Source organism: Macaca nemestrina, chromosome 8 (genome assembly GCF_043159975.1).
Source record: "Macaca nemestrina isolate mMacNem1 chromosome 8, mMacNem.hap1, whole genome shotgun sequence".
Classification (NCBI taxonomy): Eukaryota; Metazoa; Chordata; class Mammalia; order Primates; family Cercopithecidae; genus Macaca; species Macaca nemestrina.
The window spans coordinates 16015304-16592019 of NC_092132.1; the positions used below are offsets into that span (position 1 = coordinate 16015304).

Genomic DNA, 576716 nt, shown 5'->3' on the forward strand with positions numbered 1-576716 from the left:
AACACCCTGGAATTGCTATAGGCAATTCATGGGGGTTTATCTGCCTTTGGATGAAACTGAACCCACAGCAAAGGTGAGAGTAGAGTAACAGACACACACACATGCACACATGCACATAAATGCATGTCCTTGGTGATATTGTTAAATCTCTCAGTCAAACCAACCCTGAATCAATTGCGAGTGTGGAGAAATGAGAACTGTAAATCAGTGAAGCCATTACAAAAAACAGTATAAAGATTCCTTTAAAAATTAAAAATAAAATTACCATACAATTGAACAATCCCACTTATAGGTTTATATCCAAAGGAAATGGAATCAGTAGGTCAAAGAGAGGTCTGCACCCCCATATATTTTGCAGCATTATTCACAACAGCCAAGATATAAAAATAGCCTAAGTATCCACTGATCATCTAAGAATGGATAAAGAAAATGTGGTGTATGTGTGTGTGTGTGTGTGTGTGTGTGTGTGTATGTGTACAATAAAATATTATTCAGTCATGAAAAGAAGGAAATCCTTTCATTTGTGACAACATGGATGGAACTGGAGGAAATTTTGCTAACTAAAATAAGATAGACCCAGAAAGATATACATTGTATGATCTCATTTACATATGTTGAGTCTAAAAAGGTGAAATTCACAGAAGCAGAGAGTAGAAGGGTGGTGACCAGGGGTGGAAATGGGGAAAAGGGGTGCTGTCCAAGGGTGCAAAGTTTCAGTTAAGTTCTGAGCATTTAATGTACATCATGGTGACTATAGTTAATAATACTGTGCTGTTTAGTTGAAATTTGATGAGAGGGTATTTTAAGTGTCCTCATCAGCACATATACAAAATGGTGACTATGAATGATGATAGACGTGTTGATTAATTGGATTGTCATTATCAGGACATGATGTACACATGTATCAATCATCACATTGTATACCTTGAATATATAAAATTTTCACTTGTCAATTAAATATTTAAAAATGAAAAAAGAATCCAAGTATTAAAAAATAGCCCTAAATCTTATTTCTGGACTTTTAATTAAGTGAAGCAAATAAAATTTCCTGTATGTTTTAAGTCAGTTTGAGGTTTTTTTTCTCTTTTCAAACAAAAAGAGTTATGACAAACATAACAGAAAAGTTAGAAGCCCAACACACAGGCCAACAAATGTCTCAATTCAGTGGTTTTATAAAATGAGCTACCCCTACAATACTGTTAATTTCATCATTTCCAGAATGCCACATTGAAATATTCTAAATTCATAAGCTGGATATTCATTAAGATGAAATAATAATCATGAGCCTGACACAAAGTCATCTCTTAATTGTTTTATTTTCTTTGCCTTCTCTATAATTTGAAATACTCGGCAAACAAGCCAAGTTGAAGAAAAACAGGAGAGGTAATAATTCTTAGGCACCTATGAGGGCATAAAAGTCACTTTAATCCCATCTCCTTTTATTGCCACAGCAATCCTCTATACTGGCAATTAAAACTTCTATTTTACAAATATGAAAACTGTGGCTCAAATAAATTATGTAATTTTTACAAAATTTAAGATTGGACTTGTGTTTCTCTTTGCACCATAACCAAAATCCCTCCTGGTATACCGCATTTGTTTTTGATTAAGAGAGGAAAATGTGAACTGTCAATAGTCTCCAAGAAAATAATTACAGGTATACCCAAACTACCGCAATAAAGTGAACATTGTAATAAAGTGAGTCACACAAATTTTTTGATTTTCCAGTGCATACAAAAGTTATGTTTACACTACACTGTAGTCTACTAAGTGTGCAATAACATTATGTCTAAAAATAATGGAGGTACCTTTATTTTAAAATATTTTGTTCCTAAAAATGCTAACAATCATCGGAGCCTTCAGCAAGTCATAATCTGTTTGCTGGTGGAGGGTCTTGCCTCACTGTTGATAGCTGATGACTGATCAGAATGGTGCTTGCTAAAGTTTGAAGTGGCTGTGGCAATTTCTTAAAATATCAAAACAATGATGTCTGCTGCATTAATTTATTCTTCTTTTCACAAAAGACTTATCTGAAGCATGTGATGCTTTTTGATAGCATTTTACCCATAGTAGAACTTCTCTCAAAACTGGTCAATCCTCTGAAACCCTGATGCTGCTTTATCAACTAAATTGAGGTAATATTCTAAACTCTGTTGACATTTTGACATGCTCATAGCATTTTCATCAAGAGTAGATTCCCTCTCAAAAAAATCACTTTCTTTGCTTATTCATAAGAAGTGACTTCTCATTCATTAAATTTTTATCATGAGGTTGCAGCAATTCAGTCACATCTTCAGACTCCAATTCTAATTCTAGTTCTCTTGCTATTTTCATCAAATCTGCAGTGACTTTCTCCACTGAAGTCTTGAACCCCTTAAATTCATCCATGAGGGTTGGAATCTACTTCTTCGAAACTCCTATTGATATTGATATTTTGACCTTTTCCCATGAATCACCAATGTACTTGATGACATATTGAATACTAAATCCTTTCCAGAAGATTTTCAATTTACTTTGCCCAGATCCACGAGAGGAATCACTATTTATGGCAGCTATAGCCTTTTGAAGTGAATTTCTTCAATAATAAGATTTGAAAGTCAAAATTATTCCTTGATCCATGGGCTGAAGAATGGACATTATGTTAGTAGGCATGAAAACAACATTAATCTCCTTGTACATCTCCATCAGTGTTCTTGGAGGATGAGATGCATTGTCATTACAAAGTAATATTTTGGGAGGAATCTTTTAAAATTAACGGTAGGTCTGAACAGTGGGCTTAAAATATCCAGTAAACCATGCTGAAACAGATGTGGAGTCATCCAGGCTTCATTGGTCCATCTATACAGTTAGGTGGAGCAAATTTAGCATAATTCTTAAGGGCTCTAGGATTTTCAGATTGGTGAATGAGCAGTGGCTTCAAGTCAAAGTCACCAGCTGCATTATTTGCTAATGAGAGAGTCAGCCCGTCCTTGGAAGTTTTGAAGCCAGGCACTATTTTTTCTCTACCTATGAACGTCCTAGATGGCATCTTCTTTTGATAGAAGGCTGTTATGTCTACATTGTAAATCTGTTAATGTAGCCACTTTTATCAATTAGCTCAGCTGGATCTTCTGGATCACTTGCTGCACCTTCTTCATCAGCCCTTGTGGCTTCAATTTGCATTTTTATGCTATGGAGACAGCGTCTTTCCTTAAACCTCATCAGCCAACCTCTGCTAGCTTCAAACTTTTCTCCTGCAGCTTTGTCACCTTTCTTATTCTTTGTAGAACTGAAGAGCATTTGGCCTTTGCTCTGGATAAGGCTTTGGCTTAAGGGTATGTTGTGGCTGGTTTGATCTTCCATCCAGACTACTAAAACTTTCTCCATATTAGCAATAAGGCTGTTTTGCTTTCTTGTGAATCATGTGATCACTGGAGCAGCACTTTTGATTTTCTTCAAAAACTTTTTCTATGCATTCACCATTTGGCTGTTTGACACAAAAGCCCTAGCTTTTGACTTATCTCAGCTTTCCTCACTAACCTTAATCATTTCTAGTTTTTTATTTACAGTGAGAGATGCATGACTCTTTCTTTTACCTGAACACTTAGAGTTCATTGTAGGGTTATTAATTGGTCTAATTTCAATATTGTTGTGTCTCAGGGAATAGGGAGGCCCAAGGAGAGGGAGAGAGATGGTGGAACAGTCAGAACACAAACAGTACTTATCAATAAGTTCACTCTCTTATATGGAAGTGATTTGTGGTGCTCCAAACAATTGTAAGAGTAATATCAAAGATAACTGATCATAGATCACCATATGATATGGTTTGGATCTGTGTCCCTCCTAAATCTCATGTCGAATTGTAATCCCCGGTGTTGGAGATGGGGCCTGGTGGGAAATGATCCAATTGTGGGGCAGTTTCTCATGGTTTAACACTATTCCCCTTGGTGTTGTCATGACAATAGTGAGTGAGGGAGTTATTGAGAGATCTGGTTGTTTAAAAGTGTTTGGCACCGCCCCCTTCCCCCTGCTCTGGCCATGTAAGACATACCTGCTTCCCCTTTGCCTTCTGCCATGATTGTAAGTTTCATGAGCTCTCCCCAGAAGCCCAGCAGACGCCAGCATCATGCTTTCTGTAAAGCCTGCAAAACTGTGAGCAAACTAAACCCCTTTTCTTTATAAATCACTCAGTCTCAGGTATTCCTTCATAGCAATGTGATAATAAACTAATACACCATAACAGATATAATAGTAATACAAGTTTGAAATATTGTGAGAACTACCACAATGTGACACAGAGACATAATGCAAACACGTGTTGTTGGAGAATGGTGCCCATAGACTCGCTTGGCACAGGGTTGCCACAATCTTTCAATTTGTAAAACATCTGATACCTGCAAAGCACAATAAAGCAAAGCACAATAAAACAAAGTATGCCCATATATTCTTTAAGTATTTTTATGTTATCCAAAAATTGCCTAGAAGAAAGGTACTGGGAATAGCTAGTAGATTTTCCCGCATAACTAGCCTAAAGTTATTTTTAATCATTATAACATTTGCTCCTGTTTAAAATGTTACTTTTAGTATAGTTAAAAGTAGTTTAGTCTTTTACATAGAATATAAATAGTTAAAATTAACTCACATATATTCATTCGTATATTATAATTCCAGCTCTGATACTTATTAGTTGGTTATTTGTTAGTTAAATGGTAAAAAGTAAAAATAATGACAATAACCTCATTCTGAGTTTTTTTTTTTTGGAAAAAAACATCATTTGAAAGTACCTAACACAGAGCTCAACATATGGAAAGCACTCAATGAATATTTAAAAGAACTATTAAAACAGTGGAGAATAAAAAATATAATGAGGTTTCATTGTGTGAAAAATTTTAAGCCTCAATTTCCTCATATGTATTAATCTTACTACCTTAGTTGGTCACAATCATTATTGCACGAGGTAATTTGAGATTCTGCAGGACACAAGTTTCCATGGAAACTTCCAATGTCCTAGTAACTTCTTAATGTTGCAACTCAAAATATGAAATCACTTGGAATGGATGGAAAGTTTCCCTGAAATTGCATATCTTTTTTTTTCATTTATGAATTTATTTACTTTAAACAAAGTACCAACTGTATATGCCTGGAATGCTATGTCTGCTACCCTTTATCTATTCAAAGCATGAGATTCTTTAGAAGTTTTCTGTGTTCCCTCAATTTATAATTTCTTTCTTTGATCTATTGCGTATTTTTTTTAAAATGCTTATTTCCTCATGCCTGCCATGGATGATTAGTTAACTCTTCATGCATTTATCCAATCACTTCTTTATTAAAAGATATGTATTGATTACTTAATTGTGCAGGGTTCTCTGCGTGGGGAAAAGCTGAACTATGAATGATATGCACTTGCTTGGATATTATTTTTGTCTACTCAGTTTGGGACATTTGTGGCTATTTTGTAACCACAAGAGATGTTAGCCTAAATAAGAAGCCAAAACAGAGAGGAAGGCCGAGCCAAGAGCACCACGGAGTAATGCAAGGAAGGCCATTGCATTCAGCCATCTCTGAAATGCGGCTTACTTCTCAATGTCTTCCCGGGAGCTTCACAAACCATTTCTGTATTATTTAAGCTAACTTCAGTTTGGTTATTTGGGCTATTTGTAGCCCAAGGTATTTTAATTGATATACCTATTCTTATCTTTCATGTGAGAGTCTAAGTCCCTGAAGAATAAGGAATAGTTCATGAGTTTACATTGGTATACAATGGTTTACATTGATTAGCACAGTTTTGAACTTACGGTAGATATCCAGAATTTGAACCCAGATATTTCTGATTTCATATTGCAGGAATTCCCTTTGCATTAAAAATTAATAATTCTTGGTGTTTTTAAGGTCATGCATCTTTCAACAACTGAATCTGAGAAAGGTATTGACTCTCTCTCTTTCTCTCTCTCTCTCTCTCTCTGTGTGTGTGTCTATATATATATACTTTTACATGCAACAAACCAAATATTTATGTGAAATTTCAGGATTTTGTAATTCTCTCTGAAGCTACTCATTCACTCAAAGCTCTCTGCTAAGAATTCCTTTCTAAGTGATGATTTCTGTCTAGAAATTTACATTGGCTCATTCTCCATGATCCTCTTTAAAGCCCAAATAATATGAAATATGACCTTCCAAACTTGTGCAAAAATGAGAATTGTTTTTTACTTACTGGTTGTCAACATTATTTACACCCATTGTCTGCTATTAATTTGAGAGACAGGTCACTACTTTAGTGCTTAATACTTAATAAAATGATTTCTTTAATAAAGGGGGGAATTCCTTAAAATTTAAAATGACCATAATTTAAAAAATATTTTCTTTTTCATAAATCTTGATATTAATAACAACAATAATAATAATGACAGCAATGAATATTTGCATAGTGGGTTTCAGTTTTCAGAGTTTTTGTCTAATTTATTCCATTCTCAACAGCCTTGTGAGGTAGAAAGAGTGGATATTTGTTAATTTATGGCTATCTAGCATCCATTAATTTGAGGGACCTAACTAGCCCCTGTTTTGTACATTCTCGGTGGGACTATAAATCAATGCCCACTGCCCTTCCGATAGAGAACTAGAGGTCCCTGAAGGCTAGTACACTCTCCTCCCTCCAGACTCTTTCTCTCACTGCTTCAAAGAAGTCCAGGGGTTTTTGATCTATGCTGAGTCAATTACACTCTTCTCCCAGAACTTTGCGTGTGGAATCAAGTGACTCACAACAGAGAAAAATGGAGTCCTTCATTTTAGGTATGGCACTCTAATGAGATGATAGACTGGCTCTTGTTGTGGGGATCCTATTTTGATTTTTGACTCTGATTTTTGCTTTGTTTCTAAGCTTGGATACTAGCCTATCAATTTATTTTGTGAGATCTTTGTCAGCACTCCAATACATTCCCTTTTTTTTTTTTTTTTCTTAAGTTAACTAGATTCAGACTGGGCTACTGCCAGGAAAGAGAGCTCATAATGGAGAAAACATAGATTTTTCATCACCATATTATGTCTGAGAATATGGAGTTGCAATTAAACAATAAAAAAGCCAGACATGCCCAGTGCCATGGCTCATGCCTGTAATCTCAGCACTTTGGGAGACCGAGGCGGATGGATCACTTTAAGTTAGAGTTTCGAGACTAGCTTGGCCAACATGCCAAAACCCCGTCTCTACTAAAAACACAAAACATTAGCCAGGCATGGTGGCACGCACCTGTGATCCTGGCTACTCAGGTGGCTGAGGCATGAGAATTGCTTGAACCTGGGAGGCGGAGGTTGCAGTGAACTGAGATTGCCACCAATGAACTGGGCGACAGTGAGACCAGTGAGACAAATGTAATCTTTTTAGCCAGATAAATATGCCCAGATAAGTGTATATATTTACAAATTTTCTCAAAGGAAGTCCATCTGTGTAAACAACACCCAGGTCATGAAACAGAACAGTATCAACACCAAAAATGAGAATTATTTTCATAAAGAAAAGAGAATAGATACTTGGCAGGAACCAGTAGCCTCTGCAATAAACCCCAAACCACACTGCCCCACTAATTTGCTTGATACTTAATTTAAGCAACTGCTTCTTCTTCTAACAGAAACATCATTCAATCAACATTTTCATCATTATAACTCCAATGACAAGTTCAGTGAGCAGCACAGAAAACATGCTTACTAAATATATTGAATAATTGATTGAAGAAATGAATCTCTCCAACTCTCCAAAAGCTGAAATATTAAATTAATCACTTAGTACCTGAATTTACAAAAAAAATTTTATAAAACAGTAGAAGTTGTACGAAAATAAAGGTTAAAAGTTATTTCAAATTTCAGTTCATATATTTTGTTATGGTTATTGCTGAGTAATTAGTTTCTAGGATTCAGGCACTGAGGAATTTATATACATTATGTCATTTAATTTGCAAAGCAAAGTGGGTAGTTTTATCCATATTGAAAACTGAGGCTTAGTGGGATTAAGTGGTTTATTAAAAGTTATCCAATTAGTAACATTTTCCTACAGTTTATGTTCCTATGTCACATCTCTGCATATAATTCTTGTCTCTTTTCTTTACCTTCTGCCTATAAGAACTCTTTCTCATGATGCTACTGAGTCCAGGCCCATTTTGTTTTTCTCTGAACCCCTGATACTTGTTATATTCTGGGTCTTTTCATACACACTTTGTTTCCCATCTTACATCTCCATGTATGCTAATTTCCATTTGCTAATTTCCATTTGGCCTTCAGGCCTCTGCTTAGATGTCAGTTTCTCTAGGAATCCTGGCCTTCCCTCTTGTGTCAATTCCTTCTCCTTTATAGTCCCACCTTGTGTCATGTCTCATCAAAGCACTTCTCAGCTGTATTATGATGCCAGCTTTCTTGTTCAATATACCCTGGGTGACAAGCTTGAGAGGAGGGTCCTAGCTCATCCACTGCTTGATCCTTAAGCACACAGTAGCCACTTGGAAATACATGTTGGATGATTGAATGAATGAATGAAGTATAGCGCTATGATTCAAAGCAACATCTGGGCAATTCCAAAGCTTGTTTGTCTGACCTACTGATACACAGTGTCACTTTAGAGCTCCTTGTCAGCGAGAGATAGACTTATCACAACACATAAATTCCAAGATGGGCTGTATCTTCTCCAGAAGAGCATTCACTCACCGGATTTTCCCACAGAATATGACTATCCCCTAAGCTATGAAATGGTTTCTTTCACTCTGTATCTCCCAGCTTGACACATATGACCACAAAAGGTTCCTTTTTGTAATGTTTATCATGATGCCTCTTTTTATTACCTTCTAATTGCAAGCAGTAGCTCCTTTTTGAGCCATGAGAATTCAAACAGGCATTGGTGAGGCCCATCATCCCTAAATGGTGTGTGTCACAGCAGAGTACTGATTGCTTCCTCGCTCAAATACTGGAGATCTGGACACTGACAAATATCCTGTGGGGAGAATGTTCAGTGCCAGCTTCTGGGAATAGATCACTTGTTCACCAAAGTGTTTTTCATCTTTAGTTCTTTGGATTCTGTGAACTGTGTAGCCTGGGCTTTGATTTGATGTTTAGGGTAGTGAACTCAATAAATAAAGACTATTTCCCACTCTTATTGTTTCATTTCCAGTGCAGCCCTGGCCAGACAGGGCAGAAGCCATTTATTGTGAATGCAAAGCTGTGACTATGGCTGCCTGAACAGTGTGATATACGTTCTCTATCTCTGCTTTTATAAGGCAGCTGTTTCTTGGAGGATCAAGCTCAGGTATCGGCAGTGTGAATTATGAGTCCTAATCAACTTGGTCATGCTTTGTGGCCTGGGAAAAGCCAGAATGTTTCCCTTTTATGATTTGAGAGTGCACTTTTTGCAGCCTGTGGAGCAATTAGTCAATCTTTGAAATGGATACGCTGTAAATGCAGCATATCCTTGGAGAGCCACTGGGATAGCTTACTATGGGAGGGGAGGCCATAAGGTGATCCCCACAACAAATGCCCTAGCTTTAGCTAAAAGATCCGCAAGACAATGGAAAACATGACTTTAAGAGAAAGAAAACGAAACTTCCAGACAGTCAGGAACATCGACATATTTATAGATGCCTTCCCCACATTAAATCACTAACTTGTCAAAGAGATTTTACAGCATGAAGATTAAAGGTTAAAAAGGAGCCTGCTATTTACTTTATAATTTAAAAGTTATTTACATAACTTTATACATAGTTCAAACTTTCAAATATTTCTCTAATTGTCACATCGATTTGTCAGGCTTAACATTATGTTTGTGTAAGGAAATGATGATCTCCTGAAAGGGTGGAGGAAGACCAGAAATCAAATATCCCTCAGGTTTAGATGAGAACTGTAGCCAAGGGAAGTGGGAGCTTTTGTCCTTGGCATGATTATTTCTACCCTGTGCATATTTTTAAAAAGGCATACTGAGGTGGCATTCACGTAACATAAAATTAACCATTATAAAGTGAACAATTCAATGACTTTTAGTACATTCATAACGTTGTACAAACACCATGTCTCTCTAGCTCGAAAATATTTTTGTTACTCCAAAAGAAAACTTCAAAACGGTTAAGCAGTTACTCCCTTTCCCCCTTTCCCATACCCTGTGACAATCACTAATCTGCTTTCTGTTTGTATGGATTTACCTATTTTAGATATTTCATATAAATGAAATGATATACTGTGTGACTGTGTCCAGCTTCTTTCCTGTATACAATAAAGAAACCAGAATTAGGTAACATAACATCAGGTGAAAAGATAACTTGGTTCCAGAACTGTTGTTCTAGGAACCCCAGATGGGCACTTATTTGAGATAGGTACTGAAAATATGGAAACAAACATTATAAATATACTACAAAGCTATAGTAATGAAAACAGCATGATACTGGCATTAAAAACAGACACATAGACCAATAGAAAGCCCAGAAGAAAATTCACATATTTATGATCACTTGATTGTTAACAAAGGCACCAAAAACACACAATGGGGAAAGAAAAGTGTCCTCGATAAATTGCTATGGGAAAATTGGATATCTGAAGAAGAAAGAGATTTTTATATTTATCTCAACACCATATACAGAAATCAACTCAAAATGAATTAAAGACTTAAATTTAAGACCTAAAATTGTAAAACTACTAGAAAGGGGGAAAAAAGGGGAAAATTTCTATGACATTGGTCTCGGCAATAATTTCTTAGGGCCCAAAAAGCACAGGCAGCCAAAGCTCTTCTACTTAATCCATTTTTTCACAGCACCTTGCATTACTCTGGGTTAAGTATGTATGTGTGGAAGGACTTGCCAATAGTCTTGCATATGTCAATTAACAGTTGTTTATTCAGTACTCATAGATTCTCCTGCATGTTTTTATCTTTGCTAAACAGCATAAGTGTACAATTTACAATTTTAGATCAAACTACACTCTCCTGAGCAGCCTCATATAAAACAAATCTAATTAGTAATAGAGAGAAAACCAGTATTTAATAAATCACTTTTGTAGAACAATCATTTAATTTATTTGCTAAATTACTCCAGTAACAATCTGCTTCTGGGTGGAAAAAAGCAAAAAAAATTTAAAAGTATTACTGCTCTCAGTAAATAGAACCATTATATATCCAATTTCTAAATCTAAACTTAAATATCCCTGAGCCTTCCCTTTCCTTCAGTTTCAACATCCAATCAACTGCCAATTCTCCTTTTCAAGTCCTTGAACATTCTTTATTACACTGATGTGTCTCTAATACACTGCCATTCAATGTTCCATCGTTTCCTTTCTGGGACACAAAACAGCCTCCTAGTTTGTCTACTAATTTTAATCTTGATCCCCACTAATCCACTTTTCCCCAGCCTTTGGAGTACTCTTTACACACACACAGACACACACACACACACACACACACACCCCCCACACACACACCACATTCATATACTACCCTATTAAAAACCTTCAAAATTTTGCTGCCTTTGAAATAAATCTGAACTTACAGAAACTGACTAGCATACAATTCTAGCAGTATCTCTCTCCACTCCCAATCGTTCATGTCTTCCCTGTTATGTTCCATCTATTCAGAACTTCCTTAGGGTCCTGACAGTACCCTGCCTTTTTCTCCTTCTTAGGCTTTAGTTTTTATTGCTTCCTTTGCCTGAAATGTGCCCTTCCCTAATCCTTTTTCACTTAGATTCTCCTTCGTGTATTTCAGGACTTAGCTTAGATGCTACTTTATCTAGGAAGTCTTCCTTCCACCTCTCAGCTCTCCAGGGCCTGCACTCTGAACCCTTCCTCAGTTCATGAAGCACCCTGGAATCAGACTTTTAATTGCCAGTTTAGGTACTTTTCTCTTCCGTAAAGTGTGCAATGCTGGAAGACAGGGATTATGGCTCATTTGTTATTGATTCCCCAGGCTTAATGTAAGTTAAGGCCGGGCAGTTTATTGATGGAGCATGGGATATTGGTAAGGTTTAACTGGTCTTAAGAGGCCAGAGACTAAAGGTTTACTACATAAGGCCACATCATTTTATACACTTCTTGATCAGTTAGATGAAATAATGCCGATCTAGGCTTAAAAGACTAAATGTCAGAACGCTTTTGCTCAGCTGTTCTGGAAGAAGCAGAGACTGAGTAGTAATAGTTTCGGTCATTGTCTCCATTGAGACTAGTAAGACTATCGCCTCCCTGAAATCTGGCCCTGCACACACATGCAATTATCTTTCCTTCTTGTGAAATTTTGTAAGACTTAAGAGTTACTCATATTCTGGACTGGTTTCCTGACCTCAGTTTATGAAATGAAAGCAGAGAACTGAATACAATAGCTCTACAAAGAAACTTTCCCAATGAAACAAATCTTGTGCCTTGATGGGGTGGTAGTTAAATAAGTCTGTGTGTCTATGTGGTCACTGAATCAACCACTGGTCATTGAGTTAGGGTTTGGATGACCATCTTATAGGACTAAGACTGAGTGGTCTTACTGGCAGTCCCAACAGCCTCAAACATTTGTTACATTTTTTTCACAACCTTTGTTTAATAACTTTTGTAGAATTGGTCACTCCTACATTTGCACTAACATAGCACTTTATGCAAACAATTACTATGGTGTTATCACCATGGTATGAAGTTATCTAGGAGTAGGTTTGTCTCTCTTTGAGCATAGAGATTGCTTCTCAAATTCCTCTTTATACCTCGTGTGTGTAGCACAGAACCCCATACCTGATAAGTAATTACAATGATTACTTTAATAGAATCAAATAGTTATCTTATGAGAGTGAAATTGTGTCTGATTTTTCTCCTCTCTCTAGTACTAGTGTAGTTTCATGAAAGGCTCTCAATTGTTGTTGATATTATTATAGAAAATGAAAAATTCCCTTGCTCCATAAACATAACACTGTTACTGATCACACACTATCCCCCAAGTTATAGGAGTGTAATAATGCTCCTTTATCAGAGATGATCCTGAGAATAGCCATGATTCTACTTGTTAATATTCTGTATGCTCAAAACACCATTAGGGAATACATATTATGAGTAACTCAATTAAAAACATAAAATTTACTGTGTAATTATATGTGTCTCATATATCAAATTATTGTTGAGACTGATAAACATGGTTTGAAATTAAATCAAGGACCATCTACCCTAGCAGATGCAATGACCAGAATTCAGTGTGCCTGGTCCACTTGACCGTAGCCAGGCTTGGAATCTGTGAGTGTTGGCTTCCTTTGCAGGGAACATTTCCTTGTCTCAATTGTGCCTCTTGGTAGAGGAAAGGTTATTTTTTTGGTCACGGTGATCCCATTTTTTCTTGGAAAAGATAAAGATGCCTGTCATCTCAGGGCTTCATACTTAGGGAACACAGAGTTCTGTTCTCCCCTTGGGAATCTAAAAATGTCAATCAGAGAATGTCACATCCAGTTGGTTCAGAGGAAGGAGAATATCTTCCCACATTCTTTACTCTGACTCTGTTTCCCAGAGGATGCATTCAGTTATTTTAGTGAGTCATAAAAAAATCCCTAGAGGTATCATACTTTTCTGAGTTTGTGCTTCCCTCTACCAGCACTTTTTTTTTTTTGGCTAAAGAAAATTAAGGGTGGTGGGTAGAGAAGTGGTAATGATGATTTAAAAAGAGGAGAGAGTTCAGGGACAAAAGTGTCAGTTTCAAAAGGCCATGTCATGTAATCACCACCATGCAAACATGTGGCCCTGGGCAAGTCATCTAACTACTAAGAGGGTTAGTATCTTCATGAAGAAATTCAGAAAAATAAGGCCTGTTATTTGCCAAAATGTGCATTTATTATTTTTATGTACGTTTATACTTATTTTAAATGATAAAGTCTTATAAGATAGCTCACAGAAACTAGTTCAATGATGCTGAGGTGTGCTGATCTTAATGGGACCATCGGATCCACCCAGATAGGGAGAACCTTCTAGGACTAGTTAGTTCAGCTGAGCTTCTTAATCCTGATTGCAATGGGTGGTTTTACCAAAAAGGTGCCCGAGGAAGAGTTAGTGTTGCTTTCCTTTACCACTTTTTTGACTCCAAATAGACAACTACAAAGTGTCCATGCCATTGTAATAGGTTTCATTGTGTTGCTTGTTGCCAATTTTATACAAGCAATGGTTTCACATTTACATTAGTGAGAGAATTCTAATCTTTGGCAGATAGGGGCTCCATTTATATATAGCTGTGTGTCTTAGATTCTTCACCTGTCAGATTGGGCCAATAATACATGTCCTCCTTAAAGTGGAGTTGTGAGGTCAAAAAGTAAAAACGTTTTGAAAAGTGGAAAGCAGTAATTCCATGGGAATTGTTTCTATTTTGCCTTGTCGTTTAGTTTAGTACAGTGCTAGGCAACTGTTAGCCATACAGTAAGTAATTGTTCAATGACTTCAATGATTCAAAGGTAACCTCTCAATTGGATCAGAACACTCATTGTTGAATCTCCACAGATGAACAAGGCTGGCTCATTTACTTCCAGGTTTAAAGAAAGAGAGCTGCATAATTGCAAACTTCTTCCCCATAAAGGAGATGTATCTCCTAATTAAACCAATTATAGTCTTTCTTCTGGACTATGCAGGCCATTAGATAACACTTTAGTCACAATGGATACATAGCAGGGTTTTTCAGCCTTGGCACTATTGACATTTTGGGCCCAATAAGTCCTTGCTGTAGGGACTATCCTGTGCTTTGTAGGGTGCTCAGCAGCATCGCTGATCTCTACCCACTAGATGCTTATGTAAACTCAGTACCCCCATCCACTCCCCCACAACTGTGGACACCAAAAATACCTAAATCTCTCCTGGGGGAAGGGGTAAACTTTTCCTTGGTTGAGTAGCACTGGTAATATAGGTTGAGATACTAGAATAGTATACAAATCAACCATTAAATATTTGTTGGTTGATTAAATCACTCCTGTAACAGCTCTTTATGGATCACCTACCAGGTACCTAGTTCACTTGGCCACAGCCACGCCATACCAAAGTCTGACATTTTTTTTTCCTAAAGACTCAGAATAAGAAGTGGAAATGCTATTTACTAAAATGTACATTATTTTACCAAGGTCTGTATTAGTCACAGTCCAGTGGATTTAAAAACATGAATAGCTATGTATAATATGAGGTAGTACAACACACACTACCGTGATCGAATTAAGAACATTGCTATGAGAATACAGATTAACTCTTGTCTTAAGGTGTGGGTGGTTTTGGAAGGATTCTCTGAGGAACATGAGTGGGATCTCATAAGTAATCATTTGTACAAATGTTCCCTGTACAATTAGATGTTTTGTTATGTTATATATTTTTAATAGCCAAGTGTTTATTAAGTTAGTTCTCCTTGAAGATGGGAATGAGTTTTGTATTTAAAAGGTAGCAGGCAGGCTGATGGACAGGTATTGTGTTGGTGCACCACATCCTATAGCTATGAATAAAACAGATACAAACACCGCCTCCAGATGCACAGACTGCCTCCAGAATCGCTAAAGCACAGTTCTAGTCTTTAGTCCTTCCCTTACTTCAGGTACCTCTTTAAGTATGTAATTCTCTCTCATAGCCTCCGTTTTCCCAGATATGAAAGTAGGAGGTAGGATGAGATGATCCCAAAGTGTCAGCATCTGACCTCTTATTAATTAAATATTTCTTTTATCTCCCACAGTCCTAAATCACTAAGTTCTCAAGAAAAGTCAATTGCTACTTGCTTTGTGGGAATAAAATAGATTAAAAACCTCATTCTGATGCAGGTTTGTTCCAGATTCCTGGAGAATGGCACCACTTTCTTGGGGAAGATATTCTTGCCTGATTGGATATATTAATTTGAAAGTAAGAGAACTTAGAAGAAATGAGACATAAAGAATGTCAGGTTCTAAAAATATTTATTATGTAAGTGCTGAGGCTCATATCTGGGAGAATTTATATCAGTCTTATGAGATTCTATTCCTGTATAGGTGGCATAACTAAAAGTTCTTATCCCACAGCTACGAACAAGGATATCACTCTCACAGGGGATTTCTACCTATTCTATTTTTCTATGCAGCACAAAACTTGATTATTTCTTTCTCTGGAGACAACTTAATGACTACTAATAGTAAGAAAAGTAATCCATAAAGGTGATTAAAGCATAGTTTTGTAACCTAAATACTGTATAAATTCTCAAACTATTGCACACATAGTATCTACTTGTTCCTCCCAAAAACAGTATGATGTAGGTTATGCAGAGGTTATTATTTTCATTTTGTAGAAAGGAAGCTGAGATTTAGAGAAGATAATGAACACATTTGAATTTCCCCAGTAAAGAAGTTGCAGAGGCATGATTTTACTGATGTTTTCACAACATCAGGATATTGCGAAATATTCAGTAATGAATAAAATGAGTCAAAACCAAAGGTAAGCCACAGGGTAAGGGTGGATAATTGCAAAACACATGCTAACAAAGGATTAATATTCAAAATATATAAAGAACTGCTACTAGTCAATAAGTACAAAACAGACAACTCAATAGCAAAACTTGGGCAAAAAGCCTGAATAGAAACTTCATAAGAGTATATTTAAATCACTGATAAACTTAAGAAAAGTTGTAGCAAGATGGCCGAATAGAAACAGCTCCAGCCTCCAGCTCTCAGCACAAGCGACACAGAAGATGGGTGATTTCTGCATTTTCAACCGAGGTACAACTTAAGTAAACAAAGCCTCCAGGAAGCTCGAACTGGGTGGAGCCCACAGCAGCTCAAGGAGGCCTACCTGTCTCTTTAGACTCCACCTCTGGGGACAGGGCAAAGCTAAACAAAAAGCAGCAGAAACCTCTGCAGCTGTAAAAGACACTGTCTGACAGCTTTGAAGACAGCAGTGGATCTCCCAACGTGGGGGTTGAGATCTGAAAACGGACAGACTGCCTGCTCAAGTGGGTCCCTGACCCCTGAGTAGCCTAACTGGGAGACATCCCCCACTAGGTGCAGACTGACATCCCCCACCTCACATGGCGGGGTACACCCCTGAGACAAAGCAAGAACCAGACAGGAACACTCACTGTTCAGCAATATTCAATCTTCTGCAGCCTCCGCAACTGATATCCAGGCAAACGGTCTGAGGTGGACCTCAAGCAATCTCCAACACACCTACAGCTGAGGGTCCTGACTGTTAGAAGGAAAACTAACAAACAGTAAGGACACCCACACCAAAACCCCATCAGTACGTCACCATCATCAAAGACCAAAGGCAGATAAAACCACAAAGATGGGGAAAAAGCAGCGCAGAAAAGCTGGAAATTCAAAAAATAAGAGCGCATCTCCTCCTCCAAAGGAATGCAGCTCATCAACAGCAACGGATCAAAGCTGGACAGAGAATGACTTTGACGAGTTGAGAGAAGAAGGCTTCAGTTCATCAAACTTCTCAGAGCTAAAGGAGGAACTACATACCTAGCGCAAAGAAACTAAAAATCTTGAAAAAAAAATGAAAGAATGGATAACTAGAATAATCAATGCAGAGAAGGCCATAAATGAACTGACAGAGATAAAAACCATGACACGAGAAATATGTGACAAATGTACAAGCTTCAGGAACCGACTCAATCAACTGGAAGAAAGAGTATCAGTAATTGAAGATCAAATGAATGAAATGAAGTGAGAAGAGAAGTCTAGAGAAAAAAGAGGAAAAAGAAATGAATAAAGCCTCCAAGAAGTATGGGATTATGTGAAAAGACCAAATCTATGTCTGATTGGGGTGCCTGAAAGTGAGGGGGAAAATGGAACCAAGTTGGAAAACACTCTTCAGGATATCATCCAGGAGAACTTCCCTAACCTAGTAAGGCAGGCCAACATTCAAATCCAGGAAATATGGAGAACGCCACAAAGATACTCCTCAAGAAGAGCAGCTCCAAGACACATAATTGTCAGATTCACCAAAGTCGAAATGATGGAAAAAATGTTAAGGGCAGCCAGAGAGAAAGGTCGGGTTACCCACAAAGGGAAGCCCATCAGACTAACAGCAGATCTCTCAGCAGAAACTCTACAAGCCAGAAGGGCCAATATTCAACATTCTTAAAGAAAAGAATTTTCAACCCAGAATTTCATATCCAGCCAAATTAAGTTTCATAAGTGATGGAGAAATAAAATTCTTTACAGACAAGCAAATGCTTAGAGATTTTGTCACCACCAGGCCTCCCCTACAAGAGACCCTGAAGGGAGCACTAAACATGGAAAGGAACAACCGGTACCAGCCATTGCAAAAACATGCCAAAATGTAAAGACCATCGAGGCTAGGAAGAAACTGCATCAACTAACGAGCAAAATAACAAACTAATATCACAATGACAGGATCAAGTTCACACATAACAATATTAACCTTAAATTTAAAGGACTAAATGCTCCAATTAAAAGACACAGACTGGCAAATTGGATAAAGCGTCAAGACCCATCATTTTGCTGTATTCAGGAGACCCATCTCACATGCAGAGACACACATAGGCTCAAAATAAAGAGATGGAGAAAGATCTACCAAGCAAATAGAGAACACAAAAAAAGCAGGGGTTGCAATGCTAGTCTCTGATAAAACAGACTTTAAACCATCAAAGATCAAAAGAGACAAAGAAGGCCATTACATAATGGTAAAGGGATCAATTAAACAGGAAGAGCTAACTATCCTAAATATATATGCACCCAATACAGGAGCACCCAGATTCATAAAGCAAGTCCTTAGAGACCTACAAAGAGACTTAGACTCCCACACAATAATAATGGGAGACTTCAACACCCCACTATCAACATTAGACAGATCAACGAGACAGAAAGTTAACAAGGATATCCAGGAATTGAACTCAACTCTGCACCAAGCGGACTTAATAGACATCTATAGAACTCTCCACCCCAAATCAACAGAATACACATTCTTCTCAGCACCACATCGCACTTATTCTAAAACTGACCACATAGTCGGAAGTAAAGCACTCCTCAGCAAATCTGAAAGAACAGAAATTATAACAAACTGTCTCTCAGACCACAGTGCAATCAAACTAGAACTCAGGACTAAGAAACTCAATCAAAACTGCTCAACTACATGGAAACTGAACAACCTGCTCCTGAATGACTACTGGGTACATAATGAAATGAAGGCAGAAATAAAGATGTTCTTTGAAACCAATGAGAATAAAGATACAACATACCGGAATCTCTGGGACACATTGAAAGCAGTGTGTAGAGGCAAATTTATAGCACTAAATGCCCACAAGAGAAAGCTGGAAAGATCCAAAATTGACATCCTAACATCACAATTAAAAGAACTAGAGAAGCAAGAGAAAAGTTGTTCAACTCCATTAGTTGTCAGGGAAGTGAAGTTAAAATCACAATACAATGTCACTATGCATTAATCAGAATGGTTCAAATGAAAAAGGCAAACATATCTAAAGTTAGTGACCATGTTGAGCAACAGAAACTCTTACACACTGCCTGCGGGAGCATATGTTGTTGCAAACACTTTGGGAAACTGTTTGGCAGTGTTGACTAAAGTTGGACATTTTCATATCCTATGACCCAGTTATTCAGTCCTAGGTACCTGAATGAAAACTTGTTGACATATATCAACAAAAGAAAATCATCTTTGAGAATATTTACAGCAACACTATAATGGTCTCAAAGTAGAATAATCTAAATATTTATCCACAGGAAGACAGATAAATTGTGATATGTTTATATAATAAAATATTATATAGCAATGAGAATGAAATGTGCAATTGTAGTCAGCAACAGTAATTTATCTTATAAACATTGAGTTAGTGAAAAAAGCCCTAAGCAAAAGAGTGCCTACAGTGTAATCCCGTTAATACAGAGTTTAGCAAGAATTAGAAGTTATCTTGTTGTTAGAAATTAGAATAAAAGTTACTTTTTGGGTGCTGAGACCAGATGAGGGTACAAAGGATTCTGGGAAGCCGATAATATTAAATTTCATGATATGGATGCTGGTTATACAGGTTTGTTCAAGTTTATGAAAATCCATAAAACTGCACATATGTGATTTATATACTTTTCTGTATGTATCTTATTCCTCAATACAATTTTACTAAGTTTAACAAATAAAGAACTGGAGTCATTAGGACACAACGAATATCTCTGTATGCCAAGAAGAGAGATGACTTCATGAGAAATTACCAACAAGTTTTGGGGTGACTTAAGAAAGTATAGCTAAGAAAATGAAGAAGAATGAAAAAGAGGTATATCAGTATGTGAATAGACCCCTGGGCACCTGCTCAGATGAAAAATAAAAAGGAACTGATGTGGGTTCAGTAAATTGCTGAAGGTCCAACAGTTTGCAAGTGGTTCAGCTGGAATTCCAATCAAAATCTTTTTATTCCCTAGCCCCTACTTCTTCAACTATATCATCCCAGTAGGCAATATTTTACTTCAACCCTGAAATAGTGAAGAATAGGAAAAGGAGAAGGAGGTAAAAGAGTAGATGTCATTGAAAAATGATTTTAAATATTGGGTTAAAGTTAGCCTTTCACCATAAGCTCTGTGAGGATGCAGTCTGTATTTATCTTGCTAGCTTCTCTTGACCCAAGGATAGTTCTTTAATGGAAAGAATGCATAAATGAGTTAATGAACGATTGAAAATACAGGAGAAAGAAAACAGACTTGGGAGGATTGCCACACTCCATCAAACTAACAAATTCTTTCGTTTTCTTTTTTTTCATATTCTAAGTTAATAAACAGAAAATTATATATATAATTATATATTTATATAATTATGTAATTATATATATATATATACACACACACACACACACACAATTTTATATACACAAGTATATACACCCTCCCTATACATACACACTTACTTGGCCTACAAGTTCAGGGATCTCAATATCCCTAATTACAGCTTACATTGCAGGCTACACAGAAGCACCGCTGATTTCAGCCCTGGCAGGACTCCTGTTTAAACATACTTCCCAGAAATCTTGGGCAGTTTGCCATGGTAAGGAAACAATTTACGTCAGATTTTGAGCCGGGGAATCCATCAGGGGTGGGGAGGAAGGCGGAGGTGGGTCGTTAAAGGTGGTAAGATTGAGGCTTTTCATAGACCCTACAGCTGATCATTATTTCCCTGATCCACTGGAAAGACAGAGTGATTATTATTCCTCTTTGGCTTACCCTTGCCTCAGCAGCTCTGCTCTGAAAGTCAATGGCTGCCTGAAGTTCCCTTTGGGGATACCAAATGAGTCTGGCTATGATGCTAAAGAATTTTTCTCTGTTTTTTCTGGCTGTCTTGATGGTTTGCCATAATTAAGATATTTATTTTTATTAATTATGGATGCCCTTTAATGTTTCCTTTAGTTCACGAATGAGGTTGAAATGACTTCAGAAATGATTTAGTCAAACTCGTTCCTGTTGGAGGAATTACTTGTATAACAACAACAAAAAATCATTCCCTATTCAATAAATAATCATTAAGTGGACAGATAATGTTAGTATTCTACCTAATGTTCAACTTCCTTTCCTTTTTTCAGGTTAGCAGCCCTATCATGTGATGTTTTTCATTTTGAGAGGAAGCATTATGTCCACATCCAAGCAATAAATTTTTATTGGTGTGAAGTTAATCTTGATAATCCTGTTCTCAGCATTCTTGAAAAAGCTAGTGTATCTTAGTTCTGCCCAAAGAGGCCTAAGTAAAGGAAGTTTTCCTGCAGAATTCTTAAAAAGGTTTTGATTTTCTGCAATGCCCTTTCTCATTCTTGACTGGAGTGTGATAGTTGCCAACTTGTGACCATGAGGATAACAGCAAGAAAGTTAAAGACACTATTGATGTCAACATAAGTAATCACTTTCTCCTTCTTGCCTGGAATGTGATAGTTGCCATTTTGCAACCATGAGGATAATGGCAAGAAAGTTGTAGACATTAATGATATATTGAACCAACACAAGTAACCACCTAACTTTAGATATCTTTTCATACTAAGAAAATAGAAGAAGTCACTGTGGTCATGTTTTTTTGTTTCTTAGAAAAGAAATATACATTCAAGATATACTATATTCCAGGCACTGTGTTAAAAGGACTGGTAGACAGAGAGATGCACTGTCCAGATTACCCTTCAAGAAGGACTTGCTACCAACTACAGGGGACAGGAATCAGCAGACATCCTCCAGCCATCAGCTTCTTTAGGATCTACCTCAGTATCGAGGAACCACCTGATCTGAGGTCTCATTCTTCCTTGAGCAGACTACATCTTATAACAAAGTGAGGTAAAGGCATAAAAACCAGTCAGGTGGGGTCACTGAGGGATACTCTGACAGGTAACTGTCAGAGTATACTCTAACTCCAGAACTCCCCAGCAAGCTGACTGAGGCTTGGTTGGGTGGGCATTGCATTAGTGATCTTGAAAGGCAATTAGGCTGGGTGCGGTGGCTCAAGCCTGTAATCCCAGCACTTTGGGAGGCCAAGATGGGCGGATCACGAGGTCAGGAGATCAAGACCATCCTGGCTAACACGATGAAACCCCATCTCTACTAAAAAAAAAATACAAAAAACTATCCGGGCGAGGTGGCGGGCAGCTGTAGTCCCAGCAACTTGGGAGGCTGAGGCAGGAAAATGGCGTAAACCTGGGAGGTGGAGCTTGCAGTGAGCTGAGATTCGGCCACTGCACTCTAGCCTGGGCGACAGAGCAAGACTCCGTCTCAAAAAAAAAAAAAAAAAAAAAAAAAAAAGGCAATAGCAAGGAAGAAAACTCCTGACCAGAGCTTTGAGCATTGCCCCTGGTTATCCATTTGGTGGGAAAAGATAATTAGCCAACGTTAGAATATATATGGACACACGGACAGGTGTAAATGGCCTGGCAGGCTGGTCAGTGATGTGGAAAGAAAGGTATTGGAAGACCAGAGGCAGGAGTTTGGGCTATAGGCATGTGAATGTGCATTTGGAAGTAGGCACAATGTACGATTGTACCACAGGTGAACAACCACCTGAGAGTACCTACTATCAGAAAGGCACTAAGCAGCCAAGGAGACAAAATGATTAGTTAGTTAATATCAACCAGCTTCTTTCATCACACCAACCCCAGCGTTGGTGTGATAGGCACATGAGTGATGTGGCCAAGGTGTCAAAGATGGAGATTACACACAAGTCCTACAGCATGGACTCCCACTGACCAAGGCTGACGAGCTGCTGAAATGGCATGGCAATGGATATTGGATGTTCCAGCAAAAGAAATAAAACAATGAATTCTTGACATAGCACCAATCCTTGAGAAAATGAGTTGGCCACATCAGGCCCATTCCATTCTAGATAAACCAGTGGTTCGTTCTCACAGGAACAGACATAATATTTTGGGTTAGTATTTGAGTTTATTACCTTTGGAATTTAGCAATCACCACTATTTGAGAGCTTACATCATGACTTACTAGTGTGGGATTCCTAACATTGTATCAACCCAGCAGACCCACTTTATAGCAAAGGAGGGCTGGAGGTGTTCTGGTTGTGTTGAGCAACAGTGCACTCTCCTGGGTGATACCTCTCAGTCCCATGGCACAATTTGTGGCACTATTTTACAACTGTTGGTTCATAAATACATACTAGGCATTCCTGATCCAGGGGTCTGGTTTTCCTAGCTCTCTAGAGCAAGTTTTTGGACAAGGAGATAGATAGTCACCCCTATTTTAATGCCCTGCTCTTACCAGAGGACAATTCTATACTATTTTGTGCAATAGTGCCTATCAAATTAGCATTAACAGCTTAGGAATGATTAGAAAAATAATAGTAATCATTAAAATTTAGGAAACATTTGGGGATTTGAAGTCAGGACTCAAAATTCATTAGATTTATTGACATAATTTATCAGTCATAAAACAAGATCTTACATGAGTTCTATGCACACTTGTTTTTCTGTAAATGTACTTGTGATAATGGACAATATTGAAAAAAATATGCCCCGGGATTTTGGAGACATGACTTAAAATGATATGCAATGACTTTGACTTTTCTTCATGCCTCATGTCTCATTTTAAAATTTTATGTAAATGGTGTCTTTTTATTTTATAATATATCCATTTATGTCTTGTTATAAAACAATCAATTTATCTCCAAACCTTAATAAAAATAAATGTTCAAAGAAGATGTGCCATATTCCCCCTTTGTCCTCATTTTTTTCTTTCATACCATCACATCTCCTTGGTGAATCCTTGGACTCCTAGAAACTACTCAGAAATGGAACAAAGATAAAAGTAGCAAGAATGCAGACGACTGATCACTGGAAAATACTTGTTCAAACAGAGGAAATAGAAAGAGAAGCCATAAAGAAGACTGAGAATGGATAGTTAGAAGGATAAGAAGAGATTACAGACAGAGAAACTGAGAAAGGACAGAGTTTAAATTACAGTGTCCAATAAAGCAGGAGTCAACGTGTGAACTTTGAAAGAAGCAGAAATAGAAGCCATAATAATGTGGTTTAAAGACTGAGTGGAAAGATATGTAAGGTTTACTAAAATTGAAAACTCTGCAGTGGCAAAAAGATAAGGGTCAACAACAGAGGAGGGACAACAGATAGATGAGAGTGAAAAAGGAGGAACTAAAAGAGCATGTTCCCCCTGAATCTAAAATAAAAACTGGAATTATTAAAAAAAGAAGTGAATACAGTCAATGAGTAAGCAATATCATCAGATATTGATTATTAAGCCAGGTTCCATTTTATAAATGAAAGAGAATATAAATATAATAGGAATGAAATTGTTCTTGTGTGTCATCACATTTTCCCCCCGTGTAGGAAATTTCCAAAGACAGTAAAATCCATATCGGTACCTTGCTTAACAAGCAAAGGGAGTAGACACAAAACCTCTTTTAAAGGCAATTTTGGGGAACTTGTCTAGGAAAGTTGAAAGAGTCCAGGGTTTGGGGATTAGAAAGATTAAGATTTGATTCTCGAACAGCAATAATGAGTAAATTATTCATTCTCTTTGGACCTTAGTGCTTCATTCCGTTACGAAGGGCTAATGATTCCTGCTTTAAGGGTTGTAATGGGGGATTGAATAGGATTTCCTGGCACTCTAAATGCTGAGTCCCCATCTTTAGTTCATCAAAAGCCTCAGATTGGCCAATGAGAGCTGCTGTTTCTTCCTGTGCTATATTAATGACCCTGACTCAATCCCTATTCCCATATATACCACAAGGATCTATTACTATATCATCCCTCAGACTGTCCAGTTTAAATTCAATAGATGAAACCATGACTGTTCTGTTACATTTTAGATGTGAGGATGTACACAGCTACTCTGATTGAGTTTGGATGATTACCAAGTTTCCTTAGGAAGACATTTACGTGTCATGATCTAGGAAGGACTACTTCTGTAAAGGTCTGTTTATTATTCATAGATTGATTTTAGTCTCTGCCAAGTGCCTTTCCTCACCTTGTTCCAAATTTTGAGGGACTCATAATTTATTCAACAAATTCTTATGGAACATCTATGATATGCCAAGCACTATGTGAGCTGTTGGGAATACACATGTTAATAAGATCTGGTTTCTGGAGATGAGGTGCCAGGCATACAGACATTTTGTACAAACAAAAGCATGGTCAGTGCTAAAACAGTATTATAAATAACATTTTTGTGTCATTTTCTGAATCACAGTATCTCCTTCAGATACTGTTAGGGGGAAACCCAATTTCCTTTTTTTAATCACATTGTATACATTTATGGGGTACAATGTGATGTTTTGATATATCTATATAATGTGGCATGATTAAATCGAGCTAACTAATATATCTATCACCTCGCTTGCCTATCATTTATTAGCATGAAACATTAGAAATATACTCTCATAGTTATTTTGAAATATGTAATAGGTTATTATTGACTGTTACCCTGGTGTGCCATATATCTCAAAACCTACTCCTTCTGTCTATCTGAAACTTCATATCCTTTGATCAACAACTCCCTTGCATACCCTCTGATAACAATCATTCTACTTCTATGAGTTCAACTGTACTAGAATTCACATGTTAAGTGAGTTCATGTGGTATTTGTCTTTCTTTCTGTGCTGGACTTACCTCACTCAGTATAATGAGATTTCTCAAAAGAAAACATAAAAATGGACAATAGGTACATGAAAAAATGCTTAGCATCACAAATCATGAGAAAAATGCAAATTAAAACCACAGTGAGATGTCACCTCCCACCTTTAGGAATGCCTTTTATCAAAAAGATAAAAGATAACAAGTGTTGGAGAGAATGTGGGGAAAACAAAACTCATAACTCATACATTGTTGGTGGAAATGTAAATTAGTATAACCATTATGGAAAGCAACATGGAGGTTCCTCAAGAAAGTGGAATGGAACTACCATAGGACCAGCAATCTCACTTCTGAGTATAGCCAAAAGAACTGAAATTAGTATGTTGAAGGGATATTTGTACCTCCATGTTCATTGCAGCGCTATTCCCAATAGCCAACTATGAAAACCACCTAGGTGTCCATCAACGATGAGTGGATACAAACAATGAAATACTCTTCAGCCTTTAAAATGAGAGGAATCCTGTCATTTATGATAACATGAATAAATCCGAAGGAAACCCAATTTCTAATTAACATGTTTCCAGGAGGAAACTTCCACTACCAGGAGAGAAATTAATTAGGACAGAAATGGTTCTGACTTTTTGTGCCACCCTCCTCACAAAAGAAGCACCTGATCTGAATGTGGAATTTGGAAAATCATATCTACAAGTACACAGCTTTGGTTTTCTTTTCTCTTCTTCCTCCTCATTGGCAGGTCTACAGTTGTCCAGCTACTTAATACAGGAAGATAAGTTTAATGTGATGGAGGTGGTGGTGGTAGAAGTAGTTGAAAGGCTTATTTTGACAAAGAGTAAAGCACTTTCTCTAATTCACCATCAACAGTAATAAAAGTATGTTTTCTATACATTCCTCAAATTCCCTTGTGAATTATTTTTTTTCTGCAGTTATTAGATTCATAGTTGTATTAGTCTGTTTTCATGCCTGAGACTGGGCAATTTACAAAAGAAAGAGGTTTATTAGACTTACAGTTCCACGTGGCTGGAGAGGCCTCACAATCATGGCAGAAGGTGAAAGGCAAGGAGGAGCAAGTCACATCTCACATGGATAGTGGCAATCAAAGAGAGAGAGCTTGTGCAGGGAAACTCCTGTTTTTAAAACCATCAAATCTCATGATATTTATTCACTATCATGAGAACAGCATGGGAAAGACCTGCCCCCATGATTCAAACATCTCCCACCAGGTCCCTCCCATAACATGTGGGAATTATGGGAGTTACAAGATGAGACTTAGATGGGGACACAGAGTCAAACCATATCAATAGTTCTCTGTGTGGAGTAATTCATGTTTATTATTCATACTATTTAAATATCCCAAATCCTTACTGAATTTGTATCTGCTTACTTTAATCGGAACTTGACAGACATTTGCATTAACTTCCGCCAAGTGACTGTGAATTTGTCTATTTCTTCTCTTAGTTCTGTTAGTACTTGCTTTATAAAGTATTTTGAAGCTATGTTATTAGGTGGATACAAATTTTTCACTGGTACATTTTCCTTAAAGGTTGATGATTTTATAATAAAAAACCGTATGTTTAATAATTAGTAAATTTTTTTGCTTTAAAAATTACCGTGGAACTTTGGTTTCTGGTTCTGCATGTAAGGAGCTTGAAAGTCACCATTCCATCCTAACAATAAGGGAAAAGCTGAGCAACTGAAAAATCAACATGGATCAATTCTTCTTGGATCTATAAGAGAAGTAGGTCACAGGGCAAACTACTGCCTCTAAATCTGGAGAGAAAGACAGATGAATACAGAGAATCACAACTTACTGGAGCAGAAACTCAGGAGCAGAAATCTCCATGGGAACCAGTGCTGGAGTTGGGAACCCAGAACCGTAACTGACAAATTGCTGGTGGTTCAAAGAAGACAAGTGTGAGACTTAAAACTTCCAGAGGGACCTAGTCACAGGGAGCCCCATACGTTTGTGAGTTTTATCTCCAGGAACTCAACCAGGCTCTCATAGCAAATATGAGAGAAAAGTCCCCTCTTATTCTGGCAGGGGGAGGGGAAAAGGAACTATTTTGAAATATATCAGTGCGCTCTGTTCTTAACAAAGTCTGTCCTAAGAGAAATTAGCTAACTAGAGCCTGCCAGAGTTTTATCTCAGCCACACTGACCAGCAGGAAGGGAAATACCCAACTTCAGCAAGCCCTAGCTTTCCACGTAGGAACGGAAACACCTGAAGTAAAAAAAAGAAAGAAAATAAAGAAAAAAAAAACCCTGAGAGGCATTTATGAAGTTCGTGGGCCAGAGGTGTGGGTTCACTAAAAGACTGAGACTTGGTTCTAAGACTATAAACACTGCCCATCCCCCTACATTTTACCACCACTAAAGGCCTTGTTATAACAATTCCTTTTACCAGTATCTCATGTCTGGTTATCAATAAAAAAATTACAAGACACACTAAAAAGCAAAAACACAATTTGAAAAGACAGAAGAAATATCAGAACCAGGCTTGATAGGGATGTTGGAATTATCAGACCAGGGATTTAAAACAACTATGCTTAATGTGCTAAGGGCTTTAATGGATAAAGTAGACAGCATTGCAAGAACAGATGGGCAATGTAAGCAGAGAGATAAAAATCCTAAGAAAGAACTAAGAAAGAAATGCTAGAGATAAAAAACAGTGTAACAAATAAAGAATGGCTTTGACGCCCTCACTAGTAGGCTAGACATGGCTAAAGAAATAATCACTGTGCTTGAGGATATATCAACAGAAACCTCCCAAACTGGAAAACAAAGAAACTAAACTATACTAAAAAAGGGAACAGAATATTCAAGAACTGTGGGATAACTTAAAAAAGTATAAATACATGAAATGGCAGTAACAGAAAGAGAACAAAGACAGAAAGGAAGATAATAAGTATTTGAAACAAAAATGACTGAGAATTTCTTAATTAATGTCAGACACCGGATGCTAAACATCTCAAAATGGAGTACTTATGACAAGTGATTCAGCTTATAGTGACATTGCTGAACCCTCAGAATGATGAATGTATGTATGGTGGATTGAGGTAATCAGATGTCACCTGCTGTGGCCAGACACCTTTGAGACCTGACAAGAAAGTGAAGCCAAAATACAGCTAAAGTAATGGCCATGGACACCCCTGTGGAGGGGCATAAAAACTGCAAAGAGACTGACCATGGCAAGATGCTTACAGAATCTCTGCCCATGGGAACACTGAGGCCTCCTTTCCTTCTGCTGTTGTTGCCAGAGCTCTCCTCTGAGAAAAGAGCAGCAACACCCCATGTCCGTGGATTGCTCCCAACCCCCAGTGTATTGGTGCTGTCCTGTCAGCATGTTGGTCTCCCTAGCTGAGCTACTCTTTGTGGTTCCTTCCCTAGTACCCTCCTCCCATTGTGTATATTGAATATATTTGCATAATTTGCATAATGTGTGAAAGGCTTGAAATAAACTGTGAATTCATAAGCATTTTACTGGCCACTGAGTCATGAGTTAGCACAACTAGGCTAATTAGAGCCTGGCACAAGAAACACCAAACCACAGATTCATGAATTTCAGGGAATACCAAGCAGGATAAATGCAGAAAACTATACCTAGCCATATCACACTCAAACTACAGAAAATTAAAGATAAAGAAAAAATTCTGAAGGAATCCAGTGGAGAAAGTACTTTACCTATAGAGGAACAAAGATAAGAATTATATTTGACTTGTCCTCAGAAATCCTGCAAGTAAGAAAAGAGTGAAAGAAAATATTTAAAGGGTTCAGAGAAAAAAACTCACCAACCTGGTATTTTGTAGCCTGTGAAATTATTTTTTAAAAATGAAAGAGAAACAAAGATTTTCTTATACAGACAAACACTGACAGAATTTGTTACCAATAGACCCTTGATGGACATTTAGGTTGATTCCATGACTTTGCTATTGTGAATAGTACTATAATAAATACACAAATGCAGGTGTCTTTTGCTAAAGTAATTTCTTTTCCTTTGGATATATAACCAGTAGTGGAATTCCTGGGTCAGGTGGTAGTTCTATTTTTAGTTCTTTGAAAAATTTTCATACTGTTTTACATAGAGGTTGTACTAATTTATATTCCCACCAACAGTATATAAGCATTTTCTTTTCATCCATGCTAACATCTGTTGTTGTTGTTGTTTTTGACTTTTTAATAATAGTCATTCTGCTCATTGCAAGTAATACCTCATTCTGGTTTTAATTTCATTTGACTAATAATTAGTGATGTTGATCATTTTTTCCTATGTTTGTTGGCTGCTTGTATATTTCTTTTGGAAATGTCTATTTATGTCCTTTGCCTACTTTTTAATGGGGTTGTTTCTTGCTTGTTGAGTTGTTGAGATTGAACCTCTGCCTCCCAGGTTCAATCTAATATTCTTGTCTCAATTTGAACTCAACTCAGAGGAAAAAGAGCTATGACTACTTATCACCCCTAAACAGCCAACACAAGATACATGAACCAGGAAAACCCTAAGGAACATACATAAAGATTGGCGTTGAATACCCACAAAGTTCGAAGAGTTCAGCGATCTTGGTATTTTATAGCAGGTGGTATTACAGCTGGTGTCTGCACCTAAGTGGATGATTTGATTTTAGGTGAAAGACTGTTTTAGAATTGTTGTTTCATAGGCTTTAGTAAATGAAAATTTCATGTTCTGAAATTGATTTAATCAGTTACAGTTCTAGTAGTACAGTTTGCCTCAAAGCAAGCATATAGAACTTTTTGGTATTGGTGGGTGTAAGACATATTCTCTTTACAAACAAGAATGCAAAGATAGCTGAGTTACACATGGATGGTAAGAATGTGATTCTATTCTTTAAATTTAAAATACTAAGCCTTAGTAAGTACTACTAGATTATCTGCTTCAAATTCTGACTCTTTTAACATTATATATGCAGTTACAGTCATTTTTTTCTGCATACATTTCTATAGCCAAGGAGATAGCTATAGCAGGGATAGATAGCTTTAAGTGCAATTTTCTTTTAATGTGGGCCAGAGACTCATGCAGAGTAAATATATATTATTAAGCGATCACACTAGATTTTTTTGCACAAGGGTAAATGAATTCTCTGTTTACATAATTGTCCTGTTGATTCTGCCTTCAAATATCTTGTGTCAGAAACTAGAAAAGCCATACAAAACAATATCAAGTCCTCTTCTTGTGTTCCACTCTGTGGCTGCTGATCACCTATTTATCATGCAAGGCCCATATCAAAAGCCACCTCCACTAAAAAGCTTTTTTTTTTTTAGTTTAAAAAAATTATCCCTAGGACATGAAACATTTTCATTCAATTTTAGCAACACTGAATCCTGGTTCTACCAGTTCTTGTTTTGATACAAATGAGGTGTTGGTATTTCTATATTATTAAAATCTTCTCTTGCCTTCGACAACTGTACTTACTCTCGTTGCCAGGTGTATATCATCTTCTCTGACAAAAGAATAAATCCATGTAGGATATTGATTTATTTGAACAGATGAATGGCTATGCCATTGTGTAAAATCATAGCTTGTGCTATACAACATCACCATCATTGTCACCTACTTTGTGCAAAGTTCCCTGTCACATGCTAAGAGGATATCAAAATGTCCAAGACATCATTCTTGCCCTTAAGATATTTACAATCGAATACAGAAGAAAAATGTGTTCACAAGTAACTACAGAGACTAGCTGGATGAAATATCTTCGCTGTGCTGATGTCTTAGAACTAGCATGACTCCTAACACTTACCCTCTTCTGTAATATTCCTGAACCTTTTTGTGAATGTCTTTTTGTCTCCAACAAGATTGTGAACTCATAGCATGTAGAGCCGATACCTTCTTCATCTTTACGCTTTCAGTTCCAATAATGGCTTATGATTGATAGAAATACAATAAGGATGTATTTATTAATTCGGTGATTATAATAAATGTCAATTTTTTTTGGAAGGAGTTAACTTACAGAAAGTGAAACTTTTTTTTTTTTTTTAGTGGTGTGGTATTAGTGTAAACAACATGAAATTTATTTCCAGTTAACTTGTTTTAACTCAGCTCCACTATTTATTGTCTTAAACATGTCTCTCAAGCTCTAGCTTCAGTATGAATTATGCCTTCCTTACTCATTAAGTGCCGATAAATTTCGAGTGAGAGAGATCTGTGAGTCTTTTGTAAGCTATCTACATGTTCTGCAATTATTATTATTTTGAACAATGAACATAAAAATGTTAGGAAGTCCTGACCTCAGAACTAAATTCTTTGCCACTTTTTAGCTGAGTGCCTTAGTAAGAGCCTCTCTAAAGTTCATTTGGCTCATCTAGAAAATGGGTACACAAAACATTACTTCCTTATTGTGAGCAAAGCACCTAGAACACAATAGAAATTCAATAAATGTTGTCTGTGAAAAACTTTGTTTGACTTATACCTCAAAGGTAGCTGTAAGGCTCATAGCATTGCAATGAATGCAAAAGTCAGTATGATGTTAGGAAAACAGTGACCTGTGAGTAAACTTATTTGAGGCACAATTGAAGCAAAATGACTGAGTTGCTTTTCTGGGAGATAATGAGCCCCTTTTCCTGGAAAGCTTCACATTCAGGATGATGACTGCTCATAGAGATGCAGAGTGCAAGTTGAACTAGATGGCTTTGGAGGTTTTTTCCATTTGAGATGTTTTGAGTTTGAAAATTCACAACTCATCATTTACTCATTCAGCAAGTAAAAAATTACTGTGATAGTTACTCTTTACATAAATACTTAACCTCATTGAAATTATTTATGTTGGAGATAATATATAATAAACACATAAATGAATCAATATTTAGTATGTCAGATGATGATATTTACTGTAACATTTTTTGTTGAAGCTTTGTTTTATACTTAATTTGGGATAGTAAACAATTTCAAACCTTAATGACAGGAAAATAAACAATTTCAAATTCTAGGGCCTCTGTATCCCAGAGGTTTACTTTTCTTATAGCATTTAATATCATCTGGTACAGATGGAGCCCTGGTTAGTGAGTGAACTAATTAATAGTTGATAAGTTTCAATGGAGATAAGATGATTTCTATCACTGGGGTTAAGTATCCTTCATCAAAGCATCCAGGTGATACTGTGAATTTTGTTCCTCAGGTTAGTCAGGAGGACTAAATCCAGGAGGAAGGTTAAATGAGGTCAGAGAGATGGAAAAATAGCCACAATTTGCATTCTAGAGCGCATGATCATATCTATCTATAGATACCTGCAGAAGCATAAGGGAAAATACAGTATGCACAGATAAGATTTTCAAAGCTCCTCAAATGCAAACTGAACCATGCAATACATTAAGAGAAGATTAGCAATAAGTATCTGGTACTAGATAATATCAGTTTCTTTATTTCTTTTTATCAGAAAGCCTAATTACAATTTGGAATAGCAATTCCAAATTGACAAAGGTTGACTTATTTTAAAGACTGGATTGGACTATGTTTAAACACAGATATAGAAGTATTTCTAGGTTTAACCTTTTACATAAATAATTTCTAAAGTGATTTTGCATCTATTATTTATCAGATTCATTTATGCACAAACCTAAGAGTTAAGCAAAATAGGTTTTAGGATTTCAGGTGGAGGTCAGAGAACCTAGGTTTGAATGTCACAGGTTTTCACATATGTTTAATGTCTCGATGTTGGGAATTCTCTTAAACTTTAATGGGCATATGAGAGAGAAGTGTAGGTTGCAGTGTGCCAATCATTTGCTCATTTCTTCAAACACAAATGTGTCAGTAACTGGCATGAGGTCTGAGGCTCACAGTCCCCGAGAGAGAGGAAGACAAGTTCAGCAATAGCTATAATAAAAGACAAAATGTAGAGAGCACCATTAGGAAGTTATGGTGTGTTTTGGGAGTTCATAGGAGGAATATAACACATTAATTTTCTTGTCAGAGTATCCCAGTGGGTTTTGTGGGCAGCTGTACTCAGCTCAGCTGGTGTGGGCAGGGAGTGGGGGTGGGGAGAACAGACTCACTGCTGTCTATTGTTCCAGACAATAAACCCAGAACTTCACAAAGATTGTCCTTGTCAGATGTTGAGGACAAATGTCTTTGCTTTTACAGATGTACCCATAGGGTCAAGCTCCAGCACAGAGACCCATCCTGGGATGCAGGACTTGATGCCAGGGAAGTCCCAGGCAAACCAAATGAGTTGGTCATCCTACCTGGGAAGTGTGTAACCTAACACAAGTTATTCTGTGCACCTGCTCAGATCTTGAAGAAGCTGACAGCTGGAAGCTGTCTTTTACCTGGGAATCAGGTCCCTCCCTAGAATGTGGTGCTGGGGCAGTGCATTTCCAGGACTACCACTTTTACCTTTGCCGTAGTTATTATACCCATTTCTAGAAAAAGAGATTAGTCTCAATAAATTTCAGTGCCTTGCATGAGGATTAGGGATCTCTAACATCATATTGAGCCTGTGTGTATTATCTACATAGGTAATTGTTGTTCACTCCTTTCAGTTTCTCTATTGTAATTGGCTCTGAAATTCTTAAAAGGGTCAGTGGGCCTGTCTTCAAAGATAGCATCAAGGAGAGATTGAGGGAGGAAGGAATATTCTACCTTGTCCAGTTTAAGGAAAAGGGATGCTGGAGGAGCAGATAGATGGCAACGTTTTAAATAGGAATGGTGAGCATCACAACTCATTGGGTCTATGGCAAGAAAGAAGGTGAATTCTGGACCTGGCTTGGGAGTACTGTTAACCCTGATAGCACCTTGGTTGCAAGGCTGTGTGTCTCCATGGGCGGCTTGCCTCCTTGCTTGTATTCTTGAAACCGCATTTTATAAGCTAGCAGTGAGCATATGCTGAACGCTGTGGAGTTGTTCACAAAAACCTTTTCCCCCTTTCCTAGAAAGTGAAAAGGTTGAAAGGGGGTCTGTTAATAGCAAGAAAAGGAAGTGGTTGAAGTGAATTCCATGATTCCTTGGTCTTTTAAGCCTGAAGAAGTTAAATAATTTGATGCACAGACCCTGACTACAATTCTAATGAGCAAGCTGGCAGAGAAAATTAATGATAATAAATTAATTCCAGAGAATTCCATTTTATGCGCTCAATTATTAATGGTGTTGCAGTGTTATTAATGGTGTCAATTATTAATGGCATGAATAAGAAAGCACATCCATGTTATGATGTACAAGGCTTCTAGGGTTGGGGAAATTGCTCAGAATAAATAAATAAACATGTCAGGGTTCAGACCTATAACATGTTTCAGGGCCCAGTCTCCAACATGTTTCCTGGAAAACATGGGTACATCTGTCATCAGAGGTCTCTGTTACAGGGACTCCTGCCCATGTCTTATATCACAATAGTAACAAGAAAGAGATTTGGTATGAAGGACCATATATTCCTTGGCATTCTGATCTTCCAGGATGTCTCAATTCATCTACTGGGTAGACACTGACTGAAATTGATGACCATAGGAAACTAGGTGTGAGATTAGGGAGGGCTGTGTACATTTAGCAAATCTAAGAGGGCTGACCAGGTAAGCTAAACATGAGTAGTTGGGACTGAGTTTAGTTTGCAAGACGGCAGCAACATTGAGCAGGTATTATGCCAGCCATTGCAACCAGATTTGAGGAATGGTAAGCAAAAACGTGGGAGGAAAGTATGGTTTCAAATTGGACAATTTATTGGTTATGTGAATGAGTATCCTGCAATATCTATCTGTGCCTCAGTTTTCTCATGTGAATAATGTTTATTCTGAAGGCTATTTGACAAAACGAGTGGATGGGGATGTAACAAGGTCTCAACAAATAACTCCTATATTATTACTGTTATTTTAGTTATTGTTATTGTAAAGATCTTCTAACCCAACTTGCCTACTTTATAGGTGAAGAAATTGAAGGCTGAAGAATACATGTGACTTGTCACTAAGTTTTTGTGTAGGATTTCTTCCCTTTCCCCTCCAGATTGCCTATTTGCTCCATTGGCCCTCTTTTCCAGGAGCCAACCTCTCTATGCATGCCATTGACAGGGCTCCAGTGCTTACCAGGTTTCACCAATAGGGTGACTCAGCAGAAGATAAGAAAGAAGGAAGAAGATAAGGTCAGGGTATTTATTTTCTTGTCTCCTTCCCTGAGGGTTCCTAACAGTTGGCTGTGTATCTCTGCAGAAGCCCACAGGTACCCTCAAACCAGCTGACAATACATTATTTTCTTTTTTAGGAATCCTGAATGATTCCTTTCAGTCTACAGATGGTAGCAAGTTCGCAGTTAACAGCTCTGAGCTACTGAACCATTCTTTTTTGAAAAGCATATATCAAATTATCCTACTTTGAGTATTTCTGATAGATCCAATAAGTGATAGACATGGCACTGGTGTCCAAGACTCTTTGTTCTTGGTGCACCATCTTTCCCTCATATCACTTTATTTTATTCATATGCTCATTATATTATTTATGAAGAATAAGGCCCTTTGCTGCGTGCAGGAGATATAAAAATCACCAAAACATGAGTGCCCACTCCTCTGAAACACCCTGTGATGGTACTTCAATGCAGGGGTTAGCATTGTTTTTTATAAAGAGCTAAATAGTAAATATTTTAGGCTTTGGGCCCTATGTCTTTGTTGCAACTACTCAACTCTGCCATTGTGCAAAAGTGACCTTAGGCAATACATTGACAAATGAGTGTGACTATGTACCAATGAAATTGTATTCATGTCCACTGAAATTTGAACTTTATGTAATTTTCACATAGTACAAAACATTCTTCCTCTTTTGATTTTTTTCTCCAAACATTAAAAAATGTGAAAGCAATGTTTAGTTTTTGGGCCATGCAAAACCAGACAGCAGGCTAGATTTGGCCCACAAGCTATAGTTTGCCAATCCCTGCACTAAAATATGAACTTAGCACTAAGAAAGCAGAGTTAAGGAGGCCAACAGTTGGGAGGAGGAAGCTGAGAGAAAAATCATAGAAGAGGTGACATTTGCATGGAGAATTGATGGACTATGGAGCTTGTTTGGTGGAGAAGAAGGGAAAGTGCCTTTAAGGCACAAGTGATGAACAAAGGCAAAGAATCATAGAAATACAAGATATTATCAGGGTTGGGGCCTGAACTGGTAAGGCCAGATAAAAAAGGCATGGGGGTGATGGGGAGAGGTCACCCAGGCAGGGGCTTCTGAGCTACGTTCTAGAGGACCAGAATCCCTGCTGAGAAATTGGGCTTTGGGGATAGAGAAGGTGGGAGGTGGGGTCTTGGGCTGAAGCATTAGGCAGACCTGAATGCAATCCCAGCTCTAGCATCTTTTCTCTCTTTTTTTGTTTTGTGATATTCAAATAGTTTACTTGCATAATTAATAATCACATTTCCAACAATGCATCAAGCATCTGAGAATAATGTCATTTTGAGTAAACCCAAAATCTCTTCTGAAGAGATCCCCTGCCCACAGGTCAAGCCACTCAAATGTGCACCATATTTAGCAGTACAGAGAGATGGAGCTCAGAGGCAAGCTCCTCTTCCATTGAATTCCAGGTCAGCCTTTAAAGGTGCTTCAGCCATTCAGACAGAGACACTCCTGGCACCTCAGCTGCATTGTTCCCCTGTGTTTTCATTCTGTGGACTGGTAGTTAGTTACCTACCACTTTCAAGCTGAGTGATTGTAGGCAAATTAACCTTTCCGAGCCTCAATTCTTACATGCAAAATGGTCATCACAACAGCTCTGGCTTCATTATAGTAGTGAGGATTAAATGGGGTAACACACACAGACTGCACTCAGCAGCACTGGCTCGTGATAAGTGCTCAATGAAGGTTTGCTATTATTAGCATTATCATGATCAGATTCATTGACTAGCCTGGCTCTCACTGTGTTTTCTCTGGTCCAAATTCAGAGCACTCCTTGCCATTGCTGATAGGATGGCAGCTGGAAAGTTGGCAGCCCTGAGTTGAACATAAGGTTTCCTTTCTAAAGCAGCAGTGATGGCATCAGCCCTAATGAGTTTGCATGGGAAGAAACCTATTTTTTTGGACTTGGACTTCACGGGCCTTGGGCTCACTGGATGTGGGAGCCAAGGCTGCTCTCCTCAGTTTAGACAACACCTTCACAGAGTGTGTGAGCACACAAGTGCCTATTGTTCCTTTGCAATGTGTTTTCTTTCCTGCTTAGGCTGCAAAGGGAAAGAACAGTGTTCAGGCAGTTCTGCTCTGCAAAAATTCCCATTTGGTTCACCTGGTTAGCAGTCTTTGGTGAATCTCCCACGGTACACTGTCTCACCTGGGGATAAGAAGAGAGGCAGAAACAAGTGGGCATTGTTTGGTAACATCACTTCAGATAGACACGTTCTACTTTTCCTTAGGATGCTCAAAGTGATACATTTGGTGATTCATTTAGTAGCTCTTTAAAATACTTCAGATCTGATTTGAATGTGATGTTATATAGAAGCCATAGCATTTCACTCCTGAGACACTGTCAAGAAAACTAAGAAATGATGGGGAAGACTGATCACTTATTTTTCTAAACAGCAACAACAAAAAGTTGAATTACAATTCAGGCATTTAGTTGAATCATGAAGCTGAATTTTAGGACACATTTGAAAATAATAATTTAAATCTATTTAAACAAGTAAAAAATATTTTATGAAAGTAACAAGTGCTCATTGTATAATATTTGGGGAAGAAAGAAAAAGCTATAGAAAATTAAGTAATAATGACTCACAACCCTAACCTCATAGGTTATTTTTAACACTAGCTATGTATTTTTTTCACAATGTTCTTCTTGGTATATCTGAATCCAGATAAATGCACAAAAAGACCAAAAAAGAGAGTAGAGGGAAGGCATCTTACTCGAGGATACAAAAGTATTGAGTTAAAGAAGGCAGAATGAGAGTTCAATTGCACAGAGTGGTAGGGGTGGTGTGCCATCACCCTTCATCCCCATGCTGGGATAGGGAGGCATGTGTTTGTCCTTCGTTCCAAGTTGCTTGAGGGAAGCTTCCAGAGAAGCATTAAGAATGCAGACACAGGGAACAGGGGTCTGATACATGCCCACCTGAGGACCCTAATGGGGCTGAAGCTTTCAGCATCTCAGAGGCAGAGAGTGGAGCTGTTCTTGGAGGTGCAGGGGAGTTCTGGGTATGAGGAGTAAGTCTGGCTGTTTTTAAAGTGTCTTCACCTGTGTTAGTCCACTTTGCATTGCCATAACGAAGTATGTGAGGCTGTGTAATTTATAAAGAAAAGAGGTTTATTTGGCTCATGTTTCCACAGGCTGCAAAAGAAGCATGGCATGAACATCGGCTTCTGGTCAGGACATCAGGAACCTTTTATTCATGGGGGAGGGGAGCAGGGGAGTCACATAGTGACAGAGTGAACAAGAGAGAGAAGGGAGGAGGTGCCAGGCTCTTTAAAAAACAAGCTATCGTGTGAACTAGTAGAGTGAGGAATCACTCATCATGAAGGAGATGGCGCCAAGCCTTTCAGGAGGGATCTGCTCCCCTGACCCAAACACCTCCCACCAGGCCCCACCTGTACTATTGGGGATCACATTTCAACATGAGATTTGGAGGGGACACTCATCCAAATTATATCAATCACCCATGAGGACTGCTTGAAGGAGCTAAGTGACTCAGTGGAGAGGTGGTCATTGGAAGCTCAGGGGCTGAGACTTGAAGGGGAAAGGTAGGGTGAGAGACAGGGCAGGGTAATTAGAGCTGTGGATGGAGGCTCATGTGAAACTTCTTGCGGACTCATAGGAAGCTCCTCAAGGAGAGATCATCCTTACTGGGAATCTGCTTCCCCAGAGGCCACAAAGACCAGATTATGTCTGAGCCTGCCAGCGTCCCTCTTACCTCTCTGCCTTCAGTTGCCTCAACTCTGGGGGAGCCCAAGGGCAGCTTCATGGAGAGAAAGAGTAGAATAGAAAGGCCAGGGGAGAGAGAAGCAGCTGACTATGTATCTCTCCCTCATTGCAGCTTCCTAAGTGTGATGGTTGATATTGAGTGTCAACTTATTTGGATTGAAGGATGCAAAGTATTGTTCCTGGGTGTGTCTGTGAGGGTGTTGCGAAAGGAGATTAACATTTGAGTCAGTGGACTGGGAAAGATTGATCCACCCTCATTCTGGGTGGGGACAATCTAATCAGCTGCCAGCTCAGCTGAATAAAAGCAGACAGAAGAACATGAAAACACTAGACTGGCTTAGCCTCCCAGCCTACATCTTTCTGCCATGCTGGATGCTTCCTGCCCTCAAACATCGAACTTCAAGTTCTTCAGCTTTGGGACTTGGACTGACCTCCTTGCTCCTCAGCTTGCAGACAGCCTATTGTGGACCCCCAAATTGTGATCCTCTGAGTCAATCTACTTAAAAAACTCTCCTTTATGTATTCATCTATCCTATTAGTTCTGTCCCTGTAGAAAACCCTGAATAATGCACTAAGCATGAAGCAGGACCCTGAGTTGGTACAGAAAGAAAATTTTAAATTGCATCAGTGGACGGTGTATATACTACTTTAATTATTTGTAAATCATTATCAAATTATTGAATGGTATATTTTAATTATTAAAATGAGGCTTTTTATGCCTGAAGATGACTAGAGATAATATAAAATACACTATATTGTGTGTATATGTATATAAGATACATATACATATATAAAATCTGAGACGACCTGGAAAAGTTAAAGGCCTGCCTCAAGAGTTCCATTGCACAGGTTTAAAGGAACAGCTGAAAAAAGAAAGTTCCTTCTGTTTATACACTCTGGAGTTCATTGTGACCAGTAAAACATGCTCACATAGAGTTGATATAATAGAGGTTATACAATTTTCGATTTTGCTTTATTATTTAAGATTATAACGTGAGTACTTCCTCATGTGCAAGAAGTTTCATAACTATTTCATGGCTGTATGATGATCCACTCAATGAATGTGCTTCTCCAGTGATTAGATATTTGGATTGTTTCAAATAATTTACATTTTATGCTCAGAATTATTGCGTATACAACCATATAAGCCACGTGGAACAAGTAATGTTGAACTCTAATTTGTTTTTCATAAAGCATTGGAGTGAATGAATGTTACCACTCACTGGGGGGAATCAACCTAAAACATTAGATTTTCAAGAAATGTGGGCTTCTTTAAAACAACAGGCTGTTTGTCCCACTTGACTAAACTTCAGAATGATTCTACACAGGAAGTGGGAGGAGTGGACTCTCAGCCCTCCACTGGGCAATCTGACAAGTTTCCACAGAGGGTATCAGAGATGGCACAGATTTAACAGTGAACCAATACCCTGAATGATTTTGATTTCAGGATAGATAATACACACAACTTAGGAAATTCCCTTTCCCAAAAGTTACTGAACCTATCCTTTCTAGTATTATTAATCCCCAGGACCCACAGTATTTCATCAGGGCTTTAAAATAAGCCTGACCAGTGAGTAGGAGAAATTCATTCTCCCCATTTAGCAGATAAGAAAACTGAGGCTCAGAGCTTTTCCAAATTCACTCTATTGGTGGGTAGCAGAGCCTGAGGACCAGAACCTTCTCTCTCCTAATTCATATGTATGTATGCATGCATCTATGTATGTATGTATATAATTGACACTACTTGCAATAATCTGGAATGCATGTATATAGATATAAAATTTTGACACTATTGGCAATAGTCTAGGACTAGAATGGTTTGCTTGGGTAATGGAGACCCGGGAATGTGACATGGTCTGATTTCACGGGTGCAGTGTGTGTTCAATTCTTCAAATTCTTGAATTTCAAGCCAGAGCTGTGCATTTAGCAATTAAGAGAACTCAGTGAGGTATGGTCTCGAAGAGAGAGAGAGCTCTATTCAAAGTGCTTTTTAAAATATACAGCATTTCCTTCCCTTGACGAGTACAGTGATCTAAGCTCTCCATTATTCAAACATGGGGTGAATAATAACAAGGCGCTGGCTGGGACTATTAAAGTGAAAAAAATACTTGGAGGGTTTTATAAGTCTTTACATTTAAATGCGTTCGACCTCTTCTTTTGGAGAAAACATTCCCAAGACTCCTTTGCTGCAGCTATTTTATTTTCTACTCAGGTCAGAGTTGCTAGGAAATCCTTGCTCTCTCCAATGTAAGAGGCAGTGGGTTATAGAATCATCAAAAGGAGACGCCGGGAATAACTGCAAGGCGATTGCCTTCGTCCTATGGGGACAAATGCTGGATTCCACCCTATAATGTGTTCCTCGTGTAGCTGAATCTGATTTCACTGTGGGTGTAACCAGAGACCTTTGCCCCCAAATTCATTGCAAGCGGCTGTGGACAACAAAGGCCCCTCGACGAGTGACGAGGAGTTCTTCTGGAATGAGCGTAATCCAAAACCCATCACCGAGTTTTATTAGAACCAGCAAAAGCGACAGAACTATTGGTCATGACTCCAAAGAAGTCAGAGAAAACCCACACACTTCAGGTACTGATGCAAAGCTATTTCTCTAGCCAGAGGCTTGCATCAGGGTTTTTTGTTTTTCTTTTTTAGTTGCTTTCTCTTTGACTGAAGGCGGAAGAAAGTACCAGTGTTGTCAAATTTGGGCCACTATTTTGGCTTTATTTTTTCAGCTTTTCTGGAAAATGTGATCACAAACTCTTTAAGCAGAGAACATCTTCTGTTAGTTTAAATTTGACACACATCATCTCAAACTCAAAGATGCTATGGGAACTAAGTAGAACTCAGCCTTAGCTTAACTTGTTTCCTTGGCAATATCCACTTATTTTTATTGTCTTTTTTAGGGGAGAAGACAATCCCTTAAGAATTAATGGAATACAATTCAGACTGAGTCATAAGCCTAGCTTTTATCAATTATTGGTATGCTACCCCAGGAAAAGTCCTCAACTTCCCAGTGGGTTTTGGGACAGCAATTATTGTCAAAAGCAATCTAATTGCTTAGGGCTCATCATTTTAATTTCACAGATGAGAAAATAAATGTTACTGAGAGAAATTTTACGCTTTGAACAAAGAGCAGAGTGAGCAGGTGTGGAGCTAGATGCTCACCGAGGCTCACTTACCATGTACTCGGTTCGCTCTGCAGTGTTTCCTTCCATAGAAAATACATTTGCTAGATTGCACTTTCCATAGAACATTCACCTGCTCTTCCTTCCCCAATCATGCACTTTGCCGAATTTTGGACCAACATATAAACACAAACCTTAGTTTAATTCTGAACTCCAATGTGCTTTTTTTTTTTTTTTTTTTTTTTTGATGGAGTCTCACTCTGTCGCCCCAGCTGGAGTGCAGTGGCATAATCTTGGTTCACTGCAAACTCCGCCTCCCGGGTTCACGCCATTCTCCTGCCTCAGCCTCTCAAGTAACTGGGACTACAGGCGTTCGCCATCACGCCCGGCTAATTTTTTTTTTTTTTTTTGTATTTTTAGTAGAGACCGGGTTTCACCATGTTAGCCAGGACGGTCTGGATCTCCTGACCTCGTGATCTGCCCACCTCAGCCTCCCAAAGTGCTGGGATTACAGGCCTGAGTCACTGTGCCTGGCCTCCAGTTTGCTTTTAATCACCTCTCCTGCATTTCTTGATCTAAACTGGCATCACAATATGCTATAAATTATGGAAAGGAGGGATTTTTGATGTTTAGGATATCAGAGCATTCATAATTCTGTTTCCAGAAACATACTACTTTCTGGACCACCCCAAATAGTGCATCAATAGAGGTTTTGAGATAATTCTATTATGACAGCATGGATGATGCTGTAAGAGAGTTTTTATTTTATATATCTATCAAATCAACTAGTTTTAAACTCAAATAGGGCAGGTACTGAGTTTCCTAAATTTGTAAGTGAATTTAATTAGGTACATGAATTGGCTATAGGACATTTTTCTAGACCCAACCAAATAAAAATTTACATGGGGTACAAACACACACAGTCATTTAACAGACTCATATTCACACTTTAAAAAAATTTACTGTATTTAATAAACTCCTCCTTCATATAAGCCAATACACCGTCAATATACCAGGCAGCAAGCCATACATATGAGGTCTCTGCCCTCGCAAAGCCTACTGGTTAGCTAGGAAGACACAATTATACAAATAATGGCAAGTGCAGAGTTTAATGAAGAAATAAGGTGGGTCCTATGTAGGCATATCTTCAAGAAGTGTGGACAGAGATTGCTAAGAGGGCTTTCCGGAGAGTATATAGCATTTAAGCAGAAGTGTAAAGGGTGGTCAGGAATTAATTAGGTAAACTGGGGTGGGGAGAAAGTTTATTCTAAGCAAAAGTAACCAACACATGTAAACATCAAAGATGGGACAGTCTGTGGCACTTTTATGACATCAACAAAAGTCCAGTGTGGCTGAACTGTAGAAATAAAGTCATGTGGTGGGTTTGAGGGTATGTTGAAGTAATGGGTCAGGAATGTGGTGGTACCAAAGAGCAATAGAAGGTGTTGATGCATTTAAAATTTTGAGCAGCCAGAACTGATTTGAATTTTAAAAAGAATGCTTATATTTCCATATAAAGTATGACATTGAAGGGTGCAAGGATGGATTTGAAAAGACTAGTAAGGATGCAAATACAATAAAGTTACATAGGCTGGTGGCTTTAACTAGGATGAAAACTGTAGAACAGAAGAGGAGAAAGTTAAGCAAATGAATTTGAAAAATACTGAGGGAGTGTAATCGATCAGTTATTGATTGATTTTATCCATGTGGGAGGATTAAAAATGTGATCCAAGATAAATTTGCAAAATTCTAATTTTAACAACTCTTGGATGGTGGTACCATTTATCAACATGAAAAACCCAGAGAAAGAACAAATTTAGAGTGGGATGATCATAATAACTGTATTACCTGACATTTACTGAGCATTTATTATGTGCCAGTAACTGTTTTATACATATATATGTGTATGCTCATTTCATCTTCTTGTGACTTTTAAGTAGATACAGTTATGAATAGTTTATTTAACCCCCACCCCTTCCACAGTCATATAGCTGTACCTGGAAGGACCGGGATTTCAACACAGTCTAATCTTAGAAGCCCTGAGTTTACTTATTACTTATTTACTTATTACTTATCTGAGGTTCATGTAGAAATGCTGATTAGCAAATGAAATATAAAGTTCTAGATTTCAGAAGCGAAGACTAAGCAAAAGGTATACATTAGGGTCTCATTGGATTAGTCATGATGGGCTATAAAATCTCAATGGTTTAACAAAAGAAATGTTTATTTCTTGCTCACCTGTCCCTCTCTGGTGGCTCTCCTTGGCAGCTCCTCTCCATATGTTGACGCATAGATCTAGACTTCTTCCAACCCATGGCTCAGTCACTCTTTGGAATTTCCTTGGAGTCCTGCACTGGTTTCTCTGCCTTCAGTTGAACTAGGAGAAAGGAGTGCAAGATTTCTCATGGTATTTTAGGGGGCCAGAACTAGAAGTGGCATGCACCATTTCTGCCCAAATTATAGTGGCCAGAACACTTCATGTAGCCATAACTGGTCACTTACATTTAGCTCTTGGCTCAGGAGGAAAATAGATTTTTCATAATCATATAGATGGTGATTGAAGCCATGGGAGTGAATAAGCTCACCTAGTGAATGAGTAAAGAATTAGAAAGATGGCCTAGGTCCGATATCTGACAAGATCTGTATAATAATGATGATGATTAATAATAGCTAAAACTTTTAGAGCACTTACCATGTTCCAGGCGCATTTACATATATTAATTCATGGGCTCCTTATAAAAGCCCTTTGATGTACTGCTATTATTATATCTTTTTATATAGATAAAGAAATAAAGTTACAGAGATAGTAAATAACTCTCTGGAGGTCACATATAAGTAAGTGGCAGAATAAGAATTTGAAAGCAAGTAGTTTGTTTCCTGAGTCTATGAGTTTAATCTATGTCACATGCTACATAATTACTAACCTCAAGTACCTGAAAAATGTCACATTAATATGTAAGTATCTTTGCTATGAGTTCCCAAGGGGCAGGACTAAAACTAATAAATGGAATTTAAATTATGGAAGTGTTCAGCCCTGGAAGAAGGCAGCTCTAACAGAGCTATCTAAAAGGAAGCAAACTGCATCCTGAGATAGTGAGATTCTCATCAGTCAAAGTACCCAAGCATAAGAAGAACAAATCCTTGGTAAGGATGTCATAGAGAGGATTCAAGCATCAAATGAGTGCTTGGGAGAGATAATATTTTTTATTATTAATTTTTATTTTTATTTTAAGTTCCAGGATACATAACATTTATGTTCTCCATATATTCACCAATTTCTTCCAGTGAATGTATAACACTTCTGCCAGCCTGATTTCTGAATTAGTTACTTAAAGTAAGTTCCAATTTCTGTATTTTCCATGTACTGGCCCTAAAAGTAAGAGGAGAAAGGAAAGAAAACATAAAAGAAGAATGTGCCTCTGTCATTAAAGATCTTAAAACTTACTTAAAGAGAGAAGACATACACGTGTGTATCATCCTTTGAAATGCCAGAGAGCCACCTATTTAGAATCTAATCTGGAAGAGATTGAGAAGTGATTTATAGATGGCAGAGGATCTCAAGGTTAGCTCAGATGTGTTAGCTCTCTGCAACAAAGTCCCTCCACTATCGAGGTGGTTCTCCAGCTTTAGCAAGCATTGAATCACTTGGAGGGTTTGTTAAATCAACCTCAACTTTCTTATTCAGTAGATTTGGGTTCAGGTCTGCAAATATGCATTTCTAACAAGTTCCCAGGTGATGCTGCTGCTGCTGGTCATGTGATCACACTTTGGGATTCCTGATCCAAGACTTATCACTCAATACCATAATCTCCTGTTTATGTGTCTAGCTTCTTCTTTTGAACTGGAACAGAAACGATCTTGTTTGTCTTTGAATATGCAGGGTCTACCCTATTGTTCCTCAGTAAATTTGTGTGATGTAAGTAATTTGAAAGAAATGTGTAGTTTTCTAGAAGCACAAAGAGGGAAAGAAACTATGGCAGTCAGCAGGGAAGAATCCTATGTTCTCTCCTCCCACATGTTTGGAAACATGATTCACGCAAGGAGGTGTCTTAGATTAAAAGCAACCTTATGCAAGTACAAATATGTATACAAATACCCCATTTTATAATTATGCACACAGGACTACAGTCCTCAAAGGGGCAGCAGAATATTTTCTTCTCACCTCTCTTTTTTGTCATTTTCCTTCGTCTTCAGACTGTCACAGCCATTTCATGAAGGAAAATATTCTTTCTTGTACATTGAATGTAATTTGCCCCTTCCTGGAGTCCATTCCCTTTGGGTTGGTGCTGGCTGAACTTTGCAGTCTTCACTGAAGGGGGAACCCTTTCTCACTGTTCTCTGGGAGAGCAGCCTCTTTGAAGTCACAGCTGGCTTGACTAAACTCATTTCCTCCATCCACAATGTGCCTCTGATGTAGTGTTGGCTGAGGCTCCCTCTTGCCGGCTCCCGCTCTTGAAACAGACCCAAGTGCAATGTTCAATGTGAGTGTTTGGCTTGGCTTAAATTTGGCCAAATCATCTGTACTTTGTTTCATTTGAAAGCCGTACTTTTTTTCTTGCTCTCTCTTTTTCTCTCTCAACTAGTTCATTCCAGATGTTTTTGATTTGTCTTTTTGTGGTCTACTCCACCCAGTTCCTAAATCAGTAAATCATTTTCATGCTTCTTCCAAAATCTAGGGAAAGAAAATGCTCAATTAGAGAGAAGCTGATTATAGGTCTCATAGAGCTTACACTTGGGGATGGCTGCTCTCCTCGGGAACTACCTTTGAAAAGTAGGAGAAAATGTCTTCCAATTGAGGATACTTAGATTTGGCTTCACCATCTTTTCAACTTTTTAGCATTTGGAATAGGAGAGTAGGCAAAATGTTGATATGCTAATATAATACACGTCCAAGCTCATCCTCTACTTTAAGGCTTGATATATAATTGCTATTCTTGCTTGAAGTCGTTCAATTACTGAAGTGCAAATAGAAGTTCCCATTCTATGAACTCTTATGTGGCAATGATAGAATGTACTTACATATAATATTAATGGTCTTTCTCTCTTTCCTGTCACCTTTTACCCTTCTCAGCATTTTGATTGTGATAATGTGGGTAAGGGCAGCATGTTTCCTTTATTGTCATTATGCAGAGTGAAGAACTTGTCCTTGGTGGAAATCACAGACCTGATAGGCTAGTGAAGGAATTTAGAGAGAAAAGTCAATAGACTCCCTGAGTTTGGGAAGAGAGTTTTGGATATATTGAGAGCAAAGTTGAGAGATTGAAGGTAGCTGATTGTCTAATAAGTTAGAAAAAAACTGGAGAAGAATATTTTAAGACATTTTGCCGTTACAAATGCAATTTCTTTCTGGTGCCTTTTCAGGTGATTTTAGTTAAGATGTACATATCTTTCCAAGAATTTTTTTTGGAGAGGACATGTTTTGTCTTTTGGATTTGATATTCCGATGAGACATACTGTTCAGGTTGCACCTATAAAATGTTGCAATACTTAATTTATTTCATTCTGCTGTATCATTATTTGACACCAGGACCCAGCAGAAGGCAAATGGCTTTTAGAGCTATACAGATGCTCTAATTTTTTTGTGAGAAGAAGAGTTCTAGTTACTCATGGAGTAGTGCATTTAATTAAATTAATTACTCAACTTCTCTGAATCATTTCTTAAAGGGGATTATATTAATATCCAACTTTCAGTACCATCTTAAACATTAAATGAGCTTATCTAAAGTACCTGTCACTGGTAAAATTTGTAACTGGTGTGTTGAACAACCATGAATAATAAAGTGGCATCAAAACACAGCTTCATTTTGATATTCAACTTTAACTTTGTTATTTAGTTACTCAGTTATCCAAGCCACTGGTTGAAAATGTTGGCAGATTTCGTCAATTTTTGGACATTCTTAGATAATAAATAATAGATGATAGAAAATTATCCAGTCACTCTGTATATCAAAATCAGATGAGTCAGAAATGTCCAGTGAATGTCAAATTCAACATGATAATCTAGAAATTAATATTTTAGTCTTCATTCAAAGATTAGACATCTTCCCCTAATCCATTTATTCAATTGGGCAACCTGAGTAGGTCAGTCTATGTTTGGGAGGAGGGGGTATGATTAGCCCCCTTTTTCCACTCACCTTCCTTCCCTTCTTTACTGCATGTTCACCTATTTTCTTAAGCTTGAATTGACAGCCTGTCCTGGGCTGAATGCGGGAAGAGAATTTGGATAGATGTGAGAATTCTGATTTGGCCAGTTGTGAAATGCTTCTTATTTGAGCCTGGCCAATGAGTTCAGCTAACTCTTTCTCTGATGAATATTTCTGTGGGATCTTTAGAGCCTCCCCAACTGAATTTCTTTTAGCAGGATGTCACGGGCATGGGAAGTGTCTTGATTTTTGGTCAGTGTAATCCTGATCCACAGTAAACTCATATTTCTGGCAGTCTACTCAATATATGCTCAACGGGTGTCTTTGCCCTATGGCAGAAGCCCCATTTGTCAGATCTGTATGTAAATGACTGATCTTTCCAATGAGATTCAATATGAGAAGACTGCAATGCACACTGAGGGAGGTGCAGTGATTTTCCAGACCCCTATTCCCACCCTGTGATGGCAGACCATTTCACCTTGTGCCATACGTGAATATTCTCCAGGTATATGTTACTCATCAGGCCACAGCATTTCCCCAAATTCTCTCCAGAATGCACAGAACGCTCTCTTCAGCCAGAGAAACTCTCTTTAAGCTTACAGTAAAATAAGGGGAGAGTAGTGGAGAGAGAAATGGCATCAGAGCACAGTTTTTTAAAAATAAATATTTTCCAGAAAAACATTCTTTCTAACATCCATTCTTTCATCACCCTTTTAACATCTTTGTGGGTTTTAGATTCATATGACTCTCATACTTACTTTGAAACTTCTGCAGGTGACATAGCACCCCACCTTAGAACTTTTTATCTATTTCATCTTGCTTCTTAATAAAACCTTACAAGTTTACATCCTGTTATACACTCAAATGTCACAATTTTTCCATTTTAATGTTACCAAATGAAACGTAAGTTTTTTTGAAAACTCTAGCAGTTGCAACGTCTTTGGCACACTCTATGATGTACCTAATATGGCAATACTCACAGAGATCTATAAGAAAATAGTTTTAATTAAGTTGAACTCCTCGGGTTTCTCCTAACACATTCATAGAACTGTGGTATAGTTGAGTGTTCTATAAATATATGCTGAATTAAAGAAAATGAGTTATCATGAACTCTGACTTTGCTATTTGACTTTGTAACATGAGGTGAAGCATTACTTCAAAAGATAGTTTCTTATTTATCAAATTGAAATTTTGTTGCTATGACCCATGAGCCCCTGTTATTAATAGCTGTAAAAGCCCCAGAAATTTGTAATTCTACACGTGGATTTTTCCCATTATCATAGTTTCACATGTGTGCCTCTTATGGTCAAGTAGACAGCAACGGGAACGTGGGTAGGGACTATGAATGACCTGTGTGTTTGTAGGTGTAGATGTAGTCAGTAAAGTTTTTCACCTCATCTTCTATAAAGAGCTCAAGTGTCCTAGATGAGAGAGGCTAACACAGATCAAAGGCAATGCCAAGGATGCTACTATTGGGTAACCTTTCTAATAGGTGGGTGATTAAGAACTGATTAAAGGACATAATGTCACTATAGTGTGGTCTTTTGGAGTCTTCTCTTTGTTTTCTCTTCTGAACATATGGCTCTGTGAAATTTGTACATAGATACATAGGCAAAGTAATTTCTGTAGGATTCAATAATTTACAAGTCCTAAGCAGAAGAGCCATCTGTGAAAGCTCACAGGAGGGAGTGGTCACTTTGCCTCTGTAGGGTTAAGAGGAGTTTTCACAGAAGAGAGGAGGTTGGATGAGTCTTAGAGGATGATTAAGCATTTATGAGACAGAAAAGGAAGAAAGAAAGCTATCTCTTCCTTTCTGTGGGATTGGCAACAACTGAGAAAACTATGAAGAAGTAGGGATCCAAATATCAGCTTCAGCAATATATACTAACAATAAAAATACTCTTACCTATGATACAGTATTTCTCTTCTGAGATACACACCTTAGAGAAGCTGTTATATATGTGGACATGGAAATACGTCACAAAATATTCATGGCAGTATTATCTGTAATGGTGAAAAATGAGAAACCATTTAAATATTTATCATCATATATATGCAGCATATTAGTCTGTGGGAGTACTACAGTAAGGTGAATGAACTAGCAATACATCTATCAATATGAATAAATCTTGACAACATAATATTGAGTACAATAAACTTTTTATAAGAATGTTAATATGATACTCTTCACATTTAAAGTTTATAAATATGAAAAACCTTGATATTGTTAAGGAACACTTTCATATTAATATGAAAACATTCAGTAAAATGATAAACACAAAGTTTAGTGGTGGTTCTCTCTGGGATAGGAAATGTGTGAGAGAAGTATGGGAACAAAAAAGTATATACAAAGAGTATCAATTGTATTGCTAGTGTTAGCTCTTAAGCCTAGTGGCAGGGGTATTTTTCTTTATGGTATTCTTTAGAATTATCTGAACGTGTTGGATGCCTGAAATATATGTGCCATATACATGTACACAAAAAGTATTTTTTAAAAAATAAGCCTTATTGCTGACAAACGTACATTGGGACATATGACTTAGGCTCAAGACCAAATGGGCTCTCAGTGCTTTCTTCTAAACAAACTTTGTCCCCCACCACAGGGCAGAAAATCTCTACACTGCTGACCTTGTCACAGTGCAGCAGGAACACAGAAAAAAGCATGATCCATGGTCCAGGTAATGAGTCACAGAGGTTGACTAACTTGTTCCTCTCATCCATTAATCAGACAAATCTTTCCTCAACAGAGGCATGAGTGAGAGGTTGTATTAGTCTGTTCTCATGCTGCTATGAATAAATACCCAAGGCTGAGTAATTTATAAAGGAAAGAAGTTTAATTGACTTGCAGATCTGCAGGGCTAGAAGCCTCAGGACACTTACAGTCATGGCAGAAAGGGAAACAAACATGCTCTTCTTCACATGGTGGCAGGAGAGAGAATGCCGAGCAAAGGGTGAAAGTCCCTTATAAAATCATCAGATCTCATGAGAACTCCCTCACTATTACAACAATGGCATGGAGGAAACCACGCCCATGATTCAATTACCTCCCACCAAGTCCCTCCTATGACAAGTGGGGATTATGGGAACTACAATTCAAGATGGTATTTGGGTGGGGACACAGCCAAACCATATCCGAGGAGGAGGAAAGGTCAAAGCTTGTCCTCATTATTTCTGAGAAAGCAGAAGTTCCTATTATGAGGCAAATCCCTTCCCTTTCCTCTTGAATAACCTGAGCCCTCAATTACTACTTACATTATTTATTAGAAAATAAGTTTTATTGATATAAAATTTGTCCAGGTTATCCATAGCTATTCTACTATATAAATTAGGGCTGTAGTTAATGTAATTAGATTTCTAAAGAGTTTCATGATTCTTCATTTGGAAAGATAAAGGAAACAAACACCTCTTGAGTGCCCATCATGGCTAGCCTTTTGTAACCTTGGGAAGTGTGATGCTCTGCACTGACTGGTTCCCTGAAGAAGCATCCCAAATTGCAAACAGCTTATGAAACAACAGAACCTGATTAGACAGCCTCAGGTATGTTAGGGTAACTAGTGTTCCACAAATTACTTGAGAAAGACTGATGGAGAACCAAGAAAAGCCTGGCAAGGTTGCCAATTTTTTAATTAATTCAGACATTGCTCTCATAGGCTTTCAATACAACATATTTTCCCCAAATTCTAATACCTGTAGATCACCTTGGGAGGCTCTGCATAAGAAAACATGGCCATGATGGCTGATGAGTGGAGTCATGGGAGGGAAAAGGGGTATTGGTGGCTGCAAACTGATTTCAAGAACCTAGTTCTACTAGGTTTCAAGGTCAGGCGAAAAGCCAGTGAAGAATTAGGAACAAGCTGTCTATTGAAATTAGAGTTGAACTACCATAGTAGTTACCACAGTGAACTGTGAATAGGTACCTAAGAGCAGTACATGGCATTGAAGTTGGGCATCATGCCCATTCTGTCATCACCAAAGTTCTCAAAAAGAGGAACAAATGGGTACTGTATGATAAATTACACAACAGTCATGTGAATTATATAAAGCATTAGTTAGTTCTATTTGATTTGTGACAGAGTAGATAATAAATTTTTCATCAAGAGAATAAAACAAGAAGATACCATGTCCTTTACAGAGGAAAACCTACCATGACTCATCTAAGCAATCTATAAACCCCTTCTCAAATATTTTAGTCTAGAAGCAACACTAAGAAAGCCAACAGTCGATTGGAAGTGCCGTATCACAGAAGCTAGGGGTTAGACAACGAGGGCTCCAATCAGGGTTCCCAATCAAACAGTTCTATAGTGTTGGGGGAGAACTTGCTTAAGGTCTCTAAGTAAAATTTTATAATGTTACTGATCTTAAAGGTGTTCAGTGAGATAATACATGTAAATAAGTAAGGATATAATGGGTCATTCCAAAGTGGGCTTCACTTTTTCCCTTAAAGGTCGCTCCTTGACTTCAAAGCTGAGGATTTGAAGTTGAATCAAATTTCCCATCACCTAGTACCGTCTGATAATTCTAGTCACATGTATTCAGAGAGACCTTTCCCATAGTGTTTCTGCAATTTTGTTGCCGGTCTTGACTAGGAGGCAGGGGGAAATCATTACAATATTTTGGAAATGCTTATTCAGTTTTACTTTTTGTCTAGTGGTGGGTGGATTTAAGTTATTTCCCTGAACACATCTGCCCTGAATTTGCATATGTAATGAAAATGATTCTTTATTAAAATGTTTTTGTGTGTGTGTGTTTAAATTTTTATTTTGAAATATTTTGTTGTGGCTGAAATACATGCTTTCCTAAGAGGAATTCCCTTATGAAAAAAAAAATGTGGATAACCCGTAGGGTATGGCTGCTCAGAGAAAGAGCACAAGACTAGAAATATTCATAATTCCAGCAATTCCCCACTTTGGGGAAGAAGGAGTCAATTATCATTTAAACAAAATGTTTATTGAGGTGTAGATACATACACAAGTCTTAAACATAAAAATTAATAGATTTTATGTATGGAATATTCTTTCTTTTTAAATTTTAGATTCAGGGGGTATATGTGTATGTTGTTACATGGGTATATTCCTTCATATTGAGGATTGGGCTTCCAGTTAACCTGTAAGCAAATACTAAACATAGTACCCAATACGTAGTTTTTCGACCCTCATCTCCTTCCCACTCTCTCCCCTTTTGGAGTCCTCAGGCTCTCTTATTTCCATTATTATGTCCATGTGTACTTACGTTTGGCTTCTACTTAGTAAGAACATGAGGTATTTGATTTTCTGTTTCTGAGTTGTTTCACTCAAATTAATGGCCTCCAGCTCCATCTGCATTGCTATGAAGGACATGATTTCACTCATTTTATGGCCGCATAGTATTCCTTGGTATATATATACCACAGTTTTTAAAATCCAGTCAACCATTGAGGGACATTTAGGTTGATTCCATAATTTTGCTATTGTGAATAGTGCTGCAATAAACTCACCATGAAGATATCTTTCTGATAAAATAATTTATTTTCTTTTGGGTATATACCCAGTACTGGGATTGCTGGGTCAAATTATTGTAGTTGTAGTTTTAGTTCTTTGAGAAATCTCCATACTGTTTTCTACATACATTCCCACAAAGAGTCTATAAGAATTCCATTTTCTCCATATCCTTGCCAACATCTGTTATTTTTTGACTTTTTAATAATAGCCATTCTGATGTGTGTGAGATGGTATCACATTGTGGTTTTAATTTGGATTTCTCTGATGATTGGTGATGTTGTACATTTTTTCATATTTGTTGTCACTTGAATGTTTTCTTTTTAGAAGTGTTTGTTCACATCCTTTGCTCACTTTTTAACGGGGTTATTTGATTTATTGCTTGTTGATTTATTTATTTCTAATAGATTCTGGATATTAGTCCTCTGTCAGATGCATAATTTGCAAGTATTTCCTCCCGTTCTGTAGGCTGTCTGTTTAACCTGTTGATTATTCCTTTTGTGGTGTGGAAGGTTTTTAGTTCAATTAAGTCCCATTTATCTATTTTTGTTTTTGTTGTGATTGCTTTTGACGACCTGGTCGTAAATTATTTGCCTAGGCCAATGTCCAGAAATGTTTTTCCTAGCTTTTCTTCTTGGAATTTTATAAGTTTACACCTTACATTTATGTCATTAATCAATCTTGAGGATTTTATTTAATAATGTGAGAGATAGGGGTCCAGTTTTATTCTTCTGCATATGGTTTGTTAGTTTTTTCCAGCACCATTATTGATTAAATTCTCTTTTTCTCTATTGTTTATTTTTGTTTACTTTGTTAAAGATCAAATAATTGCACATTTGTGGCTTTATTTCTGGTTTCTCTTTTCTGTACCTTTGATCTCTTTCTGTCTGTTTTTATACTAGTACCATGCTGTTTTGGTTACTATAACCTTGTAGCATGGTTTGAAGACAGGTAATGTGATGCCTCCAACTTCGTTCTTTATTCTCAGGACTGCTTTGGCTATTTAGGCTTTTTGTGGTTGAGTCCCATATAAATTTTAGTGTCTTTTTTTTCCTAATTCTGTGAAAAATGACATTGGTAATTTGATAGGAATTGTGTTGAATCTATTGATTAGTTTGGGAAGTAGAGTTATTTTAATGATATTTATTATTTCTATCCATGAGTATGGAATGTTTTTTACATTTGGTTCATCTATGATTTCTTTCATCAATGTTTTGTAATTCTCCTTGTAGAGATCTTTAACCTCCTTGATTAAATGTATTCCTAGGTATTTGATGGCTGTTTTTGTGGCTATTGTAAATGAGATTGAGTTCCTGATTTGGTTCTCAGCTTGAGCATTGTTGGTGTATAGAAGTGCTACTGATTTTTGTGCATTCACTTTGTATTCTGAAACTTCTGAAGTCATTTTTCAGGCCTAGGAATCCTTTGGAGGAATCTCTAGAGTTTTCTAGGTATATAATCATGTCATCAGTGAGTAAGACAATTTTACTTCTTTTCCAATTTGGACGACTTCTGTTTCCTTCTCTTGACTGATTGCTCTGGCTAGAACTTCTGGTACTATGTCAAATAGGAGTGGTGAGAGTGGGCATCCTTGCCTTGTTCCAGCTATTAGGGAGAATGTTGTCAACTTTTCCCCATTCAGTATGATGTTGGCTGTGGGTTTGTCATACATAGCTCTTATTAGTTTGAGGTATGTTGAATGAACTAGGCATCGAGGGTTTTTATCATAAAGGGATTTTGGAATATTTTCAATACCCAAGAGGGGTCCCTCATTTCACTTGCTAAGTCCATACCTGCTCCAACCTCCCTAAAATTAGGTAAGCAATATTCTGACTACTATCACCACAATTTAGTTCTTGACTTTTGTGTTATTGAATTATATAAAAATAGTGTGTCCTCTCTTGTAGGTATCTTCTTTCACTCATTCATTGCTTTGCCTGTGATACCCAATGGTAATATTTTTTGTCGTAAATGTTCTGTTTTATTGTTGCATGGTATTCCATTTTATGAATTTGCTGCAACTCATTTATCCATTCTACTGTAGATAGACATTTGGACTGTTCTAGTTTTTAGTTACTATAAGTCAAATGTTTTGAAATTCTTATACTTTGAGTGGGGTTCAACATGAAAGAAGGTTCTGCAACAGGTCCAGGCTGCTGTGCAAACTGCTCTGACACCTGGGCCATATGAGCTAGAAGATATTATGATTCTTAAAGTGTCAGTGCTATATAGGGATGCTGTTTGCAGTCTTTGACATACCGCTATAGTTACATTGCAGCACAACTCCTTGGGATTACAGAACAGCTCCCTGCCATTCTTCACAGATGATTACTGTCCTTTTGAGAAACATGTTTTTTGGCCTGCTGCCAAAAAACCTTGGTGGGGAACAAGGTAAGACTAGTGAATCCTATTAGCATGGTCCTATTGCCAAACATCTTTGCCCACGAAGTGCGTTCCTTGATCAGAAGTAATGCTGTGTGCAATAATGAAGGTGGGTAAGGCATTCCATGGATGGTAGTTTTGGCGGAAGCATTACGTGTAAGGAAAGCAAATCTCTATTCATAGTAAATGTCTATTCCAGTAAGAATAAAATATTGCCCCTTTTATGATGGAAGCACTCTGGTGAAATTAATCTACCACAAGGAAATGTGCCATGTTAGGGATGCTGTGTTGGTCTCTGTTGCTGGAAGATTGAGCACTCAGCAGTGGCCATAGCGAGATTGACCTTACTGAGTAGAAGTCCATGTTGCTGAGCCCATGCTTATCCTCCACTCCTGCCACCAAGGCCAGTTTGTCATGAGCTCATTAGGCAATGACAAGGTGGCTGGGGAAGGAAGCTTACTAGTATCCACAGAACAAGTCATCCTGTTCCTTTGATTATTAACATCTTTCTCTGCCTAGGTCACTATTTGGTGAGCATTCATATGGGATATAAATATCTTCATTTTCTTGCAATTCAGAGAGGTCCATCTCACACCTCTTCCCCTGACCTCCTTGTCACCATCATACTTCCAAGTCTGTGACTGCAACTGGAATTTACACCACTGGCTTTCCTGATTCTTAGGGCTTTGGACTTGGACTGAAGCTACAGCGTCTACTCTCCTGGGTCTCCAGCTTGCCAACTGCAGATTTTGTCACTTCTCAGCCTCCATACTGTGTGAGCCAATGCCTTATAGTAAATCATGTACATACATACATGCATATTACATACATATATACATACATTTATACACTTACAGATAAAATATTCTATTGGTTTGTTTCTCTAAAGAACTTAGAACATTACAAATGTTGGTAGGCAAATACACTCATTTACCTACACTGAGGAATGGAATTGCAGGGTCATAGCATAGAACATGTGTTTAGTTTTAGAAGTAGACACTTTCAAAAGGTTTTTCAAAGTGACAGCTTTCATTTAAGGAGAAAAAGTGATTTTGTTTTCTTTGGGGAGGGAGAAAAAGAGAGCAAGAGATGCAATTGGACCATATCTTTATAAGTTTCACATGAAACAATGCGATTATGTTTCTCAGATGTTTTCTGTGTCAGGTAGAAGAGGTTGAGAGAATTTTTGTTTTTAGGGAAAAGAACTCAAGGGAGGACACTGAGTCCCTATCTTCCTTTTGATTCTTCTCCTTGTTTGCTGCCTTTTGGTAAAGACACAGATCACAGCCTACAGATGGAAGAATAAAATAAGAGATGTCAAATGAAATCACAGAGCTAAACTGTAAATAACCCTGATGTTTTAATACTGAATCAAACTACAGAAAGATCTGGGGTTACCTTTTCTTAGATATACTGTGGGAAAAGAAGGAAAGGAACAAGATTAGTAACAGAGATTAGTGAATAAACTACATAATTATACCTGTGTCTCTTTCTTTAAAAGCTTGGAATGTACCATGTTAAATACAGTGTCTAGTAAAAATCAATGTTTACTTTGGAAGAAAAATTTTTTCTTGAGGATTCAGCTTCCAAAACTATGCCACAAAAGAGATAACAAACATTGGAATCTACTTTGTGGTTGCCTTGTAAAAGGAAAAGCAACTTCGGTTAACCTCTCTTTAGGAACCAGGTTATCTATTACCACGATACTACAAATCACTATCTTGTTAATTATTCACATATGTTCTTGTTCAGACCTTGATGAGTATGTGTTCGGAATATGTACAGGTGGCAATCCATCCCTCCCAGTCATTACAAATTTCTCTTAGGATCAGCAATATGAGTACATTGTCAGCTGCAGGCTTTAGAAGGCATCTAACTACTACATAGGGCTTTGAGGGTATTTTTAAATTATTTGGTTCTATGCCCAAGCTAAATGGGGATCTGGCAACTACCTGCCTTGTGATCAATGCAAACATATACAACAGATAATTCAGGTTCTCACAGGAAAAGCTACATAAACATTTTCTAATGTGAACTCAGGCATGTTACTCTCCCTCTTTGGCTCTCAGCCTTTTTATCTGGCAGAAATGGAGGTTGGAGGAGACAATCTCTAAAGGCATCTGCAATTCTAATGCTCAATGACTTTATAATTTTCATCTGGAAATATGGTTATTTTACCAGTAGATCTCAGAGACCTACCTGAATTGTCAATATTTATCAAAGAAAGCTAATCAGGTCAACTAGATAAATAGTGTATGACCGCTAATGGGCTGACACTGTGCAAAAAAAATCAAGAAAAAGTTGTGGAATAAATTGATGAATAAATAAATGCATGCATCAACACAGAAGGCACTACAAAACCAGAATGACAAATTTGACTGAAAAATAATTACTATACTTAGTTGAATGAAATACTAAAACTGAGTGCCAGTAGATGTCTGAGTAACTTTCCTGAAATCTCAGATGCCCTCTGATTACAATGCTCAGGGTGGTATAGAGGGAAAGAACATGGGGTCAGAAGATCTGATATCACTTCTTGACCTTGCCACCTATCAGCACTGTGACACTGGGAAAATCACATTACCTCTTTGAATCTGACTCATTAGCTATAAAAGACTTAGTTGAACTTGATAGTTTAGCTATCAAGGAGATAATTTCTTAGTGATCCAAGAATTGATGGTATTGTGAATATAAGGTTATTTTACAAACTGAAAATAACTATTCAAGTTTTTACTTCCTATTATTAATAAACAATGTGATTTGAAAACAGAAGGGAATTAGTGCAAGAATTAGGACCGGCAGATATCAAGGAGTCTTGACAAAAATGGCATTTGGCAGAATAACTATGTTTTTGGTCCTTTCCATTTTCTGGTATGAATCAGGCAGAAATTGAGGAATTCAACACAAATTGAGCATTAATTTTATGCTAGGGCCTTTCTACATTTTAAAGGCACAAATACTCATATGTGATTCTTTTAAAAATTATTTTCATTTTTAATGTTTGTGAGTACATGGTAGGTTTTATTTATGGGATACATGAGATATTTTGATACAGGCATGCAATATGAAATAAGCACATCATGGGCCGCGCGCAGTGGCTCACACCTGTAATCCCAGCACTTTGGGAGGCTGAGGCGGGTGCATCACGAGGTCAGGAGATCAAGACCATCCTGGCTAACACAGTGAAACCCCACCTCTACTAAAAATACAAAAAATTAGCCAGGCGTGGTGGCAGGTGCCTGTAGTCCCAGCTACTTGGGAGGTTGAGGCAGGAGAATGGCATGAACCCAGGAGGCAGAGCTTGCAGTGAGCTGAGATTGCACCACTGCACTCCAGTCTGGGCGGCAGAGCGAGACTCCATCTCAAAAAAACAAAAACAAACAAACAAACTAAAAAAATAAGCACATCATGGAGAATGGGGTGTCCATCCCCTCAAGCATTTATCCAATTGCACTATTTTAGTTATTTTAAAATATGCAATTAAGTTATTATTAACTTGTAGTTCTTGATCTTATAAAGATCACAATCTTGTGGGATTCCTACATATTTGCTGAAAACTCTGTTTCAGGCAACTGTTAGGTTCCAACAATATAGTGGGGAACATGGAAGCCACTGACCTTGTCTTGAAGAGCTTACAGTCAGGCATAAAAGATAGAACTTCAGACAATCAATTTCAAGACAATGCCATAACTGCTATGATAAAGGACTTATGAGTGTTAAGGGAACCCATCCGAGGGGTACTTAGACTAATGGGGAGAAAATGGGAGAGTGTTTAGAAGTGGTGTAAATCAGTGCTCCTCAAAGCTGAGATGCATAAGAATCACCTGCAGATCTTGCTACAATGCAAATTCTGAACCAATAGGACTGGGGTGGAGCCTGGGACTCTGCATTTCTAACAAGCTACCAGGAGGTGTGGATGCTTCTCACCAGTGACTTGGAGTAAGCCTTGTGGATATGGGAAACACAATAAGTTTAAAAATAAATCATTCATTTGACATCTCTGACATGATTTTGCCTGGTTGATCTTTCTTTCTAGAGAAAACAAACAAAATAAAAGACCAACTTTTAGCTTCCTTCCAATCATTCTCAAAGGTTCTAAAGAGGTATGCTCTTTAGGGAGGCATATCTAAACTATCAAAGATTTTTAAAAAAAACTAAGTCTACTCCAAGCCCTTGGTGCTCCCTTTTCCTGATAATCACCACTACAGTAAGTCCCTTTAAATAAGAGATTGTTGAAACTGTGTATTCTAAAGACATGTCGAGATTGAAAACCATTACTGCCATTTATAACCTGGCACAGATTTAGAGTTTGATAATCTCCATGAAATCTGTTGATAGTTTTTTTTCTTTAATTCTTCTCACTTTAAAATATCATTATGGAAATAATGTTAAAAGTCCCTCTTCTCAGGGTGTAGGAATGAGTGGGCAAGTTGACTGTCAGGTTGAAGGATACGCAGTGATGTGAATTACTTTGAACTCAGACAATTATCATAGGGTAGACAATGTACTGGGTATACGTGTAGACAGAGTCTGGGTGCCTAACTCTCTCTTTGTGTGGCTTTAAACAAATAAGCTAATTTTTCTGAGTCTTAATGCCTCACCTTAAAAAAAACGGTAAATAGCATATGGCTCAGAGAGTAGGCATTAGGATCCAGTGAGATGATGTGGGTAAAACAGTTGGCAGATAATAGGTTTTCCATCAATGTTAGTGTCCTTTGTCTTCCTCACTTTATTTGGAGTGAGAGAAGTTTGGATTTAGCATTCTGCTTCCACAATTTTTTAAGAAAGTCTTCATCTCTATCTAATAGAAGGTCTGGAAAACATCTGCTGCTTTTCCTTTCTCTTGACACCAAAAATGTGTATGTGAAAGTCAAGGCAATGAGAAAGGTCAGCTAAGTCTTCACAATTCAGTGCTTACAATTCAAATGGAAGGGTCTTTGTTTTTCTCTGTGAGTTAGGACTCATGATTGAGTTCTGTCCTTTATCTATAGAGATATCTATTCCTGAAGTTAGCTCACTGTGACTGAAGAATATGTCCAATGATTGGGAGATCCAAGAAGATCATTAGATATTTAATTAAACATTTTTCCCTATCACAGTTATGCTACAATAAAATGAGCTATCACAGGAGCTAGTGGATTTTCTAACACTGAACAGTAAACAGATGCTGAATATGGATTGTTTAATTAATTAATTCATGCATCAAAAACCTATTGGATACCACAGTCAGACCCTGTGCTCAGCATTAGGGAAAAGGGTTGGGATTACACACATGATGACTGATATGGCCAGATTTGAGAAGTTGAATTTCCTTCAAAAAATATTCTTTATTTTAAAAAATATTTATTTAGCAGGGTGGGTAGAAACTTTCTATAGATAAAACTTTTATGTGTAATATACAGGACTCATTACATGTTCTATAAAATATTTTACTTATTTGAAATTTTTTTAAAATTGTAATTTTCTGAATTAGCCTACCTTATTGTGGTCATATAGAAGAGTTTAAATGTTAGATATGCTAATAAAGACACACATTATAGTCAATAGAACTAAGTCATGCACTATTTGGTCTGGGGATGTAGTTGATTTTGCTGATGCCAAATAGCGCTCAGTTGGCTGGTCACCCCGTATTAACAGTGAGGCCAAGGCTGCATGCTATAATTTATACAGGCTTGCAGCAAAGAAGTCTAACAGAGAGTAAGGCTGGTGAGGAATGTTTTCACCTTTCACTCGGGTGTGCCATCTCCTTCCAAAGCAGCAGGGCCAGTTTCCATTTTCTAGCTGTGTAAGGTTAGTGTGAATAAATACAATCCAATGAGTGCCACATTTTCAGTTTGCTCCAGGTTTGTTTTACTATACCTTATAGATTACATTGTCCAAGAGGCTGCCTGACTAACCTCTTAATATTTCTTGTTCCCAGGTAGCCTAATGATTTATGAAAAGAGGCATGAAAACAACCACAAGCTATTGTGATAAATGTTGTGATTATTTCATTTGGCATCTAGTCAAGGAGAAACAAGGTGAGGCCACAAAGTGGTCAAATGGTCACCAGGACTCTGTGGGAGCTGAGCTAGGTTTGAAAGGACTTGGAACAATAAACAGCAGATATCTCAGGCATTTCATGTACAAGACAGGCTGTTGGTTTATGTTGTTGTTGCTTTCTTTTCAACAAGATCATTTTGGCTATGATTTTATAGACTGTCTGTATAGAGGGAAAGCTAGTGATGAAATTCTAAAAAGGAAGTCATTGACTGTTTTCTCCAGAGAATCTATTGATTTTTTTTAAAAAAGGGGAGCCATATTCTGCCATTTGAAATATAAGAGCTCTTTCCTCCAGAGTGTTGTTAAAGTTCAGAACAGGATTCACTTGGAATCTTTTTTCTAATAATATCTGTAATTAGATGATGTGGAAATGCTTCTCCTATTTTCACTTACCTAGTTCATTTGGCCTGTGATGAGTATACAGGACCCATTATACCCCAAATACCTAAAAGAAGGAGAATGAGGTTTTGGGAACGTAATATATTTGTGCTTACTCCCCAAGGATTTCTTTTTAAATCAGTAAAGAGAATATTTACTGAGTGTTTGTAGTGAGCCTTGAATTATGCCCAGTATTATAGGAGATCCTCTCTCGCCCCAACCTCATTCTACCTCATCCAGTCCTATCTCAATGAATGGTACCTGTTTCTACACAGCTGCCTAAGACAGAAATTCAGTACCTACACTGCACTGATCCCTCTTTCTTACCTACTGTGTTAAGTAAAGTAAGTACTGTTGATCGGACAGCTATGATACCTGTCCTTTACTGATAAATGCTGAATTACCCTCGTGTAGGTACCTTAATCACTTTGATTACTAAAATTACTTTTTTAATTATAAAAATTTCAAAAATACATAAAATTATAGTGTAACATAAAAACATCGCTATACTCCCTGCCCTATTATTAACAAAACTTATTATCTTTTATACATGTTTCAAACTTCGCTAAAAATAAAACGTTGGCTGGGTACGGCAGCTCACACCTGTAATCCCAGCACTTTGGGAGGCCGAGGCGGGTGGATCAGGAGGTCAGGAGATCGAGACCATTCTGGCTAACACGGTGAAACCCCATCTCTACTAAAAATACAAAAAATTAGCCGGGCATGGTGGCATGCACCTACTGTAGTCCCAGCTACTCAAGAGGCTGAGGCAGCAGAATGGCCTGAACTTGGGAGGCAGAGCTTGCAGTGAGCTGAGATGATGCCACCACACTCCAGCCTGGGCAGCAGAGTGAGACTCTATTTCAAAATAAATAAATAAATAAATAAAACAAAACATAAACATAGTTGAAATTTCAGTTAGTATTTATCTGTTTCCTTTACCCTCTTCCTTTCTTCATCAGAGACAGAGATTGCGCCACCACACTCCAGCCTGGGTGATAAAGCGAGACTCCGTCTCAAAGAAAAATGATTAAAATAAAATAAAATGTAAACAGTTGAAATTCCTTTTAGTATTTATCCGTTTCCTTTACCCTCTTCCTTCCTTCACCAGAGACAAGAAGCCATGCAGTTGTTGTACATTCTTCTATTTTATATTTTTAAAAACATTTATTGCACATGCATGTATTTATAAATAGCATTTGATATTCTGTGTATTAAAATATATCAATATGGTGTTAAACTGTATACATCATCTTATCAATACAGCTTCTTTTTTCTTTTATGTTTCAATCTTAATGAAATTCTTTATTTTTCATCATTGTGGCTCATTCTAGCCTCCTCCCCTTGCCTATATGTAAACTCCTGGTCCAACAGCAAGAAACCTGACTTACCCCTTGAGATCCATTTACTTAATTGTTCAATTTCAGTATACAGACAGTCCCTGACTTACCATGTTTCAACTTATGATTTTTCAACTTTATCATGGTGAAAAAGCAATATGAATTCAGTAGAAACTGTACTTTAAATTTTGAATTTTGATCTTCTCTTGGGCTAACAGTAGGTGTATTAAATGTATCTTCAACTTATGGTATTTTCAACTTACACTGGGGTTATCCAGGAGTAACTCCATTGTAAGTGTAGGAGCATCTGCACATGTTTCATAACAACAGAATTGTTAACCTGCATCCCTGTAGGAAACAACTTTATCAGCTAGAGCACAGTACTTAAGTACAATTTATTTTGCCTTTCTACAGCGTCTACTTATTTCTGAAGTTATTTGGGTCAGCATTTTCCTCCACCCAATACTTAAAACTGATTTGTTTCATACATTTGAAATGTATGAAAAGCCAGAAATCCAGGAACCACCCTGGCCTGCTCCCTTTTTCTTACCTACTATATGTTAAGGTAAGTACTGTTGATTGGCCAGCTATGATACCTGTCCACTTTTACTGATAAATGGTTACATTTGTAATGATTACATTTGTAATGTATGAAACAGAATCTTTTGTCACAGCTGTGTTCCACTGGAGTGTCTTGAACCTGTAAATAATTTTTAAAATTTGCATACATAAACATTTATTCTTTGTGCCATAAGGTTCTATGGATTTGCCAAATACATGGTGTCATATATCCACCACTACTGTGTCATAAAAAATAGTTTTACTACCCTACAAAATCCTCCATGCTTTACCTTTTCAGGCCTCCTCTGGCAACAACTGGCCTTTTTATTGTTTCTATAGTTTTACCTTTTCCAGAAATCCATACATTCAAACCATGCAGAGTATAGCCTTTTTAGATTGCCTTTTGTTTGTAACTTAGCAATTTGTATTTAAGATTTGTCCACATCTTTTTTTGTGGTTAAATAGCTTATTTACTTTTACCCCTGAATAATGTTTCATTATATAAATGTACCGCAGTTTGTTTAACCATTCATCTATTGAAAGACTTCTTTGCTGCTTTTAGTTCTTGGATATTATAAATAAGACTGTCATAACATTTACATGTATGTTTTTCTGTGGACATCAGTTTTTGAACCAGTTGGGTAAATACCTAGGAGTGTGATCGCTGGCTCATATGGTAAAGCTAACCTTTCACATTGCTGGTGACAGTATAAATTGCTACAAGCTTTCTATAAAGTACTTGCGCATTATTTCTCAAAAGCCTTTACATTCTAATACCATTTGACCCACTATTTCTATTTCTAGGAATGCATCCAAAGGAAATAATCACAAATGAGAATAAATATTTATGAACAAATATGTGCATTATTTATGAGAGCAGGAAACTGGAAACCACCTAAAAATCCAGTACTATGAAAATGAATGTGTAAATTATGATATATGCTCATGTGAAGACATAGAATGTAATTATTAACAATTATATTTGAAATGTTTATTAATGATAATAAAAATACTTATAACATTAAGTGAGGAAGGTAGGTTATAAAATTATATTATCTCAATTATGTAGAGAAAAATGCGTAACACAAGTCTGAAAGAAAACATGTCTAACATATGAATGACAGTTGCTTCTGAGTATAAAGAAGAGGTGATTTTCTTCCCTGTTTTGCTGAGGATGTCTGTAATTTCGATTCTTACTCTAAGTATTAAAGTATTTGATAAGCCAGAAGGGGTTTTAAAGTCATTTTAATAGGGTATTTTGGAAATAGAGACAATTTTACACCCAAATCCAAATACTACCTCCCCCAAAAAGTCTCCCAAATTCCTCTTAATTAAAAAGTAACTCCCTACTTGATTAATTTTCCTCATTTATTAATGTATCCATTTAGCAATCTGTATGTCATATGCTGTGCTTGTGATAGGCACATATTCTACGCCCTAAAGGAGTCCTGGATTTATAGGACAGGAAAGCACATAATTTTTTTTCATTACGAGATTTGTGCAGCTTTCTTAAGAATAGCCAAAAACTGGAAACAACCCAATTGTTTAGAAGTGGATAAATGGGTAACAAACTATAATACATTCATACAATGAAATATTACTCAAAAATAAAAAATACTGAACAACTAATATACACAAAAACGTGGATGAATCTCAAAAATGTTATGCTGAAACAATGAAAGTTACAGGATAATGAAAGAATTCTTCAAAGGAAAGCACATAATTAACAGAGTGATTTAAAAAAGATGCACCACATCTAATAAATGTATTTATACAGTGGCTTGGGACAACAGAGGAAGGAATGACAAGTTTGCTTTCCTGAGGAGTTAGAAATATTGAGTTGACTTATAAGAGCTTTCAATGGTAGTCACCTGTTAAAGAGTCAGACATGGGAAAGTAGGGATTTGTAATCACAGGTAACAGGGCGCAAAGTTCACAGTAGTTTCTGGGTGGATGGGAGATTAACTACAACTGAGGAGAAGTCAGTTTAATTAGATGAGAGTAGAAGATTTACGGACTTGCCTGCTGGGTCATGGTGGTTCGGTTTTATGGTTTTATATTGTGTTAGGGAGCCATTGAAGGTTTGATTTAGTAGGGAATTGATACGACCACTTTCTTATTATTTAAGGTCTGTTTTCCCTCAGCACAATCCAGTGTTTGGGATGCAATTTTTTTTTTTTTTTTTTTTTCGAGACAAAGTCTCACTCTGTCACCCAGGCTGGAGGGTAATGGTGTAATCTCGGCTCACTGCAACCTCCGTCTCCTGGGTTCAAGCGATTCTCCTGCCTCAGCCTCCCGAGTAGCTGGGATCACAGGTGTGTGCCACCACGCCAGGCTAATTTCTGCATTTTTAGCAGAGGCGGGGTTTCACCATGTTGGCCAGGCTGGTCTCGAACTCCTGACTTCAAATGATCCACCCACCTTGGCCTCCCAAAGTGCTGGGTTTATAGTTGTGAGCCACGGCACCTGGCCTTGGCATGCAATTTTAAACAGGCCTGGTGCTCAACAAACGGTGGTGGCAGAAGAGAATTCTGATTTTGGTCAAGTGCAAGTTTTGTCTGAGATGGGCAGAAAAGATCTCTTGCGGGTGTTTGAAAATTGAAAACCAAATCCCAGATATAATTTAGAGCAGGGGTTCTCAACAACTTTTCATGACTGATCCCATAAAGAGCTTTTTTAGACACTTTTTACCCCATAATCACTGCACCCCCGCAGTTTGAACACTGCAGATATGCTTTTTATTTATCTAACTTCATGTTTATCTGTGCTTCCTACAGAAGATACAATTTTTTTAAAATCTCTTTCCCTCAAGATCAGTTTTTGTCCACTTAGTGGTGATAGGATCCCCTCTAGAAATGCATGGGTTGAAACCTTTTTAAAAATTAATTACGGTAAGATACATATAAGGTAAAATTTACCAAGTTAACATTTTAAAGGTACATCTCAGTATTGTTAAGCATATTCACATTGTGGTACAGCCAATCTCCAAAAGTCTTTTCTTCTTGCAAACCGAAGCTCTATACCCATTCTACAACTCCCCCTTCCCTCCTGCCCCAGTGCCTGGCAACCACCTTTCTATTTTCTGTCTCTGTGAATGTACTCTTGGTACCTCAGATAAGTGAAATCATATTATATATATGTTTTGTGGCTAGATTTTATTACTTAGTATAATATTGTAACTTATGTCAGGATTTCCTTTCTTTTTTAAGGTTAAATAATCCATTATATGTATAAAGCCACATTTGTTTATTCATTAGTATGTTAATGAACACTTGATTTACTTCCTTTTCTGGATATTGTAAATAATGCCGTTGTGAACATAAGTGGGTAAATATTTCTTTAAGACCCTGCTTTCAATTATTTAGGGTTTATACCCAGAAGTGGAATTGCTGGACTATGTGGTAATTCTGTTTTCAACATTTAGAGGAACTTCCATGCTGTTCTCCATAGCGAAGTGATTGCACTATTTTATACGTCCACGAACAGTATGCAAGGGTTGCAATTTCTCTCCATCCTTGCTGACATTTGCTTTCTTCTTTCTTTCTTTCTCTCTCCCTCCTTCCCTTTCTTCTTCTCCTTCTTCCTCCTTTCTTTCTTACTTTCTCTTTCTTTTAATAGTGTTCATTCTAATGCATGTAAGGTGGTATCTTATTGTTGTTTTGATTTGCATTTCCCCAGTAATTAGTGATGTTGAACATCTTTTCATGTGCTTGTTGACTATTTATATATCTTATTTGGAGAAAGATTTATTTAAATCCTTTGCTCATTTTTAACTGGGTTTGTTTTTGTTGTTGTTTTTAGAAGGTCTTTATATATTCTGGACAGTAACTTCCTATCATATACAGAATTTGCAAATGTTTTTTCCTATTCTGTAGGTTGCCTTTTCACTCTGTTGTCTGAGTCTTCTTGAAATGGGAGAAGTTCCCTTATCCCCCTCGCAAGGCATGTGATGAGGGTGTGGCTCATACCCCTAAGTGAGCATGCAGACGGGCAGGTCGTTGCTCCAACACCACGCCAGTGTCTAGGGTTGAGTGTTTACAGCTCCCAAAGCCCCAGTGGGCATGTGTTAACAGTGTGCTCTTTCAGTTTAGCCATCCATAGGCAGCTTGTGTTAATCAGTTCAATTAGACGTTAATCAGCTCAAAGGACAGAGAGCTTTCTGTATCCCGGGGTTCTTGCCTTAGCGTACCAGAAAAATTGGATCACACGTGGGCTTGGAGAATGAGTGCAAGGTTTTACTGAATGGTGGAAGTAACCCTCAGCAGATGGATGGGGAGCCAAAAGGGGAATGGAGTGGAAAGATGGTCTTCCCCTTGAGTCGCACCACTCAGTGGCTGGGCTCTCCTCTGACCACCCTAGGCTGAATTTCCCTTGGTGTCCGCATCGTTTCAATGTCAATGGCCTGCCTGCTGGTGTGTTCCTTTCGATGTCCAGCTACTTTTGTGTCTGTGCCTGCTATGGTCTTGAGGTTTTTATAGTCACAGAATGGGGGTGTGTGGCAGGCCAGGGTGGTCTTGGAACATGCAACATTTGGGCATGAAAACAGGAGTGACTGTCTTTACCTAGGTCCATTGGCACAGGCCCGAGGATGGAGCCCTTGCTAGGGACACCACCTTTCTCTACTCAGCACTTCCCCCTCCCCGCCCCCACTGGCATGTCACGTCGATGGAATTAGAGCTTTTTAAAATTCACTGGATGTTTAGTTTTTCCATGGTCTCTGACATTCTTTCCCTATTTCTTCTTCACCTGGGAACTAGGAGGTTGAAACTTGAATGGTGGTATTATAGGCCTGGGCAGACATTGAGATCTAACCTGTACCTGAGATTTGGATTGTGGGATCTTAAGAATGTGCTTAATGAAGGATCTTATGGATTTCTGTATCATTCATGGAAAGATGGATAATGCAAGTCATTCAACCCAAGCACAGCATGGTAGGAAGGGTAAATGACACCACTAAACAGAGACAAGAAAGGAAAAGGGGAATGAGAAGATGAGACACGGAAGTACCTAGTCTGAAAGCAGACAGTCTCTTCTGAATATCCTTGTTTTCACTTCATTCTTAAGGCCCTTGGCTATTAACTGTTAGCATGAGGCTGTCTCCACCTTGTCTATATAACCAAGTTTTCAATCTATCTGTCTCCCTGGTGTTTTCTAGATGGACATCCAGACAATTTATCTGAGTTTTCTTTTTATCTAGCAATTTGGTGAGGCCCAGCACTTGGAGGTGTGGTCTTTAGCAGGTACAGCTCCAAAGTCCAGCCGGGAACTTAATACCTCTCAGAAAGTGAGTAGGTCTTGACTTCATTCTCAATTTATGTATCTACCCATCACCTGTGAGAAGATTAGATTTATTGCAATAGGAGAGAAAAAAATCTTCTCTGTTATTCCTATGGGAGAGAGGTAATCCATTTAAAAATCTTTCTGATGCCATGACCGTAAGATTAATGCTTATGTAATCCAGCTTGTTATCTGTCTGCTGTGTCTCCTTGTGTCTAGGATAAGTCAATTGAGCTTCACTTCTCTAATTGAAATCACTGTGCTGATGGAGTCTGTCTGTGGAAATGAAAGGTGGCTGCCATAATCTGTTGGGAGTTGAATTAATCCTCTGGGAGTGAGGCTGACCTAATTACTCAGAAATACTGGGCTTGCTTTCATTCTGTGGAATACAGCCATGGGAAACAGGCCAGCATGCCATTTTCCTAATCTTTTCTTGAATTGCCTAAAACCCACCTAACATGGAACTGAGAAGCCTTTTCATTTGAAAGTGATATTTCTTATGTTTTTTACCATTTTGCTTGAAAGTATTCTTAAACTAAAGCAAGGAGAAACAGAAAAGGTGAAGAAACCAAGAGGCTGGAGTTTCCTTTTGAATGGATATTCATCCATGAAGCTGTTGATTCTGTTTTTCTGTTCCTCCAGGGGTCTACACTTTTACCTCTGCTTGCCTGATACAACCACCACCAGACAGTCTCTTCTGAATATTCTTGTTTCCACTTCATTCATTAAGGCCATTGGCCGGATTACCTCACAGAATAACTCATCCCTTAAGAATCTGCTCAGGAATCAGCCTTCCCTGATCACAAACACTGAGTTTAGAAGTCCCTCCACAGTGTCCCCCGTGACCCTGTGCTACCTCACTGCCTCATGGTTTAGTGCCATTTGCGTACATGCCTGTCTTCATCCATGGACCCAGAACAACCTGGAGAAATGACTGTACTTATCACCTTCAGTGTTCAATGACTAAACTCTCTAATTTTAACATATCTGGTAGAATGAATCACTTGGGGATTGAATCACTTGGGGATTTCTGCCAACACTACCAATATATTACTCCTAACTTGTAATTATTACTTAGCATGGATTATAGTACCGACTGTTGGAGAGCCAATGTGGCAGACCCTAAGTGGAATAAAATATCAGTAGCAGTCTAGCAGCATATATTTATTGGAATAGATCATTTATTCATTTGTTCATTAGCTAATTTGTTCATTAAATAAACATTTATTAAGCACTCATGGTTTAGGCTCATTTCGTTCGTTTACTCATTCATTTGTTCATTTGACACATTATTTATTGAAGGACTACTAAGGGTTAACATTGTGTGTTTATTGGTGAATGTAACAGGCATGTTTCTCGTATGGGAATCTTTTAGGATAGTGGAGATAACAGACAATACAAATGTAAACATACAAATGTAAGATATGTAAAATGTAAAATTATGAATTGTGATAAGTGCTTTGGAGGAAACAAAAAATGTGTAATAATAAAGAATAAAAATGAAAAGATAGGGGGCAGGTGGGGTATCTTGGGACTTTCCTCTCAATTTTCTTGTGAACCTAAAACTGCTCAAAAAAATAAAGTCTAGGCCAGGCGTGGTGGCTCATGCCTGTAATCCCAGCACTTTGGGAGGCTGAGGCAGGTGGATCACGAGGTCAGGAGATCAAGACTATCCCGGCTAACACGGTGAAATCCCGTCTCTACTAAAAATACAAAAAGAAATTAGCTGGGTGTGGTGGTAGGCCCCTGTTGTCCCAGCTACTCAGGAGGCTTAGGCAGGAGAATAGCATGAACCCGGGAGGCAGAGGTTGCAGGGAGCTGATATCGTGTCACTGCATTCCAGCCTGGGTGACAGAGTGAGACTCCGTCTCAAAAAAAATAAAAAATAAAAATAAATAAATAAATAAAGTCTTAAAAAAAAAAAGAAAGAAAGGATGGTCAGAGAAGGCCTCTCAGAAGAAGAGACAATTAAGCAAGCATTCTTCCAGATGGTAATTTCCTGAAGAACCGAGAGACTGCTGGGGAAAGTGCATATAGGTGTACAGTGTGATGCCTCCTGTTAAGAACAGTTACAGAAAATGGAATGTGGGTCAAGAACAAAGAATAGATTACCAACTCTAATAAGACTCGCCAGGAAAGGTTTCCTAGAAGTGATATTTGAACTGAATCATGAAGAACGATAAGGCATTTCTGAAACCTTCCATGCAAGAAGATTAATATCCTGCTAAACTTCTCTTCCCATGACCTGTATTTCTACCCTCTAGTTCATGCTGCAAGAGGAATCTTTTTAAACCTCATATCTGAATATAAGAATGCTCTAATGAAAAGTTTCTCATATACTCTACAGGTAACACAGACCAAAAATTAGAGCATGGCATATTTTATAACATGGTCTCAATGTTAATAACAGTTCGCTTCCTGCCCTCAACCTCATTATTCTTTAGCAATGGATTCTCAGCTGGTCTCCTTCACACATTACTGGCTATCCCAAGGCATTCTTTCTGCTTGGGCAAGCTCCAACTTCTAAGATTCCACTCAAGGTCCAGGTCACCTGGGTTACACCTCCTCTCATCCCTCCTCTCATCCCTCCTCTCACCCCTACCCAAGACCTAGGGAGAGTTGGCCTCTCCTCTCTCTTGTCCTTCCACAGCATTTTGAATCTGCCTCTACTTTGGAAATGATTTCACTACTCCCTAATTATTTTGAGGTTGGCCTCTCTCTCATGAGACTATTTGCTTCACAATGGCAAGGATTATGTGTTAGTAATCTTTGTATTCCCAGGCTGAGAAAGTACTGTGATTATATTATAAGTGAACAATCAACGTTTTTTAATTGATTGAAAGAATGGAGGGAAAGAAAATGACTTACTGGGTGAATTCTCATGGTAACAGTTTAGTTTAAAGGATATAGACTGGCATGAGGAACAGAAGGAAACTAAGAAGATGACAGAGATAAAATTTAACTCTACAAGGAATAGAAAAGAAAGTAGGAAACACTAGCTCCATATTTCCAGTTTCCTGAATTCATAAAAGCCATTAAGGCAAAACAGAATTAAGTTATTAGCCACAGACATCCATGAATAAGTCTGGGGATTTCCTAGAGCAGCCCTACCCAATAGTTATATGAGAGCCATGTATATATATATATATGAATTTTCTACAAACCACATTTAAAAAGTAAAAACAGACAAAATGAATATATTTTACTTAATCCAATATATTCAAAAATCATTTTGACATGTAATCAATATAAAACTATTTTATGTTTTAATTTTAATTTAATTTAATTTTATTTTATTTTATTTTTGAGATGGAGTCTCTCTGCGTCACCCAGGCTGGAGTGTAGTGGCACGGTCTTGGCTCACTACAACCTCTGCCTCCCGGGTTCAAGCGATTCTCCTACCTCAGCCTCCCAAATAGCTGGGATTACAGGCTCGTACCACCATCCCCGGCTAATTTTTTCATTTTTATTTTTGTAGAGATGAGGTTTCACCATGTTAGCCAGGGTGGTCTCAGTCTCCTGACCTCATGATCCACTCGCCCCAGCCTCCCAAAGTGCTGGGATTACAGGCATGAGCCACCGCCCCCAGCCAATCAATATAAAAATATTAATGAAATATTTTAATTCTCATTTTTTGTAGTGAGTCTTCAAACTCTGGTATGTATTTTACTTAATTTTATAAAAATTTATTTTGAATTTTTGTGGGTACATAGTGGATGTACATATTTATGGGGTACCTGAGATGTTTTGTCACAGGCGTGCAATGTGAACTAAGTACATAATGAAGAACAGGGTATCTATCCCCTCCAGCATTTATTCTTTGAGCTACAAACAATCCAATTATACTCTTCAAGTTACTTTAAAATGTACAATGAAGTTATTATTGACTACATCACCCTGTTGTGCTATCAAATAGTAGGTCTCATTCATTCTTTCTGTTTTTTTAACCCATTAACCATCCTCATCTCGCTTCCAGGCCCCCACAACACTTCCTAGCCTCTGGTAAGCATCATTTTACTCTCTATGTCCATGAGTTCAATCATTTTAATTTTTAGATCTCATAAATAACTGAGAACACGCAATTGGTGTGTGTATTTTATACTTACAGCATATCTCAGTTTGTGAATGGCTAGTGGCTATTACATTGTACAGCTCAGAGTTAGAGCATGTGACTGTTCTTTCCCATTGCATAGTCAGGAAAAAAGAGAATGTTTACTTAATTGAAGTGTTTAATTATTATTTTACACAATTGCAGCAAGCTGGTTTGTACAGGCTATCCAATTGCTTTGGAACTTGTATTGCAGAAGTTGGGGTTAGGAAAAGATGGAAGGGAATGAAGAAAAATAATTAGAATTCCTATTCACAGAAAATTCTAAAAGGAGTATGAATTTGCAAGCTCTCCCTCAAAAGTTACCAGGATCCTTAAGAATGTTCATACCTACTGTTTGACACATGAATCTCACTTCCAGTAATCAATCTGAGGAGGCATTTAGAAATGCAGGCTGAAACATAGGCATCAATAGTTTCATTGTCATTTTATTACACAAATTAGTCATTAGAAAAAACTCAAAGTCCAACATAATTGAAGTTTTTAAATAAATTATGGTACATATTTGTAAGGCAGTATTGTGTTGCCACTCAAATTTATGCACAGGAAGATTTTTGATGATAAGGGGAATGGTCTATGACATAATGTTAAGTAAAAGGCACAGGAAACAATTGTGTATTCAGTATAAAATAAACCAGTAAAAAGTGCAATGAAAGGCTGCAATGAAATGTATTAAAGTGGTAACCATCTCAGAATAATGGAATTGTGAGTGACTCATTTTTTCTTTATATTTTCATGAATTTTATAATGTTTTTCACAAGAAGTCCATACCATATCCACATGCAAGCAAACACAATCAAGGAAAATACTACACTTTGTTGACTTTCCCATGACCATCATAGCTTTAGCGAGGAGCCCTTCCCCTCACCCCCTCTTCCCACCACACACATTCCAAAGCCATAGAAGCTTTGAGAAAGAATGGTCCGAGGGATGGTGTGAGAAACAAGCAAGTTCCCAAAGTACTGTGTTGACAGGACAGCTTGCTGGAGGAGAAGATGGGAGACCAGCCTTCTTGTCCTGGATTTCTAATGCTGGCTGGGAAAATCTCATCATCTCCTGGGTCTCGGTTTCTTATTTGCAAACATCAATGAAGATCATTGAAAGGCTTCCTCTTCACCTCTTCTAACTCTCTATCATGAGCCCACTGACAACAAAAACAAAACAAAACAAACACATCCTCACAACACATCCTTTCACCCCTGGCTTTCCTGATTCTGTGTGTTTATTTTACAAGTGGCATCCAATGGTATAATTGACCCCCAATATGTCTATAGCCTTCCTACTCCCAAATCCCCAGAGTGCCTCCAAATTCAAATCTTTAGTTCGGGAAAATGTTCTTGGTTGACATATTTTTGGAACACCATTCCTCTCCTGGGTCAGTAGCAGGAAAGAGAATCTTAGATCTATTTTAGAAATTGTGTCAAGTAACAACATCACTGCAAAAAACGAACAGTCCTGTTTTGGAGATGTTAAGTTAGAAACTAGAAAACCTTTTCTGGTCTCTCCTCTTGATCAGTTGCCTTTTGGTAGTCATGTGGAAGCTAAGGACATCGATGAACAGTGGCCTGCAGATGCCCTTGTGAACGTTAAAACATGGCCCTCTTCCCTCTCCAAAAGATTACATAAAAGGAATATATGCAAAAATAGCTCCAGAATGGAACTTTGTCTAATTCTGCATTATGCATCATTCTGTAATGCCTCTTTTGGGAACCAGGTTTTGCCCTTACTTTGTAAGCCTTATGCAAACTTTTCTCTTTTCAAATTACAACAAATGCTTTGAAAAACTAGACATTGAGATCCTCAAGGGCCTTATCATAGTCCTGTTTCCTATGTGGTATCTGGTAAATGGTAAGTCCTTTATATGTGCTTCTTGAACAGAACCGTTCTTAGATTAATAAATCTCAACAAATTGTTTAACTTCTGACCTCCCCTAAAAATTGTGTGTTGTGTGGTTGGCAAACCTCTACAACACCATAATATTATCGGCTTCCTGAGATGATGTGAAGTGCACTTTAACTTATTCCTTATTCATATTCATTATTTCATGAAATATTTTGGAGTTATTGTGCCAGTCATTGCCTTTCGACACCTGTCAGCCAGCAGCAGACTGCAGAGATGAGTATAAGCTTGAGATTTAAAACATTTATGATTCAAAGTCAAGTGCTAGCTCTTACCAGGTGCACAAACTTGGGCAGGTTAATCTCTTGCAGGCTCAATTCCATTTTCCGTAAAATGGGGATATCACACCTGTGTGTCACAGGGCTATTATGAGTATGCCATGAAATCACTTGTGTAAATCACTAACAGAGTTACTGAGATAAACTGGAAATTATTTTTTAAAGTAACTGTTTAAACAAGGTAGGCAGTGTAAAACAATTTTCACAAATGCTCCTTCTTGTAATCCTTTGTATCTCTGTATGAGAGGTTGGATTATGTTCAGGTTTTGCATGAATGGGAATCGCATGAATGATTTAGGGGGCAGAAATTTCGGGGCAGGGTGGCCAACAGAACATTGGTGTCATGGAATACAGTCCTGATGCAATGATAATGTTTATGGCTAGAAGTGAGGTGTGCATGGGGTAACAGGTACAGAGGTCGCTTGTAAAGTGAGATTTAGTAATGCTTTGAATATGGCCTGGCTAGGGAGAGAGTTAACATTTATTTATTTATTTTTTGGAGACAAGCTGTCACTCTGCCACCCAGGCTGGAGTGCAGTGGTGTGGTCACTACTCACTGCAGCCTCAACCCCCACACTCAAGCAATCCTCCCACCTCAGCCCAGCCCAGTTAACTGGGACTCAGTCCCAGTTAGATGGGACTCCAGACGTGTACCACCATATCCAGGTAATTTTTAGGATTTTTTTTTTGTTTATTTTTATTTTTATTTTTTAATAGAGACAGGGTCTCTCTATGTTGCCCAGGCTGGAGCTAACATTTAAATATTTACTTGTCATAACCTTCATTATTACCACCATCATCTTCAACCAATAGATGCATTCATAAGTAATACATATTTTCTTGTGTTGTAAATAATGAATAGATAATAGTATAGTCTCAGGTATAGATTTAAGAAACTAAGGTGAAAGATACTAAGGAACTTGTCTAACATCACATGACTATTAAATCCACATTCTGATTCTGGGATCCTTAACTTCACCCTAACAGAACTATATTTAGAAGTCAAGCTACAGATCAAGGTTAAGATTAATGACGTTTATGACCTATAAATGAATTCTAACATAAAGAGTTTATAACTTAAAATGTTTGCTATAGTATTTCATATTTAATCATAAATGAAAATAAAAATATTTACATTGTCAGGACTATAGGGGCAATTTAAAAACTGTGGAATTATGGCTTTGATTTTCATGCCTATGTTCTTAGGTTTATCTTCATCTAATTTTTATATTTTCTGAGGAAAAAATAGTCATAATTGCTGTCTGCCTGGTAAGGTCGACAATATCCATTTATCTCCATCTGAATATGGTCTTAGCAAGGTGTGAGCAATTTATCTTGTTGATATCTCTTTCTAATTTCACGTGTTCAGGTCACTATCTCACTTCTTAAAAATTCATCTTGCTTTACTCTTTTTTTAAAAAAAAATTTGTTTTGTTATACTTGGGGAAAAGCAGCTTTAGAGAGAAAGAAGACTCCTAGATTTGTGAATTTCTGAGTGGGCAAGTAAGCAAGCTTGCCAAGTTAGATGCCCCAGGTTGTGTACTGCAGTAACATTTGCATTTCATATGATGTGAGTTGTGCAATGAGTGTTCTTGTACTTGTATGAATATTGATGGGTGTGTTGTGGGTAGCATAAAAGTGTGTAAAATACGTGAAAAATGTGAATTCATGATTGTGCACATGCGAATTTCTTGGTATATGTATGGTTGTGTCTGAGTATAGGTTTTGATGGTGGAATGGGAGATATGGGGAAGGAGAGATTAAATATCTTAATTTCTATCAGGCACATGAGAGACCAGCAAGAGAAATCAGGTGTTCCTCTTATCAAATTAAAGAAGTAACATTAGGCATGATATTTGGTATGCTGCATTGACAAAGGGTCCAACAAATGTACTTAATGGTTGTCCAAATCTCCTCCAAATATATTCACTTTTAAGGAATGTACTTCTTTTCTGCCTGAATGACATGATTTAATTTACTTCTATATGACAGAACATGTAATGGGAGCTGCAGTTCTGAATTTTATGCTTAGCTTTGTAAATGTTTTTCTTAGACCTGTAAAAAGCATGTCTGTCTGTCTGTCTGTCTGTCTGTCTGTCTATCTATCTATCTATCTATCTATCTATCTATCTATCTATCTTGTCTCATACCTCAGGGAACTGCTCTAAAATCAGATCATAAAAGTTAATGAAAATGCATTATTAATTTATGATAAGTCATATGGATATTTAATACCAAAATTCTGCTTTTCTTATGTACTAATATATTTATGAATTAAGTACACTCATTCTTCAATAAACATTCAGTGAGCAAGTATATGCTTTCAGGCATTGTGTTAGATACTTGGGATGCCTGTACTATCTTCAAAGCGCTTATAGACTGTAGGAAGATGAGTGTCCACAAAAAGACGTTAAAATGAAACACATAGTTAAGAGAAATTCATGACTTTACTATACTCACATCCTAATTGAGGGAACGGGCTAATAAACCATAGAAATGCTGATGGATAACTACTGATTTTGACATGTTTGTGGGGAGCAACAGGGTTTGAGGGTCCAGATATCTTTGTGAAGAATATAACTTTTTATTTTAATTGTTTTATTGAGGTATAACTTATAACTGACAAAATGTACCCATTATGAGTGTCTAATTCAATGATATTTTATAAAATTATAGACTAATACAACCATGACCACATCAGGTTTTAGAATAGTTCCATTATCCAAAAAGTTCGCTGGTGCCCTTATAGGTAGGTAATCCCTAGTCAGACCCTAAACCACATACTTGTCCACATTCCATCTGTATGGATTTGTCTTTCATGGGCATTTCATATAAATGGAATCACACATGTATAGTTTTGTACATCTGGTTTCATTTACTTAGCATGGTGGTTTTTGAGGTGCATCCATGTTACATGAGTGGTTCCTTTTTATTGCTGAATAAGTATTAATTGTATGTTATGTTACATTTTGTTTATTCAGTCACCAGTTGATGGACATTTAGATTGTTTTTAGTTTGGATCTATTATGGATAATGCTGCTATAAATGTTTGTGTACAAATCTTTGAGAGGATATAGGCTTTTACTTCCATTGGGTGAATACCTATGAATAGAATTTCTGGGTTATCTGGTAATTTTTAAGTAGGATTATTGAGCTATGATTCATATAATATAAAGTCACTCTTTTAAAGTATACAATTAAATGCATTTTAAATTTTGCATTTTATATTTTGCATTTTTAAGAAACTGCTGAATTGTCATCTAAAGAGGCTGTACCATTTTGCATTCCCACCAATAATGTGTGAGGACTTCAATTTCTCCACTTTTTTGCCAGCATTTGATATTGTCAGCCTTTTGATTATAGCCACTCTAGAGGATATATAGGGTTATTTTACTGTGGTTTTAATTTTCATTTTTTATTGGCTAATGATCTTTAACATCTTTTCATGTGCTTATTGTCTATTTGTATATAATCTTTAGTGAAATGTCTATTTGCATATTTTACTCTTTTAAAATTGCATTATTTATTTTTGAGTTGTGAGAGTTTTCTATATATTATGGATATAAATACTTTATTAGATATATTATTTATAAGTATACATGTGTAACTTTGTGAGATTAAAAACAACCTATTTAACATTATTTGGTAAAGCTGAACCTATCTTATGATCTAGCCATTTTACCCCCTTGTTATATACCCAACAGAAATGTGTGCACATATGAAACGAAAGATAGAATTATGTTTATAGCTGAACTATTTGTATTAGATCAAAAATTGGAAAAATGCAAATTTCCATCATTAGTAGGATAGATGAATACAGATTGGTATATTCACAAAATTGAACTTCACAGTGACAGAATGTATGCGTTATTATAGCTAAAGCAACAACATGGATAAACTTAGAAGAGAACATGGAATATACAGGTCGATGAAGATACAAACTGCAAAATTCAATTTATATAAAGTTCATAGATAGTCAAAACTAACTATGGAGTTAGATGTAATATCATTGTTCTACTTGGAGGGGAGCAAGGAATAGCGTTTCAGAATGGGTGAGGAAGGGGCTTGAACTGCTGGCAGTATTCTGTTCCTTGACCCAATTGATGGTGGTTATATAAACATGTCATTCTGTGAAAAATTGTATTGTGTGTTCATACTTTGTGAGTTTTTTCTATACAGGTTATACTTCAATTAAAAAGTTTTTAGGAAAAAAAAAAATAATAAAACACGTGCTTTGGTGCTAAACCCTCTGGGTACAAATCCGGGCTTCTTACTCCCTAACTGTAGGACCTTGGCTAAGTTATGTAACAACTTTATGTTCTAACTCCCTCTTTTGGAAAAGGTTGATGACAATAGTACCTACCACTTGAGTTGTGAGAATTATGTTACTCATGTAATGCATTTTGAATAGTGCTTATACTTAGTGTGTGCTCAATACATATTGCCTGTTGTTATTATGCTCTAGATATTTCTTCCTTTTTTAAAAAAATATTGTCTCCAGATTCCACCCTTTGAACCCAGTTTTTCTGCAGGATTCCATCTCAATCCTCCACTCATCTCACTCTGTATCTCTCATGTATTCATATCATCCTCTCTCATGCTTCTCCATCACCATTTATGTTGGCTTCTCAATTCTTCTCAGACATTTCTGAATACCTGATGACACCTCCTCTGACAATCCCAAAATTAGTCAGCTGAACTCAGTGCTTTCCTTCCAAACCAGTTTTTTCTCTTCTGTTCTCAGTTATGCTCCTCATCCACAGCCAGTTTCCTGCACTTCAACCAAATGGATCTGGAGTCAAATCCTAATTTTTCTTAGGTCTTTCTTAGCTGTCTTGGGAAATAAAATTAACCCCTATACACTTTGCTCTTTTATTACATAATATAAACAAGATAATATAACCTACCTAGGTTTGGTTGAGAGCGTAAAATATTACCACACTAACAAAGTAATGAGTTATGATCTGGAACATGGTAGGCATACGATAAATGTCGGCTTTCGTTATTTTGTTATGTTATCAGTTTGTTCACCTTTACTCCTGTCAATTAAATTACGTGTGATTCTCTGAGTATGTCCCTGTTCTTTATTTCTACTACCACCAGCAGGCTGCAGTTTAGTTCTTATAATCTTTTGAGCTTCTACAAATGTCTCCTTACTTTTCCAAACTTGGACACTCAATTTCCTCATCTACATTATCTCACATTGATTTATCTAAAACAAAACTATGCCATCTACCGCTTAAGACCTCTTGATGTTTCCTTCTTGTCTCTTGGATTATGTCCAAATGTCTGAAAGTGAATTGAATTCCATAGCAAATGATGGAATCATCTTTTCTGAAAAGGATGTACCACGTTGCCTTGATGCAGGGGTTTGGACCATATGATTTCATTAGTTCTCTTTTACACTTGGGAGTCTTGGTATAGAGAAGCATTTTCTTCTTTTGCAAAAGAGGTCAGGGAAAGGGCAATACAGTGTTTTCCATTAATGAAATAACAGCGGGAGATCAAGTCCCTCAAGGAGTTTGATTCTTATTTTTAGCTCAGCTCAAAAGGCTGTAGCCCATTTTAGCCAGCCCTGGGACTTCCCACAGCAATCTGACAGATAGATGCGTTGGCTGCAAATATGCTCAGATTTTTCAAGTGAAAGAAAGCCATGAATTTTAGAGTAAAGAGGTAATACCCATCACCAGACCAAGGAAGGTATGTTTTGACTAAAAAGGATTCAACTTTTTATGGAACGCTGGCCACAAGAAGTTTTATATTAACATAAATAAAAGCTGATATTCATTAGGGAGGCCTGGGTTCCAATTCTGTCCCTATGAGTTGTTTGCTGTTTACTATTGAGAAAATAGTTAATTTCACTGAGCCTAAGTTTCTTCATCTGTGCAATAAGAATAACAATTCCTATCACAAAGTGTTACTGTGAAAATTAAAGATAAGACATGTATGATACCCGTCATGTAACAGGTGTTCAAAACATGTGAAGTACTTTCTTCTCCATGGTTGGTACATTCTGGAATGGCTACATGGATTTTCACTGGCTGCATTATGGTAAAATTACTATGGGCACAAGAAGGATTAGGAAATCAAAGCTGGTCCATTCTCTGGACAACAGATATTAAAATTGTCCTAGGTTGGCAGCTCAGGGCCATGAATCTATTCCTTGTGGCATATATTCCTGCTCCAATCAAGCTTTCACAATTTCTTCCAGTCATTGTAAAGGGTTCCTGCCTTTCCACATCTGAGTCCTGTTCATTTGAAAGGCTATGGATAGCATATTGGAAAGAGCAGAGTGTTAAATGGCCTCAGAGTCCTGTTCATTATTAAATCCAAACTTACAATTTGGGACGGATTCTCTGCTTCTGGACCTCATTTGGGTTGAATCTTGCATATTGACCCAAATTTGTTTATTTCTATTTCATTCAATAAATTCTTCTATCTTAAGCTACTCTACAGAAATCTGGGATAGTTGTTTAGGTATCACAATTTTCTAAAAACAAAATGAATAGAAAATTTAAAAAATAAAGTTAACTATGGATAGCTTTACATATCTAAAATTTTATTACTATTTGGTTAAAAAGAGAAAATAAAAGAATAAAACAATAAACTGGGAAAGCTATTTGCAACAAATTTGGCAGACCAGTAACTAATATCATAAATATATAATGATCTCTTACTAATTAACTAAGGGAAAATAATCAGCCAACAGTGTAACAGACATATTATAAAAGGCATGACCTAGTAGTTAGAAAAATAAAATAGAAAGAGCAAATGAACTTATAAAAATTGAGAAGACTTAATAATTGTCAAAGAAATTTAAAGTAATGCAAAAAATCAATTATTTTTATTCTGGGTGCCACATAGACATAGGCTTATGAGATGATGACTCAGTGGCCTCTGAGTGGGTAGAGTAGAAGCTGAGTGGGAAAGCATGGGCAGTTTGCCCACACGATCTCTCATATCACCTAAAATCCTTTTGTTGCTGTAATGTGCTATCTTGTGTTTGGTCACATATATATACATAGGAGCAGTTTCCTACTGGAAATACTTATAGGCCAGAAAAGATACGAAGAATTTAAATTGTGCCCTCTTTTCTACAATGTTATGTGGCACATGGAAGATATCTGAATACAAAGGCAATTGGTAAAATTGTCATGTAAATACCAGGTTAGTGAGGTGTTACTGACTCCTGTCATGAGATGGACTGGTATAAAATAGAATGGGCTCTATGCCAGAAAGAGAAAAGGTTGGATAAATAGAGAAACAGATAAACATTTATTGAGCATCTGCTTTATTACAGGCACTCTGTTCAGAGCCTTACACAAGAATCCTAAAAGGTAGGGAGAGTTATCCTTATTTAAAAATGGAGAAAGTGAGGCTCAGAGAGATTAAACCACTTGCTTTTGGTCTCAGTAAGGAAGAGAAGAGCTGGACTTTCTGATACCTGTATTTGTTAAGCCCATCAGAGAGATGAACAGAATAGAAGCCCAAGTTTTACATTTAGCCTTAGACTATTATTCAGTTTTCATGAAATAATCCTGATATTGTTTTAAGAAAAAATATTGTGTTTAAATATGTAGTTTTTGTGTATAGCTAATATTTTTTTTAAAAAACCTGGCAAAGAGTCTGTAGTTTTGAGCAGGAAAAACAATCATCTCCTGTTCTCAGCAGTATTTCTATAAACAGAGAATGTTTGCTGAACAATAAATGTTCTGATTTAAAGCTGTAATTTTCAGAGTTGTTTTTTCAGAGTGACAAAGATTCCATGTGATAAGTATGTGATAAGTAAATGTACACTTGAAAAAAAAAACACCTAAATTTTAAAACAGGAGAGCATTTTAAACTCCTTCATTTTGACATCTTGAAAAACATATTTCATAATTTTGAGAATATTCTCCATCTATACAGTGTACATTAGGTTATACCACCCACATTGAGCTGTAATCACATGGAGTTATGTTCTGACAGAGTATTTTATGCTGGAGAAGATATTTCATTACTATAATAAAAGCTATTTGCAGGAATCGGGTGAATAATATAGTAATTGGAAACTTAATGGCAAAGAGAAAGATGGCGTTGAGGAATGGCAAAGTTCTTAATGCAAGAGGATATCTTACATAGAATAGATTTTTCCAGGGGTTTCTGCACATCCAATAAGCTGGGCCCTTTTGTTTGGATAACTGCTATCTTTCTGGGATGCGGGCATTGGCCACCATAATTTTACTATGTGACCCTGTTCCCCCAATAATGCCTCCCATATGGCTTGTAGAAACAAGAGTGGATACATGACCCCCTAAAAGGGCCAACCTTATTCTTCCAATTCAGGATTTGAATTGGAATTCAAAGATGTTAGATTCTGCTGGTTACAAATGAGAGGCATGTGAATTTTGGAAGTATAGGATGGCCACTTTTTGTAGCAAGAGAAGGAGAGAAAACAAGTGTGTAGAAAGAAAAGAATAAAGGAGGCATTTAAACAAACTTTGGGGTGGAGCGTGATATCCTAGAAAGAGGGACTGAGAAAGGTTGGGGCTCAATTTTTTGTTTTCTTCTACCGGTTTCTGTTTCCAGCTTTTAACCTCCTCTGACTGTATTTCCTTTGGGTTCTAGGGAATATCTGTGTTTTCTTTGAATAAACTCCACCTTTCCAACTCTTCGTCCTTAAATTCGTGTGTGTAGTTATTTCTTTTTCTTCTACTTTCAACCAAAAGAGCTTTGATTAAAATCCCAGGTTGTCAGCCTCATGGATGCCAGCAGAGGCTATTGTCTCTGGAATGGCCATGAATTGCACAGTTCTAGAGAGTGAATCAGCCAGGAAGTGCAGTCTTCAGCTTCAAGGCAGCAACCTTGAATGCTGTGAGCCATGGGCATAGCTGAGGCTAAGATTCAGAGAGAGCAAACCAGGCTGGAGCCCAAGGGAAGAATGCCAGAGAATTTCTCGAGCTGCTTATTTCTCAGGGTTATTGTGAAGTCAGTGAGACAATACATATAAAATACCTTCTTCAATGTAAAGGATGAGATAGTTTAGTATTTCAGGGAACAAGCTCCCTAGGTTTAAATCTTGGCTCTGTACTTCATAGCTGGGTGACCTTGGGTGACTTAAACTCTCTTTGCCTCATCTCCTTTGATCTGTAAAATGAAAATGATATAGTTCCTACTTCACAGGGTTACTTTGTTCATGAAATGAGTTCATACGTGTGAAGCACTAAGAACACCTCCTGGGGCTTGGCAAGTCCTGTAGAGTTTATGTAAGTGTTTGTTTTTATTAGTGTTTATATAATTGTATTGTTGGCCTTCACTGTCACACAGACATTGCAAAAATTGCTATATAAATGATTATGATATTCTACACTATAATCTACAAAGCAAACCATATGTGGCATAAAGTAGCCTTGAGCTAAAGTTTTATGGTATTAAAAATAATAAAGTAAAACAAAAAACATGTATGAAGCGCCTCCCTTTTGCCACATACACCATTTAGTGGAGGAAGCCTATGGTACATTTGTTCTTATCACTCTTTTCCAGATGAGGGCACCAAGAGTGAGAAACGTTGAATAGCTTCGCTAACATCTCAGAGGTGAGACATGGCAGAGTCCGTTCAGGTCTAAACCCAAGATGAATTGACTTCATATTGGCAAGTCTCTGGCTTGAGTCTCAATGCACAGCCAAATATAAGGTCATGTAACAAACATTCATATGGGTCCTTTGCTTTTTCAGAGTAAAAGGCAAACTCCCCTGCAACATTCCTCCAAGTAAGCTACACTTTGCAGCTGGCTGTTCTTTCCTCTCCTTTATCTGGGGATGAGCCAAAAACTGCAACATGAGATGATTGTAAAGTTCTGGGGAAGTATGGCTGAGCACGAAAGGGGTTTATGGCAACACGAAAAGATCCAGGAGGTCTGGGCGTTGCTCAAGATATAAGGCAGATTTGGGAGCATAGAACAGTTTCCCAAACTGCTACAAGTGAACAGCTTTTTATAATTGCTAGAAAGGCTTACCTGATTAAGACAGGAATTGGGAGAGTTGGGAAGACATGCAACAACCATCCTCCAGATTCTCTAGAACTGAATGTTGTACAGGCCCACAATTCATAATGTAAAACATAACTCATTCATAAAGGAATAAAAATTTTGCTTGATATAGCAATATTTTCATAAGTTTACAGGCATGGATCAATTGATCCTGGAACATTTTTCTCTGTAATATCATACCCTGTGTCTTACAACTCGATCATACACAATTAAGATCTGAGGAACCTACCACAGGGCCTTGGCATCTCCTTCTGTGGGAAGAACAGTACTCAATTGCCAATTGAGTTCCTGTGGTTCAACTGGTCAACCAAGCGAAATAGTGAAACCAAGGAATGATTTGGGGAAATTTTTATGTTTGTCAATGCTTCTTTTCATGTCTTAGGCAGGAAAGCTACACTCAAACAGAAAACAGTATGTTTTCTACGACAATGCAGTTTCCAGTCAATGTTGCATTCAGTGATGCAAACTGGCTCTCAGAAAACAAAAACAAAAGCAACTCTGCTTTGTAGCATTTGCTGATCTTTTTTTCATGTAAATATTCTTATTATGGCTGATTTCAAGGATGACTATATTTAACTAATGGCCAGCAAAATTTGTAGTTGGAAAAATTTCAATATGAGCTGGCTCAAGCACCTCCCTGACCCTCCTAATAAAAATAGGAAGGTAAAAATACCTAAGTAGAAATTCTGGAGCTAATATTTTCAAAGTTTAATGTACAACATTCTTTCCTCTAAGATATTGATACCACCAAGGGATGCAGCCCCAGAATTAGCTTACCTCAGGCCAGCAAGATTTGCTTCTACTTCTTTTGGAACTTTCTCCAGAAGGGGAAAGAAAAATTAAAATTATGGAATAAACAAATTAGCCAGTTTGGGGCTTCCTTCCCTCACCTTTGTCCCTATCCTCAGGTTAAGTGAAGCAGAAGTACCTATAACATTTCGGGAGAAAAAGCTTTATGTTTGCATTCAGCAAATAATGATTGAGTTCTTACTACATGTCAGACCTGAGACTAGGCCCTAGATATGAAGTTGTGTGCAAGGAGATGGGGAAATGAATGCACTCAATATCTTCCTGAATCCTAGTCTCGTAGATCTAATGACTCCCACAGTGATGACCACCAGACCCTATCCTGGAACCCGTTTCCCTTGCTGATCTCTGGTTCCAACCTTGCTTCTTCCTTATTTTCCTCCTTCTTATTTTCCTCCAACATCTATTGCTTCTCATTTAACAAATATTTATTGAGCACCTACTATGGGTCAGGAACTCATTAAGGTGCTTGAAATGCACCACTGTGAAAAATAAAGATCCTATATATTCCACTAGTAATAGATTCTATCAGCTCATCAAGGCATTATTAAACACTTAGTTTCCTTAAAATGTCATGCACTTTCTAACTCCTTGACTTTCCTCTATAAATACTTTTGGTCCCTTGTCTATCTGATGAGTGCTTAATTCTTCAAGATTCATTTAGGTGTCTTTTCCTCTAAGAAGTCACCTGACTCCCTTTGTCCAAACAAAGCTAACGCCTCCTTCTTTCATATTGTTATAGTATAACCACATGTTTTCCCGTCTTTTATTTTCCACTTTAGGCTATGAGCTTCATGTGGAAAGAGATAGTAACTGTGTTGTTATTAAGTATATTGGGCTACTATATATACTTACTTAGGTTTAACTAACATAAGGAACAAAAAGAATGTCTAATATTCCAGGTTTCTGATGATGCCAATTTATAATGTAAAGGATTTAAATATATACTGCTTTAATACATTCTTGCTTATGTTAACTTCATTTTAGGAGAGCTTCAGAAGAATATTAATCACCCTTGGATGTAGGGAGTATCTGAGAAATGTGGGAATGCTGGCTAAATCCAACATCCTTCATTATAAGTCTATAAGAAACCCTGAGGGATTTGCATTGTTGAACTTGAAACAAAAGAATAAGCAGCCAAGGATATAGAAGTAGGTGGTAATCTTCAAATCTCCATGGAGTGCATTTTTTAGTAACCATTTGTCCTCATCCTTCCTGGACTAGATTGCACAGTGTCCTTTTCTTATTTGGAATGTTCAGGACAATGTGTTATTCATCTGTGCAGGCCCAGCACCTAGTGTGATACTGGCTGTCAATGGTTGTTTGATGAATAAATGGCACATTAGCTAAACAACAGGTTTAATAGGTATTTATTAAACTGATCAGCTATTTCAATAAGGCGACTGAATTACCACAATGTCTTATTATCTAGGCACTACCAAAGGCATCACAAAGTGCTGCTGCAGGCCAATTATTTAAGCAAATCTCAGATGTCAAAGAAAATGAGCAGCCATAGAGAAAATATGCTTACTACACAAAATATGAAATGAGAGGGTTTACTTTACACTGAAAAAGAAAATCTTGACAATAATGAGAAGACATAATTTTTGTTGGACTAGGTCTTTCAATATAAACACAAAACGTTTATTGTCCATTGGAATATTTTTAAAAAGAACTCAGTTTTGTATCAAATGGAAAAGCTACCACTGTAAAATACAGTCTCCACCAACAAATATTTATTGGGCATCCTTATGTCAGCTCATGTGGTACCAAAATTAATGAAACAGTCCTTTCCCTCCAAAGACAGTTTTAGAATAATGTAATTGCCACTGGGGTGAGGTATGGTTTAATTAAGAGACATCTGAAGGAGCAATTGATAGATGTAGTTTTTACTTTTTCAAGTATATTTAACCTTGGCCATGTCAGTTATGCTCTATATGTCCTGACTGCTTCTGTTGTGTCAGATGCTAGGCTAGGTTTTAACCTGGAAACCGATGCAATCCCTGGAACATAATAGATCCTCAATACATATTTGTTAAATGTGTGAATAAATAAATAAATGGATTAAGGCAGAATATCAAGAAGTTCTTTGCTCCTGCCTTGTCAGCAGTCAGTGGAAGAAGCATGATTAGGAAACAATGCGAGAACTATTCTGCTTGAATGGAAGGTCAAGGAAGAGTTAAAGAGTGTTTCTTTGAACTGTGTTTTAAAAATACTATGTTTTCCAGAAAGACTGGGCAGTTCAGGAAGAAAAATTAGACTAAAAGTGAGAAAGACCTTGGTGGACTCTGGGGTATGAAATTCCCTTGGTGTGGCTGGATAATAGGGTACAATAGGTGTGGAAGAGGGTGAAGTTAATTGAGAAAATTGTGTATCAACTTCATGTATGCATTCATGCAAAGATGAATGTCTGTGAATAGTACAGCGACTCAGGAAAACAGTTTGACAGTTTATTACAAAGTTAAACATGTACTACAGTATGACCTGCTCCTAAGTAATTACCTTAGAACCATGAAAACCTGTGTTCACACAAGACTCTATTCATGAATGCTTATTACATCTGTATTTATGATCAGCCAAAACTGTAAACAACCCAAATGCTCTTCAATAGATGAATAGATAAACCATGGCTATTGGAATACTACTCACCAATAACAAAGAATGCAGTATTGATAGATAAATACCCTGAATGAATCCCATGGGTGAGTCAAAGAGGCCATTTTTAGTTTCACAATGTATGAGATGATGTATAAGTTAGAGACCATGTCTCACAAAGACAAAAAAATATTCACAGAGAACACATCAGTTGGTTGCTAAAGGTTGGGGTGTGGGGCAAGGGGGTAGCTAAAAGGGATATCCTGAATGAGTTTCTGAGGTATATTACATGGTTCCATGTGTAAATTGAAGTGGTGATTAGCTGAATCTATACAATGTTTTAAACTGCATAAAACTGTATTTGCATAAAAGTTAATTTTACTTTATGATAATTTAAAAACTAAAAGATGCTGGAGAATGAGATGAAGCCTGTAAAAGAGCTCTTTTTAAAATTCTATATTCCATAGATATAATCATTTTCATTCCTTGAGCTCACTGCATCTTGAACATTAGTTTCACCAAGTACTAGGAACATTCGTGTTGCCAAATAATATATTCTGCTTCTGACACGATGTTTTATTTAGACTACTCACATGTTTTTTTCTCTGTAAAAATGATACAAATCACACTCTGTACTTTTAATTTATAAATTTGTGGGTTTTAAGCAGTTTCTTCTGAGAAGTTTCTGGAAGTACAAGTGTGTTCTATTTTGGTGGGAAAAGTTAGATACAGAATATGCAATATTATGTGCTTAAATTGGATGAGGATTCATAGGAAAAAAAAGCCTGGGAATGAGAGTGGAATTTCCCCTCAATGTTCCTTTGGCAGTGGACTGGAATATAAAGACCCCTGTGGATTCATTGACTCTATAGTCTCATGCTATGAGCCCTGAATCTCCAGTCCAGAGATGTTACTTGCTGCTGTGCTTTACCATAACTTTGTCTATTTTATGTATATGATTAATTTTAAAGTTGTGAAAAGGCAGAAAAACGAGACATCAGAGCTTATCTTTTTATAGATAGGGAAACCGAAGCCTCTAGGGTCCAAGTTTCTTGCCCAAGGTCACACTCAGACCAGGAATAAAACCCAGCTATGTAGATGCCTGATTCAGTACTCTCTGTTTTGTACTCTGCTGGGTGACACTTCAACTATTTGCTTGTAGTTTTTGAGAAACTATCCCAAAGTCTTCTATCATTTTGCCTTCATAACATAACTTTAAAAATTATAGGAAGTACACAATTCATTAACCCTGTGCTTCGTAGAAATAAATCAAAATAGCCGTCCATTCTCTTTGCGGGCACTTGCAGGCAAAAGTGGCTTAATTTGAAAGTTCATACATGAGGGAGAAAAGGATCCTTGAGAAGTAGCCTGACCTCAGTTTCTTTTTTTCTTATTGTACTTTAAGTTCTGGGGTACATGTGCGAACGTGCAGGTTTGTTATATATGTATACACGTGCCGTGGTTATATACCCAAAGGATTATAAATCATTCTACTATAAAGACACATGCACATGTATGTTTATTGTGGCACTGTTCACAAAAGCAAAGACTTGGAACCAACCCAAATGCCCATCAATGATAGACTGGATAAAGAAAATGAAGCACACACACACCATGGAATACTATGCAGTCATAAAAAAGGATGAGTTCATGTCCTTTGCAGGAACATGGATAAAGCTGGAAACCATCATTCTCAGCAAACTAACACAAGAACAGAAAACCAAACACCACATGTTCTCACTCAAAGTGGGAGTTGAACAATGAGATCACATGGACACGGGGAGAGGGGCATCACACACCGGGGCCTGTTGAGGAGTTGCACACAGGAAAAATACTGTTGTCCTTTTTATGGGGTGAGCCTAGGCTCTGACATGGTTTCAAAGAGTGGAGTGTGTGGGCATTGAGTCATCAACACTCTCTTGCCTGGTTGTATTTGTCACATTGTGAGAGAGTTTTCCAGGCGTCTTTCTCAAGTTATTATCAGTCGGATTGAACCCAGTTTCAACCTTTGAAGGAGCAAATGGCCCAAATGTCAATCTGATCTCTGACATAGGTTCGTTGAGCACACTGAAAATGCAGTAGCCCAGCTGTTCAGCAACTTGATGTGGATTGTGACTTTGCCAGTAGCTTACCGTAGGACCTACAGCAAATTATTCTCCCTTGTAAGGCCTCACATTTCTTATGTGAAAAGCAAGAGATTGGTGAGTACCTGGTATACAGGCTACTCTTTCCCAGTCTCAGGTCCATGAGAGCGTCACTAGATGACCACAGACTACATCTTCCTCTCTGAGTTCCAGAGCCCATGTCCATAGGTATAACATAGTACTATAAATGAGAATTGTAATTATTCTTATTGATATATCATCATTGACATATGCTTGACGTCAAAACATGTTTTGTTGAAGGAAAGATTAAACAAATACATTGATATTTATCCTGGAACTAAAATCACTTTTTGACATCTTGCCTGACTGCACTTGGAGCAGCTTAAACCCTCTTTCCTATACCCTCACTTGACACCACAGTACTCTCTTCCATGTCTGCTTCTCATGTGGCTTCTCTGAGAGTTGGACCTACCAGAACCAATTCAGTTTTTCATGCCTCTTTAGACAAAGTCCTTTAGGTACTGAGGTGAATAACGCAGACTATTATCAGCGTTAAATGACATTATACAAAGGATATGCCTGAAGCAGGAACTGGAACATGGTTAATAGCCTGTCCTCATCATTGTTACTATGATTGTTATAATTAATAATTTAGAAAAAGGACTTTTACTGATCTTTTAGGATCTGATGTTAAATATGTATTCTCTATCTTCTTGACAACAACAAAATCAACTCTAGCTTCCAGATCTGAATAGTTATTCTCTACTCTCTGAGGATGGCTGAGACAAACCCAGTTTTGGTAGGGCTATTATTTTATTATTTCTGGAATCTACTGATAGGGAATAGTATGTGAAACTTGTTGTCTAGGATTCCTTTCAAAGGAGTAGTTCTCCCTTTTAACTAAAAAGAAAGAAAGAGAGAAAAGAAGGAAAGAAGGTAGGTAGGAAGGAAGGTAGGGACGGATGGAGGAAGGAAGGGAGGAAGGGAGGAAGGGAGGAAGGGAGGAAGGGAGGAAGGGAGGAAGGGAGGGAGGGAGGGATCCATTTTGCCCTACTAGAAAGTCAGTTCTCTATTTCCAAGAAATGCAGTCATTCTCACAGGCTTTTCCTATGCCCACACCCCAATCTCAAATAGATTTACCTATTATTTTCCATAGCATCATATATATTTCTTCTGTGCATTTCTTTCACCACATGTATATAAATTTAATCTACATGAGAGGAGTGACTACTTCTATCTCATTATCTCATCTTCTTTGATTACTCTTACTTGAAACAGAGGAGTTTCTTAAATAGTTATTTAAATCAATGATTTATAAGATTAGGTGGGAGGATGAAAACAGTTTAAGAAGTCGATTTCTTTCTTTCCTTTTTCTTTTTCAGATGGAGTCTCACTCTGTCACCCAGGCTTGAATGCAGTGGTGCAATCTCAGTTCACTGCAACCTCCACCTCCCGGGTTCAAGAGATTCTCCTGCCTCAGCCTCCCAGGTAGCTGGAACTATAGGTGTGCACCACCATACCTGGCTAATTTTTGTATTTTTAGTAGAGATGGGGTTTTACCATGTTGGCCAGGCTGGTCTCACACTCCTGACCTCAAGAGATCTGCCTGTCTTGGCATCCCAAAGTGCTGGGATTACAGGTGTCAGCCACCGTGTCTGACCTAAGAAGTCAGTTTCATAGCTCCTGTGAGTCAGAAGAAATCGTTTTGACATCACCCCAAGAAGTAGAGTTACAGGTATGTACACAGCTCTTTACATTACTCAACACAAGTTCTCAACCTAAGCCTTTGGAGACCGACTTTTAAAAATTACTGTTATTCTGATGATTCTTTTTCTTTATAAATGTTATGTCCTCTTTTTTTTCCTACTCAAAATATAATTGGGCTTTTAGATAGACAGAAGTGCAAAGTGGCCTTTGTTGAAGGTAAATGATGCTTAACAAGGTAATCGTATCTCTGTCTCCCTATGAAACCATCAGCAGATTCCACATTTTCAATCATTGCCTTTGGAATCTATCCTTCCTTTTTCTCTCTCTCTTTCTCTCTCTTATTATTTTTAATGCAACAATGTGCTGGCGTTATTCTCAATGCAGAGAGCAGGGCTAGTCAGCAAAGTGTGGTCACTTCTGCCACACTCTACATTGCCATTTACATATATTACCTGAAGCCCTCATTTTAACTCTGCATGATAGATATTACCTCCATACTGTGCATAACCAAACTAAGAGTAAAAAGGACAAAGAATGTGTCCTAGGTTCTACGCTTAGTAAGTGGTTGTCCTGGGATTCCAGTCATATCCTGACTTTTATTAAACTCCACAGTCATCCCTTTAAGCTTTGTTGTCTCCTAAAGATTTGTGACATTATAGAAGCAAGAAAAGGAAATAGAGTTCTTATTTATTTCCTTTTTTTTTCCTTAAAGTAACTGCAAGACACTAGACATGAAATGTGAAAGGGCGTGGTGTGTTCAGGGAACCCGGAGTTGCAGAGATTACTCTGAGAAGTGTGTCAGGAAATGCAGTAGAGTGGTACAATGGGAATCCAAGCCCTAATTTGTAAGTCTGACCAATAAAATAATGACAGCTAACTGGTAGCTACAAATACCACCCTACTCTCTTTGGGAACAATGGGGTAAAATCTGCTCATTCCTAAGAAAATACAGCCTTTCCTTTCAACCTTCAGCTGTGTAATTGATGATAGAAATAATTATCAAAGGGTTTTGAACTGGCTAAGATTCATAGAAGTCTCTCTTAAAAAAAAAAAAAAAAAAGGAATTCCATGGTAATCCGTGTTATATCCAATCCCTGAGTGGATGAGATGCCAATTACTGCCACCTGCCCCATCTTGTCTCAGTTACAACACCCCAGGGAAAACCTAACTTAAGGCCCTGTCGAAAATGTCAGCTGTGCTTCTGGGGCCAGATGCAATAACTTCCCTTGAAGACTGCCGGGACTGGGTTCCATGTGAAAAGCAACATTAAATCTTCCCTTAGGCTAAACAGGGGCTGCCAAACTAGCGCTCCGTTTTCAGCATACACCGGAAGACCGAATATTTCCCTCCAAAAGGAATGTGCCAGATGCTGTACCAGATGCTCTTGATAGGTTGTTTCATTTAATCCCCAATACCTGAAACCTATTTATCATCATTCCCAATTTACACATGAGAATATTGAGGCTCCAAAGTCACTTGCTTTATCTGGGAAGACAGGGATTATTTTAGCAAATCATTCTTACCCCAACATCTATCCTCTACCTTTCCCATTATAAATGGTGAACATTTGCTTAGATTTGTTTTGTATTCTTTAATTGGAAGCCCTCGAGTAAATTTCTTCCTATGGCCTTGGAAATTTTTTGTATCCATCCCCAACTCCCACCAAAAATCGAATTTCAAGTATATGGAGCTGAAACATGCACCACCATCTTGTTTTTCTCACAATGATACCTATGGAAACAAGATTGATATTAAGGAATGTCTCTCTTGAGATGGCCCAACTGACAAATATAAAAACAAGGAAGTTATTGACCATATTTGCAAGTTTTAGTCAAAAAACTGTCAAAAAAAATGCAAGTGATTGTTACCAGCTTCTGAAAATGATGGTAGTATTCATGTCAATGAATCCATATACTAGATAGGCACTGTAAAATTTCAAGTTGCTTTGACAAGCAATGTGTCATTAGATGTTCACAAAAGACCCATTATACAAATAGATTGGGAAATATGGGTGTCCTTCTGTAAAATTCCTGGCTCAATAACTTAAAGCTATAGGTAGCAGACACAGAATTCATTTCTAAGTATTCTGACTACAACGATTGCTATTTTCATAGTGGCAGAGTTGCCCCCCAAAGCCTGTCTAATACTTAATTATTTAACATCTATTCACTTATTTATTCATCTACCTACTCTTTCAACAGTATTAATTTTTTTCCATTAGACATTATGCTGAGTGTGTCAGACCAAGAAAAGAAAAAAAAAAGACTGAGTCTCTGTTAGCAAATAGCTCATAATTTCAACCAGAAGACTGGCATGTAACTAAGAATCATAATTTAGGGAAATAAATAAAACAGTCAAAGACTGGGATCATCACAGGGAGCTCCAAGGGAAGCTGGAGTTTTGTTTAAAGACTTCACAGAAGCTGCTTGATGTGAATTTTGACGAATGATAAGATTTTGCCAGGTGGCCAAACATGTGATAAACTTGTCATGTTAATTTTTCTTGAACTGTCTATTATATTTAATTAAAAACAGCGCGGCTTCAAAAATACACAAATGATACCAATATCCTAACTGCAAACTTGATTTAACAAGTCGTATGTTTGCTTTTCTCCAGCTCAGGATAACATTTAATTATGTTGGGTTTGCCTTACATCTAGAAGCTCTTCCAGTTGCCTTGTTAATCAGTTAGTTAATGGTTGCTTTTCTGATTATTAACATTAGGAAACATGAGCATTCTTTGGACTTTGCAGGAGTATTTGAATTTCACCTCAGGGAACTAGATAGTTCATATACAATTGCTTGCATTAATCTCCTTGGTCGATACAGAAATCTTTTTGAAGGATATTGATTTATGTTTGAGAATAAAAGACAAAACAGAATCATGAGTAGAAACAAACATACATACTGGATGTTCAACACTTGGCTTCATGAAGTAGCCACAGTTCCATCATTAGCTTCATTTAAGTTATAATTTAGTATACGATCATTAAAAACTGTTGTAGAGTGTGTGATGATTAGGTATCCTTCTTCCCAATGCTTTTAACTAGTGTTCAAAAAACAAATCCCAGCTGAGGCCAGACAGATAACTTGAATGAAATAGGCCACACTCCTGGTGAAAGAACATGTCCCATCTAATTGTGTACCTTCTAGTTAGCTACAGTAAATACTTGCCATGCAGGAATGTGGACTATTGCTAGGTCTTCTAGCTTTTAACATGAATTTAAAAAAGATAAAATTGTACAGAAATCTCTGAATATATATTTTTCATTCATCATTCATTCAAAATATTGACAGCTAAGCAAAACACATTCTAGGGCTGGTTAGAGTCCACCAGCCATTGATTTAGGAATTCAGCTCTAAATGGGGATGCCAAATCACGCAGAGGTTAAATAACTGACCCCCACATGGGAGAGTCAGTGTTAGGCCATCCTCATAATCAGGAGTACCACAGACCATTCTGATTCTCTTTCTCATTGCTTACCCTCATAATACTTTTATCTAGGTGGGGTCAAACTGATTATGCTCCAGGCAAGGATTTACGTAGCAATGATCCGACAGACAGCCACTGCACTTAATTGAATTATGAGTGCTTTGGGGATGACTGTGGAGGAGGACACTGGGGAGTTGGATCTGTCTCGCTGATGCACCTGCTGGGCACCCTCTACTTCCCCAGCTCCATAATGAGGAGATGCCTTAAACAACCTCTGAGGTTTCATCTAGAAGATGCAATTTTAATTAAGTAATAATTATAATAATTACTAAAAGTGAAATAATTTTATTCTGCATCTTAGATAAGTGTGAATACACCAAAAATCCTGCTTACTCATTTTGGAGTAAGTAGAGTAGAAAAAGCAACCCAATCAACAGGATGATGTATCATTTAACTGACTATAAACTCACAGCCATTTTGACCAAAAAAAAAAAAAAAATTAAAGTGGTAATTTCTTTGTCTGAACCTCTGCATGGTGTTTACTCTAAAAACTAGAAAATTGAGCTGTTAATTGTTCTGTGATTATTTTCATGTTTCTGTATTCTCTACCAAGTTAATGTGGGTGCTCTAGGAGAATGACTGTCCATGTTAAGGTACTGTAGTCAAGAGTTGCAATTTCTCTTCCTAATTCCAGCAAACTGAAGGAAAGATGGGATTGAAGATTCAATAGCACAGGCTCTGGGGCCTGGATGCATAAGTTTGAATTACTATATCATAGTTTCACTGTTTGGTACCCAGGTGTTTTGGGCAATTCCTTTAACAGCTCTGGGCCTCTGTTTCCTCAGCTGCAAAGTAAGAAGGTGTTATGTAGATAGAATGAGTAGAAATGGTTGGAACAGTGTCTGGCACATAATAAGTGTTCAATACATGTCATCTATCATGATTAGGTTCCTTATAGCATAGATGCCTGGGGGATATCCAGCTGATGGATTTCCATCTGTCTGATCAATGGCTCCAAGCATGTGTTGATAAGAACAAAGGATAAAAGTGGACTGAATGTCTATAGTAAAGGGACAACTTTGAGGGGAAAGGGATATAAAACAGGGGCTTCCCTGACGATCACCCCAACACATACCAATCCCCCTATGGCTTCATGAGACCATCGTGTCCTTATACTCCACACCTTGTTCATCCACCTTTTCAAACTGATCAACTGCTACTCTAGCTCCAGAGATCAGCTCAACACCATTAACTTTGTGGAGAAGCCCAAATTTCCCATTTCCTCCTTGTGCTCTCACCACCCGATTTACTCTCCAGGAGAGCAGAGCACTCCGCCAGTTGAACGGTGTTATGCTCTTGTCTCCCCCTTTATTCTATGAGCGTCCCCCGGGACAGAGATCAAGTTTCTCTTTATATCCATTTGCAAAATGCCTGGCACATCATACAGACTCAGAAAATATTTGTTCAATGAAAGAATAAAAAATGTTTAGTGGCTTAAACACTGCTGGAATTGATAATGAATGAACAAATGAAAATAGGAATGAATTATACACATTTTTGGCACCTAGTTCAAATTTGACTCTCCTTTTAGTTTTTCCCTGGTTTAGAACAATGTTTGGACTAATCTAATCTTATCTTTTAAAACACAGTCAAATTTTGTTGCAAACTGATTACAACTGTAAAAAGAAACTAGATTAGTTGCTCACCACCTGGATTACACAACCTTGGTTAGCCTCATTTTCTACTCCTGTTCAACTCAACACCACAGCTCAATGTGGTCTCCGTGGGCTGCTCTGTCCTGCCACTGTCTGTGGGATTCTGTCTGACATTCCCTTTCTTCACTTCCCTTTGCCAGATTCTACTCATTCTTTGAAAAATTTCACTCTCCCCAAAAGTTGCTGTATTCATTTGACCTTTGTGAATATTTCACAATTACCATAATTATGAAAATACACTATTTTATAGTTTTATTATCTCCCTGAAGATTAGTAAATTCCCTGAGAAGATGTACATATCCCATTTCCTCTTCTACATATCCTATTCACGGTGACAACATATTTCAAAACCAGCACAAATTTTGGAGCACAGCTATCATATACCAAAATACATTCTAGGTATATCAAATGTTTAAGCAAAAAATAATGAAATGATAAAGGCATAAATAATATTAAAGGTAAACATACTTAAAATACTAAGTATTAAAGATGGCATTAATATGGAAATATTAAAAATGGCATTTTTGTTCATCAGACTACTTTGTGGCAAATGGTAAATAGCAGCAGATGGGTCAGAAAAATCATATCCTGCATATATGAAGTGTACTTACAAATCAGTAGAAAAACATATCCAAAGGAAGTGAAATAAATATATAAATAATAAAAAATAAACACAATAAGCAGATAAAGCATTCATACTGTCTAGTGATCAAAATGCAAATAAAGCGAAAACTGAGCTAAAAATCAACATTAGAGTTCATATTTCTATGATGTTTTCTGAAGGCGGTTTGGTGATAGGTATCAGAAAGGCTCAGAATGTCCGCATCCTCTCATCCAGAAATTCCACTTACAGAAACACCGATGAGTGAGATGGGAGGGAAAGATGCGATTGCCAATGCTGTTAGGATTGTTTCCTTTGCTCTTTTTTTATGGTCTTTTCTCTTCTCTAAAAATATATATATTTTCTATTCTTTGCATGAATAATGTATTATGTATTTGTATGAAAAAAATCTTAAAATAACTTAAAAATGCAAAAATTCTATCATCTATCATTCTATCTAAACATCTACCTATAGATCAATCGATCTATCTAAAAGACATACAGCTAATACCTTTGACTATATCCCCCTTTTATGGTGCAGGGTAAACATAGAAGCTTTTTTTTCAGTTTTTATTATGTAGAATTATGAATTGTGTTTTAATACATCATGAGAGAAAGAGTGAATTTTCTAAGAAAAAGCCAGGGATTTTACATGACACACTTCAGTTGAATTATGGCTTTACTTCTCAGCTGTCTAGCTTGGGGCAGTTTCCATAGTTTCTTGGAACCTTAATTGCTTCATTGGTAACATAGTTTTCTAATGCCACCCTTTCAGGTGTGGTTGTGATAGTTAAATTAAATAAGGTGTGTAGAGAATCCTGCAAAATTCCAGGTGCTCAATACATGGTTGCCATTTCATAGGGGGGAGCTCTTAGAAACAATAGCTAATTGGTTTTAAATTGAGGAACTGTTTGAAAGAGGAGGTCCTGTTCTGAAAATGTAAGTCTATGGACTTGCACGTGCTGGGTGATTGACGTTAACTTCTTTGGCTACAGAATGTGCGCCTATACTCTGAAAGGCTGGGCTGGCTCTCTGATCCTGCGAGCATCTTTGGCTAATACCCTGCTTGGTGTGTTTTCTTTACATACTGGGCTCTCTAACTCGGGTCTAGGCATTACATGGAGCAATCGCAGGGTTAATGTCAGGAAGCCGAGGGAAGAAAACAGATGTAGGAAAAAGAAGCATCAATGCCTGCTTGCCAAATCCTTCTTTATAAGTTTTCCCAATGAAGAAAACCCTCTCTAAAGCCATTCTTTAATGCTCTCTCTCTCCCCCCCGCCTCCCCCCGCCTCTCAAATTGTGTTTGATTATTTTTCTTTATCACATTACAGACTCTGAATTATCTTCAGGGTCTTACAGGCTCTCGTGGCTTTGTCATATCGCCATCATAGGTTCCCCAACCCCTCCTTTTCTGGCTAGGTTTTTCTTAGATGTTCATGATGGATAAGGAGAGATGTGCTAACAAATAGGGCAAGGGTCATTCTGGGCTCTATGAGGTCTCAGCATGCCAAACAAGGCAGTGAATCTAGGACTCCTTGCCTTGAAGACTGATGCATTGAGGGCCAAGAACAGGACAAATGAGGCCTGATCAATGAAGTATTTCCAGCATGTGGCGTAAAGAAGATGTTCAGGAAATGTTTGCCCATCTAACGGTAAGCCTTGCCTATGAAACCTGCCAGGCTGTGTGCTTATAGACATGATCTACTAAAGGGCTGTACCCTCAAAAACAGTTTGTAAATCTCATTCCTTCTTCCCAGCGAAGTAATATTTCTGCCAAGTCCCTACATCCTTCCTCAAATACTTTCTGGGCAGCTCCATGTTAATTAAAATTTATGTGAGGTGGAAAGAATTTGGACATCGTGTGGGGTTCAGGCTGTCTAGGTTAAATTAGTTTATTCATCTAAAACATCTGACATACAGGATGCCAAATGGGAATACTAATTCTCAGCAGTGGGAAGGGGGGTGTTCTAGCTGCTGTCAGGCACTGGGGGAAGGGGAATAGTAAATGAGCTAATTGATATGGAGCTTCTGAAAATGTTCTAAACTTCAGTAAGACTGATAGTTGCACAACTCTTTGGATACACTAAAAAGTACTGAGAGGATACTGCTGTCTCTTGAGAAATCACCCCAGATTTTCATGAGCAGCCATTTTTCCCATGTCTCAGATACAAGCTTCCCTTATATAGACATTTGTCTGTCTGTGATTTGCTCATTCTTAAGTGCTCAATGAATGAAAGTTTCACATTCATATTCTAAGAAATTATCTCAGAGACTAGAGACAGGAGGGGCACTACCCACTTCCCCTTCTCTCCAGCCCCTCAACCAGAGGGGAACCCCTTCATCGGAGGGGTGCTTTTGCAGCTCGGTAACCAGCTCCCACAGGGAGGGGGAGATGAGCAGCAAGGGTGACTGGTGGCTTAAGGGTCTAGGCACAAAGCACTGGTGGTGGGTGATGTGACCATTTCTGGGACACAGTTAGTACTCATTCATCTTTCCAGGATCTCAAGGATGATCCTCACACCGCTGCATTTCCCTTCTCATCCGGGGCTTCGTTCTTCCCAGAGTAGGACAGAACTGTTTCGACTGAATCATCATATGGTTTGAGGTAGGTCAGATATTTACCAGAAAGATATATCTTGACATATCCTGGAAGGTTGCATGGGAGACAAAGCAGATTCTTGCAATACTTATGATGAGACCCATCTTTGGGAACAGAGCAGAGACAGAGAGAGAGAGAGAGAGAGAACATGGGGGTGGAAATGAGACTTAGATGGTCTCATCCTTCCTTCTTTCTATGCAGGTTCATCCCCAAAGCAAAGTAATCCCTGGTGACTTGGGAGGAGAGCAGGAAGGGATGAGGAGCTAGTTCCAGAAACTGGAATTCAGAGAGAAAAGTAAGTAGCAGAGACCAGCAATCTGTCAAATGAAAACAGGAAGGGAGATAGGCCCTTGCCTCTGGTCACCCCTCCGTGATTCAGTTTAAGTCCAGAGGCTGTTGTGAAAGTAATAATGACCATGAAAACAATAACAGCTGCTAATGTAAACAGAAGAATGTGAGCATTGTTTCGTTTAATACACACATTTAATACCTGCATCTTCAGGTACCAGGTACATGCACACGCACACGTGCACACATACAAGGTAAGTGTGATCTTACTCTGTTTACTGATAAGGAACCTGGAATTTTACAAGGTTAAATAAATTGGCTGAGATTGTGTACTTAGGAAGTGGTGATATTATTATGTGAATCCAAGCTCTCTGGCTCCAAAGCTTCCCCTCCACCATTCCATTCTGTATTCTAGGCCTTTTGCCTCAGATTTTCTAAAAAACATTCACATCCCTACATGCACATTTAAAATATAAACCATTTTCATTACTGAACTCTCCAATTACATTTATCATTTAGCATGATGGCAGCAATGATAGAGACTGGGCTAATCTATGCACCCACCAACTATTTATTTTATAACAACATTTACTGAGATACGATTAATCTTCCATAAAATTTACCCTTTAAAATGTACCCTCTCAGTACTTTTTAGTGTATTCAAAGAGTTGTGCAGTTATCAGTCTTATTGAAGTTTAGAACATTTTCAGAAGCCCCATATCAATTAGCTCATTTACTATTCCCCTTCCCCCAGTGCCTGGCAACCACCAATCTACCTTCTGTCTCTATGGAGTTGCCTATTCTGGGTATGTCATATAAATGGAATCATATGATATATGGTCCTTTGTGACTAGCTTCCTTCACTTAACATAATGTTTTCAAAATTCATCAAAGTTGTAGCATGTGTCAGTTCTATTCTTTTCTGTGGCTGAATAATACTTCATTGTATGTGCATACTGTAATTTGTTCATCAGTTCATTTGTTGATGGACTTTTGGTTATCATGAATAATGATGCTATGAGAGTTTGTGTATAATTTTGGTGTGGGAATAAGTTTTCATTTTGGGGTACGTGGCTAGGAGTGGAGTCCCTGGGTCATAAGGTAATTCTATGTTTAACTTTGTGAGGACTCTCCAAACTCTTTTTCAAGGCAGTTACATCATTTTGCATTTCTGAAGCACTGTATGACAGGTCCAATTTCTCTATATCTTCACCAACACTTACTGTTTTTCTTTTTCTTTTCTTTTTTTTTGAGACGATGTCTCGCTCTGTCACCCAGGCTGGAGTGCAGTGGTGCGATCTCGGCTCACTTCAACCTCCACCTCCTGGGTTCAAGCAATTCTCCTGCCTCAGCTTCCTGTGGAGCTGGGATTACAGGCTCCTGCTACCACACCAGGCTAATTTCTGTATTTTTAGTAGAGACAGGGTTTTGCTATGTTGGCCAGGGTGGTCTCGAACTCCTGACCTCAGGCAATCTGCCTGCCTCAGCCTCGCAAAGTGCTGGGATTACAGGCTTTAGCCACCACGCCCAGCCCTGTTTTCCATTTTAAAAAAAATTATCATCATCTTACTGGGTGTGAGGAAGTATTCCATAGTAGTTTTGATTTGTATTTTCCTAATCGATAATATTATTAACTATCTTTTCATATATTACACTTACTGGTCATTTATATATCTTCTTTAGAGAAATGCTTATTTAAGTTATTTGCCCATTTTATTTATTCTATTTTTTTTGAGACAGGGTCTGGCTCTGTTACCCAGGCTGGAGTACAGTGCACAATTTTGGCTTGCTGCAACCTCTGCTTCTTGAGCTCAAGCCATCTTCCCACCTCAGCCTCCCAAGTAGCTAGAACTACAGGCACACGCCACCATGCCCTCTAATTTTTGTATTTTTTTTGTAGAGATGATGTTTTGTCATGTTGCCCAGGCTGGTCTCGAATTCCTGGGATCAAGCAATCCATCCACTTTGGCCTCCCAAAGTGCTGGGATTACATGTGTGAGCCACTGCCTGGCCTTTAAAAGTGGCTCTTAACCTGGGCACAGTGGCTCATGCCTGTAATCTCAGCACTTTGGGAAGCTGAGGCAGGTGGATCACTTGAGCTCAGGAGTTTGAGACCAGCCTGGATGACATAGTGAAATCTTGTCTCTACAAAAATTAGCTAAGCATGGTGGTCCATGACTGTAATCCTAGCTACTAGGGAGGCTGAGGCACAAGAATGGCTTGAACCCTGGAGGTGGATGTTACAGTAAGCCAAGATCGCACACTGTAAACTCTCAGAGAGGGAAAAAATACAAATTGAAGCAAGTAAAATATGACCTACATGTAATGGCTCTTTATGTATTCCGGATACAAGTCCATTATCAGGTACACATTTTTCAAGTATTTTCTCCCATTCTGTGGGTTGTCTTTTCATTTTCTTCATAGTCTACTTTGAGGTGCAGATGCTTTTACTTTGGAGGAAGCCTAATTAATCACTTTTTGCTTGTTTGTGCCTTTGATGTCATATATAAGAAACCATTTCTTAATCCAAAGTCCAAAAGATTTTCTTCTCTGTGTTCTTCCAAGAGTTTTATTGTTTCAGCTTTTAAAATTTAGGCATCTTATCATTTTGAGCTAATTTCTATATATGGTGTGAGGTAGAGGTCTGGCTTTACTCTTTTGAATATGGAAATCCAGTTGTCTCAGCATCATTTGTTGAAAATCTGCCAGTTATTTTTAAATCACAGTACCATGTTTATTATTTTATAAATAATATAATAATCCACCATGTGTGGATGTAGCAAGAAGTTACCATCCATGTAGCAGACACACCCGTCACAGGACACTGAATTTCCTGGTGCCTTGATCTTGGACTTTCCAGCCACCAGAACTGTGAGAAATAATTTTCTATTTTTTACAAATTACCCAGTCTATGATATTCTTGTTGTAGCAGCCTGAATGAACCAAGACACCACTGTATTCACAATAATGAGGACAGTGCTAGGTATATATTATATGCTGAATAAATATCTGTTTACTAACTAAACTCTTAAATTATATGATGGTATCAACATATGCATTTAAATTTCAAACAAATTAGAGCATCTACGGTAAGTCCCAGGTGCCAATTAGGTCTCTAGAATTATGACTCCTTATCACTGATGTCTCACAAGGCAGCTAGCAGAGGTTAGAAGACTCTGTATCTTCAGGTACCAGGATTTCCTCATATAGGACCACACACCCAATCCTTTGCTAGCTGTCACCATCTATTACTTCTCAAAAACAGCAACAAAGATATTTCCCAATATGTTTAGAAAGCAAAAAGGATGGGGGTAGGGATTCAAGGAGAGAGAGGGGATAGAAAAAATATATAGGTATGTGTGGTTTTGAGGTTCTCAACCAGGGGTAATAATTTTGTGATTATTCTAGTGGTACTATCCCTAAAACATTGTGGTAGTGAATCCCTTTCTCCCCTCTTGTTTAAGAAAAAGGCCCCAATGGCTTATCTTATCCCAGAAGGAAAAACTCTGTGTGCAATTCCCAGTCCAGGAAATTCCTAATACCTTGGAAGTCGCCAAAGCCGTGAGTCAGTGGGTCTCTTTTCTCTTTTTCCTTGGTTAAGTCTTGTCTTCAGCAAAGCCCCACTCCAGCTGTGAGGCTCCCCCTCCACCTACCCCACGCCTTGAGAAGCCTCATGGAGCCTGTGGGTGGCAGTTCTTCCTACACTGGTGGCATGCTGAGCTTCTGCCAAGGTTGAAGGAAGCCACTTCAAAAGACACCACTGCTGCCACTGATAAATGGAATCAGGACGGCCCTGCTTCAGCACAAACTGTTTCTAAGCACTTTTCACCAGGGCCCATTCTTGAGGGTACGGAGTGGATTTGGGTAATGACTGGGGGCCTCTCATCCAGGCAGTCAAGTACAAACTCATCCCTCAGTGTTAGAAATGTTGGGGACCTGAGGGGTTCTGTTTGAAAACAGGGAAAATAGGGTTTCTTCCATGGCCTGCCTAAGTGTTCCCTCTAATTCCTAGTTGCTAAGTAAGGTTGGAACACTTTTCAGTTTACTATTAGAAGATAATTTATAATTTCTGATGCATTAGGCATAGACTAACTGAAGTTAAATTTATACTTTTCTTCCATCATTTCCAAATGAATTCAATTGCTATGATTCCATTGTTTAGGAAAACAAATAAAAATAGATACTTGTAGCAAAGGACTGTTTCATTTTTATAAGGGCAGCATGATATGAGGAGGCACTGAAATGGGGCTCCCAAACCTGGATAATAGTATTGTTTGAACTTGCAAAAGCCGTTTTTCCTCTTTGGGCCTCAGTTTCAACATTTACAATGACAGCTGGGTGGACAAGAAGGGGATGATTCAAACAGTCACTGTGATCCAATATACAAAGAAGGATACTTCATAGCAGATGTGCTGAAAAGAAATTATGCTTCAGGAAGAAGCACATTGTGATCAGGGAGAGCTACAGCGATTGGTGATTTGCTTTTTAAACTTCCCAAGTTGAGTTATGGATGCAAAAGAGTTTGCATTTCATTTTTCTTAATGCCTTTTTGTGTTTTAGTGTTTTTGTAATAAAGATACAAAGATGGGCCAGGCACAGTGGCTCATGCCTGTAATCCCAGCACTTTGGGAGGCCGAGGCAGGTGGATCACCTGAGGTCAGGAGTTCATGACCAACCTGGCCAACATGGTGAAACCCCTTCTCTATTAAAAATGCAAAAAATTAGCCGGGCGTGGTGGCACCTGCCTGTAATCCCAGCTACTCAGGAGGCTGAGGCAGGAGAGTCGCTTGAACCCTGGAGGCGGAGGTTGCAGTGAGCTGAGATCAGGCCATTGCACTCCAGCCTGGGTAACAAGAGCAAAACTTCATCTCAAAAAAAAGAAAGAAAGAAAGAAAGAAAGAAAGAAAGAAAGAGAGAGAGAGAGAGAGAGAGAGAGAGAGAGAGAGAGAGAGAGAGAGAAAGAGAGAAAGAGAGAAAGAGAGAAAGAAAGAAAGAAAGGAAAGAAAGGAAAGAAAGAAAGGAAGAAAGAAAGAAAGAAAGAAAGAAAGAAAGAAAGAAAGAAAGAAAGAAAGAAAGAAAGAAAGAAAGAAAGAAAGAAGAAAGAAACAAGGACGTAAGACTGTTATTGTAGTATTGTAGCATAGTTTTGTTTTGATCTCATGTTACATACAGGTAGTATGTGGTAATGGAAAGAAACTGAGATTTCAGACCTAGGCTCCAATCCCAAAGTTGTTGAACCCCGCATTAAGTCCTGTCAACTATAAAAATAAAATAATAATATGTACTTCCTAAGATTTCTCTGATGATTAGAGATGAAGATATAAAAGTACTTTATGTAAAAGTATCTTGCACGTAGTAGGTATTCAAGAAATACAGACTCTCTTTATCTCTGTGTTCATGCTTGTTCACATTTGCCGAATGATACTCAACGATCCTGGGGCACCTGGAAGAAGGCGGCTTGGCCACATCGCGTCGATCTTGGCTAGCTGGTGTTTCTGCTGTTGATATTGATCTTTCTTCTGGACAACAGTTAACCTTAACTGTGCCTCTGAATGATAGGAGCATTGTGAAAACCAGTTCCTCAAGGTGGTCTGAGAAATGGTGGCAGCCACATCTAAATCATTGTAAAAGCCCAGTTTTTAAAATGCAAATAAATGTTCATGGGAAAAGTGGGAGAGGAAGCCATCAGCGGATGGAACTGAGTCAGCAGAGGGCGTCTAAGCCAACTTAGTGACAAGATTCCCTCCTGGTACTTGAACACAAAAAGGTAGCATAGAAGAGCGGGTCAGAGCATCAACTCTAAAGCCAGACTCTCCAGCCCAGTTTTGAACTTTGAATTTTCATTTGCTGACTCTGTGAGCTGGAGGAAGTTATTTAACCCGTCTTCACCTCAGTATCTTCACTTGAATAATGGTGTCAATAATCATGCCCAAACTTAAAGGGTTGTTATGCCAATTCCGTGTGTCAATATATGTGTTTTTTGAGGTCACCCAGGCTGGAGTGCAGTGGTGCAATCTCAGCTCACTGCAACCTCCGCCTCCCTGGTTCAAGCAATTATCTTGCCTCAGCCTGCTGAGTAGCTGGGATTACAGACATGCGTTACCATACCTGGCTAATTTTTGTATTTTTAGTAGAGATGGGGTTTTGCCCTGTTAGCCAGGCTGGCCTTAAACTCCTGGTCTCAAGTGATCCACAAGCCTCAGCCTCCCTAAGTGCTGAGATTACAGGTGTGAGCCTCTGTGCCTGGTCTCTATGTGTCAACATTTTTAAAATGCTTAGAGCAGTACTTGGGATGTGGTAAACAGTATGTACGTATTTGTTAATAAAACAGGTTGCCAGGTGATAAAATCTCTTTAAAAATTTACACACTGGCCGGGCGCGGTGGCTCAAGCCTGTAATCCCAGCACTTTGGGAGGCCGAGACGGGCGGATCATGAGGTCAGGAGATCGAGACCATCCTGGCTGACACGGTGAAACCCCGTCTCTACTAAAAAATACAAAAAACTAGCCGGGCGAGGTGGCGGGCGCCTGTAGTCCCAGATACTCGGGAGGCTGAGGCAGGAGAATGGCGTGAACCTGGGATGTGGAGCTTGCAGTGAGCCGAGATCTGGCCACTGCACTCCAGCCTGGGCGGCAGAGCGAGACTCCGTCTCAAAAAAAAAAAAAAAAAAAAATTTACACACTTCAGGAGAGACTTCAGATTAGTACTCACAGGCTTGGGTCAACTTTTCTCTTATTAATTATTAATAATGAACTCAGGTATCGCTTGGGGCCTCTCTTCACATAGGGATTTTGGTGACTTCGGCTTAATGCTCCAGAGTGCTAAAATTAGGGTAAGTGTAGAGCCTTCTCCATGACTTTTGAATATGTCTGTTATTGTAACAGGACTGGAAATTGAGCCTTAAGCTGCTCTTTCATGCAAAAAGAAGTGTGAAAGTAAATGTTTCAGTGTAGGTTGGTGGCTGTTCTGTAAACAAGAACCTGGCTATCATTCAAATCTACCTCATGGCTTCCATGCCCAAAGTCACTGCCTACTCCCAGATGGCTGCTGGACTTTCAGCCATCACATTGCAGTTATAGGCCAGAATAGAATAAAGATTTTTTAAATGGAAGGAAAAAAAAAAGCCCATATTGACTATTTTTTTTAAGGAGCCTTTGGCAGAAATTTAGAAATTTTAGAAAATAATTCTGCCTCTATCCCTTTGACCAGAATTTGATTACATGGCTTCACCTACCTACAAGAGAGAATTGTAAGTAGCCTTTTAGATGAACACACTTTCAAGAGATAGATACTGGGAGGTAACTAACATACTAGCCATATGGTTCATTCGTCATTGCTTGCAAGTAAGTTTAGACCCACATATAAACCTAGATGTACACCAAGTCTCTCACCAGCTTTCTGAAGAAATCCATCCCACAGTATTTGTATAGCCTTAGTGAATACTACCATGGGGTCAGAGGCATGAGAATCAGAAGTGAGTTATTTGGCTATTTGAGCTTATATCACTGTCCCCAACAATATGTATATTCTGTGAGCCTCCCCATCCTTCCAAAAACTAATTTTACAAACCTTCCTTATCCTTCAAGAAATTGACTTTATCAAGCCAGAGCTTCTAACCTATGACTTTTCTCCGCTGTACACAGATCTCTGGAAGATACTATCTAGCCCCTGCCATTTCCCCTGAGCCATTTGGGGGACTCAAGTGTAAATCGTGAGAAAGCTGGCTAATAACCAATGGATAGCAAGCATTCATAAAGTGCTCACTATGTGTCAGGCGCTTGTTACTTAACTTTAATCTTTATCAAGGAAGTTGCTGTCCCATTATTACCAATCAGAAAATTCAGGCTTAAGACACTATAGTAAACAGCACAATTTCATTTAAACAGTGCTTTACATTTTAGTGTGAGTCATTCATTCACAGGCTTGGGTCAACTTTTCCACTATTAATTATTAATAATGGGCATGCATTCATTCAGTTCTATGTTCTTTCATTAAATGTTTTGTTATATTTTTATAATAGCTCAATGAAAGCATAAATGACAAGTTGGGGTCTCAATTAGGGTCAAATAGTCAAATAAATTCTGTGCTTTATGTGATTTTCTATCTACAGTTCTTTTCTCCTCCAGAAGAGATAAGCTTACTTTCTTCAACTCTCTCACCAACTGCAATCATTTCCAGATTCCTTCTCCTCTAGGCACATTCTAATTTGGCAATGACATTCTTGAAATTCAGCATTCAGACTTGAATCTAATTCCTAGAAATGGTCAGTCTAACAAAAACAAAATGAAACACAAACCCTAATTGGTAAGACTCTTTAGCATAGGTAGTTAGATCAAAGAGAAAAACTACTCTAATTAAAACAATATATTTGTATTACTAGCACCAAGTGCTAAGTCTAGCATAAAATGAGTATTGAGTTTTTAAAAGAACTCAGGTTGCACACTTTAGAGATGATTATATTTGGTGGAATCACAGAGCCGTCTACAGACGTCTGAAGGGTTGCCATGTGGAACTGAAATTAGAATTACCTCTACTATTTGTACTAAACTTCTACCACTAATAATAGCTATTATTTATGGAAAACTTTCCAATTATCAGCTACTTTGCTAACTATATGACTCGGAATATCTGTTATTTATTCCATATAACAATTTGATTATTTAGAATTATTGTGCCTATAAAATACAAAAGCCAGCTGAGCTTTGAAGACATCAACAACCTACTTAGGAACTCTCAGAGAGTAAGTAGCAATAATGAGAATAAAATCCATGGCTCCTCTGACAAAATCCATAGCAGTGAAATTACTGAATTTTGGATCATTCTCAATTCTTCTCAGGGCCTCAGTTTCTCACTTGTAAAATAACAGGTTGAGTCTTAGGGTGTATATAAGCAGTAGCATGCTGGAGCTGGTTCTGAGAGCCAATGGTTATAATTTTGTGAGCTGGTTTTGAGCATAGCCATCACTGACAATGAAATTATTAAAATTTCAAATTAAACATATTACATTAAAATTCAAAGATAATAAATACTCAAAATCGTGATTTACTAATTATTTTACCTCATTTAATTATTATCTGTGCTTTTGAGACTATTTATATCTATTGTATCTGTGTGATATCAATGAAGAACGTGTTGCTGCACTTTTCTTCCCAGCTCTAATTCAATGAAGTCATGTTGGTAGCTTGAAATCTGCCAGGTAAGAGTATTTACATCATGGAAATCAGCAAATGCTACAAATCAGGTTTTGGGTTATTGTTTTGTTGATTGTATTGACTTATGACAGTGATGAAAAAATATTAATAATGCAAGTTAAAGTGTGTCATACTGACAGTCATTAAATATGAGTAGCACCCAAAAAATGAGAACATATTATTCTAGTGTTTAAAAACTACTACCTAATTAAGAGAATAAGACATTCAATGTCATTGTGAATGAGAGAAGTTCCAACATATGTCTTTGTTGTTTCACTTTTGTTGCACCCATTAACATAAATGAAAATGTCCAGTAACATTCATTTGTCAATTGAAGCTATAGGTTATCTATAATTAAAAGAGTTCAGTAAAAGTCATCAAAAAAATTTAGTGAGAGTCAATTGGCCTTATGAAATTTATAATAAAGAATATTGAAATTTATAATAAAGAATATTATCTCTTATTATTATTTGCTAATTTGTGCTGAACATCCTTTATAGTGATAAACATATATATTTAAATATAAATGTAAATATATATAACATGTATACACCCACACACACACACGCGTGCACACAGAGCACTGTTTTGAGAGTTGGTTGTTAAACGTTCACCAGCACACCACTGTCTGTACAATCTTTCTCATCTTCAATTGTTCAGTGGTCTAACTAGGGCCAGTAGGTGGAGACCACAGGAAAACAAACACTATGAAGAACTTGTCCCATCGTTGGAAATGTGTAGAGGTGGAATGGGCTGCTGAGGGAGATCTGCATCATTTTGCTGATGATAAAGTCACTTGATGGGGCGAGAAGGACGCAGATGATGTTGAGGATTCTTCCTTCCCAATCAGAAATTTTCAGAAGCCTCAGAGGCAGGCTATCAGTGTGAGAGGTGGGAAGAGTGCACCGACCAGGCAGTAGCCAGTGGTTTGTGAGACTTACAAGTTATGAACTTATTAAGAGTCTTTTGTACTTGTGGCTATCTTTTCATAAATTGAAACTTTCTCAGTGACCAGAGTCTGAATTTTATGCCTTGAGTCCATTTCCTCCACTTCTGTGATCACTTCCACAATTGCAGTGCATTTAGGTGTTTCTATATGAGCCTGTGATGTGAGAATCTTCTGGGGCTGAGGCGCGTGTCTAACCATAAATGAAAGAGTTGCTTGAGGAATTGCATTTTTCTGATTCTGATCTGAGTGTATTTTGAGGGAAATCAGTACAAATGTAATTCGTTCTCCATTTTCAGTTCCTCAAGCTCTAGAACTATGCTGAGATTGTAAGAAAACCTCTCAATACATTCTCTCACATCCACAGCCCCTCTTCACTGTCTCATTGATAAAAACAGGGTCGTTTTCCCTTCATCAATAGATAACATCCTGACGTGTTATCTGTGGATTACAGGGTTTAACTATAGTGGATTCCTCAGAAATTCAGGACTGAATTCTACCAGCAAGTCAAATCAACTGGTAAATCAACTGAAGTCAAAAGCAAATTAGTGACTCTGTCTTTTTATGAACCTGACATTGATACTGGTTAGCGTCAGTGAAAAGCCAAGTATGTAGAGTTTAGATGTAAGGATACTAATTTTGATTGAGAATCCACTTTGTTTAAGAATTCTACTAAACACATAACACACACCATCTGTTTTAATCTTCCCCATTCTGTAAGAAGCGAAACTGAGGCTAAGCGGTTAAGATAGATTGCCCAATGCTAAACACATTGTAAATGGCAGAACTATGATTTGAACCCCCAATTCCAAATACCACTGTTTTTCAAATGAATCCTGTGGCTTCTGTATAAAGCTTCAATTTAAAAAATGAACTAATGTGTCACAGTCACCTGTTGGAGTAGTTTATTATAATGACCAAAAAGGGGAAAAGGGCTATTTGAAAAATAACATGGAGATTGCTTTGGTTGTTCTTGACTGACTCAAAGACAAAAAAAAGGAACCAAAAATGGAAGAAAAAAAAAATACCCATCCTGGGCCTGAGCCCTTACACCCATATGACCCAGGTGCATACCATACATTCAACCGTCAGGAAACACTCCACTTCCCTGCTCACTGGCTTTCTCTATCGCAGCCCACGCTGTCTCCTTGGACATGATGACCGAGTTCAGCGTTCTTCTTTCAACATCCGTGTTCTCTAAGTAGAAAGCTTCCCCGTACTCTCTGGTTCTTCTCACTCTTGTCTCCAGAGAACCTTTTCTGTAAACTCTGGACCTTAAAAGCCTAATGCTGGCCCCGGTGGCTCCAGGGAGGGGCATTACGTCAGTAACTGCAATGTGATTTTCTTTATTTGTTTCAACCCATTGCCTCTAAAGTTTTGTCAATATCACTGAGGATGTGACATGGATGCTTTGCCAAGATTCACATTAATTACAACCTCATATTGGCTCTAGAAGAACCTGAGGAAGTATCAGGCTTAAAACCGTTCATCGGCATGTGGCAGCTCTCCATAGCCCTTATAACTCTCTTATTTATAGCTGCCTGCTGCATTTTCTCAAAGTAACATTAGCCTTTAACATGTTGCAAAGTGATATATGTGAACCAATTATTAACTGAAGTATCTGGAACAATAGAAACTAAAAAAAAAAAATGTGTTGTCTAAGGTTGAGAAATAAGATCTCATAACTGCTGAAATGACTTTATACACACACCCAAACACATACACACTCACACACATTTCATGGGAATTCAGTACAGTAATGGAATAAACATGTTTTGATCTAATTAATAGTCTCAGAAATAACTCTGTATACATTATTCTAGCATAAACTATAAACCATTCTAAATCTGCATTTTGGCAATACTCCATATGCATAACTCCTTCTGCTAGGTTTCAGATACTTTCTTATGAGAATTAAGAAACCGGTGAATATCTTTAAGAAGGAGAGTGACAGCATTTTGGTTTATTCTTTAAGTAGTTATAAATGATGGGGATAGCATAGTTGTGAGTAATACTCAGAAAGCACATACATACAGAGCTTCAAAAACTGATGACTGTTTGAAAGTCAAATGGTGAGTTTTACTAAAGACATTTTTAAAAAGTATTTTGGAGACAAGAAAGGAAGAAGGAAGGAAGGGAGAGAGAGAGTGACGGAGAAGGGAAGGAAAAAAGGAAAGGAGGGAGGGAGAGAGGAAGGGAGGGAGGGAGGGAAAAACTCTTAAAGCAGTCATACTTTGTTCTTTCTTTCCCTGTGGATTTTAAATAAAGGTACATTTTAGCATGTAAACCAAGACTCTGCACCAAGACCAACTCTCAGTTTATGTTCTTTTTTGAAACAATTTATATTTCTTCCTTTTAATTACTGCAGCAATGGCTTAGAATAATGTTTCTCTGAACTCACAGGCTGATCTTCATTTCCCACTGCATTGCTGGGCATTTTCTTATCAGCAATTGTTGTTCTACTATTCCTCTGGAGTCACTGACCCCATTCACCTCCAACCTTCCTGCACCCCTCCCTGCCTTCTTGCCACAGTGTGACCACCATCCACCCTTGTGAAAGGTAGAAACAGTGGCCTCTGTGGGCAAAAGCAGCACTGAGCCAGCAGATCCAGTCCTAACTCATCCCTTTTCCTGGAGCCCTTCTGCTGAAATCTACCAGCACACTCATGCATGGAGGCCCTGGCCACTGTCTCTGGGCTTGTAACCTTCTCATTTTCCAGTTCCGCCCCTGCCAGGTATGGAAATATTCTAATTTTTCTCTGTTCTCCAAATTCCAACCACAGGGTATGTAGACTAACATCCATACATCAATCTTCTATGGAATAGAAATGGAGACATGCTTGCTTCAGGTAATGCTGAAATTAAAGTGCCATTCTACATTTTGTAGGTAAAGTCAAAATGAGACAACATTCTTTCATTCATAAGTTCATTCAATGAGCTGAGCAGGCTAGATGTATTATATAAAATATAAGACAAACATTGTCTCTGGGGATACAAAGATAGGCAATGTTCCTGCTGCTCTGTTTTCTGGTGTTGGAATGGCAGACTGTAAAACGGGTAAACAAAATCATGCAATAATAATAGATGATAAAGGTTGGTAGGAGGGAGATATTCAGGATGCAGTGTTTGGAAATAAGGGAAAAGTATGGACTTGTTTTAAATAGGGTCATAAGAAATCTCTCTGAAGAAGTGATATTTAAGATCAAAGTGACAAGAAAGTAGCCACGGCATACAAAATTAGATGAGTAAAATGCTATATAAATGATAGATAAAACCTAAATTAATGAGGCAGGATATTTCCCTGACCCCTTCATGGATGGGAACAGAAATGCATGGATGCTGGAAATAGCTAGTTGCTTTGGTGCTGGCTGGGGCAGACTCCACTCGCTTAGTCCTACCATGTTCCACCCCTTGCGGGAGGGGGAGTATAGGTGAGTGGATTCAGGGTTCAGGGCAAGCAAAACTCCATGCAGGCCCTGCAGCAGCTCTGGGGGGATGCCCATGCCCCTTGAAGCCCCAGAAGGAGTGTTACAGTGCCCTTTTAGGTTTGCCGTTCGTGAACAGCTGAAGTGTTAACAGCTCAGTGGAAGGTCAGTGTGACAGCCTTTGCACCTGCACTCATGACATCTGAGCTCTTGTCTGGTGTCCATGAAGAATGAGGTCATGTGAATGAATTGAAGATGGTGAATGCAGGGGATTTTATTGCCAATGAAAGTGGTTTTCAGTGGAAAGGGGAGCTGGAAAGGGTCCAGAGCGGGAAGATAATCTGCCCCTGGAGTCTAGCCATCCCCGACTGGATGTCAAGCTGTCCCTCTGAAGTCAAGCCACTTCTCTCTGATGTCTAGCTGTTTCTCCTCTCTCTGCTGGATGAGCTCAGGGTTTTTATGGGCACGGTATGGGGGTGGGGAGGGCCACGGCTGGTTTTGGAAAAGGCAACACTTGAGTGGGGAAACAGGGATGTCATTTCTAACTTTGGGCAGCAGTATTAGACTTTTTGGCTTGAGGGTGGGGACCTTGCCAGGCACTTACCCTTTTCTGCCCAGAATTTCCCTGCCTCCTGCCCCTATCATTAATATTGGCCAAGAATAAAGGTAAAACTTTTAGCTGTTCTTTTAATATTTCTACAGGAAGCCAGTGAGGAGGTTACAAAATATTGGGGTTTTTACCTTGCCATGTGTGGGAAGGACCTTTCATTATTAAGAAACACAAGTTCTTTTTGTATATAAAGGCACAAATAGGCCTACCAGAGAGACACTGAACCTTCTGGTGGCAAACACTTTCTATAAAGGGTGAGACTGTAAATATTTTAGGCTTTGTGTGCCATATGATTTCTGTTGCAGCTACTCAATTCATAAAAGCAGCCACAGAAAATATATAAATATATAAAAATATATGTGTCTATTTCCCAATCCTATGTTATGTATGGATGTAAAATATAAATTTTCATGTGTCAGAATATTATTTTTTGATATTTTCACAGTCATTAGAAGACATAAACACTATTTTTAGCTTGAGGGCTTTGCAAAAACAGGTAGTGGATTATACTCAATCTGCAGGAAATAATTCAGAGACTTTTGCTCTATATCAAGTGGTTAAAAGTGTGAACACTTAAGCCAAGTTTCTGAGTTTGTTTCCAAATACTTCCATTTTCCAGTGGTCCACTTACATGTCCAGGTCAAAGAAAATTTGCTTTGATTCTACTTTGCTCTCTTTCTTATGTTTCTATTCTTCTTTTCTTAGCCAAACTTCTCAACAAATTGTCTATACCTCTATGACTTTAACAACATTTCCAGTTCTTGATGTTCTTCCAGAACCATGATCCCCACCATCCACATCAAGAAGTGGTATTGATGTTCCTTTTTCTTGAAACCCAGCAGGCCTTTGTGAATCCTTCAACTAATAGAGTGCCACAGAAGGGATGCTATGAGACTTCTATGCTAGATCATAAAGGCAATACAGTTTCTTCTTCCTTCTTTTAGGACACGTACCTGTGGACCCTGGAGCTGCCACGTTAGAAGTATATAATGCCTATATATATTTTAAGAGGCTTTCATTAGACTTCACCACAGTAGATCTGGCCATGGGCAATGGAGGAAAAGTGTCCACATGCATTGTGTGACTGGAGTGGGAGGTATTTGGGATGGAGAGTTGGGATCTTAGGCTGGAGATGTGTACAGAAGCCACTTCATGGAGGGCCTTGATCATAGGTTAAGGGTCTTAGACGGGATCTTAGAGCAAAGTGTGGCAATTGGAGAGTTTTATGCTTAGCAGTGAAATGGACAGATTTCTGTTTTATGGGGATCACTGTGGTTGCCAGATTAGAAGGAAATAATAATGGGTTTGAGAGACCGGGCTAAAAGTCCTCCATCTAGTCTCAATGATGGGGACCTAAGAGGCAGAGTGATACTGGGTATGGATCAGGGAATAGAATCCAGAGAGATCCCAGAAGCCTCCTGGGGAGGAGAGCACTGCCTGTCTAGCTAATAATATCAAACAGAAACAAAAAAGAGCTGATATTTTAGTAACTTCTACCACTGTCTTGTTAATAGAATAGATTCCTGTCTAACCCTGCTTTCTGTTTCATGATTTTTACATTTTTTTCCCTGTCGATATGCAGTACAGTTCCCATGTAGTTCATCAACTTTCTCTTAGGCAGACCCTGGGGAACCGTTCCTTGAAAGCGAGATGCCACAGATAAACGCACAGCTGGCCTGATACGGGTGAAAAGGGCTCCTCTGTGCTTGTGCTCCCCACTGGGAAACACCTGCCTCTGCAGGCCACAGACCCAGTCCCCAGAAAATACCATGGGAACCCCATCTCTGAGCATCCCCTGAGCTGTTATCTCAAAGTGATCAGTGTGTTCTGGGTTTTTAACCTGGGAGATTAAATCTTTACATGCTTGAGTGGAAAAAGCTCGTCCTTGTAATTTTTCACCTGTATAATTTCCCAGCTGCCTTAGTTTAACCTGTTGTATTTATGGCCCAACTGCAATTTAGGAGAATACTTAGAAAATGCCACTTTCAAAGGACAGCTCTGTTAAATTGCCACTAAGAACAGCTTTCTGAGTGAGTGTAGTGAACTGTGGTAAAACTGATCATCTCAGTCAATTAGATTTTTAGGCCAGGCACTTTTTACTGTTTTGAAAGAGAGAAAGAAAGAATTTCAAAGCTAAAATCAATCAATTAGAGTCTAAATGTAGATCAAGGAAGAAGAACACAAAAAGCGTATTTATACTTTCTTTCTGTAGAGATGAACCTGGTAGAGGTCATTTGAGTTCTATTTTGCATTAAATAGAAGTTACCATTTTGAAAACCAGACCTAAAAGGACCCTGGGGATAGAAGTTAGGGTCAAAGAATTAAAGGCTGAGATGGAAGAGTAGACATGCCTCAGCTAGGACAGAAAGGGGCTGTGAAGTGAGCACCTAAGCATGTCCAGCCAGGAAGGTTTTGTTCATAAAGACTTTACTGACCTTCGATTCAGAAAGTTCTATATAATTAAAATGCAGCAGGAGACCATGAGTTCAGAAAAAAAGATTTTGATTATTTTGTGATTTTCCATTTCGTGTGTCCAACCTAAGACAGGATTACAATATTCACAGATTCTGAACTGTCAAAGAAATTGTGTTCTCTTCCTAGACAACTGAAAAATCAAAACATGATTATAGTAAAGTAAGATTAAAGAACACCAACAGCATCTTAATATTCTCACAATATGTACTTTGCAATTTTCAAATTCAAAAACCTTTCAAAATAATTTCTCACATTAAATAAAAAGTTCCTAGAGAGAGTAAAAAGAGGATGTTGGCCAGAACTGAGTTGGGTCCATCCAAAGGTACTAACTATGATGGGATTTTTAACTACACAGGAGCATTCTGCCTCAGACCCCACCTGTGAGGTTTGAAAAAATTATTTAAATGGCACGTTTTTCAGGAAGCCATCTCAAAGTTATCTGTGACCAGTTCAGACAGTTACAATTACATACCCTTCTGGCCTTCTCTAGCAGTTGTCTGCACTGTTCACTTAATACTTTAAACACCAATTCTTCCTGCATGGTCTAGCAGAAGCAGCACCAGATTTCAACTAGTGGTTCCAAATCTGTTCCTCGTATTGCCACTTGTAGCCGAGCATACTTAGGTAAGCCTATCAACCAGAAGAACATCAGAAAAGCAGCCTACGGTGGGGAGACAGAGGTGATTTGATATAAAGGTATGGTGAGAATTGTTAAGCAAGCAGGAGATGGTGAGGCAACCAAAGAGCAGCAACAGGAGGAAGCCGCTCCCCAAAGAGGGATTGGAGGGATGCAGGGAGAAAGTGATGTACTGGAGCCCAGAAGCTGAAGCTCTCAGGCAGGAACTAAATGATGGTGGGGCTACCATATGGGAGCCTGAACCAAAGAGGGAGGAACTCTGTGGAAAGGATTTGAAACTACCTTCAGAGGAGATGGCAGCCACTGTCAGAGATCATGCCTGGAGCAGAGCAAGAGGGGAGAAATACTTGGCTTCTCCCCTCTTCCAGCTTTCCATTTTTTCACCAGTGCCACCCAATGGCCAAGCCTACCCAGAAGCCAACTGATTCGTCCCCAGTGCTACAGAGTAGCGGGTACAGAGGGTGGTGTTAGCAGCAATGTGCAAGTCACTGGCACAATGTCATTTCCTTTCTGAACAATTGTGCCTTCCTCTATCAGATTTTAAAGGAATGCTGTTATAACCCACTTCTTGTGAATATCATATGAGAGTATTTTAATTTGTGGATAGGAGTAAAAGCTGAAACTTTTTGAGGACACATTGGAAAAAAAAATGTTTTAAGGACTTAAAAATGTTAGATAATGGATATTCCACTTCTAGGAAAACAGAAAGTCATAAATATGCATACAGATTTAGGTACCAAAATGTGTATATCTTGGTGTTTATAATACTGAAAGTTGGAAACAGCCTAAAATAGATGTGATATATCTGGAGATTACTTTTTTAGAACAGATAATTTCTGCCTTCAAGGATATCGTGCTCATTCAAGGCAACACGCACTAAAGATCGTAAAAATAGGATGAAGTGCTATGGAGATGCAAGGGTGAGAGAGGACAGCGAGTATCTGCCATTTTTAGGCTTCAAGATGTGTGATATACAGTGTGTGCATTAGAAAGAATATAGAAATGCTTGGGGGAAATTTTGATATTTATATCCATATAAGAAAATTCTTCCAGATGAAAGAAGATGACAAATTAGTGTGTTTTCAAATGTTCCAAGTTCACTTAAAAGAGAAACCCTGGGATTGAGAGGTTAGGTGCCTAGGTAGATAAGCAAGAGGTAAGCGAGAGATAAGCAAGCACGAGCATAATTAGAATCCGAGTGACCTGTGAGTTCATTCCAGTTCTGGTTCTGATTCTGACAGTGACCTCATTCAGCCCTCTGCTCCAGTTTTCTCTTGTGAATAATGAAAAACAGAGACAGCCACATACCCCATTGCCAAGGGCTTTGCAAATGAATGAACAGCCTCTCCCAGGATCTGAGGCCTTATGGGTAACTCACTCCCTAGCCTGGCTGACCTGTGTTCTTTGTGTTCACCCTGCTAACAACCTACAGCATAGCAGGTCTCAGTCTCATTAGAATCACGCTTCAAACGTGCTCTAAAAATTAAAGTTAGATGCTTAAATTTACATTTAAGACCCTGCTTTGTCTACTCCAAAGTACCCTACAAGCTTTATCTTCCATAGTCCAACATGCATTGTCCTTGGAATGGGTCAGAACAAATTCTGAATTCCACCTTCACTGCTTTCTAGCTGTTTGAGCTTTTGCAAGTATCTTCATCTCCCTGATTAAGTAAAACAAATAACATAGGAGACGGGGGGCTTAGCACAGGTTTTAGGTCATTGTAGGTGTTTCACAAATGTTAGTGTTCTTTGCCTTGCTTATTTTTCAATATGCCTCAGCCAAAAGTACTGTTTACTTTCCCTACAAAGTATCTCATGTATTCAGTGCTTCATGCCTTTGTTCATGCTATTCTGTTCAATGGGTGTGTCCATTTCTGTCCTTCTTCATGTGCCATTCAGCTGTGGCTTTCTCCATGAAGACTTAGGTGGTTAATCAAAATAGAAGAGAGATTTAAAAATTCAATAGCACTTTTTTTTTAACCTGACAAAGGCACCAAATCCTTTCCACTTTGAGCTATATATTTTAAATTTTGTTTTTCTAGCCTCCATTCTCAATGTCCTAGCTATCTCTCTAACCCTAGATTCAAACCAAATGCTAAGAAAGAAAGAGAATAGATGTAGCAATTAAAAAGACATACCTGGGTTTGGATCCCAGCGCACAGTACATGTTTGAGACATTTTTGCTACATGCTATTGAAGAGAATGTTTCCTTTTCAGAAATTTCAAATTATTGCCTGGATTGAAAGAAATGCCCTAGGCAAAGAAAGAACTATCCCAATACCAGCCCCCAGCTGGAATGTTTTCTAGTCTATTCCCTTTTTCTTGCTTAGCAAGCACTGAGCTTCCTGCTTCTGGTTTGGACCTGAAGTGGAAGTTCGCAAATACCAACAGGAAGGTAATATTTGTGGTCTTCCTCCCTCACTGAAACCTGAAGCACTGGAATTTTATGTGGGTGTCATTTTCTCAAGAGATTTCCAGCTGCAATTCCCAGAGCAGAGGTAAGCCACTGGTTGCTATTGGATCCACAACCATTCTCCCTCTTTTTTATTTTTCTAAGATTCCAATATTATTTTGCCAAGTATGGGTTCAATAATGAAAAAGAAGTCCTATAGGGAGTACTGGGATTTTTAAACATAGGATACAATCTCATTGATTGGAGTTGCATTAGATTTGTACATACAGGCAAGAGAAGAAACAAGATTCATCCATATATCCATTTACTGATTTACAAATATTGAGTACTCACAATATGACTAGCACTGTTTTCAAAGCAAGGTCTCTTCTAAACAGAAACGCTGATTGAGTGCTAACCATACACTACTTGGTGCTTTTGCATATGTGATTTTCATCACTTTTCATAGCAATCTCAAGAGGGTAGGATTGCATTGTTATACAGATTATGAGACTTACAGTTAATAAAACAAGTTTTGAGTGATTTTGCAATTACATAAGAAACATGGTTAATATATATCAGAACAAAGATTCAACTCATAATTTGAATATTTTACTACTGATGGACATATGGATGGCTTACAATTTGTAGCGATTTTAAAAAGTGCTGTTGTGATAATTCTTGCTTTTGTCTTTTTTTTTTTTTTGTATAAAATCGACATTTCTATTTGCTACCTAGGAGTAGAATTGCTGGGTCATAGAATATGCACAAGTGAAGCTGTAGTACTAATAACCAGTTGATATAATTTTACCCTACATCTTTTTTTGTAACTTGAATTACTGTGGCAAGCTCTGTTTCCCAAAGATGACCATAACAATATCCCCAATATCTTTTTAACATATTGCAACCTTAACAGTTCCTCCAGCATGTATTGTAGTCTAGGTCCCTTGTCCTTGAACCTGAGTGGGCCTTCATGACTTCCTAGATGAGGGCTGCTCAACAGAACATTCTGATATGATAGAAATGTTCTGTCTGTATTGTCTAATACAGTAGCTACTAGCCCCATTGGGCATTGAAATGTGGCTAGGATGACTATATAACTGAACTTTAATTTTACTTAATTTCAATTAATTTAAATTTAAATAGCCATTTCATAGTGGCTATTGTATTGGATAATGCTAGCCCAGACTAATAGAATTAGTAGAATTGATGATATGTAATTTCAGAAACTAGATCATTAAAATGCCGTACACTCTGCCTTGTTCTTTTGGAACACAGCTACCATCTTGTAGCTGACTGACTCCAAGCAGACTGCAGAGTGTCTCACATAGAGAAGAACCTAGGATCATGGCTCATAGGCATAACTCATGGGCACATGCTGCTCCCAGGTGGCAACCACACTCAGCTCGCCAAGCCCTGTGAGGAAGCCATCTTGAAAGCAGAATCTGTAGCTACAGGTCAAGTGGCTCTAGCTGATGCTAAAGGAGTACAGCCCACCCCTCCTAAGCCTTGCCCAAATTGCAGATTCATAAACAAAAAGATGCTTTTGATTCTTTTACACCACAAACATATGATCTTAAGCTTTATATCTAGTTGAGTTGTGCCTTCCCAGAAGTACCTTTCCTATGCATCTCACTCAAAAAGGGTGCTATTTATGAATTACACATACACAAAACCAAAAAAGCAAAACCAAACCAAACCAAAACAAACAAACAAACAACCAACCAGATAGGCTTGGAAGAGCCCCAGAAGCTAGTAAATCCATCTTAAATCAGTGGTAGTGAGCATCATAGCATAATGCCTTGTTTTCCTGTTTGACCTATGGTACTGTGAGGTTTCCCAAACTTGAACCTTCCTGCACTACAGGATAATTGGCACACCAGAGGTCTGGCAGATGCAACATTTACATAATGTATCTTTTGCATATACCTCCTACTCCCCATACAATCCATTCTGTAAACTGCAGCAGCAGTAATTTTGGTAAAATATTGATCATATCATGTCACTCTAGTGAGTAAAATATTTCAATAGCTCCGCATCATTCTTGGAATACTATATAAACTTGTTGTCAAGACCTGCAAATCCTTGAATGATGTGCCACCATTCTCACTTCAGGCAGCTCTACTCCTTGGCTTTTCTATTACAACCAGAATAGTCTCCCATTGATTTGATGAAGAAAGAAATGCACTCCCCTAATCCTGCTTTTGTACGTGTCGTTCTCTCTGCTTGAAATGTTCTTCCTCTGATCACTGCACAGCTGGTTCTCTCTTATTCTTCAAGTCTGAGTCTGCTCTCATCTCCTTAGTGCAGCTAAAGTCCTGATACTCTCTTTAAATTAGGCTTTCCATCATCTATTTCATCACCTGCTTCCTTTCAAATTATTAGCACTTATCAGTCATTGCATTATGCATTCATTTACATTTTGTTTATTGTCATGTCTTCCGCCAAAGCGTAAGCACTGCAAAGACATGGAACTTATTCATAGTGTATCTGCAATAGGTGACACAGTGCATAGTATGCTAGGTATTCAGTAAATATCTATTAAATGAAGAAGGAATGAATTAAAGAATCATGTATGAATTTTATTTAATTCTTGGCTAAAGAAAATGTAATACTGGATACATAAAATGCAGAGGAGGTCAAATTGCCTAAAATTTCAGTCACAGGTAAAATAAAGTGCATACACTTATTGTAAAAATGAAGTGGAAAGTTCCATGTAAAGTGCCTAGTTTATAATAAGATCTTCATAAATGTCAGTTGCCATTTCCTTGTTGCTTTTGCTTTTGTTGTTCAAACATTCCAGTCTTACTGCCCTGTCAACTTAGCATCTATTATTTTTCCTTTAACTTTCTTTGTTATTTGATTCCTAGAAATCTCCTACTAGAAAAATTGCTGCTAAATGAGTCTCACAAGTATTAGGGAGAGCAAAAAGAGAAACTTGGCCAATTACACAGCCATTAATGAGATGATCCAACAAGCCAATTACTCAGGAAAAGTACCATTGTTTTTTGAACTGTGTATGCACTAGCATTTTTATGTGGTGATGGAATAGTTATTGTTCTTACTGTTTTCGTTTGGAAAACAGATAAGGAAAGTTTTAGTGTATTTTGGTTATTAAAGATGTCTGATTCACCTTCATCAGGTTTCCCAATGAACTGTGGAAATTTAAAAAATTATACAAGATTGTAGTAACTGTGAAAATACAGATGTTGACCAATGCTTTATTAATTTGGGAGAATATTACAAGCTTATGGAATGCTTTCTGTCTCCATCTGTGCGTGAGGTGGCTACATTGTTGGAAAGTGCTGTTTCAGCCTGATTATAATTTTTTTTTGTGAGAAAATTTAATCCAGATGTTTTTGGTGAAGTTTTGGTCTAATTTGTTAAAGTTGGCAAACAATTTACTTATCTAGCACAAAACAAGGAAAGCTGTGCCCTTTCAAAGCTGAGAAAATCAAAACAGAAAAGGACTCACTTCAGAAAACAGAAAATAAATATTTAATAAAATGAAAAGAGTCTTGACTCTGAAATAAAAGATGAAAAATGAGAAGGAAAGATACTAGTTAAAAACATTATTGGTTTAGTTTGTGTGGATTACTATCAGATTAATTGAAAATCTTTGGATAATTTGTCTTTTGCATCAGGTTGTTTTTAGAATATTTTCCCTGACTTTTCATAGCTTGAAGTTTCACTAGAATGGTTATGAGTATATATGAGTTTTCAATTCTGCTTGATATATTTTGTGCTTTCTGTCTATGTGTATTTAATCTTTATTCTGGAAAAATTTTTAGCCATCATCGCTTTAATATTTTCTCTCCTCCATTGTCTCAACGTTCTTTTTCTGTGATGCTGATTACAAGTATACTCTATCTTGCATCACATTGTTTATGTCTCTGACCCTTTAACTTTCTATTTTCTCTTTCTCTGTTTCTTTTAGTAATGTTCTGCATTCTGGAGTGCTGATATCAAAATTTCCCCCAAGGTAAACAAAATATTTCCTTAGAGTGCACAGCTCCTGCTGGTATTCCAACTTCCTTGCTCATTATGCTTACCTTCAGGAAGTTCAGCAATAAACTAGAAATTATGGGTTATCCAGATTCCACTGTTTAAAAGTGGGAGGGCGCTTTTAATCACCTAGTCTTTTATACTTTTACAGACAAAAATCAAAGAAAATTACTGTGAAAGTCATAAATACAATTTTCTGTACAAAAAAATCGAATATACATATTGAAAGGGTTCACCATAGTCTAGGTAAAAATTTTAAAAATCAAGACTATGGCAGGGACATATTTTGTAAAATTTTAGAATTTCAAAAAGTAATGAAAATAAAAATAACTCTAAATGCAAAATATGATACCTGGGGTAAGATGAAACAGATTATTTTCAGAGGAACAACTAAGACTGACCTGGGACTTTTCCAAAAGTTTATGGAATTATGAAAGATAAGCATTGCAATCCGAGAACTCTGTATCAAACCAATATGGTATTGTGTGTGAGTGTGTGTGTTTTATTAAAATAACAGAAAGAAATTCTCAGATATATAAAGCTTCAGAAAGTACATCTCTCAAAAAATATATCTCACAAATATATTTGAAGACACAGTCCTACGTGGGATTTATCTTGGTGCCCCAGAGAACCAGGTTTAAGTACTTGCTCTGCTACTGCCTAGTTTGGAGACTTTAAATCTCTCAATGTTCTCATCAATTCCCAGGTTGACACTACTCTTATGCTTTAATTACTCATGAGCATGTCCACTGGATTAAACTCTTTAAAAGGAAGCAAGTCGAATACCTCTTTGTTGTCTACATCACATAGTGTAATATTGAATACATCAAAAGTAGTCAATAAATGTAAGATGAATGAGAGACTGTAGGAATTATTGCCAACATGCCTACATACATGGAATATCTTTGTTACAACTAAAAACAAAATCAAACTAAGAAAAATGATCCAGTCTTGTTTCTTTAAAAGTTATATTGAAATAGATATAATACAATATAAGTCAAAGAAGACAGAAATAACTACATTAGAAACAACTATGTATAAGAATGAAATTAAAATATATACACAATTTTGCTTAACCTCATGCAAATAAATTGAAAAACCTGACTATAAAGCATAATATTCTAGAATATATAAGAAATGTAATAAAATATATTAATGTCAAATATTATCTCAAAAATCATTTAATTGGCAACATGTCTAACACTGAAACACAAAAGCTTCCCGTTAAATTAAGAAAAAAGATAAAGATGTTGACTATCATCCCTATTATCCAATATATTGTGTGAAATTCTTTCCAATAAATCGAGGCAAGATAAATAAATATGAGTTTTAAAAATTCTAAAATGCAAGAAAAATTGTGAATAATTTACAAATACCTAGAAAATTTTATAAGCCTGGAAAACTCAAAATTACCAACTGGGTAAATTCTTAAAAATAATGGAAGCATGTTAGGATAATTTAGAAATTAATTTCTAAAACCCTGGTGACTTTACTATTTTCACATAGGACATACTTAATGTTACTCAAAGAAATCTCCATTAAATAAAAGACACAAAGTAAGAAATAAATCCTTAGAAATACAGATAAGTAGAAATGTGCTAGGTTTGTATGAATAAACTTTCTAAATGCTCTCATAGGGCATAGAAAGGACTTTAAAAAACTTTTACTGTGAACCAAGAAACATAAAATGCTATTTGGATGAATAGGAATTCATGCCCGGTTCTTGTAAAATTAATGCAAGATTGTAAAGACGCTAATTTATCCTATGTTAATTCATAAATTGAATGTGATTCCAATAAACATACTAATAGAATTGTTTCTATTAAACTAGACATGCTGAACTTATAGTTCAAATAAAGATTAGCCAGGAAAAATTTGAAAAATAAAGGTAAGGGAACATTATTACATAGTATTATAAAGCTTCCGTAAGTAATGCAATGTGATACTAGTGAATGAATAGAAATTTCAAAGGAAAAGAGTGGAGTCTTGAGTGAGACTCAAATAATGTAAAAATTTAGATTATGATAATATCAGCACTCCACATCAGTTTGTTAAAGACTGCATAATCAATCAATAGTGGTGGGACAAGCTACTGAGAAAAGAATAAATTAAAGTGAGTTCTTAATTTATCACTTACACAAAAATTTGGATCTAGATGAATCAAAATTAAGATGAAAATGCATTTTTTCTTGTAATCTTGCAGTAGTAAGTTCTTTCTAAGCAAGATATATAATTCAGAATCTCTCAAAGACTAATAAATATAACATGCTAATATTTGTAAATATCTGCCTATCTAGAAATACCATAAACAGAATCAGTATATATAGACAACTTGGGAAATATTTGTAGCATATGTAATAGACAAAGAACTGAGGACCATAACAAATAAATTTTTTTTAAAGAATAAAAGACGTTGGCTCAATAGAAATATGAACAAATATGTTCTTTAGAAAAATAAATAAATGCAATTGGATTTTCAACATAAAGATGTTTAACTTCCCTTAAAATCACAGAAATATAATAAAATAAAAAGTATTTTTACCTTATACAGTCAAAATGATGAAACGTTGTTAGTGTTGGTGAGACTATAAAACAGTTCTCCATCCTACATCATTAGTGAGAGCATTGACTGGTATGTTATTAGAGGGCAATTAGGCAATATCTACCAGTACTCTAAATAGACAGTTTTTTGCAAAGTGCATAACCTAACTATCTCAATTTATCCTATAGGCAACCAGCCCAAGGACAAAAGAATTATGGTCATGAGTTTTATGTTCACCTTGGTTGTAAGAGCAAAAGATTAGAAAACACATGAATATGTACCCATAGGGAATGTTTATTTATATATTCCACATTATAGCACGTAATGTGGAAAACTTTGTAGATGAGCTTATTTGGAATAATCCCCACCACTGAAAAATAGCAAAATGTAGTGTAGTTTATTTCCATTGATACACTTAAAAATATGTGTATAAATATGTTACGATTGAACAGAATATGTTTTTCATGGACATGAGAAAACTGGCAACTATGATTGTTCTGGAAGGGAGCCCAGAGTAGTATGGAAAGTTTATCATCATTCTACAGCCATTTTTACTGCTTGAAATGTTTACCAAGTACATGCCTTATATTTTTTTTCTTAAAAACAAAAACTCATTAGTAAAGAAAAATTCCACCTCTTCAAACACATCTCCTTCCTTGGACTGGCACACTATCAGAAATTCTCTCCATGAATCAGCCTTTGGGATGATGCCTGTCTCTGCTTCAAAGGCAATGTCAGAAAAATCCACGAAACCCCGGGCTCAGCAGCCTCTTCTGTCCTTCACATACTAGCTACCTGTTTCTTCTTGCTTCGTGTCCAAAACCTACCAGGTCCTTTAAGGAACACCGCCCATCCAGAGCCTTCTCTGTTTCCTTTATGGGGCTTGTCCCTCCTGCTTGCCTTAAAGATGCTTTGACAGTCTCTGATCAGCTTCATTTTTGATTTTTCTCTCTGGCCCCCCACAAAATAGCTCCTAATCTTCTTTTACACTATCAACACTCAACAAATAAATATTTTTTTAAGAAAACCAATTTTTTAATGTGCAAAGATCTGAACAGACATCTACCAATGAGACATACAAATGGCAAATATGAATATGAAAAAATGCTCAGCATTATATACCATTAGGGATTTGCAAATCGAAACAATGGTGAGATACCTCTATATGCTTATTAGAATAGCTGAAAACCAAAATGCTAACAACACAAAATTCTGGTAAAAATGTAGAGCAACAATGAACTCTCATTCATTGGTAGCAATGCAAAAGATATGGTTACTTTGGAAGATAGATTAGTACTTTCTTTTTAAAAAAATTTTATTTTAAGTTCTGGGGTACATGTGCAGGATGTGCAGGTTTGTTACATAGGTAAACAATAAATATTTTGCAATTGAACAAATAAGTGAAAGTGTTTTTTAAAATAAAAATCAATGTAGGAAAGAAAAAGTATCTTTGTAGCACTTACAATGTGCCAATCTGTCTGTGTATGTGTATGTGTACGTGTGTGTGTGTGTCTGTGTGTGTGTGCATGTGTGTATTGCATCTTCACAATCTTCACAGCACCCCTATCAGGTGAGGGATCCTGCAGTTCATCTCAGATGAGGAAACAAAGGCTCAGAGAGGTCAAGTAACATGGCTAACCTTACCCAGCTAGTGTGAGTAGAGCTGAGATTCAAATTTCTGCAGCCTGGTTGCAGTGCATAAAAAAAAGTGAGTGTGCTTAATCAGGAGGTCCCCCTTTTCCACTGTCCATCACCCCTACTTCAAGTCCTCAATTCTTCCTTGATCCACTCAAATTCCATGACCTAGCATTATGTTCCCTTTCTCACAAAAAGCCTCATCTCTCTGACTCTATTACTTTTTTGGCTCTCTCAGGGCAAACCCCCAGCCTGATCAAATCCAACTTGCTGTCTCTCCCACACCTGCCCCTATGAGGTTGAAGGGACTGGATAAATGCACACAGCCCTGCTCATGAGTTGTATGTTCCATTTATGGCCCAAAACTCCAAGAAGACCTTCAGGCCCACCTTGCAATCCCGCTGTGCCCCTCCCTGCCACTCTCCCGCTGGTCTTCACTTTCCCACTCTCCTAAGTGACTCTTAAATACACCATTGCTCTCTTAAAACCACCAACCTCCAGCCTCCCACTTTGCTGATGAATTTGCCTCTAATTTTTCTAAGAAAATGTCCCCAGGGGCCAGGTAGCTCACATAAAACCCGGAACTGGGAAGACTGCATACTCAGGACTGGTGGGGACAAAGCTACTTGTCAAGTGAAATGTCAGCATAGGTAGTGTGACTGCTGCTCAGCTCCCATTTATAATGCTCATAAAGTGCACTGGAATGATGTGGCCAGAAAGTGTGATCTGTCTAAGAGATTTGAAAATTCAGATTTTGATGTAAATTTTCTGGGTTTTAAACACTTTATAAAAAAAATATGTGTGTGTGTATACATATATATATGTATTTATACATATTTCAGCCAGCTGGGACAATGTAGCTTGTGGGCACTCCAGTGTGTAACTCTGCAGAGAAATGTAAAATTATATTATCAAGGGGAATCATGTATTGTTTGAATGCAATTTCAAAGAAGGCAACCAGATTTTCAGTTAGTAGTAGTTTAATTAGAGCTACCATTTAATTGCAAGCAATTTCTCTTTAAATTGCTGAGATCAGTTCAGGGGCTCAGAAGAAAGTTTGAATTGTTTGAGATTTTAATAAAGAGACTATTTCTAATACCATGGGCAAGGTATAGGAAAAGATAGTATCCTGGAACTAAGAAGATAGTTGGCACATCTAGGACCAAAGTTACCAGAACCACTAATGGGGGAACTATCAAGTCCAGTGCATCATAGCGCATCAATAGATTTGTAATTCTGTGAGCTGACACCTTTCTTCTAGGAAAACTTTGAGACCTTATCCTTTGAGACCTAAGATTAAACTAAGGGAATAAATATTCTTACCTCATTCTTTCTTACAAAACACCAGGGATCCAGTGTAGGTTCTGCTGCTCGCCACACAGAAAGCCAATCATTGAGATGATGAGTATTGCCAGGAAAGAAGGCTTTCATCAGGTGTTGCAGCTGAGACAATGGGAGATCAGTCTGAAACCATCTCCCTGATTTACTAAAATTAGGGCTTTATATAGTAGGGAAAAAATGTAACTATGTGTGGGAAAATAGGAAACAGGGAGAGGTAAAGAAGAGAAGTCGGTCAACAGGAAACAGGTGAATGATTAGGAAATGGTGACTGATTAGGCATATGGCATCTCATTGTCCAAAAGCCATGATCTGCTAAGTTTCAGTTCCTTGATACAATCTGGGAGGCCTGATGGTTGGTTTCCTGAGAAAGGAACTCAGGTAAGACAACTGTAACTTTCTCAAGTTTTAAGACTGGGAGGATCAATTTCTATGTTTATTTAAAGAAACCGTGAACAATTGGGCTGGTTTCCTTTTCTCCCTCTCTCCGTTGGTAAAACCCAACTAGATCCAGAATACAAGACAGACGACTGGTGTGGTCCTTATGTGTGGACCTGTCGGGGTCCAGAACAGGATCTGAAAGATGGGGAGTGGACTTAGGGAGAAAAAATTAAAGACCAAACAGAAACCCCACCATGAATTTTGTGAAAAGAAACAATAAGTATTCCCTTTTTAGAGCTGATAAAACTGAGACAGATTAGGTAACTTACTTAACAAACAGCAACTGATGAGGCAGGGATTAAAAGCCTGGTCTTCTTAACTCCAAAGTTTAAAAAATACTTTCTTATACTGTTTCTTCACCTTTGCATTTTATAGTAAATGTAAAATGTATTTGAAAAAAAATCACTAGAATTCAATATTCTATCCATGTTAAGCTATTAACTTCATGTAGGGGAACTGAATTGCCTGAAAGCTACAGATTTATACATTCTACACATATTTACTGAGTGACTGCAGTGCTATGCATAGGACTAAGATAATGTCCCTGCTTTCACAGGGGAAGAGCTGATATGATTTGGCTCCAAGTTCCCACCTAAATCTCATGTTGAATTGTAATCCCCCACATTGGAGGTGAGACCTGGTGGGAGGTGATTGGATCATGGGAGTAGTTTCTAATGGTTTAGCGTCATCCCCCAGTGCTGTCTTGTGATAGAGTTCTCATGAGATCTGGTTGTTTAAAAGTATGTAGCACCTCTCCCTTCATGTTCTTCCTCCTGCCCCAGCCATGTAAGACATTTCTGCTTCCCCTTTGCCTTCCACCATGATTGTAAGTTTCCTAAGGCCTCCCAGAAGCAGAAGCCATGAGACAATTACACCTTTTTTCTTTATAAATTACCAAGTCTCAGGTATGTCTTTATAGCAGTGTGAGAACGGACTAATACAAGAGCTTAGATTTTAGCACATGACACTATAGAAGTAATATATATACGTAAATATATATTTTTTGGATACTAAGAAGTGACATTAAAAAAACCCCCACTAAAAGTAATGTGGAACTGAGGGTCTCAAATGACAGCTCACTGGTCAAATTCTGTCTACTGCCTGGTTGTGGTTGGTCTGTGAGTTAAGAATGGTTTTTTTTACATTTTTTAAGTGTTGGAAAAATATCAAAAGTAGGATAATATTTTGTGATGTGAAAATTATAGCAAATTTAAATTTCAGTGTCCATAGATAGAGCTGTAATGGATCACAATCATGCTCATTTGTTTACATATTGTCTATGGCTGCCTTTGTGCTACAATGGAAGATTTCAGTAGTTGCAACAGGAGGAGACCACATAACACACAAAGTCCAAAATGTTTACTGTCTGGCAGGATACAGAAAAGTGTGTTGACCTCTGTTAGAGAAAGTGACTTCCGGGGATGTCAACTACTTTAAATTGGGTGGTCAGGAAAAATGCTTTGAAATGAATATGTGTTATGACATGAAAACTAAAGAACAGGACTTTATTCCACATTAAATTGGGTTGTCCTACAAACTTTACTTTCAGAAGTAGTGTAACAACGATTCTGCTTTTTCTAGTCCTCCCCAAAAGGAAAATAAATGGCATACTTCAGCCATCATCCATCCATATGCCAAGTTTCCAAAATATAGAAATTTTGGCTTCAACAGGAATGTTTCCAAAAGGTTATATATGAAAACAAGGAGAGGAATTATTGTTATAACACCACGGGTGAGCTTTTTCAGCCAACGATTGCATATGTTATTTTGATTTTAGACCATCGGATAGATTAATCAGAACCCTCTATAAAAGTGTTTGTACCAAAGGAAACTAGCTCTTTCTGCCAAAAGTCCACTGAGTCATTAACAGAATATAATAAAGATTTGAGGCTTTAGTTTAGGAAAAGTTGTTATAAATTCTCCCAAAGAGGAACATTCTACACAATATATTTCTCCATCCAGGAACTTTTGCAAATTCCACCCATATTTTAGGTGGAGACTGGATACAGCAGCTGTTCACAAACTGTGAGTTGAGGAGACCTAAAGGAATCTTCTCTGTCATCTATCTCCCAACTAATGTGTAATTAAAGAATCATTCCTCAAGTTAAGGCAAAGAGAACAGAGAAAAGGGTGAATTACCTATTAGCTACTGCTGCTTTACATAAACGATTCATTTAGTTTTTGTATAAAGTGAGAACACATACAGTCTTTATAACATTTAATTTGTATGAGAATCATATAGATTAGAAAAATTAAGTAGTGAGACTTAAGTAATTATTATCATCCTCTTTTTACAGATGAAGAAAGTGAGGTTTATGAAGGTCTTTGCCCAAAGACTCATAGATGAAACAGCTAGAATATGAATCATGTTTGTGTAAACAATTCCACAATATCCAGTAAAGTGGAAGATGTGCATCTTGTGTACCTTAGGAATTTCTCTCCTATGTATATACTTGAAAGAAGCTCACTCAGGTTCACAAGGAAACATGCTCCAGAATGCATGTCATAGCAGTGTGTATAGTAAAACAAATTGAAAACACACTAAACAGCCTTATGTGAGACTAACAATACCATTATAAATTCTCATATTTTCACAGAATGGAATACAATGCAAAGGTTAGGTTAACCTGAATAAATAAGAACTACATGAATTTGCAGGCTAGAATTAAAAGCAATGTTCAGCTTAAGAAAAAGAAAAAATAAAGAATAATATATACCATATGATACAATGTAAATACAATTTAAGATATGCAAAATAATTTCATGTACATAAGATCAGCATTTAAAAAGTCCTAGGAATAAAAAACACAAAACTGTGGATACTGGTTAATTCTGACTCCGGAAGAAAAGCTGTGATAGAGGGAGTATTCCAGTGACCCAAGTACATTGGGCTGTGTTTCATGTCTTTAAAAATATCAAACACATATTGCAAAATATTAAAACAACATATTACAAGGGTAACAAACTATTTGTTATAAGGAACTCCTGTAACCAATATTGCTGGTCCAAAAGAATTCTGTTTCCAGATCAGGTGCAGTAGCTCACACCTGTCATCCTAGTGTTTTGGTAGGCCAACCTGATAGGATCACTTGAGGCCAGGAGTTTGAGACCAGCCTGGGTAACTCAGCGAGACTCCAGCCATCTGTGCCAACAAAAACAAAAACAAAATGTAGCCAGGTATGGTGGCGTGTACCTGTAGTGCCAGCTACTGGAGAGCCTGAGAGAGGAGGATTGCTTGAGCCCAGGAGTTTGAGGTTACAGTTACCCATGATGGTGCCACTGTGCTCCAGCCTGGACAACAGGGTGAAACCCTGTCTCTTAAAAAAAAAAAAATTGCTGTTGAATTCTCATTTTAGGAATTATTGTATTTAGAGTCACTCAAAGAAGAAGAGAGTGATCAATTGATTCATTTTTAATTTTTAGTTTGTTTTTCTTTTTAGCTATTTCCTATAGAAAGGAGGATAAGCATGGATTTAAAAAATTATATAGAAGGCTATTTTTCCAGCCATTTTTATAGCAGAATTTTTTCTTATTTTCAAATAAATTCTTACCCAAACTTCTCTATGGAAAGCATATGTCAGCAGATCTGCTCAACCCCTTGGCATCCCTTCCTGACTAAACGGAGCCAGGGCTTCTTGGAGAAATGGCCAATTCCAGTCTGAGGCAGGGACTACACTAGATGAGCCTGGCGCTTCTTATTTCAGAGGGTAAAGGGGCACTCGAAGACTAATGGAGTCACATCAAAAGGACACAAGAGACGGTTTGAAGGAGCTCTCACTGGCCTAAGATAGGACATTGTGGAATCAGAAAGAAGAATGACTTCAATGCATTGAAATACATCAAGTACATCACAATCTACAAGTCACAAATGATACTAAGAAGCAAAATAAACACAAAACAAAAGTTTTAAAAAATCCTTACTGGTGACCATAAGAAGTTGCTTGAGCACAAACTCTTTACTGTGAAAACTGACAAGCAATGGAACACATTCAAATAAACAAATAAACAGAAACAGGAGACCCAAATGCCTGGCTGCTTACGTGTTTTTCTTAACCTGCCAGGCTATGGTTTAAAAATCACTGATCTAAGCCATCCTTGTGTATGACACTTACATCTCCTATAAGAAAGTTTTGACAAATTTCACTAGTGCTGGGGGCTTCTATCCATGTCCTCTTGAGCCATCCATTGAATCTTTAAGTGTTGCCTTTAGGAATACTTTGGGTCAAATAAAATTAATTTGTGTTTCCATAGCTTTTATCCACTGAGTCTCTCCCAAGTCAGGCATTAAAAATAAAGACCCTAAACCCTCTTCTCTTCACTATTTTTCAGGTGTGTGCAGGCAGCTTTCAGGTATCTACCTGTCAGTTCCAGGATACTCACCTCCAGTTCCTTTAACTCTTGACCATGTGTCAACTTTTGTTTCCTTTTCATCTGGGTCCACTGGATGGACTATATTCCATATTATCTTTCCCTCTTCTCTATTATGCACTTAGAATTAAAGATTGCTTTCTCTCCATGTGGAATATGACCAGTATAGCATAGTGAGGAATTATTGTTAATACTTGTGAACATATCCCATATGAATAGTTGGCTATAGAATAAGTTCACAAAAAAGAAGCGTTGTGCATAACTTTTTAAGGTTGGAAGTCTAGTGCAATTCAGTAATCATGGTATAGTTTAAAAAGTTACCAGTGAGAAGGAAGAAGGATTTCACCCTCAGGAACTCCTTATGGGTACATTTTACACATATTGCAAGAGAATAGAAACCTGATGTTTGGAATAGGATTTTGTTTTCCTTCACACCATGCAATTTGTACCAGAGACTTAATGCTGTGTGAGAGATGCTAAGAATGCGGACATTTTCTCTAATTCCTGTAACTAATTTGGCAACTTCTTCCTGAAATAATTACCGTACTCTATTGCTTTCTTGAAAAATTAATTTGTTGTATTTTATCACTAGTTTTTACATGCATGAATATGAAATAAGAAAAGTATCTAATTGGGTTAATCGTAGGGTTGCTAAATATTCTCATATTGAAAATCTTTGAGCTTTAGGTCAGTTTTGGAAGATGGCTCATGCTCTACCAAAACTTCAAAACAACAGAAGGGATTAGGTTATCTGATTCCTCAATTTGTGCTATACCCAAGAAAGATGAGATCCTTTAGGTCTGGGAGGGAAGTGAGAGTTGAGAATAAATGCCTCCCATAAAGAACACATTTTAAACATAACTAGCTATTAAGTTTATTACTCTCATTATAGCTTAAATAAAGGCCATCAAGAAGGGAATTCTTAAGGTACATTCTGCATTGTAACAGATTGTGATCATACCATTTTTGACACAACAGTTTTGAAGCTTTTAAGTATGTAAAATTCGTATTTGATGCTGTTTAAGCATTAGGTGATTTTCTAAAATAACCACCCTGCCTCAAGCAGCCAGAAATGAGAAAGAAAGAACTTAGGGAATATATAGCAGTAGTAGATGAAGAAGGGAATGGAGTATTTTGAAGTTTCAAAGAATTAAAGGCTATGATATTATTGAGACAAGCATAAAAATGAGTGTTTCCTTCATTCATCAATTTTTAAAATTAAGTACATCCTATGAGCTAGGTACTTTGTAAGATATAGGATATTACAAGACAGACTTGGTTTGGGGTCTCATGTGGTTTACAGTCTAGTGGGAAAGACATATATTGAACCAATAAATTATATGCAGCATTAATTAATTGCTATCGTTATACCTGATATTAATGATCTTTAGATTTCCAATAAGACAGAAAAGTATGGCTTCAATCTAATCTGGGTGGAAGGGGCGGTCCATCTTCTCTTGGGCAATGAGAATTAGTTAAACAGACAGCAGGGGCTGGAAAGGGAAATGATAGAAATGTGGAAAGGGAGATTTCTTCAATCAGAAGGAAAAGCATATGTAAAAGCCCTGAGACCAGGTTGGCAGATTCAAGGAAGTAAAAGCAGCCTGTTCCCGGAGCAGAGTGAAAATCTGCAAGAGAGACCGAAAGTGAGGCTGGAGAGACAGGCAGGGCTGTCCAGGCCATGGTAGATTTCCCTTAAAAACATGTCAGTCAATGAAGATTTTTATGTGAGTAACATGGTTACATATTCAGATTTAAAGTATCATTTTGGTACTATAGATTGAAAGGAGAGGAGGTGTGTGTGTGTGTTTGTGTGTGGTTAATTCTGTCTGTGTTGAGTGACCTTGTGCAGGTATCTTCAAGTAGCTGAGCCTTGGCATATGCATTGGCAAAAATAAGGGATGAAACTAATAATTTCGAAGATGTTGCAGCTCTTTAAGTCTGTGCCCTGAATTGCCCTGACGTTCTTACTTTGTTCCTTTGCCTTGACAAATTTGATTTCCTTTAACTGACAGCAATAACTCCTACACCTGCTCTTAAGATAATTTGCTTTTTGAGAACCATGTCTTAAAAGTATGAATGTCAAATGCAGCTAGGAATTGGAAAGGGGGGAACAAAATTATCATTTATGCAGATGATGGGATTGTCTCTAGACATTCTAAGCATCGCTTAAAAATAAGAAATAAAAAGAGAGCTCAGGAAGAAGGCTAGGTACAAACAAATCTTCAAATCATTAAGAAGTTTTCTGCATCCCAGCAATGACTAAAAGGCAAACAGACCAAAGCAATTTATGAGATCAAAATGCCTCTGTAGTTGATTGAATGATGATTCCCAAAAGTTGTGTCCACCCAGAACCTGTGAATGTGGCCTTATTTAGAATAAAACGTGGCTTGGCAAATAGATCTTAAGATGAATTTACCCCAAAGTACTTGGATAGTCTCTAAATGCAATGACAAGTGTGCTTATAAAAGACTAAAGAAGGCTGGATGCAGTGGCTCATGCCTGTAATCCCAGCACTTTGGGAGGCCGAGGCAGGCAGATCATTTGAGGTCAGGAGTTTGAGAACAGCTTGGCCAACATGGAGAAACCCTATCTCTACTAAAAGTGCAAAAATAAAAAATCAGCCAGGGATGGTGGTGCATTCCTGTAATCCCAGCTACGTGGGAGGCTGAGACAGGAGAATCACTTGAACCCTAGAGGCGGAGGCTGCAGCAGTGAGCCAAGATTGTGCCACTACACTACATCCTGGGCAGCAGAAGGAGACTCCATCTCAAACAAAAACAAAAACAAAACAAAACAAAACAACACACAAAAAAACTAAAGACGAGAAGACACAAATAGAAAAGGGAAGTCAATAGGGATAGAGGACAGAGACAGAAACTGGAGTGATGCAGCCATAAGCCAGGGAACACCTGGAGCCACCAGAAGCTGGCAGAGGCTAAGAAGGAATGGTAAGAGAATAGAATGGTGAGAGAATAGATTTCTGTTGCATCAAGCCCCCAGGGTTTTGGAACTTTGTTACATCTGCCACAGGAAACAGAGACAGCGTCTCAGGCCCCTCATTGCTCTCCCACTGTGTCTTGGTGAAGAGGAAAATCATCCCTTTGAGCATGGCATTAGTCAGTTTCTACTTCCTTGCTTTGGAAACTGGATGAAACAACGTACAGTCAAAATTATTCTTTCCTCAAAATCTAATGCAAAGGGTTTTGCATTACGGGATAGTTAACAGTGACCTAAAATGAAGAAAATTGCTTTTCAAATATGAGACCACTCTTTAAGAGCCATTGTACAGCCCTTGAATTTGGAACTTCGAGCCTCTACTTGCTACAGTTCACACCATTTCTTTTGGATGAGGACTCGTGAGAGGGAAGAGGCTATATATGACCCTAACTAAACAGAATTTTTAAACATTTTCTTTGTGCATAACAGAACAACAAAGAATTTGGAATTAGGAGACTTGCTGTAAAGTCCTGTCTCTCCTATCTGTTTGCTTCATTCCTTGCAATGTTTATTGTGCTTTCTTCAGCTTCAAGTTGCTCATTTATGAGGTGGAGTTAATTAATATTCACTTCAATGTATCTTATAAAGTTATTTTTGAAGATCAAGGGAATTAGTGAAATTGAACATGCTTTAGTAAACTATGCAATGCTAATAAACCTTAGGGAATATTAGTCAGCATTTATTTCTAATATAACTTCAATTATTGTTGATCAAATAAATTGAACTAAAAAATAATGAAATCTGACTGTGGCTGTATTAGTCTGTTTTCATGCTGCTGAAAAGACATACCCAAGACTGGGTAATTTACAAAAGAAAAAGATTTACTGGACTTACAGTTCCACATGGCTGGGGAGGCCTCACAATCACGGAAGAAAGCAAGGAGGAGCAAGTCACGTCTTTTGTGGATGGCAGGAGGCAAAAAGAGAGCTTGAGCAGGAAGTTCACATTTTTAAAACCATCGGATTTCATGAGACCCATTCATTATGACAAGCACAGCGCAGGAAAGACCTGTCCCCATAATTCAATCTCCTCCCACTGGGTTCCTCTCATGACACATGGGAATTGTGGGAGTTACAATTCAAGATGAGATTTGGGTGGGGACACAGAGCCAAGCCATATCAGTGGCGTTGGGAGAAGAGTTTGAAATAGCTAGCCTCCGTGTCTCTATGTTGCTTGCTGTATGAGAGAGTTGTACTAGATCTGTGCTTCTCCAGCTGGCTGACCATTGAAATCATCCAGGGAGCCCTGAAAAACCAGCCCAGGAAAACCCAGTGATAACTCTTGGAACAAAGTCTACACATAGGTATTTTTAACAGCTCTCCAGGTGGTACTTGTGTGAGCAGGAAGCATTGAGAAGCATTATGCTACAATCATGAAGGCCTCTGCAACTCTAAACTTCAAGTTTGTCTTGACTTTTCACTACAAATATTATTCCTGTCCTTTCTCATTTGGCATTATGAAAATGGGATTGCCTTCGCTTAATTCCAAAATCACCTAAACAAAGAGTGGAAAGAAGCAGTTACTCTGAATGCTCTCTTTTATATGATTGTAAACATGCAGATATTCTCAAATATCTAGATGTTTGTCCTGTGGTTGACAAGACCTCTAATTATCTGCATGAATTTTTGCTCATTTTTTAAATCTGAAATAAGGAAAAGAATGGAACAGATGGCACCTCTTATGCTTCAGGGATTGTCCAAGATATTTTATGGGTGCTATGAGGCACATTCTCAGAACTATCCTATCGGCAGTATTAGACCCATTTTATAGAGAAAGAACTGAGGCTGAGGGAGCTTAAAAAATTTAGCCAGATAATTCAGTCAATAAATCATTAAATCAAGAGTCAAACTAGCACCGTCACCTCCAAATAATGTACGTAGTTCTTTTTTACCATACTGTTTTGGCAGTGGTACTGTAAGATCTTTTATCTATAAAGGCAGTCTGAGAATTCTGGGAAACAGATAAATTAACTGAATGAACAAGCCCCAGTTTACTTGGAGTATTTCAACAGACTTAGCATTCAGTTATCTATTTCTTTATAATGTATATTATGCTTACCTCCAAAAATGATTAGTAGCACGGTCTCCTTCTATATTTGCACTCCTGATGTTTTTGAAAAGAAATAAAATGATATGATTGTATTGGCATTGTGGACAATCACAGGCAGTATCTTTAAATTAACCACCTATGTAGATCAATGTTTAAATTAACCACATCTCCAAGATGGCTTCAAGTGGTCTCTGTCACCTGCCTATGCGTACATCTGTCCATCAAGAAATAAGGTTGACTTGAATAACCAACAGGATATGACAGAAAGGACGGGGCGAGACTTCCAGCCTAGGCCATAAAAGATATTGTGACTTTCTCCTTGTTCTCTTTTGTCTGATCATTTGCTTTGTGGAGAAGTCAACAGGTATATAATGAGGACTCTCAAGTGGCCCTGTTGAGAGGTCCTTACGATGAAGAACTGAAGTCTCCTGCTGGTAGCCGACACCTACTTGCTGGCCATTGTGAGTCAGGCATCCTGCAGATGGGTCTTCCTGCCACAGCCAAGCCTTCAAATGACTGCACCTCCACCTGCTATTTAGACTGCAAGACCTTGAGAAAGCCTGAGCCAGGACTACGACTCAGCTTCTGAATTGCTGACATGTAGATTGCGAGAAAATAAATGTTTATTACTTTAGACACTAAATTTTGGGGTAAGCTGTAATGCTTTAATAGATAAGTAACATTAACTTCTTTCCTTCTAGCCTCTCTTTCTGTATTAGTTTGTTTTCACACTGCTATAAAGAACTTCCCTGAGACTGAGTAATTTCTAAAGGAAAGGGGTTTAACTGACTCACAGTTCCACGTGGCTGGGGAGATCTCAGGAAACTTACACTCATGGCAGAAGGCAAAGGGGAAGCAAGCACATTCTTCACAAGGCAGCAGGAGAGAGAAGAGCAAGCAAAAGGGGAAGAACCCCTTATAAAACCATCAGATCTCGTGAGAACTCATTATTATGAGAACAGCATGGGGGAACCTGCCGCCATGATCCACTCACTTCCCTCCCTCTACATGTCGGGATTACGGGTCCCTCCCTCAACATGTGGGAATTACAAATTGAGATGAATTTTGAGTGAGGACACAGAGCCAAACCATATCACCTTCCCTCTGCTCCTTCCTTTCTATTTTGCTTCCTTTTTTTCTTTTGTCGTTTCTTTTTTCTTTTTTCTTCTCCTGACCTTCCCTCATTACCCCTCTTTTTGCCCTCCCAACCTTCCTCCCTCTCCTTGTCCCAATATCTCTTATTGCCTTCCACAAAGTTATAATGGGTGCTTACTTAATGCTTGGTGCCACAGAGCTAGAAAATTTAAAAATACTATCCTGCTGTCAAAGGACAATTTAGTTGTGATTGGGCTATGAGCCAAAAATAAACCCCATATGTTACAATGCTGTTTTGGAAATTATCTAATGAATTCAGGAAGTGAAGCATAGTGGAAAAGGGTCTAACCCTCTCTGGGGAAGTCAGGGAAGATTCAGCAGATGGATTAAAAGGGACAGTGGAGGAATCCAGGGAAGGCTTTTCCAACAAAGGTAAAAACATTTACAAAGATGACAAGGGCATGAGAGAAAAGGACCAATTCAAGCAACAGCTAGCAGTTCCAGTTTTGCCCAAGCATGAGCTATTAAGAATAGAGGTGAGAAACTGTCATTTAATCCAGGACTTAATAGTAAGGATGGTGATACCCTAAAGAGAAGTATAGATTTGGACTACTCACATCAAGCTCTCTGAGCCTTTGTTTATTTATGTATAAAACACAACACAGTACCTACCTAATAAAGTTGTGTAATGATTTAAGAAAACATCCTACAGGATGCCTTATGCATTGTAGGTGCTCAATCAGTGTGGCTCTTCCTCTAGGCCATGGTCATACCTTTAAAACTTTAGGTCTCAAATTGTCCTTTAACTTCTGTCTTCAACTAAAATATGTCAAAAGACCCACACTCTATGAGAGATAGGATAATTAAGTATCGAGAGTTATTTCACCCTCAGAATATATTAAAATACATATTATCTCCCTCTTAATGGTCACTACTTGGGTAATTAGGCAGAAGAACTCTTCGTATCATTTGACTTTGGGGAGAAAATGGCTAGAAAATGGGAGAGAAACAAATGATATTTCTGAGAAGTCTTGGAACCACAAGCCATGCTCTGAGGTCTTCCCTTTCTGAGAATAGTGATGCTGGATCTTACTGCATTTTAGTGCATCCAGAATGTTCATGCTGAAAGCATTTCCTCTGGATAGTAATGCCCTTGAGAGGAGCGAGTTCCGGGTCAGTACATCCTTATTTATTAGAATTTACTGAAGTTGCATTTGAAGTTCGTTGTGACAGTCTAGCCTTTTCAACTTCTCAGAAAAGGATGTGTTGAAAAAATACCAGCATTTTTAAAAGTTTTCTATATGAGATGTCTATCTGTGCAGAAGAGTTTATACGTGTGTCTCATCTTTTCCTCAGATGCTGTTCCCAATTCTTATTTTAAACATTTTTTTTTTACCCCAGAGTTTTCCAGATCTGTCTTCTCCATCTTATGTCTGCTTAACATTTTATTTTTCTGGCTGTTAGCCACTGAGTCTCATTTGAAAGGAATCTAAAAACTCTGTATGGTTCCCAATCAGGTGCAGAGTTAATGCACTGAAGTTTTCCTTAGATTGTGTTTGTTTTCCTCATATCCCTTATGGGTAAGGACATATGGAAAATCTTAGCTGAGGTTTACATATTGGTTTTGGGGAGACCCCAATGTGACATTTGTCACCTTCCTGGTTGCCAGGCTTGAATCAGCTGTTTGGGCTGGCTGGGGAGATGGGTAACAAGGATAAGAAGTGGGGTTGTATTCCTTCAGCATTGATGTACATAATTTGAACCAAGGGTTCATAGACTGTTGGAGGGAGAAGCAATGTGAAAGGTAAGTATGTCCAATTGTCTTATTGTAGACATAAGAAAATTGAGACCAAGGAAACTGGATGGTGTTATCCAAAGCTCTACCTAGAAAATAGCAGAGACGGAATACAAATTCTTGGTTACATCAATTCCTATTTTGGTTTGATAGAAAGAAAATAGATTTTGCAGTTAGACAGACATGGCTTCGAATCCCCCTGTGGAATTCAAAGTCATGTCTGTCTAACTGCGAAATCCACATTATTTCTGGTGATGTGACCTTATTATTTTTTATTTTATTTTATTTTATTTATTTATTTTTTGAGATGGAGTCTCGCTCTGTCGCCCAGACTGGAGTGCAGTGGCGTGATCTTGGCTCACTGCAAGCTCCGCCTCCCAGGTTCACGCCATTCTCCTGCCTCAGCCTCCTGAGTGGCTGGGACTACAGGCCCCCGCCACCATGCCCGGCAGATTTTTTGTATTTTTCTTTTCTTTTTTTTTTTTTTTAGTAGAGACAGGGTTTCACCGTGTTGGCCAGGATGGTCTTGATCTCCTGACCTTGTGATCCACCCGCCTCAGCCACCCAAAGTGCTGGGATTATAGGCATGAGCCACCGTGCCTGGCTAATTTTTTGTATTTTTAGTGGAGACGGGGTTTCACCATGTTAGCCAGGAGATGTGACCTTGTTAAATTGGCCTTGTTGACAGGGCTGTTGCATAGATTGTAGATAATTTAAAATTTATGTAAATCATCTCACACATTATAGGCCCTCAGTATAAGTTAGTTTGACCATTGACTGGAGAATGATGTCTGGAGAAGAATTCCACAAGCTGTACAATGCAAAACCAATATGAATGATGAATGACAATAATCCACTTTGTTAACTGATTAACAGAGTTATGTCTGGAAGTTTTATAAATGCTGGCCGGAAGACCCTCCGTGTGTTTTTCATTTTAATGTACAAAGGTGAAAGGAGTTTATTGCTTGCCTAGCCTGCATTTCCATTTAAAAGAAAAAAATCAGGTTGAACTATGTATGCTCTTTGCATTATTTTCAGAGAGAAAGATCCTGAAACCTTGAATAGAGCCAACAATGTTTTTTTTTGGATTGTTTTGTTTTGTTTTGTTTTCTCTTCAAAGAGCAAGTCTGGCTACAGCCAAAATTTTGGGGTTAAGAGTAACTTCTTGGGTTATTGAGACCTTGTAGTTCTCTCTGCAAACAACTTGCTATTGTATCACTTGCGAAAATGGGAGGAAGATAAATTCCTCTTTCTTCATCCTCCTCTACAAATCATAAGAATTAACCTTTGTATAACACCCTGCAGTTTATGAAGCACTTTAATGTTGGTAGGTTTGTTTTTGATTCTCAAAACAATCTTGTGAAGTAGACAGGAGAAAGATGATTATCTTCCCCATTTCAAAATAAGAAAATTCATCAGTAAACATCAGCATTCTTAGACGTTCCCTTCACCCTCAATGAATACTATTCAGTATTATTTGTTATAACATCATGAGTGCGAGCCCCAAATTCGATTACGTTTCCATGATCTAAATCTTATCTCCCTCTTTGCGCCATGTTCTGCATCTCTCCACCCTCATTTCACAAAGTAACATGATGCAGCTGGGCTGTTGTGTGGATTAAATGGATCTATATATGTTAAAATGCTAACGAGAATGGCTAGCATGCAGTTAGGTTTATGCGAAGTGTTACCTTTTATTACTTTGTTCACGTTCATGTAGATGTTTCCTCTATCTAGAAAGTAAGTCCTTTTCCTAACTCTTAGACATCCATTAAGACCTCTTCTGTGTCACTTCTTTTTGCAAAACATTTAGTTACGCTATACAAACCAGGTTGTCTGGCCTTGTCTTTTCTCATACCATTACTTCTTTATTGGAATCCAAGTACTTGTAACACTGCTTTGTCAATCTATGATTATCTCCACCTCCCTTTCTGGATTCTATAAAGACCTGTCTTTATCTGTGTCCAGTTGACGCTCATATACTTGTGTTTCATTCAAGTTTACACCCCTGTAACTAGCCCAGTGCCTCTTAAGAAATGCTGAACAGAAACTCTTTGGCTTTAATCAACTATCTTTTTTTTTTTTTTTTTTTTTTTTCCACCAAATGAATTGGCAAGTCAATGAGAAAGAAACCATGTTTTGTTCTCTTTAAACCCACCACAGCTCTTCTAGCACAGGGCCTCCTGGTGTTAGGCCTTCTATCATAGCAACCCTCAAGATTCACACAGCCCATGTTACACCCAGGCCTCTGTGCTCCTTTTCTCAGGGAAGTAGAGGTCATGAGCCACATATCTTGGTATCTTCTGGCGAAAGGAACTAAATGCCTCCACTTTCCTTCCCACTGAGAGGCAGAAAGTTCACAGGATCTATGTTCTCTCTTCATTGCTATCTTCATTGGGAGAAAGGGGTATGCCCAAGGCTCCTGCTGCCATAGCACCACTTCTCACTCTTGTCACTGTTTAAGTTACTTTACTGCCTCTGAAAAAGATTAATTAGCCATGAAGTCAGCCTCTACCTAGGCTCCCTGATTTGGGTTCAGTCATGGTATTTTGGGACTAGCTGGAGACAATGCAATTGATTTAGAACATATGTGGATTTCTGAGGAAATCCTCTGTAGAAGTCATCAATAATAGTAATTAAAAAACTCTCTGCTTGCATTTGACATAAATGTAATTGTGTGAGTGAGTTCAGCTTTAAACACAAATGTGCTTCCTGTTGGGGATCCCAAAACAATCTGTGAGCTATCCATCTAATTATTTATTGTAAAAGATGTCAAGACTTGACTTCAAGAAATATGAAGAGTAAATGCACGTTTATGTATTTTCTTTCCCCAAAAGCTATCAAAAGGAACCAAAAGTGAGAAAAAGATAAAAAAGAAAAAGAAAACATTAACTTTGAGCTTAAGAAACGGACACCTCCAGATGACTACCCCTGAAGAATACTTTCCAGATGTAGCATCATTTGAACCAAACAGAATAGGGATATCACCTACTAAAGTTAGCAAAAAAGCAAAGTTAACTACTAGTTCATTATTATGTAGCTTTGTTCCAAAGAGTCATAGTAAATGACACTTGTCAAGAAGAAGAAATAGTTTTAAAGATTTGAAAAAAAATGGAATTGTCATTATTTCTATGTGAAATGATGGTAGACTTAGAAAAAAATAGAAATCTCCATTTAAAAATAGAAACAGAGAATTTAGTAAAAGCGCTGATGTATTGAAAACAATTTACATGAACTTCTTCTTTAAACAGACTCAAATGATATAAAGCTTTCAGTTCTCTATTAATATACAAATATAATAATCATCTATAAGTTTCATGTGTGCCCAATAAAATATAAGTTGATTTTTTTTTTTTACTTAGAACTGGGTGGAAAAATGAGAATGGATAACAAAATGTAGCACAATGGGAAAAGAGAGAATCTAATCCTAACAAATATTTAGGTGAGTTATGATGTTGTAACAAATTTAAATGTTTTGTTCTGGTCCATGAATAGAATGACAGTTGTTAGTCACATGAAATAGGGAGTCTATAAATAGATTACTTTTGTTAACAAAAGTATGAAAGTCATGAGTCTTAAAAGATACTCAGCTTCACCTAATAACTGTTAGTTATCACTTTTTACAATCAGATTGGCAAGGATCAAATAATTTACCAGTGTACTACATTGGTTAGTAACGTGATTAGCCTCTGTCTCCACCCAAATCTCATCTTGAATTGTAACCCTCATAATGCCCAAATGTAACTAAATTACTTTTGATTTTACAGGTTTATAGGTGCAAGGAACCTGCCTTATTTCAAAAAAGACTTTGGACTGTGGACTTTTGGGTTAATGTAAGAATGAGTCAAGACTTTGGGGGATTGTTGGGAAGGCATGATTGTGTTTTGAAATGTGAGGGCATGAGATTTGGGAGGGGCCAGAGGAGGAATAATATGGTTTTGCTGTGTCCCCACCAAAATCTCATCTTGAATTGTAATCTCCATTATCCCCACATGTTGTGGGAGGGACCCAGTGGAAGGTTATTGAGTCATGGGGGCAGTTTCCCCATGCTGTTCTCGTGATAGTGAGTTCTCATGAGGTCTGATGCTTTTATAAGCATCTGGCATTTCGTCTGCTGGTACTCATTCTCTTTCCTGCTGCCCTGTGAAGAGGTGCCTTTCACCATTATTGTAAGTTGTTTGAGGCCTCCCCAGTGATGGGGAACTGTAAGTCAATTAAACCTCTTTTCTTTATAAATTACCCAGTCTCTGGTATTTCTTCATAGCAGTGTGAGAACAGGCTAATACAGTAAGAATTGTTAAATATTCTGTTCATAAAAGTGTAAATTGATTCAGCCTCTTAGGAAGGCAGATTTGTGTTACCTTAAAAACTAAATACAGTTTGATCAAGCAAGGTAACCTACAGGAATTGATTCTACAAGTTAAATGTATTTGAATTTAGTCATGTATAAAATAATGTACCTTTCATTCTGTTTGTATATTAGTTATGAGGATCCTGTCTTAATTAGATAAACTACTAAATCCACCCATAAATCACAATCAAAGTTATTACAAACTTATTAATCAAACTTATTACAATCAAAGTTCATTTCTCGCTCATGTCTAGATGTTTCTGACTTGTTGGGGACACCTTTCCAAACAATAATTTAAGGATGTGGCCTTATTCCACTGTGTACCAGCAGCCATTATTACTATTGGACTTCTAAGATTTCTAAACAAGGGAAAAAGAATGTAGTTTCACCTTAGTCACCAAGTGCAGGAAGAGACTCATGTAAATTTCGCCTACATTCCATTGGTCAGATATCAGTCACATGGGTGTACTTACAAGGAAACTGAGAAAACAGATTTGATAAAGGACTTTGCATTTTGCTCCATAGCTAATCATAGGAAATTAGTTAAATAGTTTATATCACACCTCTAAAATAAACGATGATATATCTATAAAAAAGAATGAGCTGGATTTGCAATGTCCCAATATAGAATAAGATATGTTTCAACAAAAATAAGGTAAAAGGAATATGAAAAATTTAAAAAGCGACTTCTTCAAAAATAATTACCAAAATAGATACATTGTTCTGTTTAACTTCTTAATCTGATAGATGACAAAGAGATAGATGAAAATTATGCAATATTAAGAATAACAGGATTAAAATTATTATAAAAGTATACTTCATGAGACTCCATAACACTTTTATAAACCTAGGGGAAATTATTATAAAAATTAAACAGACCCATGATCAAGAAAGCAAGATGATTAAAGGTATACAGAGGAAAAAAGATGTACCAGAGCAAGGCAGTTTCATAGTTGAGCTCTAACTAACCTTTAAAAAACAAGTACTGCTGAAGTTATTTAAACAAAAACAAAAAGCTCAGAACAGTGTTTGTAGTATAATTCCATTGGTCAAAACGTTTCTGAATTAATACACACATTTTTTTTTTAAAGAGGATGCTTATGAAGTCAGAGGTGATGAATCTGAATAGAAAAGAAAACAAATTATTTTCTTTGCATGCCACTTTAGACTCCCAGAATTCTTATCCTCATTTTTGAAACAATTTGCATGTGAAGTTTTTTAATGCAAAAGAAAAGGAAGAGGAGAATGTGAATAGGTGAACCCATTCTTCCTATTTTAAGCACAGGGTTATGTGCTGGAACAGCTGGGTAAGTCTGGAAGACCCGGATGTCCACATGTACGGAAGGCTCTATCAGCTACCTTCTGACAGCCATTCCACATTCTTCCTTAGTTATGTAAGCTTTACTTACAGCTGGTCATATTAACACCTAGCAAAAAAGACTACATTTTCCAGTCTCCTTTGAAGCAAATCATCTCTCCATTGAAATGCAAGTGAAATGTTTTATGCCACTTTGAGGGATTCTTCTAAAAAGGAGGAGTGAGTTCCTATTCCCCTTTCTCCATTTTGCTGCTCGCAAGGTGGACGTGATGGCGGAAGCTCAACAGCCATCTTGAATTATAAGATTGTAGCACATCCTAAGGATGAAAGATGGAAGAAGTCTAGACCCTGATATCATGGAGTTGAGAGATAAAACCTTCTAGAATGCTGACTGGACCTCTCTATGAAGGGAAAAATGCATTTGATTTAAGCCATTCTTGTTTTTTCTGTTTTTTGTAGCTGAACTTTATCCTTATTGACATGCCTTACAAAGCGTTCATTTTCTTCCTGCATCATCAATGCGTGGTCATGCTAAGCCAGAAATCATTTGGCCATACTATTTTTTTTTTTCTCCAACCCAGATTTCAAAACCAAAATCAAGGCATGGAAAGTGAGACTACATCAGGCTAGAACTGAAAAGCAGTGACTTAGGAGTCACTTTTGTAACTTCGATCTATTTTACGAAACAGTGAATGTGTGTTCTGTGAAAGCCTCTCACCAGGTAACTGGCTTACTAAGAAGTGAAGGATTCAGAAAACCTGAAAGAAGCTACCTTCTCCTCAAAATGTAGATGGTCCCATTGATTAAAAAAAAAAAAAAGATTTAAATATTCTTTTTTAAAAAGGAATGTGCGTCTTAGTTTTTTTCCACATTGGATATCTGACTGAAGCAGGTATGAAAATCATCAGTGGCCAGCCTTCTATCCTAAATTCTAAAGGAAATTTCAAGAAGAGATTAGGGAAAGAGGGTGTGTGCAATAAGTTGCTGAAATTAATTTAACAGTTGAGGCCATTGTCCCCAGCAAACTAACACAAGGAACAGAAAACCGAATACTGCATGTTCTCATTTGCAAGTGGGAGCTAAATGATGAGAACATACGGACACACAGAGAGGGGAAGAACACACACTGGGGCCTTTCAGAGGCTGGAGGGTGGGAAGAGGGAGAGGATCACGAGAAATAACTGATGGGTGTTAGGCTTAATAACTGGCGATGAAATAATCTGTACAACAAACCCCCATGACACAAGTTTATGTATGTAACAAACCTGTGCCTGTACCCCTGAACTTAAAATAAAAGTTCAAAAAATCAGTTTTCATTTCTTCCTCATACTGATAACATTACTATTCACAATAGTAGAATTTGAACTTTTATAAGTTCCAGAAAGTATACTGAATGCTTGAACTACCTTATTTAATCCACATAATTCTAAAAGTCTAAATATTATTATCTTTATTTAGATGCAAGATCCTGTGATACAGAGATGGGCTACAGACCTAGGCCAAAATCCTACAACAAATATGTAACAAGAACAGAATTTAAGATAAGCACAACCCCAGTTATTCACCTTTACACTGTATTGACACTCACAAAGTCTGCAAATAATCTGGAGAAGTTTAAGTAAAGGTACCAAAGTAGGCAAAGTTCATGGACATAGATCTATAATTCCCAAAGAAAATATTATCAAATTGAGCCTTTAATTAAAAGACTGATTACAATAATTCAAATTCAATGCAAGTTTAGGTTAACATTTCAGAATCAAAGTAATCTGTCATATTAATAGGATAAAGGAATAAAATCTACCCAACATCTTAAAAGACACAGAAAATGTAAATATAAAATTTATACCAATTTATAATTTTAAAATGAACAAGTACTCTGTAAACTGCTGTGTTAGCTTCGTACTGCTGTTGCAACAAATTACCGTAAACGTTATGGTTAAAATAATACAAATTTATTACCTTACATCTCTAGAGGTCAGAAGTTGAAAATGGGTCTCACCAAGATAAAATAAATGTGTCAGCAGGGCTGCTTTTCTTCAGGCAGCTCTACAGAAAAGTTAATTTCCTTGCCTTCTCTGGCTTCTAGATTCTGCCCACATTCCTTGACTTGTGGCTCCCTTCCGTCTTCAAAGCTAGGAATAATCTGGTCTTTCTCATATTGCATTTGCTCTGACCCTGCTACTTCCTTCTTTCACTTATAAGGACCCCTGTGATTATACTGGGAACACCAAGATAATCCAGGATAATCTCACATCTCAAAGTCAGATGATTGGCAACCAGAATTCCATCTGTAACTGCAATCCCCAACTCCCATCGCCTGCCACATAACATCACATACTCACAGATTCCTGGAATTAAGAGATGGATATCTTTTTTTTTTTTTTAATTTATTTATTATTATTATACTTTAAGTTTTAGGGTACATGTGCATAACGTGCAGGTTTGTTACATATGTATACTTGTGCCATGTTGGTGTGCTGCACCCATCAACTCGTCATTTACATCAGGTATAACTCCCAATGCAATCCCTCCCCCCTCCCCCCTCCCCATGATAGGCCCCGGTGTGTGATGTTCTCCTTCCTGAATCCAAGTGTTCTCATTGTTCCGTTCCCACCTATGAGTGAGAACATGCGGTGTTTGGTTTTCTGTTCTTGTGATAGTTTGCTAAGAATGATGGTTTCCAGCTGCATCCATGTCCCTACAAAGGACACAAACTCATCCTTTTTTATGGCTGCATAGTATTCCATGGTGTATATGTGCCACATTTTCTTAATCCAATCTGTCACTGATGGACATTTGGGTTGATTCCAAGTCTTTGCTATTGTGAATAGTGCTGCAATAAACATACATGTGCATGTGTCTTTATAGCAGCATAATTTATAATCCTTTGGGTATATACCCAGTAATGGGATGGCTGGGTCATATGGTACATCTAGTTCTAGATCCTTGAGGAATCGCCATACTGTTTTCCATAATGGTTGAACTAGTTTACAATCCCACCAACAGTGTAAAAGTGTTCCTATTTCTCCACATCCTCTCCAGCACCTGTTGTTTCCTGACTTTTGAATGATTGCCATTCTAACTGGTGTGAGATGGTATCTCATTGTGGTTTTGATTTGCATTTCTCTGATGGCCAGTGATGATGAGCATTTTTTCATGTGTCTGTTGGCTGTATGAATGTTTTCTTTTGAGAAATGTCTGTTCATATCCTTTGCCCACTTTTTGATGGGGTTGTTTGCTTTTTTCTTGTAAATTTGTTTGAGTTCTTTGTAGGTTCTGGATATTAGCCCTTTGTCAGACGAGTAGATTGCAAAAATTTTCTCCCATTCTGTAGGTTGCCTGTTCACTCTGATGGTAGTTTCTTTTGCTGTGCAGAAGCTCTTTAGTTTAATGAGATCCCATTTGTCAATTTTGGCTTTTGCTGCCGTTGCTTTTGGTGTTTTAGACATGAAGTCTTTGCCCATGCCTATGTCCTGAATGGTACTACCTAGGTTTTCCTCTAGGATTTTTATGGTATTAGGTCTAACATTTAAGTCTCTAATCCATCTTGAATTAATTTTCGTATAAGGAGTAAGGAAAGGATCCAGTTTCAGCTTTCTACTTATGGCTAGCCAATTTTCCCAGCACCATTTATTAAATAGGGAATCCTTTCCCCATTTCTTGTTTCTCTCAGGTTTGTCAAAGATCAGATGGCTGTAGATGTGTGGTATTATTTCTGAGGACTCTGTTCTGTTCCATTGGTCTATATCTCTGTTTTGGTACCAGTACCATGCTGTTTTGGTTACTGTAGCCTTGTAGTATAGTTTGAAGTCAGGTAGCGTGATGCCTCCAGCTTTGTTCTTTTGACTTAGGATTGTCTTGGAGATGCGGGCTCTTTTTTGGTTCCATATGAACTTTAAAGCAGTTTTTTCCAATTCTGTGAAGAAAGTCATTGGTAGCTTGATGGGGATGGCATTGAATCTATAAATTACCTTGGGCACTATGGCCATTTTCACGATATTGATTCTTCCTATCCATGAGCATGGTATGTTCTTCCATTTGTTTGTGTCCTCTTTTATTTCACTGAGCAGTGGTTTGTAGTTCTCCTTGAAGAGGTCCTTTACATCCCTTGTAAGTTGGATTCCTAGGTATTTTATTCTCTTTGAAGCAATTGTGAATGGAAGTTCATTCCTGATTTGGCTCTCTGTTTGTCTGTTACTGGTGTATAAGAATGCTTGTGATTTTTGCACATTAATTTTGTATCCTGAGACTTTGCTGAAGTTGCTTATCAGCTTAAGGAGATTTTGGGCTGAGACAATGGGGTTTTCTAAATATACAATCATGTCATCTGCAAACAGGGACAGTTTGACTTCTTCTTTTCCTAACTGAATACCCTTGATTTCTTTCTCTTGCCTAATTGCCCTAGCCAGAATTTCCAACACTATGTTGAATAGGAGTGGTGAGAGAGGGCATCCCTGTCTTGTGCCAGTTTTCAAAGGGAATTTTTCCAGTTTTTGCCCATTCAGTATGATATTGGCTGTGGGTTTGTCATAAATAGCTCTTATTATTTTGAGGTACATTCCATCAATACTGAATTTATTGAGCGTTTTTAGCATGAAGGGCTGTTGAATTTTGTCAAAAGCCTTTTCTGCATCAATTGAGATAATCATGTGGTTCTTGTCTTTGGTTCTGTTTATATGCTGGATTATGTTTATTGATTTGCGAATGTTGAACCAGCCTTGCATCCCAGGGATGAAGCCCACTTGATCATGGTGGATAAGCTTTTTGATGTGTTGCTGAATCTGGTTTGCCAGTATTTTATTGAGGATTTTTGCATCGATGTTCATCAGGGATATTGATCTAAAATTCTCTTTTTTTGTTGTGTCTCTGCCAGGCTTTGATATCAGGATGATGTTGGCCTCATAAAATGAGTTAGGGAGGATTCCCTCTTTTTCTATTGATTGGAATAGTTTCAGAAGGAATGGTACCAACTCCTCCTTGTATCTCTGGTAGAATTCAGCTGTGAATCCATCTGGTCCTGGACTTTTTTTGGTTGGTAGGCTATTAATTATTGCCTCAATTTCAGAGCCTGCTATTGGTCTATTCAGGGATTCAACTTCTTCCTGGTTTAGTCTTGGAAGAGTGTAAGTGTCCAGGAAATTACCCATTTCTTCTAGATTTTCCAGTTTATTTGCGTAGAGGTGTTTATAGTATTCTCTGATGGTAGTTTGTATTTCTGTGGGGTCGGTGGTGATATCCCCTTTATCATTTTTAATTGCGTCGATTTGATTCTTCTCTCTTTTCTTCTTTATTAGTCTTGCTAGTGGTCTGTCAATTTTGTTGATCTTTTCAAAAAACCAACTCCTGGATTCATTGATTTTTTGGAGAGTTTTTTGTGTCTCTATCTCCTTCAGTTCTGCTCTGATCTTAGTTATTTCTAGCCTTCTGCTAGCTTTTGAATGTGTTTGCTTTTGCTTCTCTAGTTCTTTTAATTGCGATGTTAGAGTGTCAATTTTAGATCTTTCCTGCTTTCTCTTGTGGGCATTTAGTGCTATAAATTTCCCTCTACACACTGCTTTAAATGTGTCCCAGAGATTCTGGTATGTTGTATCTTTGTTCTCATTGGTTTCAAAGAACATCTTTATTTCTGCCTTCATTTCGTTATGTACCCAGTAGTCATTCAGGAGCAGGTTGTTCAGTTTCCATGTAGTTGAGCGGTTTTGATTGAGTTTCTTCATCCTGAGTTCTAGTTTGATTGCACTGTGGTCTGAGAGACAGTTTGTTATAATTTCTGTTCTTGTACATTTGCTGAGGAGTGCTTTACTTCCAATTACGTGGTCGATTTTGGAGTAAGTACGATGTGGTGCTGAGAAGAATGTATATTCTGTTGATTTGGGGTGGAGAGTTCTATAGATGTCTATTAGGTCTGCTTGCTGCAGAGATGAGTTCAATTCCTGGATATCCTTGTTAACTTTCTGTCTCGTTGATCTGTCTAATGTTGACAGTGGAGTGTTGAAGTCTCCCATTATTATTGTATGGGAGTCTAAGTCTCTTTGTAAGTCTCTAAGGACTTGCTTGATGAATCTGGGTGCTCCTGTATTGGGTGCATATATATTTAGGATAGTTAGCTCTTCCTGTTGAATTGATCCCTTTACCATTATGTAATGGCCTTCTTTGTCTCTTTTGATCTTTGATGGTTTAAAGTCTGTTTTTTCAGAGACTAGTATTGCAACCCCCGCTTTTTTTTGTTCTCCATTTGCTTGGTAAATCTTCCTCCATCCCTTTATTTTGAGCCTATGTATGTCTCTGCGTGTGAGATGGGTCTCCTGAATACAGCAGACTGATGGGTCTTGACTCTTTATCCAGTTTGCCAGTCTGTGTCTTTTAATTGGAGCATTTAGTCCATTCACATTTAAGGTTAAGATTGTTATGTGTGAACTTGATCCTGCCATTATGATATTAACTGGTTATTTTGCTCGTTAGTTGATGCAGTTTCTTCCTAGCCTCGATGGTCTTTACATTTTGGCATGTTTTTGCAATGGCTGGTACCGGTTGTTCCTTTCCATGTTTAGTGCTTCCTTCAGGGTCTCTTGTAAGGCAGGTCTAGTGGTGACAAAATCTCTAAGCATTTGCTTATCTGTAAAGGATTTTATTTCTCCTTCACTTATGAAACTTAGTTTGGCTGGATATGAAATTCTGGTTTGAAAATTCTTTTCTTTAAGAATGTTGAATATTGGCCCCCACTCTCTTCTGGCTTGGAGAGTTTCTGCCAAGAGATCTGCTGTTAGTCTGATGGGCTTCCCTTTGTGGGTAACCCGACCTTTCTCTCTGGCTGCCCTTAAGATTTTTTCCTTCATTTCAACTTTGGTGAATCTGGCAATTATGTGTCTTGGAGTTGCTCTTCTCGAGGAGTATCTTTGTGGCATTCTCTGTATTTCCTGGATTTGAATGTTGGCCTGCCCTACTAGGTTGGGGAAGTTCTCCTGGATGATATCCTGAAGAGTGTTTTCCAACTTGGTTCCATTTTCCCCCTCACTTTCAGGCACCCCAATCAGATGTAGATTTGGTCTTTTTACATAATCCCATACTTCTTGCAGGCTTTGTTCATTTCTTTTTCTTCTTTTTTCTTTTGGTTTCTCTTCTCGCTTCATTTCATTCATTTGATCCTCAATCGCAGATACTCTTTCTTCCAGTTGATTGAGTCGGTTACTGAAGCTTGTGCATTTGTCACGTATTTCTCGTGTCATGGTTTTCATCTCTTTCATTTCATTTATGACCTTCTCTGCATTAATTACTCTAGCCATCAATTCTTCCACTTTTTTTTCAAGATTTTTAGTTTCTTTGCGCTGGGTACGTAATTCCTCCTTTAGCTCTGAGAAATTTGATGGACTGAAGCCTTCTTCTCTCATTTCGTCAAAGTCATTCTCCGTCCAGCTTTGATCCGTTGCTGGCGATGAGCTGCGCTCCTTTGCCGTGGGAGATGCGCTTTTATTTTTTGAATTTCCAGCTTTTCTGCCCTGCTTTTTCCCCATCTTTGTGGTTTTATCTGCCTCTGGTCTTTGATGATGGTGATGTACTGATGGGGTTTTGGTGTAGGTGTCCTTCCTGTTTGATAGTTTTCCTTCTAACAGTCAGGACCCTCAGCTGTAGGTCTGTTGGAGATTGCTTGAGGTCCACTCCAGATCCTGTTTGCCTGGGTATCAGCAGCAGAGGCTCAGTTGAAAATGCAGAAATCACTGGTCTTCTGTGTCGCTCGCGCTGGGAGTTGGAGACTGGAGCTGTTCCTATTCGGCCATCTTGCTCCGCCCCCCAAGAGATGGATATCTTTGTAGAGCCCATTATTCTGCCTGCCGTAGCGAGGAAATAAAAACTATTTTAATGTATTGTATATTTCTTAGCATTGGTGTTAACTCCAGCCTATGAAACACTGTGATATTCTTCTGTCAATCAAAAGTTTAAAAATTCTTTAATCCAAAATAGTTATTTAATAATTAGCCTTGCTAGCAAAGAAAAATATAAGGAATTATTCCCTTTTTACCCTGGCTGGCGTAACAACTTTGTGACAGATTAGTGTTAGGGGAAATAGAAAAAATGTACACCGAGAGATTACAGTGTGGATAAAAAAGTGTTCATTCTAAAATGCTTTAAGTGTTCAATGGCAGAGGCATGGATCTTTCCCTAGCCAAGTCTATAGTCCAAGCAATGTAAAAACACATTATATGCAGTCTCAAGCTTAGGCCCAGCAAAGCCAGAACAATCAAAAGTCATTCCAGAACCTGAACTGTGGAAAGTACTTCATAAATATTTGTTGAATAAATGAGTGAATAAATGAATGAATGAATGAATGAATAAAGGTGACAGTAGATGGAACTCTATGATTGAACCAATGAATTTTCCTTGTTTTCTACATGTATGAATATTATAAGCAATAACGAGGCCTCTTAGGAATTAGCTGCCCATGAACCAATATTGTGTACACCAACCACTTGTTCCTGCCTTGTAAGGCCGAAAGGCAGTTACTGGAAGATGGCTGATATTTTTGTGGCCCCAGGATTTATTGTGGCTGGAAACATTTGTCATAGGTAGACACTGCTTCATAGAAATTTTCCTGAAATATTGGCGAAACTCCTCTAACTCTGAAGATACATTCCAGAAAAGTTGGTCTCCTGTCAAATTAAATCATATGTTAAATCCTGAACCAAACATAGACACATATGTACACAAACACACATGTAATTTTGTAGGCAAAGTACAGTGGCTTCTGCAATGATATAAGAATAATACAGTGTGAAAGGAATTACCATATTCTCTAAAATGAAAAAGGCAGAGTAGAAAACAATCATTTGTATGTGAGAGGTATTTAAATATGTATAAAATGTTTATAGTTTTTAGTATGATTTGGGTAGATTTTATCTTCTTTTTGTTGTTTCTTTATTTTTATTTATTTATTTATTTATTTATTTATTTATTTATTTTTGAGACAGAGTCTTGCTCTGTCACCCAGGCTGGAGTGCAGGTGTGGATCTCAACTCACTGCAAGCTCCGCCTCCCGGGTTCACGTCATTCTCCTGCCTCAGCCTCCCAAGTAGCTGGGACTACAGGCGTGTGCCACCACGCCTGGCTATTTTTTTGTATTTTTAGTAGAGACGGGGTTTCACCATGTTAGCCAGGATGGTCTTGATCTCCTGACCTCATGAACCACGTGCCCAGCCTTTTTGTTTACTTTTACTTCATAATTTAAAAAATTTAACATGTTTGATGTAAGAAAAATTGTATTACATTAAAAGAAAATAATTACCTTTTTCTAAGGATCACTTTCTATTCAGAAGTTTTCATCCAAAAAGCTTAGGGAATCACTAAATCTGTTTACAGAATAGTTTCTATAGAGTCATGTGCCTTCTATGCTTTCTTTGGGCGCTACGTTCTTTTCCATTATTCCAAAGGTCATCACATACTTCTCCCCAATGAGCTTCTCATATTGAAATGAAATGTTCATACAATTAGTAGATGAGGTCTTTAACAGCAGGATTTTACTAATTTTTCTCTGCTTAGCACTTAAAGCCACACCTTCATCATAGTAGGAATTAATACTTGCCTGCTTAAAGTAGGGAAAAAAACTGCTTCATCTTGCCCGTAGGTAACAGGTGAACACCTGCCTGATGGTTGATTTCACCTCCTAAGAAGTAGCATAGCTTCGAGGGTCAAACTTTGAGCTGTATAATCCTGCTCTACTAACAGAATCACTTGGAAGACCGACCCTATCTATAGGGGTCTTAGCATGAGGCCTCTTGATTCCACTATGCCTTGTTGGATTTCTAATTTAGAGCTAAGGTGGATCTTAGAGATTATATATATATATAAAATATATATATATATATATATTTTTTGTCATGGAGTTTCACTCTGTTGCTCAGGCTGTAGTGTAGTGGCATGATCTCGGCTCACTGCAACCTCTGCCTCCCAGGTTCAAGCGATTATCTTCCCTCAGCCTCCTGAGTGCTGAGATTACAGGCGTGTACCACCATGACCGGCTAATTTTTGTATTTTTAGTAGAGATGGAGTTTCTCCATTTTGGTCAGGCTGGTCTCGAACTTAGGCTGGTCTCGAACTCCTGACCTCAGGTGATCTGCCCGTCTGGGCCTCCCAAAGTGGTGGGATTACAGGCATGAGCCACTGTGCCCAGCCAAGATAATATTTTAATAATTATTGCACTGTGTATGTTTTCTCTGGTATTGAGCTAAATTGTGTACATGCTTTTTTTCTCAATATTATGTCAGAAATAACCAGGGTACATGACTTGTAAAATGTTCTGAAGTTAGTTTGTAGCAGAACCAGTGCTCTAGTCCACATTTTCTAATGCCGAGCTAAGGATCTTTCTAATTTTGCCCATATTATATAATAGGTTCCCCATTACTCTTAGAGACATGGCAGATTTCAGGTTCCACAAGCCCCTATTTGGTTTATTTCCTCTGCCACACAGTGAAATCAGGGCTATATATATTCGCAAAACTTCTTATGTTTAAGTAGAAATTTATTCATTTCAAAATATTGAGTGTCCCAGAACAGGGTCACACATACATGGTCGAATTAGGTTTTTACAAAGGTGTGAAGGCAATTGAATAGAAAAAGAAAAGTCTTTTTAACTGAAACATTTGTATATCCATGCTCAAAAACACAACTTGCATCCTATACAAAAATTAATTTAAAGTAAGTCATACCTCTAAGTGTAAAACCATAAAATATCTAGGAGAAAACTTATAAGAAAATTATTGTGAGCTAAGATTAGGCAAATATTTCTTTAATAGGACTCAAAGAGTCACAATCCATAAAACACACACACAAAAATAAATTTGACTTGATCAAAATTAAGAACTTTTGCTTTTCTAAAGATACTGTAAGAGAATGGAAAGGAAAGCCTCTGAGTAGGAGAAAATGTTTGCCAATTCCATATCTGATAAAGGACTCGAACATATAATGAACTCTCAAACCCCAATAAGAAGATAACAAACCGATAAAAGATAGACAGAAGATTTGAATGGACATAAATACATAAAAGTGTCTTATCTCATTAGTTATTAGAGAAATGTGCATTAGAGCCACAATGAGATACTATTACATACATATTAAAATGGCATGACAAACAAGGAAAAGAAACACAACTCGACAATACCAAGGATACAAGGATGCAGAGCCACAGAAACTCTCGTACATTGCTGATATGAATGCAACAGAGTACATCCACTTTGAAAAACACTTCAGCAGTTTTCTGTAAAGTTAAACACATACTACACAACATACAGCAATCCCACTGCCAGGTAAATATTCAAGCGAAATGGAAACTATGTTCACACAAAACCCTGTAAGTGGGTGCTTGTAACAGTTCTAGTCTTCCTGATTATCAGAAGCTGGAAAAAACCCAAATAGCTACCAGCTAGTGAATGAATGAAAAAACTGTGGTATATCTATATATTGGAACACTACTTATCAGTAAAAAATAAGTAACTACTGATACACATAATACCATAGATGAATCTCAGAATGCAGTATACCAAGTGAAAGAAGCCATATTTAAAAATCATCATACTGTATTCCATTTACATGTCATTCTTGCAAAGGCAAAACTATAGGGATAGAAAACACATGGGTGGTTGCCAGGGACTGGGGACTGATGGCAAGTACTCATGGGGAAATGTTTTTGGATATTGGAACTGTTCTATATCTTGATGGTAGTGGTGTTCACATGACAGCAGGCGTTTTTTAGATTTGCATTACTGGCTGGGTGCAGTGGCTCATGCCTGTAATCCCAGCATTTTGGGGAGGCCAAGGCAAGCAGATGACTTGAGGTCAGGAGTTAAAAACCAGCCTGGACAACATGGTGAAACCCCGTCTCTACTGAAAATACAAAAATTGGCCGGGCATGGTGGTGTGTGCCTGTAATCCCAGCTACTCGGGAAGCTGAGGCAGGAGAATTGCTTGAACCTGGAAGACGGAGGTTGCAGTCTGGAGTGCCACTGCACGCCAGCCTGGGTGACAGAGTGAGAATCTGTCTCAAAAAAAAAAAAAAAAAAAAAATTGTATGATTGTAAAATAAATGATGAGTTTCTCTGCATGTACATTAGAGCTTGATTTTTAAAACATAAAATATATTATTGGGTGCTGTACATACCAAATCAAAACCTTTAATAAAAAACACAACAAAAAGAGAAGTGAAAGAAAAAGGAATATAGTAAGAGTTGAGCACAAAGGCCCATGAAAGATTCCTATGCAGATTCTCCGTAAGAAATTCCCTGCCTACCCTTGTACCCCAGCTTTGAGGCAGCCTTATGAGACAGTCTAGATTTGAAATCTGTGATGATTAGAACTTGGGTATCCCACTGAGTTCCTTCAGGGGGTATTTCCAGGAGTGGGTGGGGCGAGGGCGGTGCTGATCCTCTAGGTCCCTCTACTCATTGTAAATATCCTTCCTCCTGGGCTACACTTATGTATTGAGTTTCAAGGGAAAGTTTTCTTAACAGAAAGCCATCCATGACTCAAAAATAGTTTGAAAACCACTGACTTCATCAAATTATTTTCTATTTTTAGAAACAGTTAGAAATTTGCCTATATTTCTTTGCTAGTTAATAGCAGAGCTAGCTCAGGAACTGAGATGCCAAACTGGACTATCAACAGGACAAGATAACCTCTAAGAGGAAGGTAGGCAGGGAGAACATTGTGGCAAACAGAGTGTCCCTTCTCCAGGGCCCTGACCACCGCCATGCAACTTTGTATGTCCAGAGATACCAAATCTTTCCTTTTTCTCTTTCAAAAGAAGCTTGGATCTGGATTGCCATATAAAATCTCTTGATTTTTTTTTATGTTATTATTATTATTTTTCTTGAGACAGAGTCTTGCACTGTCACCCCAGGCTGGAGTGCAACGGGGCGATCTCGGCTCGCTGCAACTTCTGCCTCCCAGGTTCAAGCAATTCTCGTGCCTCAGCCTCCCGACTAGCTGGGACTATAGGTGCCCATCACCATGCCCAGCTAATTTTTTGTATTTTTAGTAGAGACAGGGTTTCACTATGTTGGCCAGGCTGGTCTCTAACTCCTGACCTCGTGATCCGCCCACCTCTGCCTCCCAAAGTGCTGTGCTTACAGGGGTGAGCCACTGTGCCCGGCTAAAATCTCCTGATTTTTAAAAGCTTTAAATCATTTCCTTTTTTGTTCACATGCTGTCCTGATAGAATAAAAGCCATCTGTCTGTGGGCTGGAACTGGCCACAGGCCACTGGTTTGTGACCCCTGGCCTGAGCGGGACTATCAAGCACATGCTTTGTTCTTTACATGGTCATCTGCCTCACTCGAGCTGTGAGCTCAGAAACCACAGGAGTAAGACGTAGAGGAGCTGTCTTGCATCCTCAGAACTATCTGGGCAAATGGCAGAGCTTCTCGACACAAGAAATCCCTTCTTGCATATCCTTTACCCAGACATGCTTAAATAGTGTGTTTCTTCCACCCACCCTCAGACAAATCCTCCACGCTTCACCAGGCAGCCTGCTCTGGGTTGAAATGGCAGCATTCTTGCATACAGAGACTGTAAACTATGTTTTAATGGCAGTGCAGAATAGTGTAAAAGACACATGCTTGAGAATGAGACAACCACACATTACCTACATAACCTTGGGCAAAGTACTTACAAATCTCAAGGCCCCATTTTCAACTATAAAATGAGAATGGCAGTACCTAAAGGATAGAATTGTTATAAAAATTAAATGATATAATCTGTTAAGCAAAGTTGCCACTTAGATATTTTTCTTTTCATATCTATCATTGTTATTATTACTATAAATATTATTAATACTTAGGACAGAATTAGAGTTCTGTAACTAGCTAGCCCAGCAACTGTGGGCAAGTCAGAATCTCTCTGAGTTTGTTCCCTTTTCCAAAAAAAAAAAAAAAAAAAGAAAGAAAATACCTAGATCACAAAGCTCTTGTTCATTCTTGTCAGTAATGACATATTAAGGGGGACTAGCAAAGTTTGCGGCCTACTGTAGCTCTCAATAAATAATTTTTATGAACAGATCATTGCTATAGATATGTCTTTATCAGTACCACTCAACAGTGTCAGCGATGTGCTCATGGTTACTTTTCTGCAAGGTATCAAGCTGTGCAAGCTTTTCTGGGGAAGTTAGGATGATGTCCAAGTACTCATTTTCCAAATAAGAGATGTGCTGGCACCGTGCCTGGACATCCAACCTGCAGTGGATGTCAGTAGACGATCACTTTGGAGCACCTGTCTCTTTAATTTTGAAATGGAGCCAGTGTGTTTTTCTCCACCAAGATTCTGGGACTAGTAGGGAGGCCCTTAGGGAGGCCCTTAGAGACTCCTTAATCTCTTAAAGATACTAAACTGAATCCTTGCATAGATATTCAACTGAAATCTGAGGTTGGGATAAAGTCCATTTAAACTTTTAAAGTTCTCTCTGTGGAACTGGACAAAGCTCTTAAACATTTTATGGATCCCTAGGCAGCTACTTAAAGCAACCATGGCTCCTTGAGAGCCAGGCACAGCAGTGAGTTGTGAAAACACAGCTTGATAGATTTCATCCATTCACTTATCATTTAATCTGCCACAGGCTCATGTCATCTCCTGTATTGTTTCTTTACATGTCTATTTGACTTTTCGTGAGACTACATCTGGCCTCCCCAGTCAAAGTGAGGGGCCCCAGAGGTAAGACCATGGCTTCAGTGGCACAACAATCATTGACTCATATGAGAAGGTAGAATTTTTCAAATAAATGCGCTATCCATCTTCCACCTTGATTTTTGCTACCATTCATTAATTGAATACATTTATTATTATTGTTGTTGTTGTTGTTTTGTCTTCCACTTATAGATGAGGAAACTCAAGCTCAGCAAAATTAAATGACTTTCCAGAAAACACTATTTGAGAAAGTGGCAGGGCTAAGTTTTGACACAAACCAGTCTATATCAAAGCCAGTGCTTAAGCTATTGGGTAAGACAACACCACTAACACCACTTAAGATGTGTCTTGGCCAATTTGGTATTGCTATAAATGAATACCACATACTGGGAAACTTACAATGAACAGAAATTTGTTTGGCTTACAGTTCTGGAGTTAGGAAGTTCAAGAGTATGGTGCCAACATCTTGCAAGGGCCTTCATGCTGTATCATCCCATGGCAGAAGGTGGAAGGGCAAGTGAGTGCACAAGACAGAGAGAGGATGGGGGCTGAACTTGTCCTTTTGTCAGGTGCCTACTCCTGTGATAACTAACCCACTCCCGTAATATTGGCATTAATCTCTTCATAAAGGCTGAGCCCTCATGACCTAACCATCTTTTAAATGTCCCATCTCTCCACACTGTTGCATTGGGCATTAAGTTTCCATCACATGCACTTTGAGGGACATATTTAAATCATAACAATGTTTCAGGAAGATTTTTTGTGTAATATTGAGGTAGCTTGGATGTAGTTTGTTATAGCTATCTGACAACTGGGATGGAGCCTTTTTTGGGACTCAAATCTGCATCATCATGCGTTAAAGTGGTTTCATCTCTAGTACTAGCCTAAGGGGAACTGGTCCTGTGCCTTTCGTAGCCTCTCCTTTGCTAGATTTCTTTTTATAATTACAAAAATCACTAACATTTTTATATTCACAGACTCATCTACAGAGGATATGAGTCTCAGGTAAATGCAACTGTAGATCTGTCTCCAATCTTATATTCTTATATAAAATTACAGAAAATAATAATTAATAAGGATAGATGATTATAAAGGTAGAAAAAAGCCCTATATGTGTTTAAAAGGAAATGGATGGTACAGGCAGAGGCTAGCTTTCTTTTGTTGATGGAGTCACTCAGCTGAGAGTTATATCAGCTACTAATGTGTGTGTGTGTGTGTGTGTGTGTGTGTGTTTTGCCACAGTTGAAGAAATTTCTTCCATCTGACCCTTATTGCCTCTCTCTCATGATCCCTCAGCAGCCTTAGTTGTAACAGATTAGGAGGCCTCAGATTTATCCATTAAATCATCAATTCTGTGAATACCTACTGTGGGTAAGGCATTTGCCAGAAGCTAGCAATCTAGGTACATAAAGATAAATTAGTTAAATGAGTTGGGAAGTCTCTGTCCACACAAAGTTTCAGACTTTTTAAAGTCATAATCAGCTTAATTATAGTAATCATCTTACAATGTATATGTATATCAAATCATGTTGTATACCTTAAATAAATATTTCCTTTGTCAATTACACTTCAATACAGCTGGAGAAAAGTTTCTGGTCAATTAGAATTGTTATCAGTTTGTACAGTATTGACCAATTACAAGCAGGGTAATAAAATATTACAGATGGGGAGACTGAAGCACAGAAAAGAAGAGCTATCCCATGGTCACACAGTTAACAAATCTGGACCCTGAATGTGAACTCAAGTCACCCCTGGGACATCCAGTGGCATTTCCATCACACCATGCTGTCTCTTAGCTATTCAATAAAGATTTTTTGGAAGAATGCATGGGCTTAGCAGCTGAGAAGTGTGGAGGCAGTGGCAAGAGAAGACATGAGGGAAGTGAAGTCATCTAAGCTTTAGAAGCTGAGCTTTGCTGGCACTGAAACTACAGGAAGCTACAGGACATATGTAAAGACAGAGGGTGGAGCCCCTCTTCTGCACACAACTGTACCTTTGAACAGTATATTTTCCATATATTTCCCCAATTAACTTTTCAGAAGTGAGAATGTGCATTAATGAAACTGCAAGTTTATACTTCCCACTAGTAAAAGGAGATTTGAAGAACTGGATAATAAACCCTTTGAGAGCTATTAAAATGCAAACAAGAAGAGAATGGGAGAGATTGATGGAGGTTAGAAGAGATAATCTTTCTAATTTCCTCTGTACTGGGCACTCAAACATTTCCTGAATGAATCATTTGGCTCTTCAAAAAAAGAGATTTGGAAGGATGTCTACATCCCAGAGCTGTGCCAGTTCCATGACCACCTCTTTTCATCTTGCAAGGAAAAAATGCCGTAGCACCTCATTGAGGGTGCGATGTTGCTATTAAAGGAGGAACTGACAAGCCATTGAGTGAGGAACACTGAAGAGTTGGCTCAGCTCCCACAGAGTTCAAGCAAGCATTCAAAAGGAGGTGGCTGAATAGATTACTCAGCATCTATATCCTTAGACTAGAAGCAGCCCAGTGATTGTGGGGGATAATGTTGTACCACTGTGTTTTATTCTTGAATTAATTAATGTCTTAATCTTTCCCTGACACTAGACAATAGCATCCAGAACTCTAAGGGACCTTACAGATCAACTGTTAATGTCCTTTTTTTTTACATGGAAAAACAGAGGCAGTATGTAGCAAAGGCACTATCTTACCTTTGGATATTCACCAAGTTCTTGGCAGAGTTAGAACTGGAATAAAGGTTTCTTCACTGGTGTCGCAGTAAACTGTATTTTTACTCCAAATGCAAATATTAAAATTTTCAATATTCTTTTATATTTTCTCTGCTTTCCATAGGACTTACCACAGTGTACAATACATAGCAAACGCTACCAAATAGCTCAAATGATGGGAACACCAATGCTCAAATGTTTTTTGTTTGAAAGAAAATTACAGAGATCATCTAGGACAACTACCTTCATTTTCACATGATTGTCTAAAGGTCTGGAAAGTAGAAATAGCTTAAACCCCATCTCTACCAAAAAATACAAAAAACTAGCCGGGCGAGGTGGCGGGCACCTGTAGTCCCAGCTACTTGGGAGGCTGAGCCAGGAGAATGGCGTAAACCCGGGAGACGGAGCTTGCAGTGAGCTGAGATCCGGCCACTGCACTCCAGCCTGGGTGACAGAGCGAGACTCCGTCTCAAAACAAACAAACAAACAAACAAACAAACAACAACAAAAAAAGAAATGACGTGTAGAGAGCCACACAGTCAATTAATAGAGAGCTCTGTCTTATAGCTAGAATGTAGTATCCTGATCTTAAAGCAAGTGTTAGCTGATGGATAATGTTTTCCTTCATCACAACACAAATGCTCTCATATGATGTGTTTATTTTACCATAGTTGTTTAACAGAGAAAATGAGACATTTCAAATCAAAAGACTTTCATTTGCCTCTTCAATGATAATATCTTTTCATAAAAGTCTCTGAATATGTCAGACAAAAGTTGCTGCTAGTAAATCAGGTTCTTCATGCAGAATCTAGAGGCATACTGAAGTCAGTCACATAGTATAGTAGAAATATTATAGAAGAAGAAATAAAGTAATGAGGTGACAGTGTATTAAATATTGAATGCCCAGTTTGGGGATATACAAATAGAGATACACAGAAAGAAAAAAACTGTGGGCTGCGAAACATAGTCTGCAGTAATCAACATATAAACAATATTAAGAATCTTCATCTTAGAATATAAAGAATGAGATGAATCAGATAACTTGAACCAAATTCTAGTCTTAAAGAAGAAAGCAAAAATCTTTTACTGAAAAAAAAAAAAGAGAGAGATTGTAATAGTGGTCATGCAAAGGGTGGAGAAAATTTGAGAAAATTGGTTGGGGGAAAATGGGAGGAGAAGCTGAACAGAAATCCACAAAAGAATCCCCATAACAAAATGCTTAGTCGATTTCAGTAGAGACTCTAAGATTGTGATAGTGCTGATCCTCATGGCTGGGGCACCTTCTGCAGCCTGCATGGTACCTGGGTGGGCAAGTGGAAATGTAGCCTAAGGACATTAAAGATTCTCTGGAGATGTGGCAAGGAACCTAGGTTTCGTATGGGTTCATAGGAAATAAAGAGAGAGATTAGAGTTTTTCTTGAGAAAAGGGAAAGTTTCAGAAACTCAAAATGCAAAGTAGGTTTGGTGGAAACACTGAAGAGAGAAATATTCAAGTAGAGGGAGTTATAGTCCGAGACTGAAAGGCTGACATTTCCTGTCTTAGAAATGGGAAAATGTATTTCAGAAGAGGAGTGGTTTCAGCTGTCTCTGATAGAAAATGTTCCTGAAATGGAGTGGATGTGATGCCTGCTGGAATCAGGAAGGTGAAGGAAAGTTAAAATAAGACAGTGTGATGAATTACCAACATGGATGCCGAAGTTGCTAATGACAACATTAGACCTGTGATGTGATGCCTGGCAAAAGTCCTGCTGAATTATAGACATTGTCAGAAAGTAGTTAATGCCGGCAAGGAAGAAGGTAGCAGAGTGACCGACAAGAATGGAAGAAAGCTGGTACAAATTCCTGCTCTATTACCCCTTGATGGAAGGGAGACCTGGCTGGAGACATCGCAAGTCAATATAAATCAGCCCTCATTAGGGCTCTTATAGTTCAGAAGGAGGCCTGGGGCATAATTACACTGAATGGCAATACGAATCTACTCCCATGGGAAACCTTATTATTATTATTTTACAGAAGTTACCAGCTCCTCAATACTCTTTTAAAAAGATGATCTATGTTGATAAGTAGGATAAATGATTGTAGTACACTAGGGCAGAGGGTGAAACTTGTGAATTCAAGAGTTTTTGCCTATTGTTTTAGTCAAGGTCCTCCAGAGAAACAGAACCAATACGATTTGTAGAATGAGGAACTGGCTCATAGGATTATGGAGGCTCAGAAGCCCAGCCATCTTCCATTTAGAGACCCAGGAAAGCGAGTATTATAGTTCAGCCCAAGTCTGAAGGCCAGGGAACAGGAGAATTTGATGATGCAAATCCAAATCTGAGATATAAAAACCTGAAAATTCCAGCTCATGCAGTAGGGTAGGAAAAAATAGGGATGAATTCCTCTTTCCCCAACCTTTTGTTCCATTTAGGCCCTCCATAGATTGGATGATGCCCGACCATATTGAGGAAGGCAATCTGCTTTATTGTGTCCACTGATTCAAATGCTAATCTCATCCACAGACATCCTCACAGACATATCAGAAACAATGTTTAATCTGGGCACCCCATGGCCCACTCAAATTGACATGTAAAATTAACCATCGCACCTACATGTCCACTACTGCTCACTTTCAACTAGTTTAGGCCTTTTCCAAATACAAAGATGATCCCCACCACACCACCAAACACACAAACACGAAAACCTTTTGCAGACACATTATTTAGACTATAGCAACAGCTTTCGATTGTTTTTGAAATCCTATGTCTTATCCTTAGACATAGATTTAGTCTAAGGACCAAATCCATGTGGGGCAAATGAAAATTCTTCACTATTTGATAATGGATTGAGCAAATTTCAAAGAAAAGGAAGTGCTATATGAAAATAGACAGTGATTTGAGATTGTCCACGAAGAAACATAGAACTTCTATCTGCCCAGTGTTCAATGAACTAAGAATGGGGGATGGGGTGATGGAGGTATGGAAGGAGAATGAGTGCTCTTCCAGAGACCCATGGAGGAGCAAATCTTTTGGCAGATTTCTTTTGGGGACAGGAGGTGGGGAATTTATTTGTTTAGACTCAGTGTTTTTTCACACTAAAGAATTTGAGAGAATGTCTAGAGAGGAAAGGCTTTAAGCAGGGAGAAAATGAGAGGGGCTTACCTGTGAGGGAAGATCTTTGAACATCAGGACCAAGAGCTATGAAGAACTGGCTCTCCTGAACTTTCTAAGTAAATGAAGCCTGGGTGGACTAGTGGCCAGTTGTCTTCCATCTTTGTTCAGAGTTCCAAATGAAATGTTTGCTGAGGAGTTACATGATTCTGCAGAAAGTGTAGCCTGAGAGCCCACTGGAAGTGACCAGAAAAGACAATGAACCCGGCAGGAGAGTTAAGAGAGGACTCAGTGGCTGTTGATGTGGTTCCCTTCCATGGTGTTTGTTTTTGTTTTTGTTTTTTTGAGATGGAGACCCAGGCTGGAGTGCAGTGGCATGATTTTGGCTCACCGCAACCTCCACCTCCTGGGCTCAAGCAATTCTCCTGCCTCAGCCTCCCGAGTAGCTGGGATTACAGGCATGTGCCACCATGCCCAGCTAATTTTTTTTGTATTTTTAGTAGAGATAGGGTTTCATCATGTTCGCCAGGTAGTCTTGAACCCCTGACCTCAAGTGATCCACCCGCTTGGACTCCCAAAGTGCGGGGATTACAGGTGTGAGCCACCGTGTCCGGCCCTTTCCATGTTTTTTCCAGGGGCCTTGTAGTGGCCTGGAGACCCAAGTGCTCATCTGGTGGGACTACACATCTTCTGGATTATATTGATTAGAGAGAATGATAATGTTTAGTGTTGGTCTTTCCCCTAAATTCTAAGCTTCATGTGAACAGAGGCAGCTCCTTTCTTATTCCTTGTGTTTTAAATATAGTAGATGCTCAAAAAATTGCCTGTAGTTAGTTGAATAAATAAGAATACAAACAAGTACAATAATAAATTATCTTTATTGAACTTTTTCTATGCATCCGGAAGTCTTCTAAGTATTTACACTCATTAACACAATTAATATTCACTATGATCCTGAATGAATACATGTTAATTGTAAGCATAATATGAGTTTACTTTATTAGAGGAAATTTTGCTTTGAAATAAAGATGCCAGTTTGTTGTGAGAAAAGCTTTACACACACACTTGTGTGTGATACACATATGTGTTCATTACCATGTTTTGGCTTTTTTATATATTGATAAGTCTAGAAAGAGAGAAATATACTTACTAAATATATGAGAGGTAGTTGATAGAGTTTTCTATTTTTCTCTAAATATTAGAATTTGAACTTGATTTGTTTTTACAATGTGGAAAATCATTTGTGTAATACATTGTGAGTCTTGTGCCTGTAACCCTGTTTTATTCTTCATAGTAAATAGGTATGCCAAAGGAACCTTGAGGAGTTTTGAGGAGTCTTTCCTGCCGGGATGACACTAGTACTGGGTGGAAGAGCCAAGATCCATGGCTAGGCTGAGGGAGCAGCTGTTCTTTGTCATGTATACACAAGGGCACAGCTTGGCCGTTACCAGTGCACAACTTCTGTGTGAGAGCACAGATATCCTTGATTTATTTTGAATATATTTTTGCCCTATTTGATGAAACAATTGACTTATTAACCCTCACCTCTCTGTACCAACCACAAATGGGATACTATAAAAACAAACATGCAAAACCCTATATTTTATTAATTAAAAACTGTTTGTTGTTCAACTCTGCTATCTAGGTACTGACTTAGGGATGTTAGACTGGGGCAGAATGTTATAAAGGAGGCACATGAATGTGATTTTAAGGTGCATTTGTTATCTGGAGTTTTGGTCTTTCCTTTTTTGCAAATGTGTTTCCCCTCTAAACGTCTCCATCCTTGAGACGTGCTTGAAATGAAAGCCAGTTCTTGCTAGATTTGCAAAACTGCAGCACAGGCGGGCAAAGCCCCTGGGAGAGGCCATCTCATCCATCAGGCCCACTGGCTTTTGAAAGGAGAAGCCTGTGAGTAGTCAGGATGATGAATCCCAATGGCTGGCAGCAGCCAGATTATGTACACTGGAGGATGCCAATACATACTGTGGTAATGCTTGGCATACACAGCGGTGCCAGGATCCTTTGAGAGATCAGCTCTGCCTGATATTGAAGTAATGCACACACAGATAGTGTACGGACTGTGCTGTGCCTCCCTAGGCAGATCACAACACCCAAATGCAGCGGAACAAAAGTGGGGAAGACATGTGAGAGGCCAGGTATTTTAATCAGCAAATTGGTGAGTTTCTCTGCTATTGACTTGTTGCTATAGCAAAGAAACTCAGCATTAGAAAGGTCTTTGTGCTAACCTCTTGCATCCCCTCTGCTTGTGATCCAAGTCAACCCACTGATTCAATTGGACAAATTTATGGAACACCTGGTATGTGGCAGGCACTGGGCTTACTGCTGGGGCTAACCTATGAGACAAACAAACACGGTCTCTCTTATCGGGCTTGAAATATACAAAGAAAAATTTGCAGTGCAGTGTAATGATTATTATGAAATTCCTGAACTGGACAGCCAAAGAAACATAGCTGAGTAAACGTAACCTGCCTGCTTCTGGCTGCATAGTTGTGTGGTCACTAAATTTCACTCCTGGCTGGTATTCTGTTCCTAGAGCTGTCATAATAACGACCCTAAACTGGATGACTAAACACAACAAAAATATTCTCTCACATTTTTGGAGTCCAAAGGTCTGAAATCAAGATGTTGGCAGGGCTACGTTTTCTCTGAAGGTTTTAAGGAAAACCTTTCTCTGCCTATTCCAGCTTCTGGTGGCTCCGGGCATTCACTGGCTTGTGGCAGCATAACTCTAATTCCTGCCAGCATCATCACATGGCCTTCCTCTCTGTTTAATTCTCTGTGTGTACTGTCTCCTTTTCTGATAAGGACAACAGTCTTTGGATTTAGGGCCCACCCTAATCCAGTATGACCTCATCTTAACTTAATTACATCTACAAAGAACCTATTTCCAAATACGGTCCCATTTTGAGGTTCCAAGGATTTAAATTTGAACATTTCTTTTTAGGGGACAGAATTCAACCCATCACACAGCCTAAGATTTTTGACATTTTACCATTGTCTTTCTCCAGCCCTGGCTATCTTTTTGGGCAATTGACCTGCTTGATGCTCAACCCTTTTGCAATGTTTGGAACTTGGCTTTTACTTACCTGTGTCTCTTGGTGCTTTGAGTTGCTCTCTGTGAAAGACTTTTTCCTTCTCAAAGGTGATTAGTGCCTCATCTGATGCGAATATGGGAGGCAGGTCCACCTCAGACCCTGGGGGGAGACCAGACCGTAGCAGAGGATTGTTGAAGGAAGCGCATAAGGAAAATTGACAGGTTCATGTGGCCTTAACAAGCAACATGTAGTGAGAAGCTGTCCTCTGAGGAGGAGGGGCCTTTTGGAAGTACTCTATCTCTACCCCTTTGAGGGTACCCCCATTTTGCCTAAAAACCCATAATACACAACACGTTATTAACTCCTGATTATTTCAAAACTTCCAAAATTTTTTAGGAGTTGACTCTTTCCATTTGGTGGAGATGGCAAGCAGCTAACTATAGCAACAAAATCTCCAAATGTTACTATAGTAATGCAAGGAAGAAAACAACATATTTGCCTGATAAACCAGGCTGAAGCCAGTCAGAATGTTGTTTTTTTAGGATTCGTTTCCACAAACCCTCAAATTTGCAAAGCTTAGGGATGTCTAAAATCTTCTCCAAGATTGTAGCAAATGCCCAAGAACTAATAATCATATTTTCATATCCTACCTCTGAACTAGTCCTATGTAAACCTAAAATCAGAACTAAGCGTCTGTACCACTTTCTAAAAGAAACCTAGCATCAGATTACAATTCATTGTAAGGGGTTATGGCACTGAGCACATAGAATTTCTCTTCCTTTCTCTCTGTCTTCCCCTCACTCTTTTTCTCTCTCCTTCTCACCCTCGGTCTCTTTGCTCTTGAGCTCCTTGCCTCCTATAAAGCAGATGGCTTCTCTGTCTCTGAAGCCACAGCATGAATCCTTTTTACATGCCTTAGGAATCACCTACTCCAGGGGACATTTTTCTATATGTTTTCACGATACCAACTTGTCTTTCCCTAACAGGAGCATCCTACCAGATACTAAAAGAATAAACGTTTTCTCCATCTCATTATCCTAAGATAAGAAGACAGTACAATTTTAAGGGCTTAATGTGTAGGCTCTGATAATGATATTTTACCACCTATTACTATCTTTCCTCTAACAAGTTGTTGCTCCCTTTTTACAAGGAGTAGGAGTTTTAAAGACCTCCTTGGCATTTACTCGTATTTTGGCAATTTGGGAGTTAAATACTTAGAAAACATGATTTTATCAGTCCCCCTTTAAACTTTAAACTGTCTGAAATATGAATACAAAGCAAAGATGCATTAGACTTCAGTTATTTATTATTTATTTATTTGTTTGTTTGTTTATTTATTTATTTATTGGCTTGGAAAACTGGCATCTCTCAGAGTTACATTAACAGCAATTCATAGTCCTCATGGTATCTGTTGCCTCCTGAGCTTTATTTCAACACCAGAACATATGTCAGTAACCTCCATTGAGGAATGCCAAGTCCCTTATAATAAGGGGGTTCTGTTACCAGAAAAAGGGTTAATATATTTGCCCACAATGAGGCAGGACAGTGCAGAGCACTCGTTCTTAATTCTGACTGCACATTCAACTCATTTGAGGGCAAGGGAGCTTTTAAGACACATTGATCTCCTTGGCCCACTCACAGAGATTCTAACTTAATTGTTCCGGGGTGGGGCTCAGAATTTGGGTTTATTTTAAACCTCTCCAAGAGATTCTCATGTGCAGTGGAAAAAACGCTGGTATGGCACAGTGCATCTCAAACTTGATGCTGTGCATGATTCTGACTTGGAAGGTAGGCCTAGGGACAACCCCGACATTCTGTGTTCCTATTCAGCTCCTACATCGTGTTCATGTTTGGGGTTTTCAGGACCACACTCGGAGTAACAAGAGCAGACTAAAATTGGCTTTATCTTGAATATTGCACAAACCTAAGTCTGAGAATTGATTTGTCATTTGGTTTTGTTCATATTTTACTATAAAGCACTGAACTTTAATCCTGTCTTCTGTAAAGCAGAAATAAAACGTGTTACATTTAAGGGTCAATGTATAGAAGCAAAAGTATTCTAAAAGGCAACTGGCAAAGGGCCTGGCACTCAGTGGCTACAGAAGAACTACTTCCATTTCACTTTGTTCCTCTCCACCTTCCCAAACACCTCCAACCTTCACAAAGGCAAAGTTGTTCCCTAAAAAGCAGTTGCAGTTGTTATGGGAATGCTGTCCTTTGGAGAAAAGGCATGGAGGGTATCAGTAACCAACATAGCTTCATGTGGACTGGTGTGTTGGCTCATGCCTGTAATCTCAGTACTTTGGGAGACTGAGACAGGAGGTTTTCTTGAACCCAGGAATTCAAGACCAGCCTGGACAACACGGCAAGACTGCATCTCTACTTAAAAAAGTAAATAAATAAAAAATAAAAAGGTAGCTTAGTGACTACTAACCCAGGAGTCTGGGAAACAAAACCAAACTTGAGGTTACAGTTGTAAGTGGAAATCTTTACATTTTTGAAATATAACGTCTACTCAAAGCCAAGCTCCTTGCCTTTGATTATATTGGTCCTCTCATCTAGAATGCTCTCTTTCCTCTCCATTACAAATTAGAGCCCCTAAATCCCTAGTTCCAAATTAAAATCATCATTTAAAGGTAGGGAGAGTCTACTAGGCAGGTATTTTAAGGGGATAGAGTATATGGATTATAACAGTGGATCCAGCTACTGGAACATGCCACATCAATCTGGAAAAGATGTTTGAGGCCAGAGTTTTAACACCAGATGGAGTTGGAACCATAGGCTGTAGGCAATGGGAAGGCCTGAAGGGTTTGGTAACACAGAATAAGTGTAGCGTTTTTGAAATGTTAATATGCTTGAGTTGGGGGTGGATCAGAAGAATGAAAATGGGAGAGTAGCAGAGAAGTAAATGTCACTCCTTTGTTCACATTTACTGATACTAATTGTGTGGGGGGCGCCATGCTTGTTGGAGGAAATGTATGGTCAGTAGACAAGTATTTTTCTTGCTCTAGTGACATTTTCATCTACTATGAACTTCTATCCTATGACTGAGACAGAGTAACCAATGATTAACTATAATTAGGACAAGTGTCTAAAGGAAAAACATAAAGTGCAATGAGAATAAAATAACAAGGAAATCTGACCTCTTGAGGTCAGGGAAGTCTACCCTTGAAAATGACTATCAAATGCTCTCAAGCTGAGCCCTTACCTATTACAAGTGCTCTCTACAGGTGGGGTGGAGGTGCGGGGTGAAGTATGAGATGTATTATCTACATCCTGACTGCCACTTACTAAGTGAGAGACTGGACAAGTTATGTTTCCTCTCTTATAAAATATATATATATAGTTACAATTTCAAGGATTGCTGTGATGCTAAATGAGGCAATCCTTTGTTAACAGTACAGTGCTTGGTACATGATGAAACTTAAAAGTGGTAGATACCAGGCCTTGTTTTTCAGTCCCACTTACTGAGCGCCTATGTCTCTGTTGCAGAAACAGTAACTGCAGATTGATTATTCATCTGGTGCCCCACCTTCCAGTCCCTTTTGGAGGAGCATGTGGTTGGTTCTGGTTGTGAGATGACTGACATGTGTCATTTCTGGATGGATTCGCCCCTCTTTTTCCCCTCTGTGTTGACTACGTGGCCAGGTGTTGAGATATTAGGGAATTCAGTTGGGTCCCTGTATTTACTATGTGGGGCACAGTTTCAACCCCCTCCATAAACCTCATTCAACATGTAGCTTGAACAGGAGTAAATCTTGTTTAAACAAGTCATTTTAAAGGGATAGATTTTTTTTTTTAATTATACTTTAAGTTCTAGGGTACATGTGCACAACGTGCAGGTTTGTTACATATATATATGTGTGCCATATTGGTGTGCTGCACCCATTAACTCATCATTTACATTAGGTATATCTCCTAATGCTATCCCTCCCCCCAACCCCCTCCCCACAATAGGACCCGGTGTGTGATGCTCCCCTTCCTGTGTCCAAGTGATCTCATTGTTCAATTCCCACCTATGAGTGAGAACATGCAGTATTTGGTTTTCTGTTCTTGCGACAGTTTGCTGAGAATGATGGTTTCCAGCTGCATCCATGTCCCTACAAAGGACACGAACTCATCCTTTTTTTTTTTTTTTTTTTTTTTTTTTTTTGAGACGGAGTCTCACTCAGGCTGGAGTGCAGTGGCCGGATCTCAGCTCACTGCAAGCTCTGCCTCCCGGGTTCACGCCATTCTCCTGCCTCAGCCTCCAGAGTAGCTGGGACTACAGGCGCCCGCCGCCTCGCCTGGCTAGTTTTTTGTGTTTTTTAGTAGAGACGGGGTTTCACTGTGTTAGCCAGGATGGTCTCGATCTCCTGACCTCGTGATCCGCCTGTCTCGGCCTCCCAAAGTGCTGGGATTACAGGCTTGAGCCACCGCGCCCGGCATGAACTCATCCTTTTTTATGGCTGCATAGTATTCCATGGTGTATATGTGCCACATTTTCTTAATCCAGTCTGTCACTGATGGACATTTGGGTTGATTCCAAGTCTTTGTTATTGTGAACAGTGCTGCAATAAACATACGAAGTTAGCTGTCTCGAGCATCTATGTGAAGAGACCACCAAACAGGCTTTGTGTGAGCAACAAGGCTGTTTATTTCACCTGGATGCACGCGGGCTGAGTCTGAAAAAGGAGTCAGCAAAGGTGATGGGATTATCATGAGGTGGTGGAGTTAAGAGCAATGTTTTGGGGACAGGGGGTGGATCTCACAAAGTACATTCTCAAGGGTAGGGAGAATTACAAAGAAACTTAAGGATGGGGGAGATTACAAAGTACATCAATCAGTTAGGGTGGGGCAGAAACAAATCACAATGGTGGAATGTCATCAGTTAAGCTATTTTTACTTCTGTGGATCTTCAGTTGCTTCAGGCCAACTGGATGTATTGTGCAGGTCACTGGGGATATGATGGCTTAGCTTGGGTTCAGAGGCCTGCCTATCTTTGCTAAATGAGTGCCCAACACCAAGAACTTTTCATATGTTTTTACATCATAAATATTACAAAGTAAAAATTATAGAATATACTTTAATATATTAAAGTAGTATAAGTTCAGAATCTATTGCATTTATACAAAGTAAGATAAATGACTGAAGGAAACGAAATTTTAAGCCCGTGTTAAAGGAGGTAACAGTAAGCCTTGAGAAAACAACCCTTTACTTATTGTTGCTGTTTGTGCAATAACTTTACACCAAACACAGGAAACATTGGAAGAAAGGGAGACAACATTTTGTGCTTTTAGAAGAAATAGCTTTGCATCTCATGATGCTTTTGGTCTTTGCTAAGTGTCTGGACTTTAATGTAATTTGTAGCTTCACTCGACAGCTTCCCAACCCCTCCCCGCTGACATGTAATCACAGACTCAGGTTTGCTCAATTTCTCCTTTAGAAGTGGATCTACTGCTCTTCTGACTACTGAGTTACCTCTTGAAGTGCTCTTGCCCTTGTCTTCAGCCATATCTCTAGGTAATGCTTTCTGCTGCTCTTCTCTTTGGCTTCTTGATTTGCCATGGATACAGCTCAGGATTGCAGGGGTGGTACAGGCTGCAGGTTTTTTGCCATGGTGCTCAACAGGTGAAAGACAGAGCGACTGCTTCTTTGGGAAACATCACGATCTTTTCCCCTCTCCCTCCTTCCACCCCTCCCATTGGTTGCTTGTGGTGGATACGGACATCTTGTCAGGTATGAGAATTCTTCTTTCTTTACTTGATGCAAAAATCTTCAAACTGGATTTCTGTCCAGCTCCTCCATTCCACATCTCCTGAGCATTATGAAACCAGCTTCAACATCAACTTGTGCTCAGATGATAGTGTTTTGATAAGCTTCTGATAGTGTGTTATTCATATATTTCCCTTCCTATGTAAATACTAAGCATTTTCTAAGTATCTTCTTCAGTGAAAAGATCTTCTCCAGCATAAAAAAGAAAAAAGAAAGAAACAAAAAAAAAAGGAAAAAGAAAAAAGTATTCACTACCTCTTAACTTGAATATAAGTAACTTAAGGTTTGATATGTGGACACTGGGGTTTTTTTCTTTGCAATTATCTTTTATGGCTAGGTTGCAAAAGAAAAGGAGCTGAGTGATAGAGGACTGGCTGGATGCTAATTTTGGCTTGGCCACCAAGTAAGATAGAATCATCTGTTTGTTTAATCATTCTTTTATCCTGAACACCGATGATGTCTCAGAGACAGATCTAAGTATCAGGGATACTGCAGCAAACAAAACACGTACCTGCTTCAGGAATCTTTCATTCCCTGGTGGGGACAAACTGTAAAGACTGTAAACGGTCTCTCAACTTCAGTAAGAATCCAGATCACCTGCAGGTGACTATTAAGACACCTGGGGTGTCTTACTAGCTCTGGGGTGGGGTCCAAGAATTTTCATTCAAAAAGGTTTTCAGGTGATGGCCATGGCCCAGAAAACACCCTCTGAGAACAACTGATATAAACAAATAAATGGGAAAATACATAAAATAATGCCAGTTAGTGATGAATGTTATTGTTCGGTTCAGGGTCAGGTTCTAGCCCATGCTGTGGATGAACAGCAGATAGCTGAAAGAACACTCAGAGGGCTGTAGGTAGGTGAAATATGGCTTTATTCAGCAGCTCTCTCATCAGCAGCTCTCTTACACTGTCTGCTCTGTCTCAGATGCTTGCCCCGGCCGCTCCCACACATAGCTGCATGGCTGGCTCTCCCGACAGGGTCAGCAGCTTAACTCTTTCTCTCTCTGGGCACAAGTGCACCTGTACAGTGGTCAGCAGGGCAATTACACCTTTTGTTTGTTTGTTTGTTTGTTTAGATGGAGTCTCACTCTGTCACCAGGCTGAAGTGCAGTGGCGTGATCTCAGCTTACTGCAACCTCCACCTCCTGGGTTCAAGCAATTCTCCTGCCTCGGCCTCCCGAGTAGCTGGGACTAAAGGCATGCGCCACCATGCCCAGCTAATTTTTGTATTTTTAGTAGAGACGGGGTTTCACCGTGTTAGCCAGGATGGTCTTGATCTCTTGACCTCGTGATCTGCCTGTCTTGGCCTCCCAAAGTGCTGGGATTACAGGGGTGAGCCACCATGCCTCGCCGGCAATTGTACCTTTTACAGAAAATAGTGGCTTATGGCCAAAGGATGGCCTTCCCATGTTATGGCTACATGGGTGTGATAACAGGTAGAGTTATATGCCTGCACTCTAAACTGGCTGAGTCATGTAGGATGCTTACCTCAGCCTATGCTCTCTTGGCCACAGCACAACTGTGTTCCTTACACTCCACCCCCTAGGCCGAGGGAGACATAGGTGTTGGATACGCAGGTTATACCCATAAGCTTTGGGTGCATAAGCTTGATAGACACACACAGGCTCTATACACAAGTGTTGGGCACATAGGTTTGATATACAGTCTTGGCACACAGGCCTTACAGTTATGAAGCCAAATCGCTCAGGGAAAGAGAACCAAGAACGATGCAGTGCAGCGTGTGCTGCGATTTTAGGTTGAAGCTTCAGAAAAGGCCTATCTCCTGACTGAAGTGAGGGAACAGGGTTTTTGGGTATCTGAGAAGACATTTTCAAGAAGAGCAGAAGCACATGAGGAAGCCTGGGCTTGGAGCTGCTGGGTCTGGCTGCTGTCATCCTAGTGGCTCTGTGCCCTGAGGATGCCACATGTGTGTACCACTGCATTTAACCTGATGTATGGTTGGATTTGTTTTGTGTTTTAGTGCTCTGTAGCAGGGATAGTGCCATTTTCATACTTGAATGCCCAAAACCTTAGTACCAAGAAGTAGCTCATTAAGTGAGCCAGGCACTATTTAAATCACTTCAAACCAAATAAACCCATTTAATCCTCACAAAAGCCACAAAACGAACGTCCTGCTGTCATCCCCATTTTACAGACCAGGGAACTGAGGCAAAAGAGTTTAAGTCATTTGGTTAGGATCATAGAGATAGGAAGTGGCAGAACCAGGATTGGAACGCACCTTTCCTAAAGATTGGGTGGATGAATAGATAGATGGATGAGTGAAAAGTTGAAATTGAGCCAAGAAGTGTCATCGACTGGTTTCTATGTTTTAAGAGAGGATTTGTAACACAATTGGAACAATTGGAACCAAGAGGTGGATGTTTGTCCTGCAGAGGAAGAAAAATGCCCTGGGTGGTGGTGTCCAGGTGAGAGGATGCATGTGGGGGCAGGTCTAGAAGGAATGAGACCAGGTGTGTGGCAAAGTTGCTTGCCTAGGCAGGTAACAAGCTCCCACTGCATGAAAGCAGGACATGCCTTTGGAAGCTGGAGGGCAAGATAAAACGAATTCAGCAAACCCCTTCCTCTTGAAGGACCCTGACAAGTTGTGTTTTAATCTAATTAATACATTCAGGAAGCTGGACCAAGAGGAATGTGATTATTTAATTGTTTTGTTCAAAGGGTACAAAGCAAGCTATTAGTCTGGGGTCAGGACTCCAAGGTTCATATCAGGTTATTACCAAGGAGGGTTTTGGAACAAGAGTGGCTGATTGATTCTTTCCCGCTGTTACCCTCATTAATTTACAAAGATTCATTGTGTCAGTGCTAATTTGCAGAGTCTGGAACAAAATGTAAAACAGACTCAGACTGATAAGAATTGTTTTGTATCTGCAATTCCATCTTGTTCCTTCCCCTACGTTTTCCCTTCTAAAGATTTTCAGGTACATGAATTTCCAGTCTGATTATAATGAACTCTTTTTCCACATGACAAAAGTTGTCTCTACTGATTAAGCAACAAGCAGGAAGTCTATACTTGGCATTTTATTTCCAGCCCAGCAAAAATGTGGCTCTTCTATTACTCTCCCTATGACCCAGTAAAAGTCATTTAACTTTTATTGCTCAGATTCCCCTTCTGGAAAATCAGGAAAATAAAATGCAAATCTGAACACCTTATACCGACCTCCCCATTACCATTTTTAAATCACTCCCGTGGTCTGCAAGAGAAGTTTCAGACTTGATGTTTCCAAACCCTTGATGATTGGCCTCAAACTTCTAGTCTCAAATTCTGCCACCGTTCAACAAGTATGTTCTGTTCTATTGTATCAAACAATGGCTGGTATTTATTCTTTCTCTGGAAAGCCTTCCCTCACCTCTGGATATTTGCCAAATTTCTTTTCTACCTTTAACTTCATCACTTTCATGAACCTTTTCCAGCCCCGGGAGGCAAATTATTCAATATTCAATGACTTATATATCCTTTCTTGGTTCCTCCATTAAAGCTCGCCACATTTTATCATAATTATTTGTCTGAATGAATATTTTATTGTAGTTGTGTGTGTGTGTGTGTGTGTGTGTGTGTGTATCCCTCACTTGACTCTGAGCTTCTGAGGGCAGGGAAATAGATTACATCTTAATCAGGTCTGTATGCCAAATTGCTAGCAACCTGACTGGCAACAACAGGAACTTCCGTATTGATTGAATGAATAAAGGAAAGAATGTCTGGCTTGCCTGACACCTAAGATTATAATGAGCAAATCGTATGTTAAATGCTAAAGCTCTTTGTAAACCAAAACAACACAATGGTGTGCTGATGTTAGGAAACACTTCTTTATTGAAGCGCTCTAAAAACATTTTCCAACTCCATCTTGATCATGAAGCTTTAATATTTTCTTTCTCTTTATAAAATGCAGTCATTCATTCATTCTTTCTTGATCACAGAGTATTAAATATTTTCTGTTTTTTTTTTTTTTTTTGTCAGAAGCAGTAGAGGCAGTGATTTATTCATTCAGCCATTTTTCATGTAATCAACAAATATGCCTGCCAAGCAATGTGCGAGGCACTGAAGACAGAATGAAAAGTTGCAGAAAAGTGGCCACAGGCCTCATGGATCTCACAGAGGCACCCTAGATGAGGCATGAGTAATTCCTTCAGGGTTTGGGCTGGTCAAACTCTTCCCAGTTTGGGCTGCCACCTCACTTAAGTGCCTGTCCTGTGCACTGACCGCAGGTGGTATCCTATCACCTGGGCCCTTTATTCATCATAATGCTTTGATCCTTGGTTGGTCTAACCTTACATCTGAACATGTTCCTGTTTGGCTCAGCAGGGCTGGATCCAGGTTATTGGAGATGCCCCAGGGCACTCAGCAGTCAGTTTTCTGGGCTGGTCCACCAGATTCTGGCTGCCATGAGCTGCAAGGAAAAATGCAAATGAATCAGTTCTTGGGAGGTTTTGGCCTCAGGCCTAGACTTCAGTGTCTAGGACCATGGGTAGTCTTTCAGCCTTTTTTAACCTTTCAGTCCCCAAACAGCATCAAAATAGAATCAAAGTATTGACATACAATATCTGAACTTCCTTTGATAAATAGGCACAGTGAGAAAAGCAGCCTGAACCTAATTTTTCTTCCCAGTCTGTTGTTTCTTATCAGAAACAAAGACTTTGCTTCTGTAATCATTAGTAACAGCTATGAGTTTCTTCACTCGAAATTGTCCAATTCAGCTCCTCACTAGATTTAACTATTCTTGGCGGCCTCTGACTGAGACCAACTGGTTTCTAATGATCATTTTCTTGAAAAGTGACCTGTCTTTCCTTGCCTGAGCCTGTCTCCCTGGCTCTCCCATGGCCTCCATCAGGTTAGCTAAGAAGGTGGTAGGGAGGGACAAGGGGTCAAATCTGTTACTTTTTATAAAGGCAGAGTGAAATTAATTTCCTGTGAAAGCTGAGGACATTCCTCCGTTAGTTTGGCTTCCTGCTTTGTGTCTTAAATGCTGGGTAATTTTTTTTTTCTTTTGGAACTTCTATGGGCCAACTTCCCATGCCTGAGGCTGCTGAAAGAGAGATTTACAGACTCAGCTTACTACACAGCAATGAGCCAAGGATAGTGATGAATGAACAGAAGAGAGATGCCTAAGCCATTCCAGAATGTTCTGAACATGAGTTCAAAGAAGCCTCCAAGAGGTGTCCTGGAAAGCAGTCACCCATAGAATTTTAGAGTTAAGAAAGACCCAGTGGGGGAAATATATTCCACCTCCCTATCCCTTGGATCTCAATGATAATTCTCTCCAAATTTATCTTTCAAACTTTAATCAGTATATACTTGCTGAGAACCAACTGTGTGTTGCCCATTGCTCTAAAGGCTGGATGAATCACACAATGGCCAAAAATACAACTCAAAGAGGCTGAAGCAGAAATGTATTATGGTTCAATCAATCAATCAAGTTAGACTATTACTATTACTTTCAAAAGCATGACATAACTTATCCATCCAATATACAGGAGTGATTCACTTTGATATCACAGGTTGGCCTGATTTTGTGGCACCTTATCAAGACCTCAGAGAAGATACCAGTATGAGGTCGAAACGGTATGGAGGTGATAAAGTGATGAGAATAAAAGATGCCAGATGCCATTACACATATCCATATTCGTGCTTACTCTGCATCCTTAAACTATTCTAAGTGAAGAAATCACCTATAGCCTTTCTTAACCTTCTGACATAAAATTATAAATTTTGTAAAATATAGTACCCTGAATAATTTTATTGGATGTAAAGTATTGCTTTGGACACTATACTTGTTTATCTTTTTAGTGACGAAAGAGAAAGATCAATTCATATTTTCATCTGTACCATGTCGTAATCTCCTCCAACAGAGAAACATCATCAGTGGTGTAGAAGAGCTCAGGGAAGTAAGGAGGGCTGCTGTGAATGACCCCATGAATTTCTGAATGTGATGTCCCTTCAATTCATGAGGTCAGTTCTTTCTACTTAATATACTTCTGGAAGTATCAAACTAGGTAAAAAAAATAATAATAATTAAAAAAAAATCCCATTTTTCCTGTCACAAATATTTGGCCAGAAAAAAAAAAAAAAGATTTAATCACAGACCAGCCAAAGTCAAATTCATAAATAATGTTATTTAAAAGGTGAGCTACCCCTATTCCACTCAAATGGCAAATCTTTGCATTATTCCTATTTGACTTGATTTTGTCTGAATTTTTAATTTTCCTCTGTGTAGGAGAGAAAATATTTTATTAAAAACCTGTCTTGCTTAAAAGGCAACATTCTGATTCCTTTGAGAATCCATACGGTGTGGTATTATGTTTTGAAAGACAGACTCAAATAATATGTCAACTGACTTTCCTTACTTATCCTGCTAATGGTTATTAGGCATGCTGTGTAAATAAATTTGTAGTTCTCATGTGAAAATACTAGAAGAAGAAGATAGGGAATTCAGGTTTCTACTTCAAGATGGTAATTCTAGGGAAAAAAAAAAAAATTGAAAATTCTTCAACTCCAAAGCTATAATTACTAGCCTAAATTCTACTTTTAAATTCATAAACTCAGCAGCTTTTATTGATTTTGGAGGGGGAGGGAGCAGAAATGTTGAAACTACAAAAAACAACTTACATTCTCTTCATTCCAGGCTACCTCATGTTAGTGAGAAAGATAGAGCAAGGAAACCAAAAATGTGTGGAAACCTGGGGAAAGGCAGGGAGGTGGGAGACTATTGAGAAGAATGGACTGCTTAGTGATGGTCAGAGTTACATAAAGAATAGCTGAGAATCTGAAACCTGGTGTTTTGGAGGAAAGAGTCTGCAACTAAGTGACAAAAGAGGGGAATTTCTAGCTCAATTTTAGTATTCATCAGCTCTGTGATATAGACTTCAGTTTCTGTACATATTTAACACACATGCATAAAGGGAAGACCTTCCATATCTGCTATGCCCACTTCTCCAAATGAGTGACAAATAAAATCCCGAATGTGTCTTGTAAACTCTAACTTGTGGGATGGCATTAATTTTGAGCATTTAAAAACAGTCCTGGCAGGTACAATGCCTCAGGCAAAATGACCTGCATAAGGCTTGGGAATAGTGAAAAGGAGATAGAAAGGAGGGGCTTTGGAAGATAACAGAGCAAAGATAGAAAACTCTAAATCCTACAAATTAAAGTCAGCATTGTGAAGCAATGGAGACTGCACATCACCTTCTTAAAGGAGGAAACCACTCCTTAGTCCCAGGCTATCACTACCATTTAAGAATCTTAGTCAGAATTTCCAGCTTTTTCAATTACCATGAGCATCTCCAAATACAGACACTCAGGTGATATAAACGAATTTTAAAATTTAACATTCAATAGAGATGGGAATAGGAAATTACTAGAGGATAAAAAAGATAGAGAGAATGGGCATAAATTACCTGTTCTATAAAAAGGGGAAGACTGATCCTTGAGGGAAAAACGAGATATTCAGCTTAAACGTATTGTACTTGCATCTATTTACCCAGCAAGTATTATCAAGTACTTGTGCATCCCATATATAGTATCAAAAAATCAATAATAATAACAAAATACACAATCTTGAATTCCTTTGAAGTTCTATTCCATACATGACTCCTACTCAATACACATCCTCCTCTTGTCCATGCTTCCTGTGTTTCTGCCATGTTAAACTTCTAAATAGTCCTTGGACATAACAGACTTTTTATAGTTTCTTACTTTCTCAACTTCTGTTTCTTCTGAATAAAGTTCTTTTCTGAATATTTCATAACAGAGCTAAGAATTCTTATCTAAAATCCAACTCAAATGTCTGTATCATCCATTTCATGCCTTCTGTATGCAGTTGTTCACTGTGTTCCATATTTCCATAGCTGTTTGCTCCATATTTCCTTAAAGCATTTACCAAGTTGAATTAAAATATGAAATATGTTTGTCCTCCAAATCTATGAGCTTCTTGAAGTGAGAACCTGGATTTTTAAACTTGTTACACTAGTACATAGAGTGGTTATTGAAACAACATGTGTTCTCCAGAAATATTTATTAAAAGCATAAATGAGAGAGTTTACATTTTCACCTAAAATATGAAAACTGGGAAGAGTATTGTTCAGCCTACTTTAATAAAAATGAATCCATCTTTTTCTCTGTTCTCTCAGTACTAAATTCTTGTGTTAACCTTATTATCACACAAGGTTTTCCTACTCAGTCACAAGATGGTCACAGACAACTTCAGGCTTACATATACTTTGTACAGGACAAAGTACAAAATAATAATTTTCCCCCAAATCAGTAAAACATAAAGCTAGAGATCATCCACATAGATTAAAATACAAGGAAAGACAATTTTTTCTACTGACAGGTGAGACACAAACACTTATTCATTAGTGGCAAAGTATGAGATAAAAGGCTTGTAGTATGATACAAGTGGCTTACGTAGAATTCAGCTAAAATTTTTAAACAAATAAAAGTCAAAGTGTGGTTAGTCCAAGTATATAAACCCCCCCCCCCAGAAACCAAAAGTCAAGAGAATGCTATTTACTTATGTTTACAGTGTTCTAAACACAAAGTATATTTACTCAAAACTTGAAAGGTATATAATAAAGCCAAAAAAATAAAATATCAAGAGACAAAACAATTAATAGAATCAGATTCAGTGATCCAGATGTTGAACTCTTCCAACTATTTATTTAAAATAATAGTGATTAAAATGTCAAAATTTCTGGAGGAAAAGATAAACAGCATGCATAAACAGATTGGAAATTTCAAGAGTCATGGAAACTATAATCCTTTGGCTAATGAAAATCCTAAGAAACACACAAACAAATAAACAAAGCACCAGAGATGAAAACAAAAACATCTGATGGGCTCATCTGTAGATTCAGTATGGCCAGGGGAGAAAAAAATCAGTGAACCCAAAGATAAATCAATAGAAATAACCCACGCTGAAGCACAAAGAAAAGAGAGAGAGAGGGAAAAACAAAAAAGAACAGAACATACAAGACCCATGGGAAAATTTCAAAAGGTCTAAGATGTAAGTTGGAATTCCAGAAGGAGAAGTAAGAGAAAATGAGGGTGATATACATTTTCTAAAACTAACAAAATACATCAAATCACAGATCTAAGAGAGTAGGATTATATCAAGCAAAATAATACCAAAAAATAAAAAAGAACACTTATAGATACCATATTAAAACTTTTGGAAATGTAAGACAAAGGCAAAAATTTGATGGAAGCTAGTGAGAAAAAACAAAAGACACGATGAATACAAAGAAGCAAATAGATGAATTACAGGAGACTTGTAATTAAAGCTATGAAAGCCAGAAGACAATGGAGTGGCAACTTAAAAGTACTTCAGGGAAGAAAAAAGATACATAATATGCCTATGTCATGTCTATATTATATACATAATTTAATATGTATTATTTTATACACATTTATATGAATTTTTCTATAAATATGCTTTAAAAGTCTTCACATAAAATAAAGAATTTTAAAACACTAAAGCTAAGAGAAATCATTACAAGTAACTTCCACTGAAAGAGATATTTCTAAAAATTTCTTTAGGCAAATGACATATGATCCCAGACAAAAAGTTAAATGTACATAAAGTTGTAAATATTTTAAGAAATTTTAAAGTGATGATAAGTATGAAAGACATTTTATCTAATTTTTAATTACTTCAAAATAAAATTAATTAACTAAAGTTTAAATAGCAATCCATTGTGTGTAGCGATCCCTGCCCCTCTTCATCGCTGGTAAGAGAGGAGCTCCATCCTTCAAAATCTACATGGAGGCAGCCACAGCCCTGTGACTTGTGCAGCAGCAGAAATGGTGCCATATGAATACAGTCAAATGCCTCTGTCTTCTTAAGGGGCAACCACTGTGGCCCACATGGTACCTGAGCCTGCCAAAGCCACAGCTTGCGGGGATGAGGAGCATGGAACCAGAATGCAAAGAGCAGAGCCTGTGATGTGAGGTACTCATGCATGGTGGCTCCTCTGATAATCTCTCAATTGCCTTGGGACAGGGGTGAGGGGGAAAGGTTTCTTCCATTGTCTTAGACAAAAGCTCCTAGCTTCCATTTAGATGATTAAACAATCTCATTTGATAGTCCTTTGGCCATACCCTTTGTGTTTTCTCCTGAACAGGCTTTCTTTTTCCTTTCAATATTGGCAGGCCAAGGATTTCCCAAATATTAAAGTTTTACTTCTCTTTTGATGAATAATTGCATACGTAAGTTCCTTCTGTTTTCTCACACTTCACTGTAAACAGTCCAGAGAAACCAGGTCACTCTATCAGCATTTTGTATAAGTATTTTCTTAGGCAAATATTCAATTTTATAACTAGCAGGTTCTGCCTTACATAAAACACCATGGCACCAGGATAATTCAGCATACTTATTTGCCACTTTATAAGAAAGATGATCTCTCCTTTGTTGTCCAATAACATGCTTCTAACTTCTATCTGAGATCTATCAGAGTGGTCTTTACTATCCATATTTCCACCAAAAGCTCTACTCAGGATTACTTCGAATTTTTTTTTTTTTTTACACAGGGTCTCACTATGTCATCCAGGCTGGAGTACAAAGGTATGATCTCAGCTTACCGCATCCTCCACCTCCCAGGTTCAAGCAATTCTCCTGCCTCAGCCTCCCTAGTAGCTGGGACTCCAGGCACGTGCCAACATGCATAGCAAATTTTTGTGATTTTTTTTTTTGGTAGAGATGAGGTTTTACCATGTTGGCCAGGCTGTTCTTGAACTCCTGACCTCAAGTAATCCCCCCTCCTCATTTTCCCAAAGTGCTGGGATTACAGGTGTGAGCCACCGCATCTGGCCTACTTACATATTCTAAAGGAAGATGGAGATTTTCTCTGCAGCTCTACTATTTTTTTTTTTTCTGAAGGCTCACCGAGATTGCCTTTAAAGTCCCTTTGTGCTGATGTAAGCTTTTTCTAGCATGCACCTCAAACCTCTTCTAGTCTACTCATCACCCTGTTCCCAAACCACTTCCACATTTTTAGATATTTGTTGCAGCATCACACCACTTCCTGTACCAATTTTCTGTCTTATATTGTTCAGGTTGCTGTAATAGAATATCATAGACTAAGTGGTTTATAAACAACAGAAATATTATTTCTTATAGTTCTGGAGGATGGGAAGTCCAAAATCTGGGTGTGAGCAAATTTGAGATCTGATAAGGGCCCAATTTGTCATAGATGCTGTCTGGTCACTGTAACTTCATCTGTTGGAAGGGATGAGGAGTCTCTCTGAGATCTCTTTTACAAGAGTACTAATTCTATTCATGAAGGTCATCCTCCTGACCTTATCACCTCTCAAAGCCCTTCTAATACCATCACTCAGGATTTGGTTTCAACCTATGAATTTGAAGGAGACATAAAAAGGTAATTCAGACTCAGCTTGGATTGAAAAATTATTGTATAGAATACTGTGCCTGGCTAGTCCTGACACACATGTCAACTCCTCAACTGAAGAGAGTAACTGCCTTATTGTAAGTATATGACACTGGGAAACAGAGTTTACTGCTATTCACAGAAAGACAGACAGAAAGAATTAAGGATGGTAGGAAGGAGAGAGTGAGAGTGAGAGCGAGAGTGATAGTGACAGTGAGAGCGAGAGAGAGAGAGAGAGAGAGAGAAAGGAAAGAAGGAAGAAAGAAAGAAAAAAGAAATAAAAAGAAAAAGAAAGGAAAAAAGAAAAAAGAGAAGGGTAGATATGTACTAAGGTAGGGGTGCTTATATTGAACTTCAGTAAGGTTTTTCTATAGCCCTATAACTGTAATGAATTTACATATTCTTAATGTTTTGCACATTTTCTTCTTTTTCTTTTACACCTTGTTTTTTGTTTTTTCTTGTTTTGTGCCTTTGCATCATTTGCTTGCTCTGAAATTTCCTTGTATATCTTTTAATATTATTGACTTGTGCTTGTCCTTTTAGGGCTAAGATAAGGATTCTCCTCCTCCCAGAAACCTTATTTAGTCCTTCCAGGCTGGATTGAGTGCTCCCTCTCTTTGTTCCCTTAATACCTTGGGTACATCTTTATCAGAGTATTTATCACAGTGCTTAATAGTTGTCTATTTACTCATCTGTCACACAACTAGGCTGTAAGGTCTTTGAGACATGATAGATATCATTTGCTATGTATTGCCGTTTGCCTTCTTTACCCCGCTTTTTTCCCTCATTATTATGTGTCTGTTTTCAGACTGCTGTAAAGATATCACCAAAGACTGGGTAATCTAGAAATAAAAGAGGTTTAATTGGTTCATAGTTCCAAATGGCTGAAGAGGCCTCAGGAAACTTACAATCATGGTGGAAGGAGAAAGGGAAGCAAGGCACATCTTACATGGCAACAGGAGAGAGAGAGAGCAAAGGGGGAACTGCCAAACACTTTTAAAATCATCAGCTCCTGTGATAACTCCCTCACTATCCTGAGAACAGCATGGGGAAACTGTCCCCATGATCCAGTCACCTCCCACCAGATCTCTCCCCTGACATGTGGGGATTACAATTCAAGATTAGATTTGGGTGGGGACACAGAAACAAATCATATCATTACGTATCATCCTCTATATGCTTATGTATGTCTCCTTCTCTACCCATTACAGTTCTCTGAGTTCAGAGGCTGATCTTTTTTTTTTTTTTTTTTTTTTTTTTTTTCCATTGGTATAATCATGAGAGCTTAAAACGGTGCTTGGCACAAAACTCAATGTTTTTGGGTGTTGGACAAGTTGAATAAATATACTGGACTAAATTGGTCAGAGTACAAGTTATATCTTAGAGCAGAAACCATATATGGAGAACTAGACAAGTTTACTTGGTAAATATCATCAGTGCAAGGTCAAGCAAATTCAGCAGATAAATTTAACATTAACTCTGCAGAATAGCACAAGGAGAAGAAAGAGGAGAGAGAGAATAAAGCAGAGGAGAAGAAGGAAAAAGACAAGAAAGAGAAAGAGGAGGAGAAGAAGAAAGAGAAAGTAGAGTAGGAGAGGGAGGAGGAGAGGGAGAAGGAAGAGGAGAAAGCTGAGAAAGTAGAACAATGACAAATGATAATTAAAGTAGATGCTCACACTTATTAAGCATTATGTATCTGTTATTTATTTTAGCCTCACACCTAAATACAAAGGGAGGTATTATTATGTCTGTTTTACTGTGAAGAAACTGAAACTTAGAGAGCTATACTGCTAATTAGTAATGATAACCTCATTCTAATCTAATATGTAATATTGTTCACCAGTAGGAAGAAAAAAGAGAGACAAGTATACAAGTTAGGAGATAGGTACCAGAAAATCTAAATTTCCAAAGGCCATTATCTGTGTTCATTGCTCCAAAGCAAGTGAAGGTCTAGATAATACCTTAAGGGGTATGCATGTAAGAAAATCACAAGGAAGAGATAACTAAAACAATGTTTTAAAGAAAAATGAAAAGGGATATGTATATCTTTATTCATTTTAAAGGAATGATATCCTATTCTTGCTCCTGAGAGTGGCTTCTTTTTTTTGTTTTTGTTTTTTTAGCTTGTGACTATTATAATGAGAATCATTTCAAAGAGATACAGGGTGTTTTAGACTGTTTGGGCTGCTGTAATAAATGACCATAACTGGGTGGCTCACAGATAAAATAAGTTTTCTTCCCACAGATCTGGAGGCTGGAAAGTCCAAAATCAAGGCATCAGAATATGTGATGTCTCATGAGGACCCACTTCCTGATTCGGAGATTACACCTTCCGTGTATCCTCATGTGGTGGAAGAGAAAATTCACTCACTGAGGCCTCTATTTGAAGGACATGAAACCCAGTCATGAGGGCTTCACCCTAATGACCTAATTACCTCCCAAAGACCCCACCTCCAAATACCATCATCTTGGGGATTAGGATTTCAACATATGAATTTTGGTGAAATACAAATATTCAGACAGTATCAGAGAGTAAGAAAGAGCTAAAGGAATGGCAGTGAGATTAAATGCCCCTATTTTCAAAGGGAGAATGTGTAGGAGAAAGCAGCTTCCAAAGAAAGAAGCATCAAAGGTTAAGAAAAAGAAATGATATGAGATTAAAGAAATATTCAATTTAGCCCTCAGTATAATAGTGGGATTTATGCAGTGGGAGTTCATGTGCTTTCTGTGACACACAGACAACAGAAAGAAACAAACGGATTGGTAGGGGAAGAGAAAGATGTAGCAACTAAGACCCTAGAACTGAGTCTAACCTGGTCATCTGTAGCCAAAAAAGGTTTAATGCCAGAAGAGGACATGAAGGACAAAGCTAAATTCACATTCTCATAGCATCTTTAAAGGGAGTGTATGGGGTATAATTGGAACATTTGTAATAAACATCAAGAACAGTGTGTCTGGAACATAGATAGTAGGTCCTTAGTTGATGACAAAGGTTTTGATCTTAAAATTGAATTTGAGGAAATTAGAGGGAATGCACCTAAGATATCACCTGAACTAAGGGAGTGTGCCTGCACACACAGGCACGTGCACTCATAGACATGACTGATACTCATTAAGGGCACACGATACAGCTGTACCACATATTTACACATTGCAGTCATTCCAGTTGTCAGGAATCCATTCTGTTTGGTTATACCTCTGACATTCTGTTTGATAAATATTTTGAATGACAATCATTGTGCACATGTATGCACTCACACTCTTACCTGCCTGTACGAATGGGTTCTGTTTTCCCAGAGAGAAAGAATAGAATGAGGTACATTCATAGGCTTTGTAGTCAGGTAAACTGACTCTAGGATCTGACATTTACTAATCATATGACCTTGGTGAAGCTTCTGAGAACACTCTTTATTCTCATACATAAAATGAGGATAACAATTTCACAAACTGCCTTATATTTTATTGAAGCCAAAATTATCATTTACGCCAGAATAGAATAAAAAGCAGTGCCCTGTTTTTTCAAGGAGACAGTTCAAAGAAAGTTTTGGGGCAATCAAATACATGAATTTTAGTGATATATTTTTAAAATCTAATGTCTATTTAGAAAATTTAATAATTTATTACACATAAATACTAATGACATATTATATAAAATAAAATACTAATTTGGAATTTTATTTACTCTTTTGTTCATTAAAAAATTTACACAAACTGTTTACAAGAGACTTTGACATCAGTACCTTCACAGTACTTAGACACATTAAAGTCATTTAATACTATCTCCTCCAAGTTGTTTGAGATATAGCATAATGTTTTTGAATCTGCAAAGCATGCTTTTATTGTGTATTTTATACCATGTTGAAGATAATGTAGTCATACAAAATTGAGAGGATTTTTCATTTATATTGTTGATACATATTTAAAATCTTTAAAAAGTAGCTTTTTTGTATTTCTTTGTGAGTAATCTTCAAAAGGCTTATTTATGATATTATTCAAAACTTACTGTTGCAAAATGGAATACTACCTTCTCTTTTTACTGATTTTGTTAGGTGGATTCTGCATAATAATCTTTCCTAATTGGTAGTATTGACTGCAACATAAAGTCATTGAGAGAGAATCATATAATATGAGTTGACTTCTATCTTTACTAGGGATATAGACATGTACTTGGGAGGGGGTGTTTCTCCTTACATTAAGACATATATACCTACGTTTTAAGAGACTGACACACAGTAAAATGTTTTTACTGTCTTCTTGTCTGTTTTTGTTAACTATGTAGTAAACATTTTTAAAGTCTTTCCATAAACGGAATCATTCAGTTTTTCTCAACCAGTCCCTTTAGTTGAGTTTAAAATATACTACGTCATTGGGGGGTGTAGAAGGGGTTGATATATTCCAAGTATTGTTAAGTAGAAGAGTCTTGCTTTGGAAGATCAATTTGCCTTGAAATTTCTGATACTGTTAATGTGAAGATTGGGGAGTTTCAGTGTGCAGGGTCTGCATTAAGCTTTTTTCCTACCTTGTGTATCACACATTAATAGAGGAAAAGTGAGCAATACCTAGATCTAGTGATTAGAGTGAAATCATATGCATATGCCTAGTAAGCAGATATGTATAGTACATGACTGGAGTGAAGTCAATTTGGTCAAGGAGAGTGAATTTCTATTATTTTCATTGATCTTTTCAACATAGTAGGTTGGCAATGCACACCCAAAACTTTCTCCCTCTAAACGTCTTTCCAAATATATTTGTCTTTCCTCTCCTGCACACACCTTTTACTCTAACTTAACTGAGTTTCTAACTATTTTCCATAAAGCTTTATTCTTGTCTACCTTCAGGTTTTTCTTAATGCAATTCCTTCACTTGTAATAAAAACACATATATCCTTGGAATGACTCTCCCTACAACACTGATTAGTTAAAAGCTATTTGTTTCTGCAATATTTTTGTTTATACATAGTATCTCAACATGCTACAGTATGCTTTAATATTTATTTTATTTACTTGTGCTTTCAGCCAGTTAGTTGGGGCGATGGGTTTTGGCGAGCCACGTTATAAATAGCCTCAGGCAGTGATGTTCTACCATGTTAATGTGAATTGAGGATGTTCTGCAATGTGCAACACATCTTATTCACTTTACTATGAGCTTTGCTTTCTCCACTCATACTCTGGATATTCTTTAAGTTACGAGGCTGACAAAAGATGTGCAAGAGATAATGTGGATGTGTTACAGAGTAGCTAGAGGGGTATCAGTTTGCATGTTAACTTATTTTTCAAGTATATGGTTGAGGAAATAGATGGTAAAGATCAGAGGGCAATTAGAAATTGGTACAAGTCCTTTGACCATGTGAAGTGTTAGAGTAGGTGGGTAGGTAGACATAAGCAGGGCAGGATAGGAACTTCCACCACCCCTGGGAATGTCAGGTAATCATCAGGTGATGGTCAGGTGGTTGTTGAACCGTCTCTCTAAAATAATTGGATGCAGCTGGCACCAGGGAACAGGCAGTCTCCCAGTGGATAGAAAACACCTGAAGGTTGTGATCAGCAGCTTCCCAATAAGGTCTTAGGAGTTGGGCGAGTGGACTCAAGCATGCACACTAAAAGGCAAAAATGGTAGATTTTAACTGGTATGTGACCTTCTTCTAGGAACACTTGACTGGTAAGGAAAGAATGCCTCAAGTGAGCATCCGTACAATGTCAGTAAACACACTGTGCACACGGCCCCTCACAAATGCTGGAGGTCACCACGCATGCAGATAGGAAGAATCAGGGAGGAGAGACACGATCCCCGGAAGTATGCCAACATATAAGACCCCAAGTCAAAAATCAAACCATGCACTTGAGCTCAGGTTGCCCACTTGGCCCTCTTCCAAGTAGACTTACTTCTTTTTGTTCCTGCTCTAAAACCTTTTAGTAAACATTCACTTCTGCTCTAAAACTTGCCTTGGACTCTCCCTTTGCCTTATGCCCCTCAGTTGAATTCTTTCTTTTGAGGAGGCAAGAATTGAGGTTTCTGTAGACTCATATGGATTCAACACTGCTAACAGAAAGACATCATGACATCACTACAGTGTGGAAGATTGCACAATTGTTTGAACAGTAGTTGACAGAAACATTGGCTAGAGATATGCTTCAGGGGACTTCAGAAAACTGAAGAGAATGATTTCTAATATACTGGTACCAGAACCATGAGCTCTCCCATTCTCTGGAATGTATCCCATCTCTCCTACATTCTTCAAATTGGCTGTGAGCTTATTCACTGAATGAATACCCTAATAATAAGTTAATGACTGGATTATGAATGAGTGAAAAATTATTGAAAATAGTAAGTGGCCATTAAAGACTAAGATTACGTATTTAGTCTTTGTAGCTTGTTATTTGTGTGGCATGACTTTTATGTCCTGGTGTGAGGCCGTATGTTTAACAGAATAGAGCAACATTAGATTCTGCCTCATTAACCAGTCAGTTATTCATGATGAGTTCAATTCTGGTTTTCTGGCTTCTTTACTCAGTTGCTTTTAAGGCCACACCTGCAGGAATTTATGTTCACATATTACCTGAACCTCTGATTCCCAAATAATGGTTTCCCAAAATGATGATTCCTCAACTTTTGCCACTCATCATATACTGGGAAAGAGTCTTCTAATTGAACGTGTAGAAACAACATACAAATCAACAGGAGAGGAAGAGAGAGAGGGAGAGAGAGAGAGGAAGGAGAGAAGAAGGGGAAGAGAGAGAGAGAGTTATGTGATTCTCTACTGTAACTGCTGGAGAAGTTTTGAGGACAGAATATCATAAATTTCATAGAACCTTCCCATTCCTGATTTACCAGCCTCATTATCAGACAGACTCTCCCCATTTGTTGTGAGAATGTTATGGTACATTATCCAAAATGAAAAGGATCATCTCATAACCAGCATACATTATAATATACATGCTATATATTATAATAATGTTATATTATCTTAGGGGTGATTCTGATTGGTTCATTTTGTCACCTGCCCTTCCCCAGAATAATTAGTGATGCCAGTTAGATGTCATGCCCTGATTGGTCAATATTGGATCTTGTGCCCATTCCTGTAGAATGTGAATAGGACACTTGGTTGAGAGCTCCTCATGGACTTCTTTAAGGTGAAAGGAAAGATAATTGGCCAAAGAAGAATAACAGAACCAGAACCAGTGTTCAGAACATCTCTCTAATTGTCTCCTAGAGCCCTAGAAATAACTTGAGTGATATTAAAAGTGCATTTTTCTCATGCTGTTTGCTTCCATTTGACTCCTTTCTACCCAAAATTAACTTTTAAAAAAACCCTCTTGATTCCATACCAATCCATTTTAAATCTCCATGAGACTCCCAGAATGCAATGAACCACTCCTTCCTGTGAAATACTTTAGCACTTTTTATCTAAATCACATTTTTATTTCAAAGCAATTCACCAAATATTTCTTGTACTTGCACTATAATGTAAGATAATCTGCTAAGGTTGTACAGAAATGAAATGGTCCCCATTGTTAGGGTATTTAAATAACATGAGTTAGATTGTCGTGCACATGATCAACTAAAGATGAGGCTGTTTTTGCAAATACGCTTTCAAAGACATGAACCTTCCTATCTTTGTCAGTGCTATTTCTTCTATTTGCAACGCCCAATCACCAATTTTTCTTTCATATATAAGCCAAATATAATTTCCTCAGCCAATTCAAGAACAAAATACCCCTCACATTGATGTGTTTTTCCTATAAGCACTAGATTTATAATAGTTATTTTGTGTGTGTGTGTGTGTGTGTGTGTGTGTGTGTGTTTTCTTACCCCACTGCAAGGGTCTGAAAAGTAAGGGGTGCACTTATTTAATTTTTGTTTCCCTACACCTAGCATATTACTTATAGAATAAGCCCTCATTAAATAGGGAATAAACATATTTTTTGCTTCTTGTGAATTTTAGGTCACTTAGGAGCCATAAGCATAGAAGGTAGTGTACTATGGGAGAAATCATGAACGCTTCATAAATCTCAGAGGTCTTTGTGCTCTTAACAATTACCTTATATGGTACTGTTAGTATTCCCATTTTACAGATGCAAAAACTGAGGCACAAAAGTGAAATACTTTGGCCAAAGTCCTGGGAATTGTTAGTGGCAGGGATATGACTTGAACTGGACAGTGCAGTTTCAGGGGTAGGGTTCTTCACCATTTTAAACTGCCTTTCAAAGATAATATTATGTATTTTTAAGTGCATACTAGATTCCTGAGGTTTGGCAACTATTTTTCCATTTCCTGTCCCTTTTTCAATACTGACTTTACTCCCTGCTTTAACTGGAAAGAGAATAAGAACGCAGTGCTCATGGAAGTGCAGATTTTTGCTAAGATAATACTCTTCCAAAGTAAATAAATAAATAAAGTGTTCATTGTTGAGAAGCTTGCCTACATCTCTCTAAAAAAATGCTAAACTCTAATTCTGTTGATCTACTTTACAGCATTCTGGAGATAGCGTTTTCACTTAACCACATGTGAATTTCATTGAAATATCAAACATCCAAATGAAAGTGTAGCTCAGAGACATTCACTTATACAGAAAGTAGAAAGAAACCAGCAAATGCCAAATGACATAGTCAGAGGTCTCTGGCCCAGACCCCCATGGAGCTTTCATCTGCTGGAAGCATGTCACTCATCATGGCATTTTGCGGAGAGCCACAACTAAAGGGCCAAGGCACATTCCCATAAAATGGTTATCAGGTGCAAGTCTGCAGTTTCTCAAAGAGCACCCTGTGGTTTCAACTTAGCAGTTCACCGCAGAGCTAAAGACAATTCCAGCAGCCTCCTTCCCCAGTTCTCTCCAGAAAAAGGAAATTAGTCAAACATAACAGTGGAGATAAGTAGTTCATTCCCTGTGATCATCAGCTACATAGATTTACTAGAAGTATTGGGTTGGAAATAAAGATAACAGAACCTCATACATGAGTGAACTAGACAGTTACAGGACAGCCTTTAGCTCCCAGTGACATTTGAGATCTAAACACAAAATTCACGGAGAACTGGAAGAGACTAAAGAGACAAACAGCTATGCCTTGTCTTCACCTACAAATAAGAAAATGTAGGCACAGCAAGGTGACTTGCTTTGCTAAGATCACATGGGACTTATAAATAAGCATATCACAAACATGGTGCTCCAACTCGAAACCCAGTGTTTCTTCTACAACAAATCAAAGTTTGATATACTTATCATCATCTTTGATGCTAAGCGTATCATCTGTGACAATAATGGGAGGGTCCTTTAACTTCTTAGAGCTTTATCTTTGTCATCTGCAATGAAGGAAATTGTTTTTAAGGCTGTTTTATGCTTTACAGATAATGCATGTGCAAGAACAAAATTGTCAATGGTAATCGTTTTTATTTTACCTCCATATACTCTTTGGGAAACTGAACACAAAATAAAATCAAGTATGTTCATCAAGTTATGTTCACTCTGCCTTATGTTAAACAGTAACCAAAATCTAACAAATTTTTCTGCACATATCTAGCTGCTGTATTCTTTTGTTTCTTGGTTGGTTGGCTGGTTTTATCTTGTTTTCTCTACCAAGCCACTAAAGAGAACTATAAAAGTTAGAGATGACACAAGAAAAGAACTACTGGAAGTCATGGCTATGATTGGCCTAGCCATATGAGTCATGCCATAATCTGTATTGACAGGAGATAGCTGTTTTGCCCAGGTTCTCAATGTATTAGTTCTTTGCTTTTCTGTTCTTCTGACATAGCCAGTATTTTAGTGCATTAATATGAAAAGAATGTAAAGCAATAGAATTCTTGTAAATTAGAAAAGGGTAATGTTTCCAGTGAGAATGACAACACCATTAGTGGTGAATAACTTGGCCCTAATCATTAAGCATTTGCATAGTGGAAAGAGAACAAGATTTGAAGGTATGTGATACCTGGATCCATCACACAGTGTATGACGTTGGTTATTGGTCTCTCTGTGGTTTCATGGCCTCAAGTGTAAAATAGAGATAATAATTGTATCCAACTCATAGAGTAGTTGTGAGGTTGAATCACAAATGCAATGACCTTGAGGGTAACAATAACAACCATCATTTGTGTGTCATGGACCAATAAGACCTGTACTTATTGCTTTTGATGTTTCATGTTGTTTTCATGATGTCCCTCTAAGAAAGATATTACCGTTTGTTCTGGAAAGCTAGAGGAAAGGTAAGCCCTGGAAGTTGAAGTGATTTGCTCATGGCCACATAGTAAATGGTAAAGCTGGCTTCTGTACCTGGGTACTTTGATTCCAAGACCATACTTTGTGTCACTGTTCTATTTTGCCTCCTTTCTGGTATGTGACAAATGCTCAATAAGCCTTTGTTTCCACCTTTCTTTTTCTTCTGTTGGTCCTCCATTTCTTTCATTTGCTTTTTACCAATTTAACAGACTTGGCAAAACTGTGAGAATCAAATGATTATGTATGAACTCCTTAAGAACCACAAGCAGAATTTCTTCCAACCCAGTTGTTTGAGGGAGATAATAGGAATACAGCGCCTAACAGAATGAATGAGGCTCACAAAAGCTCTTCATGAATATTTGTTGAATAAATATTAACTTAGAGGCAATGCCTGTGACATTTTGTAAGCTGTGACGTTTAGTGATTGTTGCACTCATTGTTCATTTCATAACTCCCTTCCAAGTCTCTCAATAGGAAAAGAAGGTGGCCGGGCGCGGTGGCTCAACACCTGTCATCCCAGCACTTTGGGAGACTGAGGCAGGTGGATCACCTGAGGTCAGGAGTTCCTGGTCAACATGGCAAAACCCCGTCTCTACTAAAAATACAAAAATTAGCCAGGCATAGTTGTGGGCGCTTGTAATGTCAGCTACTCAGGAGGCTGAGGCAGGAGAATCGCTCGAACCCAGGAGGCGGAAGTTGCAGTGAGCCTAGACTGCGCCACTGCACTCTAGCCTGGGCAACAAGAGTGAAACTCCCGTCTCAAAAAAAAACTAAATAAATAAATATGAAAAGAAGGTACAGAAGATACAATTTCCTGAGCTCACGCACAGTCACCTAGTATCAGTACAGATGCTCAAGTTGCAAACAAGAACTTGGAGGAGTTCATAAATGAGATGATGTCATAATGGGCACATTCTCCATGTGCTGGAAAGGAAGTGCGAGGAATTGCTGTTGGCCTGTGACAGAACTAGGCATTTTTCCACTTAGGGAATTAAGTTCATCCTAGATCTCTTGGATTAATGTTAGTGCATTCTCCTAACCAAAGGAATTTGCATTAGAGTAGGCAGCTGCTTTCACCTCTCCAGCTGCACCTCCTCAGCAAACTCCATTGATATTTATGTAAAACATAAGCTCCGATTTGGGGTAATTGCTAGATTAGCTAATAACAGAGGCCTCTCCTTCCTGCCTCTATTACCCCTTGAATAGCTATTCTGATTGTTAAATCCATTTTTTATTACAAACAGAGAACAAATTTCAGCAATTAGTGAACATTTTGTAGTTCTTGACCTGTTTGTAAGAGCATGTTTCTGTTGTACACATTATATGAAAGTCAATAAGTAAGGCATGCTTCATTAATTGCAGCTGCTTTTATGTGTGCCAATTTTTTTTTTCCACATGCACTAACTTAAAATGCAGTAGCTCAAAGGACAAAATTTAAAAATATGTTTATTATTTACAACCAAAGCTGAATAACCAAAGAAAATTATTCTAAAATTCCATGTGATATTTTTGAAGAAAAAAAATAATTAACCTCAGAAATTGCTTAAGGAAAGATGGTAGTCAGCTAGAGCCTTCCTAGCATTTCCAAATTGTATCAAGTCAATCATTGAACAGTGCCTTTGAATATGTTTCATTGTTGTAAGCATATCCTAGTTCATTCACTCCATTAGTTACACATTTTAATACCTGTATTGAGATATAATTTACATGCCACAAAATTTGATTATTGTAAGTGAACAGTTCAGTACATTTTAGTAAATTGATTCAGTTGTACAATCATCATCCAAGTCCAGTTTTAGAACATTTCCACTAATGTAGTTTCCTTGTGCCTATTTGCAGTAAATCCCTGTTGCCTCCCCTAGGCAACTATTGATAGACTTTGTGTCTCTCTAGATTTGTCTTTTCTAGAAATTTCATACAAACGGAATCACACATCTGTAGTCCTCTGTATCTGGCTTTTTTCATTAGCATAATGTTTTTGAAGTTCATGTTGTAGGGTGTATCAGTGCTTTGTTTCTATTGCCAAAGAGTATTCTATGGTACGAGTATACATTTTTAAAATTCATTCTAATGGGATTGTTTCCACATTTTGGCTGCTATGAATAATGCTGTGATGAACAGTGTGACTCACTTTTGTGAGATGTATTTCTTTATAAACTTTGATGAGCAGAAAGTACTCCCTTCGTTTTGACTTTGAACTCATTCATGTGACATACCTTGGTCAAAGGGATAGTAGCAGATGAGATGAAAATATAGATGTAGTTGCTGGGTTGGGGTTAGGGTTAGGTCTCTCTCGTACCTCTGTTATCACCATAAGAAGAGTTTTCCAGGTAGCTATTGCCCTTTCAGACCAGCCCTAAGCATGAAAACATGTAGACAAGACCTGAGTCCAGACCACAGTGAGGAGCCAAGCCCAGACTCACTCCCATTCTGAAACAAAGCTGTGTAACTGAGCTTAGTTTAGGTAGTTAATCACAAACTTGATGGCAGAAGTATGACGGGTAATAGTTGCAGCAAGCCAATGTACTTTAGGGTGGTTTATTATAGCAGATGAACAAAGAAGACATGAGTAATCTGGCTACTTTTGCCTCACCAAACCTATTTCATACTATTTTCACTCTTCTAGTTCTAGCCACTTTGACATTCTTCTAGACATTCAAACTTAGCATCTGCATGCCTTCCTCAGGTTCTTCTTTATGCCTGCTAGTCCCTCTATTTGGAATATTGATCCTCTTCCCCCTTGTGTAATTCATCTCCACTGAAACTTCATACCTTGATTTAAATATCTTTACCTTAGGAAAGCCATATTTGCATTTTCTGAGGAACAAAATGCTGTAAAGCCCAGTAGTTTATAACACCAACTTATTCTCATGAAACTGTAGGTCAACAACATGGACTGAGCAGTTATGTTGCTTGGCCCCTTGGATCACTGATGCAGTTTCAGTCACATAGAAGATTAACTAGGAATAGACAGTTTATGTTTTACTTCTATGGCATGTGCTGGCTTTTAGCTGGGTCATGTGTTTCCAGCAGGCTAGTCTATGATTCTTCACAAGGGTGCAGAGTCCCCAGCAGCAAAACAAAGCAAATCCCAATGCACAATCACTTTTCAAGTGACTGCTTGCATCACATCTCCTAAAGTTTCATTGGTGAAAATAAGTCACATGGCCAAGCCCAGAGCCACTATGGGAGGAGACTACCCAAGGGATGCATACAGGGAGGCAAGATGCATAAGAGGCCTACAGTCTTCTCTTTGACTCCAGTGGTTCATTTTCCTCTAGCATGCCAAATAAATTAACTTCCTATGGAGAGCCCTAAAATGTCATTCAATTGTGATATCAGACCCAAAGCTGTGAATCTCATAATCCACATTAGGTCTAGATACAGATGAAGCTTCTTGAGTGTAGCTCTTAGGCTATGGTTCCCATTGATTCAGACATGACAAATTAAAAGATAAGTTATCTGTCCTCATATACATAATATACAATGATGAAACAGGAACAAAAAATTCATAGTAGATACTTTTTCATTCAAAAGAGGAAGGAATGGGAAACAAATCATAAAATAAAACATAAAATAAAGACAAGTACACGTTGTCAGGCCCCCTACTGTGGTTTTGCTCAAGGGATTGGATCTATAAACTACTATTTGCCTATGCTCTTTTTAAAAATTATTATTTCAATTTATTATTTTAAGTTTCGGGGCACATGTGCAGGATGTGCAGGTTTGTTACGTAGATAAACATGTGCCATGGTGGTTTTCTGCATCTATCAACCCATCACCTAGGTATTAAGCCCAGCAGGCATTAGCTATTTATTCTGATGCTCTTGCCGCCCCACTGCCCTCTCCAGACAGGTCCCAGTGTGTTTTGTTCCCCTCCCTGTGTCCATGTGTTCTCATTGTTCAGCTCCCACTTATCAGTGAGAACATGCAGTGTTTGGTTTTCTGTTCCTGCATTAGTTTGCACCTCATGCTATAACAATTTTGTAAAGTAGTGATTTTTTTTTCAGGCTGCCTCTTATCAAAAAAAAAAAGAAAAAAAGAAAAATTGTGGTAGCGGGAAGGGTCCAGAGGGCAGTCTCAATTTCCTTTAATCTCCGATTGCATAACTTCCTTAAAACCTTTTTGGGTTTGCTATGTATCACCTTACATCCCTTTGTCTAGTACTCAAAATCGACAGTCAAAATTCTTTTTTGAGAAGGCCTTCTCCCACTACATTTTAGGACTGTTTTGAGATTAAGATTCTATAGGAATATGCAATTAATATTTTTAAAAGCAATTTTGTTTAGCTGAGAGATTCTACTAAGTGCAAGTTTAAATCTTTTAGGGATCTTAACAAGGAGTTATATCAAGTCACACTCTTGATTTGATCTTTAATCTGAGGCCATTTCTTACATAAGAAATCTTATTGCTATCTGGAGAGACTAAAGCTATGAGACAGTTTTATTTATCAATGTAGAAAATTCTGATTACATTACAATTCCTTTGAATATTGCTTACAATGTCAAGAGTTCTCGCTTCAGCTCATCTCACCCTTCCCCAACCCTTTCAGATGCAGCTAATAAAAGCCAATTGTCACTTTCAAAGGTCTTCCTGGTAATATCCTTAGCCAGATCTGCAAATTCATTACGAATATTTTCTTTCAGCTAACTCAGATGACAATTTGATACTGCAGCATAACACAAATCACCTGTTTTCCAATTTCCAAAGGCAGTTTCCTTAGCACTTCTCAAGACCCTAAAAAAATTGTGTTCACTATTTTACAAGATGTAAATAACAGCTTTCTCACAACTTTTTCTTTCTCCACCTACTGTCCATTCCCAAAGCTCATCACTCCTGTTTTAGATTTTATGACAGCAGCACACATCTAGGTATTTTTTTCTATGTCAATTAGCCTTTGCTGCATAGCAAACCATCCCAAAGCTTACTAACTTAAATGGACGACCATTCTATTTGTTCATGACACTTCTGGTCATAATTTGGGCTGAGATTAGCTGGATAGGTCTTCTGGTCTTACCTGGGATCATTTATGTAGCTGTAGTCATTGTTATCTCAGCTTCGACCGAATGATTTGATACTATGAAGCCATGAAAAATCAATGAAATCACACCCTTTGTGTTGCTATAACAAAATACAACAGATTGAGTGATTTATAAAGAATAGTAATGTATTTCTCACAGTTCTGGAGGTTGGGAAGTTCAAGATCAAGTTGCTGGCAACTTCATTGTCTGGTGAGGATTCTGTCTCTGCTTTTGAAATAATGCCTTGAATGCTGCTGCCATTGGCATTAGGACATAAAGGGATGAACTCCCTCTGGCAAGTCTTTTTACAAGGGCACCCACTCCCATTCATGAGGGTAGAGCCCTTATGACCTAATAGCCTTCCAGAGGGCCCACCTTTTAATACCACCACTTTGGTGATTAGGTTTCAACATTCATTTTGGAGGAGATATCACATTCAAACCATGGCAGATGTTTCACTCATACACCTGGCCATGGGTGCTAGCTGCTGGTTGGGCAACATATATCCTGCAGGTCATCCTGAGTTTCTGCATGTGGTAGCAGAAGAGTTCCCAGCAGCAAGAGAAGGCAAACTCCAGTGCACAGTGCTTTTCGCACCTCTGTGTACTTCAGGCTAGCTTCTATCTCATTGACCAAAGAAAACCACATGGCCGACCCCATAGTCATTGCAGAAGGGGACCTCACGAGGGTATAGACAGAATAAATATAATTCATTGATGGCCATTGCTCTCACAGTCTACCAAGAAGCATTTTGTGACAGCCTTGGACTACAGTCTGATGCCTTGTTTTATACTCACAGTACCTTGTATTTCTCCTTTAAATAATCAATATTATTTTAATATTTAACTTTTGACCCTCAGCTAAATGTATGCTCTTGAGGACAATAATTATATCTTGTTCCCTGTTGTATTTTTTTTATTTTAATGCAGCCGTGCTTGGATCACTGTTGTATCTATAACATAAAAAATTATGTGCATGATAAGCACTGATGAATAAATAACAGGATAAACAAATGAATAAAAACAGTCCTAAGGGAAACTTTACATCTATTCACATTTTCTTTTCTTTAGCATCTAACATATCTGAAATAAGTTGCACATTTATTTGTTTGTTACCTGTATCCTCTTCTAGAATGTAAGTTCTGTAATATCAGGAACCTTGCCCTTAATGTTTACTTTAAAAATGCCTGAACAAAAACCAACAGATGTTGGCAAGGTTGAGGAGAGAAAGGAATGCTTATTCACTGCTGGTAGGATTGTAAATTAGTTCAGCCATGGTGGAAAGCAGTTTGGAGGTTTCTCAAAAAACTTAGAACTACCGTTCAAACTAGCAATCCCATTATTCGGTATATATCCAACAAAAAATAAATCGTTCTACCAAAAAGACACATGCACTCATATATGCCCATCGCAGCACTATTTACAATAGCAAAAATACGGAATCAACTTAGGTGCTCAGCAATGGTGAGTTGGATAAAGAAAATGTGGTACATGTATACCACAGAATACTATGCAGCCATTACAAAGAATAAAATAAAGTCCTTTGCAGCAACATATATTCAGTTGGAGGTCAGTATCCTAAGTGAATTAACGTAGGAATAAAAAATTAAAAATTCCAAGTTCTCACTTATAATTGGGAGCTAAACAATTGGTACTGATGGACATAAAGATGGCAGCAATAGACACTGGAGACTACTAGGGAGGAGGAATAGAAGGAAGGAAAGGGTTGAAAAACTAACTGTTCGGTTCTTTATTCGGTACCTGGGTGTTGGGATTCATCAGGCCCCAAACCTCAGCATCATGCAATATACCCAAGTAACAAACCTGCACATGTATCTCTGAATCAAAAATAAAAGTTGAAATTATTAAAAAAAAAAAAAAAAAAGTAGAAAAAAAGTGATATTCTAGATCTTCACAGTCACTCACCACTCACTCACTGACTCACCCATAACTACTTTATGGTAGGTGCCCTTGTACGGGTGTATCAATTTTATCTTTTATATTGTATTTTTACTGAACATTTTCTATGTTCAGATATTTTTAGATGCAAAAATACTTACTATTGTGTTACAATTGACTACAGTATTCAATACACTAGCATGCTTACTATTGTGTTACAATTGACTGTAGTATTCAGTACACTACAATATTCATTACACTAACAGTACTCAGTACATTAACATGCTTTACAGGTTTGTAGTCCAGGAGCAATAAGCTACACCATATAGCCTAAGTGTACAATAGGCTAGAACATCTAACACTTTATGATGTTTGCACAATGATGATCTTGTCTAACGTCACATTTCTCAGGACAATCCCTGTAGTTAAGAGATGAATGTACTAGAGGTGCCTAAACCGTGTTGATGAATTAGTACAACAATCTCCATTGTGGTAATCGAAACAAAATGTATCTTCCTTGTTAGACTAGGAACAGAGAAGTGCTTCCCCGTCTATCTCTACTGCTGCATTGACAATTTCCTGATCATGTCTAGAGGAGATGAAATAGCACTGGAGTCATGGGCAGCCTCTGCCCAGCTTGATAAAGCTAGCCAGCCTTTATAACAGTCATGCTGGAAGGCCAGTGACTTGGTGCATCAAAAACTCTCAATGGAGGATGTTTATTTATACCGACTGCACACTTGCAAACCTGAGTAACTGACGATTTTCAAATAGTCTGGTTTCTATACATTTGCCAATTTCCAAAGCCTTTTTTAACAAAATTATGGGAGCCCATTGTTTTGGACTGAGTTCCTACACTAGGCCCCAACAGACCAGACCAAACCAAAATGGAGTCACTCATGCTAGATACCACGTAATCAAACTGAAACTGTAAGGAAACAGATAAATCCTGAAATAGACAGGTCTTTTTCTCAGAAAACCAGAAGTTCCAGTCTACCTGAATCAGAGTAATAAGGAATCCATCTCGGCTTTAAAGCCTACAAAAATGTAAACTGAAGTAATCTGATGTTAAATAATGTGTGTGTGTATGTGTGTGTTTGTATCGTTCTGTTTCCTTGTTCCCATCTTACAAATCCCATGTTCTGCTATTGCCCAATGGGAACTCTCATTCTATTTTGCAGAATGAAGGCCACCCTGATTGATGAATTATAAATAAATGTCAATTAAATTTGTCGTAATTTTGTCTTTTGACATTTTTTAATGTTAAAATTTAGTGGTCCAGTCTCTGTGCTAGGTACATACACTACCTGCTTATTCACCTTTACACAGCTCTGGTGGCAAGCATTGTTAACCCCTAAGGCAGATAAAGAAATTGAAGCCAGATGGGGTTAAAAAAAATCTGCATGGTAGAAAGAAAGATAGAACCTTTTCATTCACTTCACATTATCTGAATATCTATTATACTCCGGGCCTAAGTTGGGCCTGTGCTTGAAGACAATTACTTTGCTTCCTGAATCTGAGCTCTTTCTGCCAGGTCAGTCTGGCTTCCAGAAAGGGGGCTGGGGAGAGAGATAGGAGGGAAAGCAGGGCTGGAGAGTGTGAAAGACAAACACTCCAGATTTGCCTGTGAACAGCACCATCCCATCTCCTTTTATTCTTGCACCCTACCCCCCTCTTCCCACCCTCCCCTACTCCCTCCACCATGCCCAAATCCTCACCTCCATGACCCAGGCAGAAGTTCTTTCTCGAACATCTCCCTTGAAAGGATAACAAAGTGTTTTCACTGGCGCTGTTGTCATGTGATCAAAGCATAGCTCAGGAAATGGGGTCCCTCAAAAGCTGTTTATCTAAAATCTCTGATTTCACCAGTTGGAGCATTTTAAGAGAACATTCTGCGCTTTCTCTCCCAAGGGCAAATATTTCAGTTACCTGTGTATGAGGAGCCAGGCTGAGGCCACACATACTTTTCGCAGTAAGAGAAAACACAGCTCCCCTGTGAGAGCATTCCTTTTGTGCTCATGTACAGCCCTGGCCCCCAGCCCCACTTGGAGGCCATGAGGAAATCCTGATATGTCTCTCACAGGAAGTCTGAGTGATTCTAGGCAGGCAAGATTGAAAGACAAAAAGCTCTAAATCCCACTTTAGGTGGGAATGTTTTTTATTACTGATAAAAAACAGAGTCCCTTTTCTGGGTTATTCAGATGAGCCCAGAGTAAATATTTATGCTTTCAACTGATGGGTCTGTTTTGAGGAGTTCTGGGACTCCCAGACAACCAAGCTAATGGATCCGTTTTTGCTTCCCCTGTGTGAGAGGAGGACTGGGCAAAATTACTTGGCAAGGGGAGCCCTTTTCCTGTGGCCTGCTGGTTGGTATGTGTGAGACATAACACCCCTCTTTGTGCCAGAATAGGGTAGTTGTGGGGGAGGGCCTGGCCAGGACCTCCCAGCTCCACCACTTGAAATGATTTACTAGCTACATCGTCAGTGTTCCCAGAGTACACAGCCACCCGCCTCTGGGAGAAGGAGAAAGATGGATACCTGGGGCTGCAGCCACACCTCCCCTCACGTTTCAATGTAGTACTTCATTCTTTGGCACTTTCAGAGAATCAGAATTCACACCACCGGCACCCCCAACACATACGTGTCCACACTCGGGAAAATTTACATACGTGAATCAGTGTGAAGGATACATATGGACACTGTGCTGTGCTGAGAGATGTTTGAAGGTGGAGATTACTCCTCTTTTGGATTTGTATTCTCACATTGCCTAGCAATGCCTGGCGCAGAGCAGATGATTAATACATTCTTTTTGAATGAATACATGAATAATTATAATTATAACCATTTAGTTAACACTTAATAGGTGCCAGGTATTGAAGGAAACGCTTCATAAACATTCTCTTGTTTAACCCTCAAAACAGACCATTAAATTAGGTGCTATTTCTCTCCCCATTCTACTGATATGAAGAGTGAGGGTTAGGCAAGGACACCCCCAGCCAGAGGTAGCAAAAGACATCTCACTCCAGAGTTGACACTCTTAACACTTTTCTCTACAAACTCATCTTCTCAAAGTGTAAGGTAAAAATATTTCTACCTATGTGATGTACAAATAGCAGCAGTGTTATTGCCCAGGTACAAACCCCCAGCCGCAGGCCCCAATTATACAATGTCTCAGACATTTCTTTCTTTACCTTTCTCCCCATCCCCAGTTGTTAGAAACTCAATGGAGGCATCAGCTTCAGAGTAAAGATTGCATGTTTCCAAGTGATAGGAAAAGCACCCTGGGTTTAGCTCCCTTCAGTGAGTACAGATATTTTCCTGAAGGGTGAACGGGCAGGTTCCTGGCTGTATTAGTTTGCCGTGACTGCCAGAATAAATGATCACTACTTTCCCCAAGTGTTTTTATGTGTCCCTTGGAACTGGGTAAAGCCCAGTCCAAGGGCTTTACCATGTCCATCATATATATCCTACCTATTTCTGGCAGAGTTTATTATAGGCATTTTATCTTCTTAACTTTTAAGTTCAGGGGTACATGTGTAAGTTTGTTATGCAGGTAAACCCACGTCATGGGAGTTTGTTGTACAGATTATTTCATCATCCAGGTATTAAGCCTAGTATCCATTAGTTATTGTTTCTGATTCTCCCTCCTCCCACCCTCCACCCTCCAGCAGGCCCCCGTGTGTGTTGTTTCCTCTATTTGTCTATGTGTTCTCCAACTTCCATAGTTCGCCTTGATAATTTTTCAACTTTACAATGGTGCAGAAGTGATACACATTCAGTAGAAACCAAGCTACCCATACGACTGTCCTGACTTTCACTTTCAGTACAGTATTCAATAAATTACATGGGATATTTAAAAAATGATCATCGACTTAGCATTTTAAAGTAACACTCATTTATTATCTCACGGGTTGGCAGGCCAAAAGTTTCAGGCAGGCTTAGCTGGGAGTACTCATAGTTTCACAAGGCTGAAATCAAAGTGTGGACCAGCTGGACTCTTGTTCAGAGGCCTCAGGAAAGAATCTGTTCTCAAGCTCATTTGGGTGGTTGGAAGAATTTAGCTCTTTGCAGTTGCAGGATGGAGGGCCCTGTTTCCTTACTGGCTGCTATTGTTTGAATGTTTGTGTCCTCTCCAAAATTCATGTTGAAACTTCATCATTAATGCAACAGTATTAAGAGGTGTGGCCTTTGGGGAGTAATTAGGTTATGAGCACGTTGCCCTTATAAATGCATGAATGCTCTTGCAAAAGGGATGGAGGGAACTAGTAAGGACCATTTTGTTTTCTCGTTCCTCCCACCAGGTGAGGACACAGTGCTTGTCCCCTCTGGAGAAGGACATAGTATAAGGCACCATCTTAGAAGTAGACACTGGGCCCTCACCAGACAGCAAACCTGCCAGTGCCCTGATCTTGAACTTCCCAGTCTCCAGAACCATGAGACATAAATGTATGTTGTTTATAAATTACCCAGTGTCAGGCATTTTGTTATGGCAGTACAAACAGACTGAGACACTGGCTGTCAGCCAGAGACATTTTTTCCTCTTAGAAGCTGCCCACATTCCTTCCCCTGTGGTCCCTTATATCTTCAAACAGGAAAAGCACACCAATCCTTCTCATGCTCTGAATCCTTCTGTCTTCATCTCTGTAAACACCTGGAGAAATTATCTTCTTTTAAAGACTCCTGTAATCATATTAGAGCCATTCAGATACTTTCATCTTAAGGTCAACAGTGCCGTATAGCATAACACAACTACAGGAGTAATTCAAAAGTTCCAAAGATTAGGGCATGGGATCTTGGGCTATTCCTGGAAATTCTCCCTGTTACACTTCCCTTGATTATAATTGAAGGCAAGAAAAGGAGAAAGCTTTATAGGAAGAAAAAGGGGATCAACGCAGGCACACCTTGGTAGTGACCCACCATGTTAAAAAATCTGCCAAAGTGGAATGGAAGAATTGCATTAATTACTTCAAAAATAAGCAAAGTACATCAGGAGAGAGCAATAGCCTACCTATTTTTCAAGGTGAACTTGCAATGTTATATAGAAGAAAGAAAAGAAGAGGGAAACCTCATTACACAGTCCTTGGTTCCATAGGAGTAGTTTGCCTGTATTGACTCCTTATTGTATACCAGGCACAGTTCTAAGTGCTTTACATGTATTAAATCATTTGCTATTCAGATAAAGGTATTATATTCATATATTATCACTTTCATTTTACGTAAGAGGATTGAGGAACTTGCCAAACATTGCACAGCTAGTGAGTGTTATAGACAGGTTTTGAAAGCAGATAGTCTGGTACCTGAGACTGTGCACTTACACTAGATACATTTGGAATCTTAGCCTTTTGGGGATCCAGTCATGAAAGAACTAGGTCAAAAATTGGGATATAAAATAGGGACCTGTGACTCCGTGACACTGACTAGGGCCAGTGGGGGTCAGTGTGGTCTGGTGGAGAGATTCTGAGGTTTAGAGGTAAGAAAGTCTGGTGTCCAGATGCAACAATTAAAGTTAAGAAGGTTGTGACCTTGGGCAATTCATTGCAGTCCTCTGAGCCTCATATTCTCATTTATAAGATGTGGATAATAACACCTAGCTCTGTCTTTAAGGGACTGTCATGTGATTCAGTGATGTGCAAGTATTTTAAAGGATTATATAAACCTAAGATTTTGTTGCCATCTAATATTCATGTTTTGTTTCTTCTCGATCTCAGTGGTCATGTGATTCCAAGAAGGGTAGCTTTGTTAGTTAAGAGTGATTTTTGTAATCTTAGGCCAAGATTCTTGCTACCTGCAAGTTTTGTGTTAATACATAAAGTACTACCATTCATTCTTTCCTTTTCATAGTCTGTCTTTGTTTTCCTTCATGTAAAGCCAGTAAGTGTTAATATCTTTGAGGAATTCTATCAGAGATTATCAGAGGGTATTATCCTATAGAGTGAGTGGAAGATGAGAAATTGAAAGTAGGAGATGGGAGAGAGTTGGGACAAGGACTAAAGGGGACAGGAGGAGAAAAAAGGCTGAGTGACCTCTTAGACTTTTACTTTTCTCTGTAGATGGTTAGAAGGGCAAGTGAACTGGAGAACTGGAGAAGTCAAGGGAAAAGGTGATGTTAGAAGTAGCTTCTTTGTATAAATGAAAGGGAATTGGGTAGACACATGTTAAAGGATTGTCAAGAAACAGTTAGAGTCTGGCTGAGATGGGAAATCATAAATTTGTTATGAAGTCAATTAGCATGATTATGCAATTTTCATCCAGTAAGTCACAACTGGAGAACAGAAGAAAAAATTCTGTGTCTGCATAAAACTCAGAGAGAAACTATATACTTATTATGCATCAACAATTCATCCACTCATTAATTTTAAAAATTTTATTATCTGCTATGTTCCAGACATTGTTCTAGGCACTGACAATAGAACAATAACAAGCCAGGTCAATTTTCTGTCCTTGTGGAACTTGCAATTTTATGGCAAGAAATAGAATGTTAAATAGGCAAATAAGTACATCATTTGTGTAAATGCAGAATGTGATTTATCTGTTATCAACTGTATAGGTAGATATTGATATATATATATATATGTATATGTATAAATATCTATATACATGCATAAGCCTATATATCTATATTGATATGTATGTATATGTATATCTGTATCTATAATCTAACTATCCATATGAAATCACATAGGCTTATAACTCTAGCTGGTGAAACACTGTCTCTGAAATTGTTAAGGTATTAAGTATGCGTTCCTGTATTAGTCCATTCTCACACTGCTATGAAGAAATATCAGAGACTGGGTAATTTATCAAGAAAAAGGCTTTAATTGACTTACAGTTCCCTATGGCTGGGGAGGCCTCAGGAAACTTAGTCATGGCAAAAGGCACCGCTACACAGGATGGCAGGAGAGAGAACAGTGTCAGCAGGGGAAATGCAGATGCTTATAAAACCACCAGATCTTGTGAGAACTTGCTGACTCTCATGAGAACAGCATGGGGGAACCACCCTCATGATTCAATTATCTCCCACCAGATCCCTCCCATGACACATAGGGATTGTGGGGATTACAATTCAAGATGAGATTTGAATGGGGACACAGAGCCAAACTGTAACATTCTGGTCCTAGCTCCTCCCAATTCTCATGTCCTCACATTTCAAAACACAATCATGCCTTCCCAATAGTCCCCCAAAGTCTTAACTGCTTTCAACATTGACCCAAAAGTCCAAGTCCGAAGTCTCATCTGAAACAAGACAAGTCCCTTCAGTCTATGAGCCTGTAAAATCAAAAGCAAATGAGTTCCTTCCTAGATGCAATGGGGGTACAGGTATTCGGTAAATACACCCATTTCAAATGGGAAAAGTTAGCCTAAACAAAGGGGCTACAGGCCCCATGTAAGTCGGAAATCCAGTAGGTTAGTCATTAAACTTTAAAGTTACAAAATGATCACCTTTGACTCCATGTCTCACATCCAGGTCATGCTGATGCAAGAGATGGGTTCCCATGGCCTTGGCAGCTCTGTCCCTGTGGCTTTGCAGGGTACAGCCCTCTCCTGGCTGCTTTCATAGCTTGGTGTTGAGTGCCTGCAGCTTTTCCAAGTGCATTGATCAAGTGATCGGTGCATCTACCATTGTGGGGTATGGATGATGGTGGCTCTCTTCTCACAGGTCCACTAGGCAGTGACCCTGTGTGGGGACTCTGTGGGGTCTCTGACTCCACATTTCCCTTCAGCACTGCCCTAGCAGAGGTTCTTCATGAGGGCTCTGCCCTTGCAGCAAACTTCTCCCTGGACATGCAGACATTTCCATACATCCTCTGAAATCTAAGCGGAGGTTCCCAAATCTCAATTCTTGACTTCTGTGTACCCACAGGCTCAACCCCAGGTGAAAGCCTTCACATCTTGCACCCTCTGAAGCAATGGCCTGAGCTGTACATTTGCCTCTTTTAGCCAAGAGTGGAGCTGAAGCAGCTGAGATGCAGGGGGCCATGCCCTGAGGCTGCACAGAGCTAGACTCTACCTCATGAGCCCTGGGCCAAGCCCAAGAAACCATTTTTTTCCTCCTAGACTTCTGGGTTTGTGATGGGAGGGGCTGCTGTGAAGGTCTCTGGCACACCCTGGGGACATTTTCCCCATTGTCTTGATGATTAACATTTGGCTGCTCAATTACTTATGCAAATTTCTGCAGCCAGCTTGAATTTTTCCTCAGAAAATAAATTTTTCTTTTTTTTCGCATGGAGGCTGCAAACTTTCCAAAACATTACATTCTGCTTTGTCTTGAATGCTTTGCTGCTTAGAAATTTCTTCCACCAGCTACCCTAAATCATCTCTCTCAAGTTCAAAGTTTCACAAATTTCTAGGGCCAGGGCAAAATGCCACCAGTCTCTTTGCTAAAGCATAGCCAAGAGTCACCTTTGCTCCAGTTCCAAAAGAGTTCCTCATCTCCATCTGAGATCACCTCACCCTGGACTTTATTGTCCGTATCACTATCAGCATATTGGTCAAAACCATTCAACAAGTCTCTAGGAATTTCCAAACTTTCCCACATCTTCCCATTTTCTTCTAAGCCCTCCAAACTGTTCCAACCTCTGCTCGTTACCCAGTTCCAAAGTCACATCCACATTTTCAGGTATCTTTATAGTAGCATCCCACTACCTGGTACCAATTTACTGTATTAGTTTGTTCTCACACAGCTAGAAAAATACCAGAGACTGGGTAATTTATGAAGAAAAGAGATTTAATTGACTCACAGTTGCTCATGGTTGGGGAGGCCTCAGGAAACTCAGAATCATGGTGAAAGGCACCTCTTCACAGGGCAGCAGGAGAGAGAATGAATGCCAGCAGGGGAAATACCAGATGCCTATAAAACCATCAGATCTTCTGAGAACTCATTCACTATCATGAGAACAGCATGAGGGAAACCGCCCCCATGATTCAATTACCTCCCACTGGGTCTCACCCATGGAATGTGGGGATTATGGGAATGCAATTCAAGATGAGATTTGAGTGGGGACATGGAGCCAAACCCTATCAATTACCTAGGCTGTTTTCCTCCTTTATTTTTCACAGTAGGTTGTTATTGAGACTCATACATTCTCAGTTCCTCCATGCACTAGTCTAGTCTGTTATGGGTAGGCCAGTCATTCCACAGAGGAATTGTATTGAAAATCTTGATTCTGGCAATAGCTCAAGCTGTAGTCTCCTGTCAAGCTTTATTGAGAGTAAACAGGTAAATTTGATTATCATCTATCTGACTCTTGATACATCTCTCAAGATAAAATCAATTTGCATTATCACATTAGCCTGGGAAACACTGTTCCCTTCCATTTTATAGAAGAGATGTTAAATATCTTTTTCAAGGTCTTATGGATATAAAGTTCAGAACCAAGATTTGAACCCAGATGCTATGCCCAAGGCCAGTGCTCATTCTACTGTTTCACCAAGTTGTACTACGGAATTCCTTGGAGGAGTGGGGAGTAGGAGGTACAAGGGAAAGGGATCAGTTGGTATTGATAAGAGTGACTCCAGGGCCGGGCGCGGTGGCTCAAGCCTGTAATCCCAGCACTTTGGGAGGCCGAGATGTGCAGATCACGAGGTCAGGAGATCGAGACCATCCTGGCTAACATGGTGAAACCCCGTCTCTACTAAAAATACAAAAAAAAACTAGCCGGGCGAGGTGGCGGGCGCCTGTAGTCCCAGCTACTCAGGAGGCTGAGGCAGGAGAATGCCGTAAACCTGGGAGGCGGAGCTTGCAGTGAGCTGAGATCTGGCCACTGCACTCCAGCCTGGGCGGCAGAGCAAGACTCCGTCTCAAAAAAAAAAAAAAAAAAAAAAAAAAGAGTGACTCCAAAAGAACTAGCTAAAAGGAGCAAAAAACAAAAAAAAGTGAAGCCAGAAAGGAGAGGTGGGCTCTACCTTAGAAAATAGAGGTCAACGGTTTGAACGTTTTCCTGAAGATTTCTAGGATATTAAGAGAGGGAGGGTGATGTAGATGGAGAGAACAATCTGGTAAGGCTCTGAACTGGATTCTACTGGGAAAGCATGGTTTAGCATTTCATTGTGAGCTTCTACTTTAAGATGGTGTTGGTCTTTCCTTGATGACAGGTATTCTTTTATTCCTGGTTAAGTTTCTGGATCCCATCACAGTGGGGCACATATAGTAAGTCCTCTGTAGTTTTTAATTTAATTCATTAATTCAGATGTGTGAAGTACATTTGTCACATGGTAAGTGCTCCAGCAAATGGCAAGAGCTCCCCAAATATTGTTTGCTATTACTATTGTTGTTGCTTAATTTCTCCAAGTACGCTTAAGACTGAACAAATAAAAAAGTCCTACTGTTGCAGAAAGGGAGGAGATTATTTACCTTTAAAACAAACAATTCGCTAGACTCTAAGGTATATGCAATTGAGAAAAGAGAATCCTTTTGTTGATAATAAAACTCTTGACAAGGCATTTGATGAATACACTGAGGATCATTTAATGAGCTGAAACTACAGCCTCCTCAAGTTTACTTCCTCTGATTTAAGGGAAGAGCAGTGTTGTTTTTTTTTCCCCTCAAAGACCTTCATGTTAACATTCCAACTTACTCAGCATCAACTGAGTCAGCATTTCATTGTGAGTGACAGTCTAGTTCAGTGAAGAGGCAAAATGGTTTATTTATAAGTCTCTTTCTCAACTGAGATCCTGGGAAAACTACTGTTCTCAAAAGTAAATAAAGGTCAAGATGGCTTAATGCATACTTAATGGTAAATCTAGTGATGTTTCTTTCATGATGGGCAGGTCTGCAAACTCTGAACTATTCCTGGATCTATCGGCATAAAATTCTAGGGGCAAATGTGCCATATTGGACCCTGCTTCTCAGCACTTTTATCCACTGCCTGCACAGTCATGATACTCATTAGGAGGACTGTGATGATAGCTTCTCAGCTAGTCTCTCTGCCTTCCAGCTTTCTGCCTGTCCCTACTCCATCCTATTCCCTCAGGACAGATCTACGATTCTTAATCACAATTCTGAAAACCTCAGCCTCTCTCTCATAAGGCTTAATGCATCAAGCTAAGAGCTATCATTTATTGATTGGTGACCATGTACCAGACAATTTTTACCATGATTTTTGTCTGTTTTGTGTAAACACATACCTCAGTGCCTAGAATTTTAAGAATTCTATATGTCTGCCTCAAGGATATTGGTTAGATGAAGATATGATATCATTTTATCTTTAATATTGCCTCATGTCATATTATTTACCTGTTTTGGTAACCTGAGGTTGATGATAGTTAATTAAATTATCCAAAAATGTAGGAGAGAACCCAGGTTTAAATTTCAGGCCTGTGTGATTTCAGAGCTCATTCGTTAAACTAATATTCTATTCTGGCTCAAAATGGCATTTAAGCAACTGACCTAAAGACCCTGAAATGGTAAGTCCAGCCCCTACTCTCCTCAAGTCCTCCAGTAGGACCCACGACCTGCTATTTTCAACACGTCTCACATCATGGTCTCCACTTAGTTCAAATGCTGGCTGGGCGCAGTGGGGCACGCCTGTAATTCCAGCAATTTGGGAGGCCAAGGTGGGAGGATCACCTGAGGTCAGGAGTTCGAGATTGCCTGGACAACATGGTGAAAACCCATCTCTGCTAAAAATAGAAAAATTAGCCGGGTGCAGTGGTGTGTGCCTGTAGTCCCAGCTACTTAGGAGACTGAGGCAGGAGAATCGTTTGAACTCTGGAAGCTGAGATCGCACCACTGCACTCCAGTCTGCGTGACAGAGAGGAAACTCTGTCTCAAAAAAAGAAAAAAAAAAAGAAAAAGATAATGTCCTTTAAGTCCCATCACACTCACCATCTCCAAAAAGCCAGTCCAGATGGTCTCTACCATAGATTCTCCTTTGAATTCCTGCCACAAACTCACTCACACTCATACTTTGATGCAAACAATTTGCATGTTAAATTGTTTGTAAAGGAGTAAGAGTCTTGCTGAATTTTTATGTTCCCCACAGGATTTGAAAAAGCACCGGACACCAGGAAGGGTGTTAGTAAATGCTTTTTTAAACTAAATCATGTTAAATTTGAAATTAACCCCTGTCGACTTCCAGTTTCTCCTGTCAGCGGTAGAGAAGGGGATATTTACTAGAAAATAAGTTCCCCCAGTTTGAGAAAATGTTGCAAGCCAGAAAAGAGTTTGGACCAATCCCCAAAAGCAAATTTTCTCATCGCCTGGATAGGGACTGAGAAAAAGAGTCACTTCTTTTTTTTTTTCTTGTGCTCTGGGCATCACTCCCAGCCTCCCCTAATTTTTGAAATCAAGCTTCTGGGAACACTGAGTACACATGTGCCTCTCCAGTCCCTGACACACAGAGGCATACACCCGTTCCATAGAACTTTATCACATCCAGACTTACAAGCAAATATCCGAAAGTGGGAGGCAATGGGGAGAAACAAAAAGTAGAACTACCTCATAGTAGTAGAGGTTTTGCACTGCTGAAAAACAAGGCAAGAGAGTCATCCTTACAGAGAGTTGTTGGGGATATTTCTGGTGCATTGCTTTGGAAATCATCAAATAGAATCCTAAATGCCAAGGCCTGAAAACCTATCTCCACTGTTCTTTTCTTTCTTTCTAAAGCTGGCAGAACTGCAAGCTGAGATAACGGCAAGGTATTTTTAGCTGTGTATATTGATTTTTTTGTCCTTGGAAGCTACTATATTCTATTATAACCCAAAAACAACACGTGAAAAAAGCCAGCTGCGGCAAAAATCTCATTTAAAGCAGCAGCATAATAATAATGATATTAAAATAATATGTTTGGAAGTATCTAAAGTTACAAATAATGCCTTTTGACTGACTGTTCTGCAGCAAAACCATTAGGTGAATAAAAATTTTAAGATGCGGTACGCTTGCTGGCAAACATTAAACAATACAAGACAGGGATAGTCAATATCAATAACTGTCCCTGAAAAAAACAAGCAATCAGAAAAAGCTGGACGTGGGTATCTTCATTAAAAAATTTCTCACTATCCAGACTTTCTATCTCTCTCCATAACATCATTATCCAAAATCGAAGTGATTTTTCTTAAATCTTTGCTGCTCTCTGCCTGCGCAATACCAGGGACTAGATGGATTTTATGACGTTACTTGTTCTACTGAAGGTATTACCTGTAAAAAATCTTCCTCTTCTTCCTGTACATTACAACCACCAGCTAAGCTCCTTTTGTGTCCCTCTTGGAATACCATTACATCCTATACCTGGCTTTCCTTTTATTGCCGTTTTGTGTGAGAGGAAATATTTTCTTCTCCTTCTTGAGTTTCTGTCTGGGGCCTCTAGAAAATAGATTCTTTGATTTGTTTTTTTTGGAAGTGGCCCTTCTCTCCACTCCTGCTTTCATTTCTTCCCATAGGAGGAGTAACTATTTAGAGCATTCCTGAAATTGGTAAGGTATTAAGTCTGCAATACCTAGGCTTCTTTCCTCCTTTATTTTTCAGAGTAGGTTGTTATTGAGACTCATACATTCTCAGTTCCTCCATGCACTAGTCTAGCCTGTTACGGGGAGGCCAGTCATTCCACAGAGGAATTGTATTGAAAATCTTGATTCTGGCAATAGCTCAAGCTAAGTCTCCTACCCAGCTTCATTGATAGTAAACAGGTAAATTTGATCCCCATCTATCTGACTCTTGGATAAATCTCTTAAGATAAAATCACTTTGCATTATCACATTAGCCTGGGAAACACTGCTCCCTTTCATTTTATAGATGAGGCTTAGAGATGTTTAAGATCTTTCTCAAGGTCTTATGGATATAAAGTTTAGAACCAAGATTTGAACCCAGAAGCTATGCCCAAGGCCAGTGCTCATTCTGCTGTTTCACCAAGTTGTACTACTGAGCTCCCTGGAAGAGTGGGGAAGAAAGAGGTACAAGGGAAAGGAATCAGTTGATATTGATGAGATGATTCCAAAAAGACTAGCTAAAAGGAACAACCACCAAAAAAATAAAGTCGGAAAGGAAAGGGAGGTTCTGCCTTGGAAAATAGAGAAAGGGGTGAAGGGTTTGAACGTTTTCCTGAAGATTTCTAGGATATTAAGAGAGGGAGGGTGATGTAGATTGAGAGTACACTCTGGTAAGTCTCTGAACTGGATTCTACTGGGAAAGCATGGTTTAGCATTTCATTGTGAGCTTCTACTTTAAAATGGTATTGGTCTTTCCTTGATGACAGGTATTCTTTTATTCCTGGTTAAGTTTCTGGATCCCATCACAGTGGGCCACATATAATAAGTTCTCCATACTTTGTTATTTGAATTCATTAATTCAGATTTGTAATGTGCACCCGATAAGTGCTCCAGCAAATGGTAAGAGCTCTCTAAACATTGTTTGCTGTTGCTATTATTTAAAACCTGGTAGATACAGCCAGAATGCTAATCCCAAAACCTTCATTTTCATGGTTTAATTTTGATCAGAAAACCTGCATCCATCTGCCAATTACACTGGATACTAGAATTTTATGTTTGGATGCAAAGTTGAGAGTTATATTGGACACTAACTAATCTAATAAAATAGTCTAAAATCAATGAAGATAATAATGTAATTCCCAAGTCAGTACATCCAATGATTAGGATGTCATAGTTTTTGTTTTTTAAATATTTTGACACAAATTGTACATAGTTATGATGTACAACATGCAGTTTTGAGATATGTATATATTGTGGAATGGCTAAATCAAGCTAATTAATATATGTATTACCCCACATACTTATTATTTTTTGGTGTGTGCTGAGAACAGTTATACTCTCTTAAAAATTTTCAATTATGCAATGCATTATTAGCTATAATCATCTTATCGGACAACAGAGCTCTTGAACTTATTTCTGCTATCTAATTGAAATTTTGTGTCCTTTAATCAACATCTCCCCAATCTTCCTACCACAACCCCCAACACCTGGTAACACCATTCTACTCTCTATTCCTTTAAATTCAACTGTTTTAGATTCTACAGATAAGTGAGATTATGTGGTATTTATCTTTCTGTACCTGTTTGATTTTGTTCAACAAAATTTCCTCTAGGTTTATTCATGTTGTTGCAAATAAGAGGATTTTCTTCTCTGTTAAGGCTAAATAGTATTCATTGTGTATGTGTGTGTATATATATAGAGAGAATATATACACATATATTTGTATATGGTATATATATGTGTGTGTGTATATTCTTTGTTCATTCATTCATTGATGAAAGTAACCCCTTATCTCACACCATATACAAAAATAAACTCAAAATGAATTTAAGACTTAAAAGTGCAACCTGAAACTATAAATCTACAAAAAGAAAATGTAGGTCGGGTGCAGTGGCTCACGCCTGTAATCCCAGCACTTTGGGAGGCCAAGGTGGGCGGATCATGAGATCAGGAGATCGATCATCCTGGCTAACACTGTGAAACCCTGTCTCTACTAAAAATACAAAAAATTAGCCAGGGATGGTGGTGGGTGCCTGTAGTCCAAGCTACGCCGGAGGCTGAGGCAGGAGAATGGCGTGAACCCGGGAGGTGGAGCTTGCAATGAGCCGAGATCACACCACTGCACTCCAGCCTGGGCGACAGAGCTAGACTCTGTCTCAAAAAAAAAAAAAAAGAAAACCGAAGAAAATGTAGGGGAAATCTCCATGAGCTCCATGATATTGGTCTGGGAAATGGGTTTTTACATATGACCCCCAAAGCCCAGGCAACAAAAACAAAAATAGATAAATGGGATTACATTAAACTAAAAAGCTTCTGCAATGGAAAAGAAACAACAGAGTGAAGAGACATCTGATAAGGGGTTAATATCCAAAATATATCAGAAACTGAATAGCAAGAAAACATACAGCCTGATTTAAAAATGGGCAAAAGGCCTAAGTAGGTATTTATGGCATACAAATGGCTAACAAGTTTATGAAAACATGCTCAATGCCACTAATTATTAGGGAAATGCAAATTAAAACTACAAATAGATGTCCCCTGTCACTTGTTAGAATGACTATAATAAAAAATACAAGAAACTAAGAAATGTTACTGAGGATTTGGAGAAAAAACAACCCTTGTACATTGTTGGTGGGAATGCGAATAAATAAGACCATTATGGAAAACACTATGGAAGTTCCTCAAGAAATTAAAAAAGGAACTACCATATAATCTAGCAATACCACTACTGGCATATATTCAAAGTAAATGAAATCAGTATGTCAGAGATGTCTGCACTCCCGTATTCCTTGCAGCACAATTCACAATAGTCAAAATATTGTTAGAGAAGGTTTCTCCATGCTGAATTGAAACCTATCTCTGCATATCAATTTTTGGTATTGATTAAGGTATTTGGTGAAACACATGTGAGGCTCTTGCTTCCAAAGTTAAGTAAAATGGGTGAGTTTATATGGTTGGTAGTTGGTGTGAGGCTTCAATCCATTTCTGGCTGGCTGCAATGTTTATATTCATAACCCTTGTGTTGCCTTAATCTTTGTTTTGCCTTAATCCCTGAGCATGAGTTTTACTATATAGAAACTTCATGAAGGAAGGAATCACTTACTAATGAGCTTTGTCTCCCCATGGTATCTAGTAAAAAACCAACACATATAATTTAGAAAATATTGGTTAAGTGAAAGGGGTTAACTCTGTTCCCTTTTTCACAAAGGGTTGAACCAACCACATTCCAAACCTGTCCACATATGTTTGAGTATTGATTCTGTCATTTGCCCTTTTTTCCAGTATTATCTGGGGTTAAAATCCAAAACATATATGAAACTGAATAGTAAGAAATCATATAACCTGATTTTAAAATGCGGAAAAGACCTAAATAGAAATTTCTTTAAAAAAAAAAAAAAAAAAAGACATACAAATGGGCAACAAGTTCCATGTTTATCTGGAAGAAAGGGCAAATCTGAAAATTGGATCAAGAGCTGTTTACATCTTGTAAAGTGAATAAGCACTATCACATAGTGGCTTGGTGCGTGGATCCTGAAGTCTGATTACCTGGGTTTAAAATCTGGCTCCTCCAATTCTTGCTGTGTTAGCTTGGGCAGTAACTAAATTTATCTGTTAATAGGAAGAAAATAGGACTTTCACAGGGTTAGTGTAACAGCTACGACCTGCTTTCTACATACACTTTCTAACAGGTTCATAAGGCTGTAGAAGGAGAGACTTTGTCACATATATTGATAATATCAAGGCAATATGAGTTACACCCTTATTCTGTTTAAATATTTTAATGTATTTATCAATCTGGGAAATAAAGGCTGAGGTTTTATGCAGTTAACTTATGCAGAATTTTGGGGAGCCCCTTCTTGTTCAGTGTATTCTGTGCCAGAATCCTTCCTGAGTTTGATAAAAGATCTCTTACGTTGTTTGGTTCCATAATCTAGTTTCTTTTCCTTATTAGAAATTGGAGTAACACTTCTCCACTTTCACTTTCCTAATACCCTTCATTCTACATGATTTTACAAGATGATTTGCAGTTCCTCTGTACTTATATCAGCAAGATCTTCTGGTACATTTAGAAGTCATTTGTCTGCACCTGGAAGCTTGAACGAACATAAAGAAGATAAGGCTTACTCTGTATCACCTCACATTGTAGCCTTCAATTCCCCATTAATTGCATCTGTTTCATGGCTTTCAGTTTGCAAATCATTCACTTTGATTTAAACAACAGGTGCATAAAAAAAAAGCAGCCATGGTTTTCTCTGCCATCTGTTAACACACCACCATCTGCAAGCATTGGTCTACTCTTCCTTCCTTTTGTGCATTCTTCCCTGTTACTTCAAACTACTGATCAGGAAGTTACCTTAAGGACTCGCCTATTCCACTTGTCTCTTATTCCATTCCTACGTATCCCTGTACCATTCTAAGAAAGCAATGTTTTAATGATATTAATGATATACAGGTTAATTCCTTTTCTGAAGATCTCTGGAGAAGAAGCTGTCCCATACTTGCTGCTAATACATTTCAAAGTTTAGCAGTTCAAATTCTTAGGAAATAATTATTTTTTATTTTTATAGATTTACGGGTGTGCAAGTGCGGTTTTGTTACATGGGTATACTGCATAGTGGCTAGTGTAACCATCACCCAAAAGGGTACACTGTTAGAGAAGGTTTCTCCATTCTGAACTGAAAACTACCTCTATATATCACTCTTTGGTATTGGTTAAGGCATCTGGTGAAACACAGATGATGCTCCTGCTTCCAAAGTTAAGTAAAGTGGATGAGATTTAGGGAGTGCAAGCTAAGGAATTTGGAAATGACTAATGGGAGATTGATTTCTGATCTATGAGGATCATCTGATCCACGTGCCTGTCCCATGGAACATGGGTCATACTGGGAATTGAGGCCCTTTGTTTAGGTTCAATCAAGGTTTTCAGATGGAGGATGTTAGAGGGGGTGTGCTAAGTGAAAATGCTATATAAGCTGCATGCTTTTGATAAGCGGTTGTGGTTCTCCTCTCCACCCTGCCTGCACTGGACCATCCCTGTATGTAAGTCCTCAATAAACCCTATGTCTCCTTTGCTGGCTTCAGGACTCTTCTCCAGCCTCTTGAACCTGGTACCATTCCTGCTGCAGTCAATATGAGTCCAGCACAACAACCAAAGACAACCAATTAAGATCAGTAACTTAGAATCATAAATGACTGATTCATAGATCTGGAACATCATTAATCCTTTATTCAGATGTTATTGACTGCCTTTTGTGTGCCAAGCTCTCCTCTAGGTGCTAAGATCACAGAAACTCCATCCTCGAAAAAACTTATTGTCCTTTAGAGGACATTGAATATGCTCTTTGTCTTCAAGTGATGAGACCTGATGGAGGATTATAGCTCTGAGCCTGAACTTGGTTTCCCTAATTACCAGGCTCTGCTCTCATAGATGCGTCTACCAAGGTACGTCCTGATTGCACAAAAAAATGATGCAAGAGGCTGAGCACAGTGGCTCACACCTGTAATCTCAGCACTTTGGGAGGTCGAGGCCGGTAGACCACTTGAGGTCAGGAGTTCAAGACCAGCCTGGCCAACATAGTGAAACCCCGACTCTACTAAAAATACAAAAAGTAGCTGGGTGTGGTGGCGTGTGCCTATAGTCCCAGCTACTCTTGGGAGGCTGAGGCAGGGAATCACTTGAACCCGAGTGCATCACTGCACTCCAGCCTGGGTGATGGAGCAAGACTACAACTCAAAAAAAAAAAAAAAAAAAAAAAAAAAAGATGCAAGAAATGCCTCTGCCAGTCTTATTTTCTCTGCAATAGGATACTTTTTTCCCTTCAGTATGTTGAGTCTGGTGATTAACACAATACAGTATATTGCATGTATGTGTTTAAGGGGTTTCTGGGAATCAGTTATAATTTTGTCTCCCATTCCCAGATTAGAATGTAATCCTGTCTGCATTAGAGTCAAGCAGACCTGAGTTTAAAGGCTACCTCTGCTACATATCAACTTGGTGGTCTTCAACAATGAGTGCATCTCTCTAATCTTCAGCTTGTTCATCTGCAAAATGGGGATAATAACCACTCCCTCAAAATATTACCATGAAGATAGAGCTCATGTGCCTACCCTCAAAATCTTATTGTGTCAGAAAATAGCCATTATTGTTATTGTTAGAGCTTTCCTGGTTATTTTTTCTATTCTTGCCACCCTGACGTAGATCTTCAGAACTCAAATCTACAGACTCTAAGATTTTCAGAAGCCATACAATTCAACCTTCTTTCTTTATAGATGAGGAAATTGAGGAGTAGATAGGTTAGGCCCCTTGTTCTAAGTCATAGAGCTAGTTCAATTACTGAGCTGGAGTTAGAAAACAGGTGTCCTGACTCTTAATCTGGTGATCATTTCCACCTCACAAAAGCTCCTAAAGGGAGGTTTTATTGCCTAAAATTTTAAGCCCCATGTGAAGCAGTGTCTCATCGACCAACATTGAACAAGGACTACAGTGACTTTCATTAGTTCAATGGCCATTACCAACTAAATACCTTGAATACCTAGTTTCATTAATCCAGACAGAACCATGTCGAATACTAAAATACCAGGCGTAAAACATCTTTCACCTACTTCTCATAACCATCCATGAGTAAAAGTAAGAATGCACATATTCCCACAGCAGAGACAGGAAATTACACTCCACTGTGGTTATGAGATTACATCTTTTGTATTAATAAAATTGCTCATGACACTGTGATTCCCTGCTACAGTCTTACCGACTTCTGCTTCCACTCTTTCCTCTACCTGCCACACTCTAGAGAATGCATGCAATAAAAACTCTTAATTATTTTCCATATATTTTTATCCTTTTAGCAACTCCTATAATAAAAAGATAGTGCTGTGGGGAAGTAGTTGCCATGGAAACTGACCAATGATAAACAGTCTCTTACTGTTGCATGATGTGAAGCAGGAAGACAGGAGCAGTCCACAGCTCTCAGGAATGTGAAGGTAGTTGTGGATCACGTTGCTCTCCCAGCCCTATCTGCCTGGATGTTTGGACCTTACAGGAGCATTGTATATTTGTCCATTTTAAGTGACCCTAGAGGTATGACGGGAGAGTGTCATGACATATCTTCAGGTGCATCTGACACAAAGGAAAGCAGCCTACTGGACCCACAGACCCTAGAGAGTTACAAAGAAATACATTTTTTCAATGACCTTACAAAGGTTTGCCCTGGGCTGGAAGCAAAGCAACCTGGGTTGTTAGCTCAAGCGTACTGCTGTTTGCCTGGCAGAGCACATTCAAGTTGGCAGATTAAATTCACAAGCTCTGTTTCTTGATGATTCTTAAATAGATATGCTTTGGGTCAGCCTTTCTTAGTTCAAATCCTAGTTCTTGCCTCCCACTTGATATATAATCTTAGGCAGGTTATTTAACATCTCTAATCTTCAGTTTTCTCATCTACAAAATGCAAAATGATGATGATGATAATCCTCTCTCTTTTTTTATACTTAAAAGATATGTACCATTCAGTACAGTTTGTGGCACATTTGTGCCACATGCACTGGTAAAATGTTAGTCACTATTATTGCTTATAGATGGAGTGATTTTGACAAGTGATATGGAATATTCTTTTGTGTCCTGTAAAAACTATTATATTTAGATAAGTCTTACTTTGTAGTAGCATAACTTTTATGTATGCTTAAAATTCCCAGCCACCCTGTGAGATAGGTATCAATACCATGTATGTGTGTGTGTGTGTGTGTGTGTATAAATATATGGTGTTGTGTCAGATACCTTATATACATATATATGTAAACCAAATCTCAGAAGAATTATAAATGTGCCTTCAAATAAGCTTGTTCTGTAAAGTGCATAGTAAAATTGTAATGTGTTTCATCATTATTATTTGCTTATGAATATCCACTGTCCAGGTGCTCAGGAACTAAGCAAAAAAAGAAGTATCTAGTCAACTTGCAAAAAGTCTAACAGGGTACATGCCATCCTATGTGTGTTCTGTGTTACAATGTAGAAAACAATGTAGAAGACAGTTTGTTTCATTTTCCAAGAAATTCCCTCTCTGCTTCAAATTTCCTCCATCAGCATTAAATAGAGAAATGGCCAGGTATGTGTCTCTTGGCACAGGTCTATGGTACCCAATGCCCTTTCTAAATGACCCCCTTACCTTTTTCATCTTTTTTTTTTTTTTTTACCTTTTTTTACCTTTATGCTTTTTTCATCTACTTTCCAATACATATTTATGCTCTAATATTTTTTCATCTCCTGTCAAATATGCTTCCATCCTCACATAATTGCCATGGCATATCTTATGGTATAAACTGTTCTTTCTTCCTGCCATTCCTATTCCCATTACCTTGTTGGATAAACGTTCATAATTCTTTACACCTCAATATAAACATTCCCCCTATATGTGATCTCCTTATAATAGATTATAATCTACTCATGATAGATTAAAGATCTTTCTTTAGCAGTGTATTACACACACACACAGACACAGACACACATACATAATATCATCTTTGGATACCATGTTTTTTAAATAAAATCTGTGTGGGTTTACATGACCTTCAACACTACTAGCTCCCCAGAGGGCTGGAGCAATATCTGTATGAGTGTATTCCTAGAGTGAAGCATGGGGTTTGGAACAAGTTTGTCTGTTGAATTGAGTAGATTCCAGCCAGAAGAAGATTCTTTTAGGGGCTAAACTTTCCTACAAAAATTCCCTAAACCTTGAGAAAAGTTATATGTCAGAATTCAGGCTCCACTCTAAGGAGCTGAGAACCAAATGATCTCAGTTTGTTTTGGCCTCTTCACTTACTAACTCTGTGATTTTGAGCCAATTACTTTGCAACTCAAGCATTGATTAACTCTTTTCTAGCTCTTTCCTTCCTTCCTTCATTCTTTTTCCTCAAGAACATCTTATGTGTGAGGCTTTATACTAGGTGGCTGGGATGCACAAATAAATAGACGTGATTCCCACTCTTAAGGTTTAGATGGACTTAGGATTGGAGTAGTGCAGGGTTAATAGGGGCAACAGGGAAGAAGAAACCAGTTTTATCCAGAATGAGCATGGTGAAGCGAGCTAACTCTTACAGAAAACGTTAACAGTGATGGTCTCTGTAAGAGCCATGTGGATTCAATTCCCAGTACTGTTAAATACTTTTAATGCTGCTGTTGGAGGAGGGTACAGTGCGTTTGTGTGAGTAAGGGAGAACTCTGGTGGATAAATCGCTAATTCTAGGTACAATAAAATAGATTGGCCAGGCGTAGTGGCTCATGCCTGTAATCCCAGTATTTTGGGAGTCTGAGACGGGTAGATCACGAGGTCAGGAGTTTGAGACCAGCCTGGCCAATATGGTGAAACCTCGTCTCTACTAAAAATACAAAAATTAACCGGGTGCGGTGGTGGGTGCCTGTAATCCCAGCTACTTGGGAGGCTGAGGCAGGAGAATCCCTTGAACCTGGACGGTGGAGGTTGCAGTGAGCCGAGACCTCGCCACTGCACTCTAGTCTGGGTGACAGAGCAAGACTCCATCTCGAAAAATAAATAAATAAATAAATAATTTTAAAAAGGTTATAATTTATTACAACTACGAGAATTCCTTTAGCAATCATTAATTTGCCAATCTGTTTTAAAAGTTTTCTTTTTTAAATTAATATGAATTTAAATATCCACATTTGGCTTTTGACTACTACAGTTTGAGTCCAAAATTACTTACACGAGTAAATGATTGCTTAAGCAAAGCCTGAAGCACAAGTGAAAGGTAACCAAGTGAGAAGGTAGTAAGAAAAAAGACTCCAGCATTAGTAACAGAACTTGGTCTATTAAGAAATCCCATTATCTTAGTGAAAGCAATCAGCGTCATTTTTGGCTGAGTCAGAACTCAGAATATGAAATTTTTTACCCAGCTCTGAGGGCCAGGCCATACTCATACTCTTAGTAGTGTCTCTGGATAACCAGTAGCTTCTACGGAGAGGTTAGCGTAAGAACTAGGATGGGGCTTTGGGTATGAGAATAGCTGAAGGCAGCAGAGGTAAGGGAGTAGAAGCAGCCTAGGGGGTGTTGAGTCCCTGGAGTTGGGAGAGGAAAGGCAGGTTCACCATTCAAAGACATGCCAGTCTTCACTTCTGTCTCTCTTAGTCAGGATTCCACTGCATAGCAATACTTCAGGAGGAAGGTCTTATGTTTTAACTACACGGACATTTCCATCCTTCTAGGTTACAACGTATACTTGAAACAGAAAGTATTCACACTTGCACATCCATCTGACAAGTCAGTCCATGCTGAGTCCAGCTGCTAGCATTGGAAGTACCAGGGTCCAGTCTTAGGCTGGTCTTGTGTCAATTGGCCATAATTAGGAAGTTTGGGTTTGCATGGGACTCTTGGATGGTGGAAGTCAACCAGCATTTGAAGATGGTATAATAGAAAGCAACATAAATTTTAACACTTATTAGCCATGTTGCCTCCAGAAGTTGCTCCCATTATCTGGGTCTTATTTTTCTTATCTCCTAAAATGATTGTGAGGATGAAGTGATGTAAAACATGTAAATACTGAAGACCCTGCAAGAATGTACAGAGGCAAGATAAGTTACAGAGTTGAGATGTGAACGAGCCAGACGTGAAAGCTCCAACCCATTTCTAGAACAATGGATCCCAATCAGGACCCGGTCAGGGATAAGTTTGGACACATTTACCCAACCAGTAGAATTTTCTGACTCCATTACTATGAAGCCATCTAGACTGGGAGATGCTCAATAAGATCGCAAAATAAACTCTTTAACACATTACAGTATTCTTAGGGAGAAAAATAATAAAATGAGATATTCTAGGTCAAACGTGTTCCTATTATCAAAATACTAGCTCCATGAACTTGGAGATTCGTTCTGTCCACTGTTATATCTCCAGTGATGGAAACAATGCCTGGCACACAGGAGACACTAAAAAAATTTTAAATGAATGAATGAATTAAAGAACAAATTAATTGACTATAGAGTTGATGTTGAAGACATTGCTCAGTAAACTATGTAGCATCTTCTCTCTGGGATTTTAAGAAGGAAATTTCCCCTAGGGCTAAGGACCAGGAATGACTTTGCTTTTCCAGAGCAGCAACTATTTTTCTTTATCTTACTGATAAAGAGAATCACACTCTTGTTTGCACTGGCTACATGACTCAGAATAAAACTTTTAGCCCTTCTCTAACAAAATATCATTTTACTTTAGTTTGACTGTTTTTTTTTAATTTCCCTTTGAACCTTATTATTTTTTAACTATAAAGTTAATTCTTTAGGGTAGCAGTCCCCAACCTTTTGGGCACCAGGAACGAGCTTTGTAGAAGGCAATTTTTGTATGGACCTGGTGTGGGTATGGTTTCAGGATGATTCAAGCATATTACACTTATTGTCCACTTTATTTCTATTATTATTACATTTTAATATATAACAAAATAATTATACAACTCATCATAATGTAGAATCAGTGCAAGCCCTGAGCTCGTTTTCCTGCAACCAGATGGTCCTATCTGGGGGTGATGGGAGACAGTGACAGATCATCAGACACTAGATTCTCAAAGGAGCACACAACCTAGATCCCTCACATGCACAGTTCACAATAGGGTTCATGATCCTATGAGGATCTAATGCTGTTGCTGATCTGCCAGGGGACAGAGCTCAGGTGATAATGTGAGCAATGGGGAGCAGCTGTAAATAAAGATGAAGCTTCTCTTGTTTACCTGCTGCTTACCTCCTGCTGTGCGGCTTGGTTCCTAACAGGCCACCCACAGTACTGGTCTATGGCCTGGGAATTGGGGACTCGCCGGCCTTAGTGTCTTCATATTGTTTCCTCCAGAACTAGAATTCTCAAAGCTAAGTTCTTGAATTAAGACACCCATTGATGTACACATTTTATTCCTAGGCATGCACTCAAGATCTACACAGAACAAGTCAATTATATGTTCAAGCTAGAGGGTCCTGTTGATTAAAATTGCTAGATAAAACAAAGAACACAGTTACATTTGAATTGCAGATAAACAAAAAATAACTTCTTTAGTATAAGTATATTCCCAAATATACTAAGTGCCTCATACTTTCATCTGATAAATCTGGAAACTGTACTCTTGATAGGTACCCAAACCTAGCTCAGGGAAGAAGTTTGAGACTAAGAGCCCCAATTAACAGGTAGCTAAGGACTTTGGAAGTGCCTGAGACTGATAATTCCACGAGATAGAATGTTTCCCTAGGCACTGTATAGAACTGTCAACCCCTAAAGAAAACAAAAGTGTGGGTCCTGGTCCTTGAAGACCAGCAGTGTGTTATTTCAGAAGCATAAATCTATTGCCTTGAGTTAAGGGGACTCATTTTCCTCGGTTTGGTTTGAAGCAAATATTTTCTGAGAATTATTTGAGATGCTTTCCTCAAAATGCAATCAATGTTCACTACAATATAAAAGGCCTCCTCTTCGTGTCCAATTCCACTTCTGACGGATCTTCCACCTCGTTCACATCTCTGTTAGACTTGACTGTATCTCAGGTCTGTCCCAGTTACTAAGAACTGGCATGAGTTCATGCATCAATAATGCAATTTATGCAGGATGTTTTGCTAGGTTCTTTGCAGATAAAAGAAGGTACAAATCATGGATTCCACCCTCTAGGGGTAGTAAGTCCATATGAGTTATATAGAGCATCATAAAAAATAGCACAAAATGTTAAATATGGTACATAAGTAAAGAATCCATTGAACTGTGTTGTAGATCTAGTGTGTGCTATGCAGATTTCTATGGATATATTGATGAATTATATTATTCAGAAACTGAATCCATCCACAAATTGACTGTTACAATAGGATCCGAAAGAGCCACAGTGTAATTTCATAAAGATATTTGTTGAAGACCTACTGAAATCTAGGCACTGCGTTAAATGCTGGGGACACTGTTTTTTAAAAATATTATTTTAAATGGTTTCTACCATCTTGGAGCTATCAGGCTAGTTAACAAGACTCATATTCAATAAATAAAGATACAAACACATACAAATGCTCCTCCAGTTATGATAAGTTTATATCTTTATAAACCCATTATACATTGAAAATATTGTAAGTTGAAAATGCATGTAAAACACTTAACATACTGAACATTACAGTTTAGCCTAGCCTACCCTAAATGTACTCAGAATACTTACGTTAGCCTACAATTGGGCAAAATCATCGAATACAAAGTCTATTTTATAATAAAGTGTCGAATATCTCATGTCATTTATCGACTATTGTGCTAAAAGTGAAAAACAGATCAGTTCTGTGGGTATCATTGTAAAGCCGATAAATGGTAAGTTGAACCACTGTAAGTGGGGGACCATCTACAATTGCAAATTATGCTAAATCCTATAGAGGAAAGAGATTGAGATGTATGAAAAAGAGTAGCAGAGAAGCCCTGCTTCACAATGAATAGTTAGGAAAAAGTTCTGCAAGAAAGTGACACTTCAGCTCTTTCTGTTAGGAATACTTTCCCTTCTTTTTTGTCTCACTAATTCTTGAAAGGCCCAAGGTAAAAGTAACCTTTCCTTAAAACTTTTCATATCTGATGGCCTAAAGCATCATTTACTGGTTTCCCTTTATAGCCTATTTTTTTCACACCCTGACTATATTTAGCAAGAATTTCTATTATATAGTATTGAACATATTGTACTTAATTTATTGAAAAAAGTCAATTGTCCTCCAAACTTCCAAGTACTAAGATTGAAACAGTCTTTCCAGTTGCATCTAAAAACACCAGCCATCACATCCCCAACTCCCAGGATAGCATGCTGCTACTTGAACTTCAGGCTTGATGCCTTTGTCTTGTCTTCTAATTGATAAATTATCTCCTGTTTTCTAAAAGCCAACATTCTTCAAATTAATTTATGTTCCAAAAGGAGTGAGAAATCAACCAGAGAGCAGAATTGATGAGATAATAAAATACTTTCCTTTTCTCTCTTCTTTGTTCCCTCATGAAGTGATCTTCTGGATGACAAGACTTAATTGGAAGATATAATTTAGGATCTAGGAACTTCCTGTTTATAAGGAACTCTAGCAGTGAAGTGTTGATCAGATTCAGATTGGAGCCCCAAGGGCAAAAGGAAGAAAACTGAGAGGGAAATAAATGACCATTGTGTTTTTAATATGGACAGGCAGGGTGACTAGGGGAGAAAGGTAGGCAAATATATGGACAGAACCCGATGAAGTATGGCTCAAATTGGCTGTGTACACCCCGTCTTATTTCTCAGGAACCTAAGAAAATAAGACACACCTGAAAGTGGTGCAGAACCAGTGGAAGACAGGGAATCTTTCAAAAGTCTCATAATATGTTCTAGGGAGTTGTAGGATGCAAATTGTTGTAGTCAGAAAAACGCAGCTTGTAGAGAACAGTAGAAAAATCAAATGAGTGAAGTGATCCAGGTAGGACTGAAGTGACTGGGATCAGGCACGACTCGTCTCATGGAGGCAGCTGCAGTTCAGATCCAGATGTGGCCAAATAGGACCTCTGGCCCACTCTTTCCAGACCATTTATTTGTTTGATATTGTTTTTTCACTATTATTTCTTTTATTCTATCTGGAACACTTTTATTTTGTTTCAATATGAATTACTTTTCATTTAATTAATATCAGTTAACTCAAATTATTAAAAATTGTGTTAATTTTTAATTCTTGAGAGAAACTCTTTGGCAGTATCTACTAAAGATAAACATACCCACCCCTCCAAATCAGAATTTTCAATATTTCCAATGTGCTCACAAAAAATTTGCACAAGTATTCAGCAAAATATGCACACCAAAATATTAACAAAAGCAATCTTTGTATTACTCAGAAATTGTAAGCATTGCAGTTTAAGTATCCCTAAACAGTATAATAAATAAATACGTTTTTGAATAAATAGATAAATAAGTTATAAAATAGATACATTTAATCCTTGAACAACACAGGGCTTAGGAACGCCAACCTTCCATGCATTTGAAAATCCACACGTAACTTTTGACTCCCTCAAAACTTAACTACTAATAGCCTATGTTGACCAGAAGCCTTACCAATAACATAAACAGTTGATTAACACAGATTTTGTATGTTGTATGTATTATATACTGTATTTTTATAATAAGCTAGAGAAACAAAAATGTCATTAAGAAAGTCATAAGGAACAGAAAATATAATTATTATTCACGAAGTGAGAGTGGATCTTTATAAAGGTCTTCATCCTTGTCATCTTCATGTTGAGCAAGCTGACAAGGAGGAGAAGAAGGAGGGGTCGTTCTTGCTGTCTCAGGAGTGGCAGAGGATGAAGAGATTGAGAAGATGCAAAGACAGGCCAGAGAGGCAGGCACACTTGGTGTAACTTTATGAAAATATATTGTACTTTTTGTCTGAATTTTTGGTACCAATCCTTTTTCTATTATTTGCTTTTGTTTCAATGCCTGTATCATAGAAGGATCTGTGTCATGAAAGGAGTCAAAAGCAGTCTTGAATCATCAGAACCCTTCCGCCCCATTGTCTAACGTCCATTTGTTTTCTGGAGCTGCTTCTTCTATGTCTTCTTCCTCACTATCTAGCACTAGTTCAGAAGCGCTTATCTCCGTTAAGTCATTTTCTGTTAATTCCCCTTGTGTGATGTCTATAATTGAATCTCTCCAAGATTTATATCTTTAAACCCTTTACCACCTATCTTTTTTGTCATATTCACAACCTCTTTGATAATTGTCTTATTTGGCTTTGTTATGAATCCTGTGACATCATGCACATCTGGACACAGTTTTTCTCCAACAGGAATTTATTGTTTCTGGCTTGACAGCTTTTTCTATAACAATAATGGTATCTTCAGTGGTGCAGTCCTTCCAGATTTTTGTGATGTCTTCCTCTGTCAGAGTTCTCCTCCGTAGTGTTGACAATCCTTTCCATAGAGTACCATGTTTAATGAGCTTTAAATGTCCTTATGACCTCCTGATCTAGAGACTAAATGAGAGATATTATGTTTTTGGTCAAGTAGGCCACTTTAACACCTTCAGTGTTGAACTCATGGGGTTTTTGGTGGCCAGGGGCATTCTCCAGTATCAACAGTACTTTAAAATGCATTCCCTTACTGGCAAGATACTTCCTGACTTTAGGAACAAACATAGATGGAACCAATTCAGAAGTGGATTTTTATGGTACAGGCCTTCTTGTACAATGAAAATACTGGCAGCTGGTGTTTATCTTCTCCCTTCAAGGCTTAGGGATTAGCAACTTTATAGGTAAGAGCAATCCTGATGGTTAACCTGAATGTGTTTTCATAAAACATTAAAGTTAACCTGTCTTTTTCTGCCTTAAGTTCTGGCACTCATTTTTCTTCCCTACTAATAAATGTTCTTTGTGGCTTTTTTGTTTTCTTCCAGAATAGGGAACTTTCATCTGTGTTAAAAACCTGTTCAGGCGAATATCCTTTAACCTTAATGATTTTCTTAATGGCATCTGAAAGCTCATCTGATGCCTCCTGATGGGCAGAAACAGCTTCCTCTATTATTTTGACTTTTTAAAGTCAAATCTCTTTCTAAAAGTATCAAACCATCCTTTGCTGGCATTAAATTCTTCAGCTTTAGCTCCTCACCTTCCTTTTGCTTTAAATTGCCATATAATGATGTCACTTTTCCCGCATTCATATTAGAGTCTATAAGTATGCCTTTCTTATAGCAATCCTGCACCCACATAAAAGCAGCATTTTCAACACAAGATAAAAAAGTGTTTCACCAAAAAGTGCAAGTTTTTTATGCTTGCTGGTGTGGTTGCAGCAATGGCTTCATTAATTTATTTTTACTTTTTTTTTTTTTTTTTTAACAGTGGCTCTTATGCTGAATTCATTTATCTTCAAATGGTGAGTAGCCACAGCTGCAGACCTTAATCTACAGTACATATTAAGCAATGCAACTTTTTCTTGCAATATCAGAACTTTTCTTTGCTTCTTGGAAGTAAAACTAGTAGCACTTTATATGTGTTCCATAGTGTTATTCAAGATTTATAGTATTGCATTAAACATAGTGAACAATACAGAAGAACTTTGAGAGATCACATTTTACTGTGATACACAATTTATTTGAGAGATTAACTGCTCATTCAGAGATGACAAGTGTCACAAAGCATTTATACTTGGAACCCTTGAACTCACAACTATAGCAAGAGAAGGTGGCTACAAAATTATTACAGAAGTACAGTACCTACTACAATAAATTTTATGCAGTTATGATTTAATACTGCACACTTAAACTTATTTACATTTCTCTCTATTGCAAATGGTACCATGTATGGTCTGTAAGTGTTTGTGTAAGCTTTGATAAATTTTAACTTTTATAATAGATTCATGTATATTTTATGGTAGCAAAAATGATAAGATAGATCTGTATTGCATGGGCCAGGTGCAGTGGCTCATGCGTGTAATTCCAGAACTCTGGGAGGGCAAGGCGGGAGGATCACTTGAGGCCAGGAGTTCAAGATCAGTCTGGTCAACATGGTGAAAACCCGTCTCTACTAAAAATATGAAAAAACCAATTAGCTGGGTGTGGTGGCATGCACCTGTAATCCCAGGTACTTGGGAGGCTGAGATGCACCTGTAATCCCAGGTACTTGGGAGGCTGAGACAGGAGAATCACTTGAACCAAGGAGTGGAGGTTGCAGTGAGCTGAGATCATGCCATTGCACTCCAGCCTAGGCAACAGAGTAAGACTGTCAAGATAAATAAATAAATAAATAAATAAATAAATAAATAAATAAATAAAATCATTTCTGTTTTCATAGCATTACTTTAATTTTTTTTTAAATATTTCTAGGCTATGCGGTTTGTCTGAAAATTTCTTAAAATTCTTGCAAATCCCCCAATTTTTTCCAATGTGTTTATTGAAAGAATCTGTGAATAAGTGACCCACATGCTTCAAATTGATGTTGTTTAAGGGCCAACTGTACATAAGCAGTGAAGTAAATAAATTACAGAATGAAATATTTTACAATATACAACTTACTGCTATGTGCAACAAAATGAATGAATTTTATTATATTTGATTAAACATCAAAAGGCATAAAATGTGCATACGAAAATGATTTAATTCAGAGGAAAAACTTACAATATAAAAACAGTCAAAACTAACGAAGACATAAAGATAGTGAGAAGATGATAATGATAGGTCAGTACATAAATGGGCATTTTTGGGTACTGGTAAAAATTTTAGTAATATACAGATGTCTTCATTTTGTAAGTATTTGTTGAGCTGTACACTTACAACATAGAGTTTTTGTGTGTGTGGATATTACACTTCAAACAAAAATTATTTAAAAAATAGACATGTAGAAGGACATGAAGTGCTTTTGATCCTGTGATATACATGAAGAAATGGATACAATAAAAATAATACCTTTTGACTAATCTGTCAAATAGTGCTAGATGAGATCAGGAGATCTATTGTACAAATGGCGATTGTAGTTAATAACAATATATTATATATTTAAAAACTGCCAAGTAGATATTAAGTGTTCTTGCCACAAAAAATATAAGTATGTGAAGTAATAGATATGCTGATTAACTTGATTAAGCCATTTTGCAAGGTACACATACATCAAAACATCTTGTTGTACCCCATAAATATATGCATTTTAATTTGTAAATTTAAATCCTTTTAAGTGCTAGATTTAAAGAAGCTTTGTTGAATTGAAGACATAAATTATAAGACAGAAGTAGAAAACTGTCTTTTTTTTGCGTACATCATGATTATGTACATTAAAAGTCATTACAGTGTATTAAAAATAAATAAATAAGCATGAGAGCAGTGACTTCAACAATGCTTCAAGACAAAAGGTCAATATATAAAAATCACCTGTATTTCTATACTCTAGCAATTAACAATTGAAAATTAAACATTTTAAAATTAATATTTACTTTAGCATCAAAAGCATAAAATCCTTTTGAAAACTTTTAACACAAGTTGTACAAGACTGCAACACTAAAATTTTAAAATCATTGTTGAGACAAGTTAAAGTAGTAAATAAAATGAAAGTTATACCAGTTTCATGAGATGGAAGGTCAATATTATTAAGATGTTAATGCTTCTCAAATAGATTTACATATTCAGCCATCCCAATTAAATATTCAGCAGGACATTGTGGTAAAAACTGATAAGCATTTTATTACATTGATATGGATATTCAAAGGCCCTGGAATAGCTAAAACAATCTTGAAAAGAAAAAAAAATTGGCAGATTTGTATTATTTAATTTAAAGACATTTTAAAGCTACAGTAGTAAAGACTATAGTTAAGATTAAGACAGTGTGATCCTGGTGTCAGGCTAAACAAATAGATCAATGGAAAATAACAGAAAGTCATAAAGTAGACAGACATTGATGCAATTAATTAATTTATGGCAAAACTGTAAGTACAATTTAATGGGAAAATGAATGTCCTCTTAAAATAGTGGTCTAGAATAATTCTATTCACGACCCAAAATAATTATTTCAAGACTGATTATTTTCCTAAGAGGAAAGCCAAAACAATATTTTATTTATTTCATGTAATTTTTCTTGCTCTGTCACCCAGGCTGGAGAGCAGTGGCATGATCATGGCTCACTACAGCCTTGACATTTGGCACTCAAGTGATCTTCCTGTCTCAGCTTCCCAAGTAGCTGGGACTAAAAGCATGCAACACCATGCCCTGGTAACTTTTAATTATTTATTTATTTATTTATTTATTTTTTGAGATGGAGTCTTGCTCATTGCCCAGGCTGGAGTGCAGTGGCTCGATGTCAGCTCACTGCAAGCTCCGCCTCCTGGGTTCACGCCATTCTCCTGTCTCAGCCTCCCGAGTAGCTGGGACTACAGGCGCCCGCCACCACACCTGGCTCATTTTTTTTTTTGTATTTTTAGCAGAGACGGGGTTTCACTGTGTTAGCCAGGATGGTCTCGATCTCCTGACCTCGTGATCCGCCCACCTCAGCCTCCCAAAGTGCTGGGATTACAGGCGTGAGCCACCGTGCCTGGCCAACTTTTAATTTTTTAAAAAAATTTACCCAACATAGGTTTCTCCGTATGTTTCCCAGGCTGGTCTCGAACCCCCAGGCTCAAGCAATTCTCCCACTTCAGCCTCCCAAAATGCTGAGATTATATACATGAGCCACCATACCCAGCCTACAGTCTTTATTTTGTATACATAATGCTGCAAAGAAACAGAATGTCATAGCAAACTTGGCATAGGCAATGATCCCTGAGACAAACACAAAATGAACTAACCATAAATGTGGAAAAAATGGATTTCATCAAAATTAAAGACTTCTGTTGATCTAAGGACTCCTTTAAGAGAAGTGGCAAGTTACAGAATTGGAGGAAATATGCATAGTACATATTTATCACAAAGAACTTATATCCAAAATATTTAAAGAACTCCTTTACATCAAGAATAAAAATACAAATAATCCAAGAAAAAAATGGGCAAAATACTTGAAGAGGCACTTCACAGAAGAAGATATGCAAGAAACCAAGAGCCACAAGAGAAGGTGCTCAACATCATTAGTCTCTAGGAAATGGAAATTAAGACCACATTGAGATACCACTTCACACCTGCTAAAATGACTAAAATTAAAAATTTTGGCAAGTTTGTGGAGCAAATAAAATTCTTACATTGCTGATGGAAATGTAAAGTGATTTTTAAAAAATGCTTCAGAAACTTGCTTCTTATAAAATTAAACATATTCCTGCCACCTGACTAATAAATTCCACTTCTAGATATGTTTCCAGAAAAATATGAAATTATATGTCTAAACAATTCTTACAAGAATATGCATAGCAGATTTACTTTTCAGCCACAAATTTCTAGCAATAGGAGAATGTATAAACATATTGTAGTATATTCATACAATGGCATAGTAATCATCTTTCACAGACATGATGTTAAACACATTTTGTTAAATAGACATAAGAGTATATTTATTATATAATAACATTTATATAAAATTCTAGAACAGGCACAATTCTGCTGAAATCTATCATGTTAGTAGTTTTGTTAGGCTAAGATTGGGGACTGACTGCAAATGGGAATGAGGAAACTTTCTGGGATAACAGAAGTGCTCTATATCTTCACTGGTAGGGTATTACATGGATGTATACATTTCTGAATAAGTTATCTAACTATACACTTAAGTTTTGTGTGTTCTTTTTTTTTTTTTTTTTTTCTGAGATGGAGTCTTGCTCCGTTGCCCAGGCTGACGTGCAGTGGCACGATTTTGGCTCACTGCAACCTCCACCTCCTAGGTTCAAGAGATTCTCCTGCCTCAGCCTCCTGAGTAGCTGGGATTATAGATGCATGCCACCACACCTGTCTAATTTTTGTATTTTTAGTAGAGACAGGGTTTCACCATGTTGGCCAGGCTGGTCTTGAACTCCTGACTTCGTGATCCACCTACCTCGGCCTCCCAAATTGCTGAGATTACAGGCATGAGCCTCCGTGTCTGGCCTGTATTTTCTTAAAGTTAATGATACCACATATATGTATATCAACAAAAAAGTCCTTAAATTTGGCAGACTGCTGGATTTAAGTTCTGACACTAAAAACTATGTGTCTTTTGACAAGTGACTTCACTTCTCTAAGCCTCAGTTTTTCTACCTACATAAAAGAATATTTATGCTATCAAACAAAAATCTTCCTTTGAGAAATACACTAATCTATATCATCTAACATTATTCTGGGCACATAATAGTCACTCCATAAATATTAACCATTATTATTAGGGATTGATCACTAATTTTTTTCTCATCTTTGGACTTCGGGAAAATTCACTCTAAACTTAGGAAAGGAGAGTCAAACGAGGTGCAACATGACATGTAGAAAAAGCCCTTGTCTGGGAATCATGAAACTCACGTCCTAGCCTAGTGTAGCAATAACCATAGTGTTGTTTAGCAGGAGAAAACATGACCAATTAGAAAAAGAAGTACTTTGGAGGCACAGAGATTTGGGGTTGAATCCTGCCTGCATAGTTTATAAGCAAATTACTCACAACAGCTTATAAACTCTACTATGTGACCTTGAGTAAGTGAATTTAACATCTTGAAACCTTAATTTCAACTCATCTCTAAAATACCAATAAATATGGCTATCTCCAGTTGTCTGGATTAAAAGTGATAGTGCATATAAAGGGCCTGGCACATAGCAAGTCCTCAATAACTACTACAGCAAGCCATCCTTTTCCATAGATTCCACATCTACAGATTCAACCAATAGTGGACCAAAAATAGCAATAAACATAATACAAAGAAAGATAATACAGCATAGCAAACATTTAAATAGCACTTACAATATATTAGGCATTATCAGTAATCTAGCAATTATTTGAAGTATAAAGAAGGATGTGCGTAGTTTATTTGCAAATACTATGCCATTTCATATCAGGGACTTGAACATCCTTGGATTTTGGTATCCATGAGGGTCCTGGAGCCAACTCCTCACACATACTAGGATATGACTGTGCTTTACTTTCCATTCTTTTCCATTGGTGTACTCATTTGGATATTGTGGACTTCAATTACTTTAGTAAATTAGGCAAATTGATCTCTGAGGCAACTTTAAAATTTTAAATTCTTCTGATTTAAAATGTTTAAACTTGTCAGTACAATCTGTAGGTCTATCAATCTATATTTTTTTAATCTAAGATGAACCAAAAGCTCCTACAGAAATTAATCATACTCTTAAATCTCATAGAAAAAAATATTTCATGGTGGATAACAGGGGCTAGGGAGGTGTGGGACAATGGTTGTTATTGATGAGATGTTGGACAAAGGATTGCACAACTTGAGTGACTATAGTTAAAAAAATTAAAGCACATCAAAAAAGCAAAAGTATAGATTCACTCAGATTAAGAAGATCTCTGGCCTAAGCTCATCACTGCCTGGGTCACTGTATTTCCTGTTACTAAGGCTACAAGAATGTGTTTATACAGGGAGCACATCTTTAACTATCTAAAAAAATAAGATGTAGGGACAGACTGTACACTACTAAGAAAAAATATAAAACCACAAATTCATCTGGGGAGGCTGGATATGACATAACCTTTAATTTGAAGAGTAACATAGTCAAGGAACTCATGTAGAGATGACTTAATTTTCTATTTGGTTGAAAATGAAAATCTCCCCTTTCCTTCATCTGTGTTCCTTAGCACAATGCAGCAATGTGGATTTGTTAGAGATGTCAGCAAAATACATGCAGTGATTTTCCACTATGAATTCCTTTGTAGATTTAAAGAGTCCTAGAAATATATAGAGAAAAGAGTGCTTACTAGTTATCTATTAGAAGTTCCCAGATTTACATGTAGAAACTGGCAGCCAAAAGGGGGAGGATGGCTTGCTCATTTTAATGGATATCAGATCTGGAATAGAATCTAAGGTCTAAGCCTTCTTCGATGATACTCCTCTTTTATGTGTTTCATATTAAGGGTAACTTCGCTTAGAAAAGACAAACCACAAACACATTGGTAATCACAGTTCTTACCATGTGTTTTGCCCAGTAGATTGGGAGGTAGATGTTCCCAATGCAGTCAGTTGAGCTAGATCACTGTGAACGCCAGCTTCATAGATGTACCCTAGTAGCTTACATCTGGTTTTAGTTTATGATTTAAATCAGCTTTGTTGTTGTTTTTGGTTTTTTAAATTTTTTTTAAGTCAAAATGTTGAAAACCACATATAAAGAGAAAATCTTACAAACAGCCAGAGAAAAACAAAACATTTTATTTTTAATACAGAGGTCTCATCAGAAACCATAAACACTAAGAGATAGCAGAATAAAGGTATTTTCAGATAAAGGAAAATAAAAGGAGTTTGTAAGCAGCAAAGATGCACTACCAAGAACACAAAAGGAAGCTTTTTAGGCTGAAAAGAAATAATATGACATAAAAACTTAGTTGTTCAAAAATGAATGAAGGGCATTGGAAGCAGTAAATATCTGCGTTAAAATTAAAGATGATTTCATTTTCCCATTAAATGATTTAATTTACTTATGACTATGTAAAGCAAACTTATAACATTTTGTTGTTGGTATTATAATATATGTATATATGTTAATGACAACTATAGCACATAGAACAAAAAGGAAGTTGCAGGATTTCTACATTTTATATCAAGTAGAACTATACTAACATTAGGTAGAATGTGAAATGTTAAGAATACACATGCTAATCTTTAGAGCAATCACTAAAAGTTATGTAACAAGGTAAAGTTAAAAATCCAATAAATACATTACAATTAAATCCTAAAAAAGTATTCAAGGCTGGGTGTGGTGGCTCACGCCTGTAATCCCAGCACTTTGGGAGGCCAAGGTGGGCAGATCACCAGGTCAGGAGGTCGAGATGGCTGCATTATTGACCAACAGCTTTGTTGCAACCTCATGAGAGATCCTGAAGCAGAATCACTCAACTAATCTGCTTCCTGCTCCCTGACCCACAGAACTGCAAGATGATAAATGTTGCTTTAAGTCACTAAATCTTAGAGTAATTTGATTCAGGACAATTTATAATTATTACAAAGTAAGCATGAGGAGGCTGGGGTAACTATATTAACAATACATAAACTAGGAAAAGAGTTATAATGTAGGAATTATAACAGAGATAAAGAAAATCATTTCAAAATGACAAAAGGGGCAACCTATGAGTCATCATAATCACAACTATACCCGAAATAACAGTCTCAAAATACCTGAAGCAAATATTGATAGAATTCCTGGGATAAATAAACAATTCCATAAACAAAAAAGAAAATGTTAATACTTTACTCTCAGCAATGGATAACACAACTAGAAAAGAAAAATTAGTAAATGCATAAATGATCTGAATAGCACTATCAAGTACAACCTAATTAGGACCTGTAGAACACAACGCCTCACCTAGATGCACAATGTGTGTTCATCAAGAAAGAACACATACTTGATCACAAGTCTCAGTAAATGTAAAAAAAATGCAGTCATATTATTTGAGTACAATGTAATGCAATTTGAAGTCACTAACAATAAGATACTTAGGATACCCCAAATATCTGAAAATTAAACAAAACAATTCCAAATAATCTACCAAAGAAAAAAGCACAATGAAAATAATACAAATTATAAAGAAAATATACTAAAGTATGAAGGATGACAATAAAGAATAGTAAGAAGTTGACAAATATAAGTCCATATATTAGAAGGGTAAAGTCTAAAATATAGATGCTAAGTGTGGTGACTCACACCTTAACCCCAGCACTTTGGGAGACCTAGATGGTAGGATTGCTTGAGCCCAGGAGTTTAAGACAAGCCTGTGCAACTTAGTGAGGCCCCATCTGTAAAAATAAAAAACGAACTAAAATTTAAAAATAAAACAATGAGCAAAGGTCCCACCCTTAGAAATTAAGGGAAAATAGGCCAGGCGCGGTGGCTCACGCCTGTAATTCCAGGACTTTGGGATGCCGAGGTGGGCGGATCATGGGGTCAGGAAATCGAGACCATCCTGGCTAACATGGTGAAACTCCTTCTCTACTAAAAATACAAAAAATTAGCCGGGCGTGGTGGCGGGCGCCTGTAGTCCCAGCTACTGGAGAGGCTGAGGCAGGAGAATGGCGTGAACCTGGGTGGTGGAGCTTGTAGGGGAAAATAAAAGCAAAATAAACTCTAAGTAAGTAAAAATAAATAAGTAAATATGAGCATAAATCAAATAAAAAACAAAATAATAGAGGAAAAAGTAAGATTTGAATCTTTAAAGAAATCACTAAAAATGATAAAAAGTTAGCTAACTGATAAAGATAAAAAATATTGGAATGAAAGAGGGGCTATAACTATAGATCCTCTAGATATTAACAGAATAAGATTATTATTTAATAACTGTAGCAACAAATTTGACAATTAAGAGGAAATGGACTAATACCTTGGCAAATACAACTAATCAAAACTGACAAATAATGAAACAGAAAACCTGAGTAACCTTACGTCCGTAAAAGAATTACACACACATAGAGACGTACACACTCACACACACAACTGTGGACCCAGATGGTTTTAATGGTCAATTATACATTAAATATAATACATTAGAAAAAGCAGTATGAATCTTACACAAATTCTTTCAGAAAATAGAAAACAGGTAGGAATACTTTCTCATTTGTTTTCTGCATAAACTTATTACTAAAACCAATGAAAGCATTATTTTAAAGATATACATAATGTTCCTCATGCTCTTGAATGTAAAACTACTTAACAAATATTAACATTAAGGCTTAGGTGAATGATTAGCAAATCATGATATTATATTGCTTTACTTATGTAAGCAAAATATTAAGAATGGATGAGCATGAGTAAGTCAGGCTGCAATGGAAAAATCACATTCCTTTCCTGTTTTCTTTTTCAGAATGTTATGCACTCGGAATCACATAGTATGTAGGTTTTCCAGACTAACTTCTTTGATTTGACAATATGTATAAGAGTTACTTCATTCCTTTTAAATCACTGAATAATATTCCATTGTATGGATGTACCACAGTTTGTTTACCTGCTCACCTTTTGAAGGACATTTTAGTTGCTTTCAATTTTTGATAACTATTAATAAAGCTGCTATAAGCATTCATGTACAGGTTTTTGTGTGCACTAGGTTTTTAAGTCATTTAGGTAAATATCTAGGAAAGCAATGACAGCATATGATAAGCTTATGTTTAGCTTTGTAAGAAACAGCTAATCTGTTTCCCAAAATTTGTTTCCCCACCAGCAATGAATGAGAGTTCCTGTTGCTCCATATTCTCACAGGTATTTGGTATTGTCAATATCTTTGATTTTAGCTGTTCTGATAGTGATACAATGGCATCTCACTGCTGTTTTAATTTGCAATTCTCTAATTACATGTTATATTGAAGATCTTTACATATGCTTACTCACCTTCTGTATATCTTTGGTGTGGTATCTCTTGAAGTCTATTGTCAAATTTTTAATTGGGTTGTTTGTTTCACTATTGTTGAATTTTAGGAGTTCTTTGTATATTTCTGATACAATTCCTTTATTAGATATGTGATTTGCAAATATTTCATCTCAGTCTGTGGCTTTTTGTTCTCTTAAAAGTGTATGTCACAGAGAAGACACTTTTAATTTTAATGAAGTCCAACTTAATAATTTTTTTTCATTCATGGGTCATGATTTTGGGTGTTGTATCTAAACAGTCATCACCAAACCCAAGATTGTCTTAAATTCCTTTCTATATTATCTTCTAGAAATTTTATAATTTATATTTTACATTTAGAAAGATCTATGATCCACTTGAATTAATTTTTATGAAATATAAAATGTCTGCATCTAAATTTATTTTTTTGGCATATGGATGCCCAGTTGTTTTAGTACCATCTGTTGAAAAGGATATTCTTTCTCCATTGAACTGCCTTTCCTCTTTTGTCAAAGATCAGTTGACTGTACCCATGTGGGTCTATTTCAGGGTTTCCATTCTGTTCCATAGATCAATTTGTCTTTTATTTTACCAATATCACAGTGGCTTAATCACTGTATTTTTATGGGAAATCTTGAAGTTAGGTCGTGTCAGTCCTCTGGCTTTGTTCTTCTTCACGATTGTGTGGGCTTCTGGATCATTTACCTCACCATATAAACTCTGCAATCAGTTTACCGATCTCCACAAAATAACCTGCTGGGATTTTGCTTGGGATTGCATTGAATCTACACATCAATTTGGGAAAAACTGACATCTTAACAACATTGAATCTTTCCACAAACATAAATTTTTGTTTAGTTAGTTCTTTGTTATCTTTCGTCAGAATTTTGTAGTTTCCCTCATATATATCTTGTACATATTTTGTTAAATTTATACCTAAGTATTTCATTTTATTGGGTGCTAATGTAAATGGTAATGTATTTTTTTATTTCAAATTCCTTTTTTTCTTAGTTGGTTTATAGGAAAGCAACTGACTTTTGTATATTAACCCTGTATCCTATAATCTTGCTATAATAGCTTACTAGTTTCTAGAATTTCTTTTTTGTGTTGTTATAGTTGATTCTTTGGGATTTTTCTACATAAACAATTATGTCATCTGCAAATAAAGATAGTTTTATTTCTTTCTCAGTCAGTTATTTTTGTTATTTTAATGTTATTATTATTACATTGTTATTGCTATATTGTATGTATTGTTGTTTTATTGTTTATTTGTTTATTTTCTTCTTATTGCATTAGCTGGGACTTGCAGTACAGTATTGAATGGGAGTGCTAAGAGGGGACATCCTAGTCTTGTTCTTGATTTTAAGGGAATGTTTCTAGTTTATCACCATTAAATATGATATTAGCTGTAGGTTTTTTTGTAGATGTTCTTTGTCAAGTTGAAGTCCTCCTTTATTTCTAGTTTTCTGAGCATTTTTATCCTAAGTGGCTGTTTGAATGTCACTGAATAAATTTTTTTCTCCATCTATTATGATGACATAATTTTTCGCAGCCTCTTGATGCCATTATTTTCACTATTTTATTTTCAAATGTTGAACTAACTTGCATAGTTGGAATAGATCCTATTTGGTCATACTGGGTAATTTTTAATCCATTGTTAGATTCCATTTACTAATATTTTGTCAATGAGTTTTTGCGTCTATATTCATGTTTTCATATACTTTTTACAAATATTTTCTAATGAGATTTTGTAATCTGAATTTCCATAAGAAGCTATGAAGTAGCTAAGACATATAATGGAATACTTATTGGAGGTCAGATGCTCAGAGCAGATAAGGGGCTTTGCCCCAAGTCAAATAGCTAGCTACTTAGTGGCAGAGGTCAGAAGAAAAGTGCCCCCCCCGACTGCAAGTCCGTATAATAATATGCCTGTGACATGGCCCTGCACATTCTCTGTTTGCCTTACAATAAAAGCGATGGTACAGAAAATGGGGCAGCAAGGAGTTTTTCATCCGTTAGTCCTCCTATTTCTCCCCAGCCAATATATGCCATGTAAATGGTGAAGACTGTGAATTCCCTGGGTCTCAATTTCTGTATCTGTGTGATAAGAGGGATTACATTCTCCTTCTAAGCCACCTTCCATACCTAAAAGCCTATAATCCTCATTCACTTCACTTGATGAGAACCTCATATATTCTAGACACTGGCAAAAGCTGGTGGTACAAAAATAAATGGTATTTGCATTAAACTGTGTGATCAATTTGCAATTTTTCAAAATAAAAAGTTGGAAAAAATAAGTGGGACGAAATGTTGGCCCTCATGAAATTATAATCTGATAGGTAAGGCACACATCTAAACAGATAATTCCGATATTAAATGATATGTAATCACAGAGGAAGCAGTGAGTGCCCGTGAGCACAGAGTAGCACCACCTAGCACAATCTTCAGGTTCAGGGACTCTGGAGTGATGAGTAGTACTAGTCAGACTTAAAGATACGCAGGGTTTTCCAGGAGGAGACAACATGAGAAAAGGCAGATAAATGAAAAAAAAAGAAGGTGGGAGGGTGAGAAAGAAAGCTGATTTGGGTAACAAGATGTATAATTTGTGAATCTAAAAGAGATTGTTTTCTTCCAGGGCTGAGAAAATTTGGAGTTATCAGGGGTAGCAGAGTCACAGCCTTCCTCTCTCAGGCTGCCCTGTCCTCCAATATTTCTGACACTGAGTACCACCAGGAGGGTTGCTGAGAAAGAACCTAGTAGAAGTCTCACCTTTGTTGGTAGTCCCCACCCCTGCTGCCTCGCCCCACCCTGGGGCACTAGGTGGAGCTCTATGGAAGCAGTTCTGGGGTGTGGCAAGTACCGGAAAAGAAGAGCTAATGAGTTTGCAGAATTGGAATTTCTCAACTGGAACTGAGCATTGCTCACTGAGACACAGCCTTACAGATGGCACCAGCTGATAGATGGCCTATTTCTAGAGCATTGACGCCTGCAGTTTATACATAGAAGGACCTAGAGAGCCAGAACCGTAAGAGTCATCCTAGGGCATCATATGCCAGAGGGAGCAAAGGCTCTGAAGTTCACACAAGAGACCTGGGGTGAAATTTCAATTCTGCTGTATATAGCTGGTTAAATTTGGGCAGGATCTTTCACCTCTCTGACACAGGGTCATTATCTCTTAAGTGGTGAAGACAATGCCTCCTTTACTGGATTGCTGTAAATACTAAATAAGGTAGCTAATACAAATAAAAATACTTGGCATAGAGGAAATTATCAATATACATATTGGGTTCTGTGCAAGTATGTGTTGGGGTGAAGGAAGTGAATGTCCATGGCGATTAGCAATGTTGGAAAATGCCAATGCATTCATCTGACTCCTCCTTTGTTTTTTAAATCCAGCAGTAAAGTGTGAGCCATGAATAAAGGATAGAGTGAGGAGAAGAAAAAAGAATGGGATCATATCAACTAAAGTTTAAAATCCTCTATCCTCCTTTTTTTCATAAAATATGTTCTCTTTGTCTTACAACAATTCTGGAAAATGTTAATAACACTAATATTACATCTGACACATAGTATTGCATGGCAAGCAATTTTGTACATATGTTTGCATGCACAAATGCATTTAAGCTTCCCAATAACCCCACAAGATTGGCTCTATTATTATTCTTATTTTATGTAGAAGGTTAAAAAGTCATGCAGATGATAAGTAATTACTAATTTCATACAAATATGAATTGGTATAACAGTTCGGAAGACAGTCTGCAGTGCAAGCTCTTGTTCTTAGTTTTCTCTCAATGGCCTGAATTTACCAAATACCTGATGAACAATTGAAGGTTGTCCATAAACTCTCTTAGCATCTTAGTTCCTCCTTTAATTCTCAGAATTACTCTTTCTGTAATAATTTATCCTTCTCAGTCTCTGATTTCCCTGGTCCTCCTTCTTCTTTGGCATTTCCTCAGAAAGTACATGAAATGTACATGAATAATTCCTACCTCACGCTCAAAGTCTGAAGCAGTTTTACTTTCAATTTGTGCGGATGATTATGAGATACCTCTTTGGTGCCGTGGCTCTTTGTCGTGACAAGGCAGTGAGTGGGCTAAGAATATTGCTTAAATTCTATTTGGAGATAAAAAAGGGCTCAAAATTCTACTTTGCCCCTTGAGGTGTTTCTCAGGAAGGTGTTTTACACAAAAATACATAATTTGTTAATAGATGATCAAACACTCACAGGAAGGTTGCAGCAGTGAATCAATGAGTAGAATGGAGAAATTTGGAAGTATTAGTTATAAAAGGAAAGTACTTTAAATCCTTTAGTGGGGGAAATAAAAGTGGGAGGGTATGTGTCTCAAGTAATAAGGCAACCCCTTTGACCTGATCTGCAGGGTCACCTTAACCGTTGTCCTCTACTGCCCTGCAGTCATGGGAAGCATTGGAAAACTGAGCTACTCTTTACAAGCAGAGGAAAATATGATGCTAGATATGAAAAAATTAAATGGGAAGAATCTGTCAATTTCCATACCTTGGTATTTTTGTCAGGGGCCTCTTTCTAACTTATTTTATACCTACCCTGAATAAACCCTCAATAGTGCCTTTGCAACTGGTCTCCTGATTTCTCTCCGTCCCTGCCACTAAAAGGCTTATATACCTTTCACGGGGTCTTTGGCCAATGTTTTTCAGAGGGATAAAGAAAAAAAAGAGGAAGGGCAAAAAGTGTGAGAAGAGACGGCAGGAAAAAGGGAGTACAGAAAGAAAGAAAAGAATAAAGACACTAGCACTGATAAAAGCTTATTTATGAACCACATACTATATATGCATTTCCACCTAAAGTTGCTCATTTAATTCTAACGTATATGACTGATGATAGTTTGATGATAGTTGTGCCTATGATAAGGATCCAAAGCCAAAGTTAATTTCTGCTGAATCTTGATGGTTACTTTACTGTCTCAAGAATGTTTGCATTTGGTCATGGTCTTTCTTTAAGTGCATATTTATTGATAGTCCCTAAAGCAGAATATACTGTGCTATTAAGTCTCTTCAAGGGGTTAAAATGTAAATGAGGCAGGCTTACTGTCCTTATAGAATTCACAAAATGCAAGCAGATTATGGTAGTGCAAAAATAAGACTAACAGTAAGCAATGAAATAAGTCCTGTGTGAGAAATACTCTTATCTCTATGCACTTTCAGAGATATAGGACATTCATTTGAAGCTCTTTGGGTCTTTTTTCTTTCCTTACCTTGTAGTTGAGGCTCTGGCTACTATTGATAAGGAATTTTGCATCCTGACCTGAGAGGATGTATTTTACACCCGTTTGTTTTAGATATGGCAACTTTTTCATGGCAAGGTTAAGTGATATGCCTTGTATAAATGTTAAATAATTTTTTGAACCACAGTGAGAAAAAAGTTTAAACCTTAGAGTTATACAGAGAGCATATTATGTGTGATCTGAAGAAGACAGTTAATTTAGAAGCAGTTTCAAGTCTTTGGACAGATATAGAGCAGGACTTCCTCAGTAAACCAAAGGGCAACCCTTAAGCCTTCAACACGAGTTAGTTCTTGTTTTCTTAGCATGATCTATGCTATTCTAGAAAAGTTCACAGTTTAGCGCAGAAGACTTTATGCTCGCTTCTTCTCAGGTGCACTTTATGGTCCATCGTTTGTGTTCCTGAAGTCAAAAGGAATAGGTTGAGTGTATGTGGCACAATGTTCTCTGCTAACAAGGAATTTAAAGCCCAATCAAGGAGGGAAATAATAGCAATATCTTATGTTTACACAGCGCTGTGTACGGAGCACTTTTGTCTTAACTCAGCAAGACTTAATCATACTCTAGAGGCTGCATGGGACTGAAGGGGAAGGGAAGGGGTAGTTTTGGGATCTTACTGGATCTTACAGATGCCTGAAGATGGATCTAGCAGCACTGCCTGAGTATTGGAGTTCCAGCAACACATCAGCATTCAGAAATCAGATGACTGACCACAAAGAAGACTTAGGGAACCCCTCAGGAAGAAAATGCTAGTCATATGGCTAATAATTGCCAACATTTACTCACTGTTTATTATGTGCAAAGAAATATGCCATTTACCATTTAATACTGACAAAAACTTGGCACATATTTCTACTGTGATTCCAATTTTGCCAAAGAGGAAACTGAGGCACGGTAGCTTAACTAATTAGCTCAAGATAACACTAAATGGGTTTTGGAATTATTCAGGTCCTGCCCTTGAGAAACTTTTGCTTCATAAGTTTCTCTCAGAGAGTCATCCAAGGAATCATATACGTGCAGTAAACTGGTAGTATGTGCCGTGACAGAAGTGAACATAGGGCTTAGGGCAACACCCAGAAGGAGAATGGGACACTGCTTTTCTAAGGCACTTACATATGCCTTAAGGGTAGGGGCTGCTTCACCCTTAAACGTCCTGAGCTTTCTCCGTAATGTCTAGATCAGAGCTGGTCATGTGGTAACTCTTCAGCAGAACTCATTTGACTTTCTGCCCACTGTTCTTGAACACATATTGACCTAGAGGGCATTTTAGAGTGAATTCTTACAGAACAAAAAAAAAGTAGGGGGAAGCAAGAATAGAACAGCAATATGCTGTTCTATTATCTAATTACATATTAGGTATCATATTATCCAGTAGGATAATAAAGGTGTAATGATAGAGTGTTCTGAGAAAAGAGTAAGAAGGTGATTTGGTATTTGCTGTACTAGAAAAGTCTTTCCAAAAGAGGTAAAATGTATTTATTATTTTAAGCTTCGTTGAGGTATAATGACATAGAAAACATATACTTAATTAATATATTTTGATGAATTTGGACATAGGCATACATCTGTGATATCATTACAACAGTCACAGCACTAACTATATCTATCACCTCCAAAAATTTCCTGTGTTCTCTTGTGTGTTTCTTTTAAAAGAACATTTACCATGAGCTCTATCCTATTTTTAAAATGTGCAACAGAAGGTAAAGTTTAAATGAGATCTTAAATAATGACATAAAATTTGTCAGAAGTGAGAAAGTGGCATTCCAAAACACAAGTCAGCTTATCTGGTGGTTTCCAAATTAAATATAAGTGAATTGTCTGGAGGACTTGTTACAGAATAAAATCTTAATCTCTAAGCCTAAAGGTTTTGATTCAAGTTATCTGGAGTTTGGTTGGGAGCTTCAGTTTTTAACAAGTCACCCAAGTCTCTCTAAGTAGTTCATTAGCAAGCTATTTTGGAACATGCATTGTATACACATGTTTCTTTAGAACAGGTAAGTATTTCTGTGAAGTTGTTGAAGGGGTTGATGAGAGAGAAGTGTGGGAGATGTGGCAGAGGATATAGGTGGGTTCTAGATCATAAGAGCCTGCTTGTAATATATATATTTATTTATGTATTTATTTGTTTATTTATTTATTAGAGATAAGGTCTCACTATGTCACCCAGGCTAGTCTTGAGCTCCTGGGCTCAAACCATCCTCCCACTTCAACCTCCCAAAGTCCTGGGATTACAGGCATGAGCCACCGTGCCTAGCCTGCCTATGTTGTAGACCCTGAAGGGCCAGTGTATTTCTCATGCAGAAGAGTACCGTAATCAGATAGGATTTTTAGGAAGACAGGTGGTTGGACTTTGTAGCATTATTAGATCTTGAACAACTGAGGACAAAGAGAACATAGAAGAGAACATTACTATAATAGTCTCATGAGAGGAGAGCCTTATTTAGGTAGTGAAAGTGAAGAGAAAGGCACACATTTGGGAGATCATGCCAAGATAGAAGGGACAGGCTCATTATCAATTATTTTAACATATTTTTCTTTGATAGTTCCAATGTTATTTTTGTCATTACTTCAGACTTGACATAAAATATTTCTTTATTGGAGAAAAAAAAAAAACCTTTTCACCCTAGTAAGTCAAGAAAATCAAAGAAACACTGAAATGCTTCCTTTGGGTTTAAATTTGTTTATCCAAAAATAGGCTATAAGAAGATCATTCAGAAAATTGGATGTGGACATGAATTTCCTTCAACACTTTGAAGGAGAATCAGATAAATCCCGGGGAATGAAATGAGCCAAGGGGGAGAGGGCAAGTAGAGAAGTTCCTAGTATTCATGGCAAATTTCAAATTTTTGTTTCTACCATTTTCCACTCTTTCATCTAGTGATATTTTGCTTGTTAAGGTTAATACCTCACTGGTTCTACATTTGAAAACATTGGCAGAAGAATTTTTTTGAGACTAAATAATAATAAATAACAATATGTAGGGTGTTGGGATCATGGAAGGATGAAGGAGTAGGGAGAGCCACTGAATGCTTCAAATGAAAATTTAATTCTACAGATACTTATTTTTACCAGTAATCCCACTACTGAAAGTTTATTGCAAGGATATAATTCAAAAGGAGAAAAAATGAGTGAAATCAAAGGCTTCGGAGCAGCATTATCTATTTAGGGTAAGTCTATACAAAAGAAATGAAGGAGAAGAAGGAAAAAGAGGAGGTAGAAATAAAATAAATATTCCAAGCACAACTGATACTGTCATTGCAAAATTATAACTGAGACTGAAAGAGATCTGATCTAACTAACTCCATCTTGCTTCTAACCTCCAAGCTGTCCTTGTTCGTTCCTGGGCATAGGCTGAACTAACTTTGGGAGGAACTTCATTTTAGTTTATAGTTTGAAACAAAGATGGTAACAGCCCTTTCCCAAAATAAACCCCTTCTTGCCTGGGGACTAGACTGCCTTTGCAGGGCTAACAAATCAATCAACAGATTAGAAATTATGGTTTAGGAGTCATGCAGTTGGAGGCTATAAGATTCTAACCCTCCCCAAATTGCTCCTGAGGATGACATCACTATTTGTAAATCCTAAGATCAGTGCTTGAGATATTTTTAGACCCTGCACTGGATGGATCAGCTGGCACCACCCAGATTGATAAACTGGCTCATCTCATCTTGTGGCCCCCATCCAGGAACTAACTTAGTGCAAGAGGACAGCTCCGACTCCCTGTGATTTCATCTTCGACCTGACCAATCAGCACTCCTGACTCACTGGTCCCCCAAGCCCCAACCCATCAAATTATCTTTAAAAACTCTGATCCTCAAATGCTCAGGGAGACTGTTTTGACTGATCCCCAAATGCTCAGGGAGACTGTTTTCAGTAATAATAAAACTCCAGTTTACTACACAGCCAGATCTACATTAATTACTCTTTCTCTATTGCAGTTCTCTTGCCTTGATAAATTGACTCTGTCTAGACAGTGGGCAAGGTGAATCCATTGGGCACTTACAAATTAGGATGATTAACTAAGTTGTGGTAAATAATTAATAACATAATACATTTAATTTTTGCACCAAAATTGTGACTGATGAGAGAAAGATAATTTTGTTTTTCAGATATTTTATATCAGCAATTGGTCAAGTATGGCACATGGGTCAAATCTAACCCACTGCCTGTTTTTATAAACAAATTTTTATTGAAACATAGCCATGCTTAACCCTGTACATGTTTCAACTTACTACTATAGAGTTAAGTAGCTACACAAAGACAATATAGCCTGAGAAGCTTAACATATTAATTATCTGGCCCTGTTCTGTGGTAGGCAGGCCTGTGCAAACCTACCCACAAAGGCCAAGGAAGCTGAGAGGCCGAGGAGAGAGGCTGGCAAATCCAGTTTCTCAGAAAGAAATATTTCACAGGGACTTATGAACAGAAGCCATATCTTGCTTAGGCAGCCAAAGAAGAGACAGTGGATCCCCATGCCACTACCTCCCATGCCATAGGGAAGGAATGTGTAGGATGATTCAAGTTGACTGGTCAGGGAAAGGCAAGAATGCTTCATGAATCTGCCTAAGGAAGGGATTTAGGATTTATGGTCAAGGTTGTTTTGACCTGAGGGCAGGATTTACAGTAAGTACATGTTCTTACACAAAGAACAGTAGATAAAAAATAAATCTCAGAGGCATTCCAGGAACTGAAGTTAACGAGAAGTCAGCATGGCGGAGTGGCATCCAAGATGCAGCTGCTTAAGCTCAATAGGCCCTTCATAGAAGAAGTTTTCTAGGCCAGGTGTGGTGGCTCATGCCTGTAATCCCAGCACTTTGGGAGGCCGAGGCGGGAGGATCACGAGGTCAGGAGATGGAGACCATCCTGGATAACATGGAGAAACCCCATCTCTACTAAAAAAATACAAAAAAATTATTAGCTGGGCTTGGTGATAGGCGCCTGTAGTCCCAGCTACTCGGGAGGTTGAGGCAGGAGAATGGCATGAACCCAGGAGGCAGAGTTTGCAGTGAGCTCCACCACTGCATTCCATTCACTGCGCCATTCCATTCACTGTGCCACTGCAGTGAGATTGCACCACTGCATTCCAGCCTGGACAACAGAGTGAGACTCTGTGTCAAAAAAAAAAAAAAAAAGAAGAAGAAGAAGAAGAAGTTTCCTGACCTCTGCTCTAGACAAGAGTGGGAACAATACTTCTTAAATTTGTTTGCTATGAGCTCTCACATCAGAGAGTGTCATCCCAGAGGAAAGACATGAAACACACGAGTTTGAACTTGGCCTCTGCCACTTTTTAGTGCATGACCCTGCGGATAGTATTTTACTATCAGGATCTCAGTTTTCTTGTCTGTAAAATGAAGATCATTCCTGTCAAGGAGATTGGAGGTCTTATTTATAGCACACATAGTTCAATGGCTTGGACATAGACAGGTCTCAGGCCTGAATACCACTGGGACTGAGAGGTCAGTCATACTGGGCTCACATTCCAGCTCAACAACTCAATTAACTCTGTGACCTTGAAGAAGTTATTTGTCTCTCCTAATTATTCAATCCTCTTATAATGTAAAATGAAGATGACGATGAGATGCTATCAGGGGTTGAGAGTTTAATGAGATGATGTTTGTAAAAGGTTGAGCACTGTGCCTGTGTTACCCTGTGCTGCAGAGTAGCAATACTCTCTACAAGATGCAGCTAATATCCTGTCCCCCTTCACATTCCATTTCTATCTCATCATGTAGGTGTGGCCATGTCACTACTTGGCTTAAATTAATATGCCCTCATTACCTTCATGGTGAAGACTGAACTCCTTAATAAGGCCTCCCATGTCTGGTTCCTGCTACCCTCTGCAGGTTTATCTCACCACATTCGCCCCTACCTCCACTTTCCTACTCTCCACGATAAAACACTTAACATAGTACCTAACAATTAATAACTGTGCAGTACATATTTTAATATTTTAAGTGAACAAATATTGATTATGGTTTGAAATTTAACATGAATAAATTACTTGTTTTAAAAAAACACCTTTTGTAAAATTTTATTTTTATAGATTTAGGAGTACAAGTGCAGGTGTGTTACATAGATATATTGCACAGTGGCAAAGTCTGGACTTTCAGCATACCCCTCACCCAAGTAGCATAAGATCTATTATGGTGTTTGCAATGTGCTATTCTAAGAGCCACATAATTCTCATTTATTTAATCTTTACAATCACCTTTTGGGGTAAGTATACCTATTAGACTTATCTTGCTTGAGAAAACTGAGACACAAAGAAGTTGAGTAACTTAGACAAATTTACACAGGAGACAAGTAACAGACCTAGATTTAAAATTCAGGCAGCTCTACTCAAAGCCTTCGCTGTTAAATATATTGCTAAATTTTCTCTTATAACGTAAATGGAACTGAAATAAGAGTTAACAGAATAATTGAGAAGACTGATAATTCCAAGTGGGTTGAAGATGCAGACTAACTGAAACCCTCATACATTTCTGGTGGGAGTGTAAATTGGTACAATTATTTTGAAACATCTCTTTAATGGCATCTTCTGACCCTAAGTATGTGAGTACCTTATGACTTAGCAATTTCATTCTTAGGCATAGTTTCAAGAGAAAGAAATGTATACATCAACTAAAAGACATGATTATAAACATGTTTATAATGTCAGTTTTTATAATAGTCCTTAAATGGAAAGAATCTAAACAAATAGGTAAAAGGCTAAAAAAAAATTGAAGCATGTACATATAATGACATACTACATCAATATAAAGAAATAAACTACTGCTATTGTTACAGGTAATTAGACAGGCATAAATGGGGCAGGAGAGGACTCTTTTCTCTCCATGCATTAGGAAAGTCAGGTGACAGTTCAACAATTACCACACTGCCTCTCTACAAATGATAATTTGACAGCCCACCCAGGGCTCCAGGGAGAGGCCTTTCATGATGATCCACAGCTATTAACATTAAAGTGTTCATTGAATACGGGTGTCAGGGAGAAGAAACTTCCTGAACTTGTGCATTAAAAGATAAAATGGTGAAGTATGACCTTCCTGGTGCGATCCACCAGAAAAGGGAAGAAAGCCTCAGATGGGCATGCGTACAACTTCCTAAACATACTGCACATGCTTGATTCCCAAGGGTAAAAAGGGCATTGTGAATGTGGGAAGCCCACCCTAAGGGAAGAATCAGGAGAAAAAGTGAGCCTATAAAGTCCTAGGGTCAAGGTTACACCCTCTTTGACCTTCAGGCTCCCTTTTGGAATTTTTTCCAAGAGAATTTTTATTTCTTTCCTGTTCTAAACCCTTTCAAATAAACTTTCACTCCTGCTCTGAAACTTGCCTTGATCTCTTTTTCTGCTTTATGCCCCTCAGTTGAATTCTTTCTTCAGAGGAGGCAAGAGCTAAAGTTGCTGCAGATCCATACCTATTTGCCACTGGTAACTTGGGGTAACTCAGATCTCTTCCACTAGTAACACTATACACGATAATAACATAGATTATTGCCCCAGATATATACTGAGCAAAATAAGCCAACCACAAGGAATGCATTCTATATGACTCCTCTTATATAAATTTCAGACATAGGCAATATTATGTTGGTAGAAGTTGAAAGGTGGTTATTGGGAATGGTATGACTGACAGATTGCACAAGGGAGATGACTTCCTTGAGTCCAGGAAATCTTCTTTTTCTTGAACTGAGAAATGATTGCACAGGTGTAGACATACATAAAATTTCATCAAGGTGTGTTCTTAAAATTTGGGCACATTAGGGTATATATTCTATTATCTCAACAAACAAGAAAACATACAAACAAAAACAGAGTAAGTAAATTACTATGCTTTAGTGTATTAGTCTGTTTTTACGCTGCCAATAAAGACCTACCTGAGAAAGGGCAATTTACAGAAAAAGAGGTTTAATGGACTTAAGAGTTCCACATGACTGGGGAGGCCTCAAATTCATGGTGAAAGGCAAGGAGAAGCAAGTAACATCTTATGTGAATGGCTACAGGCAACAAGAGAGCGCTTGTATAGGGAAACTGGTTTTTAAAACCATCAGATCTCCTGAGACTTATTCACTATCATGAGAACAGCACGGGAAAGAACCACCCCTATGATTTAGTTATCTCCCACTGGGTCTCTCCCACAACATGTGGGAATTATGGAAGTTACAAGATGAAATTTGGGTGGGGACATAGAGCCAAACCATATCATTCTGTCCTGGTCCCACCCAAATCTCATGTCTTCACATTTCAAAATAAATCATGCCTTTCCAACCGTCCCCCAAAGTCTTAACTCAGTTCAGCATTAACTCAAATGTGCACAGGCCACAGCCTCATCTGAGACAAGGCAAGTCCCCTCTGCCTATAAGCCTCTAAAATCAATAGCAAGTTAGTTACTTCCTAGATACAATGGGGATACAGGCATTGGGTAAATACAACCATTCCAAATGGAAGAAATTGGCCAAAACAAAGGGGCTACAGTCCCCATGCAAGTCCGAACTCCAGCAGGGCAGTCAAATCTTAAAGCTCCAAAATGATCTCCTTTGACTCCATGTCTCACATCCAGGTCACACTGATTCAAGAGGTATGTTCCCATCGTTTTGGACAGCGCCACCTTGTGGTTCTACAGGGTACAGCCTCCCTCCTGGCCGGTTTCCCAGGCTGCAGTTGAGTGTCGGTGGCTTTTCCAGGCACATGGTGCAAGCTGTCAGTGGATCTACCGTTCTGGGATTTGAAGGACAGTGGTTCTCTTCTCACAGCTCCACTAGGTGATGCTGCAGTAGGGAATCTGTTGGGGCTCTTACCCCGCATTTCTCTTCCACACTGCCCTATCAGAGTTTCTCCATAAGAGCCACACCCCTGGAGCAAACTTATGCCTGGATATCCAGGCACATCCATACACCCTCTGAAATCTAGGTGGAGGTTCCCAAACCCTAATTCTTGACTTATTTGCAGCCACAGGCTCAACACCATGTGGAAGCTGCCAAGGCTTGAGGCTTGCACCATCTGAAGTCACAGCTTGAGTTCTAGGTTGGCCCTTTTCAGCCATGACTGGAGCAGCTGGGATGCAAGGCATCAAGTCCCTAGGCTGCACACAACACAGGGACCCTGGACCTGGCACACAAAACTATTTTTTCCTCCTAGGCCACCAGGCCTGTGATGGAAGGGGCTGTCATAAAGACCTCTGACATGCCTTAGAGATATTTTTTAATTGTCTTAAGAATTAACATTCTTGACAATTAACATTTATTACTTATGCAAATTTTTGCAGCCAGCCTGAACATCACCTCAGAAAATGAGATTTTCTTATCTATCACATTGTTAGGCTGCAAATTTTCCAAACTTTTATGCTCTGTTTCCCTTATAAAACTGAATGCTTTTAACAGCACCCAAGTCACATCTTGAATGTTTTGCTGCTTAGAAATTTTTTCTGTGATACCCTAAATCATCTCTCTCAGGTTTAAAGTTCCACAGATTTCTAGGGCAGGGGCAAAACGCCACCAGTCTCTTTACTAAAGCATAACAAGAGTCACCTTTGCCTCAGTTCCCAACAAGGTCCGCATTTCCATCTGAGATCACCTCAGCCTGGACTTTATTGTCCATATCGCTGTCAGCAGTTTGGGCAAAGCCATTCAACAAGTCTCTATGGAGTTCCAAACTTCCCCACATTTCCTATCTTGTTGTGAGCCCTCCAAACTGTTCCAACCTCTGCCTGTTACCCAGTTCCAAAGTTGCTTCCACATTTTGGGTATCTTTTCAGCAGCACTCCATTCTACTGGGTACCAATTTACTGTATTAGTCTGCTTTCACAGTGCTGATAAAGACATACCTGAGACTGTGCAATTTACAAAAAAAAAAGAAAGATTTAATGGACTTACAGTTCCACATGGCAGGGGAGGCCTCATAATCATGGCAGAAGGCACAGAGGAATAAGTCACATCTTACATGGGTGGTGGCAGCCAAATAGAGAGTTTGTGTGGGGAAACTCATTTTTAAAACCATCAGATCTCAGGAGACTTATTCACTATCACGAGAACAGCATAAGAAATATCCACCTCCATGACTCCCTATCTCCCACCAGGCCCCTCCCACAACATGTGGGAATTATGGGAGCTACAAGATGAGATTTAGGTGAGGACACAGCAGAGAACCATATCTCTTAGTAAACTGGAGACTTGTGAAATTTAATTCAACAAGAAGAAATTATCTTCTCTCTCTGTCAATCTCTCTCTCTCTCTCACACACACACACATTTTCCCCCAAACAATCCATATTTTTTACTGTTCCAGAAGCTTCTAGATTGTGCTATATTTAGAGTCTCACAATATTAAATAGTGAACTTCTCTGGTAGAGGAACATAGTTGCTCTTGAATTCTCAAATAGAATATCAAAATCCATCTTTTTCCTGAAATAGTTAAGTGAGTAGATTTCGCCATTGCGACAGTTTGAGCCAATAAGGCAATTTTGATTGGCCCAAGGGCAATGGGATTGTAAAAAGCATCCAAGGATAGTGTTTCATGATATGCCCCAAGCCACAAGCTCCTACACTAAATCAATAAAAATCATCCACAGATTTTTGGACTTACTTGAAGAAAGTAGCATTTCTATGAATCTCCTAGACAGATACAAGAAACAGCTTGACTCTGGGTTTAGGAACATCTTGCAGACAACAATTCCCATTGTTCAGAGTTATTCTGGCTGAAGAGCAAATAACTTCACAGTTTGACAGAATGCATGTAGCTATGTATTCACTTTGCACTTGAGAGAACCTCAAGATTTGTTTCCTCATGAGGAAAACTCAGATCATAAAGCAACTAAGAGCCAATAATTTTTGAGTTTTGCTGGTTTGCATCAGTTGACTGGGGAGAGAGCTAGAATTTTATCTGGTGACTAAAACATTCCACATCTCTCTTACTGCCTTTGAATACAGAATGTCTCAAAATTTGATTTTAGCAAAACCACACATGTGATGCCCAGTTTCAGATCCAGCAAATCTTTATGGAGAATTTACTATGCACCTTGACGTGGGTATGTATTAGTCCGTTCTCATGCTGCTATGAAGAAATACTCAAGACTGGGTAATTTATAAAGAAAAGACATTTAATTGACTCACAGTTCTGCATAGCTGGGGAGGCCTCAGGAAACTTACAATTATTGGTGAAGGCACCTCTTCACAGGGTGGCAGGAGAGAGAATGAGAGCCAAGCAAAGCAGGGAAAGCCTCTTATAAAGCCATCACCCACGTGATTAAATTACCTTCCACTGGGTTCCTCCCACAACACGTGGGTGTTATGGGAACTACAATTCAAGATGAGAACTGGGTGGGGATGCAGCCAAACCATATGACAGTCCCATTTTGTAGATAAGAAACTGAGTTAGCTAAGTTCCTATAATACTCTATCCTGATGGAGACAGAATTTGAATTAAGATTTTCTGACCTTAGGAAAAATGAAGTTTCTACTTAACAAATACTTGTTTAAAGCAAAATAATAACATGTGAGGACTAGTCATATTTCTGTTATTAACTAGGTATATGACCTTGGGATAATAATTTTACTGCTTTAACTTTAGTCCCTTGATCTGAAGAATAAATCAATTGCCTAGTGTCTCCAAAATGTTGTGGTTTTGTACTTACCATGTTTAGCTCTAAAAATATGTCCCATCTTATTTCATGACACAGCACAAGGACTGCATTAAAAACAAAGACAGTTTTATTTGAATTAGAAATCTGTTGGGAAATTGTAAATTAAACCACTCAATCTATTCTTTTCCCTGATAAGATTATTTAGCAGTGCCCAATCTCACAGAGGGACTTGTGATGAAAGGCTAGGCTGTACAAACAAGACTAGACTTTTCAAATTCAGCATAATTAAAATGAATAATATATTAAATGACAGGAGAATGTTTAGATAGGGAAAAAATGTAAATGTTTTAAAGAAGTGAGTAAATGAACATTCTAATGGAAAAAGTAGAGATTTTCGTTATATAATGTGGAAGTGAAAAGAGGGACTTTTGAGCTTATATTGGCTCATAGTTTCATAAAGTGATTTTCAGAAGGATCTCAGGTGTCTGTGCTTTGCTATGGAATTGTGAAGGTGATAGCCACTCAACTGAGCAGATCAATGTCCTTGCATATTTCTCAATGGGAGAATTCTTTATTATCTCTAGAGCCATACAGATATGGGTTTCATCTACCTGAAATATACTATTAGAATAGCAACACAGGATTCCAGAAAGAAATAAAACAAAACAAACAAATAAACAAACAAAAATCTCAACTCCTTGCTATTTGGTAAAGCTGGAAATGATATGTTCTCATCTCATCTAGTTTAAGATTAGACATGATAATACAAAAATTGGCCTTTTTATATTTTAGTTCAATTGCAAACATACTGATTGAGAATATATTGTTTGTATACGTTCATACATACAGTATTATTTGGAGGATACGAGTTTCTAACTGTAAAAATGCACTTCTACTAGGACTGAAATTGTAATAAAATAAATCTCAAAAGAGATATGATTATATCTTATAAATATCATGAAAGAAGAGAAATTATTATAGCCTTTGAGAATCATGGAAGACTCCCTGGAAGCATTGACTCATGAGAAGAATATTTAAAGAGTTATCCAGGTAAAGGAGTTTGAAAGGACACTCCTCAAAGATGGCATGCAAGGGAATTATCCATGACATGGAGAATTTAAGTACCTCAATTAAGTAATTGAAATGAAGCACTTGCCATAGTGACCTGGGTACCTTCTCTGGTGTCATCAGTCCTCCTATTAGGGCAGCTCATAACCCTAGAATCTTCCAGTCCAGTTCTCGGAAACTTCAGTCTATTTCTCTGCTCAACTGACAATTTTTTCAAAGACTTTATGGACCACCAACGTATTGTTATGCATAAAGCACATGGGAATCATTCCAAGAAAGTAAACAAAACAAAGTGATATAAACACCAGTGTTAATGAATTCACCTTATGCAATTATGTTTCCCTGTTGAAGAAATAGGGTAAAGCCTTGTAGCCACCCCTCAAACAGTTATTGGATGTGGGCTTAATTTTTTGGGTAAAACATTTTGTTTCAGTAGAGGGCAATTTCCAGAAAGGGACTCATTTATGAGCCCTACTCAGTCAACACATGTGGTCTTCGGAGGAATAAGCACCTCTGTCTGGAAAGGGAATCTGGGCAGTGAAACACAGGACTTCCTACAACTGTCATATTCCTTAGCCCTATTGATCCATTTAAAGATGCAAGTATACACAATCCTAATAGCATTTCAACCCTTGTTGAAATTAATTATTACATTTATTATAGGAATGAAGTAACAATATTTCCTAAAACACCAAGGTAAGTGATGGAGAGACCACAAATTATATTATATATCTATTAGGTAATATTTCACACCCTCAAGGACAGAGACTAGTGAAGGGAGAAGAGAACTCTTCCACCCCCAGAACACATAGGAACATCAGCCAAATGTAAACCGGTGGATCACATCATTTTACAGTGAAAATAGCCCCTTATGTAGGGGGTCCATCAATGTAGGAGATACAAAATTACATCAGGAGATCTTGATTTCCAATATCCCTTGACCACCATTCCCTCTCAATCCTCCAATCTTATACATTTCTCTTCTAGTGATATTGAAAAGTGTCCCACATACCTTATCTAATTTAATCCTCACAACAGCTTTATGGGTTTGGTATTCTCCTTCTTATTTTACAAATTCGAAAATTACTGCTTAAATAGTTTAAGTGTATGTTATCCAAATATACCAAGTGACAGAACTGAACTTCCACACAGGTCTGTCTTGCCAACAAGCCATACAAAACCTTTACCCTAAAATAAAGTGTCTCTGGAAGCTTCAAATTAGAATGCACCTCTAAGGAGTAAAAGTTAATTCACTAATGGGGAAGAGAATTTTCTAGAAACCTCTCAGAGATGGAAAGAATTATTTATGAGCCCAGTTCCCTTAATACCTAAGCATTTTAGAAATGAGATACTTTAAAGCTGTTTTTGTTCTCTAAGGTGCTATTTAGTGCCTCAAGAAATAATCCACTAAAGGTGTCTTACCTAACTAAACTACTAGTTAGCATTCCAACAAATAATCAAAATACTCCATGTACCCAAAGATGAATTCAATCATCAGGGAAGCTACAGAGAATAAATAGAAATATAATTCTAAAACTTCATTATTGGAATTTAAAATAGCACTACTTCTCTTTAATTTCAGCAAAGCCTTTAAACTGATCAGGAAGCAGCAGAAATAAGAATGGATGGAAGTGATTGATTCTTAATTGTAAAATTTTACTGCTAAAGAAAACCCTGAAGTTAAAGGTGAGATTATATAAATGCCAACTATTAACAAATATTGGTCTATGGTGCACAAGACTCAGAATGGACGTTGAAGGGCAACAGTAAGAAGCTGTCTTAGCTTTCCATCACAGTATCCTTTACCTCTCTATGAACTTCAGCTGATAAGTAGGGCCACTGCATTCTGGTGATAAACTGGTGAGAGGATGCTTAGATTATTCAATGACATTTGGCATCTCTTAATATATGAGCATCAAGTCAACACAAACTAGAACTCTTGATGAATTCAGCTGGTAGAATATTTTACTATTAGAGAAATTGATGAGTTGGTGTAATAAAAATTATATAGTCCTTAGAGTCCAGCTTTTGGGACATACTTAATTTCTCTTAGACTGAGCTTTCCTGACAGTAAGGGAAGGATGGGGAGCAGAGGCCATCCACGTTGCTGAAATACAGGGATAACTAAATGAAGTGACGCATGACCACAGTATTTACTGTTCTATTGTTTTTCTTTTTCTTTTTCATGATGAACTTGCCTTCAAGATTTGCTAAAGATAATGATACATTAATTGTGAACAGGCTGATATATTAAGTAGGTAGGACAAAGCAGTAAGTGTATGTAAAAACATCCTGTTTAATCATTCAGAACTGTTTTCAAATAACTTCCCCCAGAAAATTGAAAAATATCAATAGTTACATTTATATCACTTTTGTAAGGTTGAGATTGAGAGAAAAGTCTAATTTCATTGGAGAAGATAATATATATGTGTATAAACTGCCTAATGCAGAGCCAGTGAAATTGTAGGTGCTCAGTAAATAGAAAGTCTTATTATTTTAATGTATGTGCTTGATTTTCTCCAGCTCAGTGGCTTCTGGATATTTGAAGTACCCAGGACATTTGTTCCTGACTACTTCTTATGGGCACAATCTAACTCCCAGCTCTCGTATTTCTGAACATTTTGGTTCTCCATCTTAATTAATGCCTGTCTATACCCCATTGAACCATGATTCCTTCACTTAACATTCAATTCAATCGTCCCTTCTGAGTATTATTCCTGGCTTCTGCTATCACTTCATAACTGACATACTTCATACAAGGCGACCCACACTATACCTTTCTATAATTTCACAGGATCGTCTCTGACATTGTCAGCTCCCAGCTAGCCACTAACTTAATTTGGAAAGTGTATTTAACCTTTGATGTTTCTTAGAAGAAAGCAGGACATTATCCTATACATAAAAGAAGAAAAGAGAAGCAATTATTTACCAAGTACTCTACATTCAGTGTGATGGCCACGTGGTAGATTGTATTATATTGGTGAATTGCTTCCAATTCTTTACGTCACACTTATACTAAAACAGTACATCCAAGCTTCCTGTTATGTGACTTTCTAGAACTTTCTACCAGAGTTGGTAGAATATATTCTTCACGTCATTGATGCAGGACTTGGTCAACAGGCTACTTTGGCCAGTGAGATGTAAGCAGTTGTGACATAGCAGTTTTAAGTGCATTTTTGTGGCTAAACTCAGCCTCTTTCACTTATTCCTCTATAACGGAACAAGCATCCCTAGGAACTGCTGGTGCTATAAGAATGATGAGGTGACATGAACTACAGCTTGCTTTATAGTTGGGTTGAAGAAGGTTAGAAAATGTTCTAAGTCCACAAGACTGGTCATTTGTACCATCATGAGAAGAGTGTTATCATCTAAATTCTATTTTCAGATAGGAAACAAATACTTCAATTAGAAACAGTTATTTTTAAAAGGAATATATTATATTCGTATTAGCCCATTCTCACACTGCAATAAGGACATACCCGAGACTGGGTAATTTATAAAGGAAAGAGGTTTAATTGACTCACAGTTCCACAGGGCTGGGGAGGCCTCAGAAAACTTACAATGATGGTGGAAAGGGAAGCCAACACGTCCTTCTTCACAAGGTGGCAGGAGAGAGAAGAATGAGAGCCAAGCAAAGGGAGAAGCCCCTTATAAAGCCATCAGATCTCGTGAGAACTTACTATCATGAGAATAGTTTGGGGAAAACACCCCCACAATTCAATTAACTCCCACCAGGTGCCTCCCTGGGGGTGGACCTGGTGGGGACCTGACAAGTGGGAATTATGGGAACTACAATTCAAGATGAGATTTTGGTGAGGACATAGCCAAACCATATCAATATTCAATTAGAAACTGATTTAAAAAGAACATATAATAACATACAACTTCTGAATGCTGATGATATGCTTCACAGGCATTATCCTACTCTTTATAACTATGTTACAGTAGGTACAATAATTATTCCCATTTTTAAAAAACATTGCATGTATCTCTATTTTGTTCCTTTTTTTTTTTTTTTTTTTTGGTAGTAAGTTTCTCTTTATAGATAGTGAAACTGTTAGTGTTTAGGGCTTCCGTAACCAATTATCACAAGTGAGTGGCTGAAAACAACAGAAATTTATGCTCTCACAGTTTAGGAGGTCAGAAGTCCAAAACCAAGGTGTCAGCAGGGTTGGTTCCTTCTGGAAGCTCTCATGTTCCATGTCTCTCTCCCAGCTTCTGGTGGTTCCTGCAATTCTTGGTGTTCCTTGGCTTGTAGACTCATCATTCCAATCTGTACTTCCATCTTCACATGGCATTCTATTCTGTATGTCCTCTCCTTTATTTTTTTAAATGCCTTAATTCTGAAAAAATTTTATTCCTTTTTTACCTTTTTATATAATTATGTATTAAGTGATAAAAACCAAATAACTTTATTCCTTTTATAATGTTATAAAATGAATAAAGTAGATTAACCATATCTATATTATTTGCATATTGGCTGCTTTTAGAAATATACCTACATTATGCATTCTGTTCATTAATAATGATTGCTTTTTATCATATTCCTCAAAGTTTATATTAACATATTATTTGAATTTTTTAACTTTTAAGTTCAGGGGTACATGTGCAGGTTTGTTATATAGGTAAACTTGTATCATGGGGGTTTGTTGTACAGATTATTTCATCACCCAGATATTAAGTTTAGTATCCATTACTTACTTTTCCTGATCCTTTCTCTCCTCCCACTCTTTACCCCAGTGTGTGTTGTTCCCCTCTATACGTCCATATATCCTGTTAAACTACCAAAGACATTCTTCACAGAACTAGAAAAATTATTTTAAAATTAACATGGAACCAAAAAAGACCCCAAATAGCAAAGGCAATCCTAAGCAAAAAGGAACAAAGCTGGAGGCATCACTCTACCTGACTTCAAACTAAACTGTAGAGATACAGCAACCAAAACAGCGTGGTACTTGTACCAAAACTGACACATAGACCAGTGGAACTGAATAGAGAATCCAGAAATAAGGCTGAATATCTACAACTATATGATCTTTGACAAGGCTGACAAAATCAAGCAATGGAGAAAGGACTTTCTATTCAATAAACAGTACTGGGAGAACTGTCTAGCCATATGCAGAAGACTGAAACCGGACTACTTTCTTACACCATATACAAAAATCAACTCAAGATGGATTAAAGACTTAAATGTAAAACCCAAAACTATAAAAATCCTGGAAGACAACCTAGGCAATACGATTCTGGACACAGGAATGGGCAAAGATTTGTTGACGAAGATGCCAAAAGCAATTGCAATGAAAGTAAATATATATGTGTGTGTGTGTGTGTGTGTGTGTGTGTGTGTGTGTGTGTGTGTGTGAGATAGAGTCTCACTTGCTCTGTTACCCAGGCTGGAGGGCGGTGACATGATGTTGGCTTACAGCAACCTCTGCCTCCTGGGCTCAAGTGGTTTTCCTGCCTCAGCCTCCTGACTAGCTGGGATTACAGGTATGTGCCACCATGCCAGGCTAATTTTTGTATTTTTTATTTTTGTATTTTTAGTAGAGATGGGGTTTCACCACTTTTGCCAGGCTGGTCTCAAACTCCTGACCTCAAGTGATCCACTTGCCTTGGCCTCCCAAAGTGCTGGGAGCACTTACAAGTGTGAGCTACTGCACCCAGACAAAAGTAAAAATTGACAAATAGTATGTAATTAAACTTAAGAGCTTCTGCACAGCAAAAGAAACTATCAACTGATTGAACAAACAATCTACAGAATGGGAGAAAAATTTTGCAAACTATTTTTGCAGACAAAGATCTAATATTGAGCATCTATAAGGAATTTTTAAAAAACCATTAAACAGTGGGCAAGGGACATGAACAGACACTTCTCAAAAGAAGACATACATGTGACCAACAATCATATGAAAAAAAGTTCACCATCACTACAAATCAAAACTACAATGAGATACCATCTCATGCCAGACGGAGTGGCTACTATTAAAAAGTCAAAAAATAATAGATGCTGGTGAGGTTGCAGAGAAAAGGGAATGCTTATATACTGTTGGTGGGAGTGGAAATTAGTTCAACCATCATGGAAGACAGTTTAGTGATTCCTCAAAGCCCTAAAAATAGAACTACCATTCGACCCAGTAATCCCATTACTAGGTATATACCCTAAGGAATATGAATTGGTTTATCATAAAGACACATGTATTTGTATGTTAATTGCAGCTCTATTTACAATAGCAAAGACATGGAATCAACAAAAATGGCCATCAAGAATAGACTCGATAAAGAAAATGTGGTACATATAACCCCACGGAATACTATGCACCCATTTTTAATAGATGAATAACTTTAGTCCTAGAAAGATTTAATAACTTGTGCAAGGTCACAAAAGCGATGAGTTTATATTAGAATCCAAGTTAGACTTCAGTGCTAGAACTATTAAGCACTATGACTGTGTCCTACTCCATTTTAATTGTGAAAGAGAGGCCGGGCGCGATGGCTCAAGCCTGTAATCCCAGCACTTTGGGAGGCCGAGACGGGCGGATCACGAGGTCAGGAGATCGAGACCATCCTGGCTAACATGGTGAAACCCCGTCTCTACTAAAAAATACGAAAAACTAGCCGGGCGAGGTGGCGGGCACCTGTAGTCCCAGCTACTCGGGAGGCTGAGGCAGGAGAATGGCGTGAACCCGGGAGGTGGAGCTTGCAGTGAGCTGAGATCTGGCCACTGCACTCCAGCCCGGGTGACAGAGCGAGACTCCGTCTCAAAAAACAAACAAACAAACAAATAATTGTGAAAGAGAGAAAACTGGAGGTAGTCTACCAAAAACTGAGTACAATGGGAAAATATGTGGCCAGTCAAATTGAGTGCATCATTTTCATCAAGGAAGATACAGGTAGGGGACAGTAGTAATAGAGGAGATGTTTACAATAATGCATTAACACCCCAGAATAAGAGTCAGCTATAAACACCAGCAAGATCCAGAGAGTATCATAACAGTTCATGCCAATATTAGTCATGTGAGACTTCTGTTGCTCCATCTATCTCTCCTACGCTCTTAGCCTCTCTTCAAACCCAGAGGGTCAGAAACCTGGGTTTTCAGAAAGTAACATGCAAAAATAAAGAACAAATCAATTATGTTGGCCTCTTTCTGCAGGAAGCTAGACTGCAGCAGGCCAGGAATGCAAGAGGGCATCACTAGAACCTTGATGGATGTTTACAGTTTTTGGTATTTAGTGGATAGAACATATTAATTGCTGAATGGAAGACCTTTGATTACATGAATTAATTTACCCAGGTTCAGAATAAGCACTATTGTTTTTTGATTATCTATCATGTATTCTGCATGCTAAAATTAATGACTACACTAGATTACATGTTGCTTTCTGAAGGAAAGAACTGTATGCTCCATTGACTTTCACATTCCCTATCCTGTCCAGATCCCTCACCTCCAGGCCCTCATCTACATAAAGTTATTCACATGCCACATCAGCCACATTCAATTCTTAGTGCAGCCCTGACCTGACCAGAGAAAATAGTATTCAAGTAGATTCAATATTGAAGTCAAAATTATTTTTGATTATTGATTACATTAATTATTGATTGTATATATCAAACCCAGGTGATAGAGATGAACAAAATAAGACATAGTCTATGTTTTCAAGAAATTCACACTCTTCTAGGGGAGAAAAATTGTAGATGGAAACTACAAACCAGAATGTTCTATATTGTAAGAGATTATAGTCAAGCTATCAAAGGATCAGATGGAAAACAGAGCCAACTCTGCCACAAGGCTCAATAAATTGTTTACAGAAGAGAATTTGTGAGTCACATATTCAAGGTATTTGAATATTTGTAGCAATTGGACAAGGAGAATCTTCTAAAACAGAGAGAACAATATTTTTAAAGGGCAGAGCCATGTGTAATGTGATATATTGAAGGACCCACATGTATGGCTGGGTCAGAGCATTCATAAAGGAGCAGTGCAGGGTAAACCTGGAAAGGCAGTCTGGTTCTACAGTTCAGTGGCCTTGAATTGCTTGGGGGAAAGATTAATTATATGTTGATTCTTCCTCTTCAAGAAGGGGTGATCTCCACTCTTTATGAAAGCTGGAGAAAGCATACTCAGGCATTATTTCTATGTTCTCATCCTTTGTACCTTATTAATGAGATGATGAGGCTATTGTATCAACATTTGGCAGGAAGGATTCCATTCTATCTTGTGCATTTGTCCCAGTATGTGCCTAGCATTATGAGTATCTTAACTCACTCATTCTGATCTCTTTTTCTTTATTTCAGCTTTGGGTTAAAATAATAAGACTGGGAAGTAGAACAAACCATGTCATTTTCATGAGTCCAGATTTAGCAGTGATGAAATTAATACAGTCTTTGATTTCCATGTGGTTTTTCAGGTCTATTTCTTAAATTGGTTGGAACTAGTAAGACAGGAGAAATGATTGACAAGGTTTCTCCAGGAGTCCTCATAATGGTAGCTTTGAATTGTCATTGTATGCAGTGCAGAAACTTGGAAGAATTTTTAAAAGGCACTCAATCTGGTGAAATTTGTGAGCCTAAACAGATAATGAAAGAGGTTAGGTAGAGGTGTTGAGTTTGGATTTTGAATGACCAGCATTTGTAGGTGGAAATGGATGACCATTCTAGACAGAGAGGACCAATAAGAGAATAAAAGTAGAAATAAGAAAGGTGGAAAGGATAGGTGTTTGTAAACAGTGCAATGGGAATTAATATAGTGTTGCTGGAGTATGAATGTAGATAGGGAAACAGAATAAAACTAAGCAGTAGATTTGTTTCAAGAAAGTCATAGAAAAAGCATAGAAAGCTAGAAGCTTTGATGGGATGGGAGGGTGATGGGAAATCATTGAAAGGTTTTATAAAAACAGTAACTTAATAACATTTGTCAGCATTGAATATTCCCTTTCATGTAAAAAATTGTGCTGTGTGTGGTATGTGCTTGAGTAGTTGTGCATTTTTTTTTTAGCTTGTATTGCTAATGTCAAAAGGAGCCAGCTAAGGTTGATATTCATTGAAACCTGAACTTAGCCCAAGCCAAAATATTTGCATGTGTAACTGTGTGTGTCTATGTATTTGTGTGTGTATGTTTTCATGTAAAAATAGCAAGTTATTTGTAAATATTCCAAATTTTATAAAGAATTTCCATGCCAAAACATTAAAACGTCATTTTCAATCTCATTTGTTCTTTAAAGGAGGGCTAAACCTTACCACACTTTGAGATTCTCCAAATGTCTCGAACTATTTTTTCAAATGCTTTGGGTTTGGCAGGTCTTAAAACCAATGTTTGCTGTTATTTTTCCCTTAATTTCTAAACCCACATGTATTTCAAGGGGATTTTATACATATGTTTTATATTCATTTACACTTAACTCATCAAAAAAGTTTTAAGGATATTTGAAGTCCAGCAAACCTTCAGAGTTTCTATTATTAAAATCTTGGAAATTGTAATTAAATCCTGGACACTAGATTGACATTCATTCAGAAATCAGGACTCCTGATTTTGCACATGTACCTAACCAAACACCTGTTTCATTAATGACGAATTGGAATCATGTTTTCATGTTTGGTTCTTCATGTGGGAAGCTGATGCTACCAATATCACCAACACCGCATCTGTTTCCAAGAGGTAGTGGTAGGTTTTTATTGGACCATCCAAACGTTTCTTGCTTCTGTTTGTGACCAGCGAGATACCTTTGTGAGACAGACAGAGTTTTAACTATTAAATTAAAACATAGGTGCTTGAACCTATGATCTTTACCTTATTAACATGTGTAGCTATATTCCTCAGTGCTAGAATTGTGAAGTGAGAATTACGCTCAAGGGCCACCACATTAATTTCCTGACACTGACAGCTGAATTTAAAGGAGAACATCAGCCAATGCTGTGTAATTGAATTTCTGATATCTGGCTGGTTTTCCACAAGTGAAGATTCTTCCTCTATTGTCAACATTCAAGAAAGTAAATTTCAAATTTTTCTCTTTCATTTTTTTTTTATTAAAGGAGAGGAGAATTGGGGGGGGGGGTCTGGATTTTATTTTTGGACTAAGAAAAAAGTGAAATTTTCACAACTTTCACAAGGATATAATGAAAGGACTGCACTAGGCTAATAATACTCTCAACCTAGTATTATTTGACTTAAAGTGATCTATGTAGTTAGTAAGGTGAATGATCCATGAGTTATGTAACATTTCATAGAATATATAAAAAATAATGCTATTGATGTTACTGTTCCAGAAAATATTGACATCATTGTGCACATTTTGAATAAAGTAAAAATAAAAGTCATATGTCAGCTTTTAATAAATGAAGGTTGGTCGTCAGAGGCTTAAAAAAATAATAAGGTAACTAAAACTATTCACTGGCATCCAAAAGTTGGGAACCATTAAAATCAGTGATTTTTCAGAGACAAATCCGAGACCCCTTCCAGTTTTAAGACTCTTAAGTATCTTTAATATTTAGAATACTCTTTGACATACAAGGTTTCCATGTACTAAACATTTCTTGAGGATTTTCCTAATTTATATCTCCCTCTTCTCTAGAAGCTGCCCGCACTACACCATTAGAGGTGGTTCACCTAATAGTCAGGCTTTTTCTACAGAAATGTTTCCCCTCTGCTCCTAGCCATAGTTGATTGGTCCATATATTATCACCTGACCCCAGCTACATCAATTAGAGTCTTCCTCAAAATTTTGAGCTAGAGAAACAGATTAGGTGCTGTTAGAACTAGTCATTACTGATATGGTACCCAGAGGGAAGATTCCGAAACGACCACGATTGAAGGCATTCAAAGTTCACTGAGTTATTCCCTTACCAAGAGTGTTTTGTATTGTTGCATTACATAGCACCACAAACTTAGTGGCTTAAAACAATGCAAATTTATTATCTCAAATTTCTGTGTATCAGGAGTCTGGGCACAGGTTATCTGGGTTCCTGCTGTAGATCTAACACAGCTAAAATCACCATGTCAGCCGGAGATGCAATCTTATCTGAGGCATGGAGTTCTCCAAGATCATGCAGGTTATTGGCAGAATTCAGTTCCTTATAGTTCTAGAACAGTGGTCCCATTTTTCTTGCTGACTATTGGCCAGGTGTTACTTTCGGCCCCCAACAGCCTCACTTGGATTACAATGGCCCTTTCACAACATGACAGGTTACTTCTTTTGAAGACTATTGGACAACGTCTTCTAGTCTGTGATGACAGAGTCTTATAAAATGTAACATAATAATGGAGTGGCTATCCATCATATTCAAAAGGCAGACCCACACTTGATGAGAGGAAATTAAACACAGCATGTGTACAAGGGGGCAGGAATTGTGAGAGCATCTTAGAATTTGACTTTCACATTGGGGTCTGGTAGTTCAAGTCTTATTTGGATTTCTTGAAACAGACTTGTATCCTTTACAAAAATTGTGTGTGTGTATGTCCTTATCTACCTTCAGGTTTGGTTTGGTTTTTCCACTTACAATCAAAAAAATATTAACTGATATGTTCACTATATTATCCCCAAAACTCCCAGAAAGTATCTGGAGTAAAGGGCAGATGTTTTTACTATGGAGTCATACAAATTCATATAATTAAAAAAAATAATAATTTGGTAATTGATTTATAAAGATGGTAAATTGACTTTCTTTTCCATGCCACCAAATTCTTGACCTTGTAAAATATTTAATAGCTCACTTAAGGAAAAGTCATGTGTGGGATTATTTCTACTTGGCACTCCTCAGCTTGGCAGCATCATGCCACCTTCCTCCTCCTTCTCCTCCTCCTCCTCCTCCTCTTCTTCTTCTTCTTCTTCTTCTTCTTCTTCTTCTTCTTCTTCTTCTTCTTCTTCTTCTTCTTCTTCTTCTTCTTCTTTTTCTTCTTCCTCCTCCTCTTCCTCTTCCTCTTCTTTTTTTTTTGGGAGGGGCGGGCAGTGAGGGAGAGAGTCTTGGTCTGTCCCCCAGGCTAGAGTGCAGTGATGTGAGCATGGCTCACTACAGCCTTGAACACTTGGCCTCGGCCTCCCAAGTACCTAGAACTATAGGCACATGCCAGTACATCTGGCTTATTTTTAACATTTTTATACAGAGGAGATCTTGCTGTGTTGCCTAGGCTGATCTCAAACTCTCGGCCTCAAGTGATCCTTCTGCCTCTGCTCCCAAAGTGCTAAGATTATAGGTGTGTGCCACCATGCCTGGCCACATATATCTTCTTGATCTCATTCTGTGAAAAACACAAAGTTTAACAATTTTAGATACTTTACATTAGAAATACAGAATTTAAATATTTTAGAACTTCCATATGTTGAAAGTTTTTTTTTTTTTAATCAAACTTCTACAGAAGGGGTTTGACAAATTAATTGATGCTCTCCATTCCCTATAAATTACTGACAGGTGCCACTGGCATCTCACCAATCACAGCAGCAGGCTACTCTGTTGTACATTTGCACATTGCTTTCCTCAATACTTATGAAGAGCCACTTGTGCCTTTTTCCAAACTTGTTTATGCCAGCTATACTTATAATTATGTATTTCAATGGAATATATAAAAGTATAAAATATTAATATGAAAAGATATTTATGCTATGATGCTAAAAAACTAAGTGGAATGCTTTGAAAAATCTCAGTAAGTACAATTTGTTTTTTAAAGGCAACCAAATTTTGTAATTAAATTAGGATCAGGTGAACTTATTTCATAAGACTGAGAAGTCATGATAAAAGATCCATATCTCACTTATTTTCTGAGACTCCTCAAGTTTGACTTTCACTTTAAATAAAAAAAATAGATTATATATAATATTTCTATAAGAAAGACCTTATAACACTTCAATTAATAGATCCAACTTGGATGAGAAAGCCTCGGGCCTAAATCAAGTTATTAACCAATATATATACTTTATTAACATTATATTTAAATGAATTATTTAAGGAATATAGGCATCATATTTTATATTTTAAAAAAATTTTATTAACTTCTAATTATGAAAAAAACTGATAGCAGATCTGATAGTGGAGGTTAGAAGGCTTTTTCTACTGTAGTAGATTTTGTCTCCTCTTCCATGAGCCTGACTTATTAATAACCCTCAGATTTGTAAGAATGGTCCTTTCCTACATTCCTTTGAATGTGTTTCTGAGCGTCTCTCCTTCCTTATATGAACAGGCAGTTAGGTGACCTCTTGGATCTAGGTAATATCTTGTTTTTTTTCCTAAGACACTTTCCAATCCACCATTATTTTGTTCTGTACTTTTTAGTTCCTCTTTATTAGCATTTCTGTGTCATGTCAGCTTAAGATGAGAAATGACTGTTATTAGTCTTTACTAAGTCAACAATCAGAATCATAAGGCTATAAATATTTCAATAAATGACCATTGCAAAATTGTGGAGATAGTAAAGCACGATGAGAAAAGCAAAGCAAGGAAGACACAGACCTAGATTTAAATCTAGGTAATGCAACTGCCTCGCTTTGTGGGCTTTGATGCATTATTTGAATTCATCAGCCTATGTTTCTTTATTTCTAAATGGGCTTTGACAGGCTATGATAAACTCTCCATAACCTCTCCAGAAAACAAATAAACAAACAAAGAATCTGTAGGAGTTTCCTCAACTATAGGTTGCCATGATTTGCTTTATAGGCAATACATTATTTGTTCTATAGGAAATGAATAACCATGGCCACTGCAGACCGGACTTGAAAATAGGGTTTAAGTTAAGAGCCAAGACTAGCAAATGTCCTATGTGTCCTATGTGGAAACCTGGAAGGAAGAACTCTACCCAATAGGGACATGTTTTTCTCATATGGTGACAAAGAGCTCAGTTAGTTGCTCTTTCTTAGAAATGATTGAACATGAGGCTGGGGCAGAAATGAGGAGCAACTGAGTCATCAGAACAGCAGACCAAAAGATTTGATTTGGGGCTATTAGACCAATGACGATTTCACTAATGTTTTCCTATTCTCCGCATGATACCTGGTCCATCAACAAACAGGACAGTTTCAGTGCCTTTATGTGTCCTTGTGTATTTTCACAATAAACCTCCATCACCTAGGGTAATCCAAAGGTACCTTTGTTCCTTGCTCTGAAATCACCCTCTGCAAAGCGCTGATGTGAGATCAAGATCATGTGCATGGAGGATCTGGAAGCAACTTAGAGAGTTCTGGGAGAATTGAAGATAATCTCCGTCCATCAGATATCAACCACAGGCTAGGACACAGATGGTCAAGAAGTGGTGCTGCTGTTAATAAAATTTTGTATATAATATTTGTAACTAAAATATTGAAAAATGTTGAATTTTAGTTTCTTTAGAGGAAAAAAATCAGTTTCCAAATTGACAATTAAAACACTTCTCTTATGGAAAAAGCTTAAATCACCCCCTGAGAGTCATTAGAAGCCCATGTCAGAGGAGAGCTGCACCCATTCGGATGTCTCTACCCCATTCTCCCATTTTCACAATCATTACTAGTGCAGTCATAATCAAGTTGTCCTACTACATAATAAAAAAGGGATGGCTCATTTTCAACCCAAGATATTTCCCCCACTAAACCTAAAAATTACTCTGGCAGAAGAGCTAACTTTGCTGGAAGTATCTTTGGGACAAATCACCTTCTCCTTGGCCCCAGCAGAAGGAGAGAGGGGGAAGAGAAGGAGCTGGTAGGACCAGGCAGGTAGCTCAGTGGGTGAGCAGAATGGAAGGTGGGAGCTAAGTGAACAAGTCACTTTAGAAGAACATCTTTTGCTCAATTGAGGACAGCCTCAGTGGGGACTGGTGCTGACTCCTTTGGCTGCTTGACATGATTTGTCCCTAGTGACGTGAATGCCTAACTTGAAACTTGTTGTTTTTATAGGAAATTGAGGGTCAACTTTTATTGCATTTTTAGTTTCCAAGAAATAAATCCTTTTTTTGTATCCTGGAGAATGGTGCTTCAACCAGAATCTGACTGTGGCTGAAGAATATTTGGAAGGCACTCTGCCTTGTTGGTTTATAACTTCATGTATATATTCTCTCTTACTGTCTATTCCTTCTGTTCTGCACTATCCACTACACAGATACACAAACTTCATTATACCCAAGATAAATTCACAATTTCTATTCTCTCTCTCTCTCTCTCGACACACACACACACACACACACACACACACACACACACACACACAATCGTAGAAGTGGTTTTCTGATCAATGCATAAATACCCAGGGACAGATATACCGAATTTGTCACCTCCACTTAGCCCTAACAATTATGATATAAAGCATGTTGCCCTTTCTTTGTAATCCAGAGGATTCTTCTACCGGCCAAACAAAGTCATCATCTGCCCAGCATGTTTTTCCTAGAATGGCATGCCCATACAAGCAGCACGGAGCCCTGAATACGCAAGCTTGACTCACCCTTGGCTCCAGGCCAACTCTCATCCTTATGCAGACTTGACAAAATGCAACATGGGACAAAAATCACCCAATTGACGGGCTACAGATATTCTCCATTTTCTTCACTTTTCTTAGAGTCTGTTATTTTCCTTTGAATGTCCAAGTAGAAAGAAACCTTTTCCTCCTGATTCAAATTGGGCATAACAGCAGAGCAGATGGTGCTGGTGAGTTAAGTAACAGCAGAACACAGAGTACAACTTGTTTTCAAAAACAAGTGGCTCTTCTTGGAAGGTACAGTCTAATAGGACTGACAAGTTAAAGTCGAATTCAGAGAATTTTTTTTTAAAACAATCAACAAGCTAACCATTTCCCTAAACTATACTACAAAGAATTTAGAGGCCCTCTCCTTCAATTTCTCCCAGTATTGAAGATGCCATGCCTCCCAGGAGGAAGGACATAGTGAATAACAATAATCAGTCTAGCTTGTCCATATCACATCTCATTATTTTTGTATTTCCCAGACCTGATCTCACAGAATCCTCTCGATTAAACAACAAAGAAGTGAGAGAACTAGTTTTCATTTTTCTGTTGAAGATAGTGTTTCCAGGATTTTCAGTGATTTGTCTAAAGTCAAAGACATAGTAAGCACTATGTACAAGATTTAGTCCTGTTTATTATTCATTTGTTCATGTAAGTATGCATATATACTTCATTTATGCATTGCACTTTGTCCTGGAGACCCCCGTGATGAACAAAACTATCAGAATATCTGTGTTCACAGGGCTTACAATTTAGTAGATTGCAACAGGCAAATAAACAGACAATAAAAATAAAATGTAAAAAGACAGGTGAACTACAGTAGTAATAGGAGAACATATAGTAATCTAGTCTAGAAGTGAATAGGAGTATGGGTTGGGGGAAAATAATAAGTGTCTAGAAGTCATGAAGTTTAAAATGAGATTAGAAAAATCAGTGGGAATTATTGTGGTAGAAAGTTGGGGGTTGGAGAGGAGAAAAAGAGAGGAAGAAAAAGTATTATAGGCAGGGAATAGCAGCTATGTGAAGACCAGAAATTAAGTCAGATTGTGGCAGATGTGAAGATTGGAAAGAAATTTTGGATGGCTGGAGCTAAGAAGGGAAGGAGTGAGTGGTTGGAGATGCAGTGCAATGGTAAAGAGAGGCCTGGGTCCCCATAAGGTGGTTCACGCCTGTAATCCCAGCACTTTGGAAGGCCAAGGCAAGTGGGTCATTGAGGTCAAGAGTTTGAGACCAGCCTGACCAACATAGTGAAACACAGTCTCTACTAAAAATACAAAAAAGATAGCTGGGCTTGGTGGCGCACGCCCATAATTTCAGCTACTCAGGAGGCTGAGGCACGAGAATTGCTTGAATCTGAGAGGCAGAGATTGCAGTAAGCCAAGATTATGTCATTGCACTCCAGCCTGGGTGACAGAGTGAGACTCTGTCTCAAAAAAAAAAAAAAAAAAAAAAAAAAAAAAAGAGGGCTGGAAGGACAGCACTGCATAGACAACTTCAGTTAAAGGAGTTTGGATTATATTCTATGGATAAGTAGGAACCACAGAAGGCTGTGAAGTACAACTGGCTGAAATGTGACTTGAAAAGAATACAAAACAGAGGCTACAGGTCCAGTTAGAACCTGATGAAGTCCTCTAAGTGAGAGATGAATTAGATTTAGATTTATATAGTAAGTATTGGAGAGAACTGGATGGATTCTAATGACATTTAGAAGTTAGATTCATGTGTCTGTTGGCTGTATGAATGTCTTCTTTTGAGAAATGTCTGTTCATATCCTTTGCACACTTTTTGATGGGGTTGTTTGTTTTTCTCTTGTAAATTTGTTTGAGTTCTTTGTAGGTTCTGGATATTAGCCCTTTGTCAGATGAGTAGATTGCAAAAATTTTCTCCCATTCTGTAGGTTGCCTGTTCACTCTGATGGTAGTTTCTTTTGCTGTGCAGAAGCTCTTTAGTTTAATTAGATCCCATTTGTCAATTTTGGCTTTTGCTGCCGTTGCTTTTGGTGTTTTAGACATGAAGTCTTTGCCCGTGCCTATGTCCTGAATGGTACTACCTAGGTTTTCCTCTAGGGTTTTTATGGTATTAGGTCTAACATTTAAGTGTCTAATCCATCTTGAATTAATTTTCGTATAAGGAGTAAGGAAAGGATCCAGTTTCAGCTTTCTACTTATGGCTAGCCAATTTTCCCAGCACCATTTATTAAATAGGGAATCCTTTCCCCATTTCTTGTTTCTCTCAGGTTTGTCAAAGATCAGATGGCTGTAGATGTGTGGTATTATTTCTGAGAGAAATGCAAATCAAAACCACAATGAGATACCATCTCACACCAGTTAGAATGGCGATCATTAAAAAGTCAGGAAACAACAGGTGCTGGAGAGGATGTGGAGAAATAGGAACACTTTTACACTGTTGGTGGGATTGTAAACTAGTTCAACCATTATGGAAAACAGTATGGCAATTCCTCAAGGATCTAGAACTAGATGTACCATATGACCCAGCCATCCCATTACTGGGTATATACCCAAAGGATTATAAATCATGCTGCTATAAAGACACATGCACACGTATGTTTATTGCGGCACTATTCACAATAGCAAAGACTTGGAATCAACCCAAATGTCCATCAGTGACAGACTGGATTAAGAAAATGTGGCACATATACACCATGGAATACTATGCAGCCATAAAAAGGATGAGTTTGTGTCCTTTGTAGGGACATGGATGCAGCTGGAAACCATCATTCTTAGCAAACTATCACAAGAACAGAAAACCAAACACCACATGTTCTCACTCATAGGTGGGAACTGAACAATGAGATTACTTGGACTCTGGAAGGGGAACATCCCAGGGCCTATCATGGGGAGGGGGTAGGGGGGACGGATTGCACTGGGAGTTATACCTGATGTAAATGATGTGTTGATAGGTGCTGATGAGTTGATGGGTGCAGCACAGCAACATGGCACAAGTATACATATGTAACAAACCTGCACGTTATGCACATGTACCCTAGAACTTAAAGTATAATAATAATAATAATAATAATAAAAGAAGTTAGATTCAGTGGGATTGGTGGAGTGATGAATTAAGTGGATTAGAGTAAACGAGATGGAATCAAGATGACTTTCAGATATTTGTGGGGCTGTGTAGGTGACAGGGCAATTGCCTCACTATTTTCTTCACCTGTTCACATTCTGCGGATTCTTACGACTTGTCTCCTATTATGGTCTCCATTCTGGAGGCCCTGATGGCAAGAGACACCATTCTAATCGAAGGGTTCTACAGGTGGCATCCAGGATATTATTCTATTCGATCTCAAATTGCTTAAGGATTGAATTTAGAGACAGACTAACAGAAGAAATTAATTCTCCTTGGAACTGGCTTTTGGCATATATTGAGGAGGCATATATTGGAACTGGCTTTTGGCATATATTGAGGCATATATTTGATCTCTATGTAAAAGTATTAAGAATCTCTGTTCTTATTGGTGCAATAACACCTTGGTCAACTACCAAAACCAGGAAACTGAAAGGCCACCTTAATCTTTGTCTAAAGTTAGATTTTGTTTGTTTGTTTAATGTCAGAGCTAAGCAGAATTCTAAAATTCATCTGGTCCCTTCCATTCATATAAACAAAAAGCCGACACCTAAACAGATGAAGTGAATTTCTGAATGTCATTGGAGAGTCAGTGAAAGAATCATCATTAAAACTGTTTTCTAACTTCTAGACCACTGTTATTTCAATTAGCCTCATAGAATATTCATCGTGTCTACCACACACTAAATATTATATTTAGCGTTTATTGTATTTTTTCTCTAAAAGACAGGGATTGCTTTATCCAATCACATTACAAAAGAAAAACAGGTTTGGAGAATCTAAGTGACTTGACAGGTGAAAGTACAAAATGGCCCTAGTCTTCAGCTGAACTCAGAACAGCTCCAAATTCCACATTCTTTCCACTGTATCATGCTGTCTGTCACAGGCTTCATAACTAAGGGGAAATATCTAAGGAGGATGGTTGCAGATTAGAGTCCCACTCAGGGCACAAGGTTCATCTGATGTCAAGGAGAAACGTTAACTCTTTCCTCTCAACTTTCATGGAATTCTGACCACCCCTCAGCTCTTGCTGGTGACTTGAGTATTCATAACAAATAAAAAATACCAGACCATCTTACCAACAGCTTATTACCTCTGCCTAATCATGCAAGGCTGAAGTGGGAAAGCAGCATGGATCTAGACTTACTTATCATTTTAAACTGTAGTTTATTTTAATCTTTTTAGCTTATGGCATTATCTTTTGGTGTCTTAATTGGAGAAAGACTTTTTGTTAAGACAAAAGATTACTGAAGCATATTTCTCATGAGTTCACATAGTTCAGTCCACCACAGGGTCCAGTTTGGGCGGATTTGGCATTTCTCTGAACACTTAAGTGGCATTGTCGGGCAGGCCAGCCGCATGAGGCCCTTAGAGGGATACGGCCGTTTTGGCACTGCTAAATTCTGTGATGTATTAGGGCTTCCTCTCAATGGCCATTACATTAGGAAAAAATTTACAGCTCATGATCAACAGCTGTTCTTCTAAATAAAACAATATAGTTCATTCTTTCCCTTTTAGCATGCCAGAACCCAGTGCTGTGTGAGACCAAGGCTTGTACTTGCATTCTATGGAAATTATTTAATTCTTGAAAACACACGGGAAATCCAGTCATTTGTTCATTCGTGTGTGTGTTCATCTGCCTCTTTATCCTACTTATTCTTGCATTCATTCATTCACTCACTTTTGCAATAAAATATATTTATATATAACAAACAATTTGCTATTTTAACCATTTTAAGTGTACAATTCAGTGACATTCACATTGGTGTGCAACCATCACCAGTATCTGTTTCCACAACTTTTCCATCACTCCAAATAGAAACTCTGTAATCATTATTTTCCCTTACTTGTTATCCTTTTATTCAACAAATATTTATTAGATACCTACTCTGGCCAAAGTTCCATGACAGGAGCTGTGGGAAGATAGAAACCTTAACGCTATATGGTCTGATGTGAAGGAACCGAAACTCTGATGGGGCTACATCACCTTCATTACTTTTTCAGACCTGCTGTCCTCAGACAGTGCCTTGGGCTTCAGGTGACGTACCAGAGCACAGATGTGAAAGTACAAACTCACTAGTGTGGTTTTGGTCTCATGCTTTGGCCTTAACTACCTTCCTAATCCCAGCTGTCGCCACTGCATTTTTCACTCTATACTCCAGTTGATTAAAGGAGCAATTATTATTATTATTATTATTATTGTTTTTCAAGACAGTGTCTTGCTCTGTCACCCAGACTGGAATGCAGTGGCGTAATCTCAGCTCACTGCAACCTCTGCTTCCCAGGTTCAAGCGATTCTCCTGCCTTAGCTTCCCTGGTAGCTGGGATTACAGGCACGAGCCACCATGCCCCGCTAATTTTTGTATTTTTAGTAGAGATGGGGTTTCACCATGTTGGCCAGGCTGGTCTTGAACTCTTGACCTCGTGATCCACCCGCCTTGGCCTCCCAAAGTGCTGGGATTATAGGCACGAGCCACTGCACGCAGCAGAAAGCAGCAATTATTAACAATTACTTGATAACAGAATCATCATCATCATCAACAACAAAACAGCAATAAAATCTGTAATTCTGCCAGACTACTGCCCTTAATATGATAAATCCCCAGCACCTAGGCTACTTCTAACACCTCTATGTGAAACTCCTTTGTAATCCCCTACTCTCAGGTAAACTGAAAATCTCACTCAGAAGCGTACCTTTCAAGGACCCCATTCTAGATCATCAATAGTCATGTAAAAAAAAATGGGAAAAATATGGACTGCCAGTGAGTGGCTTTGTGAAGGATACAATTCTTTAAGTGAAGAGCAGCTAATTCTTTGAGAGTCAAAGGGAAATTAGTACTCTAGGCAGATGGAAGATAATACATCAAAGGCTAAAATACTGGCTTTCAAGGCAAACAAATTATTTTGATTGCATCCTAACTCTGCTACCAGGTGCCACATACACATGTGGCTAATCATATGACTGCTCGAACCTCAATTTACCATCTGTAAAAATCAGAGTGGTGGTGACTAATGATACCTACCCATTGTAAAGACTGGATATATTAGGAAATGCAAAGTAAAATAATGACGACTCATCTTTGTTGAATACGTTACATGTGTCAGGCATTATTCTAAGTCTTTCACTTACATTTATTTAATTATCACAGTAACACCCTAAGATGAATAGCAAGATCATCCCCATTTTGCAGATGAAGAAACTGAAGTGGAGAGAGTTAAAGTAATTAACAAAGAGCACTCAGCTAGTTAAGTGACAGTGCTTCATACGAACCTAGGCTGATTCTAGCATCTGTAATCTTAGTCATGTACATAACTGCATCCTAAGAGTATTAAGGAAGTACAAAATAGGTTATTGATATTAGAAAAGATAGCTAGATTTCATAAAATGGCTATGGTCTTTAATATATCTATTTAGAGGTTCCTTCTACTTTTACTACTATGAGTTTACTGTAATCTCACATTGCCTCTTCCTTGTGTTGATGTGAAGATGTCCTAATTCTTCTCCCTTCACACTCCTGGCTCCCAATTCATCCTCCCCAAAGTGGACTTTATGAAGGATATAGGTGCTCAGGACACTCCACTGCTCAAGAGTCTTCAGTGGCTCCTCCTTATACTCAGGACAATGTCCAGGTGCCTGACCATGCTACTCAAGGCATTTAAGATCTAGCACCAACTATTTCTTCGACTTCATTCACATCCCCTCCTCAAAGCCAGTTCACCATCCAGACTTACTGAAGGATTCATGGCCCCTTCACATCTCTGTGCCTTTGTGCATATGAGACCCCCTGTCTGAAATTATCTCTATTCTCTTATCTGACTCAATAATCTTGCCCAGTTTTTAAAAGACAGATCAAGCATCTTCCTTCCTTTGTCTATCTTGTATGCCACTCCCAAAATGAGTGTGTGTGTGTATGTATATATGTGTGTATGTGTGTTTTGCCTTACAAAAATGAACTGTATAGATTTCTCTAACACAGCATCCCAATGAGTGGCAGTTATCTGTTTACAAATTGGATTTCCCTTCTAATCTGTAAGCTCTTTGAGATAAAGACTACATTATAGTCTTATTTATATTATTTTGGTTATAAGAGATTAAGAAGGGACTCAAATTACCTTAAAAATATGATAGTCCCTCTTATTAATGGTTTTAATTTCCAGTTTCAGTTATCCACAGTCAACTGTGGTCCCAGAAAAAGTCTAGAAAAAAAAATTATAAATTTTAAACTGTGTGCTGTTCTGAGAACCATGATGAAATCTTGCCCTGCCCTGCTCTTTCCCGTTAGTAACATGAATCATCTATTTTCTTAGCCTATCCACGCTGTATATGCTACCTGACCATCAGTCACTTAGTAGCTCTCTGGGTTATCTGATCAGATTGGCCGATCACAAGAAGAAGGGAGAGTACAGTACAATAAGATATTTTGAGAGAAAGAGAGAGAGAGAGAGAAAGACCACATTCATGTAGCTTTTATTACAGCATATTTTTATAATTGTTCTATTTTATTGTTAGTTATTTTCGTTAATCTCTTACTGTGCCTAATATATAAATTAAACTTTATCATATGCTTATAGGAAAAACATAGTGTGTGTGTATATATATACACACAATGTATAAGATGGATATATTTCTTATAAAGATATATGTCTCATATATATATAAAGATATATATATATCTTTCCGAACTATATGTACTTTCAGGCATTCACTGGGGATCTTGGAACGTATCCCCCATAAATAAGGTGAGACTACTGTAATGTATTTAACTGGAAAGTCCAGACATATAAATGACTTCACGTATAGCTGGTTTATTCTTTCAATCTTTAATTTATAATTTTATGGGTACATATTAAGTATATATATATTTTGGATACACAAGATATTTTGATACAGGCATATAATATATAATAATCACATCAGGTTAAATTATGTGTCCATTACCTCAAGCATTTATTATTTCATTGTGTTATGAAAAATCCAATGATACTCTTGTTATCTTAAAATGTACAAAAAGTTATTGTTGCCTGTGGTGACACTTTAGTGCTATCAGCTACTAGATATTCATTCTATCTAACCATATTTTTATACCCATTAACTATCTCCACTATCCCCCCCAACTACCCTTCTCAGCCTCTGATAGCCATCATTCTTCTCTCCATCTCCATGAGTTCAAAGGGTTTAATTTTTTGCTCCCAGAAATAAATGAGAACATGAAGTTAGTCTTACTGCCTGGCTTATTTCACTTAGCGTAATTTCCTCCAGTTCCATGCATGTTGCTACAAATAATAGGATCTCATTCTTTTTTAATGGTTGAGTAGTACTCCAAGTGTAGCTGGTTTAAACCTTCTTACAGTATAATCAAAATCAAATTCCAAGTTTTTTCTCTCCAATTCTCACCTCCATTTTCCTTTTATTGAACATCATACATGTTTTGCAGATGGCTCCTCATTGGTATTAAATGAGTTCCTGTAACTTCCAGGTTCACATCTAGGATTCTCAGAAACAATTCACTTCTTATCACTGATCTTAATTGGGTTATGCTTTCAATCTTTTAGGCCAGAAGAAAACAATATACTCATTTGTCTAAACTTAACTCATACAGTCCAAAACGTGGAGCCCTTTCAGAAGCCAGTGAGATGACAAGGGGATTGCAGTAATCCCCAGAACAGTCTTGGAATATGGTTACTGAATGGATAGATTTATGTTGAGTAGTGCGCATGTGCATAAACACACACACGTTCTTTCCTTAATTCTAATGTCAATCACACTCAGCTAATAACAATGAATAAGTAATTGTGTGTGTGTCTGAGTTTACTCATTACTCATGCATACATAGAGAGAACAGAAGACAAAGTAGAGACCAATATACCTTTTTTTTTTCTTTCCCAGAAAGAAGATATTACATCCTTCAGACTGTGCTCTGTTATGTTTGGCAATAAGTGAATGGTGCTAGACCAGCTAATGAAATACAGCATTTATCTTCATGCTGAAAAGCACTTTATCACCTTATGAATGGGAGGAAAGGGATAACCCCCTTTTTGCCCCTCAGTATCTACTAGAAAAAATGGACTAAAACATCTAACCAATGATTGGGCATATATTCTCTCTACAGCGCAAAGTAGCCAGTGCTAAGAAAGTCAGATCATAGAGGCTGGAGAGTTGGTTATTTTGTGGCACAGGAGTCTGGCGAAATGGTGATTATGATGCCTAAACGTGTGAAGTGTGGAAAGTTCTGATCCAGTCTCACCTGCCTAAATCCTAGTTTTGTGTTTTGCCTTATGGCCCAGTGATGAGCAAAGCTAGAACTGAAGACAGAGAGGGCTTCCAGCTCCCAAGATGATGTCTTGAAACATCCTGTATGCTTTAAACACTTATTTAGTAGCTGAGAAAAGTGAGGGTCAGAAAAAGGAAATGAAATTTACCCAATAATGTTAACACAGAGAGGCCCAAAGAGAGGGCAGATCTGCACTACCTTTCATTCTGAGAAGACTTCCTTAAGACAGATGAACAGTATGTCTCCATTGTAATAGACTCAGAAGGGTTAATTGTAACAGATTCGTTAAACTCCTATCTAAATGCTTAAGTCTTGATATTTACTGGGACTGAGAAGTGCAAGTATTCCTGAGTGTTTAATTACTTTACTCTTTTTTATCCCACTATGATTTATTCTAATCAATTTTTATAGCTCATTTTATATTTTTATATTTTTCCTAGTAGAGTTTTTAAAATGAAAGTACCTTCAAGAAAGGAACCTATCCTTAATCTCATCTTTATCTATTCTATGGCTTGAGATGAACCTTGAACAATGGGCATTCATTCTTTATGTTGAATCTTACCTAAAGGCTTGTAAATCCTGCATTGTTCACAGATTATGTCATTTATGCACTCATTCATTCAACAAATATTTATTCAATTTCTCTTATATGTCAGATGTATTCTAGCTTGTTTCTAGTTTATCAGCAATTTTGAGTCAGTGCAATCCAAATAAATGAGAATTTGTCATGAAAAGATAAATGTGAAGGACTAGAAAGATATACTTACTCTAAGAGTCAAAAATAAATAACAAAATATTAGGAATCTCTTATGTGGGTTTTTTCCTCCTATGTTTTTCATAATAAACATCTATTACTTTTGTAATGAGGAAAACTATACTGTACTGAAAATATATTTTCTGGTTTAATTGTAAAAAGATTTGGCATTAATTTTTTAAATTTAATGTCTTTCCCACTCTGCCTTCTCCTGATATCTTCCCTCTTGGAAAAAAATACTTCAAGTTCATAGACATAGTCTTTTACTTTTTATTTCTGATTCTCACTTTATTCAGAGATTGGAAACTTTGTATTTGTTTAAACCAAACTCCTTTTTTTTTTTTTTTTAAGTCGGGTTTCACCATGTTGCCCACACTGGTCTCAAACTCCTGGGCCAAACGATCCACCTACCATGGCCTCTCAAAGTTCTGGGATTACAGGCATAAGGCACCACACCCAGCCTATGATAATTTCTTTTTTAAATTTTTATTGTTTTATTTTATTTTATTTTTTAAATTATACTTTTAGTTCTGGGATACATATGCAGAACGAGCGGGTTTGTTACATAGGTAAACACGTGCCATGCTGGTTTGCTGCACCCATCAATCCATCATCTACATTAGGTATTTCTCCTAATGCTATCCCCGCCCTAGCCCCCCAGCCCCCAAGAGGCCCCGTTTTGTGATGTTCCCCACCCCATGTCCGTGTGTTCTCATATTTCAATTCCCACTTATGAGTGAGAACATGCAGTGTTTGGTTTTCTGTTTCTGTCTTAGTTTGCTGAGAATTATGGCTTCCAGCTTCATCTATGACCCTGAAAAGGACATGAACTCATCCTTTTTTACAGCTGCATAGTATTCCAGGGTGTATATGTGCCATATTTTCTTTATCCAGCCTATCATTGATGGGCAATTGAGTTGATTCCAAGTCTTTGCTATTGTGAATAGTTCCCCAGTAAACATATGTGTGCATGTATCTTTATAGTAGCATGATTTATAATCCTTTGGGTATATCATGGGATTGCTGGGTCAAATGGTATTTCTGGTTCTAGATCCTTGAGGAATAGCCACCCTGTCTTCCACAATGGTTGAACTAATTTACACTCCCACCAACAGCATAACAGTGTTCCTATTTCTCTACATCCTCTTCAGCATCTGTTGTTTCCTGACTTTAATGATAGCCATTCTAACTGATGTGAGATGGTATCTCATCGTGGTTTTGATTTACATTTTTCTAATGAGCAGTGATAATGAGCATTTTTTCATATGTTTGTTGGCTGCATAAATGTGTTCTTTTGAGTAGTGTCTGTTCATATCCTTTGACCACTTTTTGATGGGATTGTTTTTTTCTTGTAACTTTGTTTACGTTCCTTGTAGATTCTGTATATTAATCCTTTGTCAGATGGATAGATTGTAATAACTTTCTCCCACTCTGTTGGTTGCCTGTTCACTCTGATGATAGTTTCTTTTGCTGTGCAGAAGCTCTTTAGCTTAATTAGATCCCATTTGTCTATTTTGGCTTTTGTTGCCATTGCTTTTGGTGTTTTAGTCATGAAGTCTTTGCCCATGCCTATGTCCTGAATGGTATTGCCTAGGTTTTCTTCTAGGGTTTTCATGGTTTTAGGTCTTATGTTTAAGTCTTTAATCCATCTTGAGTTAATTTTTGTATAAGGTGTAAGGAAGGGGTCCAGTTTCAGTTTTCTGCATATGGCTAGCCAGTTTTCTCAACACTATTTATTAAATAGGGAATCCTTTTCCTGTTGTTTATTTTTGTCAGGTTTGTCAAAGATCAGATGGTTGTAGATGTGTGCCATTATTTCTGAGGCCTCTGTTCTGCTCCATTGATCTATATATCTGCTTTGGTACTAGTACCATGATGTTTTGGTTACTGTAACCTTGTAGTATAGTTTGAAGCCAGAAAGTGTGATGCCTCAAGCTTTTTTCTTTTGCTTAGGATTGTCTTGGCTATATGGGCTCTTTTTTGGTTCCATATGAATTTTAAAGTAGTTTTTTCGAATTCTGTGATGAAAGTCAATGGTAGTTTGATGGGGATACCCTTGAATCTATAAATTACTTTGGGTAGTATAGTCATTTTCACAATATTGATTCTTCTTATCCACGAGTATGGAATGTTCTTCCATTTGTTTGTGTCTTATTTCCTTGAGCAGTGATTTGTAGTTCTCCTTGAAGAGGTCCTTCACATCCCTTGGAAGTTGGATTCCTTGATATTTTATTCTTTTTGTAGCAATTGTGAATGGGAGTCCACTCATGATTTGGCTCTCTGTTTGTCTATTATTGGTGTATAGGAATGCTTCTGATTTTTGCACATTGATTTTGTATCCTGAGACTTTGCTGAAGTTGCTTATCAGCTTAAGGAGATTTTGGGCTGAGATGATGGGGTTTTCTAAATAATACAATCATGTCATCTGCAAACAGGGACAATTTGACTTCCTCTTTTCCTAATTGAATACTCTTTATTTCTTTCTTCTGCCTGATTGCCCTGGCCAGAACTTCCAACACTATGTTGAAAAGGCATCCTTGTCTTGCGTCGGTGTTCAGAGGAAATGCTTCCAGCTTTTACACACTCAGTATGATATTGGCTGTGGGTTTGTCATAAATAACTCTTATTATTTTGAGATATGTTCCATCAATACTTAGCTTATTGACAATTTTTAGCATGAAGGGGTGTTGAATTTTATCAAAGGCCTTTCCTACATCTATTGAGATAATCATGTGGTTTTTGTCATTGGTTCTGTTTATGTGATGTATTACATTTATTTATCTGTGTATGAGGAACCAGCCTTGCATCCCAGGAATGAAGTTGACTTAATCGTGGTGGATAAGCTTTTCGATGTGCTACTGGATTCGGTTTTAATTTAACAGATTGCATACTGCTATAGAAAGAGTGATGAGTTAGAAAGACCAGAGTCTGAAGCTCATCTTTATCTTCAGTGGTAATAATTTAAAGAAGTTATGGCATCACCTCCAGTCTTAATTTCCTTATGAGTAAATATGAGAACATTAATACTTTCATGATGGCTTGCACAGGGGATTAAATGAGGTAAAGTGTGAAAAAATGCCTGCCACATATTACAAATACTTCAGAAAATGGTTCCATTCCTGCTGTACCTCTAGTCTGACATTCAAAACTGAGGCTCAGACAAGTTAAAATGTTTTTTCAAGGTCAGAGATTGAGACAGGCTTGAACCTGCACCTTCTAGTACCAGTCAGTCCTCTGTAATCTGTAGTATTTTTTAATGAAGGTCAGGAATTAGAAGCATCACAAATGACATTTCCACTTGCTCTTTGTCTCATAGCTCATGTTTCTAGGCAGTTTAAATAGCATCAAACAATTAAAATATGTATTCCTTGACATTCAATGACTTCTTTTTTTGGCAGTAGCCTACAACCAAATGGCCTTTGAGTTGGCAAAGTTATTGTTTTAGCTGCCTTTCTGCCTTCCAAAGATCAGGTGACTGTTTCCAAATGTAGAAAAGAGCCAGCCCATAAATCACAGGGAAAAGAACTCACTTTGAACAAGCTAAGCTGCTTTGTAGAACAAGTGCTGGAGATCACATCGCTCATGGCCTATTAATTCTTGGGCTGCTCTCACTTCTTCCAGGACAAGTCATTTCCAGCATTCCTCTCTTTAAGTAAGACTTAGAAATTCAATAGTGATACTATCTTAGGATATGAAGAAAGATGTGATGCCAAGGCATGTTTAAAGCAGGAAGCCAACACCAGTATCCTTCCTTAGGATAAGTAGAAGTTGTGTTTGTTTATAGATATGATTATAAGGAAGCACTATGGGTCCAAACATTTAAAAAATGTTTATTTGGGATAATCAGTAATTCTTCGAAAGTGCAAACACTTGGGAATTGTTATCAAAGGAGGTCAGATTGTCAGGGTTCTATTACAAGCCTTGAAATAGGTTAATAAATGTTTGAAACTAAAGGGATGTCATAAATTTGTTATCCAACCTTTCTGTACTATTAGGGGAAATGTCATAAAGGAAAACTGAGGTACAGACAAATTAAGATGCTTTTTCAAAGTTGGTGGTTGAGCCAGGCTTGAACTTGAGCCTTCTGCACTAGTTCAGCCCTCTGTAGTCTATATAACACTGATTTTCCTAATGCAAGTCAGATATTAGAAGCATTCCACATGGCATTTCCATGTACTCTTTGTTTCGTACCTCATAGTTCTAGGCAATTTAAATAGAAACAAAGTATTTATTCCTTGATATTCATTTTTTTCAACAAATATTTAATGGATCCCTTTTTATGTCATATATATTCAGCATAAAGACGTGGGTTTATGTGATGAATCAGACACCTTCATATTGAGGAACTGATAGGATTTCTTAGCCTGTCTTACAGATTATGGACTTGCTCTTTGATGGGTTGAACAGGTGAACATTTATATCATGATAAACAATAACATGAAATGTTTCTGACTCTGTCTACATGAGAACTTGTAAGTATTTTGAGGAAGTTATTAGTCATAGCACTTGTCTCTGGGTAAGAGCATCTTAAAAGGAGACCTCTTCTAATTATGTATTTTCCTGTTTACTTCAACATTCTGGGATCTGCCCAAGCAAGCGGTTTGCTTCCCTATGGTTCAGTTTCCTGATTGGATAAAAGGAGATTCCCAGTGACCTGTCACAGAAGACTTATCTTGAATTGTGTAAGCAATGAATGTAGAGAATGGAAAAGCATCTGAGAAAAAGAAGTGACTAGATAGAATTCTAAATAAACATTTATGTGGATCAAGGAAAAGGTAGATATCTTCCTCACCATTTGGAAAACTTGTCTTGTGTTGCTTAATATTCCTCTCATACTGTGGGCAGATGAATAGAGACAAATCACAAAATGTTATAGATTTTATAATCTAGAACATCAGGATCTACTTATAACCACAACCAAATTACCACTACTTATGACCAGGCACAATCCAACTCTTTGTTTCCTATTCTGGAATAGCATTTCACTCGGGATGACAGCAGAGTGATTTGAAACGAGCAGGAGACCTACAACACTTCTAGATACTTTCAATTTGGCCAAGATACTTTGTCTCTCTAGGTCTCAGTTTTTTTTAGCTTTCAAACGGAAAAATACTGAACTGTACCATCAGAGATGCTGTGAGGATCAACTAAGATAATGCCTGTAAGAAAGACTGGTAAATAAAAACCGAGTCATATAAACACTAGCTATTGTTATTTTCATGGTCTTCAGTCACTCTGCTAAATCACTTTGCCATAGAATGCTTTGCAGTAGAATTCATTAGGTAAGTCTCGAACTTCCCACTGGAGTTTAAGCTCCTTGAGGTTATTCATCTTTAAATCCCTATCATCTAGCAGATCTAGATGTACTTCTAGATGAACATGTTCATCTCTTTTCTTTCTCTTTCAGGTGCACATTCTATTCAAGGAAATTTCTATCTCTTTCCCTTCTTGGTAAGGGATGCTTATCTAGGATGGCTCAGTGGATTTTAGAAAGGGCTTGAGCTCATTCTTCACCAGGACTCTGCCATTTAATTTTAGCCTCAAGTGTTAATGGAAAAGGTCGTAGAGTTCAGGACACTCTTCAGTGAAAATAAAACCGGAGAAGGGCATGAGGCCAAATATAAGGATCTTTCTAAGTAGTGTTTGGGGACGTGGGCTTCAGCACTTCACGTGCCCATAAGTTCTCTCCTTGCTGCAGGCCCTTCACAGCCCCTTGCTCAAGCCCTCCCAGGGTACAAGAGTTTGTATAGGAAGGTGGAATTGCCATTTCCTGACACCAAGCTCAGGAGAAAGTAATGTACCTCAAATAGCCTTGTTTTCTCAGTAACTGCTTATGGGCCTCTTAGTCCTTAGGGCCCTCCTCTGCTTGGAGTTGACACGCTGCAGAAAGCCAGCTGTTGACAGCAAAGGGACAATAAGTTTTGTTTAGGGGAAAGACTTATATAAAATGCTATTAATTGCACCCTTTCTGGAATGTCTCCTTGTCCCGATGAAGGAGAACTGGGGTGGAAGAAGAAATTGTGCTGTGTGATAAAGATTGTATATCTTCTATATGGGGTAGATATCATAGTTCCTGAAACACTTTTGGAATCCATTGGTTAAAATCATTGAGGGCAGAGGCAGTCATATCTGTCCAATTTGTAATAGTATATTTATTGGTAATAAAAATTGGTAACTTGAATAACTTGTAATTTAAATGTCCACACCTATAATTGGCAGATGATTCATGTCACTACAGATTTTTTTTCCCCCCGCTCCGCTTCTATGTCAGTGAGTATACAAGAATCCTACCCTCCACTTTGGATTTTCCAAACAACCTTGAAATGCTTGCATTTATTGGTAGGGGTTTCAGAATCCATGACTCCAAAAACATTACAGTTTGTTCATATATAATTCTTTACTTCTATTTTGTGTACATAGTACTATGAATTTATGCATTTTCCCCATTGTAATGTTTGTGGTATAAACAACGACTTACTCTCTTATCGTTCCAGAGGCTGGAAGTCTGAAGTTAAGATGTTATAAGGGCCATGTTCTCTCAGAAGGCTCTGGGAGACAACCCCTCCATGCCTCTTTGGAGTTTCTGGTGGTTTCTGACAGTCCTTGGCTTTCCTGGCTTTGCAACTGCATCACTTCAATCTCTGCCTGTATTGTACATGGCCTTCTTCTCTGGGTGTCTGTCTCTGTGTCTCTCCTCTTATTAGAAAGATGTCAGTCATATTGGATTAAGGGCCCATCCTATCCCAGCATGACCTCATCTTAATTTACATCTTAATTACATCTGCAGAAACCCTATTTCCAAATAAGCCCAGACTCACAGGTACCAGGTACAGTATTCTAGTAGGTGCTCAGTAAAGATGTGGTGGAAGAGTGAGCTAAGCTTCCCAACTTGATAAGACAGAGCCCTCTGTGTTCTGACTCCATCAGATCCTCAGCTTTATCTTCTCCCTTTCCTCTGACTCCCACTACTCCATTGATGTTAACATTTTGCTTACAATTTTCTTCATACACAAAGTATTCTAACATATGTGTAATTCCTTTTACTTGTGATAACCTTTCTTCATTTCTTCACCTGACTAATTCTATCTCATGTTCAGTATTCTACTGACATATCAGCATGGAAAGCCCGCCTAACAATGCCCTCAATGCTAAGTAAATAGTTCTTATGTCTTATACTTCTATATATCTATATTCTTCTTATATCTATATACATCTTATACGTCTAAGTAAATGTCTCCTAATACTTCTTATATCATCTTACACCACCCTGAACAAACATCTAGCACAGTACATTTCACATAATATTGCAATTATCTTTTCTTTCTCCATCACCGTGTCTCCAACTATTAACTCCTAAGGAAGAGGAAGATTACTGTGGTTGAGTTCTATTCCCCCCAAGTGAAGTAAGTGGAAATTCTAGCCCTGGTACCTGTGAGTCTGGGCTTATTTGGAAATAGGGATTTGCAGATGTGATTAAGATGTAAATTAAGATGAAGTTATGCTGGGATAGGATGGGCCCTTAATCCAACATGACTGACATCTTTCTAATAAGAGGAGAGACACAGAGACAGACACCCAGAGAAGAAGGCCATGTACCATAGAGGCAGAGATTGAAGTGATGCAGTTGCAAATCCAGGAATACCACGGACTGTCAGAAACTAACAGAAACCTGGAGGAAGCATGGAGGGGTTATCCCCCAGAGCCTTCAGAGAGAACGTGGCCCTGCTGACATCTTAACTTCAGACTTTTAGCCTCTGGAATGATAAGAGAATGAACATTTTTGTACCTACCCAGTTTGTGGCAGTTTGTTACAGCAGTTCTGGAAACTAACACAGAGTGTGTCTTATTTAATATCATATTTAAAGTATAAGAAAGAAGGGAACAACAGACACTGGGGACTCCTTGAAGGAGAGGGTGGAAGGAAGGAGAGGTTCAGAAAAACCACAACCACCACCACCACCACAACAACAAGAACTGTTGGGTACTATGCTTAGTACCTGGGTGACAAAATAACTGTAACCCAAACTCCTAAGTCATGAATTTACCTATATAAGAAATCAGTATCTATCTGTACTCCTGAACCTAAAATGAAAGATAAAAGATTTTAAAAATCCTTTTATACTTGTTTCCCCATACTTCCTAAAAATAAAGTGTCAACATAATTTTTGGCACTTAGTAGACAGTCAAATGATTGCTTAATTGTCATTTAAATTAATATGAAACCATCCAGAATGTTCTACTGCCTTCCTCCCTTCTTATTCACCATCCAGCCAAATCCTACACGGCAACATGAGCCCACATAATTGCCTGTCATCCTAGTCAATCAGCTTTTTCTCCTGTGGATTTTTAAACCATTTTATTGTTTATTATAATTTTAATCCTATGTTTCAGTGCACCACAATGCACACCTTGCCTTTCCCAAATATTTCACACATTGGAGATCTGGAGGAAACTCTATCTAGGCTGTCTAGCATTAGGTGTGTGTGAATCATACCACATTCAATATATAATGTAATCAAAACTACTTCCGGCATTGTCCACATTTTCAAATGATAATGATAAAAATAAGTCTCAGATTAATAAAATCACTCCCGTATGACATCAGGACTAGGAAGTCACAGAGTCGGGATTGGAACCCAGGCTTCTCTGGTTCCATATTGTGCTCTTTCCCTTTCTGCCTTTTAGTAAGACTTCAGAATGGTCACCATTGACCAAAGTCCTCAATTGCCCTTGCTGTCACTGAAGAAGAAATCTGAGAACTTTGACCGGTAACAAGAGCTGAGCATTAGATATGTGGGACATATAGACCCTGCCAACCTAGAGAGCTGGAAGCCAGAGCCTGCAGCAAACACACACAGAACCCTCTTGTCATCTCCGTAATGAGGTCCAACATATCCCAGCTTTCCATGGGATGGCTCATGCTGATCCGCTTGCCCCAAATAGCAATGCAACTTTTAGTGAACACAGGTTGAATTACGATCAGTAAATGGTAGCAGAAAAGAATGACATTGAGGAAGTTACCAATATGCTGTCTTCATTCATTTTCCAGTCATTATCCTCTGATTCTTCCTTCCCAAAATATATGTCACTGGCTGGAGGAGGGGACTTTTAAAAATAAAAACCTAGCATTCTTAAGCTGTAAGAAAAATGTGCAAATGCTATCAATTCTACCCTTCTAAAGCAAAACCATGTGCCAGAAAACATTTTGTAAACTTCAAAGAGCTACATCAAGAGCTACTGCCATTGATTTAAAAATATGTGCATGGCATTTCTTGATGATTTTTATAGAACCAATAGTGGTTTGTTTCCATTATCTTAATCTAGTTGTTTTAAATCTGTTTTTATCATGTCAGTATTAATTTTGTTAAAATAGTGTCTTAGTCAGCTGGGGCTACTGCAACAAAATGCCACAGACAGGGTGGCTTAAGCAACAGACATTTATTTCTCACAGTTTTGCAGGCTGGAAGACCAAGATCAAGGTGCCAGCAAATTCTCCTCCTGGGGAGGGCCTCTCTTTCTGGCTTGCAGATGACTGCCTCTCACTGTGTCTTCACACGGTGCAAAGGGAAAGCTCTGACCTCCTCCTCTGATTCTAAGGACAATGATCTCATCATGAGGGTTCCATCCCCATGACTTCATCTAAACCTAATTACTTCCCAAAGGCCTCACCTTCAAATACACTGGGGATTACGACTTCAGCGTATACATTTGGAGGGGGCCATGAACACTCAATTCAAAACAAATAGAATGTGATTTGAAGCAACAGTTTTTACTCACATAGCAAAATCCATTTTATTATATAAATTAAAGAGGAGATAGTGTGGAATACTTAATTCTGAATATTCATAGAGGCATAAAATGTTTATTTTGTTATTCTAAAAAGCCTAAGTATATATTCTAGAAATCAGAGGAATGAGGACTCTAGGTTTTATTCCTGGCCCCAGCACTTACAAATTGTGTCATTTTGGATAGGTTTCCAAACCTCTTAGAAGAGGCTCATACTGGCCAAATCTGGGACAATTTGCACATCAATACAAATAATGATAGTAGAGGATTATAGCCCACTGAATAAAATAGGAATCTGTGTGTCTTCAATGAATAAATAGAGAGAGGAAAAGGCTTTAGATACCAATAATATAGATGTAGATGAAATGATGGAGTTGCCCAATCATTTGACAACCAGCATAGAAAGAATTCATATGGGTAAGAAACATCAATGGATGCTAAAACTAGAAAATGAAAATACAGGATTTTGCATCTTGTCAAAGAAACTTCTCACAAAATATCTGTTAATTGCAAAGGTTAAAAGAGTAATTTTAATATAGAAAAACTGGCTGACACCAAGTGATCAAAATTAATACTATTAATGAGGCAAATTGGCAACGTGTGCCACTAGAAAAGAGGCAATGGGAACACAGCATTACGGATGTGAAGTTCTGGCCAAAAACACATAACCTGGATCTAATCACGATCAAACACTGGACAAACCCAGATGGAGAGACACTGCAAAATAACTTGTCTATGATCTTCAAAACTATCAACATCAGTAAAGTCTAGGAATGGCTGAGTAGCTGGTTCAAGTTAAAGGAAATCAGAGAGATAGGAAAACTTGGAGCAATGTGTGATACTGGATTGGAACTTTTTACCATAAAGAACGTTCTTAGGTAAATGATAAAAACTTGAATGGCATCTCTGGGTAAATGGGGATCCAGCAATTCTTTGCACTAATCTTATAATATTTTTCAACTTTGAAATTGATTAAAATAATATGTAAAAACATTGTAAAAAGATAAAAACAACTCGAATTCTATAAAACACTACATATTGTGATGAGAGGAAACTGATTGTGTAAAGAATTTTGAATTAAAAATTAGATTAAATATGAATTTGGGAAGACATTAGTTACCACTGTTATTTTTCAGAATAATAAAAGATATTTCCATTCTTGATAGATTAATGTTAGTGCTTGCGAAACAAAATCTCAAAACTTAAAATGGCCTGTTGCTTTGATCTTCTAAATCCTAGTGTTAGTTGAGAGAAGCTGAAAAATAAATGAAATTTTATTCAATCATGTAAATGGTGCATTTAATTATAGGCATTATGTAAGGGACACATGAAAGCATTCTGGTGGTATCTTTTGTGTTTCTTCTATGATAAGAACAATGGAATTGTTTTGTGCATGGAGGAGCAGATACATCTTTCCAGGGGATAATGCAATTTAGAGGCTCTTTGTGTTTTAAGTGTTTCTCAGGACTGATTAAAGCCTTGCACTTGCACTGGAAAGCGAATGCTCATCTGTCTAATGAATGTCCTTTCATTGCATGAACTTAAGTAGGAGTTAGAGTCATGACAGGATTACATGAAGGCAGGTGGCCCATGAGAAGGGCTGGGGCAAAGTTAATAGGAAAAGTTTTGGCATTCAGAATTTGAGAGATGTTTCCAGAGTTATTGGAAATTAGATTTTCTTATGCTTTAATCTATAAAATTAAATAGTTCTTCATTGAAATGTGTATATTTTACTCATTATTTTATTCCTATTGCCCCGAGCAGCATCAATAAATAACAGGTAGATGAATGAGTGAATTGGAAACTGAATAAATAAATAATAAAAATGAACGATTGAAATGAATTCTTGTCTTCTCTTATCGACTATTAATTTCAACCTCTCTTCTTACGTTTTCAACTTTCTAGAGTAGAGAAACTACAACTACAACTAATGGGCCTAATCTAGCTTACTGCTTGTTTTTATAAATAAAGTTTTATTGGAAAACAGCCATGCCCACTTGTTTATGTATTTTCTATGGCTACATTCATGATACAGTAGCATAGTTGAGTACTTGCAACACAGACTACATGATCCATGAAGTCTACAATGCTTACTATCTGGCTTATTTTACAGAATTGTTTGCTGACTCCTGTTCTAGAGCATGATCAAGTACTTAGGGTTTAAATAATGGTAATGCCCAATAGAGAGAAACTGATGGGATTTGCTATCAGGATATGGTTCATAACAACAATTTCAACTTCTTAGGACCCCTTGCAGAAAACTCATAGAAGAAAATCTTCCTGTTTGCTCTTTATGCTCTGCATTAGGAAAATAGGAGCTTCTCTGAGTATTTAAAAATAAGTAATTTGAAACAGATAACTGTTTGCAAAGGTGTGAGAAGGAATGGTGGGACAAAAATGGGAAGGTCACAGGTTAGTAACTGCAGAAAGCAATAAGACTACCCCAAAAGCTGCAAAAAAAAAAAAAAAAAAAAGGAAAGAAAATAATGAATGATGTTACTTGGAGCCCACAATTTTTGCACCACAACATTGGTGCTGTTGGACTAGCTGCTTGAGTAGGAGCCCACGACTACACAAGTGCCACCAGCACAGCTGCTGCCACTACCAAAGGTGCCACCAAAAGAGGTAATTAACATGCTTTTTCTTCCCTTTCACTTTCCAGGCTCCCATCAGTGGCCCCTGCCCTGGCATAAGCTAACACAAAGCCAGCTGGCATTTGGTGTCTGACAGATGTAGTTTACAGGCTGCTAGCTTCAGAAGTAGAGAGAAGTAGGAACAATGACTGTAAAGCTGAGTGACAACAGGAACTATCTGCCAAATGCTCATATTTAACTGGCTTGATCTTGAAGTTTATAGTCTCATATGAAGATCCTCTCAAGTAGTGGTGATGGTGGTGGTGGTGGTGGTAGGGAAAGGTGCCATAAAAAAAGACACAGTGAGAGGAAACAGTATATACGAAGTCAAAGAGTTGTGAAAGCGTATATCAAGTAAGAGAATTTGTTATCCCTTGCTTGAAAATACATGATGTGTAGAGAGAAGCACTATTTGTCAAACTAGAGAGATAAAGTTGGATATGGGAGAAATAGCAAATCTCATGCCTAAATTATAAATAAGAAATATACTTCATTATGAAGTTTTACCATACTTTGTTCATTTGGGGTTTGATATTCTTCACCAATGGCCAGATTTCAGCCCCCTAGGCCAAGTATCTGTAAAAGAGACCAAAGGAAGTTTCAGTTTTTATGGTGACTCAGATCGATTCGCAATGGCTGCCTGTAGGTCTGAATGGTGCAGGATTCTGAGCAACTTCTAGGTTCTTGGGAAAGAGTACCAGGTTTGATTTATGATGCCTACCACCAACATAGGAATGGGACAACGTGTGCTATGTTTGCCCCCATGATTTATAATAGTGTACATACATGAGGATGTTCAATAGTTCAGTCATTTTTGATGAGAGCAAAAGGATTTGTTAAGAGTATATGCCACAAGGCCGGGCGCGGTGGCTCAAGCCTGTAATCCCAGCACTTTGGGAGGCCGAGACGGGCGGATCACGAGGTCAGGAGATCGAGACCATCCTGGTTAACATGGTGAAACCCCGTCTCTACTAAAAAAAAAATACAAAAAACTAGCCGGGCGAGGTGGCGGACGCCTGTAGTCCCAGCTACTCGGGAGGCTGAGGCAGGAGAATGGCGTGAACCCGGGAGGCGGAGCTTGCAGTGAGCTGAGATCCGGCCACTGCACTCCAGCCTGGGTGACAGCGCGAGACTCCGTCTCAAAAAAAAAAAAAAAAAAAAAAAAAAAAAAAAAAAAAAAATGGTGACAGCATTGATAAGTGTGGTAAGGGAACAGTTTCTGGTTGTTCTGACTCAGGCATCCTTCCTAGATTACATGCTGCATTCGTTGCATGGGATCTTGCCTGGACAACATACGTTGCTTTAGGACACCTCCTCAGAAACTCTTTGTACAGCAGTATAAATTTTAGTCCACAAAATCTTATAAGAATCAAATATATATCTTTTTAGATATGTTAAATTGATTTTTACATCGTTCCAACTATCCTGGTGGTGAGTAGGAGAGCAAAACCAAGTGAATTAAGAGCATCACAGCACATATTTCTCAGGGTGGATTTTAGGATAACAGAGACCTTGCAGGGTCCTGGGCGGCCTGATCTTATGAGGCATTTACTGAACCCTCTGCTGTTGTTGTCTTGTCTACAAGTCCTCTTTGGGTCTTAGGTACACACGGTGAATTAACTGATCCATGTCATGCTGAGGTATGGAAAATTTCCGAGACGCTATCAAGAGTGCTACGCACACACACACACACATGCGTGCGCGCGCACACACACACACACACACACACAGCTATTTCCCTGCAGCTGCTTTATTCTTATCATCCTGGAGCCTCAACTGACAAGCAAAGCACACATCCTCACAGTTCTGCTTTCATAAACCAATCTTGGTCTTGTATCTGTTTCACAGAGGTGGCCAGAAAGGAGATAGGACTTTAGGGACCTTGAATACTGCATTCTGGCTCATTCCCTCCAACTCTACTTCTCTAGTTTTGGAAGTTGGGGAGCATTGACTACTCGAATTATGATGCGGGAGAGAGTAAGGGTGAGAGGTGAGGGAAGCCTTTAGCATAATAATATTCTCAACATATTTCCTTCTATAGTTACCAAAACAATAGCCTTTAATTACTTAAGCTTTAGATGGCAATGCAGAAGTGTATGCAAATGCTTCAGGTCAGACATGTGTTTTTTTTCAGATCTCCTTGTTCACTTCCCTATGTCCCTCTTTGGTTTCCCTTTCACAGAAAAGAAAATAAGTGAATGAATGATCTGGGTTAATATCTTCATTCTGTAGATTAGAAAGCAAATAGATGAACTTAACCCAGAATTCACCCACTGATTTGTGGCAGAGCCAGTAAGAACCAAGTCTGTGGATTCTGAGGTCAGAATGTTACCTCCACAGCTTTGCTTCTCCAAATGTGGGGAGCATGAAGAAAACAGAGGGAAATAATTTGAATCAACATTTTACAAAAGAAGATACACAAACATCCAGCAGTGCATTGTTAACAGGTTAATTAAGTTCATTACTCTTTAGAGAAATGCAAGTTAAAACGACCAAGTTAAGCCACTCCATACTCACTAGTATGACAGAAATAAAAGAGACTAAATGCCAACTGCTCAAAAGGATATGGAGCAGTTACACCTCTTACATGCTGTGGTGGGAACACAAAGATGTTTGGTGATGTCATATGAATTTAAATCTACACTTACCATATGACTCATCAATCCTATACTTCTAGATATTTATATGAGAAATAAAAACAGATATCCACAAAAAAATTAATATAAGAATATTCATAACATCCGTATGCATAATGGCCTAAAACTTAAAACAACCTGTACCTCTATGAACAAAGGAATCAAATAAAATTCTGGTATATTCATACCTTGGAATAATGTTTTCAAGAACAAACTTCTTAAACCTATAATGGTGTGACTGAATTTCAAAAACATGATGAGCTAAGCAAACCACACACAAACATATACACACACATAAACACTCACACACACACATTTTGTATAATTACATTTATATAAAGCCCAAGGACAGGAAAATATAACCAATAATGACAGACGTTATCTCTGAGCAATAGTGAGAGTTTAGCAAAGGGCACTACGGAACATTCTCAGATGATAGAATTGTTCCATATTTTATTTCTGGTGTTAATGACCAGGTGGGTTCAGTTGGCTCAAATGAGTTAAAATCATGACAAACTCAATACCCAGGATTTGTACATTTTATTTTGTACAAATTATGCGTGGTAGAAAAATATCAGAAATAAAGTAATGTAACAGTGGTATTAAAAAAAATGTAAGATTCTAGGTCAACTCTGGGCACACAGCCTATGAGTTTGCCCTGCTTCTCAAGGAGCAGTAAAAAACAAACAACCACAACAACAAAAGTAAGATCCTGAAATGAATCTGGGGAGAGATACAGATGTGGCTTCTTTAACCATGCCAATCAGAGATTCTAATAAGGGAAGTCTTGGTAAAGCCGAGAAATCTGCCTGGTAATAAACCTCCTTAGGTGTTTCTGACCCAGATGTCCAGAGGACCACACTTTGAGAAACACCACTCCTCGCTTTACTGCTGAGAAATATTTGTAACACTCTTTTTAATGTTTCCCTTTGACTGCCCGCTTTCTACTTCTGTGATATTAGGTAACTTTTCTCCACTTTTCATCACTTATACCAGTCTAAAACAATCCTGTCCCATAGTCCGAATATCTGGATTGGTTTCCCTGGCCCACTAACTGGGTTTGATTATGTGAACTCTCATAAAATATTAAAAACCTTTAATTAAAACACTGGTAGGAATCCACGTTCTCTTTGGTGGCGCATATTTGCTTTGGGCCAGAAACCTATATACCTGTCCTGTAATCCATATGTTGTTCTTCTGCTGCTGTTGCTTTTCAACTGGAAAGCATGAATGAGAAAATAATGCTTTGTAGGTGCAATGCCTGCCAAAGAATGTTGCCCATAATATATGCTTGATAAATGGTGTTGGCTTGAATTGGAATGGGTAGTTAAGAAAAAAGAAATAAAGAAAGCAGCACTTTGACAGTATGAGCTTGAGAAGAGCTTCTTCATTTCAGATAAGTGAAGACACTTGAAACTTACTTTTTATAGCACACGTTATGTATCTGGCACCGTGTAGCTACTTTGCTTTCTCATTAAATACACATATTTTCCTTATAAAGTAGATACATATTATCCTCATTTTACAGATGAGGAAATTTAGGTTTGAAGTGGCTGAGTGGCTAAGATCAAATAAATGTTGCATCACTGAGGTTTTTAAAAAATAATTTTGTGAGGCAGAAATAAACAACCAAAATTATTTTAGAATCTTAGAACAACAAATGTTTACTTTTTTGTGAGTCAGACTTGGCCCTGTTTTATACATCTTCATATTGAAGAAAATAGACTGAAAGAGAATGCACTATCCAGGACATATTATCTTCACAGGGGAGGTCACTATTTAGCCATGCGATGGCTCTGAAGTTGCGTTAGAACATCACATCAGCTTTTCTCACATTGGCAATGAACAAAAATGTCTCATCCCCTTAAAGGAAATGGTGAAGCAGACACTTAGGAGAAAATAAAATACAGTCTAATAAAAATGGTAACTGGCAAAGCCAGGATTTAAAGTCAGATATATCTTATTAAGGTCCTTTCACTCACCACTTAGATCATCCATTCATTCATTCACTGATTCATTAATTCAATAATTATATTTTAGTCTCTAAGTAGCATGTAGTGACTAAGAAGATATGATTTGGACCCAGAAAGATCTGTCTCGGAATCCTCTCTCTTTCATTTATTGACTATGCAATAGTAAGAATTATATTCTACTGCAAAATGAAGTTGAAAACTTTTAAACATTTATCCTGGAAATAATGACAGGAGTACAGACTCCACCTGTGCAAGTGTGAGATCTTACATTCACAGCTTGGATCACATGACTCCCTGGAAGTTTTCTTTATCTTTCTGGCATTTCCTCTGGTTTCTATGGGTCCAAGATTTTAGGATTCTGGAGATTAAGAATATACTAACTAAACAATTTTGAAAATGGATTTTATTTTGACGCTTAAATGCATTAAACTAACTACCATCTACTAGAAAGATTGTTTCACATTTTAAAAAATAGGGTAAAGGGCACACTTAAAATTATTTGGAATACAGAGAAAAATTAAAAATCAGCACAAAATATATTTTATGTTATTAATATGTAAAATTGATTTCTTGTTCTGTTGCAAGTTATTCAGCTAGAAATACTTTCATTTTTATCATATTATTATTAAAAGCGTTCACATAGGTATGAAGATGAAGATCAATTTTACATTCTTAATATAATTTCACTTGATATAAAATATTTTGAGAACACTGAGAGAAGCCAAAATGTGACATCTTATTACCTAAACTTCTCCTATCTGCCAGTCTAGAAAGAAAGCAGTTCAAACGTCTGGCTAAATTTTTTTCTTGTTAAGTTTTGAGAAAAGTGTTAGCCTGTGGACTGATTTCCCAAAAGTGAGCAGCCAGGAATGTCTGAGAAGGAACTTGCCAGAACTCTTTGTCATGGAATAAGATGATCTGAAGACCTGTGCTTTAGAAGCGTGTCCTACTGAATTCGGGAGCTGAAGAGGCAACCCACTGGTGATGATTACGCAAATTGATTTTAGGTCTGATTAATTTAATTCAAAAACATTGAGTGGTGACAATGTGCCACATATTACTTTTAGGCTCTGAGAGTGTGACACTATACAAAACAAGAGTCTTGCCTTGTAGATTCTAGTGATGTGGCTACAGCCACATATGTGACTGTTAGATAGTTTTCTAACAAGTCCTAAAGCAGCATACCGCAACCATGATCGGTCAGTTTTCCTCTCCTTCTTCATTAACTTAGCAAAGAATTAGCAGTAGTAGCGCTACAAGACTGCCACAGATGTTGCTTGTTTGAATCCTGGGCTGTGACTTAAGAGGATGTAGTCCTGTATAAATCTGATCCTGCCACTCTTCTGCTAAAGGTCCTTCCTTTAGCTACTCTGTAATCTGGTGCACAAGGCTCTGTGGCATTTGTCCCTTGACCAAACTCTCATAGCACCACTTAGCGTGCAGTAGTTTTTTTCATTTACTGCAATTGGCCAGCTTTTTTCATGTTTTGGAATCTTTGTCCATGTTTTTCCCTCTACCTGTAGTGCTTCTTCCTCTTCTCTATACCAGGACACTGTCTATTCATCCTTTAGAGCTAATCTTAAAAGTCACTTCTTCAGAGGTACCATCATAAGATTTTCCTTCCCAATTGATCATTTTCTTACAGCATTCTCCACTTTTTCTTCATTATGCTTATTACTGTTTGTACATTTATTTACTTGTGCATTTTTATGTTTAGTGTGTCTCATTTTTCTAGAATAAAAACTTGAAAAGAATAAGGGTATTTTCTAATTTCCTCATCACCCTATACCCAGGATACAGTGCTTGGAGCCTTCAGTTCTAGTTTACATTGTATTGTGTCTCTAGTTTTTTCCTGAGGGTATTTGAAGAACTTTCAGTTCTAAATCTTGAAAAAGTACATGGATTTAAAATCATGTGATGTGGATTTGTTAATAATGCTCAAGCTAGGAATATTTGAGAATGGAAGGGCCCTTGTTGAATTAGAGTCTTTGTAGAATTAGAGCCCTAATTCTACTCAAAAGAATGAGGACCTCTTCCAGTGAGATGAATGTAGAGGATGAGGATCCATTCTTCTGGTGAATAAGGATTAGCAAGATCTTGGGACTCAGTAAAGCAGAACTATGGAGAGGTAGCGTAACCAGAGACAGTCTTGCACAAAAGAGCCAGCACTGAGTTGAAGTGTACTGACCATAGGATCAGGCATGAATTGAGTTCTTCTGGAACTCAATTGGTTTCTGGGTTTACTATGAATCAAGAAAAATTCTGTTTTAGAGCATCATCATTTACTTCATCATCAGCACTGTCATCCTTATAACAACCAAAGCTGACCTTACTGAAAGCTTTCTCCATGATAGAGACTGGGTCATGTACATTAAATGAATTACTTCATTCAATTCCACAGTGATCTTTTAAGGTAGGCCTTATCTTTAGTCCCATATTAAAGATAGGAACACTGAGACTTGGAAAACTGAATTAAGTTGCTCAATGCCATAACACTAGTAAGAGATACAACAAGAACTGGAAATCATTACTGATGCGACACCTATGTTCTTAACTACTGTATCTCTTTATTATTATTATTGTTATACTTTAAGTTCTGGGATACATGTCCAGAATGTGCAGGTTTTTACATAGGTATACATGTGCCATGGTGGTTTGCTACACCCATCAACCCATCATCTACATTAGGTATTTCTCCTAATGCTATCCCTCCCCTAGTCCCCCATCTCCCAACAGGCCCCGGTGTGTGATGTTCCCATCCCTGTGTCCATGTATTTTCATTGTTCAACTTCCACTTATGGGTGAGAACGTGCAGTGTTTGGTTTTCTGTTCCTGTGTTAGTTTGCTGAGAATGATGGTTTCCAGCTTCATCCATGACCCTGCAAAGGACATGAACTCATCTTTTTTTATGGCTGCATAGTATTCCATGCTGTATATGTGCCACATTTTCTTTATCAAGTCTATCACCAATGGGCATTTGAGTTGGTTCCAAGTCTTTGCTATTATGAACAGTGCTGCAATAAACATCCATGTGCATGGATCTTTATTTTCTTTAAGACAAATCATGCTTAGCAGTGATGATGGCAGCTTCAGGATCCAGGTCTAGCCTTGTGCTTTCATTCAAAGCCCTCCTGGGCAGGGACATTGGTAGCTACCAATGCAGCAGGCAATTGCCCAAAGGATCGGGGAAGCACTATCTCCAAGGCACCCCTCTTCATTCTCTTACAGTTCTGAACCTTAGGAAATTATTTATTAGCTAGAGCTCAAATTTATCTTACTGTATTTTGTAGCCATTGGCCATGATAAGTAGTTTTTAGCAGATTTCAGGGCAATCACTATTCCTATGTCTTAGTTCACTTTGAAGTTCCTATCAATGAAGAAGGAGTCCCTTTATCATTTAAATATAATGATATTTGATTAATGTTCAATTGTTCAAAAGACTTTCTTCAGTGCTCATTTATTTGATTCTTACAGCAACACTTTTAGAGGGAAGGTATTATTATTACTCTTTTCTAGATAAAAATACTGCAGATCCAAGATGCACCACAACCTGTACAAAGTAGTATACCTAGCAAGTGGCAGAGCTAAGACTAGCTCTAACTCCAGAATCATCCAGGCCTTCTAAAGTGATCATTTCAAGGTTATTTTATCTTCATCTCATCTCTCTGGTTGCTCATTGATACCTAGTGGGATATACCCTGACTGTGATGTGATAGTCATTTTGGCTGTGGAGGCAGAGTTTCTTCTCATGCATATACATTTTCTATTTATAAAACTGGTGTGGCTAGGCTGACAGAGCCAGGGTCATAATTTCTCAGGAAAATGGCAGACTAATGGAGAAAAGGTCATAAATATCATCAAATACAAGGCCTGACATTTACCAAGGACAATTGTTTTATCATAAAAGGCTCAGGTTTTTTGGAGCTTTTCCACTAAGCTTCTACAAAGCATCCTGCCTCTTTACCAAGGAGGAGGGAAGGAAAACAAAGTGTGTACATGTGTGTGCGGACGGGTGAAATGTGGGTGGGGAGTAGAGGTAACAGATGAGAAGAGGAAGGCCAAAGGGGACATTCCTGGGGTTTCAGGAGTAAATTGAGCTCCTAATTCTTTGTGACCAGTGGTAGGATTAAGAGTTCAAAAGGGCAGGTCATACAAGGGCAGGGGGCCAGGCTGGGTCTTGCAGGGATGTGACCCAGGAAATGCTGGCAGGCTAGGCTCCCATCCTTCCCCAGCAGGCCTCCAATTAGGATTTAATGGCCAAATGTGGAATGCATTAGGACATCTGAGCAGAGAGTCTGTGTTCAAAGGAGCTGAATCTTTTGGGCTAAGTAGAAAAACATTCCTCCCTGGTCAGTTTCCCCCTGAACCTTGCTAATTCTGAGGACCTCACTGGCAGTGGTGCCTTACAAAGCATCATTTGCAAGTGGTCTAGGTATAAACATCCTCTTTTCCTTGAAGATGACATAAAGAGAAAGCAACAGGCCCACCAACTCTCTTTGGTATTTGGGGCAATGTGAGGAATATAAACAAATGGCCGACCCAGAATTCTTCATGTCTGTGCATCTTGTGAATATATATCCAATTGAGAGAACCTAAGTAGACAGTGCATATATGTCAATATACATAGATATATCCAAGAGAGAGTTTAAATACATGGGTACCTCAGTGTCTGCATGTATTTATTTATTTGTTACTGCTGTATTTATTAATTACTTTATATCCCGCCTTGTCAATAATCCAAGAGCTTGCCCAGGGTACATTCTTTGTGTTTGTGTGTGTATGTGTGCATGTGCACATTGATACAAGGGTGTATAGATGTAAGTCAGTAAAAAGAGAAGGGGTAACATACAAATGTACAGAGGTAAATATGTGAATCTGAATCTGTGTAAACCTTTATACCTCTGAGTGTGACTAAATATATGGATTTGGGAGGATATGTTAGCGTTCATATAAATGCTTCTGGAAGTGGGATAACACAGTGGGTGAAAGGTCTGCTCCACACAGATGAGCATGTGCAGTTGAGTACTCTGAAAGTGTGTATGCACATATGTATCAATGGATGTCTCTGTGGTGACATATTTTGCTTTTCATGTGTTGTTTTGTGTGACCATGAATGATAAATCACATCATGCATGTAGTATCTGTTAAAAGGGTATGTAGATGGGTATGTATGGCCCTTTTGACGTCTTTGTATTTGTGTGCCACTGTGAAAGGGTGCAAATAATGTATGAATCCAATGAAGCTTAGATATGCATATGTATGATTATGTGTAATGATTGAATATGTATAAGTCATAAATGTGTGACTACATGAATATTTATGCCTCTGGCAGGGCCTGAACTGGGGGGTAGATTGTGGAGGACATACCTAGTTTGGGGAGCATGAGACTGTGGATGTATCTGTGCAGTGAGTTAAAAAACATGTCTATATCTGTGCTTGTGATTTTCCCATCCTACAACACACAAGGATGAATATCTAAACTTCGGCTTAGAAATGAAACTGCTTCTACTCGCTGGTCTAGGCCAACTGCTCTTTTGGAGTTTAAATAAATGACACAAGAAAATACGTCCCATTTACGCCTAACAATATGATAAAGTGCTTGTACACACACACACACACACACACTATACACTACACATTCTTTGGTATAAAGCAAGTGACCAAATGAATTTTATCTTGAGCATTTTAATGCTATCATATTAGCCCTAAATTTGTGGTGACCAACTTATCCACGTATGCCTTGGACTTTCCTGGTTTTAGCACTGAAAGCCCCCCAGTCTTGTACAAACCAGGTCTGTTTGACCCCTACCTGAATTAGTTGGTGGTAGACTCCAGAACAGGGAAACTGGGTCTGGGCCATTTTTCATGCATGGAGCTCCCCGCCTCTTAACACAACATAGAGCATAAAAGCATGGAAATTTGCAGCATCATAGATCCATTTTGGAATTGAACTGTATCTCTTTCCAGATATGTGAACATGGCAAATTTACTCAAGCTTTCTGAGCCTTAGGTTTCTCATCTGTAACGTGAATATAATAACTACTTCACAGGGTTATTTTACAGATCAAATGAGAACATACAGATGCAAAGCGTTTGACTTACTCCTCTGCATGTAATATATGCTCAATAAATTGTACATTATTATTATTCATGCATTATTACAATATTTTTATTGAGCAAGAACTACAGACAAAGTGCCTGCCAGAGGCTAAAAATATAAATATGCAGCAAACATAACTCCTGTTCTAAGAGGTCTTCATTGTACTGTGGAAGATATTAGTTAAAATTTATAAAAAACAATGACATTTTACTAATTGACGTGAGCTTTAACAATTAAGGAATGCATCTGTATTACGAAGGGTAGTAGTTGTATACTCCCAGCAGTTTTTAACAAGAAATCCTCGTCATCTTCCAAAAGCAACAGCTGTTCCTGAATAATAACTGTGGGCCTGGTGGTAGGCTGGGTGCCAGCGATACTCCACAGAGCAAAGTCACTCTTCCATGGAAAGACTGCCTCCAAAGAATGAGGAAGGACAGATGGCCACAGATTGTTCTGGAACATAACCCCAAGGGTCAGACTGCAAGAGAAGACTGAAGAGAAAACGTGGAGGTTGGGAGGGGCAGATCTGCAGCCAGTGCAGCCAGAACAATGCCTGATTCATGATGCAAAAAGTGAAGCTGTGTTCTTAAGGAGCTAAGTATTTTGCAGCTGGTGCCTTGCTCTGTACGAGGCACTGGGGATAGATGAAAGTGGCATGTCGACCATTGAGTTGGTCACAGTGGCTTTGGAGACACGACATTTACACAAATAATTGTTATCAAGGTGAGGCATGCTCTAATTAAGGTAAAGTAAGTGGAACAAACTAACCTCTTGAGAGCTGTGAAAGGGTTGTCAGAGTCAAGAAAATAACAACTTACGTTTACCTTATAGGACAGATTCGCAAGGCAGAAAATTGGGATGGCTGGTGTTTGGCAGTTTTAGGGGGACATGGGGGTTCTGCGGAAAAGAAAAGATATTCTAGGAGACAACAGAGACTGCATGGTGACAGGAATAGAAAATCCAGGATATTGAAAACCTTTTTCCAGACTGGGAAGGCTTTGAGGACAGGACAGCATCATGTCCATTTCCCCAATGCTATACACCAGATCCACAGGCTGTCAGTAAGTGCCAGTGCAGTAAATGAAGGAAAAATGCGGGGAATTGGCCAGTTATGAACACCGTAATTGCCCTGCTGAGGAGTTTGCACTTTATTCTGGAGGTAATGAGAAACCAACAAATAATTTTAAGATGAGAAATGATGCCATCCAAATTTGCATTTCATAAATGTCACTCTGGCCTCAACAGGGCATAGCTGGGTTGGCAGAGATCAGGGAGGCAAAACCAGAGGCTGGAAGACTAATTAGGAGATGTTTTCAGACTTCTGGTGCCACATTCAGGAGGTTGAAATGAAGAGAGTGGCAGGAAGGATGAAGGAGGGGAATGTGATCAACACTGTTCTCAGAAGTGAACCTTGACACCCACTCAGTCCTCAGATCTCAACCTATGTAGGAACATTAGTCTCATTCCTTCCAAGTTAAGAACATAATTAGAGGTCTTGGAAAGAACCATTGGGTTTCCTGAGCACATCTGATTCAGTCACATGATCACATCATGGACAAGCGGTGTAGGTGGAGTCACAGGGGAAAAATAAAGAAAATAAAATACTGGAGTTTACAGCAGCATATCTGGGTTCTATTCCCATCTCTTCCACTTAGTAGCAACCCAAGTTTGGCCAAGTCCCTTATCCTATTTCTTACAATAGTTGGATTAAGTGAGAGTGGTAATGTCAGCATCACGGTATTGTGGGAATTTGCTGTAGAAAATATATGTGAGTCTTTTTAAAATCTTTGAAAAGCCATGCAAACAGCAGGTTTTAATTATGCAGAGACACTGGGCAGGGTTGACATAGTTTCCAAGTGAAAACAATTTTTTCAAGGCTGCCCTGTGTTTTAGATCATCAGCTGGATGAGGGAGTATTCTCTTTAAACCTGTGTCCTCAGGACTTCTGAATTCTCTCTCTGTCTTCTTCCACGGGACAGTTTTATTTCTAGAGAAAGCTCTCCCCCAGCATGGTGCATTAAAAGGGAATTAAATCAGAAGACTACCAGCTGACTTCTCCGTGGCAGTACTGACTAGGTTCTTTCTGGAAAGAAGATGACACCCTGAAGACTGCAGCCTATGAGCACACCACCTATAAAATATCCCAGGACAAACATCTCTCTAGGGACTGCTCCTTCCACGTGTGACCCTACCTCCCTTTGCACATGCTTTATTTCAATTAACATTTCACAATCCCTCTGTCCTCATTTTTTCCAGACTATCCAAGCACTGACTCTCTCTTATCTTAGGAGCTCAGAGAGCACCAGAGGCCCCATTGAAGTCAGTAGAAATATGTCCTTGATTAGCAAGAAAGACAAATGGTGGGGAGGGTGGTGGACACACTTTAGACGCAGCAAAGGTTTTCAACACAACTGAAAGTGGAAAGGCTTTGTCCAGAGTTCTGAGTTTTGGTTTAATCATGAATAGATGCTATAGAGTCATGACATGACATGGACAATTCCCTGTTATCAGGAGAAGTGGGAGCCAGAGACTCGGTGTCACAGAAATGTATTGCTTGGGTGAAACTTGAAGGTCACTTAGTACAGCTGCTTAGGAAGTGCCTTCTTTTAACACACATTTGTAGAAACATCTCATTAAGTTTCAGATGCTTCACTAAGTGCTAAGCATATAATAATGAAGGCCTGGTCCCCAGTCTCCAAGTGGGAGGGAAGAGATTAGTTCATTCACTTTTTCATTCATTTATTCATTCAATGCATATTCATTTGGCATTTACTATCTGACAGGCATGGTGCCAGATGATAGAGATACCATAATAAAATATGGACCCCTTTTGCTCACGGCTCCACAGACAAATGATGAAGACATTTTAAAATATTCATGCAAATACATACACCTCTGAAATGACAAGCTATGGTAAATCTATGGAGGTAACAAAGCCCTCACCTAGTCTTAAGGATCAAGAAAGCCATTGGCCTAAGATATGAAGAATGAGTGAAAATCAGTTGGCCAAGAGATTAGGGGTCAGGAACGATATTCCAGGCAGAGGGAACAACTGGATAAAGATTCTGGAGTCAGAAAGGGATGAAAGGAGGCCAAACTGAGATTCAGGGAGGAATAAGAACAGTACGGAAAGAGAAGCCTGAAGAAGGCTTCGAAGCCCTGCCAAGAATGTTGCTCTTTATGTCAAGATCAGTGGGAAACCGTAACGGTGGTAAGGGCTTGGGAAATTATATTTAGAGTTTGAGAGGATTACTTTGTTAGCAGTACAAACAAAAGATCAGAAGGGGCAAGAGTGGAAGTAGAGAGACAGATGTGGGTGGGTTAATGTGGTTCAAATCAGAGATGACAATGCCTTGCACTAGAGTAGAGACCAAGGGTACTGACAGAAGTGACCAAACTACAGAGAATAAATACAGTATGACACGATAGGTGCTATGTAAAGGTGAGCAACAATGCTCAAAGTGCACCCAGTAGAGAAGGGGAGGTTTAGAGATAAGGAAGACAAAGCTCAGGGAGCAGAAATGTGCATGGATCACCCAGCCAGTGGGTAGAAAAGGTTGGCTGCAGCCCTGTTCATCACCTCCTCACCCTCTGAGAGATCAGACAGGACACAAGCCCTGGCTTTCAACTCTCAGTATCTTTTACATTTTGCTTACTTAGGGGTTTTTCTTTCCTTATTTTTTCCCCCCTATAATGATGATTTATGCTCTTTTCTGAAGATAGCAGTCTGTTCAACAGTGTCCAAGGTCTTGTTCCTGTGACTGGAGATGGATTCATGGACAGAAAACCCCTGAGTGCCTTTTGACAGTCACCTAAACATAATAATTTTAATAACTACTGTTTTTGGAATGCCCTGTGGACATGGGGCTGTTTGCTTAGTGTGATGGTTAATTTTATATGTCAACTTGACCGGGCCACAACATGCATATATATTTGATCAAACAGTATTCTGGGCATTTCTGTGCGGGTGTTTTGGATAAAATTAACATTTAAATCAAACTGCTAAGTGAAACAGATATTCCTCTCCAATGTGGGTGGGTCTTGTCCAACCGGCTGAAGTCCCTGCAAGAAACTACAATTACTTTTGCACCAACCAAAGAGAATGACCCATCCCCAAGTAATAGCAGAATCTCTCTGCCTGTCTTTGAACTGGGACATTGGCTTTTTTTTTTTTTTTTTTTTGCCTTCAGACTTGAACTTAACATTGGCTCTTCCTGGGACTTGATTCTGATAAACTCCCCTGGGTCTCTAGCTTGCTGACCTACCTTACACATCTTGGGACTTGCCAGACTTCATATTTGCATGAGCCTATTCCTTATAATAAATCTTTCTTCTCTCTCTCTTTATATATATTCCATTAGTTTAGTTTCTCTGGAGTATTTCAGCGTTTTTCATCCTTATAACAACTCTGTATGGTAGGTATTAGGTGGGTGAAAGAATAATTGTGGCTTTTGGCATTAAAAATAATGGCAAGAAACTACAATTACTTTTGCACCAACCTAATATTATTGTTCCCATTTCACAGCTGAGGAAGAGAAGGCCAAGATGAGTTAAGTCATTTTTTGTTTTTGATCACGTGAGTCATAGTTGACAGAATCATAACAAATGTCTTAGTCTAACTCCAAGCTCTCCACTTGTGATATGATGTACTGACTCTTCAAAAGAAGGAAAACTAACAAGGTCATGAAAACCAAGGGGAGACTGAGACACTTCTACAGACTAGAGGAGAATGGAGAAACATGACAACTAAATGTAATATGGCAACCTGGATTGGATCCTTGGACAGAAAGATGACGTTAAAGAAAAAATTCAAATAAAGCATGGAGTTTAGTTAAGAGCAATGTACCAATGTCAATTTCTTAGTTGGGACAAGTGTGTCATGGTGTTTATAGTGGGAGAAACTAGGTGAGAGCTATCAGGGAACACTCAGCAATGTCTGCCAATTGTTTTGTAATTCTAAAACTTTTCTAAAATAAAAATTTTATGAAAAGAAAGGACTCTATGTTGGAATACGAGAATAGTTCATGAGATACTGTTCATCTAGGAAGTTTATTTGTATCTATAAAAAATATACATTTTATGTTTACATGCATTATTTTAAATATTTTAAATATGAAATACGCTGTATATGCATATAAAATATGCTGTATATGCAGCATTTCTTTTGAAAGACTGAATTATTTAATTTTACAGATTAGGAAAGAGAGACACATTTCTGACATGCATAACAGAATTGTCATATCTGAGCCAACATTTAAAAGCATGACTGTACCACCACAGAGCTGTGTCCTGTTTTTTCTGTTGAGGGGCTATGCTTTGCTGTGTTGTAGAATGCAGAGACCATGTGTTTCTCTATATCACCTCATTTATCAAAGTTCAATTTGGAGTTCTCAATTTCCATGAAGTTTTTTCCAATTACTTTACTTAATCTTAAACTTATATTTTTGTGGCTTCCGTGACTTTTATGGTCTCTGTTGGAATCAAGGGAACCCAGTAACTAGTGCCTGTAATGTCAAATTAAGGACATTAAGACAAGAAAGTTAAGCAGATATAAGTCTGAAATATCACCTTTGGAGAAGGGGGCTGTTATTTGTGAGCAAGTGAACATACAAACTCGGAGCTTTAGGATTAAACTTACCCAAATCAGCCTACTCATAGGCAATGGTGGGTAAAAACCATAGGATGGCGGTGCAGGATATAAGGCAGGCTCTCTATGGGCAGGTAACATCCTGAAGAGAAAAAGACTGCTGGCCTGGGCTGCACTTGCCCAGTTTTTCCTTCCAAGCTCACCAATCAGGTGTAAGAAGGTGGAGAGAGCCAGAAGCATTATTTCATCTGGCTTCCCTGAAAATGGAAATAAATAAGGAGAAACGTCTCTCTCCAAAAGTCTCAAATACCCATTTTGAACATTCTTTAAGTGACCCTGTCTTCCCTCCGATATTATTCACATGTATACAAATTGTTTCCCAACATAGATCATAAGCTACTAGAGGGTAGAGATTATTAATTGCCCGCTGTACCTGGCTTGGTACCTGACAGGCAGTCAGATTTATATAATAGAAAGCACTGGGCTCTGGAGTCAGACTCAAGGGTTTGAATCTGATCTTTGCCATTTATTACATTTGTGATCTTGGTTGACTTAATCTCTCTAAACTCAGGTTACTTGCCTGTTCAAATAAGTACATCTTTTTTTCTGAGCTGCTTTGAACATCAATTGAAACAATCTCTATTAAATGTCTGGAACATAGTAAGTGCTAATTAAGTGTTATTCCCTTTTGCTCTTACTAATCCATGTCAATAAACACTTACTAACTTTTAGGGATTTCCTTTTTAAAACAGCTAAGCCTCAAAGTTTCCTCATTTATGTAGAAACTAATAATATGTATAAGAGTTATCAAACCAATTAAAAAGAGGAATACGTAAAGTGCCTAGCTATGTGCCTGGCATGTCAACAGAGAGCAAAATATTCCATGTAGAAATAGTGGTTAGATACGTAGCTTTCCTTTTTGCCCTTATTATTCTAGTTATTGCTATAGAGAAATAGAAGAGAAAGCTGTCTGCCCAGAAGAGCTTAATGTCTATAGGCCTTAACATTTGGTTAATCCAAAGAAGTATGAATGAGTTTGCCTGTAAGGTACAGAGTACATGTCTTTTTAATCAGATCTGTTTCTTAATGTCCTAATGGGTAGACTATCTGGAATCATTAATGTCTGCCATGTACTTTATGTTCATGTTAGCAGAGGTCAAATTTGAGTGCATTTTTAACAAACCCAATCAGCAAATATAATCATATCCACTCTAGAAATGGCCAAGCCATTATCCTGTTAGGAAACCATAAAATAGAATGTCATGCATCACAGAGTTAGACTGTAGAAATTTGGGTTGCTGTCTCTTTAGTGAAAGGATTATTTATTTAAGTTCATGACTAGCACTGAAACATTCTGTCATCAAAACATGTAGCAAAAAGGTTACCTCAACTTTTGGAGCAAATGAAATATAAATTCAGACCCATACTTTTATACAACTTTTGGAGGATATGGGGAACCCATAATGGTAAAGACCTGTTCCTTGAAGAGAAAATATCTGAATGGGAAGAGGAATTTCTCATGAGAGAGTTTAGGCTGCTGATAGCTTTTCCAAATACCCTATGGCAAAGGCTGGTGATGTGTTTTACAGCAGCAGCTCTTTAAGAGATAAAGATGATTTCTACTGAGTGACTGTTTCTGTTTCCTGAATCCCACAAAGAATATTTATATCACTTCAAGATGTGAAAGCCAGTATGGGAAATAAAGCTAAAGTATCTAAAACATGTTGATGATTTAAGGGAAAGTATGTTGGGCTCTGAAGTTAGAATTTACCAGAAAATATTGGTTATAAAATAATCCCACTGTACATATCCAATTAACAATATTGATAATACAGACAGAAATCCCCAATCACAATTCAAATTATAAGTGGCTCTAAAATCTGTTAAGTCTTTTTGCAATTCCATGCAGATTCGTTTGATGACTAAGTCTGACCTGAATTCACTTAAGGCTATTTTGACTCTTAGTCTTGTTTGAGGTGTATCTTCATGCATTTCACTGCAGAGGAGTTGATATGTTTGGTTACAGAGAGCTACTCAAGACCCTTCTTAGATAGTTAAAACACACACACCTTCTACATATGATATGTAAATTATATTACCTGATATAGTTTGGCTGTATCCCCATCCAAATCTCATCTTGATTTTTAGTTCCCATAATCCCCAGGTGTCATGAGAGTGACCTAGTGGGAGGTAATTGAATCATGGGGGTCGTTGCCCCCATGCCGCTGTCCTCATGATAGTAAATGAGGTCTCATGATATCTGGTGGTTTTATAAGGTGCAGTTTCCCATTTTGCTCTGCACGTCTTGTGGCTGCCAACATGTGAAGAAGGACGTGTTTGCTTCCCCTTCCACCATGACTGTAAGTTTCCTGAGGCCTCCCCAGTCCTGTGGAACTGTGAATCAATTAAACCTCTTTCCTTTATAAATTACTCAGTCTTAGGTATGTCCTTATAGCAGCATGAGAACAGACTAATACCTTATCTTTCTGAAAATCTAAGACCTCTGAATTCAAAACAAAGCTATCTCTATGAACTTCAGTTAAGGAGTTGAGGATCTGAAACATCTGTTCATAAGTGTTTATGTGGTATGTGTCAAGAAATTGTTGTTATTAATCTTTTGTACATTATCTTGTTTACCACTTGTGGTAATTAGTTATTCAGCCTCAATTGCAGATGTGGAAATCGGAGCTCAGATTACTAAAAAACTTATCCTAAGAATCAATTCTTAGTTCAAAGTATACGTTCTAGACCTGTAACTTTTAATTTGAAAAATGTCATTAAGAGGCACTATATTAAACCTAATTTTAAACATAAATTTATATCATTTCTCTTTAACTGTACTTTTAATCATTACCTGTATAAGTAAGGATTGTTTTTAGCTGAAGCTACTAAGAGTCTGAAACCAGTAGAGGGTTATTTAAAAACAAAAGCTAGATCCCAAGACTTAGAACTAGAAAGTGGTGTTGATGGGAATATGACTCTCTGAGAAGGGGAGGGGAAGACTGATTTGTAGTGTTTCCCAATTTCTGTGGTGTAAATGCCCTCTCCTTGCCAATTTCAAACTGCCAGGTTTTTGGAAGCGGCTCACAAAATTCCTTGAAATTAATGTAACAAGTGGGTCTTAATAAGTCAATATGAGTTCGTTCCAGCCCACTATTGGAACTAGGTCATTTTTCCAAAGCCTAAGATGACTGCAGGTAAGGCCTTTTTCTCTTGAAAGCATTGAGAGTGCCCAAGGAAGATTTTGCTTCAGTTCCTGTGTGTCTATGAAAAATTACTGTGGGGAAGTGGAGGCTGCCCTGCAACTCAACAACCATGAAATAGGGTCCTACTCTATATCAGGCACTAGGAAAAACACTGAGGTCATAAAAAGGAATCAATTGCATGGTCCTGACTCTTGAGATTCTTTCATTCTTGTAAGTAAAATCAACAAGGAAGGTGATGAGCACAGCAGTGTGAAGGTAAGGCTTTTTGATCAGCATTTGCTTACCTGGTTTCTGCTTGCTCTTTTTCTATTAAACACACAAGATTACTTGGCTTCTCAGGAATTATTCAAATAGACTCCTTTGGAAACCCAGAACAGTTTAGAACTTGTTTGATGACCAGCAGGGACTGTTCTCGGCTTTCATGCTCACCTTTAATTTTCCGATTTATGTCTTTGGATAAAACTGCATTCCTCTGTATTCTCCCTGGGGCATTAGGATTTAGTAACTCTCCAGGAGAAAAGCAGGGAAGCTGCTACCATCAGGAGAGTTCTCTTATTAATAGTATGGGCCTTACCACTTCTGGATGAATTACACTCTCTTACCTGACCCCTGGGGAAACTTCGGACATTGTAAGAGCAAGACCAAGAATACTAACACATTGCCCTTCTTTTCCTCCCCTCATTCATTCAGTGAGAATTTATTTAATACCTGTCCTGTGCTAAACACCAAGTCTCTTAAGACACAAAGATAAAGCTTACTGTGTCTACTTCTCAAGGAAGACAAGTAAGTAAATAATTGCAAAAGGGATGAAAAGTGCCTTAATGGAGATATTGCCCAAGCTAGAGCACAGAAATGTAGTGCTTATGGGACACTGAAGTCTTCACCAAAATGACAATACTTACCCTATATTTTGAATAAAGAGACGTTGTCCTTCAGATAGACAATAGTAGGTATAGCATGGACAGATAGGACATTCCTTGCAGAAGAGTCATGGAGGCACAGAAGCTCATAGAACTGAGGTCCTGGGTAAACAGACTGGTATAAGAACTGGAAAACTTGAAGTTTTATGTTTCAAAAGTCTATATATTTTATATATACTGCTAAGAGCTGATGAATGTTGAACATATTTGTACCTTCAGTGTCTGGCACACTGCCTGTCATGCAATATTCAATCATTATTGAATAGAATAAATGATTATGAAAAATAGAAATGTAGTTCTGTGTGCCAACAAACTGAGGAAACTGTAAAAGGTAAATAGACTACGTAAAATTGGCCAATCTCAGACAGAAACACTGGATACTTCTGATAGGAAGCAGTATTCGATTATAAATTAACTGTGTGCCTGGAGTCTGAAAATTATAGTTTAGATTCTCACAGTCCTTATTTGAGCAGAAATTCTTCTGTTTCTTGGTAAGATCTGAAGAATTTATGGAAAATTTTGTGATCTTCTTGGAAAAAGAAAACAAATCTAAATAACAAAAAAAATATTTTGCTAAAGTGTGCTAATTTTGGAAAAGTGACTGAAACTTGGATCAAAATACATAAGCGTTTCCTGGGATAATCCGGTTTATGGCTGTCATCTGTTCTGGCACAAGGATTAGTATTACCACAATTCCCTCTCAGAAATGTCACCTTTGGATTAAATTTCTTCCTGAAATTCCAATTAATAGAACATTTAAAAAAATTCAGTATGCACAGATAAAGGTAGAAGGATGCTCTTTGGAGTATTGTTTGTAACACTGAAAACAAGAAATAACAAATGTTCAACAATGAAGAATTAGCTAAATTAATAATGGCCATCCTCATATGTGAATATTGGATCATCATTTAAAATAATGATTTGAGGCTGGGGGCAGTGGCTCATGCCTATAACTCTAGTACTTTGGGAAGCCACGGCAGGTGGATCACTGAAGGTCAGGAGTTTGAGACCAGTCTGGCCAACATGGTGAAACTCCCACTCTACTAAAAATACAAAAATGAGCCATGCATGATGGCGCGAGCTTGTAACCCAGCAACCTGGGGAGCTGAGGCAGGAGAATCGCTTGAGCCCAGGAGGCACAGTTTGCAGTGAGATGAGATGGTGCCACTGCACTCCAGCCTGGGCAACAAAGCAAGACCCTGTCTCAAAAAAACAAAATAAAATAATATAAAATAATGATTTAGATGTATATATACCTACAGGGAAAGACACACAGTATATATTGTTAAACAGCGAGAAACACAGGTTTCGTGATAGTATGTTTTATTATTTCATTCTTCTAAAAGAGAGCGAGGGTCGAGGAGGGGGAGGTGAAGAGAGAAACGGGGATGGGGAGAGAGAGAATGAGACTTGTGGGCAGTCACAGCTGTGTTTAAATCTTCGCTCTTCCCTTTAATTGCTGAGGAGATCAGCCCAGGTTATTTAGTGTTTCTGATCACCAGTTTCCTTGGCTGTTAAATAAGGTAACAATAGTAGTTATCTCCTGATGCTGTTATAATGAAATGCTGCATTTGTTACATTTTGGCCCAGTGTAGCTCTCAGCGAGGGGGATTTTAGTCCCCAGGGGACAATTGGCAATGTCTAGAGATATTTTTTGGTTGTTACAGCTAGAGGTGAGGGGTGGTGATGCTATTGGCATTTAGTGGGTAGAAATCAGGAATGTTCTTACATGTCCTACCTAGTACACAGAACAGCTACCCCACCAAAGAATTGTCTGGCCAAAAATATCACTGGTGCTGAGGTTGGAAAACTGAATTAGACATTAATAAGCACTTGATAAATATATGTGGATGCTCTTATTTATCGATAAGCTAATAATGATGATCTTTAGATGATGGGATTTTGTATGTGTGTTTTCATTGGACTTATCTTTATTTTGTATTATTGTCTGTGATTAATACGGATTACTTGACTAAGAAAAAAATAAATAAAAGTAACATTTTCAACATCAATATTATAAACACCAACAACAATGGGTAATATTACTACTGCAAGCCCCATGAAGTAAGAGATCAAATCCCATCTACATAAGGCAGGACCTAGCACATAATACGTGTTTGACAGAACCTACCGAATTGAATTGAAATTCACAAATGCATGCCAATAAAGACAGAGGAAGCTAGCTTGTATTACTAGCCGGATTTTCGTTAGTGCTTTAACAAAGTGAATAGACTAATTTGCAATCAGTGCATTCTAAATACATAAATTGTGTTGCAAACATCCTGTCTGGAAATATTTGTCAGAGAAACATTTGTCTTCTATGACATGCTCTAGCCCATTGCCACACCCGTGTACCAAACCATTACATATGTAATTTTTAAAGATTATGAAAGTTACAATGACTCCAAAAAATAAATGTCTTGAAGATATAGTGTTTCTTTTGTATTTATATCCCCTTATTTTGCAGTTTGTATTACTGTCTCTGGTTCAGTGCTACTCAATTTCCATGTTGAATTGTCAGTCCCAGAATATTGAAAAAGAGACTCTGTTTGTCCTTATCCTGGAGAGACCTCGAGAAAAAGTGTTAATTTGTGAAAAGTTTTGTGAGATTAGGCAATGCCTCTGAAGCCTCAGGTGCTTATCTGAAAAAATGGGGGATTATAACACTTATGCTATATGGTTGTTAAGAGAATCAAATGAGACAATATTATATCAAACGCAATACACAACACTGGTACTCAGTGAGGTGTAGTAATTTTTATTCACTATCTTTCAAAAAGATGATCACTTTGTAAAATGCTCCAGTTTCACTCAGAATCAAGTTTTCTTGTAGCCATTTTGTGGGAAGGAATAGTGAACATATGCATGATTTGGTATCATGGCAAGAACTTTGAGTCTACAGCCACCAAATAGCAAAGCCAAATTTTATCAGCATTATCAACCAGTGTTTCTCATATTTTTATATCCATGACCTCCTTTAAAAGCAGAAAATACTGTCACCGCCAACTAGTGTTAGTTGAAATTTGAAAACAATTTAAATGCTACAGCCAAGTTGGTGTGTTGTAACTCTTCTATAAGCTCTTATCTTCCCAAATTGCTCATAATCCTCCCTAATCCTACCTCAGACATATTTTATGTGTTTCTCCTCATGCATCATTGAGAAACACACTTTAAATACTGCCAGAATGCTTAGGTGGTCCCAAGGATTTTTTTTTTTAACCCGGTTTCACAAGGTCAATCAGGCTCCATAATTGAATAATCAATCAAATCAAAAACAATTGATCTACTCCAGGCATGTCAGCAACATATTGATTTACCCATTGAGCTCTGTTCAAATATAATGAAGGTGATGAAAACCATCACTGCATTGAGAAATAGTCAAATAAAGGACCCTGTGCAGGCATTTTATCTCTCTCCTCCTTAATTATTGCTGTTCTTTTGTAAATTGATTTTAAGGTTGCTAATACACGAATGTATATATGCTTGGCATAGTGGGAAAAAATTGGTGCAAAATTTCCTTTGTGCCACTTGTCTGTGTGAAGACAAACATGTTTCTTCATCACTAGCGTTTTTATCCATAAAACACAAATGATATGATTTAGCCTCTCTTCAATGAGAGGCTAAAATGTGATCATGTGGGAACAACTGCAAGGCAATAGTTAAAAGAAGTTTGGGGATCAAATGACATTGACATGAGTTCTAACCGTAATTTTCTAGCTGTGAAACCTTGGGCAATTGACTTAACTTACTTGTATCTTAGTTTCCTTACCTGTAAAATTGCTATGGAAACAGTAGCTATCTCACAGGGCCTTTATGCATGAGACTTAGTGATATGGTTTGGCTTTGTATCCCCATCCAAATCTCATCTTGAATTGTAATCCCTATAATCCTCACATGTCAAGGGAGAGACCAGGTGATGGTAATTCATTGATGGCGCAGTTTCCCCCATGCTGTTCTCATAATAGTGAATGAGTTCTCAGGAGTTCTGATAGTTTTATAACGGGTGCTTCCTGCTTCACTCAGCACTTCTCCTTCCTGTCACCTTGTGAAGAAGTGCCTTGCTTCCCCTTCCCCTTCCACCATGATTGTAAGTTTCCTGAGGCCTCCCCAGCCATGCTGAACTGTGATTCAATTAAGCATCTTTCCTTTATAAATTACCCAGTCTTAGGTAGTTCTTTATAGCAGTATGAAAATGAATGAATACAGTCAGGTTGAAAACCAATAGAGCATTTACGTTGAAAGCACTGAGTAAAAATTAGCTTTACTATTCCTGTTTTTTGAAATGCCTTTCATTAGCTATTTCTGCCTATGTTTCCCATTGTTATCGTTTCCATTTTATTTCACAAATGCTGAGCTTTCATGCTGTATGAGACAGTCACTGCTGGTTGTCCAACAAAATCCAACGTCCAAGGCTCCCTCAGTTATAAAACTCCACAGCATTAGCTGGGCATACGGTTTCCAAATTATAGACCTCATTTCTAAGTTTTCCCTGAAAAGATAGATCTGGTCATTTGGGTAAGTGCTACCCACTAGACTGTAAGATTTGCTACAAGTAAGTCCCAAGAAGTATCTGTAAGGAAAAGAATTATTTTTTTTTCTGTCTCCTTTCTCCTGTAGGTAAGATATAATGTAAATATTTTCAATAGAATTTAATCATAAACTTGAAGATACAATTGAATAGCTTAAACCATAAGTTGGAAGATGGGAGTAGAGGATGGCAGAGCAGAAAGTTATAAGGATTCTGGGACTGTGAAGTCACCAAAGCAGTTGTGGATCATTTATCAGGGTTTATATTCAAGAACAAGGAAGATACTCATGGCTTGTTGAAGTCACCATTAATTGAAGATGGGGAAAATTCATGTAATCATACAAATAGTTATCACCTTGGCACCATGGAATCAAGTGGGTTCCACAGTACTGGCTAAGAAATGCCCTTGGACAATAAATAGCCCAATATGATAATCTATTTGCATGGATACAAGACTATCCTCATCCCTTTTTATTTAATTACAACCAATAACTGAACAAATAGATGAATATTAGAAAAAATATATGAATGAACTCATCGTCCTCCAATTCTGTCCATTTCAGAACAATACAATTTAACTTTCTCTCAAGAGTTTCTCAGAATTAAGTGTAAATCATGTATATTTTAGCAATAAGGAATGTTAGAAAAAACACAGGGCTGAGAATTAAGGGAGCTGGATTCTGCCCTGTTCCTTCTTGGGTAAACGATGTGCCTTTGAAAATTCACTTTTTATGCACTTTAGTTTATTTCTCTATATGATATATATCATAACATCAAAACTTCTGTGGCATAAAAAGTTGCTTATACAGTAATAGGTATGTAAGTATCTTGAAAAGTTAAAATTTAGAAAATGTGTAAGGTATTTCTATAGTTTGAGAGACGATGTTGACTCGGAGGTTCCCTGGAAGAGAACTACCTAGGGATGTTTCAGAAACCAAAAGGCTGTTGATGTTTCAGTTGGCAGGACATCCTACTGGGATTGAGAATATGCATTTATGCACTTGGGTCTGCCATTCACACATGCCCCCAACCCAATCCCTGCCCTCTGTGAAAAGACACAGCATCCTATTCATCACAGTCTTTGCATGCCGCCAAGAATGTGCTGCTGCTCCCGTCCATTGGAACAGGCGGTTGGTTGGCAAAGCCATCAGACACCTGTTGAGGCTGAGTCATCCCTATTGACAGGATGTGCCTCACAGCTTGGGTGGAGAGTGTTCAGTAAAGGATGAGAGGCCTGGCGAGTCCAATCTGGTGCAGCTGATGCTCTCATTCATTTTCAGCTTTGAGGGGAAACCAGAGAGCCACGGTCTAATTTCACTTACTCCTCATCTTCTCTTGGACAGATGGATGTTTGCAGTGGAGTGGTCATGCACATGCGTTCAAGCTCAGGAACCTTAGAAAGAACTGTGTTCGACTTGAAGGACATCAACCATTTCATGGATATTAAAAGCAGTGGTGGTGGCATTGACACAGTGCCTCTTTAGATCCCTGACACTTTCTTCCAGCATGTGCAACTTTGTTACCATGGTTTCTTAATTTGAGGTCCAGGTGATTATGTCAATTTCAGAACTGACCAGTGGCTTTGTAGATCAAAATTAGTTCCACAAGTCAAGAAACTCTTGATCCTAGCTGACACTTTTGGAGTTTTTACAGGAACTAAATGATCATCTATATTGAAGTTTCTAGGGCAGTCTAAATAATTAACCCCTTCTTTCAGTTGCAGCTCCGGAATTTCTATATAGAAAGGGTTTAGAAGCTGCAACACACATAAAAGGGAAGAGGCAGAGTCTTGAAAATGAGTTTCCTATGGGTTTTACAAAATATTGAGAGATGTGCATTTCTAAGGATGCTGAGCAGGCGATGGTCACCCACATCTCTACTTCACAACTGGAACTGCTTTTCTCTCTTTGGATACTGAATTATCTAAAACACAGAACCAGAAATAATACAGGAAAAATAGCCTTATTACTAAGTAAGACTAAAGTAGGCATTTTGGAACTGGGTTCAAAATAAACCTTTCTTCTGCTTTCCTGCTGAATTAAACTCACCAACCCAGTCACAGGCACAGTAGTAACACTACAGGGTTTTTCTGATAAAACTGATGTCTACATTGGTCTACACTGTAGTCTACACTGGTCAGCTTAGCTTATGGAGGAGAGTGTCTTGTCTGCAGGCAAGCAGATCCCAAAAAAGAGAGCCAAGAGAAGTCACAAAGTGACTGTTTTTAAAATCTCTAATTTCTCTTTTTGTAGGAAAATACGTCAGAGGTAAAGAGAAGAGCAGAAATATCAACTCAGTATTTACAAAAGAGTAAAAGTTCCTATTTTGTAGGCCAGCAGTACTGTTGGGAAAGAAAATACAAAACTCCTTATAGTGAGCAGACTTAAACAAAATGGCTGGGGTGAGATAGGAGAGTAGGAAAAGTCCTGGATTTGGAGCCAGATGCAACTAAGTTTGAATCCTGGATCAACTGTTTACCAGATATAGACAAATCTCTTCATCTGTGAATGCCTCAGTTTTCTTTTCAACAGAATGAGGGTGCTGAGACTCCAAGGTTTCCTGCAGAACAATAGACTGGGAGGCTATGTGGTTGAGAGCCTTGGCTCTGGAACCAGAAAGACCTACTTTTTTTTTGACAGGGTCTCCCTCTGTTGCCCAGGTTGGAGTGCAGTAATGCTATCTTGGCTCACTGAAACCTCCACCTCCAGGGCTCAAGCAATCCTCCTGCCTTGGCCTCCCGAGTAGCTGGGACTACAGGCACCTGCCACCATGCCTGGCTAATTTTTGTATTTTTGTAGAAATGGGGTTTCACCTGAACTCTTGGGTTCAAGCAATCCATCTGCCTGCCTAGGCCTCCCAAAGTGCTGGGATTACAGGTGTGAGCCACCACACCTGGCCCGTACCTACGTTTGTTTAGTAATGGCTCTAATGTTCTCCAAAAGTCAGGTTTTGCATTTGCAAAATAGGGTTGATAATCTATTTTACAGGTTAATTTGGGAGACTATGCATGAAGAATTTTGCATGATAAGTCCTAAGTAAATTTCATTTTAAAAGACTCAAAGAATTGCTGTTAAATTTTATTAAATAATTGTCAAATTATGAAACTTAGTGTATCTCTTAGGGCAAATGCTAAAACAAGACAAATTAGGGTTTGCTTATCTAATAATTTCTAGGGCTTTAAGTATAACAGGGCCTATTTTCACTTATCATTTCCAACACTTATCCTTCAAAGTAGTGTTGGGTCTTCCAAATCTGAAGATAAACTTAATTATGTTATAAAATATCTGTGCATGGCATACAACCAAAAGCTGCATCCAGGTCAGAAAGAATAACGATAGTAGATCAGATAGGAGTAATCAAGCTTACTGAGGAATTTTATCTATGTTATTGAATGTATTCCTTTCAAATAGGACTTGAGTTCACAACTATGAATTGAAAGGGGACATTTGAATAAAGTCCATGATTTTTATGTTTTAAAATAGAACACTCACGAGAAATATAAATGCATAAAACAGTTACAAGTGGAGATGCTCTTTGGAAGTTTCTGGTTCCCCAACTTCCTCATGTTCTTCCTCCTCTAGCAATGACAAGGATGCCCTAAGCTCTATGAAACTGCTAGATAAACACCTACCAGGTTGATATCATATCACTCGAAAGCAAAATTTATTCCTCAGTAGATCCATCCAGAAAATATTAATCCTGAATTTAGTGGAGAAACTCATGATTTGTATAAGATATATAGACCACTCTGTGTAAAAATAAAATGAAGACCTCTCTGTATAAAAGTAGTTTGTTCAGATATATAGACTAATGGAGCAGAACGGAGGCCTCAGAAATAACACCACACCTCTACAACTATCTGATCTTTGACAAACCTGACAAAAACAAGAAAGGGGAAAAGGATGCCCTATTTAATAAGTGGTTCTGGGAAAACTGGCTAGCCATATGTAGAAAGCTGAAACTGGATCCCTTCCTTACACCTTATACAAAAATTAATTCAAGATGGATTAAATACTTAGATGTTAGATCTAAAACCATAAAATCCCTAGAAGAAAACCTAGGCAATACCATTCAGGACATAGGCATGAACAAGGACTTCATAACTAAAACACAAAAAGCAATGGCAACAAAAGCCAAAATAGACAAATGGGATCGAATTAAACTAAAGGACTTCTGCACAGCAAAAGAAACTACTATCAGAGTGAACAGGCAACCTACAGAATGGGAGAAAAATTTTGCAGTCTACCCATCTGACAAAGGGCTAATATCCAGAATCTGCAAATGACTCAAACAAATTTACAAGAAAAAAAAAAACAAACAACCCCATGAAAAAGTGGGCAAAGGATATGAACAGACACTTCTAAAAAGAAGACATCTATGCCATCAACAGACACATGAAAAAATGCTCATTATCACTGGTCATCAGAGAAAAGGAAATCAAAACCACCGAGAATGGCAATCATTAAAAAGTCAGGAAACAACAGATGCTGGAGAGGACATGGAGAAATAGGAATGCTTTTACACCGTTGGTGGGAGTGTAAATTATTTCAACCATTGTGGAAGACAGTGTGGTGATTCCTCAAGGATCTGGAACTAGAATTACCATTTGACCTAGAAATCCCATTACTGGGTATATACCCAAAGGATTATAAATCATGCTACTATAAAGACACATGCACATGTATGTTTATTGCAGCACTATTCATGATAGCAAAGACTCAGAACCAACCCAAATGTCCATCAATGATAGACTGTATTAAGAAAATGTGGCACATATACACCATAGAATACTATGCAGCTATAAAAAAAGAATGAGTTCATGTCCTTTGCAGGGACGTGGATGAAGCTGGAAACCATCACTCTCAACTATAACAAGGACAGAAAACCAAACACCACATGTTCTGACTCTTAGGTGGGAATTGAACAAGGAGATCACTTGGACACAGGTTGGGGAACATCACACATGGGGGCCTGTCAGCGGGTGGGGTCTGGGGGAGGGATAGCATTAGGAGAAATACGTAAAGTAAATGATGAGTTGATGGGTGCAGCAAGCCAACATGGCACATGTATATCTATGTATCAAACATGCATGTTGTGCACATGTACCCTAGAACTTAAAGTATAATAATAATTTTTTAAAAAGCAGTTTGTTGTGCCTAACTTGTTAGTCATAATAAAATTAAAGAAAAAAATGGTATGGAAACTAGATGATTACTCAAGAAAGTCTATAGGTACCAAATGTATCATATAAAAATTAATTTTAAATAAAACCAAAGTCTAAAGTAACCCTGACAAACGTAAACTCTATATAGGTAGATACATGCCTAAGATATTTTACAGCTAATAATACACTTAGGATGTCCTAGAATATTTGTTGAATAAATGGAGAAATCAATGACCCAATGAAGCAATAATTACATGTTAGAATCATTGACATTATTTTCTTCCTTGAAAACAAGTTCTCTTTTTAATAAACTTATCCAGCCCAGTATATTTAAATATTATCTGTATATCAATGATTCCAAAATTTTCATTTGTAGTTCTGATCCCTGTGAATGTCTGACATTTGTGTCTAATTGTTCGTTCAAAATATTTTAAAAAGTGTCTAATATGAATCTCAACATAACCAAAAGAGAGCTATCTTTCAATGCCTACCCTCTTTCTGCAAGATATTCTTCCATGTATTTGTTTTAGTTATCTATTGATGCATTAAAAAAAACAAGAGTTGGTGACTTAAGAAAACAGTAACTATCCCCAAATCTTTTCACCTCTTTTTAAAAAACCAAATCCGCAATTTGTGAAGCAGTTAGCAGGAAAGGCTTGTCCTTCCCTCATGTAGCCTTAGGTGGGTAGCTGAAATAGAGGCTGAATGGTCTATTTTCAAGGTGGCTCAATCACTTGGTTGGTAAGTTGGTGCTGGCTCTGAAGCTCACCTGGGGCTGAGGGCCAGGGATCTCCATTCTTCTCCAAATGAGTATCTCCATGTTGTCTACGTCTCTTGGCAGCATGGCGCCTGGGTTCCAAGGGGAATCATCCCAAGAGAGAACCAGGGAGAAACTGTATCCGCCTGCATGAGCTAACATCAGAAGTCATATAGAACACCATTTCCTACTCTTAGCTAAGGAAGTCACGGAGATCTGACCAGGTTCAAGGGAGGGAACCATAGACTCTACTTGTGGTACTGGCTGGGTTCTGATAGAACATGGAAATATTACTTCAGCAATTTTTAGAAATTATACTGTGCCTCACCTTAGCATGTCAGAAGACGAGGACACTGTCATAACTTTCAGTCGGTTGCTCAAACCAAATATCAAAAGTGCATGCTTTATGGACTTATTCAATTAAGCACTCTGCTCTTAATTTACTGCTAAATCCTCCTCGGGCCTATAAGTTTCATCAGGGTTGGCGTGAGATTACTATCCTGAATATGTCTCCTTTTATTTCACACTCACATCTGCTTAATCAGAAAATCCCATCAACTCAAAACATATCACAAACATGTGGTTGTCTTCCTCATGTTTAGGACAACCATCCTCATCCTGAATGCCATCCTCTCTCACCTGGTTTCTGAAGCTGGCTTCAGAAACCTCCTAATTGATCACTATCTTCTGTTCTTTTGTCCCTACACTCAATTCTCCATATGACAATCAGGATAATCATTTAAAAGCATAACTCAGATCATAGCCTTCCCTGCTTAACAAAACCTCCAATGACAAAGTGGATCACAGCCTAGGGATAAAGTGGAGTAATTACCAGAAAGATATAAAAATTCTAAATGTCAATGAATCTAATATCATAAGGACAAAATATGAAAAGCAAAAACTGACAAAATTGATTCAATAATTCCACACTCATAAATGGAGAATTTTTCATAACCTTCTCAGAAATTGATAGATCAGGCAGAGGAAGAATGTTAATGCCATGTATCTTAATGGATTACTGGTGGGCTGAGGCACTCCTCCCCTCAGCCCATGGTCTGTCTCTTGCCTTAACCAGTCTCATCTGAATTATTATGTTTATGCATATTTTATGCATATTGAAAAAGATTGTGAATCACTGCCTTAGACTACCTCTCAAACAATAAAGCATAACAGAATGTTCATTGTGGCAGTGCTTTGTGATAGTAAATGTTTTGAAAAAAAATCAAAATACTAATTTGCAATAAAATGGAAAACAAAATGGTTGCATTACATACAACAATATCAATATGGATACATCTCACAAATATAATATTGAAGAAAAAAGCAGTTGCAGAAAACATTCAATATGATGTTATATATGTAAATGTTACAAATTTGCCAAACAATATTGTAATTATTCAAGGATGCTTACATGTGTTATAAAAATATGAAGACAGGAATAATAATGAAAGCCATCAAATTTGTTTTAGAGGTTATGTCTTGGAAAGATGATGGGAGCAAAAAAGTGATGAAGAGACTATAGTAATGGAATCATGAGGAAAATAAAATAGGTTATTTTTAATATTTCTCTTCTTAAAGGGCAATGGCACATGGATTGTTATTATTTCTTATACATTTTGTACATATCAAAAAATAGAAAAAATCAAAACTGTAGCTCCGAGGTTATAAAACACACACACCTCTCTAGTAACTTCCCACCAGATTCCTTCTTCTGATTAACAAAGCATACATTCTATGACCTCTGCCTGCCTCTCAGATCCAATATCACACCACTCTTCCCAAGACAGCCCATCAAGATCCTCTCTTAGGCCAAGCTTAGTTCTGCCTTTGAGTGTGCTTTCCCCTGTTCTCCCAATGCCTTACCAATTAGAACTCAGTTTAAATGTCACTCACTCAAACACCCTCCCCTGAATGCCCAAAATAAAGTAGTTGCTGCGATTCTTATTACTTTGCCCTCATATACCTCCTCTCATAGTCTATTCATTTATTCATAATTGAATAGGCTCATTGATTGCTTCTTGTTTGAGACACTCCCACCCTGCCATGTCTAGTGCTGGAGCTCCAGGGGAGTGGAGACCTCATCTGCTTGCTCCCTACTGTCCCCCAATACCTAGAAGAGGTCTCATCCATTGAAGACAGACAAGAAGTGTGTGTTGAGCTGCTATAGAAATGAACATATGTTAGAAAACTACTGGGGAAAAAAAACCGCTAGTATTATTAAGTTGTTAGTGTTACTTTCATGTTAAGACAATTGAAACACCATATTATTTTACATTTTAAAAAGTTTACGTCCTAGTTTTGCTATGTATTAGCACAGAGGTCTTACATAAGTCACTTTACTTCTGCTAATTTTTGTATGTAAATTATAGAAGACATTCAAACCTGGCCATCCTCTGTTCCCAGTTAAGATGTGCACATTTTCCTTTCACCTTTGAAAGGTGAGAAACACTCATTAGAAAATTACCTGATGCTCAGACCATTCACCCACTTTATCTCTGGAGGATATACCTCCTGTTACTTGTATTTCTCAGTGTTTAATCACACATGATTCATCTTGTCTGCAGTTTTACTGTATTGGTGTGGACTGGTCCTACTCATGTACTTGGGTACTCAGCTCATATCAGCTCTACTGAGAAGCTTTCTGTATTCTATGGCACCCTAATCTTACTTTAACTCAAAGTTGGTTTAGTTATCCCTCCTCTGAACCTCTGAACTCATATCAACTCCCTACATTTTTCTCTGTCAGAGCACTTATTTTATTGTTTGTTGTTTAATAAACATTGAGAAGTTAATAAACTTTTATATGAAATGCAAAGTTTTCCCTCAAAGAATTCTAAGCTGTAAAACTTCTGGTCCTTGATCTCTATAAAAGCACAGACACAAAAGTGAAAAAAGAGTGTGTTTTCCAACTGAATCTTTCCATCTCTAAGCCATACTTGCATCCAAGTCATCTAAGAAAGACAGTTAATTACATCTTCAAAACTCTGTAAAAGAGTAGTAAGAGGTCCTACATTTGGAAAAATTAGACCATTATATTGTAACTCTTAAGTTCAGTAAGTTCTTTCTAAAAGCTAATTTCAGTATTTCAAAGTTAGTGTTGCACAGTCTCTTTGACCTAACTTTCTGGGTTTAGTCATGGTCCTCCTAATCAGTAACTGCTGTGACCTTAGGCAAGTTCCTTAATCTCTCTATGCAAAATGGCTGATTCTCAACAAGAATGTTGGGAAAATGAAAGATCTCCTGCATGTACAACACTTAGAGTTCTGCCCAGAACAGAGAAAACAGCATGTATGTGTCAGCAATAAACACTCTTCACTTATTAGCTTCAAGACATTGGCTTTGACCTTTGTGGTCACAAAGAGTTGGTCAACTTCACTCATAGTTCACATAAGATTCTAAGCAACTTGACTAAATCTCTTGTATCTGTTTTTCCCAGGCTCAGGATATTTCTTCATAATGCCAACAATAATACTTGAGGACTAATTGTGGTTGCATACTTTGTGGTAAATAATTCCTTTTACAATTTTCCAGTAAATTTTAAATTACTTTGACTAGGGTGGCCAAGGATAACACAAATCTGACCCTAACTACCTTTCTACTCTCACCTCTCCTCACTTCTCCCATTATGGCCTGTGCAATTCAATTTTCTTGAGAAGGTAATGTTTCCAGATCATGGGAATTTCCCCAATACAGTTATATTGAACTGAATTGAAATGCTGAAATAATTACCATAGGCAATTGTATGTTATTATATAAGCTGAATCACTTCTAGGCTTTCAAATTAGTTGTTATCTCTTCTAGTGTTAATATTTCTGTCCCATCTCTGAACCTTTACTAAGCTTTCCTTTTAATTCAAAGGCATTAATATCTCTAAAATCAAGACCTGATCAGCAGTGAGAATAAATAAAGTTTTATGGGTCTGTCTTGTTACCATGTATCTGCAACTTTTTGCAACTTTATGTTATTTACTCATCTAATGGACAGTGAAAATCTACTATATGCCAGACTTAAGGTGCCTCGATTTGGGGAAAAATCACTTGTCACTCTTTAAGAATTTCAAAACCTAGCTGGAGAGACAGATACATGAAGAGAGAGAGAGAGAACTAGAGAGAAAATTTTAATATATGAAAATAAGTGCTATGATAGAGAAAAATGTAGGGAGTTGGTATGAATTCAGAGGTTCAGAAGAGGGCCAATGAATCCAACTTTGAGTTAAAGTAAGATTAGGGTGCCATAGAATACAGAGAGCTTCTCAGTAGAGCTAATAGGAGCTGAGTACTCAAGCACATGGGTAGGACCAGTCCACACCAATACAGTAAAACTGCACACAAGATGAATCACGTGTGAGAAGCAGTTCATTGGGATCTGCAACTAATGGAGGAGTGCTCATTCTACTTCCCATTTCCAAAGAAAGAAAAAGTAACTCATCACCCATCATAGAGAAGTAACAATCTTATGAGAGTTCATCTGGTTCATATGCTTAGCTTAATAGATGAACCATCATAAGTCCTTGAGAAGGAAACTGATTTGTCCATGGAAATGCCTCGCTTAACTTCCAAGTCCAGTCTCCTAAGCAGAAATCGTTTTCCTTTCTTCAGCAGAATCAAACAAGGAAATGATCTGGACTCACTTCCCATACAGGGGTAATTTTAGGACTTAGCACAGGGACCAGGAAGCTCTGAAATAAGTCAACTTGACTGATGGTCCTGGGTAGTAGAGTCACTGAGCTGTCATAACTAGATTCTTACCTTAAGCCCCAAATATGCTTCAGGCTTAATTTATAGTGCAACTTTTATTCATTCAATTGCTAATTGCATAAATAGTGTCACCACCTATGTCGGGCACTCTACTAAGCACAATTGCTACGGTGATAACTAAGTTTTGTTCCTGTCATTTACAGAAGCACAGTATCTACCTTATTTATCCAAGCCTAATACCCTATCTTAGTTTCTTAGGAAGCTTCTCTGTCGTTGGGTGATTTCCAGGTCCTGCTGAGGCCATGATGAGGTTTCAAATGCCATTCTAGAACTGTGGCTCTTGTGGTCATATCTTTATTACCTTCTCCTAAAATTCTAAGTTCATTTCCTGTTCCTGACCCCACAGATACTACATTTCACTCATTTATTGATATTTCTCTCTGTAAACCAATCTGGATTTCCTCTTTTTACATTTAACCCTGGGGACCTATCTAGCTTCCAAATCATGACCTTCCTCAGATTTTCTTATTCTATGATGAACCAATACCCAGTCTCAGGAATCAAGATCATTGGGTGTGTTAACTGTGATTCAGGATTATTATTTCATTTAACATAGATTTACTGAACACCTGATGTGTGGCAGGCAAGTGTTTGCTACATAGCTTTGTGCAGTTATTTACTCTCCTTAAACTTTAGTTTATTTAGCTGGAATAATAATACCTGTTTCTTGGATTATAAAAATTACATGAGATTATAAAGTTTTCTTAGGTTTGGTTTTCTTGAAGCAGAGCCTGATATGGGGATTCATGCACATGTATCTAACTGAAGGAGTACCCTCAGGAGAAGCTGGTAAAAGAATGAGGAAACATAATAAAGAGGAAGGAGATACCTAAGAATGTAGTCTCAGATAAAGTCTAAATAAATCTGATTTCTGTGGCTTTCTGGAACATGAGTTGCACCAAAGAATCTGCCCTGACTTGAGGCAAGGTCAGTGGTAGTGGAGGGGGTCATGGTGTATTACAACCCCAGAAATTCCAAGAACAAGCATTTTCAATAGGTCAAGAGGAATCCTCTGGAGAAAGTTGCAAGTGGAAGGTCTGAGCTGAAACACCCCAAGCAATTGAGGAATAGGTACACCAGTTCTTCAGGTAAAAGGGATTCCAGGGGACTTGAGAGGCCAGCAATATCATTTGTGATAATAATCTTACAATGGAGACAGAGAAGGAAACGGGTAATTACAGATCTGAAGAATTGACAGAGGTAAGCATGGGTGTTTACAGCCCCGTGTGCTAACCAAGGGCAAAGAGAGGCTTCCTGGAGGATGATGGAAGTGAATGGAGTTTTGGAGGCTAAGTAGGAGGTGGCAAAGCAAAATCACATGTCAAACGTGGTTCTTGGCAGGAAGGCTCTGACCAAGGCCATCATCCAAAATAGATTGCCTGTTTCATAGTCCTACCTGACAGGGAGACAGCTGGTGGTTTCTATCAGGAGAAAGCAAGAACTTGCTTTCTGAGCATCATTATTAAGGTGTAGCATGATAAACCAAGGTTTGATGTGGTGGATCTTGGGTGAAGTTTATTTCTTCCTAGGCAGTCATCCAGACACTGTTCATGTTAATACTCCTCCAGCAGGGCCCAAGAAGAGCACACCACAAATGCATAGATTAATATCAGCATGTGCAGGGAACAGCTCCAAACCAAGCTTTCCGCAGTTTGTAAAGATATGTATGAGGCACAAAGCAAAAGATACAGATTGGACTGTCACGGAAGAGGAAACAAACATATTGTTCTTGCAGGGTGTTGCCACTGGATTTTGTTTGGGGGACTCTCAGACAAATAGGTGAGCTAAGAGCATCTGATGATTCAAAAAGCAGACTCAAACTGAGGACATTTTGCTAAAATCCCAGCAATTCTATGGATAAAGCTATGACACTTTAAAAAATGAGAGCAAGAAGGAGAGAGATTAACTTCAATCTGCGATGTTTCTGACTGGGCAAAAGGCACTGATTCATCCACGAGATTGCTAATAGCAGGTGTCTTTGGTGATTTATGCCAACAAACAAAGTTGTTGTGGGCTCTAATCCTTTTCCATCTGTTCTATGATAGGGAGTGGAAACAGGAGAGGTTATGAATAATTCTAGAGCTCTGGGATCCTTTTCCCTCTGAAATGTGGAAGCCAGCCTTCCCCAGTACTTACCTCGTGATCTTTAAGAGGCGGTGGGGCTTTCTGGGGAGGCAAGTTACCGCCCAGATACAGATTCTGTATCCTCTTTTATAATCTATGCTGGTGATGCTTTCTGGACTTGAAATGAGATAGGGACACAAAAGAAAATCTTTCTGTTCCAGTTAAAATCAATATAGTGAAAAAGTATTTTGACTGCTTACCCTGAGTCCACTATCAACTGAGAAGGATCTCCAGGAATTTAGGTTTTCTTGATAAGAAAGACTGACAAAGATTGTAAGAACACCAAACATGCATTCATAGAACTTAGGTACTCTCCTCCTGTTTGTAATTTCTCTGTGGGCATAAACTGGCTGTGGGTCCTTAAGTGAGTTACTTACCTCCTCTGAGCATCACTTTCTTTACTTTTAAAATGAGGAGAATGCCTTCATTTCCAACCCTTTGAGGTTGCTGGAAAGACAACATTAGGTAATTATGAAAGTACTACATAAATGTTAGTTTCTCTTCTATTATTTTTAGGCATAAACACATAAAAATACATGGAAACCAATAAGTTCTACTTGCTGCTTTAATGGGTAGGTAACTCTGAAGTGAGCTGCTAGGGTGGTATTTGAGCTGGGCCTCAAAGAATATGTGGGCTTCCATCAGGTAGAGATAAGATCAGTGCAGTTCAAATGAGAAGAATCATCTGCTTTAGTTTCCTAAGGCTGTTGTAAGAAATGCACTGCAAACTATTTACATGTTGAATTTGATTAGGAAAGAATTTCATTAGAGGTATCTGTGGAACTTCTGGGAATAGGTGTCCAAGGTACAATAGGTTGAAGATATATAGTTTCCAGAAAAATCATGATAGTGAAACATTATATATGGATGAGGTCTCAGGACCACTTAGCAACTAGGAAAATATAGGTCAGTTGCTTAAACAGTAGTAACTTACTCTTTCTCAGTGAGGAAGCTAGATGTCTAAAACCAAGGGATTGGCAGAACTGTGCACTCTGGATCTAAGAACAGATATATCCTAGCTTCTGGTGGTTTGTGGCAATCCTGGGTGATCCTTGAGTTACAGAGGCATCACCTTCATCTTTTCCTCTGTTGTCACATGGCATTCCCCTGTGTGTCTGAGTCCAAATTTCACTCTCTTATAGGAACATCAGTCACTGAATTGGGGCCCACCCTATTCCAGCCTGACCTTATTGTAATTTGATTATATCTACAAAGACTCTATTCCTATATAATATCACATTCACAGGTACTGGGAGTTAGGATTTGAACATATTTTGAGGGGAACGTGATTCAACCCACACCATTATGTCAGTAAAATTCCCAGAAGGGAGGAACAGGATATAATAAGAGGAGAAGTGAGTAACTTATCATGAACATAGTAGAAATGTAACAGGTGAGTGGATCACGACAATGCCAGAAATGCATAGCAATCAACAAACAAGTTCCAGGCAAAGAGCTGAGAGTATCAAGATGAGAAACACTATATTCAGAGGCTGAGGCAGGTGGATCACTTGAGGTCAGGAGTTCAAGACCAGCCTGGCCAATATGGTGAAACCATGTCTCTACTAACTATATAAAAATTAGCTGAAAATTGCTTGAACCCAGGAGGCAGAGGTTCTGGTGAGCCGAGATCACACCACTGCACTACAGCCTGGGTGACAGAGTGAGATTCCATCTGAAAACAAAACAAAACATTCCTGCATTAGAAGAATTTTATGTTGTATGTAAAACCACTCTGTACACAATAGGCAGTCAATGCTCTTGAGGACTGTGATATGTATGATATCTATGTTATGGGGATATAAATTATGCCTCTGATCTCTGTTTTATTCATCATTGAATGTTCAGAACATAGTATCATTTCTGACAAATGGTAGATACTCGGTAAATATTGTTGAACAAATGGACACCTGCTTTTATAAATGTAGCATCTGATTCAGAGAGTAACCTGTTGAAGGACACACAGATAGTGAATAGAAAGGCTGGCAGGAACCCATGGCCTGTTTGACTACAGAGTCTATGTTCTCTTAACTAATTCATTGCCTCTTTGAGTAGTTTCTTAACTCTGAATTGTTTATTGTTCTGATCATTGTTATCTATTTTCCACTGTACATGAAGGTCATATAATACTTGGAAGCTCCTGTATTGCCTCCTGAGACCATGAGACAAGGCTGTCCATTGGGCATGCCATTTGACAGAGCAGCAGCCTTGATCTGGCTCTACTCCCTCAAATGACATGCTCACTTTCTCCCACAGATGTTAGAAAGAGCCTAAAGGACACAGTGACATTTGGCATCTGCAAAAGGCCATGGTAATTCCCTCTGTCACAGGCATTGCCATTCATCCTTTCAATATCCATTAAAAATAGTGCCATATCCTGACCCTCTGCCCATGGAAAATAACAGTGTTCAGTTGGATAGGTTTGCCTCTAGGCATTTATTACTGAGTTGGGAGATACAATGAAATTTCGATTCATGAGAAATAAATTATCAGGAGCAAAAGGAAAGCTAAAGTTCACCTGATTTTAGTCCTTATAAACAATGCTTAAAGTGCCACTCCCAATTACCTCATTTGTGTGTGCACACACAGACACATGGTTATCTGTAAGATTTTTCTACATCTTTAGTCCACAGATATAACTAGACACAAAATCTTGGTCTTTGTCCTTTGAAGGCAAGGATGAAACTTTGGCTTAATCAGTCATTCTTATAAAAAGGGAAATTGAACATTCAAAATATTGGAGGGAAAGTCACACCACTGGATAGAAGAAAGATGTTTTATTGTATGTTTGCCAACATTATATGATATTTAGTTAATAGCTATAATTTTAATTTACCATTATTTTTCACACCTGACTATAACTGTGATCTATGTTTTAAATGGTATAAGCCAATATTGAACTTTCTCTGCTGCCAGTAGCTAAGTTCACCGTCTCTTTCTTGATAACAATGGGTGGAATTATACATTAAGTGTAGACTGACTAATGGCTTTATTGAATGGTAGTCTCCTAGTTCTACAAATGCTATGAAAATGGTTGAAGAAAAAAATTAACTGTAATTATTTAGATCAGGGGTTAGAAAGTCACATTTCACCTTGTTTACAAGAGCACCAGAATTTGCTATCCCTTTCTTAGCTCCATTTTAGAGGCAGCACCATCAGGGGCAAAGGAGAGACACTGCTCAGGGCCACTATGATAGGCAACAGAGCCTAGACTTCATCTTCAGGTGCCACATGTAGCATTTGTGTTGTGACATTATGTTAATTCAATTAGAAATATAAATCCTTTATATTCAAGTTAGAGGTAGGAAACCATCACTTTGTTTTCAGCAGACTCACAAAAAGCAAAATTCTATAGGGGGAAGAAAGAGTTAAAATACAAAGCCCAGATACTTACCTTTAACACCAGGTAAGAATTGTGTTGAGATGCTTGTGCTCAGAAATAACACATTGTGAAGAACCTTGAGTTTGAACTTGGTTTCAAAAGCTGTGCAAGAATCATTCAACAGTTTTGGGTAAAAAAAATGTCATGCTCAGATCTGTGTCTTTAAAGTATTATTCTGACAACAGTGTGGAGATATGGAAGTAGGCAATACTGTAGACAAGATTATTGATAAGTTTAGCAAGACAGAAATGGCAGAAAGAAAACAAAAGACAGATTTTACATGTATTAAGAAAGTGGAATCTGTAGGATTTCTAACTATTTGAATGTGGGGGCATAGTAATTGAGAAGGGGGATCATAGGATGGTCCCAGGCTTTTAGCGAGTCAACATGATGGGCAATCACGTCTTTTGTGAAGAGCAACAAAATAAGAGAAGCTATTTACATGGTGAGTTTGGTTAGGAAAACTTGTTTGAGGTATCTGTGGGACTTCTGGGAATAGGTGTCCAAGGTACAATGGGTGGGAGATAGAAACATATACTTTTCAGGAAAATCATGATAGTGAAACATTATATATGGATGAGGCCTCAGGACCACTTAGCTACTAGGAAATTATAGGACAGAACACTTCTAAGTGGTAAAAAGAGGAAGAAGATTCGTGCAGGCAGATTTAGCAGAAGCAGCCAGATAAGTCATATATTAAATAAGAAAAACAGTAGAGTATGACAGACATGGACAACAAAAGAGAAAATTTAAGAAGGAAATGGCCACTAGTTTCAAATACTGAAGAGATTTCAACTGAAATAGAAAAAGAAGTTACAGTTGATAAACCCTAATCCAAACCTGCTCCTTCTGTGGTTGTATTTGTCCATTCTTGCACTGCTATACAGAAATACCTGAGAAGGTATTTCTAAAGAAAAGGTTTTAATTGGCTTAGGGTTTTTCACACTATATGGCATCTGCTAAGCTCCAGGGGAGCCTCAGGAAACTTACAATCATGGTGGAAGGGGAAGGGGAAGCACACACATCACACGGCTGGAGTGGAGCAAGAGAGAGAAGGGTGAGGTGTCACACACTTTTAAACAACTGGATATCGTGGTAACTCACTCCCTATTGTCACAACACCAAGGGAGATGGTGTTAAATCATGAGAAACCACCCCCATAATCTATTCACTTCCCACCAAGTCCCATCTCCAACACTGGGAATGACAATTCAACATGAGATTTGGGCAGGAACACAGATCCAAACAATACCAGGGGCATATACCATCTGAGTAAACAGCAACACCACTTAACTCTGAACTCCTGGTCCAAACTAGAAACTCATCCTTAATTCCTCTATTTCACTTACTTCTGCCATGCAATCAATTCGAAAATCTTGTTTCCTCTAACTTCAATATCAACCCATAATCCAATCACCTCTCACCACCCTCATTGCCACAATGCTGCCCAGACCCCAACATCTCCCACATAGACCATAGAAACCATCTGCCAGTTGGTCATCAGGCTTTCATTCTGACTTTGCTGCAGCCTGCTCTTTATACTGCAGCCAAAGCAATCCTTGAAAATGTAAATTTTAATATATTGCATCTTTTCTAGAAGCCCCAATAGTTTTCCAACACAACTAGAAGCAATTCTACTATTTTCCCTATGGCTGACAAGGATTTATAATATATTGAGGCCCTGGTGGTCCCTCCAACCTCTTTTCTATTACTCTACTACAGCTTCCCTCTATTCCACCCACAGTGGCCACTTTCCTTGAACACTTCACTCACTTTCCTGCATCAGAAGCTTCGAGTTTGCATTTTCCTCTGCTAAATTGCACTTCTCTCATGTGTCAAAAGGGTTCACTCTTATACTTTATTTCTTATTCATTTGTCAAGTTCATTACAGAGATCTTCTCTAAGCACCCAAAGAAGAAAGACAGAGTCTTCTTCAAATCATTCTTTATCCCCTTATTTGATTTTATTTTCCTCCATAGCATTAATTTTATACACACACACACACACACACACACACACACACACACACACACGTTGAATATCTCTTATTCATTCCAAATGCTTCGAACCAGAAATGTTTTGGATTTCATATTTTTCAGATTTTGAAATATTTGCATTAATTTTCATCCCTAATCTGAAAATGCAAAATTTGAAATGCTCCAATGAGCATTTCCTTTGAGCATCATGTTGCCACTCAAAAAGTGTCAGATTTTAAAGCATTTTGGATTTTAGATTTTTAAATTAGGGATACTCAGCCTGTGTGTGTGTGTGTGTGTGTAAAATCTCATATCACTGAGATACCAGCTTATGAGAATATAAGGATGAGGATGTTATCTATTTTGTTGACTGTTGAAGCTCCCTTGCATGGGATAGTATTTTGAAATTATTAGCACTAAGCCATTGCTTGGTAAATGAATACTGCATTTAAAGATTTATCTCTCTTTAGTTTTTGGCTGTTTATCCTCATTCACAGACAGGTGAGCTTTTCTGTCTTGATGATGAGTAAGTCCCCAGTATCTACAGGTTTATAGCCATCCTTTTCAGGAACTTTAGTGAAAAGAGGGTATCTTTTTCCTATTTATTTATTCCTACTTATTTATTCCAACTAAAGTTCCACACTGGAGTATCAATGGATTGAGTCGTGTCATTTGCCTAATTTCTCATCACAAGTAATCCTTGTGATGAGAAAGATGGAATAAACTGGTTGGCTATGCCAGATTGTGTTTCTACCACTGGAATTGGGATTGGTTAATCCCCAAGCCACGTGGAATAAGAATGGAGTGCTGTATCTCCCCAAGAGAAAATTGAGGTGTAGCTACCATGAGGAGATCTTGAATTTGTGAGATCTAAAACTTAAACAACTTAGGAAGAGCATCGTTAAGAAAATGAGTATAAAACTACAAATATGATATTGATTATAAGGCATTGGAAGTGGCTTGCATGTGTAACAGGCTCTGAAACTTCAGCACTATAGTGTCATGGTACATCTATCTCTGGAAAGGGAATAAGAAGAAACGGATGTCCCTTCAAGAGGACTGAGAGGGAAAAGAATATACAGACTAGCCCAGGGGAGTACAGGTGAGGAGGACTTAATTAGAAACATGGAGAAGAATAACCATCATTTAGACCTGACTAAGCTACCCTCTCTTCAGCTGAACACACTTCCTGCTCAATGCAGGAATTTGCAGAGTGATTTTCAGCTAGGAATAGAGAAATGAGGAATTTGATCTTAAGCTTTCTGTTCTTACCATTGCCTGCAACTTGCTCTGAAGAGACTTGTGGAAAGAACAGCTGTGTGTCCCCAGTACAGCTAATCCTTTTGAAAAAAAAAAAGTTACATAACATAAATGTGTTTAGCTTTATCCTCTTCTTCTTCATAATTTAAAACATCCCACAGAATGCCAAGTTTGGGTGGGGTGTGAATATTAATGACTAAATCCCGCACTATACATCCGGCAAATCAACATAATTAGAATCAATTCCATTATTTTCCCTATGGCTGACAAAGCTCTATAATATACTCTGGTCCTTGTAATCCAGACTTTGTGTGCTGGGGAGGCCAATCCAACTGCCCCAGGAACTGTGGGGCTAAACATGTTGACAGTGGCACAAATGAACTCAGCCCTCAGAGTCAGAGCGGTTCTGTTCTTGTCAGTGCGTTGCCTCAGTGCACATGTGTAAAAGTCAGTGAATATCATCCCATGGAGGTCAGGTGAGGCTGCCAGGGTATCTTTTCTAGGGATCTAGGGAGGGGGACAAAGAAAGGAACATGTTTAGGCCAAGTAGGACAGCTGTCCTGTTTACTTTGGCCCCTTGCAATATTGCCTAGTAGAAAGTGTCTTTTGCATTGGAAGCGTTTTTCTGAGCTTTCTGGGATTATGGACTCTAGGGTCACAGACCCATGAAAGACAGAGCTCAGAGATAATCTGGGCCAATGTCCTTTTGCGTAACCAAAGGACAAACTGAGATATCATAACAGTGATCTTACGTATAAAGTGTTTACTCTGTGCCAGGCAATGTGCTTGGTGCTTTTCATAAACAATTTCAAATCATCAAAGCAATCCTCAATCCAAGTGGATATCATAACCCAACTGTACATCAGAAAGACAAACAAAACACAGGCTTTGAAGGGATAAGGAGACTAAATAGCAGACACAACATTCAACCCCTTATCTATCTCACCTGAAAGCTCATGATTTTCATAGATAGAAGATCCTTCCTAATAAAATATTTTTATTACTGTCTTTAATGTTTATAATTAGTGAGTACTTGCTATGTGCCAGATACTGTGCTAAATACTGTGTGTGTGTGTGTGTGTGCGTGCGCGTGTGTACAGATAAAAAAAATTGTTTTTCTGAAAGAATTGGTAATTTCCCCAAGGTCATTCATTGATACTCGATATTTGAACCCAGGTCTTTCTGACTCCCGTGATGAGCTATTAAAGGCCTTGCAAATGCTCACTCATAGGTGTTGAGGTTCACAGTGCTCCCTGTGACTTCTTGACTTGGACAGTTGGCCCCTCCATGGTCAGCAGCCTGGCAGCCAGGGCTACAGGATTTATGACAAGGTAGCTAAATAGGGAAAGCCTTTCCAGAGGACAATTTTACACTTGCCCGATGATTCCAAAGTAGTTTGCTCTGAACTGGACCAGTGGGTGTGTAAAAGTCAGTGAATATCAGTGATATTCACTGATACCACAGCTACACATCATGACTGTGCTTGCTCCACCATGTGCAGTAACCACAGCCCTTGGGTGGATGTGCGGCCGATCCCACGAGCTGGCTTCCCTTTCACTGTCCTGATTGTTAGCTCTTCTGTGGTGACCAAAGAACCGACTGCCTCAGCATTTAGATGTGAAGGTGCACATTAGAGTCCCACATGTCCTGGCCGAGGAACGCACAGCTCCGTCAGTTTTGTACTTCATGTTCCTCCAGTGCAAGCCCACAATGAGGGCAGCATGGGGCTTCCTGGATGTCGTGGGTAGGAGGAGCTGGTACATAAAATCCCAGAGAGAAACGTGACATGGTTTGAAGTAGAGAATCTTGGCCAAGGCATTTTCAGTAACTTCCCTACAAAGAGGTGGTTTGAGATAAAAATGGTATCCCACTTGAGAAACCCTTGTGTTGGTCTGGTGAGGGCAAAAGTCCAGACATTCCAGAAGTTTGTGGAAGAAAAACTAGATTTTCAGTTCCTTGAGGCTTGGGTTTAAACTCTCATTTCAAAAGAATCTAAGATGAAAGGACCCCACCAACTAATTTTAGAGCAAGCTATTTTATCCCCTTGATTGACTGAAACAGGGAAGGGAGAGAGAAGACTGAGAAAAGAATTGAGATCTTTACTTTAAATCCAGCTGGGCCCATGAAGCCAGCTCATGCTATGATTCCATCCTCCACATTCCGGGTAAAGCACCTTGTGTAGGGTACTGTGGAGTCATTTTGCCAACACGTGTAAGAACAGAGATCCTCCTGGATGTGCCTGGGTAATTAATTAATTAACTGGGAGATGGTGTGAAAACCATCTAGACCTCAGTTTCTTCATCTCTAGAATTCGAAGATGGAATCAGAGCATGTAAAATGGAAAAGGGTTGGAAAAATTCATGTAGCTCCCAAACCCTGAAAAGCAGAGGTATGTGAAGGTATCTACATAAGGTCAGATAAGTAGTTAGTGACAGAAGCAGGACTAGCACTTTGGTATTCTGAACCCAAGTGCACTTCTTTTGCTTTTCTCTTTAGGTGAAACCACTTCAACAAATATTTATTTAATATATACTCTATTATTAGAAGAATATATTTAATAACGTCACAATCACAAAAAGCTTGAAAATTTGAACTCTGAAGCACTTTGCAGATGAAAGCTGAATTTGCTACAAGCCAGGACAGTATGAGAGTGAGGATACCTTCCCATCCTTTGGGAGGGCTTACTCTGGCAAACTCAGCCACTGCCTCAGGAGAAACCAGGACAGAAAGACTCAGGCAACTGATGCAGGAAAGAACTGCTGAGAGATGGTCCTCTAACACCTGACACTGCTGTATTGAGGATGGAAAGAAACACAATCCCACCTTGGCCTCCCTGTCTTGACTTCTTTGGTCATCTTTATCTCTCTAGAGCATAGAGTCTGGGTCCTCCAGAGATGACCGAGGAAAAGATGTTTCCAAAAGATTAGAAAACGTGGGAACAGAGAATCAATGAAAGGAAAGTGTCTCCTCATTTGTTTGCCCCCACCTCTCACCTTCCATTATAAGCTGGAAACCTGATCAGCAAACCCCCCTTAACAACCTCCCGCTGTGCTCCCAAATGCACATACATTGTCCTGATTCCTCCAGGCTTCTGCCTTTTCCTCACATGATGTACACCACTTTCTCCACTATTGAATTTTATTCTGTTCATAACAATAGCTCTCGTGTATCTTACTCTAAGCTGCTCTTACTACCTGGAGAGTCTTGTTCCCTCTGCCTGGAATATTCAACTTCCACTGAGCCCTCACCCCCAGCTACCACCACCATGCAACCATCTACACATCACTTTATCCAGAAAGTCTTCACAGCCCCTGAATGGTCTCAGGACTCCTCTGATCTGCAGGGCACTGCTGTGGTCACCTCTAATAGAACTCATACCCTGTATTGCTATTTATCTTACTTACTTTCTCCTCAATGTACTATAAGTTCAATGACTTCAAGGAGCAATGTATGTTCGGTTCAACATTTTGTTTCCAGACCTTAGTGTGCTTCTTGACACAGCCTTGCCCCTTGTTAAATATTCAGTGCATAAATAACAATACCTAACATTTATTGAACACTTATTATATGACCACCACTGTTTAAGGGCTTTAAAGATATTATTAGTAATTCTTTAAACAATTTCTAAAGACAATGCCATTGTTATCTCCATTTAATAGAGGAGAAACTTTGGGTTAGAGGTGTTAAGAGAATTTACTTGAAGCTACATGATAACTTTGTAGTGGAGAAGGGAATGGAAAGCACGAATACCTTGGGAACCCAAGCTCTGACTCACTTTGTCGACTGTTACCAACCCACAGCTCTTACCCACTGTGTTTATTTTCCCCATGAACTCTGTGACTTCCCTGGGATTTGGTACAAAGGGAATATTGCACTAGAAGCAGATTCCTTTCAGCACCAACATGCTGTCTTTGTGAGACTTGATGTCTGGGTATGGGATGGAATGGGAGTAGAAACAGATGTCTCTTGAGCATCTTCTCATTGACAGCTATGTGCATGATGTCTCAGCTCCCAGGCCTCCACTTTAGCAGAGAAGTTTCCCCATTCCAGTTCTGATAAATTCTGTGAAGAACAACATGTTACCAAGGCTGGCCCAGTGAATCGTTTGCCCAGCAATTTTTGGCAGTTAACAACACACGCCATCATATTCATGAGCATCCACCCCAAAGAATAACCCAGTTGCTTTTATGGTATTTGTGAGGCTAGAAGTTTGGGTCAAATGGGGTAATCATATTTCATAAGAAGAGATTCAATCAGTTTTAGGCTTTTAAACACTAGCCTCATTTCCTTAAGGAATTGTTGAAGGTTTTCCCCCATTTAATTCCTATTTGACCACTCCTTCCCCATTCACCGGGATGAGATTTTGATGGCAAAGAGGATATTTCATACAAGCCCAGAAACAATAGCTTTAAAGGGGATTGAAGCCATCAGCCCTGAAAATCAACACGCATGCCCAAAAGAAATAGACTTCATGGAAATCAGACAAATCTGGTTGGGTGGATGTGGTAATGTTGGTTTTTACTATCTCTATTTCTCCAGGGCACTTTCCCATTCTCATGCTTCCTGCTTAGCACACTTCAGGGAGATGCACTAACTCCTTTTGCATTTCATGGACTGGTATCCATCAATTGCTGGGTGCCACCAAAATCATATGTACACAAGAGCTCATTCACTCAACACATATTTATGAGCACCAATTTCCCATGAAGGGTGTCAGCCAAGTGGGATGATTCCTCATTTAAACACTGGGGTGGAGGAGTGGACCTATGTTCAATATGAATATAATTACTAGTATGTGTCCAAGGATGAATTCCTACAATTAAGTGATAGATTCCACTTTTGAGATTTACATTGTTTCTTTTAATTATGTCAGATTCTGTAGTATGCAGGTGAGCCAGCTTGGATTGGGTCAGACACAAGGATACACACTTTTTTTATTGTTGTTAATGATGGAGTCTTGCTCTGTTGCCCAAGTTGGAGTGCAGCATCTTAATTACAGCTCACTGCAGCCTCAACCTCCTGGGCTCAAGTGATCCTCCCACTTCAACCTCCTTGTAGCTGGGACTACAGGCACTCTCAACCACATCTGGTTATCTTTTTTTTTTGTTAAATTTTTTGAAGAGATAGGCTCTCACTTTGTTGCCCAGGTTGGTCTCCAACTCCTGGGCACAAGTGATCCTCCTACCACAGCCTCCCAAAATGCTGGGATTATAGGCATGAGCCACTGCACCTGGCCTAAACATATTTCTTTTTACCGGTAATATTATTCCTCAGTGTTAAGATAATTTATATTTAAAAACATATTTTAACTGAAGAACAAACTATTAGCAATTATTTATATCTCAACATAAGTAAGCATATTTGATAAGCTAAAAATGGAAACAAGGGTAAGTCTCTTTTAAGAGGAGGGACAAATAATATCTTAAGACTAGGATCCTGGTACTTGAAGCAGAATTTAGAATAAATGGCCTTAAGCACCTCTGTACTGTTGCACAGAAATGATGGGATGGGGGTAGGAAAGATGTTGAGAGAGATGCATAGAGACAAGAGCAATATCAGAATTTTGTCTCACATATGTATCCCACAATTATACCTTCAAACCAATTACATGAGTTTAACAAGAATAAATAGACTCCCTTAGAAGTCTGTTACAGACAAGAGAATCAACAAGTTAAATATGGCTCTCAGAGATAAAAATATTTTTTAAAATCCAGAAAAACAGATATACCTCAATGTAAGAAATATCTTTTTAGGTGTCAGATCTGCCCCAAAATAGAATAGGTTACCTGGGAATGTAGTGAGTTTCCAGTCACTGGAAGTGTACAAATAGGGGTTGAACGACCATTTGGTGGAGATGTTGTCACATGAGCTCCAGCATTAGTCACACTTTTAGACTAAAATAAATAGAAATGAACAAATCCTGTGTTGTATACTTAGGACTGTATTTTACTTTACTACAAGTAACACAATACAACCTAGAAAAATGAGGGTTATTTGTTGAATATTTCATGAAGTTCAGAGTTAGGTAGTACAGGGTGGTAAATTGGCTCATCAATGCAACCATGGACTAGAGAAATGTGTATTTGTTTTACTCTGCTATAATTATTATTTAGACCTTGTTCCCATGCTCATAACAATGATAAAGTTAACAATGATAATGATGGTAATAGTAATATCCCAGTAACATTAACACTTTGTAGACCTAACCAAGCACCAAGAATTTCTGTAATCACTTTTATGTAATTAATGCGTTTACTCATTACAAGATGGCTGTAGTAAGAACAGACCTCATGTCTATGTTCTAGTAAACAAAAAAAGGTAAGTGTGTGTGAGAAAGAGAGACTAAAAAGGCTAAGGGCAGGTCCTTTTTATCAGGATTATACACAAGTTTTTAGAAGCTCACCAAAGAGAAGTCTGCTTTTGTTTCTTTGGACAACCGTATATCACATGACCATCCTTAGTTAGAAGGTGGACAAGGGAAAAGGAATCATGGATGGGGCCTGGGTCAACCCAAAAACAGGTTTTGGCTTATGAGTTAATCCTTTTCACAACCATAATGTCTTGATCCTTTCAACAATCCTACATATTAGATGCCCAAAACAAAACAAGACAAAACCAAGAGTGAGGAACACAGAGTTTTGAGTAGCCAGTCATTTAGGTACTAACTTTTAAAGCTGACATGTGAACATGCCTACAGTGACTTCAGAAATCATATTTCTATGCTTGTCACTCCTACACAAGGCTATCTCCCTAGATTGGTTTTAACGTTCCCCCTTCCCTGAAATACAATCACTGAGATGTGCTAGTCACCTTAAAATAGAAGACCAAGTAAAATTAGACAGTGGCAAGCCCAGAGCCAGTTTTCTTCCTGTAATGGCTTTCCATGAATTTGCTGGATACAGAAAAGGTCTAACGAGTGAATGCTCAATGCCACTTAAAAAGGCATAAATTCAGGCTGGCACCAAAATGAAGACTACTGTTCCTGCCACTGCTGAGCAAGGCACAGATTCTCTGGAAGGAAAGTCATTCTCTGGAAATAGGTTAGATTCTTTCAATAGCACGTTGCTCATATCAGGTCACAAGAGTATCAGTGATGCAGCTTCAGATTAATGTCATCTGCAGCAGTTCAGTGACCTGAGGAGGATGCTCTTTCCTAGGTTGTTTCATCTGACCTTCCAAGACTGATGTAAGCACTAGGAAAATCAGGATCACTGTATGATGGAGCCATTTCCTTTTTGGCAGAGGCAGAGATAGCAGCCAGGCTATTCCTGTGGGATTTGTAGGTTAAAAGACGAAGAGACTTTGATGACTGCCCAAAATATCTGCTGTGATCCTAGAACTACCTCTGCCCATGTGGAGGCAGCATAGCACAGGCACAAGTACAGGCCGAGTTGGATTTGGATTCCAGTCCTCCACTCCCACACCTTAGCAGTGCTACCTTAACCTTCAAAACTTACATGATTGTTTTGAGAATTAAATAAGTTGACATCTTGCAAGCATTCAGCAAAGTGGTTGGCTGGCACAAAAGGAATAGTCCATAGCTGTTGGTTGCTATTCATTATTATTACTGCTGTTGTTCTTGCTGTTGGTTATATTATTGCTATTATTATTATTATTATTTTAAAGAGTAAGTTTGAGTTTCTCAACAATTGGAGAACAAAACACTGGAAAAATCCCAGATATCTCCAAAGCAAACCTGAGGTCCATGAATACAGATTAGAGTTCAGACATCTAAATCAGTACTCAGTCATTACAGTTTGAAGCTGGAAGTCTGTCTTCAGACAATTTCAGAGCAGGCTACCAGACCTATGAATACTGATTGAGAAAGTAAAAGATCTTTACAAATCAATCATGTGGCTAAGCTGAACCAGTGGTGAGAGAAAAACCTAGGGCGAGGTACCAGTGTCTCAAAAAAATCAACCCCTAGGTGTGTCCTGTGTCTTTTTTAGATAAAGCTACTGCTTCTACTCAGGTGAATAACAATATAAACCACTAACATTTTTTGAACACTCAGACACTTACTCTGTGCCCAGACATTCTAAATCTACATTCTAAACCTACATGTATTGGCACACTTAAGCCACACAGTTCCTGGAGGTAGGTTCTATTATCTTCTTCATCATAAAGTTAAGGAGACTGAGGTAAACAGAAGTTGAACAACTGGTCCAAGGGTACTGAGCCTGCAAGCAGCAATTCTGGGCACTGGACTTATGTAAGGACACTAGAAATGGATCCCTTCCCACTGCCTTACTGCCTTCTGAAGAGAGGAGGAGAAACAGGCTTACAGGAGCTGCCCCTGACCATCACTTGCTCTCTTTCTTCTCTCCAGTGATGTTGAGTTCTCATTCTTTCCTGGACCCATTGAGCTTACTCCCATTTGTATTTTCTGTTTTATCTTGCTTAAAATGCATTCAGAGGTCCCTCAGGGGACAGAATGACTCCTGAGAATGTATCATTTATCACGGAATCTGAAATTTAAAAATATAACAAAAACACAACAAAACAAAATCCTATATAGTTTAGTAGTATAATATACTTGTCATTAAATTGGAATAAATTTTCAGTTCTCAACCCTCTCTTTCATCTCCCAAAGAAAGATTAAAAATCAGTCATGAGAGTCACTTGGGTTATCCATTCATCTTGGTTTGCCCAGGACAATCCCAGTTTATGCCAGTTTTCCTGGTGTAATTATTGAGAATACTGTTTCACTTTAAAAGTGTCTCAGTTCAGAAAAGAAATTATATGGCACCCCGTTTGTAATGGGAATTTCTATTGCCAGTTACCTGTTTACTAAATAGGGTATCTTAGGTGCCGTTCTTTCCAGAAGCAGACAGGGAAAAGGAGGCTGTACCTACTGAGATCCAAGTCTTGATGACTAGATCATAAGTCTAGTTGTCCCTGTCCTTAGGTGACTAGAAAATCTTCCCAACTCTGACTCTTCTCCCCACCATTTAATCTCAGTTAATCTCATCTCCTGTATCAGTTACTACCTCTATCATAGAGTTGGTAATGTTTGTTTGATGATATTTTCTTTTTTGCATATACTTATTATTTATTAATTCCATAAAGAGAAACATGATTTATAGCTAAGTTTTTAATTTTATTCCTCATGGTATCTAGCACAGGGCTATTCATTAACTAGGGACACTAAATGTTGATAGAAAAGATAAAGTACAAGAATAAGAAAGAGATGTATGAAATATAAAAGCAAAGAAAGAAGAAAAGGAGGGAAGCAGGAAAGAAAGGAGAGAAAGAGGGAGGAAAGAAGGCCAAAATAAAAAAAAAAGAAAAAAAAGGATAGAGTAGGGAAATTTTAGTATATATTTCCTGCAACACCAAGACTAAATGGAAACCAGCTGGTCCCTTACAACAATGGCTTGTCTTCAACCAAGGCAAGCACATGAATCTTCCCTTGGCTATTCTCTGTGCTACTGTGAGCAACGTGCCTTTCTAAACTGAAGAGTTGCAGTCAGGCTGGACTGTAATTGGGTTCATCTCATATTAGCTACTTAAGAGAAGCAACATGCCTTTCTACTTGGACAATCTTAGAAGCCTTCTAGATAAATAAAGGATGAAAGGCAATTTGTTTAAAAATAAGGAGTGCTTTCACCAGAGGCTGCTTTCTTCAAGAGTACTAAGTTTCTTCACAAACAACTACAATACAGAGGTTCTTTTCTAAACGAATAGCCTTATTACTTCCAGAGCCCAATCATTTTTCTTTCTCTTTTTTTTACTGGTTTAACAGTAATCTAATGATTTACCATCTCTTTATTAGTTTGATTTGCAAATAGAATAAGTGCTTATCAGATAAAAATTGTTGCTTCCATGATGGTCTCAAGTTAAGCATCTCCTACTAAAAAATACTTTTTCAAATATTGATGCTTTGTGTTTAATACAACATTCTGCAACAACTTGGCAAAACACACAATTTTATAATTTTAATCAATTTCTCTATACTATGTATAATAAGTGAACCAAGATTTAAGAAAATATAATTACTTAATTATTTCTCTTTACCTTTAATTCACTAATGAAATCACTTTTTCACTTAACTCTGATTGTATTTATTATCCACTCATGCATACATGAATTTGCAGTTATTACTTAATGAATAACTACTATATGCAAATGACAGTATATGAGACTTGCAAAACTAAATAAGAAAACAAAATTCAACAATGCTTTATGATTAAAACGCCCAAAGTAGGAATAGAAGGGTGCCTCTTCAACCTGATAAAGGTTTACAAAAAGATCACAACTAATCACATATATAATGGTGAAAGAATGGGTTCTTTCCCTCTAAAGTCAGGAAGAAGAAAAGGTCATTTTTCCTTGCCACTTTTAGTCAATATTGGGCTGGAGGTTCTAATGAGAGCAATTAAGCAAGCAAATTAAATAAGGAACATCCAGACTATAAAGGAAGAAATAGTACTATTTCTATTTGCAGATGGCATGATCCTGTATTTGGAGAATCCTAACAAATCCACTAAAAAAGCTCTTAGAACTAATAAATGAGTTCTTCAAGGTTGCAAGCTACAAAATCAGTGGACAAAAACCTGCTGTATTTTATATACTTATAATAAATGATACAAAAAATTAGCAAAAGTTTCAATTTATAATAGCATCAAAAAGAATCAAGTAGGTAAAAATTAATGTAGCAAGATAAGTGCAAAAGATATATTCTGAATACTAAAAACCACTGTTGAAAGAAATTATAGAAAACTTTAATAACTGAAAAGGCCTCCCACATTCATGAATTTTAAAACTTAATATTGTTGAGATGACAATACCCCCAAAGGGGTCTACAGATTCAGTGCAGTCCTTATTAGAATCTCAGCTGATTCCTTTGGAAAAATTGATGAGTTGATTCTAAAATTCATATGGAATTGCAAAAGACCCAGAATAGACAAAAACAACCCTGAAAAAAAATACAAAGTATCACACTTGTTGATTTCAAAACTTACTACAAAACAATGGCAGTGAATATAGTGTGTTACTGTACAAGTAAAGATCAATGGGGTTGAACTGAGAGTCCAGAATAAAGCCATGTGTCCATGGTTAATTGATTTTCAACAATTGATCCAAGACCATTCAATGGGGAAAGAACACACTTTTGAACAGTTGCTCGTGGGACAACTGGATAGTCCCATGCAAAAGAATGAAGTTAGACCCTACTTCACACTGATCATACTTTTAAAATGTGACTTGGAAATAGTTTATCTATATTTGAATGCAGAAGACATTAATACACATACACCTGCATTCACACAGACATAAACACACTATTTCTGTTCAATGGTGAATAATTTTTCTATAAGAAATCTTAGGTGTAGACAGCATATGAAAGCCCTTAAAATAAAGACTTTAGAGCCAGTTACTTACCCCTCAAGGAACCTATAGTCTAGTCAAGCAGAGAAACAAGAAATCCATCAATTCGCCATTCTATAATCAATAACATATGGCTATTATGTGGATCAAAATGAGAGCACTAATCTAGACTAGGGTGGGTCAGGGAATGATCCTCTAAGGATCTATGCTTGAGATGACCATTGACAAATGGATGAGTTCGTGTTGGTCAGGCAGGTGAAGGATGAACTGTGTGATTATACATTTATGGAACAACTTTAAGTTGGTTTGGCTTTCAAGGGCAATGTATCTTGAGGTATGAAAGACTTTGAAGAAAGAGAGGTAGACCAAGGACAAAACATGAAGCCCAAAGTAATGTTGAAACACTTCTTATTTTTATTTTATTTAATTAATTAATTTATTTATTTATTTATGAATGATGGAGTCTTGCTATTTATTTATTTATTTATTTATTTATTTATTTATTTTTGATGGAGTCTTGCTCTGTTGCCCAGGCTGGAGTGCAGTGGCGCTATCTCGGCTCACTGCAAGCTCCGCCTCCCGGGTTCATGCCATTCTCCTGCCTCAGCCTCCCCAGTAGCTGGGACTACAGGTGCCTGCCACCATGCACCGCTAATTTTTTTGTATTTTTTTTTTCTAATAGAGATGGGGTTTCACCGTGTTAGCCAGGATGGTCTCGATCTCCTGACCTTGTGATCCGCCCGCCTCAGCCTCCCAGAGTGCTGGGATTATAGGCGTGAGCCACCGCGCCCAGCCCCTGAAACACTTTTTAAATAATCACAGCAAGATGCAAAGGAAAGAATCCATATACATGGGTTGTAATATCAGATGGTTTTCTAATCAAACATGAATCTTTAGGAACCCTTAACTTCAATGTTCTTATCTCTAAAGTAAGTACTTAAACTTGTTCTAAAATTTCTTTAGCTTTAAATTTTAGAATCCCACATATTTGCAGACAGATCTCTAGAGCAGACTTTTAAAATAGAAAAGTGTATCTGTGGAAAGCACACCATTAAAAACAAAAACAATCACTGCAACAAAAATACTCCTTTACTTATAAAACAAACTAAACAAGAACACAGAATGATTTAAAAACAAATCTAAGTCGTAATTCCAAGAAATATGGTTTGTTCTTTTTCCTCCTCTTCTCACACTGTGGGACACTTTTCCAAGCCTTTTAGCCTTTGATGCAGAACAAGCATGAGGACTCCACTCTCATAATAACTATAGTCCTCTGCTTCAGGCACCAGACACTAACACTCCGCCAGACTTTCACCACCCCATGAAGCCAAGAACCAAACCACAAGCAGAATGGCTTGCATGGTAGACAGCATATTGCCCTGATGTTAGACATGGAACTGCTAGGTCAGCTCCTATATTTAGACAGCTGTTTCACGGTTGGAACTCTCTTTTTTTCAATCTAAAAACACACAACTATATATATACACATGCAAATGTATACATGCACACACACACACACACACACACACACACCCCATCCTCAGGGCTAGCTAATTCCTAAAGAGAGTGAACAAGTAGTCTGTGAGTGCACCCTTCATATCAGACCAACCAATCCAACAAACCATGTACTTAACCACCTCTTTTATCAAGTTTTTACACCCCAGACCACTATTCCCCTGTCGTAATCACCCTCAGGTCAGGTCATAGTCAATTAGGGCCAATCTCTATGCCCTAGAGCCTGTCAAAAATCTTCAAATTAGCCAGTCCACAGCCTGTTTACCCTGTCTTGTCCCTTTCTTCTTGGAGAAATCACAGTAAAGACTGGTTGCAACTTCCCCTCCCCCGACTCTGCTTTCTGACCAACTGGTGTTTCTCTGTATGGCCCTCCCATTACCTAGAGTGTCCCTCCTTTTGGGACCTGTAAGTCTAATGGTATTTTCAGAAATAGTTATTTCCTGGCCTGTTGGCTTTTCCATACTTAAATAGTAATAAAATCCATACTTTAAAACATGTACACACATGCACATGTACATTAATGGCTAACAAAATAGTTACCTTTCCATTTATAGTATCTAGGAAAAGATGAACCTGATTTCAAATCCCACATTCTAATTTTGGTTTAATTTTGGTTTAATTCTTTTGGGAAAATGTAGGACTCTATTTCATTCATCGTTATAAAAACAGGACAATTGAAACTTGTAGGTAATTCTAAGAAAAAATGCATTTACGTATGCATGTGTGTATGTGTGTGTTCAGAAGGAGGAAGAAAAAGAAACTTCTTATAAAGTATAGCTACGTTAAAGTCAGTGCGTAAAGAAGAAAACCTTGCATTATCAATACTGTCTTTGAAAATTACTTAGGAAGCAGCCTAATGATTTTCTATGTGCCGTTTTTCAGTGAGTCCAGTTAAGCAATCTTTTTAACCAACATTGGAAATTTGTTCTTGTGTTGAGGTGCCAGATGAAATTTTGGCTTGGTCAGGTGTGGTGGCTCACACCTGTAATGCCAGCACTTTGGGAGGCTGTGATGGGCTGATCATGTGAGGTCAGGAGTTCGAGACCAGCCTGGCCAATATGGTGAAACCCCATCTCGACTAAAAATACAAAAGTTAGCAGGGTATGGTGGCGGGTGCCTGTAGTCCCAGCTACTCGGGGAGGTTGAGGCAGGAGAATTCCTTGAACCTGGGAGGCGGAGGTTGCCAAGCCGGGTGAATCATGAGGTCAGGAGATCGAGACCATCCTGGCTAACATGGTGAAACCCCGTCTCTACTAAAAAAAAAAAAAAAAAAAATACAAAAAGTTAGCTGGGCGTAGTGGTGGGCATCTGTAGTTCCAGCTACTCAGGAGGCTGAGGCAGTAGAATGGCGTGAACCCGGGAACCCGGGAGGCGGAGCTTGCAGTGAGCCAAGATAGCACCACTGCACTCCAGACTGGGTGACAGAGCGAGACTCCATCTTAAAAAAAAAAAAAAAAAAAAGTAATAAATGGTTTTTGGTGGTTGTTGTTTAAGGCAGATTAATTTGTTTCTGTTTCTTGCAACTGCCATTCTCTTGTATAATATAATCATTTTAGTCATCACAGATTGAAACATGGGCTATGAATCTATTCTATGAACCAGCTACCCAGAAGCAAGGTCTCAAATGTATATGTGCAGAATTCAATCCAAGTAAATGTATACCTGTTCCTCCATTCACTGCTAGTCATCCGAGGCAATTGGCATCAAATTCCCTAGTGGCTTCATTCTCTGACATTCAGGCTGTATCACACATGAGTGGTGTGCTTCCTTAACTAGTCTACCTCAAAGATCTTACTAAAATTAGGACTCACAGCCTCTTTAGCTGCTTTCTCCGGTGCTCACGCCCTCATCTTGGTATGCCGGATCCCACATCTGTGATGATGACATGAGGTGTCAGATAGAAAATGACTCCAAGGGAAAAAAAAAAAGAATATCCCTCTCTAAAGATTGAGAAAGGGGGAAGCCAGATCCAGACATCCTTACCAATAAACCCTTTCTAAGACTTTCAAGGTAGGCTATAAAGTGTTCTTCTAAGCATGGAACATCCATAGTCCATCTTTCTACAGGAGAAAGAAAGAGACAAGGAAATTACTCAAATTTTAACCAACAGATAAAAATAGTTTGTAATTATTCAGTATACAGATATGTATGTTTGAGTTAATTATATGTCTCAGTTTATGGCACATATTATTATTGGTTCATATAAGATTCCTTTAGGTTTTTATTAATTGCTTTTATTTTCTTTTATCTTTTTCTTTCCTGCCTCTATTTCCTGATCCCTCTTACAATTAATCTTTCTATTTATAGTTTTCTTTTGATGTAGTTTTACAAGTCTTTTTGTGTGTGTGTGTGTGTGTGTGAACTGCATTATCTATCTCATTTTGTATTTGGCTTTCTCTGACAAATCCTCTGTTTTTAAGAGCCATCCATTTGTCATGTGAACATATACTGTGCAGCTTTTCTAATGTTTTTATTGGAATACATATAATATAAAATATACTATCTTAATAATTTGTAAGTGTACAGTTCAGTGATAGTAAGTACATTTATATTCATGCAACACCATCATCGATCTTCAGAACTCTTTTAATTATACAAAACTGAAATTACATGCATGGAACAGTAATTGCCCATTCTCCTCTGAACCTAGTTCCTGGCAACCATCATTCTACTTTTTGTCTCCATGATTTTGAATACTGTAAATACCTCAAGTAAGTGAATTTATACAGTAATTATCTTTCTTGTGGGTAGTTTATTTTATTTAACAAAACATCTTAAAGATTCTCCGATGTTGTAGAATATATCAGAATTCCATTTCTTGATAAGGCTGAATATTATTCCATTGTATGCATATACTATATTTTGTTTGTCCATTCATCCATTGATGGACATGTGGGTTACTTCCACATTTCAGCAACTGTGAATAGTACTTCTATGAAGATGGGTGTACAAATATCTCTATGAGATACTGCTGTCAATCTTTTGATTATATTCCCAGAAGTAGAATTTTTGGATCATATATTAATTTTATTTTTAATTTTGAGGAACCACAATAGTGTGTTCCACAGTGGCCAGTGGCTATACCCTTTTACATTCCTACCAACAGTGCACAACGTTAAATTTCTCCACCAACATGTTATTTTCAAGAAAAACATTCTACTTTCTGTATATTTTTTTTTTCTAGATTACAGCCATCCTAATGGGTGTCATGGTTTTCCCATAGTTGTGATTTGCATTTCCCTAATAGTGATGTTGAGCATCTTTCCATGCTTATTGACCATTTGTGAATCTTCCTTGGAGAAATGTCTATCAGAGTGTTTTGCCCCTTTTAAAATCAGGTCGTTTATCTTCTCATTGTTTAATTTTAAAAGTTCTTTCTATATTTTGGATACTAATCACTTGTCTGATATATGATTTGCAAATATTTTATCCCATTCTGTGGGCTGCCTTTTTACTCTGCTGATAGTGTCTTCTGATACACTTTAAAATTTTTTTCATGAAGTTTAATTTGTCTAATTTTAGCTTTAGTGCTTTGGCCACTGGTGTCATATCCAATAAAGCATTGCCAAATATAATATTACAAAACTTTTGTCTTATTTTATTTTAGGAGATTTATACATTTAGGTCTTACATTTAGGTCATAGGTGCACTTTAAGTTAATTTTTATATATGTTGTTAGGAAAGGGTTTAATCTCAAATTTTGCATATAGATATCCAGTTTTCCCAGACCAGAGTCTTCCAGCTTTATTCCATTTTTTTTCAGGATTATCTTTCCTATCCAGGGTCTCTTTAAAATTCCATATTAATTTTAGAATGGGTATTTCCATTTCTGTAAATAATGTTTTTGGGATTTTGGTAGAGATTACATTAAGTCTATAGATTACTTTAAGTAATACTGTGGTTTAAATGTGTTACCCCAAATTCATATTTTGAAAACTTAATCTAAAATGTAACAGTGTTGGGAGATGGGGCATTTTAGGATATGAGGGCTTTGCCCTCATAAACGAAGTAACATTATAAAAGAGCTTGATGAAGTTTGTCCTTTTTACTCCTCAGTCTTCCCCATCTGAGGATGTAGCCAAAAGCCCTTCACCAGACACCAGAAACTGACTCTTTGATTTTGGACTTCCTAGCCTCCAGAACTCTGAGAAAATAGTTTTATATCTTTATAAAGTACCCAATCTGTGGTATGCTAATATGACAGCTCAAAATGGATTAAAGCAAACAGTATTGACATAATAATACTGTCTTCCCAGTCTATGAAGACAGTATGTCTTTCAATTTATTTATGTTTTCTTTCATTTATTTCAGATACATTTGGTACTTTTCATTATGCAAGTATTTTTACCTTCTTAATTGATTACTATTTTACTCTTTTGGATGTTATTACAAATATAATTTTAAAGTATTTTCTTGTGAGAGTGTTGATTGTTAGTTTATAGAAATGCGACTGATTTTTTTCATGTTGATTTTATATTTTACTACTTTGCTGAATTTTTTATTAATTCTAACTGGGGTTTTGTTTGTTTTATCTTTAGATTTTCTACATGTAAGATCATGTCATCTGTTAATAGAGATAATTTTATTTTTTCCTTTCCAATTTAAATGCCTTTTTTTATTATTATTATTTGTCAAATTGCTCTGAGTAGAACTTCTATTATTATGCTGAACAGAAGTGGTAAAAGCAAGCATTTTTGCCATGTTCCTTATCTTAGAGTAAAGGTTTCAGTTTTCAGCATTGAGTATGATATTTGCTGTGGGTTTTACATATATAGGTTTTTTTTTATATTTAGGTTATTTCCTTTTTTTTCTCAGTTTGTTTAGTGTTTCTCTCAAAAGATGGCTTGAATTTTGTCAAATGCTTTTTTCTGTATCAATGAAGATAGTCACATGTGGTTTTAAAAATTATATTAATGTGATATATTACATTTACCCATTTTTATATGTTAAACCATCTTTGCATTCCAGAAATAAATTCCAGTTGGTAATGGTATAAATCCTTTTAACATGGTTTGCTAGAACTTTGTTGAGATTTTTTGTATCAATGTTTATAAAGGTGATGAAGTTTTTTTTTCTTGTAGTATCTTTGTCTAGCTTTGGTATCAGGTTAACGGTCCTTCATAGAAAGAGTTGGTAACTGGTTTCCTTTTGGTTAGTTTTGTGTTTCCAAGAATTTGCCTATTATATCTATGTTATGCAATTTCTGTAGTCTTCTAGTATGCTCTTATAGTCCTTTTTATTTCTGTACAATTGGCAATCATGTTCCCACTTTCATTTCTTATTTTAGTAGATTGAGTCATTTTATTTTTAGTCCATCTAACTTAATAAAATTAAAAATGTTAATTTGGTTCAGTTTTTCAAGGAAGAATCTTTTGGTTTTATTGATTATTTTTAACTATTTTTCTATTCTCAATTTTATTTTATTTCTGCTGTAAACTTTATTTCTTGACTTCTGTTACCTTTGGGTTTGTTTCCTTTCTCTAGTTCATTAAATTATAAAGTTGTTTTTGATTTGAGTGCTTCTTATTTTATAATGTAAGCATATATAGCTATAAATTGCTTCATTTGCACAGCTTCCTCTGTGTCTGATAAGTTTTGGCATATTGTGTTTTTATTTTCATTTTTCTCCAATTTCTAGTTTCCCTTGTGATTTCTCATTTGATGCATTGGTTGTGTAAGACTTTATTGTTTAATTTCTGCAAATACATAATTTTTTAGTTTCTCTCCAGTTACTGATTTCTCACTTCATTCTGTTGTGGTCAGAGAATATACGTTGTATGACATCTACGTTTTTAGATATGGAGAGATTTAACTTGTGGCCTAACATATAGTCTGTCATGAAAATGTCCCAGGTACACTTGAGAAGAATGTATTTTCTGTTGCTGTTGGAAAACATGTTCTGTATGTGAGTTAGATCTGTTTGGCTTATTGCATTGTTCAAATTTTCCATTTCCTTACTTATCTTCTGTCTGGTGGCTCTATCTAATATTGAGTGTAGGGTACTAAAGTCTATAACTATCACTATAGTGTTGTTTATTTCTCCCTTCAATTCTGTAAATTTTTACTTCATATATTTTGATGGTCTGCTATTAGCTTTGTAAATGTATATAATTGTATGTTCTTGCTGTATTGAATCTTTTATTATTTATATAATGTTCTTTTTCTCTCGTAACTTTTTTAAAACTTAAAATCTATTTTGCTTGATGTTACTATAGCCACCTCTACTCTCTTTTTGATTACTATTTGCATGGAATATTATTTTCCATCCTTTCACTTTCAATCTATTTGTATCTTTGGATCTAATGTGAATTTCTTGTAGACAGTAAATAATTGGATAATTTTAGAAATCTATTTTGGCAATTTCTGTCTTTTGAATGGAGAATTTAGTCTATTTACAATTAAAGTAATTACTGATAAGGAGGGAATTACTTCTGTTATTTTGCTAATTGTTTTCTATATACCTTATAGCTTTTTGTCCCTCACTTCCTGCATTACTGTCTTCTTTTGTGCTTAGTTTTTTTTTTTTTTTGTAATTAAACTTTTAAATTCCTTTCTTGTTTCTTTTTGTGTAAAATCTTTACATATTTCTTTGTAGTTAATATGAGGATTATACTCAAATCCTAAAATTGTAATACCCTTAAGTTAAATTTATGCCAGCTAAACTTATATAATGCTGCCCTTTTTATAGTTTTTAGTACAAAACTCTACTCTTTTAAGAGTTTTGTCCTCATTTCTTTCTATTATTCATGCCACAAAACTTCATTGTTATACATCATGTGTCCAAAAACATAAACTATTAATTTTTAAAGGCAAACTAATCCTAAATAGTGTAGAAAGAGAAATATGCAATATTTAGCTTTTAGACTAGTTTCTTAATGTGTTAGTCTCTTTAATTATGCAGACAACAAACAAAAAAATGGTGCCACACATCATCATTATGATAATACTAGTTTTAATAATTGCCCATATATTTACATTGATTAAGATCATTATTTCTTCATATGACTTGGAGTTACTGTCTAGTTTTCTTTCATTTCAACATGCAAGACTCTCTTGAGCACTTCTTGGACAGCAAGTCCAGCAGTGATAAACTCCCTCAGCTTTTGTTTATTTGGGAATGTCCTTATTTCTCTCTCACTTTTGAAGGATCGTTTTGCTGGATATGTGATTCTTGGACAACAGGGGTCTCTTTTGTTCATTTTTTGTTTTTTGCTGGACTTCTAGTTTCTGACAAAAAAATCAACTGATGATCGTATTGAAGATCCTTTGTATGTGATGTGTTACTTCTCTCTTGCTGCTTTCAAAATTCTCTCTTTGGCCTTAGACAGCTTGATTATAATGTTTCTCAGTGTGATTCTCTTATAGTTCATCCTTTTTGGAGTGGGAGTTTATTGAGCTTCTTAGATGTTTATATTCATGTCTTTCATCAAATTAGAAAAGTTTTCAGACATTATTTCTTTAAATATTATCTCTGCCCCTTTTACCCTATCTTACCCTTCTGGCAATGCCATAACATCTATGTTGGTCTCCTTGAAGGTGTCCTACAGGTCATGTACGCTCTGATGCTCTGATCAGTTTTCTTCATCCATTTTTCTTTCTGTTTCTCAGACTTGACAATTTTTTGTCCTATCTTTGAAATAGTTTTTTTTTCTTGCTCAAATCTGTCTCTAAAATATTCCAGTGTATTTTCATTTTCATTTTTATTTTAATTTTTCAGTTCCAGAATTTTTGTGTGTGTGGCTTATGTTAGGTTTTTATATCTCTTTAGACATATTTTATTTGTTCATATATTTTATTATTGACTTTCTCTGTGTCATCCTTTGGCTCTTTGAGAATCTTTAAGGCTGTTGTCTTAAAGTCTTTTTCTAGTAGTTCTGTCATTAAGTCTTTTTTGGAGACAGTTTTTATTGATTTACTTTTTCTTTTGAATGGATCATACTTTCCTGTTTCAGTTTTTTTTATTAACCTTGAGATTTTTTTGGGTGCTGTTTTTTGTTTTGTTTCTTCATAGTTATAGACTGTCTCTGTGTGAAAGATCAGCCTAAGTTGTAAGCTTAATGTATTCTCAGGTCTTTTCTGAGCTTGTGCCTACCCCTGAGCATGCATGGTTACTTTCTAAATTTTCTTATATATGTAGTTGCTTTTGTATATTCTACTCTTCAATGTCTGACTCTCAAAAAAAAAAAAAAAAAAAGATGAAGAAAAAAATGAAATGAGGGGGATGGCATCAGTCCTTTAACTTCTCTGGAAATCACCTCAGTCAGAGCAGAAGAAGCTTGCAACAATGGGAAGGGGTATGAAAACAATGGTCACAGCCTCATTGTCTGGACTTCTGTGGTCAGAAGCAGCAATCAATATCAAATCACAGTCACCCAGTACTTAAAGACTAGGGTTATTTTGGCCCACTCCTTCCCCTTTAAGCTATCAGCAAGCTGCTCCAGGGGATTGGAGGGATCTGCCTACCATGGGATTGAGGGATGGGGAGTGGGTAGCTGCTAATGTGCTAATAGCTGAAATCGGCTGAAATGAACAGCAATTTACGAAGCAAGGCTTCCTCTGGAAGTTTTAAGCCTTCAATAGACTTCAAAGTCCCAAAGTAGTTACTTTAGACATATTCTGCCATTGTAATTGTTGTCTAGGTAAGGAGACAGATTCCTGCTGCTTTCTACTCTGCTACATTTCCAAAATATTCCTTTATGATTTGATTTTTATTGCTGAAAAAGTCTCCATATTGTATGTCCAACGTATATTACCTATTCACTCTCCAAGTGATGGATACCCAGGAGGCTTCTAACTCTGTCAACACAAATGAACTGCAGTGAGTAGCTTCAAGCAAAATTACTTATAGAACTATGTGGAATGTATATCTCAAAGAGAAATTTTAGGGTTATTAGAATGTATAAATCCATTAGTCAGCAGTATATTAAGTCTCTTTTATCTGAACATCTGTCCATGTCTGGTGTTAGCTATCTTTCTAATTTCTGCCCTTTTCACTTATAACCATAATTGTATAAATTGAAAGAAATCATTTGCTAAATAAAACTGATCATGCATTCAAAATAATAAATGTTGATCAAGTACAATGATCAGAGACTCCATTAGTAAAATTCACCACAAGTTAGCTAAATTTATAAAGATTAAAGAAGAAAAATCAATTGATACATTTAATTTTGAAAAAGAACATAATAAGCTTCAGCACCATTAGTGGTTAAACAAATAATAACAACAAAAACAAATAGGAAATCAATGGAAATGTCCTCAACTTGATGAGCATTACATAATGAAACAAACTAATAAGCAAATAAAACAACTGATTGGCAAACTTTGGCCACAAATCTTCTAGTATCATTAGCAAGACATGAATGCATCTCTCATCAGCAATAATATTTGAAGCAAGGAAATGAAAAAAATAGGTATTAATATGTAAGTAAAGATATAATCCTTAAAGACGATTTTTTTCTACCTTTTAAAAAGTAATGAAATCAATAGATAAACTGTTAGAGTTTATAAGAGTTCAACAATGATTCCTGATACAGTATCACTCTTGAGAAATCAACGTTCTTTCTTTACATGAGAAATGAGCAACTAAAAATGTTTGAAAATAAAATATTACATAATGTAGCATCATAGTAAGGTCCCTAGGAATTAAACTAACCAGAATCACTAGATTCCTATGGGCAAAACATTAAAACTCCAAACAGGACATAAAAGGTAATCTGAATAAGTGGAAAAGTTTCCATGCTTTTAGACTGGATAACATTTTAAAGATATTGATTCTCTCCAGATTAAGATACAAATTTGATGCAAGCTCAATAAAAATTATAATTATATGGTTTTAACACACTTAGTAAACCTATTCTAGAACTTTAAGTTGACTAAAAATAGCTAAATTAACTTTAAAAATAGTAAAAAGGGGAAGCTTGCCTCTACCAGGTATCAAGACATATAGTAAGACTGTAGTAATATAAATAGTGTTTTATTGGTGTAAAAACAGGCAAATTGACTAATTTGATAATAAGTAGTTCTGGAACAGGCTCATTAGCATATGACATCTAAATATATGATAAAGTTGGCACAAGAAATTAATGGGAAAAGGACAAATTATTTAGTAGATGGCATGAGCACTATTGGTTCATTTTCATGTGAAAAATGAATCCAGATCTTTATCTAACACCACGTATAAAAAATTGAAATCTGGAAGGATTAACATCATAAATGTAAAAAACAAAGCTATAAATTTAACTGGAGCTTTGCCCTGTGTTTAAAATAAAAAAAGGAATTAATATCTAGAACAGAAATCAATCTTCTGCTGATTCAAAAGAACATTTTCTCCCCCAAATACACCAGGCTTAAGATACAAACAGGAGGTATAGAAAAGAAAACTAAAGCAAATACGTGCATAACAAGATGATCAAAATTATTCATAAACAGAGATGTACAAATTAAAACACAAACAGATAGTACTGTGCACTTACAGAGTAGCTAACTGTATCTTTCTAGACCATATAATTCCTCCCCCTTTTAGAGGTACAGAGGTCTCTGTATTAAAGTCCACCATTTATAAATCTCATTTTAAGAAGAGCTCAAAGAGAGCTTTATAAGATATTTATTATAAAATCATTCCCCTTTAAAAATAAGCTCTCTCCCAGAAAATAGTTATTAAAGGCCTGAGTAGAAGGACCTGGGTATAATCATTAGAGTCAGTAACAAGTGTTATTACTCTGGTCATCACAGTGATACAAAAGAAACTGTGCTATTTAGCTGTGTGTTATGCAAGAATAAGTTATCGTTTGGTTTGTTAAACGACATCATGTCTTCTTTATTTCTAGCACTGCACTTACCTCCATGAGCTGTGACCATTGAAGATTTGTGTTATAAGAAATAGTAAAACAAGTTTGATAATTGAAACCATTCCATTCAATTATTTAATTAGTATTCATCGACTCATTATCATATCTTTGTTCTTCATATTGTCTATAGTCAAAATGGACAAGAAGAATAGTCTTCTTCTTTGTCTTACTGGAGTTTTTAAATGCTCCCATTCTTTTCATAGATTTCATGAGTTCAGGGCTGCTTTGAGATTTACTTTCATACTCTCCAAAGCATTACTTGCAATGTGTATTCTATAAGATTCTTCTTTACAGGTTGACCACAAATAGTACATAATTGTGGTGGATAATTTTATGTGCCATCTTGACCACGCTAAAAGATGCTCAGATAGCTGGTAAAACATTATTTCTGGGTGTGTCCAGGAGGGTGTTTCCAGAAGAAATTAGCATTTGAATGAGTATCTGAGAGAGAAGATCCACCCTCACCAATGTGGAAAGGCATCAACCAATCCATTAAGGAGCTAAGCAGAACAAAAAGGTGAAGGAAGGGTAAATTTTCTTTCTCTTTTCTTGAACTGGAATATCTATCTTCTCCCGCCCTCAGACATTGGAGCTCCCAGTTCTCAGGCCTTCAGAGCATTCCAGTTTTTAAAATAAATTCATTGATACACACACTCACTCACACACACACACACACACACATCCTATTGATTCTGTTTTTCTGGAGAGCCCTGACTAATATGAAAATCAATATTCTTCTTTACAAGTTATTCACCGACAATACAGGACTGTTCAATAAAAGAATTTGACCTCATTTCAACAATCTCATTATCACTTATAGGATATTTTGTCACTCACACATACAACGAAAACGAAATCTAACCTTGGCATTGCAAAACACATAAATTTAAAAATACTCTTTAGCAATTTGTGTAGGAGGTTTGTAAAGAATATTGGGAAGAATAACATCAAGCCTTTGTTTAGCTGTCAATCAAGGGAACAATGAATGTGAATGCTGGCCAGTCTATTGTTCTCCTTCACAGGTCGACAGTCTTTCAGTGAATATCACAAAAGGAATGCACAGGTGATTAAACACCAAGTTTCGCACACATATGATTCTGAATTCTTCTGGTGTGATTATTTCCCCAGAAGCCTCATAAAACAGTTTTGAATCACCTCTTCCACTAGCCAGGTGAAAGTTCCTCCAGTTGAAAATACTAACTCCTGTCCCTTCAGCTAACTGATTGAGTACCCAGATGACTCTACTTGGATAAGGAAGCCAAGATATTATTGTACACATCACTTTCAATGGGGCAGACACCTTGGAAAGTGTCACTGCGGCTTACTTTTAGAGAAATGGGTAGAACTTGGCCAATTAGCAAAGGGAAAGGCAAATGCAAGCTGCAGAGGTCGAGGGAGATAAGTCTAAAGGGTCTGGCAAGAGGAGGTGTTCCAATAGAAATTGGGTCACAGATGATGTGACAGTTGTGCAAGAATGTAACAAACCATATAGTGGTTGGTTGTACAAATTGAAACAATCAGTGGACTCTTGTATGCATTTAGTCTGCTTAGTTCAATAATGTATACAGTTGACCCTTGAATAACATGGATTTGAACTGTGCTGGTACATTTAGATGTGGATTTTCTTCTGCCTCTGCCACCCCTGAAACAACAAGACCAACACCTCCTCTTCTCCCTCCTTTGCAGCCTACTCACTGTGAAGACAATGAGGACAAAAACCTTCATGATGATCCACTCCCACTTCATGAACGGGAAATATGTTTTATCTCTTCCTTATGATTTTTTAAAAAGCATTTTCTTTTCTCTTGCATATTTGATTATAAGAGTGCAGTACATATTATATATATAACATACAAAACGTGTGTTAATCTGCTCTGTGTTAGCCAACTATGTTATTATTGTAAGACTTTTTATGATTTCCTATGTAACATTTTCTTTTTTCTAGCTTACTTTATTATAGGAATACAGTATACAGTAGATACAGCATGCAAAATCAGTGTTAATCAACAGTTTATGTTATTGGAAAGGCTTCAGGTCAACAGTAGGCTATTTGTAATTAAGTTTTCTAGTTAAAGTTGTATGTGGATTTTCACTTGCTTGGAGGGTCAGCACCCCTAAACTCTGTTTTGTTCAAGGTCAACTGTACAATTTTTCAGTCTTGGCCCACTGGCAAATGGACAGAAACATTTGCAAATTTTGCAACTACAAGGAAAAGTACAATTTGGGGGCAATAAAAAGTTAAAATTTCTTTTGGACATTGAAAGAAACTTCAAAGAAAGATGATGCAAGACTATCAATAAAAATAAGTTTTAAAAATCATGTCAAAGATGATTCCTTTTATTGCTCTTAGAACACTATAATGTATAGAATAAACTCAGTTTTAAATATATTTGGAAATGTTTTTGGGTTTTATGTCATGTCAATGTCTACATAGAAAAATGTCCTTTTTGTTGTTTAAGTTAAACTTTAAGTGTAAAGAGCTGAGCTAGTCATCTTAGGAACACTGACATAATCTATCCCTGCAGGTAACAGTGGAGTTTAATTCACGTTTTCCCCCAGTTCTTTGGTGTCCAGTCCCATTTGCTAGTCCACAGATAACCAATGTAAAGCACTCAATATATGCCCTTAAATATTATTAATAGTATGTTCTTATAAGATAACAACTTTTATTTATTGTATGTGTGTTTTAATTCACACAAATTATGTTATGTTGTAACCCACCTCTTTTTCTAACGTAGTACTTTTGGTGTGATCTACCCGTGTAGCTATGAACATCTAGTTTGTGTTCCTTACTGATGCCCACAGTGCCTGAGTGAACATTCATCACTTATTTATTTCCTCAAATATTAGCTTTGGTTGGCTTCAGTTCCTTGACACCAAAAATAACACTGAAAAACAGGCTTGTATGTGATCCCTTACAAACATTTGCAAGAATTTTTCTGGTCTATACACACAGGAAAATTGCTTACATGCCTCCCAGAATGGTTGCCACACTTTACTTTCCATCAACAGTGCATAAAATTTCATGTCCCTTAAAGTCCTGACAACAAATGATAGTCTCAATATTTCTATTTTTTACCATTCCAATCGGTGTAAAGTAGTATCTCGTTGTTTTAATGTTCATTCCTGTGATTTCTGATGAGCTCAAGCATATCTTTGTATACTCTTCAGACACCTGTGCTGCCATTTCTCTAAATTGCCTGGTCACTTTGCCCATTTTTCTACTATAGTTTTCTGCTTTATTCTGCTAATTTGGAATTGAGGCATATCTCAGAAATTAATTTCTCTTTAATTTTAAATATTAAAAATATATTTTCCCAAGACGTCACTCATTGATTAACACTGCCTAAGGTATCGTCTCAAATAAAGATCGAGAAATGTATAGAATTATTTCATTTGATGATTTGTGCATTGGAATCATGTTTAACTAGCTTTTCACCACTTTTAAGTCATTAGGATATTCTTGTACAAGGCATTCTATTATACAGGTACTGTTTGAAGTATTTCACATGTCCTAGCATGTTTAGGTCTAGGAACTACCTCCAAGCAAATAAGATCGCTGTTATTGTTGTCCCCATTTTACAGATGAGAAAACTGAAGCATCAACAAATTAAATAACTTGCCCCAAATTACATAGTTTGGATGTGAAAGATTCTAAGTTCGAACTCAGGTTACCTGGGCTCAAGAATTCATGCTCTTATAGTTAGGTTTTTAATACCTCTAGTGTCCACTTTTTCAAGTTAACAATATTAACTTCTTTCTTTCTTTCCTTCCTTCAATTTTTCTTTCTTTATCCTGCCCTCCCCTCCCCTCCCCTCCCGTCCCCTCCCCTCTCCTCCCCTCTCTTCTCATCTTCTCTCCTCTCCTCTCCTCTCCTTTCCTTTCCTTCCTTCTACAAGTGTTTAAGCCCCTGCTGTATACTGAATATAAATTAGTAGTTAGAGTCTAGTTGTTGTTTAAGCCATAAGCCTAGATGAGGTCACCGAGAGAGTGAGTCTAGATAGGGCAGAGAACACCAAGGCCTGAGCCCTGGGATATTCAACATTAAGGTAGGGCCAAAAAGGAAATACCAGAAGAGGAGGCTGAGAAGGAGCAATCAATAATGTAGCAAGAAAATCAAGAGTCAAACTTGCTGGAAGCTCAGTGAAGAAAGTGTTTCCAGAGGGAGTAGTGATCAACTGTGTTAAATGTTGCAGAGGATTCTGAGTGAGTTCTCAGAATTAACTGCTGGGTGCAGCGTTAATAATCTGTGCAAGAGCAGCCTTGCTGGATGATAGGAGCTTAAAAGAATAGGGAAAAGAAGAGGAGTTGAAATCAGAGAGCAGAAACCACGTTTTTTTTTTTTTTTTTTTAGACTGAGTCTTCTTCTCTGGCCCAAGCAAAGACTTGGAACCAACCCAAATGTCCAACAATGATAGACTGGATTAAGAAAATGTGGCACATATACACCATGGAATACTATGCAGCCATAAAAAATGATGAGTTCATGTCCTTTGTAGGGACATGAATGAAGCTGGAAACCATCATTCTCAGCAAACTATCACAAGGACAAAAATCCAAACACTGCATGTTCTCATTCATAGGTGGGAATTGAACAATAAGAACACTTGGACACAGGAAGGGGAACATTATACACCGGGGCCTGTTGTGGGGTGAGGGGAGGGGGTAGGGATAGCATTAGGAGATATACCTAATGTAAATGACGAGTTAATGAGTGCAGCCCACCAACATGGCATATGTATGCATATGTAACAAACCTGCATGTTGTGCACATGTACCCTAGAACTTAAAGTGTAATAATATTAAAAAAAAAAAAAGGGGTTTCAAATAAAAATCTTAAAATGAAAATAAAAAAAATAATGGGGAAAAAGAGGAGTTGAAATCAGAGAGCAGAAACCATGTTTCTTTCCTAGACAGAGTCTCCTTCTGTCACCAGGCTGGAGTGCAGTGGCGCGATCTCGGCTCACTGCAACCTCCACCTCCTGGATTCAAGCGATTCTCCCACCTCAGCCTGCTGAGCAGCTGGGACTACAGGCACGTGCCACCAAACCCGGCTAATTTTTTTGTATTTTTAGTAGAGACAGGGTTTCACCATGTTAGCCAGGATGGTCTCGATCTCCTGACCTCATGATTTACCCTCCTCGGCCTTCCAAAGTGCTGGGATTACAGGCGTGAGCCACTCTGCCCAGCCGAGACCATGTTTTTTTAAAGGATTTCTTCAAAAGAGAATGAAGAAAGAGAGTAGTGGCTGGAAAGGGAAGTCGCCTCAAAACAGAGTTAGAAAATTAGTTCACTGCTATCTATCTAATTACACCACAATTTATTCAACCATTCTCTGTTGATGGCTATTTTGTTGATGGTAATAATGCCATAATGAAGATACTTTTATATGTAAACTTATAATATAAATCATGTTTTTTCTACCAGCCAATCATCTCAATACTCACCCATATACACTTATAGATTACAGTGTTTTGTTATTTCTATGGCCCAGATTTGCAGGTGATATGGTTTGGCTGTGTCCCCACCCAAATCTCATCTTAAATTGCGGCTTCTATAATTCCCATATGTCTTGGGAGTAACCTGGGAGGAGGTCATTGATTCATGGGGGCGGGTCTTTCCCATGCCATTCTCCTGATAGCGAATAAATCTTACAAGTTCTGATGGTTTTATAAAGGGGAGTTCTCCTGCATACACTTTCTAGCCTGCTGACATTGAAGTCATCCCTTTGCTCTTCCTTTGCCTTCTGCGGTGATTGTGAGGCCTCCCCAGCCATGTGGAACTGTGAGTCCATTAAACCTCCTTTCCTTTTTTTTTTTTTTTTTTTTGAGGCGGAGTCTCGCTCTGCCTCCCAGGTTGGAGTGCAGTGGCCGGATCTCAGCTCACTGCAAGCTCCGCCTCCCGGGTTCACGCCATTCTCCGGCCTCAGCCTCCCGAGTAGCTGGGACTACAGGCGCCCGCCACCTCGCCCGGCTAGTTTTTTGTATTTTTAGTAGAGACGGGGTTTCACCGTGTTAGCCAGGATGGTCTCGATCTCCTGACCTCGTGATCCGCCCGTCTCGGCCTCCCAAAGTGCTGGGATTACAGGCTTGAGCCACCACGCCCGGCCTAAACCTCCTTTCCTTTAGAAATTACCCAATCTCAGGTATATCTTTATTAGCAGCATGAGAACATACTAATAACAGCAGGCATTGAATTTCTGAATAGAATTGTATAAGTAACTTACATTTCTTTATTATTATTATTATTATACTTTAAGTTCTAGGGTACATGTGCACAACGTGCAAGTTTGTTACATATGTATACATGTGCCATGTTGGTGGGCTGCACCCATTAACTCATCATTTACATTAGGTATATCTCCTAATACTATCCCTCCCCTCTCCCTGCTTCCCACAATAGGACCCAGTGTGTGATGTTCCTCTTTCTGGGTCCAAGTGATCTCATTGTTCAGTTCCCACCTATGAGTGAGAACATGCGGTATTTGGTTTTCTGTTCTTGTGATAGTTTGCTAAGAATGATGGTTTCCAGCTGCATCCATGTCCCTACGAAGGACACAAACTCATCCTTTTTTATGGCTGCATAGTATTCCATGGAGTATATGTGCCACATTTTCTTAACCCAGTCTGTCATTGATAAACATTTGGGTTGATTCCAAGTCTTTGCTATTGTGAATAGTGCTGTAATAAACATATGTGTGCATGTGTCTTTATAGCAGCTTGACTTATAATCCTTTGGGTATATCCCCAGTAATGGGATGGCTGAGTCAAATGGTATTTCTACTTCTAGATCCTTGAGGAATCGCCACACTGTTTTCCACAATGGTTGAACTAGTTTACAGTCCCACCAGCAGTGTAAAAGTGTTCCTATTTATCCACATCCTCTCCAGCACCTGTTGTTTCCTGATTTTTTAATGATTGCCATTCTAACTGGTGTGAGATGGTATCTCATTGTAGTTTTGATTCATGTTTCTCTGATGGCAAGTGATGATGAGCATTTTTTCATGTGTCTGTTGGCTGTATGAATGTCTTCTTTTGAGAAATGTCTGTTCATATCCTTTGCCCACTTTTTGATAGGGTTGTTTGTTTTTTTTCTTGTAAATTTGTTTGAGTTCTTTGTAGGTTCTGGATATTAGCCCTTTGTCAGATGAGTAGATTGCAAAAATTTTCTCCCATTCTGTAGATTGCCTGTTCACTCTGATGGTAGTTTCTTTTGCTGTGCAGAAGCTCTTTAGTGTAATTAGATCCCATTTGTCAATTTTGGCTTTTGTTGCCATTGCTTTTGGTGTTTTAGACATGAAGTCCTTGCCCATGCCTATGTCCTGAATGGTATTACCTAGGTTTTCTTCTAGGGTTTTTATGGTTTTAGGTCTAACATTTAAGTCTCTAATCCATCTTGAATTAATTTTCATATAAGGAGTAAGGAAAGGATCCAGTTTCAGCTTTCTACTTATGGCTAGCCAATTTTCCCAGCACCATTTATTAAATAGGGAATCCTTTCCCCATTTCTTGTTTTTGTCAGGTTTGTCAAACATCAGATGGCTGTAGATGTGAGGTATTATTTCTGAGGGCTCTGTTCTGTTCCATTGGTCTATATCTCTGTTTTGGTACCAGTACCATGCTGTTTTGGTTACTGTAGCCTTGTAGTATAGTTTGAAGTCAGGTAGCGTGATGCCTCCAGCTTTGTTCTTTTGGCTTAGGATTGTCTTGGCAATGAGGGGTCTTTTTTGGTTCCATATGAACTTTAAAGCAGTTTTTTCCAATTCTGTGAAGAAACTCATTGGTAGCTTAATAGGGATGGCATTGAATGTATAAATTACCTTGGGCAGTATGGCCATTTTCACAATATTGATTCTTCCTATCCATGAGCATGGTATGTTCTTCCATTTGTTTATGTCCTCTTTTATTTCACTGAACAGTGGTTTGTAGTTCTCCTTGAAGAGGTCCTTTACATCCCTTGTAAGGTGGAGATCCTTATGACAAACCCACAGCCAATATCATACTGAATGGGCAAAAACTGGAAGCATTCCCTTTGAAAACTGGCACAAGACAGGGATGCCCTCTCTCACCACTCCTATTCAACGTAGTGTTGGAAGTTCTGGCTAGGGAAATCAGGAGAAAGAAATAAAGGGTATTCAGTTAGGAAAAGAAGAAATCAAATTGTCCCTGTTTGCAGATGACATGATTGTATATTTAGAAAACCCCATTGTCTCAGCCCAAAATCTCCTTAAGCTGATAAGCAACTTCGGCAAAGTCTCAGGATACAAAATCAATGTGCAAAAATCACAAGCATTCTTATACACCAGTAACAGACAAACAGAGAGTCAAATCATGAATGAACTCCCATTCACAATAGCTTCAAAGAGAATAAAGTAACTTACATTTCTTACGTATCAATGTATTGAGATATATATATGTGTGTGTATATATATATGATATACAACATAATTTACATATATGTTACATTTCCATCAGCAATATTCATGAATATCTTTCTCTGGAATACTCACTGGCAAGAAAAACACATCCGTGGATTGTGCCCTTTGGTGCACAAGTATCAGTCATGATCAAGTAAACTTACAGCAAATGCTTGATTTGATCTTCAAAATGAATGTGTTTTCTATGATCCCCAGTTTACAGATCTAGAGAGAGAAAGATGCTTGTACAGAAGCACACAGCTAGGAAGTGGCAGAACCATCTTCAAACCCAGGTCATCTAAGTTTAGATTCATTTCTCATCCTTTAATTTTCTACTGTCTTATTTGTTACTGGCTCTATTCACAGACCCTTCTCAGTCCCTCACACTGGGAATAAAGCAAACCCTTTGAGGGTGGGCTGGTATCTCTGACACCCTCCATGTAAAGACCTGGCTTCACAGCCTGCTGCATACCCTTCTTCCCTAGGCTCCAGGTCCCCTTGGCCCTGAGTGACTGTCCTCCCACTCTGAGGCCCCAGGAATCTCAGCACATATTACACATTCCTCCAGCAAAATGAGTCCACTGGCAGGTACCCAGGAACACACAGTTACACACAAGCCTCCCCCAGCTGGCTGGACTTTCTCCAATTGTGGTCATAAATAGCCACAAAGACAGACATCAACGCAGGTTCTGGAGACTGGACGAAAAGCATGTTGGGTTGGGTGGGTGGAACCACAGGCATTCTGTACAGACGGCGACCAGTGACCTCTGCTCCAGCATGCCAAGAAAAACAGATCATAGTAAAAAGCAAAAGGATTCTCTCACCTCCCTGCCCTATGTTCTTCTCCCTCAGAAATGCATTGCTGATAATCTTGAGTCTAAGATTGTTAATCACTAGAAAACACTAATAGTTACGGCTATCGCTTATTTTGGAAATCAACAAGTAATAAGTTATGGGCATCTCACATTCATTATCTTCCAGCTTCAGGAAACCTTTGAAATGTAGGTTTGATTATTTCTGATTCAGAAATGTTGAGTAACATACTCAGGATTACACACTTAGCAGGGGCAGAATCAGCATTGAGACTCAGACCTACTTTCCGGGTATCAACTCTTAATAGGTCTTTCTACTTTAACACATTGCATTCATCACAAAGTTAAAAATGACAAAGAAATTTGTGAGTATTTAATATGAGTTGGGCACAGTGTTGAGTAATTCACATAATATTTTCAGTTATTCTCATGATAATTCTAATTTTATCAACTCTTTCCTCTACTATGATTTGTTTAAAATACTACTTTCTTGAACCAATGAAGGAAACAAATCTTAGATATCTAAACAATTTTCCCAAAGTCCTAGGACTAGTGAGGTCTATAGATACATTTGAGATTAGGTCTATATGACTCTGGAGTCCCATGTCTTGATTTTCTTGTTTCCCAAATACATATATAGTCTCTACCATCTCTGTGCTTTTCTGGAGTTCCCAACAGCAATTGAAAATAATGTCTTTCGGCCGGGCGCGGTGGCTCAAGCCTGTAATCCCAGCACTTTGGGAGGCCGAGACGGGCGGATCACGAGGTCAGGAGATCGAGACCATCCTGGCTAACACGGTGAAACCCTGTCTCTACTAAAAAATACAAAAAACTAGCCGGGCGAGGTGGCGGGCGCCTGTAGTCCCAGCTACTCAGGAGGCTGAGACAGGAGAATGGCCCGAACCCGGGAGGCGGAGCTTGCAGTGAGCTGAGATCCGGCCACTGCACTCCAGCCTGGGCGACAGAGCGAGACTCCGTCTCAAAAAAAAAAAAAAAAAAAAAAAAAAAAAAAAAAAGAAAATAATGTCTTTCTCAAGGTTCAGGAAATATTTAAGATTCAATAAGAGATCGAATTATCAAATGAATTTTCAAATGAATAAATGGTTTTTGCCTTTAGGAAGCTGTTACTAAGACTTATTTTAGACCTATAAGTTTCCTGTTTAGTTTCTCTTTGGATAATCTCAAGGTGCCTAGGTTAATGTTAGAAAGTATAAGTTAATAAATAAATATTCTTATGGAAGTATTGGTTAATTAAAATCTCAACTCTTAAGAATAACTTTCAGTCATACTCTAGAGGAGGATGAGCTGCCTGCTGTTATTTAATGATGGCCTTTCCCTCTGTTTCTATTGCCCACCTTCAATAATGACCACAGCTGTCAGTTTAGCTGAGCCAGTCAGAATAAGAGGTTAAAATAATTACCTCCATGATAGAACCTCTAACTCCAACCAGAATCAATGACTTCCTAGAAATGGAGGAAAAGTTCATAAAAAAACACTTCTTGTGTTCCTTAACTAGATTTTTTGGACCCAGGCCAAGCCAATAAAAGATGGATAGGGACACATATGCTATTTATAACATAGTGCATGTGGAATCCTCATTTCCTAGAAATGCATATTGAATCAATAACAACACTAAGACTTCAGGTGATGCCGTAAAACAAATTAACACAGCATCGGCATACAGACACCCCCAAGTGTGTACGTGTGTGTGTAACACGCACACCCACACACACCATATTTCCCATTAGAAAAATGAACTCTTCAAAGTTTCTTTTTGTGTTAACTTTGTCTTTTGTTTTCTGTATTCTAATACTTTAGCATCTGGGGCCTTGGTAACCCTGGAGGGGCTGCCCCTGCCAGAACTAGCCAATTTCTAGAGCCCAGGAGCATGCCTTTCAAATGCAGGCAAACCAATTCAGAGCCCACACCCCATCACACTCCCTGTCATTATCCACCTGCCTTGATTATCTAAGGTCCAGGTACCTGTGAACTAGGGATAGTGCCTACAACCCTGAGCCCACTGAAATTATTCAAACAAGCCAGTCCTATACCTGCTTACCCTGCCTTGTCTGTTTCTTCTTACAGAAATCACACTGGAGGCTTTTGTCCATAGTTCCTTCTCTCCCTCTGCCTCTTGACTGGCCCTCGTGTGTCCCCTGTATGGTTTCACCTGGTACAGCATGCCTGCTCCTCTTGGGATCTGTAACAAATCATCTTCCTAATGGCAATCCTCTCCTGATCTGTTGACCTCGACATTCCTAAATATTCATAAAATCTATATTAAGACACCTCTGGACACATTCTTCTGAACCTTATTTGCCCAACAAGAATGCAAGGGCTGGCATCATTAAAGAAGCATACATTTTCCAAGGTATTCAAGAGTTTCAACAAAGGCAAGGGAGAGCACTCACCCTTACCTTTGGATGATATGATAATACAAGGAGACACATGTCAGCGGTCACTCCTACTGATAAAAGGAAAAGGTGCACTAATCGCAAAAGACCTCGGTCATCGCTCCTCTGGATGTGCAGGCCCTGTAAATTCAAGGTTCTTGGCACTCTCTGTGGCATTTATGACTACATTATTGATTTAGGTTTGCAAGACTGGAGGAAGTATCCACAAGTTTCTTGCTCCATTGCTTCAAGAGCTAACTGGCTAAGCTTTCTTCAGCACGAGTAGCAATACAGTAAGCCTTCTGGGTAATTATGCCTTTTCTATTACAGATAATGTTTTGTCAATTTAGGAAACAATTTAATGTAACTAGCCAAGAATTGCTAAGTACTTATAGCAGAGTTTAAAGAAACACCAATACTTAGATACAAATTAAAAGGCCTCTTGATTGCCCTACATGTATTGTCAGTAACTGCTTCATCTAATCAGAATATTCTCAAGAGTCAATAAAAAACATCCCTGACCCCATATTTTGGAATTAAAGGGTCACCAGTACTTTGCTTCCTGAACAAAGGTAGTGTCAAAAGGCGGTAATAATCAAGTGTGGTGATTACATCATGAGCTCTAGCATCACCTGGACATGAGCTTGATGGCTACCTCCTGTGTGATATTGGGCAACATAATTAAGCTTTCTGAGCCTTAACATATTTATCTAAAACTGAGGATAAAAACAGTATCCACTTTAAAACATTGTTGTAATAATTAAGTAAGTTAACACACGTTCTTAGCATCTTGCCTGGCCCAGTTGTGGACACCATAGACGTTTGCTATCAGTAGATATCCCAAACAACTGGTTCGATACTTCAAATAAATGAAGACTGGATGCATCACAGGTTTCCTTAGTTACTTTCAAGGTACTTTCTCCTCATTTGGTGTGTGAATCTCAACAGCACAAACCTTATATTTCTATTCTTTATTCTAGAGAAATTTGACTCAGGCAGAATTAGGTACTACAGCCTCACGTATGTTAACAGGAGAATTCATAACTTTCCCACACGTGTTTAAAGTCCTATAAAGAGCTTTTAGAAAATAGGAGTAAATTTACCTACTGGCTCAATTTCTTCTTAATGCTTAAAACCTCAACTTTTTACTGTAATTTTATTTCTGTTGATTATTAATTAAATCCCAGCGTTAGTCAGGTCATTGGAAGCCAGTTTATTAAATAGCTAGGTCTCACCCCCCACCTTTGGAACACTACAAACCATTAAACAGAACAGTTTTTCAGTAGACATGCACTGTGGTTTTCTTACATCTTTCTCCAAAGCCTTCGAAAATTGCTATTAGTGTCATTCAAGTTGGGAAACTTAGTCATATTTTCTAAACCTTATGGCTGTGTCCCAGATGAGAAAGGACAGAAAATAAGTCTTCAACAGCTGGGAGAGGTTTTGTGGATTTCATAGTGGTTGGGAGCTACTAACAAGGAAATATTACACATGGCCTTTGGCAGGAACATGTTATAAAATCCAGAGCCTTTTGTTAAGGGCTGAGTAGGGTATTATTCATAATTGTTATTTAATTTGGTCTTCTTCCCATCTTCCTTTTAACAGAAGGCTGTTCTGCCTTGAAAAATTACACCATCTAAAGGTGCCCTATGTCTATGATTATATGCTACATAACCTGGCAAATATTCTTCAAATAAAAGCCCACAAGGCCAGTAAAATTTGCAGTAGCAGATGGCATTTTCACCAACGAACAGAGTCAGTTTTTCATGAGGGTAGAAGAAGGACCCACCCCCACTTGACTAATACTAGGAAATGTTCATCACTACCAGAATATCTCATTTATTTGACTGACTTCATTAATCCCTGGAGCATCTTGATAACTCCAGGAAAGCATCCAAACTCATCTCTGTCTCGTTCCTTCTTGTGTCACCAGCCTCATCTCGTACCATTTCTCTGCTCCACAAACACTAAACTCCAGAAACTTTAATGTTTCAGTTTCTACAGCTGACAAGTGTCCCTGAGTAGCTGATGACATGTAGTAATAGGTAAATTTATTGGTGCACTAATTTTAATCATGCGTGCTTCAGGCTGGTGAGCTTAAGGGAGTCATTATGCTGCCAAATGAGACTAGCTGCCTGCCCAGCATCTGCTTTTCAATAGCATTTTGCCATTCTTCTGTTTATTTCTATATATGCTCTTTATAGGATGTATTCGTTATTTATGGCCACGAAATCCTGTGCTACAAACAACCACACCCCTCAGTGGCATACTACAATCAATGTTTATTTTGCTCCCGTGTCTGCAGGGTTCAGAGGACTGGAGAGGAGCATCGGTTGATGCCACCTGGGCTTTCCCATCGTGCGTATTCAGCCATGAGCTGTCTGGTAGTTCTGCTGCTCTTGTCTAGACTTGCTAGATTAACAGTCTGTCTGCTGACCTAATATGGCCTCAACCAGGACAATCAAGGACAACTTGTCCTTCATCCTCCTTCAGGGTAGTCCAGATAAGTTCTCACAGCAGTGGCAGAACTACAACAGCAATCAAGAGCAACTGTACAAACACTTTCGAACCTGTGCTTGTGTCACGCATGCTAATACCCCATGGGCCAAAAGAAGTCAGAGGGTTACGCCCAGAGTTAGAGTGTGAGGCACTGCAAAGTTATATGACAAAGGACAAGGATATAGGAAGGGTAAAGAATTTTTTGCAATTAATCTACCCCACAGAGAAAATGAATTTCAGAGTGGGGTCTGAGAAGGCCTCCCTTCTATTCCACTTGAATTCTGGACCAGATTATACTGTCTTTCACCTCCATGTCATTGCACTGGTGGATCTTTCCCCTGTTCTTCCCATTACCACTCAACCCCATCCAGCGCTGTGCCAACCTCTGGAGGTAAGAAATAGGACAAAGAAAACACAGCTCTTAATTTTAGGGAGACTATAGTTTATTAGGACAACTGACACGTACATAAAAATTGAGCTGAGTAATTAAAATAAAGACAGCAACATGTTTCATTCACAGTAAGAAGGTATAGGTGATTGTGTTGAGACAGACCTTATCCAACATCTCCGTAGCCTCAGCCAACATCACTCTCATTACCCTTAGGAAGGTGCTGCTGAGACCACTACTGTAATAATCTGACTTACACTGTCCCATGTACTTGGCAGCAAGACTTTCATTGGCTAACTTAAGTCATAGCTTAGCCTCATAACCCATTTACCTCTACTGCTTGTGGAAAGGTGGACCATGGGAACTCCCCTTGAACTAGGTCATATATGCAATGACATAAGGGTCAATCTCCGCTGGGGATGCTCCTCAGAAAGGAACTGGAAAATAAGCAGCTAAAACACAAAAAGTAACAACAGCTATCTCATACATTTTCATTTGATTGCTTCTTTTAAAACATGCCTTTGAACTAGGTAATTGGTTGAGTTTTCTCCCAGTGAGAATAGTGGAAACTTAAAAAAAAAAAAAAGAAAAGAAAAGAAAAGAAAAATAGGCAAAGACTTGGAAAGCATGGTGAAGTGCCCACATTTATTCTATAGACAGAAAAGTTTGCCTCTCACAAGTGCAAAATGTAAAGACAACTCTCTCAGAAGTGAAATTGCTATGGAGCTACACAGCTGGGATTAGAAGGGCAGTATGCAGGTATCAATCACGACTGTCCAGACAAGTATAACAAAAAGATACAGAATCTGCTGGTAAGACTGGGTATGTGGGGGAAAGGCTTCAGTTGAGCTTATAAAATATGGGTTGAGGGGTTTTCTTTCACATGAACACAGGGAGGTGGCAGGTGGAGATAACAGACTTGAGAAACTAGTTCAAGAAACTGCAAGGAGTTCAGTCTAAAAGAACTATGTCTTGGCTTTTTGCAAGAGTTGCATGTCTTTGAACTTCACCCTGATGTAAGTACTGAACACGCACACACTCAACTTGGCAGGTTTGCTGGCTGCCCTCCTGTAATGTAACCACTTTGCAACTTCATACATTTCCCTAGAATCTCTGCAAAGATAGGTAGGAAAATAAACCCCACTAGATTATAGGTCCACTAAAGCTTCTCCATGCACAATGAAGAGAAACAGCATCCTTCTTTGACAGGAACACAGACTTGGGAACTAAATACATTTGGCTTCAAATACTACATCAGTGGGACACTGAGCTAGACTTCGGTTCTAATTCCTATTGTAGTTACAGAGATGATGCTACTTATCTTGCAAAGATTTTGGTAGGATTAGAGAAAAGTCATGTTAAGTGCCTAGTGCCCATTTCTACTTACCATGTACACATCGAGTTGTGTGACTATCTTTTTTTTTGTTTGTTTTATTTTGTTCTTGTTTTTCGGTGACTTCTGTAATGCTTAAAATAATTTATGAGTGCTCCCTAGCAATTTGGAAGGTCATTCTGAATCTTTTTCCTTAAAAAAATTTTCTTTTTCTTCTCTACCTTGGGCCAACTTACAGTAACTTGCAATGTTTTAAGGAAGCTGCTTAAAACATTTCTGCAACAAGAGTGTAAATCAATCAATCATCAATCAATCAATATATTATTATCACTATGAGAGATCTAGAAATTTCCCCAGAAATAATCATCAGAATGACTCAGAAAGAATAAGTTGGATGGAACACTATTGGTAGCAGATTTCTTTTCATTAAGCAATGAATTAAGCCATTGATGTTAAGATTTTGGAAATCATACTGATATATTGATATTAATTACCACATGTAAGTGTACTCAGATAATGGAACCAGGAATCCTGACTTGGGATATATACTCTTTACTTCCTGGAAATCCCAGAGAAGGAACTTTAGGATACCCAGGGAAGATGTTCTTTCCTCCACCAAAAAGCATTCACACCTCACTCCTCACTCCTCTGAGCCTGTTTTGTCCTGACATCTAGTCTCCCTTTCTCTAAAGGCTTTGGATCCTTGGCAACTGATCAGACCCTTTCCAGACTCCCTAGCAGGTGATTCAGGTTCAAACCACACAAACTAAATGTTTTTTATGTGGAAGGACCCTGAACTCAACTGGGGTCTCAGATTTCCACTCTGCTTCTTCCCAGAATTTCCCGGCCTTACGGGCTTACTTATTTCTCATAGGTAGATGGGATCAAAGTCACAGGGTTTACTAAGGTAATCTGCTGTAGTAATTGAGACCTGGGGTCTGGAACCAAATGATGTGGCTTCTACATGGGCTATGTCACCTATTAGATTATGATGTGATAGCTGACAACTCATTCAACTGGTCTGTGTCTCAGTTTTACATTCATAAAATGGCGTTTGTGATCATCCTTATATTAAAGGTGTGTTGTAAATTAAATAGGTTAAGCCATGTGTAGCATGACACTGAATCCCCTCTATGCTGCCTCCACAGACTGTGGGCACCAAATACACTAAAGATTCTATATTTCTCTTTTGTTATAATTTCAACTTTTATTTTAGATTCAGGGGGTACATGTACAGTTTTGTTACATGTATAGGTGTATAAAGCATATTTTGTAATGTGGAGTTTTGGGGTATTAATGATCTTATCACCCAGGCAGTGAGCATAGTACCTAATAGGTAATTTTTCAAATTTTGCTTTCTCTCTCTCACACACATCTAGTAGTCCTAAATGTCTATTGTTCCCATATTTATGCCCATATGTATCCAATGTTTAGCTCTCACTTATAAGTGAGAACATGTGGTATTTGATTTTTTGTTCCTGTGCTGTGTTAATTCACTTAGGATACTGGACTCTAGCTGCAACCATATTGCTGCAGAGGGTATGATTTTGTTCTTTTTACAGCTGTGTAGTATTCCATGTTTTCTACCTACCACATTTCCTTTATCCAGTCCACCATTGATGGTCAGCTAGGTTGATTCCATGTCTGTTATTGTAAGTAGTGCTGCAATGAACATACTAGTGCATGTGTAGTTTCGGTAGAAACATTTATTTTCCTTTGGGTATATATCCAGTAATGGGATTGCTGGATTGAAGGTTCTAAGTTCTTTGAGAAATCTCCAAACTCCCTTCCACAGTGGTTGAACAAATTTACATTCCCACCATTTGCTTTTCTTTGCAGCCTCTGCAGCATCTATTATTTTTTGACTTTTTAATGATAGCCATTTAACTGGCATGAGACAGTATCTCATTGTGATTTTGACTTGCATTTCTCTGATGATTAGTAATATTGAGCATTTTTTTCTATGTTTCTTGGCTGTCTTCTTTTGAGAAGTGTCTGTTCATGTCCTTTGCCCACTTTTTAATGGGGTTGTTTTTTGCTTGTTGAATTGTTTAAGTTCTTTGTAGATTCTGGATATTAAACCTTTGTCAGATGCAAATTTTGTGAATACTTTCTTCCATTCTGCATATTTTTTGTTTATGCCCATGACAGTTTATTATGCTGTAAAGAAGCTCTACAGTTTAATTAGTTCCCAGTTGTAAATTTTTGGTTATGTTGCAATTGCTTTTGATGACTTTGTCATACATTTTTTTTTTTCCCCAAGGCTAATGTCCAGAATGGTATTTCCTAGGTTTTCTTCTAGGATTTGTATAGTTTGAGGTCTTACATCTAAATCTTTAATATACATTGAGTTAATTTTTGTATATGGTGAAAAGTAGGGGCCCAATTTCACTCTTCTGAATATGGCTAGCCAGTTATTCCAGCACCATTTATTGAATAGGGAGTCCATTCCCTATTGATTTTTGAAATCAACTTTGTTGACCATCAGATGGTTGTAGGTGTCTGGGTTTATTTCTGGTTTCTCTATTGTGTTCCATTCATCTATGTGTCTATTTTTGTACAAGTACCATGCTGGTTTGGTTACTGTAGCTTTATAGTATAGTTTGAAATTGGGTAATGTGATGCTGTCAGCTTTGTTCTTTTTGCTTGGGATTTCTTTGGCTATTCAGGATCTTTGGGTGTTCTATATTGGTTTTAGGAATTCTACATTTCTATATGATTATCAGAGTCACATCTCTGTAGACAGAGGCAGCAGGGAATGGGCAAGACACTCTCCTCATTCTGAGCACAATGCTATGGAAAGAGTATAGAGTTTCTAGTTAGATGGACTATGGTCTGACCTTGGTTGCTATGGAAGCTGGAAAAGCTACTTAACACTGGTGTACTTCATTTTTTAACCTTGTAAGTATTTTGTGGTTCTTAAATGGGATAATGTAAATGGGGTTCCTTGCATAAGAATTGAGACTTTTTATAATTCTTCATCCTTCCTTTTTTTGCTTCAGCTATTTGGAAGCTCAATACCTGAGAAAAGTTCAAGCACTGTCACCATATAATCCTTTTTTTTTTCTTTTTTTTTTTACAATTTTATTCTCTTCCATCAGTGTTACTTCTGTTGTCTCAGTCTTCATGATTATTGATTCCACTGAATATGTGATTTTATTGTGAGTCATATGAAAAGCTTATAAATTATAAAAGCAAAATGTTAAAGGTTTTACCTCTATTATTCCTGGTGTCGTAAATTGCCAGCCACCCAATCAGGTGTTATTTTGTATACTATATTTGCATATTATATTTATAACATGTTATAAATAAATATTAAATTGACTTAAGACTCAAGAATATTCAAATATATTTGGGTGGAAAACAATTGCCCTTGATTGACAAACTTACATCCACAAAAACACTACTTTTCTAGATAAATCTCTCATTCACTTTTAAAAAAATAAACAGCAGTAATAAGGAAAGGAATACTTTGTTTACTAGTTGGTAGGTACTTGTAGGCCCTTTGCATATGTTGACTCATTTGAACTACAAAATGACCCCCAAAAGTAGACATTTTTATAGCATGAAGAAATGGGCTGAGACAGGTTAAGTGGTAAGTCCACAATCACATCACTGATAAGTAGAAAGATGGGCTTTAAGCTCAGCTAGTCTCACCCCAAAGTCCAACCTCCTCCCATGTGACAGGTTTGTAGTCTAATTAGTGTCACATAAAGTGTAGAGAATTGCTCTAGATTTTCCAAAATCCCATAGCAGAGCAGAAAATAAACAGAACAATGCCCAGACTCCACGGCCTCCACAGCAAGCAGGAAATCACATCTTCCCATTGTCTGGGCTAGCCAAAGAGCATTTTGTAGGGGCTTGCCTGCCAGGGTCCATTTCAGTGGTATGTCCTACAGGTCCTACCCATCCCCCATAAAAGCATGATTTAATAAGGATCCAGCATCCAGTTCCTTCACGCATTATGGTTGGAATTGATAATTAGGCAAGGGGTCTCTCAAGGAAGGAGCTGCCAGAAGTTTTTAGCTTCTGGATCTATAATTTTGTCTTTGCAATATATTTTGAGGTATTTCAATGGAAAGTAACCCCAGCACAACATATTGGCAGGTATATCCAAGAACCTCCAGTCCAGTGCCAGGAGCAGGAGCTAATGAGGATATATAATATTCACATTTCCAAAGAACCTCAAAGAGTTCCTCAATACTTCTCAGGATTCCCTGTGATTCCCTCCAGCCTATGGCACTTCATGTATGTTGCTTTGAAGCCTAGAAAACTAGAAAATGAACAATCTTTATGACTTGGGTCATTGATGCCAGAGCAGGAGGCTTCCGGAAAGAGGCCTGTCTCACTGAGAGGCTCCATGCATGCCCCCATCCAGATCTACATTCCCTGCCAGAGGAAGAAGTGAGGACATAGGTCCCACCTTCAGATTCCCACCTTCCCGGCAGTTCCTCATGATTAACTTCATCTTCAACAGCTTCTACCTGGTCAGCAGGCCAGGAGATGGTGTTTTTGGCCAATGATTTTCAGTAACACAGTTGATTCTTGAAACCCTAGTGATCACACAACTCCATTCATGATTACTCTCACGGTGAGAAAGAACTCACTTTTCACCAAGCATCCACAAATACACAAGGCACTTGATTTAATTTTCACAACCTTTTGAGATCATAATATATAAGCTTCTTTAAGGATAAGAAATTAAAGTGGCCTAGAGGTCACTTTGCTAGTTAAAATTGAAGCTAAGACTGGTCCCGAGGCATTCTGTTTCACAGTTCAATATTCTTCCTAAGCATCACAAGAACTTGACTCATTCATTTTCATTCAGTCATTCTTTTATGAACTAATTTAAGAAACATTTCTTTGAGTGCCTGGTATGTGCTGCACATGGTGCAGATCACAGAGATACAGCAGTGAGCAAGACAGATCAAGTCCTCGCTGAAGTTACATAACACTCAGGGGAGGAATCTAGAGAACAAAGAATGACACAGAGTGCTGAGAAAGTGAAATATTAAATGCCCGGAAACCTACAGGACACGAACTCGTCTTGGGAAGATGGGTGTCTCAGGAAGATGGCTGGGGTCACAGAACAATTCTCTGAATAAATAAGGCCTGAAGCAGCATGGGGAAAGGGAAGCACTCCCAGGCAGGGAGGGGAAAGAGCATGTGCAAAGGCCCTGAAGCATAAAAGGGCTTGTGCTGTTCAGGGAACTGGAAGAAGTTTAATTTGATCAGAGTGTCCTCTGATTGCTCTAAATCACATCAATTTCCTAATAAATGCCAGCCAACAGACCCCATCATCTAACGAGAAAAGAAGAAGACAGGAATTCAGGCCAGAAATTTATTTCATGAATGAGAATGTGCTTTTCCCTGGAGAGGCCTCTGTGTAAACAGCATGCAGGAGCAAAGAAAGAAAGGATTTCATACTCAAGAAGCACATGACAACTCCCATCAAGTCCCTGTTAAGGGGATGAAAATAAAGTTAAATTCCTGATACCACAGCTTACTCCCATCTATCATCACTATTTTAGCCATCACATTGGCCCAACTATTGTTCTCTTTTAACTCCAGAATTAATGACATTTAAAAGTTATTTTTTTTATGTAATGTATATACCAGGGGTCCTAACAATATATTCCACTTAAGCCCAAAGAAAGCTAACTGTTCTCATTCTCTAGCCTTCCAGTATGGACTTATGTTTATCCGCCACTCCTGACTTCCAGGAACATGGCAATGAATTTGATTTCACTTCGAGTAATCCTAAGCTTTATTCTAGACAGGAACTGGTAGAAAGAAAATGAACATTTATTGGACATTTACTATGTGACAGCCACATTCTATTGAATACTATGTATTGAATAGAGGCATATGAGGCAGATGTAATAATCCCATTTTCTGAAATGAAGTTCTGAAAATTACATTATTTGTTTATAATCGCACACAGTAAAAACAAGAGTGAGGACTTGAATCCAAGTTTTGATGGGAAGCTCATGTTTAGATTTAGGAACTTCTGAAGGCATTTCCTATGTGTTACCTTGCCCATCCTTGGAATCTGGTTGCATTTGAGACTCATGTCCCTTCCTTGGAAATTTGTCAGCACAAGGTCTGAAACCCAAGTATGTAAAATGGGTCCAGCAGTTTCTAAATAAATGATCTAGATAAACTAAAACTTAAATCTCAAAATGGGAGACATATATATATATATAAAATGGAAATTTTCTGATTGAGAAATTTGGCTTTCAGGACAAGAAACTTAAAAAACAGAGAAATATTTTATTTTCAATAGTACAGTACTCCATATGATAACTTTATTCATCCTTTAAAGAAGAGAAGCAAAATGAGCATCTCATGACCACATTCCATAGGGAGACAATCTCCTTTGTTCTCATAAATCATCATGGTGAAATAGAAAGAAAGTAGGTCTCAGACATGGTCACACTCGGCTTTTAATTCTGCCTGCATTGTTTTCCAGATGAGTCATATAGACATATTATGAAATCTTCTCTGAACTTTTGTTTGCTCTTTTATACATTGGCCATCGACAATCTCAAAATAAGGCAATAGGAGTTTTTAAAAACCCCACTGTCAGCTAGTAGGCATTCAACAAATGTTAATCCTGTCTTTTCACATGAACTCACTGGGTACTCAACAGTCAATATTGGTTTCTAGTTTTACTGATCCCCATAGTTACAATGTCTAGTACTTACATGTTATTTTCTAGCACTTACAAAATATTTTCTTTGTTGTTGTTTTCCTGAGATGGAGTTTCACTCTTGTTGCCCAGGTTGGAGTACAATGGCGCGATCTTGGCTCACCACAACCTCTGCCTCCCAGGTTCAAGTGATTCTCCTGCCTTAGCCTTCCCAAGTAGCTGGGAATATAGGCATGTGCCACCACGCCTGGCTAATTTTGTATTTTTAGTAGAGATGGGGTTTCTTCATGTTGGTCAGGCTGGTCTCGAACTCTTGACCTCAGGTGATCCACCCACCTCGGCCTCCCAAAGTGCTGGAATTACAGGCATGAACCATCATGCCCGACCAAAATATTTTCAAGTGAATATCATATTCAATTATTCCAACAACCATTTGATGTAGATACCATTGTGTTAGCCAGTTTTACAAATAAAAAGAATAAAGCTCAGGCAACATGACTTGAAAAGTAAGTACGAGACCTCTGGGACCCCAGTGCCTGGGTTTGAATTCTAGCTCTTGCTTTATGATCTTAAGTGAATTACATAATTACTCTGAGATTTAGTTTACTCATCTTAAAAACTGAGAAGCACAGTGAGCTCTATCTAACAATGTTGTCAGCATAAATTAATACAATTATATACCTAGAACAGTAAGCACTCCATTAATGTTATATATTCTTTTACTCTGCAAAAATATAGTTAACTCTTAATCAATTGGCAAAATGAAAGAAGGCAATAAATGAGTTAATAGAAGTAGAGTATTTAGACTCATTCTTGGCATATAGTAAGGGTTTAGCAAGTGTTACCTACTCTTGTTGGCCAAGATCACACAGGTGGTAGGAAACGTGGTTCTTGAATAAGAGTCCTTGGGAATTAAAGCCATTACAGGTGAAGAGGGAGGTGCTTGAGGAAGTTAATAGTGGAGATCCTCGTCTCCTTGTCTACCTAAAATACGGGATTGAACACCACCTCTGACAATTGTGGGCATATAACATGAAGATAAAGTACTTTGCAAAATTTGAAGTTCTATAAGAGGATGTTATTATTTATATTATTATTCGTATATATGTTTGTGATAGATGAATTGAGAGATAGTGATCTAATCCTAATATGAGACTAACTTCCAGATATGTAAAAGTGGCCAAATCTCCTGGTACAGTAGAGAATGAAGAGTCTTTGGTTTCAAGTTGTATACCTGGCCTAGGATCTAGCCTCTTCCAACTAGTATGTGGTTTTGAACTTCAGGCTTTAGAAATACAAGCATAGGCCGGGCACAGTGGCTCACGTCTGTAATCCCAACACTTTGGGAAGCGGAGGCAGATGATCACCTGAGGCTAGGAGTTTGAGACAAGCTTGGCCAACATGGTGAAACTCTGTCTCTACTGAAAAACGAAAAAAAATTAGCCAGGCATTGTGGCAGGTGCCTGTAATCCCAGCTACACGGGAGGCTGAGGCAGAAGAATTGCTTGAACCTGGAGGTGGAGGTTGCAGTGAGCCTAGATAGTGCCACTGTACTCCAGCCTGGGTGACAGAGCGAGATTCAGTCTGAAAAAAAAAAAAAAAGAAAGAAAGAAAGAAAGGAAAGGAAATATAAGGATATTAATTTAGTAAACTTTGCTACGATCTAGCATTTTCTTTCTCTCTCTCTGTTTTTTTTTTTTTTTTTTTTTTTTTTTTTCTGTCCACTCAGGCTGGAGTGCAGGGGCATGATCTTGGCTCACTACAGCCTCTGCCTCCTGGGTTCAAGCGATTCTCCTGCCTCAGCCTCCCGAGTAGCTGGGACTACAGGCTCTTGCCACCATGCCTGGCTAATTTCTTTTATATTTTAGTAAAAACGGAGTTTCACCATGTTGCCCAGGCTGGTCTTGAACTCCTGAGCTCCTACAATCTGCCCGCCCTGGCCTCCCAAAGTGCTAACATTACAGGTGTGAGCCAACGCACCCAGCCCATCTACCCATCTAGCATTTTCTTAGTTATCCACTAGTTGTATATTTTGGTTAGATGGTAAATCATCAATTAGCTGAAATTTTCTTGTTTCTGAAAGAGGAATGACTACTGTGCACAGAGTTCTATGTGCTAGTGTATTACTATACACTATTATACAACTAGTGTTGTATAATAAAGTACCACAAACTTAGCAACTTAAAACAATGCCCATTTATTATCTCACCTCTCTGGAGGTCAGAAGTCTAGATGGTGTAACTGGGTTCTCTGCTTAAGGTCTCACTAGGCTGAAATCAACATGGTAGCTAGCTGTACTATCATCTGGACCTTGGGCTCTTCTTTCAATTCCTGTTATTGGCAGAACTCAGTTCCTCGTGGTTGTAAGACTGAGGTCTTCCTTGTTGGTTGTCAGCTGGGGGCCTCTCCCAGCTCCAGTCCTTGCACATGGCCCTTCCATCTTCAACATTAGCAATGGCATGTAAAATTTTTCTTATGGTTGAATCTTTCTTACTTCTACTTCTACCACCAATCAGAGATCATCCTCTACTTTTCAAGAGCTTATGTAATTAGGTGACAGAATCCGAACTAAGAAAGTGATGATCAAGATAGAAAGAAGGAGAAGACTCACCCTGAGTTAGGAGGTAGTAACTCATTGCAGTGGGAGATGGGAAGAAGGGGTGTGCTCTGGCACACTTATATTCCCAAGGTTCTCTCAGGTTTAAATTAGACCAGTATATTTTTCTTATCAAAGAAAAGGTTTAAATTAGACCAGTATATTTTTCTTATCAAAGAAAAGGTTTAATTTAGACCAGTATATTTTTCTTATCTAAGCAAATAGGTTAAGATAATTTAGGGTTTGAGACTTGAATAGAAATACTTTCCACATAATTTTATTATCTTATATTTTATTTGAGTGAATTATTTATTTATTTATTTATTTATTTTTTCAGAAGGAGCCTCACTCTGTTGCCCAGGCTAGAGTGCAGTGGTGAGACCTTGACTCGCTGCAACTTCTGCCTCCTGGATTCAAGCAATTCCCCTTCCTCAGCCTCCCAAGTAGCTGGGATTACAGGCCCCCACCACCACACCCAGCTAATTTTTTGTGTTTTTAGTAGAGATGGGGTTTCACCATGTTGGCCAGGCTGGTCTCGAACTCCTGACCTCAAGTGGTCCGCCTACCTCGACCTCCCAAAGTGCTGAGACTATAGGTGTGAGCCGCCATGCCTGGCCAAGTGAATTCCTTAAATGTGTAGGATCATATTATGCAGTGTCAATTTCTCCGTTTCTGATCATAGTTTACAAAAAGTCATGGGATCTACAACAGTGCCAACCTCCATGTACCCTGGATCCTGTCTCCATGTTAAGCTCTAGGTTCTGACAAGGCTGATAGGTCTAACCTTAGAGAGTAGGATAAGAGGTCCTTAAAAAGGTAACAGTATAGAATAAGACAATAGTGTAAGAACAATCATAATAATAATAATAGAAAAATATAAATAGAAGAACTCATAAAGTGACCTTCTCTGAGAATTGTGTACCACTAACTAATTCATGTCACTCCAGTGGATTATATTAGCCACTAAGTGAGAATATACTGTGCTTTCCAATGCCCTAGTTGGTCAACACTGATTCCAAATAAAGAACTCCTTATTTATGTGAGAAGATGAACCCAGTCACTCAAGTATTTTCCTCCTACAACAGAACAAGGGAAAATATGACCCAAGGGGTTTCTGCCTCTATCAGGATTTGCTGTGGCTTCCTCTTCGTGAGAACAAACTCTCAGGACTATGTTTCCTCTTCCCTTCCGCAAAGGCATGTGAAAGAATAAAGCAGTAAAACCACATAAACAGCCAAAAAAGTACAATCAAACCCTCTCTAGCCTCAGGAGGCAATGCTTGGCCTGGTTTTGTGTGCTAGCAAAAGGATAGTTCAGGAAGAGGGGGTGGAAAGTTCTCATTTTTTTCTCCTCTGATGTTCTCTTCCTTGGTGAATAGCCCGAAGTGTCCTTGCTCTGGATATAACCAAATTCCTCCAGCTCTTAATTATCGGCTCTTGGGACTTTGTGGGCCTATGGATAAATTCTTGTATTTTTAATATCAAAACTTATATTACATAAATAATACTAAGTTTCTCTTCTTTTTGAAGTCTGACCCAAACTAATAATTTTGCATATGCTATTCTTTTTTCCTTTCTTCTGTCATCTTCTTCTTTTCCTCCTCCAGCTCCTCCTCCTTCTCCCTCTCCTCCTATTCTTTATTCTCATCCTCCTTCTCCTCCTCCTTCTTATTCTTTGCTTCTTTAGCCTGTCATTGCTGTAGATGCTAAGGAAAAGTAAAATAGTCCCAGGTTAGGCTATAAAAGAGAGAAATCCAGTAGATACAAAAATTGGAGAAATCAGCTCTTAAACGAGTTTTTAATTTCATCAAGTCCAAGGCAATAATCACTCACTGAGTGCTCATTTTCTCCCTGTTGCTGCACTAGAACAGGAGAAGCAGAGATGAAAGGCACAGGAGGAAGGAGTCCACATATACATAGACATTATTTGAGGAGGAAACCAAAGTGCAATTTGATTAGGGTTATAGGATAGGAATGTTCGCTGTGCTTGGGGAACACACATGCGGAAGCAATTTATTCTGGCTGACAGGCTCCAGTAAAGTTCTAGTGCTGAAAGACTGGACTGACCTCAGCTGTATAGAGCAGAGTTGTAGTTTTCAACATTTTTCTGATTGAGTCCTATAATACAAAATCTATTTTATGTAGCTCTCCGGAACACACAAACGCGTGCATATTTAGACAACTTTTACAAAACTGCACTAACCAACACTTACTGTGTGTAATACACTCACATTTTTTTCTTCCATTCTGTTTCAATTACTTTAGATGCTAACTGAAACTTAGTTAATCGAGTTCCTTTAATATATTAATGAATTGAGACCCCCAGCTTAGGAAACCCTGGAATACAGCACGGACTTTGGGGTGACACAGAACTGGTTTTGAATCATGATATTGCCAACAAATAGCTCTGGGATGGGGGGCAGTTTGTTTAACTCCTATGAGTTAAAAAAAAAAAAAAAGGTAAGTGGCTACTCTCTACCTGACTAGGTGGTTATAATTTTGAAAAGAAACAATACCTGTAAACAGCTTAATATAGTGAAAACTCAATAGATGGGTCAGGCAAAGAGTAGGAAAAGGGAGCATCCACGGCACCCTGATTTGGTAGGATTGAACTACCATTCAAAACAAGGTAAGTCTTGATGACTCAGTGTGTAGCGTGCAAGGTGGAAGTGAAAAATAAAGTCCGCAAAGCTTCTGCACCCAGCAGACTCCGGGTGTGTATGTGTTTTCATGTGAATGTGTGAGTGAACAGGCACGTGTTTGTGTGTGTTGTGGGGGTGAGTTTGTTTTTTGGGGAGGTTGCGTGTGTGGGCATCCATGTGTGAGTTGGGGAGACAATAGAGGCAGTAGTGTCAGTAGAAGGATTAAATCAATTCCCTTTCATTCAACAACCTATTAACCAATTCCACCAAGCTTTTCTTAAACCAACCGTCCCAAATTTTTCCTGAGACCCTCCTTTTACCAAGAGACGACAGCCTCTCTGTGACCTTAACACAGTCACATCACTTCTGGATTTTATCTCCCTTCTGTTAGACTACATTGATATGTTTAAAGAGTCCTTTAGAAAAGCAATAGAGCCCCTTTTCAAGCATAATATTCAGAGGATACTAATATTTAATTATGTTTTTATGCATACAGAGAAATAGCGATACAGACATATAGTAATAGGTAACATTTATTTTGCACTTCCTATATTCCCAGCTCTGTGCTACACGATTTACGCACATCAGCTCGTGACAACACTATAATGTGTAAGACTCATGAAGACCCTATAATCTAATGGCTATTTCTATCCTTATTACAAAGATACCTGGCTCAAGGTCACAAAGCTAGTGAGTAACATGTTTAGGATGCAAAGCTAGATGCTGTATTAGTCCGTTCTCACATTGCTATAAAGAAATACCTGAGACTGGAAATTTATAAAGAAAAGAGGTTTAACTGGCTCACTGTTTCTCAGACCCATTAGAAACTGCTCCCATGATCCAATCACTTCCTACCAGGCTCCACTTCTAGGATTACACTTCAGCATGGGATTTGGCAAGGACACAGATCCAAACCGTAGTAGATGCAAATATATCTCACTGCAATGAGATGTATATTTGCAATGTGATTTCATGAGGAAATAAATAAAACACTAAACCCTACAATCCTTTTCCACATCCAAGGAAATAGATACATCCGTGCTTTATTTATGCAAAGATGTTTTTATATATTTGTGTATATATTTATATATGTGTATGTTTAGATAGATGTATACATTTACATATTTATGTATTTATGTTTGAGTTTATATAGTCATATTTTATATTTATACAGTTACGTATCTGAATGAACTATTATTACAAATATATACATAAAGTATATGTATAATGAAAAAATATATATAATTAACTAAATGCATGTTGTCATATTACAGAAATCAGATGTGCAGTAGGTAAATGATATAGCCAGGACACTCATCAATGTCATATCTGTGCCTTAGAACCCAGCACTCCCAACACTTCTCTCTATAACTATCTCCAAGACTGGAAAAGGGTCAGACTTGGGAAGTGATCATCACACCTTATTGAGCTTCTATTTTGCAACCAAAAATGAATTATAAATCCTCGATAACAAATCAACCCTCAAAGCCTATGTATTGATCCCAGTCCTTGTCATTAGGCAGTGCATTCTGCTGGGGCTGCAGTCACAAGACTGTTTGTTTGTGACTCCCGTGTAGCATTCTGAGACACATTAGAGAGTATTTACTTTCACTGAGACCCATGCTTAGCTCCAGGGGAGCACGATTGTTAAATATAATGCATATTTACTATTGTGCCTTGAAAGACGATTAGTGAAGGAGGACGTTACTTTAATTTCTTCCATGTGACTCAGAGCAGTGGTGGTTAATTTCCTCTCCATACTTTAAGATCACATTGTGGTTAAAGAGTTAAAGGCTAATTAAGCTCTCTGTCAAAAGGCTTCAATAGATTCCCCCTGACAAAAACATCTTTCGCTAGGAGGCTTCCTCTGCCTGTTTCCAGCCTCTGATTGGAGTCCATGCTGAATGGAGGCTTCTTAAACAGGGCAGGAGGTTTGTCTCCTAAATATGCCGGAGTCAGGAAGAGAAAGCAGGCATTTATATAGGAAAGCAGCTTGTGGTTTTCTGTCATGGTTGCCGGCAGTAGGAAAAGAAGGGGCAGTGCCAGGCTCCTTAGCTGTTACAGGAGAACTCAGTGAGGGAGGCAGGTGGGCAATAATTCATCAGCCTCCCCTTGTGCGTCGTTATTACAGGAAGTTAATGAGACAACCTTTTTCCCATTTAAGAATCAGAAACTACAGGAAAAAATGTATTTAAACCTTTATACTCCTTGTCAATGCCTGTATCTTATTCAATCACTCCAACAACCATTTGATGTAGGTACCATTGTGTTAGCCAGTTTTACAGATGCCTCTAAACTCCTTGTTGATGCCTGTAGCTTTTTCTTATAAGGTTATTAGCAGAAAAATACAAGCAAGCTGGCAAAAACTGGCACTGTGCTTGGCAGATAACAGTAGTTTCCCAAGGTCAGACAGAAGAAACATAAAAAGTAAAGCAAGTGTTTCATTCCAAATTTTAATAATTACGTTTTCGTACTATGCAGCTTCCATACCATAATCAATTACACTTGGAAATATTGTATTGAGAAATGTGTATTTTTACATGATGAAGGAGAAGGAAAAACAATAAAAAGCTATAAGACTAAAACCAACGTCAGTTATGAGTCGTACTGAATCTCAATAAAACCACTACTCACTACTGTGGCCCCGGTCTCTGTCTTAGTGCTAGTCACATGGGAACCTTTTATTAACTGCCTGTTGACCACATTGGTGAATCCACTGAAAGCATGCACCCTCATTTGATCAGAATTTTTAAATTACCCTACGAATGATGAACGGGTTTTTGCACTAAGCAGAGACCTTAGAACTTCGCCTGTCGCAAAAGAAAGCCTTCAGAAAATGCTTACTTACTGAATATCTTTTGGCATTTTGGTCAATTATCTTGAAGCCTAAAGTAAATCAATGTAAATAATGGCATATGTTATTGCGTCTTAGTAACAATAATGACAATACTAAAATTAATATAGGAATAATGACAATAAAGATTCCTAGCTCTCTAGTATAAATGATGCACTCACAAATGTGAATTGCTGCAATGCTTCGGGAAAATATTTTATTACTAATTTTCAAGAGATAATACATTTTCCTATACTTTGCCTTAGAGAGGTAAAAACAGTTAGACACTTTTTAAGTTCCAGACTCACGTCACCTCTTTGACCTCAGAAAGTTTGTTTTAAGAAATCTGCCAAACAATTTGTTAATGGTAATAAAAGTATTTGCAAAGTTTTTATCATCAAATTAATTATGATAAAATATGAAAGTAGAAAAAAAATTGTTCAATACTAATTTAATAAATAAATAATTGATGACCTTCCCATCAAAGGGATATCAAACAACTCTGACAATAATGGTCTGCAGTCTAAGGAATCACACAGAAAATGCCTGAGATATAGTGTTAAAATAAAAGGGCACACAGTTGTTTATATACTAATTTCAACTAGACTACATGTAGAAAGGGAACTGTAAATAATATGTAAACATGATGATAATAGTTATGCTAGAGTGGTAGAATCCGAATGTTATTTCTTTCCTTCATTTTTCTTTTTAAAAATATCGTTTTACTGTTTTCATACATAAATAGAAGATAGGTAGAAGCTATACAGATGAGAGAGGGATTTAAGTTATGCATTACTGTGCAATCACAGACATACTCCTAACACATCTAGGACTCAACTCATTCATTTGCAATAAGAGGTACTAGACTGATAGATCTTGTTATCATTTTCCTGGGAAGATTCCTGATTCTGTCAATGATTTCAGCACATAATAAGTGTTAGCTAGACTAATTCTGTATTAGGGGACTAAATGTCCCCTTATCTACCAGGGGAGAAAAAGAATCATGGGCAAGCTCACCAATCGCTAGTAAGAGTGTAGCCTGAGATCATTAAGGTGTCTCAGAGAAACACTCAAGTACTGGTTAGCATACTCAGCAGTAATCTTTTATGAAACTGATTGATTGTGTTGTACAGTGTTACCTTTGTCACTGACTAAGACAACAGCTCTAATTTAGACATGCAACATCAACATGTGGGTTAATGCTGTGAGTTGATGGTAGCCCAATTGCTCCTTTGGAGGAATCTGTGAAAAATGTGGGTCTCATTTTGTATGTCTCCTGCTTGAACCCTCCCGGTCGCCTAGACGAAACTTTTACCAAAAACCACTATGTTCTGTTTTCTCTTATAACCTCAGGCCCTACTCTTTAATGATGTGTAGAAGTTACAGTGAATTTTTCATAGTTCCTCAGACTTGCTGTAAGTTGTCAAGCCTCTGTGCATCTGTATAGATTGCTCACTCAGCCCAGGCTACTTTTCACTTTAAAAAAATAATAATTGGCAAACTTTGACTCTTCAAAAGCAGGCTGAATATGAGGCAGACAATCGAAATTTTACCTATCTTTGTATTCCTGATGAAATGTAACCTAGTCTTTTAAAACCTTCCCTGAACCATTCTTGCCCTTTAATTTCCAAGGTTCCTCCCCTTACAGACTTAACAATTAGCCTCCCTGCTTTGTGTCTGTATTCCAGCATTTTGTCACTGAACTATTATTATTGCCTATTTCCTCCACTCTACTGGGAGCTCCTTGAGGAAGGAGAGATTATTTTTCTCAGTTATCCCATATCTAGATACTACAGTGCTTAATACATAGTAGACATTGAGGAATATGCTTTCTAGAAGATGTCTATAAAATATATATGTATATATGTCACATATCTTATATATGTTAATGTGAGATACATATGTACAATTCAGAAAATATATATACATTTGAGATACATGTATATGTATATATGTGAGATACATACACACACATAAATATACATACACACGCATAATCAGAAACAAAAGAAAATAACCAAGTCATCTGAAAAAAAGAGATATCTGAAACACTCCGAATACACTAGAAATGTATTACATAATTCTATGCATAGTCCAAAGCCCGTGCCATATGACTTTCTGCCCAAGAAGAACAGAGAATGAGCTGGAATAAGTGCAGGGTTTGGAACAAAGCTCTGCTTACTTGGCTTTTGTAGGAAGCCTCAAATTGGGATAATCATGCTGTCTTAGGCTGTGTAAGGATTTTTCCTGCCCTAACACCCATCGATTCACAGTATAAAATAATGCTCAGCCATCATGATCTCGCATTTAATGGGGAAAAGCGTTTTATGTCATTGTTACATCATCTTTACCTTCTTTCTGCTAACGTTTTAACTATGAAAACAGACTCTGCTGGTGTGTTGGTACTCATGACCTGAGTCTAGTAATGGGAGATGCCTGATGCATTTTTGTGTCCTTTCTCCTCCTATACACCAAATCTATCCCTCCTCAGGCAAAGAAGAAAGAGAAGCTCCCAGGAGCCAGAATAAGCTCCCAAATCATTAGCAAGATGAAAAAAAAACAACAACAACAACAAACCAAAAACCAAAAGCAAATAAACAAACCAAAAACACTAAAACTGCACGGAATTTCATCCTTTACTGCTAACTCCTTAAAGTAGTCCTCTTAGACATTGGCGATTCAGATTGGGAGGAGACTTATTTCACTCAAATGGAAGATAAAATAAATTCAGCCTCCTGAGAGTAGGCCTGAAATTAAACCCTGGAGAGGGAGAATCCTCTCTGCTCAACTGGAAGATCAGCAAAGAAGCCCAGATAAGATTGTCAAACTTTTGCATTCTTTGAAGGGGGGAAAAAAATTAGTATTTTATTGTGATTACTAATTTATTTAAATTCTTATGAATATATATACTTATTTAAATTTTATAAATATATATTTATTCATTTAAATTTTATTAATATATATTTGTTTAATTTTTGAGTATCTATTTAAATTTTATAAATATGTATTTATTTAATTGTTATGAATATATATTTATTTAAATCCCAATTTGTTTCAGAAAGGATTTGAGGAGGCTTATAAAATGTCTACAGTAACACGATATTAAAAATATGTGAATAAATTAGGCTGAGGAGAAATGAACAAGGGCAAAAAAGGAAATGCGAGTAGAAAAAATAAATTCTGGAACCATTGGTGTGATTCATGAACATATATGCCTTATGGTTTGAAATATTTCAAAAAAGCAGGTGTCTCTGAGTTCTGAGTTTCCTAGCAGTCAATATAAAGATACAACTAGTTTAAGTGTGAAAATCATAGCTCTTATTAGGTAAAAGTAAGTCAATTGCTCAGAAGAACTACAGTTATTCTAGACAGGGAGATTTAAAGGCAGTGCCTCCCAGAGAGCCTCATGGAGATGACTGTACCTAAGTCAGATTTCTATAACAAAGCCTTCACGTTAAACAGAAGAAGGATTTTTGCACTGTTTCTTTTAGCATCCATTCAGGAAAAGAAAAAGGCAAAATTACAAAAGGGACATTTCCCCCTGAGTAGCTAAAGTGACAGTGTCTGGTGCCTTAAAAAAATCTACATATATGTCCAGCACCACAGTCCTGTCCTATTTAGCTTAAAACAAAACAAGAAAAGGAACAGGGAAAATAAGCATTCTTTCATTTATTCACTCAATACTTATGAACTTAATTTTCTGTGGTTCAAAATATTACACAAAGAAATTATTTCTACTAATATTAGTCTCAAATTCAATTATCATAAGGATATGTAACTATGAGCAAGTTTGTAAACCATCATTTTGCAATATCTAAAATGTAGTGGTTGGAAATAGATGACCCTTAAAACCTCTTCTAATTTAACATTCTATGATGTTGAATGTTAAAAAAAAAAAATGGTTGGCAAAAAACAATGTAAGCAGAACAGAAAAATATATTTTGAGGGTGGAATTTAATGGGATTTCCTTGGACAGTTTCATAGTTTATGCCGTATAGACAGATAAAAATAGCATAGTTCATCCTATTGAGTAACCTATTCTACTGCTTTTAACCAGTCATCTTTGCAAATTTTCAGATTGTTTTGACTTAGAAGCTAAAACTGTGTCCAACATGGCACTCAATGAAAAAGTGTAAACCTCTGGTGTCAGAGAGAGTTTGTCTAGCCTTTTCATATAATAATGGTGTGACCCAGTCAATTCATTACTCTCTCTGTGTGACAATAATATATACCTCAAATGTTGTGAAGATTAAATAACAATGAAAGCGCCTAGTGATTCCTGCAAGGGACATTCTAAATTCGTGTTTGTTTCCTTCCTCTTAGAGAAGTTTTATTCTTATAAATAATGAAGTCGATATACACTTAAGAGCTTCCATGTCTAAATACATCTCTTAAGTTCCTCATAAGACGCTAAAGTAAAATGTAAAGTTAGGAACACCAATAAACAAAGGGAAACTGTGCTTTTCCAAAGCAAAGGCACTTCATTTTAGCTTCTGGAAGTGCAGTTCACATTAACTCCCCGAACAATTTCCTGAGTAAGAAATATGCCATAGAGACATTTTGACCCGAGCAATATCATTTTCAGCAGAACAAAGATGTTTATGTGCTGTATAGTATTCTGGCGTTTGATGCTGGAAGCAAAGTTTGAAAGTTCTGAATACACATGAATATCCTAACTTCATTTAGCAGCATCTCCTTTGAAAAGGTAAACTTGATATGCTTTTACATTTCATGCCGTTGGGTCTAGTTAAGATGGCAGTCCTGAATGAAACACATTTAAAATCTACTCCCTGAAATGGAAAAGTTGGGCTAGAAGTTTCTCTTATTCCTCCTCCTTCTTTTCTTTCTCCTTCCTCTTCACAGACAAAAATGTTGGCTAATGAAAAATACTTTAAGGACATTCTCATTTATAAGGACATAATTTCTTAACAAAATTAGTAAACAACAAAAAAAAGTTGAAAGAAAAAAACTAATCAGAGGCCCCTAAATTAAAGCAATTTCTTTTACTAACAACAATGATATTCATAAAATTTTTAAAAATTGTAACAGCCAGTACTGTCCTATTGTGATGAAACTTGCACATTGCTAAAGTCATTGGAAACTGTACGACTCTTTAGGTAAGGAGTAGGGTAACAAATATTAAAAGCCGAAAAGCTAGTTATATCTTTTGCTCCAATAATTATGAATCTTGGAATTATTTATTTTATTCAAGAAGTCCTAATTGTGTGCCCCAGTTGAGCACTTGATCTGCAAAAACAAACAAGGCAAAAACTAAAAACTGTTTGAAAAAGTTTAATGTCTAGTGAGAAATTTATTTTGATAAAACAATTTAGCAAAACTGAATGGCATACATAAGAGATTTTCACTACAGTGCTACTTCTAGGAGCAAATACTGTTATGCCTACCTAATAGCCAACAATAGGAGAATAATTAAATCCATAAGTTTATTAGGTAGTAAAATATATGTTTTAAATACGATAAATGTGAACACTGCACAATGTAGCTATCAGTATACAAATATTAAGCAAGCGTTTATAAATAGTATGATTTCATTCATGTAAAACATATTTGAATGGAATAAAATGGGAATATGAGAAAATGAAAGCCATGTATTTGCCATATAGTGGTAGATATTTTTAAATTCAGTATTATGAGTCACAATGTTACAAGGAAATCACAGTTTTTAATTTTAAAAAGTAGCAAAAAAACTCTTAATATTTTCTGATCAATTATAATTATATGGTGATGTACAGCATTGGCATGTTATATGGAAATCTGAAGCTTTCCTTTTGGCATGTAGTTTTGTCCTACCTGTGAAATACTGTAAGTTCTTTTAGAAATTTTGTTTTATTTTAATTTAGTTTTATTTTTGATTTCAAAATATTGCCCTTAAAATCCATTTCTAAAATATAGGGTAAAGGCAGTTCAGGAGAATGCAGATAGAATAGCGATCAGAAACCCTGGGCAAGTCACTTCATTTCTTTATGTTTCCTCAACTGGAAAATGAGGATAATTGTGTTCACTTGATTTTAAAAGAAAAGAAGGAAGGAAGAAAGGGAGGGAAAGTGGGAAGAAGAGAGGGTGGGAGGAAAATGAGTACAAAGAAAGAAGGAAAGAGGGGAAGGAACAGGAATGAGAAGAATGGAGAAAGCCAGCCTGAGAAGGGGGCAGAAGTGGTATGCTTCTGGATGTGATGTACACCAAAAAAGAAGAGCTGCATCGGTCGTAGTGCAAGAGAAGGAAACTGGACACAGACGGAGCAGATGCTGCAGGCTGGGTGGCCAATATTACACTGTAGGGAACACTTCAAAGATGCATGATCTAAATCTCTATGGTTCCTGAATTATACAGAGCAGGGAAGTTCATAACGTTGTTTTTCAAAGCGGATATACTAGTGAGAGAATTTATCATTGGAATAACATTTTACAGCATAGAATGAATTCCTTTTCTTACAACCAGGAAACCAGTCTGAACTCCCCTTATCTGAGCCCAGTGGAATGATTCCATCCTTCATTTGAAAATCCCTTTCAATTTATTTTCTAACATAAATTCTCCATTCAACTCAAACCCTTTAATTGTATGGTTCAAAACTTACTTTGTCTGTCATCGCACAGTGTCCTTCTCTCACTCCTACATAGCAAGAAATTATCATCCTATCCCCGTAGCCTTCAACCACCTCCTGAACTTTTTTCACCATCTCAAAAAAGCCATCTTCTGTTATCTATAATCATCCCCGGCACACTGTCTGAAATGCCAACCCCTGACTCGCTTCCTTTTTGGATATTCAGTGAACTCCTTCTCCTTCATCAATACCAAATTCAACCTGCATTTCCTTTGAAAAATCTTCCTTAATTCCCCAGCAATACATCCCCCTTTCTCTTCTGAGTATCTCTAAAACTTTGCTTAATAGTTGTGCTTTTGAATAAATAAATGGAATGATGAATGGATCAAGAAATAAAGCAAGGGAGGAAACCTATATTTTGTGAGATCAGAATCTTGGCCATTTTTTTTTTGATAGGAAAGAACTTTATTAAAACTTTCAATAAGACTATAAACATAGCAAATCCAAGTTTTTACTTCATATACTTCTTAATTGAAATGTATGTGAACTAAAATGAGGAACAAACATTAAATGTAACTAACTGCTCAGCAGTGCATGAACCTGGAACACATTCATCTTGAAAATTCAATTCCCAAATCCATCTCTAATAGTTCTGGCTTACCATTACTTTTGGTTCTTCTTCCACTTGCATCACCAAAACACAATACCTTTACAATTTTTGACAACCTATACTATTGTTCAGGAAGAGTTGGGCATCTTCTTTGTTCTATGATTATGCAACTCTCTTATTTTCAGTTACATAAACACCAATTCAATTTGAACTTTGGATTTGAGGGCCCTAAATTTGAGTCATGGCTTCATGTCATGTTACTTGGGTGGCCTTGGGCAGAATATTTTACCTATCTACAACCTCAATTTCCTCTTTTATAAAATAGGGAAAATAATAGTACCTGCTTAATAGGGCCCCTTTCTCTCTTCTTTTTTTTTTTCTTTTAAATTTTAGAGAACTATGTGTTCAGTGCTTTCCACATAGCAACTCATTTATCTTGGCCAACAGCCCAATCAGTTGAAAGTGGGAAAATGCTTGATCTGTGCTTCATGTAGTGAGGAGCACATCAAGAGCTCTCCTTTGTAGATGGTCCATGCTAATTTCCATTGATTCTTCTTAATCTTAGCTCGAAATCAGTGACAGAGGAACCTTAGAGGTTTTCTAGTCCACCTCTTCATTTCAAGCATGAAAACGTAGCAGAGGGATAAATGATGTTCTAGACCATAAATGATGTTCTCAGATCATAGTATCACTTTTCTGGTATTGGTCCTTCTCTATTTCCAATACACATTTACTTTGGTCTAAAGGCATAAAGACATAGGATGCCCTGGAAAAGTCTCCTTGGTTAAGCATGTATGTGACCCATTAGCAAAGACTTGGAACCAACCCAAATGCCCATCAGTGATAGACTGGATAAAGAAAATGTGGCACATATACACCATGGAATACTATGCAGCCATAAAAAAGGATGAGTTCATGTCCTTTGCAGGGACATGGATGAAGCTGGAAACCATCACTCTCAGCAAACTAACACAAGAACAGAAAACCAAACACTGCATGTTCTCACTCATAACTGGGAGTTGAATAATGAGAACACATGGACACAGGGAGAGCAACATCACAAACTGGAGCCTGTCGGGGGTGAGGGGTTAGGGGAGGGATAGCATTACGAGAAGCACCAAATGCAGATAACTGGCTGATGAGTGCAGCAAACCACCGTGACACGTGTATACCTCTGTAACAAACCTCCACATTATACACATGTACCCCACAACTTAAAGTATGTGTAAAAAAAAAAAGAACAGGACGAGGAGATATTTGATTATGGCTATTAGGGAGTATGAACATGGTCAAATCATACTTTGTTAAATGCTGGTCTCTTCTTTAGCCTACCATACATGTACATATTAAAACATATATTCAGAATTACGCCAGACTATTAAGGCAGTGTATGTAAATGCCAAAACTAAACTGGACTCTTTGGGATAATGGGATTGACTATCTCATTATAAAAAGCCTATAATGCTTCTTTAGGAAATTCTTGCCTTGATATTTGCAACTTCAAATATTCTCATGTTATTTTATTTTTGCTTCTTATTTCAATTTCACAGAAACTGGGGGTGTAGGGAGTACAGAAATCAATAGCTTCCAATCTCGTGATTTTGCATTTACTGACTTCCTCTCTTGCCCACCCATATGCTATATTTTTTCATTAAGATGGATTTTATATCACAAATATACATGGTAACAATCTCTTGCTAAAACCAACAGCCTGCTTCAGCAGTGATAAATTTATCACAGATCATAATCGAACAATGTGAGTACCTCAAGCCAGTGGGTAAATCTTGCCCCTTGTTATGTTCTGGGACAATGACTTTTACCAAGTAGAAATGTCACACCTGCCTCTATAACTTTGTGCAGTCCCCATAATCTATGAATTATGTTACAGTTGAATTACTTTTAGGGAAAATAACACGGGAAACAGCATACATTTTGAAAGTTGTTAAAAAGAAAACTGTTGACATAAATATGTACAGGAGAAGATGAACATACGGAAACTTTCATGGTGAGTTTTCCTCCAGAGTAAATGAAAAGGAATGTCAAACCACAAAGAATTTTTTCCCTGAGCTTCAGAGAATGATAGCAGAAGTCTTAAAAAGGCACTTAATGGAATCATATCTGGAAATGGTTGAATCATAAAAAGGTGTAGCATCCAATTCTCTTTTCAAAATGCCTTGGAAACTTTAGCTTTCTTTCCAAGAAAATGAATAACACTGTGGCCTCCTTTGAGGCGAGGTGAGGTTATTTTGTGAGTCGTTTCTCATTGAATGGTGGGTTAAAGATGAACATTGCCTTCTTTCACCTTCCCACCTACCCAGATCATGCTCACCCTTCAGGACTTAGGCACTAGCATCACCTCCTTGAAGGATTCTCTGCTGACCTCAGCTCCATTTGAATTCACTGTTTCCTGAAATCTAAAGTACTAGATGTTTGTAGCATACAATTCTATATTTACTTTAAAAAGTACCTTGCATTGTACTTGAACCGTATGCCACCAGACTACTAGCTTCCTAAAGGCAGAGATTAAATTCTGCTTCCTTCATGCCCAGTTCACTCTTGGGTTTTTTGTAGTGGCTTAATAAATATTGGCAATAATTGGCTTAAGTATTGGAATAATGTATCTATAACCTCTTCAGTTAAGGGCAGAGGCTTGATGTGCCAAACAGAAAGAACTGTCATTTATTGAGCTCCTCCTCTCTATCAGCAATTATGTCTTTTTAAATATATATATATATATGTTATGTATTTCTAATAAGGACATCATTGTGTCCTCATTTAGCAACTAAAGAAACTGGGGCTCAAACATGGTGAGCTGCTTGCTCAAGAGAAAATTGCTATTAAAAGCAAGGTTTATCCAGCACTAGGATTACCAACATATTTGTGCAATAAATGAAATTAACCACTAAAAAGATTTCCTTTGTATCAGAGATAGTCTCCCCATAAATCAATGGAAATGGCCAATAGGAAGTCTTTCCTGGTCCTTCTTTCAGATAAAGAACAAATAATGTCCCTTTCTGGGTGGTAAGAATCTCCCTGTTTGGCTCTTGGATTCCCCAGCATGTTCAGGTTGCCTGGATGGAGAGCAGTAGGGCAGCAGCAGATTCCATCTTACTCAGCCCAATGACTTCTTTGTCTACACTGAGTCTCCCTTTCAGCTCCCAGGTTAAAAAAAAAAAAAAAAAAAAAAAATTACGAAAACAAAAAATGGTTCCTTTTCAATGACAGATTAAAGATTGGTTCAAAAAGCAGATTTCAAAAATTTTTCAGTGTATGATGTTTTATTTCAGCCTGCAGGGTAGAAAACATCTGACTCTTTACAGAATTGTGCCGATGCCTTCCTAGACGAATTCTTACTCTCTTTCTCCTTCCTTCTAAGGGCCCAGGGCCTTTGTGCTGCCTGTGAGAGGTCATTCTTACACTGCTATAAAGAAATATCTGAGACTGGGTTATTTATAAAGATATTTAATTGGCTCACAGTTCTGCAGGCTTTTCAGGAAGCATAGTGCTGGCATCTGCTTGGCTTCTGGGGAGGCCTCGGGAAGCTTTCAGTCATGGCAGAAGGTGAATGAAGAAGAGGCACATCATATGGTAAAAATGGGAGTGAGCGAGAGAGACAGAGAGAGAGAGAGAGAGATCTTGACCGGATCTTGTGGGAAGCTCAGACTGAGAGCTCACTTATCACCAAGGGGATGTCCTAAACCCTTCCATGATCCAAACGCCTTCCACCAGGCACCACCTTCAATACTGGGGATTACATTTCAACATGCGATTTGGGTTGGAACAAATATCCAAACAATATCACAGCGCTTTAGTTAGCCATACCACTCCATTTTCCCCCCAACCTCCGTTATCACTACTCCAGACACTGGAGTTAATTTTCCCCAGCCCCAAATCATATGCCCAATCTTTCATTGTCCTCATCTGAGCTAGTTAAATGAAACAATCTATATTAACATGAATGGCTGTGTAGAGTCAGAAAGAGGATTATCCCTTTCCTTCCCATCATTAAAGTTGTGGCTGACACTCCTATAACAAAAGACAGTTTAACAAGAGAAATGGATAACAAATTTATTTGATTAGACTTTTATGCAAAAAGGCCTCCAGATTGAAGACCCAAAGGTACAGGAGAAGCTGTATGATTTTATGTTTAGGTTCAATGAAGCCAGGACAGTCAGGTAGAAATGTGATCGGACAAAAAGATTATGAGCTAATGGTAGTTGAGTGAGGAAATCCAGCAAGGCCTGTCTGTCCAGATTCTTCTTAGCCTCTCTGTTGTAGCTTTTTTTTTTTTTTTTCCTCCCAGGTATGAGGTAGGACTTCTCCGGAATAAAGGTCTTAATTTCTTAATGGCCTGCTGTTACACAGAAAGATGAGGGAAGGTTAGAGTAATATTTTCAGGCTTTCTAACTGGCTTTGGGGGAAAGGGGTTCTGGTTTCTATGACCCATCCTGGGGAAGAGGAATTCTAATTACTATTCCTCAGGAGAGAATAAGGGGTGAGAGACAGGAGGGCGGAAGTTTAGAGAGAAATGTTGCTTATGAGGCTTTCATTTTGGAGTATTGGCTTTTCTGAGCCTCAACAGCAGATTGTCTGAGTCTGTAGCTTTTGGTACTCTATTCGTTTGTAAAAGAAAACATACTATGCAGTATAGGCTTTGGGTGGCCATACAACGCAAAAAGTAAAATTTGCCAGTCCATGACGCCTTTCATTCTGTAAGAGCTTTACATCAATTAACCTATTGATTCCTTTCAGCAACTCTAAGAGTCAAATTATTATCCTTATTTTTTACCAAGAAGGAAACTGAGGCACAGAGAGGTTAAATAGCTTGCTTATAATGAAAAAGCTGGTATTGGAGGCAGACATCAGTTTCAAATCCAGGCAGCCTGGTGCTAGAAGCTGGGCCCATTCTTAACCACCATGCACACTGCCTCTCATCATGTGGTTGTTAAGGACATGGGTCATGGAATCAGATAATATTTTCCTTCTGTGGGCACGGCTTTGGACAACTTACTAAATCTCCATTAACTTCAGTTTCTTCATCTGTTACATCCCAATAATATCAGTACCTGCTTTACTTGGTTCTTATGTGGAGTAAACGGAGTAGAACCTGAAAAGACTAAGCATGATGCCTAACGCATGGAAAGCACCCCTAATCAATGTTTGCTTTCATTCCTATAGTTTCATTTTTGCCAAGGGTGTCATTTTCGACAGCCTAGAGGGCTAATATGGGCTCAAACTTGAAAAACAGTCTTTCTTGGTGTCCTTAAATCACTCTGCATAGAAAACCTATCTTACTCATTCATGAAACTCACTCTGAAAATATATACATGTACATAATGTGCACATATGTTGTTTCCTGATGAGGAAGGTAGGGAGGGCTCCTCCAGCTCGGCTTTGTGATGCATCTGAGCTCCTGAGTATAATATAATCACTTTCTTTTGTGGCTTTGGATTTATATACACAATATAGCCACAGGCATGCAGGCATATATTTTTAGATCACTCTCTGAAAATGGAGCGTCCACATTTTTAAAAATAAACTTGTGCTGGGCTAAAGCTGGAATCAATGAGTGGGGGAAAATAAAACCCCAGAATCCACTCTGCCTGCTCCTTGTCTTTGCAGCTAACAGCCAAGTCTTATTCTTCCACCCTGATTTCAACTGATTCTTTTCTTTTCTATGCTAGAACAAGTGGTGCAGATCTCAGCAAATGACCAGAGTGGAGTCAGCTGTTAAATATCAATTTCTGACTCCTAGAAATTTGGCTCCTGACAAATGTTCTTGAAAACTTTTAGGATGTGGCAGCATATTTCAAAGGCTCCCCTAGGAAACCTCAAGTGAAATCAGGCTTCTCACAGATCCTCTTCAGGCTGTGACCCCACCTAGTACCCATTGCAGGGGACTGGATCCAGTGAACACAATCACCTTCTGTCCATGGACTCCGTGAAAGACAAGGAAGGGCAAACCTCTGCCCCAGTCCCCTCGATGCATCCAAACAGCCAGGAAGGATAAACCTCTGCTCCCAGCACCCTTGATGTATCCACACAGCCAGGAAAAATGTTCTCATGACTGATTACTGTTCCTTGCTATGGTAATATTGGCAGTTTCCCCTGGGGATCGGAGAGTGGGGTTGGGTGACAGTTCTCTGCGTAAGAAACCAAGGAATTATTAAAAAATTATCCCCATATCCCACTCTGTTCCCAGTACCCAAAAGTCAAATTGCAAAGCCTGATTTTAAACTCTGAAGAAATGCCCAATCTCATGATTGTGGACAAACAGAGCAGAGGAGGTCCCTGGGATTGATGGGAAAGACCTCACTGGAAGAAGCTCAACTTCCAAAGACAGGGATAAGGGGAGGAGTCAGGAAGAAAAGAGAGGAAACAATTGTCATTCAGCTTCTAAAGGGTCAGAGGCAGCACCAGGGGCAAATCCTTTAATTTGCCACTTAGGCAGATTTGGAAAGGTTTTGGGGGGATAGGGGAGGTCAGTGAGAAAATGGGAGATTATAACAATTATAAAGAGAAAGAATTCTGCTCACCCAGTACCTTGAGGAAAGTTTTAAGGCAGACAAGATTGAGAAAAGATATCAGTAAAACTCTCCAGGAATTAATGGTATTGCCAGTGACACAGATTTGTAATCTTCCGGTTTAAACTCAGACAAGATCAAACCCTTTTGGAAATGCAATTCTGCGCTTTCAGAATGACAGCAGTCGCTGTGACTTCTTCACTTTATGTGCTATTTTGCTTCTAAAGGGCTTCAACGTGTCTGCTTCTGTTACTCCAGCCTGCCTTCAAAATGAAATTAAAAAAAGAAAAAATTGAGGGAACAGATTGACTCTGAAGCATTCCAGAGAGAAGAGGTTTGGCACATAATCCCATTCGAAAACAATTTTATCAAAAACGACTCTTTGCCTTTCACCTTTTCATTGTTTTCTGAACACACCCAGGTGGAAGGAGCTCCAGATTTGCTTTCAGATTTGCCAGGGATGGAAACTCAGGCCCTAGGATCGACAGTGTAACTGCACAATTTACATAACCTCTCTGAGGCTGAGTTTCTGTCACCTCTAAAGTAGGAAGCATACCATTTGAAGAGGCTACCCCAGCATGCTACAGGCTCTTAGAAAACATAACCTATTATTTCTGTTATATCTAGTGCCTCCCAAACATAAAGCTAACCTATTATGTTAAGAAGACTTAACAAAAGGGTTTATAACTATTTGAGGAAATTGATTCCATGCAGGCTTGGGAATTGTTTTTAAATTCAGAAGAAAAAATGCTATTTTATCAGTATTGCTTAAACAGAGTTTAAATAGTGTCGCTGTTTCCTTTAAGAGGCGAATTGGACTGGGCTCACATTGCACGTATATTTCATCTACAGTTGCCACATATGTGTGTTTTTCTCAGCAAGCAGCACATATGGAACAACTCTTTATGGAAAATAAGAGTGATGTCATCTGCCTAGCAATACCAGGATATGAACTCAGACTCCCACAGTGCCGTTGGATCCACACAGCTACCAGCGCCCTCTGAGGAAGGGAGACTATTTTGAATGTTTCCGGAGTTGTATGCTTTGATTTTCTTCTGAGAAATCACTGGGAGGGTGTAATCTGATTTCCACAAAGAGAAATGGGTGTGTGGGGACAGAAATAGTTTATTCTTAGGGATTCCTAAGGAACTCTTTGAAAGTGTTTCTCATATTTCAGAACAGAAAAGTAAAAAATGGAGCAAATGTGTTCCATTCCCTTTCATGTTGAGGAAAACAGTTCCCCTGTCCTTTCAAGAGCTCCTGTCCCAGGGAATCTGCTCCGACTTGCTATTCAGTCTGCATTCTTCTGTGGCATTGCTGAACAGATTAGCTCTAAAGAGAAGTTTAGTGCTTCTCCGATGATTTAAGTTATTTTAAACAAGGATTTCAGGATGAAATGGATGAAAGGAAGCCAGTTATTGGGGCATGTTCTCCTTGAGGAAAACCTGTTTGTTTGTTTCCTTGTCTTAGAACAGATAATTTAAAAAATTAAAGTTTATTCATGCAATTGTATTGTGATGGCTTAAATTCCATTCTTTGTAGCTCTATACAATGCCCTTCATTAGCATTGATCTCCCTATAGAAAGATCCTTGGTAGTTACTTGGAATTCAGGCTCCAATTCAGGCTCTAGTCTGTTAAGAACTAATCCCTATAAGCTTGTAGGAATTGCCACACTGGGCTGCACTGAGAGAACTGCCTGGTGTAACTGGAGAGATCAACTGGTGGTCCCAGGACTGATTTCTTGCAGAAAGTAGGTTTGGTTTGGCTGAGTTTTTGAAAAGGATTTAAGTTGACATGCTTTTAGCCAGGGGTATGCACTCTTTTCACCTCAGATCCTGGCTGTCCCTAGTACAATTACCATTGGCCTTAAAATCACGTGAAATTACCTGTTCAGTTCCCAGAGGCATTTGAATTTGGGGCCCTGGAACTGGAAGGGGCACCCACAAGATGTAATGAGGTGTAAATTCTTATAAAACGTTCACCAAATCCTGACAGTGATCAAAGTGAAGTCACTTACCTCAAATCTCAAAGTCTCTGTTTTTCCACTACGGGTTGGTGGCGGCTCTGCTTCATGTCTTCTTTTGAACGTCCAGGCTCTATCTGGATGTAGCCATGTTTACTGCAAAAGAAAAATGGACGGGAGGCTGAGGCAAGGGAATGGCGTAAACCCGGCAGACGGAGCTTGCAGTGAGCTGAGATCCGGCCACTGCACCCTAGCCTGGGCGACAGAGCGAGACTCTGTCTCAAAAAAAATAAAAATAAAAAAGAAAAATGGAAAAGAACCAGTGTCTTTGAAAACCTTTGGCCAGAAGTTGCACATGATGCTTCCAATTCCATTGGCTAAAGCAAGTCATGTGCACAAGCCTCACTTCCTATAAAGAGCAGTGGATATTTTAGACAAAATATTACTAACCTCATCAATTAAAAAATATTTATGAGCTTAGCAGAAGCTAAGTGAAGTGAAAAGAGGGGAATCCAGCATTCCCTCAATTAGAAAGTGAAAGACATACAAGAAAACGTTCAAGAGTATAAAAATTCTGTTGTTGATGCATGCCCAACATTTATTCCATATTTTATCCTGTAACAGAATCTGATTTCTACTTTGAAACTCATTTCTCTTTCTCATTTATAGTTCTGCAGTAACTGACACCAGATGTCCTTTCTCTGCCATAAGTTATTAATTATATAGGGTGGGAAAATGCTAGTTTTGTTAAATGAATAAATAAATACTATGGTTGCTGTTGTGAGTTGAATTGTATCTCTTCCCAAATTCCTGCGTTGAAGTCCTAATACCCAGTACCTCAAAAACGTGACATTATATGGAAATAAGTTTGTTGTAGATGTAATTCGTTGTGATGAGGTCACACTATAGAAAGGGTGGGGCCCTAATCCCATATGACTAGTGTCCTTTTAAAGAGGGAAAGTTTGTGCACAGATGCACACAGGGGAGCACACTGTGTGAAGATGATGCAAAGACTGGGGTGATACAGGAGAAGCCAAGGAACACCAAAGGTTGTCAGCAAACCAACAGAAGCCAGAGGGCCATGGAGCAGATTCTCCCTCACAGTCCTCGGAAGAAACAAATCCTGCCAACATCTTGATTTTGGACTTCTTGCCTCCAGAACTGTGAGACAGTAAATTTCCGTGGTTTAAGCCATCCAGTTTGTAGTACTGAGTTACAGCAGCCCTTGGAAACTAATACTTTGGCCTTGGTTGAATATACAAGGGAGAGAAAGAGATGTTTGATGAAACACAATCTTGGCACAAGTGAAGGATCAACAATCAAATAATAAACAAATAAAATTTCCTTTGATCTTCTGATAAGGAAAGAACATAAACATTGTAAGGAGAGTGAAAATCACCTGGTGATCGATCACCAAACAGACTATTTGGAGGCAAAACTACTTATCTGAGGAATTTAATAGAAGGGAACAAAGACCACCCGGTTGCATCTGGTTCCAGGCCTCTTTCAACTTTTATAAGTAACTAAAGTCTGGATGGATCTCCAGAATGCCGTGCTGAAATTCATTTTACAACCCTAAGTTCCCCTTAAGCTCCATAAATACCCCTGATGAGATATCCACCAGGGGGCGCTCAGTCCTCTCGCCGAGGCAGCCCGCTACACTCTATTGTAGCGTTCCTCCTTTCTAATATACTTTCCTTTTTCAAACCTATACTGTTGTTGGTAACTTCTCTTTACCAACACGTGAGTTGACCACTTCCTGATGCTGGGGCTATGACACCTCGTCCAGTAGATTGGTATGATTGAGGGAACTTTTAGGGAATACAACATAAATAAACCATTGTAGGTCAATGTTTTAAACTCTGACATACATCTTAAGAAGTTTTTAACTCTGATAACCATCATAAAAAGTTGGGGGCATCCTGTAAGCCTTCCTGTTTCTATAAATGTCATCATGATTTTATAAACTGATATAAATACTGTTAGAAATAATATGCTCTGTGATGATATTCCTTTTAAATTGGGGGCAGGGGTGGGGGGGTTGTAGTTTAGTGTTAATGATTTAAAGTAAGAGCTGTAGACCCAGAATATCTGAGTTGAATCTGGCAGTATAATTTCCTGAGTTATGTAAACCTTTTGTCTTAGTTTATTTTCTGTTGCTATAACAAAATACCACAGACTGGATAATTTATTTTTTAAAATAAATGTATTTAGCTCACAGTTCTGGAGGCTGGGAAGTCCAAAAGCATGGCACTGATATCTGATGAGGGCCTTTTTGTTGCATCATGACACAGTGAAGGGCATCTCATAGTGAGAGGGCAAGATCACGTGAGTCAGTTCATGTTTCTTTTCCTCTCCTATAAAGCCACTGGTTCCATCATGGGGACTCCACCCTCAAGACCTTATCTAATTCGAATTACCTCCTGAAAGTTCCATCTCCAAACATTATTGTTAGGGACAAACTACTCCAAGAAAGCTTCTTGGTGCTGCCCACCCTTTCCCCTAATGCTCTACAACTCTTCTCCGTGCAGCAAAATAAAAAAATAAAAAATTAGCGTGGCGTGGTGGCAGGCGCCTGCAGTCCCAGTTACTCAGGAGGCTGAGACAGGAGAATGTCAAGAACCAGGGAGGCGGAGGTTGCAGTAAGCTGAGATCGCACTACTGCACTCCAGCCTGGGTGACACAGCAAGACTCCGTCTCAAAAAAAAAGAAAACAAGAAAAAAGATTGCTTGCCTGACTTTGGGTCTATCTTTCTTTTCTCTTGGCTGATCTTACAATTATCAACATATGAATTTAGGGATTATATTTCCAACACATGAAAGGCGGGGGACACATTCACCTCCTGAAATATTCTATCACTGAGAGTCTCATCTATAAAGATGATATGGTGGTAATACCTGATGCAGATGTTTTGCCTGACTACACTTTAGTTAGGCTCTCCTGCACCTTTTCTTAACAAGGCCCATCTATATCCTTCCTTGTAGAATCCATTTCTGTCAGTGTAGTGAGAATCCTCCACCCTTATCCCCCCATCCTTCAGGTGATACCTGATGGTTCTGGCTGCCTTCAGTCAGAACTTTGTTACTTGGTTCAGTCTGAATCTCCCCAACACTTAATGTCTCCTCTTGGCAATTTTCTGTTCACTAATGCCCACGCTCCTACCCCTCCTTCTCCCTCTCCCCACTCCAGCTTCGCTTGTGGTTATAAATCCCCACTTGTTCTGATTGGCTGATTGTACGTGGAATTGAGTCCACTTCTACACTGGAGTCTTTCTTCTTCTATTGCAATAATTTTTGAATAAAGTTTCTCTTCAGTACTTTAACTTCTGTCTGGCTCTCACTTTCTTTAACATGTATAATATTAGGATTATTAGGAGGATGAAAGTAATATTGAAGAGGATTAAACAATGAATAACATTGCCTCTTCATTCTGAAATGGGAATAGCAATAGTATCTAATGCATAAGATGGTTGTGAGTGTTAAATTACACAAGCTAAAACATATGAAGCAGGTATAAAAAGCACAGCTAGAAAGTAATAAGAGATCAATAAATGTAAGTTATTATTATTAGTATATTCTCTAATATAGCAATTTCCAAATAATATAAATTCTTCTGCATAAAGTTATGATGAGTATCTTTCTGTCAAAATAATGCAGGAAGAATGTCTTTCAAGGAAGAGAGATATATATATATGTACACACACACATATATATGTACACACACACACACACATATATATATATATTTTTTTTTTAGATGGAGTCTCACTCTGTTGCCCAGGTTGGCGTGCAGTGGCACATTCTCGGCTCACTGCAAGCTCCACCTCCTGGGTTCATGCCATTCCCCTGCCTCAGCCTCCTGAGTAGCTGAGACTACAGGTGCCCGCCACCAGGCCTGGCTAATTTTTTTTTTTTTTTTGTATTTTTTAGTAGAGACAGAGTTTCACTGTGTTAGCCAGGATGTCTCGATCTCCTGACCTCATGATCCACCTGCCTCGGCCTCCCAAAGTGCTGGGATTACAGGCGTGAGCCACCATGCCCAGCCCAAAGAAGATATTTCTATATTTTCAAAATTCTGATTTTAGGATCATTGCTTTTAATTTTTTTCAGGCTTTATATTTTTATTGAAAATAATCCATTTACATAAATAAGCTCAGTACAAATAGATTATAATTTTAGTGTCCCTACCCTGAAAATGTTATCGCTTTTATTTTACTGTTTAATTTTTGTTTGCCTATCACATATTTACAGTATTCTGCTCTTACAAGTCAATTACAAAACTTGCTATTATTCTGCACAATTTTCTCAATAATTGGCCTTTACAACAATTTTCCATTTTTTAGTTTTATGTTATAGAAAAAAATGCATTATCTTCAATGGGCAGCAATTTTTTTAATATAAACTACAAAAAATCAATTTTTAAAAGATGGAATAAAATCTTTAAACTGCTAAACAAAAAACCAAATCAAACCCACTGCTTAGAATTCTATACCCAGCAAAAATATTCTTCAATAATGAAGGTGAAATAAAAATTCTGATTTTAGAATCACAAGTCTTAATTTTCTTCAGGCTTTCTCTGAAAAACTAATTGAGAATTATAGAAACTACACGCACACACAAAAACTCCAAAATACACAATGTTTTCAAGTCTACTTGGAATATTTGCAAAAACAGATATCATACCGACCACACAGAAGCACAGCTACCGAAATTTCAAATGGTTGAATTCATACAGAATTTGTTATCTGACCACAATTGGATTAAACAAAAAATAAATAACAATATAACTAGAAAAATTTCAACTTTCTGAAGAACACTGTCTCTTAAAATAATGAATCTATAATTAGAAAAAGAAAAAAGAAAAGTAAGCCAAAATACCAAAGTAGGAGAAGAAAGTTTTGGCTCAAATTATTTCATTGTTATAGTCTTATGAGCATGTAAAAGTTAAATAATTTTCTAATTGTTCATTATTAATATACAGAAATATGATCAACACTTGTACACAAATCTTTCATTCAGCAACCTTCCTAAATTCTCTTAACAATTTTTAATCTTTTTTTTTTTTTTTTTTTGAGACGGAGTCTCGCTCTGTAGCCCAGGCTGGAGTGCACTGGCCAGATCTCAGCTCACTGCAAGCTCCGCCTCCCGGGTTCACGCCATTCTCCAGCCTCAGCCTCCCGAGTAGCTGGGACTACAGGCGCTGCCACCTCGCCCGGCTATTTTTTGTATTTCTTAGTAGAGACGGGGTTTCACCGTGTTAGCCAGGATGGTCTCGATCTCCTGACCTCGTGATCCACCCATCTCGGCCTCCCAAAGTGCTGGGATTACAGGCTTGAGCCACCGCGCCCGGCCCAATTTTTATCTTTTGTAGATTCTTTTGGGCATTTTAAATATACTGTAAAATACAGAATATATGTTCATTATGTGTGAGTGAAGGCATTTTTGCTTTTATTTTTTCCTAATCTGTACATTTTCCCCCTTTTTCTTGCCTTACTGAAATGGCTAGAATCTCCTCTATAGTATTAGAGATAGCAATCATAGAAATCTTCAGTATGTTCCCAATCTTAGGGTGAAAGCGTTCAGTTTTTCCCTACAAAGTGTCATGCTAGGTTTTTATTTTGTTTTGTTTGGTAGTTACCCTGCATCAGATTCAGGAAGCTTTCTTCTGTCCCTAGATTCCTGATAATTTCATCTTGAAAACGTGCCAAATTTTATTAAATGCCTTTCTATGTATACTTATGTTGTTTTTCTCATCTATTTTGATGATTATCAAAATTACTTATGTTGTGGTTAGTTATCCTGATTAATTTTTTAAAAGATAAATCTGTATTATAATCACAGGATAAGTCCCATTTGGTCATGATGTAATATTTATTACTGTATCTCTAAATTTCATTTGATAATAGTTTATTTAGGATTTTGCTCATATGTTTATGAGAAATATGGGTCTACATTTTTTGGGGGGAAGGATGAGAGGTCCTATTCTTTTCTGCTTTTGGTATTAGAATTGTATCGTCTTCATAAAATGAATTGGAGCATGTTCGTGTTCTCCATTTTCTGAAAGCTTTGTGTAACCTCTGCTGTGGGTTGAGGTTACTAGACCCCTAAAAGATATGTTTATCCAGAACCTGTGAATGTGACCTCTGTTGGAAAAGGGTCTTTGTAGATGTAATTAAGTGAAGGGTCTTGAGAAGAAATCATTCTGGATGGCAACTGTCTTTATAAGAGATTTCAAAGGGAGAAAATGGAAGAGACAGCCATGTGGAGATAGAGGCTGAAATTGGAGTTGTACTGCCAGAAGCCACACAGTACCTGGAGCCAGCAGGAAACTAAAAAAAAAAGATAATAAGGGATCCTGGCCTAGTGCCTTAGGGGTAGTGTGTCCTATCAACACCTTGTTTAGGGTCCTCTGGCCTCCAGAGCTGTGAAAAATAATTTTCCTTTGTTTTAAGCCATTCTATTTGTGATAATTTGCTATTGCAACCCTAGGAAATGAATATGATCTTCTACCTTACACCAGACACAAAAATTTAAGATGAGTTTTAGACTTAAATATGAAAAGTAAAACTCTAAAGTTCCTAGAATAAAACATAGATATTGGAGAATTATCTTCACGATCTCATTGTTGGCAAAGATTGCTTGAAAAGCTCAAAAGGATCAGGATAAACAGCTAATGCATGTGGGGCTTAATACCTAGGTGATGGGTTGATAGTGCAGCAAACCACCATGGCACACGATTACCTGTGTAACAAACCTACACGTCCTGTACGTGTATCCTGGAATTTAAAATAAAATAAAACAAAAAGAAAAGCACAAAAGGAACCCACTATAAATTTTTAAAATTGATAGACTGGACATTATAAAAATTATAAAGTAAAAAGTTACTTTCATTAACCTGAATATACTTTTAAAAACCCCTAAAAATTAACAAGAACAGCAAATAACTGAATTTTAACTAAACAGACAAAATCTTTACACATTTCTAAAAAAAGAATATCTAAATAGCCAGTAAGTATGAAATGGTGCTCAACACCATCATTCTGAATCTTAAAATTGGGATAATTTGTCTTTCTTCATCTACTATTACCTATGTCACAAGCTTGTTTTAGGACGTAAATGAAAGAATGTCTACAAGACACTGGGCCCAGTGTGGGACTCATAGTCAGTGACCAGTAGCTATGATTCCAAGGGCAGTGTTCAACTAACCTATTGCACAACAGTGTATAAAATACATTGCAAAAAATTTGAAACAGATTTTTTAAAACATAAGATCTAACAGGAAAGACCTTCTGTTGTAATTTCTTGAGTTGTTATAGCATTAGAATACTAAATGCACACAACTCTCACTTTGCGACTGGGACTAGACAACAACGTTTTGGTTTAATTAAGAGCTGCTGAATAAAATCAACTTGCGAAATAACCCAAGGTACCAGCAGACCCCTGTGACCCTTGAGAAGTCTTTATTTCTTCTCTTGCCTCATTCTTCTTGTTTGCTCCTGGAGGCGAAAATGCCAAACAGTAGAGGTTTTGAGAGTTTGTTAGTAACTTGATGCTGATGACAACTTCAGCTATTCCCTGCACAGAAGGTGTTTCGTGATGTGGCTGCTACTCTCCCTCCAAATTTGTCCTTACTGCTGTCTTTCTTCCACCTAATATTTTAGAAATATTGAACTAAAAGTTGAAAGTAGATCTCTGATCTTGTCATGCCATCTCATGTCTTACCTGTATTTATATCTGCTATTTCCCGCCTGAAACACCCTTCCCACTCAACTACTTTCCCCCAGGTTAGTCTAGCTCCTAAAAATCTTTAAATTTCTGTCCACAAGTCATCTTCTTGTAGCAGCCCTGAGCATCCCTTCCAAGTTTCTACAGAACTCTGTCGGGGTGCTTAAGACAACACATTAATGCTGTCTCAATGCCATCCCTCCCTCTCTAAACCCCTGTTTCTGTAACATTTTGGATTTCACTCAATTACAAGGGGCAAAATACTTCACAGCATGCTTGTCTGGTTGCTTTTAGGTAATGGATTAAGAACTCTCTGCAATAACAAAGAATTGTATCCATTCCTGCCTTATTCAAAAGATCCTGGAGACCCACCAGTGGGCCACAGATCATACCCTGGAAATCACCAGGCACACAAATATTCTCAAAGTCAGGAACTGGTATAATGGTTGAGCATGTGAGATCAGGCCAAGTTCTCGAGTTTGAATTGTGGCTCACCCACTTACCAATGATGTCTTGTGCAAATCACCTAACTTCTCTCTCAGTTCTCTTGTCTGTATAATGACAATCATAACAGTATGTTTCTCATCAGAATAAAACCGGTTAACTCATGCAAAATATTTATAAGAATGCTTAATTTGTAATAAAGACACTCTAGACAATAGTTGTTATAATTAGTGGAGTTATTTCTATACCATCAGCTCTTATCACATTACCTACAACATAGTAGATATTAAATAACTGTTGACTGAATGAATTAAAGGATCAACTCATATGGGCTGCTAACTGCCTAGCATACTGATAAGCGCAGAGAGGAATGTGACTCAGCTCCACCTCAACCCATTTTTGTCATTGCTTATAACTGCTTTCAGCAATAGAATTTGAGGACATCTGAAGAAAAGAACCAAGAACCATCCTTTCCTGGCGTGAACTTCAATCTGGAGAGTTGTGAGAAGTCAAAAAGGTGCTTGCCTTCTTCTGTGTGCACAGAAGCAAGATGATCCTAGGGAGGAAAGAGAGAACTGAAGAGAGAAAGAGAGAGAGAGAGTAGGGGAAAGAGAGAGAAATGGAAACTGAGTGAGCGAGCGAGCGAGAGAGAGAGAGAGAGTGTGTGTGTGTGTAGGGGAGAGATGGAGACAGATTGTGTGTGTGTGTGTGTGTGTGTGTGTGTAGGGGAGAGGGAGAGAGAGATTGGATTATAAGCCAGGAAATTGGGGTTAATTCTCTCTGTGTGGCATTGGGCTAAGTCATTTAATACTATCATTTTCTCCATCATGTTGGAATTATTTATGCTCTAGTTGTTCCCAGTAGATAAGATCCTTAGGGAAGAATCCATGTCTCATCCTTTAGTGTCCTGTATTTCACACAGTAATGGCGCATGACTGCCTTTGGGTAAGAGTCTTTCAAAGGGAACTAAATGCAGATCCTCTATTCTTTCTTTATGAAGATGCCTGCCCAGCCCATATTTAGGATCTTGATTAATTAATTTGTGAGAGTGCTTACTTTGAAGACCTTTAAATATTCCAAAGGCTACAGAAATGTATGCTATTACTATTAGCGTTTTCTGAAAAACAGCAAGTAACCAATACACACAAAAGATACAATTTACAAAGCATTTTCATATCCAGTGACCAATTTAAATCTGGCTGACACCTTGATTTGTAGAAAGGCATTATTATGTCAGTTTCTCCAAAGTTCCTACTTAAATGAACATTTTGGGAATTAAAAAAATATATAGATGTTTTACATTCATTGAGAGATGCTTGTTTTTCAAAAGATTTTTAGAGTAATTCTTGCCTAATAAAAACAATCTGTTTTTCTTTTCTCATAAAAGTTTGGATGTTTCATACTGAAGTTGCATTTACCTGGGTCTGAATATGAACATTTTTTTTTTTCCTCAGTATCAGAGAACTCTTCAGATAGAACATTCCCTACACATATCATGGTTTAGAAATTTTGAGGCTGGGTGCAGTGGGTTGTGCCTGTAATCCCAGCCCTTTGGGAGGCCGAGGCAGGCGGATCATCTGAGGTCGGGAGTTCGAGACCAGCCTGACTAACATGGAGAAACCCCGTCTACTAAAAATATAAAATTAGCCAGGCATGGTGGTACATGCCTGTAATCCCAGCTACTTGGGAGGCTGAGGCAGGAGAATTGCTTGAACCTGGAAGGCAGAGGTTGTGGTGAGCCGAAATCATGCCACTGCACTCCAGTCTCGGTAACAAGAGTGAAACTCTGTTGCCAAAAAAAAGAAAAGAAAGACAGAAAGAAAGAAATTTTGAAAATTGATATATTTATTTGTTTTAAAAGGGTATAAAATAAAATGAATGTTGAGAGCGAGTGCAGATTAGGAGTTGGATATACTTGTGTCTCATTTCTCATTTCTCTCATGGTCATGTGCATGTAAGAATCCTTATGTGGGCTGGGCGTGGTAGCTCACACCTGTAATCCCAGCACTCTGGGAGACCCAGACGGGCGGATCACAAGGTCAGGAGATTGAGACCATCCTGGCTAACCCGGTGAAACCCCGTCTCTACTAAAAATATAAAAAAAATTAGCCGGGTGCGGTGGCTGGTGCCTGGAGTCCCAGCTACTGTGGAGGCTCAGGCAGGAGAATGGCTTGAACCTGGGAGGCGGAGCTTGCAGTGAGCCGAGATCGCGCCACTGCACTTCAACCTGGGTGACAGAGCCAGACTCTGTCTAAAAAGAAAAAGAAAAAGAAAAAGAAAAAAAGAAGCCTTCTCTATAAAACAGAGAAAAAGCCTGTGCTAGCTCCTAAAGTGATTTTGAGGACTACATGAAATAATGCTGATGAAGAATTTAACATTGGGCTCAGCAAATAGCAAATGCCTAACAAATAACACGTTTCACTGTTCGTAATAACTATGTTTTATAAATGAATCATAGTTATTAATGAAATACTTTTACATTACTAATAGTAAATGTAGGGGTGGTTTTGTTGTTAGGAAAACCATTGACCATGCTTTGGTATGACTTCCAGGCCAGTGAATAATTCACAAGTAAGATCAGTTTAGGGTCTGGTAAATCACAGCATTTTGCTCCATTCTGTGGTTGCAGTTGGTATCTGTTTTTCATGGCTGCTGTCACAAGCCACCACATATACAGTTCTGGAGATAGAAGCATAAAATGGGGGCCAGGCACAGTGGCTCACGCCTGTAATCCCAACACTTTGGGAGGCCAAGGTGGGTGGATCACCCGAGGTCAGGAGTTCGAGACCAGCCTGGCCAACATGGTGAAACCCTGTTTCTACTAAAAATACAAAAAATTAGCTGTGCATGGTGGTGGTTGCCTGCAATCCCAGTTACTCGGGAGGCTGAGGCAGGACCCAGGAGGCAGAGACTGCAGTGCTGCCCTCCAGCCCGGGCAGCAGAGTAAAACAATATCTCAAAAAAAAACAAAGTGGAAAATGGGTGTTGCTGGGCTAAAATCAAGGAATGAATGCAGCAGTACAGCAGTGCGTTCCTTTCTGGAGGGTCCTGGGCAGAATCCTTTTTCTTTTCTAGACACCACCTACATTGCTGGCTCATGGCCCTCTGACGTCTTCAGCCAGCAATGGCACATCTTTCTGTGCATTTCTTCCGTAGTCACCTTCCCCTCTGATTTTCTTTCCTACTTCCCTCTTCTACTTTTAAGCACCTTTGCAATGATGTTAGACATACTCATACAATCCAGGCTAATCCTACTTTGAGGTCAGCTGACTGGCAACCTGAATTCCATCTGCATTTGATTTCTCTTTTCCATGTATCCTGACATATTCATAAATTTCAGAGTTTAGGACATGGACATCCTTGGGGTGGAGGTGGGAGGCATTATTCAGCCTCCCACATAGCTCCAAATAATACCAGGTTAGAGACAATTATCTGCTCCGAATCTGAAATTAATAAAGATGTAGGTTTTGATTCTGATTTCAAATTTTGAACTGATACTTCTTATGGCCCCAGGCCCTGTTTTCATATGGCCCTGTGTTCCTACCAGCATGCATTCTCAGATATACCTATTCTACAAGACAATCCTGGTTTCTGGGAGGGTCATGAACTATCAGGAAATCCAGTCCAGTTTGATACAACAGCAGAAATTGGCAATGGCTTAAAGTTTATGTCTTTTTAATTTTGTTCTGACTTCCTGTATTTTCCTGCTTCTTTGAAAGCCACCTAAGAAGGCCCAGTGTTTACAGCATCCTTCAAAACCCACATCTAATTTCCTGCAAAGTCAGGAAAGCTTAGGGGTGAAATAAAAATGTCAGAGGATTTAGTGGCTGTGAAGCTCCCCCTGACAGTGGAAGGAGCTGCACCCCGTGCAAGTCATGACCAGCTTTGAATTGTCCCATCCGGAAGGGAAAATATGAACAACTGTGGATCAAATGGCTTTCCTGTGCCAGGTGCTTTATATGCAACATCTCTAAGTATCATCACCATCATTTGGAAGCAATAAAAATAAATTTTAAAGGGACTAAATAACTCGTAGGACGTTCAGCTTGTAAGTAGCATCAGAGGCAGGAGCCAAAACACTGTGATTCTGATTCTAACAGCAAATAGTTTTCCAGCTTCTCCAAGCCTCCCCTGCACACACTTATCCTGGTTGTACATCACAGTGCTTGGTTTACAATCTGTCCTAGAATGAGAGCTGTTGGAAATCTGAATCAAGATTCTTTCATTTTTCTCCTCCTTCTAGTCTTGTGCCTGGTGCGTAGTCAGGCTTCAGCAACATTTGCTTATTTTATGAAAGTGTGGCTCAGCTAGGGCACTGGTATGAGTGTCTTAACTGCACCAACCTACAGAAAAACCCATTTTTGGAGAGACAACATCAACTTTGGTACTGGTGGAAAATTGGCCCAGGATAATTTTTTCTTCATAAGCCATTCCCATGATATTTGATTTGGCTGTCTGAGCCATATTCATCAATCCTCCAAATTCCACCGAGGGAGCAACTCTTCTCATTGGTAATCAGCTGGTATTTATCTACTGAGACACTTGGGAGGCGAAATGGAAAACGAAGCCCTTTTGCTGGAGTATCTTAATTTAACCCCTCTCTCCCAATTTCATCTGAAACTCATTTATCTTGCAGAGGTGCACCACTCTGCCTAAAAGTAATACTCTTAAGACAATTAACACACATTTTCTGAATGACTCACACTTACTAAGTAATAAACACTGTTTTTGTCCCTGAGTGGTGTATATTTGGATATTAAAGGACCAGCAAATGATCAATTCACAGAATACAACATTTCTTTAAACTTCAAATATATCATGTATGTAGTACTCCACAAGTACAGGCTAAAGTCTTTTTTAAGATTTTTTTTAGTCTTCTCGGGATCCTTCCCTTTTTGGATTACTTTTTAATTCCATGGAATATTTTTAGTCATTTAGGACCAAAGTGTCCTTTGACAATTTGCCTGAAAATATCCTCCACATAAGTAAACCAGGAAAATATATGAATCCATTTAATGCTTGAAACAGTATCTATCATAACACATAAGAAATGTGACAGTTGTGCTAAATATTCAATATTCGAAACACTTTTTAAACCTTTTCCAGAATGGCTAGGGTTATACTGATAATGGTAAGGAGATGGAGCAACTGGAACGTTTATGCACTGAGAATGAGATTATAAATTTGTACATTCAGTTTGAAGATGTAATGGCAGGATCTGCTAAAGCTAAACAGGCATACATCTTAGGATTCAGCAGTTCACCTCCTTGGCGGTACATGTTTATGTCTGTGTGTGAATACTCTTTGGTTTTACGCCCATAAATATGCTGGGTTTTTCACCAAAAGACGCATTCATTTCTTCCCAAATAACTTTTGTATATGGCTTTATTGATAATAGTCCCAAAGTAGAAATAACTCCTATTTCCGTGAAAAGTAGAATGAATTAATGTGATCACATACACACACACACATGCACACACACACACACACACACACACATACACACAGAGAGAAAACTGCATAAGAATGAAGAACAAGCTATTACAGTAGACACCAACATAGTCGAGTGCCCCAGACATAAAATTATTATGTAAAAGTCTGAAACAAAATGAAGTTAAAAACTTACCTGTGATAAATGATTGAGGTCTCTGACAATTGAGGTCATGTCCCTTGGGATGGTCTGTGGTGGAGGTTTTCAACATGCTGCAAATGTTCTATATCTGTTCTGGCTGGTAGTTATGTGAGGATATACACATGTAAAAATCCATTGAGGTATACATTCATTGCATGTTATGATATGTAAATTATACCTCAATAAAAAGTGAAATGAAGTACATGCATAAATCATATATTTTAGGTAAATTCATGGAAAATTGACTACTAGGTCTATGGCCTTCTAAAGAAAGGCATAGAGCCTTTAAATGCAATTTTCTCTATAGGTCCTTTATTAACACTGGTATTGGAAAGGCGCTGCTCTTTTTTTGAGATCCCATAGCACTATGTGAATGTCCTTCACATGGGACCTATTTATTCTTCTGTCTCACCTATAGGTGTGTTATGTTATGCCCCCGCTCTATTCCACAAGATTCCAAGATTCCTCTTGGAATGTAGAGATGCAGAGGTCACATTGGACTCATTTTTGTCCCCCTCCTCCCTCCATAGGACATTGTCACAGTGTCCAGGTCCCTCTGTAGGAACAGCCCACATGGGTGTATTAAATGTGATACCTAATCCATGCCACTTAACCTGGGGGAGCTACTGTGTTAATCTGCTTAGACTGCCATAAAAGAATACCACAGACTGTGTGGTTTGCACAAGTAGAAATACTCTGTTCTCAGTGTTCTGGAGCCTGGAATTTTAATATCATGATGTCTCCAGGATGGGTTTCTGGTGAAGTCCCTCTTGCTGACTTGCAGATGACCACCTTTTGTTCTCACATGGCCTTTCTTCTGTGTGCTGCAGAGAGGAGGGGTCTCTAGTATCTCTTCATCTTTTTACAAGGCCAGTAGTCCCATGGGATCAGGGCCCTACTTTTACAATCTCACTTAGCACTAATTAGCTCCTTAAAGGCCCCATCTCCAAATATAGTCTCATTAAGGGCTACAGCTTCAAAAAATAAATTTGGGGTGTGGAGAGCAAAATTCTATTTATAACAGCAACATTGGTTGAGCCTCTTTTTCAAGTTCCCTTGGCTCCTGAAATTCTCTACTCACCTCATCTTCACCATTGGTTCTGCTTGGACTTCTAGTCCCATTATTCCTCCTGCCCTCATGGTCTGGTCTCACATTCTCTTACCCCTTGGTTTGTTCCTCAACTTGTCATTCCTACTCACTAATTGGAAAAGTCCTTGGATGGAATCCTAACCAGGTAGAACCCCACAGAGGACACCAGCTCTGGGCTCCTCTGATGTCTCTCTTACAATATTCGTAACATTTCTTCTATGACACTATGTATTTCCCCAAAAGACTCATGTTCAACGAAATTGCTTGGGAAAAATCACAAACCTTATGAGAAAAATCAGATTAGAGGAAGCTGAGGCAAAATGTGTAAGAGACTCTAGCTAGAACCCTTATGAAAACAATAACTATTCTAACTGGAAACATAGTACACAGTTAGATTTCTACTGGCTTCTTCCTACATTACAGTCAATATTTATCCCCTTAAATACGGGGCTTAAGCCTCCTTCTTAGCAATGTAGGTCTTTGAAGGACATTTGCTTCTATTAGAGCACACAATGATCAATATTAGACGTCTGATCCAAGATGTAGCTTTCTCCATTCATTCATTGCCTCAATTCAGAAGGAAATGTCGTAGTTCTTGATCTGCACAAATGTCCCTCCCTGTTAGGTTAACATAGTGGAAAGCCTGCAGCTCTGGAAACAAATAAATTAGCTACCACTTACACTAAAGAAAGTCCCCTCCATAAATTTTCAATTTTTACTTCTGATCTTTCTCTTTACTGTCGTCCCTGATTGCTTCAAAAATATCCACGTATTGAAAAAACCGTGCAGGGACCAACACAGCTTGTACACTTTATTGACATCATTTCCCCATTTACCAGTGGCCTGCCAGATAATCCCTGCCAAAGAAATACTCATTATAACTAAACAGAATGTGGCAAACCTTCAGGCCCTGCTCTTTGAAGCTACTCCTTGCCGCTTTCTCCTACGTTTCAATCACCAGAGCCGGCAGAGACACAAAATTAACCTTTTGTGTTACTGACAGGCAATTAAGAAATACATCAGTTCCTAAATCTACAATCTGGGAAAAGGAATTTTAAGGCAGAAGAGGAGACAGTGTCCAAGACCCTAGCAAAGATTAATTGGCTCTTTTATTCACATAGTCATGCATTCAATTAACACGTTCGGAGCATGAACACTTTATTAGATAGTAAGCAAAAGAAAGAGACTCAGGTTCTGCTCAATGCTGCCACTTATGTTACTTTACACAATGCCCACAGCCATCTGGTGAGGCAGATATTCTTTCTCATTCTCTTTTGCAGATGAGGAAGCTGAAGCTCCCCAGTAGATGACAACACAACTATAACGCACCCAGAGTAGAGGACTCATTTGTGCTGTCACTCAAAAAATATCACTGCTACAAAACTGTTAGATTTGGAGCATTATTTTAGGCTCTGTCCTGACTTTCCTCTTGATTGAGCCAAGATTCCCTTCCCTCTGACCTGTCTATGTTCTTCGAATGTAGATTAGCTTTTCTAATTTCTCTGAGTTGTGATTTAGCTTTTCCCTAACATGCTGTTTCTCTGATGGCCCTCTCAGTTTGAAATCATATATCCCACATGCAAATGACACCCACACGTGGTCATGCTTGGGGTCAGAGAAATTGTACTCGGCCTAAACATAGTGGCTTGAGGCCCTGGATTTCTAGAAGGTGATATTGGGCATAGACACATAGTCATACATTAGGGTATCTACAAGTATTCTCTTTTTCACTTGCTCAAAATTATGCAACAATAGGGCAGAACATTATTTGAGAATTACTCTGTGTGCATCTAGATTCCATGATCATTTAGCAATGCTATTATTTCCTTCTTGTATAATTAAAAAGACATGCAAGATACAGCTTCTATTCTTAAAGCATCACAGCTGATTGGTGGGGAAGGGAGAGTCACGTCCATGTCAAAAATCAACGCACGATCTAATGTCATCAGTGTGAAATGCTCAATTACAGACACAGGTTCTTAGAGTGACTGGAGTCAGAAGAACCAGGTGACATTGGATATTGAGTGGATTAAAAAAAAAACTCCATAGAGGGCCTCAGATGTTTAACTGGGTCCTGAACTGGCAACTCTGGGTTACCAACGGGAAATTGGATAATTTAGTCAATCGTTCTTCTCCTCTTAAGAAATGTTCACATATTGAAAAAACCGTTCGGGGAGAAGCCTCCACCTCTACCATCACAGTTGCACATCATTTTTAAGTTGTCTCATTCATGTTTCAAGTTTGTGTTGTGTAGGACATAATCTCACTACCTCCATCTAGCTATATTGTCTCCAGCAACCATTTATTTATAAATTATATGGAAACAGTCATTCTTCCTGGACCGTAGAGTGGAATTACAACCAAGTGAAACTTGCTGTTCTTGGCCTTTCCCCCACCTCCTGAATACATCATACATGACCCTGCTCTTAAAACTTTCAATGTATTCACTCATCCTTAGCCTTAAATTGCTGTAAAAACGTCTGTTTTCAAGTCAGCCCAGTGCTCTTGGAATCAGTGTTCCCACAACCTAATCCCTGTGGGCACTTTCTGACATCCCTTTTGGGTTGTACAAGTAATGAATCATCTTTGAAACTTCTGGGATCTGACTTCTCCTCCTCCAAGGCTCCTTGTAGACTTTCCTTTCCATTTGCCAAAGCCTCTGATAACTTAGAAAATTCAGTAATGCACCCATTGATTCCAAGGAAAAGTTTTTCCTATGTATTTCCCTTATGGAACTGTGCTTTTCTTCTTTCTCCCTTTTCATGGCATAGATTTCTGCAGTTCCAGGAAACGCCTACACATAGGCATTATTTGAAGCCATGAAATTTCTCTAGTGAGTCACAACATGTCTTCAGTTCTCCCTTTCCTCTATAAAGTTATAGAGAGTTGGACGAGAGAGGTGGTGGAGTGCAGTCGTTAAAAGCCCCCACTAGAGTCACTCAGTCTTGATCTCAATTTCTGTCTGACATTAGCTAACCTTCACTAAGTTATTTGACTTCTTTCAATTTCCATTTTTGATCTGTAAAATGGAAGAATAATCACAGAAAGAATTAAATAAGAAACCACATGTAAAATGCTTAGTGCAGTGCCTTACCCACTGAACATATACACTCCCTAAGTGTTGACTATTTTTATTTTGATTCATGAGTTCATCAGTTATTTATTAAGATCTCGCTCCACACCCCTTATGCCAGGTACTAGGCCAGACACTAAATATAAAGTGATGAACAAGACCGATGTAGCCCCTGCTCACTAGGTCATTAGAGTTCCTTTAGTTGGTTAGTGACATGGACAAAGCACAATCTTCCTCTGTGTCTTGCCACTTCTGTCTCCTCGTGTCTCATTCTCATGGCTACTGCCCATTGGTAAGGGGAGGATAAAACAGAGGACATAGGTACATACATTAGATACTTATTACTGGCCAGTGCCCATGGTATATCTTTTTCAAAAGAATAAATGCAGCATAAAGTGATTCAGGGTGAGAAGGCAACGAAACTGAGGTGCACTCACCTGCTTATCGTCAGCAAGGAACCTCTTCAGGGTGCAAACAGCAGGTCAGCATTTCCATGGTAAACTTATCTGGTAGTCGTGCCACATTGTGCAGCTACAGAAACGGTGATATACGTACGTGACAGTAGCATTCTAGTTCCCTGAGGAGAGGAAAAGTAGAGGGGGATATTGTGACGTTGCTACATAATTCCAGTCTTGGCTCAGCAAGAGAGCTGTAGGAATAAGAATAAGAGGAATAATGCTACTAATACTAATACAATAAAGATGAAGTAGCTTTGTATTTGTGTAATATAATAGACATTACTGACAACAAGGAGTGACAGTCAAATAATGCATTATTTCCATTTTATTGATGAAAAAATGGTCCTGAGAAACTAGAAGAATTTTCCAGAGACACACTCCCTTTAGAATGTAATGGAGTTAAAACCTTTCCCCTACTAGATTGAACCACCCTTGAGGTCAGGGGCTATGATCATTCTGAGCAATACTTAGAAGAGGTTAGCCTGAGAGGATCTGGGGGTCAGCATATCCTTGTTTTAAGATTCAGATCCTGGCCCTGCACTCACTGGCTGGGTGTCTTTGGACAAATTACATAAAATCCCAAAGTCAAGTTTGTCATTCACTGAACAGAGCTTAATGTGAGTACCTCTCAGTGCTCTTTTGAGGATTCAGTGTGATCATATACATAAAGGGTTTAGCCCGGTGCATGTAGAAAGTGCTCATTAAATGATAGTTATAGTTTCTTCTCTTCATTTTTCTCCCCCTTATCTGCCTCTCCTCCTCATCTTCTCATTATTATTACTGCTTTTACTGTTGTTATTATATTACTACTATTACTGCTATATAGTGATATAGTGAAATACATAATGGTTTTGGAATTCTAGTTCCAGCTGTACCGCTTTCTAGCCTTCTTGATTTTGCTGAACTAAGAGTCAGAAGAGATATATTTCTAGGTTATTTCCAATCATTACACCATCTTGGAAGTGGCAGGAGTGCTCTACTAGACTGAGACAAATACCCCATTTTCTCATTCATTAATTACCTTGAATGCAACCAGCCTGCCTCTAATTCACATATCTCTAAATCTGTATTAGACAAACAAGGCTTCTAGTTAGGCATGATTAACGTGAAGGGCTTGCTGTCCGGTTGGTTGATTTAGTAGGGAATCTGGCCTGTAAGTCACATCTTTTACAAATAAGCAATATCAGCCATTGGTTTATCCAGACCACTCTTTCATTTCCAGTGTTATAGGCCAAAGCAAACACACTTCCCAACATCAAATAGTCTCACGAGCTGAAATGGCATTCCTTACTTGTAGGCATGTGGCAGTAACACTCCTGCGCGATAGAATTGGATCAAGGGTGACAATGGAGGCCACGAAATGTCTGTGATGCATGGGGTGTTTCCTTCTTCTTGCTGCCATATCATAGTGGAATGGGTGAGAATTCAAGACACATTGGATCTGTATTTGAGTTCTAGCCATGTGATGGGTAAAAAGTTAGATCTCCCGAAGTTGTGGTTTCCTCATCTTTAAAATTGGATGGCAACACTTGATTTATTTGTTGTGAGAATTAGAAATGCCTTATAAGCTCGGTGCGGTGGCTCACACCTGTAATCCCAGCACTCTGGGAGGCCAAGGCAACGGATTACCTGAGGTCAGGAGTTCAAGACCAGTCTGCCCAACATGGTGAAACCCCATCTCTACCAAAAATACAAAAGTTAGCATGGTTGTGCGTGCCTGTAGTCCCAGCTACTCGGGAGGCTGAGTCAGGAGAACTGCTTGAACCTGGGAGGTGGAGGTTGCAGTGAGCCGAGATCAGGCCACTGCACTCCAGCCTAGGCAGCAGGGCGAGACTCTGTCTCAAAAACAAACAAATGAACAAACAAACAAACAAACAAACCCAAATGCTTTATATGGAGTGTCTGACATGGTATTTGCCACGTAGCACATGCTCAATAAACCATAACCGTGATTACTATGGTTAGTAGTTAACTAAAGTTATTTGGTTTTGTTTTCCACAAAGCTGAAAAGGTGATATTTATCTTCCAACCAGATGTTGGTTATTCTCGCATCAGAATGTGAAGTATGTGCTCCTACTATTTGCTGGGCTCTAGGGCTCAGCATTGCCTTTACTTCTTAGATACTGATGTAGCGTCTCTGCCATCCTCTGTCCTGCGGAGCTCATTCAGCTGGTGACAGCATCAGCTCCAGAAATTTCCACCATCAAGCAGAGGTAGATTTCTATTTCTCACTTTGGCCTCTCTGCTTCTCATTTCCCAGTCAGCCTCCCTGCAGAGTGGGAAGGGACAAGTTCTCGCCCTCTGTTATCCTCATGGTGGGTGCATTACCCAAGTATGAGTGTATTAGTTGCATACCTTGTGTATCAAGCAGGGCTCTCCAGAGAAAGAGAACCAATAGGAGATTATATATACACACACACACATACACACACACACACACACACACACACACACACATTTTATTGAGAGGAATTAGCTTATATGATTATGGACAGTGAGAAATCCAATTATTTGCTGTCTACTAGCTAGAGACCTAGGAAATCCAGAGGTGTATTTCAGTCTGAGACTGAAGGTCGAGGGCCAGGAGAGCTGATGATATATAAATTCCAATCAGATGTCAGCAGAATGTGAGAAGAGATGAGTGAGCTCAAGCAGTTCTTTTGTTCTATTCACTTCCTCAAGGGATTGGACGATGCCCACCTGCACTGAAGAAGGCAATTTACGTTACCAAATCCACCGATTTAAATACTAATCTCATTCAAAACACACTCACAGACACACCCAGAAATAATGTTTAATCTGGGCATCCCATGGCCCAGCCAAGTTGACAGATACAATTAACCATCACACCTTGTTCTTTAACTACTTACAAACCCCACTAGGAGAGCTGATCAACCCATATTCAAGTGCTAGCTGTTATACTATTCCCCATATCAGACTTCCCCTTTACTCCCATCTGGGCTTCAGGCCCTGATTGTGAATTGATAAAGCTCTAGCAGGCTCACTTTCTTTTATGATAGATCTTCTGGCCTTATAGTTTCAATTGTGAGGTTGGTAGATTTTAAAAAGTTTGAACTCCCCAAATTGAATATAGTTCAAGTCATTATCCCACAGCCCTGGCCTCCTGAAAGTCTTCATCATAAGTGCCAATAAGTGGATGCATTGCCAAAGGATACATTGAGGGAGGCAGAATGTGGGCTCAGTCACCACCAGACTCCATTTTTGGTCATATCAAGTAATTGGAATGAATTAATTCCAAGGAGATGTGTGGTGTGAAGAGCGAAGAGAACAGAAAGGGAACTAGATCTGACAGAAATCTCTGTGCCAACATGATGATGATCTTCAATGTGTATGTTGCCATTGGTCTGGTGCTTGGTCAGTTCCACTGGTTTCTTACAGCACGCAGTAACAGAATACAGCATAACTCTATGTAGACGCTAGTGTCTGGTGAGCAAAAGCATAAGGACTAGTTCTATTTAATGAGTACCTACAGTGTGGGCATTCAGTCGTAATCCTCACAACCACTGCAAGGTGGCTGGTATTTATCCTATTTTACCAAAATAGGAACTAAGGTTCAGGTAAGTTACACAAGATTCTTAAGGTCACACAGTGGGTTAGGGACAAGGGAAAAAATAAATCTCAGGTTCATAGTATCCAAAACTCATGCTCCCTTTTCTTCTTCTCAGTGGTGATGAGTCAGCATCACACTAGGGATGGTTCCGATTACTCCAGGCTAAATCTGAATACATATTTGCTTTATTTAATCACCCTACACAGAGGTTTCTTTTCAGCACAAAGAAGTGCCATTTGAAAACATCCAAAAATAGTTCCTTTTTTCTTTTGAGGATTAAGTTACTGGATCACCCTATTAAAAGCAAAACAACAAAACAGAAAGATGTTCAGATTTTTCTCTTTTGAAACTAGGATCAAACAACTTAAATAATCCATGGAAGATGCAGGATCCAACTAACCTAGTATCTTCCAAGCTGATTTTCTCTCTTTCTAAACTGGTTCGCTTTCTCACATTAATTCTATTTGGCATGTATAAGAAAGGCCAAGTACAAAACTTGTAGTATACAGGGCTAGGAAAAGACTTCATATCTCCTATGCAAGAAGGCTCCTCAACAGGGCAAAGAAACCCATGGAACATTGCTTAGATTGCCTTGTTCTCACTTTTGATTTTATTTTCGTTATGAACTTCTGTGCAAGTTCAGCAAACTGATGCAAAACATAATGTGAGAACATATTGATTTAATCTTTGTGAGTAAGACTTACATCACAGTTGGGGAAGTTTGCTAAATTAACTATCTCAGACTCCCTAAATATTCAACCAGTAATTTATTTTACTCTTTAAGTTTTCTTTTAGTTACTCCTTAATTGCACCTGAACTCTGAGTTCCATAGAACTTAGTGGGTATCAAATTTAGCAAACCTGAGCAATGTTTTTCTCTAGTTTCCAATTGATTAAATTAGTAAGAACAGCCAGACGAGGTGGCTCACGCCTGTAATCCCAGCACTCTGGGAAGCCGAGGCGGGCCTGAGGTCAGGATTTTGAGACCAGCTTGACCAACATGGAGAAACCCCACGTCAACTAAAAATATAAAATTAGCCTGGAGTGGTAGTTGCATGCCTATAATCTCAGCTACTCAGGAGGCTGAGGCAAGAGAATAGCTTGAACTAGGAGGGGGAAGTTGTGGTGAGCTGAGATCGCGCCATTGTACACCAGCCTTGGCAACAAGAGTGAAACTCCGTCTCAAAAAAAAAAAATTAGTAAGAACTTATCATAGCTATTATCCACTCCAGAATTGACTACTTAATACACAAAGGCAACATGAAATATGTACTTTTGACCATTTCAGAGGTGGATAGCATTAAAATCTCATCAACTGAGACAATAATAAGAAAAAAAAAGCAGAAAAAGAAAAGCCACTTTTCTTCAGGAATTTACAGGCACAATTATCTTTATATGAGATGGTAATTGTTTACTAAAAGAGCTTACTGTGTGTCAAACGCTACGGGAAATTCTTTATATCCTGAGACAATAGAATACAGAGATTTCTTTGGATTTGGCAAGAGGGCAAACCAGAATTTTTCTTCATTTTGGATAAGTGATTTTAGGCAATTATTTTAACCTTTCTTGACATCTTAAAATCATTAAAAATAGGATTTTAATTACATATACCTCATAGAACTTACCTCATAAGATAAAGCTTCTGAGTACTGAACACAGTATCTGGCACACAGTAAGGGCTTTGTAACTCAGTATTTGTGGCTGTTGCACTTCAGCTTCTAATTAAGATTGTGATGCGTCATTGGTTAAGGGAACAGAAGACACCAGTCCTATAAGACCCCTTCAGCACTCAAACTCAATGACTTTAAGATTTCATATAACAGAGATCCTGGCTGGGTCAGAATCCAAAGTTTGATATCACCAAAAAGTGAATCTGGTGGTGACTGAGCCCCCATTCTGCCTCCCTCAACGTTTCTGGATACCCCATGGGCCAGCCAAGTTGACACATAAAATTAACTATCACACCTTGTTCTTTAACTACTTACAAACCCCACTAGGAGAGCTGATCAACCCATATTCAAGTGCTAGCTGATATACTATTCCCTGTATCACACTTCCCCTTTGCTCCCATCCAGTCTTCAGGCCCTGTTGGTGAACTGATAAAAGTTCTAGCAGGCTCACTTTCTTTTATGATAAATCTTCTGGCCCTTTTAGTCCCAATTGTGAGGTTGGCAGATTTAAAAAAGTTTGAACTTCCAAAGTTGAATATAGTTCAAGTCATTATTCCACAACCCTGACCTCATGAGACTCTTCATCTTAAGTGCCAATCCGTGGATGCACTTCCAATGGATACATTGAGGGAGGCAGTGCCAAATACAACTAATGTGAGAAAGTAACCAGTTTAGAGAGAAGACCAACTTGGAAGATAATTAGATTAGTTGGATCCTGCATCTTCCATGGATTATTTATGTTGTTTGATCCGAGTTTTAAGGGAGAAAAATCTGAACATCCTTCTGTTTCATTGCTTTGCTTTTAATAGGGTGATCCAATAACTTAATTCTCAAAAGAAAAAAGGAACTATTTTTGGATGTTTCAAATGGCACTTCTTTGTGCTGAAAAGAAACCTCTGTGTAGGGTGATTAAATAAAGCAAATATGTATTCAGATTTAGCCTGGAGTAATCGGAACCATCCCTAGTGTGATGCTGATTCATCACCACTGAGGAGAAGAAAAGGGAGCATGAGTTTGGGATTCATTATGAACGTGAGATTTCTTTCTTGCCCTGTCCCTAACCCACTGTGTGACCTTAAGAATCTTGTGTAACTTACCTGAACCTTAGTTCCTATTTTGGTAAAATAGGATAAATACCAGCCACCTTGCAGTGGTTGTGAGGATTATGACGAAATGCCCACATTGTAGGTGCTCATTAAATGGAACTAGTCCTTATGCTTTTGCTCACCAGACACTAGCGTCTACATAGAGTTATGCTGTATTCTGTTACTGCATGCTGGAAGAAACCAACGGAACTGACCAAGCACCAGACCAATGGCAACATACACATTGAAGATCATCATCATGTTGGCACAGAGATTTCTGTCAGATCTAGTTCCCTTTCTATTCTCTTCTCTCTTCACACCACACATCTCCTTGGAATTAATTCATACCAACAAGCTTATGGATCATAGGATTTTCCAAGTTTTCCTCATCCTTCGTGCCTTTCATCATGCCTAGAACACCCCTCCCTCCTCATTTTCCCAAACAACTCTCCTTTGTGTTTCAAGACCCTTCTTAAGCATCAGCTGTTCATGAAAATAGCTGACCTTCATTTCTACCTCTAGACAGAATGATGAGGGGACTCTCCTCCGTGTTCCATCTCTGCCCTCCCTTATCTATAGGACTTACACCTAGAGTACCCTCATCAGCTGCTATTATTATGATTAATTTACTCTTCTATGACAAAAGCAAACAGTGAGCTCCCAAATATGGAAAGCAAGTCTTTTAATTTTGGTATTTCTAACAGCCCAATATTAAGCCTGACACTGTAAGTTACAAAATAAATGTTGAATGACGGAGTGGCTGAATAAATAAATCTTCTTGAAATAACTCTCATTAATATCCCTCCTACATAAATGTTATCTTTAAAAATAAATACATAGAATAAACATTACTTCAAAATATATAGCTTTATAAATATTTTATGACTGGGTCTATCATTGATCTTTCTACTTACTTACCTGCAATGATTTAATCTTTTTAATTTAAAAAATAAAAGCAATAAATTTGCTGTGAGACACGATTTTCTATTGCTTGAAAGAAAATGTGTCTAAGCATACATATTAATTGATTTAATTACTCTTTCACTCAGTCTGCTCTGTCCCCCAGGCTGGAGTGCAGTGGTATAATCTCGTCTCACTGCAACCTTAGCACCCTGGGTTCAAGTGATTCTCCTGCCTCAGCCTCCTGAGTAGCTGGTATTGTAGGCATGCACCACCATGCCTGGCTAATTTTCGTCTTTTTAGTAGAGATAGGGTTTCACCATGTTGGCCAGGCTGGTCTCAAACTCCTGACCTCAAGCGGTCCACCCGCCTCAACCTTACAAAGTGCTGGGATTACAGGCATGAACCACCGTGCCTGGCTGTATCTAAAACTACTTCTATTCCTGGAACTGTGCTAGGTGCTGGGAAAATAGTGTTGTACTAGAGAGTTGCAGTCTTTTTCCTTCCACAGAATGTAATCGTGGGGAAACAAAAAGGAATATTAATTACTAAATATAGCTACTACATAAAAATCGAAAACTGAAGCAAGTCCATTGAAGCAAAATGGGAGGGTCTGAAAGGAAGCTCTGCCCTACTCAAAGAGGACCAGCGAGGCTTTCTTGGAGTAGTAACCGTTAAGAGAAGTTTCGAATATTGAAAGAGATCTAGGCAGATAAATGGGTTGGGGAAAGAGCAAGTGGAATAAGAGATGGGGACACATGAACACTTTACAGCAGGAAGCAGCCTTAGGGAGGTCAAGGTGGCTTTCTGAATATTTCCTCTACTGAAATCCAAACCCGAAGGAAAGAAAACCAATTCATTTATTTTAAAATGGCTTCCCGATTTCCATTAGTTTCCCTGCCTGCTTTTCATTAGATAAACTACCTATATTCCATTGGATATAATCAGGTTTATTTGGAGCCTTGGGCGTTTGTAGAAAATCTGCATGGAGTAGAGTCTGATGAAATAGAGAGTGCCTTTATATGCTAAACAGGAGAAGAAGAATTTTTGTAATATAATCAAGAAATCTGGTGTGTTGACTTCTGCTTGGTTAATCTGTGAAGCCAGACACACGGGTATGTTTGGTTGTATTCAGAAAAAGCAGTAACCAGGTAGTTGGCTGTACATTCAAGGCAGAGGATGTTGCTGAAAGAGCCAAGTAATAGAAAGAGCATTGAATTTCAAGTTAGTCAAAATTCTAGCCTCTGTTTTTACAGTGGTCAGGAAGCAACTTCTCCTTGATTTTCTATTATCTCAGAAAACATGGGGTTGGATGACATGCTTTATCTGGGTCTCTTCTTCTAAATATGTGTGGATTTACCCTCAACATTGGCAGTAGAGCAGCTGAGAATTCACAGAACCGATTCAATCATCCCAGGTGCTTGAAGACCAACTGTAGCCTCCAAGAAAATGCAGCAAATCAGATTTCCTCAGGGTTGAATTTATGCTAATGGTAGCTTCTTTTGTGTTGCTCTTCCTAACAAAGAAATCTCATTCAATTCTCGGTACTTGACCGGAAATCACACTTTAAGGAGATAAAGTGCTATGACACCAGAAGGTTGTTATTGTTCAAATCGTTTAAAGGACTTCACTGTAGCTACCACTCCTGCAAGGGTGATAGACTCTTTCTTCCTTAATTGTAGACATTTGTTTTCTTTAGTTGAAAGCCCAGTTTAAATTAGTTTTGTGGTAGCGATATTACACTATGAGTTCACATGGAGCTTGGATTTCTCTAAGACCCCAAACTGGAAGATCTCATTGTAGGACATTACTGAGAGCCCTACTTCATGCTTCCTTTTAATAGTTAGCTCTTTTTATTTTTGGATGTAGAAGTCATTGGGTTTCTGATTATTTCATTCAATATATAAATGGCATCTTGTAGCATTTTGCCATATGCACATTGAGCATGTCCAGTTGTGTTCTTGATTCCAAACCACTGATTTATAACGTTAACCTGTAGCATGTATGTGAGTTAACCTCTGATATGCAGTCCCCTAGGGCTATAAATTTCCTTAAGTTAGAAACAGCCTATTTCTGCTGGCTGCCACCTAGAGAACTCAGTCTTAAAATTCTACTGCATTGATTCCCTCTAGCTCGTCCCAATTTGACATGTGACTTCCTTGTCCTTGTAATTCAGCAGCACATGGCTTGTCCTGTTTTATACAGAATTGAACTGAGTTGGTTTTTTGACCAGTGTGTCTTGCCTTCCAGTTAGTACACAACAACTGTAAAAAATGGGTAATTCTCTTTGATTATTAAAACATTTTTGGGCTTGGCGGAGATCTCTTTCACGGTCTCTGGATAAAAAGATGATTGCAAGGGGAAAATTCTACAGTGGAAAAACTCTTGGTTTTGACCAATTCTGCCAGCTCTACTCTTTGTGCTTATTAGCAAGTCACTCATATTCACCAAACCTCGATTTCTTCAGTTAAAGAAAGTAATAACATTGATATCAGGCATTGACCAAGGATTAGAGTACATGGTTCTCTTTTCAGTGGCTTTTTCCTCTTTATTCTTTTCTACTTTTCCAGCTATTTTCTTTTATTTATCTTTTTGTCATCTTGGTTTTCTCTTTATACATCATCTTGTCCTTTTGTTTTTGTTTTGCTTTTATTTTCTTGCCTCATTTGCTATACTAAATACCATATCTTCTGCTCTTCTAATGACCATGATGTCTTCTCTGTTTCTACCCAGCATCCTTTACCCCTTTTCTTATCCAATGCATTGTGTGTTGCTTGAGGGATTCCCTGTATACCAGGGGTTTCCAATTTTGAATACCCTGGGCCACATTGGAAGAATAATTGTCTTGAGCCACAAATAAAATATACTAACACTAACAGTAGCAGATGAGCTGAAAAAAAAAAAAGAAAAGTCTCATGATGTTTTAAGAAAGCTTACAAATTTGTGTTGGGCCACATTCAAAGACATCCTGGGCTGCATGCAGCCCACAGACCATGGGTTGGACAACTTGCCCTACACCATAGTACCATGGAAAGACAATCAATTTGCCCCGACCTCTTCCAGAAAACAGGTGGGTTGGGCATCCAAGCTACATCAATAAAGTGCTTTCTCCTTAAATGGAGTGGTACAAACCCTGAAATCCCATCGTAGATTTTTCTCATCCATGGTGTCCTGAAATAACTGTTCATTGGATCTTTCCAACTAGATCCCTAGACCCCTAGACCTATTCTGGAGCTCTTTCTTCTTGACAGCTAATTATTTAACATTTATTTTGTTTCAGCAAGTCAGAGAACTAATTGTATATATGTTAATATAAATATATATATAAATATATATATATTTGCTTATGTAGCTTACCTCTGAAATTCCCTAAATAATTCATTCTTCTTTTCATTTCACCAGAAGTGTCTCCCCTATCCCAATGGCAGATACTAAACCCTAGTGTATACTAGAAATATACGCATAGGAGCATGCCATACAGAGCAAAAGCAGATGTCAAATGGCATTTGCAAGTCCCCAGCTAGTGTGGGACCCAACACAGCATTACCCTGGATGCCGCTCTTCTCATGTCTTAAAAGGGGGCTCCAGTTGCCCAAGTAATGCAGAGAGCATGTATAGGGGGAATCCAGTCACTGCTAAGTGTTCTCAGAGACCAGGCACCAGAGATGGCGTTCTTCTGGCTCATGGAGCATTAAAATCTCTTAACCTGACTACTCCTTCATTCGGATTCACTTTTTCACAAAGGCAGATGGGATAGTTTTTAGTGTCCCTTGAGCTTCCTCTTCTACTGTTGGTGTCAGTTAACACCTCCACCTTCTACTGAAGCTTTATTCTGTGAATTCTGTTCTTCCACTTTACACACACACACACACACACACACACACACACACCCCTTTAAAGTTTATTTTTCTCCTAACCCAGTAAAAATATCAAGAATTCTGGGATCGTGCAAGCTTTCACTGAAATTTAAACTCATGCAAATCTAGCTCTCAATATTCACATTTTCCTTTGGTGATAAGCATGGACACCATTTAACTCTAGCTTCTCTATGCAAGACTAGCTATCTCAGTATCAGTCAGCATGGGCTTTAGTCACTTAATTTCACTGAGCTGTATTATATACCTATATACTTGTAAGGATATATACTTGTAATGGACAATTTAAATGGATTGTAAACCTAAAGAACAGAACAGGGTGATTTGGGAAACTCTCTTTTACCAACTCAAGAGCTCTTCATCTCTATGGTTTACTTTTCCCCCAATTTAAAGAGAATAACATTTTCTGGTACAAAAGAATGAAACAGCATCTTTTTGTTGGTGACAAGCATGTAAAAAATGTATGCTAGCCTATTGCACATAAGCAATAATGTGACTGCTCTATAAACTCGTTGCCTGAAATGGTCTAGGAAAATTGAACAATAAATATATCATGGTGATGGTATTACCATCACATCAGGATCTTATTTATGTAGGGAAACTGTTAACAGCTCTGTGCTTAGGACACAAGTTCAGAAGAATTTGCCTAGAAAAGACCAAGGCTTTAAATATTCCCTCTGAAATGTGGGCTGCTGAAGCAGATTGTAACAGTCATTTGTCTGCTTATTAGTTTAGAGCATTTGTTGCACTGTAATTGCAGGGAGAAAAAGCGTGTGATCATGTGGCTTGTTCTACCAGTCACTGGTGGGCATATTTTTCTCCAGGGAACAAATCATTGCTGTTGTTTTTTTCTCTCTTGGAAAAGCTTACAGTGCGATGGGCTATAACCTCTAATAGATACAATACATCTTCTCTGAATAACTTACAAAAGAAATTAATGGTTTGTTTTATACTCATTGTCTCCCCAAATTCCCTTATACGTTTGCCTTGCCTTGGTTGGATAACTTAAGAACAACCACACTTCATAATAAAAAGTTGTCTCGTAAACATGGACTTGGGCTGAAAACATTGGTGGAGCTTGTTCATTTATAGCATTAATTATAATCCTAGCTCAAAGTAGTCTGGAAGAACATCCAGAAAAGGAATGAAAAAAGTAAAACTGATAAAGCACACATCCACACACAGTGTTACTCTGTAAAAGGTACACTAGAATCATTGAATCTGTTCTCAAGGAGTGGAGTGTAGAAAAATGAGATTTAGGTACAGTAATAATAAAGAACTTTATAACAGTTCAAACTACCCAGTGATGGCTCAGGATGCTTTACAACACTCTAAGTAAGTTCTTCCTGCTCAAAAGAAAAAGATGGAAGACAAATATTTTTGAACTCGAAGGAAGAAGGGACAAATGAGACCATGGGGTCAACATTTAGTAGTAATGTGGACCTAAACGAATTAGTTAGCCTCTTTGAGCCTGTATTATTTTCTACAAAACGATGATGATAAACAATAGGATTTTGAAGATGAAATGAACTTGTGTGTACAAAGTGGCTAACACAATACTTCAAATATATCTGGTATTCAATAAAAGTTAATTGCATTTTTCTGTCAATACTGAAAGCTTAGGTATTTCTCAGGATACGAACAGTTGGCACTTTGGATTCATTCTCACCATTTTCTAAGGGTATCAGCCTATGCTGCTGAACATAGAAGGCTGGATCTACCTTTCTGACATTCTCTTCAAACTCAGGTTCGCATGGAAGTTAATTCTCTCATATTCAATGCACTTATGCACATTTTGAAGGCAAAATTGTAGTAGAGGGCATATTCCTAGAGCTTTGGAATATTTCTTGCTGGCAAGCAAGGCTGTGGAGGAATCGGTGTCCATTCTCCAGCTTCATGATTGTGAAAATCAGCTGCGGTGGCAGAGGAGTTCCGGTGTCCATGCAGAGGTGCTGGCATTGGCATTGACTTCTTGATTGCAGCTTCCTGATCTCGATCAGAGCCACGGCAGTTTGTTCTTAAACTCAGTAGCAGTGGGCTATCCTTTCCCTTCCTGTGTCACTTTAGAATGCTTACCTTAACAGGGCACTTTACTGTTGAGACTATTCCTCAGGTCGTTCCAGGAAGTTTACAAGCAGCTATTTCTGTTTTAAATATCTTTCTTCTTAAAAACACCTGTGGTGGTTTCTGCTTGCTACCCTGAGCCCTGAGAAAAGTACAAAAAGGGTTCCCCAAGAATGTGCAATTTAAAAAAGAATAAAATTATCTACAATTAAAAAGAATAAGGGGAATTTGAGAATAGGATGCAGCCTCTTAAAGATTTAAAAATTTCATTGATTAGCATGAAGATTTTTTGAAGTAATTGCAAACTTGCAATTAGTTTGTTTCATAGACAAACATACAAAATATGTTATAAAGTACTTATTAATTCATAAAAACAATTTTAAACAAATTATTTATATAATAAATGATATTTGAGGAGTAAAGGAAACAGAAAAGTTTACTGTTGAATAGAAAACTAAGAAAAACACATAAAATATGGAGAAGAAGTTGTGTTCCTTCTGAATAGATAACTACACCCACCAGGTGAGGGCTACAAACAGACTGATTTGGTTCAATGTGAGCAATAACTTTCTAATGCCTTATAGTGAACAGGCTGCCTTTGATGGGGATGAACATATTATTTAAATAGTGAACAAACAGCCATTTTCCCAGGATACATTACAAAACATTCTCAAGTAAGCAGCTGAATTAGGGAAACCTCATGGTCTCTTCCAATTTTAATATCCTGTGATTTTACTACCATGTTTATTGTAACCTCACCCTTTTCATTTAAAAATGATGTGTGAAGGCAATTTAAGCTAAACTTTTCAGAAACATAACAATCATATAAACGGAAGCATAAGGCAGCTCACTGATATTAGTACAATTAACACACATTTTTTGTATTCTACTTTTAAGTGTATGCTTATATATGATGCACAAATATATGCACATATAACATACACGTATAGGAATATGTGTATGTTCACAATGAGCACAAATGATATGCACAAGTTTATTAGTCATTGACCCAATCATTAAGCTATTCCTTTATTCCTCTTTTTATCGTTTGATGAATAAGTTAGATCTGTGTTATCTGGAAGACCTGACAAGCATACATACGTACTTACAACTGGTCATTAGCTACTAAAATAAAGGAACAGAGCAAATTGGATGAATGAGTCAGAACAGAAATGTGTTCTATCTAGATGTATGTTAGAAAGTCTATCAGGGCCGGGCGCGGTGGCTCACGCCTATAATCCCAGCACTTTGGGAGGCCGAGGTGGGCGAATCACCTGAGATCAGGAGTTCGAGACCAGCCTGGCCAACATGGAGAAACCTCATCTCCACTATAAATACAAAATTAGCAGGGCATGGTGGTGCATGCTTGTAGTCCCAGCTACTCAGGAGGGTGAGGCAGGAGAATCACTTGAACCTGGAAGGCAGAGGTTGCAGTGAACCAAGGTGCACCATTGTACTCCAGCCTGGGCAACAAGAGCAAAACTCTGTCTCAGAAAAAAAGCAAAAAGAAAGTCTATCAGAATATGACTCAAAACTGAGCTGCTATTTCTGAAACCCAAGGGTTTCTTCTTAATCCTCTGATGGCCTATAGTGAAGCTTATATATTTCTCTGGTGCATTGACAACAAAATTTAAAAATTATAATGTATTTTGACTATAAGATGGTATTTTATGGCCTGTAACCCTTTTTCAAATACTCTTCTTCTTAGCCAGGAAACTCCGAAATTAATACTGTCTTAGAAGTTCATTTCATACCAAAAGGAAGTTTTTTAAAATATAATTTTCAATTAGATAACCTCTAACTTTTTGACTTGAAAGTCAAGAAACTTTTATGGGGTGCCTTCTATGCGCATGGCACACTACTAGGCAGAAGACAATGAAATAATAGATACGGTTAATAAATATTTTGGTTTCTTCCTAATTCACTAGAAGGGTCAATGAGACTATGGATTGATAAGAGGTTTAAGAATTCTACCTTGCTATGCTGATATAAGTCACCACTTATATCATGTTTATGAACTTGGATTTCAGTGATGTGTATATAAATTCTGATTCTGACATTACTTAACTGTGATTTAGGGTAATCTTTCTGTGCTTCATTTTTTGGGGATTTTTTTGTTTGTTTATTTGTTTGTTTGTTTTACCACAAACAGGTGTTATACAAGCAGCCTGACAAGACAGTTGTAAAGGTTAAGTAACATGTGAATGTGTTTGGAAATCAGAGTTTATTACATGTTTGTTGAATCTGTTTGAATTATAGGAATATAGTGGAGTATGAGAAAGAGGAGGGAATGAAAACCCAGTATGTTTATACTTGACTGGATTGAGTCTAGAACAAAGATTTTCCCCCTTTGTAAACAGAAGACTTAGCTTTAATTCTACTGTTCTTTAGTTCTTGCTGTCCATCTCCAGCTCCACCCAACTCTGAGTACTCCATAAACTGCCTATAGACCAACTCCTATCCAGAGCATGAGCTAATTCACACCAAGCCTTGCGGCATAAGAGGCTTATACCTAGAAGCCACGTAGGAATTGAGAATTGTTTCTTCAGTGTTGTGCCCTGTATTCAAGATACCACCACACCTAATAAATCTACTTTGTGTTTGTAGAGCCTACTTTTCAAATCAGACAGATTTTCATGGAATTGTGAGTTCATCTATCTACCTGAATATGTCACTGCTGGAGATCCCTAACTATCAACAGCAGCCCAGACCTAGCCCTTCAAATGATATGGCCTTTGAATGCCATGAGTTGGATGACTGGACATTTCCTTCAAGTACCAGAATCACGTTAATTCTCTAGCATTTCCTTCACTATTTCAGGGGTCTTGACATCTTAGTCACGTGTGGGGCCAACATTTTATAGGTTATAGAAATAAAACCTTTCTAGAGCTACCAAGTATAATATAAAATCCTATGAGTAGGAAGCAGGAAGGAGATTTAAAAGTCCTATATCATTGTGCAAATGGACAGTTATTTTATCTGAATGTGTGTGCTTTCTCTATCTAGTACAGGAAGCAGATTGTGGGGAAAATGGATGGTAAGTATGGGTTCACTTTGTGGTGGCATAAATCATGTTTAGAATATTCTTAGAGTTCTGGGAGGCTCTGGGAGACTCCGGATCATTTACTCCCTGTAATTACATTTCATCATATTTGCTTTTGGGTTTGTCTGTTAATAGAGTCTCTTGATCTGCTTAACTGCCTCCTCTGTAATTAAACAGTTGAGGAAAGCATACGGATAATACCATGCTAATGATATAGTTTTAAAATTTAGGATGATTTAAAAGGAAATTTTAATCTTCTACTAAGTTCAGCCTCAAACTGCTCTGGTTATGATGGTGATTTTTTCAAGCTTATCATTCCTAAGAAAGATTCACATTTCACAATGCTTGCTTTGCAGCCAAGAAGCCCTAATTAACATTTGTTAAGAACTAGAAGATGCATCCAACTCTTTACTTTTTATTCCTAATTCTCATCCATAACTGAAAAGGTTAACATTTCAAATGGGAGTACAGAATAGTGATGCAGCTTTTCTATACTCATATACCAAGTCAATGTTTAAAAATAGCTTTTGTTCACATTTATCATATAGTTTGAAGATCTGCTTGGGAAGTAGGCTGTGTAAGTCAGTTTTGCTGCTTAACAACAATCCTGAAATTTTAATGGCTTATAGCCACAAACTTACCATTTTGTTTCTTTCTTTTGTTTTGTTTTTTTTTTTGAGATAGAAGTCTTGCTATCTTGCCCAGGCTGGCCTTGAATGCTTAGTCTGAAGCCCTTCTCCCATCTCCGCCACCCTAAGTAGGTGGGATTATAGGCATGAGCCAACATCCCTGGCAACAAACTTTTTCTCTGTTTTTTGGATCAGATTCCATGTATCAGTAACCGCTCCAATTCTGCTTGCTCATGCTCCACATGTCTTAGCACTTCAGAGTTCTACGTGAGGGAACAGCCCACATCTGGTACATGCCACACTCATGGCAAAAGGCATAAAGTCAAACAAAGCTGCATAGTCATATTTAAAACTAAAACCTGGCATGTAAAAAGTCGATCAACATTCTAATGGCTAGAACAAGTCAAACAGCCGGGCTCAACATCAGTGGAGTGGGAAATACCTTCCTTCTACAAGGAGAGGGCAGTGAATATTTGAAAATGATGAAATAATGTATCACATAGGGCCAAATGATAATTCTAGTTACATGCATGTCTAAATGGCCTATATAATCCCACAAATCTAATATCGACAATCTGGCTCCACTACTTGTATTTGACCAACATCTTCTCAAAGCCAAGTATGTATCTTCTCAGTTATTGCTCTTCCATGAGACAGTCAGTATAGAACAACAGAGAAAAGATGGAACTTCAAACTTCTGACCAGAAGACGTGAGTTAGAGCTTCAGCTCTATGAGAAGCTAGTGTTTGATTGTGTTTAAGTCAATTCACTTCCTTAGGTCTTGGATTTCTGGTCTATAAAATTGTGCTAAAAATAATACCTGCTGCAAAAGTTGTTGTGTGGCTCCTCTGAGGTGCATCATAGGAGAATGAGTACATGTGTCACCTGCAAAGTACATGTATAGGTATTGATAAGTGCATTTTGATAAGAGGTAGGAAAAGTGAAATAAGAAAGTCATGATTAGATCTTGGTGATCTAAGTGGAGTGGGAGAGGAGTAGGGACAAGGAAGAGAACACTTTGAAGAAGAGAAGAAAGTTACAAATGTGGCAAGGTGCTGATAATGAATCGCATCACTTCTCTAACTCTACCCACACTGAAAATGAAAAATTGACACCCTCATATTTCTGTTATTAAAATATATCAAGAGCTTCCTTGGCTTTACCTTTTTCCTCTTGGACATATAAATAACATGGAAGACAGGACATAATTATCTGTATGCTCTTTGGTCAATCACATAATGCTTGCAGGCCTTAGTTTTCTTATCTGCTAAACAGGGTGATCAATCTACCTAGTAGGTTTTTCTGAAAATAATTGTCATGAAAGTGCCTTGAAAACCATGAAGCAGGCCGGGCGCGGTGGCTCAAGCCTGTAATCCCAGCACTTTGGGAGGCCGAGACGGTTGGATCACAAGGTCAGGAGATCGAGACCATCCTGGCTAACACGGTGAAACCCCGTCTCTACTAAAAAAATACAAAAATTAGCCGAGCGCGGTGGCGGGCGCCTGTAGTCCCAGCTACTCAGGAGGCTGAGGCAGGAGAATGGCGTGAACCTGGGAGGTGGAACTTGCAGTGAGCTGAAATCCGGCCACTGCACTCCAGCCTGGGGGACAGAGAGAGACTCCGTCTCAAAAAAAAAAAAAAAAAAAAGAAAACCATGAAGCATTCCGTACAAGAAGTTATGAAGTCATCTGTAAGACAAGAGACCTGGAAAATCATTAAAAGCCTTTCCATCTCATAAGTTTTGTGATTTTGATATTATTTGTTAGACTTGAAAAGGGTTTTAGAAACCAAAGAGTTTAGGCCTTAACTTCACAGATGAAAATATTCTCAGTTCCATTATCTCAGTGCTTATAATGTAGGTAATACTTAGAATCTTGCATTTCAGAAATTTGAAATTTTAATTATCTTAGTGCAAATAAATCTTTTTGTTGTAATGCGTAGACAGCTTACTTTATTCTAAACTTCCACTATAATTTACTATAGTTCCCGTTAATCTTCAATCCAATTCAAATAAATGAATATGCATGAATTCAGTGCATATACATACAGACAAATGCTTCTTAATCCAGCTGCAATTGAAATCACTCTGGGTACTTGAAAAGTGTTGATTTCTGTGCCCTACCTCTACAAATTCTGGTTTACCTGGTCGCAGGTGGGTTTCAGGCATAGCTTTTTTTTTTGTTTTGCTTTTTAATTTTTATTTTTTGTTGTTATTTGTCTGTTGATTGGTTGTTTTCAGCTCTTTGGGTGATTCTACTGTGAAGCCAGTTTGGGAACAATTGCTCTAGAGATAGCAATTTGAAAAAGGCAAAGCTCCTGTTCTCAAGAAACTCAAAGTTTTTTGGTTAGATAGATGTGGAAGAAGTGACTTACAGATGCCCTATAATAGAAATATGTTCCAGGTGAGTCTAATCCAAGATCTCAGAGAAGGCTTCATAAAAGAAGTAAAGCTTGAGCTTTTCCCCCAAGCAACAGAAAGAATTTTCTAACAGCCTGACCAAAGGATAGGTTCTTCCAGGACAGAGAGAATATGATCAGACAAAATAGTTTGAAATCTTTACATGCATTTGAAAAATATAAGTAACAGGATAGGTTCAAACATAGAATCTGAGGTAGAGAATGTGGCAGGAGATCAAGAAGCAGGTAAGAATCAGGTCTCACACTGTCGCCCTGGCTGGGGTGCAATGGCACGATCTCTGCTCACTGCAACCTCTGCCTCCCTGGTTCAAGCAATTCTGCCTCAGCCTCCGGAGTAGCTGGATTTACAGGCACCCACCCACGCCCAGCTAATTTTCGTATTTTTAGTAGACAGGGTTTCACTATGTTGGCCAGGCTGGTCTCGAACTGTTGACCTCATGATCCACCCACCTCGGCCTCCCAAAGTGCTGGGATTACAGGCGTGAGCCACCACACCCAAAGAATCAGATTCTAAAGGTGCTTGCTCCAGTTTGAACTTTGGCCATTGGAAATACACCAAAAGGATTTCTAAAGCAACCAAATCACTCCTTCTAACAAGTCTGCTCCAATTAAACTTGCCCAGCTCTGGCCAGGCTCAGTGGCTGACACCTGTAATCTCAACACGTTGGGAGGCTGAGCCGGGTGGATCACGTGGTCAGGAGATCGAGACCATCCTGGCTAACATGGTGAAACCCCATCTCTACTAAAAATACAAAAAAATTAGCTGGGCGCGGTGGCGGGTGCCTGTAGTCCCAGCTACTCAGGAGACTGAGGCAGGAAAATGGTGTGAACCTGGGAGGCGGAGCTTGCAGTGAGTGGAGATCATGCCACTGCACTCCAGCCTGGGTGACAGAGCAAGATTCTGTCTCCAAAAACAAAAAACAAAAAACAACTTACCCAAGCTTTCATTGATCTGCTTTAGATCACACTAAATTGAGCTTACATATATATATATATAATACTCATCACACACAAATCCTAGAGGATCCCTGAAAGAACAACTCACTTGTAAAATCTGCTACCTCAAAAATATTCTACTATGATTAGGCAAACATAATGGTCTTGAATTCTATTGATCTTATCCTTATTTCTGTGATTCTATGATTCTAAGATGCCAATGATCAAAAGAAACTACTTTGATTTAATAAATGCTTTTTGTGGATAAAAATAAGGAAAACAATTACTGTTGCCACATTAAATACATTCCTTATTTACAAGAGGCAGCGTAATTGTCAGACAAATTAAAATTTGAAAAAAAATATGCATGTTAGAACCAGGTAATAAAGGTAAAGGGCAAGTTCCTCAAAAGTTCATATTTTGCTTTAATAATAAGGGCAAAGAAATTTCTGAGTTTCTACTGTAGCAACTCATAATTTTGACTCTTATTTTTCTTTTCAGTTTTCTGAATTTTTATTTATGTTCCTTCCAGAAAATAACAAAAGACCTGAAAGTCCCAAATAGTGTCAAAAGGAAAGGGATAAAAAGAATGCTTTCCTTTGGGTAACATTTTTATTTTTATTTTTTATTTTTTAATTATACTTTATGTTCTAGCATACATGTGCACAATGTGCAGGTTTGTTACATATGTATACATGTGCCATGTTGGTGTGCTGCACCCATTAACTCGTCATTTACATTAGGTATATTTCCTAATGCTATCCCTCCCCTCTCCCCACAACAGGCTCCGGTGTGTGATGTTCCCCTTCCTGTGTCCAAGTGATCTTCATTGTTCAGTTCCCATCTATGAATGAGAACATGCGGTGTTTGATTTTCTGTTCTTGCAATAGTTTGCTGAGAATGATGGTTTCCAGCTGTGGATAACATTTTTAAATCTAGATCAGGGATCAACTGAAAGTCTAATGTTTATTGACTGCCTTCTATATGCAAGTCAGAATGCAAAATATGAAAAGGTGATTCAAATAATTGATTCATTCATTCATACCACTTATTGTGAGCACTTATGCACCTGGCACCATAGGGTTTTAACATACAAAAACAAATGAAACATTGTCCCTGTCTTTGGAGTGTCAATAGCAGTACCATTCAATATAATTACCTGGAGAGCCATATATATATTTTTTGAAATTTCTAGTAGTCACATTTAAAAATATATATAAACAATTTAAAATAATTTTCATAATATATTTTATTTAGCTCAATATCTCCAAAATATTAGCATTTGAACATGTCATCAATATAACAAATTAAGATATTTTGCATTATTTTTCTTACTCAGCCTATGAAATCTCTGTGTATTTTATATTGACAGTACATTTCAATTCAAATGCTAAATTTGCAACATTCAAAATGAAACATTTTCTTAGAAAAATAATAAAGTTGTGGCTAATGAAAATACACTGCTTCAGTTTTTAAATTTAAATTTAACTTAATCAATATGGAATGTAGGGAGGTAAACTGATGATAATCTTTTATATCTGTTCAACCTAATATTCTCACCTCCTGTCTTTAAACTGGGGCTGAGAGAAGCTTTATACAATAAATAGAAATTTGTAGTTGAAAGAGCTTTACTACTTGTAGTTTTGCCAAAGTGGACAAAAAAAGTAACTAACTTTTCCTTATTCATACTACTAGTTACTGGCAAAGCTAAAACCTTGGTCTTCTGATTTTTCAATCACGTGATATTATAATCTATATCTAGTGGTGTGCTGGTAAATATTTATATCTAGCTCTCTGAAAAAGAAACACACACACACAAACTACTGATATGAAGAATGTGTAGATGGAATTTACAAACAGTAATAAAATATATAATACTTTTGATTGTAAATGTTATATAGTAAATTGATTCATACAGAATGTTTTGTTGATTTTATCTAAATTCTTATATCTATAGGCAAGTCACAGTTGCAATTTATATGTGACTTATGATTTAACAAAAAAATTTAATCAAGAAATTTTAATAATATTAAAATCCAATTCTGTAGTCATACCAACCATGTTACAATTACTTGAGAGTCATGGCTAGCTAGTGTCTATCCTTGAACAACATGGGCTAAAGACTAACTGGAAAAGAAAGAGAAATGATTAAATGATTACAGTGATGTAATAGGGTAGGTAGAAAGCATGTGGGGAACACAGAGAAAGCTGCAATTAATGTTTCTTGGTGAGTTGCAAGTATTTCAGAGAGCACATCACCTTACTAAATGCTGCAGGAGAGCCAAGCATACAAGAAAAAGGGAGAGAGGGATTCATTGAGAAGGCTCAGTGCTAAGAAAGAAAAGTGGTAGAGACAGCACAACGTCCACTCTCAAGACTGACTGCCAAACTGGGTAGACTGGCCAAAAAAAATAAGTTAGATGTTGAAATACAATATAAGATTTAAGTGTGAGCTAGAGAGAACATCAAAGGTATTTAGGTTGACGCAAAGGTAATTTTGTCATTACTTTTAATGACAAAAACAGCAATTACTTTTGCACCAACCTAATATTATACAACATCTGAATTTATAACCCATTTCTGCAGCTTACTATCTGTGTATTATTGAGCGATCATCTGGGCATTTACTCTTCTGTAAAACTGGAAATAATACCAACCTTAAAGGGCTATTGTGAGCAACAGATGAGATAGTATGCATTAAAGAGCCTAATGTGTGTTTGTGAAATCAGAACCCAAACGGGAAAGGTCACGAATGACTAACTGCCATACCCAGTGAAGGGAAGACAATCACTCAGGTGAGACTTAGAGGAGAGGTAAGACTTCAGGCTTAGTGGAAAAGAGGAATTCCCTCTCAGAGGCAGTGGCTTCTGTTACCGGTCAGATGCACAAACACTGGGGAAGAGGAGGAATGCCTTTCAGGTATTGTCCTCATTGTAACTGATTAATAACTTACAGTTATTCCATTTTGTAGAATGGAGGGGAAAGAAATTAGTGCAAATCCCTGCCAAGAAAGAAGATATGAAGAACGGCAATGAGAGAGAGAAAGAAAATAAAGGGTAAATAAAAGCCAAATACAAAAGTTTCACTTTGAGCAAAACTAGATAATATAAAGAAAGAGAAAGAAATGAGACAGAATGTCTCAGTACAAGTTTTCCCAGAGTCGGCCAAGTCCTGTGTACGTTGCACTGCTCTACCCCCTCTGTTTCTTACTGGTGATAGCTCCTCATCCCTCACCACATTCCAATCCACTCACATTGCTGGCTCTTCTTGAGTGATACATGTATTTATTTCTGTCTCAAAGACCTGCACTTGCCCTTCTCTCCCTAGAGTGCTTTTACCTCTGCTTTGGTTTCTTCTCATCTTTGAAGTCTCAGCTTAAAATTCTCCACATCTGATCCACCCATCTAGAACACCCCCAACCTAAATCCAGTCACTCCCTGTCATCTTAACCTCTATTGCCTTCAGAGACCTGATCTCCATATAAATACTTTACTTCATTGTCCCCCCCCATTGGTTGTCCTCCTCTTCCCAGAATATCAGTTCCATTAAGATAAGGATATAATGCCTCTGCTCACCATCACATCCTTAGGACCTAATAGGTGATCGCTGAATATGTGTTGAATGAATGAATAAATAGCACATCATCCATAACATTTGAATTTTCACCAGTGCTGACCCACTCAAAAATCAAGCATCTAGAGGTTAGTAAAACAAATATTAGAAACTCCGTGTCTGTTAGAGTAATTACTAGGGCCCTCTATTTACTCCTGTCCCTAATATTCCTCTCTTCTCATTGTCAGGTTTTTTTTTTTTTTTTAATTTTATTTTATTCTCTTCCTCTGAACCTTTGGGAGTAATGCCTAAAGTTAACTCTTGGTGTCTGTCATACTCACCCTCTGGCTCCAGACTATTTTAGATACAGTGCCTTGAAGTCTATTTCTGGATTCTGGAGGACTAACTTGTGACTTGTGACTCAGTGAGAAAGGAAGAAAGAGAAAGAAAGACTGAGAGAAAGAGAGGGAAGTGAGAATTTGAGGGAGGAAACAGCAATCTAGAATGTGAAAGAAAAGAAAATGTAATATAAAACTGTAATGTCTGCTAGGAAATAAAACTTTATGATAACATAGGTTCAGGTATTTATTAAATAAATCCTGAATAAAGCAAAAAAAAAAAAAAAAAAAAAGCAGGTATTGTTTCAAAGCCTTGGAAGATGGGCTACTTAGGGTAGGGAAACTTCTTTCAAGAAATGTGTAAACACCTCTTGAAGATGTGAACTAGATGTTTCAGAGACAAGCAACTTCTTTAGCTCTGCTCTCATTCTGACAGTTTCTCCTTATTGACCAATTATGCTATTCCCTAGGTTTTCATTTCAATACAAATAAACAGGACACATATCTGAGTCAACAAAATGGGCCCCCATGGCCAAGTATTTCCTCAGTCCTTACACTTGGCAAAGTCCCTGTAATGGTGTCAGCTGTATCAGGAACAAGGCTGTACCTCGGCTGAAGGAGAGTCAGAGGGGAGCTAAGAAATGATGGAGTCCAGAGGGTCTATTTTATAGATGCGGTGTCTGAGGACCAGAGATAGGGACACATGTTCAGTCCTAAAATACCTAATTATCTTAATCTCTCAGATGCTTCTTTCAAATTCACAGTGGTTCCTCAAAGCCTACTATGACTCTACCTGAAATTTCAACCATCATTCCTTAGGGTCATTGACTTTGATGTTACATGCCTACCTATTAGAATGATGAAATGTTTCCAGGGCAGAGGGACACATCTGTGTTTATTATTCTAGTGCAGAGTAGGAGAACAGAACAAGGGACTGGCCAGTGTTGAGACAAGAAAACATCTAGCATAAATGGCACTTAACCAGTGATAATTATAGCTCACATTATTCTGCACTTATATGTCATGAGTGGTTCAAAGTGCTCAATATAAAGCTAGTTTAATCTTCACAAAAACCTAATCTGATAGGTATTATTATCTGCATTTATAGATGAGGAATCTGAAGTACAGAAAAACAAAATAACTAGTTCAAGGCACACACCTAAAGAGAACGGAGCTGGGATTTGAACCAAAGCAGTCCTTGAGCCAAGAGAATCTATCCATTATTTCTCCTTTTTCTCCAGAAGAATGCGTTCACATTGAAAGTTACATCAGAAGAAAACCTAGAGGTTTGGAAATATGGAAGTATGGACTATGACTTGAAGATTCACAAAATCAAATGTTCTTAGAATCACAAGATCTCCTGATTGAAGGACACACTGGCTGACTTGAAAATCCTCATTTGCTGCCGACATTTGCTCCACAATATTTGTACTAAATGGCCATCCAACCTCACTATGCCTTCTGAAGGTACCCTCTTTACCTTTGTGTACTTTGCCAAATAGAACATATATATTTCACAAAATAAACTAAAGCCTGACTTCTTAAATGTTCTATCCACTGGTCCCAATTTTACTTCTTAGGAACACAGAGACTAAGGCTAAAGTGTCTTGCATTTGGTAACCATTCATTTGAAAATAATAACTCTTCTACTCTATTTCTATTGTGTCTTATCCAATATTAGTATTGCTATTTCTTCAAATGTTCCTTTTATAAAGTTTGTTGAAGTTACCTTCCAGGCACTGAAGGTTTTGATGGGAGAAAGTATCTCATTTCCCATTTCTGAGGGGAAAAACAAGACAAAACCAACAGAACAAAATCAGAAAATAGATGTTGGGTATCAAAATATACAAAAGATAAGAACATCTGATCATTAACTTTGACTCAAAGATAGAAGCTATGATTTATTTAAATTTACATTGGGCAGTGTATTGATTAGAGTAACATTTTTATCTTGTTCCTATAATAGTCCAAAGTGGGTATTCCTGGTTGGCATGTGTTTTTCCATCATGAAGTGATTCAAAGGCCTGGGTTCCTTTTATATTGTCATCTACTATCCCCTAGCACTGTTTTGCATTGGCATTCAACATATAGACTCTGAAAAAATTCCTGGAGGAGGCATACATCTTCTTTAAAGCCTTGAGGTTAGTGGAACAGCCCATTTCTACTTATAATCCACCCATAAGAAAGCACATATGACTATATGTAGTTACAAAAAAAAAAAAAAAAAAAATTGCTGGGCAATGTAGTTTCGTTACGTGCTCAGGAAGATATAAAAATGGATTTTGGTGAACAAGTAGTGATCTGTCACAAGGACTACATACAATGCTAAGAAATCAGACCTTGAATGGAATCCTGGTCCCTCTTTTTTATGAGACATAAAAGCATGTGTAGCACTTAGTGGCTCTAGTCTTCAGTCTCCCCAGATGTTAATAGGATGTTTCTTACCAGGGTTGTTGTAAGGATCAAATGAGAAAGCACATTCAATGTTCTTGGTCTTGTCCAGCAAGTTGAAAGTGCTAACTCATTATTATCTTTATCTATTCTTATGCTATTATTGCCAGATCCCGGCTCAGATCCCAGCAGATAATGGAGCTCAATACATGTTTGCTGAAATGAACTAAACTAAACCTCACAGTCATTCCCAAGGTCAGCCATACCCTTATAAGGAAGTACAAGGGGAGTAAGTCTGGTCCGTGTTCGCTCTGATGCTAACACGGTCACAGTCTGCTTTCTTTGTGTTCCCATGCCTCTGTGTTGCATTCATCTGTGGGGCTGATTTATACCTTCTCCAGGGACACACTTTCACTAATTAAGTACTGAAATCAAAAGTGAAGAGCTGAATTGAAGAAGTCAGACAGTCTAAAAAGTGCCACTGGTCTCATTTCTCCAGCTCCCAGTGACTGGTGGTAGCTGTAATATTGGGACACACATAATCCTGGCTGTTCACCCACTGAGCAGGGTGGCTCACACAAAGGGCTTTCCAGTGGCTCTTCTGTTTTATACACAGAAGGCCTATGCAAAATCCACCAGTCATCTGACTCAGAGGCCTCAGAAGCTATTTTGCTTCAAAAGGCAATGCTGAGCCCAGTCAGCCCCACTCAAAATGCTATGTGGAAAATTTGCTTTCTCTTAAGTAAGACCACTGAATAAAAAATCATTATTTCCAGGATTAGCAAGAGCCAGTGTGCACAGTTCTCCCTAGGGCTGCGATGACAAAGGCTGGATTATTCATTACAATCTGTTCCTTCAACTAATATCTTCTCCACGGGTTCCATCACAGTTGCTATTTCTGCTAATTGTTCAAATAGTGAATTAGTGGCCAAGTTGCCAGGTGAAATGAGGATGTGTTAGATAAAGTATGTCCTTCTCCACTTTCAGTGTCTCTGAGGCACTTTGACATGATGAAGCTGGGTGGCAGAGGGGTCCTATCAAAAGGCCAGCCTGTCTCGGAGTGGCAGACTGAATGTGAAGTTGAAGCTCCTCGAGTTTCAGTTCTTTCAATAACCCTCTGTTCAACTTCTGCTCAGATTTTCTCTGTGACCCCATCCCTCATTTTCTTAGTGCTGAAAACAAATATTCCCTTGGAAAACTCATTAGAACTAATTATTTAGTACTGGGGAAAATAGCTCAAGCATGAATAATTATCTCATCAGCTAAACTCTCTTTTTCCCCAAAGGTTACCAGGGCAAGGATATCAGAACTTCCCTTGGTATCTTTAATGGTCCTGAATGCTGAGCAGTTTCCCCTCAATTTGGTCTCTTTCCTATTTCTAGCAGTTTCCTTTCATCCTCTCCCTGGTGAGGATAGGATAGATCTGGAGAGCTGAAGCCTGTACTACTATCTCCTTGTGTGACTTACCATTCAGTCTATTTGCATGTGAGTTTTCTCGTCTTTTCTCTTGCAAGAAACAGAAAAATAAGACCCCAATAAAGCCCAGGACAATCAATTTGAAACTACTCTCAAAACCAAGAGGCCAGCTGGAGGCATAGTGGCTGTAATTGTTCCTTCAGAATATCTTTCTTAGCTTCAACTTTTCCGTAGCTTGAAACTTATACTTTTGTCAGGGAGAGGAAGAGAGAGACACAAAGGGCTCAGTGTTGGAAACTCACCTGCTTTCTGGGGCCAGCCCAGTCATTTAAATGAGTTTGTGATGCCTGCTGTAGGTCGATTGTAAGGTAGCTATAATCAGAGGGCCATGGTGTGTTAAAAAGAGCAATACTTTCAAGTTCAGGTCCTGCCTGTCCATTTGGGAACCACTGATCTTGGACAAAATTATCAGCTTTCTGGGGCTCCATGTTTTCATCTACCCAATGCAGCTCATAATAACTACTTCACAGGCTGCTTGTGCATATGGAATGTACTAGGATGTGGAAAGGGCCTTGTGAACTATAAAAGATGGCTATAAATAACAGCTGTATGTTCAAGGTAAGTAGTAGGAAAAACAGCCTCAGATCAGTGAGACCAAGTGTGAAGGGAGGACAGAGGGCGGGGGAGTGAAGAGCGCCTGCGCAGAAAAGCCACGCCCTATCCACCCTCCCCGCAGGCTACGGCTACAGATCTTTCACCTGGGGTCTTCAGCGCAAGCCATCTCTACTGGCTAGTATGGAGGTGAGTCGGGGTAGAGGAAGTTCATTAATAAGAGAAATGAAAAAGAGGATGAAAGATGGGGGTAAATTTTTTTCACCATCGTCACCATCTTTTAAAAATATTTATGTTACTTATAGAGCCCTGAGTCAAAAGCTGCCCTAGGCGGGGCCCTGCTGCAGTGTATCAAACGGAGGAAATCATTATGACATTTGTAAGCAGCATGGCGCTCCCCTGAACACAGGCACAGGAGGGCCGTGATAAATGTTTTTGTTAATAAAGAAGAGACATACAGGTCTGTGCAAAGGTGTGGGAAAAAACAAATTTCCTGTCTTTATTGATGTGAGGAATACAAACTAGGATTAATAACTATTTTTTTTCTATTCAAGTGCTTTTACGTTGTTTAATTATATTTTTATGTTTTAATTATCCATTCATCGATTTTATCTTCTAGTGTTTTAGAATGCCACTGGGTCACTTAACCTGCTTCACATTTAGTTTCCTGAATTTTATAAAATGGGCATCATTTAAATTTCACAGGATTAATGGAAAGATTAAGTGTAAATTCCGTAAATTCCCAGGCTCATTCCAGAGGAAGTTCCTGATAAATGATGGTTCTCTGTTCTGTCTCCCAATTCTTCAAATGGTCCTCAATGGAAAGTATTTTGTAAGCCAGTACCTATGGAATCATGAAACTCTGACTTCATGTATATGTGAAGGAGCACCATGTTCTTCATATGCTTTGTGGAGACCAATGAAGTCTGTAAACAGTACTTGCAAAATCAGCGATGAAAGGTGTCTATATTTCATGATTTATATATGCCATACCTTGTTGGTAAATGTTAAATTCCCAGATATTCACATCTAAGGGTTTTTGAGGCATTTTAACTTTAGGGAAAGAAAATTAAAATAAATTTCATCTCATGAGAACTCTACCTGAAGCAAATAAGTCACTATTTTAAAAATAACTTGGCAGACTCTAACTCAGGAGTGCTCCTCAATCTGGGTAAATTAACAAGAGATATGATCCCTTTAAAATAGCTAGAATAGTTTTGATGGAGAGTTAAAGGAGAATCAGCACTAATTTCCGTGCTGTGTACCAGGGACTCTGCTACATGCTTTCTAAATGCCACCTCATTTAATCCTCACCATAACTCCAAGAGGTAGGCAAGGATATGTCCATTTTGCTGACGAGGAAACCGAGACTCTGCAAAGTTAAGCAAGTTTTTAAAATCACAGTTAGCAAATGACAGGACTAAGAGATAAACTTACATCTACTGCTAACTTATTTAATGAATATATATTAAGATGGTTCCAATCATGAATCTTTTAGGTGTTGAGGACTTAGCAATAAATAAAACCAACATACGCCTGTGTTCTTGGACTTCAGATACAACAAAAAAATGATGTAAATATATATATATATACACACACCTATTAGAAGCTACCTAATTATATACTTTATACCAAATTGACAGAGTAGTTATTTATCTCCAAGGGGCTCTAAAAGAAGATATCTGGGAGAGGAGTATTAATAACTTTTTTAAATACTCATTTAATTAAAAAACACGGCCAGGCGAGGTGGCTCAAGCCTATAATCCCAGCACTTTCAGAGGCCGAGGTTAGTGAATCATTTGAGACCAGCCTGGCCAACATGGTGAAACCCCATCACTACTAAAAATATAAAAATTAGCCAGGTGTGGTGGCACGCACCTGTAATCCCAGCTATTGAGGAGGCTGAGGCAGGAGAATCTCTTGAGCCTGGGAGGCGGAGGTTCCAGTGAATTGAAATTACACCTCTGCAAACAGTCTGGGTGACAGAGTGAGACCCTGTCTCAAAGAAAAACAAAAAAGTCTAACTTTCAATTTTAAAATAATTTTAGACTTACAAAAATTTTGCATATTTCCCATCTATTCTTCACTCAGATTCCTTAAATGTTAATTTTCTGTATACATATTTTAAAAGTGGTCAAAACCAGGAAGTTAATACAGATAAAATCGTCTCATCTAACCTACAGGCCTTATGTAAATTTCACCAATTGTCCCTTTTCTAGTCCACCATCCAAACTAGATTTTGCATTGTACTTGGATTTCATGTCTTCTCAGACTCCTTCAATGTGAGACTTCCTCACTCTCTTTGTAACTCATGACTTGATATTTTTAGAGTATGGGCCTGTTATTTTGTAAAATACCCTTTCAATTTAGATTTATATAATATTCCCTATGATTAAATTCAGGTGTGCATTTTGGTTAAAAGTCATCACCAAAGCAATATTGTGACCTTCTCAGTGTATCTTATCAGGAGGTACAAAATGTTGATGTTCTATTACTAGCAATTTTATGAGAACACTTGTGTAAGAGTGTGTCTGACAGGTTCCTCCCCTGTAAAGTTACAATTTACCCTTTGTATTTAATAACTACTTTGTAGGTAGCTATTTTGAGATCATGAAAATAATCTGATTGTCATCATACTTTTACCCATTAATTTTATTATCTGTTAATGGTTCTTTCTTGCAATAATTATTACTGTGATGTCCCCAAATGGTGATTTTCTATTTATATTATTCCTTCTACATTTATTAATTAGAATTCTACTGTAAGAAATAGTTTTTCCTTCTCCCCTATTTATTTCTTTATTCATATTCTTAAATTTATGTCAGTATGAATTTGCAGATGTTTATTTTCATCTATTAAAGTTATAAAGCATTAAATTGGTTTAAACCAGTTATAAACTTGTATTTATAGTATAGATTGGCCTTGATTAGGCTTTTAGGAATTTCTTCACATTGGTTTATGGATTTCTTTGATGTAACACCATAATTTTTAAAGCACATTTATACTCTGCCACCACAGGACAGTGACATGCTGGTAGAGTACTGGTTTCCCCCCAGAAAAATTAGAAACCAAGATCTGAGTGCTAAGTGTGCTAATTGCTATTGGAATGTCATTGCATATAGATTCTTTCAGAGATCAGAGTTAGGAAAAAAAAAAAAAAAAAATATATATATATATATGCATCTCTTTTGCACAAACATTTATATCTCTCTATCTATCATCTATCTATATTAAAAACTATGAGGTCACACTAATACCTTAGATTTGAGTTTCATACCACAGAGTTTATTCTTGCCTTCCTCCTTTCTACATTGTCAATTCTTTCTGACAGTGAGAAACCTTGCTTTAATTATTTATAATGTGTTTACTGACTCACTTTGTCTTAGAGTATATGTAAAGTTTCAGTATTGGTAACTCATCCTATCTTTGTCTGTTCCTGCTGCTATATTAAAATACCTGAGCCTCGGTAATGTATAAAGAACAGACATTTATTTCTAATGGTTCTGGAAGCCGGGAGTCCAATATGAAGGTGTCAGCAGGTTTGGTGTCTGGTGAAGGCCTGGTCTTTGTTTCCAAAGACGTTTGGAAACCTTGTTGCTGTGCCCTCTAGAGGGAACAACCACTGTGGCCTCACATGGAGGAAGGGACAGAAGGTCATAAAAAGGAACTGGGTGCTTCCTTCAACCGCTTTTATGAAGTACTAATCCTTTTCCTTAAGGATTAGTCATGACCTCATGACTTAACCATCCCCTAAAGGTGCTACCTCTGAATACTATCATATTGGTGATTAAATAACAACGTATAATTTTGGGAGACACATTCAGACCATAGCATTTCACCCCTGAACCTCAAAATGTATGTCCTTTTCACAAGCAAAATATATTTATCCCATTCCAATAGCCCCAAAAGTCTTAACTCATTTCAGCACCAACTCAAAAGTCTAAAGTCCCGAGTCTCATCTAAATCAGACGTATGAGACTCAAGGTATGATTCAACCTGAGGGAAATTTCTCTGCACCTCTGAACCTGTGAAATCAGAAAGGTTATCTACTTCCACAGTACAATGGTGAGACAGGTGTAGGAGAGACATTCCCATACCAAAAGAAAGAAATAGAAAAGCCATAATTATAATTCTTATTTTCCTCTTGCCATTGTTTTGCCATGATTATTACGATTATTATTATTATTATTTGTATTGAAGCAGAGTCTATTTAACTTGACTTTATTATATTTATTGTCTTTATAACCCAAGGCATAGGGTCAGCAGAAACTCCCAAAAGATATCTCTTTTTGTCCCTCTACTCAAGACAAGTCATTCCAAACATTTCTTAACACATTTGGAAAGAGAATCAATAAGAAGAGTGCCTCAAGTTAACTTTCATTGCCCTCCAGGACAGTTTCCAATCCCCTGGGCAGAAGTAATATCTTCTCTGAAATCTGAGGCAGCACTTTGTTAGGGGAAACTCAAATTCTCCTTGTGTAGGACAGGGTTATTTTGTTCTTTACTCTGAGTTTGTACTCTATGAAAACTCTGTGTTCACGTCATTGGCACAGAAATTCGATTTCCTCCCTGTGAATAGGAAGGAACTTCTCTTGGAATGAGTTTTCTTGCTTTATTTCCTACAATTAGAGCCTCTTTTCAACTTGACTTAAGGGTTTTTTGTTTTGTTTTGTTTTTCTAAACATTCAATTTCCTGGAATTTCTAGGGATACAGTAGTGATCAAGAAGAATAAGACCTCTGCCCTCATGGAGCTTATACACTAGTAATTTTAAGGGTGCTTTCTCCCTTTCTCTAGGGTGCATTTCACTTAAATTTAAGCAAAAACTATGGGAGGAGTTTTATAAACAGTTCCTAGATTGAAATTTTAAATTAAAAAGCCGACATTTGCTTGAAAGATGTACTAGGAAAAGAAAGTTCCAAATATATTCTATAGATAATTTTTGGAATACGGCAAATGTTACACTTTAAAATTAGTCAGGGTGAGAAATGTAACTGCTTTATATAGAATATATAAAGGTATCTGCTCACCTTTCAACTGTGTTTACTGGTAAGATAAGCCAGGGAGCAAAGTACATAGAGGATCATGAATGGTTTGCAGTGATTCAACACAACTTGTTCAACGGAGACACTCATATGACCAGTTTTATTAATACATACATATAATACCTGAGCAACCTTAAAATGTGCTGCTAAGGAAGAGTAGTGACCTTGTCAGGGTTAGAGGATGCATGAGAAATACAAGCACAAAATATTAATAATAAACTGTTAAAGTTGGATACCAACTCAGAGTTCTAATCTACCTGTCCTATTGCAGAAGTTACTTCAACAGCTTCTACTTCACTGACAAAGAATATTCTAGATCCTACTTGGCACAGCTATTGAGAGAATAAAATGTTGGGGCTGGGGGAGGGGTATTATATATGCTGCTGCCCAAGGTCCTGAAAGTTGCTTTTGCTATGATATGTTTTGTTCTAATAGTCCTGGGATAAAGGTGGCTCCTGTTCAATCTTGTTTCAGTAATTTTGAACCAAGTGGGAAAAGGGGAGTGATAGGAGAGACAATGGGAAAGGGAGAAGAAAAGAGAGAATAAAGGGAAGGAGGAAGGGATCTAGCCTTTAAAAAGTGTCAGAAAAAAAATAGAGTCCTTGATTTCTCAATCATGTTCGAATAATAGCAGTAACCGACAAAGAAAATGTCTTTATTTTTGATATAGCGGATGTGTTAGTTTGTTCAGGCTCTATAACAAAATACCATAGACTGGGTGGCTTATTCACAGCAGAACTTTTTTTCTCACAGTTCTGGAACCTGGGATGTCCAACTTCAAGGCGGTGACACATTTGGTGTCTGATGATGGCCTGCTTTCTCATAGACAGCTACCTTCTTCTTACTGTTACCTCATATGGTGGGAGGTAAGAGATTACTCCGTGGTCTCATCCATAAGGTTGCTAATCTCATTCTCTTATAAACTAATCACCTGCCAAAGGTCCCACCTCTTCATACCATCACCGTAGGGATTAGGATTTTAAAATGTGAGTTTGGGGGAAAATGAACTTTCAATCCATTGCATTTGATGATGCTGCAGATTGGATTTCCTGAGAAGTAGGTTGTCAGAGTTAAAGTAGGCATACAGAGTATTTTAAGTCATGTCCTTGGAATCAATACTTGTTGATGAGAAAGAAAAAAATGTGGAATGGCAGAGGAAAAAGTCAAGCCGCAATAGAGTCTCAAAAGCCTGAGCTGACCAGATAAAATGTGAAGGCACTAGAATAGCCATCCAGAGTTCTTTACAGTTGAGTGAGGCCTTTATAGTCCCACATTGTTCAGTCATTAGGTCTAGGTTATCCTTAGAAGGAATACGACCTTGAGTAAGGTGAATATGACCATGAACTGAGGCAATTCATGAAAGGGCTTATTGCTGGGGCTACAGGTACTTCCCCAAAGGCAGATGCGGGTGGCCAATCCCGTGTGCACCACAGGGGTCACATGTCACATTGTTTCTCAAGCTATGTTTATGTGTAAGCATCCTAACTCCCAAGTCAACTTATGACAGAGTTGTGCATCTGTTTTTGTATATACCTTTTATGTCAGGTTGATGAGTCAATAGTTTCCTCCTTCCAATTCCTCACCCGCCGTCCTCACATGACTAATCCCTGACTCATTTTCCATCCCATTTGTTATTTAAAAGAAGCTGCTGTGCTTCAGTATCACTTCCACATCTCTAAAATTTTCTTTTCCTCGTGCACCATCTTTGACACTTTTTTAAAGTTTTTGAGGTGGCAACCATTTTCAAGTCATCTTTTATCTTATTTCCTTTCCTTTGGTTATTATATTTATTTATTTTTTTACCAAAACTTTTTATAAAAATGGTACCTGATGTTAAACTACCCATGAAAATGTCATTACAAAGACATTTGTAATGTCTTGAAGCAGATTGTAATGTCTTGGAGCAGATTTTAGGAACTAAACAAATATTCTGGCTTTGATTTGAACTGCATATATGATGAGCACCAAAGAGTAAAGAGAGGAAAGAAGGGGGATCACTATAAAGATATCAAAAGAAACAATCTAAAATACATAATTTTAAGATTCAAGAATATTGAAAAATATTCAAGAATACTGTTTGGCAGAACAAAAGACAAAGCAAGTCTTTGTCAACTGTCTGTTGTTCTATCCAACAGAATCCTTTAAAATAAAGCAATCTTGAATTTATCATTCAGTCTATTCTGCAAGAAGTGAGCCTCCAACATCCTCACATTATTCTCTGTCTTGAATCTGAACACCTTGCTCTGACATATGACATTCCATCTCACAACAAGTTGCTCACTTCTAATTTTATAACTCTTTGTCCACTTCTGGTCTCACCTCTTACTTTGAACAAGTGAATTGGCACCACTTTGCCAGGTGAAGCTACAGTTTTTCTCACCATTTTATCCCTGGTGTGTAGGATGGTATCTGGGGGTCAAGGAAGTGCTTAATGTGCCTGGCTGATTGGGTGGTGCCATGGGGCATTGCTGATGAACATCTGCATGGCCTGGTCTATACTTGGGACCCTCTGCCTCAGCCTCTCCCATGGGCATGTTACTTACCAAGCCCCTGCCACTCTTCCTATGAAAGCCATGCCAAAACATTGAGCCCCTCTTTCTCTCTTTACAGAGAGAGTATCATTTGCCAGGATTCTCAGTCCTGGACAGCAAGCAGTTAACTCTGGGGAAGGGAGTAAGGAAAAGACAATGGAGGAATGGTCTTCATTTCCAGGGGCATCTGCTTCCCAAAATGAAACATTTGGAAGTTTTTTGAGGGCTCAAGAAGGGAGCTCTAAAATGCAACATGTGAAGTGAGGTTATTTAAATTCTGATCTAACTGTGTGGCCTATCTTCATGCCTGCATTAAAATTGTTCAGACTTTGACCATCCACCCCCGTCATTTTGTTTGGATTAGCTGAGGGCTCCACTTGTGTGGTACGTTTTGATTTTGTCTGACACAGTGTTCCCATCCCATCCTCCCTCAAGTAGATCTGGAGGAAAAAATGTACTTAGCTGAGAAGTCACAATCTCTGCTTTTTATGCTTCCAAGGAAACTTAACAGGAAATGGCTTTGCTTTGCCATATTTAGGATAGATTAGAGTACAGATTCAGGGAGTTTTCCTCAAGTTACATTTTACACAGAAACTCAAGGACAAATGCAAAGAAAGAAGTGGTCTCAGAATCCAACTCCAGGATGCTTACAGGGTCTGATTAAAGCTTTCCATCTGACCGATGAGGGAATTAATTTCTGGTAAGAGAAAAGATTTTACTCAAAGCTGCATAATGAACTACTGATGGCTTAACAACCAGGACTAGAGCCCAGGTCTCTTGTTGCTCTTATGCATAAAATAGAAATTCAGCTAAAACATACACTACCGATCCATAAAGTCATATGCTTTCATTTTTAGCTCTCATTCCAATGCAGTGACCAAAAATTGTATTTCTCAGGTTTGGTCACCTGTGTCCTCATATGTGTGTGAAGGATGGGTACAGGGAACAATGCAGAGAATATGGGCTTCTCAGGAATCATCACAGAGGGAGTTCTGTGGGGTCTATACAGAGTGAAAACAGCAAAGGTAAGATCAACTAGTTCTAGATTTGCAAGATCTTCGTAGGACATTGTTATCTGCCACCTGGAGATTATCTTCTTTTTACTCTTTAACCTAAGTGTGAGAAGACATGGGGCGACAGAGAAATATTCAATACAAACTAGTGCATTACATTGTTTTCATTCTAGAGGAACAATAAAACAGTCTCTACAGCAGAATGGTGAGCAGTGGAAGCTTCGACAAGATGAAGCAAGCTTTATTCAGTATCCTTTTGCAGAACAGGGCATGTACCTCAACCATGCTGTAGAGAAACAGCTTTTAAGTTGGTCAGAAGGTAGGCAGGGGTGTACATTATTTTGCCCCAACTTTGTGAGGCAATAGGAGGGAAGAAATAAAGGTAGGAAAAATGAAAGGTGATAGGGTGAATTTAAGAGTGTTCTGAAATATTCCGAGTATGTCTTGATTTCCTAACCGTGGTCCATGGATAGGCCATGCATGCAGGCTTTGATCCATTTTAGTCGCAAAGGAAATCCTATTATAAAGAGAGATTCAGCCCCACTTTCTGGGAAGAGTGAAAACACTGGGAATTAAGTGGAGTTTCTAAGCAAAAAGAAAATCCAAAGTGTCAGAGATGACTCAGCACAGGTCAGTATAGCTCCTGTGTTGTAAAATAGGAGTTTTCTAATTCCTCTTCATCCTCCCAGGTATGCTGGGATACTCTGATTAAACAGCAATATCCATATTAACAACCACTTCAGTTCATTTGAGTGCATTTCAACACATGAGGAACTGTGAACATGTTAGGTATTTTGAATGCATTATATTTGATCCCAGCAACAATCTTGAAATGCAAATATTATCAATGAATTTTCTATAGAAACACACAACAGAGACTCAAAGTAAATTATTTAGTCCCAGGTCCCATGGTCCCATGAAAGAGTAGCTGTATAGCTTAATGGTTGTGAGCATGGACTCTGGAAACAGAATACTTGTGTTCAAGTCATAGCTTTGCTGCTTGCTAGCGGGGGAAAATAGACAGCATCTAAGATGGCCCCAGTTGATCCCCATTTCCTGTTATTCATGGACTTCTTCTAAACTTTTCCTCTTGAATAACCTACTTGTAACCAACAGAATATGGCAACATAGTGGCACTGTCATTTTGTTGAGTGTAAGTTACAAAAGACTGTGGTTTCTTACCAGTGAACTCTCTGATGCTGGCTTTAATGAAACAAGTTGTCATGTGAGAGAAGTCCTTGTGGCAAAAAACTGAGGGTACCTCCCACCAACAGCCAGTGAAGAATGAGGGCCTTCAGTCCAATGCCTGTGAGGAATTGAATTCTGCCAGCAGCTATGTGAGTTAACCTGAAAACAGATTCTTTCCCAGTCAAATGAAACCTGTTTTAGAGGACATCTTAATTACATCCTTCTAAGGTTTGAATTTGTGCTCATGAAAACTCATGTTCAAATTTGTTCCCATATGTGGCAGTGTTGGGAGGTGGTCTAGCGGGAGGCATTTGGGTCATGGGGACAGATCTTTCATAAATAGCTTGCTGCCCTTCTCATGATAGCAAGTTCACACTCTCTTGAGAGTTAATTGTTATAAAGTCAAGAAACCCTTTGGGTTTGTCTCTTTGCACATATCTGCTTCCTCACTGACCTTCTCTGCCATGTTATGAGATGGCATGAAAGCCCTCACCAGAAGCCAGATCCATGTCCTTGAACTTCTCGCCTGTAGAAACATAAGCTAAATAAACCTCTTTTCTTTATAAATGACCCAGTCTCAGATATTCTGTTATAGCAACACAAAAATAGACAAAGACACAACCTTGTGAGAAATGTTGAAGCGGAAGATCCAGGTAAGCCATGTTTTGATTCCTGCCCCAAAGAAAATGTGAGATAATAAATATTATTATCTCATATATATATGAGATATATCTCATAAAAAATATTATTATCTCATATATATGAGATAACATATATAATATATCTCATTATAGATATCTCATATGTATTATATATAATAATATACATGAGATAATAATATATAATATATATTATATATATTATTATATATTATTATAATAATATATAATAATATATAATAGATAATAATATATAATATATATTATATATATTATATATATTATTATCTCATGTATATGTGTGTGTGTGTGTGTGTGTGTGTATATATATACACACACACACACACACACACACACATATATATATATATATATATATATATATAGCCTGACATTTGGCAAATGCTGCCTAAGTTTGAAAATAGCAAAGCTGATATTCAAACCTGAGTCTGTCTGCTGCCCAAGCCCTTTGCCCTGGAAGCAGGCTCTCATACACCATGCAAGTCCATAGGAATATTGTCTTTAAAATCTACTTTACACCTCATCTTTGATTTTGTTCCTTGTTTCTTGCTGCATCCCCAAATTTATTGTATCCCTGACAATTCCTAAACCCATTCTTGACCTTTGAACCAAAGAGGGAATTGACTTTTCCACTTGACTACTCAGCGTGTTTTCTTGGACTCCCAATCATTCTAGGCTTCCTGTGTCCTGTGCCCAGTTTAACTCATGCCTAGTATCACTGTGCCTCATTTTTGAGCTTGGAACTAAAGTTACCTGCTGCATAATGGCATTTTGGTCAATAACAAGGCATATATATGGGATGGTGATTTCATAAGATTATAATACTGTACCTTTTCTACGTTTAGATATGCAAATACTTACCATTGTATTATAATTGTCTACAGTATTCAGTATAATAACATGCTGTAGAGGTTTGTAGCCTGGGAGCATTAGGCTATACCATATAACCTAGTTGTGTGGATAGGCCATACCCTCTAGGTTTGTGTAAGTACACTCCATGATGTTCACACAATGGCAAAATGGCCTAATGATGCATTTCTCAGAATGGTTAAGTGATACATGCCTCTACCCATGGTTAAGTGACACATGCCTGTACCCATGGTTAAGTAACATGTGCCTGTGTATCAGGATCTGTATGTGGTATTCTGGAAATCCAGAAAAAACAATGACTAAGAGCAAGAAGAGTTGTCTTCTTTCTCCGATTCTTCCTTAAAGTAACTCACTTTGTCATTTTCTGCATCTCAGTTCATCACATGTGACATGGGCATTACAATTGCTTATTGAGACACCATATACATTAAGTATGATGAGAAAGATAAAACAGTTGACATTAATCAGGTGCCCTGGTAAATACTAATCCTGCTCTTACATTCCTTAGCTATAGCACTCCATGGTTCTAGCTGTAAGTACTTCAAGCAGAGGCCATGGAAAGTACTAGAACATCCCTCTCTCTGTTATGACCCCTTCCCCATTCTTCCTTGACCTCTTTCCCAGTGGAATTAATATTTCTATTTGGGAAAAAGTTAGGCAGCTCCAGAGATAAGTCCTTCAAGTTTTCTGAATGTGCGTTGGACTTCTGGGGCAAAAAGTCAGCCTGTGTTATACTCTCTACTTCCTCCCTCTTGTCCTCATTCCATTGCTAAATCACAGGAACCCTGCCCTTCTCTCCCATCTTTATTCCAAGTACCTCCTTGTTAAGCCTTCAAGAATATATAGACACACAGCCACTGTGTGTCACAGATATTCTAGTTTGATCAACCATATTACCATGTAGTTTTTACCCACTAGCTCCCATAAGGCTCTCTAAACTTTAGTTACTTCATCTATAAAATAAGGTCAGAAGTCCTGTTTTGGAGCATGATGATAATGTACATAAAATGCCTTACATGCAAGACTCAATATAGAACTATTATTGTCTTAAATAAAGGTCATGCAAAGCTAAATTGTTATTTATCTTTGTAAAGATTTCACTATGCATATATTGGTAAATTTAAAAATCCTTTGTCAGATTATTTATTACTCCTAAACCAGAAATTTTTCAGGATGTCAATAATATTGAGTATATGTGTGGTCACTTTAGTGTAGCCCAATGGAACACACGTGCAATGTAGACCAATCTAGGCTTCAATCTCATCTGGGCCTCATAGTAGCTCAGTTCAGCTATGCAAACTTGGCAAGCTCCTTGGCCTTGCAGACTTAAGTTTCTTCATCTGCACAATTGCTGTACTGCAACACACGTTGCGAGGATTTTGTATACATGAGCTATCTGTCATATACTGGGGACTCAATATGTTAGCTCTCTTTCCCCAGCAACATAGCCTTTCCAAGATAATCCATTTTTACTAATTGAAGATAGTGCCTTGCCTTGTTTTGTCTGGTGTGGGATTTTATAATGTTAATGTTCCTCCCTGAGTGAAACCTGCCTTAGATTAGGCACCTAATACATGACCTAAAACATGGATAACCCATCCCCCTCACCACCCACCTCCTCCTATAACTCAAAGATTTGTTTCTCATCTAGCAAAATCTTTGTTTAAAATTCAAAAGGCCAAGGCCAAGGGGTCTTCTGAGAGAAATCAAATCCCTTTATACTTTGCCAGAGAACTTTCCCACAAAAAGGAAATTCTACAAATACTCAGATGACATCACCGAGAAAAGGCTCTTGTTTCCCCCGGGCGCAGCCTCCCTGGAAGATGACAAGGGTTAGGAATAGAGGAACCCTGGGCCACTTGTCGGATTTGGCAAGCGGCAGCCAACAGCTGGTCTGGCTGGTTAATTAGCTCTGCACTCTGCTCCTGTCCAGTCTTTACTGGCAAAGGCAGAAGCAAGCGGCTCTGGCCTGCTTTTCTCTTTCTATTAACAAAGCCCAGTGCCATTGGATTACCTTGGCCTCCAGCCAGGGCTGCGCGCCCTTTGCCTGCCTGTGGGTTGCCATGGCAATAGTGATGTGCCTTTTGCCAAGGCAGCAGCTGGTGGATGGGCAGCCCATTACCTGCCAAGCAGATCCACTAGCTCCAAAGTGCAAATTTTTCTCAGATCAGTAAAACAAATGGGGGGGTGGGGTGGGGGATTTCTAGACTTAGGAAACAAGGAGGGAGGACTCCTTACACCTTTTGCTCCATCTTCCCTATTTTAATTTTCTAACAAAAGGTGATTATCCTTCTTCGTTTGTCCAGACACCCATCTGCTAAACGCATAGCCCCATCTCATGAATTTTTCTGAAGAAAGGCAATAAACAATTTATTCTTTGTCTTTGCTGCAAGAAACATGCTGCCTGCCCCTAGCATCCTGAGGAAAAACACAGGGCCTTCCACACCGCAGAGCAGGGCTTCAGCAAAGGAAATGTGTCATTCTGTTTGTGTTGCAATAGCAGAATACCAGAGACTGGGTAATTTAGTTTAAATTTTTTTTTTCTTACAGTTATGGAGGCTGGGAAGTCCAAGGTCAAGGGGCCCCATGTGGGGACATACTTCTTGCTGTGTCATGATATGGTGGAGGGCACCACATGGCAAGAGGGCAAGAGTGTGTATATACTTGTTCAGTTCTTTCTTTTTTTGTATAAAGCCACCAGTCCCATCACAGGGAGCCACCTTAATAACATTATCTAATGTTAATTAGCTCCCAAAGACCCCATCTTCAAATACCACCAGCATATACATTTGAAGATTGTTTCCAACACGTGAAACATGGGGAACACATTCAAACCATAGAAAAGGGGTTCTAGGCAGAGGAAAGAATGTCTGGAAAGACAGGAAGTATTGCCTACAGTGAAATGATTGTGAAAATATTGTGGAAAATATAGAGTGAGTGATGGTCCTTACCTAGGAGAAAAAAACCCAGAGATTCCAGGTCCTGATTGTCAGAATACCTTATTTCATCTTAAATTTTATCCAGAAAGCATTTGTTAAATGCCAACTGTAGGTACACTTGGTTTTTATGGCATTTCAAGCATCAGTTTCCTCCATTCTCCATGTGTAATCGATACTAGGACTATCTAGATCAGGTAAGATTTCAAAAGGCAGACCAAGGGAAGTGAGTAGGACATTCCAGGCAGAGAAAGTGGGTCAATATAGGGACAGAAACGGGATTGAAGTGGGGAATCGTGAATGCTTTGCATAGCTTGAGTTTGGGAGCTTGTATATGGAACAGAGTAGATTACAGGTGTAGTCAGGGAAAGCAGGCTGCAGTTTTCATGTATTAGAGGAATATGCATTGAGTAATTTGCATTCTGTTCTCTAGGCAGTGTAGAGCTAGTAAAGTTTCTTAAGCCTGGAGTAAAACAACTAGTTATGATTTAAGATTTAAACTCACTGTGGTTTTCGGAATGGATTGGACCAAGACAAAAGACAAATGGGGTATGGACATGAAGGGCCTGAAATAGGGTAACAGTGGTGACAAAGAGGAGGAAGCAGGTTCAAGACCTGTATCAGCAATGACTCAGTATTACCATAATAATAGCTAATATGGTGAGAGGCCTTCTATGTCTCCATAATGATTGCTGTCTATGCATGTCCATCTTTAGCTCATACGTCAACCTCGTCGCTGTCATCATCATTATTCCCACATGGTCTCTATCTTTAAGTCCCACTCTACAGATAAGAAAGTTGATTGTGAGATGTTACTGTAATTTCATAGCTGGTAGTACCAGCAAAGTGTTGTTTTGTTGTTTCAATTAAAATAAATCTGATTCTAGATATTTGAATCTTAATCATTTGACAGCAATGTCTCCCAAATTTCATTCAGAATGAACTGAGATACACATTTCTGGGCCATTGTATTGGTTAATATTGATTGTCAACTTGATTGGATTGAAGGATGCAAAGTATTGTTCCCGAGTTGTGTCTGTGAGGGCTGTTGCCAAAGGAGATTAACATTTGAGTCAGTGGATTGGGAGAGGCAGAACCACCCTTAATCTGGGTGGGCACCATTTAATCAGCTGCCAGCATGGCTAAAATAAAGCAGGCCAAAGAACATGGAAGGACTAGACTTGCTGAGTCTTCTGGGCTCTTTCTTTCTTCCGTGCTGGATGATTCCTGCCCTCCAACATCAAACTCCAAGTTCTTCAGCTTTAGAACTCTTGGACTTACACCAGTGATTTGCTGGGGACTCTCGGGCCTTTGGCCACAGACTGAAGGCTGCACTGTTGACTTCCCTACTTTTGAGGTTTGGGACTTGGACTGGCTTCCTTGCTCCTCAGCTTGCAGATGGCCTATTGTGGGACTTTACTTTGTGATCGTATGAGTCAATCTCCTTAATAAACTGCCCTTCATGTACGCCTCTATCCTAGTAGTTCTGTCCCTCTAGACAACTGTGACTAATACAGCCATGCAAAACTCATAATCTAAGGCAAAGGGTGGGTTAGCAAACTTTTTCTGTAAAAGGCTAGTTAGTAAATATTTTAGGTTTTTTGGCCATGCGGCCTATTTCACAAATACTCTGCCACTGTAGCATGAAAACACCCATAGACAATAGAGAAACAAATGAGAGTGACTGTTTATCAATATGATAATCCTTTATTTAAAAAAGAAAAAGCAAAAACGTAACAGCAGCAGATCAGATTTAGCCTGTGGGTTATAGTATGACACCCCTGATCTAAAGTTAAAAGTATAGGAAGGAGGTCTTCTTTGGATGTAAAAATGGTACAGCTGGCCGGGCGTGGTGGCTCACGCCTGTAATCCCATCACTTTGGGAGGCCGAGGCGGGCGGATCACAAGGTTGGGAGATCAAGACCACGGTGAAACCCCGTCTCTACTAAAAATACAAAAAATTAGCCGGGCGCGGTGGTGGGCGCCTGTAGTCCCAGCTACTCAGGAGGCTGAGGCAGGAGAATGGCGTGAACCCGGGAGGCAGAGCTTGCAGTTATCCGAGATTACGTCACTGCCCTCCAGCCTGGGTGACAGAGCGAGACTCCGCCTCAAAAAAAAAAAAAAAAAAAAACCAAAAAACAAAAGGTACAGCTAAGGTGGTGGATTAATGAACTAGTTATGGAGGAATCCTATAGTTTGAGAGATGGAAATTTATGTATAAAACACCCTTAGATTTCATCTAGTCCAAGGGTTGTAAGCCTAAACAGATTGACTAGAGACCAGCAATATTAGGGAAGGACTGGGAATGATGAGCTTTGGGGCTTATCTCTTAAAGAAAGCTGGGTTAACTTTGAAAACATCATCACCAATATGCCTTTTGCTTTCCTAGCAAAATCAGTAGAGTAAAGCTTAACAAAAGTTCTTGGCTGAAGTTCTATAGCAGTTGAAATTAAAGCACATTATAGGGGACTCCATGATAGCATAACTGGTATGATAAATAGCCTTCAGAGGATCTGTAAGTGTCCTGAGATTATTGGCAGAATCGTTTGGAGATGTGTGTGTGTATGATCATTCCTCCTACATTGTCCCCTACCTGCAGATAAATAGTACAACTCAGTGGATGAAGACGCTAGTGTTGCACTGAGATAAGCCGAGGTGCAAACGTGGTATCTCTCAGTTATTAACTTTGTTACAGAGAGCTGGCTTAACCTCTCTTAGTTTACATATCTATAAAATGGGACAAAAATACTAACATTTGTGTGTAAGGGGGATGATGTTCTGAGGATTGAATAATGTAAGCCATTATGGTGTAAATTAGATATAAATCATTACATACAGAGCCCCTTAAGTAGGATTAAAAAAAAAAAAAAACAAAAGACAGAGTCTAGCTCTCCCAGAAAAAGGGTAGTGGGGTGGTTAAACTTACGATCTCTGGAGATAGAAACCTATATCTCATTTTTTCCATTTGCAACAAAATAAATAAATAAAAAATAAACATGGGTAAACACAGAATTCACTTCATTGGGGGAGGTTGTGAGAATAAAATGAGATGGTGTTTATGATGAGTTTAAAGAATGCTTGACACATAGTAGGTACTCTTTGAGTTAATAATTTATACAGGTGGGTAAACTGAGCCCAAAGACACCATGTGACTTGCCCCAAATCACAATACTTCTTAGAAATTTTCCAATTTTGGAAGTAAGAGACTAGTAGAAAGTTTAATTCTAAAATATGGCTTTTGTTTCTACATAAAATTGAAGAGGAAAATGTGTTATGAATAATAAACATTTCTACAGTGCTTACTTGATGCCATTGATATTCTAAGTGCTTTGCATTTACCTTTCATTCATCCTCTCAACAACCCTATAAGGTAGGCGCCATCTTCTATTTTCTTTCTTTATTGTTTTTGAGACAGAGTCTCACTCTGTTTCCTAGGCTGGAGTGCAGCGGCATGATCTTGGCTCACTGCAACCTCTGCAGCCCAGATTAAAGAGTTTCTTGTGCCTCAGCCTCGCGAGTAGCTGGGATTACAGATGCATGCCACCATGCCTGGCTAATTTTTATATTTATAGTAGAGATGAGGTTTCACCACGTTGGCCAGGCTGGTCTCAAACTCCTGACCTCATGTGATCCACCTGCCTTGGCCTCCCAAAGTGTGGTGATTACAGGCATGAGCCACTACGTCCGGTTGATTTTTTCATCTGAAGAAATCAAAGCACAAAGAAGTTAAAATACATTTTCAGGGTAATTTGGTGGTAAATGGTAGGGTTAGATTTGAACACAGGCACTTTGCTGAGCTGCCCTTCCTATAACGTTACTAAGTTCAGGCAGAAGAATAGTAGAGGGTAATGAGAAAAGGCTGTTGTGAAAACATAGGTATATTGCATCGCCATAGATTTGAGAGCACAAGGACAGAACTCCAAACTCCTAATCAGAAGGCTTCAGAGTATGAGATGTGTCTGATTCAATAAGGTTGTTCAATCATTAGGTGTTTGCGTAAGGTCCACCTCCTCAATGAAGGCTGAACTACACACCCTTCTTCGTCTCTGGGAAATTGTTCTTTCCCTGTTGTGTGTTCCCATGGTTCCCTCATCCAGACTTCTGTTGTAGCCTCTGTAGCACATTAAGTGTGTTGGATTACCTTCTCTCTATCTTACTTGTAAGTCCTTGAAGATGATGGCTCTGTCTTATCCATGTTTGCATTCTCCGGACACAGCACAATGCCTGGCACAGTAAAGCACCCGATTCATTTTTACCGACTACATAAAACAATCCACAAAGAAATGTATGAGAGACAGAAAGGGGTGGGTTCAGAGGTCATGCTAAGACTTGAGGGAAAATCAGGACTTTGTGGTAATGAACTCCCCAGCAGCCTAATGAAGCTATTGCATGACTCCCATCCCAGCTGGATGTTAAAGTGAAAGCTGACATGAACCCGTGTTCTGCTAAGAATAACACCTACAAGATAGCAATGTTTGAAATAAGCCTGTCTCTGGAAAGGTTCCTGAGCCTTGTAATTTTACTTTTATAGTCATGGCCCCAGCATGTTTGACTTTTCAAATCCCCTTACTGAGATCCAAGGGTCTGTTTATAAAAGCTGTATCTTAAACTTGTTCCTCTGTGATGTACAAGTGGGATTTGTACTCCTCTGTATAAACTGGTCTCCTGGAGCGACACTGCATTCTCTCCTTGCTGGGTTTCTCTATTTGATGGAATGGGAAGAGAAAGCAAACAGCATCATATAGAGGTGGTTATAAATGTCTCTCAGGAACCAAAACCAAACCCTGTAACAATAACAATAACAACAGTAATAATAATAGTCCCAAACCACTGTCTCCCAGAGCAAATGGGAACTTAATAGGAAAAATGAGATAAGCATCAAAAGAGAAATAGAACAGTTTATGTGCGATGTTCTAGGCAGCAGACAGGAGCCAGGGACATTGGAAACAGGGCTGAAAAACAAAGAAACAGTTTATAACACAAAGTAAAAGTATTCAGGACTTATTTCAGGATTCAGGAAGAGCTTCCAGGACATCAAGTTTATTGGATTTCAATGTGGTCTGGTTAAGATATTTAGGACCAAACCACAGCCCTGTTATCATGAATACATGATGGTGGCTTTACAATGTGTCTTGGCTCAGCTGAACTACATTTCCCAGAATTCCTTTGCCAGCATGTTTCTGGACAGTGTGGGCCACAATAGAGATTCTTGAGCAATATTTTAATGGTACCAACACCATTTTGTAGATGACAAAGGATGTCACTTACCTGTTTGCTCACTTTGTCAGCATGGGGCAATAGTTGGACTGGAAGCTGCTCCAGCTTCCTCGGGTTTCTTTTTCAACTTCTCTGTCTCCTGGACCAGAGGTGCACGGTTAGCCCTGCGATGAAAGTGCCAACATCTCCTATAGGACACCCACATCCTCAAGGACAGAGGCAGCAAGAACTGAAACACTTTTCAGCCTGTCCTTGTGGGTTCCAGCTTGCCCTTGTTTCCCCTACTTTAATCCATCTTCTCTCCCTAATGGGCTTCAGGGTGTAGCATTGGATGAAAAGACAAGAATCTTATAGAAACTCCTTCACCGGCCCCACAATTGTGCAAGCTCAAATCCCTGTAATGAATCCCTTATTATATATGTATTTATATTACTTACAATTTTGCATTTCTGATTGGACATTGATACATCTTCAAGAAAATGGAAAGTTCATACACTTTGAGCCAGAGAAATGGACCTGCGTTCAAATCCTACTCTTGTCACTCCTTATTTTTAACCTTTCATATAGATTCTTTATCTTGATGGTCCCAGAACTTCTTATGCATAACATAGAGATAATGCCTACTTTACAGGGTTGTTTTAAAGAAAATAAATATGCAAAGTACCTAGCTTATAGTAGTGACCCATTATGATGGGAGGATACTTTGTTCTCTATTGACTTAAGGTAGCTTCTCTTTTCTCCAGTCCATCAAAATAAGCTTTATTAGGACAAATGGTACTGGATACATGTTCCTTAGTTAATTTGTGATGAGTTGTTACAGCTGCCCACTTCCGGAAAGTAATGCAGATGAGGCTGGTTTGACTCAAGCCATGCTTGCTTCCTACAAAGTGAGTCACTGCAGACCATTTCCTCTTCACTGCAGGGGGATACATGTCTCACTCAGAATGAGCTGAGCACATGTGGCACAGATTCTAATCCCCAAACGTTTCCATATGGCCCCTGGCTGTGGATTCCCCAGCTCTGACTCGCCCATCCCTCCTTGCCTGTCTTGGTTATCAGAGTGCTGTGGGCCAAAGTTGCTAAAAAAGATGATGAGGGCCTTGCTAGTCAGATTAACGAGTCTGACGAGCTCCTAGCTGAGTCCACCAGTGACCTCTCAGTATTCAGACAGCCAAGGGTATCAGTGTCCTGACCCTGGGAGCTGTCTTTGGATGCAGACAGCTTTCTTTAGCTTAATGGGTATTATCGGAACTAGATTCCCGATGACAAATCCAAAAATCTCCCTTATATTTATTTAACAAGGAAGAAGGTGCAGATAATTAGTCCAGAGAACAGTGAATATCTAATCTTAACAGGTTAACTCACTGCAGAAGCAATTGGAAGTAATAAAAGAAACACTGGGTTGAGAATAAGAAGATGGAGATTCCAGTCCATATCTATATTGCTTATATGACTAAGGGAATTGTGGAAAGCCGCTAGGGCTCAGTTTTCTCTTCTGTTACCAGCTCAAAGGTCCTTCAACGTGGGTTAATAAAGAAGACTACGTTATCAAACAATCAATACTTTTGAATATTTATTATTTGTCAAGTACTTTGCAAAATTCTGTAGAATAAACAAAAAAGACATGATTTCTATCTTCAAGAGAGAGCCAAATATTGAATATTTAAAAAGTTATTACAGGCCGGGCGTGGTGGCTCACGCCTGTAATCACAGTACTTTGAGAGGCCGAGGTGGGCGGATCGCAAGGTCAGGAGATCGAGAACATCCTGGCTAACACGGTGAAATCCCGTCTCTACTAAAAATACAAAAAATTAGCCGGGCGTGGTGGCGGGCGCATGTAGTCCCAGCTACTCAGGAGGATGAGGCAGGAGAATTGCTTGAACCCGGGAGGCAGAGTTTGCAGTGAGCCGAGATCACGCCACTGCACTCCAGTCTGGGCAACAGAGCGAGACTCCATCTCAAAAACAAACAAACAAACAAACAAACAAAAAGAACAGTTATTACATAACAAGACAATAACTGAAAAAGTGTCAAAGGCAGAATGTGATTGGTTGCTGTGCGACTTGTGCAAAAAGAGTGTTTCAAAAAATCAGAAATTCAAAGAAAAAGCAAGGGAACTATGAACTAATTGAAGATATGTTTGTTTTTGATGAAGTATAGGATCTGAAGAGGTTAAAAAATGAGAAAAGAGAGAAACAGGCAAAGAATTAGATTCTCTGCTCAAACTAGACAACTGGTCATGACACAAGATTCTGGGCATCTCAGTCCTCAGTTTTCTTACCTACCACAGGGAGTTATCAGGTTAATCTTAGAGGGAATCAGCTTGAGTATCTAATTAGGTGATACTCCCTACGGCTTTGAACATTGTACAAATGGAAGCCACTGTTTATCAGCCAAATGCCTTTGTTAAACACTAGCAATAGGTACACAGAGACCTTGGCAAGCAGGGGGAAAGGAACCAAAATAAGCATAAGCTATAGGATTGTCCCTAAGAAGGTTAACAATCCTGTTGGGAAGATGTGATTTTTAGTCAAGAAACTATTTCAACCGTAGTCCTTGAAATTGTTATGTAGACTCATTGTGAATCTACTAAACTGAAGTAAAATGAAAGTAGGTAATCTGGCTTGAACTACTGAGCCAATATAGAATCAGAGCATTTCTACTCAAATCCTCACTCCCCGCCACCCTGGAATAGTGCAACACTGAAAATTTATGCAAGGAGAGGAAAATGTGTGAAAATTTTCACCACAGTCTCTTTTCTCACAAAGCCAAGAACTTGGTGTCTTTTTTGCAAATTTGCAAAATGACAAAATGACTTCTCAGGCTGTTGGGAACAGATTGTCCCTTTGGCCCAAGTGAAAGGGGGGTGAGGGGCTAACTGCTGAGTAAGAAACATGTCTCACGCACTGATATGATATTTTTATTTAAACTTTAGTGGTTTGAATAGGATGACTAAGGCTTTTCATAAAATTATTATTTTGGCCTCGCAAATTTGCAAATCTGTTTTCAGTCAAGTCAATCTTTGTCTTGCAGGGCAATATTTCAACAGGGGAAACTGGTATGGTTGACCTAGATGTGGGCATCTCAGCATCCTTCCCTTCATGGGGTCTTAGTAAGGTGCATTATTGGGCCTGACTCCCACAGGTAACTGACTTATATTTTCTAACTTGTCAAGAGACTGTCTTTTGATATTTTAGAGTACAGAAGGATGTTATAGATTGTATCCGTGTTCTGGCCAGCTGGCACAAATAACATTATCATGATCACTTATCATGGTTCCTTAATTTGAAAAACTGTTTCAGTTTAAAAAGAGCTTTCATATTCATTGTCTTAATGACATTCATTTCATTTCCTACTTTACCTAATGCTACCTGGCAACATTGTCCAGGTCTGACTTCTCTAAGGGATGTCTGCTGAGGGTAGCCGTAGGTGTTGTCCGTCTTGGTTTCTACCACAGTGCCAGGAGCTTGTTTTGCAAACAGTGAGCATGTCTACCAGTGATTTTCCAATGCTATTTTGACTCCCCAAAAGCAACCTTGTAGGTTAGGTGAGGCCAGAAATGTTGCCATTTAATTAACCAAGGCTAAAAGAGGCAATAGGCCTTGTCTAAGGATCAGCCCATCCCCCATCATTTCCTCCTTTTTATCCAGGCCAATAATTCACAGATGCCTTTGTTTCACTCAACATCCCTGTCTTCCCCTGGGTAATGCCTGGTTATTCCAAGATTCATTTCAGAGTATTTCTGCTCTAAAATAATACTATGATATGAGACCTTGACATACTCTCTTCTGTCTTCTCTCAAAGTAATTCTGATGATATATAGAGACAAAAACTCATTGAAAAGCCCCTAATACAGAACTCTGAAACTCTTGCAAGAAATTGAAGGAAATTTCACTTGCTGCATGATATCGTTTGCCTCCTTTTCCCCACCCAAATCTCATGTTGAATTGTAATCCCTGATTTTGGAGGTAGTGCCTGGTGAGAGGCGATTGAATCATGAAGATGGTTTCTAATGGTTTAGGACCATCCCCCTAGTGCTGTCTCATGATAGAGTTCTCACAAGATCTGGTTGTTTAAAAGTATGTAGCACCTCCCACTTCATTCTCTTCTTCCTGCTCCAGCCAGGTAGGACATGCTGGCTTCCCCTTCAACTTCCACCGTGATTGTAATTTTCTTGAGGTGTCCCCAGCCATTCTTCCTGTACAGCCTGTGGAACCGTGATCCAGTTAAACCTCTCTTCTTTATAAATTACCCAGTCTGCGGTATTTCTGTACAGCAGTGTGGGAACAAACTAATACACTGCAAAACTTCTGCAATTCAACAAAGAATCACAATTTATGGCTGTTGTGGTCACATTGCTCTTTGAAATGAGATAGGTCCACTGGTTAAAAAAGAGGTAAGAAAATGCTTTGTCACATCCCACTCATGTATATAGCTATTTTTTTTTTGTCATAGACTCAGAGTTTGGGTCCACCAGAAAAGAATGTTATTTTTCAAATGAATAGGGCCAGCTTATTGAAAGGTAAGATATTGTATCTCATCCAAGGATCTTTTCCAATAATAAAATATGCATACATGCATATACACACACATACAATACCCCCCCCACACCTACACACACTGTATATAAGTATTTTTTCAAATTCTTTTAAAGTTTTCTATCATTTGGATCTTCAATTTTCAAATCATCTGGAATACATATTTTAATATGGCATGAGTTTGAGATTTATATTTTTAAAAATGGACTACTCACTGTCCCTGTTTTATTTTTGAAAAGCCTGTTACACCTATTAATTTGTAATGTCACCTCAAGAACTTCTTCATGTGCAGGTGTCTGTCTCTGGGCAATGTATTCAGTTCTACTGATGCTATAATTAACAGTTTTAATTAATGTGACTTAAAAATAAGTCTTGATACCTGCTAGGGGAAGTATAACATCCTCATCCTTGTTCTTTGACAGAATTTTCTTAGCAGAACTCCTGGGCACTCCCTTCCTCCTTTATGTAATAGTTTAGCACCTGTCTCATAAATTTTCTCTCCATTACTACTGCTGTCATCCCCATTGGTGATTTTCATATTCTTGTACATGGACCTATCCGGTAGCCCATCTTCTTTTCCTGATCTTATTCTCCTTGCCACCTACACCTGTCCAAACCTATGGTCATGACATAGATCTGACTATTACTTATAATTATTCCCTCTGCAAAAGAAAACACTCTCAGCTTCTATTATCTCCTTTTTCTGATGGATACCTACTGTCTTTTCAGCTCTAACTCTAGTACTCCCTTTCTAAAATGCCTGCACCTCACTGGGAACTCTAATGCATGGTGCAGGTGACAATCTGATATTAGACCAATATTCTGGCATTATAATCACATGCTTTCTTTTCTCTTGCCAGGGTACTTGGGTTAGTTTCCTATTGCTGGCATAATAAATTGCTACAAATTTAGTGGCTTAATACAATACAAGTTCATCATCTAATGGTTTTATAGGTCAGAAATTTAAAAATACATGGGTTTCACAAGCTAAAATCAAGGTGTCAGCAGGACTATGTTCCGTTTTGGAGGTTCTGTGGGAGAATCCATTTCCTTCACTTTTCCAGTTTCTAGAGACTGCCTGCATTGACGCATTCCTTCCATCTTCAAAGTTAGCGATGAGTGATCAAGCCTTTCTCATATCACATAACTCTGACACCAACACTGTTCTGTCTCTCTCCCACTTATAAGCATCTTTGTGATCCTTGTGATTACGCTGGACCAAGTCAAATAACAGAGAATAATCTCCATTTCTGGTCAGCTGATTGACAAATCAATTTCATCTGCAACCTTAATTTTACCTTGTTACATAACCTAATAGAATCACAGATTCCTGAAGATAGGACATGGACATCCTAATGGGGCCATTATTCTGCTTACCACAGTATTCAAATGGCAAGACCTCACCTTGGTGAAATAATCTTGCTCATACTCTGGCCCCATACTTCAGGAGCTGAACATGACAGAACATGACATTCACCTCATGAGAGGAAACCTCAGGTGTTCCTCTGCAATTCTAAATTAACTCATTTAAATGCCACCTTTTCATTCACTCTCCATTCTCATCAGCACTCAACTACTTTATTCTTTTTTTGTGGCTGAGAAAATTGAACCAATTAGAAGAGAATTTCCCAGTCCTTTCATTAACATGTTTACCATCTTCGCACTAATGCATCTAAGCACTCTGTTTCTCTTATGTTAAAGTAGATGAACAGCCCTTGCTCCAATTGATACCAACTCCTAGACTTGTGAACTAGATTTTACGCTTTTTTGCCTACACAGGTCTTTGTAGTTTCACTTTATCTCCTTTCCTTGTATCTTTAATTTTTTTCCTTCTTTAACGAATTTTTCCCATTAGGATACAAATATGCTATTATATCTTCCCAAGTAAAATAAACAGCAATGACATAAAGCTCCCTTTAGACACATCTTACTCAAGATACTGCTCCTTTTCACAAAATTCTTGTGTATACTTTTGGTTTTCACTTCTCCTGTTATCTCTTACACTCATTCCTATTAGGTTTTCATTACCCTGACTCCATTTAATTCACTCTTATCAAGGTAGGCAATGACTTCTATATCCCAAGATCTAATGGTTAATTCTTAGTCTGCATCTTCTTCATCCTTTTTGCAGCGTTGACAGTGGGGTTCTAGGATTCTACATCCCCCGGTTTTCTTTCTGCTTCATTGCCAGTCTTCTACACTCAATTTTTTCTTCTCACTTCCTCAATTTCTAAGCACTGAAAGGCTCCAAGGTTCAGTTTTGAGACCTCCTCCTCATATAAGTCCATGATTTTTAAACACTATCTATCAAATTGATAACTCCCAAATTTACTCTTCCAGCTCTGATCTCTCTAGGAGTTCGAATTCAGATATTTAACTTGCGACTGGGCATCTTTACTTGGATGCCTATCAAGGACTACTTGTTATTTTATCCCAAACTAAACTTTTCATGCCCCACACTGAAAGGTGCTCCCCTCCTATATTATTTTCAAATTCATCATCAAATAGCTATACCCATTGGCTCTAACTTTTAACTACAACCCAAGACTAACCTTCTCTCACCGTCTCCTGTGATATCTCCCTAGCCTACTCCACAACCAGTCATTTTTTGCTGGACCAAAGCAATAGTTTTTCATCTAGTCTCTCTTTTCTACTCTTATCTGGTAAAGTCCATTCCATTTTTTATTGTAACAAACCAAGTAATCCACTAACATTTTTATCTGTTCATGCCACTTTTCTGCTCAAAATCTTTTATTAGCTTTCCTGCATGCTTAGATAGAATCCATATCTCCCCATGACCTGTAAGTTCCTTCATGATATGTCCAACCTCACTTCCTCCTATCTGTTCCCTTGTTCACCCTATCCAATCACTCTGGCTTCATTAGTCTTTAAATGTGCCAAACAAAATTTAACTTTAGGGACTTTGTTTTCGGTTTTCTTATTCCAGGAATTATCTTCTCTCACATACTGTCATAGACTTGTCCTTCACTCCATCTAAGACTTTATCTAAATGTCTTCTCTTTAGAGGATATTTCTGATATTCTAGTCTGAAATACATTCGCAGTCACTATCTTCTCCCTCACTCCTGATTTACTTTTCTTCAAGACCTTTTTCTAAAATATCCAACATAGTAAATATTTGTTAGTTTATTTGTTTTCTGAATCTCCCACTAAAATCAAAGCTATGAGAGAGGAAAGATTTTGGCTTTTTGGTTTATCCTGTATTCTGAGAGCCTAGAGGAGTAACTAGAACTACAGGAAGTTCTCTTTAGTTATTTATTGATTGAATTGACTAAATAAATATATTTTGTTGAACTTTTAAATCTATACATAGTATAGCTCTTCACTTCTGTCCTTTTACAAATTTTAATAATGTTCTGAAACCTATAGTGATTTTCAGCAATAGAGTTCTTAGACCTAAAGTTCTTTCTGATAGTGAGAAAGAGAGTAAGGAAAAGAGGGTAGGGGAAGAGGGAGATGGAAAGTGAGAGGGAGAGGGAAAGAGAAAGGAAGAGAGAGAGAGAGAGAGAGAGAGAAACTCTTTACTTCTTACATCTCAGACAACTAGTACTCTTAGTACTCTGCCATTTTGGAGCATGTCATGTGAATTTATTTTCTGGAATATTCATACTTTGCTCCAGATCAACTAAAAAAATTGTGGGTAGAGGTATAGGCATCAGTTATATTTTAAAGTTTCACAGATGATTTCAATATTCAGCCAAGGTTGAAAACCATTTTTCTAAATGCTAAGAACCAAGGATGAAGTTATAAACTGCACAGTTATGACCTAGCTTCCTCTGAGGCAGTCACTCTCCAACTACCACCATTCTTTTCTCTATCTTACTTGTGGCTCTCACAGCACTGTGCTCCCATTACACTCTTGAACTTTACTTGTTACTCCCTTTGGGATCTCTGTCTCCCCTTCCTTTTCCAACTCTCATTTGTCCTTCTAGATTCTCCTCAGAATCCTCAAAACTTCCTCAAGTTTCTTCTCAAGGCTTGTAAGAGAATGTCTTCCTCTGGACCCCTCAGCATTCTATCCTTTCTTCCACCATCGCGTTAGCTAAACACTTTTAATTATCTGTTTTATTTCAGTTTTGATCAGACTGAATGCTCTTTGAGGTCAGAGATCATATTATATCTGTCTATGACTTCTCAGCTTCTACAACAATGCTCAGTGAATGTTGGACTGGTAAACTGAAATAATGAGGCTGAGGTAAGAACTGACTGGCATTGCAATAGCTTTGAGACAGAGTTTAGTAAGACTTGTCATAGCCAGCAGAGAGTAACTTGTGATCACCAGTGCATGAATGTTGGGACTCACCTCTCAGAACATGGTGATACCACACTGAGCAAAAAATATATGAGACTTTCTATTGAGAAGGAGATAGTCCAGTGTATAGAATTGTCAGAAATGTGTGTTTGATGCTATGTGGTCTGATTTCCCCAATTTAATTTTTTCTTAGATCTCACTATACTTAAGATTTTCATCATGAAAAAGATGTCTATAAATTGTGTTCCAAAAGACCATCGGTGGTTGTCTTGGAATTCAGTTTTTTTTTTTTTTTTTTTTAAAGCACATTTAACAAAATACCAGAGACATTCCTCTGAGACTTCTGCTACAGTTTGAATGTTTCTCCCAAATTTTGTGTTGAAAACTTAATCCCCAAATTAATACGATGATGGAATCTGAGGATGGAGCTTTTGGGAGGTAATTAAGATTAAATGAGGTCATCAGGGTATGCCCCCATTTATGGTATTTGTGGCTTCATAAAGAGTAAAAGAGAGACCTGAGCTAGCATGTTTGTCCTGTCTCATCAAGGAATGCCTTCTACAATATCGTGACATAGCAGAAGGTCCTCACCAGATGCCACTGCCATGCTTTTGGGCTTCCCAGACTCTAGAACCATGAGCTAAATAAGCCTATATTATTTATAAATTACCCAACCTGTGGTATTCTGTTATAGCAATGGAAAATGGACTAAGACACCTTTCTTGATCAAATATTTTTCAAGTTGCTTAGTCAGGAAAAACAAAAATTAACACCAATATTCCATTATTTTATATTTTAGATAGTTGCATAAGTAAGGTTGTCTTCATTGACTGTTTAACATATTATATTTTTATTTCATAGTGTGACCCTATCATTCTCAGCTAATATTTTGGCTCTCTTTACTGATTTATGAGGTTAAAACAGTTTATATATTATTATAGATAGCTATCCGGACAAAGGTAGACACAGACAGATAATGGAGCAAAGATTCTGCAGCCAAATGTGGACAGACAAGGAAAGAAGCTTATTCCTGGCACAGTATGACAAACGCACAGCCAAGTGCAGATCTACAGTGATCTCTATTGAACTGAGATCAGATGGGAAGTGATGCTATTACTGTAAAATTAAGTCATGTCTGGTCATTTTTACATTAAAACAAAAATGACAATAGGAGAGATGATCAATAATGATATGAACAACAATAATAACAGCAGTAAGCTATGGAATATCATCCATTTTGAACTCACTGTTCTATAATGTGAAGGGCTTCCTAAACTTTCTTGAAGAATTAGTTAAAATAATAAAAAATTATAGAACTAGGGCAGGGTTTTTATATTGCTGAAGGAAATGTTTAGTGAAAAGAAGGAAATTCTTCATGGTGAGTATAGACTTTACAAGTGTTTAATGTTGGGTGCAAAGAGCAGAAATGACACCATTGGACTCAGGCAGAGTAGGTTACTTTCTGGTAAGGCAGTGGTTCTGAACCAGGACCATTTTACCTCTAAGGGACATTGGGCAGTGTCTAGAGTATTTTTGGTTGTCACAAGCTGGGGAAGGGGCACTACTGGCATCTACTGAGTAAAGGTCATGGATACTGCTAAATATCCAACAATACACTAGACAGTCACCACAACAAAGAGTTATCTGAACCAAAACTTTAATAGCGTCGAAGCTGAGAAACTCTTCTTGTAAGGCAAACTCAGTTAAAATTCTGGCTCCAACACATAATAGCTGTGTGGCTTTGGAAAATTGTTCTTGCCTACTTATGCCTTAGTTTTCTCATATGTAAAATGAAAATAATCTAGCTTGTGGAGTTTTCAGCATGTTTAAATAAGGTAATTTGCGGAAAGTTTTTCTCACATTGTCTTATGTATAGTAAATATGTAAAGAAGCTGGTGTATGACTATTGAAATATTGTAGCTGGATTCAGAGGTTGATTCCTTCTTCCACCCCAGAAGGAAGTTTCAGCAATCCTGATAAATGGTTTTTTTTTTTTTTAAACTTATTGCCTGATTCCTCTGAAAACCCCAAACCATTGTAAAATAGCTCTAATTGTTAGATAGTGCTCTCTGATATTATACCTAAGCTTCCTACCTGAAATTTGAACTCATTTGTTTTAGGAGTTTCCTCTGGAACAAAACACCACAAGTTTATTACCTTTTCACATGGCAGTCCTTCAAATTCCAGCAAGCTACATGACTTGAGACAAGAAAGTAAAGTTTTCTGGGCATTATCTGCAAAATGGGAAATACTTACCTTAGGGATTTCTTATAGTAATATCATGCGCTAATGTAGGTTGCAGGATCAAACATAATGCTTCACAATTTGAAGTCTTAGAAGTGTTTGCTTCTTTTTTTTCTGCTGTTGAGCCCTTTGGACACAGCCAAACTATATCAGGCAGTAAAATGGAAGTCAAAAAACATCACTGGATTTAGTCACAGCTAGTAGTTGACTTGATCCAAGTGGCTAGAATGAAGGCAGGGCTTCATATAATTAGGTTTTAAAAAATTAAACAGTATGATCAGGTTAAGTGGAGTGGCTAGTGGTTTACACCTGCAATCCCAGCCCTTTGGGAGGTTGAGGTGGGCAGATCACTTGAGGTCAGGAGTTTGAGACCAGTCTGGCCCACATGGTGAAACCCTGTCTCTCCTAAAAATACCAAAATTAGCCGGGTGTAGTGGCAGGCACCTGTAATCCCATCTACCTGGGCAACTGAGGCAGAAGAACCACTTGAACACAGGAGGCAGAGGTTGCAGTGAGCTGAGATCATGCCACTGCATTCCAGCTTGGGCAACAGAGCAAGACTCCAACTCAAAACAAACAAACAAACAACCGCCCTAGGGTCATTTATTGTATATATATGGTCCTTTGATCTTATAGAAAGGGAATTGCAGCAAACGTTGGTGGCAGGAAAATAAGTTCTCAACAAATATGAAGACTCATTGCTGCTTATAGAAATGAAATTTCACAAAAGAATTGTTTTTATTTTGCATCAAGTTGTCCTGTGAGATATTTTGAAAATGGATCTTCTCATGTGCTCACTGGATTCATCAACCCACAATGACTGAGCCAATATAATGCTTCAGAGACTTTATGTGACTGGACAGATGGTAAAGAAGGGTTCATCTCTGCCCGGAATATAAGGGAAGGCAGACACTGGATGAATCACGGCAATGTGACACAGTCAGTTCTCCAGTGGAAAGAGCATGCAAGACTTCTGAAAGCTTCAGTGCATCAAATCTCCAGGGTGTGGTGCGTTGATGTGTGTTTTCTTTTCTAGGATAGGAGAAAATAGTCATCAGATCCTACTTGCTCCTATCTAAACATTTGATATTGTTAATGTGTTTTGACAAATCCAAAAGCTCATTTTAATTTCTTTAGGACTTGTAGTGGTTAAGTCTATGCTTAGTCTAAGTCTACAGCAGAGTCTACTCGGCTAGTTTTCATATCTGATATTGTGCTACAGGGAATTCTCAGTGAAGACTGTTTTTGCCTTCAAACTTTCTGCCAATCCTGGGGAGCAACCAGCAACTCAAGCCACTTTGAGGACATAGTGAGTGTTCCTGCCAAGTATGCTGCGGTTGTCTGGCTACCCTGTGTTGTTTTGCTGAAGAGACCTTTACAATTAGGGGCCCAGGGCTTTAAGTACTCTATGCAAGCCAGAGACTCCCGTGTGCATGTCTCCCACACTCACCCCTTTCCTAAAGTCCAGGATCATGTATCCAGCTGCCTATTTCACATAGCTATCTGCTTACCTAACATACATATCAAAGAATATATATTCAAAAGAAAACTCTTGGTTCTCCATACTGCAAAATTATGCCTCCCACAGACTTTCATAACTCAGGGAATGGTATTACCATCCATTCAGCATTTGAAGCCAAAAGGCTTTTAAAAAAAAACCTTATTTGTTATTTATTTAGTTTTGAGATGGAGTTTCATTCTTGTTACCTAGGCTGGAGTGCAACAGCGTGACCTTGGCTCACTGCAACCTCCACCTCCTGGGTTCACGCAATTCTCCTGCCTCAACCTCCAGAGTAGCTGGGATTACAGGTGCCCGCCACCACCATCTGCTATATTTTTTGTATTTTTAGTAGAGACGGGGTTTCACCATGTTGGCCAGGCTGGTCGTGAACTCCTGACCTCAGGTGATCCACCCGCCTCAGCCTTCCGAAGTGCTGGGATTGCAGGTGCAAGCCACCATGCACGGCCTTTCCTTAATTCTTCTCTTGCTTTCTTGCCCATCAGCAAGTCACCTCAATTCATCTCATAACACATCTCAAACCTGGTTATTTTCCTCCATGTCCAATGTAGTCACTGTAGTCCCACCCATTATTACATACTGCCTAGACAGCTACTGTAGCCTACCAAATGGAATCTCTTTTCATGCTTGCCGCATTTTAGTTCTCCAAACAGCTGCTTGGGTTACCTATTTAAAACATAACTAAGATTAATGTGACTCTACACTGCATTTCAATTCTACCAAACTTCCCCTAAACTAAGAGATACCTAAATTATTATCTATCTGTTGAGTAAAAGTCCATGGCATAGGGAAGATAATATATTGTAGAATCAAAGAGATCATTCATTATTAAATCCTAAGCTTTTCTACACAACAGTTGTGTAAATTTGAGCAAGTTACCTAACGAATTTAAGCCTAATTTCCCACTTAAAAAAATAAAATTAAAAATAGTACCTCCTCTTGTTCGTTCACTTATCCTGAAAATTATTCCAGAAGTTATTGTTGAACTTCTAAACTGTGTCAGGTACTGTGATGAGCACTGATATAAAAAGTAAATAAAATAGATGCCACCTATCTTTCTGTTGCTTATAGTTTATAACTGCATATAACAGGTGCTGAACACATAACAAGTACTTAATAAGCAATGAGTGTTTTGATTTTCTTCCCCTGCTGACACCTTAGGGATCACCTATGCCAGCCCTTCTTAAATATCTCCTGATTCTTAATCCAGGGGTATTTTTAATTTACCATGGTGCCTTATGCTATCATCTATTGCAACAATATCCAGCTTTTTATTAAAAAAAACAAAACCTGAAATTCTTTCTCCTACAAAGGGTCACTTGGATAATCCTCTTAATGAAATTTAGGAAAATGATGCAATTACTGTCCTCAAGATGTAACACAGCATTTTTTTGTAACCACACCAAGGCTACCATTTTCTAAAATAAACAGGTGTCTGGCAAGAGCTGAGTAGGGCTTCAGCCATGTATAGTACCCATTAGATGTGATAAGGTGCATGAGCAGTTGAGTGTATATATTGAAGTTTATACATAAATGTGTGATGTTTATAACCAAATACAAGAATTAGGTCTTAATTATAACAATAGACTATAAATAGCCAGATGACACCTATGACCACACAGAACAATGCAGTCTTATATTTGGAGTAGACTGAGACCCTAAAAACCACACAGCTTGTGTCACCTTAAAGTTAGCTCAGGCCAGTGGCTCTTGAGCACCAGGACACATGACCTTTGATGGGCAAAATGTCACTGCCACAATTCTGGAAAGGCTGGTTGAAATCCCCTGAGGCACCATACCAATAGTTTATTTTCTTATTTAGCACCAGGAACTCATGCCCTCATTCTTCAAGGGGAGCCACAGTTCAGTTCACAGCAGAAAAAAGTGAAAAGAACAGGTCTCCCATCATAAATTGAGCTTATTTTCAGAGCCTATGCATCTAGCTCTGAAATGGTTTGATTTTCATTTGTACTAAACAAGCAAACACAGTTGACCTTTGAACAACAGAAGTTTGAACTGTAGGGTTACACTCATGCACAGCTTTTCTTCTGCCTCTGCCACTCCTGAGATAACAAGACCAGCACCTTCTCTTCCCTAGCCTCCTTAACGTGAAGACCAGGATAGAGAACTTTATGATGATCTAATTGCACTTAATGAATAGTAAATATATTTTCTTTTCCTTATGATTTTCTTAATAACATTTTCTTTTCTCTAGCTTACTTTCTTGTAAGACTACAGTATATAATGCATATAATACATCAAACATGTATTAATCAACTATATAAGTTATTGGTAGGACTTCCAATCAACAGTAGGCTATCAGTAATTACATTTCTGATGAGTTAAATGCTATATGTGAATTTTTGGCTGTGCAGGGGGTCAGTATCCCTAAACTCTGCATGGTTTAAGGATCAAATTAGGCACTCCGGAAACAATTCTGATTCCACATACCTACACACCAATGGGTAAGTCTCTACCTTTAGGTCTTCATTTTCATACCTGTTAAACAGAAGTTGATCAGGGAGCTTCAGAAGGCCCCTTCTGGCTCTGGCAGTACAGCTCTGCTCATGCAGGGCTATTAACCTGGGAAGATTGAGCTCTGCACTGGTCCAGCCAAAGACTCTTTCCTATCTGTGCTTCAGATCACTGACAGCTTTTGGGCCTCCACTCTGAGCTTACATTCAGGACGTTTCTTTGCATTAGGAAGGCTGTTGTTCTTGAGTCCCAATCTATTAACCACATTTCACCTTATTAACTCCCTGCTTTGAGCCCTGAGGCCTCTCTCCTTGTACAGTAGGTTAATTGCTGCTTCAGCAACTGCATTAGTTTCTAGAAGGTCCCCCTACCCAGCCTTTGCTTCAGATCAAGAGAAGTGTCTTATTGGAGAAAAGGTAGATTGCAACTTTAAAGAAGCTGCTTATAATCCTTTTCTCAATGTAAGCATCTACACACTTAGGATAAATGAGAATCAGTGGACATTAGCGACCAATAGACACATCTAGGCATTTATTTTGTACAGAGTTATTAAGAATCTTCTACATACCATGCACTGTGCTAAGGGCATTTTAGATATTTTTATATTAATATATATCTAGCTCCTACTTATAAGTGAGAACATACAATATTTGGTTTTCCATTTCTGAGTTACTTCACTTAGAATAATTGTCTCCAATTCCACCCAGGTTGCTGCAAATGCCATTATTTTATTCCTTTTTATGACTGAGTAGTATTCCATGGTGTATGTATCTAACACACACACACACACACACACACACACACACACACACACACACACACGATATGTATCACATTTTCTTTATCCACACACACATACATGTGATATATATCACATTTTCTTTATCCACTCATTGGTGATGGGCATTTAGGCTGGTTCTGTATTTTGCAATTGCACATTGTGCTATTATAAACATGTGTGTGCGTGTGCCAGTGTCTTTTTCACATAATAACTTCTTTTCCTCTGGGGAGATATCCAGCAGTGGGATTGCTAGAGCAAATGTTCTTTAAGGAATCTCCACACTGTTTTCCATAGTGGTTGTACTAGTTTACATTCCCACCAACAGTGTAAAAGTGTTCCCTCTTCACCATATCTATGCCAACATTTTTATTTTTTTATTTGCTAATTATGACCATTCTTGCAAAAGTAAGGTGGTATCTCCTTGCGGTTTTAACTTGCATTTCCCTGATAATTAGTGATATTGAGCATTTTTTAAAAATGCGTTTGTTGGTCATTTGTATATCTTCTTTTGAGAAATGTCTATTGTTGGATGCATAGTTTGCAAATATTTTATCCCACTCTGTGGGTTGCCTGTTTACCCTACTGATTATTTCTTTTGCTGTGCAGAAGCTTTATAATTTAATTAGGTCCCATCTATTTATTTTTACTTTTGTTGTATTTGCTTTTGGGCTCTTAGTTCATGGGCTCTTTGTCTAAGCCAATGTCTAGACAAGTTTTTCTGATGTCTTTTATAATTTTTATGGTTTCAGGTATTAGATTTAAGTCTTTGATCCATCCTGAGTTGATTTTTGTATAAGGTGAGAGATGAAAATCTAGTTTCATTCTTCTACATGTGGCTTGCCAATTATCCCAGCACCGTTTATTGTATAGGATGTATTTTCCTCACTTTATATTTTTGTTTGCTTTGTCTAATATCCGTTGGTTTTAAGTATTTGGCTTTATTTCAGGGTTCGCTATTCTGTTCCAGTGGTCTATGCATCTATTTTTATAGCAGTATCATGCTGTTTTGGTAACTTCAGCCTTGTAGTACAGTTTGAAGTTGGGTAATGTGATGCCTCCTGATCTGTTCTTTTTGCTTAGACTTGCTTTGGCTATATGGGCTCATTTTTGGTTCCATATGAATTTTAAAATTATTTTTTCTAGTTCTTTGTAGAATGATGATGCCTTTTTGGTGGAAATTGCATTGAATCTGTAGATAGCTTTTGGCAGTATAGTCATTTTCACAGTATTGATTTTACCCATCAATGAGCACAGGAAGTTTTAAATTTCCTTGTAGAGCTCTTTCACCTCCTTGGTTAGGTAAATTGTTAAGTATTTCACTTTATCTTTGCATCTGTTATAAAAAGCCTTAAGCTCTTGACTTGATTCTCAGATTGGTTGTTGTTGGTGTGTAGCAGTGCTACTGATTTGTGCACATTGACTTTTTATCCTGAAATGTTGCTGAATGTATATATCACATCTAGGAGCTTTTTGGATGAGTCTTTAGATTTTCTAGGTATGTAATCATATCATCAGCAAACAGAGACAGGTTGGCTTCCTCTTTACTGATCTGGAATACTGTTTATTTCTTTTCTTTTCATGACTGCTCTAGATAGAACTTCCAGAACTATGTTGAACATAAGTGGTAAAAGTTGCATCCTTGTTTTGTTCCAGTTCTCAGGGAGAACGCTTTCAAGCTTTTCCCATTCAGCATAATGTTGGCTGTGGGTTTGTCATACATGGCTTTTATTACCTTGAGGTATATCCCTTCTATGCCAATTTGCTGAGGCTGTTAATAATAATGGGATGCTGAATTTTGTCAAATGCTTTTTCTGCTTCTATTGAGATGATCATATGATCTTTGTTTTTTAATTCTGCTTATTTGTTGTATTATATTTATTGACTTGCATATGTTTAACCATCCCTGCCTCCCTGGTATGAAACCCACTTGATTATGGTGTGTTATCTTTTTGATATGCTGGAGAACATAACACAAAAAGAAAACAACAGACTAATATTCCTGATGCACATAGATGCAAAAATCCTCAACAAACTCTGAACAGACCAATAACAAGTAGTACAATTGAAATAGTAATAAAAAATTTGCCAACAAAAAAAAAGACCAGGACCAAATGGATTCACAGCTGAATTCTACCAGATATTCAAAGAAGAATTGCACAATATTACTGAAACTATTCCAAAAGATAGAGAAAGAGGGAATTCTCCCTAAATCATACTATGAAACCAGTGTCACCCTAATACCAAAACCAGTAAAGGATATAACACTAAAAGAACACTATAGACTGTCTTCTCTCTTCTTTTCTTTGTTAATCTCACTAATGATCTATCAATTTTGTTTATCTTTTTAAAAAATCTTTTTGTTTCATATATTGTTTGTGTTGTTTTTGTTTGAATTTCATTTAGTTCTGCTTTGATCTTTGTTATTTCTTTTATTCTGCTGCATTTGGGATTGGTTTGTTCTTGTTTCTCTAGTTCCTTGAGGGGTGACCTTAACTTGTCTATTTGTGCTCTTTCAGACTTTCTGATGTAGGTATTTAATGCTATGAAATTTCCTCTTAGCACTGCTTTTGCTGTATCCCAGAGATTCTGATAAGTTGTGTCACCATTATCACTCAGTTCAAATAATTTTTAAATTTCCATCTTAATTTTATTGTCAACCCAAAGATTATTAAAGAGCAGATGAATTTCCATGTATTTGTATAGTTTTGAGGGTTCCTTTTGGAGTTAATTTCCAGTTTTATTCCATTGTGGTCTAAGAGTATACTTGATATAGTTTTGATTTTCTTAAACTTATTGAGACTTGTTTTGTGACCTTTCATATGGTCTCTCTTGGAGAATGTTTCATGTGCTGATGAAAAGAATGTATATTCTGCAGCTGTTAGGTAGAATGTTCTGCAAGTACCTGCTAAGTCCATTTGTTCTAGGGTATAGTTTATGTCCATTATTTCTTTGTTAACTTTGTCTTTATGGCCTGTCTAGTGCTGTTAGTGGAGTATTGAAGTACCCTACTGTTATTGCATTGCCATCTAGCTCATTTCTTAGGTCTAAGAGTATTCATCTTATGAATTTGGAAGCTCCAGTGTTAGGTGCATAAATATTTAAGATTGTGATATTTTCCTGTTGGACTAATCCCTTTATCATTACATAATGTCCCTCTTTGCCTTTTTTTTTTTTTTTTTAACTGTTTTTTCTTTAAAGTCTGGTCTGTCTGATTTAAGAATAGCTACTTCTGCTTGGTGTTAGTTTTCATTTGTGTGAAATATCTTTTTCAGTCTCTTTACCTTAAGTTCATGTGAATCTTTCTATATTAGGTGAGTCTCTTGAGGACAGCAGATATTTGCCTGGTGGATTTTTATTCATTCTGCCCGTCTGTATCTTTTAAGTCAGGGTGTCTAATCTTTTGACTTCCCTGGGTCACGTTGGAAGAAGAATTGTCTTGGACCACACATAAAATGCACTAATACTAACAATAGCTGATGAGCTAAAAAAAAAAAAAAAAAAAAAAAAAACCACAAAAATATCTTATAATGTTTTAAGAAAGTTTTTGGATTTTTATTGGGCTGCATTCAAAGCCATCCTGAGCCACATGCAGCCCGCAAGCTGCGAGTTAGACAAGCTTGTTTTGGGCGGAGTCTTTAGGCCATTTACATTCAACATTAGTATTGAGATATAAGGTACCTTTCTATTCATCATGCTAGTTGTGATTCAATGCCTTTTCATTGTGTTATTGTTTCACAGGCCCCGTAAGGTTTATGCTTTAAGGAGGTTCTATTTTGGTGTATTTCAAGGTTTTATTTCAAGATTTAGAAGTTCTTTCGGCATTTCTTATATTGCTGGCTTGGTATTGGTGAATTCTCTCAGCATTTATTCATCTAAAAAAGACTTTATCTCTCCTTCATTTATGAAGCTTAGATTGACGAATACAAAGTGCTTGGCTGGCTTGTAAGATTCCTGCTGAGAAACCTGCTGTTAATCTGATAGGTTTTCCTTTATAGGTTACCTGATGCTTTTGTCTCACAGCTCTTACGATTCTTTCCTTCATCTTGACTTAAGATAACTTGATGATTTCTGTGCCTAAGTGATTATCTTTATGTGATGAATTTCCTCAGTCTTCTTTGAGAGTCTTCTACTTGGGTGTCTAGATCTCTAGCAAGGCAAGGGAAGTTTTCCTCAATTATTCCCTCAACTAAGCTTTCCAAACTTTTAGATTTGTCTTCTCCCCAGGAACACCAATTATTCTTATGTTTGACTAACATAATCCCAAGTTTCTTGAAGGCTTTGTTCATATTTAAAAATTCTTTTTACTTTGTCTTTGTGTGATTGGATTAACGTGAAGGCCTTCTTGTTAAGCTCTGAAGTTCTACTTGTTGTGGTCTATTGTTGAAACTTTTCAGTGCATTTTGTATTTCTCTAAGTGTGCCTTTTATTTCCTGAAGTTCTGATTGTTTTTTTCTTTACATCTATTTCTCTGCAGAATTTTTCAACCATATTCTGTACTTTTAAAAATTTATTTAAATTGGTTTTCATTTTTCTCTGGTATCTCCTTGAGTAGCTTAATAATCAACCTTCTGAATTCTTTATCTGACAACTCAGAGATTTCTCCTTGGTTTGGATCCATTACCAGGGATCCACTGGGGGGTCTTACAAATCCCTGTTTTGTTATATTACTAGAGTGCTTTTCTAGTTCCTTCTCATTTGGGTAGACTATTTAAGTGGAAAGGCCTGGAACTCAAGGCCTGCTCTTTAGATTATTTTGTCCCATGGGATGATCCCTTGATGTGGTACCCTTCCCCTTCCCCTAGGGATGGGTCTTCTGGAGAGCCAGATTTCAGTGATTGTTATTGCTCTTCTAGGTCTAGCCATTCAGCAGGACTACCGAGTTCTGGGCTGGTGCTGGAGAATGTCTGCAAATAGTCCTGTGATATGATCTGTCTTCAGGTGTCCCAGCCATGGATACCAGCACTTGCTCTGGTGGAGGTGGCAGTGGAGTGAAATAGACTCTATGAGAGTCCTTGGTTGTAGATATGTTTAGTCCACTGGCTTTCTTGAATGCTGGCTATGCTAGCAGTGAAGCTGTCACACAGACTCAGGGCCTCTGGTTAGCCGGGATGTTGCAGGCAGTAGAATTAGCTGTTGTTTTCTCCTTCCTGGGAGAAGGGTTATTCTGTCATGAGATGCTGTAATGGCGTAGGTTGGTTGGCCTACAGCCAGGAGGTGACTCTTTCAAGAGAGCACCAGCTGCGGTAGTAGTAGGGGGATCTATCTAAGCTTAAGCTTGCTCTAAGTTGGCCAGGTTAAGTATTCTGGTTTCTCAAGTGATTGGTCATAAGACCCCAAAGAGTTTATTTGTTTTGTGTTCATCTACTAGGGTGGGTAGAGAAATACTATCAGGTGGGAGCAGAGTTAGGCAGGTCTGGCCTCAGACTCTCCTTGGGTAGGGCTTGCTATTGCCACTGTGGAAGTAGGGGCGTGGCTCTCAGGTGAATAGGGTTAAGTTCTGGAGGGGATTATGGCTGCCTCTGCTGTGACGTAGTTTGCCAGGGAAGTGGGGGATAGTTGCTAATGAAAGTTCTCACCTAGCGCCTACATGGTTAGCAAGAAACCTTACTCCCACAGTGCCCCACTCAGACCTTCCCCCAGACAGTAAGCTTCCCTGCTAAGAAAGCAAGCATAGATTTTAGGTCTCTCCCTCCTCATCTGCCCACAATGTAGGCAGTGGACTCCTGCACTCATGTCTGCAGCAGTTCCTATTTGCTTCTGGATTCTGCTCAAGAAAATTCATGCCCAGTTGAAATGATCACAAATTTCAATTGGAAGTTTCTTTCACACCGTGACCCTGCTTTAATTTTGCTGGCTGCCTTCTCCAAGGGTCCCTGTGGGATATAGTCAAGAATGGCTTCCCTGGGCTTGAGCTGGGGACCTAGAATGCCTACAAGGCTTTTCCTGCTGCTGCTTCCACTTTTATATTTTGTGCAGCTCCCCAAATTCATTTCAGCTCTGGGTAAGGTTAAATCCTTCCCCTGTGATCTGGATTTTCAGATTCCCCAGTGAGGATGTGTGTTCTGAGGCAGATTTTCCCCTCTCACACTTTGGGAACTCAGTTTTTCTCCTGTCTCACAGAATTTGCAACAGCATGACACTTCTTTCAAAGGGTCTGTGAATTCATTCAGTCTTCCTCATGCATTCTTGCAGTGGTTCTTGGAGCAAATGTTCACAGTGTGAGTCTCCACACACTGTTCTGGCCATCCAGATGGAAGCTGCACATTAACCCTCTCTTCTATTCACCACCATCTTCCTCAAAAAAATGAGCTCGTTTTAATTTTTAGCTCCCACAAATAAGTGAGAACATATGAAGTTTGTCTTTTTGTTCCTGATTGATTTTACTTAACGAATTCCAGTTTCATCCATGTTGTTGCAAATCATGGAATCTCATTTCTTTTATGACTGTAGGTTTCCTCTTCATTTTGTTGATTGTTTCCTTTGTTGTGCAGGAGGTTTTTAGCTTGATTTAGTCCTGTTTTTTCATTTTTACTTTAGGTGCTTATGCTTTTAGGTTATTACTGGAGAAATATTTCCTCAGACTAATATACTGGAGAGGTTCCCTAATGTTTACTTGTAGTAGTTTCATAGTTTGAGGTCTTGGGTAAAAGTTTTTAATTCATTTTCATTTGATGTTTTTTATATGGCAAGAGATTGGTGTCTAGTTTCATTCTTCTGCATATAGACATCCAGTTTTCCAGTACCATTTATTTAAGAGACTGTCTTTTCCCCAATATATATATACTTGACATCTTTGCCAAAAATGAGTTCACTGTAAATGTATGCACTTGTTTCTGGGTTCTCTATTCTGATCCACTGGTCTATGTTTCTGTTTTTAGGCCAGTACCATCCTGTTTTTGTTACTATAGTTCTGCAGTATAATTTGAAGTCAGGTGATATGATTCATCCTGTTCTGGGATTTTTTTTTGCTCAGGATAACATTGGCTATTCATGGTCTTTTGTGGTTTGTATAATTTTTGGATTTTTTTTTTTCTATTTATGTGAAGAATGTCATTAGTATTTTGGTAGGTATTACATTGAATCTGTAGATTCTTTTGGGTAGTATGGACATTTAACAATATTGATTCTTTCAATTTATGAACATGAAATATCTTTCAACTTTTTTGCCTTCTTCAATTTCTTTCATTAGTGTTTTATAGTTTTCATTTTTGAGATCTTGCACTTACTTGGTTAAGTTAATTCCTGGGTATTTAATTTGATTCGTGGTTATTGTAAATGGGATTACAAACTGATTTCTTTTTCAGATTGTTCAATGTTGGCATATAGAAGTAGTACTGATTTTTCTATGTGCATTTTGTATCTTGCAACTTTTTTGAATTTATCAGTTCTAATAATTTTATTTATTTATTTATTTTTTGAGACAAAGTCTCTCTGTTGCCCAGGCTGTAGTGCAGTGGCGTGATCTTGGCTCACTGCAACCTCCACCTCCTGGGTTCAAGCAATTCTCCTGCCTCATCCTCCTGAGTAGCTGGGATTACAGGCAGGCGCCACCATGCCCAGCTAATTTTTTGTGTTTTTAGTAGAGTTGGGGTTTCACCATGTTGGTCAGATGGAGTCTTTAGGTTTGTCCAAATATAAAATCACATTATCTTCAAACAAGGATAATTTGACTTCCTGTTTTTCAATTTGAATGACCTTTATTTCTTTCTCTTGTCTGAATCCTCTAACTAGGACTTCCAGTACTAGGTTAAATAACAGTGGTAGAGTAGGCATTCTTGTCTTGTTTCAGATCTTAAAGGAAAGGCTTTCCATTTTCCCTATTCAGTATGATACTAGCTGTGGGTCTGTTGTATATGACTTTTATTATATTGAGGTATGTTTCTTCTGCACTCAGTTTTTTGAGGATTTTTTTCATGAAATGATGTTGAATTTTATCAAATGCTTTTTCAGTATCAATTGAAATGATCACATGGTTTTTGTCTTTCATTCTGTTGATACTATGTATCACATTGATTAATTTGCATATGCTGAACCATCCTTGCATTCCTGAGATAAATCCTACTTGATCATGATAAATGGTCTTTTTACTATATTGTTGAATTTGATTTGCTAATATCTGTTGATAATTTTTGCATCAATATGCATCAGGGATATTAGCCTGTAGTCTTCTCTTATTATTATTTTTTTATATGTCTTTGTCTGGTTTTGGTATCAGGGTAATATTGGCCTAATAGAATGAGTTTGAAAGTATTTCCTCCTCTATTTTTCAGAAGAGTTTGAGTAGGTTTGGTATTAGTTCTTCTTTAAATGTTTGATAGAATTCAGCAGTGAGGCCACCGGGTCCCAGACTTTTCTTTACTGGGAGACTTTTTATTCCAGCTTCAAACCCATTACTCGTTATTAGTCTGTTCAGCTATTGAATTTCTTCATGGCTTAATCTTGGTAGGTTGTATGTGTCTAGAAATGTATCCGTTTCCTCTAGATTTTCCAATTTATTGGTATCTAGTTGCCTATAGTAGCCACTAATGCTCCTTTAAAATTCTGTGTTATTAGTTGTCATGTCTCCTTTTTCATCTCTTATTTTATTTATTTGGGTTTTCTTTCTTTTCATCTAAGTTGTTCTGGCTAATTATATGTCAACTTTATCTTTTCAAAAAACAAATTTTCCATTGCATCAATCTTTTGTTTTCTTCATTTCAATTTTATTTATTTGCACTCTGATCTTTATTATTTCTTCTACTAATTGTGGGTTTGGTTAGATCTTGGTTTTTTTAGTCCTTTAAGATGCAACAATAGGTTATTTAAAGTTTGTTTTTCTTTTTTGATGTAGGCACTTATAGCTATATATTGCCCTCTTATTACTGCTTTTGCTATATCCCATAGGTTTTGTTATGTTGTGTTTCCATTATCATTTGTTTCAAGAAATTTTTCAGCTTTATTCTTAATTTCTTCATTGACCCACTGGTCATTCAGGGGCATATTGTTTATTCACCATGTGATTATATAGTTTCCAAGTTTCCTGTTGTTATTGATCACTAGTTTTATTTCACTGTGGTCAGAGAAGATGTTTGATATTATTTAATTTTTTGGACTCTTTTAAGACTTGCTTTGGGACCTAACATGTGGTTTATTTTTGAGAATAATTTCTGTGCTAAGGAAAAGAATGTGTATTCTGTAGGAAATGTTTTATAAATCTCTATTAGGTCCTTTTGTTCTATAGTGCAGATTAAATCCGATGTTTTCTTGTTGATTTTCTGTCTGGAAGATCTGTCCAATTCTGAAAGCAGGATGTTGAAGTCTCCAGCTGTTACTGTATTGAGGTCTATTTCTCTTTTCAACTCTAATAGTGTTTGCTTTATAAATCTGGGTGCTTCAGTGTTGGGTGCATATATATTTACAGTTTTTGTGTCTGTTGAATAATTAACCCCTTTATTATTATTTAATGACTTTCTTTTTCTCTCCTTTCAGTTTTTTCTTGAAGTCTATTTTGTCTGATATAAGTATACCTTCTCCTACTCTTTTTTGGCTTTCATTTGCATGAAATATCATTTTCCATCCGTTTATTTTCAGTCTATTTGTATCTTTGTAGGTGAAATATGTTTCTTGTAGGCAACAGGTCACTGTGTCTTGTTTATTTTTATTTATTTATCCACTGTATGTCTTTTTATTGGAGGATTTAGGTAATGAATATTCAGTGTTATTATTAATAGGTAAAGACTTACTTCTCTCATTTTGTTATTGTTTTCTGGACTTCTGTTTCTTTTTCTTTCCCTGTTGTCTTTCTTTTAGTAAAGATAATTTTCTCTGATAGTATGTTTTAATTTCTTGCCTTTAATTTTTTGTGTATACCTTGTATATTTTTTTATTTGAAATTACCATAAGGCTTGCAAATACTATCTTATAACTTGTTATTTTATTTATTTATTTTGAGACAGTTTCACTCTTGTCACCCAGGCTGGAGTGTAATGGTGCAATCTTGGCTCACTGCAACCACTGCCTCCCAGGTTCAAGCAATTCTCCTGCCTCAGCCTCCCGAGTAGGTGGGATTACAGGTGCCCAGCACCACACCTTGCTAGTTTTTGTATTTTTAGTAGAGACTGAGTTTCACCATGTTGGCCAGGCTTGTCTCAAACTCCTGACCTCAGGTAATCCACCAGCCTCAGCCTCCCAAAGTGCTGTGATTACAGGCATGAGCCACCATGCTCTGCCATAACTTGTTATTTTATACTGATGACAAAATGATTGCATAAACAAGCGAAAGAAAACTAATAAAAACTCTCAACTTTAATTTTGTCTCCCTGCCTTTTAACTCTCTGTTGTTCCTCTTTACATCTTATTGTAGTGTCTATGTTTTGAAAACTTATAGTTGTTATTTTTTATTGGTTCATAATTTAGTCTTTCTACTTAAGAGTAATTTATACACCATGATTACAATATTATAATAATTTTTGTTTTTATGCATGCTTACTATTACCAGTGAGTTTCATACCTTCAGAGTATTCCTTATTCCACACTCACATCCTTTCCTTTCTGATTGAAGAACTCCCTTTAGCATGTATTGTAGGACAGATCTGATATTGTTGAAATCCCTCAGCTTTCATTTGTCTGGGAAAGCCTTTATTTAGCCTTTAAGTTTGAAGGACATTGTCACCAGGTATTCTATTATAGGGTAAATATTTGTTTTCTTTAGCACTTTAAATATGTCGTTCCACTCACTCCGGCCTGTAAGGTTTCCACTGAAAACCTACTGCCAAACATTTTGTAGTTCCATTGTATGTTATTTGCTTGTTTTCTCTTATTGCTTTTGGGATTCTTTCTTTATCCTTGACCTTTGAGACTTTGATTATTAAATGCGTTGATATAGTCTTCTTTGGGTTTAATCTGCTTGGTCTTCTATAACCTTGTACTTCAATATTGATATCTTTCTCTAAGTTTGGGAAGTTCTCTAATATTATTTATTTGAATAAGCTTTCTCCTCCTATCTTTTTCTCTACCTCCTCTTTAAGGCCAATATCTTTGATTTGCTCTTTTGACATAATTTTCTAGATTTTGTAGGTGTGCTTTACTGTTTGGCATTTTTTCCTCTTGTCTCCTCTGACTATGTATTTTCAAATAGTATGTCTTCAAGCTCACCAATTCTTTCGTCTGTTTGATCAATTCTGCTATTTAGAGACTGATGCATTCTTCAATATGTCAATTGTATTTCTCAACTCTAGAATTTCTGCTTGACTCTTCAATTATTTTAACTTCTGTTAAATGTGTCTGATAGAATTCTAAATTCTTTCTGTGTTATCTTGAATTTCTTTTAGTTTCTTCAAAACAGCTATTTTAAATTCTCTGTTTGAAAGTTCACATATCCCTGCTTCTCCAGGATTGGCTCCTGGTGCCTTATTTAGTTTGTTTGATGAGGTCATGTTTTCATGGCTGATCTTGATGCTTGTAGATATTTGTCAGTGTCTGGGCATTTAAGCGTTAGTTGTGTATTGTAGTTGTCACAATCTGGCTTGTTTGTGCCTGTTTTTCTTGGGAAGACTTTCCAGGTAATCAAAGGGATTCGCACCCTGAACCCAGTAATGTTGTGGTTCTCACAAGCTCATAGAGGTACCACCTTGTGGTCTTGGATAAGATTGGAAAGAATTCTCTGGATTACCAGACAGAGACTCTTGTTCTCTTCCCTTACCTTCTCCCAAAATAATTGAGTCTCTCTCTCTGTCTTTGCTGAGACTTCTGGAGCTGACAGTGAGGTGACACAAGCACCACTGTGGTGACTGCCAATGGAACCGCCATGGGTCAGACCTGAAGCCAGCATAGGACTGGGTCCTGCCCAAGGCCTAATGTAACCACTACATGGCTACCATCTGTGTTCACTCAAGGCCCTAGAGCTCTACAATCAGCAGGTGGTGAAGTAAGCCAAGTTTATATCCTTCCTTTCAGGGCAACAGGTTCCCCTATGCTCTAGGTGGGTTCAGGGTTTTTGTCTGGAAGCCAGGAGTTGAAGTCAAAAACCTTAGAAATATACCTGCTATTCTATTCTGCTGCAGCTAAGCTGGCACTCAAACTACAACCTCTGCAGCTGCTGGCCCGGGTGGTAAGCCCCTTACTACCCTGGACCTGTGGCGCCAGCCGGCCGCTCCGAGTGCGGGGACGCCGAGCCATGCCCGTGCCTGCCGAAACTCACGCTGGCCTGGACATGCGGGCGGGCAGCCCCAGTTCCCACCTGAGCCTCTCCCTCCACACCTCCCTGCAAGCAGAGGGAACTGGCTCTGGCCTCGGCCAGCCCAGAGAGGGGATCCTACAGTGCAGTGGTGGGCTGAAGGGCTCCTCAAGCGCAGCCAGAGTGGACTCAGAGGCCGAGGGGGCGCCGAGAGCGAGGGCTGCTAGCACGTTGTCACCTCTTACTACCTCCGTATTGCTGTTGGTTATTCAGTGCCCAAAGACTCTGTAGTCAGCAGGTGCTGAATATGGCCAGGACTGGGTCCCTCCCTTCAAGGCCGTGGGTTCTTTTCTGGCCCAGAATGTGTCTGGAAATGTCCACGAGCTAGAACCTGGGATGGGGGACCCATGACTCTGTCTAGTGCCCTGTCCTACTGTGGCTGAGCTGGTATCTAAGATACAAGACAAAATCCTCTTTACGCTTTTCTCTCTTCGAGCAGAAAGAAGCAGTCACTGTCATTGCTGTGAGCTGCACTGCACAGGGTTTTGGGTGGGTGGCATGGAACTTCTTCAGTCCCTCTATCTGATGTCTCATTAGGTCAGGCACTGCCCCAGTCCACTGGCTCTAAGCCCAGCACAGCATCACAACTTCTCAAGAGTTGGAATCCTCGTGTCCTACCCTGCCTTTCAAGTTCACTTAGAACCCCACAGCACTTAACTCCTAGTGGCAAGGCTTGTTGAGAAACTCAGATACTGACCACTGGGTTGGGCACTTCACCTCTGTCTAGGTGGGGTCCAAATGCTTCCTCTGTGGAAAGGTGCCAGCTGAGTCAGCATCGCTTTGTTTTCTGCTGCAGCAGGGCAGCACTGAGTTCAATGCAGAGTTCCCCAGTTCCTATGCTCTCCTTCTTTCAAGTGCACCAATTCTCTCCCTATGCCACATAGTCACTGCCTGGGGAGTGGGGAGAAGTGGCATTGATGATATAAGACTTTCTTCCCTAGCCTCTGTAGTTCCTTTCTCAGTGACATGAAATTAAAACCAGGTACTCTGAGTGTTCACTTGATTTGCGCTTTTATGAAGGAGCTTTTTAGTGTGTAGATAGTGTAAAAATTTGGTGTTCCTACAGGGGGAATAATTGGTGGAGGCTTCTATTCAGCCATCTTGCTCCACCCTCAGCATGTCAATACTTATTTAAAGATAGCCTGTCGGGGTTTGGATTGGGGTCACATTGAATCTGTATATCAACCTAGAAGAAACAGACATCTTGATAATATTAAGTATTCCAATTCATGAGCAAGATGTATTTCTTCATTTATTTATATCTTCCTTTTTGTTCTCCCAATACTGTAAATAGGCAAATGATGTTTGTATAATGACATTGTGTTGTATAACCTTACTTCACAAAACTTTTTGTACCTTCCTTAGAATTTTTTTATGTATGTGATAATGTTGTCCACAAGAAGGATAATTTTATTTATTTATTCCCAATCTCTGTAACTTTTATTTATTCTTACATACACTACTACAATGGTCAGGACTTCTAATTTGCTATTGAAGAGAAGTAGTGATAGTGGACATTTTTTCTTATTTCTCTTCTTCCAGAGAAAACATTAAATCACAAACCACAATATTTAATGATAGATGTAGGGTTTTTTAGGTGCATTTTGCTGGGAATTTTTTTCATAGTTTTTTTTTTCATTTCTTGAAATAATCTTATGACTTTTATATTTTATTCTGTTAGTATGGTGAATTACACTGCTTGACTTTTAAATGTCATATTAACTTGGTATTTCTAAAATACACCCCAGTTGGTCATGATGTGTTATTTCTATATTTTGTTAGATTTAATTTGTTAATACCTTGTGAAGGATTTTCTTTTATATCTTCTTGAAAAGTATTATTTTATAGTTATCTTTTCTTATATAATATTTATTTTCAGTTTAAGTGTTAGGGTAATGTTGGCCTAAAAATTCCACTAAAATATGTCTCTTCCTTCCCGTTATCTGAGATTTTGTAAGATGGGTATAATTTCTTTTTAAAGTGTTTAATAAAATTGACAAATGAAAATACTCAGGACTGAAGTTTACTTTGTGGAAAGGCTCATGTTCAAATATTGTATTTTAAAAATAGATATAACATATAAAAATTTTCTATTCTTCCTGTATCCATTTTGATAACTTATATCACTTAGGTAGTATGTGCATTTTATCTGTATTGTTAGATTTCTTGACATAGAATTGTTCATAATATTCATCAGGTGACATTTGATTTTCATAGTAAAATCCTTCACAAGGTATTAACAAATTAAATCTAACAAAATATAAAAATAATACATCATGACCAACTGGGGTTTATTTTAGAAGTACCAAGTTAATTCATCTGCATTTCACTCTGAATATTAGTATTTGTCCTCTCCCTCTCTTTTTAGTTTTCTAAGAAGTATACCAACTGCCAATCTTTTTAAAAAGACAGATTTTGGTTTTATTTATATTCTCTATTGTTTAACATTTTGTATTTCATTGATTTTATAATTATTATTTAGCTTCTACTTATTTGGGGTTGAATTTCCTTTTTTATAGCTTCTTAATGTGAAAGGTTAGATTATTGACTTTAAATCTATCTTTGTTTTCTACCAAAAACATTTAATGTTATGAACTAATTTAGGATTATTACTAATTTAGGTTTTTTTAGAATTTCCAAATATTTGGGGTCTTCTAAAGTGTGTATATATTTTTCTCATATTTTTAATTTTATACTATTGTGGCTAGAAGTGATACTCTGTATATTTTTGACTTCTTTAAATTAATTCATTCCAGTTTTATGACCCAACACATGACCTATCTTGGTGAATGTTAGTGAATGTTAATGGACACTTGAAGAGCTCTAAAAATATCAGTTATGTCAGGTTGGTTAATAACATTGTCCACATCTTCTACATAATAACATTGCCCACATCTTCTACATCTGTCCTCATTTCCTTTCTACTTTTCTATCCCTATCAAGAAAAGAATTCAGGTGTGTAACCACAATTTTGGATATGTCTTTTTTCAGTTTGGTCAGTTTTTGCTTTAAAAATTTTGAACCACTGTTCTAAGTGCACACATACTTAAGAATGTGCCTTGATAAACTATTTTATCTTTATAAAATGTCATTATCTAAATGAATTACAAGTAATATTATTTGATCTACAGTCTAATTTATAAGAAAATAACATAACCATTTAGTATTCCTTATGACTAGTGTTTTCATTGAATAAGTTTTTCATCATTTTTAACTTATCTATGCTTTTGTATTTAGAGTGTTTCTTGTTGACAGAATATGATTGGGTTGTGCCTTTGCATTTAGTTGGAGTCTTTCTTTAGATCATTGGCATGTAATATATCTATCAGTATGATTGGATTTAAAGCTATTACATTAGTATTTATATTTGTTTTATCTGTAGTTTTCTTGTTTTTTCTCTTTTGCTGCCTTATTTGTGTTGAGTAATATTTAATATTTCTTGTCCTCTATTGATTTACTAGTTATATCTCTCTTTAAGTTCTAGTGGTTGCTCTGGGCTTTACAATATGTATCTCTAACTTGTTATAATTGATCTTTACTATCTTCAAAGGCTATTTGCCATTTCAAGAAATATAAGAATATTACACAATACATTTCCATTTCTCCATCATATCATTTGTGCTATTGTTATATATTTTTACAACTATAATATAAAACATTAAAAAAACCATTTTTAAAAAAAAAATTCATCCTCATGTTTGCTATTTCTAGTATCCTTCGTTTCCTTGAGTAGATCCAGACTTACATGTGGTATTATATCCTTTCAACTTGAATAATTTCTTTAATATTTTTTGGTAGTACAGTTTTACTGATGATAAATTTTCTGTTTTTTGTTTGCCTGAAAAATGTCATGTTTTAATTTTCACTTATGAAGAATATTTTCACATAAAATGAAATAGTATCTTGACGATACTTTATTTTTTTTTCAAACATTAATGTGATTCCGTTGTCTTCTGGTTTGGATTTATTCTGATGAGAATTCAGCAATTAGTCTTAACTTTGTCTCATATACAATGTATGTTTTCTACTCTCGCTACTTTTAAGATTCTCATGATTTCTTTCTTTAGCAATTTGATAATGATAGACTTTGGCTTTGTTTTCTTTCAATTATCCTTCTTGGTGAATGTTGAGTTTCTTTGATCTATGTGTTTATACACTTCATTATATATTTTTTAAAGTTTGGGCCAGTATATTTTTAAACACTTTTCCTGCAACTTCTCTTCCTTTTATCTTTGATATTCCAATTACCTTTATGTTAGACAGCATAATAATTTGTTACAGATTCCTGAAGTCATTTTTCTTAAAACTATTTTTTTTCTCTGTGCTTCATTTTGGATACCATCTAGTTGTTATGCCAATGCATTTACTTTTACTTAATCCTGTAGTGTTTAATTTGCTAGGTCCATCAAATATATATTCTTTTTAATTTCCAATATTTCATTTTTATTTCTAGATGTTCTGTTGGGTTCTTTTTTATGACTTTCATTTCACTCATCATCTTGTCCATGCTTTCCTTGAAATTATTGAACATAAAGTTATAAAGCTCTTATTTGCCAGTTAATTCCAACAGTGCTGTCATTTCATTAATAAAACAGTTTGTTTTTGTTAATTGTTCTCCTGATAATGAATTACATTTTACCACTTCTTTACATGTCTAGTAATTTTAGACTAGATGTTTAACACATTGAATATTACATTGTGTAGTGTATGATTTTGTTGACTATTTTTAACAAATGTTGAGTTTCATTTTGTCAAACATTTTTGTTCTTTGCATATAGTTTTGGCCATTTTGAAGCTTATTTTTAAATTTTCTTTAGATAGATCTAGGGTTTCCTTTACTACAGAATTAGTTTTGTACTACTACTATGATATGGCCTTTTTGAGTTCCCTGTTGATGGTCCTGTTTAGAAGTCCAACACTTTGTAACCTTTGTCAGCTCTGGTAGTTGTTTATTGTACAGCTTTTTAGTAGTTACTTTCTTCTTTGAGTAACTGATTTTAGACTAGACTTATAGACTTACTCCATACCTGGGCAGGAAGGGGATACCTAGCCAGATTTAAGGATATCTTTTGCTTTATATATATCCTCTTTCTGGGTACTCTGTCCCACAAAAGCTGTAGGACTCAATGTCTTGAACTTTTATCTTTGCCTCTTCAACTTAGTAAGATTGTTGAGCTTGTATTAGATTTGGCCTTTGTTATGGAATGAATTGTGTTTCCTGTAAATTTATATATTAAAGCCCTAATCCCCAGTACATCAGAATCTAACTGGATTTGAAGGTAGGGCCTTTAATAGGTAATTAAGTTGGCCAGGGATGGTGGCTCATGCCTGTAATCTCAGCACTTTGGAAGGCCAAGGTGGGCAGATCACCTGAGATCAGGAGTTTGAGACCAGCCTGGCCAATATGGTGAAACCTCATCTCTACTAAAAAAAAAAAAAAAAAAAAAAAAAAAAAATTAGCCAGGCGTGGTGGCAGGTACCTGTAATCCCAGCTACTCAGGAGGCTGAGGCAGGAGAATCACTTGAATCTGGGAGGCAAAGGTTGCAGTGAGCGAACATCACGCCATTATACTCCAGCCTGGGTGACAAGAGTGAAACTCCTTCTCGAAGAAAAAAAAAAAAGGTAATTAAGTTAAAATGAGGCCAATTGAGGCCAATAAACCTCGAAGACCAACTGGCCCTTATCCAATTGGGCTGGTGTCCTTATAAGAAGAAGTTTGGTTATACAGGAGATTCCAGGAATGCACATGCATGGAAAAAAGACCAGATGAGAATACAGTGAGAGAGTGGGCATTTACAAGCCAAGCAGAGAAGGCTCAGAAGAAACCAAACCTGATCCTGGACTTCCAAACTCCAGAACTGTGAAAAAATAGGTTTTTGTTATTTAAGCCACCCAGTCTGTGGTATTTTGTTACAATAGCCCTGGCAAACCAACACAGCCAGATTCTTGTAGGCAGCCTGGAATGCAATGCTAGATAGAAAGCCTGAAGTATCACAGGGTTAATCTTATTTGTTTCTCTTTATTCAAAGATTACAGTCCTGTGTTACATATTGTACAAAGGACTATAAAAACAGCTCTTATAAATTTTGTTCCGTTTTCTAATTGTTAATCGTGTGAAGTCAAGTCTGACAGTAATGAAGGCAATCATAACTGCCTTGATGTTTCATTTTCTCAAACTCTTAGAATTCAGGCCTTTACCTCTTATATTGATGTTTTAGTTTTTTTTTTTTTATTTTTAATCTTACTCTTCAATTTTTCCCTATTTGTCTTTATTCTACTTTCTGGATTATCTTGTAAAATGTCTCTATTATCTTCCATCTCTTTGTATTTTTTGGGAGGGAGTTTTCTTTCCATTTATCTTCCAAATCTCCTATTCATTTTTCATTTGACCATTATACGTTTAGTTTTCAAGAACTCATTTTAATTCTCTGAAAGTTCCCTTTTGTATAGTTTTCCGTTGTTATTTCATCTGTGAGAACATTAACCTATCTTCAAAATTTTTTCTGCTTCTTTTATTTTCTCTTTCCTTTTCTATTTCTTTCTTGCTTGTTTGTTTTTCCTCTTCTTTTTCTCCTCCTTCCTCCTTCTCATTTGGCTCTTCTACCTTCTCTTTTTTTCTGTTTGCTTGTTTTCATCTCTGTTTATCATATGGAGGTATTTTCTCAAGTGATCCTTAGCTATTTGTTCACATATAAAAATGAAGCATATAATCAAATATTAAAGGCTGATTGAAACTCACTGTGTATGGACACGTCTTGTCAACTGATTGCTTTCCGTCTAGGGTGACTTGGATTGTTCATTGTGTCGAGAGAATCCCACGTTTATGTGTGTGTATATATATATGTATGTGTGTATATGTATGTGTGTGTATATATACATATGTGTGCATATGTGTATGTGTATATTTGTGTGTATATGTATTTATTTCTCACAGTGCTGTAGAGAAGTGTATTATTTTGTGGGCAATGGACAGTTCAGCCCGTGAATTTGAGTGGAGGGAGTGACATAGCCTGAACAGATCTAAATAGACTTGTGGACCTTGAAGAGACTTAGGCTTTATTTTTTGGTGAGAAAAAAACAATGGGAAAATCTTGAACAAAGCAGTGACAAGGTGAGGCTTATACTTTCACAGATCTCTGGCTGCTGTGGGCTACAGCCTGGTGAGCAGGGTTTGGCAGAGGGACCAGTTGAGCACAGTGATAGTCACCTCAGGGAGGTTTGATGACCTGAACCAATTTACCAGGGGTGGAGGGGGTGAGAGTTGGTTGATGGAACTGATTGTATATATATGCATATGCGTGTGTGTGTGTGTGTGTGTGTGTGTGTGTGTGTGTGTATATATATATACTCTGCAGTGATATTCCTTTCCTTCATGTAGCAGCAACTCAATGGGAGACAGGCCTTAACTATCAAGGAAAGGTAAGTGGATTCCTTTATGGGGTCTTTGGCCAACTAAAGAAAAAAAATATACACACACACATATACATATGTAAAAATACATATATATATACAAAAAAATATACATATGTATATGTACAAATTACATATACATATACAAAAAATTTTACATATACATATACAAAAATATGTATGTAAAATATGTAAAATATAAATATATAAAAACATAAAATATATAAAAATATAAAAATATTTAAAAATACATATGTAAATATGCAAAAATAAATACGTAAAAATAAGTATATATGTATATGTATTTTTTTTCTTTAGTTGGCCAAAGACCCCATAAAGGAATCCACTAATCTTTCCTTGATGGTTAAGGCCAGTCTCCCATTGAGTTGCTGCTACATGAAGGAAAGGAATATCACTGCAGGGTATCTAGACTTCTGGATAACTCCCTATTTTCAGTTAGGTTCTCTAACATGACCTTTGTCTGCTATCCTCTGGTTTAACCTCTCCAGAAATAAACCTCCATTCTTATGTGAGGTAGAAGAGGGAATGTTGCTTGTTGTTTGAGAGTCCTAAAGTTCTGGTTCTAAAGTTCTGAGTTCTAAAGGTCTGGTACAGCTTTCTGATACAGTTATTTACATTTCAATTTTGCTATAAAAGACACATGATTAGACCTGTGGTTTAGAGGAATCATTCTAGCACCAGAGTACAGGATATATTATGTATCCTGAGGTGCCTATAGGAGTTAGATGATAGTCCAGGATGATGACTAGTTTTCTGACACAGTTTTCAGGCAATCATCCTGAGACCACTTTAAGAGTTGTCAGGTCCCTTGAACTCATAGACTTTCTAGAGTTTTGTGGTATAAATCAGCTTGCTTTTCAGGTTCTTCATATTTTCTTATTTGGGTTTCAGCATTGCAAAATATTGTTGAAATTGTTTCTTCTCTTTTTGACTTCATGAATGTATACCTTTTAGAGAAATCTCCTCACTGTTCTTTTAAGTGGGGTTTGAAGAAACAGCAGAGATTATTGGGAATGTTCAGTTGTTTGGGAAGTCCAGGCATTAGTCTTTTAATTTATTTTTAATATTTAGATGAGGAAATGGAGGCATAGTAAGTCTAAAGAAATAACCAGGCATCACCACGAGTTCTTGTTGCCCATGCAAATGGGTTTGTCTTTTTCCTGGAGGCAATGGAAAGCACAGAGGGATTAAAGCAGGAGAGCAATGTAATCAGAGTTGCATTTTAGAATAAATCTCATTTCTAGAGTTAAAAAAATTCATTGGCAAAGTCAGGAAGACTGATTAGGAGGCTCAAGCAGCAATTTAAGAAAGACTTATGGCAGTTTGGTCTAGGGCAGTGACCATGGGTCATGGCCCAGAATCCTGACATTTACTTTCAGTGGTTTTCTTTCTTTTCATCTTTCTTCCTTTCTTCAATGAGAATGAAATCCTGCCAATTTTACCTTCTGAAATTCCCCCAATATACTTTATTTTCTCTCATCATCCTGCTCTATCATCTAACTCCTATAGGGACCTCAGGACACATAATATGTCCCCCACTCTGCTGCTAGAATGATTCCTCTAAACCACAGGTCTAACCATGTGTCTTTTATAGCAAAAACTTTTCAGTAGTGCTTCGAAATTCAGAGAAAACAAAACTTGAGTTCCTTAGTCTGGCATTCATTTTTATTATGTTTTACTGAAGTGTTCATCTGTAATGTATTGAAATTTTTTTTAAAGGAAAAGCAAATCTGGTCCTTCATCACAATTTGGAAAACTCTACTTGAGAAAATATTTTTCATGTCGAAAAAACTAAAACCTTGTGCGATACCAGTCTCCTAACCTCATTGGTCTGGCCTTATAAGCATCATAATTATCTGGGAGATAGCAGATTAAAAGTGAGAGAGGAGGAAAAAGAAGGGAACTCTGTACATGTCAAGTATTTGCTCTCTTTCCAGCAATCTTCTGGGAGTTTTACATATGTAGAAAAGCAAAGAAAATATTTTAACTATTTACATTAAAGTCTCCTTTAGGAATGAAACTCTTTGTCTGGAAAAATGCCTTGATTGACCACCTTAGCCGGGTGACTCAAAACAGATAAAACTCTACAAGAGAAGTGAGAGGGAAATTTATGTTGAAAGGAGCAGAAAGGGAGACAGAAGTCCTAAATAACCTTATGGAAACTTGGAGCCCACAGACAGAAGTGGCCAATGGGAAATCAGATGGCAGAGCACCATAAAGACACACTAATAACTGGTATGAATGACTCTGAGATTATGCCCAGAGGGATTCACACAGGGAAGGGGATGTGTTTTATATTTAGTTAGTTTGAAACAGACAGAATATCACAAATCAATAGGAGCCAAGATGAAAATGAGAGTAGTTTGTTAAAGGCCAGAACTCGGAACAAAGAGTAAGTAGCAGAATGTAAATATGTCACCACTAAGAAGTTACAGAAAGCTTAGACAGGGCACGGAACTTCCCAGTAGTCAAGGGATATGTAATGTGAACCAAATTGTTTAAAATCTCTCAATGGACAGCTGCGGTATAACAAATTACCACAAATATAGAGGCAAAATAGCCCATATATATTGTTTTATTATTTTTGTGGATCAGAAATACAGGCATAACTTAGCAAGATTTTCTGCTTTAAGGTCTTTTATATTTAAAGAGAAAAAGAAATAAATTTATTTTAAGAAATTATCTCGTGTGATTTTGGGCACTGGCAAATCTGAACTCTGTAGGGCAGGCTAGCAGTCTGGAAGTCCTGGCAAGAGTTGATGTGGCAATCTTAGTCCACATACCACAGGGGAACAGGTTAGAAACTCAAGCAGTGATTTTATGTAGCTATCTTGAAGGAAAATTCTTTCTTTTGGGGTCAACCTCAGTCGTTGCTCTTATGGCCTTTTAACTGATTGCATGAAGCCCACCCACATTATGGGGTAGAATCTACTTTACTCAAAGTCTACTTATATGAATGTTGATAATTATTCAGTCTACTGACTTAAATCTTAATCACATTTAAAAAAAACCCTTCACAGCAACATCTGGACTGATGTTTAGCCAATCCACTGAGAACCACAGTCTAGCCAAGTTGACACAACATTAACCACCACAGGATGTAATCAACGTGTTAGCTAGGACTGGTGTCTCATCAGAAGGCTCAACCAGGGAAGGATTTGCTTTCTAAACTCATCTAGTTATTGGCAGAATTCCATTCCTTGCTTGCTGTTATATTGGGAGTCTAAGTTCCTCATTGACTGCTGACAGGTTGACAAGGTTGTTCTTGGTTCTTTGCCACATGGGCCTCTTCATGCAATAGTTAACTTCAACAAACCATTGAGGAAGAATTTGTTAGCAAGAGAGAAGCCACAATCATATGTACCTAATCAGGGAAGTGATATCTTGCCACTTCACCACAATCAATTAATTAAAAGCAAATTCTCAAACCAGCCCACAGCCAAGGGAAGAGGATCACATAAAGACATAAACACTAGCAGGTGGGTATTGTATTAGAGCCTGCTTGTGATAGACAGCTTATCTTCATTTCAGGTAAACTATTTTATTGAAGTCCTCATAATCTGTTTATGAAGTAGTCATTTTTATTACCATTTCACATATTAATGAATAAGGACTCAGACAGCTTTTCTGTCTAGATCAACATAACACATCAAGTCAAAGCGAAAGACAGTAATCAAGGCTGCATCTATTTGCTACTGAGAGCTTTGCTTGACCTCTTACTTTACAACATAATATCGTTTTGTTGTTGTTGTTGTTTCATTAGAAATTCCTGTTAGAAAAACTGATACTCATTGCCTTTTCTCAAATTTAAGTACTCCAATAGACCTTTGGCTTCCCCAAATACAACCTTTGATGTCTCTTTGTATTGCACAAATTAGCCACATTTTCTGATCCCTTGGCTATCTGACTCTAAAACTGGAACTATTCTGCTTTGCTAGCGGGCTTAACCTCATCTCATTTTTGTAACCAGTTTTTCCCTGTAAGAAGAAAAATAATCTCATGGCCTGGCCACCCATTACCAGGGAAGTCAAGCTCTGGATCCTATTCCAAATTTTTCCCTAAGTTCTAGACTGTGGATCCAAGGTATGAATTTCGTAAATGTCTCATACCTAACTACCTGCCTGATATTCCAGTTTCTCTAGGACTGGGATGCCTACCTTTATTCCTTTTAGGGTTTCTAAAGACCACAGTCATGATTCTGAACCTACGCCATTGTAGCTAGGCTCCCTTCTCCACCTTTTTCCATACTACTCATTATTAAAATATTGCTCTTCGTAGGTAGGTAGAGAAGATGTGGAGGTTTATGACATTTCTTCTGAGTTTGTGATGAATGAGAAGATGCATTAATAAAACTTCTAGTTTGTATTCTTAGATTACTTCGTACAAATTTTGAATACAAAGGAAGAAAATTCCAGGCCATCTAGCTAAGAGAAAATATGGGAATTTGAAGGAAAAGATTTTTGTATAATTCCCCAAGCTCTATAGCACCTACTCAAAGTAAGCTATGGTTATTTTTTAAATAATGCTTTTCCCTCGATATCAATACAACAGACTACTTCTCTTCCTTCTCCAAATATTAATATCTCCTGTTGACCTCCATTGTGCAAAGTACTGAGTTCAAACCGCCTGTGGTTGTATTCAAGAGTTTCCATGATCTAACTGCAAGCATTTTTTTCAACTTTATTCCTGTCTATGCATTATAATCCCTTCCCCTTCTTTGTGTATGATGGTTGTCCCTTAATTCTTAACCTATTAAACTTGATTCAATATCTTTGCATTCAGGTCCAATAACATCATATCTAGTAAGTACTAGAGAGTACATACTATCCCTTACAGAAATATCAATGAAATGTTCTTTTATCTGTCATCCTCAGTACATTGTTTATATATAGCCAAGCCCATATTTTATTCTATCACATGATATGGCTCATTGTCTACATGCCTTTCTTCCCTTATTAGTTCAGAACACTTTAAAATATAAGGCCTACTTTGCTTCCTTTTTTATATTCCCATCCTCAGACTCCATCACATTGCTGTGAGTGAGGCATAGGGATAAAACAATGTAGGGAGTAGGATATAGATTTTTGGAATCAGATGCACATAAATTTGGAAATAGGTTCTAACAGTGTAGATGTGATTGGAGAAGTTACCTGACTCCCAAGTCTTGGCTTTCTTACCTACTAAATGAAAGATAACATTGCCTGTCTCAAAGTTTTGCTGTAAGTACTCACTAGCATTAAATATATACAAAAATTGGCACAATGTAAATAATTAATATTTCTTTCCCCAATCTCCCATTCCCACAGTCAAAACCCACTCCCAATTCCACCTTCCTGTCCCACCCACTTTCTCTAGTTCCACTGCACCATTAATAAATATTTGTTAGATTGGATTGAATGCTCTGTCACTGGCCCCCTTGACTCAGGAAGCAAAGGACTCACTGCTTTCTCTGCAGTCTTTTTGCTTGGTTGGTATGTTGAATTGTTGTTTTTTCTCCTCCTCCCATTCTGTCAGTCTTAAATCCTTCTTTTGTGTCCTCTTTCTATACCAAAATTTTATTTTTACCTACAAGTTTTTTGTTTACATTGTATCTCTCTTCTGCTGGAAAAGCATGGCCTTGTGAAGCTGGCATTTGTTTAATCTTCTGGCGTCTCAAGACCTGCATTTATGAATTTTCTAAAGTTCCCTGTGCTGGGAACCTCACATATGCCAGAGCTGCTGAGTAAATGCTCCAACCTGAAATGAGAGTCGTTCCAAGGTTAGGTCATCCCCCACTATGCACCTCCCTCATCCACAGCCAGGCAAAATAAAAGTTTCCATGGAGATGAAACAGAAATGAGTCCATCTGATCAATTCTAATTGTTATAAGTAAGAATTCATTTTAATACATGTTTGTGGCATGAGCTGCTTGTCACAGTTAAGAGGAGAGCAGAAATTATCAAGTAAATTTTTACTATTGAATATTTACTTAGCTCAATGTAAGAGGGAGGCTAGGTCCCTGCCCTAAGAGAGCTTAAAATTCATTTGGGAATAAAAATGAATCCATGAGAAAGAGAGGGCAATTAAAGAAAGAGAGTAAAAAGAGCTAATTTAATGAGTATTGTCTGACTGCATAAACAAATACATACATAATTAAATGAATGAACGAAAATAATTACAATAAAGAACAAATGAAGACTGGAGCATTAAGACTGTGCTTTTAAAATTTGACAATGTCACTAATTCAAAGCAAGTTAACTCTTTAAATTATTTGCATTAGAACTACACATTGATCTCATTAAATAAACAATTTAAGCCATTTCAACAAAGACACATTTAAGTATTCACAATGGTCCAGACCTTACTGAGCCCAAAAGGTAAACAAGATGAATAAGATATCGTCCTTTCTCTAGGATTGAAACAAATCTCTCCTGTCACTTTCCTGTAGATTATTGCCAAGATATCCCATGTATAGGCTGACATCCTCTAAGCCAGTAGAATATCAGTTTCTGGCACAATAATTGATTGAATGGAAACTGTGTTGGGACTCAGGACCACTTGCTGGTTGATAAGGATCACTCAATGTGTCTCTTTTAACAGTTGGAGAGCTTTATGTTTCGCTTTCTGAAAGTTGTTTGACACTTTCATTTTCTGTTCTAGATATATGAAATATTCACTGTGTTCCCAACTATACTGTAAATTTCCTGACAGCAGGATCCATTTTTATTTATCTATGCATCTTCCACAGAGCCTAGCATATTTTTTGATAGATGACAGATACTCAATCTATATTGGATGAATGAATGAATGAACAAGTGTAGTATAAAATAAAGATGTGTACAGTAAGTCCTCACTTAATGTCTTTAATAGGTTCTTAATAACTGCAACTTTTAGCAAAACAATGTATAATGAAACCAATTTACTGTAGGCTAATTGATACAAACAAGAGCTAAGTTCCAATGATGTATCTCTGATCACAAAAATATAACCAAGCTTCTAAATAAAGGCCAAAAACACTTTTGATATTAAACATTGAAATAAATGTGAACTACACATACACATACATTTGTAAAAGATTAACAAAAACGAGAAAGATAATTATTTACCTCATTTTTGGTGAATCAGCGAGTAACAGTGGTTTTAGTGGAGGTTGGTCAAGTCAAGGAATAAATGTTTGCAAAACAAAATTTTTAAGGATTCCCTCCTACCACCACAAAATTCCAAAACAGTAATTCTGACAGTCCTCTGAGTGCTTTTTGTCCCTCGTTGTTTATTGTTGTGCATTTGTATGACCATTATATACCTTATGAATTTTTATCTTACAATAATTTGTATTCATTCATTTATTTTCTAACCCACTATTCCAGTTCAAGGTCATGTGGGTAGCTGGAACATATTCCTGGCAGCTAAGTGTGCAAGGAGGGAGCCATCCCTGGCTAGAATGTTAATCCACCTCAGGGCATCCTCACACACACACCCATATTCACTCAGACTGGGACCGTGTACACATGCCGATTAACCTGATGGCACAACTTCGGGATGTGACAAGAAACCAGAATATCCAGGGAAAGCCCATGTAGACAATGGGAGAATGTGTAAACTCCACACACACAGTGGTCTGACCCAGTCATCAATTTTTTTTTCTGATCAAAATTATAATAAAACAAGGTTGAACAAAACAGTTCCTGGTGCACCAGGAGCTCTCAGTCTGGTTGAAAAATCAGAATGCAAACCAGTAAGGATAACTCAATGTGCTAAGTATCACAGCAGTAATAAGCACTGCAAACATAATGGGCAATTGGCAGGGCTTAAGACTTTTGAGAAGACATAGGAAGAGAGATAAACCTGAAGATCTAAAGGATGAATGAATTTGCTAAGTGAAGAAGTTATGAAGATAGACAGAAGGATGAGATGGCAAACCAGTGGTGAAATAGAGGAAATTCATTAAATAAGGCAATGAGACATTTCCCTCATTAGAGACAGAGGGAACAGCATGTGCAAATGCTGCAGATAAATGAGCAAGTTTGACGTTTATAAATAACTTGCGGTGATTACAATGGGGATGTCAAATGAGTCAGCACAGAGAGGAACAGCAAGATAGACTGGAGTCAGTTTGTAAAGACCCTGCCATGCCAGTTTGAACTTCATCACTTGAGCAACAATAAGCCGTCGATATTTTTTAAGTGTAGTGAGATAGTCAAATTTCTGTCTTGGAAAGGCAACTCAGGCTGAGTTTGAGAAGATGATCCTCAGGAACTAGGAAGGAAGAAAACATTTACTGAGCTAAGTCTATATATGCCAGGATATACTTTAGGGGATTTCACAGATACACTAAAGTTTGTTTTATGTAATCTTTACAGCCACCATCAGAAATAAGCATTAGTATGCTCATTTAACAGATACAAATGTGACACTTGAAATTATGAATAGAAGAAGGTTTAGAAATTGAGAAACTATTCACAATTCTAGGGGAGATCAAAAGTGAGTGTATCCTAGAGGAGGGATATGGAAGAAAGAAGGGCAGGAAGAAGAAACACAGCATATTGGAGAACTCAGAATTCAGGAGGCATAATTAACAGAATCATTGGTTGCAGGTAGGCATGAGGAAGAAAGACAGTGATAGTGAAAGAATGAATTCCAAGTCTCTAGAGCATTGAAAGTTTTGGGGCTTATATATAACCGCCTTCCTCCAGTGATTTTTACATCTCTCACATTTTTTCTAATACAATTACCTTGAAACTTATAGAAGTATTTATTTCTCTTGAGATGAAAAACTAAGTTTTAGGAACTTGTGTCTTTAGTGTTATCTCCCCAGGAGTTGGCTGCTGTAGCAAGAAAGAACCGTGATACTCTGTTTTCAAGACAATTGCATGTCTTTCAGCTCGGGTGTGTTGGGAGGATTTCTGTTCATAAACTGTTCAGAGGAATTTGGAAGCAAACAAATATGTAAGTGCAAAGAATTGTATCAGATGGGAGACACCACCCAGACTCTTGGCAAGCCAAAACTCACTTGGAAGCAATTAGTGGCTCAAGAGACTGATATCACAGAGGATCAAAGTGTTCACTGGGAAGTGATTTCGGGAGTAGAGGCCGCCAGTGACTTCACAGCAAACCACACGGTGATTGTGAAACTCTTACTGCATTTTGCAATGTTATACACAGCAGAGGGATGATTCCAAGTCCAGAGAAATCCTGCTGACATCCAAAAAGCCTCTTTTTTATGTTTCCAAGAACTTCTAGTACCGCGTATTTTCCTTCTCCCAGGCCTAATTTTTGGTGATCTGTTTCCTATTTTGAGAGTTTCTTTAACAACTAACATGATTGGTGAATTTAGTCATGCATATACCCAGGCTTCTGTTTTACAACGGAATTATGCATACATGAGCTGGATTAGGGTTAAGAAGATAAAGACAGAATGTTAATGCACCTTTTTGACCCCTCTGTCATAGTTCGGACCACTTGCTCCAACCAAAGTGATGAAGGAGGAAATAAAAACAGAGGATGTGAGTGACACAGGAAGCTAGAGGTGGAAGAGAGGCAAAGAGACCTCAAAGAAACCTTTATCTAGTGAATCTAATGAAGAGCTCCTCATTAATCTCTCTCACAGAATCATACTTTTTGTTTTACAGCATTTATGAAAGATTGTGGCTTTCTTCTTATAACAGATTACCACTTATCATCCCTAAAATGCTCAATAAGCCCTAAAATAATGGTATTCAGGAAACTATAATGAGGGATGTGTGTGTGTGTGTTGAAATAATAGTGAATGCCAAAGTGAAAACACAACCCAAGATTTGTACCTGGAGTTTAATCTAGGTAGAAAGATAAGATTTATAGTTTCCAAATATGAAACTCAGGCAAAACTAGACCAATAAGCCAATGAAATGGCAGCTTCTATACATGGGATCATACTCTCAGGATCACTTTCTTTAAGGATAAAATTTCAGACTGCTTAATTCCATACATATTATCAAATTCCTTTGCAAAAGATTCCAGTCTTCCTTTGCCCTGCCATCATTTGTCACCTTCCTTTCCTCTACACTCCAACACATAAACACACACGTGCACATTCTACATTGCAACCATCCTCTTATTCCCACTCTATTGGTTTCCTAATGCTGCTGTAGCAAATTGCCACACACTTAGTGACTTAAAACAACATACAATAATTATTTTATTATGCTGCAGGTCAGAAGTCCAACATGAGTCTCACTGGACTGAAAACACCAAGGTGCAGGTAGAGCTGGGTTCCTTTTTGAGGCCCTAAGAGAATATGTATAATTTCCTTTTGTACACTCTGGAGGCTGTCTGAATTCTTTGGCTGATGGCCCCATCTCCCCCTCTTCAAAGATAGCAGCATGGCATTTTTTTAAATCTTTCTCCAATTCTGATCCTATCTTGTTGTTTTTTTCTTATTTTATAAGGATGCTTGTAAATACATGGAGTCCACAAACAATCCAGGATAATCTTATCATTTTAAGATTTTTATCATAATTATATCTGTCCGTCCTTTTGTCATATAAGGTAACATATTCAGAAGCTTTGTGGAATAGATCATGAGTGTCTTTGAGGGACAGTGGTCTTTATTCTGCCTATTGCACCTAAAGAACACTGAGAATTTTCCCAATTTTATATCTTCTTGCAGCCTGATTTATCTGCCTAAATTCCCTTTCCTTCCTTGTCTGACTTGAGATCACCCAACCTGACTATCACCTCTTCTTTAAATCTCTTTCTAACTATCTTTCCCTTGGAAGAATTGCTGTTGCATCCTTATCTCCATGGCAACATGTTAAATATTGAGTTTATTACAGAGTTTATCACATAGTGTTGTTTTTCTCTGTCATTTATCCGTTTCTTGCAATAGAGTGAGAGTTTATCAAGGTCAGAGTATATACCTTTCTTATTTTTAATTACTACTACCTAGAAAAGTACCATTACTAAACATGGTTTATCTTGTATTTAACTGAATTCATTGATAAAGGTAGAATATTTTTTATTATTAATGACAAAAGACATTGTTGTGTTCCTTCTCACACCAGTTCAATATACTGTCTTCACTTGTGTCCTTGAAAGGCTATGCTTATACCATAATACCTAAGTTCAGAATTTAGAAGGAATTTTTTTAAAAGATGATTATTTTATGTGGTACCAGAACCTAAAGCTAGGACTAAAACACCAACTTACTGAGGGCCTACTTTTGATTTATCATGAGCAAGAATTTTGTGGTGAGAAAAAGCTGTAAGTTAAGAATTGGCTCTCTTAAAAGCGGGACTATGTTACTGCACTGAGTGTACTTAATAGCAGAAATACATCCACCTGGAAGGCTGGAAAGGCTATTCTGTGTTATGTAGCTCGACCAGTGAAAAACAACTACTTGCTTAATATAAGGGCAAATTAAAAACAAAAACAAAAACTATTGCCACATTAAAAAAAAATGTTAAATATATTGAGAGTGATATAATGAGAAATACGGGGGCAAGGTGCACAAATAATTGGTCTCTTTTCAGCTTTGTCCTAGGCTGGGTTAAAAAAAGAACTGGTCTCTTTCCTGAAAAAAAAATCATAAACAAGTTTGAAAAGACCTGAAAGAGCTGAAGAAAGCAATAGGCAGTTCTATAATACTCCAACCCTAATAATAGATATATCATCTAGGTAAAAAATTATCTAGATAGATGATAGATCATCTACATAGATGATAAATCATTTAGACAGAAGATCAATAAAGAAATAGAAGACTTGAAAAGCACCATAAGCCAACTAGATGTAACAGACAAATACAATACTACACACAACAATAACAGAATACACATTATTCTCAAGTACCTGTGGAACTTTCTCCAGGGTGGACCATACATTAGATCCAAAAGGTAAGTCTCAAGAAATTTTAAAAGACTCAAATCCTACCAAGTATCTTCTTTAACCACAATATAATGCAGCTAGAAATCACTAATAGAGGGAAAACTGGAAATTTTACAAATATATGGAAATTAAACAACACACTCTTAAATAGCCACTTGGTTCATTGCATAAATCATTTGAGTGGGAGCTGAACATTGATCACACAAGGACATAAATATGAGAATAATAATCACTGCAGACTACTAGAAGGAGGAGAAAAGGAGGAACATGGATTGAAAAACTACCTATCGGCTACTATGCTCATAGTATCATACTCCAAACCTCAGCATCATGCAATATTCCTATGCAACAAACCTGCATATGTGCCAACTGTATTTAAAATACAAGTTGAAAAAAAGAGAAATAAATAAAAAAGAAAATGCAAAATATTTCAAGACAAATGGACATTAACACACAGCCTACGAGTACCGATGGGATACAGTGAAGCAGTGCTCAGAAGGAAATGTATAACTTTAAATGCATGTTTTAATGGAGAAGGATCTCAAATCGAAAACCTAACTTTACACCTCAAAAACCTAGAAAATAAAAGCAAACTAAACTTAAGCTAGAAGGAGAGGAGTAATAATGAGTACAGCAAATATAAGCACAGTAAAGTAGAAAATCAACAGAATCCACAAACCTAAAAGTTGGTTCTTTGAAATTTTCAGCAACATTGACAAACCTTTAGGTAGACTGAGAACAGAAGAGAGAAGACAGAAATAACTAAAATCAAAAACCAAAATGAGACATTACTATCATCCTTAAAGAAATAGAAGAATTATAAGAAAACACAGTGGCAACCATATACTAATAATTTAGATAGCCTAGTGAAATGGGCAAATTCCTAGAAAGAAGCAAATTATGAAAACTGGTTTAAGAAGAAATAAAAAGTCTAAATAGATGTATAACAAGTAAAGAAATTGAATAAATGATCAAAAACCTCCCAACAGAGAAAAGTCTAGGACCATATGGCTTCACTTGTGAATTCTACAAGATATTTAAAAAGGAATTAACACCAATCCTTCTCAAACTCTGGCAAATAAATATATAAGAAGAAGATGAAGAAGCACTTCTCAATTCATTGTACAAGGCGAGCATTATCCTTATACCAAAACCAGACAAAGATATCACAAGGAAATAAAACTAGAGATTAATATATCTTTTGAATATAAATGCAAAAATTCTCAGCAAAATTCTAGCAAGCCAAATATAATAGCATATTAAAATAATTAAATGCCATGAGCAGATGGGATTTCTCCCAGGAACATAAGAGTTTTTCAATATAAAAAAAATTAATCAATGTAATACACCATATTAATAGAACAAAGAAAAAAATGTATAAGATCACCTAACTTGACACAGAAAACACATTTTGTAAAATCCAACATCCTTTCATGATAACAAAAAATCACTTAGAAAATTTTCTCAACATGAAGAAGGGTACTTATGAAAAAGTCAAGTCACAGCTAACATCATGCTTAATAGTGAAAACCTGAAAACTTTCTAACAGTAGGTCCAAAACAAAGATGACCACTTTCGTCACTGCAATTCTGCATTTTACTGAAAATTCTAGCCAGGACAATTGGGCAAGAAAAATAAATAAAAGCTGTCCAAATTGGAAATAGAAAAGTAAAATTATCTCTATTTCAAGATGACATGATAAAGTAACATATATAAAATCTCAAAGTCTACACACACACACACACACACACACAATTAGAGCCAACAAAAAAATCTAGCAAAGTTGATCAACACAAAATCAGTTCTGTTTCTAAAACCCAGCAATGAACAATCCAATAAAAATATATGTTTTAAAAATTCCACTTTTAATATCATCCAAAAATAAAATAAATTTAACTAATGAAGTGAAAGATTTGTACACCAGAAACTATAAAGTATTACTGAAAGAAATTAAAGAAGTCCTAAATAAATGAAAAGACATTCCATGTTTATGGATGGAAAGACTTAATATTGTTAAGATGGCAATACGACCAAAAGTTATTTGCACATTCGGTGCAATCTCTATTGCTATTCTAAGAACATTTTTTTGCAAAATGGAAAAGTTGATTCTCAAATTTATTTAATTGTGAAACATCCCAAATAATCAAAACAATCTTGAACAATAAGAACAAAGTTGGAAGACACATGCTTTCTGATTTCAAAAATACTAAAAATATATAGCAATCAAAACAGTGTGTAACTGGCATAAGAGTAGATATATTGACTAATGGAATAGAAATGAGACTCCTGATATAAACCCATATATCTATGGCCAATTGATTTTTGACAATTGTTTCTAGATCATTCAATGGAGAAAGAATAGACTTTTTAACAAATGATACTATGACAACTGCAAGGGAATGAAATTGGACTCATCTCACACCATATACAGAAATTAAGGTAAAACGTGTCAACAACCTGAATATATGAACTAAAACTATAAAACTCTTAGAAGAAAACATAGGTTAATTCTACATCAGCTTAGATTTGATGATGATTCTTTAGATACCACACCAAAAACATGAATAGCAAAAGAAAAAAATTAATAAAGTGGACTTCAAAATTAAAAACTTTTGTGCATCAAAGAACATTAACTGAATGTGAAAATAACCTACAGAATGTGGAAAAATATTTGCAAATCTTATATCTCATCAGGGTCTACTATGCAGAATATATAAAGAACTCTTAAAACACAAGAATAAAAAGATAGCCAATTAAAAAATAGGCAAAGAACTTAAATATACGTTTCTCAAAAAAAGATACACAAATGGCCAGGAACCACATGAAAATATTCTCAACATCATTAGTTACTATGGAAATGCAAACCCAAACCACAATGCAGTAATACTTCACACCCACTAAAGTGTCTATAAACAGAAACACAAACATCAACAAGTGTTAGCAAGGATGTGGAGAGATAAGAACTTTCATACATTGCTGCTTGGAATGTAAAATCATTCAGCCACTCTGTAAAACACTTTACTGGTTTCTCAAAAAGGGAAAGATAGAATTACCATGTGTTCTAACAATTTCATTTCTAGGTATATAGCCAAAAAATTGAAAACAGATACTCAAAAAATACTTGCACATGCATATTTATAGCAGCATTATTTACAATAGCCAAAAGTTGGAATCAACCCAAATGTCCATCAATGAATGGAATAAAGAAACAACACACACACACACACACACACACACACACACACACACACACACACACACACACACACACAATGAAATATTATTCATTCATGGAAAAAGTCATAAACTATTTATACATGCTACAAAATGGGTGAATCTTGAAAATATAATGGTAAATTTAAAAAGTCAGACACGAGGTCCTATATTGTATGGTTCTATTTAAATAAAATATCCACAGTAGATAAATCCATAAAAACAGAAAGTAGGAAGAAATGGCAATTAACTTGGTAATGGGTACAAGGTTTTATTTTGGAGTGATGAAAATGTTTTGGAATTAGATAGAGGTTATGGTTACACAGCCTTGTGAGTGTACTAAATGTCACTGAAGTGTTCACTTTAAAAGGGCCAATTTTATGTCATATGAATTAAATCTTAATTTAACAATGATTTTTTTAAACTGGATTTGTACATTGTTTCAAGGACTCACATTGTAATTAAATTTAGCTGGTAGTAAATTTTTTAAGTATATTGAGTCCCAGGGAATAAACACATATTTATGCCACCAAATTTAACCATTTTGGTGCACAAATATTTAAATATTTAGTGAGTTCCTATTATTTTGTCAACACAGTAGCAGGGTCCCTCTTCTTCTGGGAATGACCCATTCTCTGACAATATTGACATGATGGTCATGGTATCAGCAATGTTACTTGATCCCAGAGTTGATTTGTTTAGGAGTAGGCGCTTGTTCCAAATTTGGTCATCAAATTTTTATTCAATTCAGCTTTAAAATTGAAGTGCATATATTGTGGATTGTAAGATATAAAATATAAAATTGGAAACCACTGGATTAGCTTTATTTTTCACCATGCGGACCAGAGAAGGAAAGGAAAGAAATGTGGGGGAAAAAAAAGTGAAAGAGAAGTAAGACAGAGATTTGAAGAGAAGCATGAGGATAAAAGGAGGCCTTGAGGACAGACTTGTCTCTGGTTCCGGATACTTCTCTGAGCTTTCGCTTAATTGCTCTACATCATCATAAGACATTGTCTATTTAACTTAAATTACTAGGTTTCCTGTCTCTGGAAATGAAATGAATTATAACCATTACACAGTGAAAAAAATGAATACTGCTCCATAGACACAAAAATGTTAGTACCTTTGCATATTTTAAACACAGAAATATACAGACAAATTCCCTTTCTTTAAACCATATAAATGTATACAGGATTTTAGAGGTTTAAAGTATATTTTAATGCATTATCTTATTTCATCCTAATACCATCCTAGAAGTAAATATTATTTTCAGTTCCATTATAGGAACTGGAAGACTGAGCCCTAGAAAAGTAAAATGACGTGCCCAAGTCAGCAACAGAACAGGGCCTACAATTATGTTATTTCATTAAAAGCAATTGTTACTTAGCAGTCATCTTTTCAGTACCTTTTACCGGGAGTCAGAGAGAGAAAGAAATCAGGGGTGCTCCTACCCCAACTTTCTCTCAGTTTGGACCTCCTCTCCCATGGACACAATCTCTTCTCTACTTTGTGTGACCAAGTCTAATGAGCTGTTTCTGTGGAGAAAAATATAAACTGTTGTCTCTCCCACTATACTCACAACACACTTTTGACACCACATGTGCGGGAATTTCTCCCAGCCAACAAACAAGCAATCACTTCTGCAGTGGATACCAACTGGGTGCCCTCTAATTCAATTCAATTTTGACTTTATTTACCTGGAGACAGTATCAGATCACACAGGCTAAGGACACAGTCCCACAAAACTGAGCCTCACTTTCAATGCCTATCACAAGCCCTAGGCTGTTTCACCTGTGCTTCCAACAACATTGACATGATAGCCACGGTATCAGCAATTTTACTCCACTTGAAATTTTACTCAGCTTCCCCGTGGGGTTCGATTAATGTGGTAGAGTGGCTCACAGAACTCAGAGAAATACTTCCTTATATTTAATGGCCTATTATAAAGGATACTACAGAGGATACAGATGAAGAGATGCAAAGGGTGAGGTATGGGGAAAGGGCGTGAAGCTTCCATAACCCGCTCTGGGCATGTCACTTGCAGGAACCTCCGATGTTCAGCTAACTGGAACTCTCTGAGCCCTGTCCTTTTGATTTTTTTATGCTGGCTTCATTACACTGGCATGATTGATGAAATTATTGCCCATTGGTGATGAACTTAACCTTCAGCCTGTCTCCATGGTAGTTGCAGAGTAGGACTGACTGTCCCAACCCTGTAATCTGGCTTTGATCTTCCTGATGACCAGCCCTTATCCAGAAGCCACCTAGAGGCTGCCAGCCATTAGTTAACTCGTTAGCATACAAAAAGACACTTATCACTTTGAAGATTCCAAGGGTTTTAAGAGCTGTATGCCAGCAAACAAGGAAAAAGACCAAATACATATATTCACAACTTCACAGCTGCGCATCCTGGACCGGTGCTGGTGCCTCCAGCTTCATAAAAGGGTTTGATCCATGGACACTCTGTCTATTGGGAACTACTCTCAGCTCAGCTGACTTCCGTACCCCTGGAACCCAAAAGCCCAGGCCCTCTCCACCCTTCTGTAACCATTCCCCTGAAGCCATTCCCTACTAATAGCAGCATATCTGTCCATAGATAAACAATTTTAAGAAGGTAACTTCCTACAAATGCAGTTGCTATGCCAAAGGTTTTGTTTTCTCTAACCAAAACTACTTGGTGTATGCAAAAGACTATTTTTGAAATGTTCTTATAAATATTATTTATTTATTTATTTATTTATTATTATTATACTTTAAGTTCTAGGGTACATGTGCATAACATGCAGGTTTGTTACATATGTATACTTGTGCCATGTTGCTGTGCTGCACCCATCAACTTGTCAGCACCCATCAACTCGTCATTTACATCAGGTATAACTCCCAATGCAATCCCTCCCCCCTCCCCCCTCCCCATGATAGGCCCCGCTGTGTGATGTCCCCCTTCCCGAGTCCAAGTGATCTCATTGTTCAGTTCCCACCTATGAGTGAGAATATGCAGTGTTTGGTTTTCTGTTCTTGTGATAGTTTGCTAAGAATGATGGTTTCCAGCTGCATCCATGTCCCTACAAAGGACACGAACTCATCCTTTTTGATGGCTGCATAGTATTCCATGGTGTATATGTGCCACATTTTCTTAATCCAATCTGTCACTGATGGACATTTGGGTTGATTCCAAGTCTTTGCTATTGTGAATAGTGCTGCAATAAACATACATGTTCATGTGTCTTTATAGCAGCATGATTTATAATCCTTTGGGTATATACCCAGTAATGGGATGGCTGGGTCATATGGTACTTCTAGTTCTAGATCCTTGAGGAATCGCCATACTGTTTTCCATAATGGTTGAACTAGTTTACAATCCCACCAACGGTGTAAAAGTGTTCCTATTTCTCCACATCCTCTCCAGCACCTGTTGTTTCCTGACTTTTTAATGATCGCCATTCTAACTGGTGTGAGATGGTATCTCATTGTGGTTTTGATTTGCATTTCTCTGATGGCCAGTGATGATGAGCATTTTTTCATGTGCCTGTTGGCTGTATGCATGTCTTCTTTTGAGAAATGTCTGTTCATATCCTTTGCCCACTTTTTGATGGGGTCGTTTGTTTTTTTCTTGTAAATTTGTTTGAGTTCTTTGTAGGTTCTGGATATTAGCCCTTTGTCAGATGAGTAGATTGCAAAAATTTTCTCCCATTCTGTAGGTTGCCTGTTCACTCTGATGGTAGTTTCTTTTGCTGTGCAGAAGCTTTTTAGTTTAATTAGATCCCATTTGTCAATTTTGGCTTTTGCTGCCATTGCTTTTGGTGTTTTAGACATGAAGTCTTTGCCCATGCCTATGTCCTAAATGGTACTACCTAGGTTTTCCTCTAGGGTTTTTATAGTATTAGGTCTAACATTTAAGTCTCTAATCCATCTTGAATTAATTTTTGTATAAGGAGTAAGGAAAGGATCCAGTTTCAGCTTTCTACTCATGGCTAGCCAATTTTCCCAGCACCATTTATTAAATAGGGAATCCTTTCCCCATTTCTTGTTTCTCTCATGTTTGTCAAAGATCAGATGGCTGTAGATGTGTGGTATTATTTCTGAGGACTCTGTTCTGTTCCATTGGTCTATATCTCTGTTTTGGTACCAGTACCATGCTGTTTTGGTTACTGTAACCTTGTAGTATAGTTTGAAATCAGGTAGCGTGATGCCTCCAGCTTTGTTCTTTTGACTTAGGATTGTCTTGGAGATGCAGGCTCTTTTTTGGTTCCATATGAACTTTAAAGCAGTTTTTTCCAATTCTGTGAAGAAACTCATTAGTAGCTTGATGGAGATGGCATTGAATCTATAAATTACCTTGGGCAGTATGGCCATTTTCACGATATTGATTCTTCCTATCCATGAGCATGGTATGTTCTCCCATTTGTTTGTGTCCTCTTTTATTTCACTGAGCAGTGGTTTGTAGTTCTCCCTGAAGAGGTCCTTTATATTCCTTCTAAGTTGGATTCCTAGGTATTTTATTCTCTTTGAAGCAATTGTGAATGGAAGTTCATTCCTGATTTGGCTCTCTGTTTGTCTGTTACTGGTGTATAAGAATTCTTGTGATTTTTGCACATTAATTTTGTATCCTGAGACTTTGCTGAAGTTGCTTATCAGCTTAAGGAGATTTTGGGCTGAGACAATGGGGTTTTCTAAATTTACAATCATGTCATCTGCAAACAGGGACAATTTGACTTCTTCTTTTCCTAACTGAATACCCTTGATTTCTTTCTCTTGCCTGATTGCCCTAGCCAGAACTTCCAACACTATGTTGAATAGGAGTGGTGAGAGAGGGCATCCATGTCTTGTGCCAGTTTTCAAAGGGAATTTTTCCAGTTTTTGCCCATTCAGTATGATATTGGCTGTGGGTTTGTCATAAATAGCTCTTATGATTTTGAGATACGTTCCATCAGTACCGAATTTATTGAGCGTTTTTAGCATGAAGGGCTGTTGAATTTTGTCAAAAGCCTTTTCTGCATCTATTGAGATAATCATGTGGTTCTTGTCTTTGGTTCTGTTTATATGCTGGATTATGTTTATTGATTTGCGAATGTTGAACCAGCCTTGCATCCCAGGGTTGAAGCCCACTTGATCATGGTGGATAAGCTTTTTGATGTGCTGCTGAATCCGGTTTGCCAGTATTTTATTGAGGATTTTTGCATCGATGTTCATCAGGGATATTGGTCTAAAATTCTCTTTTTTTGTTGTGTCTCTGCCAGGCTTTGGTATCAGGATGATGTTGGCCTCATAAAATGAGTTAGGGAGGATTCCCTCTTTTTCTATTGATTGGAATAGTTTCAGAAGGAATGGTACCAGCTCCTCCTTGTACCTCTGGTAGAATTCAGCTGTGAATCCATCTGGTCCTGGACTTTTTTTTGTTGGTAGGCTATTAATTATTGCCTCAATTTCAGAGCCTGCTATTGGTCTATTCAGGGATTCAACTTCTTCCTGGTTTAGTCTTGGAAGAGTGTAAGTGTCCAGGAAATTATCCATTTCTTCTAGATTTTCTAGTTTATTTGCATAGAGGTGTTTATAGTATTCTCTGATGGTAGTTTGTATTTCTGTGGGGTCAGTGGTGATATCCCCTTTATCATTTTTTATTGCGTCTATTTGATTCTTCTCTGTTCTCTTCTTTATTAGTCTTGCTAGCAGTCTGTCAATTTTGTTGATCTTTTCAAAAAACCAACTCCTGGATTCATTGCTTTTTTGGAGGGTTTTTTGTGTCTCTATCTCCTTCAGTTCTGCTCTGATCTTAGTTATTTCTTGCCTTCTGCTAGCTTTTGAATGCGTTTGCTTTTGCTTCTCTAGTTCTTTTAATTGTGATGTTAGAGTGTCAATTTTAGATCTTTCCTGCTTTCTCTTGTGGGCATTTAGTGCTATAAATTTCCCTCTACACACTGCTTTAAATGTGTCCCAGAGATTCTGGTATGTTGTATCTTTGTTCTCATTGGTTTCAAAGAACATCTTTATTTCTGCCTTCATTTCGTTATGTACCCAGTAGTCATTCAGGAGCAGGTTGTTCAGTTTCCATGTAGTTGAGCGGTTTTGATTGAGTTTCTTAGTCCTGAGTTCTAGTTTGATTGCACTGTGGTCTGAGAGACAGTTTGTTATAATTTCTGTTCTTGTACATTTGCTGAGGAGTGCTTTACTTCCAATTACGTGGTCAATTTTGGAATAAGTGTGATGTGGTGCTGAGAAGAATGTATATTCTGTTGATTTGGGGTGGAGAGTTCTATAGATGTCTATTAGGTCTGCTTGCTGCAGAGATGAGTTCAATTCCTGGATATCCTTGTTAACTTTCTGTCTCGTTGATCTGTCTAATGTTGACAGTGGAGTGTTGAAGTCTCCTATTATTATTGTATGGGAGTCTAAGTCTCTTTGTAAGTCTCTAAGGACTTGCTTTATGAATCTGGTTGCTCCTGTATTGGGTGCATATATATTTAGGATAGTTATCTCTTCCTGTTGAATTGATCCCTTTACCATTATGTAATGGCCTTCTTTGTCTCTTTTGATCTTTGACGGTTTAAAGTCTGTTTTATCAGAGACTAGTATTGCAACCCCTGCTTTTTTTTGTTCTCCATTTGCTTGGTAAATCTTCCTCCATCCCTTTATTTTGAGCCTATGTATGTCTCTGCTTGTGAGATGGGTCTCCTGAATACAGCAGACTGATGGGTCTTGACTCTTTATCCAGTTTGCCAGTCTGTGTCTTTTAATTGGAGCATTTAGTCCATTTACATTTAAGGTTAAGATTGTTATGTGTGAACTTGATCCTGCCATTATGATATTAACTGGTTATTTTGCTCGTTAGTTGATGCAGTTTCTTCCTAGCCTCGATGGTCTTTACATTTTGGCATGTTTTTGCAATGGCTGGTACCGATTGTTCCTTTCCATGTTGAGTGCTTCCTTCAGAGTCTCTTGTAAGGCAGGCCTAGTGGTGACAAAATCTCTAAGCATTTGCTTATCTGTAAAGGATTTTATTTCTCCTTCACTTATGAAACTTAGTTTGGCTGGATATGAAATTCTGGGTTTAAAATTCTTTTCTTTAAGAATGTTGAATATTGGCCCCCACTCTCTTCTGGCTTGTAGAGTTTCTGCCGAGAGATCTGCTGTTAGTCTGAAGGGCTTCCCTTTGTGGGTAACCCGACCTTTCTCTCTCGCTGCCCTTTAGATTTTTTTCCTTCATTTCTACTTTGGTGAATCTGGCAATTATGTGTCTTGGAGTTGCTCTTCTCGAGGAGTATCTTTGTGGCGTTCTCTGTATTTCCTGGATTTCAATGTTGGCCTGCCCTACTAGGTTGGGGAAGTTCTCCTGGATGATATCCTGAAGAGTGTTTTCCAACTTGGTTCCATTCTCCCCCTCACTTTCAGGCACCCCAATCAGACGTAGATTTGGTCTTTTTACATAATCCCATACTTCTTGCAGGCTTTGTTCATTTCTTTTTCTTCTTTTTTCTTTTGGTTTCTCTTCTCGCTTCATTTTGTTCATTTGATCCTCAATCACTGATACTCTTTCTTCCAGTTGATCGAGTCGGTTACTGAAGCTTGTGCATTTGTCACGTATTTCTCGTGTCATGGTTTTCATCTCTTTCATTTCGTTTAGGACCTTCTCTGCATTAATTACTCTAGCCATCAATTCTTCCACTTTTTTTTTCAAGATTTTTAGTTTCTTTGCGCTGGGTACGTAATTCCTCCTTTAGCTCTGAGAAATTTGATGGACTGAAGCCTTCTTCTCTCATCTCGTCAAAGTCATTCTCTGTCAAGCTTTGATCCGTTGCTGGCGATGAGCTGCGCTCCTTTTCCGTGGGAGATGCGCTCTTATTTTTTGAATTTCCAGCTTTTCTGCCCTGCTTTTTCCCCATCTTTGTGGTTTTATCTGCCTCTGGTCTTTGATGGTGATGGTGACGTACTGATGGGGTTTTGGTGTAGGTGTCCTTCCTGTTTGATAGTTTTCCTTTTAACAGTCAGGACCCTCAGCTGTAGGTCTGTTGGAGATTGCTTGAGGTCCACTCCAGACCCTGTTTGCCTGGGTGTCAGCAGCAGAGGCTGCAGAAGATAGAATATTTCTGAACAGCGAGTGTACCTGTCTGTTTCTTGCTTTGGAGGCTTCCTCTCAGGGGCGTACTCCACCTTGTGAGGTGTGGGGTGTCAGACTGCCCCTAGTGGGGGATGTCTCCCAGTTAGGCTACTCAGGGGTCAGGGGCCCACATGAGCAGGCAGTCTGTCCCTTCTCAGATCTCACCCTCCGTGTTGGGAGATCCACTGCTCTCTTCAAAGCTGTCAGACAGAGTCCTTTGCTTCTGCAGAGGTTTCTGCTGCTTTTGTTGTTGTTTATCTGTGCCCTGTCCCCAGAGGTGGGGTCTACAGAGACAGGCAGGTTTCCTTGAGCTGCTGTGAGCTCCACCCAGTTGGAACTTCCCAGCGGCTTTGTTTACCTACTTAAGCCTCAGCAATGGCGGGCGCCCCTCCCCTAGCCTCGCTGCTGCCTTGCGGTTAGATCACAGACTGCTGTGCTAGCAATGAGGGAGGCTCCGTGGGTGTGGGACCCTCCCGGCCAGGTGTGGGATATGATCTCCTGGTGTGCCTGTTTGCTTAAAGCGCAGTATTGGGGTGGGAGTTACCCGATTTTCCACGTGTTGTGTGTCTCAGTTCCCCTGGCTAGGAATAGGGATTCCCTTTCCCCTTGCACTTCCCAGGTGAGGCGATGCCTCGCCCTGCTTCAGCTCTCGCTGGTCGGGCTGCAGCAGCTGACCAGCACCGATCGTCCGGCACTCCCTAGTGAGATGAACCCAGTACCTCAGTTGAAAATGCAGAAATCACCGGTCTTCTGTGTTGCTCATGCTGGGAGTTGGAGACTGGAGCTGTTCCTATTCGGCCATCTTGCTCCGCCCTGTCCCAGTGGTTGTTCTTATAAATCTTACTGCAAGTTATCTGGGCTAAAGTTATCAGTCCTGGAATAGGGTATCCATAGAATCTAGGTATGTGCAGTAGGTTAGTACAACTGATTCCAGATTACAGTAAAAGCACTTATAATGGGGTATGGGAAATGAAGAATACATGAAGAAACTCTCTGTGCTGCTTACTTTCTTGTAGAGTCTAACAGAAATCTAGTTTGGTATAGAGCTCTGTAGTGCTAAGGACCACTATCTGCCTGCATGGTTCCCAACTCCTGGCATAACATGGCTGCTCAAATCCAACAATCATGTTTGCATTCCAGCAAGGAGGAAGAAAGTAGAGAATCTCCCTTTAAGAATTTCCATTAACCAAAATATGCACCAAAGTTTAGACACATAATCACAGCCGCAAAGAAGCTGAGAAAGGTAATCTTTATTCTGAGTAGCCATATTCCCTGCTAAAATTTTGTTCTTTAATAAGAAATAGAGGGAGAATAGATATCAGGGAACAAGTCGCAAACTTGGTCATAAGTGTGAAAGCTGCTGGTTAAATCAGCATATGGCTATGAATGTGTGGCCTTTATGCAAATGCCAAGATGGAAAATTCTGTTTCCTTAGGTCAATCGTATAATTTCTTTTCTAAAGAGGCATCCTGGTATACCAACACCCTGGGGAAGGCAGGAAGAGAGATACCTGCAGAGCAAGAGAGTACTCAAGAGTAGCAATTAAGAATAAAAACAATATTGTTATAATTATTATGATAATAATGCCTCACATTTGCATAATGCTTCAGATTTCAAATATTTAACTTATCCTAATTGAACTCCATAGTATCTTACAAAGAATTTTGTAATAACCCAATTTTATAGAGGAGAAAATTGAGAAGCAGGGAGGTTAATTGTTTGTATAAAGTTTATTACACAGCAAAGAAATCCTAGTGCAGGGCCTGAGCACTCTCTTCAACGCTAATTCTAATTTTTTTAATTTTTTGAGCAGTGCAATGGCAACATAAATGTGCAATTTCAGCTTCTCTGTACCCTATCACTTATTTAGCAACACACATTCACTGAGCAGCTATTAACATATCAGTGGAAATAATACATAGGGAATAACCCCAAAAACCTCTGCATTCAAAGATTTGAGAAGTTGGAAGAGCAAAGTAGCAAAATTACATTATACATAGGTATATGATATAATTATGTTTGTGCTTTTAAAACAAGAGTATACAAGATTCTTTCGTAGGGAGGAGCGGTCACTCCATTTATTCTTTTCACATTTAGAATTCTATGCCAACAAAATTCTTAGGCTATGCTGTGCCACAGAGCCTTTGCCTTTCCTAATTGACGGGGGCTTCCCTTCTCTCTCTAAGCCTTATCTTCTCTATTGCTTGATGATGTACTTCTCAGATGTAAGTCCTTGCAACATCCCAGTCAAGTAACAAGCGTGATTCCTGTTTCAAAGAAAGAATAAGGTAAGCTGGGTAGATAACATGCCCAGGATAAAAGAAAACTCTATGCTAAGTCAAAATTGGAACTTCTTTTTAGTAAACTACTTGCGAAAACTACAGGGATGTAATAATAAAAATCACACTTATATATTCATTATAATAGCTACTACTTTGTTTGCCTCTATCAGAATGTCATGAACATAGTACATAGCTCCACGTGCCAGGAACAGGTTCAGGGCTTACTATGCACAGTATTAGGTAATAACAATGATAGATAACATACTGACTATTTTATATGTGCCAGGCACTTTGTTAAATATAATGATGTCTGTCTTCTTTCATCTTTAGAAAGAAATAATGCTAAATGCAATAATGCAGCATTAAGGCTGATGATATTATTCCCTCTTAGCACATGAAATTACTCAGATCCAGCCATGTGCCTATGTTCACACAGTTCAGAAGAGTCATATTTGTTGAGTTTTAAAATCTAAGTTCCAAACCACTGCATCTTTTTGTCATACTTAGCCCTCAAAACAACTATACAAGGTCAGTATTGGAATGTACAGGTAGAGAAACTGTATATATAACTTAACATTTTTATGCCTTTCACTCGTCCATAAACAAGCAATAGTGCGCAGGGATTTGACAACCATCTGAAAAAGCCACGTCCACGTGGTTTGTCAGAGATTTGCTTTCTGCTGTGTTGTTCTACAAGAAATCACTACATAGGCCTGTGTCTGTTGTTTCACCTCATATGCAGAGGCAAGTCATTATCTTATGTTGGTGCCAAAATCTCATACAATAGGAAGTTAAAACAAAATATTTGAATATTTTCTATTTTGTTTATTCACTCTAGTGTATCTTTCCAGTTTAGTCTTTATTTTTGATATTAATATTTTTAAATTTCTCTTTCAAATTTTCTTCAGATTTCCCAATTCACATCTGATTTTTCTTCTGACTTTTATTTATGTAGTTCTTTAATGTCTTCTATAATGTTAAGACATTTGTTTTTAAATATAAAATTATAATTTTTATATTGTGCACAACTTTCTAGTATAATTTTATTGTTTCTAGGGATTTCATATCTGTTTTTTGTTCCACTTTTTTCTTATGATCACTTTGCATGGGATATGTTTTCAACATTTTTCTATTGGTTGGTTTTGTGTAAAGTTAATTTACATGAATTTTTAGAAAATATTAAAGTTCAGGGTAACACTTTTAACTTCATCTCCTTTACTGCTGTTTTAAGTAGTGTTCGAAACTATGGGAGCCTGCCTTCAGGGATTTCATGGCTCTTTGCTCTTCCTCCGCTTTTATCTGCACCTTCTCTTCTCTCTCTCTCTCCAGTTATTCAGTTCCATTTTGATTCAATTTCTATATATTTCACCTTGTGGAACCTTGCTCTGAAGACAAACTCTGGCTGGTGACTTTTGAGAGTCCATATAATCTAGAGTAATCCAGCTCCTTAAAACAGGCATTTCACACTCACCCTTTGCTGGAGTGGTAAAGAATACCTTAAGTTTTAGCTGATGTTTTCAAATTGCCCCACTTTGCTGAAGGAAATAAAAGCCTTTTAACCTAAGACATATTTCTTTGACATATTTTGAGATGCCTGTTAGAGGGCCAGCAAACAGAAATGGCCCTACAAAGTCATCTTCTGCTGGGAAATATACATTTGTAAAAAATCTGCATTAATGCAGTCTGGCCTTCCCTTGTCCAGATGTAGGAAAGATTAACTGACTCTGTCACCTTCAGATCTAAAGTAATATTTTACCGTCGATTCTCTCTGAGGGCAGCTACCAGTGAATTTTCATCTATATAACAAGACCACCTTTACCAGCCAAGTCTTCTCTGTCCCTCCCAGCCACGCCTGCCTGTGACCTCCTAGGTCTGTATGGAGCCTCTCCTGCTTCTACAGTCTGCCTTGCCATTAAAACTTGATTTACCACCATAACCTCTTTTTGTCATGCTCCAATCCCACATTTTTTTCTCTAACTCCGAGATGGTATGCCAGCTTCTGTATCCCACTGGAGAGTTGGATCTTCATGGTGAAGACTCCAATGTATAAACTTTAAATAAATTTGAATACTTTTTCTTCAATTAATCAGCCTTTTGCCAGTTGATTTTTTCAGCAAATCTTCAAGGGCCAAAGACCGTGGCCCCTACCTTGCTATCCAGTATTCTATTCTCCTTGCTTTCACCCCATTGTTTCCCTCTTCTTCTTCTAGTTAGTTGCTGATTCTATTCAGGCTACTGGTGATTTGCCTTCACTTGCTTGTATTTTGGAGTTCCTGATGATACTTGCTTTTTTGGTAAACAGTGCCCACGAGATTTTGGTTCTCAGTGTTATTGTTTAATCTTTTCTGATAGTTTATTTTTATTTCTTGCTGCTTTTAAGATTTTTCTTTCGTTTTTGTTTTTTAACAATTTCATTCTTTATTAGGTTTTTGGGGTTTGTGGTTGGCTGTTGAATCTGTGGTTTGATGACTTTCATAACTTTCAAAAAATCAGCCAATATGATCACACATATTGCTTCTGACATGTATTATTTCTTTTCTCTTTCTGGGTCTCCAATTATAAATATAGCAGATCTTTTCACTATCTCTCATGTCTGTTATGTAATTTTATTTTTTCTTCTCACTTTTAATTTTCATTAAAAAATTTATTTTCATAATTTTTTATTTTCCACTTTTTATTCTCATTTTGTCCTTGTTGTACAACTGGAAAATTTCAACAGACCTAACCACTACTTAAATTACTTTATTTTACTGCATCTATACTGTTGCTTAACCAATTTAGTGTTTTTATCATAACAAATTTATTTGAATTTTCAGTTCCAAATTTCCATTTTATTTTATGGCTTCTAATAGTCACATGAAATTCTCAATCTTATTATCTGGTTTCTTAAACATACTATTCAGTTATTTTAAAATTTTTAATATTTTCAAAATTTAGAGATTTAAATAATTTAAAAACTGGTTCACCTTTGGATCTGCCTCTATTGCCTTCTTTTTTTTCTCTTGGTTTTCAACTTTTGATTCTAACTATTTGCATTCCTGGTATTTTCTTTATTAAATGCCAAATATTATTTATGGAAAATAGTAGCTACTCTGAAAAATGTTATTTATTTTTCGGGGAAGATTTAATTTTCTCTCCGATTGGTTGAGAAAGTGAGAGAAGTACCTTGTGACAATCAGGAATTGAACAGTTTAACGCTGGTTTTCAGTCATATAAAGGCTGATCTATTTCCAGTTTGTCCTCATTCATAGGATGTAATCTTTCAGGAAACTTAACTGAATATCTAGTGTTTACTAAGCTTCTTTCTCTTTACTAAAAATGGAACTGCAGTTTTTGTCTTCCAAGCACCATGATTTAGCTTATATTTTATTCTGTTTTAGTGTCTTAGTTGCCACTTTCTACTTGACCTTTGCCTTCATGCATCCTAGGAATTGTCAAGTCTCTTCGTGTAAAAACACTAGAGAAAGTCTAACTCACTTCTGAACACAAATTTAATTCTCCCTTGTCTTATAAGACTGCTGAGAGTTCTGTGCCTCCCTTACTGTTTTTTGTTTTGTTTTTGAGCAGGGGTTTTTAACAGGCAGAAGAGAAAGAGAAACAGCTTCCTCCATAGAGGATGGTGTCTCCGAGTGGAAAGGAGCTGACCACCTTTTGTCTGGCTTCTTGGCCCAGCATAATTTAGAAACTGAGAACTGCCTTTAGGGGAGTGTCTTTATGGAATCTTGCCCCTTCGCATGCTAAATTTCTTGGTTGCCTTGTAAATGACTTCAAACATCCCCATTTTGTCAAAACATTCCTTTATAGTCATTTTTTCACAAGAATTACAATCATGTTTTCACAAAGCACCCACCATTTATACTCATATATTGACATGAATGTTTGCTTGAAACAATCTATTCTGTGATAGCAGCAACTCCTCTTTGTTATGCTATTAAATTATGAACTTCTGAGATTATTTAGTCAATATTTGCTTCTAGGTAAGCTGTATGTAGGTAGAGAACATCTTGTATTTCTAAATTCTAACCAGGATTTGCCATACACTGGCGTTCAATAAGTATCTGTTGATTGCTATTGAATGAAAAAACTCTATTTTATTTTACTTTATTTTGTTCCTCATTAAGAACATTTTGAACTGTTATTATGCACCTAATTATAACTTGAGAAACTTTTGAGGTACAAAGAAATATAAGATATAGATTTTGCCTTCAAATAATTCATATTCTTAAGTCAGAGACTCCTGTAACTACAGATATTGTTAAGGCCATCCAGATCTGCCAAACTTATTAAACAACTGGAATCACAAAGCTTAAATTGACACTGCAGTCCTCCAGTCTAGGTATAGGTAGATTTTAAGTAACAAGACAATAATAGTAGTTTGGTTTGGTAGTATATTCCTAGACTGCTGTATGGAGAGATGTTCTATGGCTACATATGGTACTCACAGAGTCCCAAGATTGATTAATCTTTCCTATCATGTGTGTTGGTCATGAGAATGGCAAACAATATTCATATGTTAGCATTCTCTGATAAAATCTGATACATCATGTAAAAAGCAGACAATTAAGGTTCTAGGAAATAGAATTTGAAAATAAGCAACAGGTTTTGGGCAAGTTGGAAACTTATACATAGTTGTGTTGTAGGCAAAATAGAACTTGTAGGAAACCTCGGTTCATGTTCCTGAATTTCTACTTGTATACTTAACATTTATTATTTACTACATCTCTGGCACAATTTCTAGAGTTTTACATGTATTGACTTATTCACTATTCGCAGCTTTATCAATAAGTTATTATCAGTTTATGATCTTGGCAAATTACCTGGATGCTCTGAGCCTTACTTCCTTACATGTACGGCATGGGTCACCAAAGCTACTTTACAGAGTTAACTCAAAGCTTATATGACATAATGTTTGAGAATACAATCTAAAATCTAAAAATGTAATATGTTATGATTATTTCTGGCCCATCACACTGTGATTGCTATTGAGTGAAGAAATAAAAAATAAAAAGCCAAATGACACAGGGTTCGAATTGTGTAGTATAGTGTGTAAGTGCTGTACTAAAGGAAGTCGTTGAGGGCTGAGGCAAGAAATGAATTCCTGGAGAACAGTGACTTTATTCATGAATTAAAACATGAGAAACAGGAAAAATTAAAGACTGTGGAGCAAGAATAAGAAATTATTTCCTGAAATACCAAGAAGGGTTCCCTGAGTAAAATGAAAAGTATACGTTTAAGAAAAAAAAAACATATAATTATAGAATATAATTGAATATTTGTTTACACTTGAAATAAGTATGATTTTAATCACTGTATTTTTTCTAGTTATTACCACTATTTCTGTGCATTTTTTTTTGTTTATGCTATTTGACTGTGAGTGTTTTTAGGACAAGGGCTGCCATTCTTTATTATATCTCTTTACATATAGTGAAAAAATATAGTCATTGGAGCAAGAGATGTGAGTTGAAATCTTTGCTTTACTCAATTCTTGTGTGACTATAAAAGTTTTCTTTCTGGGTGTAACGGCACTTGCCTATAGTCCCAGCAACTTAAAATGTAGAGGCAGTTGGATCATTTGAGCCTAGGAGTTTGAGTCCAGCCTGGACAACATAGTCAGAGCCCACTGTAATAAATAAATAAATAAATAAATAAATAAATAAATAAATAAATGTTTTCTCATCTATGTAATGGAGATAATGAGGCTTGAAATGACAGTGGTGAGAATCAGAAATGTATATAGGGTACACTGTTGACTGAGAAGTGGTATCCATTTGATTGACACCATCATTGTAATATTCATCATCATCATCATCATCATCACTCCATAATCATGATGTTCATTAGACCTAATACTGTCTTGCAAGGTGGACCAATGAATGTTTGCTGATTGAAAGAATGATGGAATAAGTGGATGAGTAAATGAATAAGACAAGATAGACTAGTAACAAAGCAAGATGCTATATTTTTCAGGGTCTTGAAATTTTATTTTTAGTAAGTAGGTCAAGACAAAAGATAAGTTAACAATGCTTAACTTTAAAGTCCTGCTTTCTGTGAAGTTTTCTAACAGTAGTATGTAAAGTTGCCTTTAATGGAGCCCAAGAAAAGGTCAGAGGCCATGGGTGGGAGTAGGGGTTGGGGGAGAATCATATTCTTCTAAAGGAACTTTTAAATACTTTGGCACCAAGAGAAAAAAAGAGAAAACACATTTTTTTTTCAGTGAGTGTGAGCCAGCAGCTGACCTTCCAGCAGAGGAGAGCAGGGAGTCCAACGTTCTCCTTCAGTAAGTCTATTGTGAATGGACTCTGCAACCCAAGTATCCCTGTTCAGAATCCCAGCATCTGTATCCAAATCTGACATCCATTTTCAGGAGTAAATATTTGCCACGGAAGCTTAAGATGTTATTTCACAGTGGAAATCTTATCAGCCAATTTTAGAAGAGTTTAAAGCTCATGACATTTCCTGTCTCTTTTGGGAAATTTGTGTATGCTAAAAAAAAAATATTCTTAAGAATCAGAATCTTTTTTTGTCCCAAAATAACATCATTTTTTTGCCTTCTCTTTATAACTTCTGATGTTGACAGTCACTTATGCTTGAGGATAAAGACATTAGCCTGAAGGGGGAAAAATCAGATGTGGAAAATATTTGTAAGATTTGAAAGAGCACCCTGTACTATATAGATTTCTGATTCTGCTAAGGATCTTCTCATGATGAGTGAAAGGAAGGAAAACCCACAAAGTCAACCTCTTGGGTGGGTGGAAGGGAAGAACGGAAGAAATTTTTAAAAAGATACCTCTTTGTTCAAAATGGAATCACTTGCTCAAGACAAAAGCAAAATAAAATGAAACAGGAAGAACCCTAAATTATAAATATTATCAAGAGCTTAGTGTTATTTACAAATTGATTTGAATAAATGCAATTGCTTTTTGTTTGCATCTCTATATATTTGCATTTATGTGTATTTTTATTGGTTTCATTAAAAATGTTTCCTAATCACAAAATGTGCTATAATTTATATGATAGTAAGAGTCTCAAACATAGAGAAATCTGGGCTAGTGATAGAGTAGAAAAAATGAACAACTCTTCACAGTCTTTGTTCTTTTGATCTTTAAACTTAGTTTTATCACTTTGAAGAATTGTAAATTCTCATAACTAATTTTATCCCATTACTCAGAGTAATGAGCATGAAACTCTCTTCCCATGCTAAATACAGTATAGGGGGGTATTTATGTCTCTGGTCATCCTGATTTGCATGAATCCTGAATGTGATCATAAGAATGACAAGGAAGTTGGTGAAAATATTTGGTGAGGAAAGTATTGAGTCCTAGTTGAGTGTACCTCCAGGAAAATATTTTTAAAATCTTATTGAGTAGATAGTTCAGCTACCTGTGAAAATCAGAGGACAAGAAAAAATCAGGCGAGGTACTTTCCTGTTTCAAAAGTCATCCCTATTTTCAAGAAGGACACCAGGTGATATTGATGCAGACAGTTGGTTAGAAGGCTCTACTTTGAGAAACATTTATCTAATGGGGAAAAGAACAATGAATATCTGCTACTTGCCAAACATTGATTGGTCCTTTACCCACATTATAATCATTCTTCATGATTTTATGAATAAGTATTATTATTCCACATTACAGATAAGAAATTGAGACCAGAAATACTTCATAGTTAATAAGAGGATGAAAGATTTAAACCCATATTCTTCTCTCTATGTCTTGATCTATACCCAAACTTTCTCCTTTTGTTCAAATACGTTTGTTCAATTCTGAGCATCAGGAAATTATTTCTCCTTGGGAACAAATATGCAGTGTGTTTTCTTTTTGGTTCATAAATGTATTTTTATATTGAACAATATCTGGACATCAGCATGCAGATCAGTCCCCATTCAGTGAAAGCAGAGAGAAAAATGTCTGCTGGGTCCAACTTGGCTCAGAAGCATCTTTCACCAACAGCAGCGAAACCAAACCAACTTAGTTGAACTTTTTTTTTTGTTAGAATTATTCTTTGTCTTTTTTTGGTGTGAAAATTGAATATTTCTCACAAAAGAAAATTGGGGGTGAGGGGTTGTAATCAGTCTTGTGGATAATGATTTGTACTTTTTTAACCCAATCATCTTATTTCTTATGGCTTTATTATCTTTGGAAAGTGGAAAGTTGTGTTTTGCTCTTCCTTTATATTAGTTTTTCTTTCTTTCTTCCCAGATGCTAAAATTAGATTCAGGGCATCATAATTATGCCATAATTACCATGATCATATTTTTCTGCCATAGAAACTTAGTACGAATTTTGATTTTCTCCAAAACTTCAACAGATGCTCTTTTTCTATAGCATTATAAATTTTTTTTATGTGTATGAATATTTTTTTTAAATTTATTTATTATTATTATACTTTAAGTTGTAGGGTACATGTGCATAACGTGCAGGTTTGTTACATATGTATACTTGTGCCATGTTGGTGTGCTGCACCCATCAACTCGTCATGTACATCAGGTATAACTCCCAATGCAATCCCTCCCCCCTCCCCCCTCCCCATGATAGGCCCCGCTGTGTGATGTTCCCATTCCTGAGTCCAAGTGATCTCATTGTTCAGTTCCCACCTATGAGTGAGAACATGCGGTGTTTGGTTTTCTGTTCTTGTGATAGTTTGCTAAGAATGATGGTTTCCAGCTGCATCCATGTCCCTACAAAGGACACAAACTCATCCTTTTTTATGGCAGCATAGTATTCCATGGTGTATATGTGCCACATTTTCTTAATCCAATCTGTCACTGATGGACATTTGGGTTGATTCCAAGTCTTTGCTATTGTGAATAGTGCTGCAATAAACATACGTGTGCATGTGTCTTTATAGCAGCATAATCTATAATCCTTTGGGTATATACCCAGTAATGGGATGGCTGGGTCTTAAGGTGCATCTAGTTCTAGATCCTTGAGGAATCACCATACTGTTTTCCATAATGGTTGAACTAGTTTACAATCCCACCAACGGTGTAAAAGCGTTCCTATTTCTCCACATCCTCTCCAGCACCTGTTGTTTCCTGACTTTTTAATGCTCGCCATTCTAACTGGTGTGAGATGGTATCTCATTGTGGTTTTGATTTGCATTTCTCTGATGACCAGTGATGATGAGCATTTTTTCATGTGTCTGTTGGCTGTATGAATGTCTTCTTTTGAGAAATGTCTGTTCATATCCTTTGCCCACTTTTTGATGGGGTTGTTTGTTTTTTTCTTGTAAATTTGTTTGAGTTCTTTGTAGGTTCTGGATATTAGCCCTTTGTCAGATGAGTAGATTGCAAAAATTTTCTCCCATTCTGTAGGTTGCCTGTTCACTCTGATGGTAGTTTCTTTTGCTGTGCAGAAGCTCTTTAGTTTAATTAGATCCCATTTGTCAATATTGGCTTTTGCTGCTGTTGCTTTTGGTGTTTTAGACATGAAGTCTTTGCCCATGCCTATGTCCTGAATGGTACTACCTAGGTTTTTCTCTAGGATTTTTATGGTATTAGGTCTAACATTTAAGTCTCTAATCCATCTTGAATTAATTTTCGTATAAGGAGTAAGGAAAGGATCCAGTTTCAGCTTTCTACTTATGGCTAGCCAATTTTCCCAGCACCATTTATTAAATAGGGAATCCTTTCCCCATTTCTTGTTTCTCTCATGTTTGTCAAAGATCAGATGGCTGTAGATGTGTGGTATTATTTCTGAGGACTCTGTTCTGTTCCATTGGTCTATATCTCTGTTTTGGTACCAGTACCATGCTGTTTTGGTTACTGTAGCCTTGTAGTATAGTTTGAAGTCAGGTAGCGTGATGCCTCCAGCTTTGTTCTTTTGACTTAGGATTGTCTTGGAGATGCGGGCTCTTTTTTGGTTCCATATGAACTTTAAAGCAGTTTTTTCCAATTCTGTGAAGAAACTCATTGGTAGCTTGATGGGGATGGCATTGAATCTATAAATTACCTTGGGCAGTATGGCCATTTTCACGATATTGATTCTTCCTATCCATGAGCATGGTATGTTCTTCCATTTGTTTGTGTCCTCTTTTATTTCACTGAGCAGTGGTTTGTAGTTCTCCTTGAAGAGGTCCTTTACATCCCTTGTAAGTTGGATTCCTAGGTATTTTATTCTCTTTGAAGCAATTGTGAATGGAAGTTCATTCCTGATTTGGCTCTCTGTTTGTCTGTTACTGGTGTATATGATTGCTTGTGATTTTTGCACATTAATTTTGTATCCTGAGACTTTGCTGAAGTTGCTTATCAGCTTAAGGAGATTTTGGGCTGAGACAATGGGATTTTCTAAATATACAATCATGTCATCTGCAAACAGGGACAATTTGACTTCTTCTTTTCCTAACTGAATACCCTTGATTTCTTTCTCTTGCCTGATTGCCCTAGCCAGAACTTCCAACACTATGTTGAATAGGAGTGGTGAGAGAGGGCATCCCTGTCTTGTGCCAGTTTTCAAAGGGAATTTTTCCAGTTTTTGCCCATTCAGTATGATATTGGCTGTGGGTTTGTCATAAATAGCTCTTATGATTTTGAGGTACGTTCCATCAATACCGAATTTATTGAGCATTTTTACCATGAAGGGCTGTTGAATTTTGTCAAAAGCCTTTTCTGCATCTATCGAGATAATCATGTGGTTCTTGTCTTTGGTTCTGTTTATATGCTGGATTATGTTTATTGATTTGCGAATGTTGAACCAGCCTTGCATCCCAGGGATGAAGCCCACTTGATCATGGTGGATAAGCTTTTTGATGTGTTGCTGAATCCAGTTTGCCAGTATTTTATTGAGGATTTTTGCATCGATGTTCATCAGGGATATTGGTCTAAAATTCTCTTTTTTTGTTGTGTCTCTGCCAGGCTTTGGTATCAGGATGATGTTGGCCTCATAAAATGAGTTAGGGAGTATTCCCTCTTTTTCTATTGATTGGAATAGTTTCAGAAGGAATGGTACCAACTCCTCCTTGTACCTCTGGTAGAATTCAGCTGTGAATCCATCTGGTCCTGGACTTTTTTTTGTTGGTAGGCTATTAATTATTGCCTCAATTTCAGAGCCTGCTATTGGTCTATTCAGGGATTCAACTTCTTCCTGGTTTAGTCTTGGAAGAATGTAAGTGTCCAGGAAATTATCCATTTCTTCTAGATTTTCCAGTTTATTTGCGTAGAGGTGTTTATAGTATTCTCTGATGGTAGTTTGTATTTCTGTGGGGTCGGTGGTGATATCCCCTTTATCATTTTTAATTGCGTCGATTTGATTCTTCTCTCTTTTCTTCTTTATTAGTCTTGCTAGTGGTCTGTCAATTTTGTTGATCTTTTCAAAAAACCAACTCCTGGATTCATTGTTTTTTTGGAGGGTTTTTTGTGTCTCTATCTCCTTCAGTTCTGCTCTGATCTTAGTTATTTCTTGCCTTCTGCTAGCTTTCGAATGTGTTTGCTCTTGCTTCTCTAGTTCTTTTAATTGTGATGTTAGGGTGTCAATTTTAGATCTTTCCTGTTTTCTCTTGTGGGCTTTAGTGCTATAAATTTCCCTCTACACACTGCTTTAAATGTGTCCCAGAGATTCTGGTATGTTGTATCTTTGTTCTCATTGGTTTCAAAGAACATCTTTATTTCTGCCTTCATTTCGTTATGTACCCAGTAGTCATTCAGGAGCAGGTTTTTCAGTTTCCATGTAGTTGAGTGGTTTTGATTGAGTTTCTTAGTCCTGAGTTCTAGTTCGATTGCACTGTGGTCTGAGAGACAGTTTGTTATAATTTCTGTTCTTGTACATTTGCTGAGGAGTGCTTTACTTCCAATTATGTGGTCAATTTTGGAATAAGTGTGATGTGGTGCTGAGAAGAATGTATATTCTGTTGATTTGGGGTGGAGAGTTCTATAGATGTCTATTAGGTCTGCTTGCTGCAGAGATGAGTTCAATTCCTGGATATCCTTGTTAACTTTCTGTCTCGTTGATCTGTCTAATGTTGACAGTGGAGTGTTGAAGTCTCCTATTATTATTGTATGGGAGTCTAAGTCTCTTTGTAAGTCTCTAAGGACTTGCTTGATGAATCTGGGTGCTCCTGTATTGGGTGCATATATATTTAGGATAGTTATCTCTTCCTGTTGAATTGATCCCTTTACCATTATGTAATGGCCTTCTTTGTCTCTTTTGATCTTTGACGGTTTAAAGTCTGTTTTATCAGAGACTAGTATTGCAACCCCCGCTTTTTTTTGTTCTCCATTTGCTTGGTAAATCTTCCTCCATCCCTTTATTTTGAGCCTATGTATGTCTCTGCATGTGAGATGGGTCTCCTGAATACAGCAGACTGATGGGTCTTGACTCTTTATCCAGTTTGCCAGTCTGTGTCTTTTAATTGGAGCATTTAGTCCATTTACATTTAAGGTTAATATTGTTATGTGTGAACTTGATCCTGCCATTATGATATTAACTGGTTATTTTGCTCGTTAGTTGATGCAGTTTCTTCCTAGCCTCGATGGTCTTTACATTTTGGCATGTTTTTGCAATGGCTGGTACCAGTTGTTCCTTTCCATGTTTAGTGCTTCCTTCAGGGTCTCTTGTAAGGCAGGCCTAGTGGTGACAAAATCTCTAAGCATTTGCTTATCTGTAAAGGATTTTATTTCTCCTTCACTTATGAAACTTAGTTTGGCTGGATATGAAATTCTGGGTTTAAAATTCTTTTCTTTAAGAATGTTGAATATTGGCCCCCACTCTCTTCTGGCTTGTAGAGTTTCTGCCGAGAGATCTGCTGTTAGTCTGAAGGGCTTCCCTTTGTGGGTAACCCGACCTTTCTCTCTGGCTGCCCTTAAGATTTTTTCCTTCATTTCAACTTCGGTGAATCTGGCAATTATGTGTCTTGGAGTTGCTCTTCTCGAGGAGTATCTTTGTGGCATTCTCTGTATTTCCTGGATTTCAATGTTGGCCTGCCCTACTAGGTTGGGGAAGTTCTCCTGGATGATATCCTGAAGAGTGTTTTCCAACTTGGTTCCATTTTCCCCCTCACTTTCAGGCACCCCAATCAGACGTAGATTTGGTCTTTTTACATAATCCCATACTTCTTGCAGGCTTTGTTCATTTCTTTTTCTTCTTTTTTCTTTTGGTTTCTCTTCTCGCTTCATTTCATTCATTTGATCCTCAATCGCTGATACTCTTTCTTCCAGTTGATCGAGTCGGTTACTGAAACTTGTGCATTTGTCACGTATTTCTCGTGTCATGGTTTGCATCTCTTTCATTTCATTTAGGACCTTCTCTGCATTAATTACTCTAGCCATCAATTCTTCACTTTTTTTTCAAGATTTTTAGTTTCTTTACGCTGGGTATATAATTCCTCCTTTAGCTCTGAGAAATTTTATGGACTGAAGCCTTCTTCTCTCATCTCATCAAAGTCATTCTCCGTCCAGCTTTGATCCATTGCTGGCGATGAGCTGCGCTCCTTTGCCAGGAGAGATGCACTCTTATTTTTTGAATTTCCAGCTTTTCTGCCCTGCCTTTTCCCCATCTTTGTGGTTTTATCTGCCTCTGGTCTTTGATGGTGGTGATGTACTGATGGGGTTTTGGTGTAGGTGTCCTTCCTGTTTGATAGTTTTCCTTCTAACAGTCAGGACCCTCAGCTGTAGGTCTGTTGGAGATTACTTGAGGTCCACCCCAGACCCTGTTTGCCTGGGTATCAGCAGCAGAGGCTGCAGAAGATAGAATATTTCTGAACAGCGAGTGTACCTGTCTGATTCTTGCTTTGGAAGCTTCCTCTCAGGGGTGTACTCCACCCTGTGAGGTGTGGGGTGTCAGACTGCCCCTAGTGGGGGATGTCTCCCAGTTAGGCTACTCAGGGGTCAGGGGCCCACTTGAGCAGGCAGTCTGTCCCTTCTCAGATCTCAACCTCCGTGTTGGGAGATCCACTGCTCTCTTCAAAGCTGTCAGACAGAGTCGTTTGCGTCTGCAGAGGCTTCTGCTGTGTTTGTTATTGTTTACTGTGCCCTGTCCCCAGAGGTGGAGTCTACAGAGACAGGCAGGTTTCCTTGAGCTGCTGTGAGCTCCACCCAGTTCGAGCTTCCCAGCAGCTTTGTTTACCTACTTAAGCCTCAGCAATGGCGGGCGCCCCTCCTCCAGCCTCACTGCTGCCTTGCCAGTAGATCACAGACTGCTGTGCTAGCAATGAGGGAGGCTCCGTGGGTGTGGGACCCTCCCGGCCAGGTGTGGGATATGATCTCCTGGTGTGCCTGTTTGCTTAAAGTGCAGTATTGGGGTGGGAGTTACCCGATTTTCCAGGTGTTGTGTGTCTCAGTTCCCCTGGCTAGGAAAAGGGATTCCCTTCCCCCTTGCACTTCCCAGGTGAGGCGATGCATCGCCCTGCTTCAGCTCTAGCTGGTCGGGCTGCAGCTGCTGACCAGCACCGATCGTCCGGCACTCCCCAGTGAGATGAACCCAGTACCTCAGTTGAAAATGCAGAAATCACCGGTCTTCTGTGTCGCTCGCGCTGGGAGTTGGAGACTGGAGCTGTTCCTGTTCGGCCATCTTGCTCCGCCCCAGCATTATAAATTAATGCCAGAGAATATATAAATGTACACACCATTTTCCTGAACACGTGAGGGGTGTGATGAAATCACTGTTTAACTGAAGTTAATTGTTTCCAAGAATTATCATTTTTTATTGATAATTTCATTGCAGAGGGCCTAATTATTCTCCAATTGCATTTGCAAATTGTCTTATTTTTACTATTCAGGAAACTTATCTCTGCCAAAAAAACACTTCATTTTACAAATGAAACAGAAAACCAGAGAAGGGAAGTGACTTTTTCAAGGTCACTTGGCCAACCAGAAATAGAGTTGAGGTTAGATATTTTTATCCCCAAATTATGTTTATTGGATTACACTGGTTTAATCATACTTAAGTCTTAAGACCTAAGACTGGGAACTGAAGTCTGGTTAACCATCTTGCCCTTGTTGCTTTTGAGCAATAGAAGATTATAAAAGATAGTGGAAAGAGACTAAAGCACATCAGGCTAGAAAAGAAGAGCAAAGAGCTTAGTGCCTCAGTAACGCCTTGGAAGATAAGACATTGCTGTTTGTTAAGAATTGAATGCTTCTACTTTCTTTTCTTGATGGTTCTTGGCTAAGCGCTGAGAGGAATGAGGCTTTAGGAATCAGTCACTCATTTAACAAATATTTACTGCCAACCTTCTGTGTTTAGTCCCCGGGGATACAAGATAGAAGATATTATTTCCCCTCTACCACCACCACACATGAGAAAGAGTTCCCATTCCAGAGGCAGGTAGAGATATATCAAAATCAGACACAAGATTCATTTTTAACAATCTCTTTAATTTTATTCCAAGATAATAAGAATTGCTTTATTTAAAATATTTTAATTTATATCTTTTAAAAAACTTTCATTTTGGTTCAGGGGTACATGTGCAGGATTATTATACAGGTAACTTGTGTGTCACAGAGGATTGGTGTGCTTGCATTTTCAGGTCACATATGAAAAATGTACCTCTTTGTTAGAGGTAAGAGAAGATCCTTTTAACTTCATGACAGCTGCTAGGAGGACATATAGAGCCATTAGCTACCACCCGATATTGGGAAACAATAAGTTCAAGATTTAAGTAGAGTGTCCCTAGTTGATGTTCACTTGACCCATAAACACTTATTCCCAAATTTGTGTGTCAAACTCTCTTTGTCAAACTTAAAGTTGCTGTTTCAGCTCCAATTTCCACTAAGACAATGAAAAATGCTTCTAAAACTTTATATTTGCAAAGATTTAAAAACTACTAACTGAGGCAGGAGGGAAATAATGTTCATTCAAAATAAAGTTCAAATCTTAAACTGATAAATCTCAGAGGAACCTCAGATATTATTTAACTGCAATTACAAACTTGATTACATTTAGTTAAGTGCATTAAAATTATTTGTCCTCCATTATGTGGCAGAAACTTATTAGGTGAATTCAGAAATCTAGCTTAGACATTTATTAGCTATGTAATCTTCAGTTAGTCATTTATCTGTTCTAAAACTCTTTCACCATTAATAGACAATGTGAACAATGTCATTTCAAACCCATGATGACATTATAAGGATGAATGAGATCATGTATGCGTGAAAAGGGCTTTGTGTGGTAGAAGGTACTTTATATATGCTAGCTCACACTATCACATCATACTATCATTAAAACATTATAAATGCTCTTACCCCAAGAGGTAGAACTTGCTGAAAACAAGTATAGTATAAAACAAGCATATGGGACTGTAAAATCAAACTTTTCCTTATTCAGCCACACCCACAAGCAAAAAACAAACAGACCAGCAATATGCAACCTTGTTTCCATATGAGAAAAACAATATGGGCACGTCACATATTGCATATTAGCTTAGGAAGCATAACATGGTAAACCAGGACAGGGAAAGACCCATCTCTCTTCATATAATAAGGCCAGAGTTGTTCATTCATTTGAAATAGGGTCAAAATTACATTTTAATAATTCTTAGGTTAGACAGAAATTTAGAAAAAGATGATTGATCTTAATGGGATTAAGATTTTTTTTTTTTTTACTTAATTTAAGATGCAGAACCAGCGCTCATCTTGACCCCTTCCCTGGTGGGGTCAGGAGGCCCCGTCATTAGAGGGAGGTTTCCTTCTTTCATCATAATCTAATCATGAATTTAGATCACTCTGTGAGGTAAAAGGAAACATCTAGAAACAGTTACTTGATTATTTGAAGAGGAGTAGCCTTGGTATTCTATAAGGTGGGAAAACTGATTAAACGGAAGATTCAGTAAGAGGTCACAGAGAACAGCAGCATTAGAGAAAGTGTGAATTTTTACCTTGGGCAGCTCAAAAGTGGTAGAAAGTATCTAATCTTAGCATCAACAGAAGCTACTATTATCATTTCTCACATGCTTAGTATACCTTTGTCTCTATATAATTCTCACAAAATATAAATTTAGTGGATACTACTTTGCCCATTTTTTGATAAAGAAATAAGACAGACAAAGTGATAATGAAATTCACATAGTTAAAAAGTAGATTTGGGATTAAAACTCCAGTGTGTCTAAATCAAAGCTGTGTCTCTTACATTATATATAATGTGCCATTAGCCCTTTGAGATTCACCTAAGAAAACAAGCTTGCCTTCCTGTCACTGTGACCTTTTGGGAGACCAGAGTAATATGATTCATTTCTGTTTCTTCTAGTTCCTTAGTAGTATCATAGTTCCTTTTGCTATTATTCCCATAGGTCTTACACATTGCACTGATATTGTCTTCTTTCATATCCATCTCCCCAACCAGAATATATGCTGGAGTTTGTCTTGTTGGGAACAACCCCAAGTCATTGTCCATCTCCAGGGTCGAGTAGGTTGCCATGCACAGAGCAAGAACTCTGGATATTTTCTGATGTCTATTCTAATAAAAAGATCTTCCATAGGCCAGTCCTGAAATGGAGTTAAGGTCATGTTAAAGTTCCTCAGCTACCTCTGTGGTTTTGGAACTACACAAGGCAACTATAAATGGACCAGAAACCAGAGTATCTGACACAAACTGCAACTCTCAGACATTTGCTAACTGTTTGAGTACCATAGCATTTTTCTGTTTCCTTCAGAAGAGGCATTTAAAATGGATTTCCAGGAGAAATCACAAAGAAATGACCACTCCAGTTTTTTTACAATAGACTTGCTCATCTGTGGTAATGAACAGCCTGGCCAGAAACTGATCATCAGGACAATCTGGCCTAAAGGCCAAGCATAGATGGTGCTTCCTTTGATAAGCACTTTTTGGCCTTCCTTTTCCATTGGTGGTCAAGGATCGCAACCACCAAATAATAGTGCCAGTTATTATTATTTTTTCTGTAGTCACAGACAAAATGAGGAAAAAGCAAACTAAATGGCTGGCTTCACATTCCTTGAAAGAATGCTTGGTATCAGACATTATGCCTGGCATATTGCATAGGTTGACACATTTAATTCCACAACACCCCACATGGTATATTATAGAGGGTGGTACTTTGTGCCTATAACTAGAGAGTGCTTAAAACGTGCTTGTTGCATAAATAAACAAGATGCATTTCAGCCTGCCTCAGCCAGACTTATGTAGAAAACAATCCAAAACAAAAGCTTTCTGGGGACTGTGATCATGCAGAAATAGGAGGAAAGCAAGAAGAGGAGAAAGGAAAAGGTTAGGGAAAGAAAAAGAAAACAGTCAAGGAGAGTGATACCAAGCTAGTGACTGCTTTGTGACAAGTGCAGCTGATTCCTTGGTCTTGTGAGATGTTTTCAAAGAAGCTATAGAAATTACTGCTTCAGAATAGCTCTGCATACAGCGAGGAAGAAAGAATAATATATCTTCTGATTGCTTTCTGTCTCTCATCTCCCACTGGTCAAAGACTACTTCATGGGACCTTAACCACACTTCTTAATCACTCCTGGCACGCACTATGAAAGGCAGAGTCCCATGGGAATTATTTTTTTTGTTCAATGTGTAGTCATAGCAGTCTTTACAAGTCAGAGCTGTGCATGAGGACACTCACTGCAGCAGCAGCAACTTGGATCCACTACCTTTGTTAGGTTTTCCCCAGTCTGAAAGCAAGATAAGTGGCCTTGGCTATAGTCAGGATGGGTGGGGAGGAAAGGCATAATTGCATGGATTTAGGTTGGGGCATAAACTGCGTACAATATACAGTCCTAAATGACTTTCTCCTGCCCATGTCTTCTACCCATGTTCAGACCCAGATACTCAGCTTCTTATAATAATCTTTCTTACTTACTTTGCCATAGACTCCAGACACTCAGCCTGATTTCCTTTCCTTCTAGCAGCTGCTATTATGAATTCTATACCTTAGGAGTTTTCTCTCCATGTTTATGTCTTGCTGAGTAATAGCATACTTCCACTTCAAATTCCTTCCCCAACCTCATCAGTGCCTCCTGCTATGGTTTGAATGGTTATCTCCTCTGAAACTTATGTTGAGATTTAATTGACATGGGACCTTTAAGAGGTGGTTTGGTAATGAAGGTATTGCCCTCATGAATTGATTAATGATGTTATCATGGAAGTGGATAATTATTATGAGACTGGGTTTGTTATAAAAGTGGGTTCAGTCCAATTTCTTTTCTCTGTCTTGCATGCTTGCTTCTGTCTCTCACTTTCTCCCATGGAATAATACTCACCAGATGCCACTGCCATGCTGTTGGACTTTCCAGCCCCCAGAACCATAAGAAACAAATTACCCCATCTGTGGTATTCTGTTATAGCAGCAAAAAACAGACTAAGACGCCGCTTTATTGCTGCTCTCAATGGCAAGCCTTTAAGTCAGGGGTGGACAGCAGGTATCTTTACCTACATTGGCTTAAACTATTATTTATAGTCTGATGTGCTGTGTAAGAGTAGTATTCTTGGGCCTGTTCAGGATCAGGCATTTCAAACAATCATTATATATTTATTATACTTTGAGTTTTATCTCTCTGATAATGTGTAGGAAACCAGTTGGAAAAGACAACTGTTTACAAGTTAAAAATGTTAGGAAGTATAATATTTATTAAATTTTTAGTGTCATGATTCCTGGTATATGGTCTTTACTCTCTTTAAAATAGTGAATAGAAGTTCCAGTGGGTTTATACTCCTGTATTTTTGCAAGGACTTACTGACAGTCCTTTTACACAAAATGCCGTTATACTATTTTTAATGAAAGCTTTAGCAAAAAACATTGCCGTATTTTTCTCTGGGTACTCACCTGTCAACAATGAAGATAAAATCAAATTGAAACAGTAAGAATCCTTAGTCTCAACTGGGTAATTTGTAACTTGAAAAACCTCGATTCTGAGGTATCCTTAGATATTAAAGTTTTGGGGCATGTCCTTATTGTCACTGACTGAAATAGATTGGGAAAAGGTGATATGGGCCAAACACCAGGGGTACAAATTAATAACAATAAAAGTAGGTAGATTCTGGATATATTTTGAAGGTAGAGCCCATAGAATTTGCTGCTTGATCAAATATATATTGAGAGAAAAAAGTTAAGGCTTTTTTCGTTCATTCAGCAGTTGAAGAATGAATAACATTTTTAAAAAACAGAGCAGAAATAATCTCAACCCAAAGCACCTAGATGAGAACTGGTTTTGTTTTTGTTTATTTTCCACCAATGACCAGATGTGACCAGTAAAAAGAATGTGGAGGAGGGTCAGACAGTTACCAGAGTGTAACAGTTAATATTGAGTGTCAACTTGATTGGATTGAGGGATACAAAGTATTGATCCTTGGTGTGTCTGTGAGGGTTTTGTCAAAAGAGATTAACATTTGAGTTAATGGACTGGGGAAGGCAGGTTCACCCTAAATCTGGTGGGCACAATGTAATCAGCTGCCAGTGAATGTAAAGCAGGCAGAAAAACATGTAAAGGCGAGACTGGCCTAGCCTCCCAGCCTACATTTTTCTCCTGTGCTGGATGCTTCCTGCCCTCAAATATTGGACTTCAAGTTCTTCAGTTTTGGGACTCTGACTGGCTCCCCTGGCTCCTCAACTTGCAGACAGCCTACTGTGGGACTTTGTGATCATATAAGTTAATAATAAACTCCTCTCTCTCTCTCTCTCTCTCTCTATCTATCTATCTATCTATCTATCTATCTATCTATCTATCTTTCTATCTATCTTTCTATCTATCTATCCATCCATCCATCCATCCTATTAGTTCTGTCCCTCTAGAGAACCCTGACTAATACACAGAGTAAGTAGTGAGGGAATTTTGTCTTAGAGCACTTGAGCATGTTGTTTTCCTAATGCTATTTAAAGTATTCAGTATAGGAAGAAAGTTGGTTTTCCATGATAATGCTTCCAAAGAAATTGCTCTCCATAGAAAATGAACAACTTGAACGGGGAAGACTTCCACATTGGGTACGGAGGTCTAGAACAGAAGCAGGAAAGAGTGTAAAAAGTTTAAAATGACAAAAAAGTTTAAAATGACAAAAAAATGACAAAAAAGTTAAAAATGACAAAAATGCAGAGAAAAAATATGAAGATAGATTTCATCCAAAAAGAATTTCATTAAAATGCTCCATTCCCAGAGAAAAGCCTATTATTTTACCAAATTATTCCTTTACCTGCTTGCCTACCTAACTGATTTTCCTAAAGTTAAATATGTCTATTGACAAATTCCATCCATTTAGAGTTTCAAATTGGATCTTTCAATCAAAGAAGGAATCTGTAAGGGAAAGAGACTTCGCAACTGTTAAAGAAATTCCAGCGTATTTAAAATAGTTGCGTTGCGGGGCGGTGGGGCAGCGGGGGTCGAGGAGTTGGCCAGCCAGTTTTACCAGAAACGTTAAAAAAAAAACTCAATAGCATGAAAGTAAAGGACCAACAGAAAACTGACCCTGGGAAAGATATGGATAATTCAGGGAGAAAGAAAAATGAAAATAGTAACAGTGATAAGATTATTAGAGTAAAAAGACTTAAGTCGCTAATGTTGTCACATAATAGTAGGGGTACCTATTTCTTGGAAATTAGATATTTGATTGCCAAAAGTTTAATTTAGCTTGAAATTTTATCCATAAAATATGCAGGACAAAAAACATATTAGCAAAAAGGTAGCAAAAGTGAAGAAAATGTTGCAGAAAGTAGGGCAAAAACCCAAAGAAATATAAAATAAAAGCAAAAAATGTAAAAGTCATAGGGGGTATACCTGAGAGAATCAAAATCTACCTAAACAAAACTTTAAAAATAAAATACCAAGGTCATAGGATCTTTCGATGCTAGCTGGCAACATAGCAAGGCCCAATCTCTACAGAAAAAACTTTTAAAGGTAGTCACATGTGATAGTATATGTCTGTAGTCCCAGCTATTCTGGAGGCTGAAACAGGAAGATTGCTTGAGCCCAGGAGTTTGAAGCTGAGGTGAGCAATAATCACACCACTATACTCCAGCCTGGGCAACAGAGTGACACTCTATCTCAAAAACCAAAAATCAAAGTAAATAAATAGATGCAATGGAGGGAGAAGATAATCAGCAAATTGTTAGAACATTTTCCTGAGTTGAATAAAGACTGGCAAGAAAGCTAAAAATAGGAAAAAGAAAATAAAGAAAGAAAAGAAATGCCTAAACACATGCTACTCATTTTTCAGAACATTGCAGAAAAATTTAAAAATCTGTTCTTCCCGAAAGGAGAAAATAAAAAACTTTCATTAATCAGACTGATATAATAATATATCAGCAATAACACTGGCTATTAGAAGAAACCCCCTTACTACATTAAAGACATATTCACAAACGCATGAACTCAGAAACAATAACACCCATGTACTGAATCTGAAAAAATTATCTAAGGATGTATTTGAACAAAACAACAACAAAAAGATGACATGAGATAAGAAGTTGTGGCCGGGCACGGTGGCTCACGCCTGTAATCCCAGCACTCTGGGAGGCCTAGGCGTGCGGATCACTTGAGGTCATGTGTTTGAGACCAGCCTGACCAACATGGTGAAACCCCGTCTCTACTAAAAATACAACACTTAGCTGGGCATGGGTGTGGGTGGCTGTAATCCCAGCTACTCGGGAGGCTGAGGCAGGAGAATCCCTTGAACCCAGGTGGCAGAGGTTGCAGTGAGCTGAGATCACACCACTGCACTGCAGCCTGGGTGACACAGCAAGACTCCGTCTCAAAAAAAGAAGTTGTGGCAGCTGGTTGTGGCAGCTGATATTAGGAGAACAATAAAGGAAGCTAAAATACAATTGTAGAAATTTGACAAATTCTTAAGAGTTGTAACACTCTTATTTGAGAAGCACATGGTTTATTTAGCAGCATATGGTAACATTTATTTCTCTTTAGGTCAATCACCCCTTTTGGCTCTGCATGATATTTGCATAACTACATTATTATAATTAATTTTATTGACTTAAACATTTTAGACCCAACTTACAGACAACTAAAAAAAGCACTTTAATATATTGATGGCGCTATTTATTGCTGGTAGACTTTGGAAACTTCACAGTAAAACAGATGATAATGTTTTCTTTTATTTTCTTGCTTTTGCTATTTGATGCAAATTGGGCTTTAAACATTGTGACAGAAAATATTACATAAGGAAGCCAGAATTAGTACAGGAAAGATAAAAGCTATTGTGTATATTTTATACAGTTGGTATGAAAGAATAATTAATATGAATTCTGAATGTTGTCTAGAAGTTAATAATTACATTATGAAATTTACAAAAACATTTTTTAAAAGACTTTCACTAGTTAAATTCTATTTAAATTCCAAGTACTTGAAGATATTCAGTATCACTGATAGTATGGGAAAAGGAGAATCTCACACAGGCTTTGGGTAGGTACTAATTAGTACAAAAATTCTGGAGGGTGAAAGTATGTATCACTTTACATAGATTAATATAATATTTCCAATTTATGTACCTATCTTTCTAAACTATGTATATGTGCATATGTGTATTAGGTGCACATTTAATAGCAGAAACTTGAAGACAACTAAAAGAACTTACTTGGGAAAATGCTGAAATAAGTTATAGTTTCCCTATATCATATACTATAAAGTAAAGTATTAAAAAGAAGGTTGTAGATCTCTATGGAGTGACATGGAATCAAGTCTATAATATGCTTCTAATTTTTATTCAGTGTAAGTTATAGAACAATGTGCATGGTTTGATGCCATTTTTATGAGAAATTCATAACTACTATTTTGTTTCGTAAAATGAAAACATACATGTATCATTGATTAGTTAAAAAGTGTGTGTACGTAGAGAAAAGCTTCAATTAATATATAAAAAGGTTTCTGAATAATGAATCAGAGGGAACACGTTTCGCCAATCATATGGTTTCAGAAAATAACGTTTTCCCAAAGATATTTCTGGCTTTTTCCCATTTTTACATTTACTCTGTTCTGGGTAGTTGGAGTGACTCATCTGATTGTGAAATTGAGAATCATTTGGGCTTGCTTTGGTGCCTAACATCTTACGTTGCCCATGCCGAGGACTACCAAAGGCCAGGTAGATAAATCTACCCAATTCTGGAGTCCATTAAACAGGCCCATTTGGTTTTCATACCATGCAAAAAGGTGGCCTCCATCTGCCAAAATTATTCAGATACCAGATGAAAAAGAGAGGTGCTTAATATGTCTCCTCCAAGAGGCATATCTTGCACATTGAGAACATTGAGGAATGAACAAGTAAAAGAGTAGAAATTGGATGAAGACAATTTCACAAAGAGAAGCTTTTGGAGTGTCTAGGCAGTGTTGGCTGCAAACCTTGGGCTTTGTAATGGCAGAGCATTTGGGGCCTGACTGTTTAATTGGGGAGCTTTTATCAGTCCAAGTTTTTAAATGCTGCAGCTGGGCAAGAAGCGTTAAGCCAGCATGCTTTATTTATAGTTTGGGGAGAGACTGTAATTTGTGGTGGTTTTTCTTCCTGAGGCAAGAGGATTCTTATAGAGAGACAATAATCTAAGCAAAAGTCAAGACTTAAGCAAAGGTTCTCAAAATCTGGGAAAGTCTGTGAGTGACCCTGGCAAATTCATGTGCAGAGAAGTAGAGATGCAGCTGTGGCAAATATTAGTTATAGGCAGCAAGCATTCATTTTCTCAACCCATGTTGACCTTGTAAGGTCCACATCTGCAGGCCTCTGCCAAGGTGACAGCCTCATGGTGCAGGCCATTGTAGCTGAATATGCAGGCACATTTCTTCTTAAAAAGGAATGGTAAGGCAAAGATTCAAAAATATGAGAAAGACTTTTTTAAAGCTTTATGGGCAATGGTGGTCAAAAACATATTTACAACTTTTCAAGTGCAAGGAAGCTAAGGAAGCTTAGCTCAATGTGCACTCCAGAGCGCTAGTGAAATCCTGGCCTTAAATTGTCAGTGTCAGGCCAAAGTGCACAGCCCTGTGTGCTCTGCCTCTAGTGCCATGTTGGACTCATGGCCAAGGAAGGCTCTTTGGAGGTGCAACCTTTGGATCCCTGCGCATTGTCTACATACTCAACAAATGTTCCCTCTCCATCGTGAGGCTTCTAGTTAACTCTAGTTTGTTAAGGACATATGAGGGAGAAAAATTCCTGGGGATCAGATATCTTAAGCCAAAGCATATCCACATCAAATGGTTATAAAAAGAGTTAATAAGGCAGAAGATCAAAATTTTCTGTCCATAGAAAATTTCTGTTCATTTTGATACTGTTTTGCACTCATTTGGGGACCATAAAGTGAGAAATACAAGGTTCAAGTAAGAAATGGACATTAAGAGCTTAAATTGTTTTCTGAGAAAAAGTAATATGGAGAATGCATGCAGGAAGTTTACCAGAAGATACACTTATAAGGAGGTGTGGAAGGCAGAAGACAGCATTAGTTGAAAACGAGTCCTGACGTGGTGGCAACTGAGTTCTTAGCAGGTCCTACAGAAATCTCTGAAACTAGAATGGCCTTTCAGATTTGTCTCAAATTGCAGCAAGAAAACAGGACTTTGTATCCCTACATGTGTCAGTCATTGTCTGAGCCATAGCCTCCTGGGAAGGCTATGGGCTTCAGTGAAGTAGATCCTGTTAGGCAAGAAATAGCCCCAGTGAGAACTCAGCTGTCAGTCATCAGCAACTGAAGACATGGCTTTGTTGGCACTGCAAGGGATCTAGGTTAAACACCAGGGTATCAACTAGAAATAAATTATACACAGGTTGATTTTCTTCTAAAATAGGTGAAGGCATAATGCCAAAATATTGCTGGAAGATTTCTCTCAATTGAGTTTAAACTTGTAAGTAATTAATTCAGGAAATATGGCACAAACTGCCTAGCATTATGGTAAGACAATACCAAGTTTTTCCCTTTCACTCACATATCACTGAGTTTCTGCTGTGCTTTTTGGCAATGGTAAATATTGTGTTCTGGGAACATAATTTTGCCAGTGATAATTGCTTTAGGGGGCTGAAGATTAGATTGTTTTTCAAATTTTCTGTGTGTGGCCCAGGGAACATCTGTACATATGAAGCAGAAGGTTATCTCCAATATTTTGCTAACTAAAAATAACTTGTATGTTCTATTAACTCTTCAGACTCTTAGAAATCTACGTGTCACTGGACTTACATTTTCAGGAAAATTGAATAGAAATACTTTTTCTGTATTACTTCTGCTAAGTAAAACTAAAACTCTGGATATTGTACATAAAGCAAGCATAAGAAGACTCTGAGCAGACCAGCTAGAAACCTCAGATCCTGAGGAATGACAGGGTGGTAAGTTAGCTAGGTTTTGTTTTTGCTTCATATATACCACACTAAGGACTAAAGAAGCCATCAAACTAGAGATACCAATGGGCACATATTTTTTCTTTTTTAACAAGTGTTTCAACGAAAGCCTGATCTCTGTAGCCAAGGATGAGAAAAGGTGCCAGTTAGCAAGACAGAAAACTTTTAGACAATAACAACACTACTCAAGCACAATATTGCAGACGACCTAGCCTTACTCCAAGTCATGCAAAAAAGGGCTGAGTGGTGAGCCTAGACTTAGTAAAGGCTGAGAGGTGAACCTCATGAGGATGTAACAAAATACCTCAATACCCCTGCTGGGGTGGTGTCGAGAAAGTAGAGAAATTGGACTTTATTCAAGCAAGACAATAACAAGGCCACTCTTTACCTGTAGACCATGTGGAAAGCTTGACTTTTACCTCTGGCTGGCAGCAATAAGGTACCCCTTATTTCCTTACTGAGATGGTGTCGGAAAAGGCTTTGTGAAGAGTCAAGATGTTCATAATCTTTCAGCAGTAATGGGACCATCCTCATTACAGTGTCAGTGGAGACTCTTTTGGAAGCCAAAACTCTCACCACAACTCAACAGTTACAAGAAGCCTCCCTCCAGGGTATCAACAGAGGCCAAGTGGGAAATTTGGTTTTCTGCCTTTACCTGACAGTAATGAGGAACTGTCTCCTTCTTCCAATGCCAGAGTGATATCAGAAAAAAAGCCAGTTAAGACAGAAGATTTAAATAAGAGATTCATAATCTCACAGCACAATTAAAAAATGCCAAGCTTTCCATTGAAAATCAGTCATTTTACAAAGAACCAGAAATATCTGAATTAAAAAGGCAGTAAATAGATTCCAACAGAGATGTCAGATATGTTAGAAATATCTGACAAATATTTTGAAGCAGCCATAATAAAATTGTTTCAACAAGTAACTACAAACACACTAGAAACAAATTTTATAAAATAGAAAACCTCAGAAAAGAATTAGAAAGTCTTAGCAAAGAAAGAAGATGCAAATAAGAACCAGATTAAAATTTAGTACTCAAAAATACAATAACACATACAAAGTTCAATGGATGACCACACCAGCAGAATACAAGTGGTATAAATCAATAGGATTTAATTAACATTTATATAGCAGTCTACTCAGCAAGAGTGGAATACAATTTTTTTCAAGGAACCCCAAAATATACAACAAGATAAGACTATAGTCTTGGCCATAAGCAAACCTCGACAATTTTTAAAATGAATTTTATATAGCATACATTGTCTACTATAACGGAAATTAGAAATCAGTAAGCAAACTGGAAAACTGAACAATGGAAATTAACCAATCTGATGAGAGAGAAAGTAGATTAAAAATTAGGAAAAAAAGAAGAACCTCAGGAGACCTGTGGGAAGAAAGCAGACGATATAACATTTGTGTCAGCAGAGTCGTAGAAGAAAAAGACAGAGTAGAAGCTGAAAAAACCCTTAAATAAATAACAGCTGAGAACATTTTAAATTTAGCAGGAAACATAAACGAAGACATTCCATGAAAACTAAAAGAATTTGTCACCTGGAGACCTACACTATAAGCATGACTAAAGGAAAATTTCTAAACAGAAAGGGAATAATAAAATAAGCAATCTTGAAACAGCAGAAAGGAAGAACACAGTAAGGAAGCACACGGGTGAGTTCAACAGGTTTTCCTTCTCTTCTTGAGTCTTCTAAATTATGTTTGATGGATGAAGTAGAGGGTATAGCACTGTCTAAATTGATTCTCAATTTCTGTAGGTAAAATATTTAAGTTGAGTGTAATATAAATGTGAGAAGGTAAAGGGACATAAAGGGAGATAAACTTTCTATATTTCACTAAAACTCCTAAAATGATGATACCAGTAGACTGTGATAAGTTATGTCATATAAACTTAATACTCAGAACAGCCACTATACAAGCCATATAAAGAGTTATATTGAAAAATACTATAAATAAATCAAAATGAGATCCTATAGTGTTCAAGTAAGAAAAACAGGAGCAGGAGAAAGAAAACAAAAAGGAAAACCCAGAAAACAAAAATATAAAATGCAGACTTAAGTCCTAACATACCAGTAAGTATATTAAATGTAAACTGCTTAAACATATCAATGAAAAGGGAGTGTTTGGCTGAGGGGATTAAAAATTATGACCAAACTATATGCTGTCTACAAGACACTAATTTCACATATAACAGTATAAACAAATTAAAAGTAAAATAGTGAAAAATAATATATCATGTAAACATTAAAGGAAGCAGAAGGGGCTATATTAATATTATAAAAAATATACTGTAGAACAAAGACAATGATCGCAGACAGAGAAGAACATTATAGATTGAGAAAACAATATATAAGTCAAGAAGACATAACAATCTGAAATATGCATGTAACAAACAACAGAGCTGCAAATTACATGAAGCAAAACTGATAGAATTCAAAAGAGAAACAGACAAATCTGGAGTTTTAGATATAGACTTCAATACTCTCTCTCAACTGATAGAACAACTAGACAGAAAATCAGCCGGGATATAGAAAAACTCAATACCACCAGCAATCAATGGGATTTAATGAATATTTATACAGTTGTCCACCTAGCAAGAGTTGAATATTATTTTTAAGGCCCCACAAATTATATAACAAAATAGACCATACCCTTGATCATAAAACAAACCTCAACAAATTTTTACAAGATGGAAATCATATAGAGTATATTTTCTACTACAATGGAAATCAGAAATCAATAACCAAAAGGTAACAGTGAAATTGCCAAACACTTAAAAACTGAAGAACAGACTTCTAAATAATCCACGGATCAAAGAGAAATTTTCAAAGGAAATAAAAAAATACATTGACCTGAAATGAAAATGGCAATACAATTATCAAAATTTGTAGGACAGATAAAGCAGTGATAACAGAGATGTTTATAGCTCTAAATGCATAAGTTACGAAAAAAGAAAAGTCTCAAATAAAAACTCAAAGTCTCCACTTAAAGAACCTAGAAAAGGAGCAAATCAAAATAAGTCCAAAGCAAGCAGAATAATAAAAATAATGATTATAAGAGTAGAAATTAATGAAACTGAAACAGGAAAAAGATAGAAAAACATAATGAATTAAAGCTAATTCTTTGAAAAAATAAGATAGATGAACAAACCTCTATCAAGACCAACAAATAAAACAAAGGAGATGCAAATTACTAATACGAAAAAGAAAATCAGGTGATAGCAGTACATTCTCTGCAAATCTAAAAAGAAAATAAGGAAATATTAGTGATTTTACATTTATAAATTTAAAGACTTAGATGAAAAGGACTAATTTCTTGAAAAATGCCAGTTACCACAATTCAACAATTGTAAAATAGATAATCAGAATAGTTCTATAACTACTAAATAATTTAAATTCATAATTAACTCGCCTCCTTTAATATCTCTGGACATAAATGGTTTACTAGAAAATTCTACCACATATTCAAAAAAGATTAACACCAATTCTGCATGATTTTCCTGAAAATGGTAGGGAGCACTTCTCAATTAATTTTATTAGCTAGTATTGCTCTGATATCAAAACCAGACAAAGATGAAACAAAAAAAAACGTACTGACAAATCAATATTCCTCATGAATTTAGATGAAAAAAATCCTTAGCAAAATATTAGCAAATAGAAGTTAGCAATATGTAAAAATTATGATATACCATAACCAAGTGGGTTTTATTTCAGGAATGTAATGCTGGTTTGATATTTGAAAATTTATCAGTGTAGTCCACCTTATTAAAGTTAAAAAAGAACACATGATTATACTAATCAATGCATAGAAACATTTAACCATCTTCAATACCCACTCACAATAAAAACTTTAGGAAAAATAAAATAGTGGAAAACTACTTCAACTGGTTAAAGAGCTCATACAAACAAAACACTATAGCTAACATTACAATCACAAAAGCCTTAAGATCAGGAACAAGGTAAGGATGCCCACTGTCCCCACTCTGATTCACAATAGTGCTGGCCATTCTACCCAGTGAAAAAGGCAAGTCAAGGAGAAAAAATAAAAACAGAACAAGTGGAAAAACAGAACTGTTATTTCTTGCAGAAGATAAGATTATCAGTGTAGAAAAAATTTTAAAAACTATTTAAAAAACTCATACAAATATAATGAGCAGAACTTATAAATGACTAAATGAGTACAGCAAGATCTCATGATATAAGATAAAAATGCGAAAATCAATTGCATTTCTATATACTACCTAAGAACATGTAGACACAAATTAAAAATACTAAAAAATGATGAAATGCTTTGGTATAAATCTAACAAAACACATAAAGAACTTGTATGCTGAAAATTACAAAATATTGACAAAAGAAATAAAAGATCTAAATACATGGAGAAATATACTATCTTCTGGATTGGAAAACTCAACATAGCAAAGATGCCAGTCTTCCCCAAATTGATATTCATGTGTCAGGCAACTTTTATCAAAATCTCAGTGAGAGTTTTTATAGATATAGACAAGAGTATTCAATAATTTATATGAAAAAGCAAAGGAACCAGAATAGCTAAAAGTCTTTAAAAATGACTAATAATGTAGAAGAAATCAGTCTGATCTCAACTTCTTACATAATTACAGTAGTCAAGGATGCATGGTATTGGCATAGAAGAGACATATAGACTGAGAAAT

General features: G+C 37.9%; 2 long non-coding RNA genes across 3 annotated transcripts; one reads left to right on the plus strand and one right to left on the minus strand.

Annotated features, from left to right (window-relative positions):
• The first annotated feature begins 51372 nt into the window (after positions 1 to 51372).
• Positions 51373 to 374646, plus strand: LOC105492802 (uncharacterized). Of its 2 annotated transcripts, none has more exons than XR_011606739.1 (5): positions 51373 to 51743; positions 93722 to 94074; positions 238339 to 238372; positions 248245 to 248282; positions 374001 to 374646. It is a non-coding gene; the product is annotated as an uncharacterized lncRNA (long non-coding RNA). The 2 variants fall into 2 exon arrangements; XR_011606738.1 differs by lacking the exons at positions 51373 to 51743; positions 93722 to 94074 and adding exons at positions 100404 to 102688; positions 185431 to 185530.
• On the minus strand, positions 278255 to 281858 carry LOC105492801 (uncharacterized). The gene is made up of 3 exons (XR_011606450.1): positions 281699 to 281858; positions 280378 to 280547; positions 278255 to 278540 (listed from the first exon to the last, which is right to left on the minus strand). It is a non-coding gene; the product is annotated as an uncharacterized lncRNA (long non-coding RNA).
• Positions 374647 to 576716: the final 202070 nt, after the last annotated feature.